At 35.5% G+C, this 501451-nt stretch overlaps 2 protein-coding genes, 2 long non-coding RNA genes and 3 pseudogenes across 11 annotated transcripts; 4 read left to right on the top strand and 3 right to left on the bottom strand.

Annotated features, from left to right (window-relative positions):
* The first annotated feature begins 23770 nt into the window (after positions 1-23770).
* SHROOM2 (shroom family member 2) lies at positions 23771-294670 on the top strand. Of its 5 annotated transcripts, none has more exons than XM_074213587.1 (11): positions 23771-24004; positions 147787-147938; positions 182719-182841; positions 188253-190788; positions 192299-192399; positions 252729-252806; positions 254357-255124; positions 259410-259961; positions 262451-262634; positions 267689-267961; positions 270202-294663. In XM_074213587.1, exons 1-11 carry the CDS (start codon positions 23771-23773, stop codon positions 270466-270468), a joined length of 5268 nt encoding a protein of 1755 aa, XP_074069688.1. In that variant the 3' UTR covers positions 270469-294663. The 5 variants fall into 5 exon arrangements, with proteins under 5 accessions (XP_074069688.1, XP_074069689.1, XP_074069691.1 ...); XM_074213590.1 differs by lacking the exons at positions 23771-24004; positions 147787-147938 and adding exons at positions 157735-160297; positions 181304-181408 and having other exon boundaries at positions 270202-294664; XM_074213588.1 differs by lacking the exon at positions 252729-252806 and having other exon boundaries at positions 23826-24004.
* An 11437-nt stretch (positions 294671-306107) lies between these two features.
* CLDN34 (claudin 34) lies at positions 306108-326978 on the top strand. Of its 2 annotated transcripts, XM_074213585.1 has the most exons (4): positions 306108-307307; positions 308776-308943; positions 309740-309799; positions 316928-326978. In XM_074213585.1, exons 2-4 carry the CDS (start codon positions 308872-308874, stop codon positions 317630-317632), a joined length of 837 nt encoding a protein of 278 aa, XP_074069686.1. In that variant the 5' UTR covers positions 306108-307307; positions 308776-308871; the 3' UTR covers positions 317633-326978. The 2 variants fall into 2 exon arrangements, with proteins under 2 accessions (XP_074069686.1, XP_074069687.1); XM_074213586.1 differs by lacking the exon at positions 309740-309799.
* A 13183-nt stretch (positions 326979-340161) lies between these two features.
* LOC141519461 (mitogen-activated protein kinase 8-like) lies at positions 340162-341706 on the bottom strand (annotated as a pseudogene).
* A 39898-nt stretch (positions 341707-381604) lies between these two features.
* LOC141519449 (alpha-endosulfine pseudogene) lies at positions 381605-381981 on the top strand (annotated as a pseudogene).
* A 17571-nt stretch (positions 381982-399552) lies between these two features.
* On the bottom strand, positions 399553-450086 carry LOC141506644 (uncharacterized). 3 transcript variants are annotated; one of them, XR_012473954.1, is made up of 6 exons: positions 449158-450086; positions 444528-444588; positions 440495-443508; positions 428882-428974; positions 401197-401282; positions 399553-399850 (listed from the first exon to the last, which is right to left on the bottom strand). It is a non-coding gene; the product is annotated as an uncharacterized LOC141506644 (long non-coding RNA). The 3 variants fall into 3 exon arrangements; XR_012473953.1 differs by having other exon boundaries at positions 440495-440588; XR_012473952.1 differs by having other exon boundaries at positions 440495-444588.
* Positions 450087-467084: 16998 nt separating this feature from the next.
* On the top strand, positions 467085-499936 carry LOC141506643 (uncharacterized). The gene is made up of 4 exons (XR_012473951.1): positions 467085-467388; positions 481528-481689; positions 490561-490653; positions 491650-499936. It is a non-coding gene; the product is annotated as an uncharacterized LOC141506643 (long non-coding RNA).
* Positions 477829-479505, bottom strand: LOC141507151 (ralA-binding protein 1 pseudogene; annotated as a pseudogene).
* Positions 499937-501451: the final 1515 nt, after the last annotated feature.

The raw sequence follows: 501451 nt of genomic DNA, 5'->3' as shown, positions 1-501451 counted from the left end.
TGTCAATTAATTAATTAAGTGCTTACTACATTCCAGGTACTCTACTGAACAGAGATACAAAAGCAGTAAAAACTAAGAAGGATCCCATGATTTAATGAAGTTAACAATATGCAAAAAAATTTATACAAAGCAAGCTATATTCAGAATAAATAGAAAATAATTAAAAGAAAGGCACTGGAATTAAGAGGGATTGGAGAAGATTTCCTGTAGAAGACGGAATTTTAATTGGGACTAAATAGAAGCTATGGAGATGAGTAGTCAGAAGTGTTCCAGCCAAGGGGGACAGTCAGAGAAAATGACCAGAACTGAGAGATAGAGACTTATTTGTGGAGGTCAGTGTCATTGGATTTGTATTTGCACCAGCCCTTATAAATACTTGATAAAGCATTTTATGTTCATATGTTCATTCATTTATTACTCATAGTTGAGCTACGTTAATATGACAAAAACAATTTCATTACCTAAATTCATTTACAAATTTAACGTGATAGTTAACTACCAAAAGATATTTTTATGAAATCAGAAAAAAATTACAAAATTCATTTGGAGTAACAAAAGGTCAAGAATCTCAAGAGAAATAATGAAAAAAAATAAGAATGGGGAACCTAGCAATACTAAATCTCAAAGTAATCTTCAAAAGAGCAATTTTAAAAACCATTTGGGTTTGTCTTCCTTTGGGAGGCCAGTCTACTCATGGGATCAGGATTCTTCCAGATAAGCTCTCATTCTCCTTTATCTTGTCTTATTGCTTATTCCCTCATGGTGGCTGTTGTTGTTGTTGATGCTGGTGCTACTGGTACTGCTAACCACACCAATACCCAAAATTTTTTTGTCACTTAAAAAGAACAAAAACCATTTGATAATCATTAAAAGCAAGAGAAAAGGGGATCAGATGTATACAAAAATAGGTATACAATAACCAAAAGTAATTAAATGTAGCATCACAGTGTCAATAATTAGAAAATAGACAGTTTTGAGAAAATTAGGTTTAAGTCATGATCTTTCATTAGATACCACAGTAAGCTTTACTTGAATACTTGAACTAGATATAAAAGTACATAAACAAAATATAGGAGAAAGGAAGGTGATAACTTTCATGACTCTGAATATGAGTAGTTCTGGAATCAATACAGAAAAGATCACAGAAGATGAAATGAATAATTTTGATCACATAAAACTGAAATGATTTTGTATAAATAAAATCAATCCATTTAAAATTAAAAGGAAAAAACTAACTTGTAAAAAAATCTTTGCAGCAAAATTTCTCTGATAAACATCTGATATCTAGGATATGAATATATAAATATATATATATATATATATATATGTAGAGAGAGAGAGAGAGAGAGAGAGAGAGATAACAACTACATAAGAGTTGTTCCCCAACAGATAAATGTCCATCAGATGTAAAATAAGCAGTTCTAAAAAGAAAATAATGCAAGCTACCAACAGTTATATGAAAAATTGATCCAAATTTTTAATGATAGAGGAATGCAAATTAACAAAACTCTAAGCTTCCGCTTTATCTTATATCAGATTGAGAAAGATGAGCAAAAAAAAAAATGACAATTGTTGCAGAGCCTCTAGAAGATATTTCTTTTGATATGGAGTGGTCTAACTGTTCTGGAAACTGTTGGAAATTTAGATTTAGATCCCAAAAGTCACTAAACTGTGCATTTATTTTGACCTTGGGGATACCACCACTGGTTTTATAAATCCAAAGAATCCAAAGATTTAAAAATAACCCAATGTATAAAAATATGAATTGCAATATATTTTTATTATTTTTGTAAAACATTATATATATATATATATATATATATATGCATGTGTGTGTTTGTATGTATGTCTGTGTGTGTATTTTGTTATAGCAAGGAACTAGAAACAAAGTTTTATACCTACCAATTGGTGAATGACTAAAGATTATGGTTTAAGAATGTAATGGAATACTGTTGTACTATAAATGATAAATATGATATGATAGATTCAAAGAAACCTGGGAAGATTTAAATGGATTGACTGAATAGAACAACTGACATAATGAGTATAATATTTTAAAGGAAAATAACTTTTAAAAACTTAACAAAGATCAATGAAATCATTAATTATGAATCAGAAGATTGATAATGAAGTCTGTTTCCCAACTCTTAGCAAAGAATTCATTGGTTATAGGTTCAGAATGAAAAATTAATTGTGTATATTTATTATATTACACAATTTGTGTATATTTATTATATTACACATTTATATATTCTTTACCTATTTATTATATATTACATTGCACATATAATATATAAAATTATAATAGACTTATTATATTAATTATATATTGACATATTGATATCTTATTATATATTTCATATATGATCAATGCATGAATTTGTTTTGCTTGGCTATATTTATTTGTATCAAAGGAATGCTTTCATTTTTTGAGAAGATATAAATGTTGAAGGGAATGTAAGGATATTAATGGTGATTAAAAAAAGGAGAAAGAGTCAATGAAATATTGGCACAGTGGATAGAGCACTGGCCTTGAAGTCAGGAGTACCTGAGTTCAAATCTGGCCTCAGACACTTAACACTTAATAATTACCCAGCTGTGTGGCCTTGGGCAAGTCACTTAACCCCATTGCCTTGAAAAATCTAAAAAAAAACCTATAGAAGAGAAGATAGCTAGGTGGCACAATAGATAGAACACTGACCCTAGAGCCAATCTGACCTCAGACACTTGACAATTACTAGCCGTGTAACTCTGAGCAAATCACTTAACCCCAACTGCCTCACCAATAAATAGTCAAATAAATAAATAGAGGAGAACAGAAGTTCAGAAGTAGAAACAAAAAAGCAGAACCATGCCGGTATTAGTATTATGTTCAATATGTATTTAAAAGATGGAGTTAACAGAGATTCAATTCATATACAATCGTCTTTTTCTTTTCTTCATGTAGCCAGGTGTCTCTGAGAGTTAACTGTACAAAATGAATACGGAAGTTTACTATTCCCTAGTGAATAGCCACACATCCTTGTAATGAGAATATTACCACTTTTCTTGTCATTCACTGGGTGCAACTTAGTCTCTGCCTTGACTCTACCAACACAAAGACAATGGGAGAAAAACAATTGGCGCATCGTTCCTCAGTATCTCCCATTCCTAAGCAGACTATTTTTAACTCTTAGTGAAGAAGCCTCAGATCCAGGTTTTCCTCACTTTAAGAAGCTTGCCTCTGTATTAATTAAAATAGCAAATTTTAAATATACCTTTAAAAAAAAACAAGAATCTTTTGGATTAAAGTTTTTGTCTCTCTCTGGGGAGAAAGAGGATAAATAGAACATAAATTCCCCCATTCGAAGCAGTCAATTCCCAGGTAAATTTCAATAACCCGATAACCTGCCTCACAACTGGATACTAATCTTTTCCCATCTGACCTAGACTGGTGGAGGCCACCACAATGGTGGCTCAATCTTGGACACCACCTTCTACCTTGAAGTATTTCTAACCTCACCTGCTGCAATTCTTCTTAGTTCAATCTAATTTCTTGCTCAGCATCTTCCTCCCACTACTATGTCACCTAGTGAAAAGAAACAATGCTGCCTGTGTTATACTGTATCTCCTAGAAACTGGGCACTGGAAATTTTTCTCTACCCACAAGAATTCCTGTCAGCTTACTACATATTTGCATATGGAAACATTCGCATTTGTGGATTTTTGTCAAATTTATAATTAAAAAAAGAAAAATAACAGTAATCATATCTGATTTTTTTTGTGCCTTGGTTCAAAAGAGACAGAATGATTGAAGCCTACATAAAGCCTACATAAAGCACATTATCAGAAGTTCAAAGTATTGAAGTCACTGGTGATAATAACTTTAGATGTGATGATTGTTTGGAATACTAATAATAAGGTCTCATATTTATGTAGTGCTTTAAGGCTTAAAATTGATGCATTTTCCCTCATGCCACCACTTTGATGCAGTTAGTAAAATAACTTTTATATAAAACCAATTGATGCTATGCAAAAATGGAATAGGCTGCTTCAGGTGGCAATAGGTTTTTAAAGGAAAGGATTCTTAGGGAGGTATGGGTTGAACTAATTAACTTCTGAAGTCTCTGTGTGATGCTATTGGTTGCCATTTTACTGGTAAGGAGCCCAAGGCTAAAACAGATAAAGTGACTTGCCCTGGATTACATAGGTTGTAAATGTCTGAATGGGAATTTGGACCCAAATGTAGTACTCAATTCATTAACTGAACTCCAATGTTAATGGCAATCAGAGAGGCAGTGATAGACTCAGACTTAGCTATGTGACTCCGAACAAATCATTTTTATCTGAACCCCAGCTTCCTCATCTATCAATTAGGAATACTAAGACTTTTTAAAATTATTTATTATTAGCATTTTTATTCAATTGTAACATAATACTGTTTTATAACTATTGCTAATATCTCATTAAATCATTATAAAATGTCAGCTTTTGCTAGTATTATTATCAATTAAAGTCCTGAAGAAAGTTTAGAAGAAAAAAAAAGAATGACTTACTTAGCTAGTAATACAATGATTCAAGACAATTTCAAAAGGACTTTTTTTTGTTTTTACATTTTTGCAAGGCAAATAGGGTTAAGTGGCTTGCCCAAGGCCATGCAGCTAGGTAATTATTAAGTGTCTGAGACCAGATTTGAACCCAGGTACTCCTGACTCCAGGGCCGGTGCTTTATCCACTATGCCACCTAGCCTCCCCTCAAAAGGACTTTTGATGAAAAAAATGCTACACCAAGAAAGATCTGATGGAGTCTGAATGCAGATTTCAGCATTCTTTGAAACTTTATTTAGTTTTTTGGGTCTGTTTTCTTTTGCAAATGACTAATATGGGAATGTTTTGCATGACTGAACATATATAGTCTATATCAAATAACTTGCTTTTTGAGGAGGGAGAGAGGGAGAGAATTTGGAACCCAAAATTTTAAAACAGAATGTTAAAAATGTTTTATTTACATATTATTGATAAAAAATAAAATAAAAATGGAAAATTTTTTAAAAGTAAGAAGACATAATAAAAGAAAAGGAAAGAAGAGAGATTCAGGTGGAAAAGATAAAAGAAATGCACATGTCAATTAAATGTGAATTGTACCATAACATCTAAAGCCATCAGTGTTACATTAAAAATAAAATAAATGAGAAGTGAAACAAAAAATTAAAATAAATAACACTTTAAAGACAATTAAATATATGCTGAAAATGTAGTGTCAAGTAAAGCCCTCTTATAAGTTAATCTGAACTTTATGTTTTTTCAGATGAGCCTCAAAGGATCAGTGATGCTGCATTCCTTTAGGGTAGGAAATAATCATGATTACATTCATGTGTCTAAAGGAATTTCTTCATTCTCTGTTATGATCAGGAATGGCAGTGTTTCAGCTCTGTAACTTTTTTTCCCTTGCAATGATAGGTGGTCACTGTAGTCCAAAAGGAGAAGAAAAAATTCCATTACCCAGAAAGGAATGCATTGCTGTTGATTTACTGGTATTCAGATGTGTATATTTTAACATCAGTTGAAAGTTATTCAAGGTATAGTGACCTTGCCTTGTTTGATAAAATTGTTTTTGGAGAAGTATGAAAAGAGTTAGAAAGCATCATGGTCAGTAAAGAACTTGGTGTCACTGGTCCTTAGTAAAAGTTCTAATTCTGCTCTTCCCTAGGGAAAGTCAATGGGACTGTGTCTATCTTTGTAAAATGAAGGACATTGAAATAAAGGATACCAAAATTCCCTTGTACATTTATAAATATTCCTCACTAATATAAAGCCAAAGTCTAATCACTGATGATGCCCATTCTGCCCTGGAGAACAGATGAGAAAATATACTGCCTTCCTTTTGGTGGTGGTGATGGGGACAATGAGTATGGAAGTTGTGTTTACTAGGTCAGAGTAGGTCTTTGTGTCTGTAGGTTTAAAAAAGTGGAAGAGGTATGTGGTTATATTTGGGGATGACTGAAATTTTTAAAAAAATTATTTATTTTGAATTTTACAATTTTCCCCCAATCTCGGTTTCCTTCCCCTAACCCCACAGAAAGCGATCTGTTAGTGTTTATATTGTTTCCATGGTATACACTGATCTAAGTTGAATGTGATGAGAGAGAATTATATCATTAAGGGAACAAAATAATGTATAAGAGATAGCAAAATTACATAAGAAGATAATAGATTTTTTTTAAAATTAAAGGTAATAGTCTTTGATCCTTGTTCAAACTCCACAATTCTTTCTCTGGATACAGATGGTATTCTTCATCACAGATAGGGGATGACAGAAATTTTTTTTAAAAAGGCAGCATCAACAAAATATTTATAAAAATAAATAAAAAGAAAGTATATTCTCTTTGTCTATTATACAGAAAAGGAATAATGGTCACTGAAAACTAAAAAAAGAAAAACATAAACCTAGGCCAAAATGAAGTTGAGGGAGCTTTGATTTGTTTTGTTTTATTTTACTTTTTTAAGGATTTTCAATTTCCAAGAAGGCAAGGATTTAGAGTGCTACTCAATTAAAAGCCTAGACATCCATCCCAATGTACCATTATGGTTTCACAATCTGTCCCCTATGGAAACCAAGAGGATTTTATACTATAACTAAATTAATGGGCAGAGTAAGGCTTCTGTAACCACTATGACTGACAGTCTTAACTTGAGTTTGGGTGATAGAGCACCATGACAGTTAACATATTTCTTTCCAGATGACAAGCTAAAGGGAGAACTAGAACCATTTTAAAAATAAAAATGGAAAGGAGGTCAGTATCTAAGTTCTGCTAGTTAGATTACACAGGGAGGTGAGATGAGGCCGTCTCTGAAAGTGGTTTCATTTAAATCTTCACTCCTAACATCCGACTCCACTGCAAAGTAAGTTTTATATTTTCCTTTTAAAAAATAACACAGTTAACTTAAATATGCTGAAATGAACTCTTCATTTGGTATTTTATATGTCCAGTATGATTCTCTGAGTTACATTTTAAAAATATGTAGTATTAGCTATATGTTTATGATTTTTCAAAGGTATTGTACTGGCTCATGTCTTGGTTCCATGTGCCCTGTTGAGCCCTCTAGAGAAGACCATGGACCTGCAAACATCCCTATGCAGTACAAAAATTTACCAGGATATAAATTCCAAAGGAAGCCAAATCAGTGATAGGGCTAGGCATCCTTTATTCCATGAAATAGATGATTCTCAGATCCTGAGGTACTCAACATTTACCTCAAATAACAGGAAATTTATGGACTGAAAAATAATATGTAACCATGAAACAAACTCATGGAAGAGAAAGGTAGTATGAATCTTGGAGTGTGGGAGAGCAATAATAGGCAAAAATAAACATTTGCTAAGCATCTAAAAAACTTGCCTACACATTGGTCTTATTTTGTTTGTTAAGAAGAATTTTGGGGCAGCTAGATAATTCAATGAATAGAGTGCTGGCCCTGAAGACCTGAGTTCAAATCTGTCTTCAGATATTTAACTTAACATCTGTCTGCTTAATTCATCAGAAAAGAAATGGCAAATCACTCCAATTTCTTAGCCAAGAAAATTCCCAAGAGTAGCCTTGTGCAATGATCCACTGGGTCAGGAAGAATTGGATGATTGAACAACAAAATTACTGTTCATTTTAAAGAGAAGTGATAGCTTTTATCTGTATGATGTCTGTATGTGAAGGAGCTTTCTTTGAGCCACTAATCACACATTTAAGTGAATTAGGGAAAAACACCATGCCACTATCATCAATGCCTATCCTCCCACCATGATGAACCCTTATGGGATCAAAGAAAAACTTTATCAAGACCTGGAGACCCTTTTCATCAATGTACCAAAAGAGAACAAGCTTATAATTCTGGATGATTTTAATGACAGAATAGGCTCAGGCTACCAGATGGGGCAGGGAGTCCTTTGGAGGAATACAATGGTCTTACTTCTGAAGACTGCACAAACACTGTTTTCCATTTATTTAAATGCAATAAAACTTACTGAACATACCCTCATAGCAAATATTGGCACCTAATAGACTATTTGTAAGGATGTGAGAGTGATGAAGACAGTGTATAGTGCAAAGTGCTGAACTCATCACAGACTCATTTTCTCCAAGCTAAATATTCTCATTCAACCCAAGTGGAGATTACAGTGCTTCTCTGTGCCCCAATATTTGGTTGCCAACTTGGAAGGCAAGTTGAGCCAAGACACAATTGGCAACAGTGGGACAAAGAAAGAGAGGGCAACTTTCAGAGATTTGATGTAAAACACTGCATTTGTTCATCTGTGTCAGAACACGCACAAACATCAAGAATAACAATGAAAATTATGGGGGAAATACAGAAGTGGCTAAATGAAAAAACTAGAATTCCACAGGGTTTATCAAGCAGGATAGTTCATCTATTTCTAAAAAGGCAACTCCTAATTTCATCAAAAGTAAAATACAATATTAACAGTAATATTAAAGATGGATAAACTATGATGAACACAGTTCCTCTCAATACTTCAGTGATCAAAGACAACCCTAAGGGACCTATTATGGAAAATGACATCCACATCCAGAAAGGGGGAAAAAACCCAACCAAAATAACCTCTGGAGTCTGAATGTAGAGGTTTCCTGAGCAGCTCACAGAAGTCCATAGGAACCAATATAACCCTAAATAAACCCTGGAATTCCCTGAATACTGGGGCTACTCTGAAACTTGATGATCCCTGAACCATGAAGTTCAAAGTAATCAAAGTTATGGTTTTTCTCAGTTTTCAGCATAATCCATGAGAATTCATAATGTAGTGACTGCCTATTATTGGGGTAGTGCTAGTATTTTTTTGTTTGTTTTTTGTTTTTTGTTTTTTTGCAAGGCAATGGGGTTAAGTGGCTTGCCCAAGGCCACACAGCTAGGTAATTATTAAGTGTCTGAGGTCGGATTTGAACTCAGGTACTCCTGACTCCAGGGCAGGTGCTCTATACACTTGCGCCCCCTAGCCACCCTGGTAGTACTAGTGTTAATAGTGGTAGTAATAGTTGTAGTAGTAGTAGTGGTGGTGGTGGTGGTGGTGGTGGTGGTGGTGGTGATAAATAATTAATGATAATAATAATGATAACAATAATAAATGGATCTATGATCTCATTGATTGCAAATTCCCTCCAAAAGCTCAGATTGCAACCGATCCATGTTTGTTCATCCTTGTGATTATTGTCCAATGTTCTCCCCAAAATTCAACTCTATATTTTTCCCAGGTATCAGTAGAATATTCTAGTTGGCTTCCTGTTATCCTTTACTCTAGTTATATGCTGCCATTTAATTTTATGCTGATATCATTTTTTCTCTTCTTTTTTGAAGTTCCTCAATAATTTGTTTTTTCAGGTAAATTACTCCCACTCTGCACTTCAACCCTGCCCTTGGTAGGATATTCATCTTCAGTTCTTGGAGAGTAGTGATGTTTCACAATATTTATGTAGTGCTTTAAAGATTTACAAAGTATTTTACAAAAATATCTGTTGATACAACAGCCCTATAAGAATAGATACTATTACTATTCTTATTTTACAGATGAGGAAACTGAGGTTGAGGGAAATTAAGTGACTTGCCTGTGATTCTGCTGCTTGTAAATGACTGAGAAAATATTTGAATTCTGACCCTTCTGTCAGCACTCTATCTACTAATAACAGTAATGTGGCTGATCTTTAGGAATGTGGGACAAAATGATAGGGTCAAAGTAACAGAAACTTACCTTTTAAATTTTTCATGGGAAGTAAAGCCTGATGCTTAAAGCATTAATATTTAATTATGTGAATTTTTAGGTACCAATTATTTTCTTTTGCCTTTGATAACAAAATAAAAAGATACCATTAACACTAACAAGTCTTTCTTTCTGGTTACTCTAAAAGAAATGAAGCAATCTGAACGATCCTCTCTACTTTTAAATGATTTATATACATGGAACTCCTCTTGTAAGACTTAGGAGTTAAACATATTTAAAGGTTTTGTTGTAATGGGAAATTTATCCATGTCTTTGTGTTTTTGCTCATGCCATCTTCTAATTGGAATTCCCGTGTTTTTCTTTTCTGATCATCAAAATCACACCCACTTTTCAAGGCTTAATTAAAGTTCATCATTTCCATGATACTGTCTTTCTAGACACAAGGATATTTCTTTTCTGAATTTTTGTGGTAAATATTGACAGTTAGTTCAGTCTTTTTTCTGTTGTGTCTGACTCTTGGATTCATTTGTTTTTTGTTTGTTTTTTTTTTTTAAGTTTTTTTGCAAGGCAATGGGGTTAAGTGGCTTGCCTAAGGCCACACAGCTAGGTAATTATTAAGTGTCTGAGGTCAGATTTGAACTCAGATACTCCTGACTTCAGGGCCGGTGCTCTATCCACTGCACCACCTAGCTGCCCCCATTTGGGGTTTTCTTGAGAAAGATACTGGAATAGTTTGCCATTTCCTTTTCCAGTTTATTTTACAGATGTTTATTAAGGTAACCAGAGTTAAGTAACTTGCCTAGAGTCACACAACTAGGAAGTATCTGGGACCAGATTTGAACTCATGAAGATGAGTCTTCCTTACTTTAGGTCCAATACTTTATACACTGTGCCACCTTGCTGCCCTTTAAATATTGACAGTACTATAAAATTTGAGAGACACAATTCCTGGGTGATTTAATAATTTTACTAATAATGACAGCATTTTAATAAAAAGACAATCATTTGGTCATTTTTCCTTCAGATCAAAGACAATCATGTCTGTGGGTTCATGGCTTTTACGTCCTTTTAAAGGAGAAGTGTTTCCCAGGGTGGCAATCAACTCTAATTGGCTAACAATTAATGAGAGAATGAACATTATGGTAAGGGATTGGCCCTGAACTCAGATTATGTCATTTACTTCTAAATTAATGTCAGCCTTGCAATTTATTCAAAGAATTTATCAATTTATTCAAAGGAATTATCCTCACTGAATCCTGAGAAGAATACAATGGCTGCCCCACCTGAATTGGGTCTGTATTAAGAAGATCAACTCAGCCTTCAGAGACTAAGGTCTAGACATGAAGCTAAAAGATAAAGGGGGAAAATCTGATTCTTCTCAAATCTTTGATTATTGATAATCATTTCTCTCACCTCCATCTTCAATTCCTTACCTTCCTGTCCTATTATTGGTCACACCTTGAAAAACACCAGCCTTGTGTTGCTCCTACCATCTGCTTCCTTCACTCTTAGTCCCATGTTACTGAATGGAACTGAAGGAAATCATGAAAACATAAAACTTTGATAATTTGTTTCACTACAAACTTTTATTACCTAATCTCCACTGCTTTCTCACTTCAGCAGTAATTAACTCTCTAATAAAGAGGCAGCTAGGTTTTACAGTGGCTAAAGTACTAGGCCTGGAGTCAGAAAGACATCTTCATAAATTCAAATCTGATCTCAGACACTTATTGTTGTGTGACTACAGAAAAGTCACTATTTGCCTCAATTTCCTCATCTGTAAAATGGGCTGGAGAAGGAAATGGCAAACCAAACAAGAAATAATTTCTGTTGGATTTTAAAGGTCATGCCCTTTGGGATAAGAAAGACTATTTTGTAGACTATGACCCATGCGCAATGAGGGCCACCCCTATGACATACGTATTGGAGAGTACTTGGAGCCAGGTCCTAAACCACTCCCCAAGCATCATCCTTGTCCAACCCACTATGGAAATGCATTTAAGTAAGGACTCCCAGAAGAAGTCTCTTCTTCCTTCTTTTCTCTTCCTTGTAGGATGGCCACTTTCTCTCTCCAAGCTAGAATCATCTTTCCAGCCTAGGCTTCTAGAGAACTATGGCCTCTATTCCTTTATCCCTGACCCTAAAACATTGTTATTCAGGCTGTCCTCAGGTTTAAGGCTTCTTCTCCTTGGTTTGGGCTTACTCAAGTCCCAACCCAGTCAGGTCTTCTGGCTGCTTCCCTTTCACTCTTTCCATCTGGCACCTCACCTTATACTTCATTATTCACCTTGTGCTCTAGCTGCTTTACTAGCAATTTGCTGTCTCTCCAGGAAAAAAAAGTGAATTTAATCAGTGAATTTTGCAGGCTTGTGAAATCCTGAGTTATTTCAACTCCAGGGCTAAACGTGATTCTTCACTGTCACAAGAGCTCTCAATCTTAATTGGTGACACCAATTTCTCCTGCATCAATTCTAGCATGCTTGCAAAAAATGGGGTCATGAATAGTCAGACATGACTGGAAAAAGTGACTGATAAACAAATTCCCCAATTAATTCACTGTCCCACACTCCACAGTGTTGCAAATCTTTTCATCTCTCCTTGGACTTCAATTAGAATTTTCATCCTGGCCCTGCCCTCTCAGTCTAAGACTTTAAAATTGAGACCCTCAGTTGGGAGTTTCCTCTTCTCCCTTCATTCTCAGTTCATGACATCTTCTGTCATTTCCTAACTCACTCAGATGGAGTTCTACCCTTGATCCCACCCCTCCCATGTTTTGCAGAAGATCCACCTTCACTAATCATTCCTACTTTCTATCTAATCTTCGAGCCTGTGTACTGACTCTTCCTCTGCCACCTACAAACATGTCTTCCCCATTCTTAAGAAGTCCTTGTTTGTGGGGAGGCTAGGTGGCGCAGTGGATAGAGCACAGGCCCTGGAGTCAGGAGTACCTGAGTTCAAATGTCACCTCAGACACTTAATAATTACCTAGCTGTGTGGCCTTGGGCAAGTCACTTAACCCCATTGCCTGCAAAAAAAAAGAAAGAAAAAAGTCCTTGTTTCATACTACCATTTGCTAATCTCCTGGTGACCCTGGATGCAGAGGGAGACCTTAGCCTTTTAAGCTAAAGTTGTCCCCAAATCTCAGTTCATCTGAAGCAATGCCCATTCAGTAGCTAAAGACTGAGTAAGAACTGAGGCAAAAGATAGCCTAACTTGCCTTCACAAAGAAATCCTGGTGGCTAAAACAATACCGTTTACACTTGGTCTGAGACATCAAAATCCAGACAATAACAAATGAGATCTGGGCTGGCATTATAGGTGAATCAGTGAAAGCCAAAGTTGTTATTTGTCCTTCATTCTCAAAAGAGGATCAGGGATGTGATACCAAGACATGCAAATGAATTGGATTTAAGTGAGGAGGGGCTGTGCAAAGTAATCAATCTTGCTTTCTCCTTTAATGTCTTCCAGGTCCAGTGGTTAGATATGAATCAGGACAATTGAAGATGGCCTTGAAAACCAGAGAGATTTGAGTTTAAACACATAGTCAAGTAGTTCCCTTTAATCATAATGAGCTTTATCAAAGTCTGTTTTTTCAGAGCTATAATTCAAGAAATTATAATTGAAAACTACATGAGAGAGAATAATTGTCCTAGCATTTTTTGGAAAAAACAATGATAGAATAAATAAATAAATTTGCAAGAAAAAAAATCCAGCCCCCAAACCACAAGCTCCCTTGTTGTTGAAGTTCCTCACCTTTTTTTTTAAATCTCAAACATTTTGCAGTGTGACTATTCCTTTCTCCTGTATTTTTGTGATACTGCTTCTCTCTTGCATCTCCAAACATCTATGTAGTCAATCTTCAATCTCCTTTGTTGGATGAAACATTATCCATATTCTTCTTTGTATGTGTGATCCTATGTTTTTGACTTTATTCCTCTTATTTTCCCTTTCCAAAACTCTTTTATTGATTTCATCAAACTAGCATAGATTTAACTCTTTATATAGATACACACTTTGTATAGTTATGCTTTCAGTATATACAAATTTGAGTTAAAGTAATTCAACTTATTTTCACTTGATATTCCTACATGATTTCATGCGGATGAATTTGTATTTTGGCTGCCTCTCAATTACCCTAATCAAGGAAGCTACCTTATATAGTTGGTTACCTTCACTATTTTACAGTTGTCAATAATATATTAAATGTCCTCTCAGAGTACTGTTTTCTTTGACAAATTTATTATTTCTATTGCTCTAATTATCATCTATTTGCAGATTATTCCTCAATTTATATCTTCATCTCTAATCACTTTCCTTAGCTAAATGCCTTTGTTATCAACTATTAGATATTTTGTTGTTTTTTTTCCTTTTCAAGGCAATGGGGTTAAGTGACTTGTCCAAAGTCACACAGCTAATTGAGTATTAAGTATCTGAGGCCTATTTTGAACTCAGGTCCTCCTGACTCCAGGGCCAGTGCTCTATTCACTGTGTTACCTAGCTGACCCTAAGTACTGGACATTTTGAATTGGATATATATATATATATATATATATATATATATATATATATATATAATTCAATATGTCCAAAACAAAACTCATTATCTTTTCCCTCAAACTCTTTCATATTTCTATTACTGTTGAAATACTCAAACTCCTTATTTTCACTCAGTGCACATATCTAGTATCTGTTGCCAAATCTTGATACTTCTGCCTTCTCTGTATCTTTTGCATACATTCCCTTCTGTTCACTCATCCAGTCACCAATCTATAACAATAGTTCAAGTTGGTCTTCTTGCCTACAGTTTTTCTTCTTTCTGCTTCGTTCTCCACAGTTAGCACAGTGATTTTCCTTTTTTTTAACTACTTGTTCTATTTTGTTAAATATGTTCTAATACATGTAAATAATATTTCTAATGATATTTTAAAACATTTTAAATTCCAAATTCTCTCTTTCTTTTCTTGCCCTCCTCCTGCTTGAGAAGGCAAGAACTTTGATTTTGATCATACATGTTAGGTCATTCCAAATGCATTTCCATAAAAGCCATATTGCAGAAAAAAAAGAGAGAGAAAAACCAACACAAACAAAATAAAACAGTAAAAATAAGAAAGTACAGTATGTTTCAACTTTCATTCACAATTTATCAGTTCTCTCTTAGGAGGTGGATAGTGTTTTTCCTCATGCGTCTTTTGAAGTTATCTTGAATCTTTGTCTTATCAGAGTAGCTAGATCTTTCACAGCTGTGTCATGCTTACACTGTTGCTATTATTCTGTACCTTGTTCTCAGGGTAATTTCACAAAATGATTTTCTTAAAGAACAAGTCTGACTCAGTCATCTTCTATTCAGTAAACTCCAGTGGTTCCTTATTGATGGTAATGATGTTTGTCTATTAAGTGTCAAATATCTGAGGCTGTATTCCAAGACCAATACTCTATCCACTGTGTCACCTAGTTATCCAGTTCCTTAGGATAAATACATATCCAGCTATCGGATTTTTAAAGTTCTTTATACGACTTCTTCCTAACTTTCCAGTCTTCTTATATTTTATTTCCTTTCATGTATTGTAGGTGGCACAATGGATAGAGTGCTGAGAGTTCAAATCTAGCCTATGATACTTACTGAGACCTTTGGCAAGTCAGTTGATCTTGGTACCTCAGTTTCCTCATCTGTAAAATGGGAATAATAATAGCACTTATCTTCTAAGGTTATTTTAAGACTTAAATGAGATGATATTTGTAAAGTGCTTAGCATAGTGCTTGATACATACTAACACCTGTGAATATTAGCTATTAGTTATTATTATTATTATTAAATCATCAAACCTTACTGTCCTACTTGCTGTTCCTTCACATTCATTATCTAGGAATCAAAACAGCATCTATTTTTCAGGGTTGTTATGAAAATCAAACAGGACAGAGCTTGTACATGGTAGGCACAATATATATATATATATATATATATATATATATATATATATATATATATATATACTTTCCTATTCCTTTTATTCCAGAAGGCTTTCATTATCTTCCCAATTATTACTCTCCCAAGATTACTTTTTTTATCATCCCCATCTTGTATATAATCTCTAGAATATAAATTCTTTGAGGCAGGACAGTATTTTTACATATCTGTGTAAACCCAGCACTTAAAGGCAGCTAGGTGGCACAGTGGATAGAATTCTGGGTCTGGAATCAAGAAGACCTGAGTTCAAATTTGATCTCAGACATTTATTATCTGTGTGACCCTGAGAAAGTCATTTAACTCTATTTGCCTCAGTTTCCTCCTCTGTAAAATGAGTCGGAGAAGGAAATGGCAAACCACTCTAGTATTTTTGCTACAAAAACCTCAGATGGGGTCATGAAGAGACAGACATGACTGAAATCAGTGAACAAGTGCCTAATAAATTTTTGTTGCTTGGTTAATTGATTATAGTAGAGATAATATGCTGCTTAGGACTCTCTAAAATGAAAAAAAGAACCCTTTGTTTTCTTCTTACTTTTTTACATGTTAGTTTATTTGGGAGGATGTGGTAGTATCTGTATGATTTTCAGGGATATATTTTGTCTTAATGTTAGTTTTTTTGGAGGCATTAAAGTTACAATTTCATAAATTTAGAATATCAATTGGATATTAAATTGCATACTCAGCAAAAAATTGAAATACTAGCAATTTTATAAATGTTTATTTATGACAATTTGCCCAAATAGTGTTTTTTTTAAAGTTAGGAATGAATTATCCTCAAAGGCAGGAAGAGTGTATTATACATGTATGTATGTGTATTACATACATATGTATATTACACATATATGTACATTTGTCTGTCTGTCTGTCTATCTACTTATCTATCTATGTTTCTCTAGCCCTAGTTATTTTTCTGACTTCCAATCCCATATTATGAACTTATTTAATAATTAAAGGAATATTTCTTAGGTATCTCAAACTTAACAAACAGAACTCATTGACTTGGTGCCTTCTCTCTCCATCTATCCTAAAGTCTTCTTTTTTCTCCAGCTTTCTGTTTATGTTAAAAATACCACTACTCTTCTAATCACCCAGGTAGAAACTTCAAGGTCACCTTAGTTTCTTCTCTTTCTCTCAGATTCCAAATGCAAACAGTTTCCAAATTATAGTAAGAATATTATTTGTTTTATGTGGGTTTCCACCCTTCAGTGGTGGAAAGCTTGAACCATTGACTTGACGTCTTTGTCATCTCAACCTTAAAAACATGGTCTATGGAAAGTTGGGGTCCTGAAGTTTTGACTTGAGCTATGGCAAGTGTGAATGTATAGATAGATCAGTTTTCATTAATTGTACCCTTTTTCATTTTTTTCCCCCACAATTAAGTGGCTTACCCAAGGCCACACAGCTAGGTAATTATTAAGTGTCTGAGAACAGATTTGAACTCAGGCCCTCCTGACTTCAGGTGCCACCTAGTCGCCCCTTCCTTTTTCATTTTTAAAGTTAATTTTATTGAATTTTGTTGCCCAAGAGTATTTCATTGTGTTATGATCTTGAACCTGAATCACTACTATCTTGCAAATTATACTTCTGCAATGTTGCTTGCTCTTATCATATTTTCTCTATCCTATGCCCCCCCACCCAATTTTCAATCCTCATTTCTTTCATTTGAACTATTATTATAGGCTCCTAATTGTTCTCCATGCCTTAAATCTCTTTCCTCTATAACCCATCTTCTATGTTACTGGCAAATTGATATTCCAAAAGCATAGCCCTGACCTTTGTCACTATCCTGTTCAAGAAATGACTTACCCTGGTTGAACAAATTGTGGTCTACAAATGTGATGGAGTGCTATTGTTCTTTAAGAAGTTATGAGTAGGCAGACTTCAGAAAAACCTGGAAAGATTTTCATGGACTACTGCTGAGTGAAGTGAGCAGAACCAGGAGAACTCTGTAAACATTAACAGCATCATTGTGTGAGGATCGACTATGATGGACTTAGCTCCTCTTAACAGTTTGAAAATGCCATCCACATTCAGAGAAAAGCTATGGAGTTTGTTTGTTTGCTTGTTTTTGCAAGGCAATGGGGTTAAATGACTTGTCCAGGGTCACACAGCTAGGTAATTTTTAAGTGTCTGAGGTGGGATTTGAATTCAGGTCTTCCTGATTCCAGGGCTGGTGCTCTATCCACTGTGCCATCTAGGTGCCCCCCCCCCCCCAGCTATGGAGTCTGAATGCAGACCAAAGCATACTATATCCACTTTTTAAAACTTGTTTTATGTTTTTTTCTTTTCAAGTTTTTTCCCCTTTAATTCTGATTTTTCTTTTACAACATGACTAATATGGAAATATTTACATGTATATATACATATATATGTATAATATACATGTATAACCTATATCAGATTACTGGTTGTTATGGGGAAAGGGGAGGGAAGGGAGAGAGATAGAAAAATATGGAATTCAAAATCTTACTAAAAGATGAATTTTAAAACTATATTTGCATGCATTTGGAAAAAAAGAAAATTATATTCAGAAAAAAAATGACTTCCCCTTTTCTCTGAGATGAAACACAAATTCCTCTGTTTATTACTTAAAGTCCTTCATAACCTAACTCCACCCTTCTTTTCCAGACTTATATATTACTTCTTCATGACTGCAGGTTTTAGTCAAACCGTTCTCTTTGTTATTACTCACACATTAACAATCCCTTCCTTTGTATAAGCTGTTCCTCATTCTTGGAATGTCCTTCCTCCATAACTCTGCCCTTTAGAACCCTTACCTTTCTGGAAGGACCATCTTCCTACATTAAGGCTGGTCTTTTGTCACTAGTTGCTAAGAGCCTGGCCCTGGAAATTACATTGTATAGATTTTGTGTTTACTAATCTTTGTATGCGTTTCCACCCAAAAGTATATAAGTTTCTTGAAGACAATGGCTATTTCATTTTTGTGTTTTTATTTCTAGTACCTACCACAGTGTCTGTTATATATATTCTATGGACAAAATAAAAGCTTTTTTAATGAATGAATGGGAAACCCCACAATTTGATCAAGTAATTACAATTTATATCACTGACCCTGCACATTACTAGAGAAGGAAATGGCAAACCACTCCAGTCTCTTTGTCAAGAAAACCCTATAAATGTAAACTCAGTATCACTGAGAATCAGGAATGACTGAAAAATAACTGAAAAACAACATAAACTATGTTATTATGATCTAATGTAGAGATAATTAAAAGATGGATAATAATTATAAGCATTGGTATAACTATTTCCCAATTTACTTGTGAATAAAAGAGGAAGTTTGTCTATATTGGAGATATACAAACTTCATAGTTAACAAAGGGTAATTAGGTGAGATTGCTAGCAGGAAGGAAATGCTCAGCACATAATAGATACTAAATTGTTTGTTATTGATATTTACAAATTACAGGCAATAATATCTCTTCTACCAACTTCATAAAAGATCAGATGATATAATTAATGCATATAAAGTGTTTCATAAATGCAAAGCATTATTTGAATGTCAACTATTTTATTATCTTTAGCTTTTTTTGAGGCCCCAAGAATATAAAATTATGCTCCCTTGAAGATCTTAACTGAGCTTCAAGAAAATAGCTAGAAGCCAAAGGGGAGTCTCAAGAAGTAGTGAAGGAATATGTATGTGTGTGTGACCTTGGGCAAGTCACTTAATCCTGATTACCTCACATCCAGGGTCATCACAAGTTATCCTCATTCAGATCTGGCCATTGGACCCAGATGGCTCTGGGCAAGAAAGTGAGGCTAACGACTTAGCATAGCAACCCCTTCGATCAAATGCAATTCATGTACTTGTCTTTGGCATCACTTCCTTGATGTTATGGTCTTATTGGGGGACAAACATCATTACTTTCCTAGTTACTACTTATTTCACCTTGGGCAAACTATTTTTTGGTCTCTCTTTTCTTTTTTTTTTTTAGGTTTTTTTGTAAGGCAAATGGGGTTAAGTGGCTTGCCCAAGGCCACACAGCTAGGTAATTATTAACTGTCTGAGACCTGATTTGAACCCAGATACTCCTGACTCCAAGGCCGGTGCTTTATCCACTGCCACCTAGCTGCCCCCTTGGGCAAACTATTTAACCTTTCTTGACCTCAGTTTCCTCTGGGTAAAACAAGGGTGTTGAACTAGATGAACTCTAAGGTCCTTTCTGACTCTTTGAATAACAAAGCTGAGCTGGAAGGAACAAATTTATTAAATCATTGCTTTTCTTTTCTTTTTTTTTTTTTAAATGATACTTAGCTATGCTTTGCTGTTTTACCAGAGGTGGACCTAAGACATTTCAAGTTCTTTGGTTCCTAACTCATTTGGTATAGACATAGTAACTGGACCCATTATGATTTTACTATTATAGGGAGCTCCCAGGTAAGATCTGTTTGAAATTAGGTAAAAGGAGAAACTGTTTTCTGAAGGAGGGAGGTACAAAGATTTGGTCAAGTCATTTAATGTTCCTAGGCCCTAGTTTTCTCAACTATAAAAGGAAGGGGTTAGAGTAAGATTGCTTCTATTTTTCCTTAAACACCAAATAATCTATGATTCTAAATATTTTCTGGGTACCTGTTACACCAGACTGTTTGGATACTGTGAAGGAATTCTATAAAAGTGCAAGATGACTCTTTTCTTCCAGGAGTTATAATAAAATTGCTGAGAGGAGATAAAAAGAAATCAAAGAACATTTTAAGAGAATACTGAAATTAAACACCAAATTGTGTGGAAAGCATTGGCAACTTCTGTAGAAAGTGGAAGGTTTTTTTTTTACTACCTTAAAATTCAAGCTACATTTAAGTTTCTACAAAGAGCAGAAACATATGATACCTAAATATCTATCTATCTCTCTCTCTATATATGTATATATTCCTTTGGATTTTGGATGATTTCTTTGAGAAGGGTTAGAAGAGAGCAATAAAACTGCATACTCTTTGATCCAACAATACCACTACAAGGACTATATTCCCAAAAGATCATAAAAAAGAGAAACAAGTGTAAAAATATTTATAGCAGTTCTTTTTTTGTAATAGCAAAGAATTGGCATCAATTGGGGAATGACTTAGCAAATTGTGGTATATGAATGCGATGGAGTAGTATTGTACTGTATAAAATCATGAGCAGGCAGACTTCAGAAAATCCTGAAAAGACTTGCATGAACTGCTGCTGAGTGAAGTGAGAAGAACCAGGAGAACATTGTAAACATTAACAGCATCATTGTAAGAGTATCAACTATGGTGAAGCTGAGAGCTCCTCTCAGCAATTCGGTGACCAAAGGACTATCTAAAAGACTTGTGATGGAAAATGCCATCCACATCTAGAGAAAGAACAATGGAGTCTGAATGTAGACCAAACCATATTATATTCACTTTTTAAAACTTGTTTTATGTTTTTTTTACCACATGACTAATATGGAAATATGTTTTACATGACTGTATATGTATAACATATTACTGGCTGTCATGGGGAGAGGGGAGGAAAGAGATAGAAAAATAGGGAACTCAAAATCTTACAAAAAGATGAGTGTTGAAAACTATCTGCATATAATTAAAAATTTAAAAAATACATTTTTTTAGGGCTTTTTTTTTTGCAAGGCAAATGGGGTTAAGTGGCTTGCCCAAGGCCACACAGTTAGGTAATTATTAAGTGTCTGGGGGTGGATTTGAACTCAGGTACTCCTGACTCCAGGGCCGGTGCTCTATCCACTGCCACCTAGCTGCCCCCTAAAATAATACATTCTAAAAAAAAAAAAAGAGGTGACTATCAACAATCTTCTAAATTTAAAATTAAATTTACAAAATTCGATCCTAAATATATATTTCCCCACTTTGATACAGATGGAAGATATGGAGAATTCCAGTTCTCATGGCACAATCGTACAAATGTAATGCATAGAAATGAGTTTATAATGGAAACCTCCCTCTCTTGTAAATACATCATTTGCCACCAAAAGACTATAAAATGTACATAATTATCAGCTTAGAAGGTGAAGGGAGAAATTTGTGGTATGGGTGGGAATTTTTCTTGCAGATGCTAGTAAATCATTCTTGTTCTGTCTTGTCTCTATAAAGCTATTTCTGAGTGGGCAGTTTTCTGGATGGAGTTTTGAAAAACATCAGATATTGTACTATTTGAATTCTCTTATAAAGAAACAGATGTGTATGGGGGGGCAGCTAGGTGGTACAGTGGATAGAACACCGGCCCTGGAGTTAGGTGGACCCGAGTTCAAATTGGATACCAGCCACTAGATATTAGCCATGTGACCCTGGGCCTAGCACTTAATCCCATTGTCTCACAAAAACAAACCAAAAAAGTAGTTGAGGGTTGACTTACCTCATAACAAGGAATCACTGCAGGAAAAAATGTTTATTTATTTGGCAAGTTAGAAAGATATGGAGAGTGTTCCGATGGAGAAAAGTAGTTTTAATTAAAAAAGCTAAAGTATTCAGTTTGGAGGAAGGGGAAGGAATCAAACCGTTAATCTTTGGGTTAAAAAATCAGGAGATGTTCTAAAAATACAAGCACCTTTCTTCCTATGAACCCATCAGCTATTTTAAAATATAAAATTAAATAATAAATTCCCCCGGGAGTTTCTTGACACTCCCGAGGCGCTGTTTATGTAGTTCGCACCTGCGAGTCCCACCCCGCCAGAGTCTGACTCCACTCACCCGGGGACCTTCGAGCTCTCCCGCCCCAGGCCTACCTCCACGTGGCTCCGCCCACAGGTAGGGCCAGAAACCCGACCTAGAGGTAGACGAACCGGAACAAAGGAAGTGGGAGGTAAAGGGAGCCTGAGGGAAGGCGGGCCTTCCCAGGTCCCCGCAGGTACCCAAGATGGAGGGCTAGCTCCATGGAGAAAGCTTTAGGACACCTACGATCCCCTCCCCAAGACGTTTCTTCTTTTCTTCTGCTTTTGGGACATCCACTTAAGGCCTGCCTTCACGCTTTTTCCTATAAATTACTTTTTGGTTAAATGTTTGTTCTTCCTCTCTCCCCCCCTCCCCTTTTCCTTCTCTCATCCCCACTCCTTCCCCCACCCCCTACCCTGCCCTTCAGTAGCTTCCAGGCCTGGCTCTCCTAGGAGACCGAACCTCCAGCCCCGGGGCTGCAGTCTAAAGTGGGAGAAAGTGTATGTGTGTATGTGTTGGGGGAAGAGTTGAGTGACGTGGGGCCAGGGTCGACCTCTTGAGCCTCTTGTCTACAGCTCAGTCCTCTCCGGCTTAAGAGACCCTCTCCCGAATCAGCCACTTTTTGGCTGAAGAGTTTGGAGGAAGAAGGTGGATAGGAGAGCTGGCACGCTTCACCTGCCTTTCCCTTGCCCTCTGGTACTGATGTCCTAGGCTGATATGGGGCGAAGACTGCAGCAGCTCCATTCCCTGGAACCCCCGAAATCACTGTGGAGAGTAGACCAAGGGTGGGCCAGGGTCTAGGTACCCCTGGAGTCAGCAGCCCTAGCCTGCTCCGGAGGAAGAGAAGAGTTATTGATTTGCAGATCCGGAGGGGAGGAGAGGCTAAATCCTTTCTGGAAGTTGGATTTTAAAGAAGTTAAGAAAACAGTGGCGTCCCCTCCTGCCCCTGGAGCAAAAAACAATCCTTTGGTGATTTTTTTTGCCTCTGTCCCCGCCCCTCCCCCTCTCAGCTATTTGTCCTTCGGTTCCCCTCCCCCCTCGCTCCTGGTCGTGCCCGAAGAGCAGCCCTGGAATTGCTGGTGACACGCTCGCGCGGACACACATGGGCACACGCATGCACACACACTCCCCCCCCCGCCCTCCCCTTTATGAGTTAAGCCCGCTTTCCAGAAGTTGCTGCTCAAGTCTGTAGATTATTCTCGGTGAGGAGCAGCCCTCCCCAGACCCTCCTCCTCCTCCTCCTCCTCCACCTTTTCCTCCATTCCTTCCTTCCCTTCTTTTGGCCAAACACGACCGGATCTGGGCCAGGAGAGAGAGGAGGAGGGGCGGGAGGCCGGAGGGGCTGGAGGGGGAGTGGCGGCCGGGCGCTCGGTCCATGGGCTCGGCCTGGGCTCGGCGCTCATTCCCCCACCGCACCTAGTCCGGCGGGCCCGGCTGCGCTCCGAGCCCGCGCCATGGAGGACGCGGAGCCCCGGGGCGCTCGGCAGGAGCGGCTCCCGGACAAAGAGCCGCGGCTCACCCCCTGGCTGGCGGAGCCGGGGCAGCCGCAGCAGCCTCTGGGCATGGTGCTGGAGCCCAGGGCGGCCGACGGGCACCGGCTGCTGGAAGTGTCGCTGACTGGGGGGGCTCCCTGGGGGTTCACCTTGAAAGGAGGGAGAGAACACGGAGAGCCTCTCATCATTACTAAGGTAAGCCGGCGTGCGAGCATCAGGGGAGAGAGCGGGGAGGGAAGGGGACTCGGGCTCACAACCAGCCTTTTTAACTAGGCTTGTGTCCTGGAGTGATGAACTCCAGAAGTTTCTTGAAGCTGGGTTTGCTTCTGGGCTGTGATATTTGCATTCTTCCTCACCTCTTGACAACATGGACATGGGGTAGCACAATGCTATTTAATGATAACTACTGAGTGAACCAGCCTAGACTGTTAGTGGGGGGAATTGTGCGAGATTTTCCCAGAGGAGGGGGAAGAGTAGCACAGGAGGTAAGCCATTATATTCGAGATAAGCGTGACTAGTGGATTTTGCTTTAGGATTTAAAGAGTCCCATGCATCAGTTTGTTAAAAGGAACGAGTAAATGAATGTAAAAAATAAATTCCACTTTGGGCTCGATTTCTGGTTTTCTTTTAAGTCATTAGATTTTTGCTCGGTTCCTAGCTCCGAAGGATACCGCTATGGGGTGCGGCTCCAACGCCCTTGGTCCCCCCCCCCCCCGCCCCCAATGGCACCTTTTCCACCTCACTTCCCCGCTGATAGTGTACTACAGTTTTGCTCTTTACATCTTTTCCACAGCTTTGTTTTGCTCTTTACATCTTTTGCCCTCCCTTCCCTGTCAGTGGCCTGCACCTGTATGGAAAAGGCAACAAGTTGTTCTTCAGAGCACAGAAACACATGGTTTGGGATGGGAGGAGAGGTAGAAGAGGGAGTGGAAGACTTTTTGCAGTGAAATCAGAGGTTCTTAAGGCTTCCCCCACTAAATATCCAAATCAGAAACTGTTCTGGGGCTACTAACCTTAATATACAAGTATATACTGAATTCCCTCTAGGATCAGTATTAATTTTCCTGAATTTAATAATCAGACCTGTAGAGGACACCTAAACTTTTTTTTCTCTCCAAGTATGGCTCCAGAATTTTTTTCATTGCTTTCAGTTCACGGAAGGAACTTTTCCTGACAATTTTGTGGTGGTTTAGGTTGCTTTTTGGAGAATTATACTTGAGCTGAACCTGTAAAACAAGACACAAGGAAACTTTAATTCTTTGTTCCTCTGCAACTCAAAGATAAGGCAAAAGGAACACATTTGAATGTGCAGTTTCTGGTTTTGCTTAATTATATTTATGCAAAGCAACTCCCATGTTAAAATAGTTTACAGGTTGATTTCTAAGTGGAAGCTTTAGCTGGAGCTTACCAAAAGGCCAAAGTCTCTTTTAAAATGTAAAAATTGTTGGCTACCAGCAGCTTTTGAAGGTGACTTACTGTTTTTCTCCACATTCCTTCCTCTACACAGCCGGAAGAGTTCTAGTGCACCCTAACTTTGTATGCTTGAAGTGACTATGGTCTAGGGAGGGGTATCTCTTTGTTATCCAAATGACCCAAATGTGACTCTCAGGCTTTCTAATATCTTTGTGAAGGTGTGGCAACTATGGGGATTTCCCCTGGGAGGTTTACCTAATACAGTTTTGAAGTTATGTACAACCTAGAAAATAGGCCAATGCTGTTTTCCAGAATAGTTACATCTTGTCTTGAATTTACTGAATTGTAACTTTCCAAAGAATGTGGTGAGCAATAAAATGCTTATAAATTAAAATAGTGTATATTCACAAGCAGATTTTTATCTAACTTCATCTTTAAGCATCAGTGTCATATATGGCTAATATCACCTCTCAGGGAATATTCCTGATTAATAAACTAAACAGTTATTGTTTTATGAGACTGTTGCATGTAGCTAGGTACCTTGGTTTTTTAAATATATAATGCAATACAATGTATATAAAGGTCAAAGAGCTATAAACATTGTTTTACATTATTTACAATAACATTTGATTGTGATGGTGTTTTGAGATACAGTATATCTCATTATATCCTTACTGGAAAAACCATAAACAGCTTCCCGTTTCATTTTGATATTTATAAACAGGAGAGCCCCAATACTCAACCCTAATTTTTTCTAGTAACCTTGATTATTCATATGTATCTTCCACTTTACCTGTTGCAGTGTTCTTGTTCTGGGAAACTCTAGGAAGTGGTGGGATAAACAGTAAAACTTGGTGGACTATATATGGCAAGAACTTTTAGAGTTCTATTTGACAGCTTGATTTTTATTTTCTCATTTCGGTTAAATTCTTGTGGGAATCAGTGAGAACTTTAAAGATGAGTTTAATACACATGCTTCCTTGTAGTCAGGCAGGTAGGTAATATGCTATTTCTTCAGGCTTTCTATTTAGAATCAGAGTTTTGGAGGAATGAAATATGATTATCTCGCAGTTGAATTATTTTAAAAAGCCAAATTACATATTGGAGAGACAGTGTAGTATATGTTGGAGAATTAACCATGAAGTCAGGCTCTGTGATGCTGTGCAAGTTTCTTGCCTCTCAGGGGCTATGGCAGCTCTAAGATAAAGTTGTAGAGAAGGTGCCAGCCTGCATTGGTAGAGGTAGCTTCCTCACCTGAGAATTGCCTCTATCAATGAAATCATAGGCCTAGTCCCTTATTCCTAAACTATCCCAGATGATATTATTTCCAGTGCTTGGTTATTTATTCCAAGCTTGTGCTTACTCTACCTGATTGATAAATGGAAATTATTATTTCTGACTACTTCAATTCTGATTGAACATTTCTCATTTGATTCATATTTTGCATGGCACTGTTCATTTCGCCCTCTTTTTTAAAAATCTAGGTCTGAACAATTCATTTTTGTATGTCTTTGTCACTGCTCTGAGTTTGATTTGTAAATGATTTACTTGCTTTACCCTCAGTTAGGTAAAAAAAATATCATTAGTTTATCCATAGTGTTTAATAAGAATTTATTGATTTCTAATTTTAAAGATCAAGATCAGAGAGGCATTTCTACATTGGTAGAGTAGTCCCAGGTGCCGTGTTCAAATCCTTTTGATGCTTACTACCCATTCGACTACAGAGGCAAATTATTTAATCTATTTTGGCCTTAGTTTTCTCATCAATAGTATGAGAGGTTAGACAAGATTGACTCTCGAGGTCCCTTTAGTTCTAGACATGATCCTGTGACCTCTGGGTTTTAGTTAGACATCTATAAAATGGATGTGGGGCATCTCTATGAGCCAGGGTTTTGCAGGGTCATCTAGAGATAGATCTTTCATTAGAACCCATATCTTTTATTTTATAGTAGAGTGCTTTGATACCAAGCCTTTTTCCAGAAATATATCTATAGTCATTTGAAAATAGACAATTAGCAATAACTTTCTGATTTATATTTGAATTTTATATTCAAAATGTCTTAAAACCCTAAAATTTTTATTCATCCGGTTTCTCCTCTTCTCCCTAAAGTTTCATTTGACCTTTATGGTGGCATGTTTGGAGACTTCTGGTGACACAAATGTTTTTGTGAAAGACATTTTTCTTTCTTTGAGTCCAGTAACCCCAAGCTCTGGTGATGGCAGAGAGTTTTATTTACATAGCAAACACTAAGTCAAATACTTGTTTCATTTATATTATGTGAACTGAGGGAGAGAAGGGGAAAAAAAGAATTTGATTCTAAATTTTTCTTCATACATAACTAGCATTAATTATTGGGGATATACTGTATGGACAAGGAGCGTCTGATGAGGATTCTGTTTTAACATCAGCAAACTGAAGTTAGTAATAGTATACTACTTCCTTTTAGAGTGGCATCCTAAGAATTCAGGAGAGAATGTGTGTAAAGCATTGCAAGGCCCTCTAATGAAAGGGGTTAACAAAATACAGAAAACCTAAATACTGTGTAAGGAAATCTTTAGACTGAAATTGGTATGACTAACTTTTACAAGTGAATCTAGAGATTAGAGAAATCTCAAATATATTATTCACACACAAGCATTAGATAAAAATAAATCTCAAGTGTCAGATTTCAAATGAGACTAAGGATGAATTATATTGGGACACATTTGTGATAACAGGATAAGACTCAGAATGTTACATACTAACCTTGTTTGGTATCACACATATTTCACCATATATAGTTGATATATCAGAGAACATAATTTGACTGGTTAGAATCTGTCTAATTAGGAACAATGGTACCCCAGTCTATTTCCTTCATACCTATAGTAGCTGAAATGAATATGATTATAATTTTCTTTAGGTTATATATTGAATTTGATGTAAAACTTCAGGGAAAGGAGCCTAATTTCTAGAAGTTACTAGTGGGTAGAACATAAATGATTCAGGAAAAAATCCATCCTCCTTTGGAAAAAAACAATTCTGTGTGCCATGTATTCTTCCAAGGGGTGGGTCAGAAATTTCATCTTTTGAATTAGATAAAAGTTGTGTTTTATTCTGGAATTTTTGTTCATGTATCTTTCACATCTATCCTATTAAGCTAAATCAGGTTTGGTCAGTTTTTGAAAAGGAAATGCTACAGGAAATGATAGTTGGTGATTCATTAGAAGGCATTCTAAGTGAGTATTAAATACACTAGGTTGGTGTTAGCAAGCACCCTGCTGTTACAGGAATGTTTTAGTATGAATGAGGTCCAGTTCCCAGTTGACTTCTTAAAGTGTGTGGTGCCTAGCTTTAATAATAGTAGTATTACCTAGAAGTGCCTCAGGAGATGAATGACTGTAAAATTTGCCTTGATGCTTTTACTTAAAATCCTTTTCATTTCTGTCTGTAGAGTAAAACTACTTCAGAGTTAGTGTGGTTTTTAGGCTGACCTTGAGAAAGTGGTTCATTTTGGGGAAAGTGAATATTTTCAGTCACTTAGAACCCAGTCAGAGGATCCTCCAGAAGTGACCTAACTTTTTTTGGAGACTTGCTTACTAGGAATTAGTGTTTTAGGAATCTTTTGGATACAAAAGTCATGGATGAGAGTAGCTTTCTTAAAATTTTGAATTTAATGCCAAAGCAATGGATGAACTTGATTGGCCTTTTAGAAATGAGTGGGCAGCTTTGCTGAGTCACATGTCCTTAGGGATCTTTTATCTTTCTTGGAATGAGCTGGTCTGTGGTACAGTGGAAAGAGTGCTGGAATTAGAGTCTCAGGACTTGGGTTCAAGACCCATCTTTATTACCAACTCCCTTTCAGACCTTGGGCAATCACTTATCCTCTCTAAACTTGTTTCCTTAGATAGTGGCTCAAATTTATGTTAATACTGTAACAATTACATTTCTTGTAAATTAAAAATAATTAAATTTCAAATTTGATGGTCATCAGGAAACATTAAAATTTCCATATAAAAGAATAGAAAAGCAGGCTTATATATGAAACCATGAATCTGTCATATACATCTTGTTTTTTAAAGTAAACATTAACTGAAACATGATAGTTTCAACATTGCTCTTCCTGTTTATGTCCCCTTCTGAATTTCCTTTTAATTTTCTTGGTATTCATATGGTCATTGACATTTCTTTCTCCTTTTTTTAATCAAAAAAATAGTTGTACCATCCCCTCTCTTCCAGTACTGCCCTCTCTTCCAATAAAAGCTTTTCCTAGAATCAAATAAGTATAGTCAAGCACAAAAAAGTGTTATTTGTAATGTGAGAAAATCTATGTCTCACTTTGGATTTATTGTTTATCACTTCTTTGTGAAGAGGTAGGAGGAAAGCTTCATCAGTTTTGTAGTTCTGAGAACTTGTCATATTTATTTCAATCATAGATGTCTATTACAATTGTTGTCCTTTACAATGTAGTCAATTTTTGATTTTTCTCTTGGTTTTGATCAAGTCCCTCTGCATTGGTTCATATACTATTTCAGAAATTTCTCAGATTCTGTCCTTTTTTGACAATCCTTATGTTTTAATGGTATTTCATTAAGTTCTTATTCCAAAATTTATTCAGATATTTCCCAATCAATGGATGTCTACTTTTTTTGTGAATTTTCTTCCTCTGATATTTATGTCTTCCAAATTTGACTCTGGATTGCCTTTCCTTTTTTAATTTCATACTATTCTCCCTCTTATATTTTACATTCTGACCCAAAAGGACTACTTTTTTTTAGCTGTTTTCATCTTATCTTTCCTTATCTTTCTGTGATCATGAAGGCTGTACCACATTCCTGGAATGACATTCCATCTCATCCTTCAAGACTCAGTTCAAGTGCCACCTCCTCCATGAAGCCAGCTGTTTCCAACTGAAAATGAGCATTCCTTCCCTAATTTTACCCAGAGCACTTTGGAGCTTTCTTTTGCTCTGAGGCAATCTGTTTTGTATTTTGCTTTCTTATTTCTATGTCATAGGGTTAGGGATAGAATCTGTAATTTCCTCTACCTTTGCTGATAATAAATCTTCTCTGAAATTTAAAACATTGGAAAAGTGCCTAGAGCAGAAGTTCCCCAAAGTGTGGTCTGAGAAGTCAACATTATTTTTCTAATAAAATGGAAATGTTATTTTCCCTTTTTGTTCTTATTAATTCATTGATATGGTTTCAGAATCTAAATTGTAATTCATATTTTAAGAAATAGTTGTTAAATTTTGGTGTAATAGCAAAGATCAATATTCACAGTTAACTGGAAAGGGTTTTAAATTACTCCTCCCTTCAACTACATATCTGTATGAGGCCAGCTTTTTTTCATATAGTTCAACCAAAACAAAATATTACAATAGATTGAATACATAAATAAATAAGAGATAAGAGTCCTGCTGTCTTCTAGTAAGCAAGACAAGGAGATTTGCAAAGATTTGAAAGAATAAAGGTAAAAATGCCATTTTCTATTTTTTGTTTTATATCATTTTTCATAAAAATGTTATTTGTGTTCATGTTTTATTATTGATGTTTGAAAATGAACTAAATATTTTAAAAATATTTTAAATGTTTAAATTTCTAATATAATATCAGTAGATATTATATAAGTAAAAGCACTTGGAATCCTCAATGATTATTAAAAGTTGAAATGTGTCCTAAGATCAAAAAATTTTAGAATTGCTGGTCTGTCTGAGATATTAAATGACTTGCTCTGTATTACATATTATGAGCCAGGTGGAACTTGAACTCAGATCTTTTGGGCTCCAAGTTCAGCTTTCTGTCCATCTCTCTTACTGCGTCTATGCTGCAGTACTGTCCATGTCATTTTCCCCAAATATATTGTTAATCTCAATAGGACAGCTGAGATTCCTGAGCAGTTTCCCTGGACTCCAGTCTGCCGGTTTCTGAAGGGTTAGCTTATTGGTTACGATTTCAGGCCACGGTGATTTGCTGAGCCATTGTGGAACTCACTTCTTACATTCTTTCTTGGTGCTATGGCAACACTTTTTAATGTACAATTGATGCAGTCTATGTCATGCTTGTGTAAAATACTTAGTTGAGCAGCTCTAATCTATTGAAGGGGATTCCCCCATTGGCCAACTTGATTAGTTGAATGTTTTAACCACAACAAAAGCAGAATGTATGTGAGGTTTCATAACCATGTTTATTTACCTAATACAAAAGCACCTTAAACCTAGTAGACTTGGTCTTGCTGAGTTGAATTGTAAAGACTTTGAGCTCTTGTTGCCAGAACAGCCCAGAGTGTTAGAATTATTGGATTGCTTAAGTCATTTCTTTAGATGATCAGACGTTAATAAAGTGTGAGTTGCTGTGATGGGGGTAGAGGATAATAATGAGGGAGATAAAAATACATAAAATATTCCTTTTGTCTGGGAAGTTTATTATCTGTTAGGAGAGATAAAGCAAATAAACAAGATAAAGGATAGAATAAGATAAGTATTTAAGAAGATTGCTGTAGGTGTTCAGAATAAAGAGAGGCAAGATCATGAAGTCATTCTTTATTTCTACTCTCATGGATGAGATATAAAATTTTGAGCTAAGCTTTGAATAGTGGATAAAATTTGGACAGGATGAGATGAATTGTAGGGTGGAACATTAAGTTTAAAGAAGTTCAAATTTGGCTAGAGAGAAAGGCCCATATAATGAAAGATAAGGCTTTGAAGGGAGATTAGGTTGGTGGTTCATAAGATCTTTAAAAATATAAATATATATATGTATATATATTCCAATTGCACATAAAAATAGTTTTCAATATTGATTTTTGGTAAGATTTTGAGTTGTCCATTTTTTTTAGTTTCTCCCTCCCCCCCTTTATGACCTGACATGTTATATTTATAAATATTTTTGTATATGTGGATTGTTTTTCCTATTTTATGATCTCTTTGTGATAAAACCAATATTCAATTTTATAGCCCTTGGAGTTTAGTTCTAAATTGCTCTCCAGAATGGATGGATAAATTCACAGTTACACCAACAGTGCAATTTTCCCCATCCCTTCCATCATTGATCATTTTCCTTTTTTGTCATATTAGTTAATCTGATGGGTGTGAAGTAGTACCTTGGTTGTTTTAATTTGCATTTCTTTAATCAGTAATGACTTAGAGCATTCTTTTCACATGGTTGTAGACAACTTTAATTTCTTCATCTGAAAAATGCTTATTCATGTCCTTTGACCATTATCAATTGGGAAATGACTTGTATGCTTATAAATATGACTCAGTTCTATATATATATATATATATATATTTTAATAAATGAGTCCTTTATTAAAAACACTAGCTGGAAAAAATTGCTTCCCAGCTTTCTGTATTCCTTCTAATCTTGGTCATTTGTGCAGAAATCCTTAAATTTAATGTAATAAAAATTATCCATTTTGCATTTTCTAATGTTCTCTTGGTCATAAATTGGTCATAAATTTCTCCTCTCTCAATAGATGTAACAGATAAACTTATTTTCCTATTGGCTTATGCTATCATCATTCTTATGTCTAAATTCTGTACCCATTTTGACCTTATCTTGTTATATAGGGTGTGAGTTGTGGGTCTATGCCTAGTTTCTGCCATACTGTCTTCCAGTTTTCTTGGCAGTTTTTGTCAAATTCCATGTTCTTATCCCAGAAGTTTGAGTCTTAAGTTTTTCAAAAAATAGATTACTAGTCATTTACTACTGTTTCTTTTGTGCCTAATCTATTCCACTGATTCACCACTTTTTTTTAGCCAGTACCAAACAGTTTTGATGACTGATTCTTTGTAATATAGTTTGAGGTCTAATATGGATAGGTTACTTTTCGTTGCATTTTTAAAAATTAATTCCCATATATTTCTCTCTTGTTCTTGCAGTTGAATTTTGTACTATTTTTTCTAGTTCTATAACATAATTTTTTGGTAGTTTGATTGGTATGGCACTGAATAAGTATTTTTTGATTTAGGTAGACTTGTCATTCTTATTAGTTTGGCCTATCCATAAACAGTTGACATTTTTCCAATCGTTTAGCTCTGACTTTTTTTTATATGAAAAGTGTTTTGCAATTGTGTTCAAATAGTTTCTGGGTTTGTCATAGCAGATGGATTCCCAAGTATTTTATGTTGTCTACAATTATTTTATTTATTTGTTTAAAAAACATTTTATTTATTTATTTATTTATTTATTAGGTTTTTCCAGCTATATGCAAGAGTAGCTTTTAACCATCATTTTTCTCCCTTCCTTTCCTTGCTCCCCCCTACCCCCAATAGAAAGCAATCTGATTTAGGCTCTACATTTATAACCAAGCTCCATATTGATCATATGTATAGTTACTTTAAATAGAATTTCTTTTTTTATCTCTTATTGCTGGACTTTGTTGTTCATATATATATATATATGTACATATATATATATATATGTAAAAATGCTGATTACTTATGTGGATTTAGTTTAATCCTGTGCCACCCATATTTTAGAATATCCATGCATAGTTACTTATTGCATTAAAATTAAACAACATAAAAGTATTCCAGAGTAGGGCAATGGAATGGTGAAATGTCTTAAATGCATACTACAGGAAATTGGTTGAAGGAACGGGAGATGTTTACTGTGAAGGGTGCAAGGGAACAGCATCATTGTCTTCAATTATTTGAAAAGTTGTCATTTGGAAGAGAGATCAGATTTATCTGGTTGGGTCAAACAGGTAGAAATTTACTGGTAGTAGAAATTGCAATAAAGTAAATTTAGGATATCTGGAATAATCTGAAATAATCTCCCAACAGAACAATTCAGAAATGGAATAGAATGCCCCCAAAGTATTAGTTTCTTCTTTTATGGTTGTATTCTAAAACAGGCAGTATAGAAAATTTTTGATAATATAGTAAGTCCACTTTGGGGTAAGGATTGGATAAAATGCTTGTTGAAGTACATTCTAACACTTAACATTTTTAATATTTTATTTATTTATTTTTGAATTTTACAATTTTTTTCCCTAATCTCCCTTCCCTCCCCATCCCCCCCCCAGGGAGTCTGTTAGTTTTTACATTGTTTCCATGCTATACATTGATCTAAGTTGAATGTGTTGAGAGAAGTCATATTCTTAAGGGAAATAAAAATAAAATATAAGAGATAGCAAAATTACATAATAAGATTACAGGTTTTTTTTTAATTAAAGGTAATAAATAGTCTTTGTTCAAACTCCACAATTCTGTCTCTGGATACAGATGGTATTCTCCAAGGCAAATACTCCAAAATTCTCCCTGATTGTTGCCGTGATGGAATGAATAAGTCCATTAAGATTGATCATCAATCCCATGTTGCTGTTATGGTGTACATTGTTCTTCTGGTTCTGTTTATTTTGCTCAGCCTCATTTCATGCAAATCCTTCCAGGGTTCTCTTAATTCCCATCCCTCCTGGTCTCTAATAGAACAATAGTGTTCCATAATGTACATAGACCACAATTTGTTCAGCCATTCCCCAGTTGTTGGACATTCACTCAATTATCCAATTTTTTGACACTATAAGCAGGGTTGCTATGAATATTTTTGTGTAAGAGATCCCATGATCTCTTCAGGATATAGACCCAGTAGTGGTACTGCTGGATCACATTTTTAACACTTAACATTTTGTGATTTAGTGATTCTGTTTTTACCCTTTTTCATCATCTCTTCAGGGTATAGATCCAGTAGTGGTATTGCTGGGTCAAAGGTATGCACATTTTTGTTGCCCTTTGGGCATAGTTCCAAATTTCTCTCCAGAAAGGTTTGATTGAGTTCACAGTTCCACCAACAGTGTAATAGTGTTCCAGATTTCCCACAACCCTTCCAACAATGATCATTATCCTTTCTGGTCATATTGGCCAGTCTGAGAGGTGGAGGTGGTACCTCAGAGAAGCTTTAATTTGCATTTCTCTAATAATTCATGATTTAGAGCAATTTTTCATATGGCTATGGATTGCTTTGATCTCATCTGTAAATTGCCTTTGCATATCCTTTGACCATTTGTCAATTGGGGAAATGGCTTTTTGTTTTAAAAATATTGACTCAGTTCTCTGTATATTTTAGAAATGAGTCCTTTGTCAGAATCATTAGTTGTAAAGATTGTTTCCCAATTTACTACATTTCTTTTGATCTTGGTTACAGTGGTTTAATCTGTGCAAAAGCTTTTTAATTTAATGTAATTGAAATCATCTAGTTTGTTTTTGGTGATGTTCTCCATCTCTTCCTTAGTCATAAACTGCTCCCCTTCCCATAGATCTGACAAGATCTTTTAAGCAAATTTAGAATTCTTAAAATTCATGGAGTCATGTCTTGTTTTATGGCTGTAACTATAGCTCTGTAAGGAGTACCAAGTAGAATACCATATTTGAGTGAGTAGAAAGACAAGAGTGTTTCTTTTCTTTCTTTTTTTTTTTTAAAGGTTTTTGCAAGGCAAATGGGGTTAAGTGGCTTGCCCAAGGCCACACAGGCAGGATTTGAACTGAGGTACTCCTGACTCCAGGACCAGTGCTCTATCCACTGTGCCACCTAGCCACCCCACATTTCTTCTTTTTAATAGAAAGACATAGAGGCTTGTGGGAGAATTGATAATTCTGGTTGGATTGCTTTAAATTAAGTTGCAACTATAATTGCCAGGTTTGGTATCATATTGAGGACCATCACACAGTTTGATTTAGTTGGGTATTAAGAAAAAGGAATATGAAGGGAGATGGCAACTTTCCTGAAACTGTATACTAAATTGTTGCCTAATATAAGGCTTTATGTTTTGATTGCTGGATCCCCCCCCCTCACCCCCACCCAGGTTTTAATTAGCTCTTTTTTATAGAACCTGGGTTCAGGAGTCCCAGGTTTTTTTTTTAATTTCTTTTTTTTAGGGTGGTTTTTTTTTTTGCCAGGCAAATGGGGTTAAGTGGCTTGCCCAAGGCCACACAGCTAGGTAATTATTAAGTGTCTGAGACCAGATTTGAACTCAGGAACTCCTGACTCCAGGGCCGGTGCTTTATCCACTATGCCACCTAGCCACCTAATTAGCTCTTTTGCTAAAAATGCTAAGGGTATTAATATAGTAAAAACTATAAACTAAGCTATATATCATACTTATATAATTCAAGGAATTAAAACTTTATTATTTAATTATGATCTTTTTTTGTAAGGCAGTGGGGTTAAGTGACTTGCCCAAGGTCATGCAGCTAGGTAATTATTAAGTGTCTGAGGTCACATTTGAACTCAGGTCCTCCTATCTCCAGCTGCCCTTAATTATGATTTTTAAAAACATAGCCTGATAAGTTAGAAAAATTTCCCTTTCTTCACATGAAAGCAAGGTAGCATGATAGGAGATAACCCATAGAGAGTAAGAATTTAAATCTTTCTCATGAATTTTTATAGCCAGTTAGCCTGTGAGCCATTTCTGCTCTCATATTCATTGTTCATTTTATTACTTGTGAGGGCAGCTTGGTGATGCAGTGGATAAAACACTGGCCTTGGAGTCAGGAGGACAGGAGTTCAAATCCAGCCTTGAGACACTTGACTCTTACTAGCTGTGTGACCTTGGGCAAGTCACTTAACTCTGATTGCCTCCAGGGTCATCTCCAGTTGTCCTGATACATGTCTGGCTATTGGTTCCAGATAGTTCTGGAGGAGAAAGTGAGGATGGTGACTTAGCACAGCACCCTTTCACTCAAATCCAATTCATCTACTTGTTATAGCATCATCTCCCTGATGTTGTGGTCTTCTTTCATAATGAAGGACAAACAAATATTATTACTTGTGAGTTGCTAGATATCTTTATGGATAGAGAATTTTATAGTTGTCTTTTTGTCAGAAATTTTCTGTGTCAGCAAGCAAGTAAATTTGGACTTGTAGCTGAGTTCTTATGGAAACTTAAGAGAATTCTTTGCTGTTCACTAGTGTTTTTGTTCATTACACATTTTTGACATGATTTAGTACAAGAAAAATGAAGAATTAGTTTTTATTCAAGTTTTGAGTCATTTATTTTTCAAAAATTGCAATTAGGAATGAGCATTATTTATTTCTTATTTGAGCAAAGGTTTTTGAGTTGATTGCAGATCTGAAAGGCAGGTATTAGAAATGTTAGTCCCTGCTTCAAGGCCAAAGTTAACTTTTATCACACTATTGAGAGAAAGAATTTTTGGCAATGTAATTGACCTTTTTACTTTATCTACACTGCTTCTGTATTGTCCTCTAGTATGGGTCTATTTGAGAGGGATTATTTCCAGTTTTGGAACCATTATCTTAAATAGTTAATGTTCTCTTTCTCCTTTTCCCATCTTTCTCTTCCCTCTTTCACTTCTCCCTCCTCTCTCTCCACATATAGATGAATAGATTAGTTTATATTTTCTTCTTATGAGAAATTTAGTATGCTTTTATTTGCATAGATGCATAATCTCTAAGGAAAAAGCTATCTTAATACTTTATTTTTTTTTTATTTTTTTTTTTAGTTTTTGCAAGGCAATGGGGTTAAGTGGCTTGCCCAAGGCCACACAGCTAGGCAATTATTAAGTGTCTGAGACCAGATTTGAACCCAGGTACTCCTGACTCCAAGGCCAGTGCCTTATCCACTACGCCACCTAGCCGCCCCTTTAATACTTTAAAAGATTCAGGTATTTTGTATAATTTTTTGGATCCTATAGTATATAATTTTGGAATTTGATGCAAAATCATTTCTCTTTCTCAGAGTACTGAAATTGTTAAGAATACCTTTCTTTGGTGCTTTCCTGAGAAACAACTACTGCAAAGACTTGCACAATAATGAATAATAAATTATATAAAGATAAATCAGAACAAAAGTCTGGGAGTAGGTAACATTTTGAGTTGTTTTCATAAAATTAATCAGACCAAATACATCATGTCATTTAAACTATGGTGTCTAAAATAGTTTTTAACTTCAACATTTAAAAATGTTCACTGAAGATATACTCCAATGATAACTTGCTTGTCTGTTTAGGAGAGCAACATCCATTTCTGGTTCTGACCAAAATGTCCCATAGAAGCTCCCAAATAGGTACTATGGATGGCCCTCTTTAGCTCAGGGACCTGCATAGGAGATGAGTTAGGAGAAATTAGTGGTACCTATACTTAACTGTGCCAGTGGGTATGCTTTGAAATGGAATTGTTTTAATAGTTTGCCTGATTTCAGGAGAGCTATTTGATTAATTAAACCATTTGATTAACCTGCTGTGATCACTTAAATAGAATGATTTATCTTTTTTTTTTACACAAAAATAATTTTTAAACAGCAAAGATATTCCTCAATATACGATTAAATTAAGTGGAATTCACCAGTAGCCTATTTTCAACTAGGGCCATATTACTTTTTTGCTTTTCTAGTTTATTGATAATGAAAAGTATTGTGTCCTTTAATTTTGATCATGTTATTAGCATTGTCCTAGAAGTTGACTAATTTTTATTGTTGCTTAATGTGGTGTCCATTTTATTTTTTGAATAGAACACCAAAAAAGAGCTCTTCCATATTTAAAGTTGAATAGAAAAAGAGGATTATATATGAAACCACAAATATCTCATATACAGATTGCTTTTTTTTTTTTTTTGCAAGGCAAATGGGGTTAAAGTGGCTTGCCCAAGACCACACAGCTAGGTAATTATTAAGTGTCTGAGACCAGATTTGAACTCAGGTACTCCTGACTGCAGGGTGGATGCTTTATCCACTGTGCCACCTAGCTGCCCCTACAGATTGCTTTTTTAAAATGCATATAATTCAACATGTTAGTTTCAAAGCTTCTGGACTTCTTGTATTCTTTTTTGTGCATTTAAAAAAATTGTTTCAATGATCTACTTTCCTTTGTTTTGAGAAAGGGACAACATAATTGTAGCTCTTTTTCTTTCTCCAAATAAAAAAAAAAAAGAAAACAATATACAATCCCTGTAAAAAATTTGAGTATGGTCAAGCCAAATATCCCTACATTGCTCTGTCCAAAAATGTTTGTTTCATTCTACACCTTTTGAGAACATCACCTTTCTGTCAAGGAAGTATGTTGACAAGCTTTATCATTCACTCTCTGGAGACTGACTCTTTTTAAAAATTTTTTTTTAATTTATGGCAGTGGGATTAAGTGACTTGCCCAAGGTTGCACAGCCAGGCAATTATTAAGTGTCTGAGGCTGGATTTGAACTCAGGTCCTTATGACTCCAGAGCCCCCAGACTCTATCTGCCCCCTGACTCCTTTTAAAATGTACTTATGGTCATTATGTTCATTCTCTCTTCACTCTGAATCATGTTGTGTAAGTTTTCCAGTGTTTGAGTTCCCAATTCACCATTCTTTAATGGATAGGCCATTGCATTCAAATACCATTGTTTGTTTAGAAATAGTCTGACTCATTATCAAATTGCCTAAAAACAATCCTGAAAAGCTATCCAAAAGAGACAGCTTGATGGAAGTAATTTTTTTTTTTAGGGTTTTTTTTTGCAAGGCAAATGGGGTTAAAGTGGCTTGCCCAAGGACACACAGCTAGGTAATTATTAAGTGTCTGAGGCCGGATTTGAACCCAGGTCCTCCTGACTCCAAGGCCAGTGCTCTATCCACTGCACCACCTAGCCGCCCCTGGAAGTAATTTTTAATGACAAATAGCTTAGTTTGTGTAGATTGGTGTTTGAATATTAGTAAATTGTATGTTGTTCTGGAAATAATCTGTAGAACATTCCCTGAATCCAGATTATAATAATTCACCTTTAGGTGTACATTACCTTCATAATTTTAGCTAATATTTATATACTACTTTAAACTTTGCAAAGCCATTTTCATATACTATCTTATTTGATCCTCACAACTATTCCATCTTTTTTTTTTTTTTTTTTTTTAGGTTTTTGCAAGGCAATGGGGTTAAGTGGCTTGCCCAAGGCCACACAGCTAGGTAATTATTAAGTGTCTGAGACTGGATTTGAACCCAGGTACTCCTGGATTCCAGGGCCAGTGCTTTATCCACTGTGCCACCTGGCCGCCCCCTATTCCATCATTTTAAAGGCAATGTCAAACTTGAATCTCCTAGAGGTTTAGGTGACTTGAGTAGGGATGGACATAGCTAATAAGTATTTTAGGGTATTTTCCTGACTCCAAGAGAGATAGGTGGTGAAAATATTGTGATAGCCTATTTATAGATGAGAAAATTAAAGGAGAGACTTGTCTGAAGACAGTTGGATTTGAAAGATGTTTTCTGGCACCAAAGTTACTATTTTACTCTTTCTTTTTTTTCCTCATAAGACTACACTGATAGTTTAAGGGAAGTTTTAGTTTGTGAATCCTCTCAGAAGAGAAAATGACATGATTTAAAAATTTATTTTGCATTTAATTTGAACTTGTTTTAGAAAGGCATCCCCAAATAACAAAAAACAGAAACAAGACAAATTAAATACCAATATTTGTGAAACTAAATCATTTTGGTGTACATTTTTGGGGGGAGGGGTACTTTAGTTATTACAATAATGTCTAGATACTCTTTATCTAGGATGAAAGCTTTTAGAGAAAATTCCTGGGCCTGAAAACATAAATGTACTGATGTTTTGAATCTATGATGTGTGTTTCCTGTGTTGATTAAGAAACAAACTTTCGCATAACAGATGCCTCAATAGATTTATGAACATTTTACTTCTAGTCTAGTAGGGGGTTTACATCCTCTTTTGGCAGTAGCCAATATTTGGGAGGAAAGCAGTCAAAACATCACATTACTCTAACCAGCTGTATACCTAAAAGGACAAAAGGGAAAATTTTTATGTTCTTTATTGGTTCCTTAGAATGCATCATCTTATGCCCTTTGGCGTTGACAAACATTTTAAATTACAAAATTATGAAGCCTGTAATCAGTTGCCATTCTTTTGAGTTTTACTTACTTTTTCACCCCAGAGAACTTGTTGGTAATTTGCTGAAGAGGGGAAAAGAGACAAACTAAAGAGACAAAAAAGAGACAAGATACCATCTCTAGATGATCAACATTGGACTTCTCTGGGTTGAAATTTTAGCATGTGCCTAATGGTCTTCTCTATTTTCAATGTGTAATGGTGGAATGCAAACTGATTTTGATAGTAGATTAAAGAAAACAAAATGGAATAGATGAGTTTTCCAGAAAGTGAAAATAAAATTCCATATATTGCATTTCAAAGGACAGCTAGATATACTTGAAATGTCTGGGATTAGGTCTGTCATTTGTTTTCTCTGTTACCCTGGTCTTTTAAAAATTATTTTTTAATAATACTTTGGAAACTATTTGTAGCTGTTAAAAATAATGTTCTTTAGCTAAATTAATAAAGGAATCACATAAGTTCAAATATAAACCAGCATATCTTATTTTTAAGAATCTGAAAGTTGGAGGAGCATATATGTCAGAAAGAATTGTTTTATTATAAATATTTTAAAAACCACAATTAATTTTTTATGACTCATTTAACATGACATCCAAATTTGCATAGAGATCTATATTTGATATTATATAAGTGACAAAGATCAGAGTGAAAAATAGAAAAATTCTTGTAATCAAGTCAGATTATTTATATACTTGAAAAATCTTTATAAAATAATCATCTCTGGTGGAGGCTACCTGGCTCTAGGTGGCGCAGTGGATAGAGCACTGGCCCTGTAGTCAGGAGGACCTGAGTTCAAATTCGGCCTCAAATACTTAATAATTACCTAGCTGTGTGGCCTTGGGCAAGCCACTTAACCCCATTGCCTTGCAAAAAAACTTAAAAAAAGTGATAATATTTAAAAATAATTATCTCAGAGCATTGTAGACCATTTTCTTTGAATGTTGTTTTTTTTAAATTACTTGCAAAGATAGCTTTCAACATTCATCTTTTGGAAAACTTTTTGAGTTCCACATTTTTTTATCTCTTTTTTCTCCCCCCCCCCCATGATAGCAAGTAATCTGATATAGGTTATACATCTGCAATCATGTTTAACATATTTCTATACTAATATTGTAAAAGGAGAATCAGAATTAAAGGGAAAAAAGAAACATGAGAAAAAAAATAAATAAAACAAGTTTTAAAAAGTGAAAAGAGTGTAATTTGATCTTCCTTCAGACTCCATAGTTTTTTTCTGGATGTGTATGGCATTTTCCATCAGAAAACTTTTTAGAATTGTCTTTGATCCCTGAACTACTGAAGGGGGAGATAGGCTTATCATAGTTGATCATTTCTCAATGCTGCTGTTAATGTTTAATGTGTTTTTCTGGTTCTGCTTACTTCACTCAGTATCAATTCATGTAAGACTTTTCAGGCTTTTCTGAAATCTGCCCAGTAATTCAGTATTCTTAATCTCAGGACTGAACATTACATAATGTTCTTTAAAAATATTTTACAGCATATTTCTCAGATAAACAATTTAAATTTATAAGAGCAAGAGGTATTCCCCAGTTGATAAGTGATTAAAGGATGTGAATAGGAAATTATCAAAAAGCTTTAAGTTATCAACAACCCTGTGATAAAAGTACATCTGAATTTCCATATCAAGTACATTAAATTTCTGAGAAAAGCAAATTCTGAGAAAAGAAGAAAATTATAAATGTTGCAGGAGATGTGGGAAAACAGTCGCATTTATATAAAATTATACACGCAATTGTGTGTATAAACAGAGAAAGAATTGTGGAGTCAAATTTCAAAATAAATAAAATCCCCAAAAAGGAAAAAAAATTAAAAATCAAATTCAGCTTATTTTTCAGTGATCAATATTTTATTTTCTCTTTTTCCCACCTCCTCTAAAATTGAAAAAAGAACAAAAGTTTTTGTAACAAATACGCAAATATCCCAAATTGGCATTTCCAAAATAATATATCTCATTCTGTATCTTGAGTCTCATCACTCTGTCAAGTAGGTGGAGAATGGGTAGCATATAACATCTGTGATTTGATCTAGCCAAATCCAATCCAAATTTGATGATTCTGGAAGGCAATTTGGAACCATGCCCCCCCCCCCCCAATTATTATAATGTGTATTCCTTTTGATCAGGAATCTGGTCCCCAAAGAAGGGCTCATGTACACAAAGAGTTCTTTTGTAGTGACAATGTACTGGAAACTGAGGGAGAATAGAGATCAATTGGTGAATAGCTGAACAAGTGGAATACAATTGGATCATAAGAAATTACAAAAGGAACAGTTTTAAAGAAACCTAGAAAACCTTGTTTGAACAACTCAGGAATGAAGTAAGCAGAACCAGGAGAACAATTAACAACAAAATATTGGAAAGAAAAACAATTTTGAAAGATTTAAGAATGCTCTTGGATTAACCCTCTGATGAACAATGATTTCTGGGGGACCAATGATGTATATGCTACCCATTCTCTACCCACTTGACAGAGTGGTGAGAGAATCAAGATACAGAATGAGACATTATTTTGGAAATGCCAATGTGGGATATTTGTGTATTTGTATATTTGTTACAAAAGCCTTTGTTCTTTTTTTCAATTTTACTAATTGCCCTTTCTTGCCCTTAATTGCCCTTTCTGGTTGTATTGGGCAGTCTGAGAGGTGTGAAGTGGTACCTCAGAGATGCTTTAATTTGTATTTCTCTAATAAGTAGTGATTTAGAGCAATTTTTTCATATGACTATGGATCGCTTTGATTTCCTCATCTGAAGGGATGGGAGGAAGAAAAAATAAAATATTGTTCATTGAAAAATAAGTTGAATGTTATTTTTATTTTTTCCTTTTTTTGGATTTCATTAATTTATTTATTTTGAAATTTACAATTTCCCCCCAATCTTGCTTTCCTCTCCCCATCCCCTGCAGAAAGCAGTTAGTCTTTACATTGTTTCCATGGTGTACATTGATCTAAGTTGAATGTCATGAGAAAGAAATCATATCCTTAAGGAGAAAAAAGTATAAGAGATAGCAAAATTACATAATAAGATAATGATTTTTTTAAATTAAAGGTAGTTATCTTTGGTCTTTGTTCAAATTCCACAATTCTTTCTCTAGATACAGATGGTATTTATTCTGCATTGAAGATAGCTCCAAATTGTGCCTAATTGTTGTACTGTTGGATTAGAATAGAATAGAATAGAATAGAATAGAATAGAATAGAATAGAATAGAATAGAATAAAATAGAATAGAATAGAAAGTATACTGTAAGTTAACAAGCATTTTGTTACACATTTTCTGTTTTTTTTTTCTTGGCATTGTGCTAAGCAGTAGGGATTCAAAGAAAGGTAGAAGCAATTCTTACTTTCAAGGAACTCTAAATATCAAAGGTGAGAAAACATATAAACAACTATGTCCATAGAAGATATATACATAGTAGATGGAAGGAACTCTCACAGAGAAGATATGGAGGCAGGGAGGAGGGAGAGGAAAGTTGGAAGAGGGAATATACCCTTAAAGACCTCTGACAAGCAGAAAGTAAGATTTAAGTTAGATCTTCAGAGAATCTAGGATGGAGGTGAGGAGGGGAGAACATTCCAGGTATTAATTGACAGCTGTGAAAAGGAACCAAGTTGGGAAATGTTGTGTACAAGGAACTACAAGAATAGAGTACAATTAAGCAGGTATCTAGAAGGTAGTAAAGTGTAAGAAGACGGGAAGGGACTAGGTTGTGAATGACTGTAAATGTCATAGATTGGTTTTGTATTTGATCCTGAAGGTAATAGGAAGCCTCTGGAGTTTACTGAATAGAAGATATCTTGGTCAGACTTGGGCTTTAGGAAAATCTCTTTTGTAAAATGAGTTGAAGATAGATAGGGGAGAGATTGAAAGCAGGGAGATCCACCAGAAGACTTCAGTAGTCTAGGGGTGAGGTGATGAGGTCCTATGCCTGGGTGATTACTGTGTGGTGGAGAGAAGGGGATTGCATTTGGGAAACTGCCGAGTTTTCAACTGTCCCAAGCTGTTCAATAACAGAAAAAATGATGTATTGTGTTTTATTGGTATTTTAAAAAATATTACTATCACTTTCTAGTATTGTTCTTTCTCTTTCAACAATTGAACAAAGACAAAACTGATTAAAATGACCATATTTGGACCATATATGTCTCATACCTCATCTGTAGTCTACTACTGAGGGAGTAGGGGAAATATGTTTTTATAATTCTTCTGGAGTTAAGACTGACCTAAATTTCAGTGATCTAAGCTCTGATATTTTTTAATGCTGTTTTTCTTTGTTATTGTGGTCATTGTTTTCTTGGTTCTGTTACATCCTTCTTCATTAGTTAATATAAGTCTTCCTAAATTTCATATTCATTGTTTTCTTATAATTCAATACTCATAAATATTTTTTAATTTCTTCAGCCATTTCTCAAATTTCTGGATGCAAAATATTTCCAGAAAAATTCAACTTTTAAATACCAACAGTCTTTTTTGTAGTTAGTCCTATTAAAATATATATTTTTTTAGGTTTTTGCAAGGCAAATGGGGTTAAGTGGCTTGCCCAAGGCCACACAGCTAGGTAATTATTAAGTGTCTGAGACCAGATTTGGACCCAGGTACTCCTGACTCCAGGGCCGGTGCTCTATCCACTGCGCTACCTAGCCACCCTAAAATATTTTTAATATATTTTTATTTTCTCCCAATTATATGTTAAAACAATTTTTTAACTTTTTAAAGAAGTTTTGAGTTCCAAATTATATACCTCCTGTACTTTCATCTGTCTTCACTTCCAGAGATAGCATGCAAGATATATATGCAGTCATGTAAAAACTTTTCCATATTAATTATTTTGTAAAAGAAGACTAAACAGGGGACAGCTAGGTGTCACAGTGGATAGAGCACCGGCCCTGGAGTCAGGAAAACCTGAGTTCAAAAGAGACCTCAGACAGTTAATAGTTACTTAGCTGTGTGACCTTGGGCAAGTCACTTAACCCCATTGCCTTGGGAAAAAAAAGAGAAACAAAAAAAGAACCCTAAACAGAAGAAAGTGAAAAATAGCATGTTTCAATATGTATTCAAATAATATCAGTTCTTTCTCTGGAGATGGATAATTTGCTTCATCATTAGTCCTTTGGGATTTCCTTGAATCATTGTATTGCTGAAGAAGTCATTCACAATTCTTCATTGAACAAAATTGATATTTCTGTGTTTACTGCTTTCCTGGTTCTATTTACTTCACTTTGCAACAGGTCATTTTAGTGTTTCTAGGTTTTTTCTGAAATCATTCTGCTTATCATTTCTTATAGCATCGTAATCCATCACAATTTTATACCACTACATAAATATGAGCTGCTGCTATTGTTGATTATCATCTCATTTATCAAATGGCCTCTTATTTGGATGTTTATGAAGGAAAATAAAAACATATAAAAAGTCATTTAGTATGTATTAATTCCCTTAAAATTTTATTATGTCTTTCTGTACTAAATGTGTGACTATATGACAGTTGTTATTTTATGTTAGTAAATAATGGAATTATCCTAGATGAAGGGATAAAATTGGGGACTTGGATGCTTGGCTATATCACAGTTGTATTGTAGCATTTTTGACCAGAGTATATAAACTTACTTTGATTTGTGTGTCTAGTTATTGACTGAAAATTCTCATTGAGATGAATGAGTTTTGAGAGAAATTAGTGTGTAGACAGAGTGCTAGGGGAATCATAAGACCTGTTTATTTTTTCTACTTATTTTTTCTACCTCAGATATGGGTAAGTCACTTAAACTCTCTGGGTCTCAGTTTCTTCATTAGTATGATGAGAGAATAGGAGCTGTCCTCTTCTAGCTCTAAATCTTTGATTCTTTGATCCTTTTTTCTTTTTTTTTTTAAGAGAAAAACTTGGTTAGACAACTTTAAGGATTTTCTTTGGGGTTGGAAGAAGTGGCTTCTACTTAAAGCTTGTCTGCACTGCTCTTCTTTAGAATTATGAACTTGTCACACCTGCACAGGCTTGTCCTGCATGATTGGGGAACAGATTGGCCTGACATCACTAAGAATTCACTACTCCCCTGTGCCCTCAAAAGTCTAGACTTGTGTAGTGTGGAGAGCATATTGAGAGACTTTCCCCTTTTGTTTCTTTGCTCTCCTTCATTTCTTCTTTTATTTAATAGTTTTTAAAAGAACTACACAGGACAAAGAGAAGCTCATCACCATGTTCTTAAGTAAGACGTCTTGAGCAAAGTGGTTTGGGATAAAAATTATGAAACCTAAAGAGAACTAGCTAGGTTGCCCTTCCCTACAGTTTCAAGGTAAGACATTATTATTTTTACTCTGGGAAAATTTGGTTAAAGTTTTTCTACCCTTGCAATACAGATGATACTACTTTATTTGCACTTGATTCTTTTCCTCATTCTGTTTTCCCTTGTCCTGATGAAGGAAGGAAAATCCATGTGGCATTCTATTCCTGTCTCCACTCTTGTGTGTTGGAGTGGATCACAAAATAATTATTAGGAGGACATTAGGTGGGGGAAAGAAATGAACATTGTTTTTTTAAAGGGTCAATGTATTGCTTTAAGCAGATCTTCCTAACATGACAGAATGTTCCTATTGATGTAATGTGAGTTATCTGCTGCTCTTTGCTCCATTTTCTGGGAAATATGCATAAGATGAGGAAACTTTTGTAGGTGAGTAGTTAGTTGATGAGGAATTCAGTTATATGGCAATGAATAAATACCTTGAGGCATTTAAAAAAATAATTACAGAATATTGGATTTTCTTGGGACTTCCAAGATTATCTAGGATTACCTTTATTTTATAGCAAAGGAAATTGATTCCCAGATAGGAGAAATTCATGAAGCACAATCTTTTAAAACTTAAATACTTCATTATTTTTAAATTTTTATTTACTTTTTTAAAAGCACAGAGCCTATATATTTTTTCAAGAACTGTATAGGGCTTGGATTTCCTTTACTGATATGATAATTTCAGTTGATTTCTATTTAGCTTCTGACCAACTCCTTTTAGTACAGTTAAAAAACTTAAATCCTATTAAACTTTATTATCCACAGAAATCATCAGTATAAACTGAGCTGCAGTAGAAAGAGAAATTCATATACCTGGAAAAAGGACATTCATTGGAAGAGAATGAAAGCATAGTCTGAAATTAATGTTAATATCAACTTCCTTTCTTCACTTTTTGGAGAGAGTACCAGAATGTTGTTGGAATGTTTAATGTTTAGAATTTTCTATAGAAATTTCATGTTTTCTTTTGGGTCTAGGGAAATGGGGCTTAGAGTTTTCTTTTTTATTTTTTTTTGTCTTTTTTATTTATTTACACATTACTAAATGATTCTTGTTGTAAGAGTAAAATAACCCTCCCTCCCCCCACAAAAATATAAAACCTCATGAGAAATAAAATGAAAAAGAATAATGTGCTTCAATCTGTGTTCTGATACCATCAGCTCTGTCTCTGGGCAGGGGTTTGCATTCTTTATCATAAATCCCTCAGAAAAGTTATTTCCATATTTTTCCACAGTTGTTGCTGATTGTAATTCCCTCCATCAATTCCTTCCCACTACCATTTATTATATTTTCTCTCTCCTTTCGCTCTGTCCCTTTTCAAAAATGTGCTGTGGTGCAGTGGACAGAGCACCAACCCTAGGGCCAAGGTCCCTTGGCCTTAGGGCCCCAAGCCTACATCCTACCCCAGAGACACAGCAACCACCCAGCCCCTTGGTCCCGGACAGACCACCCAATCCCACCACCTTACAAAAAGTAAAAAAGAAAATGTGCTATATCTGATTATCCTCTGTGATCTACACTCACCTATATCCCCCCTCCCTCCCTCTATCCCCTTTCTCTCCTAGATTTCTATATCCTATTGAATATGTATGCTGTTTCCTCTCCGAGACATTTTTTTATATAGGTTTTTTTTTTTTTGACAAGGCAGTGGGATTAAGTGGCTTGCCCCAGGCCACACAGCTAGGTAATTATTAAGTGTCCCAGGTTGGATTTGAACTTAGGTACTCCTGATTCCAGGAGATCTATCCACTGCACCACCTAGCTTCCCTTTAAGACATTTTTGATGAGAATGAAGCCTCCCTCATTCCCTCTCACCTTCCCCCCTTCCATACCACTGCAAAAGCTATTTCTTGACTTTTTTACATGAAATATCTTAGCCTATTCTACTTCTCCTTTCTCTTTCTCCCAGTACATTTCCTTTTCACTCATTGACTCCATTTTTACAATATATTATACCTTCAAATTCAGCTTTCTCCTGTGCCTTCTACATATGCTCCTTCTAACTGCTCTAATAAATGAGAAGGTTCTTTTGAGTATTATCAGTATCATCTTCTATGCAGGAATACATGCAGTTCATAATCATTAAATCCCTCATAATTTGCCCTTCTCGTTCACCTTCTCTTTGTTTTACCTGAGTTCCGTACTTGAAGATCACGCTTTCTGTTAAGTTCTTATCATTTCAACAGGAACATTTGAAATTCCCCTGTTTCATTGAAAGTCTGTCTTTTCCCCTGGAAGAGGATGTTCAGTGTTGCTGGGTAGTTGATTCTCAATTGCATTCCAAGCTCTTTTGCCTTCTGAAATATATTCCAAGCCCTACCAGCCCTTAATGTAGATGCTGCTAAGTCCTTTGTAATCCTGACTGTAGTTTAATTATATTTGAATTGTTTTCCTTCTGGCTGCTTATAATATTTTCTCTTAGACTTGGGAGTTCTTGAACTTGGCTGTAATATTCCTGGGTTGTTATTTTTTTTTTAATCTCTTTAGGAGGAAGTTGGTGGATTGCCTCAATTTATGCCCTCTGCTTCTAGGATATCAGGGCAAATTTCCTGTAAACATTCTTTTTTTTTCCTTTTAAATTTATTTTTTTATCCTCATTTTGTACAAATGTTTTTTTACATTAATAAAATATTCTTGTTTACAAGTAAACAAAATACCCCTCCTCCCCCATGAATATAGATAGACTTGTTTGGGTGAAAAAAGTAAAGGGGAGAGAAAAAAATTAAAATAAAAAATAATAATAGTAATAATTGTAGGTATGGCCAGGTGGAGCAATGGACGAAGCACCAGCCCTGGAGACACGAGCACCTGAGTCCATATCCAGCCTCGTAAACCCAACAATCACCCAGCCGTGTGACATGAAAGCCACCTGATCCCCACTGCCCTGCAAAAAACAAAAAAAAAAAAGAAAAAAGACCCAAAATAAAATAAAATAGTAATAATAGTAGGGGTGGCTGGGTGGCAGACAGAGCATTGGCCCTTGAGCCAGGAGCACCTGGGTCCAAATCTGGCCCCAGACACCCAAAGATCCCCCTGCTATGTGGCCCCAGGCAGGCCATCCAGCCCTACTTGCCCTGCACCCTCCCCCAAATAATCATAACAAAAAATGTTCTTGAGTCTTTGTTCCAACACCAACAACTCTGTCATGGGTGGATCTCATTCTTTATGATAAGTCCATCACAAAAGTTATTTCCATATTTTTCCACCGTTGCCATTGCTGATTGCAACTCCCTCCTTTCTTATTTCTCCACTACCATGTACTCTATTTTCTCTCTCCTTTCACTATGACTCTGCTGTAGGGTTGCTGAGTGGCACAGCAGACAGATCCCTGGTCCTGGGGCCAAGAAGCCCTGAGCCCCCATACCACCCCTTAGGCCCAGAATCCACCTGGCCCTGTGGTCCTGGGCAGGCCTTCCATTCCCAGCCCCTTGCAAAAAGTAAGAAAGAAAATGTGTTATATCTGGCCACTCTCCCCCCATGGTCCATCCTCTCCTCCTTTATTCACATCCCCACCCCTTCCCCCTGCTCCCCCTCCTTCTTACTCCAGATGCCTATACCCCATTGAGTATATATGCTGTTTCCTTTCCTAGCCATCTCTGATGAGAGCAAAGGTTCCCTCATTCCCCCTTGCCTCCCCCCTTCCATATCATTGCAATAGCTCATTGTAATAAAAAAATTTTATTATATGAAATATCTTGGCCTATTCCCCCTCTCCTTTTTCTTTCTCCCATTCCATTTCCCTTTTTTTCTATTGACTCCATTTTTACACCATATTTTATCTTCGAATTCAGCTTTCTCCTGTGCTTCAACTATAAAAGCTCTCTCTACCTGCTCTATTAACTGAGAAGGTTCATATGAGTATTATCAGTGTCATTTTTCTATGCAGGAATACATGCAGTTCATCCTCATTAAGTCCCTCATATTTCCCCCTTCTCCTCCAATCCCCATGCTTCACCTGAGTCCTGTATCTGAAGATCAAACCTTCTGTTCAGCTCTGGCCATTCCAAAAGGAACCTTTGAAATTCCCCTGGTTCATTGAAAGTCCATCTTTTTCCCTGGAAGAGGACATTCAGCCTTGCTGGGTAGTTCATTCTTGGCTGCATTCTAAGCTCTCTTGCCTTTTGGTATATTGTATTCCAAGCCCTACCAGCTTCCAATGTAGCTGCTGCTAAGTCCTGTGTGATCCTGACTGCAGCTCCACGATATTTGAACTGTGTCCTTCTGGCTGCTTGTAATATTTTCTCTTTGACTTGGGAGTTCTGGAACTTGGCTATAATATTCCTAGGGGTTGGTTTTTTGGGACCTCTTTCTCGGAGGGGATCAGTGGATTCTCTCCATTTCTATTTTGCCCTCTGCTTCTAGAATATCAGGGCAGTTTTCCTGTAGTAATTCTTTGAAAATGATGTCAAGGCTCTTCTCCTGATCATGACTTTCAGGTATTCCAATAATTTTTAAATTATCTTTCCTAAGTCTGTTTTCCATATCAGTTGTTGTTTCAATGAGATATTTCACATTTTCTTCTAATTTTTCATTTTTTTGGTTTTGAAATATTGATTCCTAATTTCTGTTAAATTCATCAATCTCCCTGAATTCTATTCTTTGTCTGAAGGATTTGTTCTCCTCAGAGAGTTTTCTTATCTCTTTTTCCATCTGGCCAATTTTGCTTTTTAAAGCATTCTTCTCCTCAATAATTTTTTGAACTGTTTTATCCATTTGAGCTAAGCTGTTTTTTAGCATGCTATTTTCTTCAGCATTTTTTTGGATTTCCTTGACTAAGCTGCTGACTTCATTTTCATGTTTTTCCTGCATCTTTCTCCTTTCTTTTCCCAGTTTTTCTTCCAACTTGCTCATTTGATTTTCAAAGTCTTTTTTGAGCTCTATCATAGCCTGAGCCCAATTTCTGTTTTTCTTGGAGTCTTTAGATGCAGGAGCTTGTGCTTCCTCATCTTCAGACTGAGTATTTTGATCCTTCTTGGGCTCATTTGCAAACTATTTCTCAGTAGTCTTTTTTTTGTTTGTTTCTCTGCTTGCTCATTTTCCCAGCCTGGGCCTGGTTTGGGGTGTTTCTTGGGCTTTTCGGACACTCCCACAAGGGTCTCAGTGTGTGCGGCTCTGTCCTCCCTCCTGGTCTGTCAATGACCATAAGTGCCCCCCTCTGCCAAGGGGCTGAGGTGGGGGGGCCCTGCTGTTCTATTGGGGGGCCTAGACTGTGGTCAGGATCTGAATGTGGTCAGAGCTCCAGAGTCCTGTTTCAGGGGCAGAGGACAGAGCTCTGCAGTCTCTCTTCACTCCCCTCCCTCAGCTCAATGGGCTCATGCCCTGGGGGCTCTTGCTTACTGACTCCGCCTGCTTCTGTTTCCTGGATCAGGGCTGGGGAAAGACATGCTGCTTGCTGTGTGCCCTGAGGGCTGGGCTCCGCCTGCTCACTCTGGCAGAGTTCCCCCGCTGTCCCCCCACTTTGTGCCAGGTGCTCCTCGGGGTGCAGCTCAGGAGACTCCCCTGCTGCTGTGAGCTGAGACTCCCAGCACTCTGGGGCTGCCTCCGGGAGGCTGAGGTTCTTTGGCTCTGGCGGGCCACCCCTCTGGCGCAGCCTCTCCAACCCTGGGGAGCAGAGCCTTTCTGCTCTTTTCCCAATTACCTTGAGTAGGAGAACTGCCTCACTGGGTCCCTTTGTGGCTTCTGTCTCTCGAAAGTTTAGTTAGAGTCCTTAGTTGATGAATTTTATCAGAGAGCTCCTAAGACTGGATCCCTTATTGTCGCCATCTTGGCTCTGCCCCCCGTAAAAATTCTTTAAAAATGAAGTCAAGGCTCTTTTCCTGATCAGGACTTTCAGGTAGTCCAATAATTTTTAAATTGTCTCTTCTGGATCTGTTTTCCAGATCAGTTGTTTTTTCAGTGAGACATTTCACATTTTCTTCTAGTTTTTCATTCTTTTGGTGTTGAATTATAGTGTCTTGATTCCTTGCAAAGTCATTGGTTTCCTTTAGCTCTATTCTACATTTGAAGGAGTTGTTTTCCTCAGAGAACTTTCTTATCTCCTTTTTCATTTGGCCAGTTCTGCTTTTTAAGGCATTCTTCTCCTCATTAACTTTTTGGATTTTTTTATCCATTTGACCTAAACTGGTTTTTAACATGCTGTTTTCTTCAGCATTTTTTTGGATCTCCTTGACTAAGTTGTTAACTTGGTTTTCATGTTTTTCCTACATCTCTCTCATTTCTCTTCCCAATTTTTCCTTTGCTTCCCTTACTTGATTTTCAGAATCTTTTTTGAGCTCTATCATAGCTTGAGTCCAACTTCTATATTTCTTGGTGCCTTTAGATGCAGAAGCCTGGACTTTTTCATCTTCTGAGTGTTTATTTTTATTTTGATCTTCCAAAATAATTGTCTTTGGTCAGGTTCTTTTCCTTTTCCTTCTGTTTACTCATTTCCCCAGCCTGTGCCCTGGCTTTGGGGTGCTTCCTGAGCTTTTGAATATTATTGGGACATCCCTGCCAGGACCTCAGTTCCTTCAAGGTCTTATGGGAGGCTCTGACTGTTCTCCTGCCTATGCTCTGATCTGTGGATGACCACAAACAAACTCCCCCCTCACTGCCCTGGAGCTATGAGGAATATCCCTGCTGTATGACAGTATGGGGGCCCAGACTGTGACCAGGGTCTGAATTTTGAACAAAGCCCCAGAGTCCTTTCCCAGGGACAGATGAGAGACCTTGACAGTCTCCCCCCACTTCTTTAACTTCCATGGGATGAGCACTCTGGAAGCAACTGCCAGGTGGCTCCTGCTGGGCAGCTCTGTGGGCTTGCTTCTGTATCCTGGGATCTGGGTTGTGCTGAGGAGGCCTGGCCCTTGTGATCACTTTGGCATCAGTTTCCTTGCTGATCTTCCAAGTTTTGCTTGGTGCTCCCAGGGAGTTGGCAGGTCAGGAAGATGCTTCTGCTGCTGGGAGCTGGGACTCTCAGGGATCCAGGTGCCTTGTGGGCTGTTCCCAAAAGACTGGAGCTCCTTCGCTCCAATACACTGCTGCCCCTCCAATGATGTGGAACAGAGCCTTCCCATTGCCTTACTGGATCTTTCTGTGGGTTCTGTCTCGAAAACTTAAGAGACATAATTTTAAGGTTTTTGAAATATTTTGGAGAGAGCTCCTAGGAAAGGCTGTTCTCCTGCAGCCATCTTGCTCCCCCCCCCCCCCCCCAGTTAAGTCTAAAAAGGAAGAGAAGTTAAAGTTTAATCTGTTTTTTCCAAATATTATTTGTTGGGAATGTAAATAATAAAAATACAAAAAATAAAAAATACTAAGACTAACATCTTAAACTTTTTCTATGTAGCTATAATTCTTGTTAGTGGTACTCCTGTTAAGAGCCAAATTCTCTACTGGCTCAGTCCTCTCTTTATGAACTTTTTATCTGTATTCTAGTTTTGACCCTCCTCATCCTTTACTTCTCTGAAGCATTTAATACTGTTGGTCACACTATAGCATATTAGCATTAATTTAGAGATAGGATAGACCTCAGAGATCATCTTCTCCCTACCCTCAATTCACAAATGAAAAAACAGACTCATAGAGCCTGACTTCAGGTTTTTTTTTTTTTTTTGGTTGTTATCCTTTGTTCTTGAGGAGAACCAAAATGACACCACTATGTCAGAGGCAGATGTGACTGTCCAATGTGACTGATCAGATTGATGCAAGGTTTGGAATATGCTACCACAGGTTGGGTACAAAAAGTTCGTGTGAATGTTTGGGGTATATATTCTCTACATTTTCCCCAGCTCAAGTTTCTTTAGAGCTGTTAATTCTTTGCTTATAGACCACAGCACATTCTTTGATGAGGGCTGTGCCATGCTCAGCAGTACTGTTCTATTTTTTCAAGATAATGTCTGAATTTGAGAGCCTCAGAAAACTCAAAATCAACTACTCTTTACATTGTGCTTCTTATCTTACTTTTTTGGTACTCTTTTTCTCGCCTTCTTTGATGATATAATTTCATAGTTTTCATTGGACTTGATTGCTCTTTTGCTGGTATTCTAAATTTAGGTGTCCTTGACATTTTTTCAATCCTTCCCACTTTCTTTTCCTAGCCTATTTGGCAGAACAAAACAATAGACTACCAAATCTTTTTTTTTTCTAGATAAATGTTCTCTTTCACCACCTCTAGTATGGAATTTACAGTTTCCTTTTGGATATATTTTCTCATGATGTTGTGAGTTATATAGTGCCAATAATCTCATCTCCATTTTATAAATGAGGAAGCTGAGACTTGGAGATTAAGGTACTTCATGATTCACATAATTGGAGTGGGATTCAGGTCTTTGATTTTTACTATCCTTGGACATCAAGGGCTCCTGACTCCAAGATGAGAGTTCTTTCCATTATTCCACACTACTTTCTGAAATGTGAAATCCTTCAAGAAAATGGCAGTATGTTAATTACATCTTTTTTTATTCCCCCAATATCCAGCATATATTTACTTGGATTTTAAAAACACCTGACAAATTGATGGAATTGAATTGAATTGAATTAAATAAATCATCTTCTAAAAAGGAGTTTTAAAAATGTCAAGTTTTTTTCATTGTGATATTTAAAGGTTTTTTCCCTTCCTTCATATGTTAAAATCCCTGAGTGTCAAAATTATATCCTCTCTGGCACTGATTGCACTTTACTTAAAAAGTATTAATAAAACAAAAGAAAGCTTTCTTTACTCCAACTGAATTTGTTCACAGAACTGTATATTGGCTTGCTTTTGTAATTACTATTGCTGCTTTCCTTTGTGAGAAAATGACCTTACCAAATTGCTTTTAAGAAATACTCCACTAAATCTTCTGGGAGCCAATTGAAAGTAGCAGCTACTTCCAGATGAGAATATTAACTATATCTGATTGTTCACCATCTCAAACAGGGGGAAGGCATAAATGATGGAGGGATAGAATTAAAAAAATTAAATTTTTTTTGTCTAATTGGGAAAGAAAGTAAAATATTTTATAGAAAGTTTATGTTTTCCCATTACCCTACTCTGAATGAATGCATTCAGGATTTTTTCTTTGTTGTATTTCTATTTTCACACCATAAATGAACCATATCATTCATTCCTTACTAGTGATTTGTACTGTTAAAATAATAGTTATTAATATAATATTTTAAAGTTTGTAAAGTGACTTGTGCATGATTTTTTTTTTGAACCTTAAATTGGCCTATGAGCTAAGCACTCCAGGAATTTTTATTCACATTTTTGAGATCTGGAAATTGAGAGTCAGGAAGACTCTGACTTGATCTTAGTTACAAAATTAGTAAGAGCTGGGACTTAAGCTGTCTCCAAGTTCAAGGGCCACTAAACCAGACTTTGCTTATCTTTTGTGATACTTTTTACATTTCTGTGTATGTAAATGTGTGTGTGTGTGTGTGTGTGTGTGTGTGTGTGTGTGTGTGTGTGTGTGTGTGTGTGTGTGTCTATGTAGGAGGTTTTAAAAAAGCCTGTAGGGAAATTATATAGAAAATATACACAGACACACATATACACACACACACATACACACACAAGCAATGTATTGTATATTATATCACACATAAATTATATTGCATACATAATCTGTAAAACACACACATATATATGTGGTTTTTTGAGGATTATTCAGGAATGGTAGTAAATAACTCAGATTAGCTCATAGACAGCAGGTTTTTGGTCATGTGATCTAGAGTTTTAGAACCTCACTCTTCATTTTTTTGGTAGATGCCTTTTTTCATTTACTCTTTTGAGTTTGTCTCTAGGAATGAAACACTGAAACAATTGTGATGAAAGTGATTCATGTGGAATCTGGAGAACTGGAGAAGGCAGGCATAATGAAACAGCCCCGTAGTTTCTTCATCTAACTACTAAGTCTTTTCATACATGATATAGTACAGTCCTTGATTTACTTAAGACTTTAAGATGATACTGGAACATGAAATAGTTGCTTATAAAGAAAAAAATCTGATTACCTGTTAAACTGGAAGTGTGAGTTTGCCCACTAATCAGTGTAGAAAACTTAAGGCAAAATTTATAGCTAATCTGTATATTATGAGCATGTTAATTATTTGTAAAGATCAATTTTTTTTAACTTTTCTGATTGCAAGTTCTGAGGGTCAGGCTTAAAACAGATTTATCTGAATACATTTAAGTGAATTCTTTATGACATTTTAGTTTTTAGGTATTGTTTTGATTTTTATGTAATATTTTAGATACTTATGTCATTTCAGTAATGTCCCCCTTCCCAGGATAAAAGTCTTATACTTAAATTATATTTACATACACAGAAATGTAAAAAGTATCACAAAAATAAGCAAAGCCTGGTTTAGTGGCCCTTGAACTTGGAGACAGCTTAAGTCCCAGCTCTTACTAATTTTGTAACTAAGATCAAGTCAGAGTCTTCCTGAATCTCAATTTCCAGATCTCAGAAATGTGAATAAAAATTCCTGAAGTGCTTAGCTCTTAGGTCAATTTTAAGGTTCAAATACCAGCTCATTTTGCAGGTTACTTAACTGAGGTAAATAGGATTAAATGACTTGCCCAGGGTCACAAAGCTTGTAAATATCTGAGCCTGGATTTGAACTCAAGGTTTCCCTGCTTCTATCTGGCACTTTATTCTGTGTCACCTAGCTGCTCTATTTTAGGTACTAGCTTTATATTAACACAAAACAAAACAAAAACAACTGAACAACAATAAAAACACTCAGATCTTAAAAATATTTTGAGTCTTTACAAGTTTATAAAGTTTTACCTCTTATGTTAGTTCTAAAGGAATAAAATGGATAATATCAGATAATACCTGAAGTCAAGTGATTGATATTCTTCCTTAATTTTGGAGAAATCACTGCATAATCATTGTTTTTTTAAAACAGACATACATATCTGTTGCTTTCAGATTATGTTTTAAAATGAACAAAGAACAAAAAAGTATCTGTTGAATAATACAACTGATAGAGATCTGAAACTTTGTAAAAGATTAAACTTTCACAACCACTAAAAAAAAAGAAAACAGCCCACCATTTTCTTGTGAATGGTAACATCTTTTGAAGAAACAAAGTAGATGCCTATGTTCAAAGCATTGAACTATATGCACTTATTGAAGAAGATAAAAGATAAATAAGAATTTGTTTTGCTAGGCAGTTACTTGAGGGAAGGCAGTATTTGAACTGAGGCTTAAAGGATGGAAAAGATTTTATTAGGTAAATGTGGGGGAAGTTATTTGAGGTATAGGGAATATTGGAAAACATGAGGCCTGTTTGTGTAATCTCAATTCTCATAACCTACTTTTCCATTTCACCCCTGCCATATATAGATAAAGTCACACCTCTCTGATCTTGCCATCACCCACAATTGTTCCATGATCCAGATCTCTAAAATTCCTTTATTTGATAATCATTTCTCTCTTGTTTTATTACTCCTAAACCAGTGGTTCTTAACCTAATGTACATTTTTTAAAAAAATGATTTTAATTATTATTTCATATACTTAGCTTACTTTGTAATTTTATGTTGTTTATTTTATGTATTTAAGAAATTCAGAGGAGTTCTTAAGCTTCACCAGATTGTTAAGAGTCCCTATTAGAATATCTTTTCTAAGCCTGTTCAAACCATCTAGTCTCCAATACTTTTTCCTTCCCTCATACTTAAATATTGGTCATTGGAGTTTGAGTCAACAGTCCTGACTTGTTCTAATACAAATTGGTTATCTGACCTCATTTCAGTTGGGCCCTTGTTACAGCAAGGTAATATGTTTACTATCCCACAATTGATTTTTCATCCTCCTTACCACCACTTAAGTAGTTTCAAATCTTTTTTTTTTAACCTAAAGTTTCCCACATCACTCTTTTATCCATGCTCTCAGCAGAGGATTGAGAAAAGAAAGACCATTTATTGTATGCCTCCTCCATCTCAAAATTCTTTTGACATTATTTTCCATTCTTTCTTTTGTTCCATTCTGCAGAAATAGCCCTTCTCTCTTCCAAAGTCAGCTCTTCTACATGCATCTTTGATTGTGTCCCCCACCTTCTTCTTCAGTAGATTGTCTTTACAATCTTCACCCTTCAGTGTCTATCTACAGGTTCTTTCTTTAGCTCTCTGCAAATACTCTCAAGTTTCTTTAAAACAACAGAGCAACAACCAAACATAGTTTATGGTCTTCATTCTATCTTGCCTTTTTTCAAATTCTTTGAAAAAAATATCTACAGTTGTTTGCCTCTATGTTTTTCTCCTCTTCCATACTTCACAATTCTGGTCTCATCAAAAATTAAGAAAATTAAGTCTTTAAGATCTTTTATTAAGAACCTCATTCATGGGGCAGCTAGGTGGGGCAATGGATAGAGAACTCCCTGGAGTCAGGAGTACCTGAGTTCAAATCCGTCCTCAGATACTTAATACATAGCTTAGATACCTAGCTGTGTGGCCTTGGGCAAGCCACTTAACCCCATTTGCCTTGCAAAAACCTAAAGAAATGTCATTTTTGGCCATTAATATCCTGTGCACTATGGCCATATAAACACATTTTTCCCCTTCAACATTCTATGGTTTAGACAAAGTATCTGTTTTGTTGTTCTTCACACATGTCTGACTCTTCTGACCCTATGTGGGTTTTTTTTTTTTGAAAAGTTGTGCATGGTTCACCTTTTCCTTCTCCAGTTCATTTTATAGATGAGAAAACTGAGGCAGGTCTAAATGACTTACCCAAGGTCACATGGCTAGAAAGTATCTGAGGTCAAATTTGAATTCAAGTCCTCAATAGAATGACTTTCATTTTTCTTTATGTCTCTAATTTGGAAAGCTTACCCTCCTCTCTTCCTCCTAGTTTTCCTGACTTTCTTCAGGATTTAGCTCAGTTTTCACCTTCTGGGGGCCGATAGGTGGCGAAGTGGATAAAGCATCAGCCCTGGAGTCAGGAGTACCTGGGTTCAAATCTGTTCTCAGGCACTTAATAATGACCTAGCTGTGTGGCCTTGGGCAAGCCACTTAACCCCATTTGCCTTGGAAATAACCTAAAAAAAATATAAAGTTTTCACCTTCTGCTACCCATCTTTCTTGGATCCACTGTACCATTTCCCTCAGAGATTTCCTTCACTCTTTATGTACTAAATATTCACATAGTCTATTAACATGTTTTCCATTAAAATGTGAGCTTTAAAATTAGGGACTATATTTTTGCCTTTGTATCCGAGCACATTATAAGTACTAATTAAATGCTTGTTAGCTGACTGGCATAATACTAACAGATTATTAATACATGCTTATGGAGTTGATTAGATTAGAATTGTAATATTAGAATGTGAATAGTTCAGTTTTTCTGGTAAACATAAAATCTCCCTACATTATATGAGATAAGTGAATGCTTAAGCAGTTTGGATTTTGTGATATAAAAATTGAGAATTGAATAGTTGGATATTGAGATACCATCAATATCTCCAGCCTTGTTCTGAATACATTTCCTCTCCATGCATGTTTTTTTTCTGGGCAGGCCTACCACCATATTTGAAACAGACTTGCCTATTGAATTTCTTCCCTTTCCTCAAGACCCACCTTAGTCTGTATCAACCTCAATGAACCTTTCTCAGTCTCTAATCCTAATGTATTTGCCCTCTGTTCCTCACATTCTCTTTGTACTCATTTGTGCTCATGATTTCACTTCCCCTTGGATTGTAAACTTAGTAATTGTGTCCTCAGAGGTTATCTCAGAAGAGTACAAAAAAGACCTTCTAATAAACATGTTATTTACTAAATATTTAGTAATTTGCTCTAGAAACATTAATGGAGCACTAGTATATCTAGCATCAGCTGTAGGGGGAAAAGTCAAGAGAGTCGAGATTTTAGTGTTAATATGGATAGGAAAATGAAGCAACATGTAGTGAATCATTCATTAAGAATGAGGGAGAAGTTATGGGAGGGACTTACTAGCTTAGTTGCTAAGCCTTCAAGGATTTCTCTCTCATTTCTGTTTCTGATCTAAAAGGGAAAAGAGGAGAGACATTGAAGAAACTGAAACTGTGACAGATTGGGTGTCCCTTTACAGGCACTTTTTAGGCAACAGCCGGAGGCAATTAAATTTTTACTGAGAAACCAGGTCAATGGGTGAAGGCTTTGACACAGCTCTGAGATCAGTAAGAGTACAGTTGTTAGCCTAGGTAGGTATAAGCATCCAGCTGATGAGAGAGAGACAGCTTTCCCTGAGGGTAGGAAAAAAAAACAAGATTTAGTTAAGCAGTGATTGATAACAGCTGAGTTTAGTTGACTACTTAACCTAATTAAATGGTTTTTATTTAATCTTGTTTGAAACTACATTTTAAAAAGTTTCTGAAAATATTAGCAATTAATGAATAATTTGGAAAGATAATTATTTTACAGGTTTTTTTTAAATATAAATATTATAGGGTTAAATGAATAGATTATGTGCTTTCGTATTTTGGGAGACATCTCATAACATTTGTTTTTGCTGGCAGCTACTAGAATTGTAGGACCAATTCCTAAGGCAGTAGGGATTTTTAACAGTGTACCTTGCAACTTCAACTTTATTTAATGATTATCTTTTTACTTGCCTACCATGTAGGAATTTTAAGCTCATACAGTGGTGAGACATTATTTAATAATTACCTTTATAACACTAAGAAAGCTTTAACAAATATGATCTTTCTGATTTCTACAGCCACAAGCAAAATCAACATATTCATTGTGATCATAAGGAATGTTACTAATTTTTCTTGTAGGGCTTGTCACTATACTCTCTCTCTCTCTCTTTTTTGCAAGGCAATGGGGTTAAGTGACTTGCCCAAGGTCATGCAACTAGGCAATTATTTTCTGAGGTCACTTTTTAAACTCAGGTCCTCCTGACTCCAGGAGTGCTCTATCCACTGCTCCACTTAGCTGCCCTGTCACTGTACTCTCAATACAATTGTAAACTGAGTTTCAACGGCATTTTGAGCAAGAGCAGCTTCATTTGAATAAGTATATAGTTTCTCAAAGTGACTGCTTTGAAAAATTAGTGAACATTAAAATGGTTGCTTTTTTGATATTAAAAATCATTCCTATTCCTTTATGGCAAATCTTATGTATAGTTAGACAGTATAATATAGTAGTCATTCAAACTAATTTTATAATGTGAATTTGGCTCATTTTGTTAAGTCTAGTATATAGCATGTTGATGTCATTTCTTTTATTCCACAAAATCCTTCTACAGTGTCCTTTCTTTGGAGTTCTATGATCATTGGTAATAGTGGTAGTTGTTCCAGAACCTTTACCAGTGAATCTGGAGTTTCCCCTGGGACTGCTACTTCTGAAATATTTCCAGTGTATGCTGCATATTCACGTAGATATAACCCAACTACTATTGTCCTTCTAGGCTTTCTGTTTGCTTGCTTAGCTAATGGTATTTTAGTCCTTTAAAAGTGACCTACTGTGAAGGATGTTGAGTTGCCTGCTCATCTCCACCTTACCTTGTCTTCAAGACTCCAGCGTTGCAACAATTTTTTTGAGATCTTTTAGGGGAAGGGAGAGGGTGGATTGGCCCTGATAAACTTAATCTTTCAACTTTCTGTTTCTTCAACTTCCAGTCAATAACTAACTTGTAGACCACCTGTGGCTTACTCCTTTCCCCCTTAATTTTTTCTTGCTTCAAGTTTTTTCTTTTTATTCTCATTACACTTCTTTCTCCCTCCTGCTCCTTTTCTCCTCCTCCTCTTTCATTTCTCCTCTTCCTGTATGACTTTGGGAAAGTCCATTAACTTAGTCTCGTGCCTCGTTTTCCTCATTTGTAAAAGGGGGGGGTTAAACCTGTTAATTTGCTTTCCTCCAGCCTGAAGATCCTACTTTTACTCCCCTCCTGCTCCTCTGTCTACTCTTTCCCTTCTCTTTCCCAAAAGTCCAGATCCTAAAGTTTTTTCCTCATTGCAGCTCACCTCAACTAAGTATTGGGGGAAGTCTTTGAAGATTTAAATTAATCCTCTTAAGGGTGTTAAGGACTATTGGGTTTAATGTACTTAGGGTAATTTGTATTTTAAAAGAGGAAGATTGATAATGGAAAGACAAATTTGATAGAATTTCTGAAAACAAAACAGTTATCTATTTTTGGCAGATGAGGTAATGGATTAAAGTTGGTGGAAACTTACAGGTTATGACTTTAAAAATTCAAAGATTCTTTTGTAACAAGAGAATAAAGCATGTTTGCATAGATAATATTTAGGTTCACCCTTCCTGACTCCACTTACTGACTTTCCTGACTTCTTTTCAGTCCCAGTTAAAACCTCCTCATTTACTGGGAAGTTGTTTAGTCACTTCTCCAGCTCATTTTATGGATGAGAAACTGAGGCAAACAAAATTAAGTGTCTGAGATGAGGTTTGAGCTTAGCAAGAGGAATGTTCTTGACTCCAGATCTCAAAATTCTGTACAGTATGCCACTCAACTGATCCTAGTTTCCCTCAGGGCCTCTTAAATTCTATTGCTTAGTCTCTGTTAATTATTTTCTATTTATCTAGTATTTAGCTTGCTTTGTATTATATATTTGTTTACATTTTGTTTTCCCATTAGATTGTAAAATTCTTTAGAGCACGGACTGTTTTTTGTATTCCCCACACTTAGCAGTGTAACATATTTTTTGTTGATTGATTGAATAAATCTTTCCCAATTTTCCTTCTTAGAAGTAACTAGATGGTATAGTAGAGACAGGATTAGACTTAAAGTCAGGAAGACGAGAATGAATCTTGCCACAGATACTTGCTGGCTGTGATATCCTAGGCAAATCACTTAATCTCTTTAAACCTTACTTTTCTATCTGTAAAATGGAGTTAATTATAACATGTACTAACCAGTACTGTTGTGAGGATCAAATGAGATAATGTACTTTTAACTCTATATAAATGTTCACTATTATATTTTAAGGTACCACCATTCTCTTATAGAAAACATTTTGTTACTTTGTCCTTGCAAAATCAAAACACAAAACACAAAAATCAAACACAAAACTCTACCCACCAATGATGAATAGAACTCTAGCTGTTTTAATCTTAGTCCCCCAAAGCTAATTCTGTTCACTTGTATTTCACCCCTTGTTACCTCCTCCTTGATGGAGGAAAATTAAAGATATTGTTCACTGAATTACAGGAAATAAAATGAACGTTTTTGATTATCATACAATTCAAAGGATTTTGCATACAGAATACAATTAATATTATATGGAAATCAGTTTTTTGGGGGAAGCTTTGCATCTTTTTTTTCTTTTAGTAAAGATCTGATATCCAAAATATATAGGAAATTGATACAAATATAAGAATGAAAACCATTACTCAATAGAGAAATGGTCAGCTAATACAATTTTAAAATATTTTTATTTTATTTATTTTTCTAACTAGATGCAATGATAATTTTCAATCGTTTTTTGCAAGGTTTTGAGTTCTACAATTCTTCCTCTCTCCTTTCCCTCTCCCCTCCCCCTGACAGAAAGCGATCTAATATAGATTCTAAATATATATATATGACATATATATACATATATATGTATATATATATCAGTCCCAAACATTGATTCATATTAATCATGTTATGGAAGAAGAATAAATTCAAATGTAAATTTAAAAATTTAGAGAAAAAAAACAACATATTACAAAAGACAACTTTTAAATATTGAAGATCACAAGCTCTGGTCTGCATTTAAACTCCACAGTTCCTCCTCTGGAGATGGATGATATTTTCCATCAAAAGTCTTTTAGAATTGTCTTTGATTATTGTACTCCTGAAATGAACAAGTCCATCAAAGTTGATCATCACCCAATGTTGCTGTTAGTGTGTATAAAAACAGACTAGTTTCTTTTTTTCTTTTTCTTTTTTTCCCTCAACTTTTGCAAGGCAGTGTGGTTAAGTGGTTTGCCCAAGGCTACACAGCTAGGTAATTAACTGTCTGAGTTCAAATCTGACCTCAGGTACTCCTGACTCCAGGGCTAGTGCTCTATCTATTTAGCTGCCCCCAAACAGACTATTTTCAAGAGAAGAAATGAATGCTATTTACTGTTACATGAAAAGTGCTTGAAATCACTAATAATAAGAGAAATACATATTAGAAAAATTTTTTTTTGCTTTTGCAAGGCAATGAAGTTGAATGACTTACCTAAGGTCACACAGCTAGGTAATTAAGTATCTGAGGTAGGAATGGAACTCAGGTCTTCCTGACCCCAGGGCCAGTGCTCTATCCATTGTGCTACCCAGGCCCCCTATTAAAAATTCTGAGGTTGTATCTCACATCCATCAGATTATTGGCAAAGAAAGAAAAAAATGACAGTTGTTGAAAGGGCCCATTGGAGAAGGACAGGCAACCCAATCCCTAATTGATATATCCATGACTTGGTCCAGCTATTCTGGCAAGCAATTTGAAATTGTACTCCAAAAGTTGCTCAGCTCTTCATGCCCTTTTGCCTATTCTCTAAACAAAATAAAGGAAGGGGCCATACAAAAATACTTACAGCAAGACTTTTTTGTTATAACAACTGTTATACCAGACTATCCAGTAGGGGAATGACTGGAATAATTATGGTATATGAATTTAATGAAATACTCTTGTGCTGTAAGAAGCAATGAGAGGAAGATTATTCAGAGAAACTTTAGATGATTTGTATGAACTGATATAGAAAGTTTATATGATTGTAACATAAAGGAAAACAATAATTGATTAATTTGAAGACCAATAATCACTCTACAAAATGGATGATGAACCCTGTTTCTACCTCTTAGTAGAGATGTGATAAATTCGAGATACAAAATGAGGCATGCATTTTCAGACATGGGCAAAGTGTAGATTTGTTTTTCTTGATTATATAGGAAAAACTTTGAAGGTGGAATTGAAGGAGTAAGGTAAGTGATGATGATAAAAAAATGAAAAAAGCATCAACCAACCACTAAAAATAAATAGAAAAAAGTAGAAGGAAATTCCAAAGGGGACCCATACAAGAATGACAGAGTTGAAACTATTGTGTTAAATTTGAAATGCAGAATGTCCCAAACATTTTACTGTAATTTTAAACTATAAGCTATGAAGCTTAAAGTAGTTTATAATGCTTAAAATTGCACTAAGTCATGTGGGATATCATATATACAAAAAAATCTAAGCTATTTGTTGTACATACAATCTAACCTTTCTGATCTTTTTTTGTATAGATTTATGTTCAAATTTGTTGATGTTTGTGAATTTCATAATAATCAGAAAAATTGAAAAAATTTTTCCTTTTTCTTTTCCCTCTTCATTATTTCTTTCCTGTTCCTCCTTTGTACTCTGCCTTAACTATCATGGATTCTAACATCTTAAGCAGTCTAATCATTACTTTTGTGTAAATTAAACATAAAATCTTAAGTATGGTCCCATTGACCTTCAGATTGACATTATGGATATAGCTCATGAATTGATCTGTATTTCTGAGTTTTTGAGGGAGGAGGAGGACTTGATTTTATTAATGAAGGATATCCTTAATCATTTCTTCCCTTGACCTCTAGCCATATAGAGCTTAAGGAAAGTTAGGAGTTAGGAGTCATTCTGGAATTTTAATTGAGAATGCTATTAATATTTTTTAAGATTATAGTTAAGGGGGGGCGGCTAGGTGATGCAGTGGATAAAGCACCAGCCCTGGAGTCAGGAGTACCTGGGTTCAAATCCAGTCTCAGACACTTAATAATTACCTAGCTGTGTGGCCTTGGACAAGCCACTTAACCCCATTTGCCTTACAAAAGCCTAAAAAATAAAATTATAGTTAAGAAAAAAAAGATTATAGTACCTTCTACCATGTAGTGTGGTTCAAGGGAAATGAAATAGAGATTTTTTTAATCATGTTCTAGAATTCTATCCAAAGAATTTATTACTCTATCAATTTCTTAAAATTAAATATCTTACCCATATCATTTAGTTTAAGCCTTATTGAAAAAAATGACTTTATCTCTCACCGTTTGAAGTTAATGTGGAATATTCCCACACTGTCCTATGGTACTGTTATGGGATGACTTCTGTGTAATAGTCAACTATACAAGTTATTGTGCTCATTCGTTATATTTGTTATTTTCATCTTCTCTCCACTGCTTCCCTATGGTCACATGAAGGAAGTGTGAAGTCTGAGCATAGAATCAGCTTCTATTCATGAAAGAAGTCAAGATCACATTCTGAATCACCAACCTGTACTATTTGTGCATATTGAAATTGCTATTGTCCTTGCCAGAGAAGTGCTTACCTTGCCAGAAACACACCTGGATCTTCATTGCAGAATTGTCGTAAGATTACCTGAGAGTCTTTTTTCTTGTCTTGTAGGCACATCCTTCTTGTGAGACTTGAAAATTGCATTCTTTGCTTATCTTTGGGTTTATTAGTGGTCCAGTAGAAATGCTTTTAAAGGAGATAGTGTGACTGGGATACTATGTTACATGAAGTTGTTCTATATGTCATAATGCTCTTTAGATTATTAATGTTTTATAACTTATTTTGGAGAAATTCATTTTGAAAAATATTTGTCAAACTTTTGCTAAATCTCTAGTATATGGAAGCTGAATCTGGTTTTCAAAGTCTAGTGCAATCTCTGACAAGTTTATCAAATTGTTCAGGTATAGACTCCATGTCTTTATAGCTTCCAAATTTAAAAGTTTATCAATAGAAGGTTGGATGTCAGAATTGGAAAACTAACAAATTCAAGAAAGTACTAAAATATTTGCTGATGGAAGGAATGCCTAAATTAGTGCAATCATAGATTTCTGAAATGTTGAAGAATATATTGATTTAATAACAGAAGTCAAATGTCTTCAAAATTATCTGCTTCTTTTCTCAGCATTTACTTTTTTCTGAAAGGAAAGTCTAGATTAAATAAAATAAAATAAAATAAAATAAAATGCTGCCAGTATTTCTTGAGGAAGATTAGATTTCCTAATGCACTACCTCTGCAGGTCAGGGAAATAGATAATTGGAAGGGTTGATTCTTAACATTGACAAACATTTGTGGAAATACCTGCTGTGTGAATGAAATTTTACTCCGGGTTATAGAGAGTCACAACCAAGGACAAGATGCTCTCAAAGAGTTTTATCTAAAGAGAAAATAAAATGTTGATTTTTACTTCTGCTTCTGACATTTGATCAAGAAGCTTCTCTTTTTATTAACTTCCAGCAATAGCATTAAAGCAGCCATTTGTTTTAAAGTTGTAACTAAAAGTGAATTTATTAGTCAACTTTTTTTTGTCTTTTGGGTAAGAATTTTGTTTTTTATATAGATATTCTGATAGAGCTCCCTTCCAAATAAAATTAAAATCAATGTTGCACATGAACCACATAAGGATTTGAGCTTGAAGGAACCCTACAGAGAGATCATTTAGTCTATGACTTTGTTTTTAAAGGTGAGGAAGCCCATCTTGCCCAATCATCATGGTTGATTATATGCAAAATTAGAAGGAGAAACAAATCTTCAGTGTTCTTTCTGTTATACTGTGTGAAATAAAATATGAAGATAAAAATTCCACATTCTTTAACTTAAAAATTTTCATTATTTTTGTTATGTAGCATTGTTGTTTTCATTAACACATAAAGAACATAAAAAAAGCACCAAAACTTGGTTTTTGTGTTTCTTTTGGGATAAAGACATTGTGGTTTAGTGGAAAAAGCAGTTATTTAGTCTTTCAAGTTGAGTCCGACTTTTTGTAACCCCATGTGGGGTTTTCTTTTTTTTTTATTAAAGATTTTATTTAGAGTTTTACAATTTTTCCCCCAGTCTTACTTTTCTCTCCCCCCCCCCCCCCAGAAAGCAGTTTGTCAGTCTTTACATTGTTTCCATGTTGTACATTGATCCAAATTGAGTGTGATGAGAGGGAAATCACATCCTTAAGGAAGAAACAAAAAGCATAAGAGATAACAAGATCAGATAATAAGATATCAGTTTTTTTCCCTAAATTAAAGGGAATAGTCCTTGAACTTTGTTCAAACTCCATGGTTCTTCATCTGGATACAGATGGTATTCTCCATTTCAGACAGCCCCAAGGTTGATCATCACCATGTGGAGTTTTCTTGATAGGGATATTGGAGTGGTTTGCCGTTTCTTTCTCCAACTCATTTTGCTGATGAGGAAACAAATCAAATGGTTAAGTGACTTGTCCAGGGTCCCATATCTAGGAAGTGATTGAGGTCAAATCTGAATTCTGTTTTTCTGCCTCCATGCTTCAAGCTCTATCCACTGCATCACCTAATTGCCACTGTACAATTTCGTACATACTACTTGATTTTTGGGGTTCTGTTTCCTCATTTGTGAAATTAGGGAACCGAATTAGATCCCTGTGGTTCCTTCCAACTTTAGATTTAAGATTATAAATTTTTGTCATTCATGAAAAGAATGATTATGTATGTGTTGGGATGTTCACAGGTTATGAGATCTCTGAATAGCTGAGATACTTTGTCAACATAGCAAATACTTCTTTGCTGTTTAATTCAGGACACAGAATAATCATCTAATTGATTCTGATATGAAAACAGTTTAGGTATTTAGTGAAAAGGGCTAACATAGTCTGGTTTCTGTTGATGTTGAAATGTATCATACATTTTATGTATATTTTATATAATTATATAATGATTTTTAATAATTATATATACATTATATTATATTGGATATGTCATTATATTATATTATGTCATTATATCTTTTTATTGTGAACTAATAACATTTTAAAGATTAGATGAATTTTTTTTCTGTGAGAGCCAAGAAAATGTAAGACTAAAACTTGCAATTGTGGAAAATTTTGCATTTTGGCTTTTCTTTTTTTAAAGTAGTAAAGAGCTAGCTCTTGCAAATGTAGTTGTATGAAAACCTTTTAGAAGTTTTCCCAGAATTCAGAACTACTGAATCCCTAGAACAATTGTGGTAAGCTGGAAAAGCATTCTGGGTATTGGAATGCAAGTAAGACATCAATAGCCCTGCTGTGCTTCTATGATTCTTTCACAGAAGAATTCTACCCTTTTGAACTATTGCAGGGGTTTAGCTGGGTCAGGCCAGTGAATGTAGATGCTTCACCCTATTAGGACTTGCAATTACAGTACAGAAGCCTGGTGTGCTTAGGTAAAGATGGTCCAAGCCAAACATTCCCTTGAAATATCTTGTGAGATGGAACTGGAGCCAACTCACTGGGTCATAATTGTCTCAATATTCACCGGATTTGGGAGGTTTAAATAAATGGTTTCACTTGAGTGAAAAGAGTAAAACAGTTACACTTGCTTAAATGAAATGTCTAGTTGTATAATATAATAGGATTACTACCTGAAAGATTTCCCCAGATGCAAATTATCTATTCTTAACCTTTAGGAGTTTTGGAAAAGAGGCTAAAGGTGAAAATATTTTAAATCGAAATGATTATGTAGTACTTAAAACAATCTTAATAATAGCTAGTAATAATAGCATTTTAAAATTTGTACAGCTCTTTATATATACATATATATATATAGATTCTCATTTTATCTTCAAAATAGCTCTGAAAGATTACTGCTACAATTATCCTCATCTTTTTTAAAGAGAAGAGGAAATTGAAGTTGAAGTTATTTGCCCAAGGTCACACATTAAAGAAATGAACTCTTTTCTTTGGCTTCAGGTCCAGGTAGTTCCCCATTTAGAAAATTCATTTCCATATTTTTCTTTTATAACCTTTAGATTTTCCCTTTTAAGAACTTAATGAAATAGATATGTTAATGTTTTAAAAAAGAATTGTACTGGGGTGGCTAGGTGGTGTAGTGGATAAAGCACCAGTCTTGGAGTCAGGAGTACCTGGGTTCAAATCCCGTCTCAGACACTTAATAATTGCTTAGCTGTGTGGCCTTGGGCAAGCCACTTAACCCCATTTGCCTTGCAAAAACCTTAAAAAAAAAAGAATTGTACTGCTGAAATGTTTCGTCCTTGTCTTTATTGTTCTTCCTGAACATTATCACTTCCAAATCTACTTTTAAGATTTTTAAAAATCTTGCTCAATTCTGTGGTATTGAAAAATAACCTTTTCTCCTTCAAAGCAAATGGAAACTCTCTTTTTCTGTTCACTTAAATCCTAGACTTAAATAAAATAATTTGGGATTAAGGAAATATTTTAAGTTGTTATTTTAAGTGTTGGCTGTGGTCAATAATATTCCTTTAGAAAGTTGTATTACTTATTTCCTTCCCTTTTTTTATTTTTAGCCTAGCCCTATGATAAAACACAGTTTAGAATTTTCTATAGCCATTGCTGTAGTGTCAAATGTAGTATCTGCTAATATTACATTTTCTAGTATTCAGATATATCTGTCAGTTTATGTAGGTACATATTCCTTCCATAGAAGCTGATGTGCATTCCTTATTTGAGTTCATTCACCAAAGAGGAATATACTTAATATTCCCACAGTTTTTCCTTATGAAAATATTCTCCTGATATTGTAAAGATGAAGTTAGCAATTCTAATGACATGACTAGCCCTTCTGTCACACCTTTAACTTGTTGACATCTTTTTTTTTAATGGCTCTTCATTGTAGATGCTTGGTTATCCACTGCAAAGCTCTCATGTCTACCATTGTTCTCTTCATGATACTCAAGTCAGGAGGCATTTATTAAACTCCTTCTATGTACTTGATATTGTACTGAGGTTTGGGAAGTACAAGAAAAGCAAATATACCCCTGTTTTTGTAAGGAGTTCATAATTTAAAGGAGACCACATGAAAACAAGGTACATATAGGATAAATTGGAGATGGTCAACAGAGCTGGAATTTTAGCTGGAACTTGAAGGAAACCATGAGGCAAAGATGAGTAGGGGAAACATTCCAGAAATGGGGGACAATAAGTGATGATTATGTCCAGAATGGGGAGATGAATCTTTTACTACTATATGTCATACACTATCCCAAGTGAAAATGCCTGAAAGGTATGTCCTTTCTTGTTCAAGAAATAGCAAGGAAGCCAGTCTTGTTGGTATATAGTATATGAGGAGGACAATAAGTTGTAAGACTGGGACCAGTTTTTTTAGAATCAAGAGTTAGTGATAGGGTTACTAAGAAAAGAGAGTCATTGAAGTATGTTTTCACATGCCCAGAATAGAGTAGAAGGAAATGCAGAGGGAAACAGAGACAAGCAGGACAACTTTGATAATTTCATGTTGAATATATTATATGTTTAAAAGGAAAAGCTTCTAGAGATTAGCAATTTCCTGTACAGTCCTCATTTTCTATTTTAATTGGTATGTAGAAGTGCTCATTTTATTTATTATTTGGTTCAGAATTTGAAAAAGATATAAAATTGGGCCCAATTTAAAGGGTTAAATAAATGAACAAATTAATAAATTATATTTGATCTGCCATATTTGAGATGAAGTGACTTTGCCCAAGGTCATGAAATATGATAATTATAGAACCAGAAAAAGAACTGTGAGTTTTCTAGTTCCCAATCTCTCTCAACTTTATTTTAAATGTTCTTTGTTTTTAGACTCTATGATGAAAACCACTTTTCCTTTATTGGATTTTCCCTAGTATAATAACAATGGTTTATAATTAGAAAATGTGCTCCTTATTCAATAGTAATCTTCTTGAAGGCAGACAATGTCATCATTTGACTATTTTTGTATACCCAGTGCTTAGCATAGTGCTTGACAAATAATAGGCACTAACTCAATGTTTATTTTATTTTATTTTATTTTATTTTTTGCAAGGCAGTGGGGTCAAGTGACTTGCCCAAGGTCACACAGCTAGATAATTATTGTGTCTGAGACTGCACTTGAACTCAGGTCCTCCTGACCCCAGGGCTATTGCTCTATCCACTGTACCACCAAGTTGCCTCTTAATCAATGGTTTTTAATTGATCATTTGATTGGGCCATTATAAAGTGACAGGGGAAAGTAGTGACTATGGAAAGATGTAATTGGGTTCAAACTTTGGTTCTGACACCATCCCTTGGTGACTTTGTGATTTTGGCGTGTCACTTAAAGTCAGTGAGACTCTTCTCTAAGTTAAGCGCGATAATATTTCTACCCCTTATTTCATGGAATAATTTGTGACATGTAATTATGAACCTTAAAACACTATATGAAGATGAGTTGTGATATTTGAAAGGTTACAAAGTACTTCTCTCAGCATTTCTATAAAGTAGATTAGAATGGGAGGTATCATCCCCATTTTACAGATGAGGAAACTGAGGAAGTAGATAGTGTTAGTTTTAGAGTACAGTCAAGAAAAAGATAGCCTCTTGAATTTTCTCCTTAGCTTTAGGATGGTGAATAAGTAGTAACAGTTGACAGTATTAGATATTGTGTTAAAGTTTGAGAAGTACAAAGAAAGACAAACACAACAGTAACAATTGATTTCAGTTGAGTGTCAGGTGTTGGATTAATTCCTTTTGCCAGATTTGTTCAAGTATTGAACAGAACACAGCAGTGAGAGAAGGGATGTTTCCCAGATTTCCTCTCAGCTTACATGTTTGAGTATAATTTAAGCAGGTTAATCCAGTACATATACTGTGACTTCACAATCACTCAATCACCTGTATACCTTTTTTATAAGCTTTTGATGGCTTATTTGGTTAAATTAATAAATTATTCCTGTTTTGTTTAAATTTATATTTTATTTTTATTTTTATATAATTTATATGTAAGTGCATATTATGTAATATGTATATTATATAAACACAGGCTTATGTAAAATGAATATTAACTATAATAAAAATAAATTATAAATTATTTAAAATATAAAAATAAATATTAAAAAATTAACTCCTGGTTTAATTACCTGATAAATTCTAATGTAATGCAGAGTATTTTTTTTCATGTAACTCAGAATTCAAGAACAAATCTAAAGTTCACTGCTGAGAATGTTTAGTTCAGGTGGCAAAATGTAGCCTCTGGCTGCATGCAGGAACTTGATCCAAATAGGATACAAATGGGATACAAAAAAATACAAATGCCTACATCTGCCCTGTTGAAGAGAGACCCCCTTATCCTCTTTTCCCACTATTGCCATCTCTTTCCTGAGCATAGATCTCAGCTGGATGTCCCACTAATATCCCAATTACTTATGAGATGGTGATCAACAGAACATGGTACCTGGTAGCAATCTAAGAGGGTACCATTTCTTTGGAAGCAGTAGAGTATTGTTGAATCTGTATCTTGCTATTTAATGTCTCCCTGGCTCCTCACTGAGCAGAGGGTGGTAAGAGGACATAGCTGGATAGGAATTTCCAAGGTAGAGTACCTCTTGATGCTCCAGTGAGGGTATGGTCCTATTTACATAGCTAAACAATACATCTCAAGGTAAAAAAGAAGGGTTTTAAAAAACCTAACCAAATGTTTGGGAGAGTTTTTTAAATGAGCCATGTAGGCAGTTCAGTTGATAAACATATTGAATTGTGCACTATCCATCTTCTGTACTTATGTACTGGGAATTCAAATAAGAAAAAGAATGATAATCTCTGCCCTCATGGAGTTTATAGTCTAACTGAGGAAGACAACAGCAAAAGGAAGCTGGAAGGGTGTGTGTAGTACTTGTTGTAAGGTTTAGTTCCATGGAGTTGAAACTGGCAGAGCTGCAGATAGAGTGGAGTGAGCTGAGGTCCAATTTCTGCCCTCTGTAAAGGAAAGTTTTGAGAGGAGTTTGGTACTACACCCTCCAGTCCTCCAATCAGAGAGGGGAGGAGATTGAGGGAGATGAAAAAGCAATTATCAGCATTTTTCTAAAGATCTCTTTCAGCTTTGGCTACTTGCTCAAGGCTTCATACCATCTAAAAAGGGGACCTGATCAGAACCAGTGACCAAATGTCCATTCACGCATGCACCGCAGTTATTTCAAGTTGACTCTGCCTCCCTTATGTATCATTATCATCCCTAAAGCCATCCCCTCTAGCATCCACTGTGCAGCAGTTGAATTGAATGGTCTGTTGATCCATATTACATGCCAGTTTAATATAAGAATGTATTCTTCCCCACTCCACACAGTAATCCATCCTTGTCATAGATATTTTAAAATGGAGGAGAGGAAAGGTAGTTCAGCAAAGTTATTCAAAACATCATATGCTACACACAAAGTTCCTCATTTCTATGAGTCTTCTTTTTAAGTCATTTTCTGAGGAGGGTCAAGTATATGTTTTATTGAGAGGGATATTCATGGATTATGTTTTATTTGCATATAGTCAGATATTTTCCCAAGCTATTTGCCTCCTTGAAAATTAGAATCCAACTAGTTTATGCTTGAAGATTATGTGGGTGTTGTCTTACATAGGGAAAACTGCTGATTTGGGAGCATATGTGAATGTGAATCACTGCCAACGACCTTTCTTATCTAGTACACTCTCTGCAGGGCCTTGCTCTTAACCCATGAAGTGGCTTTTCAGGTTTTGGACCTTTTTTTTAAAAGGAATCAGGGAATTTAGGCTCAAGTTAGGCTACTAATACAGTTGGTGAAACAGATTTTAGGTGCAGTGAGAAGCCATTGAAACAGAATTTTAAGAGATCATCTTATTCAGAGGTTGTTTATCTGGAGTCCATGGATAGATTTCAGGAAATTTATGAACATGAATAGGGGGGTAAAATGCATCTTTAGTTTCACTACCTTTGGTTTTCCTTTGTAATCCTAGGTGTTTTATTAACTTAAAAACATTATTTTTAAGAAAGGGTTCCTAAGTTTGGCTGAACTGGCCAAAAGGCTTCATGCCCAAATAGAGTCAAGAAGCTTTGATCTAGTACAATCCTTTCATTTTAAACTGACTCCTAGGGTGGTGAAGTGACTCCCTAAGCTTGCAGAGTTAGTATCTGTCTTAGAATTTTAGTCCAAGTTCCTCGACTCCTCTTTCCCCTCTCTTTTCCCTCTCTGTTATTTTCTTTTTCTTTTTTTAGGTTTTTTTTTTTTAAGGCAACGGGGTTAAGTGGCTTGCCCAAGGCCACACACAGCTAGGTAATTATTAAGTGTCTGAGACTGGATTTGAACCCAAGTACTCCTGACTCCAGGGCCAGTGCTTTATCCACTGCGCCACCCAGCCGCCCCCTCTGTTATTTCCTCTAGTCACTTTAAACCTTCCTTGGATGGGTAGAAATAGGAAAAAAATGGAGATTGTCATCCAGACGTAAATGGTGCTGGTGAATTTTTCTGAAATATATTCTGCTTGAGTTAGAACTATGTTGGAGAGGCTCATATGTAGAACTGATGACATCTGAAGGCTCAGTAATCAATTGACCCTTTTCCACAGTAGAGAAAAAGGGTTAATTTGGGAATAATACTTAATTTGTTTTCTTATAAAGGAATATCATTACAAATGAGAAGCATTAACAATATTGTTGCTGAGTCATTTCATTTGTATCTGACTCTTTGTGACCCTATTTGGTATTTTCTTGACAAAGATACTGGAATTTCAGCTCATTTTATAGATGAGAAATTGAGGCAAATAGTGTTGTGACTTGCCCAGGGTCACACAGCCAGTAAATGTTTGACACAGCTAGTAAATATTTGTAGCCAGAATTGAACTCTTGAAAATGAATCCTGATTCACGGTTCAACATTCTATCCATATGCCATCTGACTGCCCAGCAAAACTTTTAAAATGATTATTTGGTTCTTTGTAAAGGCCTTGTTCATTTATATCACAAAGGTACCCCTAAGAGTACAGGTTAAGAAATATCCTGAGATTCCTCAGTCTCCTCTGGTGACCTATGTTGCTGAAGATACATTTTTCCATTTGCCAGATTCCTTTAGCGAAATTAGGGGGTCTGTTCTATTTCATCTCTTATCTAGTTGAGACTGAGAATGTGATTTCTAGCAATGTAATTATTTTCCAATAAAATTATGCTAATATAGGTTCCATTTGAATTCATATGCCAACATTTTCTTGCATAATTTTGGCAAACAGGTAGCAGCACCATTATTTATGCTCCAGTTACTTTAAAATGCCCTAAATAAGCCCTAACCTCTTGGAAAGCAATGCTAACCTTTATCGACTATGCATGCAATAACAATCTTGTTTTCATTTTATAAGAGTTATCCTTTGGGTGGCATACATCTGTTCTCTTGAGGTTTTTAATTGCCTTTTTAAAGGGAGGGTGGTCTCCTGGGTTTTAAGAAACTTTTTTCCTATGCAGGTCAGCAAATATTCAATCAATCCCTCTGTCACCAAGCACTTATTAAATGACTGCAGTGATCCTGGCACTGTTTAGGCACTGGGGATAGAAAGACAAATATGAAAGTCCTTTCCATTAAATGATTTATGTTCCCTGTGGACAAGCTGTATTTAATAGGTATAGGGAATTTTTTGAGGTGTTGAGTAAGGAATGCATTTTAGAGTTTCCTTGAGCATTAAGATTAAGTAATTTGTACAAGATGATTTAATTGTGCTAGCCTGTGCCTTGAGGATTAAATCTCTGAAATTGCCCTGCAATGAAATTAGATGATTTAGCTACCTCTATTGCCTCCCCTTCTTTTTTTTTTAGGTTGCCTCCCCCTCTTAATAGTTATGCATGAATTCATCAAAATTTAGTTATAATCTATTATTTCAAGATAAGAATTGTTTTTGGTACTTTCTTTTCTTTTCTTTCCCAAATTCCTGTTGCAGTATAACAGAAGTGGCAATATCATTTCACATAATGGTTTTGAGACTACCTTATGAAGTTTTTAATCCACTTTTTTATTAGCTTTTTATTGTTTTAACAAGCATCAGTTGTTTAAGGAAAATGACTTGTTTTTAGTGACAGCTGTCAAAAGTATATAATTATCTATAGAGTTAGGGATTATACTTGTGATTTCCTTGGAATAAGGAGCTCCTTAGTGAGGAAGATCTCTACCAATTCAGGTCTGTATAATTTCTTCAGTTTATAATCTCAGCTGTCTAGTGCACTAAGGAATTCAGTGACTTGCCTGGAGTTTTGCAGCTAGATGGGTAGTAGATAAGAGTACCACTTAAATCTGATGGTAATACCTGAGTTTAAATTTAGCCTCAGACATTTACTATCAGTACTTTGTTGATTTAGTTATGTTAAATCTTTCACAAGTAATAAATCTTTTGCAACTAATATTTTCTGTGGTATGGATCTGTACCTGAGTTCTTTCATTAGTATTTTGTTCTGTTATCTCAGAACTTTCATCTCAGATAGAACATTGCATAAATTAAAAATTAAAAAATCCTAGAGCTTGGACAAGTTAAACTTGCTGTATATAGAGAGCATTTTTCAAAATTTTAGGCTCTGAACTCTTTCCCTTCCTTTCGTTCATTATAGAGGAAGTCCATACTCTTGGCTTTGCAGCTAATAGACACTGAGAAATGTCGATTTTGGCAATGGGATTATTTTTTCCTTTTAATTTTTTTTTTTTTTTTGGTTTTTGCAAATGGGGTTAAGTGGCTTGCCCAAGGCTGGATTTGAACTCAGGTACTCCTGACTCCCAGGACTGGTGCTCTATCCACTGTGCCACCTAGCCACCCTCTTTTTAATTTTTAAAAAAATTAACAATAAAGACAGTTTTTCACATTCTTTTGGGTTTATTTTTTTTCCAACATTAAGTGACTTGCCCAAAGAAACACAGCTATTAAGTGTCAAATGTCTAAGGCTGGATTCTTGAACTCCAGTCCTTCTGACTTCAATGTGGGAGGTAATCTCAGAAGAAAGACTTGTATCAGCCTGCTTATGTGTATTGAACCCATCTCCTCTTTTTGCTCTTTTCTGTAAATTTTGGTAAGCCAAACCTTCATTGAGGTCTCTTGAATTAGCCAATATCTAGCTTTGGATACCAGAAATAAGATTTTTTCTTTTAAAGATTTTATTTATTTTGAATTTTACAATTTTTCCCTGATCTGCTTCCCTCTCCCCCCAGAAATAAGATGTTAACCAAGCAATGGGGTTGAATAACTTGCCTAAGGTCACACAGCTAGGTAAGTATTATGTGTCTGAGGTTACATTTGAATTCAGATCCTCCTAACTTCAGGACCAGTGCCCTATCAGTTGTGCCACCTAGCTCCCTTACAGTTTTTCAAATAAAATTTTAAGTTCCAAATTTTCTCCCTTCTTCCCTACTCCTTTCTAACAGCAATGTTGGCTATTTCTTTTAGCACAATTTTATTTCATTATATTCCTATTCCACAATTTGTTCAACCATTCCCCAATTGATGAGCGCTCTCAAATTCCAATTCTTTGCCACCTCAAAAAAAAGTACATGTGGGTCCTTTTCTCTTTTTTATGATTTCTTTGGATACAGACCCAATAGTGGTACTGCCTGGTGAAAGGATGATATGCACAGATTACCCTTTGGGCATAGCTGCAGTGGAATTATTTTTTGGGAAAAAAATTGCCTTTAATAAGCTTTACCTGGCAAATGTATTCCTTTTGTAATGGGATAATAAGATGAACAGTGTTATGTATTGGAGAATGTTTGATTTATAAACTTTTTGAGGACAGGGACTCTCTTATTTTATCTCTTTATAACCACAGGGGAACAGCATGTAATTGGCATTTAATAAATAAATGTGGGTTTAATTGATAAAATTTATATAAATGCTTGTAAACTTTAAAGTGCCCATAAATGTCAGCTGTTATTGTTATTTGAAATGTATTTCTTCCTTAATTTGGTAATTTGCCCACTACTTTATTTTTGGCACCAAGAGGAATAAACACTTAAAGAACATCAGATCATTCTACTTTGGCTGAAGAATACCAGATGACTTTACTTAGTCACCACCTGCTTTCTATTCCAGCTCTTGTAATCTGACTTCTACCCTATTGCAGTAGGGAATTTAACTCTTGAAGCCTTCCTGTGACCTAATGTCTAAACCCAATCACTGATTTTCTGGACTCCTCCTTCTGACTCTCTTTAGGTGAAGTGATTTACTCCAAACTGGCTTCATTGAATCCTTTCCCTTGACTTTGGAGATAAATCTAGTCTCTGTTTTGTTCTCCTGCTTCTTGTAACTGCTGCTTCTTTGTCTCTCCATTGAATCTATTTCTTTATCCCCTGTACTAATCCATAATGCCTCGTCAGTTAATCAGAAAATATTTATTAGTAATTATCTGGATTCCAGTCACTGTGCTACGTGCAAGTGATTCAAAGCAGAGGCAAAAATCATTGTCTCCTGGCCTCAATATGTGTGCTTCCATCCTAAAGGGGTAGAAAACAGGCAACTGTGTACATGCAGTCTATCTGTCTAGATATATGAAGTGATGATGATGTTTTGTTCTTTGTTCTCAAAGAGGACCATGACATCGTGGAGGTGATGCCATGAGAAACACATGAATTGTATTTGAGTGAGGGGGGGCGCTGCTGTGCTAAGTCACTGGTCTCACCTTCTACTTCAGAGCCATCTGGATCCAGTGGCCAGATATGAATCAGGATGCTTGGGGATGGCCCTGGACATGAGGCAATCAAGGTTAAGTGACTTGCCCAAGGTCATACAGCCATTAAGTGTCAAATGTCTAAGTCTGGATTCTCAACTCCAGTCTTCCTGACTTCAATGTGGGAGGTAATCTCAGAAGAAAGACTTGCATCAGCCTGCTTATGTATATTGAACCCATTCCCTCTTTTTACTCTTTTCTGTAAATTTCGGTAAACTAAGTGTATACTTCACATTTAATTTCATTGAGGTCTCTTGAATTAGCCTATATCTAGCTTTGGATATCAAAAATAAGATATTAACCAAGCAAACCTGAACGGGAAATCATTCTTGTTCACTTTTTTGATTGTGTGTTTAGAATAGGGTTAAAGGTGGGAAGAGCTTAGGATGTGTAAGCTATTAATAGAGTAACAGAATAATTAATTTGAAATCACACTTTTTTGCCTTGTGTCCATGGTATCAGGTTACATGTTGATATCGGCTGACTATGTTAACAGCAGCCCATCTCTGACTTATATTGGTCTGTTTTTGTTTTTGTTTTTGTTTTTGTTTTTAGGTTTTTGCAAGGCAAATGGGGCTAAGTGGCTTGCCCGAGGCCACACAGCTAGGTAATTATTAAGTGTCTGAGACCGGATTTGAGCTCAGGTACTCCTGACTCCAAGGCCGGTGCTTTATCCACTACGACACCTAGCCGCCCCTTATATTGGTCTGTTAAAGGAAGCAGATTCCTTATCTTTATTTTTGAAGTTCTGTTATTTTAATGTTTATAAAGATCTTATATTTTTAAATTTTGAATGTAATTTATTTTTTACCTTTAACATAGGCTTCATAAATAGATTTCAGGGAGGGTCTGTAAATTAAAAAAATATTGGTAACTATTCCATTATAATTGATTTTCTTTGTAACTTTTGCATTTTATTTTGTTCACTTAAAAACATTATTCTGAGAAAGAATCTATAGGCCTTACTAGACTACAAAAGGGTTCCTTGACACACAGATTTTAAATCTATTTTATTTTATTTTTAAAAATTTTTTTCTTTTTTTTAAAATCTATTTTAAAAGCACCTTCCTCCTAAAATATTGATGGTTCAGCATAAAATTGCAAAAGTATTATGACTAGTGCCTAGTTAGGCACTAAATCCTAAATGATTAAGTCATCTTTTTTTGGGGGGGGGTAAAAGTGTATAAGACAAGTTCTATCATGTTGCATATGATAGCAATTTGCTGGAAGAATTTCAATTGCTATGTTTACTGTAAATACAATGACTTAATATTTTCATCCTAGACCTTGAAATCAGTTGATGATAAGGAATTTGATCTCTAGTCTATGAATAGGTGTTTGTTTTTAATCTTTATTGCTTTGTAGAAAGTACAAGTTACAAAGTGTGTGGATAGGTGGCTGATTTGTGTGTTTAGTTAATGGTGTCTCAGATTCAGTTTTTGAGATCACAAAGTAGCAACAATACTTTTCTTAGAGATAATGCCTTCATTAAACCCACTTAGCTATGAGTGGTCTGAGAAAAAATGTTCCCTATACTCTTAACTTGGAAGTGAAAGACAGAAAGGAAAAAAAGGATGAAGAGAAAGAACCATGTGTTTTAAGTGCTCAAAGGAAAAACTAGTTTTATATTAGCACAAGGGCATACCATGGAAATTTTGAATTGAATTTGCTCTTTTGAAGACACATGGAAGAGCGTTGGAGACATTTACTTTCAAATCTCCCTTGAAACTTGTATAAAAAGGTTACATTTGGCAGTGCAGTGCTGACCTGTGAAAACAAGTATCAGAAACTGGGAATCAAGAGAACTTCAACTTTTTTTCTGGCTTAGTAGATCATTGCAGTCATGTTCCAACAGCTGTTCCAACAAATCATTGCCTGTTTATCTCATGAATTTTGTTATAATAAAGGGATACATAGAATACACGGAATATAATTGAAATCTATCTAGGAGAAGACTTAAACCTTTTGGAAGATGAGAATAATTAATTGAAGATGGACTAGATGATCTTTGGACCAGCTAGCTCCAAATCTGTGATCCCACAAACCCTTCCTATACCATGTGTTTCTTCAATCTTAATTGAAGATAGCTTGCTGTAAACCAGACTGCAGACCAGAATTGTTCAAAAGTTCTAGGGAGACATAAATGATAGAGGGGGAAGGGCTAATTTAGAAATTGGTAGATTTGTTTTTTGATTCTGCCAAGTAATCTTATAACTTTGAAAAATCAATTTAACCTCTGTCTCAGTTTCTTCATCTGAAAAATAAAGATATTGAGCTAAATTATCTTAAAGCAGAATTCTTAACTTGAATTCAATGAATTTAAAAAAAATGTTTTGATAACTATTGCAATATAATTGGTTTTCCTAGTAATCCTATGTATTTTATTTTGTGTTTTTTAAAAATTTTATTTATTTAAGACAATGGGGTTGTGACTTGCCCAAGATCACATAGCTAGGCAGTTATTAAATGTCTGAGGCCAGGTTTGAATTCAGGTCCTCCTGACTCCAGGGCTGGTGCTCCGCTGCATTTAAAAATATTGTTATATAAAGTCTCTTGGTTGACTACCAAAAAAGTTGAAGAAACAAAAAATCTCTTTAAAAATAAATTTATTTATTTTCCAACTACATGCAAAGATAGTTTCAACTTCACTTTTTGATAAGATTTTGAACTATACCTTTTTTTTCTTTTCCTCCCCTCCCCTTGACATTGAATAATATGACAGGTTATACCCATATAAAACTATGTCAAACATATTTCCATATTAGTCATATTGTTAAAGAAGAATCAGAATAAAAGGAAAAAAGCACAAGAGGGAAAAAGAACATAAAGCAAATTTAAAAACTTTAAATAGTATGCTTTGATCTGCATTCAGCACTCTGAATGTGATAGCATTTTCCATTACAAGTCCTTTAGAATTGTCTTTTATCATTGTTCTGCTGAGAATGAGCTAAGTTCATCACAGTTGATAATCACATAATGTTGCTATTAATGTATACTTCACTTGGTATCAGTTCATCTAAGTCTTTCCAGGATTTTCTGAAGTGTCCCCATTCATAATTTCTTCCAGAACAATAATACTCATTTTCATATAGCACAGTTTGTTCAGTAATTCCTCAATTGATGGGCATCCTCTCAATTTCCAAGTCTTTGCCACTCCAAAAAGAGCTGTTATAGATACATTTGTACAAGTGGGTCTTTTCCCCCTTTTTTATGATCTCTTTGGGATAGCTTTGCCACTCCAAAAAGAGCTGTTATAGATATGTTTGTACAAGTGGGTCTTTTTCCCTTTTTTATGATCTCTTTGGGATAGCAAAAAAGTCTTAATCGTCCCTTCCAGCAAGGATCTGACTTGAATCCCCTTTTATTTTTTCTCTACATTCGTTTCTTTATAAATCTCATTTACTTCCCTAAGTCATCTGTTATTATTGTAATATCATAGAATTTAGATCCCAGAGGGGACCTTGGAGCTCCAGACAGTTTTTTTTAACAGTTCTGTAAACTGAGACCAAGATAGGGTAAATGACTTAAACACTTTAGTTGAGCCAGTGTTCCAGCACTGGTTCTCTAAGTAACTCACCAAGTGGGTTTCCTGATCCAACAGTTCTCCTGTTATCTAAATTTTGTTTCCTACTTTCTATTCTCATCTTCTAGGACCTAACATAGTCCAAAACAAATATGAATTGTAGGAGCTCAGTATTTAAAAATGGAATGGAAACTTGTTATATGTGAGCCAAAACCAAGATGGAAAAACATAGGCCTGTTGTGAGGGCAGAGAGTGTTCATCCATGAAAGGCTTAATAAAGAGTTCTTGAATTGAAAAATGTACCTGGACTAAAGCTTAGTTGACAACAGTATTAAAAAAATCATCAGAGAGTAATTGTCATATTATCAACACTTTAAATAAAGTAATACAAATAATTCCAGTTTTTAAAAATAGTCATTTGTCTCTGTCTGGCCATAATAGATTGGAAAGTCTCACAGGCAATTTAAATTTAACAGAGATTACAAAGAAGGTCACATGAAGCAAAAGTAATTTAACATACCATTCTAAAACTAGTAAATTGTGAGTTGAAAGTGAGAGTTTGGGGCGGCTGGGTGGCGTAGTGGATAAAGCACCCACCTTGGAGTCAGGAGTACCTGGGTTCAAATCTCAGACACTTAATAAGTAGCTAGCTGTGTGGCCTTGGGCAAGCCACTTAACCCCATTTGCCTTGCAAAAAAAAAAAAAAGACAGTGAGAGCTCTTGGAAAACAAAAACATGACTTTTGTCGGTATCTCTTGTCTTTCCCTGTGGATGTGCTAATGCAGAACTTATTTTCATTGCAAACAACGCCATCTTTTTTATATGAAAGTTTATATTTATTTTATTTAGTTTTGAAGACTGAAATTCCTAATCTTGCCCAATTTGTAAGGGCGGTTATGGCCTCATTCCACTGTTTATCAGCATAGGAATCCTGCTGCTTTTGTGACTTGAGCCTGGTTCACCACTCTGGGCAACCTGGGAACTCCTACTTTCCAGGGACCTATTACTCTATTGCTCAGAACTCTCAAGTACAAGATAACGCTATTCTTGGCCACCCCAGTAGAAGGGTTTATTGTTTATGCCAACACACTTGACTTATGAGTGAATATATGAAATTAAAATTGGACTTTTGAAATTTTTTGCGAGTAATCTTTTGGATTTCCTTTACATTCATAAAGGATGAATAAGAATTTTCAAACTATCTTCTATAACATAGGAGCAACTGGAAATAGAATCTTCTAAACCTATGTAATGATGCTTTAAATGTTATAAGTAATCTTCTGTCAACACATTCTGAATCTGTTCCTTGGGAGCTGTATCATTCACTTATGTTCCTTGAATCTTAGTCTTCATCAATAAAATTAGGGGATTAGATTAGGATTCTATGAGCTGACCATCTAATCAAACTCTTTGCTGATGTGTTTGCAATTGATACACTATCTGTTAATAATTCAGGAGATTTTTGTATGATTCTTCTCAATGAGGAAATGCTTAGGCAAAATTATTTTGGAGGGGCCTCATCTTTATTTATATTTTAGTTAGTGACCTCATCAGCTTCTCTGGTTTTAACGATTATCTCTACACAGATAGTACCAGATCTCTTTCAAGAACCAAGTCCAGGTGGCGGCTAGGTGGCGGCTAGGTGGCGTAGTGGATAAAGCACTGGCCTTGGAGTCAGGAGTACCTGGGTTCAAATCCAGTCTCAGACACTTAATAATTACCTAGCTGTGTGGCCTTGGGCAAGCCACTTAACCCCATTTGCCTTGCAAAAAAATAAAAACCTAAAAAAAAAGAACTAAGCCTATATTATCAACTGGATATATCACTGCTTGTGTTCCAGAGGACATATGTTACTTATATGCTGATAGGTGGAATCTATGAGGTGCAGTGGATAGATCACCAGATCTGGAGTTAGGAACACCTGAGTTCAAATGTGACCTCAGACACTTACAAGATATATGACCCTGGGAAAGTCACCTAACCCTGTTTGGATCAGTTTTCTCATTTGTAAAATGAACCACTATAATATCTGTCAAGAAAATCCTCAATGGGAGTCACAAAAAAATTAGGACATGATCAGAACAACTGTCCCATGGTATCTCAAACTCAACATGTCTGAAAACAGAATGCTTTGTTTTTTTCCCTCCAAAACCAGTACTTTTGAACTCCCCTCTTTCTGCCAAGAACACTACTTGCTATCTTTCTTTTCTAAAAGGAAATTTATTTATTTATTTTAAATTTTACAATTGCCCCCCCTAATCTCACTTCCCTCCACCCTCACCCCACAGAAGGTAGTCTGTCAGTCCTTACATTGATGCTTATCCACATAAGTACAGAAATTTTATTTGACTTTTTATATTTTATATTTATATTTTTTATTTTTCAGCTCGAATTCTTTCACAGTGCATTGAATGCTATCTCCTCTTTGAAACATTTTTTATTCTTTTTTTAGAAAGATTTTATTTTGAATTTTACAATTTTTCCCCCCAAATTGCTCCCCCCCCACACCCCACAGAAGGCAATGTGTTAGTCTTTACATTGTTTCCATCATATCCTTAAGGAAGAAAAATAAAGTATGAGATAGCAAAATTATATAATAAGATAATGGTTTTTATTTAAATTAAAGGTAATAGTTTTTAGACTTTGTTCAAACTCCACAATTCTTTCTCTGGATACAGATGGTATTCTCTATTGCAGACATTCCCCAAATTGTATCTGATTTTTGCACTGATGGAATGAGCAAATCCATTAAAGTTGAACATCACTCCCATATGTTGTTATTAGGGTGTTCAGTGTTCTTCTGGTTCTTCTCATCTCTCTTCCTTCTCTCTTCTAATTCCTTCTATTTCTTTTTCTCCTCTTATTACTGAAGCTAACATTTCTAATATGATATTGAATAGTAGTGATGATAATGGGCATCCCTGTTTCACTCCTGATCTTATTGGGAATGCCTCTAGCCTATCCCTATTGCATATAAATGCTTTTGATGGTTTCAGATAAATACTGCTTATTATTCTAAGGAACAATCCATTTATTCCTACATGGTTCTGCTCATCTCACTCTTTGCTATCTTTCTAATTGGCTGAGTTTGCAAATACATAGTCTTGATTCTTCTTTTTCCTTCATCCCCTAACGTTCTTTCAGTTGCTTAATCTTTGTAGTTCCTCTTGTTTCATCCCTTCTTTCTATTTCATGACCATCACCTGAGTTCAAATAGTAATTTTCTGCCTAGACCAGAGCTGTCCAAAATGTGGCCCCCGTGGGTTTACCAAATGCTTTAGTAAATGAAGCCAAGCAATCTCTGAGCTCTCACTAAAATGGCAAATCAAAATATATTGTCTGTTGTTTTAATAAAAACTTTTAAAAGGATGGATGGGGGCGGCTAGGTGGCACAGTGGATAGAGCACTAGCCCTGGAGTCAGGAGTACCTGGGTTCAAATCTGGTCTCAGACACTTAATAACTACCTAGCCACGTGGCCTTGGGCAAGCTACTTAACCCCATTTGTCTTACAAAAACCTTTAAAAAAAAAAAAGATGGATGGACAGCCTGGTCTAGATTAAATGTCTTCTTGTCTCCATGGTTCCACACAGCTTTAAATCCTAAAGCAGAGGTCTGACCATAACTGGCCATGGCTCTGAGAGGCAGAATGTGATGTATAAGAAGTCAGAAGAGTAGAGTTCAAATCTTGACAGTATCACCTACTGCCTTGCGATCTTCAGACAAGTCCCTTTACCACTATATACCTCAGTTTCCTCAGCAGTAAAAGGGTGTTTGGTGTGGATGATCTCTGAGATTCCTTCCTGCTCTAAATCAGTAATCCTGTGATAACTTATTAAGCTTTGTATCCTTTTTGCCTGTAGGACAAAATACAAATTCTCCTGGCATTTAAAACCTTACATTACCTCATTCCAAACTAGCTTTTTTAATTTTATTACACAATATATAGATTTTACTGATGTAGAATGAGAACATTAGTTGACTTTGCCCAGAATCACACAGGTTACTAATCAGCAGATCCAGAATATGTTAAGATATGTTAAGACAGAACATTATTTATACTGTTTAAATTATTACATCAGTTTAGTGAATTCTATTTCCAGTTGTTCCTTAGATGTTATATTATAGAAGATATAGTTCTGAACCCATTAGAAATTTTCTTGGCAAAAATTCTGAAATGGTCTGTCATTTTCTTCTCCAGTTCATTTTAAAGATGAGGAAACTGAAGCAAGATGGGATAAATGTCTTACCCAGGGTCACACAGCTATTAAATGTCTGAGATTAGATTTGAACCCAAGGAAGATGCGTCTTCCTGACTCTACATCTAGCACTCGACCCACTGCACCACCATTTATTACTCCTTTATTATATCTCTATTCCAGTCATGTTAATCTTGTTGTTCTTTCTGAGCTTTGACTGTCCCCTTATGTCTGGAATGAAACCTTCTTTATCTCATTGAAGTCTTTCTTTTGAAACTAAACTCAAGCACTTCCTCCTTCATGAACCATTTTCTGATCTACTAGATGCCAGGATCTCCTCCCCTCTGCCACACCTTGTCACTACAGAAAAAACCCCCAAGAACAAATGTTTTATTTATTTTGCATGCATATTTTGTATATACTTATATAGTCACAAACTATTCCTCCTAAGAGAGGGAGGGCAGTGTTTCACTTTTGTCTTCATATCCTTAGCACCTGGCTTGGGGCTGGCACTTAAACTCTTTTGGATAAAACAATTCTTTGAAGATAGGTCTTAAACTGACCCTAAATTTTAATGGAGATGTATATATCCATACATCTTTTGTTAACTGTTATGAAACATTCATATACTGTTCCTTTTTCATTTATTTGTTTTATCTTTATATAAGTAAGTCATGCAAGTCATGGCTTTTATTGGATAGTCTCTATTTTAAGAAAAGTATAATACTTTGTAGTAAGTTCTGGATTGGAAATATCCTTTAACAGACAAATGCCATCTCTAGACCCTGGAAAATATGATCTGATGATATGAGTAGTTTTGGAATCCAAGAACCTGGTTCAAGTGCTACTGCTGACCCTTTTAAGACTTGTGGGATTTGGGCCATTCACGTTCTCTATTATATTGCCATTAGTTTCCTTATCTATAAAATGAAAGGGTTGTTCACTGAATTCTTTTCTAGGTCTATGATGTATTAAATGAGAGGGTTGTACTAAATGCCATACCTTCCTTGCACAACTCAATATATGACTTTATTATTTTTGTTCTGGATTTTTCCCTTTGTCTAGTAATCCTCCAGTTCATTAAAAAAAATACACACAGAAAAAGCTCATACAAATCATTAACATAATACTTTAGAGAGGCATCTAATTTTGTTAATATTTAACATTGCATGGGGGGGTATTCTTAAATAGTTTCTGTAAATAAATACCAGACAAATATAAAACTTCTTTGTAAACAGTATTTTGTGAAAGCTTCCCTCCCCTGCCCCCTTCAAATAATTTTCTTCAAATAGAATTTATAGTTTACATATATCCTACCTATCCCCACCTCTTTAGGCAAGTTCACAGGTGTCAGAAACAGGGGTGGGGTGGGGTGATAAAAGTTAGAATGAATTCTTGTTTTGGATAGGGTACTATGATCAAAAATAGGACATGCTAGCACTGTTATATTAAGATAGTTTTTCTGTAAACTCTGGAAAATTATTTAACTTATACTTTACCCTTTAATATTGAGGGGCAAAATTAGATGATGAAAAGAGAATGAGGAAGCTTGGGTTCTAGTTTCTTTACTGCTTTGACCTAGGATTGTGACTTTGAAGAGTGAGGAAAGGTAAGGGAACAAGTATTTATTCAGTGTCTGTTATTTGCCAGGCAATATGCTAAGCCCTCTATAAATATTTTATTTGAGCTTCTCATCAACCTAGGGAGGTAGGTACTATCATCCCTAATTTATAGTTGATGAAACTGAGGCAGACAGAGATTAAATGATTTACTCAGGGTCATCCAACTAGTAAGTGTCTGAGGCTGAATTTGAACCCATCTTTATGGCTCCTATACTGGCACTCTTTTTTTTAAATTTATTTTTTATTCTCATTTTGTACAAATGTTTTTCTTTACATTAATAAAATATACATGTTTACAAGTAAACAAAATACCCCCCCCATGAATATAGATAGACTTGCTTGGGCAAAAAAGTAAAGGGGGAGAAAAAAAATTAAAATTAAAAAAATAATAGTAATAATTGTAGGTATGGCCAGGTGGTGCAATGGACAAAGCACCAGCCCTGGAGCCACGAGCACCTGAGTCCATATCCAGCCTCGTAAACCCAACAATCACCCAGCCATGTGACATGCAAGCCACCCGATCCCCACTGCCCTGCAAAAACCAAAAAGAAGAAGAAAAAAAACCCCAAAATAAAATAAAATAAAATATTAATAATAGTAGGGGTGGCTGGGTGGCAGACAGAGCATTGGCCTTTGAGTCAGGAGCACCCGGGTCCAAATTCGGCCTCAGACACCCAAAGATCACCCTGCTATGTGGCCCCAGGCAGGCCACCCAGCCCCACTTGCCCTGCACCCTCCCCCAAATAATAACAAAAAATGTGTTTCAGTCTTTGTTCCAACACCATCAACTCTGTTGTGAGTGGATCACATTCTTTATGATAAGTCCATCACAAAAGTTACTTCCATATTTTTCCAACGTTGCCATTGCTGATCGCAACTCCCTCCTTTCTTATTTCTCCACTACCATGTACTATATTTTCTCTCTCCTTTCACTCTGACTCTGCTGTAGGGTCGCTGAGTGGCGCAGCAGACAGATCCCTGGTCTTAGGGCCAAGAAGCCCTGAGCCCCCATACCACCCCTTATACCCAGAATCCACCTGGCCCCAGGCCATCCAATCCCAGCCCCTTGCAAGAAGTAAAAGAGAACATGTGTTATATCTGACCACTGTCCCCCCATGGTCCATCCTCTCCTCCTTTATTCACATCCCCCCCTTCCCCCTGCTCCCCTCTCCTTCTTATTCCAGTTGTCTATACCCCATTGAGTATATTTGCTGTTTCCTCTCCTAGCCATCTCTGATGAGAGCAAAGGTTCCCTCATTCCCCCTTGCCTCCCCCCTTCCATATCATTGCAATAGCTCATTGTAATAAAAAATATGTATAATATCTTGGACTATTCCCCCTCTCCTTTTTCTTTCTCCCATTCCATTTCCCTTTTTTTCTTATTGACTCCATTTTTACACCATATTTTATCTTCGAATTCAGCTTTCTCCTGTGCCTCAACTATAAAAGCTCCCTCTACCTGCTCTATTAACTGAGATGGTTCATATGAATATTATCAGTATCATTTTTCTATACATGCATTTCATCCTCATTAAGTCCCTCATATTTCCCCCTCTCCTCCAATCTCCATGCTTCACCCGAGTCCTGTATCTGAAGAACAAACCTTCTGTTCAGCTCTGGCCATTCCAAAAGGAACCTTTGAAATTCCCCTGGTTCATTGAAAGTCCATCTTTTTCCCTGGAAGAGGACATTCAGCCTTGCTGGGTAGTTCATTCTTGGCTGCATTCTAAGCTCTTTTGCCTTCCGGTATATTGTATTCCAAGTCCTACGAGCTTCCAATGTAGCTGCTGCTAAAGTCCTGTGTGATCCTGACTGCAGCTCCACAATATTTGAACTGTGTCCTTCTGGCTGCTTGTAATATTTTCTCTTTGACTTGGGAGTTCTGGAACTTGGCTATAATATTCCTAGGGGTTGGCTTTTTGGGATCTCTTTCTCTGGGGGATCTGTGGATTCTCTCCATTTCTATTTTGCCCTCTGCTTCTAGAATATCAGGGCAATTTTCCTGTAGTAATTCTTTGAAAATGATGTCAAGGCTCTTTTCCTGATCATGACTTTCAGGTATTCCAATAATTTTCAAATTATCTTTCCTAAGTCTGTTTTCCATATCAGTTGTTTTTTCAATGAGATATTTCACATTTTCTTCTAATTTTTCATTTTTTTGTTTTTGAAGTATTGATTCTTGATTTCTGGTAAATTCATCAATCTTCCTGAATTCTATTCTTTGTCTGAAGGATTTGTTCTCCTCAGAGAGTTTTCTTATCTCTTTTTCCATCTGGCCAATTTTGCTTTTTAAAGCATTCTTTTCCCCAATAATGTTTTGAACTGTTTTATCCATTTGACCTAAGCTGTTTTTTAGCATGCTATTTTCTTCAGCATTTTTTTGGATTTCCTTGACTAAGCTGCTGACTTACTTCATTTTCCTGCATCTCTCTCCTTTCTTTTCCCAATTTTTCTTCCAACTCCCTCATTTGATTTTCAAAGTCTTTTTTGAGCTCTATCATAGCCTGAGCCCAATTTCTGTTTTTCTTGGAGTCTTTAGATGCAGGAGCTTGTGCTTCCTTATCTTCAGACTGAGTATTTTGATCCTTCTTGGGCTCATTTGCAAAATATTTCTCAATGGTCTTCCTCTTGTTTCTTTGTTTGTTCATTTTCCCAGCCTGTTTTTTGGGGGTGCTTCCTGAGCTTTTGGGACACTCCCACAAGGGTCTCAGTGTGTGAGATTCTGTCTTCCATCCTGGTCTGTGAATGACCATAAGTGCCCTCTTCTGCCACGGGGGCTGAGGTGGGGGGTGCCCAGCTGTTCTATGGGGGGGGGGGCTAGACTGCCATCAGGATCTGAATGTGGTCAGAGCCCCAGAGTCCTGTTCCAGGGGCGGAGGACAGAGCTCTGCAGTCTCTCTTCACTCCCTTCCCTCAGCTCAATGGGCTCATGCCCTGGGGGCTCCTGCTTACCAGCTCTGCCTGCTTCTGTTTCCTGGTCTGGGCTGCAGAAAGACCAAGCTGCTCTCTGTGTGCCCTGAGGGCTGGGCTCCACGTGCTTGCTCTGGCAGAGGTCCCCCGCTGTTCCCCCACTTTGTGCAGGTACTCCCCAGGATGCAGCTCAGGAGACTCCCCCGCTGTTGTGAGTGGAGGCTCCCAGTGTCCTGGGGCTGCCTCCAGGAGGCTGAAGTTCTTTGGCTCTGGTGGGCCACCCCTCTGGTGGGCCTCCCCTCTGGCCCCTGGGAGCAGAGTCTTTCTGCTCTTTTCCTGGTTACCTTCAGTAGGAGAACTGCCTCACTGGGTCCCTTTGTGGGTTCTGTCTCTCGACAGTTTGGCACTCTTAACTATCATTAAGCAAGTTAAAATTTTTTCATCCCTTATTTGTGTGTGAGAGAAATCACAAAATTATTATTTTTTATTTTGCCTATTACATGTTATGAAAGTTCTTCAACATTCATGTACATGTATATTTATAAATTATGCAATTTTCTTCCACCCCCTCCCCTCTATGGTGAACAGTTTAGTGAACATTGTATGTGTACTTTTGTGTTTCATATATTTACATATTAGTTGTTTTCTGTATGAGGATGTCCTAATAAAGGGAAAAGAAAAAAAATCCATGAGATAGGAAGAATATACAAGATTTTTAAAAGTGTTCATTCAGATTTTGTAGTTTTTTTTTGTCTGAATGTGGATAGCTTTCTCCATAATAGGTCTCCCAGGGTTGTTGCAGTTTTCTGAATGAATTTCTGAGAAAAGCTGCATCAACCAAAGTAGATCAAATCACAATGTTATTAATGTGTACAATATTCTCTTTGTTCTTCTCCTTTCACTCAGTATCAGTTCCTGTAATTTTCTCTGTTTCTCTAGAATCCAACCAAAGTTCCGTATAAAACAATAGTACTCCTTAGCATTCCTATACCACACGTTGTTCAGCCATTCCCCAAATTGATGGGCATCCCCTTAGTTTCCAATTCTTTGCCACTACAAGAAGAGTAGCTGTGAATACTTTGGAAGATGTGGAACTTTTACATTTTTTATGAGTTCTTCAGGACATAGGCCTAGTATTGGTGTTGCTGGGCCAAAGGGTATGATCAGTTTTATTGCTCTTTGGGCAAAGTTCCACATTGCTCTCCAGAATGGTTAGATTAGTTCACAACTCCACCAATAAATTAATGTCCTCATCATCCCACAATCTCTCCAGTATTGATCATTTTCTCTTTTTGTCATCTTAGTCAATCTAATAGATATGAGGTGGTATTTCATAGTTGTTTTAATTTGCATTTCTCTAATAAGTAATGATTTGGAACATTTTTCATATGATTATATATAATTTTAGTTTCTTAATTTGAAAACTGCCTGTTCATATCCTTTGATTATTTATCAGCTGGGGAATAACTTGTAATCATATAAATTTGATTCAGTTCTCTTATTTTAAAAATGTGACCATTATCATAACTCCTAGCTGTGAAAATTGTTTCCTACCTTTGTTTTCTTTCTAATCTTGATAACTTTAGTTTTATTAGTACGAAAACTTTTTAATATAGCCAGAATCATCCATTTTATTAATTTGTAATGTACTCAATTTCTTATTTGGTCATAAATTTCTCTCCTTTTCATAGATCTGACAGTATTTTTTGATCTATTAATTGGTCTCTGGTATAGCCTTTTATATCTAAATTCTGTACTCATTTTGACCTTCTTTTGGTATAGGATATGAGATGAATCACTAAATTATTAATACTCTAGTGCCCAGCAATCTTACTACTGGGCATATCCTCAAAAGATATCAAAGATAGGCTCCTTTTACTAAAATATTAATTGTGATACTTTTTGTGGTAGCAAAGAATTGAGAATAATGTAATGCCTGTTGATTATGCAAAGGCTAAACATACCATACCAGAACATATGAATAATTAGATTCTCTGGTGCTTTAAAAAAGGACAGATGTGAAGAATTCAGTAAAACTTTTTAAAAATTACCAGTAGTTGGTCAAGTGTAAACTGTGATTGAATGAATAATCTGCACCAAGAGACAAAGATGCACCAAGACTTTCTTAAACATTGAAAAGCAACTGACCTGATTAGTAATATTGATTTTTTTTTTTCCATTTTAGTGGAACATAATAAAAACACAATTCCCTCTGTGATTGCTTAATTGGAAGGTGAGGAACTATGGACATTGAATGTTATATACACAGTTCCTATCTTGTTTATCATGAGTGGTTTTTTCCTGATCCAAGAGAGGGTTCAATGGAATGCGATAGAAAAACAACAGGCAGAGATAAGCTAAAAATAAAAATGGAAATTGGACTCCATTGTCTTCACCATTTTTTCTAAGATTCTATGACAGCACAAGGGTCTTTTGTTGCAATACAATTTCGTTTAAGCTTTTGACAGTTTATGAACCAGAAAGTATTTGATTTTGGGGTGGTACAAGAATCATCAAGTAAATAATCATAATTGTTAACAAATAACAATAATTGATGTATTGTGTAAGTTTTATTTGAAAGACCTTTCTATGTGTCTGTAATAATAAATACCTTCCTATCTGATCATTACTAAAATCACCCTGCAGCTTATACCTGAGATCATGTTCTATAGCAAATTACATTCTGGGATCTTGCTTTCTAAAAATGCCATTTTAAGTCCCAGCCATGCTTCACTCTACTCTTTCATCTCAGATCGCTTTATCTTCATTAGTGCTGCTGCTACCCACTCCTACCTTTTCCCTTCTTTTAGGAACAGTTTAAATACTGCCATTTTTCCTGCCACCCCCCCCTCCCCAAATCATCCCTATAAATCTGTACCAAAGAACTCTTTTGTGGCTCCCATTCCCCCATTTTGTGGCAACTGCATTAAAATGAAAACTCCTTGAGTACAGGGACAGTCTTTACTTCTGTATTTGCAACCCCAAAGCTTGTTAATTAATAATATCTTTAATAAAGGTTTAGAGAGCAGGAACTGAATAAATTTAAGAAAAAAATTAAGAAACATATTTAAGGGGGAAAATACTTAATTTTGGGATCTAAAAATTAACAAAGGTTGTGTCTACTTTTGTTTCCAACTTTTAAGTCCACTGGATTTGGTGTGGAATGGTCTGGCTTCCTTGGAGATGTTGCAGTCTTTCAGTTTATTCATCTGTAAAATGGGAGTGGGGTAGATTTCTTTTTTTTTTAATTAAAGATTTTATTTGAGTTTTACAATTTTCCCCCCAATCTTACTTCCCTCCATCCACCACTCCATGGAATGCAATCTGTCAGTCTTTACTTTGTTTCCATGTTGTACATTGATCGAAATTGAGTGTGATGAGAGAGAAATCATATCCTTAAGGAGGAAACAAAAAGTCTTAGAGATAACAAGATCAGACAATATCTGTTCTTTTTTCTAAATTAAAGGTAATAGTCTTTGAACTTTGTTCAAACTCCACAGCTCTTTCTCTGGATACAGATGGTATTCTCCATTGCAGACAGCCCCAAATTGTTCCTGATTGTTGCACTTATGGAATGAGCAAGTCCATCAAGGTTGATCATCACCCCCATGTTGCTATTAGGGTGTACAATGTTTTTTTCTGTTTCTGCTCATCTCATTCAGCATCAGTTCATGCAAATCCCTCTAGGCTTCCCTGAATTCCCATCCCTCTTGGTTTCTAATAGAACAGTAGTGTTCCATGACGTACCTATACCGCAGTTTGCTAAGCCATTCCCCAATTGAAGGACATTTACTTGATTTCCAATTCTTTGCCACCACAAACAGGGCTTCTATGAATATTTTTGTACAAGTAATGTTTTTACCCTTTTTCATCATCTCTTCAGGGTATAGGTGGTATTGCTGGGTCAAAGGGTATGCTCATTTTTGTTGCCCTTTGGGCATAGTTCCAAATTTCTCTCCAGAAAGGTTGGATGAGTTCACAGTTCCACCAACAGTGTAATAGTGTCCCAGATTTCCCACAACCCTTCCAACAATGGTCATTATCCTTTCTGGTCATATTGGCCAGTCTGAGAGGTGTGAGGTGGTACCTCAGAGAAGCTTTAATTTGCATTTCTCTAATAATTCATGATTTAGAGCTGTTTTTCATATCCATAGATTGCTTTGATCTCCTCATCTGTAAATTGCCTTTGCATATCCTTTGACCATTTGTCAATTGGGGAATGGCTTTTTGTTTTAAAAATATGACTTAGTTTTCTGTATTTTAGAAATGAGTCCTTTGTCAGAATCATTAGTTGTAAAAATTGTTTCCCAATTTACTACATTTCTTTTGATCTTGGTTACAGTGGGTTTTATCTGTGCAAAAGCTTTTTAATTTAATGTAATTGAAATCATCTAGTTTGTTTTTGGTGATGTTCTCCATCTCTTCCTTAGTCATAAACTGCTCCCCTTTCCATAGATCTGACAGGGAAACTAGTCCTTGATTTTCTAATTTGCTTATAGTATTGTTTTTTATGCCTAAATCCTGTAACCATTTGGATCTTATCTTGGTAAAGGGTGTGAGGTGTTGGTCTAATCTAAGTTTCTTCCATACTAACTTCCAATTTTCCCAACAGTTTTTATCAAAGAGAGTTTTTATCCCAATCGCTTTGGGTTTATCAAATAGCAGATTACTATAATCATTCCCTGCTAATGCACCTAGTCTATTCCACTGGTCCAGAGTGGGGTAGATTTCTAAGGCTCTCTTTCTTACCTCTAACTTTATAAGTCTGTGGTCTCAAATTCAATTTCATATGTTGATCACCAATTAGGAGAGGAAAATATATTAATGCTCTCTGTGCCCTGTTTTTTAGGAAAACTAGTCAGTCAAAACATTTATCAAGCTCATACCATGAACTCATCATCACACAGTGCCAGATGGTGTATTATTTGTAGAGTGCTAAATTGTGAAGAGGCAAAAAAAAATTATCCCTGCTCTTAAGAAGCTTATATTCTAATAAAAATGGAACTAGATTTTTTGTGGTTGACTTTTTTAGGAGAAAAAATTTCTCCTTATAACCAACAAACCATTCCATGTAACAAAAATTTAAAAAAAGGGAGAAAAGACATTCAGTAAAACCAATCAGCACATCATCTGTTTGACAGTACATTGAGGGGGGCAGGTAGGTGGCTCAGTGAGTAGAGCACCGGATCTGGAGTCATGAGGACCTGAATTCAAATTTGATCTCAGACACTTAATAATTACCTAGCTGCCTGACCTTGGGCAAATCACTTTTTTTTTTTAAGGTTTTTGCAAAGCAATAAGTGGCTTGCCCAAGGCCACACCGCTAGGTAATTATTAGGTGTCTGAGGTCAAATTTGAACTCAGGTACTCCTGAATCCAGGGCCTGCCTACTGTGCCACCTAGCTGCCCCCAGGCAAGTCACTTAACTCCATTGCCTTGACCCCCCCCCCCAATAAAAAAGACAGTACATTGAGTTTTCCATAGAAATGGTCAGCTACCTTTGTAAAGAGAATTTTTTTCATTTGTTTCATTCACATCCAACTCTTCATGACCCTATTTTGTAGTTTTCTTGGCAGATACACTGGAGTGGCTTGCTGTTTCCTTCTCCAGCTCATTTTACAGATGAGAAACTTGAGGCAAATAAGGTTAAGTGATTTGCTTAGGATTACACTGCTATTAGGAGAAGTATACTTTTTCAACTTTTTCAGGGGCACAATTTTCTTTTCTTTTTTATTAAAGATTTTATTTATTTTGAATTTTACAATTTTTTCCCCCTAATCTCACTTGCCTCCTCCCACCCCTCCCACAGAAGACAATTTGTCGGTCTTTACTTTGTTTCCGTGTTGTACATTGATCCAAATTGAGTGTGATGAGAGAGAAATCATATCCTTAAGGAAGAAACATAAAGTATAAGAAACAGCAACATCAGACAATAAGATATCAGGTTTTTTCCCCCCTAAATTTAAGGTGATAGTCCTTGGTCTTTGTTCAAACTCCACAGTTCTTTCTCTGGATACCGATGGTATTCTCCATTGCAGACAGTCCCAAATTGTGCCTGATTGTTGCACTGATGGAATGAGCAAGTCCATTCAAGGTTGATTATTGCCCCCATGTTGCTGTTAGGGTGTACAGTGTTTTTCTGGTTCTGTTCATCTCACTCAGCATCAGTTCATGCAAATCCCTCCAGGCTTCCCTGAATTCCCATCCCTCTTGGTTTCTAATAGAACAATAGTGTTCCATGACATACCTATACCACAGTTTAAGCCATTTCCCAATTGAAGGACATTTACACAATTTCCAATTCTTTGCCACCAGAAACAGGGCTGTTATGAATATTTTTGTACATGTGATGTTTTTAGGGACACAATTTTAAAAAAGCATTTTTAAGAATGGACGGACCAAGGGGTCCCTAGGTGACTCAGTGGATAGAGCACCAACCCTGGAGTCAAATGTGGCTCCAAACACTTTAATAATTAGCTAGCTGCCTGACCTTGAGCAAGTCATTTAACCCCATTGCCTTGAAAAAATAAAAAAAAAAGATGGATGGGCCAGACCTTTTGCTAGATACTAGCATTACAATCATTGTAACCTCAGTAAACCTCAGTTTTTACTTTATTTTGAGTTCCACATTTTCCTCCCTCCCTCCCCCTCCCCATGATATCACTTAATCTGATATAGATTATCTTTGTACAGTCATGTTAACATATTTCCACATCAGTCATGCTGTGAAGAAATAGAACTAAAGGGGAATTCCACCCCCCCCCCCCCATTCTTAACAGATGTCTTTGGGGTTGGGTTCTGGGGTAGAAAGATGGTACTGAGCAGGGAGAGTGGCCTGAAGTCAGGAAGACCTGAGAGCTAGTCTCAGACACAAGCTATTTGACTCTGGGCAAGTCCCTTAATCCTATTTTGCCTTAGTTTCCTAATGTGTAAAATGAGTTGCAGAAGAAAAAAGGCAAACTGCTTTAGTATCTTTGCCAAGAAAACCCTTTGAAGTTCTACATCTGTTATGGTACCCTGGATACATCCTCATCTATAAAATGTGTCTAAAAATACAGAATTGTTTTAGGGAAGCATTTAGTATGTCTTAAAGCACCAAATAAATATTAACCTATGACTATTTTGGTTGTTACAAATCCTATTCATGAATTTATCATATTCTACTTGATAAATAGAAGAGTAATTACAAGAAGAGTAGCTTAATTCTTAAATGGGTGGAGCTGTGTAACCATGCTGAGTTGACTCATTGTGAATAGTTTAATGTCCATAGCAACATTTGGGAGAAGAAAAGTTTCTTTTTTGTTATGCTCTTTTCTTGAAATTTTAGTGCTTGGTCAGTTGTTTTCTTGCCCTTGTCTTACCACAGAGGCATGAAGGTCAACTGAATAACTGTTCTTATTTCAATAAAGCTAATAGAGTATTTATTTATTTATTTATTTTTTTAGTGAAAGGGGTTGTAGCAGTAACAAAGAAGTTGAGGAAAGTGCTGAGTCTTTAAAGTAGTTGGGAAGATACACTTAGAATTGACTTTATTTTTCTAAAATGAGTGATTGATGAGCTTTTCTTAGTCTGGCTGTTTCCCAGAAGATTGTCAAGCATAGATTAGCACAGTTTCTTTACTTGAAGCCTTCTAACTGGGATTTAGGACAGAGACAAAATTGTAGACTCCAGCATCATGTCAGGGTGGCAATGGACTTTATCTTTTTTTTTCAATGAAAGATTTTATTTATTATGAGTTTTACAAATTTACCCCACTTTTTGCTTCCCTCCTCCCAAGGCAGTCTGTTAGTCTTTACATTGTTTCCATGGTATGCATTGATCTAAGTTGAATGTAATGAGAGAGAAATCATATACTTAAGGAAGAAAAACAAAGTATAAGAGAGCAAATTACATAAAAAGATAATGATTTTTTTTTTCTAAATTAAAGGTAATAGTCCTTGGTCTTTGTTCAAACTCCACAGTTGTTTCTCTGGATACAGACGGTATATTGTCCCTGATTGTTGCACTGATGGAATGACTGAGTCCATCAAGGTTGATCATCACTCCCATGTTGCTGTTAGGGTGTACAATGTTTTTCTGGTTCTGCTCATCTCACTCAGCATCAGTTCATGCAGATCCTTCCATGCTTCCCTGAATTCCCATCCTTCCTGGTTTCTTTTTCTTTTTTGGTTAATATGACTTTATTTATACAGTACTAAAATATTCTTGTTCAAGAGTAAATATGATACCCCTTCCCCCACAAAAATATCGAACTCATGAGAAATAAAGCAAAAGAAAGAGGAAAAAAATGTGTTTTAGTTTGTGTTCTGATACCATCAGCTCTTTCCTGGGGATCACATTCTTTATCATAAGCCTATCAGATTTTTCTGCAGTTGCTATTGCTGATTGTAATTCCCTCTATCCATTCCTCCCTACTACCATATATTATATTTTCTCTCTCCTTTCACTCTGTCCCTCTTCAAAAATGTACTGTAGGGTAGCTGAGTGGCGCAATGGACAGTGCACTGGTCCTGGGGTCAAGAGGCCCCAAACCCACATACCACCCCAGAGACCCAGCAACCACTTGGCCCCGTGGTACAGACAGGCCACCCAATTCCAGCACCTTGTAAAAAGTAAAAAAGAAAATGTGTGTTCTGACTATTTTCTCCTATGATCTGATCTACTCTCTCCTCTATCACCCACATCCCCCTCTTCCCCCATCCCCATTCTCTCCTTTTTACTCTAGATTCTATACCTTATTGAGTGTCTAAGGGCAATGGATTTTTTTTTTAGGTTTTTCCAAGGCAATGGGGTTAAGTGGCTTACCAGAACTAGTTAAAGCAATAGTGTCAAACAGTACACAAATCAACACAATGCCTTCATCTTAACTATGTGAATATTTGTATTTCAAATATATTCGTGTAAACAACCTATTGTGCTTCTTAATCAATTCTATTCTCCCTTTCCCCACTGTTTAAGTCATTGCATTCATATTCATGGAAAACCTTAGTATTTTCTTTCACAGATTCTACATTTCCTTTCATGTTTCTCCACTTCTTTGCTTTACATAGTGCTTTACATCTGTTAATATAATTCCTATGAAAGGAATTATAAGGGGTGCTTCATTGATTCTGGAGGAACTTTATTAGTCATAAAAATCGTATGTTGGGATTGCTCTCTTTTTAAGTGAAATGTGAGAATCCTTGCCTCAATTTTTTTTTCATTGGCTATAGAATAGATGCTGCCTATATTTGTATTTAAATGTTTTGGGACTAGATCTCTGTCTGTCTCTCCCTCATACTCCTCCTTTTCCCAATTAAAGCTAAATAAACAAAGCAATTTTGAGCAAGTTAGTTTTGCAGGTTTTCTGGTAGTTATGGGTTTGCACAAGAAAGTTTGCACAGGAATGTACATCTTACATGCCAAGTCCTGAAGCACATCTCGCCCTTTCCCACTCCTGCTCTTTCCCTTCCCCTTCCCCTTCCCCTTCCCCTACCTTATCCCCCACCTCTTAAGGGGGTTAAAAAAGGCAGTTGATTGAGTGGAAAGAAGAAACTAGAATCTTTATACAGCAGTGCCAGGAACTTCCAAAAGAGTGTTTTATTACTACCTTTTGTATCAGTTCTCAATTTACTAGAAAAGTAGAAGGCATCTGGCTTGGATTTGACTTAATTAAATACATGTAGTTGTTTTTAGCAGCCTAATTGCCTTGACTAGTTAGAAACACTGAAGTACTTACAAGGTGATTTATTGATGTTTGGGTTCTTTCTGGATACCTCCATGATAGATTTCAGATTTTTTTTTTAATGATTAGATTTTTATGTACTACATCTGTTTGTACTGTATGAGAGACAGCCTGGTATAATGAGCAGAGAACATAGGTATTTTCTATTTCCTTTTTAAAAAATGTTATTTTATTTTTCCAATTACATGTAAAGACAGTTTTCAACATTCATCTTTTTGTGACTTTTGAGTTTAACATTTTTCTACTTTCCTTCCTTCCCTCCCCCTTGCCCAGGACAATGAGTAATCTGATATAGGTTATACTTGTACAATCATGTTTAACATATTTCCATTATTGGTCATATTGTAAAAGAAGAATCAGAACTAAAGGGGGAAAAAGCTATAAGAAAAAGAAAAAAGCATAAAAACATTTTAAAAATGAAAATAGTATGCGATGTTTTTTCTTTCTGCAAGGCAATGGTGTCAAGTGATTTTTCCAAGGGCACACAGCTAGGTAATTATTAAGTGTCTGAGGTGGGATTTGAACTCCAGTGCCCCTGACTCCAGGGCCAGTGTCACCTAGCTGCCCTAATAGTATACTTTGGTCTATATTTAGATTTCATAATTTTTTTTCTGGATGTGGATGGCATTTTTCATCACAGGTTTTTTTAGAATAGTCCTTGATCACTGAACTACTGAGAGAGCTGAGTCCATTTATAGTTCATCATCTCACAATGTAGCTGTTAATATGAATAATAAGTTCCTTATTCTGTTTACTGCATTATGCATCAGTTTATGCAATTCTTTACAGGGTTTTTTGAAGTCAGGCTACTCATGATTTCTTTCTTTCTTTTTTTTTTTTTTGCAAGGCAAATGAGGTCAAGTGGCTTGCTCAAGGCCACACACCTAGGTAATTATTAAGTGTCTGAAGCAGGATTTGAACTCAGGTACACCTGACTCTAGGGCCAGTGCTCTATCCATCGTGCCACCTAGCCACCCCTCTTCATGATTTCTTAATAGAATAATAGTGGTACACTCATATATCATAATTGAGCATAAGAATTTCATTTCTTTTTCTTTTTTACATTAATTTTAGAAATGTTTTATTTATTTTGAGTTTTAGACTTTATTTTTCTATTTTTTTATTTTTTATTTCCTCTTTATTTTTCTCCTGGTTAATTAAAAAACAAATTTCAACATTCACTTCCAAAACCTTGAGTTCTCAATTCTCTTCTTTCCTTCCATCCCACTTTCTTTTATTGAGAAAGCAAGTTCTTTGATATAGGTTAAAAATATGTAGTCATGAAAAACATTACCACAGTTGACATGCTGTAAAAGTAAACACGCCCCCCCCCCCCCCAGTAAAAGAGAACTCTCAAGAAAAATGATACTATGAACTCTAACTTTGGAATGGATATCTTCTTTACCATAAGTCCTTTAGATGAGCATAAGTATTTTTTAAATATTTCATGCATTTAATACTCAAATAAGAATAATAAAAGAGATACACAAAACTAGATTGTTGTATTACTCAAAACAAATATATCCTTATGGAGTCAAAGCAATTACATGACCACTGCAGCTAATGTTGGAACATATGTAGAACCAAAACTCATTCTATTTTAACTCTTTTTTTTCTTATACTTTCAAAATGTCTTGAAATCTATATGTATTTATTAAAGATTTTATTTGAGTTTTACAATTTCCCCCCCAATCTTGTGCCCCCCCCATGAAGAGCAATCTGTCAGTCTTTACTTTGTTTCCATTTTTCACATTGATCCAAATTGAGTGTGATGAGAGAGAAATCATATCCTTAAGGAAGAAACAAAAAAAGCATGAGATAACAAGATCAGACAATAAGATATCTGCTTTTTATTTTCTAAATTAAAGGGAGTAGTCCTTGAACTTTGTTCAAACTCCACAGTTCTTTATCTGGGTACAGATGGTATTCTCCATTGCAGACAGCCCAGAATTGTCTCTGATTGTTGCACTGATGGAATAAGCAAGTCTATCAAGGTTGATCATCACCCCCATGTTGCTGTTAGGGTGTACAGTGTTTTTCTGGTTCTGCTCATCTCATTCAGCATCAGTTCATGCAAATCCCTCCAGGCTTCCCTGAATTCCCATCTTTACTGGTTTCTAATAGAACAATAGTGTTCCATGACATACATATACCATAGTTTGCTAAGCCATTCCCCAGTTGAAGGACATTTACTTGATTTCTAATTCTTTGCCACCGCAAACAGGGCTGCTATAAATATTTTTGTACAAGTGATATTTTTACTTTTTTCATCATCTCTTCAGGGTATAGACCCAATAATGATATTGCTGGGTCAAAGGGTATGCTCATTTTTGTTGCCCTTTGGGCATAGTTCCAAATTTCTCTTCAGAAAGGTTGGATGAGTTCACAGCTCCACCAACAGTGTAATAGTGTCCCAGATTTCCCACAACCCTTCCAACAATGATCATTATCCTTTCTGGTCATATTGGCCAGTCTGAGAGGTGTGAGGTGGTACCTCAGAGAAGCTTTAATTGAGCATAAATATTTTCAAAGATAATTTGAAACTACTTAGTCAAAGAGTTGTACAATGTATAATGTGTGACTTGGTTCTTCACTGTAGTGTTTTGGTTTTATTGTTATACTTTTGAGTGCCTGAGGTTCTAAAAATCTTATATTATTGGGGGGGGGGGCGGCTTGGTGGCATAGTGGATAAAGCACCTGCCTTGGAGTCAGCAGTACCTGGGTTCAAATCCGGTCTCAGACACTTAATAATTACCTAGCTGTATGGCCTTGGGCAAGCCACTTAACCCCGTTTGCCTTGTGAAAACCTAAAAAAAAAAAAAAGAAATTATATTATTGGGAAGTTTGGTGACTGGATAGGAAATAATTTTTCCCTTTCCTTCATTTTCAACTCTTCTATAGTACCTTTCTGCCCTTAAGTTTCCTGTCTAATAATAATGATAATTTATTATCATTTATTATCTAACATTTATATTGTACTTTAAGATTTGCAAAGCACTTTATATAAATATCTCAGATCATGCACAGAACAACCCTGGGAGGCAGTTGTAGTTATTATCCCCTGGTTTACAGTAAAGAAAAAATGAACCAGACAGAGCTTAAGTGACTTATCCAGGGTCATAACTATTAAATTTCTGAAGACAGATTTTAATTTAGGTCTTACTGACTTTAGGTCCAACATTTCATCCCCGGCACCACCTCTCCAATTTATATTAATTTTTTCCTGATGTAAATCCATGTATGAAGATAATTAGGTGGCTAAATCACTTAACCTCTGTTTGTTTTAACCCCCTGGAGAAGAAACTTGACAAACTACTCTGGTAACTTTGCCAAGAAAATTCTTTGGATGGTATTGTTATGCTATGGAAGAGTCATGAAGAGTCAGATACAACTGAATGATAACAAACATATCCATGAATTCATTAGTTCCTTCATTTGTCAGATTTTTATTGGGAACCTGAACTGAGTTCTGAGGATTCTGTCAATTATACTTCTTTCCTTATTCCAACAGCTTTTCACTAGACAGTATTTTGTGCTAAAACAGTGATAAGACAAACCAAAAACCAAATTTCATTCCTTTTTTGCAATTATTTATTTATTTATTTATTTATTTTAGGTTTTCGCAAGGCAAACGGGGTTTAGTGGCTTGCCCAAAGCCACACAGCTAGGTAATTATTAAGTGTCTGAGACTGGATTTTAACCCAGGTACTCCTGACTCCAGGGCCAGTGCTTTATCCATTGCACCACCTAGCTGCCCCTTTTTCACAAATTGAAGGAACTGTAGGTGATTATGTTTTGATAAAGGGGCTACTTTTGATTCTCCTGTGAGTCACTTATTGGCTCTTATAAACATATTGTGGTGCTTTTTACTTAAAAAGGAATAAAAGCTTCACCATTTGTTATAAGTGCTCCATAAGAAGGGGGGGGGTCCAGAGACAGTTCTACACAATGAACACTCAGGGTCCCCTTCTAGTTCTAATAATGAAGGATCAGATCTTTTTAAGGGAAATTGTATTTCCCCCTTGTTCTCAAGGCACATTTTCACAACATTCTGCCTTTGTAGAAAACAGGGAATTATATGATCCTGTATTGGAGTCAGCCTGTCTGCCTATAAACCACTTGCTATCAAAGTCAAGACAATTTGTTAATTGTAAAGGAACAGACCTTTTCACTTGCAGACTTTTTAACTTCTGTGATTGAGTCAAAAATAGAGGCAATTAGGTGTTGGAAAGAGTTAAAAATAACTTAGTTTTTCTGAGAATTAAGACAGTATATTTTGGAGTGAATGCTTTGGAATATATATTTGAAATTTTTTGCTTTTGTCACAATGGTGGTTTTTTTATTTCCTAAATTTTGGTCTTGGACTTTGAAGATTAGAAAACCTTCATTCTAGCTTCTGTTACCCACTAATGCATAATCTTGTTATTCAATTTCTTTGGCCCTCATTTTCTGCATCTATAAACTGTAGGGCTTAGACTCTAAGGTCCCTTCCGTCTCTGAATCCTATAGGTCCTAGGATATGGTGTGATGATACAAGCTATATATTGCTGCAAATTGAAAAACGTTTGAGACATAATTTCCAGGTAATTTAATCATTTTGTTATTAATGTAAGTACTTAATAGTAAAATGATAATTATTCTCTTAAGATCAAAGCATTAATGGTAAGACTTGGGTCTTAAATGTTCTTTTGGAAGAGAAATGGCAATCAACTTTGATAAAATAATGAGAGAAAGAATATTACAATGAAAGGCTGAGAAGTCACTTCATGATAGAGAGACTATCATGGACCACCTCCAGTCTATTCACATTTATGCCCCACCCATGCTTGAACTGAAGGATCTGAACAAGGAAGTAAAGCCAATATCACTATCAGCAATTTTCTTCAAGAGACTGAACTTTTTAAAATCAGGATTTTTCCTTAGAAAAACAGGAGATGCCAGAACTCCCCAAATCATTGGTTATTATCATTTCTCTCTCTATTCCATATAAGGACTAATCTTGTAATTATGAAATTACAGTTTTAAAGAGCTGATAAACAGGGAGAGGATATTGCTATATGTTGATAGTAATATACATTGATAGAGTACTCTACATGATAGCTCATTTGATCCTTACAACAGTCTTATGAGGAATAGGTATGATGATGATGATGATAATGATGATGATCATCATCATTTTATGTTTTGGCAAACCAAGTTTTTCCCAGGGTTGTACAACTGCTAAGCATTGGTAGCAGAAATCTAGCTTCCAGCCCTTTATGACCTGAAGACTCAGGCTCTCTCCATACTCTGCCATCTAGCTGTTGCTCCTAAGATTTTGGAATGTTCTTTGTCATAAATCCTGGGCAAAAAAGGAAATCTTTTTTTTTTAGGTTTTTTTCCAAGGCAAATGGGGTTTAAGTGGCTTGCCCAAGGCCACACAGCTAGGTATTTATTAAGTGTTTGAGACTGGATTTGAACCCAGATACTCCTGACTCCAGGGCCAGTGCTTTATCCATTGCACCACCTAGCTGCCCCAAAAAAGGAAATCTTGATGTTGGAATTCATACACTATCCAAATCTCATACCCACTTTCTTTGGCAGCTTGGTCATAGTGGATTTTGTGGTAAGGATTCTAACTGGGGGCAAGTTCCACATGCTTCTCCTTGGGTTGTTAGAATCCATTGTCTGTCTTCCTTTTTTGTGCTCACAAAACCCTTTTCCCCTCTTTTGAGTCTTCTGACAGATCCTGGAAAAAATGTTCATAATTTTGCAGTGGAAATCAGTAAGGGTTTGAAATTTTATTTGTAGTTAAGAATGATGAGTCTCCATTTCATATATGGAATGTTTAAAAGACATGTTAGGTAGGTATGCCAAAGTAATAATAATAATAGTAATAGTAATAATAATAGTAATAATGATGATGATAATGATAATGATGATGATGAATTAAATTAAAGATTACTTGGTGGCCTGTTACCATTTTTTTACTTATATAGAAAAGGACCCTCATGCATGCTCACATCTCTCAAATATTGTAAGTGAATATTCCTAGTTTAAAAACAAAAACATGCAATAACTTTCTTACTTCTTTTTAAATTAGTAATTTTAGTATGATGTGATTGGCAAATGCTTGAACAAGAATCGAGAGGGGCAGCATCTACATTTTGGGTTGCTCCTTTGGCTAGATTTTATTTATCTTGAGTCATTCTTTCTTGTCAGGTTACCTGAATTTAGATTACTGGGAGAAAAATCCATGTAGAGATTCTTTATCTGGTTTCTGTGAACTTTTTTGCTTTAATATAACAAGTTTAATGATTTTATAGCTGTATTTCTACATAATTGATTTCTTGTGTAAATTTATGTCCTCCACAGACTTAACTAGAGTGCTAAAAATTTTTTACCTGCTTTAATAAATAACAAATTATATGCTCTAATAAACAGGGGAAACTAATTAGCAAATGACAATCGATGTTTTCTTGAATCTTAGTTGTAAAAGTACCCAATGTTGATTAATAAAAGAAAGATGATCTACTATCATGGAAAGAGTCTTAGACTGTGGTCTTACTTTTTCTTCACCTGTAAAATAATGAGAATCAAATGGTTAATCTTCAGTTCTAACATTCAATAACTATAGTTAATATGAAAATATTTCTTTTCTGTCAATTCTGTGACTGATTACCTATTGATTTCAAGTGGCACATCATAAAGAACCATGGATCATTTGCTATTGAGTTGGGGATTTGGTGGTCATTGTAAAGATAGATATAGAAGTTTAATTTCCATTACCCAATTTCTGGATCCTTTCCCATTATCCCGAAATTATAAAGTAGTAAAATGCCCTCTGGGGTGAATGTGCTCAGCCTTTTAAATTTTGTTATAGTGAGGTTCATTTTTCTTGCATTTAAAAAAATTTAGCAGTGTTCATCATTTGTATTGGCAGATATTTCACACTCCTAATTTTATATTCTTTCCCCCATTTGCTCCACAAAATTAAATTTCTTTTTTGCCTATGGATTTTTAAATAGGACATAGAGTTTCATACTGGCTGCTTCTCCATTTCATTTAGTTCTATGTCTGATACACTTTGAGATTGTAAAGATTCTCAGTGATGCTTAACTTTAATTGTGGTTTCTTTCTTTCTGAGCATATGAGCTTCTTCTACTTAAATGAAAAATTTAATCTTAGAACATTTGATTATTTTCATTTAGTCTTAAAACTACTAATCAATTTTAATGCAGTTTGCCTTGGCACAAGGTTAGCATTCAAAGGAGTGAGCAAATTTTAGTAGGAGGAACTTGGTACATCAGATGTGTAGCTTTTTAAATGTTACAGATAAACAAAAATTTCAAAATGTAAGTGGGATATATATACTCATCGAGAACTGTAGTAGATGTCTATCAATAAGTACTTTTCTTTAATTACCTCACATTCTATGACAGTGGGTCCAGGTAACACTGTATGCTGGAGTCCCTGGGGTATCTCTCTAATGTTAGCATATCATGGTCTGGTGGACAGAGAATGCCATTTACTAAATGACCTTTTGAAACTTGTGACTGAGATGTGTTGGAATGCAGTACCCCAACAGCAAAGTAGGAATTTTGTGTAACAATAGAGCCATGTGAATCTACAAATAAAATAAGAGAGAACCTCAAGATATTTCCAAAGTATACCATACTTATGAATGATAAAAGAGCCTAGGATCTCAGGAAAGCCAAGACTGAGAGCAATCAAATAAGTGGGAAAGAGAGAAGAAACCTGGGATAAAGGGAATAATCTTTTATTGGGAGAACAAATAGCCAAATCACACAATGAATATGATATCTTGTATATCACAATGGTTTTTGGTTATTTTGAACAGTTCTGAAGCATAATAAATAGAATATAGTTTACTGAAGCAGATGTCACTGGAATCTTTTAAATGTATTTTTAAATTTTACATAGTTGTAAACATGCTTTTTTATACAACATGCATATTCCTATGCTATATTCATTGACTGCATTACTTAATTTCTTATAAAGTGGAATATCTTTATTATGAAGTTCATTTCTACTTTTTCTCACTTCACCATCTCATTTCCCCTAGATTTTTTTCTTTCTGACAACACATAGGGAATAAAAAACAAATAAACAAACAAAAATTAGTAGAAAAAACATGAGCATAAACAAATGTAAAGCAAAAGAGAAAACTGTTAATAATATATAGACCAGAATAGAGAACTGGCCTTGGAATCAGAAAGACCTGGATTCAAGTTTTGTTCTAACTTTGTATAAGTTACTTAAAACAGTCAGTGCTCTAAGCAATTCTTAACATTGTAAGTTGTAAAATGGTGAATGATTTGTATTAATAGAGAGATTTCCTCATTAGGAATTCTTTGTATCATCAATATGAACTTGCCTCTTCCCACCCAATTTTTAAAAAATTTATACAATCATAGGTTTATAGATTTATAAGCTTCATGGAACCTCAAAAATCATCTGTATATAATGTCTTCATTTTATAGAGGAAAACATTGAGCCCCACAGAGATTGAAAGACTGTCTATTTAAACCCTTTTTGTGAACATCACACCTGAGTTTACAAATGTGATTCATTTAATTACCCTTCACCATCTATAAATTTCAGGACAAGTAACTTAGCTCCTATTACACAGTATAAATAAAAGGGGAAGAGGTAGGTATGGTTTCTGGTAAAGAAGCTTTAAAGCTCAAAGGGTCTTTAGAGATTATCTAACTCAATGTTATTTTTTTTTGTTGTTGGTTTTTTAATTTATTTAATTTATTTAATTTTTTATTTTTTTAGGACCAATTTTCTTTTTTAATTTTCTTTTTTAATTCTCATTTTGCACAAATATTTTTTTTACATTAATAAAATATTCTTGTTTAAGAGTAAACAAAATACCCCTCTACCCATGAATATCGACTTGCTTGGGCGATAAAGTAAAGGGGAGAGAAAAAAATTTAAAATTAAAAAAAATAATAGTAATAATTGTAGGTATGGCCAGGTGGCACAGTGGACGAAGCACCAGCCCTGGAACCACGAGCACCCGAGCCCACATCCAGCCCCGTAGACCCAACAATCACCCGGCCGTGTGACATGCAAGCTACCCGATCCCCACTGCCCTGCAAAAACCTAAAAGAAGAAAAAAAACCCCAAGATAAAATAAAATATTAATAATAGTAGGGGTGGCTGGGTGGCAGACAAAGCATTGGCCTTTGAGTCAGGAGCGCCCGGGTCCAACTTCAGCCTCAGACACCCAAAGATCACCCTGCTATGTGGCCCCAGGCAGGCCACCCAGCCCCATTTCCCTTGCACCCTCCCCCAAATAATAATAATAAAAAATGTGCTTCAGTCTTTGTTCCAACACCAACTCTGTCATGGGTGGATCCCATTCTTTATGGTAAGTCCATCGCAAAAGTTATTTCCATATTTTTCAATTTTGCCATTGCTGATCGCAACTCCCTCCTTTCTTATTTCTCCACTACCATGTACTATATTTTCTCTCTCCCTTCACTCTGACTCTGCTGTAGGGTCGCTGAGTGGCGCAGCAGACAGATCCCTGGTCCTGGGGCCAAGAGGCCCTGAGCCCCCATACCACCCCTTAGGCCCAGAATCCACCTGGCCCTATGGTCCTGGGCAGGCCTTCCAATCCCAGCCCCTTGCAAGAAGTAAAAGAGAAAATGTGTTATATCTGCCCACTCTCCCCCCATGGTCCATCCTCTCCTCCTTTATTCACATCCTCACCCCTTCCCCCTGCCCCCCTCCTTCTTACTCCAGATGTCTATACCCCATTGAGTATATATGCTGTTTCCACTCCTAGCCATCTCTGATGAGAGCAACGGTTCCCTCATTCCCCCTTGCCTTCCCCCCTTCCATATCATTGCAATAGCTCATTGTAATAAAAAAAATCTTATGTGAAATATCTTGGACTATTCCCCCTCTCCTTTTTCTTTCTCCCATTCCATTTCCCTTTTTTCTATTGACTCCATTTTTACACCATATTTTATCTTCAAATTCAGCTTTCTCCTGTGCTTCAACTATAAAAGCTCTCTACCTGCTCTATTAACTGAGAAGGTTCATATGAGTATTATCAGTGTCATTTTTCTATGCAGGAATACATGCAGTTCATCCTCATTAAGACCCTCATATTTCCCCCATCTCCTCCAATCTCCATGCTTCACCTGAGTCCTGTATCTGAAGATCAAACCTTCTGTTCAGCTCTGGCCATTCCAAAAGGAACATTTGAAATTCCCCTGGTTCATTGAAAGTCCATCTTTTTCCCTGGAAGAGGACATTCAGCCTTGCTGGATAGTTCATTCTTGGCTGCATTCTAAGCTCCTTTGCCTTCAGGTATATTGTATTCCAAGCCCTACGAGCTTCCAATGTAGCTGCTGCTAAGTCCTGTGTGATCCTGACTGCAGCTCCACGCTATTTGAACTGTGTCCTTCTGGCTGCTTGTAATATTTTCTCTTTGGCTTGGGAGTTCTGGAACTTGGCTATAATATTCCTAGGGGTTGGTTTTTTGGGATCTCTTTTCTCGGGGGGGGATCTGTGGATTCTCTCCATTTCTGTTTTGCCCTCTGCTTCTAGAATATCAGGGCAATTTTCCTGTAGTAATTCTTTGAAAATGATGTCAAGGCTCTTTTCCTGATCATGACTTTCAGGTATTCCAATAATTTTTAAATTATCTTTCCTAAGTCTGTTTTCCATATCAGTTGTTTCTTCAATGAGTTGTTCAAAAATTTATAACATTCATAGCAGATTATAAATATAGTGAAAGAAGTTGGCAGAAATTTACACTGATCAAATTCCACGTAATCAGTGCTCTAAAGGTTTTTCATTCATCGCATGATGCTTTTGCGTCACTGTGAGCTATTCTGAGGAAATCCTGTTTTAATAAATAACATTCAAGTCCTTATTCTACTTCTACTTCTCAGCTAATAGGACATTAATTCAATGCAGTTAAAATCAGTTCAATATAAATCCTACATAACAAATCATTGAAAGATCCCTTTCTAAACACTATAATCTATTTAAAGTTGAATACATGTACAGTATTAGCTATGCTTGATAAAATATTAACCTATTATTTAAGATATTGAATTATTGATCTTTGGGGACTTAAATCTTCAGATAGGTCATGCTTCTGTTTTGGTGAGGACTACTGGTGAGTGGACTGGTAGAAAGTCTAAATGATAAGGAACTGTCAGCTCAGTATGGAAATAAATGCTAGTCACATGGAAAGCTGATCACTTAACCTGTCAATCTCAATTTCCTCAACTGTAAAATGAGAATAGCAACATCTTTACTACCAACCTCACACTATTGTCAAGCTTAATGAGATCGTGTTTAACATCATATATTATTTGCAAGGTTTTAAATGCTATATAAATGGGGGCAGCTAGGTAGCACCATGGATGGAAGCATCTACCTTGAAGTCAGGAAGGCTTGACTTCAAATATGACCTGAGACAGTAGCAGTGTGATCTTGGAGAAGTCATTTAACCCCAAACTGCTTTGCGAAAAGGTAAAAAATGCTATATAAATGTCAATTATTCTTATCTTTTCAAAGGTCATATCTCAGCTAGACTGCTCATATACAACTCCCAAAGTTATTCAGGTGGTTTCAAAAGTAATTCTCTTGCTAAACTCCAAGATTTAAGATTTATACTCTATGTTATTTTCAACATCAACCCTAGAACTAAGAATTAAACTTTAATTTTAAAAACAAGGTATGGGGTGGCTAGGTGGCGCAGTGGATAGAGCACCGGCCCTGGAGTCAGCAGTACCTGAGTTCAAATCTGGCCTTAGACACTTAATAATTACCTAGCTGTGTGGTCTTGGGCAAGCCACTTAACCCCATTGTCTAGCAAAAAACTAAAAAAAAAAATAAAATAAAATAAAAACAAGGTATTCAGGGGGGGGGGGGAGTCAATTATTTCAATGAAATTGCATTTCATTGCATAATTTTCTTCTCTTCCAAAACAAGTTTCACTGTTTCTTTACACATCTATATTTTAAGTGCCTACCAAATGTGTCAGACACTGGGGATTCAAAATGAAAGAACAAAAGACCTTAAGTTCAAATCCAGCATCAGACACTAGCTATTATAAGGCTGGGATGAGTCCCTTAACCTTTGTTTGCCTTAATCCACTGACAAAGGAAATGGCCAACTATTCCAGCATCATTGCCAAGAAAATCTCATAGACAGTAGAATCCATGGGGTCATGAAGAGTCACACATGACTGAACAACAAATATACAGAAAGTGTACCAATTATTGCTTCATATTGATAAAAGTATTATGTCAACTATAGTTCTACACACACACACACAGCTACTATTATAATTCAAACTTTCCTTTTTTTTTCAGAAAGGTTTTATTTATTTTGAGTTTTACAATTTTCCCCCCAATCTTCTTCCCTCCCCCCACCCCCCACAAAAGGCAATTTGCTAGTCTTTATATCATTCCCATGGTTTGCACTGATCTAAGTTGAATGTGATGAGAGAGAAATCATATCCTTAAGGAAGAAAAGATATAGTATGAGATACAGCATAATTACATAAGACAACTTTTTTAAATTAAAAGGTAGTAGTCTTTGGTTTTTATTCAAACTCCACAATTATCAGCAATTAGAGAAGAAAAAGAAATTAAAGGAATTAGAATTGGGAAGGAAGAGACAAAACTCTCACTCTTTGCAGATGACATGATGGTCTACCTAGAGAATCCCAAGAAATCATCTAAAAAACTACTGGAGGGGGGCAGCTAGGTGGCATAGTGGATAATGCACCAGCCTTGAAGTCAGGAGTACCTGGGTTCAAATCCGATCTCAGACACTTAATAATTACCTAGCTGTGTGGCCTTGGGCAAGCCACTTAACCCCCTTTGCCTTGCAAAAACCTAAAAAAAAAAATAAAAAATAAAAAAAAATAAAAAACTACTGGAAACAATTAGCAATTTTAGCAAAGTTGCAGGTTATAAAATAAACCCTCATAAATCCTCAAATTTTCTATATATATCTAGCAAGAAACAGTAGGAAGAGCTAGAAAGAGAAATCCCATTCAAAGTAACCTCAGACAATATAAAATATTTGGGAGTCTATTTGCCAAGACAGACTAAGAATCTTTTTTGAAAACAATTATAAAAACACTTTTCATGCAAATTAAATTAGATTTAAATAACTGGGCAAATATCAACCTCTCATGGATAGGTAGAGCTAATATAATAAAAATGACAATTCTACCAAAACTAAACTATCTGTTTAGTGCCCTACCAATCAAAATTCCAAAAAATTACTTTGAGTTAGAAAAAAGTATAAGTAAATTCATATAGAGAAATAAAAAGTCAAGAATTGCCAGGAGCTTAATGAAAAAAAGTGCAAAAGAAGGTGGCTTAGCCCTACCCAATCTAAAATTATATTATAAAGCATCAGTCATCAAAACTGTTTGATATTGGCTAAGAAATAGAGTGGTGGACCAGTGGAATAGACTAGGTGTAAAAGCAGGAGATGATTATAGTTATCTGCTGTTTGATAAACCCAAAGAGTCTGGCCATTGGGATAAAAACTCCCTCTTTGATTTAGGTTATGAAGTCAAGTGAGAGTCTACTAAAGAAGGCAGATATAAGTGGTGGTTGTGGTTGTCTGGGCTGAAAGAGTACCTTAGTTAAAATGATCACTGGAAAACCAGTGAAATATCTCAGAATGCTAGACAATGATGTGTAAGGTCATTCAGACCTTGTCATAATGTAGATATGCATGCAGGGCAGAATTAAGATGGATGAAAGCAATGTATTTCCTGGCTTTTATGGGTTTGAATTCTTCATCTTATCCTCTCAGTACTTTCCTGTTAACTATGACATATCTCTGGAGCAAATTCCTTACTATATGACAACAGAGAGCAGGGGCAAGTACAAATTATTGGACATTTTTCACTGTCAGAACACTAATGTTTTTCACTTTTAGTAGTTGAAGTCTTTTGGTTCTACTTTTTTTCTTAACTTAAACCCACTCACTTATTTATTTATTTACTTGTGTTTATTTATTCATTCATTCATTCACTCACTCACTTATCTATCTATCTATCTATCTATCTATCTATCTATTTATTTATTGTGAGTTTTGCAATTTTTCCCCTATTTTGCTTCCCTCCCTTCACCCCCCACAGAAGGCACTTTGTTAGTCTTTACATTGTTTCCATGGTGTACACTAATCTAAGTTGAATGTGATGTGAGAGAGAAATCATATCCTTAAGGAAGAAAAATAAAGTATAAGAGATAGAAAAAATTATATAACAAGATAACGGATTTTGTTTTTGTTTTTTAAATTAAAGGTAATAGTCCTTGGTCTTTGTTCAAGCTCCACAATTCTTTCTCTGGATACAGATGGTATGCTCCATTGCAGATAACCCCAGATTGTCCCTGATTGTTGCACTGGTGGAATGAGCAAAGTCCATTAAGGTTGATCATCACCCCCCCATGTTGCTGTTAGGGCATATGTACAGTGTTCTTCTGGTTCTGCTTATTTCACCCGGTATCAGTTCATACAAATCCTTCTAGGCTTCCCTGAATTCCCAACCCTCCTGGTTTCTAATAGAACAGTTAGTGTTCTAACACTAACATTGTACACCCTAATTGGCTCTACTTTAAAAATGAGATACAGGACCATTTTGTCCTGGAGAGATTTGAGGAACTAACAAGATTTTGCATTTCTTGGGATTAGGGACAACATGAATATATCAAAGATCAATCTAGATCTGAGTTTTGAGCAAAGTTAGAGTATAGTGATGTTGCAGGACAGGATTATTGTTGTTAATCCTTTGTTCTCAAAAAGGACCAGTGATATCAGAAAGGAAATAGTTCCCAAATCTTCGGAGCTGTTCTGCCAATATCGAGACAGCTCTACCCCAAAAATCAATAGGTTTATGTATTTGAGAACTGCTTTCTGACGAATGGGGAAAAGATGCACTTTGTTAATTCTCTTAATGGTTTACTTAACAATAGCTTTTAATTAGGACCAACTATTTTCCATGTTCTAATTTTAAATTAAATTTGTTTTACAGTATGCTATAAAAGACAATTTGTGCTGCTTCTTTCTCTTTAAATGGAAATGATCCAATAAGGAGAGGATGCTTTTTTATAAATGGTCCTTATGATGTTATCTTTCATTATTTATTTATTTTTAAAGAATTTTGCAAGGCAATGGGGTTAAGTGGGTTGCCCAAGGCCACACAGCTTGGTAATTATTAAGTATCTGAGCCTGGATTTGAACTCAGGTACTCCTGACTCCAGGGCTGGTGCTCTATCCACTGCGCCTCCTAGCCACCCCCCCCCCCCCTTATGATGTTGATAAATTTGTATTGGAATATAAGGCATGCATATTTAGCAGATTGATCAATTAAAATATTTTCTGGAACTATTCTTATTCTGTAGTTCAAATATTCAGTCAAAATAACTTGATTCTGAGACATTGCATTTTCCCTAATCATCAAAGAAATTATGTCTTCAGTATTCCATATATAATGAGGAAGGAATTTTATATAAATTTATAAGAATTCATAAATTTTATAAGGATTATCACCAATATATAAAACTTAGAGCGTTTTCTAGTTAACTCTGGGTAAATAGAACATTTATTCAGTCAGAAAATCTAGTTCTGAAGCATTATTTTTGAAGTTTTGAGTGTTTGAGTGAACTGTGTATTTATATATTAATTTGATTTCTTTTGTGAAACTGAATTTAGTGGAATAGGGCAGTTTTGAAGAATAATATTCAGTAGATTAGAGGTAAAAGATTTAGTATTATTTGATTATTATTTCTTTTTGCTAGTGAGTTATCATTTCAATATTATCATTTGAATGAGATCTTAAATTTTAGGGAAATCCTGTTCCTAGGATAGGCAAAAATACTTTTGCATTTCCAGAGTCTTTTTAGAGGGGAAAAAATATTTTTTTTTTAGATATTAGCAGCAAGCATGATTTATGAAAATTAGCAAGTATTACAATGGTAAATCTTGATGAGTATTTAAATAAATTGAAGGTTTTAAAATTGAGTACAAAATCATAACATAAAAATTAAGTTGAACAAAATAGATTGTTGAATGCTATATAAAAGAACAGTAGTTGTCAGGGGAAGCTATTCCCTGGCCTCTATGTTTCTTAGATTTATTGTGTCTCCCTATTAAAATGTATTCTTTAAGTCAAAGACTGCCTTACCTTTTTTTTATTTGTATCTTCAGCACTTAGCACAGAAATATGCTTAATAAATACTTCATTCATTCATGCATTCATTCAAATAAATCTGTTAGGTTTCCTGGAAGCAGTCATATCCTGACTCTATCCTCCTACAGGGATTAAGAAGCTATAAAGAGATGGTTTACAACAGTGCATTATAGCTGGTCCTGGGAAAGTTCATTGTCAGGAACAGATAAGAAGCATAGCCTGTAACATAATCAAACTTGTTACCAGTTCCCTAGTAAAATGCAGTGAAATACTGTTCCAGAACTGAAAACTTTGTTCAGGTGAATCAAAAGTACATTTTTTTTTAAAGACTTTTTCCCCTTGTGGCAGAAGAAAAGGATTTTAAAGATTATTTTAAAGGATTAAAAAAAATAAGCTATTTTAGTTTACTTCTTTAAGGTCAGATCCATCCCCCCCACCCCCGGTTGTACAGTATTGGTTGTACTTAATTTTAAAATGCGGAACATTGTTTTGAAACATCCACTATGTGAGCACAATATTCTTTTTCTACCCACAATATTTTTGGGGAAAAAAAGACATTTTCCATTTGTTATAAAAATTAATTTGTATCAGCCAAAGGAAAAATAGATAGACTCATTTATATTTCTATAAACAGCAAAGCAGCTTATCTCAAAGGGAAAATATATCCATTTTGGCCCCATTGGGTTTCTGGAAGCCACATTAAAAATGGGTTATATTTTTCTATCAGGATACTGAAATTGAGGATTGTAGTCCTAACCAAGTATTTAGTTTCGAATCAATAATGGAAGCAAAATTTTTTTAATGATGAACTTTTATAACAACTTAAATTTGTAGATCCATGCTTAGAATCATATTCCCCTTATTTTACAGAGCTACACCCTGAGAGTCAAAGAGGTTAATTGTTTCCACAGATGGTTATTCAACAAACCTCATCTAAATTGGAGACAGTGGTGGAGGGTCTCTAGGACTCTGTTCTCCTAATGTTTTATTTTTAATTTTCATATTTAAAAAATTTAAACATTTTAAATAGTTTTATTTTTTGTAAAAACAATTTTCAGTATTTATTTTTTGAGAGGAATGGGGGTGGGGAAATGAAGTCATTAGGGTTAGGTGACTTGTCCAGGGTCACATAGCTAGTTTGTTTCAAGTGTCTGAGATCAGGAGTTGAACGCAGGCCTTCCTGACACCAGGGCTGATGCTCTGTCCACTCTACCATCCAGCCGAATATTTATTTTTTGAAAGATTTTTGAGTTCCAAATTTTTCTCCTCTCCCTCCCTCCCTCTTCAAGATAGCAAGCAATCATGTAAAACATTTTAATAACATTTAATGTATATTATATTCTACTTTTGCTGAAACCACTTGCTTTATAAAATCTGTCTCTGATTTCACAAAATATTGACACATTTTTCTTCACAAACGCACATTTATCACATTGTATATTACACATACCTATGATAATGAAGAGTCCATTTTTCTATATCTAGCCTTGAATATAATCCATAGATTTTTCTTTTTTTTTTTGAAACTTTCATGAAAGGAGCTTTTTCCAAGTTTAGGATTGTTCTCAGTTTTGTTAGATAAGTTATTCTTGGCTGCAAGCCTATATCTTAAGCATTTTGGAATACTGTGTTCCAGGCTGAATGGTATGTGATCTTGACTGTGGCTTCTTAGTTCTTGAATTCTTTCTTTCTGGCTATTTCCAGTATTTTTCCTTTGACCTTGAAGTGTTTGATTTTGATGGTGATATGCCTGAGAGATTTCTTTTTGGGGTTTCCTTCAGGATGTGATTGGTTGATTCTTTCTGTTTTTACTATGCCTTTTTATTCTGAGAGACCCAGGCAGTTTTCATGATTTCTTAAAATGTGACATCCAAGTTCTTTCTTGATCCTGGCTTTTAGATAGTCAAGCAATTCTTAAATTATCTCTCTTTACTCGATTTTCCAGTTCAGCTGTTTTTATATGAAATACCTTTTTATTTTAAAAATCTCTTTTCAATCTTTTGTCTTTAAATAATTCTTGTCTTCTGGAGTCTTTATTCTGATTTTTAAGGAGTTTGTAATTAGGGTAAGGTTTTGTTCCTCTTCTCTTAAGCTGTTGATTATTTTTTCAAGTCTCTTCCTCCTAAATAACAATTTCTTTTTTTTTTTTTTCAAGGCAATGGGGTTAAGTGGCTTGCCCAAGGCCACACAGCTAGGTAATTATTCAGTGTCTGAGGCTGGATTTGAACTCAGGTACTCCTGACACCAAGGCTAGTGCTCTATTCACTGCACCACCTAGCCGCTCCCTAAATAACAATTTCTTTCATAATATCTTTTAAAACTCTGGTGTCATTTCTTTAAATCATTTTTAAATTTAAAAAATTAAATAATATTTTATTTTTTCCAGTTAAATTTTCTTTTGAACTAGTTATTTTTTCTCTTTAAAGATCTGATTATAGATGTTCTGAGTTTGTGATTTGATCTTCCCTAGCATCATTGAAGATTTTTTTTTCATTCACTAATTTTTTTTTTAAGGTTTTTGCAAGGCAATGGGTTTAAGTGGCTTGCCCAAGGCCATACAGCTAGGTAATTATTAAGTGTCTAACCCATATTTGAACCCAGATCTGACTCCGGGGTGGTGCTCTATCCACTGTGCCACCACCCCTCCATTGTGCCACCTAGCCACCCCACATTCACTCATTTTTGTTATTGAGGTCTTAGGAGTTTGGTTCTAAACCTCCCCTACCTTGGGAATAATCTTGAAATTATTCCACACAGATTCGGGGTACTTGGTTCTGACTTGAATCAGTGGACAGTAGTTACTTATGTTTTATAGGTAAGTCAATCGTGTGTCTGGGGAGAAGTTTGCTAAAATCTGCTTGTTCCTTTTGTAATTTTTTTTTAAGTGTAGATTTAATTTGTACAAAGATAATTTATATAAAGATTTTAAAGTGATGGAAATATAAATTGAGTTGCTATTAATTTTTCCTTTACTTTTTAAAATGAATTTTTCCATTAATTCATAATGATTACTTTGATGTGTAGAATATATATAAAACATACAGTTTTATAACACCCTTTTTTGGGATGGAAGGAGGGATCTGTGATTCTACTGGTACAGGGAGTTTTGAATGGGGAATCCCCCTCTATTCTGAGCAACTGTCTCTAACTTGTCTTCTAGACTATCTTGGGGGTACTAAGAATCAGGTCATTTATCTGGTGTCATATAGACAGTATATAAACTCAGATCTTTGTTTTCTCTATCATGCTGCCTTTCAAGAGAGATTATCTCATCAATGAAATTCGAGTTCTTTTGAAATGCATGTGTGTTTAAAGAATGGAATTGACATATGTCATAGCAGATGAGAGCAAGATCTCAGATTCCATTGTCTTCTTTGCAGAGTTGTCCTTGAGGATGTTTTTCCTCTAGCATTCCCAGGACTTTTGATCTAAAGGCTTAAATTCTGGAGAAATTTCTTCATCAAAGTTCAACTTTTATGTTTATGAAATGTCTTTTAGTTTTCATCATGGTTGAGTCCTGTTTGGACGTGAAATAGCATTTCTATTTTTTTAAAAAATTTATGGGAGAATGAAGGCAAGTTTATTATGAACAACTTGCTACTGTATTTAAATATATAATAAGGTTATTGCATAAATTTCTTTTTTAAAAATTTCCTCTTTCTCCTCCCCAAAGGCTACTTTATATATGTATGTATGGCATTTCTGTGGCAGGGTGAAGATTACTCCATTTCTCCTGTCTAATTCTATAGTACATCCCCATGACTCTTGTCACCAAAGGTCTCCTTGGCTTTTCTGTGTTCACTGAAGCACTTTTTCAGGACTTAGGGCATGGTATTTTTATTCTTCAGTTGTTTTTTATGTGACAGACTCTTGGTAACTCTACTTGACGTTTTCTTGGCAAAGTTTCTGGAAGGATTTGCCATTTTCTAAGTGACTTGTCCAGGGTCACACAACTAATAAGTTCTGAAGTCTTATTTGAATTTCAGGTCTTCTCCCTCCAGGCCCCAGCTCACTTTGAATTTTATCACTACAAGGTGTGGTATATAGGAAAGTAAAAAGTCCTGGGTTTCGAGTCAGAGAACCAGAGTTTCCAGTTCTGCCACTGACTACCAGTAAGACTCTGGGCAAATCATTTAACCTTGGGCAAAGGATTCTTTATCTATAAAGTGAAATTTTGAACTAGATAACTACATAAACCTCTTAAAGCTGTAAATCTTTTTCCTGTTGTCAGTCTAAGAAATTGAAAAGGTAGAATTTTTTGTAAAGGTTTAGGAAAATGGATCTTTGCCCACTATTCAAAACATGACAAATTTATTTAATTGCTTAACATCAAATTATTTAATTATTTAAATGAATTAAATAAGTTATTTAATATTAAAAATAAGGTTTGTTTTAAAGAGATTAGAGCATATGAAAGATGACTGTATTATTCTCACATGCACACATAATTAAGAGAGCAGAGAGCCAGTGCAGGAGCAGCGGGGTGAAGCCAGAGGACCAAACTAAATGTCAGAGGCTTTGGCTATGTGAGCTGCAGATGAGGATGGGGGAGCTCCAGCAGGGCTGGAGGGGGAGTTCTGGCACAGAGAGTTTGAAGAGTGAGGCTGGACCAGTACTGTGGGCCCTATACTTTCATCAGAGTTCTCTTCCCAGAACAAATACTGTAATAGCCCCTTACCTCCCACCATCCCAATCTCAGGCATGGGTAGCAGATCTCTCTCAGTGGAATAAGATGAACTATTTAGCCTGAGGACCCAGCCTACATAACTAGTATCCACATCTCTCAGATTGTCCAGTATGACCAGAAAGGACAATGATCTGGAAATATGGGGCATTGTTGATGGAGCTGTGAACTCATCCAGCCTTTCTGGAGAGCAATTTTGAACAATTTTATTGCCCTTTGGCCAATAAAAATGTGTATACCCTTTGTTCCAGCAATACCACTACTGGTCTATACCCTGAAGAGATCATGAGAAAGAGTAAAAACATCACTTGTACAAAAATATTCATAGCATCTCTATTTGTGGTGACAAAGTATCAGAAATTGAGTGAATGTCCATCATTTGGGGAATGGGTAAACAAATTGTGGTAAATGTATCCTATGAAACACTATTGTTTTGTTAGAAACCAGGAGGGATGGAAATTCAGAGAAGCCTGGAAAGACTTGCATGAACTGATGCTGAGTGAAATGAGTAGAACCAGAAGAACATTGTACACCATAACAGCAATATGGTGGTGATAATCAACCTTAATTCATCATGATCATTCATCATGATCAACCTCAGTTCATCAGTGCAATAATCAGGGACAATTTTGGGGTATCTGTGATGGAGAATACCATCTGTATCCAAAGAAAGAACTGTGGAATTTAAACAAAGACCAAAGACCTTCAATTTCTTTTTCTATTTTTTTAAATTTATTTAAGGCAGTGGAATTAAGTGACTGCCCAAGGTCACACAGATAGGCAATTATTTAGTGTCTGATGTCAGATTTGAACTTGGGTCCTCCTGACTTCAGGGCTGGTGCTGTATCCACTGCACCACCTAGCTGCCCCATATCATCTTTAATTTTTAAAAAAAGTTATCTTATGTATTGTGTAAGTTTGCTGTCTCTTAATTTTCTTTTTTTCCTTAAGGATAGGATTTTTCCCTCAGCACATTAAATTTTGATCAATGTATAGCCTGGAAAACAATGCAAAGGCTATCAGACTGCCTTATGTGGGGGGGTGGGGGGGTGAGGGAAGCGAGATTGGAGGAAAACATTGTAAAATTAAAATAAAAATACGAAAAATAAAGATTTCTTAAAAAGTATTCTAAGGGGTAAGTATACTAATACTGTTGGTCACATGAAATATAATGTTTAATTTGAGCTATTCAGATGCCCCTTATATAGAATTTTCAGTAAAAATTCCAAAATGACAGTTGTACCCCACTAGTAAATAAACATGTCATTATTATATCGTGTTTTGTCCAGAAAAGGAGAGAATAAAGTCCTTGAGTCTACTGGTAGAAGCTAGGTTGGTATCTTTTTTTCAAAAATATCATTATAGTTGAAACTATGACATATTGAGCGTTGAAATCCTCTGTCATAGGCACAAATAATAAATCCATGTTTGTCTTAAAAATAGCCTTGTATGGGATGTGTTTGTGTGATCTCTCATCATCACTGACTTTCCTTTCTAACAGGAATGTGTTTTATCTTGAAATCTAGGCATTGGAGACACAATTTATTTTAAAAAGTGACCTTTAACTTGGAAAAAGTTTGATGTTTTTGCATATGATATACTTTTTTTTTAAATAAAAGAGTAATGGCCAGTCAAAATAGATTGAAAACTTTTAAAGATGCAGTAGTCTATATATTTTATTGTTGAACTTTTGAGGAGATAATAGATAGTAAATTGAATTTATGCTGAGACTTCTTTGGGAAAGATAATGTTGGGAGCTTACAAAAGCTAGCTTCAAGAGGAAAAAAAACTGGAAACAGAAGGACAAATTAAATGTTCCCAGGCACCTCACATTCTAGTCCTTTGCTCATTAAATAATTGGGAAATGGAGGTCTAGATAGGTGTTACTGTTGTGTACAGCCCTTTGTGATCCCATTTGTGGTTTTCTTGGACAAGATACCAAGTGGTTTGCCATTTCCTTCTCCAGTTCCTTTTTGATAAGAAACTGAATCAAACAGACAAGTAACTTGCCCAGGGACACAGATCTAGTAATTATATGAGGCTAGGGTTGAACTTTAGGTCCAATGCTCCATCCCCTAAGCTTTCTAGTTGCCCCTTTTTCTTGAAATCAAACCTAAATTTGCTTTTTGCAATGTCTACACATTACTATTGTTTCTACCCAAACAAAGTATATTTGACCTCTTCCATATAGATAAACACGGCACTCGGAAATCAGTGTAGAACAGGAAGAGGGAGAGAGGTAAAACTTTTTTTTGTTGTTGATTAAAAAAATTAAAATTATATTCTAAAAAGCTTCAAAAATAAAATGATTATGGAGAAATATGTTAAGATTGTGTTTTTAGCAGTTTTCTACTATGAAATAAATATAAAATTTTAAATCTTCTCATGAAAGGATATTCCATTTTTATGTGAACAGTTTGATGCGTAGAGATAGAACTTTTATTTTAAAACTGGAAAAATATGAATACAATATAGCATAATTTCCATCTAGAAGATGCTATATTGAACTGAATTTATAACTTAAGACTATCAGGAAATTGTGACCCCCTCAGCTTATTTTAATATGTTTTTATGACTTAAGAAAATAAATAAAAAAGAAATCCTATTAGCATTTGAATCCTTGAGGTATGATTTTTAAAAGGACTATCAGCTTTATTAGGAAAAATTGAAGAGTTATGTCATTTTAAGTGAAAGATGAATCACTGAGAGCCAGAGACTCTGAATCATTCATTGTCTATTTTATCTATCTATATAGATATATATTTCATATTGATAGGCGATAAGAAAGGGAGTCTGAGGTTTATGTATTGAAGAGGCAGAAGAACTTGATAAAAGAGAAAAGAAACATCAGGAGGTGAAGAGCAGCTCATTGGTGTGGCTATTTGAAGAGACCAGCAATAGGTCTAGCCAGCTGTTGAGCCCTTTGGCCACTAATTCATATTCGGATAAATTGATTGCAGCTATTTGCCTTTTGTTTTGAGCTTAAGAGAAGTAAAACATTTTCGGGGCAGCTAGGTGGTGCAGTGGATAGAGCACCGGCCCTGGAGTCAGGAGTGCCTGAGCTCAAATTCAGACTCTCAGACACTTAATAATTACCTAGCTGTATGGCCTTGGGCAAGCCACTTAACCCCATTTGCCTTGCAAAAACCCCCCAAAAAACCAAAAAAAAATTTTTTACAGTTACTGTTTCCTTTTTATCTCCTTTCTGGTTTTAGATAGAAAAGCAGAAAGGGAATGACAGGTACTGTTGCTACTATGCTGTATTAGAAGAGCTGGCTAGCCTGGTTTGTATTGTCCAGAGAATTAACTTGACCTGTTTACTATGAAATCTATTCTTTTTTGAACAGTGCAACCTAATGAATGAATTGTTGTTAGGGTTGGAATATATAATATCCCAAAGATAGCCAGCTTGATGAATTTTATGTTTGTCTGACTTAAAGAGAACTGGTTTGCTGTTCAAATTAAGAGGAAATACTTTTAAAATAAACTTTGCTAAAATAGCATTTAAATAATAGTTGAAATATAGTAGGGAAAAGATTTGCCCATCTGGACAGTGAGGAATTAAGGACAAACAATTAGCATGACAGGGTACAGATGTTCCAGAATGAACCTCTTATAAACATCCTTCAGTACAGAGTTGCTCTGACTGAACATCTATGGTTTCTACTCTCATAGCTCACAGTCTGTTTCCCATTAAGTGTTTGCTCCCCCTTCCCCACAGATACTGGGTACCTTTTTGAGAGAGTGTGATACAAACTATGTGTGGATTTTAGTATTTTATTTTTTGTTCAAAATAACCTTAGCATGTAAGTACCTCTGTTATTATTATTTCTTTTACTTTACTGCTAAGGAAATGATTAGGTTTAAGATCTAATTGTGACTGGCTACTTTGTGTAAATGGAAATACATCAGAGATGACTTCAGGGGTGAGCAGAGAGTATATATTTCTCCTTAATAATTTTATTCCTATGACCTTGAGAAGATTTGAATCAAACATTATGATAGTGGTACTTCTCTAGGAACCTGGACCTGACATAAATTTTGAGTCAACCTAGAGAGTAGATTATTATTTACATATCCAGGAGGTGTGGAGCCCTTATAGCATAGTACATGAGCACACCATCTGCATCCCACTTTAGTGGAATTCCACTTTCCTCCATTTCTGGCACAAGAACTTTCACATAGTAGGTGCTTATTAAATTGTATTCTATTTTATGGTGAGGAGAAATATATGTGAAATGTTCAGAGCATAGCACGGTATCTGGCACAAAAGTAAGGGCTTTCTAAATGTCTAATTTGGAGTTGTGACAGTTATTCTAACTTGGTTGGAAGATAAGACAATGAGGGAATGAGTGGAAGCTAAGTAGGAAAAGTAGATTTGAACACCTTAAAGCATTTTTAGTATATAAAGGAAATAGAACTATGATAAAAAAAAGGAGAAAGAGAGAATAGAAGAGAATGAGAGAATTCTGATGGTGAGATTAGCACTAGTATTTATCTTGAAAAAAAGTTGCATACTTCAGGAGAAATGAGTTATTCATTGAAATAAATGGAATAACTTTAGTTAAGTTGACTTTTAAATGGGTTCTCAAATTTCATGAGTATTTCTTCAATGTTCTGTTTAAGAAAAGACAGCTATTTTTCTTTGTTAATGATAGAAATAATAATGCTCTTATTATAACTAATTAGCCATAGCATTCAGAAAAATTCAGACAATGTGTTCTATTGTTTAGTGGTTCCCCTTCCTTTTTCTTAATTTCATGACAAACCTTTCAAAATTTTCTTTTATTTTGAAAATTATAAAAATGAAATAATATTAGTGAACTATTTTAATTGTTTCTTGAAATATTTTGATTGTAATTTTCTTCTCCTTTACCTGAATCTCTTCTCCCCACCCCAATCTCAAAAGCAAAACAAAAGAAATTTGAGAAGAAACTATGGGAGGAATAATGGCACTTTCTATGTCACTAGATAAATGGCATTCTTTTTTTTTTTTCAGATGGTCTTTCCCAGCACCTTCCTTGAATTTTTTCCTAGGTCAGTCATGTGTTAACATGACAAAATGACTCATGTCTTTTTCCTTCCCTAAAACCCATGAGTCTTTTCCTGAGAGCTAGGTGTCACAGTAGATAGACTGCTGGTCTTAGAGTTAGAGAGCCTCAAGTTCAAGTGGACTCAGATACTAACTGAGCAAGTAATTTAATTTCTCTTAGCTTCATTTTCCTCATCTGTAAATGCTGATATAATACCTATTCATAGGGTTGATGTGAAGATTAAAAGACATTATACACTACAATGATAACCATTATTTTTCTTGGTATTCAGGTCACATTCTATTTTAGATTTCACAGCAATGTTATTTAAATATTTTTGCATTGCAAAATAGTCTAAATATTAGAGTTGAGATGTGTTGCTCTCATTACAGATTTTCTGATTCTGATTCATCAGTTATTAGCTATCCTATACTCATTAGATATTTATTAATGATTATATGCAAGGCATTGTGCTAAGGGGTTTTGAAGGCAAAAACAGTGATTAACAAGCTTCTAGCCTTGTATTTAGAGTTCAGGTAAGTATACTCAGATATCTTCATTGGTCACCCAGAAGTTAACCCATGAAAAAGAAGCAGTTTTTGCTTTTCATAGTAGATGACATGTAGATCTTTTTTGTATCCCGAATCCCTTTGGCAATCTGATCAGGGCTCCGGACCCCTGCTTAGATTTTTTTCCTTTTTTTTTCCCTATCCAAGTTCATAAAATCCAAGAGATTAAGCACAGACCTCTTGGAATTTTGTGAATACTAGGTTAAGAACCCTTTTATGTCTATCTACTATTTATCTTTATATTATATAAACATTGATTCAGATATGGAAGGGAACCTGAATATTATCTATTATGTCTCCCTTCAATTCATTTTCATTTACTTTGAATTTAATTTCCTTAAAAAGAAAAGTGTTTTCTTTCTCCTACTTCCCTTACGATCTCCATTGAATCCCACCCCCAAAGTAAAACCCTTGTAAAACATATTCAAATGACAAATTCCTTCATTGGCCATGCCCAATAATGTATTTCTCCTTCTGCGAGTTGAGTAAATAACCCTATATAAGATGAGTATATATCCCATGAAAGTGGATAGCATGCTTCATCTACAGCCTTCAACCTTCCAATGATGTTCGTCATTTCTCTGATCAGAGTTCTCTGCTCTTTAACAGCTTCCCCCCCCTCCCCCCTTTATAATATTGTTATTGCATAATTTGTTCTACTGGTCATCCTTACTCCCTCTTCATCAGTTCTTGTGAGTCTTTCTAATTTTCCTTTGAAATTATTTCTTCATTGTTTATGAGATAATAGTATTTTAATAATGAAAATAAGAATAGCTAGCATTTATAGTATACCTTCTGTGTGCCAAGCACATTTGGACATTTGATCCTCACAGCCCATGTAATAATATAATATAATATAATATAATATAATATAATATAATAATCCCTAATTTATAGATGAGGAAAGTGAGGCAAACAGAGGTTAGATGACGTGACCAAAGTTACCCAGCTAATAAGTGTCTGAGGTTAGATTTGAACTTGGGGCTTCCTCAATCAAGATAGTTTAGGTAGTTAATAGAGGGCCAAATCTGGAGTTAGGAAGACTCATTTTGGTGAATTCAGATCTGACCTTGGTTGGACATTAACTGGGTGACTCTGGGAAAGTCACTTAGCTTTTCTTTTACCTTTTGTTTTCTCATGAACTGGAGAAGGAAACTGTAAATCACTGCAGTATCTTTACCAAGACAATCATAACTGGGGTCATGAAGAGTCAAATTTGATTGAAATGACTCAACAACAACAAAACCTCCTGACTCCAGGTCCAGCGCTCTGTTCACTACACGATCTAGCTGCCATTCCATTGTATTCCTATTTCATAATTTATTCTTCAATATTTGGGCACTTTTTAGTTTCCAATTTTTTTGTCACATCTAGATCTATAAAAATATTCTTGTCCATTTTTCCCTTTGTTTTCTGGAGTATAGGCATAGTAATGGTATCACTGGGTCAAAGAGAAGACACATAACTCTTTGGAGCATAGTTTCAAATTATTTTTCAGAATAACTGGACCACTTCCCAGCTTAAATAGTGCCTATTTTTCCATAACTCCTAAAAAACCCCATCACCCCCCCATCTTTGCCAATCTAATGCAACTCTTATATTTTACAGATGATAAAATGTAGCCCAGAGAATTTTTCATTTTTCCCCAGTTATATATATAATAAACAACTCAATTGCTGGGGGGCTGGGGAGGGGGTGTGGGGGGGGGAGAGAAAGACTAGAGAGTAAGAGTCAAAAATATGGTTTTAGGTTAATATGGAATTTCTTATAATACATGTTACTGCCATAAAAATCATTTAAATGGACAACCTCCATTTTCAAACAAACTTTTTCTTGATAATGAAGCTATTATCACTATGCAAAGAATAGAAGTATGACTCACTGTCCCTTTACCTATGAGTCATATTTTTGAAGGTATTCTTGTATTTCCTGTTTGTGCTCCTTTGTTATTTTTTCTTTTAAAATACTATTTAAAAAGTGGTACCCATTTTGTTATGTAGTATATAGTAGACAATATGTGGTGGATATATGTAGGAGAAATAGTTGATTTGGTTGTTATATATGGATAGTTTCATCATTATTTTGATACTGTGGGCCAACTACTTAACATATGTGAGCTTATTTCCTCATCCTTTTAATGAGTCCAAAACTGGCACTATCTAACTCACATGATTATCAGGAGAAAATGCAAAGTGAGCTACTAGCAGTAATTTTATCATCATTTTGTTTATAGAATTGGGTGTTTGTGGCAATAAAGCTTAACTATATCTAATAGAACTGCTTTCTAGAATACAAGTTCTCAAAATTTTAAATGTCCTCTTTCTTTGTAAAAGGTTAGCAGGACTAGGGAGATAGAAAGGGAACAAATGTGATCTCCACCTGATGTTCTGCTATTGAGAATCTTCTGAAAACTTTCGTGGCAGTTTGCTACTCTATTTTGGTGTTATGGGTGGAGTACTGTCACAGATGTAATGCTCAATAAGAATAACTAGGATTTATTTGACACTTTGAAATTTGCAAAGTAGTTTATATGCATTCTGTAATTTTATTTGTGTGGTGCTTTATAGTTTAAATAATGCCTTTTCATATAATATTTAATCCTCAGAACAGTCCTGAGAGGGAGGAGCAGAGCAGGGATTATCTTATTTTTCCAGCTGAGAAAACTCAAAATTAAAGGAAATTAGTGCTTATTCAAAATCATCTAACTAGTCAGAATTAGTATTCACATCCAGGCCTTCTGAGATGATGATGATGATGATGATGATGATGATGATGATGATAGCAGCACTAACTCAAAACCCGTTATAGTGTTTGCAAAGGGAAATATATATAATCCTCTCATTTTCTCCTAACAATCTTTGAGTTGGGAGCTATTATTTTCCTATTTTATAGATGGAGAAACTGAGTCAGATAGCAGTTAAAAGATTACCCAGGATCACATTACTAATAAATGTCTGAAACCAGATGCAAACTCAGGTTTTTCTGTCTCCTAGGTCCCACCATAGCCTATCTATTTACTCCATCAAATGTGCCCTCCCATCACCTAATTACAAATGGTAGTTAGTATATTAGACTACCCACAGTGGCCTATATTTAACTCATAATGTTGTTTTCCAGTGCTCTATTTAAAATTGAAACTATATAATATTTCAACTGTCTTTTGGGATTAAGTAGGCAAGTGAGCTAGCTTGGGAACGTGATTGCAATGTTGAAACTGATTCTACCAAGGTGAAGGCCCTGTGATACATCTGTGAGTTTTGCATCTGCAGTTTATTAAGACATAGTATTGTATAAAAATGTTTGTCCTTCATTTTCTTTTTATTTTTTGAAAATTTTTTTTATTTATTTAAGGTAATGGGGTTAAGTAACTTGCCTAAGGTCACACAGCTAGGTAATTATTGTCTAAGGTTAGATTTGAACTCAGGTCCTTCTGATTCTAGGGCCAGTGCTCTATCCACTTTTCTACCTAGCTTCATTTTTGGAGAAGACCATGGCATCAGGGAATTGATGCCATGACAAGCATATGAATTGGATTGGGGGGGTACTGTGTTAAGTCATCAGCTTCACTTTCTCCTCCAGAACCATCTGGGTCCAGTGGCCAGATATGAATGAGGACAACTGGAGATGACCCTCGATGTGAGGCAGTCAGGGTTAAGTGACTTGTCTGAAGTGTCACACAGCTAGTAAGTGGCAAGTATCTGAGGTCAGATTCGAACTCCCATCCTTCTGACTCTGAGGTCAGTACTCTATCCACTTTGCCACCTATCAGGTCTCATAGTACTCTAAATATGGGACTGATTAACAAGCATAGGGATGAGAGAGTCAAATCATTTGCACATGGTAGTGAGTCAGTCACCAACAAGGAAAGTTGATAGATTGTCCATAAAACTTCAGGAGAAAAGGGTGTCTTCTAAGTAATCAGGAGCAAGGAATCAATAAGATCAGAGAAGTGGACCAGGAGCAGAGCAGGAAGAAAAAAAATGAATGATAAAAAAAAATCAAAAGAAGTGTTGGAAAAAAACAAAAAATACTTACCTTAGTTGCTTAAGCTCAGTGAACTGGGAGTGCCCTCAAGGACTTGCACAGTCTTTTATTCCTGGTCGTCTTGGATGTTTCTTTTTTTGTTATATGTTGCAGGTTACTCATAAATAGCCTCTTTATTACTATTTTTATGATGCTCATCTTTAAGTTCTTTTGAACTTCCATGCCTTGATAGCATATCACAATGTTGATAAAATGATAGTATTAAAAAGGACTTCTGCTTTCTTTGGAAAGCACACCAATCAAAACTCATATGCCTCAGTTTCCTCATCTGTTAAATAGTGATAATAAGAGCCCCTATCTCTTAGGGATCAAATGAATAAGTATTCATAAAGTGGTTTTTTTCCCTTCATCCACACTCTTTTCTACTTCTGCTAACTTAAAGGAATGATTTGAGGGAGGGAGTTCAGTTAGGAGTTTTTTTTTTGTGATAGTTCAGGAAAGAATTGATGATAGCCTTGATGAGGATGGAGAGGAGGGAGTGCATGCTGTAAATAGTGTATAGACTAGAGGAAGAATTGAGGAAAATTGAATAGTCTTAACTACCTCGATACTGATATTCATCTTGAACTAAGTTGTGTAAATAATTAAATATTAAGGCCAATATTAATCTTACAGTTCAAATATTAAAACATAACAAAGTTTAATAATGCCCATTGACTCACTTTAGTGGTTCTTAAAATCTTTTTTGGATCATGACTCTTGCTGTCAGTCTGGTGAAGCCTTTGGGTCCTTTCTCAGAATAATATTTTTAAATTCATAAAATGAAATGCATAGTACTTAAAAGGAAGAATGATTGAAATGATCTTACAAAATATTTTTGGAAAGCAAATTCACAGCACCAGGTTAAGAGTGTATCCATCTATCAGTCTATCTATATGAGACAAATAAAAATTATTTGGAGGAAAACTGAGGGGAGTATCAGAATATGACTCAGAATTATCATGATTATTCCCTTTGAAGATTACTTTGGTTCTTATAGTTGATTCCCTCTACCTTTTATTATTCTGAATATCAAATATATATTACAGGAGATTCCAGAGAGTTTTCCTTCTTAGTTCAAGAACTGAAGCAGTAGAAATCTTCAAAGACAAGAGAGAAAATTAACAAGATGTCATCATATACCCTGAAATCAATAGCAAATGACACAACACTTCCACTTTGTTTATGAAGATGTCATTGTATAGGAATGTGAACTGAAGAGCTACTAGTGAGAGCTGAGTAAGACACAGGTCATGCTTTAGAAGTACTACTCCTCTGATAACTTTTTGTCTTAAGACCCTAACAGTTGCTTTTAGACCTAAGTTTCTTGCATTTAATACTGTTTGTATTTTAGTTAGGAAAAAAAACCCTTTAGATTTAAAGGGAAGAAGAAACATTTTAAAACAGCTGTCTTTCAAATATGGTGAGGGAGCTTTAAGAAGAAGCATTCTTTATTTACACAACTAGGTGTTCTTTCCAGAGTGGCTCTGGAAAGTGTGAAAAATTGAACACCCTTTTTTTCTTAAGATAGAGGAAACATTCCTATTTATTGTCTCTTGGACTGTTTTTAGACCCTATATAGAATATAGTGGGATTTTTTTTTTTAGTTAAGAAAAATTCTATGTCTTAAAAAGCAGAATTGGCCAGCTGGAAAAGGAGATAAAAAAGCTCTCTGAAGAAAATAACTCCTTCAAATTCAGAATGGAGCTAAAGGAAGCTGATGACTTTGCAAGAAATCAGGAAGAAATAAAACTCATCCAAAAAAGCCAAAAATTAGAAGAAAATATGAAATATCTAATTGGAAAAACAACCGACCTTGAAAACAGATCCAGAAGAAATAATTTAAAAATTATTGGGCTATCTGAAAACCTCGCCTAGACTTCATTTTTCAAGAAATAATACAGCAAAATTGCCCTGAGATCCTAGAAGCTGAGGGTAAAATAGAAATTGAGAGAATTCACTGGTCACCTCCTAAAAGAAATCCCAAAAGAAAAACTTCCAGGAATATTATAGCCAAATTCCCAAACTCCCAAATCAAAGAGAAAATTCTAAAGGCTGCCGGAAACAAACAGTTCAACTGCCGAGGTTCCATAGTCAGGATTACAGAGGATCTGGCAGCATTTACATTAAGGGCTCATAGGGATTGGAGTATGATATTCCTGAAGGCAAAAGATCTTGGTTTACAACCAAGAATCAACTACCCAGCGAAACTGAACATCCTCTTTCAGAGGAAAAGATGGACTTTCAATAAAACAGGAGACTTTCATATTTTCCTATTGAGACAACCAGAGCTGAACAGAAAGTTTGATCTCCAAGTACAGGACTCTGGTGAACCATAGAGGGGGTAGAAGAGAGGAACTAACTATGAGCAACTTGATGATGTTGAACTGTTTGTATTTCTGCACAGGAAGAAGATATTGATAACTCATATGAACTTTCTCATTTATAAGAGCTGTTAGAAGGAGCATTTATAGACAGGACATAGGAAGGAGCGGAATATATGGTATGATATGGTAAAGGGATAGAGTCAGTGGGTGATGGGGGAAAGTACTGGGAGGAAGGAAAAGGAGATGAAGAAGAAGCTGAGAGATTTCACATAAGAGTCAAGAAAAAGCTTTTTTATTGGAGCAGAGGTGGGGGGCAAGGGGGAATGAGTGAGCCTTCATTCTCATTGGAAATGGCTTAGGGAGGAAATGACATACACACTTAATAGGGTGAGGAAATCTGTATTGCCCTGGAGAAGGATGGGAGGAAAGGGACGGGATGAGGGGGAATGGAGGGAGGGAAGAGGGGAATAGGTGATACAAGAGAGGGAAGATCGAGGGAGAGGGTACTCAGATTCAACACATTTTTGGACAGGGCCAGGATGAAAGGAGAGAGAGAGAGAACAGAATAAATGAGAGTGGGGAGGAATAGAGTGGAGGTACAACTAGTAATAGCACCTGAGGGGAAAATATTGAAGCAACTTCTCTGGTGGACTTATGACAAAGAAAGCAACTCGCCTCAGAGACAGAGACATTGAAATCTGAACACAGAATGAAGTACAATTTCTGTCTCTCTGTCTCTCTCTCTTCTTGAGTTTTCTCATCTTCTTGGGGGGTGGGGTTTATGTTTATTCTTATAACATTCAATTTACATCAATGTATGGCATGGAAACAACGTAGAGAGTATCAGTCAGCCTTCTGTGGGGGAGGGGGAGGAAGGGTGGGGGGGAAATTGTAGAATTCAGAGCCTTGCAAAAAATAATGGGTACATATTACTATTGTATATAGTTGGAAAACATAAAATGCTAAAATGTCAAAAAAAATTCCATTAGGGATAAAAAAATGTCTCCTTCAGAAAGTAGTAGTGGAGACTTTTACAGAGTCTTTTGATTGTCTTATGTCAGAGTATCAATGGGACAAGAGCACTGACCTGGGAGTCAAAAAAACCTTGGTTTTTGCACTGAGTACCTTGAGTAATGCACAAATAACTTAACCTCTCTGGGATTTAATTTTCCTCCAGGTAGAGAGGACTAAACTAGATGATCTGTCAAGTCTCTTCAGTTTTGAAGTTTTGGGATTCATTAGAAGTCTTAATTTGAAGTTTGAAAATTAGAGGGTTGCTATTATAAATATCTTTTAAAGGAACAAATAGAACATAATTCGCTTTTGACTTAAAACAAGCAAATTTACATGCTTGAATTGTGTTTCTAAATGTAATTTTGTTTGAAATGTGGTTTGGAGAACTATCAAAAGTAATATAAAATTATTTCCTAAGTAGTAACACATGTTAATTTTCATTTGGTCTTGCAGTTCAGTCATGACTAAAAGACAATTGTACCTGTAATACAACTTTTTCCTCTCTAGTTTTCTGTTTTGTTGTCTTATTCCAGATCTATTCATATAAAATGTCATTTAACTTTACATCTTCATTTTTTTTTTTATATTCTCTTTTTTTCCATCAGCATCAGCATGTTCCTCCTCTGTCTTCCCCGAGACTGTTCTGGGGGCTTCTTCTCTTTACATGCTAAGCATTTCCTTTTTGTTATCTCCTCAAATGCTTAAGGTTCAATTATTATCTCAACAGATATTATGCAAAACTTTGGCAGTCTATTGAAACATATGGATTCATTATTAGAATCTGTCTTTTAAGAACTTTTTTTTGTTTGTTTTTTGCAAGGCAAATGGGGTTAAGTGGCTTGCCCAAGGCCACACAGCTAGGTAATTAAGAGTCGGAGACCGGATTTGAACCCAGGTACTCCTGACTCCAGGGCCAGTGCTTTATCCACTACACCACCTTAGCTGCCCCTTTTTAAGAACTTTTAAAATAAAAGCACAAAATAAAGCAGATAGCGTCATAAATATTTCATATGATTGTGAGAAGTTCATAACACAAAAAACTTAAGAATCCTTGATTTAGACTATAAGGTACAGAACCATTACTAATCCAAGATGGGAATTCAGGAGATATCAGTAAACTCTATCCCCATAAAAAAATTATATCAATTTTAAAATTTAGCAAGAAATCCTGCAAATCATTGCTTTGATCGGATTATAAGATCAGAATCACTAATCTTTTTTTTTTAGGTTTTTGCAAGGCAATGGGGTTAAGTGTCTTACCCAAGGCCACACAACTAGGTAATTATTTTTTTTATTGACTTTAACTTTTAATTTATTTTTTTATTCTCATTTTGTACAAATGTTTTTTTACATTAATAAAATATTCTTGTTTACAAGTAAACAAAATACCCCTCCTCCCCCATGAATATAGATAGACTTGTTTGGGCAAAAAAAGTAAAGGGGAGAGAAAAAAATTAAATAAAAAAAAAATAATAATAATTGTAGGTATGGCCAGGTGGCACAGTGGACGAAGCAACAGCCCTGGAGCCACGAGCACCCGAGTCCATATCCAGCCTCGTAAACCCAACAATCACCCAGCCGTGTGACATGCAAGCCACCTGTTCCCCACTGCCCTGCAAAAAACAAAAAAAAAAGAAAGAAAAAAAGACCCAAAATAAAATAAAATAGTAATAATAGTAGGGGTGGCTGGGTGGCAGACAGAGCATTGGCCCTTGAGCCAGGAGCACCTGGGTCCAAATCCGGCCCCAGACACCCAAAGATCACCCCGCTATGTGGCCCCAGGCAGGCCATCCAGCCCTACTTGCCCTGCACCCTCCCCCAAATAATCATAACAAAAAATATGCTTGAGTCTTTGTTCCAACACCAACAACTCTGTCATGGGTGGATCTCATTCTTTATGATAAGTCCATCACAAAAGTTATTTCCATATTTTTCCACCCTTGCCATTGCTGATCGCAACTCCCTCCTTTCTTATTTCTCCACTACCATGTACTCTATTTTCTCTCTCCTTTCACTATGACTCTGCTGTAGGGTCTCTGAGTGGCACAGCAGACAGATCCCTGGTCCTGGGGCCAAGAAGCCCTGAGCCCCCATACCACCCCTTAGGCCCAGAATCCACCTGGCCCTGTGGTCCTGGGCAGGCCTTCCATTCCCAGCCCCTTGCAAGAAGTAAGAAAGAAAATGTGTTATATCTGGCCACTCTCCCCCCATGGTCCATCCTCTCCTCCTTTATTCACATCCCCACCCCTTCCCCCTGCTCCCCCCTCCTTCTTACTCCAGATGTCTATATCCCATTGAGTATATTTGCTGTTTCCTCTCCTAGCCATCTCTGATGAGAGCAGTTTCCCTCATTCCCCCTTGCCTCCCCCCTTCCATATCATTGCAATAGCTCGTTGTAATAAAAAAAAATCTTATGTGAAATATCTTGGACTATTCCCCCCTCTCCTTTTTCTTTCTCCCATTCCATTTCCCTTTTTTTCTTATTGACTCCATTTTTACACTATATTTTATCTTCGAATTCAGCTTTCTCCTGTGCTTCAACTATAAAAGCTCTCTCTACCTGCTCTATTAACTGAGAAGGTTCATATGAGTATTATCAGTGTCATTTTTCTATGCAGGAATACATGCATTTCATCCTCATTAAGTCCCTCATATTTCCCCCCTCTCCTCCAATCTCCATGCTTCACCTGAGTCCTGTATCTGAAGATCAAACCTTCTGTTCAGCTCTGGCCATTCCAAAAGGAACCTTTGAAATTCCCCTGGTTCATTGAAAGTCCATCTTTTTCCCTGGAAGAGGACATTCAGCCTTGCTGGGTAGTTCATTCTTGGCTGCATTCTAAGCTCTTTTGCCTTCTGGTATATTATATTCTAAGCCCTACGAGCTTCCAATGTAGCTGCTGCTAAGTCCTGTGTGATCCTGACTGCAGCTCCACGACATTTGAACTGTGTCCTTCTGGCTGCTTGTAATATTTTCTCTTTGACTTGGGAGTTCTGGAACTTGGCTATAATATTCCTAGGGGTTGGTTTTTTGGGATCTCTTTCTCTGGGGGATCGGTGGATTCTCTCCATTTCTGTTTTGCCCTCTGCTTCTAGAATATCAGGGCAATTTTCCTGTAGTAATTCTTTGAAAATGATGTCAAGGCTCTTTTCCTGATCATGACTTTCAGGTATTCCAATAATTTTTAAATTATCTTTCCTAAGTCTGTTTTCCATATCAGTTGTTTTTTCAATGAAATATTTCACATTTTCTTCTAATTTTTCATTTTTTTGGTTTTGAAGTATTGATTCCTGATTTCTGTTAAATTCATCAATCTCCCTGAATTCTATTCTTTGTCTGAAGGATTTGTTCTCCTCAGAGAGTTTTCTTATCTCTTTTTCCATCTGGCCAATTTCGCTTTTTAAAGCATTCTTCTCCTCAATAACTTTTTAAACTGTTCTATCCATTTCACCTAAGCTGTTTTTTAGCATGCTATTTTCTTCAGCATTTTTTTGGATTTCCTTGACTAAGCTGCTGACTTCATTTTCATGTTTTTCCTGCATCTCTCTCCTTTCTTTTCCCAGTTTTTCTTCCAACTCCCTCATTTGATTTTCAAAGTCTTTTTTGAACTCTATCATAGCCTGAGCCCAGTTTCTGTTTTTCTTGGAGTCTTTAGATGCAGGAGCTTGTGCTTCCTCATTTTCAGACTTATTATTTTGGTCGTTCTTGGGCTCATTTGCGAAATATTTCTCAATAGTCTTCTTTTTGTTTCTCTGCTTGCTCATTTTCCCAGCCTGGGCCTGGTTTGGGGTGTTTCTTGAGCTTTTGGGACACTCCCACAAGGATCTCAGTGTGTGCGGCTCTGTCCTCCCTCCTGGTCTGTCAATGACCATAAGCGCCCCCCTCTGCCAAGGGGCTGATGTTGGGGGGGGCTGCTGTTCTATGGGGGGGCCTAGACTGTGGTCAGGATCTGAATGTGGTCAGAGCTCCAGAGTCCTGTTTCAGGGGCAGAGGACAGAGCTCTGCAATCTCTCTTCACTCCCCTCCCTCAGCTCAATGGGCTCATGCCCTGGGGGCTCTTGCTTACTGACTCCGCCTGCTTCTTTTTCCTGGATCTGGGCTGGGGAAAGACATGCTGCTTGCTGTGTGCCCTGAGGGCTGGGCTCCACGTGCTCACTATGGCAGAGGTCCCCCACTATTCCCCCACTTTGTTCCCGGTGCTCCTCACGGTGCAGCTCAGGAGACTCCCCCGCTGCTGTGAGCTGAGACCCCCAGCACCCTGGAGCTGCCTCTGGCAGGCCACCCCTCCAATCCCGGGGAGCAGAGCCTTTCTGCTCTTTTCCTGGTTACCTTGAGTAGGAGAACTGCCTCACTGGGTCCCTTTGTGGGTTCTGTCTCTCGAAAGTTTAGTTAGTCCTTAGCTGATGAATTTTATCAGAGAGCTCCTAAGACTGGATCCCTTCTTCACAACTAGGTAATTATTAAGTGTCTGAGGTCAGATTTGAACTCAGGTACTCCTGACTCCATGGCTGGTACTCTATCCACTGCTCCATCTAGCTACCCCCAGAATCACTAATCTTAAAACAGATTTATTGGATTTATTTTTTTATGTATTTCCACATTTATTTAGGTGCTTTCATTTTATCAAAGTGAAATGTTTTTTTTTTCTAAAATTACAGATATTCTACAAGACATAAATGTGTAACATCTAATCATCCTTGTGTAGAGGATATTTAAAGATAGCTAAAACCTTGACTAGGAGTTAGGAAGTCTGCATTCAAATTTGGTTTCACACTGGTTCTGTGACCTTGGGTAAACTATTTAGCCTTAGTAAACACTGTAAACATTTTACTGGAAAGTATAAAATAGGAATAATAATAGTGCCTACCTCCCAGGGTTGTTGTAAGTATCAAGTTATATAACACTTGAAAAGTGCTGAGCATAGCGCTTTATTTACTTCCTATTTTTCTTCCTTACCTCCTTAAGTCTAAAAGTACAACTAAGCTGTTTAATTCCAATGGTACCACCTGCTGGTTATATAGATAATTGTAAGCTGACCCATTCTTTCATCACCAGCTCCTTTTTAACTTGTTAGATAAAGCTTCTTTACCAGCACATTATCTCAAAAAATATTTCTTTTTTTGTTGACTTACTTGTCGACTTGTTATTTATTTCTTTTTTATTGCACAAATACAATGCTTCATTTTTCAAGACAGCTATAATTTTACTTGATATTTGTTTTATTTACATATAAATATATTCCTATTTATATTTTCATTGATAATTGTAAACTTCTTGAGTTCAGGGACTGTTTTCATTTTTGTTTTTCTGATGCCTAGCACTGCTTGGCACATAGTAGTTGCTTAATATTTGTTAATGGATTTTGTGAAGAGTTATAAAGGGACCAAGATTTTTAAGACTGTTTCTGCATTCTTAATTCCAGGCCATTGAATTACATCAGAAATTTTAAAACATAACAAATTTTGTTAGTCTTTCTGTATATTCTAATAACCATTTTTAAATAGTCAACTGGAATTTGTTTTATAGTTTTGTATTCTAATTATAGTAAAATAAAATGAAATATTTACGAGAGATAACTGCATTTGAATTAAGGAACTTTAAGAAACTTTTTTGGTATATTCTACATGATTAAACAGACTTCTGTCTTCTTTGCTATCTAATAGGGATGCTCAATGGGATAGCATAAAGAAGAATTGTGTTAGGGTATGGGAAGGGTGGGAAGGTAAAGGAATGAACTTGGATGATCACCAATTTACCCAGTTTCATGAATTCAGAGATTAACTATAGTATTGAAGAAGTTAGATTTAAAATGCAAGTACACAGTACATATTGCTTGTATTTGTACAAATGCTTATATTTGTAAATACTTGTAAATACATTACAAATGCTTATTGAAAAAAGGTTAGATCAAGGAAAACTTAGGAATTGTATGATAATAGAGACTCTTAATTCTAACTCCTTTAGCAAATTAAGTATTCTATTTTTAGCATATTGTTTTCTATTTATTTTGATTACTTAAAATAAGGGCTCAAATAATGGTATTAAATCCCCTGCTTTTCTCAGAGTACTGTAAAGGATGAATAACCTGATGTTGAATTCCCACTCTGGACTTTGGCCTGTTTCCCAGACCTTGTTTTTATCATCAACAAATATTTGAGTGCTGAATAGAGGCTTTAACACTGTACATGGTGTTAACCTTGATGAGCCAAATGATTTAACTATATAATCAAAAGGAAAACCACTCTCAAATTATGGACATATAATTTTTCATATTGGGCATGCCAGGTTCCCACCTAAACTCAGGGGGGAGGGAAAGGAGGGAGTATAATTATTAATGCATCATAAATCATTTGATGTCTGATATATAAATTCAGGTTGTAGCATTGTAGTTGACTGGTTAATTGATATCTAGATTAAAAAAAGTTTTCTGTTATTCCAAAAATAGAACCATTTTTTTTGCTCCTAAGAATTAAGGTGCATTGGATTGTTATCTGAAACTGCTTTAATATTTGGGCAAATTTGATTCTCCTCTCCTCTCTTCTCTTTTCTTGTGAGAGTTCTTTCAGTTAAGGCAATCATATATAACCCAGGATGGAGAATGTGGAACTTGAGGGAATTAGATAAATTCTGGTCAAATTGGAACTCTAATTTTCTTCTCACTTAATAGGGTTACTAGATTTAAGATTCTGGCAGTGAATATTTTTTGAGCACTTAATTGAGCTTTTGAATGGTTAAGGCATAGTGGGAGTTAATAAAAACATATTATATGTGGTTCCTGACTTCAAAGAGCTTACAGTCTAACTGAAAGATTAAGACATGTATATGAAAAATTCAATCATGTATGGCAGTTGAGGGTAAAATATGCTACTAGTAGTGTGACTTGGGGCATGTCACTTAACCATGTTTATCTCTATTTTCCTCATCTGTCAAATGAATGGAGAAAGACTTGGCAAATGATTCCCATTATCTTTCACAAAAAGACCCCCCAAATGGGGTCATGAAGAGTCACATGACTGGACAACAACATGTGTTTAGATTATTCTGCAAGAAGCCTTTCCCAGTCTTCTTTAATCTTAGTGTTTTTTTTCCATCTAAATGATTTTCAGTTTATCTTATCTGTATCTTGTTTGTATATATAATTGTTTACATGTTGTTTCCCATATCAGACTGTGTGTTCCTTGAGAGAAGGGACTGTTTTTGCTTATTAACTTGATTTGATTTGAAAATAATAGATGCTAAATATGGAAAAGAAATTAGAGACCCTAAGGAAAAAATGAGGATTTATTGAAGACTTTGAACATTCTATTTCATGTTGATCAAAATAGTATCTTTGGAAGATTCATCAAGATGCAACATAAAGATGACTTGAATAAAAATATTATTAAAAATTATAGCTAGAGGGAATCTTAGAAATAATCCTTATTCTACAAATCAGAGCAAACTGACTTTCAGATAATATATTTTAAATACTTCATAAACTTTCTAATGCTGAATGAATTTGAACTATTATTATGTTTTGTTATTATTTTTATCATTTCCCAAGATTACATAGCTGGTAACTGGCAGTACTAAACTTAAAATTCTATTATTATGACATCAAATTAATGGATTTTTTCTTTTTTACTCTATCAGTTTTCTGGAAAAGACTTGGATAACTAGGGAATCTGTTTTAATAATCCAGATATGTAGTGACAAAGAAACTAGATTGGGGGTGGGGTGGGAATGAGAATGCAAAGGAAGAAATGGATGTAAGATTTGTTAAAAAGGAAGAATTGACAGAATTTAGTGAGTGAACAGAGGAAAAATAGTAATTTCTTTCCACTTTCTGACCAAGGAAATTGAGAATTCCATGATGAAGCCAGGAGAAGAAATCAGTTTTGAGAAATAAGTTATTAGCTTGATTTTCATTACTCAGGTATTTATTAAATGCTTACTATATGCTAATATCATGCCTAGCATTATGTATTGGAGTAACAAAAACAGTAACAAAACTTTCTTCCCTCAATGACAGATTAAATTTCATCAAGAATTTAGGACACATTTAGGGTTGTGGAAATATCCAAGAGAAATATAGTGATGCAGGAATTTGGAGATGCTGGAATAGAAATCGGAGGAGAGTGTCCTAGTGCATGTTCTAAAAACTTACTCTGTGGAACAAGGACAGTTAGCAATATATGCTTTCCTTGATACAAATCTAGTCTTTATCATTTAGTTTGTCTTGGCTTGTGATCCATCCTGTCCTTTTGACTTCATCCTGTTTTTCTTATTCTTTTTTTCTGAGTGTATCTTTCCTCATCTTTGTCCTAATAGAAACTTTGAACTATTAAAATAAAAGTCATGTTATTTTCATCTTGGAATCAGCTTTGAGACCCTTAGGTAGTGGTAGATTGAAAAGTTGGTTTTTAACATACACACCTGTGGGCAGATAAGTGATCCAGTGATTGGAGTCAGGAAGATTTATCTTCCTGAGTTGAGATGTTGCTTCAGATATTTACTAGCTGTGTGAACCTGGGCAAGTCACTTATCCCTATTTACCTCCCTTTTCTCTTCTGGAAAATGAGCTGACGGAAATGACAAAGCACTCCAATATATTTGCTGTGAAACCCCAAATGGGGTCCCAAAGAGTCAGTAATGATTGAAAATCAATCTCTCTCTCTCTCTCTCTCTCTTTCTCTTTCTCATTTTACATATATATATGACTAAAATGTATTAAAATGCTTTGTTAAAATACAAGATTTTAATTGCTTTGGGCTTTATGATCACCTAGAGGCTTTAAGTTAATGTTATGACTTATAAAATATTTTGCTTAGTGTCCCAGGTTAACAACTATGGAAGTACACATTTTTATTTTAATTGTATACCCTAGCTTCCTCAGATAGTTCATCAATTAACAGTGATACAAAAGATACAATTTCAAACACACACACACACACACACACACACACACACACACACACACACACAGAACTGTAAATGGGAAATATTCTCACAGGGAAGACTCTTTTATAAAGGAGGTGAAAAGGACCAGAAAAGACTTTTTTCAGAAACAGAATTTTAGTTGAGACTTACAGAAAGCCAGAGAAGTCAGGTGATAGAAATAAAGAGGGAGAGAATCCCAGATATGGGAGACAGCAAATGAAAATGTTTGGGAGATGAACTGTCTTTGGAGGAACAATAAGGAGACCAGTGTCTCAGGATTATAGAGTGTATGTGAAGGGAAATTAGTTCAGTCAGTCAATATTTATTAAGTGCCAACTATGTGCTATGTACTAGGGATACAAGAAGAGGGGAAAAGACAGTCTTTGCCCTCAGGTAGTTTACAATCCAATGGGGACAACAACATTCAAATAAGTTTATATAAAGCAAGAATTTACAGGATAAAGAGGAAATACTTAACAAAGGAGAGACACTGGAATTAAGTGAGATTGGGGAAGATTTCTTGTAGAAGGCAGAATTTTAGTTGAGATTTAAAAGGAAAACCAATGAGTTCATGGGTGACAGTAGAGAGAATGCCCAGACCCGAGAGACAGTATCTCATTGTGAGGTATCAAGAAGCCCCTGGCTCAAAGAGTAAAGAGTATGTGTTGGGGAGGAAAGGGAGTGAGGTCTAAGAAGACTGGAAAAGGTCAGAGGGGGCTAGGTTATGAGAGACTTTGAATGCCAACCAGGGTATTTTGTATTTCTCTCCGATGAAATAGGAATCCAACATTGAATAGTTTGGGCAGGGATGATATGCTGGAACTGTGTTTTAGGAAAATCCCTTTAGTGGCTCTGTAGAGTATGAATTAGAGTGAGAAAGACTTGAAGGAGGCAGACTCACCAGCAGGTGGGTCAGGTTTGGAAAGTTTATAAAGGAGGGAGGGTCAGATTATGAAGGACTTTCAAAGTTGAAGAGAGTATTTTATGTTTTATCCTTGAGGTAATAGGGAACCACTATAGTTTCTTGTCTAAGGGAGTAAGGGGTTGTGCCAGTCATGTCTGTATTATAGGAAATAACTGACTACTGATCGGAGGATGGGCTTGGGAGGTAGAGAGACTAACCAGAAGACTATTCTGAAAGTTCAGATATGAAGTAATGACTTCTACCAGGATGGTGGTAATATAAGAAGTGAGAAAGTAATAATCTGTAACCTTTCCCCCTATTAGCTTTGCTGTATCGCAATTATTTACTATAATTTCTTGAAGTGGCACGCTTCAGTATTAAGGGGAAGACAGATGTCTTTTTTTATTGTAACCTTCCAGAATGAACTAGGTTAAAGATTTAAAAATTCAAGAGAATATAGAAATAGGCATTATGAAAAATGTCAGGTTCTAAAGAATTAATTTGGCCAGTGAAGATGAGTGCTTCTTTTTTTGCTAAGTACCAATTGAGATATGACATTTGCTTCAATTTTCAAGCTTAATAACTTAAGGTGATATACCCAAAGCTATCAGTCAATAAGATAAGGCAATATGCAAGAGTGCTGCAGTGTATGGGGAAGAAAAACCAGGAAAATGAAATGAATTTTAGATATAGACCCAACAGTGGTGGTGATCATTTGCACTGGGGCCAATCTGCAGTCTACCAATTGTTTTTCCCCAATTGACTAATGGCAGCCATTGGCAAAGAGACTGCTTAGATAGTGCAACGAAAAGAGCTCTGACTTTGGAGTTGGGGAGGACGGGAGTTCAAATTTGACACTTGACACTAGCTATATGACCCTATGCAAGTTACTTAGGCCCCGATTGTCTCACATCCAGGGTCATCTCCAGTCATTCTGATTCATAATTGGCCATTGGACCCAGATGACTCTGGAGGAGAAAGTGAAGCTGGTGACTTAGCACAGCCTCCCTCACTAAAATCCAAGGGAATTGGATGTTTTTGATCTTCAGTTGTATTCTCATTTAGGGTTTTCTTGGTAAGCATACTGGAATAGTTTGCCATTTTCTTCTCCAGCTCATCTTGCAAATGAAGAAACTGAGGCAAACATGCTTAGCAGTCATACAGTGTCTGAGGCCGAATCTGAGGCCAGATGAAGTCTTCCTGACTCCAGGCCCAGCACTCTAACCATGGAACTCACCTTGGCAGCCACTTGATGGAATACTGTTTTTCATTTGTTTGAAGTGACTTTATCTCTATGGGACATTAAAACAGTAATCATTTGATAACTATCAGATCTGGGCCAGACTCATAAATATAAAGTAATTATGCATTTCATTATATTTTTAGAGTAATCTCTGTACATAGACACAGTGAATCAATATTCACTGATTCTTGCTGTTTTTAGATGTCTACTTAATTTAACTTAATCATCTGACAGAAATAGACTGATACGATATTTATTGTTGTTTTTCAGATTGAAGAAGGAAGCAAAGCTGCAGCAGTTGACAAGTTACTAGCTGGAGATGAGATTGTGGGCATCAATGATATAAGCCTCTCAGGATTTAGACAGGAGGCAATTTGCTTGGTGAAGGGTTCACATAAGACCCTAAAGCTAGTAGTAAAAAGGTAAGATCCCATGCTGTAATGCTTAGATTTTAGCCTGTTTCATCACTGTTTAACCAATTTGATATCAATGACAAAGCATTTTGAAGAAAAAAAAAGTTAAATACAGAACCCCCTCTACTCCTTACCCCCATCATGGGGTTTTTGCTATTTTTGTTTCATTATAATAACCTTGATATGGACCTCAAAATGTAAACATCACTTTGTTGAACTTTTGGAAATCTATAATTAGAACTCAAATTCAACTAAGTCCTTGAAGTTACATATTCTACTTGCCTGTTTATTTTAATCTTGTCATGGTGATGGTGGTGATGGTCCTTTGCTCTTGAAGGGGATCAAGTGACATCATTCACTTTCAAGTAAATTGTATTTAAGTGGGACAGAACTGTGCAGTCATCAGCCTCACTCTCTTCTCCAGTCCTTACAGTTCAGTTACAGGACTCCCCCCCCACTCCCTTTACCCCCATTCCATTTTCCCCACTCCCTTTCCCCCCACTCCCTTTCCCCTCTTCTCCTTCCTCCCTCCCTCCTCCCTCCCTCTGTCCCCCCTTCCCCTTTTCCCCCCTAGTTTTATGCAAAGGTAGTTTTTCAACATTTTCATTTTGCAAATTTATGAGTTCCACATTTTTCTATCCCCTTCCTTTCCCTGATCTCTCCCTATGGGCAGCTAACAATCTGATATAGGTTGTAAATATTCAATCATGCTTCACATATTTCTATATTAATTATGTTGTGCAAGAAGAATCAGAACTAAGCCTAGTTTTCTTTCAGAAAGAATCAGTCTGGGAGGGAAAGAACCTCAGAGTTTTTGAACAAAATGGAAACAATTGCTATTTACACTCACTCTGAAATGTCAAAACATTTTGGACTTGCATATACTTTCCTTGGTAAAGAATGAAAGCAAAGTTTACCAGTTGTCTTAAGAAAAAATTTGCAATTACATGTTGTTCACACAAGGTGGCAGGCTGTTCTATTTTCAGTTTGTTTTCACCATATATCAGCTATGCAGATAGCTACTAATCAGGGCTATTTTTCTTGCTACAAAAGATTCTTCTATTAAGCCAATTTTCAAAGGAAATAAAGCTGTCTGTTTCCATGAAAAAGATCGTTGACAGAAGTTAGGATATAGAATTATGGAAATAATGCCTATAAACAGAATTCAGTTGTTATTCCTAGACACTGTAAAGGTTTTTGCCATTGGTTGTTTTTCAAGTGAATTTGTTTTCCAATTTGCATAGTTTTAATGTTATCAATTCATTCAGAGCATTTGTGGAAAGTGTTTATGTCCTGATAAGTTGATTGTAAAACTGGAATTGTATAAGTGAAGCTATTTTTCATATCTTTTTATATTAGATTTAGGAGACATGTCTATGGGATTATTTGGCTATGGACTGGGGAAGGAAGGACTTCAGGAATCGTTGCTTAGGTTGGAAGCTAGAGAGTGAAGAAGAGTCTTATTCAACTTCTTTTGGGAACTTTATCAGCTTCCTTGCTCTTGAATGCATGACTCCAGTAACATGCTTCTTTTTTTTTTTTAAAAGTTTTTTGCAAGGCAGTGGGGTTAAGTGGTATTTCCAAGGCCACATAGCTAGGTAATTATTAAGTTTCTGAGGTTGGATTTGAACTCAAGTACTCCTGACTCCAGGGCCGGTGCTCTATCCACTGTGCCATCTAGTCACCCCCCCAACATCCTACTTATTTCCCCTCATTTTTAGTTTTTCAGTAATAAAAATATATCTGTACTTTGAATGCAGATACATCTGTGATCTCATTGATATGTACATTTCTTTTAATGCCAGTGGTAATCCCTACATACCTACCCAATCTGTGCAACTCATATCTGGTTTTTCCCACAAATCTGACACTGGGTGTTCACTATCCAACCCAAGAGGTGCCTTCCTCTTAATTCCTTGACATTGCTAAGATATTGATAGTACGTTCAAGCTATCCAGAGACTTAGCCCTTACCCTCCCCATGTGACTAGCCTTTATTTGCTTCTGATCGTTCTTTTACTCTGGTAAGACCCTTTTTTCATGCTTTTGATCTCTTCTTGATTTTGAAATATATGTGAATGGGTATCAACAGTGCTCTTACAATTGTGCCACTTTCAACCCATCTACTTTTTATACTTGCATAGTGTACCCATCCTCTTCCACATTTATTTTCTTCAGTTTAATTTTTATGCACTTATATAATATTTCTGGGACTGATGTTGAAGTCTAAATATAGTGTTTCCAGTGTTAATCATGAAGTTTTTGTTATTAAAGTTTTTTTTTTCCATAGTGGCCTTTTTGCAAGTGCTTATTGGCTTTACTAAGAGTAGATAATCAGTTCCATTAGATCCTTGGAGTTTGTCTCTCCAAGTAAAACTAGACTATTTAGCTTTCATTTTCTTCATAGTATAATGGTGAGATGGTCATGATTGAAACCCTTCATTATATGACCCATTCTTTTTTTTATTGGAAAAGGATGTTGCATGCAGAATACTAATAGCTGAATATAAAATCTAAAAGCTATGTGATTCTTAGTACCCTTTTCCTTTTTTTTTTTCCTTTTGCCCACCTTCTGCTACTTTACCACAGTCAATCTTGAAGCTAAGAGAGACTGAATAGGACTGACTCTAATACTCTGTTTCTATGATTTCTGGGCTTCCAGATCCAAAAATTAATCATCAGATAGGCATCTTCCTGGTCATGAGTCTTTAGAAAGCAAACATAGCCAGTTTCCTTTTTCAGCATGAGAGAACCTGCCAGAGTAGAGTCTCAGCTCTGCATTAACAACATGAAATTGGTGATAACAGGGGAGTAGATCTTTGTGGAAGGAAAGCAAATATTTTCCCCAAAAACTCCAATCAAAGTATACTCCCACAAGGAGGGAGTTGTTCTAATCATTTCATGTGATTAGAGCTTTCTTCCCCTCTCATTGATGACTTTATATCGTGACTTACTTTTTTTCCTTATTCCTTTCCCCATGTTCTCAAAAATAAATAATAAAATGTTTGAGATTTTGACAGTACTTTGTTAGAGGATAAGTAAAGGATATAGTAGAAAAGCTTTTTTATTTTCCTTTACTGAATACTTTATTTGAAAAATAAAAAGTTGAATTTTTAAAATGTCAAGTCCTTAATGCATTTTTGGGAAAATATTGTTGATAATGATTATGATAATAAACTAAAAATATAAATACTCATTCGATATTGAAATTATAATGCAAGAACTATTGTCCTTTGGGACAAAAGAATAGTCAACATTTTAAACTGTCTGATACTTTGAAGTTAATTGACTTAAAAATAGTTTGGAGTTTTATCATTACCAAAGTAGATTTCTTTTAACTCTTTATTTTCCTGTTCTTGTTTTTCATATTTTTTAGGAAGGTTTGGATTTTTTCTATTTGATTGTTTGTTATTCTTGGTATATTGCTTATGTTGTCACTGTCTTACTTTAAAAAGTTTTTTCCCCTAAGTTGTGGTTTTGGATTTTCATATAGTTGGCTTTCTGAACCATCTATAATGGTTCTGTAGTTAGCAGATTCCACTACTTGATATATTAATATACACATTGTAAACAAAGTAACAAAACTTGAAGTTTAAATAACTAGAGCTTAATTTTTCATCTCTGTAGATATTTACAAACTCAGACTAATTTAATTTTCAAAATATTAAACTTGATTCTTTTGAAAGATGCTTTCCAATATCATTAACAGATTCCTGAATATTGAGGCAAAATACTGGTTTCTTTGATCTCTAAAGCCATCTTTTTTTTTAAATCTAGATTTAAATAGTTCTATGCATGGTGCTATAATTTATAATTTTAATCTGTGAAAACCTACTGGAAGCCAATGTTGATGATGAATTCTTAGGTTTCTATGTGGCACATGGAGAATATTTGCAAAGTTAGGATCCCTTTGTTCAGGGAGAGAAGGAATCAATCACTCAAACTTTGTTTTTGTAAGGTTAATCTTTAACTAGGGAGGCCAGTGAGAGGAGTAAGAGCTCTATATAAAAATGCCTCACTTATCTGGGGTTCAGGCTGCTGGTACAGAGATCTGTGTGTGGCTAAAATCTGAAAACTAAAGTCAAAGAGGGTTATTGGAAAGGGTTCTAGACTTAGAGTGACAACATGTATAGGTTTAAATACCACCTATTATACACCTACTACTTATTTGACTTTAAGAACAAGCTATTTTAGTCACAAGTCACATGGCATCAATAAAATAGAGCTAATAGTGAAAGGCAGTTGTAAAGGTGAAGTAAGATAGTTTCTATGAATTACTTTGCAAACCTTATAGTGCTATTAAATGTGAGTTAGTCCTAGGAAAGTTTCTTATACCCCCACTTGAGCTTAATTTCAGGCTGTCAAATTGGTTTTCTAATTTTCCAAAACACTGAATTTAGGAAGCAAAAAATTAGAATGTAAGTGACAGAAGTAACAACTGATATGCTGACAGTGAACAAACTAGTCATAAGAACTATAAGCATAGCAACTTAGGGTCATTTTGTATAGAAAGAGGGCAACTCTTGTCCCCAGAGGGCATCACTATATTTAAAACAAGATAAGTAATAGTTATTTTTGATCCTATATTCCTACATTCTTTTTATATTTTAAAATAAATTGTATTGATCTTTTTTAATATTGCCTAAATTTCCCTCCTCTTCCTCTCCCTGACAGCCATTTCTTATAATAAAGAATATTAAGAAGAGAAAGGTGGGGGAGGGGAGAGCAGCAAAATCAAACAATTCATCTCTGACAATAAAGTAGAAGTTCCATACCTGTGGGACCCCAAATTATACAAAGGAATTGGAACAAGTGTCTTCTCACATGTATTCTTTGGGGTCAAACTTGTTCCATTATACATTCTTTGGGGGGGGGCAAAGCAAGTGACTTGCTATCCATTGTGCCACCTAGCTGCCCCATACATTCATTTTCAATGTTTTGTGGGAATTGTTCTTCCTGTTTACATTGTTATTGACCTGTGTGTGTTCTCCCCCCCCCTTCCTTCATCATGTCATTTTATGTAAATCTTTCTATGCTTCTCTGTATTCATCCTATTTTTCTTTTCTTGCAGCAGTGATATGCTATCACATTCATGTTCCACAGTTTGACAATTCTTCAATAGATAGGTTTTTCTTTATTTCTAGTACTTGTTAACCCCCAAAGTGCTGAATATGGGCCCAGTTTTTTTTTTTTTTTTTTATTATATCAGTGACCCTCTTGGTGTAGATGCCTAGAAATTCAATTTCTGGGTCAGAGTGTGGACCTCTTAGGTACTTTCTTCGAATAATTCCAAATTGCTTTGTAGAATGATTATTCTAATTTATTGGTCTAGTAACATTTGTATGCTTCAATTTCTACAAGCTGTTCAATATGGAATATTTCCAACTTTTGTCATCTTTGCCAGTTTTCTGGTATATACAGAAATTCCACAGTTTTAAACTTACATTTTTCTTATTAATAGTGATTTGGAGACTTTTTCATCAACATGTTGCATTAATTTTGCTTGCAAAAAGTGTCTGGCACTTGGCACAATGCTAACCACTAAGTAAATGCTTAATAAATTCTTATTGACTTGTTATATAAAATTTTTTCAGTTTAAAGTAATCCAAATTATTCATTTTATCTTTTGTTATTGCTTCTTGTTTGGCTAACATTAGTACATCTCATATCTTTAGCAGTCAAAAGTATAAAGTATAAAATCTGTTCATCTTTAATATTCAGGTTCATCCATTTTTTTAGTTGTTTTTTTTTTTTTTTTTTCAGGGCAAATGGGGTTAAGTGGCTTGCCCAAGGCCACACAGCTAGGTAATTATTAAGTTCTGAGGCCGGATTTGAACTCAGGTACTCCTGACTCCAGGGCTGGTGCTCTATCCACTGGGCTACCTAGCTGCCCCATCCATTTTTAATTTAATGTAGAAAATAGTATAAGATATTGGTCTAATTTTTTCCAGTCTGTTTTGCAACTGCCCCAACTGTTCTTAGAAGTTCTTTCTAAAGTTATTTATGTTTTTTTGGGGGGGGGTAATAGAAAGCTGTAATTCTATTATTTCTGATTCCTTTTCTGCCTTTTCTTTTTATTTTAATCTACTTTTCTCTTTATCTAATACAAAGTTTTTATTACTACTCTTTCGTACTGTACTCTGAGGTCTGGAAGTAATCTTTCCCTTTCTAGTCTTTTTCATTATTTCCCTTGACAGTACCATTTAATACTCTATCTCAAGAACAGATGACACAATCACACCCTTTCAACCAGAGGTTTCATACTCCCAGCTGAAACTTAACTATTTTCTATTTCATCTCTCTTGTGTCCTGTGTTTCTTCCAACTGTTCTGATAAATGAATCATTTCCCAAAATCTAGGATTATAGACTTAGAACTAGAAGTGACCATAGAGGTCATCTAGTCCATTTGCACTAGCAGTTTGTAAGTATTCAAAGGTGACTAAAAGGTTCATATTCTGGCCCAAAAATTGTACTTCCAGGAATCTGTCCCAAAGGACGTCTCTGATAAATTTATCAAAAAGATAGTCCCATACATGCCAAAATGTTTTTTCCCCATCAGTTACATGTATAAGAATATCCAGACAAAATAAATACAGAAGAGTGAGGGGAAAGAGAGAGGGATGGGCAGGAGGGGGGAGGGGAGGGGAGAGAGACAGACAGACAAACACACGAGCAGGGGAGGGATCAGGAAGGCTTCTTATAGAAGGTGGTACTTGAGCAGCATTTTGAAGAAAAAGATTCTGTGAGGTTGGAGGTAAGGAGGAATATACACTAGGCAGGGGGTATAAAATCATTAAAATTATATCACATAATCTCTTATATTATCTGGAAGGAAGAGGCAAAATCCTAACTATATTTTAGTTGAACCTCATTTGACAGTGTCCTCTCTTCATTGTCTAATCCATTAATAGTTTTGTGGGAGTCAGTCTATTAGAGAGGTGTAATAGGGGAGATCTATTTCCACCAGTCACATCAAAACACTCCCTTGTTCTCAGACGTTTTACAAAGTAGGCACAAATTTGTTTATGTTGAAAAAAGCAAATATGTTTGCATTGCCTCCTCAGGCAAATATCTACTCTAGTATACCAGTTGCTGTTGGTTAGTCTTATACATATATCCAAGTGACTGAAACTTTGAACCAATCTGCATAGTAAAACCTTTTCATTTTAGTTTGCTCTCACTAGGTAAGAACAAATGTGCTACCTTTAGATTCTTGCATTTTTAAAATCAGATTATGAAATTGTAGTTTTTTTCCTCTCAGATGTCCAAAATTGAAGTATGTTGTAGTTTTAGAGGTCACTTCCTTCGAAATGGACTAGCTAGAGTTGTTAAACATAACAACTGTAATTTCCATTTGAGATATTTGAGGGAAAAATCTTTCATCGCTATGTCTCTGAGATGTGCTAATTACTCTCAATAGATAGGCTTGTTTGGAACACACATGCATTTTAAGCTAAGTATAGGGAGACAATAGTTAAAAAAATAAGGACTTGGGCAAGACTCATGAGCCTTGAAGAGCATTATTTATAAATTGAAGGTATGTGGTTTTTAAATTTCTCTTCATAGAAAAGTTTGTGCGTAATTGAACTACATTTCTTTGATAAACTTTTCTCCAAGAACTCCCAAGAACCTTGGTTTTGCCATTTTATGCTAAAACCATTTTCACATGTTATACCCTTTAGCTTTTATACAACAAAGACAACAATAATAATAGAGCTTGGTAAAATGACAACTGAAGGAATTCGTAGACTTAAAAGGAAATTTGTTATAGAAACATAGAGCTTGAACTTGCAGTTTAGAGGTTATTTAATCCAGCATCCTACTTGTGCAGATTAAGAAATAAAAGCCCAATGATGTGACCAAGTTCACACTGGTAGTAAGTGTCAAAGGCAAGACTTGAATCAAGACTTTCTTGACTCTAGAACCTATGTTCTTTCCACTATACTATAAATTATATATTACTTTAGAAAACTATTATGAAAAACACACAAAGTATTTGAAAACAGATTTTATCCATAATCCAGTTAACTGTGATCAGCCAGAATAATTTCTTCCTGAATTTGTTCAGTTAATGTTGGTTTGAAACCTGAGATTTCCTATTTTTCTAGTGCCATGGGTTCCGGGTGTCCCAAACTTGGCTAGAATAACATCATGGCTAAGATATTGAAGATAAAAGCTAGCATTATTTTTGACTCCTAAGGTTTCTTGATATTTATAGTATTGGAGGGGGAATTTCTGATTATTTAGTAAAAATGGTGAGACAGGTCTCTGTGGCTGCTGACTGTCACCTATCCATTCTCATCCTGTTATTTAAAGGGTGAGTATATGCCAGTAGAAGTGCTCAAAGACTCAGGTGGGAAGAAACCTCTTTGAGATATTCTTTTTTAAAAATTTTATTTATTTAAAGCAATGGGGGTTAAGAGTGTCTTGCCCAACACACAGCTAGCAATTATTAAGTATCTGAGGTCAAATTTGAACTTAGGTCCTCCTGACTCCAGGGCTGGTGCTCTATCCACTGCGCCACCTACCTGCCCCCTGAGATATTCTATTAAGGTTATTCTCCAACTCTATTATTGCCCATGATGTACAAATAGCACTTTATTAAATACTGCCTACACTATTTACTTAGATTTTCATTTATTATGTAAAATGGTGTTCATTCTCATTATGTATGTCTTTTCATTGTGTGATTAGAACATATGATTCTTTTTTACCAGCTATTAAAGATTTTATTTATTTTGAATTTTACAATTTTTCACCCAGTCTTACTTCCTTCCCTCCACCTCCACCCCCCACAGAAAGCAATTTGTCAGTCTTTACTTTGTTTCCTTGTTGTATATTGATCCAAATAGAGTGTGATGAGAGAGAAATCATATCCTTAAGCAAGAAACAAAAAGTATAAGAGATAACTAGATCAGAGAATAGATATCTTTTTTTTCTAAATTAAAGGGAATAATCCTTGAACTTTGTTAAAATTCCACGGTAGAACACATGATTCTTATAAACACAGCTATGAATTTTGCTTATGAGTAAAATTTCTCTGGTACTTTTTATAGTTATAGATGATGTTAGAAACATTTTTTCATGTCATTCTTAAGTCTTATTATGCAGCTATTTATTATTTATATTTTACAGGTAAGGATAGTTTGAATGACTTATTCAAGGTCATGTAATACCTTCAAAACTTCCTACTTAGGTTCTTCTAACTACTTATGAAATCAATCACACAACTACCCCAGTAAGATCACCTGTAAATTCATTTGATCTAGTCTCCACTGCATTCTCCTTACTACTTTGGCAGTACCTTTCTTTTTTCTTCTCCTGATTGTTCTTTATTATACTTCTCTCAAGGTCTTTTCTAAACCTTCTATTATGAATGAATAAAAAAACTTAATAAACACTACATACAAAGTGCCTGCTAAATTCTGGAAATACAAATAGAAAAGTAAAACAACTCCTACTCTTAAGGAATTTACATTCTAATGGGGAAGAAAACATGGATTTTAACTATGTTAGATGAAGATTCCTGTGGTCCTTAGGATTTAGTGGCAAAGTAGGCTGTACTATATCTTCTGTAATGCCATTTCTACCATATCAGGTTCTGCTGTTGAGTGATTTGTCAGGGCCAAAGAATTTGATGGTGAGAAATTTCTTTTCTGGGTCTTCAGTAGCTATGCCTACAGCACCTGCAGGAGCAGTTTCCAGGCTCCTTCTCAAAGGAGATGCTTCTCTAGATAGTGACTGGACTGGAAGCAAGACAGGTGGTCAGGGTGGGGGGGAGGGTTCTTTTTCCATTGGTGGTAGTTTCTTTGATTATGAATGCTGAGCAAGTAAGCAAGATTATTGTCCAAAGTCTCTTGGTTTCTCAGGCCCAGTTGATATTTGAGGAGAGCTGGTAGAGATTTCATTTGATTGCATCTTCCCCTTCCTATTTCTCCTATAGGGTGGCTAGCTAAGCTGCATATCCTAATCAATGACAGATTATTAATCAATGGAAGTTACAAGGGAAAAACTGAACTTTATCCACAGACATTGTTTCCTTAAATGCCTGAAACCTGGGAGGTGAGGAAAGCAAAGTCAATGGTTTATGGGCTCTTAGAATTTTGGTTTTTATTTACCTGTCCTAATAGCTGATCTCTCATATCCATCCCACCCCTCCCCACCCCCAGTCACCTTATCTCCTACTCTATTTAAAAAACTGAAATCCTTTGTCATAAGCTTCCTTATTTCCTCTACTTGACATCTTAAAATTTCTCAATATTCTTGTTCATTCTCACTTCTATTTTATTCCAATTTCTGAGGAAGCTGGAACTTCTCATTTTTTCAAGGGCATTCCTTCCACTTGTGACTTTGAAACAGTCTTCTATGGAAAGCTGCTCCATCAGTATTTAATTTTCTTATGTTCCATGTGTCTGTTTTTTCTCTCTGTCTTTTTTTGTTTCTGCTTTTGAATTCAATTTTAGGGGCATAAGCAAGACATAGACCTAAATGAAGACTTAACACTCAAATAAAGAGTAGATTCAAGATCAGATTGTAAAAGCAGTTAAAAGTATTGAACTAGCTGAACTTTAATGCCTTTTTTGGCTCTTAAATTTGTTGAATTAAATTGATAGGGAGAAGATGATAGCCGAATTTCAGAATGGGTAAGTATGACTTTTAATTTGTAGGCACGAGAGATTTTCTCTCTGTTAACAGGTGGTTAGGAGTAGAATTTCATTTGGCAAGTTAAATTTTTCAAAGTAATTGGATCATTTTTCATGGGACTGATAAATAAGTATCTTGTCATCATTTAGAAATTGATGCTAGGAAAGCGATACTTCGGGAGATGGATCTCTAGCTCTCTGCTTTCTACAAATGATAAGGCACAATTCTCTTCTACAGTGAAATGTCGCTCATAATAAAAACCTTCCAATACTAATCTTTACTGTCCATGTGTATGTTTCTTGTATATTTTGCTCAGGCCCAAGCCAAAGGGTTTGAGAGACAGCAGTTGCTTAGTTGTCTAGATGAAACAATGAGTCAGATTGGGGAAAAGAGCTTCTCCTCTGCTAGATAATGTATTTTTTCTGGTGTAGAGAATTTTGGCACCTGATTTTTGGTATTTTGGTTCAACATAGTTTGGCATAGCAAGGCAGATTGGATAACTTTCAGGTTTTTGTCTAGAGGCAGCATCTGTAATGACTGCTTATTTTTAAACATTTATCCTTTTTCCTTCCCATTCCTTTACTGTTCTAATAATAATGGACTGCACATTCAAGTTTGTTTTTTAAAATAATTTTTAGCTTTCCTTTTTTAAAAAAAATTGAGTTTTCTCTTTCCCTCCCTCAACTCCCTGAGACATGTCATAAATACTTTGACATAAATAGACATTTTTTTATAAAGACTGTAAAACACCTTCTTGTAATGATGATCAGCAACGAATAAATGTTTGTTGATTGATGCCCACATTGAGATATGATTTGATTATTCTCACTGGACAGTCATTTATTGGAATTGATATTTTAGGAGAAGGCATTGCTTTGACTTCATGAAAATTGAGAAAGAGTATGGCACAATGACTCCCTTTGAATGCATTTCTCTTAGAGAATATACTTGGGGGAGATAGATATTGGATCAGATCTTGGTCAAGTGATAAAAATTTTTATGCTAGGTAAACAGTTATCCATATCAGCCCTTACTCTGGTGAATCATGAAAAGAAAAGACTTAGATTATAAATGGGTGTGTGCTGGCAATTGTGGGGGAAATATATTGAGGTGTTAGATGGTAGTTTTTTATTTGGGAACCTAGAACTAGTAATTTTCACCTTTTTTGTATATCCATTTATATCTATTTTACATATATAGTAGAAATTAAAGGCATTTTACTGATTGTTGCCTTTCTTGTCTGTACTGAATAGAATAAGGGATTTTCTAATGCCCCAGGCAACTACTATTTATTACTTTTTCTGATAATGTAGCAATGGGACCCTTTTTTGAATCTAATTAAGCCCACTAGATTTACACTCTGGCAGAGATTAGCACAGAAGAGGCAGGATCCTTTATAAAGAACATCATGGGGCATTGGTTGTATTTTCTGGTAAAACTTGCTAGTGTAAATATTTGGAAGACTGCTTAGTTTTATTTTATGAACACTGTTCATTTTTTCCTAGGAAATTTTTTTAAATAGCATTAGTTTTTATATGTTACTCATTTTAAAATGCATATTTCCTTTATTTAACATGAAGCTAGTATTTCTTTGCACCCCTCTTGTACTAGATACATGGAACAGTCCATTGACAAGGTAGTTCCAAAGGCAGCAACATTGATTAGCACAGATGTTCCTGGAAGCCATGACAGATCTATAATCAAATGCACTGATGTTGGAAAAAGTGAGAGACTAATTCGGCATGAGGTTTTATTTCCCTCTCCCCCTTCCTAGAAAGCTGTTAGTATGGCATTTGTGCAGACAGAAGGGTGTGTGTGTGTGTGTGTGTGTGTGTGTGTTAGTTATGAAATCTTTGAATTTGGGGATATTCTGTTAACAGAGGATTCAGAAGAAAAGAAAATGTGAATTTGTTACTTTAATGTGAATGATCCTAGGTACAGAATTACTTTTAGTGACACTTTTTTTATGTTACTGTATCTCTCCCTATATACCTCCACTGTAATAGATTAAAAAAAGTTTAGGAGGGACAACCTGAATTCATGATATATTTTTTTAGATTTTCTTTCTTTTTTTTTCTAAAGTGAAATCAGTACAGAAAAGAGAAATATGAATTGTAAATATTTTACTTTTTATTTTGGAAAACATTTGGCTTCTATTTAGATTTTAATTTAGCTTAGCAGGTATTTAAAAAGTTAACTGGATAAATGTTGCTTTGTCCTATATCACATTTAATATTTTGAAAAAAGGTGAAATTATAAGATGTTAACTTTAAAAGCAGTGCTCTTGGTGAAATCTCTGTTGCTAAGTTTTTTATTTTCCTTTCCTATATTTTATGTACCTCAATTCCCCTCTACAAACAGGTAACTTTTTCTGATCACAAACAGTTATTTTTGTGAAAATTCACTTTTTAAAAAATGTCTTCCAAAATGGTGAGAACATTTACTGTAGATTATCAAAAAAAGATTCCCTGGTTTTTAATTGTTAATTTGAAGAGTTTTCCAAAGGGAAATGTAGTGCAGTAAGTGCATATTGCATAATGGGAATTATATTGGAGAGCTTAAAAGGTTTCATGAGGACTTGATAATATTGCCACTAAACAGTAATCTACTATGAAACTAAAATGCTAATTAAGAAAACTAAACCCACAAGCACACATTTTAGGGATACAGATAAATGAGAATTAACTTCTAGATTTACAATTAAATTAAAAGGGTAAAAATTGTACTTCCACTTTTTGAAGGTACTTGTGAAACTTTTGAGAACAGGCTTTTTTTGAAAACCTGTGCCTAGAGTTAGAACATATTGACTAGCTGCTTTTGCGGTTTTTGCCAAATGGGAATCCATCAACAGGTACCTGGGTAAGCACACAATTAAAGGAGTCTGTTATCTTGAATCTCTTATCTGGTGGGCCTTGATACTGTGTGCACACTCTGTCTAGCCAGTGGAGGATACTAGGTGCTAACAGCCTAAGATCCAGTGGGGTGAAGCAAAATGGACTTTGGGTCTTCCAGAAACAAGAGGTAATAATGTTTGTTTCCCTCTTGGCAGTGGACTTGGACTGATTTTTTTGTTTAATTTTAAAGATTTTTATTTAAAAATTTAAATATTGAGTGTGGGGGACTCTAAATAGCGACTAAATAATGCATCTGCTTTTCCATGGTTTATTTTGTAGCCTTTAAGATGGCTTGTGAAGGGGGTTAAGCTTTTCAAATGCTTATACCCTTTATTTATGAAATGTTAGGAACACAACTCCCTTCCCCCACTCACACTGAGAGAAGAAACTGCAGACCTACTTACTACCTCTATGCTGTTTTATTGGCTGCAGCTCTGAGCAGCTTAGTATTACCATCTGTTAGGCTACCTCTTTTAAGTCCCACAGAGGGATGTGGAGCTTTATTCCCTTTGGAGCACATGGCTCTGGGACATATACTTCTTTATTGTAACAATCAAGGGACCCAGACAATACTTGGGTTCCTTGGATTGGAACACTCATAATAGAAAAGGTTCTGCATAGAGCATAAAAAAAGGAGGTGTCTTTTCCTCTCAGACTTTAGTGTAAAAATACTTTTCAGGTTGTCACTGTGAGAGCAGTATATGTTTCTCGTGGTGGCAATGTTGAAACTGCCTTCTTCTCTTTTCTGCTATTGAAAAATATTAAATCATCTAACTAGTAGAAGATAAGAGGATAGATAAGTAGGGTCAAAAGATTTTGACTTCAGAAGGAGCTTCAAGATCAACCATTTTAACCATGTAATTTCACAGATGAGGAAACTGAGTTCCAGAATGATTAAATCTCATGGAGAGTATTGGTGTTCAGTTTTTAAAAATTCAGCTGATTTTCAAAAACTAATTATTGAGCTATTGGGTCAATTGAGTATTTTTGTTTTGTTTAGTATTTTATTAAGGTATTCAGGAGATGAAAACTGGACTTGTTATTTAGTATCATTTTTTTTTTGTGTGTGTTTGTTATTTAAAATAGGTGGTGTGGGAGGAAAAGTCCCTATACTTTATCATCTACTGACTCCTCCTCCCTCCTCCCTCCTCCCTCCTCCCTCCTCCTCCCCAACACCACTATTACCAAAATGGAATTTTGGAGAGAGGGTCTTATTTCCTTTGGGTTTTTTTTTATCAGGAGGTGATCTGGAAGACTTAGATTCAAATTGCACCTCTGACTTATTGGATCATTCTATCAGTGAAAGTCACTGGGACTTGTCTAAATCACAGATAGCTGCAGTTGACCTTCATGGAAAGATTTCTCACACTCAAAAAGTCTCAGATCATCTTTGTTAGGTGCATAATATACTTCCTGATTTTCATTCATAAAATTCATTTAGTTTAAATCCATGAAAACAAGGCCTTCATTTATGAATGAATATTTCTAAATCACCTGTCAAATTAAGGGATAGCTTTTATGTATAGAAATTTTTTTAATTAAAGATTTTATTTGAGTTTTACAATTTTCCCCCCAATCTTACTTCCACCCCCCCCACCCCCCGGAAAGCAATATGACAGTGTTTACTTTGTTTTCCATGTTGTATATTGATCCAAATTTGAGTGTGTTGAGAGAAAAATCACATCCTTAAGGAGGAAACAAAAAGTCTTAGAGATAACAAGATCAGACAATATATGATTTTTTTCTAAATTAAGGGTAATAGTCCTTGAACTTTGTTCAAACTCCAACAGTTCTTTCTCTGGATACAGATGATATTCTCCATTGCAGACAGCCCAAAATTGTCCCTGATTGTTGCACTTATGGAATGAGCAAGTCCATCAAGGTTGACCATCACCCCCATGTTGCTGTTAGGGTGTACAGTGTTTTTCTGGTTCTGTTCATCTCACTCAGCATCAGTTCATGCAAATCCCTCCAGGCTTCCCTGAAATCCCATCCCTTCTGGTTTCTAATAGAACAATAGTGTTCCATGACATACAGATATCACAGTTTGCTAACCCATTCCCCAGTTGAAGGACATTTACTTGATTTCCAATTCTTTGCCACCACAAACAGGACTGCTCTGAATATTTCTGTGCAAGTGATGTTTTTACCCTTTTTCATCATCTCTTTAGGGTATAGACCCAGTAGTGGTATTGTTGGGTCAAAGGGTATGCTCATTTTTCTTGCCCTTTGGGCGTAGTTCCAAATTTCTCTCCAGAAAGGTTGGATGAGTTCTATGTATAGAAATTAAAAAAAAAAGTAGAATAGTAGTGAAGGTGTTTGCTACTCATAGCAAATAATTTCTACGTACTCTGTATGAATGGATCAGTGACTGACTACAAATTGGATTATATGCAATTATAAATTATTAGCTATCATTTATGAGTTCATGTTGAAAGTTAATCAAAAATACTTTTTTTTAAAAGTTTTTGCAAGGCAGTGGGGTTAAGTGGCTTGCCTAGGGCCACACAGCTAGGTAATTATTAAGTGTCTGAGGCCGAATTTGAACTCAGATACTCCTGACTCCAGGGCCGGTGCTCTAACCACTGTGCCTCCTAGCCACCCCCAAAAATACTTTATTAAAAGATTTTCATAGATTTGTTCTTTAGCTTTTTTTGTAAATAAGTAAGGTGTCATGAAAATGAAAAAAAAATCTTTGAAATCTAGTAGATAAAACATTATTTGCTCATTTTTCAGCTACTCTGCATTGTTTCCCTAATTGGAATAACTGTAGAATTTTGTTAAGATTATAATCTAGAACAGTTTTATTGCAGAGCAGTAAATAACAGCATTTTATAAATTTCTTAAAAGTCTCTTCATGGCTTTTAAATTAGTGTTGCTGTTCTTTCAGAATAGTTCCAAAGACTGTATTCCTCACCCAACTCTTTGGTTCCCCAAATTTAAAATAACTTCTAAGCCTTCTCAGTCAAAACACTTCTCTTCTTCCTGTTACATCCTCTGTTCCTTAGGTTGACTTTAATATCTCTTTTTTAGAGTAATAATAGAAATAAAACATTCTGCTACTAATTTTGACAGTTTGGCATGAATAATTAAATAAGATTATTTGTTCCGAAGAAACATGTCTTTTTTAACCTTCAAGTCACTGTTGTGTTATTGTGTATGTTATTAATGCAACACCATTTAAATCAAAGAAGTAATTAAGAGTTTCTTATAATATCAGTATGGTAAAAAAAATTTATTTTAGAGAATATCTTCTTGGTTTTAATATTTATATGTAAACCATAGATTGTCTTATTTAATTATAGAATGGGCTCTAAGATTATTGTAACTGTATTAATAATTGCTCATTTGAGTACCACCAAGATTTTTTTTTTTAGTTTTTGCAAGGCAAATGGGGTTAAGTGGCTTGCCCAAGACCACACAGCTAGGTAATTACTAAGTGGCTGAGGCCGGGACTTGAATTCAGGTACTCCTGACTCCAGGGCTGGTGCTCTATCCACTGTGCCACCTAGCCACCTCGACTGCGCCACCTAACCACCCCACCACCAAGATTTTGAACCAAAAATCTGCCTTGTTGAAAATGGGAAGCTTAATTAGCTGAATACCTGGAAATAAGTTGTTGGTGCCACCACTGAATTCTGAATTGAATAAAATGACTGGCTTGAAAATCAGATAAGGCATGATGCTCAATACAGATACCTTTGCTCCTCTGAACATTGCAAATGTTCTCTTTTCCCTATTTTTCTTCAGGATTCAAGTAGGACTTTTTTTGGCATATGAAAATACTAAAAAATTAATAGAAAATATCTGCAGTAAACTCAAGATTAGGATTTATTCTTTGATGCTAGATACTAAATAAGTGTTCATTGCATGAATAACTATTGAAAGAGCTGTTGTATTAAACTTAATCACTTCTGCTTAAGGATCCTATTGCAAACATAATAGATTGTAAGAAAATAGTGTCTCATGCATGCTTTTTTCAAGAGAAAGATAGCTCAAAATCAAACTTCTAGAGAAAAGCACTCTCTGATGCTTTAATCTTCATCTGTATTCTTCCTGGCACTGGCATTTGTTTAAAATACAGCTTTGATCTACTATATCAGTTTCAGCTATTTCAGTCTTTTGGGAATTTTCTATCCTTATTTGATTTCCCATATACATAAAGACAGGAACTAGCTTACTGGTATCCTATTAGGGATGTAGATTTGGTCACATGTGATGTCAGCCATCCACAATATTGCATTGTGTACACTGAGGTCTTGAAGGGTTGCTGAAAAAAAAAATTTTTGGTGAATACCACCACATGATACCAATTTATTGTTCAACCTTTATTAAAATTAGAGAAATCTTTGATTTTTCTAGAGCTGAAATATGCCAAATGACCTGCTACATGATCTTTCAGTCTATTGCAAACTACTGATCATAGACTTAAGAGCTAGAAGGGACCTTTCTATTATCTTATTTCTTTCTTTTTAGGGTTTTTTTTTTTTTTTTTTTTTTTTTTTTGGTAAGGCAAATGGGGTTAAGTGGCTTGCCTAAGGCCACACAGCTAGGTAATTTTTAAGTGTCTGAGGCCAGATTTGAACTCAGGTACTCCTGACTCCAGGGCTTGTGCTCTATGCACTGTGCCACCTAGCTACCCCATCTTATTCCTTTCTTAAAACTGGCTGTTAGTCTGAGGATACTGAAAATTATACCCAGAGATTTGTGGATAACAAATTGACATTCCATAATTTATTTTTGAAGGGAAAATTGAGAATTGTCATTAGGTAGCAGTGATTTGGAATCAGAAGATCTTGATTTGAATTCTAACTCTGTTACTTATGGTCCCCCTGCCAATTGATAGTAGTGATCATTAGAAAGACATTGGTTCTTGTTTTCTCATCTATAAATTTGAGTGGTTAGATTAAAGGACTTCTAAGCTAAAGTTAGAGGCTTGACTTGGTTAACAAAGGAATCCTGTGGAATAATTTTATTCCTCACTTTATCCTGAAGTCATTCTGGGATTTAAAATATGGGAGGATTTGCAATTATCCTGAGTATATTCTTGGTAGTGAACACCTACTGGGTAAAAGGTTAGGGGGCACCATATTCTAAGTTGTATGGAACTTATACACTAAGTTCCTAAGGATAAAATTGTAGTGGTAGCCCCCTTCTTCCTTTCTTCTTAGTTTTTCCCTCCTCATAAGCATAACTGAGTTGTTCAATTGTTGACAATATAGCACCTTATTTTTCTCTTTTTCTTTTTGTTTTTCTAGTTTTAGTCATTAGCATTAGCATTTCTCCTGGATAATAGAAATAGCACTTTGTTCCTTTTAGATGTAGATTGAATTAAATTCAGCAAACATTAATTATCTGATATATGCTATGTACTGTGCTAGTTTCAAAGGATTCAAAGATTTTCTATCTCTATGCTCTAGGAGCTTGTGGGTCTTTAAAGTGAGATAAAACTTGTAAATTATGATGAGATCATTTACAACTCATTGGATAAGAGATTTCATGGAAGAGGTGGCATCTAAGTTGGTGCTTTTAGAGATTAGTACAGGTAGGCAGAGAGATGGGACTGTGGAGTGGAATCTATTCAAGGTACAGAAATATAGTAAACAGTTGAATTGAAGCTGTAGGACTGTAACTCAGTGGGAGATGTTGGTCCTCCAGGAGATGCTGATTTATAAGTTTTTTTTTCCCCTAGAAACCATGAAAATGAATAATATCTCCAATGGAGGACCTGTATGAAGAAAAGATGACCAAGAGTAGAATCTTGAGAACTATATCAAAAGAGTGGGAATAAGATAATCAATAAGTAAGCATTTATCCAGTACCTACTGTGTATCAGACACTATGTTAAGTGTTGGGGGGAAAAAATAGGTAACAGGCAATACTTGCTCTCAAGGAACTCACTGTCTAATGCTAGTACAACTATATAGAGATAATAGATAATTGAAAGAAGGAAGGCACTAGAATTAAGAGGAGTTGGGGAAAAGACTTTTGGAAAAATGGAATTTTTTTTAGAAGGGGAAGTCAGAAGGTACAATTCAGGAAGAACATTCCAGTCAGTGGAGATAGAGAGTAAACCTGGATCTGAGAGATGGGAGTATTTTGTTTGAGGGACAGCCAGGAGACCAGTGTCATTGGATTGAAGAGTATATAGTAGGAAGGGTAATAAGGTGTAAGAAAAGACTAGAGAAGGTAGAAGAGATGATAGGCCATGAAAGTCTGATTTTCAAAGGGTGCCAATATGCCATTATGATGGCTACAGAGAACCACTGGAGTAGGATTGAATAGTCAGGGGTAGGGAGAACATGGTCAGACCTGAACTTAAAGGGAAATCACTTTGAGAGAGACCTGAAGGAGGCAGTTCCTCCATCATCAGTTCAGGTATGAGGTGATAAGATAAGAAGTTAGTGAAGAATATGGAAAAACAGTTAGAAAATTAAAGAAACAATGAGAAATCTGTGCTATGAAAGTAAAACCAGTAGAAGGGGTTGGTCAAGAGTGTTAAATATTTCAGCAAAGTCAAGAATATAGGAAAAAACCAAGATTTGGCAGCAAAATGATCTAGAAAAGAGCCAGGAGAGTCCAAATGGAAGACTATTTGGAGGGGCTATGAAGTCCTGAGTATGGATAATGAGGAAAGAGAGTTCAGGGAATATAAGGTTAGAGAATTATGCTGGGTTAAAGAGATTTTTTTTTTAAAATATAGGGGAGATTGGATGAAACACTAATAGTCAAAGGGGGAAGGAATTGATAGAGGTAGACATTGAAATGATAGATTGAGCAAGGTTCTAGAGCAGAAGCAAGGAAAATAAATGAGGATTAGTAAAGATGGAGAAAAGATTAGAGTTAAGGAAGAAAGAATTTAGAGCTTATATCTGATGACCTTGGTCTTTTTAAAAATGAAGACAAAGTCATCTTGAGAGTGATGAATTTATAGTTGGGAACTTGATAAGCAAAGAAAAAGTTTGATGCAACTCCTAGCAGGCCCTTGAGAGAATTAATAAAAAATAAATACCATGAATCTCCTGAGGGCCCAAATGAGATTAGATAGTTGTGTTAGAATCATCAGATACCTCAGATAGAAACATAGACTCAGATCTCAAAGATATGTTAGATATCATTTAATCCAGCCTTTTCATTTTACAGATAAAGAAAGTCAGTTCCCCAAATCTCAAGCAATTTGTTCAAGATAACACAACTAACTAGTTGTTTGACCAGATCTAAAATTAGGGTGCCTGGGATTCAGTAAAGTGTTCTTTGCATGATACTATATTATCTCATCAGTATAGAGTTTCAAACAAAAAGAATCTAATTTACAGAAAGATCATTTCTGAAATTAAAATCCAACTAAATCAGCCTCCTATTCAAAGCTGGAAAGATCCATTTTCAAGTCTGAAACAGATTCCACTTGTAATTCTGTTAGGAAGAGGAACCGTTTTTTGACTTAAGTTAGATATGCTAAATTAGAGAAGGTAGTAATTTACACTGCAATTTTTGACAAGGTTTGATTACTTTTTACAAATTAATGTATTTATATTAAAAATATCATTAAGAACATTGTTTTCTCATTCATTCAAATAATATTTCTTAAATCCCTATGTTATAAAAAAAACCACTGCCCTAGGTTCTTAGGGAAGTAAAAAGATTAAAGAAAACTAGATACCTGCCTTTGGGGAGTGGTAGGGTCTGAAGATTTGGAGAAAATGGTCAACTGGAATGCAAACAAATATTTGAAGTTGATGCTAGAAATTTAAACCAAACAGAATTGATGAATTTGTTACATTATAAGTATAATGAAAAAATTTTTTAAAAATTCCTAAATTTAAACCCCCCAATGCTGCCATTTAGAGCCTGGTTAAAAAAAAAAAACCCAACAGCTCTGCTTTTCTCATTAATAAAATAAGGATAATAATATTACATTAGATTTATCACTGAGTTGTCAAGAGAAATACAACATAATCTATATAAGAAGATTTGTAACTACAAAGTTACAGTGCTCTTGTGAATCACTGATCAGTAGAGCTCCTTAGATGACACTGCTCCTATCACTAGGATTTAGCATTTTCTTTGTTAAAATCGAAATTGAGGGCCGCTAGGTGGTGCAGTGGATAAAGCACCAGCCCTGGAGTCAGGAGTACCTGGGTTCAAATCTGGTCTCAGACACTTAATAATTACCTAGCTGTGTGGCCTTGGGCAAGCCATTTAACCCCATTGCCTAGCAAAAACCTAAAAAAATAAAAATAAAAATAGAAATTGATTTATTAGTTTGTAAATTAATCATACTGTTTGCTGCCATTAGTCTAATAATTTTAATTTCACTAGCTTATTCGCTATAGAAAAAAGTAGAGCAAAAAAGTCATCCTCAAATATGATTTCAAATTTCATGTGAAATTTTATCACTCAAGTTAGCAAAATTATCATAAAACATACAAATATAAATTTTAAGTCTAATCTCAAATTTGCTTCTCTGTCATCAAAGAACAATTTGTAGTCAGTTTGTTCCTTTTTTCCCCCATTAAGAAGTTAGTTTGCATTTTGTTCTTAAGCTTCTAGAATATTTTGCAAGCAAAATAATAAAGATTACTGTGAATTTTACCTCTATTCTTTTAGATTGTTTAGAATGAGTCTCAGTTCCTACCATTTTATGAATAGATTATAGAAATCTGTATGCCTTGAGCGAAAGTATTTGGAAAGATCTGTCTGTAGGTAAGAAAAGTAAAGTAAAAAAAAGGATCCCTTTTCATCTCTTTAAGTCTTGATTCCCTCTGGCAGAACCAGAACCTTTTAAAATTTTTTCCTACTGGTGTATTTTTCACAGCTCATCATCATTTTCCAAGACCTGATGCAGCTGGGTTCAAAAGCCTTTTCTCCTAGGTGACCTTATTAAAACTGGGTGGAATATAATTGGACTACTGAAGATTGATGTTTTAAGATTTTTTTAAAGAAAAAAAAAAGCAGCTCATCCAAATGCTACTTGAAGTGCTTTTTTTTTTTCATTTTTAGGTAGTAAGTTTTTTTTAGTTTATCTCTGCTACCTTCAACCTGATTTCATCTTCTTTTTTTTTTTTTAACATTTTATTTGTTTTCCAATTACATACAATAGTAGTATCTACCTATCATTTTTGTAAGGTTTTGAATTTTACAATCCCCCCCCCCCCACAGAAGGCTGTCTGATAATCTTTACATTGTTTCCATGCTATACATTGATCGAAATTGAATGTTTCAGCCTGATTTCTTAAACTACTTGGTGAACCATATAAACATTTGAGAAGACAGAAATCTTTATTAGATTGTCTTTTTAATCCTTATAGTAATGGATCACCTGCTTTTTTTAATATTAGTAGCAGTAGGTTAAAATTAAAGTTAAATATGGTTATCTTGCTGTATTTATATATTTTAGATTCATAAAATTACTATTATTTATGGTTGCCAAATGGGCAAGAGATACTTTAGCTATAAATATTTTCTCCATAGAGGTCTTTAGAGATTCATTGCGTTAATTGTCTATTTTAAAAATCCTTAGATTCATTTGCCAAATGTTTATCACCGTGGTGGCCGACTTTTTTGCTGTTTAATCATTTTTGACCTCTTTCTACAGGCATGTAATCAATAGAACTTAGAGAGTGAATCTTTAATGGTCCAATCCCCTCATTAAACTGCAGTCCAGAGAACTAAAATGATTTGCCTGAATTCACAGCTGGGAAGCAGAGCCTAAGGCCAGAGAGGATAAAGTATTGCATTCAAAACTTCAACTTTTCTCTTTGAAAGGTTGAACTATTTTTTAATGAGAAAGAGAGATTTTCATTTTAAAAGTCATTATTTTATTCATTGCTCCATGCTTACATCATTTTTTTGAATATATGGAGTTCATAATTTTTGCAGAATAAAGTTAACTGGAGTGGCTAGGTGGCGCAGTGGATAGAGCACCGGCCCTGGAGTCAGGAGTACCTGAGTTCAAATCCGGCCTCAGATACTTAATAATTACCTAGCTGTGTGACCTTGGGCAAGCCACTTAACCCCATTGCCTTGCAGAAAAAAACTTCAAAAAAAGAATAAAGCTAACTACAAGTTTCTGAGGCAGTAGATAGAGTACTGGGCCTGGAATCAGGAAGACTTATCTTGGCAAGTTCAAATCTGACCTCACTTACTAGCTTTGTCACCCTAGGCTAGTAACTGTTTCCTTCAGTTTCCCTATCTGTAAATGGGCTGGAGAAGGAAATGGCAAACCAATCCAATATCTTTGCCAAGAAAACCCTAAAAGGGTCACACAATATCAAATATCACTGAACAACAACAAAACAAGTATCAGAAATAAATTATTAGGCTTTTCTTAAATAACTCGACCTATAATCATTTCTACTTTTGGAATGAAAAGAGTTTGATTTCTGTAAAAAAGAGTGACAGATGATTGGGTATTTCATATAGGCCAGACATGAATAGAATACCAGCTGAAAGACTTCTTATATTCATTGAACATTTGATACCTTAGGGGAAGGATTGAGGGTAAAGATGGGAGGATGACTCCAAAAGACTTACTTTAGTAAATTTAGAGTTCTTCTATGACCATGTCTAATTTGGGACATGGATTGTTGATGTCTGTATTACAATAAACTGGATGAATAGTCCAAATTGGCCAAATTGATGATCATGTTTTGTCCTTCATTCTCAAAGAGAGACATGGCATCAGAGAGCTGATACCATGACAGGCACATTGATTTGGATTTGAGTGAGGGAGGCTGTGCTGTTTACTAGCCTCACTTTGTCCTCCAGAGTCATCTGGATCCAATGGCCAGTTATGAATCAGAATGACTAGAGATGACCCTGGATGTGAGGCAATTAGGGTTAAGTGACTTGCCCCAAGGTCACACAGCTAGTAAGTGACAAGTGTCTGTGACTGGATTTGAACTTGGACCTTCCTGGCTCCAAGGCCAGTGCTCTGGCTCCATTCCACCATCTTGCTGCCTTATTCACAAAGATATAATTCCCTGGGAACCACAAGTCTTCTCTCTAGTCTTTTCCTCAGTTATATAACAAATTCTGTGTAGTCTCAAATGGTAAAATCTCACTAACTTAGACTACTGGGGAGAAAACCAATTGAAATTATAGACATTTTAAAGAAATCTAATTTTATTACTTGCTAAGATATTATCTCAAATGACTAAAAATAGTATCCTTGAGAACCCCGGGGGTATGCTTTAATAAAAAAATTAAACCACCACAAAATGAGTTCATAAAGCAGAGAACAATTTCATTACTATTACAACTATTAGAGATCTTACAGATTACAATATCAAAAGAAAGCCCAGTAGCATTAAGCCATCAAGAACTCGAATTAGAACCAAAATCATCAAAATTTCAACCCAGTTTTTCAATCTACCATAAAACTTCCTCAATAATTCCAGAGTACTGGTGTCAAATTCAAAATCTGATTCCTACTGACCACATACTGATGTTCAAAATAATAAATTAACATTATATATCCTGTATTGTATTTTTATTTTTTCATTAAATATTTCCCAATTACATTTTATCTGATTGATTTTGTCTGCCCTTGGAAATTTGAGAAAATGTCAAGACTTTGGCACCATTAAGTGTATGAGGGGATCTGTTAAAAATTGACACATAGGTATTTTATGTATATTGCTACTATCATAAGTTCTGAAAAATGCATTAATTTTTGTTTATATCAATTTAAAGCAAAGATAAACTTTATCCCAACCCTTGTCTGTTATCATAAATTACAAACTAGTAGTTTTAAAGGTATTTTACTTCAATGATATTTTTAAATCTTTGACATTTTAACAAATAAAAATAGTATTCAAGTTTTTGAAATGTTTAAACCTACCTCTTTAAGAAAAATTAGGATTACATAAGATCATCAGAGGCTATCTAGTCCAGTCCTCTCATCTTACAAATGAGTATAGTGAGACTCAGTAACTGAGTATGACTTGACCAAGGTCAAAAGTTCTCTGATGATAACAGATAATGGTGAAAAGACTGTATTATTTGAGTCATTTTTAAAAAAAATTTATTTCTTAAGGAATACTTTTTTTCTCCTCCTCCTGCAGGTATTTATCCATATTATTGCTTATGTACTTTAACTATACTTTATATTCATCCCATTCTATACTCACAGATGTATATATCCCTCTTGGAACAGAGTTGCTTTTGACATTGTGTACCTTAAGAAGAGTTACATGATTCTTCTATACATTCAGAAAACTCTCTGTAAGAAAGTATATAACTCCTAGAGATATAATACAATACTAGGTCAGTACATAAAGTAGATGTGACAAATTCCTTCTCCTCGACCATAAAAACTAAAGTATCATTACATCTTTTTAGGGAGGTTTATTTATTTTATATTATTTCAACCCAGTTTTTCAATCTACCATAAAACTTCCTCAATAATTCCAGAGTACTGGTGTCAAATTCAAAATCTGATTCCTACTGACCACATACTGATGTTCAAAATAATAAATTAACATTATATATCCTGTATTGTATTTTTATTTTTTCATTAAATATTTCCCAATTACATTTTATCTGATTGATTTTTATTGCTTATGTACTTTAACTATACTTTATATTCATTCCATTCTATACTCACAGATGTATATATCCCTCTTGGAACAGAGTTGCTTTTGACATTGTGTACCTTAAGAAGAGTTACATGATTCTTCTATACATTCAGAAAACTCTCTGTAAGAAAGTATATAACTCCTAGAGATATAATACAATACTAGGTCAGTACATAAAGTAGATGTGACAAATTCCTTCTCCTCGACCATAAAAACTAAAGTATCATTACATCTTTTTAGGGAGGTTTATTTATTTTATATTATTGCAATAATCTTGTTATAAGAGTAAATATAAACCCCCCCTCCGCCCAAGAAGATGAGAAACCTCAAGAATAGTAAGAGAGAAAAAAAATGTACTTCAGTCTGTGTTCATATTCCAATGGCTCTGCCTCTGGGGTGAGTTCTTTCTTTATTATAAGTCCACCAGAGAAGTTACTTCAATATTTTTCCCACAGTTGCTATATTACTAGCTATATTTCCCTCTACTCTATTCCTCCCTGCTCTCATTCTCTTCTCTCTTTCCTTTCATCCTGTCCCTACCCTGAAGTGTGTTGTATCTGATCACCCCTTCCCATGATCTTCCCTCCTCCTGTTCCCCCTTATCCCATCCCTTTCTCCTCATTTTTCTCTAGGGTAAGATAGATTTCTATACCCTATTAAGTGTGTATGTTATTTCTTCTCTGAGCCATTTCTTTTTTTTTTTTTTTTTTTTTGCAAGGCATTGGGGTTAAGTGGCTTGCCCAAGGCCACACAGCTAGGTAATTATTAACTGTCTGAGGTCGGATTTGAACTCAGGTACTCCTGACTCCAGGGCTGGTGCTCTATCCACTGTGTCACCTAGCCATCTCTCTCTGAGCCATTTTTGATGAGAATGAAGGCTCACTCATTCCCTTTGCCTTCCCCTGTTGCATTCCATTGGAAAAAAAAAACTTTTTCTTGACTTTTATGTAAAATATCTTAGCCCATTCTTCCACTCCCTTCTCTTCCTTTATCACACATTGACTCCATCTTTTTACTATATTCTGCTCCTTCCTGTGCCTTGTCTATATATGCTCCTTCTAACAACTCTTATAAATGAGAAAGTTCATATGAGTTATCAGTGTCTTTTTCCCATGTAGGAATACAAACAGTTCAATATCATTAAGTTCCTCATAGTCCTCATCCATCCCCTCTATGGTTCAACAGGGTCCTGTGTTTGAAGATCAGACTTTCTGTTCAGCTCTGGTTGTTTCAATAGGAAAGTTTGAAAGTCCCCTGTTTCATTGAAAGTCCATCTTTTAACTTGAAAGAGGATGTTCGTTTTTTTGGATAGTTGATTCTTGGTTGTAAACCAAGATCTTTTGCCTTCCAGAATATCATATTCCAATCCCTATGAGCGCTTATTGTAGATGTTGTCAGAGTTTGTGCAATTCTGACTCTAGAGCCATGGTAGTTGAATTGTTTGTTTTGGGCAGCTTTTCGTATTTTCTCTTTGACTTGGTAGTTTTGGAATTTGGCTATAATATTCCTGGGAGTTTTTCCTTTTAGGATCTCTTTCAGAAGGTGACTGGTGAATTCCCTTAGTTTCTATTTTAGCCTCTTCTAGGATCTCAGGGCAATTTTGTTGTATTATTTCTTGAAAAATGAAGCCTAGGCTCTTTTCCTGGTCATGACTTTCAGGTAGCCCTTTTTTTTTTTAGTTTTTTTTTTTCAAGGCAAATGGGGTTAAGTGGTTTGCCCAAGGCCACACAGCTAGGTAATTATTAAGTGTCTGAGGTCAGATTTGAACTCTGGTTCTCCTGACTCCAGGGCCGATGCTCTATTCACTGTGCCATCTAGCCGCCCGAAGCCAAATCATTTTCAGATCATTTCTCCTGGATCTGTTTTTGAAGATGGTTGTTTTTCCGATGAGATATTTCACATTTTCTTCTAATTTTTGGCTTTTTTGGAAGAATTTTATTTCTTCCTGATTTCTTGCAAAGTCATATGCTTCCTTTAGTTCCATTCTTCATTTGAATGAGTTATATTTTTCAGAGAGCTTTTTTATCTCCTTTTCTAGTTGGCCAATTCTGCTTTTTAAGGCATTCTCCTCATTTGCCTTTTATTTTGCTTTTTCCATTTGGCCTAAACTGATTTTTAGCATATTATTTTTCTTCAGTATATTTTTTTGTCTGTCTTTCACCAAGTTGCTGATTTGGTTTTCATGATTTATCTTCATCACTCTCATTTTTCCTCCCAATTTTTCCTCCACCTCCCTTAATTCTTTTTCAAAGCCTTTTTGAACTCATAACCTGAAGCCATTTTCTATTTCTCTTAGAGGCTTTGGATACAGAAGCTTTAAATTTACTATCTTATGAATCTTCCATGGGATCAAAGTAATTTTCTTTGGTCAGATTCTTTTTCTTTTGTTTGCTTGTTTCCTCACCCTAAGCTTAAATTACCACATTTCCAAGGCTTTGGGGGTTTCTTGGGACACCCCACTGGGACCTTTATTCCTTAAAGGTCTTATGCTCTCTTCCCTGTGCTTTGATATGTAGATGACCACAGGTACTCCCCCTCTGCCCTGGAGCTGTGAGGAGGGTCCCTGCCTGGCTATCTTAGTATGGAAGCCTAAACTGCAATCTGGATCTGAGTTTGGGCAAACAGCAAAGTCCTGCCCCAGGGAGGGCAGAGAGATTTCTGCAGGCTCCCCCCAACCCCCTTACTGTCTGTTGGGCTGTGCTCTGTAGGTATAAGCTGACTTCCCTATTCACACTGCAAGTTCTTACTGCAAGGCTATTCTGAGGCTGGTAGTCTTCATTCTGTATTCGTTCTTGTGTAGGAGAGTCCTCTCACTGCCCCTTCAAGCTGTTCCTGATTAGTTCTGGGCTGCATTGCGCTGCCCTGTGACCATGGCTTTTTTCCCCAACCCCTGGTCCTGGTGAAACACACCTTTCCTGGTGAATTTCTAAGTTGCCTTGGTCTGGGAAATTGTATCACCCAGTGTTTCTGTGGGTTCTACCCCTCTAATTTTGGCTAGTCATAATTTGACAGATTTTAGAGTTTTGGGGGGGGGGGAAGGAGTTTCTGGGGAATCATCCTGCCTTCATGCTGCGACCTTGGCTCAGCCCTATTATATCTTTTTTAAAAAAGGGATATATTAAAATAATATAGGCAAGAGTAAAGAAAAAATATTCACTTCTATGCCAACCAAGGGAGAGGTAGTAGGTAGTATAAGGATAGAATGTCGAATCAGGAAGACCTGAGTTCAAATATGGGCTCAAATCCTTACTAGCGAGGTGATCTTGGGCAAGTCACTTATGTCTCAGTTTTCTCATGTCTAAAATTACCTGGAGAAGGAAATAGCAAACTACCCCAATATCTTTTTTTTTTTTTTAATAAAATCCCAAATAGGGTTATGAAGAGTTGGAAATGACTGAACAACCAGTGATCAGGGAAAATGTTCCTTATACTGCAAACTGTAAAATGAGTAAGAAAGATTAGAAGATAGTAAAATGCCTAAAGGAAATATTGCAAAACAGCAACTAGCTGCCTTTAATCCATCTGACACTAACTCCCAAAGAACTGTATCATAGTATAATGAAAGCATTGGCCCTGGCAGGTGTGAATGATGAAATTTAACAAGGATGCATCAGTAGTCTTACACCTAGGTTCAAAACATCATCTTTACTAATATAAGATAGAAAGTTCCTGGCAGTTCATATGAAAAAGATCTTAATATTTTGATGAAATAAGAATTAAGTTGAATCACCATTCTCACAACAACTAGGAGAAGAAGAAAGGGAAGTGTAGACTTAGGCTGTGTAGTAAAGGAAGTATATTGTTCAGAAAAAGGAAAATGCTACTTGTACTTTATTCTGCCTTGGTCTAATTACAAGCTTGAGCAGTAGACTATGTACAATTCTGAACATTTAATTTTAGAAAGAATATAGACAAAGCCAGGGCATGTTTGGAATAGGTCATGCAGTATTGTGAGAAACTTGGAGAACATGATATAAGAGAACCTACTGAAGCAAGTGGAAACCTTAAAAAGAAATAAGTATTTAGATTGGTGAGCAGTCTGTAAGAAAAATAAGACACTGGCAGCAGCCTGATGAAGTGGAAAGAACACTAGAGAAAAATTCAAAGGATTTTGATTTGGGAACTTCCTCTGGTAGTAGTCATTGTCTAATTTTAGACGAGTCATTTGATCTCCCCAGAACTGTTTTCTTGCCTTAAAATGAAGGATTTCGGCTAGATGGATTCTGAGCTTCCTTCCTGCTAGAGAAGCTATAAGTTTAGAATCAATGATCTATTGTATAGCCCCAGAAGACAAAACTAGAAATTGTGAAGGGCCGATTTTGGACTTCATATTAGGAAGTTTTGCCTTGTAGTTTAGATCCATCTGAGAATGGGATGAACTGCTTTGGTTAGGATAGCTTCAGAAAGAGGGTAGATGAATTCTTGCCAATGAACTTGAATAAAGGTTTGGATTTGGCATTACTCGAAGTAAATAACCTCTAAAGTCTCTTCCAAGGGACATTTAATTCTCTTGATTCATTGATTTTTCTGTCTGTATCACACTAAATGATATCTTGGCCAGACTTAAAATTCAAAGACCAAAACTCAAATGTATAGCTAAAATTTCATCCTCAAGACTTTTGATTTAAGTGCTGAACAGAGAAAATAATGTGGCCAACCTTGAACAATAGTTATACTAACACTGTGTGTGTGTGTGTGTGTGTGTGTATGTGTGTGTGTGTGAATATACATACATATATATATATATATATATAACTATACTCAGTAACTAACAAACTATCCCTAATTAAGCTGTATATCATTATTATGTCATTAACTTCTAGAATTGTGTGTGGCATAGAGGGAGGTCTATTTCTGACATGTTTCCTGACTTTTTGTTGTTGTGTTTGTTTGTTTGTTTGTTTTTGCAAGGCAATGGGGTTCAGTAGCTTGCCCAAGGCCACACAGCTAGGTAATATTAGTTATCTGAGGCTGGATTTGAACTCAAGTACTCCTGATTCCAGGCCCTGTGCTCTATCTAGCAGCCCCTGTTCCTTACTTTTTAAAAATTCCTATGTTCAACAGACATTTTTGTTTTCCAGAATTTTGACTAATCATGAAATCTATTTTCCTAGTGATATTATGTTTTTTTATTTTTCATAAAGTGCCACAAAAGCAAGTTGTGTTTAAAAGAGAATGAGTAGATCTGGTGTTCTCTGGAACTGTATTTGAGCATGCCATTTTTAGTCTTGTCATGTCACAGATGTTATTTTCTCTTTGAAAGGCCACAAGATTTACATTCTCAACTCAATAAATCTCATATGACTTTATTTTGGATTTATTGTGAGGAGGAGAGATATTTTTAATCTAACACCTAGAACTTTATCTTCACTGATAAATGTTTAAGGTTCAATCTCTAAGGGGTTCTTTTGTTGTTTGTTTGTTTCTTTGTTTTGATAAATGTTGAGAGTTGAAAGAGTCACATCAAAATACAGGGTAGGAACCACAGAGGTAATTTAGTCCAACCAAGACATGCATTCTGTCAAGATGCCACTCACCTTTCCAAAAGTATATAGAGAGCTCTACTTGCTCAAAAAGATATTCACATACTGAGCTGAAATCTATCTCCAATCTTCTTTTCTTTTATCCCATACCCTGGGATCTAGCAAAAGAGGTTTGATGGAAAAGCCACTAGCTTTGGAGTCAGAGGACCTGCATTCAAATCCCACCCCTGAAGATTCCTGCCTGTGTTGAGCAGGCCTCCACTTCTTTTGAAGAAGGAAAGTGTGGGAGCAGAGCACCTCCAAGATACCTGGATCTATGATCCAATGATCTGCTTCCCACACAATTAGCCTTCATATCTTTTTTTAATTTAATTTTTTTTTTAGGTTTTTTCCAAGGCAAATGGGGGTTAAGTGGCTTGCCCAAGGCTATGCAGCTAGGTAATTATTAAGGGTCTGAGGCCAGATTTGAACTCAGGGACTCCTGACTCCAGGGCCAGTGCTGTATCCACTGTGCTACCTAGCTGCCCCATGCACCGCCCTTCATATCTTTTTAAAAAAAAATTATTTAAGGCAATGGGGTTAAGTGACTTGCTCAAGGCCACATAGCTAAGCAATTATTAAGTGTCTGAGGTCACATTTGAACTCAGGCCCTCCTAACTCCAGGGCCAGTGCTCTATTTACTGTGCCACTCAGCTGCCCCTTCATATCCTTTAAGTGTACTCATCCCCTCCCCATTCAAATTTTTTTTAATTGATTTGCCACTTCTTCAGCCATTTTAGAATTTTAGTCCTCATGTTACTAAAGAAAAAATGGCAGCCTAGTTCTGTACTTCAAGAGAGATAATTGTGTTTCTATCAAGCCAGATGTATGATAGATTTTGATGCAGCGTAAAATGTTACCAAGGAATGGAGAAATATAAATTCCTATAGGGAAGATCATATTTCAGTAAATACATTTGTTGTAAAGTTTATTAATAGGGATCAAGCCTGTTACTTGACTGTCTCTATTCTAGGTTCTGGTGAAATTTGTATATGTTTTTTTTTTTAAGGTTTTTTTTTTTTGCAAGGCAGTGGGTTAAGTGGCTTGCCCAAGGCCACACAGCTAGGTAATTATTAAGTGTCTGAGGCTGGATTTGAACTCAAGTACTCCTGACTCCAGGGCCAATGCTCTTTCCACTGTGCCATCTAACAGCCCAGAAATTAGTATACAAAATGATGAGGGAAATCACAAATGCATATGCTGATATATATTGATTGCTGGGTATTATGGTAGATAGAGCATCAGACCTGGAGTAAGTCTGTTCAAATCCTACCTCAGATACTTCAGTTGGTTGTAAGACACAGGGGAAGTCATTTAGGCTCTGTTGTCTTCATTTCCTCATCTCTTGCAGATTGCATCTTACCTCTCAGGATTGTTGTAAGGATCATAATTGAGTTAGTAAGCATTATATAAATTTTATTAATTATTAAATATTACAGATTACATGACTAAATACTAAGTAGTGTGCTAAGAGTCAGGGGGTAGGGCAGCAGTCAGGAAAGGTTTCATGATGTTTTTGTGGCAACTCTGAGAAGGGGGACAACTGAGCATAGTTCTTGACATGGTACTGTTCCTCTCTAGTAATGCGCAACACTTGTGTCCTTTTCACTTCCAAGTATACTCCAAGTCAAAGCCTCAATGGCTAAAATGTAAGAGGTTTTTGTTTTTTTTAAAAGTCATTTTTGCCTCAACTTTCAACTCAGTTTAGTTAATTCCCTCATTGGTTGATTGCTTAGGAAGATGAAAGAGGTGGTGGATATTATAGCAAAGAAAATGCCATCTGAAAGTGACATTGATGTGGCCAGAAACTTTCTCATGAAGATTTTGAGAAGCTCTATGAGGTATAGTATTTGGGTTTTGTTTTTTCTGATTATATTATATCCATAGTGTTGATGGATTTGTTCTTCCTCTTTGATTCATTGAAAATAATTATGTACATCTATGTCCCTTCACCCATTCCCTCTTTCCCTTCATCCAGATGTTCTAGTTCACTGACTCACTAGTCCATGTTGTGTTTGTTTTTTTAAAATTCTTTTTCTACTTGTATCATCGTTAGCCTGCTTAACAAACTTCAGAAATTAAAGAAGATAATTTGTTATCCATAAACTATTTACTAAAACAAAGTTGAGATCTTTACCTTTATTAGACCAGGCAAGCAATGATTTGTCTACAGGAAGGTGTGGAAACATATGTTCACTTTTCAGGGTGAAGTTGTTTCAGTCTATTTATTAAATTGCTTAATTAGAAAATTCTAGAATAATGCTCAGTTGAAGAACATGAAATCAGAACAAATCAAAGATCAAATCAAAGATTGTGTGTTCTTGTGGTTAGAACTTCTCCCCCCATAGGTCATTTATTTTACTTTCTGTACCTAGTATATCACCAGGAGCTTTCTACCTGGAGTATTAACATTGGGCCTGGAGAATTTTGTCCAAAAGAATTTTCCCAATAATGAGATGGTGCTTGTTGAGTAGAAGTCAGATTAAATCAGGAAATGTTTTTTTTCCATTTGTTGTTATATTATTCTCAGAGTTTTCTCCTACTACTTAGATTATTGTAGGTAACCAATTTCATTGATTCATTGATTCATAAGCCATGCATTAAGAATATACTCTGAGAAAAGCACTGTGGGAAATACAAAGATAATGAAGACATGGTCTCTTTTTTAAAGCTCTTTTTACTAATAGCATCTTACAATTGCCTCTCTCAAACATTCTTTCTGTGGATATTAAAGAAAATAAATTCTTTTAACTGACTATCTAAAGTATAGACTCAAATATAAAATATGTAACTGAGTTATGTCAATAATCAAGCCCAGTTCCTATCCCTAAGAAAGGCTTAAGGATTGCTGCAAAGTTGTCATGAAGAAGATAAAACTATTTGCTTTGTCAATAAGTAGTGAAGAAAATCAGTTGCACTCTTGTCTTGAGGGCTTAAATTTAGTCTTCTTCAGGCTGAAATAAATTTGTAAGTTGAAAAAAATTTAAACTTTTAAGATTATTTTGTCAGATATTTTTTCTAAGCACTTGAGTGACTTGTCAATTATAGAAATTTATTATTAGCTTTTGACTTGTCCAGAGCATATTATTTTGAATCCACTTTAATTGATCCACATCAATTTTTTCTTTCAAACTTGCCTATTCTTTTCCAGGAGGAATGATGTAGGCTGTAGACCACATTCTTGGCATGCCACCAAATTCACAGAGAGCCATCCTGAGACTGTTTCCTCTCAGTCCAATGTCTGTACTTCTTGGCACTCTCGGTACCATGCAAGGTAAAGTATTCCCTTTTATCCCTCACCCTCATATTGTTTGTATGTATAAAATTTATATGTAGAATTATATTCTATACAGTAAACAATATATTATTTATATGTTGAATTTTTCTTGTTGATGAATTTATTTTATTTTTCTTTTTTAATTTTATTTTTTATGAAAGATTTTATTTATTTTGAGTTTTACAATTTTTCCCCAATCTTATTTCCCTCCCCCCATCCCCCACAGAAGGCAATTTGTCAGTCTTTACATTTTTTCCATGGTATACTTTGATCTAAATTGAGTATAATGAGAGAGAAGTCTTATCCTTAAGGAACAAGCATAAAGTATAAGAGATAGCAAGATCAGACAAGAAGATTTCAGTTTTTCCCCCCCTAAATTTAAGGTAATAGTCCTTGGTCTTTGTTCAAACTCCATAGTTGTTTTTCTGGATACAGATGGTATTCTCCATTGCAGAGAGCCCCAAATTGTCCCTGATTGTTGCACTGGAATGAGCGAGTCCATTTGATGAACTTTTAATACCTTTCATATATATATATAACAAATATTGAATATTTCTCATTCTAAAATAAATCAGTGGTTATTTAACATGATGAACTATAGTTTTAAATGCATTTATATTATGAGTCAAAAATTCTTTCTGTTGATCAGGCAGGTTTATTATTTTAAGATCCTTATCAGTCTCATTTTTCTCCCCAATTTTTCCTCTACCACTCTTCCCTCTATTCATTTTTTAATAACTTTCTTGAATTCTTGCAGGCTTTGGGTTTCAATTAAACTTTTTTTTTTGAGACTTTGCTTGTAACTATTTTCATTTTGTTGTCCTTTTCTAAACTTTTATCTTGGTCTTCCCTGCTGCCATGGTGACTTTTTATGGGCAGATTCTTTTTAGTTTGTTAGGTAGGTGTTCATTATCGCAGCCTATTATGAACTTTAATGTTAAAGTTGGGCCTTGTTCATTTGGGAAGGCATTGTGACAAGCTTTCAGTCTTTTGCATGCTGCTGTTTTCAGAGCTAATTCTAGGAATCTGCCAGTTTTTAGTGCTTCTAAGGTGGTATTGTCTTAGAAGAGGTGTAGTCATTGCTCTCCTGGTCTCCACTCTGGTGTTCCTCCAGGAAGGACCTCAGCTCTCTTGCAGCTACAAATAGGAGCATTCCTGTTGGCCCTGGAACTGTGACCAGGGTGTTTGCTCCCTTGTGACTGGCCATAAGCACTTCCCTCTATCCTAGAACTACAATCCCAAAAAGTATTCCCTTTTATCCCTCACCCTCATGTTGTTTGGGCTTAGAGTTACAGCCTGTACCAGCAAAGGGGTTTTGGTTATCTTGTCCATCTTGTTGTCTCTGGGTTGAGAGATACTGAAGTTGCTACAGCTGTTTGTTGGGCTATCTTCTTCTAGTGATGCCCCTGTTGTACTTTGGGTCTATGCCTATCCTGCTGTTACAGACCTCCCCTGCAGTTTCCCTAAGGTGGAACAATGTCTTTTGTTGACTTGGTCACTCAAAAGTTTGAAGTTTTTTGAAGGCAGATGATGGGAGAATTGAATTGATTCCCATTCTGTACTTCATCATCGTGGCTCTCTGTTTAATGGATAATTATTCTACAGGTCCAATCCTCTTTTTTGATCCTTTTCTTCTTGAATAAGCTATCAATTTCCAGAGCCACATTCCAAACAGGAATCCTATTCTAAGTCTCAAACCATAAATTTACTTATGAGGTCAATTTTGCCTCTGCCTTAGGAGTCATAGTTAACTCTCCTTTATTAAGTTTTGTACATCTGTAGATACATATTTGAAGATACATATTTATATTTTCCTGTGAATTTAAGGGCATTCTGACTACTATTCCTCCTGAAAGGAACCACTCATTTCCTCCTTCTGATTTTTACTGGTTGTTACCTTTCCTGATTGCCCCTGTATTTAACATCATAATTGCCTGGAACACTAGCAGCTGCTACTTTATTAAAGTATCTGCCACTTTTTTGTATAGTTTGAAGTATTCTATGATTCTCCTATATTAATTTTAATTTTAGAAAGTGATGTTTTATGACCTGATTTCCAAATTCTGGGGAGTGTATCCTCTTTAGGAGCTGCAGATTCTTTGCACTAATAACATATAATCCCCTAGTTATATGATGTAGAAATGATAGTCATCTGATTTCAAGAGATGTCTCAAATAGCTTTCCTTTTTTTTTCCATTGAAAGTAAACATTCACATGGTCTCAGAAAAACCTGGAAAGACTTACATGAGCTGATGCAGAGTGAAATGTACCATATACAAAGTAATAACAATATTGTTTGTAGGATGATCAGCTATGAATGCCTTAGCTTTCTCTGTAATACATTGATCCAAGACTGAAGGACTTATGATGAAATATGAAGAAAAAGCTGATGGTTTTCAGAATACAGATTGAAACATGCTTTTTTTAATACTTTTTCTTGAGTTTTCTTTGGGGGGGGAAATATGTTTTCTTTTACAACATAGCTATTACAGAAATGTTTTTCATGATTACACATTCATAACCTATATCAACTTGTTTGCTTTCTCAGTGGGGGGTTGGGGTTGGGAAGGGATTTGGGGAGAGAATGTAGAACTTAAAAGTTTTAGAAATAAGCATTTTAACATACCCGGAAAAAAATAAAATACTGAATTTTAAAAAAAAAAAGAAATGGGGGCAGCTAGGTGGTGCAGTGGCTAGAGCACCAGCCCTGGAGTCAGGAGGACCTGAGTTCAGATGTGGTCTCAGACACTTAATAATTACCTAGCTGTGTGAAGTTGGGCAAGTCACTTAACCCCATTGCTTTCTAAAAACAAAAACAACACCCCCCCCAAAAAAGTGAAATAGTTGTTCACCCTCCCATTTTTCTAAGTGTTCATCTGAGGTAAATAAAAGATGGATCAAATATGTTATTATATATTTAAGATGGAATGAGAGAAGGTAATCTTTACAACTCAAGGCTCTTTGAAATATATACACATTTTCAAAGGAGTATTCCAGCTTGAATGAAAAGATGATTAGATGATTTTCCATTTCATTAGTAAAATTACTTAAAGTAATCCAATCTCTATTATGGCTCATTTTGCAGTTTTTCTAATTAAAGGAACAGGTTTGTATCTACTTTCATATTAAATCATGATTACTATTGTTTCTATGCCTGCTTTGTCTGGAAATTTCTCAGAATTGCATCAAAAATAGAGTTGAAAAAAGAAGGGACTTAAAAAAATTTTTTAATAAATACAATTATTTTCTTGTCAGAAAATATTTAAAAGTTGCAAATGATTCTCTTTGGATTATTTATCTGGTAGTCTTATTTTTTTCCATCTGGTAATCTATTTTTGTTTCCTTGAAATAACTCCGTGATCCCTAATTTTCTCAGTAAAAAGTGAGTATTAAGTGAGTATTAAGCAACCTGCTGTGCATTTATTTTGAAATAAAAGGGGTTCAAATCTCAGCTGTGCTGCTTAGGTAACCACTTAACCTCTGCTGAAGTCAGTTTCCTCATTTTTTTATTTTAGTTTTTGCAAAGCAGTGGAGGGGGGCTAAATGACAAGGTCACACAGCTAGGTAATTATTAAGTGTCTGAGGTTAGATTTGAACTCAGGTCCCCCTGACTCTAGGGCTGGTGCTCTATCTGCTGTGCCACCTAGCTGCCCCTGTAGTTTCCTCATTTCTAAAATAAGGGGAATTGGAATAGATGATCTTTAAGGTCTCTTCCACTTAATCAACCCTAATTAATTAGAGAAGATTTAAATATTTTTCTCTTTTGAATCAATCAGTCAAAAATAAATTAGATGTGAATGAGTTCATCATCTGTTTGAACAGATCATAAGTACTTTGGTCCATCAGGTAAAAGCAGATGATGCGGCACAAAAAACATGTTGCATTTGGGAGCCTAATCAGTAGAGAGGTATACCAGGGGCAAAGAACTCCTCAGAGATAATTGTCCTGGGGAAGAAACGAGTTTCAAAGCCCAATATCTGGATCAGGATATTCTGTCTGTGATCGTATAATGTTTCTAGAGCAGCAGTGCCTAAATATTTAGCATCATTTATATTGGGAGCTAATGTATCATCAAAGAAAGACAGCTTCAGAATTCTATGGAGGTATCAGTTGGGATTTTCATGAGTTCTCTATGAAGCACTTCCAATAACCAAGAATTATGAATTACTCCCTTGCCACATGATTTCTCTAAGTGTATACATCTTATTAAAGGCAACTAGATGGCAATAGAACATGGGGCTTGAAATCAGGAATACATATTCAAACCTTCAAATTCATCCTCAAATACTTAAGTTTTGTGGACCTGGGCGAGTCACTTAACTCTATATGCCTCATCTGTAAAATGAACTGGAGAATGAAATTGTTGCCAAGAAAACCCCAAATTGGGTTACCAAGTTGGATGTGACAGAACAGTAATAACACTCTATTACCATTTTAAGCTTGAGCCTATTTTCCCTGGGAATCACGTGTTTGCAAATGGAATAGATCCTCATTTTGGAGGTAATTGTTTCTATGATGACTGAATTTGCTGTGCCTACTTGGTAAATAACTTTTCTAAAAGTATTCAATGGAAAATAAAATCATTGGGTAGATGGTGGTGGTGGTGGTGGTGGTAGGTGATTGTGAGTAGCAGTACTTAGATAATCTATACCTTAAGGCTTACCTATAGAATTCCTACAGGGTCAGGGTAGTAGTCAGCTGTCTTGGAGACCTGACCTACTAGTATAAATGAGAGATCAGGTCCTATACAGTAGGTAACTAGATTTCTCATACTTCTCATACGTGAACTTCTATCCATGTGCTACCCATTAATTATCAGTCATACTTAATAACTTTTGGGAAAGAACTTTTACTAAATAGATTTAGCAATGACAGTAACTTGATTCAAATCTTAACTGAAGTGACACTTTCACGTACACAAAATCCTCAGGGAGAGTGGGTTCATATTTCTTATAGTAAAATGGAGTGAAGCACAAGTGTTGAAAACAAATGTAACAAAGGAGTGACTCACAGATCCTGGTTACATGGAGTTCTTCTATTCCCAGTGTCCTTGTATATATCCCTTATATATCGCTTTGTATATGCCTTTGTAATGACCCATGATATACTTTTTTCTTGGTGAGGACTTTTATCAGATAATAAAATTAGAGTCCTTTAATGGAAAAATAAAATTCTGATATTTTTCCTTTGTTTTTATCTACAGATTCTTTTATCTTAAAATAATTTAGTTATATTAGATCAGTGAAAAAATTCAGTGTTCATATTTTTATATCAGAAGCTTTTTATTGTTTACCTTTATTGAATTTATAAATGAGTCTTTTTAAAAAATTGTTATAATTTGTTTTTATTTTAAATTGCAATATTTCTGAAAAAATAATTTTTCTTTGCTGCTTTTTCTTGTTATCTAGCTCTTCATCCCATGACTTATCAAGTTCATGGGATCAGACCAATCTGCATCGCACTTCTGACCAGTTCAGTTCCTTGGGGAGCATGGACAGTTTGGACCACCCTTCCCAGCCCTACTCATGTGGACGACTTTCTGCTGCAAAGTCCAACAGCAGCATTGACCACTTAGGCAATCCAAACAAGCGTGATTCTGCCTATGGCTCATTTTCCACCACCTCTAGCACCCCTGACCATACTTTGTCTAAGGCTGATGCTGCTTCCACAGAGAATATGCTGTATAAAATAGGCTTGTGGGACTCAACAAAGCCAGGAACTAGCCGACAAACCCAGTCCTTCAGTGATAATACTCAAAGCCTAGAAGAGAGTCTTGGATGTTTACCTTCTGCTCTCCAGTATGAAAATAACAGAAGCCCTAGATTGGAAGAAAATACTGATCCCAAGGTTGTTAGTCCTGGAAGGTCCAGTTTTGGGCCTGTTTGGTATGTGCCTGATAAGAAGAAAGCATCTTCTCCACCACCTCCACCTCCACCTCTCCGTAGTGACAGCTTTGCTGCGACTAAAAGCCATGAGAAAGCCCAGAATCCTGCATACTCAGAGATGGCTGGCACCCAGCACTTTACAGTTCTCAACCGGTCTCAGCCATGGAGCGAGTGGAGATCAGAGACTGCGGATCAGCAGCGCAGAATGATGCGAGGGAGTGATGGGAAAAGGACCAATAATGCCATCTATAAACCTGATCTCAGTTTGGACTATAGTTGGTCTTCTTTGGATGATAGATATAACAACAATCCAGGGAGCAATAGCAGGCTACAGTCTTCTTTATCTAGCACCGATGTTCGTTTTGCACAACCTGCTTATGGTTACCACCACCAGCGCCAGTTTAGTGATGAAAGCACTTTTTTTCACAGTTCCAGGGCAGCCAATTCATCTAAGGAACAGCGACAGTTAGCCCATTATGGTGGCCATCAAGAGCTGCCTACTGACCATATTCAGACCTACAATCCTGCCCAAGGTAGGGTATTGAGTGCCTCTGCTTCCATTCATAGTGCTGCTGACCAGAAGATGGATAATAACACTGGACAGTCTCGTTACTACTGTATAACAAAAAAACAACCAGCTCAGGGAAGCAACCATCCACAACTCCTCAAAGATGAATATTGGAGGTCTGGAACTGGGACTGATATGTCTTCTGGACCACATGATAATCTTGCCATTAACATGATGGGCCATAAATCCAAATGCCATCTATCTCACTGTGATGAGTCTAATTTAGATTTCACTGAGAGGAACAATTCTTACCTGATGGATAGAGGAGGGGGTGACTGGTCCACTAATGATGCTGAGTCTCAGAAAGCCAGCCACATTGAGAAAGCCAGTCAAAAGAGAATCACAGAAGACTTCAAGTGGGATGAAGAAGAAAGTAGCAAAATCTCTGCACAGAAGACCCCAATGTTGCATTCCTTAGCCCAAGAAGGGAAAAACAGGTCTGAAAACCGTCAAGATGTTAATATAGAGAAACCACTACCGTTTGATTCACAGGTAGGTAAACCAGCACGAAGGAGTGACCGGTTTGCAACAACTCTAAGGAATGAGATTCAGATGAGACGAGCAAAACTTCAGAAAAGCCGAAGTACAGCTACTTTGACCGGGACAAATGAAGAAGAAGAATATGCTGATGGCTGGAAGGCAGAGTTGAGAGAGAATTTCAATACAACTTCTGAGGGATCTTTCAATAATACCTATAAGGACCACTTAAAAGAAGCCCAAGCCAGAGTTCTGAGAGCGACTTCTTTTAAACGGCGAGACTTAGAGCCCAGCTCTGCTGACCATCACCCAAGGTCATCCCCTGAACGTAAGGCTAATGGATATAGTTCTTCCTTGTTGACTCTGGATTCTGACAGTGCTTCTCATTTCTTTGATGTAAACCAGACCAAGGCATCTACATCTGGGAATAGCATGCAGCCTGTTTCCCGCATTGGAGGCAGGAAAAGATTCACAGCAGAACAAAAGCTGAAGTCTTACTCTGAACCAGAAAAAATAAATGAGGTGGGCATTTCAGGAGATTACCATCATCCCTGCCAGTTTCCCAACACATCAGGGGAAGCCATGAGCTCTTTTGCTGATCGGTGGAAATTTTTTGAGGAAACTAGCAAGCCCTCTCATCACAGGCCTGTCCGAAGACAAGACATTTGTGGCTTGCCAAAAGAACAGACCGATAGACCAGGTAGAAAAACTCCTGGAAATGGGGGAGGAGAACAGTGGTATCAAAAAAGGTCACGGACTTCTTCATTTGGAGAGAGCTTGAATTATCCCAGTAGTAAAGTTGAAAAGGGGAAATCTGACCAACCTCAGAGATTGGGAACCTTTGCAGAGTATCAAGCTTCCTGGAAAGAGCAAAGAAAACCTTTGGAAGCTAGAACTTCTGGGAGATATCATTCAGCTGATGATATTCTGGATGCTAGTCTTGAGCAACATGAAAAACCCCAGTATATACATGAAAGATCCAGATCGTCACCATCTACTGAACATTATAAACAGGTAAAAAAAAAAACCCCAAAACATTTAATTTTTAAAATGAAATAAGTGAAATTAAATTTTAAAATGAAACAAATGAAATTAAAGTTAAATGAAAATAAATTAAATTCAATTTTAATTTATTCTCATGTACAAAGACATCTAAATATTTATACACATAGTTTTTATTAATATCAATACCTATGACACGGGCTTTCAGATAAAGAAAACAGCAGAGACTTTGAGGTGCTGTAATTTTTTAATGCTCCCCCAACCCTACATCTCATTAATAATACCTTTGTAGCCACACTTTCTTGTCCAGTCTTTTTAATTTTTTCTCCTATCTTGTTCTACTGGAGAAAAAAACAATTCAAAGATATGCCAAAGTTAGGAATACACACACACACACACACACACACACACACACACACACACACTTTCATATATGTGTGTATGTATATATGAATACACATAAATACATGTACTTGAGAAAAGAAAAATGAAAATAGTTCCTTTTATGACTCAAGAAAAATGCTTTAAAATATAACCAAAACTTGCATTTGTGTAACATTTTTCTTTTTCTTTTTTAAAACTGATACTTTATCTTTCTCTACATTTATATTATCAAGTATTGCCTTAAGGGTGAAAAGTTGCCCTTGTAAATAAAGAATAATTAAATTAAAGACTTCCCTTTCAATATAAGAAATTTAAAGCATTGTTTCCTTAAAAGCATATCCACTCATAAAAGCATAGCTTTTGAATTAAATAAAAACTTACTAACTCCTTTGGAATCTATCAAGAAATTTATTATACTTTATGCTATGTTTGATTCAAAATAGTCATCTTCAAATTTGGAAGAGTTATAGAGATGTGGTTTGTGCTTAACATAGCCACTCAATTTAATGCCAATATTCAACATGCTTATTTAAAGAAAACTGTAATTCACTGAATCTTAGCATTAAATGGAAGTGCATTGACTGAGAGCCTATTGTTTCTAAGATAGTGACATATGAGTATAAAACTGAATTCAGCTTGCAAAACAGTTGAGAATGACCTCTAAGAATTTCTTACTTTCTAAATTTGGAGAGAGCTGTAAAAAGTGGTCATGAAATGTAAAAAGCCTTGCTATGAATTGTCTCTGTTAAAATGCTGAACAATAAAACAAAACAAAAAACCTCTCAAATCAGTTTTAACATGTTGTAGTTTTTTGTTTTTGTTTTGCAAGTTTAGTTAATAAAGGTTTGTTGACTTTCCATGTGAATTTTATTTTTCTTTTAGAACAGAATAGGGTTATGAGTGGGGGTTGAAGAGGAGGCATTGAGTTATTTGAGGGAAGTAAGTTGTAAAGCTGGATGGGAAAGTCACATGGCCCATTACTACATTTTAAGCCAAGTCAGTTCAAGAATATATACAACATTATTGACTTCATGTATACCCAAGCAAGGCAAATCCGCAAATGAGAGGTTTCATAATACTAGGTTTTCTGAAGAAAGAAACTTGATGACTCGGTGTCTTATTGTGTTATCCTTTTCAGGAACCCTCTGCTGGAGTGAGAAGACAAGCTGATGATTCTGGAGAAGATAGGAATTATATTCTCTCTAAAATCAGTACAGATGAGGGGAATTCCACTCTGAGGTAGGTATATTTGGGGCTTTTGCTTAGTCTGAAAGTTATTTTTTTTCTTTCATATGAATGTTTTTGTTAAAATAGATGGAATGTCTGTTCTCTTGCCAAACCAAAAAAGAGTTGTTAGTACAGCATTATTTTTCCAGCCTTCAAAAGGCTATACATGATCACTTTTTTTGAATACAGTAAGTTTTTGCTTTAAGTTAGATGACAGAAAAAATTCCTAGTGCTCCGGTTTCTAGTTCTTCTTTGGCTTTTTTACTTCTTAAAATGGCTGTTGCATTTTCAGTGCAGGGAGAAGACAGAAAAAAGAAATCCAACTTAATGTTCTGCAATTAGATGCTTTAAAAAATGTCCATCTTTTCTCAAGGAACGTTTCAGTATTCTACTCTGCAGCTGTGTTGTTGGATTATAGTTCTCCAAAATTAAGACTTGATGTGGAGAATACAAAAGAGGGAAGAGTTTCTAAATCTGACTTCTAAAATCCGTTAACTTTTTGTCTTAAAATAAGAAACAAGCAAATCCACACCAGAGAGAGATCAAAGACGTTTGAAAGAACTAGGCATCAAAGTAGTATGCTATAATGCTATGTATTATAATTAAAAACATTGTGAGTTTAGCTCTTTAATTGCAACAAGACAATTTATATTAGATGCATTGTTGTTCTTTTGCCTTTTACATATGGAATTTGGTGGTAGGAAGAAGGGAAAAGTCAGAATGGAAACTGGATGTTACTTGTTCATATGTAGAGTATATAACCTTACTATAAAAGCCTTAATTGGATATGAAAATTTGTGTACACAATATTAGGGCATATTTGTATATACCTCTGTTGCCTTGAATGGGCTTAATTTGAATTAAACATCTAACCCCAGAAGTCATTCTTTTCATGTAAATATTCCATTTAAAGCCTTGCAGCCCTTCTGCAATGTATTTTAAAAAAATCATTTTAAGTTTCAGCACATACTGTTGGTGTGGTTTAACCTCCCTGCTTTTATTAACCTTATAAATGACCATCAGTTGTCTATATGCACCAAGTCTGAGGAAAAAGGTACTCAGGATCAAGATTGTGTATCCTTGTGTAGAAAGCAATCTTTATGCAACTATCTTTTCCATATGAAACAGAGGGCCCATGGGTAACAAAAAAAGATGTGAATAATACACCTACGCCAGCTCTTTTGCAGTATCTGTGAAGCACAATCCTAGCTTTATTACAGAGGAATCCATGTAAATCATGTGACTGGGCACCAGCTGTAATGAGTTTTAAAAGCCCATTTCTGTGTCCTGTTGCAGTTGTATTATTTAGGCATCACACTGCATTGCAGGGAAAGGATTTGTTAAGTGTTCTCTTTCATGGTTTTTCTCTGCAGCTCTTTGTTTCATCCCAGAGCCATTTAAATGATTCAAAGAGCACATATGGTTTTTGTACTAAAAATTTCCAGTCAGAGAATTTAATTCCTCAGCTATGAATAGACACAAAGTGATAATGAATGGCTATAATGTACAGATTCTTTTTTTTTCTTGTAGAGAGGTAATGCCATTACACATGACAAAAATAGAGACATAATGACTAATTTTTAAATCATTCAGAATCTTTATTCACAGGCAAGGAATAATTATTATTACTATTAATAATAAATTTATATAGCCCTTTATAATTTACCAAGCACTCTTCAACACAATCCTATGGTGTAAGTACTAATCACATTTTAAAAGTGAGAAAATTGTAACTCAAGAAGTTAAAATATTTCCTCACCACTATGGTTTTGGTGTCATCAAGATCTAGCTCCGAGTCATGCTCTGTTGTTTTTTGGTATGCTCATCATATTGCCACAATAATCTCCCATTAACATTCACTCCAATGACTCCTCATGGTCAAGTCAATCAGAGATCTGAAAGATTATTGAATTTTTTTATCCTCTATTCTTTTAAAATTAAATTTTAAGTCAGTCTATTTTACACAGATATTTTACAAACATTCCTCACTTTCAATATTACTGAAAAAGTTGATAATTCATATTAAATAAAACATTCTATAGAATGTTTTATAGATATAGCCATTCTATAGAAAAAAGCTGAATATGGTTTAATAGACAAATTCCAATACAATATTTGATTCTTGTTTAAATTAAACATTGAGAGTTAGAAGAGAAATGAAGCCACTTAAAGAAAAGATAACGAGAATTTTTCTCATTCATTTTAATTTTTTAAAAAAGCTAGTAAAAATTGTTTGGGTTTAAGTGACTTGAATACACCTTATCTTTCAAGTATATAAGCTACTGTTTTGGACTGTCATCTGCTATGAGATCATAGATCTACAGCTGAAAGGGGAAGAGAATAAGCATTTATATAATGTTTACCCTCAAGTAATTTTATGATTATTATCTCATCTGGTCTTCACAACAACTTTTATAACCTCCATTTTATAAAGACTGAGAAAACTGAGGCAAACAGAGACTTGCCCAGGGTCACATAGTTAGTCTCTGAGGCTGGTTGTGAACTGAGGTACTCTAGGCCTGATGTTCTATTACTGATCTACCAGCTATCTCTAACGGACCTCAGATACTCTTTACTAATTTTATATGACAAATCTGAAGTCCAAAGAGATTAGGAGTCTTAGAAATATTTTTAAATAGCCATTCTTATTGGAATAATTAGGTAAGTAGAAATTTTTGTTTACTTATGGGTAAGTTTATATAGACTCTTTTCAGAATAATGTTCTTGAAATCATAAAATACATAGAATTGTAAAGGAAATTGATTATATTTATATAGTGTTATCAAAATGTTTTTTAAAAAAAATTTAATTCACCAAGTATGTAGTGTATGCCTGTAGTTTCTGATACTGTAATGGTTGAACAAAGGAGTTGTCATTTGTAGTATCTTAAGTCTAAGAGCTGTCTGTTCTCAATATGGAGAGTCCCCTGCTAATTGGTGGTGCAGTTAGTAGAATGCTGGATCTGGAGTCAGAAAGAATTGAGTTCTTATCCAATCTCATCCTTCATAGCTGTGGAAGTCTAGATAAGTCACTTCCCCCCATAGTAAGTGCTGTAAGTATTATTATTATTGTTGTTGTTGTTGTTATGATTATTATTATTATTATTAATGTGGGGTTTCACCAGTTTGGCTACGAAGGTACAAAGTGGACTAGATCAGCAACAAAGAAGTTCAAACTCATGTCAATCAGAGTTGAGAATGAGTCCATGAGTGACAGACAGACCAACCTGAGTGAGAAAGAGAAATAAAATAAAATAAAATGAAATGAAAATTAAAAATTAAAAAATAGGGGCAGCTAGGTGGCGTAGTGGATAGAGCACTGGCCCTGGATTCGGGAGAACCTTGGTTCAAATCTGGTCTCAGACACATAATAATTACCTAACTGTGTGACCTTGGGCAAGTCACTTAACCCTGCTGCCTTGCAAATACTAAAATTTTTTTAAAAATTAATTTATTTAAATGTGTTATTTTAAAAATAATTTATCTAAAATTGTTATTATTTTAAAATAAATTTTAAAAGTCCACAGTCTCCAGGTTCAGAAGCCCTGCTATACATTGCTGTCATCTTAAGAAATATGCAGTTACAGAACAAGCCAAAAAAAATGAGAGTAGAAGGGAAGGAAGAAAACATTTTGAGAATAAAATAGATGTCCTTGTAGTTCAGTGGAGAAGCCCCTGCCTCAGTGATGGGTTGCCATGAGCTCAGGTAGCACACCTCCCTGCTTCTCCACCCACCGCATGATTAGGACCCCTTTCCATTCTAGAGCCTTCAGAGGAACTTTGGGACACCAGGTCAAGTCAAGAGATTCAAGTAAGGTCTATGTGTTCCTAGTAGGGAGGGTTTCACATACATTGAAATGTTGATAAAATTTAAAAATCCTCGGGGTGTTGGTGGATAGAAGGAATTAGAATACAGACAGAGGAGTCCCTTGCTTGTTGAAGTATCTTTAATCTGTTTTGTTATCTCTTTTTTTGTTTTGCTCTACCTATAGAGGTTGTGTGTGTGTGTGTGTGTGTGTGTGTGTGTGTGTTGTCTTTCTATCAGCCTGCCTCTCTGTCTATGTGTGATAACCTCCCAATAAAAAGAAGAAAGATCAACTTCTTTCCCTGTGGTTCTTCCACAGCTTGTGGACCTGGTGGCTACTCTAAAAATGAGGAACTTTTTTTTTTTTTTTGGTAAAAGGAGAACTATGGATGCATCTATATACCATTTCCTATGTCTTTAGAAAGGACTTTGAAGGGTTTCTGAAGTATATCTATCTGTTTGTACTCCTTTTTCACCTTCTACTTAATAGCTTTGTAGCATGAGCTAGCTAACATTCTATCTCTAAAAATGGGCTCATATGTCTCATCCTGCTTAGTTTAAACCTTATGTTTTTCCTCATCTGATAAGGAGAAGAGTTTAAACAAATCAAAGCTATGGATCATCAGTGGAAAAGATGCATGATAGATATAATAAATAGATTACTAAATGTGATGCAAAAGGTATCATTAAATATTTATGACTGGAAAAAATGGGCATTGATAGCAAGAAAAAACAAGACAGACAAACCAAGTGTGTGAGAACTTGGGCAATGTCAAGGGTAATAAAGGATAATCCTCTGTGTAGAAGGATTTCTTTTTTTTTTGTTTATTTTTTTTGTTGTTGTTTTTGAAGGCAATGCATTTAAGTGACTTGCCCAAGACAGCTAGTAAGTATCAAGTGTCTGAGGTCACATTTGAACTCAGGTATACTCTTATCACTGTGTCATGAGCTGACACATATAGATGATTCTTGTAAAGAAATGTTACAAGATTGACATTGAGTAAAAACTGTTGGATGGGTTAAAATCTGTATCATTGCAGGCAGTACCCAGATTGGAAGTTTATTGAAGTATTAAAGCTTTCCACAGAAGGTCCTTCATCTCCCAGGGTTGTTGGAAAGATAAAATGAGATGACTTATTGATTGATATTGCTTTTGAAACTTTAAAGTATGCATTTTTAAAAGTTATATAAATACAGGTATAGATAGATGGTGCTTAATTTAAATAAACTCTAAGAACTATAGTAAATATTAAGTTATGAATGGACACTATCATATTCTATAAAATCCCTATATTATAGCACTGTCAGAAATTTGACTGGACCAAATTGAAAACTTGTACAGTTTTTCTCAAGTTCTTGTATTCTAAATTTATTATGGAGAAGCAAAGAAATAAGTACATGCTCTCCATTAGCTTTTGTTAAGGCCATGAAATCCAATCTGTCATAGACTATCTAAATAAAAATTTTCAATAATTTCCAGTATTTGACCTTCTCACTATGATATATTAAGGATTTAGTAAATTTGTTTCATTCCTTTAAACAGCATTTGTAAAACAACTTTTTAAAAAATAGTCATTTGTCCTGCTTTGGGGCATAAGATTCAGTAGAAATGACTCATTTCTTCCATTGCAAATAAAACTGATCCATTTAGTCAATAAATACTTATTGAAATTGTTTCTTTATAGTCCCTTTCTATGTAAATGCTCATGTTATTTGAGTTTGCCAAAATTGTGTTACCTGGTTTAAAAATTAAATTTTCAGTCATGCTCTATATTGATGTGTAATGAGTGGCAAACCATTCCACTGTTCTTTACCAGTAAAAGCTCAAAGAATTGGACAGGTCTGAAATGACAAATTTAAGGACAACTAGCACCGTGGATGGAACATCAAACCTGGAATCAGGGAGATTTGATTTCAAAACCAGCTTCAGACCCTATTAGCCTCAGTTTCCTCATGCATAAAATGAGCTGGAGAAGAAAATGACAAACCCTTCCAGTATCTTTGCAAAGAAAGTCCCTCATAGGGTCCTGAAGAGTCAGACACAACTGAAACAACTAAACAAAATGAATAATAATGTGTTTTTTTTCCTATGACTAATAATAAGTAGTTCCCTTTCCTAATTTCCACCTCTATCAATATTTATAGCATGCCTGCCATATGGTAGACTGTGGGAGTCAGAAAGTTCTATAGGATGTTTTCTTCCCCCAAATTGATTGTGTAGTTGGAGAGGGAGAACATAGATACTTGAAAAGTTAAATAATAATGATAATGCAAGATTTGCATTCTAGACAACAGTGAAAGAGTAATCCAAGGCAGTAGGTGAGTAATTGACAATGAAGTGAATTATAGATAATAATTGGTATGAGATTTCAGAGTAAGGAAAGAGAAGGAACTTGTTGGTAAGAGAGACAATAAGAACTTTGTTGGAAATTGTCCAAATGATCTAGGTTATATGATAAAGAAGGAAGCAACTGTGGACCCAATTTAACATATATTCTGCTCTTTCAGAGAACAGAATTGGGAGAACTCAGAGCAACTTTGGCATGATTTGAGGCTCTCATAAGAAATGAGGGCATCAGGGTCTTAAAAAAAATATTATGACCTATCCCTGTCTCTAATTTACCTGCTAATTGCATATTGTGCTCTTTCATAGCTCTCTATATTATCTCCAATATGATCTATCAGTTATTCTCTATCCATAGTATTTTGTCTTCTATTTATCCCTATATCACTCAATCCTGGAGTGCATGCCCTAACTCTTAGAATTTCTAGCTTCTCCCAAGGCTCAATTCAAGGGCATCTCTTAAATGGGACCTTTTCTGACTGCCCAAATGTTAGGGCAGCTAGGTGGCAAAGTGGATAGGATGCCAGGCCTGGAGTAAGAAAGTCTCTTCCTGAATTCAAATCCAGCTTCAGACACTTAGGAGTTGTTTTATTCTTGGCAAGTCATGTAACCTTATTTGCCTCAGTTTCCTTATCTGTAAAATGAGGTGGAAAAGGAAATGGCCAAGCCCTCCAGTATCTTTACCAAGAAAACCCCAAATGATCATGAAGAATTGAATGACTCAGCTGAGAAAATTCTTAGTTGTCTGTTCCTTCCATCTTCATAGTTGTATATAAGTTGTTGCTACAAGGGGAACTTTTTAAATGAACACAGAATTCATGAAAGTTGATTATTTTTTTTAAAGAGCCAATGAGCTCATGAGTGATCTTTTTTGTGTGTGTTTTTGTGTGTTTCTCCTCTGTCTTTTATTTTCCCAACTGCTGTTTAGATTTTTCCTGATTTTTTTGTTAGTGTAAGAAAACAATAGAGTACTGATGTTATTAAATGGCTATACACTTTCACTTGAGAAAAAGAAATGAAGGTTTGTAAATATGAATCACATCACTTTTGAAAACTTTAAAGCATTATATAAATGCTATTATTATAATTCTCATCATTTTTAATATTTTTGCCTATATATATTATATATATACACACACACACACACAATATCTTAAGTCATTTTGGAAAGTGAAGCCTATTCAATGAGCAGTAATTTAAAATAGAAGTAAATTTCAGCTAGAGTAAAGTGTTCCTTTCCTTTTTTCTTACTCATGGAAAATGGAGAAGAGTGGGATAAATAGCAAGATTTGAAATTTGAAATAGCAAAAATAATCACTTAAAACTTGACAAGCTCATAGTTGCTCCAAAAATTTCTTGGACTTCACAGAACCATTGCCTAGTGTTGCCATGCAGTGGAAATTATAAGTGCCAGGTGGCAAAGCAATTCTCTAAAACCTATGGTCATTTCAAAAGAAAGATGAAGAGGGGACTGTAGTACATTCCTATATTGGGTGTATGTATTTTCGTGTGTATGTGTATGTGTATGTGTATGTGTGTGTGTGTGTGTGTGTGTGTGTGTATTTAAAGTTAAAACCCAGGTAACCTTACTCTCACCCTCTTCTCAGCTTCCCTTTGTGTGTTATCTTCCCCTTTTATATAGTAAGCTCCTTAAGGGCAGGAACTTTTTCATATTTGTTCCCAGTACTTAGCACTGCCTTGTCCATAGTAGAAATGTCAATGGATTGATTGACAAAGCTTCATGAATAGAGCATTCTGGGAACTATTGAAGAAATGTAGCATTCATTTTCTTTCCTTCTCTCTCTGGGAGAAATTGTTATTGATTAAACATGATTGTACATGTATAATCTATACCAGATTATGGGGAGGGTAGAGGGAAGGGAGATAGAAAAATCTTACCAAAAAAAATGAATGTTGAAAACTATTTTTGCATGTAATTGAAAAATAAAATAACATTAAAAGAAAAAGTTATTTGGTTTCATAGATGTAACTTAATATGTACAATATATTATATTGTATGGAATTACTGTTATTCACTTAAAGCAGACTTCCATTTTATTTATCCCTACCCTCTTTCTTATAGCCCTCTCACCCCATCTTTATCAGCTTACTGTTTTATGCTGAATTTTGTCAGATGAACCAACATAATTTCAGACAACTCATTAAATATATTTGTAATGAACTCTTTTCAGGAATGGTTTTTTTAAAAGATTATTTAATCCTGACTAGAGATCTAGGAAATAGGTGACCCCATCTTGCATTTGCCAGCAAAATAAGCTTGTCTCACAACCTCTTCAGGGAATCTTAATGCCTTTAATCCTTTTATAATTTCCTTTTCCAGAGGGAGATGGGGTTCATGTGAGCTTCAGATTCTATCATTCCTTCATTACTACCCATTAATCTACCCCCTTACCACTAGATTCTTGAAATAGTTAATTATTTTCAAATAAGATCTCTCCACCCTCACCAAAGATGCCAATAATCTAATTAGTTTACTTCAATGTAAAATAGTAGTTCAAATTTTAAAATAATTGCCACCATAAAGAAGAATTCCTCTTTCAGATTTATTGACATTAAGCCAACAGCCTGGATGGAATTTTGCAGAGAAATTTGTTTCATTTCTTGGGTTGATCTCAACTTTCCTTAAAAGTTCAAGTGGATTCCCTGACTTCCTTCAAAGTAGCATCAATATTTGGCACTGTTTTGTTTGGTTGGGAATGGAGACAATACTGTGAAGAGTCCTTTAAAAATAACTAAAAGCCCTAAATGGTCTGAGGCATCTTAAAAATATTAAGACCTGCCAAATTATCTTTTTTCTAAGTTATATTGGTGAATGAAAAGAATAGGCCTGCCCTGGGGATAGATGGGATGATGATAGCAGGTGATATAGGATCTTTTTTTTTTTTTTTTTTTTTTGCTGCTCTTTTCTGTTTCAAGAAGAATGAGCTTCAGATTAGGAAGACTAGAACAGAATTGGTTAACAAGGAATTGAAACCAAGAAGAATAGCCCTAAAACAACTGGAGAGCATTTACTAAACAGGTCAAGTCCTCTGTTCCCCACAGATTGCATCCTAGGATATTGAAAGAACTGGATGTGATTGCTGAAACATGGTCTGTGAACCATGAGGAATTGCCCCGACCAGGAAAGGGAGGGAAGATGAAGAGCAGATGTTACCCCAAATTTCCAAAGAGAAGAAGTAGGTGGATTTTTCAAACTATATAGTGGCAGGCTTAACATTGAGTATTGGAAATATGCTGAAGTGGATTATTAAGTGAATCATTTGAACCTTTGAAACAGAAACTATAATTCCTGATTTCTCCAGTTAGTGTTTCCTTCCCTCCTTGAAATTATTTGGGTTTTGAGGCAGCTAGGTGGAGCAGTGGATAGAGCACTGGCCCTCTGAGTTCAAATGTGGCCTCAGACACTTAATTACCTAGCTGTGTGACCTTGGGCAAGTCACTTAACCCCATTGCCTTGCCCCCAAAAAAACAAAAAAAAAGAAATTACTTGGGTTTTGTACTGTATTTCCTTATTGGGGATTGTGTATTATCTTTCCCCACAAGAACATAAGCTATCTGTGGAAAGAGAATGTTTAATTTTTTACCTTGTGATGTTGGCCCCTTCAACGTGGCTTAATAAATGACTGACTTAAATTGAATTACTGTGAAGTAGTGTGATTTTATTAAGTCACTTTAAGTCAATCTCATTTCTTTTTTTGGATAGAGTTGGTAAATTGAGGAAATGCATAGAGATCTTAAGATGGCAAGGTATTTCACTAAGTCTTTTAGTTGATCAAGTGGAGATATATACATATATATGTGTATACACACACACACACACACACACACACACAATGAGAGAGAGAGAGAGAGAGAGAGAGAGAGAGAGAGAGTCTAGAATGACCAGTTACAGAGGGTATTCATTGAAGGATTCAGTATTAGCTTGGAAGCCCCTAAGGGTACATTGCTGAGATATGTGCTTGGCTGTGAATTTCTCTGGTTTTAGACATTTAATAATTGTAGGATCTTGGGCAAGGCACAATTTCAGTTTGCCTCAGTTTCCTCAACTGTAAAATAGAATCATGGTAGTGCCGTACTTTCCACAGTTGTGCAAATCAAAGGGGATGATATTTGTGAAACTATATAAATTTTAGTTATCATCATCATCATCATCATCATCATTATTATTATTATTACTCTTCTTGTCAGTTACTTGGAGGCATCTGGTACTTGTTTATCAAATTTATACACCTAAAATGGCTGTCAAAATTGGGATCTAGTGAAATTCAGAAGGTGGGTGTGATGGACAAACTCTAAGGAAACTAAAATTAAATAGGACTGGTTTTCTCTTAAGTGTCGTGCAGTGTTTCTCGGCCTGCCACAACTGAAATCCTCCAGTTGTTTGGGGTTTTTTTTTTGTGAACTTTATTGTTGTTATTAGTAGGCATTAAAAATTGATTACCTTAGAGGATTTTACTACAGAGGTTCTGTCTAAGTTTTATTTAAACTGAAGGGTTCTATCTATGGAAAAGTTTGAGGATCACTGGCATTGTATTGAGGTGGCTTTAAAGTCAAGATAATTTAAATTGCAGTCCCATTGTTTGACCCATCCTGATGGTGTGACCCTAGCTTATTGTTTATTGGCAACTCTTTGACTGAAAGCTACTGAACAGTTGTCTAAGTGCATTGGTAAGAGTGTTTTCCTTACCAAGAACATTTATTATACTAATGAAATCACAGGTCTGGACAGATCAAAACAAATGAACAACAAATCAGAAGTCTTTTACTAAACAAAAACAAAAACAAAACCTCTCAATTATGTGATTCTGTGTGATTATATGACTTGAGGAGATAATTCTTTTTTCCAAATTAAAAAAAAATGAAAACCTTGGTCTATCAGGGGACATGAATAAAACCAATGGCCAATGTGATGAGATAGACAAAAAAATTGGTGGTATCTTTTTTGACTTGTGTTTCAAGATTTAATTGGTATGAAGTAGGCTTTCCAGAGATGCATACCCTATCCCCTATAGAGAAATTTAACCTCTTCAAGAGCGACTGAATCATTCAACCTCTGGCTCCTGGTTTGGTGATTAGTCCTTTTTTACTTACTGGTTTTCAGGCTGGGCACCAAGGGTAGGTCAACAGACTGGCAACTGAATCTTTTTTCAGTTTGAACATAGGTTTACATGCATTACCCCAGCTTTAAGAATGATTGGAGTGCGAAGATAAGAGAATGCAATGGGGAATGGAACTATAAGCAGCTGTCTAGTTATTTTGGTGGAATGAGCTTTTCTTAGGGGTAAGAGAAGCATTTCAATGACAAGGCAAGTTCATTGACACAGTTTGGTTTTTTTATTGGGGGAGAGAAAAGTTATGTCATAAAACTAATAAAATTAATGTACTTATAGAATATTAATTATGGAATATGAGACCAGATTTGTATTCATTATGCCATGCTACCTACTTATAATGGATGAGTGCGGGGGTCCAGCCTCTGCGGGGTCCTTGGAACCTGACAGGAGGGATAGAATCGGCGAAATGAGTTGAGTCAACAAGTGGGTAAAGGCAGGAGCAGGTTGACTGACTGTCAGCTGCTTGGATTTATTTTTATAGTTTCAGAATCATGTATGTTTCAAGCAAGCAAGCAAGCTGAGATCATTTCCTTGGTTCCAAGAGTATACAATTTTCATCAACAGTCATATAGTTCATATGGTTACAAGTTTTAATCATGTGATTACAAGTTTAAGTAATAATTATATAGTTAATTGACTTCTTATCCCTACTCGGACCATGATGACCTTAACCTGTCTGTTACCTTATTTATTACTACGTTGTATAATTGTTAATTCATTTAAAGTTATTAATTAAGCAATTCTTTTAATGGAATTTTTTTATATTTTTTGTGTAGGTAATGTTTTTCAACACACTTCCTTAACAGTCTGAAGTGAGGGTCTTTATGCTTGTCCACCCATCCGTTAACTTTTACAATAACCAATTTTTCTTTCTGGCTTTGTTGGTAGAAGCCACAGTTTCTTTGGCTATTATTCTTTCCCATGAAACTAAGGCTGCTGGAGTTCACATATCGGTCACCTGTACTAACTATTTTCTCACCATTTTTTTTCATATATTCCTGTGTATGGTAAGGGGGGGCAAAACTATTATTTTCCCTGGAATTCTATCTGACCCATCTTGTATCTGTTTTCCCTGTATATATTCTGGCATCTCCTTGGAATTGCCAGTGCTGGATTTTCCAGAGATTTCATAATGTTGAAGCCTTTTGTATGCCTCAGAGAGAGGCAGTCCTGTTAAATTTGGACAGAGTTTACAATCTGTTTTATTCAAGGAATTTTTCTGAAATCCTTCCTTTATAGTCATTCCAGTATTAGGGTAAGTAAATATTGTAATCAATAATAAACCTATAAATATTGGTATGCATGAAATCCATATTTTTTCCTTCATTCCCACTAAGATTTCTTTGGATCCTAATTCTTCCACACAATGAATACAGGATTTTTTTGAACTGCCAGTTTGTCATCTGCAAGTTTGATAAACATATCACATACAAACCATCTAATCCCACTTTCTTTCAAAAATGGGGAAACTGATGTCATTAAGAGAGCCAAAGGTAGACTCTAGTCACTTTTCAGACTATTTCTCTTTCTCTCTCTCTCTCTCTCTCTCTCTCCCTCTCTCTCTCTCTCTCTCTCTCTCTTTTTAAGATTTTTGCAAGGCAGAAGGGGTTAAGTGGCTTGCCCAAGGCCACACAGCTAGGTAATTATTAAGTGTCTGAGACCAGATTTGAACCCAGGTACTCCTGACTTCAGGGCCCATGCTTTATCCACTGCACCACCTAGCCACCCCCGTTTTCTTTTTTATTATGCTTTTTAGTCATTTTAAGTCATGTCCATTTCTTCATGACCCCATTTGGAGTTATTTTGGCAAAGAGATGGGAGTGGTTTGCCATATGAGTAGACTGAGTTATGTGAGGGTTATTGATAATGCCCAGGGTCACACAGATACTAAGTTGTCTGTGGTCAGACTTAAACTCAGAAAAATGAGTCTTCCTGACTCCAGACTTGGAACTCTCTCTATTGTGCCCTCTGTTTTCTTACAGTATCCAAATATTTAGCAGTGAAATACCATTTCCTAAATGTTTAGAGTTTAATGGAAATTATCTTTGATTTACAGGCAAAAATGGCATCTTGAAAGGAAAACTCAGAATGAGATCTTTCTAAGTCTGTCTCTAACTACATTTGTTGTGTTAGAAATGTCCTTTAACCTTAAATTTTCTCATCAGTCAATTGAAAATTACAATTCTGAGCAGACCTGCCAGGATAATGATGTATCTTACTCTCAGTTATTCAGGCAAAATCTGAGCCTGGAATTTTTTAGTGTGAAAACTAGCATTTCATTGTTTTGGCACAACTATGGCATGCATCGAATTTTTAATTATGGAGTAACACTTCATTGTATTTGAAGGATTTTTTTTTGTTTTTGTTTTTTGAGCTTATATATATAATCACAGGGACGACAGCCCATGGCAGTACTTGTTTCCTATCATTTTAAAGTCTAACTTTAAAACAAAATAAAATGAAACAAAACCCACCAGATGACTTGAAGAAGAAGAGTTAGCACAAGAAACCCTCTTTGGTTTTCCTACTTTTTTATAATTTGGGGAATTTTCCTTTTGTGAGGGTATGGGTTTAAGGAGTTATTTCTGAGATTAGGAAATGTTGGTAGGTTCAGGAGGAACCCAAGAAAGTCACAGAGCAATGTCAAGGAGTAGGAAGAAAAACGTAAGGATGAATAGAAGACATGGCTTCAAAAAGAAGAGAATGATGGAAAAGAAGACCTTATGATGGAAAAGAAGACCTTACACCGAAAAAGGAAACTTGATGAAAGCTTCTAATTGGAAATTGAAAAATAGCAACTTTAGTTATAATGCAGTGTGAAATAAAGAGGTGATTTTTTTTCCCGCAGTATATCTTTTGGGGGTAGCTTGATGACTCAGTAGATAGAGCATCAGGTCTAAAGTCAGGAGGACTTGAATGCAAATCCAACTTCAGACTAGCTACTTGACTGTGGGCAAACTGCCTCAAAAAAATTTTTTTTAAAGGTTTAATGCTAATAATAAAAATAGACTTAATAATAGCATTTTTTTCCATCTTCATAACTGTCATATAGTGCTATCTATGTTACTGTTTACACAGAATAAAAGTTAAATATTTCACAATTATCATCTTTTTTGATCTTCACTACCTTGTGGGGAGGGTGTTGCTATTATCCTTATTTTACAGATGAGGCGAATTAGAGTTGAAGTGACTTGCCCAGAGTCATGTACCTCATCTGAGGTCACGTTTGAACTCAGGACTTCCTCACTCCAAAAAGGCACTGTATCCATTGTGCCTTCTAACTACCTACATCTAATGTTTTATAGATTTCAAAGTCAATTATTCAGCAAATATTTATTAAGTACTTATGTGCAAGGCATTGTACTCCTCAGTAGGGATAAAAGAAAGTAAAATAAATCCTTCACTCAAGGAATCTTGTATTCTTTTTCTCCTTTTTTTTTAAAATTCAATCCTTATGATGTGTCTGAGGTGGATTTTCCCCTATCTGTTGTACCATCTAGCTGTTCCAAATTTCTATTCTAACAGAGGGAATAATTTAGAATTAACTTGATACATAGAAACCCCTAGTAGATGGGAGATAAGGAAAGGCTCCCTGTAGAAGATGGGACTTGAGATGAGTCTTAGTGGTTTTTGACTTGAAGCTATAATAACATAACTTAAAGGATGTTTAGTGTCTTTAAAAAGTTATCTTTTGGGGCGGCTAGGTGGCGCAGTGGATAGAGCACTGGCCCTTCAGTCAGGAGTACCTGAGTTCAAATCTGGCCTCAGACACTTAATAATGACCTAGCCGTGTTGCCTTGGGCAAGCCACTTAACCCCATTGCCTTGCAAAATCTAAAAAAAAAAAGTTATCTTCTATTGTATTAGGTAGCTTTGGGTCACAGGAAATACTAACAGTAGCTAGTTATCTTTCTTTGTTTTGCCTTGTGTTTCCCGAACTGTAAACCTTGGGAATAATATTACAATCTACTTTTCTAAGTTTCATTGAGGATATAATGAGGTATCATTTATAAAGTCCTTAGCAATGTCTTTGGCACATAGTAGATACTATATAAAATAAGTAATAGTAGCTGTGGGCAACTATGTGATGTGCACTAGATAATGTTGGGCCTAGATTCATCTTTTTGAATTCAATCAAATCCAGTCTTAGACACTTATGTGAACCTGGGAAAGTCACTTAATTCTGTTTGCCTCAGTTTCCTCATCTGTATAATGAGCAAGAGAAGAAAATGTTAAATTACTCTATTATCTTTCCCAAGAAAACCCCAAATGTGGTCATGAATAATCATATAGCTGAAAATGACAGAATATTATTATATATTTCCAAAATATAATCCAATCTTACCTTTTCCTTTTCAATTATTATATATATTTACATCATTATTATATATTTCCAAACTATAATCCAGTCTTATCTTTTCCTTTTCAGTTCTGGTCTCAGGTCATTGTCCTTCTGCAGTATCTGTCTAATATATAACTCAAGAAGTTATTATTCAAATGCATGCCATATATGCATTCTTAATGTACTTATTTTTCTTTTCTTTTGTGGATGATTAGACTGATTTCTTTTATCATTGTGGATCTGACTAGAGAAACTTTCTTATCTGTAGAGATGGGAAAATAAATCCGAGAATTAGTGATAGTTGACTTTCAGGTCATTTTCTTTTCCTGTTCTCTTGCTATCTTACCCATTTAAGACATCTAATTTTTTTTTTCCTTGTGTGCTTTTAAAGTTATATCTTCTATACCTAGGACATATTCAGTATGCCTTTGGAAAGGCCATCTCTCCTTAAGTGCCTTTGGTACTGAATTGATGGAGCCCAAATAGGGTATTTTTGTTTGTTTTTTATTTTAGTTAGGCAATGGCATTAAGTGACTTTCCCAAGGTCACAAAGCTAGTAGGGATCAAGTGCCTGAAGCTAGATTTAAAACTCAGGTCCTTTTGCCTCCAGGGCTTGTCCTCTATCTACTGTACCACTTGGCTGCCCCAAAATGGAGTATTTTTGAAGGACCAAATGTGGTTCTATTGACAATTGATTGCAATAGAAATGCTAGGGGAAAAAATTGTTTCATTTCATATCCTTTTGTTGGATGCTCCTCATTTCAACTCCACAAAGGGGGAAGGGAAGAAGCATTCATTAAATGCCTACTATGTACCAGATGTTGCTAAACATTTTACAAATGTTATTTCATTTGATCTTTGAAACTTAAAAAAAATTTTTTTTGCAAGGCAATGGGGTTAAGTGACTTCCCCAAGGTCACACAGCTAGGTAATTATTAAGTGTCTTGAGGCCAGATTTGAAGTCAGGTCCTCCTGACTCCAGGGCTGGTACTCTATCCACTTTACCTCCTAGCTGCCCCTATCTCATTTGATCTTCATAATAATCTGGTGAAGTAGGTGCTATCAAGGTCCCCATTTGGGATGTAAAGAAAGCATGAACATTAGCTCTCTCGACATTTTCCAGACAACTTTAAAATAATGCCTCAAATAAAATTCTTGAGTAGCAGAACCAACACAAGAGCAGAGTGAAAAAGAGATCTGTCAATAGAGGGTGCCCTAGAACCCACAAGATGAAACACCAGTGGTGGGAACCAGCCGGTAGCAGCAAAAGGAGTAGTAGCAGCTTCAGGAGTTCTCAAACTTGAGATAGTAAGGGAACTTGGCAACTAGTCAGATAAAGATTATATCAAAGCAATCAATGGAAAGTAAAATGTGAAGAAAGGAGGTCTAAGAGTTCCAGAATTTAAATTATATCACGATGTGGTAATCATCAAAACAAAAGAAATAGAATGGAATAGATAGGTATGTAATACACAGTAGTAAATCACCATAGTAGTCTTTGATAAAACCAATAATTCAAGATTTGAGGGTAAGAATTCACCATTTTACAAAAATGACTGGGAAGAATGGAAAGCAGTTTGTCAGAAATAGGCATATACCAAGATAAAGTAAAAAAATAGTGATATTATAAATAAATACCAAGATAAGGTCAAAAATAGTGATATTATAAATAAATTAGGGAACATTGGGAAAACACTCCTGCCAGATCTATCGATGAAAAAATACTCTATATCACTCTTTGATTAGAGAAATGCAAATTAAAACAGCATTGAGATAACAGTTCATATCTATCACGTTGGCTCATGTGACAGAAAAGGAAAATGACAAATGTTCAAATAAATGTGGGAAAAATTGGAACACTCATGCTCTGTTAGTGGAGTTGTGGACTGGTCTAATCATTCTAGAGAACAATTTCGAACTATGCCCAGAGGACTTTAAAAATGTCCATATTCTTTGACCCTTCAGTACTAGTAGGTCTATATCCCAAAGAGATCAAAGAAAAGGGAAAAGGGCCCATTTGTACAAAAACTATATCAGTTCTGTTTGTGGTAGCAAAGACTTGGAAATTGATGGTGTGTATATCAGTTGGGGAATATCTGAACAAGTTGTATGTTATATGATTTTTCATGGAATACTATTGCTATTATAAGAAATGATGAACAGGATTGTTTCAGCAAAATCTGGGAAGAATTAGATGAATATTGCAAAGTGAAGTGAGCAGAACAAGAAATTGTACACAGTATTGTAATGTTAATCAATTATGAAAGACTTAGCTCCTCTGTTCAAGACAGTGATCCAAGACAATTCCAAAAGATGCCTAATGAAAAATGCTATCCATCTCCACAGAAAGAATTGATAAACTCAATATTTTTACTTTATTTTCTTTTTCTTGGGGTTTTTCGGTCTTTTTTCTTTTGTAATATGGTTAATATGAAAAAAATGTTTTGCATGACTTCATATGTATAATTTAAATCAGATTGCTTAAGGGGGAAAGAGGGCAGAAAGGAGGGACAAATTTGGGACAAAACTTTTAAAAATGATTGTTATGTTTTTCATAAATATTTGGGAAATGTTTAATAAAATAAAATATAAAACCACTTTGCAGTTGAATGAACTGAAGCATAGAAAGATTAAGTGACTTGCTCAGAGTCATAAAACTAGACGTAATTCAGATTTAATTTCATATCTTCCTGACTCCAAACTCATCCATTTTGCCATCTCATGTATTGCCTCCAACTGTCTTCAGGGTGAACTGAATAATGTGATTCAGATCAAACCTACTGCAAGCTCATTTCTTCCTCAGTTTCTTCTTTTTAAAACTCTTTTGTATGGCAGCCCTGCTCATAATCTTCTATCTTCCTCTCTCTGTAATGATTTACAAAATGCTTATGCTTTAAACTTGTTTTGCCTTTGGTTGCTAGGTCTTTCCTCTTGACATTGGAAAACAAATACGAGGTTAAACAGTTAGTCAGGACATTCCTTACTCATTGTGATAATTCTTGTGCAGTGCTAATATTTCTCTTAGAAATGATGATAGATAGCATCTTTGTTTTTATTGCTTTCCCAATTGCTGTTCTTTGATGCTTTGAAAGTCACTTAACCTTTTATCACTCTTGCTATCTTAACTAAGTTTGAGCATTCTCTAATCTCTCCTGTTTCTCTAAAAATTTCTTAAATGCATTCTGGCTTTTTTTTTTTTTGGTTTGCCAATTTGAATATCCTAAACTCTCAAGAAGTAATTTCACTTCAGTGGCAGCTTTTTATTATTTTTATCCTATTGCCCTTTTTTCTCCTTTACTGATATTATTTTCCTTATAGATTTTTTTTAGCTTCTATTACTTGTATAATTGACACTGAACTTAATGAATTCTTTTTATTTTTCTTTAGAAGTCAGCTCTTTTAGGCTCTTCTTTTTCTCTCTAAATTCATTATTGATTGATTTCCCCATGTTAGCATTAAATGCATCAAAATAATTTGTTCTCTTATAATACAGAACTTAGTTTGACTCAGTTCCATATTGTGTGTATGTGTGTGTGTGTATATATATATATATATATATATATATATATATATATACTCATACATTTGTGTAACTGTGTAAGTGTGCACAATGAGACTTCTAGATAAAGACTCTGAATGCAAATTGGTACACATTTTTTTCTTTTTCTGTTTTTTAACAACATTGGCCGATGTGGAAATATGCGCTACATGATTTCATATGTATAATAGGAATTATTTTTCTTGTGTTCTCAATGGATGAAGAGAAGGAGAGAATTTGGAACTGAACATCAAAATAAATATATAAGCAGCTTTTAGAAATCAGCTTTTAGACTCATTCCTTTCTAGATTCATTTTTTTTTTTATTATTGATTGATTCCTCTGTTAGCACAAAGTACCTCAAAATAATATGCTTCCCTATAGTATAAAATGGTCCAGGCCAATTGTGTGGGTGTACCCCATGTAAATATGCAAATATGAATACATACACAATATGTTTGGGGGGGATATTTATTTAATAATTTATTTTTTTCCCAATTACATGTAAAAATAATTTTTAGTCTTTGTTTCTTAAAACTTTGGATTTCAAATTCATTTCCTCCCTCATCAATCCCAATTGAGAAGGCAAGCATTTTGACATAAGTTTGTGTGTGTGTGTGTGTATTTACTTTCAAAAAACAGTGAAACCTCCAGATAGAAAACAGTTATATTATTTGTGCTAATAAATTAAACAAGAATTTTAAAAAAATAAGTAAAATAAAAAAAGCAATGAGATGTATCTGTACCTTCTTCCCTTTACTTCTAGAAGCTACCAAAAAAGCCCAAAATATCATTTGGGCTCAAAATCAAGATGGTGCAGTACATGTGGCACCAGGAAACTCTTCTCTTTTGAGAGGACCATCCCAAATATTTCCCACAAGGAGAATGTTTTAAGGTTGTATTACTATTACTATTACAACTTGGATTTATATATCCCTTTATGGTTTTCAAAGTGCTTTTCTATGAAATCAAAAACTGAGAGGTTAAGTTATTTGTGTCCAGGTGACACAGATACTGGCTCCCAAGTCCAGTGCTCCATTTGATCAACATGACCTCCTATAATACTTGATAACACATCCCCACCACAAAGGATATTCCTGGTGATAGATGATTATATGAACACATTTTTATAGTGATTTAAAGTTTGAAATGTCCTTCCTTATAGAAACACTATCAGGTTAGCTAAATATCATTATTTCCCATCTCACAAAATGAAGAAAAAATGGCTCTGAAAGATTTATTGATTTATCTGTGATGTTATAATCTGTGATCATAAGCCTCTCAGGAGAGATTAGACTCCATGTTTGAGGTGAAATTAGAATCCATATATCTATCCTTCCAGTCTTTCCTTTCCTTCCACTTTTGTAAATAACCTCTAGTGCAGTTTAGTGGCTAAGTAGATAGAGTATAGGACTTAGAATCAGGAAGACTTCTCCCCATAAATTCAAATCTGGCTTCAGACACTAACTGTGTGATCCTAGGCAAGTCACTTAACCCTGATTGTCTCAAGTTTTCTCCTCTAAAAATGAACTGCAGAAGGAAACAGTAAACCATTTCAGTATTTTATTTTATTTATTTTTATTTCTTGCCTAGAAAACTTCAAGTATGGTCGCAAAAAGTCTCAGACAACTGAAAAATAACTGAATAATAACAACCAAAACAAAGCCTCTAAGATGTTGGTGGATGCTCATCATGAACTCTGGATATGCTTTAGAAAAAACAGCTATATCTCATGTATATCAGTTTGCCCTTGCTATCTCTTAGGGCCTTTATTGTCTCATTCCCAGATGATTGGAATACTTTGCTAACCACTCTCTCTGACTTTATCCTCTTCTCCCCTCCCCTCCTCCTCCTCCCTTCCCTCCCCCCTCCTCTTCCCTCCTTTCCTCTTCTCTCCTCTCTTTTTTTCTTCTCTTCTTTTCCTCCCCATTTTTCAAGTCCATTTTATCTCTTTAACCTCCCCAACCTTTTCTCCTAATTTTTTCCTGACTTCCATATACCATACAGCTATCCTCTTCCCCCCCTTAAGTCTCCACTCCTTAGTGAATAAATTCATTTTTGTACTTTATTTCAGTAACAGTGAATAGTGCCTACACTATTCTCTCAACTTACACATCATTTGCCCTTGGGTTCTTTCAACTTAACCCTACCAGGGATTACTGCCATGATCCTTCTCCTTTTTTTCCTATTCCTATACTGCTGACCTAGTACTAGAGGATGTTAACTTTTGACTAAATCCACTACAAATTTATGGTTTCTAATTTCAGTTGGAACCTCAGTGTATCAAGGTAGTCATTTTATTTTTCCCTAAATCAGTTTCTAGTCTACTTACCCTATTCTACTTATCACAGTACCACATTTTTTCTTCTTAGACCTCCCACAGTATTCTATGAACCAAGGACTTTGCCTCATTCTTTTTTTTTTTTTTTTTTAGGTTTTTTTGCAAGGCAAATGGGGTTAAGTGGCTTGCCCAAGGCCACACAGTTAGGTAATTATTAAGTGTCTGAGACTGGATTTGAACTCAGGTACTCCTGACTCCAGGGTCGGTGCTCTGTCTATCCACTGTGCCACCTAGCTGCCCCTGCCTCATTCTTTAAAAGGAAATCTTAGACCATTTGCTATCAGCTCCTGCTTCTTACCTCTTTACCTTAAAATCCCTTGATATTATCCCTGATTATTTCCTTCCCTATTGTTCAAGTACCCATTGAAAAGGTACACTATCTCACCAAAATCAACATCTCTGAGAATTCTCTTGACATTTTTTTTAAAAAACAAATTTGGGATGTGGATGCTTTTGTTACCCACTTGCCTGTCCCCATAGATTTGTTCATTAGACATTAGAGATGTAAATGAAACTATAATAGATTTGTTGTTGTTAAGGGAGAGAGACAGCATACTTGGAAGCAAATTTCTCTGTATTTATCATCATTTGTTTGGTCAAGATCATATCTTTACAGTCATAGTTGACAGATTGGTATAAGCTTTCACTGTGCTTGTATATAAAAAATTTGATCCAGTAAAGCAAATTGTTACATATTGCTATTTTCCTCATATTGCACAACCACACAAAATTCTTTGAAATATGAACCATAGATATAATTTTGTTCAACTGTCTTGATTATTTCTTTCAAATGAGGCATAAAACAGGGAGGCATATGCCACTTGCCACCCTTTAGGTAGTGTATATTTCAGAATCCAAATAGCAGTAGAGTTCCTTATGGATTATGAGTTTTTTCTGTTTGCAAATGTTATTTTATAGATTGCCTCGAGCCTCAAATGATTTAGAGTGCCAACTCTCTCAAAGTAATATAGCATGTCACAGTGTGTAGAAAGTTGACTTCAGAGACAGAAAGACCAGGTTCAAGTCCCACCCATGATAAATACTGACTCTATGACTCCAAGGAAGTAGCTTAGTCTCTCATTGCACCAGACAGTTCTCCTAAGACTGTAATTTGGAGAATAGCTGTTGTTCTGGATTGGATAAAGGGAATTCCTTGTTCACCATTCCTTCCTCCCTCCACTGCCTCACACATTCACGCAAACATACATGAATAAAGGATACTTGTTCAAAATAAAATATGTAGTTATTTGTTTGCAGCTGGGATGTATCAGATAAGATATGAAATCAAACCAGAATTGATTTAAAAAGTTGAATGTATTACCTTTGGAAATATATACAGTACTCTTAATGATGAGCTTTTCCTTGAAACAAAAGACCATCTTTTTTAAACTATGGTTATCTTCAGGCAATGTTGTATGATTGTGAATCATAAGAAAAACACATTCTCCAAAATGCTACATTGGAGGATTTCTGTAAGGGCAGTGGAGAAGGGTTTAGAGGACTTGGATAGTCTACTACACATTTCTTCTTCTTTTTTTATTTTAAGCAATAACTTTTTGTTGTTTCTTAAAAATATTACTATTATGAAATTTAAAATAAGATTTCAAAAAATAGAAATATATAGGAAGAATAAGGTGTAGCTTTGTTCATTAACTTTTAAATAGTCACAATTATTGCTTATTGCTTATTTTAACTGTTTTTTGTTTTTTTGTTTTTTTAGTGAACCTGAGGGCATTTAATTCATGACAACTTAGTCACCTAGTCTATTATACATTTCCTGTGCTAGGTGATACATACATACATACATATATATATATATATATATATATATATATATATATATATATATATATATAGAGAGAGAGAGAGAGAGAGAGAGAGAGAGAGAGAGAGCGAGAGAGATGGATCCAGATGGTCGATGCTTTACTCTGGACTTTGTCCCCAGACCCCTCCAATACTGCTGTGTAGTAAAGAATTCACCAACTTGGAGAAGGGGGAGCAGGGACAGAGAGGGGTCAGGAGAAGCAAAGTAGCTGGAGAAATGACTTAAAGGTTGTTATCAAAGAGACACATTACTTGGAAAGAATGTGTTCTGATTATATAGTAAGAATGAGGGTTGATAATATTGTAAATGAAAACAACTTTGGAATATTTAAGAATATTGATTAATTCGTTGATCAATCCTGACTCCAGGAACCATTTGAAGTGTGCCTCATATCTTTTGGCAGAGAGGTGAACGACTATAGGTACAGAATGAGATGTACAGTTCCAGAACACACACAGAGAGAGAGAGAGAGAGAGAGAGAAAAGAGAGAAAATAACTTCTCCCAAATGTGTGTGTGTGTGTGTGTGTGTGTGTGTGTGTGTGTGTGTGTGTGTCTGTTTCACAAATTTGTTTTGTTTGGATATACTTATTTGTTTCAAGGGAGAGAGCTATTTTTTGTGGGGAGGGTTCTGAGGAAAAGGAGTGTGAAAAGTGGGATTGATAGCAATGCAAAAAAAAAAAGAAGAAAAAGAAAAATGTCACTGAATGTCTAATATAAGTATCTGGGGAGAGAGCAAATGAGCTATGTGTATGCTAAATACACAAATATCTCATTTAAAATTTATTTTGGCATTTTATCATGATTTGTCATAGTGTTGGGAGATATGTATATATGCATATATATATATATATATGTATATAAATTTTGGGATTTTTTTTTTAGAATTGGAAGGGGGTTTAGATTATATAGTCCAACACCCCCCCCCCCCCATGTTACCCCACAGGAAACTGGCATCAGAGGGCTTAAGCAGTTTGTAGAACTAGCAGTCACTGACATGGGTCTGGAGATTAAAGGTAATATGAATTCCAAAGTAGTAAAGTAATAGTAATATATGAAATAAATATAAATTCCTAGGTGATAAATTCAAAATATATACATAAGTATATTTAATATTATAATACCGGTATTTTAAGTTTTAATGGTCTGTTATTGAACCATAAATTGTATTATGTTCAAACGCTACATATCAGGTTATGCTTTTAAGTCTTTTATAAGTCATTAATAGAATTTTACCATAGAAAATTAATTTTGAAGATGAACTGGTATTGAGGGATTTTCTTCTTGTTGCTATAACAAATTTTAATAATCATAATATAATTAGTCTTGAAAGTTTGCAAAACACTCAGCAAATTTTAATAATTGCTCTGTTAGGGTTACATAATATTTTATATATAATTATTTCAGCTATCTTTACAACAACCCCCATTTTACAGAAGAGGATATTTGCATATGGGTAGGTTAAGGTGACTTGTTCATTGTTACAGTTAGGAAGAATCTAAAATAGAGTTGAAATCCAGGTCTTTCCTAACTACAAATCTAATCATGCCATAGAGAGAATTTTTAATTTTTTTTTCTTTTTTAGGTTAAATGGCTTGCCCAAGGCCACACAGCTAGGTAATTATTAAGTGTTTGAGGCTGGATTTGAACTCAGGTACTACTGACTCCAGGGCTGCTACTCTATCCACAGCACCCCCTTTAAATTCTTAAAAAAATGGAAGTCATGTCTACTTTAGTTTAAGGTTAAAATATTATATTTTAAAAAACATATGACTTTATTTTAAACACCTATCAGTTAACCTTAGAAAATGTTTATGTGTATATTTTCATTAAGTAGTCAGATTTCATATTCCCTAGGAGAGATTTTCTCCCATTTTTTGTTTTTTAAAGATTTTATTTATTTTGAGTTTTACAATTTTTCCCCTAATCTTACTTCCCTCCTCCCACCCCTCACAGAAGGCAATTTGTCAGTATTTACATTGTTTCCATGGTATACATTGATCCAAAATGAATGTGATGATAGGAAAAATCATATCCTTAAGGAAAAAACATAAAGTATAAGAAATAGCAAGATCAGACAATAAGTTTTTTTCTTCCCCCCTAAATTAAAAGTAAAAGTCCTTGGTCTTTGTTCAAACTCCACAGTTCTTTCTCTGGATACAGATGGTATTCTCCATTGCAGAGAGCCCCAAATTGTCCCTGATTATTGCACTGAGGGAATAAGCAAGTCCATCAAGGTTGATCATCACCCTCTTGTTGCTGTTAGGGTGTACAGTTTTTTTTTTTTTGGTTTTGCTCATCTCACTCAGCATCAGTTCATGCAAATCCCTCCAGGCTTCCCTGAATTCCAAGTAGTTCCAAATTGCTCTCTAGAAAGTCTGGATGAGTTCACAGCTCCACCAACAATATATTAGTGTTCCACATTTCCCACAACCCTTCCAGCAATAATCATCCTTTTTGGTCATATTGGCCAGTCTGAGAGGTGTGAGATGGAACCTCATAGAAGCTTTAATTTTATTTCTCTAATAAGTAATGATTTAGAGCAGTTTTTCATATGATTATGGATTGCTTTGCTCTCCTCATCTGTAAATTGCCTCTGCATATCCTTTGACCATTTGTCATTTGGGGAATGGCGTTTTTTGGTTTTTAATTTGACTCAGTTCTCTGTATATTTTAGAAATGAGTACTTTGACAGAAACATTAGTTGTAAAGATTGTTTCCCAGTTTACTACATTTCTTTTGATCTTGGTTGCAGTGGTTTTATCTGTGCAAAAGCTTTTTAATTTAATGTAATCGAAGTCATCTAGTTTGTTTTTAGTGATGTTCTCCATCTCTTCTTTGGTCACAAAATGCTTCCCTTTCCATAAATCTGACAGGTAAATTATTCCTTGATCTAGTTTGCTTATAATATTGTTTTTTATGTCTAAATCCTGTATCCATTTGGATCTTATCTTGGTATAGGGTGTAAGGTGTTGGTCTAATCTAAGTTTCTTCTAACTAACTTCCAATTTTCCCATCAGTTTTTATTGAAGCAAGAATTTTTATCCCAATAGCTGGACTCTTTGGGTTTATCAAACAGCAGATTACTATAATCATTTTCTACTATTGCACCTAGTCTCCACTGATCCATGACTCTGTTTCTTAGCCAATACCAAACAGTTTTTTAAATTTATTTTTATTAAATATATTATTTGAGTTTTACAATTTTTCCCCCAATCTTACTCCCCCCCCCCCAGAAAGCAATCTAATACCAAATAGTTTTGATGACTGATGCTTTATAATATAAGGCTAAGCCCCCTTCTTTTGCATTTTTCCCCCATTAAATCCCTGGAAATTCTTGACTTTTTAATTTCACCATATGAATTTACTTACAACTTTTTCTAACTCATTAAAGTCATTTTTTTTGGAATTTTGATTGGTAGGGCACTAAACAGGTACTTTAGTTTTGGTAGAATTGTCATTTTTATTATATTAGCTCAACATATCCATGAGCAGTTGATGTTTTCCCAGTTATTTAAATCTGATTTAATTTGTGAGAGAAGTGTTTTATAATTGTTTTCAAAAAGTTTCTGAGGGGTGGCTAGGTGGCACAGTTGGGTAGAGCACTGGCCCTGGAGTCAGGAGGACCTGAGTTCAAATCCGACCTCAGACACTTAATAATTACTTAGCTGTGTGGTCTTGGGCAAGCCACTTAACCCCATTGCCTAGCGAAAACTAAAAAAAAAAAGTATCTGAGTCTGCCTTGGCAAATATACTCCCAGGTATTTTATATTGTCTGAGGTTACTTTGAATGGGATTTCTCTTTCTAGCTCTTTTCTGCTGTGTTTTGCTAGTCATATATATGAAAGTTGAGGATTTATTTTATGTCCTGCAACTTTGCTAAAATTGGTAATTGTTTCCAGTAGGTTTTGGATGATTTATTGGGATTCTCTAGGTAGGCCATCATATCATCTGCAAAGAGTGAAAGTTTTGTCTCTTCCTTCCCAATTCTAATTCCTTCAATTTCTTTTTCTTCTCTAATTGCTGAAGCTAACATTTCTAATGTGATATTGAATAGTAGTGGTGATAATGGGCATTCTTGTTTCACCCCTGAGCTTATTGGAAAGGCCTCTGGTGTCTCTCCATTCAATATAAAGCTTGTTGATGGTTTCAGATATATTCAGATATATACTTCATATTATTCTAAGGAACAGTCCATTTATTCCTACACTCTCTAGTGTTTTTAGTAGGAATGAGTGTATTTTGTCAAAAGCTTTTTTATCATATCTATTGATATGGTCATATAATTTCTGATAGGTTTGTTTTGATATAATTAAATATACTAACAGTTTTCCTAATATTAAACCAACCCTGCATTCCTGGGAAGAGCTCTACTTGGTCTAAATGTATTATCCTAGTGACAACTTGTTGTAATCATTTTGCTAAGATTTTATTTAATATTTTTGCATCTATATTCATCAGGGAGATGGGTCTATAATTTTCTTTCTGTTTTTAACTCTTCCTGCTTTAGGTATCAGCACCATATTGGTTTCATAGAAAGAGTTAGGCATAGTTCCATCTTCCCTATTTTTCCAATGAGTTTATATAGAATTGGAACCAATTGTTCCTTAAATGTTTGGTAGAATACACTTATGAATCCATCAGGGCCTGAAGATTTTTTTCCTTAGGGAGTTCAGTGATGGCTTGTTGAATTTCCTTTTCTGAGATAGGGTTGTTTAGGTATTTAATCTCCTCTTCATTTAACCTGGGCAATTTATAATTTTGTAAATGTTCATCCATTTCACTTAGATTTTACAATTTATTGGCATAGAATTGGGCAAAATAATTCTGAATTATTACTTTAATTTCTTCCTCATTTGTGGTGAGTTCATCCTTTTCCTTTATGATACTAGCAATTTGGTTTTCTTTTTTTAAATCAAATTGACCAGAGATTTCTCAATTTTATTGGTTTTTTCATAAAAACAACTCTTGGTTTTATTTATTAATTGAATAGTTTTTTTGCTTTCAATTTTATAAATTTCTCCTTTAATTTTTAGAATTTCTAATTTGGTATTTCCTTGGGGATTTTTACTTTGTTCTTTCTCTAATTTTTAATTTCATGTTTAGTTCATTGATTTCCTCTTTCTCCAATTTATTCATGTAAGCATTTAAAGATATAATATATCCCCTAACAGCCACTTTGTGTGAATGCCCTAGGTTTTGGTATGTTGTTTCATTATTGTTGCTATGTAGGATGAAATACTTTCCTGTTTGATCCATTCATTCTTTGAAATGAGGTTATTCAGTTTCCAATTAATTCTGGGTCTGTATCTCCCCGGCCCAGTATTGCATATGATTTTTATTGCATTGTCATCTGAGAAAGATGTATTCACTACTTCTGCCTTTCTGTAGTTGATCATTGGTTTTTATGTCCTAGTACATGGTCAGTTTTTGTATAAGTGCCATGCACTGCAGAGAAAAAGAAATATTCCTTTCTGTCCGCATTCAGTTTCCTCCAAGTCTATCATATCTAGTTTTTCTAACAATCTGTTTACCTCCTTAATTTCTTTCTTGTTTATTTTTTGATTCGATTTATCTAGATCTGATAGCAGGAGGTTGAGGTCTCCCACTAGTAGAGTTTTGCTGTCTATGTCTTCCTGTAGTTCTTTCAGCTTCTCCTCTAAGAATTTGTATGCTATCCCATTGGGTTCATATATATTCAGTATTGAAATCACTTTATTGTCTATGGTATCTTTTTGGATATAGTTTCCTTCCTTATCTCTTTTAACACTATCTATTTTTTAGAGTTTTTTTTTGTAAGGCAAACGGGGTTAAGTGGCTTGCCCAAGGACACACAGCTAGGTAATTATTAAGTGTCTGAGACCGGATTTGAACCCAGGTACTCCTGACTCTAGGGCCGGTGCTTTATCCACTATGCCACCTAGCCGCCCCCCCCCCCCCCCCAACACTACCTATTTTTTCAGTTGCTTTGTCTGAGATAAGGATTGCTACCCCCTGCTTTTTTCACTTCAGCTGAAGCAAAATATATTTTACTTTACTCTATATGTATCTCTCTGCTTCAAATGAGTTTCTTGTAAGCAGCTTATTGTAGGATTCTGGTTTTTGATCCACTCTGCTATTCGCTTACATTTTAAGGGAGAGTTCATCCCATTCACATTCAATGTTATAATTACACAAACTCTTTTTAAGTTAATTTAGAATGTGTATAAGTTAACTTTAAGCCAAATCTGATGAGATGAAGATTCAGGTGTTTCGCATCTCCTCCCTTCTTCCCCTCTATTACCATAGGTCTTTTGTATCTCTTAATGTAATGAGATTTACTGCATTCTGTCCTCTCCCTCCTCCCATTTCCTTCCTTTCCTCCTTTTAAGGAGGAGGTGTTTTGAAATCATTATATCTGAATCATAGAAAATTCAGAGTATCCATCAATTCTGGGTAAGTATATTCTATCTAATGAAGTTAAAATTCTCAAGAGTTATTAGAATCTTTCTCCCAAATAGGGATATAGCCTGTTTTTTGCTGTTGGATAGCAGTCTCATGGATAAGTCCTGAGTGTCCATGACTTCAGGCTAAATATTTTCTCTCTGATAGAGTTACAATTCTCAAGAGTTATGAGAATCTTTTTTCCCATGGTGGAATATAGCCAGTTTCATCTTATTGGATAGCAGATTTTTTCCTTTACACCCCATTTTTTTTTTACCTTTTCATGTGTCTCTTGAACCTCTTGTTTGATGTCCAAATTTTCTATTTATGGGGCGGCTAGGTGGCGTAGTGGATAAAGCACCGGCCTTGGAGTCAGGAGTACCTGGGTTCAAATCCGGTCTCAGACACTTAATAATTACCTAGCTGTGTGTCCTTGGGCAAGCCACTTAAACCCATTTGCCTTGCAAAAAAAAACCTAAACAAATTTTCTATTTAGCTCTGGTCTTTTAATCAGGAATTTTTGGAATTCTTCCATTTTGTTAAATGTCTATCTTTTCCCCTGAAAAAGAAGGCTTAGCTTAGCTGGATAGTGGATTCTTGGCTACATTCCAAGCTCCCTTGTGCTTCAGAATATCTCATTCCAGGCCCTTTGATCCCTTAATGTTGGTGCAGCCAGGTCCTCCGTAATCCTTGGTATTTAAATTGTTACTTTCTGGCTGCTTGCAGGAATTTCTCTTTTATCTGATTGTTCTGGACTTTGGCCACAACTTTCCTTGTTGTTTTCATTTTAGGATCTCTTTCTGGAAGGGATCAATGTATTCTTTCAATAACTACTTTGCCTTCTGGTTGCATGATGTCAGGGCAATTTTCCATCACTAAATCCTGTAATATTAAAATCCGGACACTTTTTCTCTTCAGTGTTTTCAGGAAATGCAGTTATCTCGAGGTCAGTGGTTTTGCTGATGAGATATTTCACATTTTCTTCTATTATTTCTATTTTTTTTTGTTTTGTTTAACAGGCTCTTGCTGTCTCATGAAGTTATTAGTTTCCTCAGACTCCATTCTTTTTTTTTAAGAGGAGTTTTCTTCACTTACCTTTTGCAACTACTTTTCCAGTTGGTCAATTCTATTTTTGAAAGAGCTTTCCATTTGACCAACTGATATTCTGAGGGAATTATTTTCTTTTTGCATTTGCCCAATTGAATATCTGAGAGAATTATTCTCATTTTATATTTGTTCAATTGTATTTTCCAATGATTTGTTTTCTTGTTCCAAGGTGTTAATTTTCTCTTGGGTTTCTTTTCCCAACTGTTCCAGTTGATTTTTAAACTCCAAGGAAGTCTTTCTGTGCTGGAGACCAAATCATATTCTCCTCAGAGGTTCTAGTTCTCTCTGCGTTAGTATCTTTTCCTTCCAAAAATTTTTCTATGAATCCACCTTTCCACTGACTTTTCTTCATTTTGCTAAGACCTTGTGATGGGGAGGGGCTTGTTCACAGAGGTTTCATGTTGGCATCCCTAGAGGCTTTACTAACTGTGTGCAATATCTCCAGCTGACCAGTAGGGAGTGCTGGTTGCTTTCTCTGGAGTGTCTGTGACCTTGATTGAGACCCTCTTCCTTGACCTGCAGGGAGTCATTGAAGCTGATAGTACTTTTGTCTTCAATCAATGGTGGATTGTACCCTGGGGTGAGGTCATCTTTCTCCCTTTTGTCATCTGGGGTGGTAATGTGCTGCTCACACACCTGTGCCTGGGGTAGAAGGTCTGTCATTGTGTTTGTTCTGTGAAGAGGCTTCAGCCCAAATAGAGGTGGGACTCAGAGTTCCTCCTGACCAGAGGAGCCCAGGGATGATGTCCACAGCTTTTCTGCACCTGAACTCTCCCCCCAGCCCTGTCGACAAGCTTCAGGTGGTCACCACCAACACCAATGCCTCTGCTCCCTAGTTGACCCAAGCCCCCGTGGTCTAGCCCCACTTCTGATCAAGCAGGTCAGGTTCTCAGGCCCTCATGCTCCCAGGCTCCAACTCTGCAGCTAATCAGGCTGATCTACCCTTTCTGCCCAGACCAGGACTGGGGAAGACAAATCCTGAGGTAGATGTTCTTTCTCCTGGCTTTTCTTTCTGGATTTTGTGGATCAGATTTCTGTTAATAGGTTTGTTTCATATCACAGATAGGAAGGATCGGGAGACTTTAGAACTGTGCCTGTCTGTTTTCCGCCATCTTGGCTGGAAGTCTCTTCCATTTTTTTTAAGGTTTTTTATTTTTTTGGCAAGGTGGTAGCATTAAGTGACTTGCCCAAGGTCACACAGCTAAGTAATTATTAAGTACCTGAGGTCAGATTTGAACTCAGGTACTCCTGACTCCAGGGCCAGTGCTCTATTCACTGTTTCACCTAGCTGCCCCATTATTCCATTTTTTACTTAATAAGACCTATCAGAAAGCTCCTATATTTCCCTGGCATATCCCTTGAGAACTCTGCCAGGGTCTTCTCCAAGCTACAATGAAACTTTGAAATTCAGCTTTGATGGAGGACAGATTTTTGGAGTTGAATAAAGGATTTTTCTTTGTTTTTGTTTTTAAATGGAAATCTTCATTGGACCTAATTATCTACTAGAATATAATTAAAAGGTTAAGACACTTTTAGATATACGTTCAATGTAATCATGGGAAAATCATTTAATTTAACCTCAGTTTCCTCAGTTGTGAAATAAGGATCAGTTGAAAGCCTCTAAGTTATAAAATTGTCATGAAAATTGACGGAGGTCTTGAAAACATTGAAGCACTAACCATTATTAATATTATTTAAGATTTTCCCAAATTATTTTTCAGATTACATCTGAAATACTTGGCCTTTCAAAAAGGCCAGAATAGCATATCTAGATGTAGACAATTAGAATTGGCAAAGACCTTGAAATCATGTAAAATAAGTAACATTTTAAAAATAAGTAAGTTTAGAAAAAATTGGGAGATTAGAAAAGCCATAGTTGTCTTCAGATATTTGCAGGACTCTCATGTGAAAAGGAATAATTATTTTCACTGTATTCCAAAGAATAGAATTTGGACAAATGGATATAAGTTGAAAGGGGGCAAATTTTGGCATAAGAACTTTCTTTATTAGCATTTTATTTTTTCCCAATTACCCACAAAGGAAACTTTAAAAAAATTTTTTTTAATTTGACCCTCTTTATTTTTACAAATGAGGAAACAGAAGTAGGGCAGTTAAAATCCTTGTCCAAAGACTCATGGGTAGTAAGCATCAGAGATAGAGTCCTCTGATTCCTTCCATTATACAGGCACTGATGAAATAACAAATAATCATAATAATAAAAACTTACATAAAATTGTATTTTTTTATAATAAGAAAAATATACTGCATTGCCCTACATTCCTCTTAGACATCAGCTTCTCACAAATATGTTTCATAATTCCACCAGAAAGTCTATCCTCCTGGTGGCACTAACTTCTAATCTGCAGACCCACATCCCTTTGTCTGAAATCATATCTGTTTTATTTCTGGACAAAGATGGTATATTAGAGGCCTCTTGACTAGCCTGCTGTATTACAATAAATAAACACCTCTTTCAGCTAGGAGATTATTCTAAGAGTTCTCACATAACAATTAGCCAGAGATTGTCACCCAAAAAAAATCACAAATTATTATTTTCTTTCCCATGTTGCTCAAGTGCTTTTACTTCAAAGCAAACAACTACAACTTTGAGATTATATAAAAATAGATATTTCATGATGAGTCCTTTGGAATTGTTTTGGATCATTCTGTTGCTGAGAATAGATAAATCCTTAGCAGTTGATCATCATAAATATTGTTATTATGTACAATGTTTTCCTGGTTCCATTCACTTTATTGTACTTCAGTATGTATGTTCTTTTAAGTTTTCATCCAGATTCATTCTACTTGTTATATCTTATAGGACAGAAGTATTCTGTTACAATTATATACCACAACTTTTTTTTTTTTTTTAGATTTTTGCAAGGCAAATGGGGTTGTGGCTTGCCCAAGGCCACACAGTTAGGTAATTATTAAGTGTCTGAGGTTGGATTTGAACCCAGGTACTCCTGACTCCAGGGCCAGTGCTCTATCCACTGTGCCACCTAGCCACCCCTATACCACAACTTTTTCAATCATTCCTCAATTATTGGATATCCCCTCAATTTCCAATTCTTTGCCACCACAAAAAGAATAGCTGTAGATAGATGTTTACATTTTTATATGTAGGTCCTTTTCCCCTTTTGCTTTTTTTATCTCTTTGGGTCATAGACCTAGTAGTGGTATTACTATATCAAAGTGTGTGCACAATTTGAAAACTCAATTGGGTATACTTATAAGAAAGAACTTTATGATAACTAGAGCTATTCAACAATTAGTGAAATCATCCCTTGAAATGCATAAACAGAGGTTGGATGACTTTTAGAATGACTGTTTACAGTGAGCATCTAAGGTAGATATATTTCTAAGCATTCTTCTGGCTCAGTTTTCTGATTCTCTTTCTCCAGATCAATTCTGCTTGTGGTCCAGTTGGATTTCCCTTTTTAATTCTCTTAGAGTGTATCTGTCTTTACCCTTCATTTAAATAGCTGTTGTATTACTTTGTTATAATGTCTTGTTGAGAAATTTTTCATCTGTCTTTCTCCAACAAGATTGAAAATCTTTAAACCTTATTTTGCAGAGTATCCTCCATAGTATCTTGCACAAAGTATGTACCCAGTAAATATTTGGATGTATTTGTTTTCAACCAGGCACTGTACTATTGCTTAAATGCAACAAAATCTTTAGAGTGGAGGTCTGTTAATTTAAAATATTTTTTTGGATAACTTGTAATATACTTGCTTTTCTTTAAAGTCTTTTGTGTTACATTTTTTTAAATATTCAAAAACATTTTTCTGATTAGTAATCCATAGGTTTTGCCACACTGCCCATGTCACAAAAATAGTTAAAGAACCACTAAGTTTAAAGGCTCCATTAATACAGAAAAAGTCTGCTTGCATGTAAGCCTTATAGGAAAATTCATGTTGGCATATAAATTGTTATTCTTAGAATTATTTTATTATTCCTTCATGAGGCAATTTCAACAACAGCAACAACAACATAATTTGGCAATAAAAAACAAATTTGAATCTAAATTATTGAAAACATGTAGAATGATTATTATCTTGAACTTCCTATCTTTGTATTGCCAGGCTCCTGAGTGCCACTTCAAGCTTCTACTTTGCTTCTAATTGGTGAACCATATATATATAGGTAGCTTGGATCCATATACTCCCGTCCTCCACAATTCTCCCAGCTTTTATGCTATCGTGTTCCTCTTCCAGTCTCTACCACAGACCCAGCACTCTTAAGATCCCAAACCTACCTCAATACTCACTCGCTATTTTCATGCTTTGACATTATTCATACCTGTCTCCTACTTCCTACTCCATCTCCGGGAATAGATCATTACCATCAAAATACTCCTCCTTGGTCTAGATCTGCTATCTTTCTCTATTAGAATTTTAAGCTTTTTGAGGACAGGACCCATCTTTTTTTAAAATTTTGTATCTATCCTCATTAACTAGCAGCATGAATAATGTGAATGAATAAATGATAGAATTTTTTGTGGGCAAAGTACCATGCTAAACTGTGGGGAAAAACATGGAAAAATAAGATAATCCTTTTCTCAAAGAGCTTTCATTCTAATAAAGGCTGCAACTTTAAAACCAATGGAATGTAGGATGTATTAGCAAAACAAGTTAATAATGCCCTTTTCTTTCATGTCAATTCCACTGATAAAATCAGACCTGGTTTTGAACTATTGTACAAATGTTGAAACATTTGACAGTACCAAGGACATTGGTGGTATGAACCATCTTTTCTATGTATTCAATAATAACTGCAGTACCATTTGTTTTAGCCCATGAAATGTATCTTGGCAAGGGTTACTTCCCAAGATGATGGATGCTAGATTCATTGCCATTCACAAGGCTCTTGGTTCAGAGACCTGATCTGTCTTTGGAAAAATATGGCAGTCAGATGGGGAGTAGTGGCTTCCCTCGCTTGGCACAGGCTGCCTTTTTTGTCTTTCTCAGGGTATTTCCCTAGTTCAGGTAGGCAATGTTGCTTTTCCTGTGAGTGGTGGTTAGTTGTTGGATGGATGATGTGAGGGCCAGACTAGAAGTTGGATTGGTATTTGGAATGGGTTCAGGGGAAGAGAAGAGGGTAGCACCTTTGTGTTTATCTTCCTATTGTGGCAGTTGGTCAAAAGCTATTGCTAGTGGTGATAAGGAAAGTCAGCCCCTTCTCTACCATGATTTTTCTTCACTGGTGATGGTTGCAGTTGGCTGGGCTGGAAGCAGGTCTCATAGATTGAGGAATCAGAATTTGTGAGTTCAGGATGCTGGCTACCTCCATTGTAGTGGACAAATGTTTTTCCATTTCACAATAACCATATGAGTTTGTAACTTCCACTAATTCTGGGCTCTATGGGGGGACACAAATGAAAGAAAGCATCCCTGTGCTTAAGATCTATTTTGGAAGTTAAGAAATAAACTAATGAAAACTTCAGTAATGATGGACAACGAGTTCTGAGAAGAATAAGATTAGTCTTAAGTTTTCATGGTTGAAGTAATATATTTTCTGGATCTCCCCCCCCCTCCCAACTTTACTATTTTTTTCCAGATTTCTTTATATTTCAGTTAATTAAACAGAGTAAGTTTTTAAAAGCTCCTGCTATTTATATGCTTGCTGCTGTTCTAGATTTTAGGGATACAGAAATAAAGCAGTCTTTCAAGGAACTGAGGCAAAATGTACATAGATAAGTAAATGTAAAATAAATACAAGTTATTTGGTGAAGGAGAAAGTACCAACAATTACAGAGTTAGGGGATTAGGAACGACTCAATGTAGATGCCAGGTCCTGAAGGGAACAAGCAATTACAAGAAGATTGAGGTGAGGAGGAATTGTGTTCTGAGAATGGGAAATAAACCTGTCTAGAGATGCAGTTTTGGAAGATAGTGATTATATTATAGTATCCTATTAATTGATATATCAAAATTTATTCAACTGTTCCCTTATTATTGAAAATTTTTGTTTATTGTAATAACTTATTGTAAATATTTGAATTTTCAGGGATTTTGCCAGTAAAAATAATACTGCTACAAATAGTGAGCAGATAATTTTTTTCCCTTTTTGCAACATTCTAAGACTAAAATAATAATCTCATCAGCATTGAATTTCCTTAATTACTTAGATTTTTGAAGGAAGTTTGGAATATGGCAGGTGGAGAAAATATGGGAAGCATCATGAGTAAAAGTCCAAAGGTTAGGATCTTGAGGGGAGCTGGGGGAAGAGAAGGCACAGGGACAGCAAAATAATAGCTGCTGTTCCTATATAGGGACACTTTCTAAATTTACTAGTCAGAGGTTGTTTTTTAAAACGTATCTGCCACATCTGTTAGTTCATTATTTGGCACATACCTAGGTATTCAATCCAACAGTTGTTTCTTTTTGTCTAGTTTAAAATCTCTCCTTACCCAAAGGAAATATTTGGGATTGGATTCATAATAAACCCTAGGGTACAGATTTGAGAAGACCCAGCTATTCAATATTTTCATTTTTCTTACACTTCATTTCATCAATTGACTTTAATGTGAAGTGGAAAATACCTATTAGAGACCAATAACAGGATGGCAAATGATAACTTAAAATATAATTTTCCCTTTTATATCATAAAAATGAAGACCCATAAGCCATTTGGGATTTAAAAAGACCATTTAAGCTTTGAAGTCTTTGGTGCTTTTCTCCCCGAGGTCAGAAGTTCTCAATGATGTAACATGGACTACAGACTGAGCCTTCAGTCATCAAGGTTAAAGTTGACAGAGCTTGTACGAACTTGTCAATCATGTGGCAGCAGGCAAAGACAAGCCAGCTGTTGTGAGGGAGACATGGCTTTGAAAATCTTCTGTGTTACAGTCAGTGAGATACAGAGGCTGAAACAAAATCCATTCTGTATGGTCCTGAATCTCATTGCTGTATTTGCAAGCATGCTGCACTCCAGCATCCAGTAGACACAGAGGTGAGGAGCAGGTAAGGAATGCCTGTGTTTTACTTTTAAAAGACTGGTTCTGTAAATGGGAAATGAGGTTTAAATATCACTTAGTCTTTCTTCCCTGTTTTGCATTGTAACTAATACTTCTTTTGTTCTCCTTCCTTTACGTAAAGACTGTCTTTCAGTTGTTTCCCTCATAGACTGCTGCACCACATAATACTGATATGATGTGGGTTGATTTGGAACCATGTTTCTTATTTATTGTTCTGCCTGAGGTTTCTGAAAATGAAAAATGATGCAGGTGGAAGAGTTGATTCTGGCTAGAGACGTGTGTGTGTGTGTGTGTGTGTGTGTGTGTGTGTGTATGTGGTGTGTGCCAACCAATTTTAGCATCTTTTGTTTTCATCATTTGTAAAATGCACACTGGAACTAGAAGGCAGTGCCTTTTAAAACTGTTTTCTGGGCTGAAATCTATAGTCTTGCTTGCTTCACTTATGTGACTGGTAGCTCTGGTATGTTAACAGCACTGCACAGTGTGAAATAGATTTCTGCAGAGCTGGCTTCCCTGCAGATTAGTCTCCCCCTCAGACTGGGTAAAGAACGCCAGCATCAGATGAAGACCTTTTTCCCTTTCTTTCCTTTCCTTTCCTTTCTTTTTCTTTTTTAATTATAACAATCAGAAATAGGCATTTTGATTCTTGGAACCCTGAATGTGAATATTGAAAGAATGGTGAGTCAGCAGCCACATCAGAAGGAAAAATTATTTCAATGAAAGGTGTGCATGAAAATTAATTTAGAAAATATTGTTTGTGTGCATTCACAGCTTTGTGCAGGCAGCCTCTTAACAAAATAATAATGGGAAAAGCAAATCATTATAATTCTTAATATTTCCCTTTCATTTTGTATTATAGCTGTTAGGTTCTGTTTAGGTTTCTTCTGTATGGAAATGCCTCATGACAGTTTGGGGTCATGTAATTTAAAAAATATATACATGAATTTTTGCCTTTTATGTTCCGATAAAAGAAATATTTCAAGTCTTATTTTGGAGATAATTTCAAATGAATGAAATTTTGTTGCCTGCTGTGTTAAATGACACTTTTTAAAAATATGTACTTAAATATGTACATTTCTTGAGTAGTTAAGATTTGCTGCAGATGTAACTTGGCTGTTTAGGTATGCATATAACTGGCTTGTTTCTATGAGTAGGAGTCCATGCTTGCTGTTTTTGATAGCTGGAAGATGAAAGAGAAAAGGAATGAAAAGAATGGGTTGCAAAATTGTATTGTTAGCAATTTAATTGAATGTTATACTTAAAATTTATTAAATATTTGGATACAAGTACTCTACTAATGTATTTCATTTAAAACAGAATTTTGTTTTTATGGTGACTATAATTCTTTCCCCTTAAAAATAGGTCAGGTTGGGTCAAATTTTTGAAGCTTCCTAGATTATTTGTTGTGAAATGAGTTCTATATATATGGGGAAAGAAAAAAATACATAAGCTTACTGTTGTGATACAGTTTGAAAGAATAGCTATTTTTTTAAATCATAAAATGAAAGCATTTGATCAGAGGCACTCTTCATTTGTAGAAGCATGAAAATAGGGCACAGAAAAAGCTGGTCTAATGAAACATACTAACAATCACCATATATCATGCACCGGCATTAACAGCTGTAGGTTACATAAGGTTTATGTAGCCCAGTTGGGGTGATACTCCATCATATTAAATACATACCAGCTGTAGGATCCTTCTTGATTGACTGCTCAGACAACATCTGCCTTTTGGATTATAGTAGTTTTTAATACCTAATGGATATTTCATATGGCTCTTGGAAAGCACCTACTTTTGGATTTTTTTCTAACTGTCCTTATCACACAAAGTAATACTGGTAAAGGTGGAGGGGAACAGAGAGACAAAAAAATTGTCTTCATATTCTAATCTGTTTTTCTTTGACTCAGCATCTCTTTCTCTTGGACACTTATGATCACCATGCTTCCTTTAGCATAGCTGCACTGTTTTGCATTTTGCAGACCTTCCTTCATTCTATAATTATTTCTCGAGAAGTTTAATTATTTAGTTTCATGAGTTATTTTCTAGAAACAAATCAGAGGAGGTTATGTGTGTGTGTATATATATATATATATATATATATATTACTTATGTCTTATACATATTATCTGTATCAAAATTCTGACATTTCCAAATCAATTGTATTTTATTTTTGAAAATATAAGTTGTAGAGAAAGGCAGAGAACTTGAAATACATTTAAAATTATTGAATCATCTAGAACTATTTTTGTTATTAGTTGCCTCTCATTTATTTTGTTTTTATTTATTTACTTGCTTTTTTAAGATTTCATTCATCAGTTTTCTGTCCAGTTTTTTTTTTTTGATATTATGACAGTACCTTCTTTAACAGAGTCAGGATTAAATCTCATTCTGGGTTTAATGATAAAGTTCACCATCAAATTCAGTTTTCCAAATGTTACAGATTATGTAAAAATTAACAGTGTTTAATAAATGCTATAATAAATAAATAAATAGTCTCAAAAATATTCGTTGGGTGCTAGGTGGTTTGTAAATCTAATGTGTATATAGATTTACTTAGGACATTATTACAGAATTTATTGAGATTCATTTGAGAGGACAGTTTTTTCCCCCAAATATACTTCAACTTGATAATGATATAATAATATATTTAGGAGTACCTCACTCATCCTTTTAAGGATTTTACAGATCATATAATAATAAAAAATAATTCATAAAGTTCCTTAAAGAATAGTAAGGCCCTTTTCATATATCCATTCTTTTAATCCTCACAACAACCTCATGAGGCTTATTATGCCCATTTTACAAATGAGGAATTTGAAGAAAACAGAACTTTAAGTGACTTGCCCAGGGTCACCTAGCAAGTAAATGTGCAAGGCTAGATTTGAATTCAAGTCTTCCTGATTCCCAGGTCTTCTGTTCTTTATCCTCTGCATCACACAGTTGCCTTTCAAAATAATAAAATGCATGTGCCAGATGATTTGCTCCTAATGTGTAGAAGATGGAGGCAGCTTACTGAGTGGAAAGTCATCCTTGAAATCAGAAGAACCTGAATTCAAGTTCTTTCATCTGCTCTTTGACTCTGGGCAAATAACTGCTCAGTGGTCCAAGTTACTAAGATTAACTTGCTGAGCAGGTACCAGACTATATTAGAGAAGGGAGTTTCCTCAGAGGTCCAGTCCCAACAACAAATTACAGAGAAAGATTGGTTTTCATCTGATTCTGTCTTACTAAATGGATATGAAATTGTGGATATTCAATAGTTCAATTTTGTGCTTTTTTAAAACTCTTATAATGTTTCTTACACCAAAGCCTCTTAAAATTCTGGGGTTTTTTTTCCTCCACAAAATCTCTTTCCTATGGAAATATTCAATTTCTGAACTAAAATCTTATTTTTTAACATCAAATATTTTTAACCTGTGCTTATTACTACTGGATTTTAGGATTGCTATTCAGATCCTTTGGGTGGGTCATTTGGCCAAGTCTGTGTGTTTTAATGGAAACAACAGCCAAACTGGAATAAGAATCAAGTCCCACCTGTAACATAAAGTACCTCTGTGAGTCTGATAGTGCACCTAACTTCTGTATTAGGCAAAAGAATTTCATAAAATCATGAAATCACAGTTCCAGACTAAAATACTTAACTTAGTACTATATACTTAACATAATATGTAACTGCCTTCTGAGTAATTGTCATGTAAATCAGCTGATAAGTTTGAGAGCTGTAGAATAGCAAATCAAAACAACCAACAAATATTTTTAAAAATTTTAATTATTTTTCTGATATTTCATATATATATAGTTTTCAACATACATTTTTGTAAAATTTTCTCCCCCAACCCATAACTCCCTAAGATAGCAAGCAATCTATATAGGTTATACATGCACAATCATGTTGCATATATTTCCATATTAGGCTTTAGTGATTAGTGGAATTGATTAGTGATTAGAAGAATTAGAACAAAAGAAAAAGAAAAACATGAAAGAAAAACAAAATTTAAAAAGTGAAAATAATATACTTTAACTTGTATTCATCTTCTTGTTCTAGCTGTGGATGACATCTTACATAACAAGTCTTTTAGAACTGTCTTTGATTCTTGTATTGCTAAGAAGGGCTAAGTCTATCATAGTTGATTATCACACAACTACAAACAATTATTAAGCACCTCTTATGTGCCAGAGCTGGTGCTAGATGCTTAGAATATAAAGGCCTGAAAATATAAAGACGAGTATTTTCCTGCTGAGAAGGATCTTAGATTATAAGGGAGAAACAATGCAAATTTATGTAAGAATAGTCAAAATACATGCAAAATAGGAGCAAGGTAACCTTGGGGAAGAAAGCATTATTAACTGATAGGAGTAGAAAGGGTCTCTTGCAAAAGGTGCTGCTTGAGCTGAATCTTAAGAAAACCAGAGGCATAAATGCCAATTGTTATTATTCAAGTGGTCTCTACTGATGGTTTCAAGTTGGGATTTGATATTTATTTGTAAGAATCTTGGCATAGATAAATTATGCTGAAGCTAGTAGCAAGGTATGTGTTTTGTTTTATCCCAGTAGAGATTATTTTTATTTTAAATATATATATATATATATATATATATATATATATATAAAATTATATGCTTATCACATTTAAAATGTAATTATATTGCAAAACATTATTAATATAAATATAGTAAATATATCTTTAAAATATACAAAATATCTTTTAATATAATTTTATATGTAATATAAATTTGTAAAGGAATATTTAAATATTTCAATGTAGTTTTGCATATTTATTTATTCACATTTCTGTAGAGAGAATATATATTATGCAAACACACGCCCATGTGTATAATGTTGTCTAAAAAGCCATCTGCTGAGAGCTTCCTTTGAAAGGTTAAGGTATTGTGAGTCTGTCTGGAAGAAGAGGAGTTTAAGAAATCTCCTTTGTAAAATGGGGGAGGAGTTTCTTAGCTGAACCCTTAGAAGTCTTATAGCTCTTCTATATAAATTGAGACCCATATGTTCTTCTCCCTGACTCTACATTGGACCAAGTTTCCTTTGATCTTTTGTAGCATGTTGTTGTGTATGAATTTAGAAACTGCTTCTTTTTCCTCCCCATTTCTAGATTTTAGGATGCAAACTGATGTTTTATCTGTGATTTACCCAGCACAGTAAGATATTTAATTAGAACTTATTGATTGACTTATCAACACTCTCAGAAGTCTCCTAGTTCAGATATTGTCTGTTAATTATTATATTAAAATATTCCATTATGTTTTTCATTTCATTATGAGCCTCAGCTGTAGCTGTCTTCCTTCCTTCCCATACAATTCAGACTGATTTCAACTGAAGAGGAGAACAATTGGGTATTATGTAGTATCATAAAAAAATGAATGATTGTTTGACCTTGAAGATAGGAAAATCATGACAATTGGTATGAAATAAGATCTTGGGATGTTAGTGATTTGCAAACTGGAGATGAGTCAACTATGTACCATGTCGATCAGAATGCCTTAGGTTGCATTAAGAGAGATGGTGTCAGAACCAGAAATGTGATAGTCTCATGGAACCCAAACCAGGTCACATCTGGAAAATTAGGCTGTAAGTTCCAACTGTAATCTCACTTTCTATAGCAACCCCTCTTACTTCCAGTGCTTTCCCTCTCCTAATGCCTGTTTATCCTGTATATAATTTGCTTCATTTACATGTTGTAATTAGATCATAATCTTCTTGAATATGGGATATAACTTATCTCTTTTTGTATTCCCAAAACTTAGCACGGTACTTGGTACAGATTTATTGATTATTAAATGATTGATTGAGCTCTGGGTGCTTTGTTTTAGAGAGAACATTGACAAACTATACTCTTATCCAAGGGAAGATATCCAAGATCCTAAGGTAATTTAGGAAGTCAACCATGTACAAATTCTGATTGAAGGGATTGAAATCATTTATCCTGGAGAAGAAAAGTTTTGGGTTTTTGTTTTTTAGGGGAAAAGGTGAGATGTAATAGTCAGCTTCAAGTTCTTGTAGAGTTTTTGAGTTAGAAGAACTGGACCCATTCTATTTAGACACAGAAGGGAGAACCAAGAGCAAATGACTATAAGTTGTAGAGAGGCAAGAGTTTTTTTTTTTTAATTTAAGGAAGGGCTCACAGTATCTTGACAGATAGTTAATTCTTGCACACTTGAGGCCTCCAAACAAAAGTTTAATGACCCTTATTAGGAATGGTATATTAGGATTTTTGATCAGATATAGATTGAATCAGTAGACCTCTGAGGACCTTTCTAGCTAAAAAATTCTATGATTTGGTTCTAATGTAATCAAATATTTGATTTAGCAAGTCACTTCATAAAGGAATTTTACTCTGATCTACTTTACACTATATTCAGAATCCCTACACTTGGCATCAACCAGGATAAACAGATATTATTTTTTTTAAGTTGAACAGCTACTACTACTAATACTGCTGCTGCTATTACTACTACTTCTACTATCATTGCTGCTGATAATAAGGCAGTGGAGTTAAATGACTTGCCCAAGATCACACAGCTAGGCAGTTATTAAGTGTCTGAGGCCAGAACTGAACTCAGGTCCTCCTGATTCGAGGGCCGGTGCTCTATCCACTGTGTCACCTAGCTGCCCTCTGATAATAACTTTTAAAGTGCTCAACAAAATTATAAGTTGCTCAGGCCTACTGAATCTTTCCATATCTTCCAGCAGCTCAGATAGTCACTTCAAAGGAAAGACAGCTTTGAAATAGAAGACTCTTCATTGAAAGGTGCTAAAGTTTCATGGTTGAATAGGCTAAACTCTTCTACTTACATGTAATGGATAGATGTTTTATTATTCAAAATTTAAAATATATATATATATGTGTATATATATATACACATATATATATATATTAAAAGTTAATTTGGTCTTCCACCACCCTCTCACTTGGAGAATTTTTTTAAAAATCCCTTAAATACTTACCCTACTTAATTTAGCAAAACAGTTACCTTCATTATCCTCCATTATCTATGCCCAAAAATGTTTATCTCTCTGCATTTTAAAGAGATCACCTCTTGAGGTGAGTGACATGTTTCATCTTCATTCTTTTGGGTTTGTAGCATACCATTTTTTAAAATGTTCTAAAAATCTTTTATCATTGTCATTATTATTAATATTGTCATTGTATAAATTGTCATCCTAGTTCTACTTTGCTTCACCAGCAATTCATAAAATTGCTCCTAGTTTTGTCCTCAAATTGTCCATTTCACTAGTTCTTACTGAATAATAATAATAATAATAATAATACTCCATTACATTTGTTGTTGTAAAGTTATTTCAGTTGTGTCTTGACTCTTCATTATCCCACTTGGAGTTTTCTTAGCAAAGATCCTAGAATGGTTTCATATTTCCTTCTCCAACTCATTTGGTAGATGAGGATACTGAGGCAAACAAAGTTAAGTGATTTTTCTCAGGGTCATACAACTGATGGTGCCTTCAGCTGGATTTGAATTCAGGAAAATGAGTCTTACTGACTTTCAGACCCAGACCTCTATGTACTCTACCACATAGCTGCCCCATTAACGTTTATATATTCCAATTTGTCAAGCCTTTCCTCAGTAGGAGGATATCCTCATTACAAGATCAATTTACACTTGCACAAATAGTGCTCTAAAGTCTTTGATTTCCCACAGCCCCTCCAGTATTTATCATCTTTGCCAGTCTTGTGGGTTTAAAGTAGAATCTCAAAATTGTTTTAATTTGTATTTCCTTTATTATTAGTTATTTAGAGAACATTTTTCTTTCCATGATTGTTGATAGTATTAGATTACTTCTTTTGGAAAATGCCCATTCATAACCTTGGTTTAAATGACTCTTTGTTTTATAAATTTCAATCAGTTCACCATATTATGTTAGAAATGCAGCCTTCATCAGAGAAATATGTTGCAAAGACTTTTTTTCCCTTTTAATCTGTATCCATTTTTTTACTATATTATTTATATTAATGAAAAAACTTAAAATTTTATATTAGCAAAAATTGTCCAGGTATTCCCTTTTCTCTTAAGTCAGAATCTAAAGGTCTTCTCTTTTAAAGAGCATTTAAAGCAGCATTTAAAACAAATAGCCGTATAGCTCCCTCCACACTTTGATATTCACTGATATTCCAGCCACTATACAACAGGTCTTTATTATTTGTGTGGGTTCAGGTACCCCTTTTTGGTGTTCTATAACTTCTAAATTATGTCACCAGCATGAAAACCATATAAAATAGAAGGCTTTATGGGAAAGAATCCTTTATTAATGACACTTCAGTTTGCTCTTTCCAGAAAAATTATCAAAAAGTAAACTTTTAAAAGTGTTGTTAAATTTGGATCTGTGGGCTTCAAAACTCTGGAGTATAGTCAGAACCAGATAAAATGTAATTGGGAAATGTTTATCAAAATAGATAAAAATATACTATGACATCAGTGAAGTTCATTCATGGTTTGATATTTTTGTTTTAAAGTATAATGAAAAGAGCTCTGTGTCCAGAATGAAAGAATTAAGGTCAAATCCCACTTTTTTAAAAGGTTTTTGCAAGGCAAATGGGGTTAAGTGGCTTGCCCAAGGCCACACAGTTAGGTAATTATTAAGTGTCTGAGGTCAGATTTGAACCCAGGTACTCCTAACTCCAGGGCTGGTGCTCTATCCACAGCACCACCTAGCCTCCCCCAAATCCCACTTTCAATGCTTACTCTTTATGTGACTTTGAATAAATTTCATAATTTTTTCTGCTTGAGCTCAGTCTCCTTATCTCTAAAAAATGATGATGATGAAGTTGGATGAGGTGTTCCTTTCAATCCTATGTTTGTTATCCTTGTCTTAACAGCAGCTCTGACTGGTACTCCTTGCCAAAGATAGCTGTTTAACATGTTATTCTGAATGTGTTCATTTGTCAACATTATGACTGTTTTTAGCAATCCTTAGTTCTCCCTCTCTTTGAAAAAAAATAGCATGACTTCTAATTGCTTTTTAATTATTATAATTATTATCCACACATAGACATACATGTTAATAGCATTTATATGCTGAATTGTTGAAGGTCACAAAGCCATTGCTTGTTAGAGGTTGGACCTGTCTCCAGATCTTTCTCCTTCATTCTCCATCTTGGCAGCTAAGTGATTCAGAGGATAGAAATTTGGATCTGAATGCAGGAAGCCCTAAGAATCATTACTGTTTTTAGCACATACTAGCTGTATGACTTTAAGCAAGTCACCTAACTTTTCTATCAAAGTTGTCTCATCTGTAAAATGGGAGTCTTAATAGCACCAACCTCCCAGGGTTTGTGAGGATGAAATGAGGTAATAATTGTGGAGTATAAATTATAAATTTTCAAATAGTTGTAAAGTTTAAGGAGTCAACAGGACATACAGCCTGAAGATGGCAGAGTTCTTAAAAACAGAATTGCACCTGAAATGCACCTTTCCTTAAAGAACATTGTCACAAATGCACAAATATACAGGCACAGTGTTTGGTAAATATGTTAGCTGTTATTATTAGTATCATAATTATTCCCATGGAAAATGATAAGTTGAGATAGTATTTGTAAGGCTCTCTGAAAACTCCAAAGCACTTACAAATAACAACAACAATTATTGTTGTTGTTGTTATTATTATTATTATCATCTTGTTGTTCAGTCCCCTCTCATTCTTTATGACTCTATTTAGGGTTTCTTGGCAGAGATCCTGGAGTGATTTGTCATTTCCTCTCCATCTCATTTTATAACAAGGTTAAGTGTTTTGATTTGTCCATGTATAGTCATATCTGTGATTATATGAAATAAAGTTCTGAACCCCATTATAACCATTTTTGATCCTACTAACATGGTATTTTCTACACTAATCTAATTGACCAGTAAACTAAGAACCAAAATAAATGCTGTTTCTGACATTGTCTGACCAGTACTACTAATATTCAACTTTACTGTCGAAGGCTGTAGTTTAAGATGTCAATAAGGACCTTTCTTTGAAGGACATTATTATACAAACACACACACACACACACACACACACACACACACACACACACACACGAATGCTGATGCATGTTATAATCTCCAAATTAGAGCATTTTTATTATCTCAAAATAAAGGCTTCTAAAAATCACATAGCTTAAAAATTTGTTTTTCTGTAAAGAAGTGCATACCTCCATAAAGTCTTTGGCTTAGCTGTAATGTTTTTTGTTTGGGAGGATTTTTTTTACCTTTCCTTGTTTTTTTCCCCAAATGAATTATTAGTCTCAAGTACTGTTCAGGATTCAAGTTCAGGGAAATGAAAAGAGCCAAAGGAAACACTGAACTTTTCATCCATTTTTTCCCTATGTAATACAATGAAAAAAAATCAAATCACTCTGACTTCTTGAAGGTAATTTTTACCTTCAATTGTTAAAACTAACGCGTTGATCTAGCTTTTCCAGACATTATAGGATGTTGAGTTGCTTATTTGGGATTATTGTTAATTTAAATCCTTGGAAACTGAACCTAAGTGAAAATTATAGGTTACTTTCACTTTCTTTTCTAGTTTTTTGTCAAGTTCAAAGAATAAAAACACAAGCTTTCAAGTCTCCCATCATGATGGATATTTGCCTGGTGAGAAACCATTGCTCAAGAGAGATTGATTGTGATATCTCTTAATGAATTTGCATGAAGACAAAAGGAAGTGTGTGATATGTATTCTTGCTTTGGCCACTTTTAGCCCCTCAAAATTTTATTTAGAAGACTAAATCTGTTTTTTTTAAGAATCATTTATTTGATAAAAGTACTATCCAAGACGATATCTCTGCTAAGTCCTTCTAATTCAATTAGACAGATTAGTTTGAGTAACCTATTGAACATATTGAAGTAAGTACTCCGGGCAACCAGATGGCCCAGTGAACAGAGCCCCAGTCTTGGAATCAGGAGACCTGAGTTCAAATCCAGCCCCAGACTCTTGATACTTACTAGCTATGTGATTTTGGGAAATTCACTTCAACCCATTGCCTCAAAAAAGACAAAAATAAATAAATAAAAGAAGTGAACACTCGCTTCAGCGATCAGCCAAGAGACATTTATTAAGAGGTGCTGTACTAACCACAAAGAAAGGGTAAAGAAATGGATCCTTCTCTTAAAGGATTCACATTCTAATGTGAAGAAAACATAAAAATATTCATGTGCATCAAAGGATAGATGCAATATAAATGGAAGGTACTAAAGGGAAGGAACAATAACAGGTTTTTCTATTTTATCATAGAGGTAATAGGAAGATATTACAGTTTGCTTAATAGGGGGATGACACAGTCATATTTTCCCTTTAGGAAAATCATCTTCATAACTATGTAAAAGATGAACTGAAGTCGGGAGAGACATAAGGCAAAAGGACCAATTAGAAGTAGTGCAAGTGAGTGATGATAAAAGTCCTGAACAGGGGCAGCTAGGTGGCACAATGGATGGAGCACTGGCCCTAGAGTCGGGAGTACCTGAGTTCAAATCCAGCCTTGGATGCTTAATAATTACCTATCTGTGTGGCCTTGGGCAAGCCACTTAACCCCATTGCCTTGCAAAAACTAAAAAAAAAAAAAAGTCCTGAACAGTGGAAGGTGTGTGAGTAGACAAAAGGGGACATATATAAAAGATGTTGTATAAGTGAAAAAAACAATAAGATTTGACAACAGATTGATATTTAGTGCGAGGAAGAGTTGAGGATGATGTTGAAGTTGCAGGCTTCAATACCTGAGAGAATGGTGGTATCCTTTTAATTTTAAATTTATGGCATAAAAAAGCATCTCCATAACATAGTATGGTAAATAAGATGATTGCACATAAAGCTCAAATCTGTTAGGTATAACTTGTTATTCCTTTTTTAATATATAATAAGGTTATCATGTAAATTTCTTTTTTTCCCTTCCCCCAGAGATGGCTACCATTAGACACAAATAGGTATATATGTAAAAATATTATATGCCTGTTTCCAGTTATCAGTGCTTTCTCTGAGTGCCAATAATGTCTTTCTTCACATATCCTTTATGGTTAGTTTGGGTATTTAATGGTTAAAAGGGCTTATTTGCTTGAAGTCATTCTTTTTTTTTTTTGGCAAGGCAATCAATAGGGGTTAAGTGACTTGCCCAAGGCCACACAGTTAGGTAATTAGTAAGTGTCTGAGGTCAAATTTGAACTCAGGTACTCCTGACTCCAGGGCCCAGTGCTCTGTCTGCTGCACCACCTATCCGCCCCTGAAGTCATTCTTAAAGCAATATTGCTGATCTTTTTATAATGTTCTCTTGTTTCTGCTCATTTTCCTCATTATTTCATGCAAGACTTTCCATGTTTTTCCTAAAATCATTGAGCTCATCATTTTTTATAGTACAGTAGTATTCCAATACAATCTTTAACCACAATTTTATAGTAATAAGGATTTTAGAAAGAGGAGTGCTACCTACCTGTTATATTCTGTACCCCCTTGAGTTATATCCTGCTCAGGACATCTCCTTAACACCTGAGAAGTACCTTTCTTTTTACCCTGAATAGTAAGTACCTCCTAACTCAAGTATTTTTACCTTCTCATCCTGTGTACCAGTATCAGGTTCATTTTTCATAGTAAGTCTGTCAAACGGATTGGAGGCCTTCCCTTATGTCTTGAAAAATTTCATAGGAAACAGTACAACCCTTCAGTAGTCTATTGTGCTGTCTGTTTCTTTGACTTCATGGCTGACTTGCTTCTTCTCCTCATATCTGAAGTGATCACTTTAATGGCACATTTCTGGGCACAAATTACACCAATTACATAAATGACCTTGACCTTTCATCAATCAGTAAGCACCAGATGTACCCATCATTGTGCTAGGTACAGGGGATACAAACAAAGACAAAAATGAAACTATATGCATCTTTCACCTGCCCTTTAAACACTGGTAATTTTGATTCTTTGGAAATTGTGATGTTCCAGTGATTTATAGCCATAAGGCATCAAAAAGAAAATATTGGAAAATAGCACTGTTTGTGCAGAGAGAAGCTTGGAATTATTGAAAATCCTATACAAATTTCTCCATTGAAAGTAAACTCAAATTTTTTTCCACATCATAATTGTCTTTTTGAATACTTGCTATACATGTTTCAGGTCTAATTTTTTAAAATGTTCGATCCTTATTAAATAGAAATAATAATAGCTAATATTTATTTATACTATGTGCCATACTTTTGGTTAACTTCTTTACAATTACTGTCTCATTTGCAAAATGGGGATTGTGTTTGACCTGTGATTTCACTGGAATTCTCCAGATGAAAACTCACCTATAATTTATAGTCCCAGAGAGATACCTGGAACACTGATGGATTAACAACTAAAATAGCTAATTGCCAGAGAAAGGACTTGAACCTAGGATTTTCTGTTCAAAGGTTAACCCTCTATCCATTAAGCCACACATGTCAAACACAAGACTGGAAATACTCCTTGTTGTGGCCCCAACCAGATTAAAATGTAATTGGGAACTATTGTACAAATAAATATTTTACAAAACATTTTACAAACAGTAAAATGTAGATAATGTTAAACAGTGGTTTTCTAAATCATTATATGCACATCCTGTCTTGTTTCTATTTTAGTTTGATCTGCATTAAACAATACCATTGCTTTTATAGGTATCTTATAATTATTATTTTCATAGTTTTTTCATTAAAAACAATAATTGAGAGTGGCATAATGGATTAATAAGTTTTATATGGTCTCTTCAACTTTTAATCAATTTTGCAATCACTTAACTTTCATAATTTGGGGTTTTACAGTTGTGGATTTTTAAGTAATAATGATATTTGCTTATTGGAGAGTGGCAGAAGCTGTATTTGGCATATTAAAATTCTGGGACATGATCTTACTGTGGTATGTTTGATTGTGGTATGGTTGTTGTATAAAAGTAGAATCCCCTCAAATTCCTGCTACCATTTATATTCTTATTTTTCTAATTCAATGTCAAGGCATGAATCATGACCAGATTAATTCTGGCCTTGTTTCTGATAGAAATGGTGGGCAGGCATGGGATGATGATCAGCCTCATTGGTGTAAAGTTTTGAATTGATGAGCTATCAGATTTTTTTGAGAATTAGGAAGCTGAAGTGGAAAACTGACATAAGAAGATTGAATGCAGAATATAAATTTCTTTTAATATGGAAGTGCTTTAGAATGGGTTGGAATTACAAAAGGAGTTTTGCCATCAGTTACCTTTAGCATCAGAATGTGACCCAACCAGTCCAATGTAGCAGCCATTTATTAGGCCCCTACTGTTCACAAGTCCCGTCCCAGAAGCCCCAGTTTTATAGAATAATAATTCTATTTGTACATTTCAGTCTTAAGTTTTGTATATTGCTGATACCTCCTGGCCAAGAATATTGGAATGTTGTTTACAGTTTTCAGGGTGTAACAAAATTTAAATAATATCTTAGAAGTCCAGGAAATGAAATGGGTTTCCTCCCTCTCCTTCAAAAGGCAAAGAATTGCCTTAGGTATAAAGTTGTGTTCAATTGCCAAATGTCTGTTTAGCATATCACTAAAAGCTACTAGCAGTTTATGTTTGTTTGTTTTTGTTTTTTGCAATTCAATGGGGTTGACTTGCCCAGATTTGCAAAGCTAGGTGGTAATTGAACTTGGGACCTCCTGACTCTAGTGCTGGTGCTCTATCCACTGCTCCACCTAGCCACCCTACTAGTAGTTTTTGAAGCAAATAGTAATCTGAGAAATAAAATGGTATAATTAATAGTGTTGGACTTGATAGTCTGGAGAAAGTTTGAATTCAAATTCTACTCAAGGTAATTACTATGTGAACCTCAATAAGTATCTTTTTTTATTTACAAATTGTAGGAATTGGTTTTGATGGCCTTTTCCCTTCTACATCTAATTCTATGGTACTATTATCCTTAAAAGTTGTTTTATTATGTGGCAATTTAAGTTAGGTTCAGTAAAGCATTGACAAAACAATACAAAATAATGTTTTTCTTCCTATGAAAGGTTTTATAAAACCAAATTTTTTTCAAGTCACATCTATCTCTGTTTTAAAAGATGAAACAAAAGGGGGGGGGGGATAGAACTGCCTTAACAAAATTTTCTCGAAGTTAGTTATGACTTCAATAAAAGCTCATTTCCTTGGAAATTAAATATACCTGAGATTTCTCTGATCCCTGGCAAATGGACATAATCTCTTAAATCTTCTGATATTTATCAGCTCTATCACTCCAAACTTCAGTTTTCTTATCTGTAAAATATAGGAATTAGACTCAGTGGTTCTAAATCTACTATCTATTGGAGTGCCTTGTATATTTTCATTTCAATAGATGCTTGTTAATAATTGAATGCTTAAAAAATAATTACTTTATCTGATTGTGTTTTTTAAGGGGGGGGGTTAGGTTTTTGCAAGGGTTAAAGTGGCTTGCCCAAGGCCACACAGCTAAGGTAATTATTACGTGTCTGAGATCGGATTTGAACCCAGGTACTCCTGACTCCAGGGCAGGAGCTCTATCCACTATGCCACCTAGCCACCCCTTACTATGCCATCTAGCTGCCCCGGGTTATTTCTTTAATGTGAAAAATCCCTTGCTTTTGAAAGTCTGCTGTTTTTATAATAATTTCACATTTACTTTCAGGGGAACCATGATTTATAAAAAATCTCTAATTCAGTAATTCAACATATATAAGTTGAATATATGTGTTTGTATATTAATATGTGTAGTGGGCCTTGGGAATTATGTTGACAGTTTAAATATCTTTACAGAAAATTTCTATATTTCCTTGTAGTCCTATTGTAATGTGTAGTACAAAATGCTAGAGAAAGCTTAGTTATAGATGCATTAGATAGTGTTGAACTTGATTGGAGCCAGAAGTTATTATTTAGTTGCGCTTTATTCTTTGTGACACTATTTAGGTTTGCCATTTTCTTCTCCAGATGAGGAATTGAGGCAAACGAATAAATAACTTGCTCAGGGTAACACAGTGTTTGATATGTCCTCAGACATATTTTGGGCAAATCATTTAACTTCTTTTTGCTGCAGTTTCTTCATTTATCAATTCCTTTAGACAAGAGAAACTGAGCTAGGAGGTTCAAGAAGCACTTAACCTATTTAAATTATATTGTATTAATACTTATTGAGCAAAAAAGAGAAATAATAATTGCAGCTTATGTTTATATGGCATTTTAGAGTTTACAAATTGCTTTCCTCACCACAACCTTGAAAAGTAATCCCCATTTTACAGAAATGCTATAGACTCATAGAGTTTAAATTAATCTCTCTAGCTACCTCCTTCCCCAGGCCATTCAAGGTCCTGAAATTAATAGAATAAGTCTTTGTAGAAATGATTTTCATAGTGTTTCCCTATTGCATTCACCTCTGAATTCAGCATTTCTCAAACTTTGTGATCTCAAAACCTCTTTATATTCTTAAAAATATTAAGGAGCACCTTCCCACGATAATTTTTATGTAGGCTAAGTAATATTTGCTATATTAGAAATTAAAGCATCTTAGTAGCATTACAAAAATAGTTTTGACTCTTGGACTCTGGACCATGCTTTGAGAATAATAATTGTAATTTCTGGTTCAAATTTCTCCCCATCCCAGTTCATCTGCCACCCAGCTAACAAATTTTTTAAGATCCAAGTCTGACTGTCATTTTTTCCTCATTGAACTCCTATAGTTCTCTCCTGTATTGAGAATCAGGTGTACTTTCTTCTCAGTTCAGTTACAAACTGACTCCTACCTACAGATCAAAACTTAGCCTCACTTTTTTATCTTCTGTATGTCTTGTCCCTGTCCTCCTATAAACCCTCCAAAAATAGGACTCCTGAGTGTGCTGAGAAACTTTTTTTTTACATTATAGAATGAATTGTAACACACAGGCCATGCATCTGTTACATGTTACAACTGTTACATTCACTGATTACATGACTAGCTCATCTCCTTTTCTAGACAGGCATTTTTTATTTATTTGTGTATAATTGGTCATTAATAATATAAGAATATGAGGGCATGGGACTGGATCCTAAAATTTTTTCTCAATGATTCATTTCTATATTACTTAAGTAAATTTTACTTGTGTTGGGTGGAAATAATTATATTAATCTTACTCATAGAGATTTCTGTAAGTGTCAAAATATAAAATTAAGTAGATTCTGAATAATGTTTAGTTGGTGATGTTATTCTCATTCAAATGACATTCATACAATATCTAATTGCACCTCAGAAACCGAGATCTCATCTTTTTTTTTCAAAGACTTAGAAAATCATTTGGAAAAAATTGTTTACATTTGCTTTACAACACTCCAAATGAGAGAAAATAATCGAAATCACCTTATTTTACAGACCAGAAAACTAGGCACAATGAGTTTCTGAGAGTATCTTATTAGAAAGGATTGATACCCAAATTGTACCAATTTCTTAATGTGACCTTGATCCTAGTGATTGTGTCAATGAATATAATGGAATGACATTTATTAGAAATGATGGATGGTATATGCTATCTGATATTATTAAATTTTTTAAATTACTTTATCAAAAGATATTTAAAATGTGAAGGGGAAAAAAATCTGTAATTTTTGTTCCGCTTATCTACTATGAAATGTTTAACATCTTGTATTTTATCAGATCTTTCTTTTTTCTTGAGGTCTTCCTTTTTTATATATCAGTTTTGTATTTTCTATTATGGACCTTAAAATTCTAAACAGTAAGTCAAAGGATGTTGTTATACCATTTCACAGGTTTTTCCTGGGTCATTCTGCTGCTTTCTGAAGCTTGCTTTCTCTTTCTTCTTTCTGAACTGTAAGAGCCTGATTCTCTCCATGGTAACATGTATTTAGCATGTTTTGCATGAGAATGAAGCAACCAACCCATGCTGAATGTAAATGTCTCTGACTCTGACTGGAATGCAGTTAACCTCCCTTTTCCATTTTGTATGATTTTTACTTTATAGTCTAAAATGTTCACAGAAGCTTATCCATATCCATGCCTTGAGAAGTTTGGGGAGTATCCCATTGTCTTTGTTTTGATTTTTTTTCTGTGGTGTTTGTTATATGCTTTTGTCCTAAAAGACTAACAAAAAAATGAGAAAGAAACCCTATTGAATCAAGTTGGAAATGCTCATTGTTCACATAATTTCTGCTAAAGTCATGTTTAGCCACAAGTTAAAAGACTCTGCATCTGGTTGTAATCTATATCTTTGGTCCTTTATTTTCATGACCTTGCTTTCTTGAATTCCTTACACTCTCCCATAATGGAAATAAATTGATGGTATTGGGTTCTGAACTTGTGAATAAGAAAAAAGAAACCTAGCAATTATCTGCTGGTCAATTAACCTGATGAAAAAAAAATTCTATGTTAATTTTGAGATTGAGAAAGTGAAATACCAAAATGAAAAGTAGGGAGTTGTATTAACTGTAAAATCAGATGTTAACAAATTTGGTATTACTTCATAAAATATATCACCCCCCCCCCCCAAGCATTCATTATAATTCAGACATAATTTAATGCAATTTTTTCATACAGAGGCAACCTAGGTATCCAGAACCATGTTGCAGGAAAATTTTTGAGCTACTTCTCACTGTATTTTCTAACTTTTGAGAAAGAAGAAGTCAATTTAAATATTTTTAAGAGCTTATTTATGCTAATCAAGACAGTTGGTCTCAGGTTGTTTTAAGCCAAAATTACCCCCTAGCCTAGCTAATAATAGTCATTGATAAAATATTTTATTGATGTATGATCATAGGGATCATAGATTTAGAGTGAGAAAAGTCCTAAGAGGCAATTGAATCCTTGTTTTACAGGGAAACAGTCGCAGAGAGGTTCATCACTTGTCTGGGTTCACCCATCTAGCTAGTAGCAAGTATCTGAGATACGATTTGAATCTACAGCTTCCTAATTCTGAGTCCTGAACTGTGTCTGTGACCCCACCAGTGCCTCTCTTTTTTAAAAACAAACAAACAGAGGCAGCTAGGTGGTACAGTGGATGAGCACCAGCCCTGGAATTAGAAGGACTTGAGTTCAAATTTGGCCTCAGACATTTACTATCTGTGTGACTTTGGGCAAGTCACTTAACCCCATTGCCTTAAATAAATTTTAAAAAAATTTAAAAACCAAATAAATCAAAAACTTACCTTTGTTACAGTGAATATAATTCAAGATGGAAACAGGACAAATAAGAAGTAAACAGGTTAAATATCAAAATTAATTCAAAACAATTAGAAAACATTTATTCAGCACCTACTATGTTAATATCACTAAGTATAATTAGGAGGTTTTGCATTGCAGATAGATGATGCTATTTTATAATGAGATTTTCCTGGTGAAATACTGAGGGGGAGGTCCTTTTATATTCTTGGAGCACTTGGTCAGAAGAAGGAATAGGCATACTCTTCCCTCCTCATTCCACTTCTAACCTGTCCCTTAGTTCTTTTCTTCTTTCTGTCTTTATCTCTCCTTTCAACTAATTCCATGTTGTTATTTACTGATTTCATATTCTTTCCATTCTCAGGGAGTCATTATCTATTTAACAGTCTTTCTTTCTTTGCTAACCTCTGCCCAACCCACATTCTTAGGGCTTTCAACATAATGTTTGGGTCCTCAACATAATGTTTGGGTCCTCTCAAACACCTGTCTTTCCAGTCAATCAACCTCTTAAATTCCCATTGTCTCTTAGGGACATTTTGGAATGGTGGTCATACCCTTGATCTATATAACCACTTATCCATAATAGTTCTACCTCCAGAACTTTGACATTTTTGTCTCTAATTGTAATCTACTCTCCTTCAAAATTTGCCTTCTTTTTCACTCCTCCTGAAACTATCCCTCTTCTTTATTGTAATTTCCAAGCCCTCTACCCCAGTGTCTTCTCCCAGTTCTGTTCTCTCCTTTAATCTCTTTTCCTTACCTTTACAACCTTGACTTGTCATTGAATTGGTCTACTTTGTATTACTAGCTCCTTTTGAATACTGAACCCCCTTGTCCATGTCATCAACTTTGCTGAATCACAATTTGAAGTTACTCCTGTCATCCTTTCTTATTACTTTGAATCTAGCTGCCAAGACACACACAGAAACTATGTGAACATAATTGTAAAACATTCACACAAATAAAAAATGGATCTAAATAATCAGAGAAATATTAATTGCTTTTGGATAGGTTGAATTAATGCAATAAAAATGATAATACTAAAATTAATTTACTTATTCAATGCTAAACCAATCAAATTAGCTAAGAATTATTTTTTAAAGCAGGAAAAAGTAATAAAATTTAAATGGAGGAAGAAAAGTTCAATAACAAGAGAATCAATGAAAATAAAAGGGAGCAGTAGGGGACTAGCAGTACCATATCTCAAACTATACCACAAAGTGTAATTAGCAAAACACTGTCATATTGGAAAAGAAATGGAGAGGTTAATTAGTGGAGCAGATTAGTTGTATAATATATTGAAATAAATGAACACAAGTAACTTAGTGTTTGATAATATTGACCCAACTATTAGATCAAGAGCCCACTATCTGAATTTGGAACTGTTTGGGAAATTGGAAAGAAACATGGCAGAAACTAGACATAAACTAACATCTGATACTATATGCCAAAGTAATCTCCAAATGGGTATTTAAGTTGTTATATATTAAGCAAGTTAGTGAAACATTGAAGACATTATATTGTCAAATCTACAAATAGGGTAGAGTTCATTACCCAGTATGAGATAGAGATTTCCTAGGTGGCAAAATGGGTAATTTTGATAAAATAAAATTTAAAAGTTTGTAAAAACAAAACCAATGAGAAAAGCAGGAAAATGGACTGAGGGAAGGGAATCTGCAGTAAGATTCTCTAATAAAGGTCTCATTTCTATAATTTATAGAGAATAACCATTCTTCAGTTAATAAATGGTCTAAGGATATGAGTTTCCAGAGGAAGAAATCAAAGCTATCATTTGCCATAATAAAAATGCTCGAAGTCATTGATAATTAGACAATGCCCATTTAAAAATATTATTCCCACTTTCTGGTCAGACTTCCCTACTGACTACCCTCCATGCATGATATCCTATCTCCTGCCTTGACTCTTTGCATAAGTATAACCTCCTTGCTTTGAATGTGTATTTTCCTCTCCTCCATTCAAGTAAAATTCCTAGATAACTTCAAAATGTAGTTTATATGTGTTCTTTCTCCTAGAGACCTTTTTTTGAATCTTCAAATATTAACACTTTCAACCTCTTGAAATTACTTATTTTTCCAATAGGACCTCTGCCCTTCTTGAGGGCAGAGACAGTTGTGTTTTTTGTCTTTGCTTCTTCATTAGCTTTGTAATTGCTTAATAAATAGTCAAGAAATCCTGTGACAGTCCTATAGATGGCAATATAATATGATAATGCGCTGAAGAGAAACTAGGAAACAATTCTTTTTAACTGTGATTAGCAAACCTGGGTACTGAGTCATTGTTTGCTTTCCACTGATGCCTTTCTTCTCAAAGATGAGTTCTCTGCTTTGCCAAAGAATTTAAATACTTTTATTTTCTGAATTTGCAGGGAAGTGCTTTATTAATAAAATACATTTTAAATGAACATTTGTAATTATTTATAATGTGCATACTCTATGATGATCTTAAAGGACATGATTTTTGTGTCATGATTCACAGTAGATTTAGTGTTTATTTAAAAAGTCTGTAATTAAATGAATTTATGTTGCCTGTCCCTAAGCATTTGGAAAGAGTAAATGATCATTTTGAAGAGGTGTGTGTGTGTGTGTGTGTGTGTGTGTGTGTGTGTGTGTGTGTGTGTTTACAGTCAAGTCCATTAAAGTTATGATCTTATAAACAAAGAGAAGAATAATTTTTAAGCTGTTTTTAAGGAAAGTAATACTGAACGATCATGGTCTATAGAAGTCATAGTTATAATTAATAAAGGATTGTTTAAAAAATAAAGTGATACTTTACTGGCAGTGAATTGGCATAATGGCTAGAAGACCCATCTTCAAGTCTCACTGAGATAATAATGATTATGTGTCCCTGACATTACCTTTCAGTGCCCTAGGCAACCCTCTAAGACTATTAAAGTATCAGAGAACTTGCCAGCCAACATTTGGTAGAGGGAATTTCCTCACCCATAAGTTCCTTATACCAATGAAATCACAAGTTCAGTCCCTTTAGCCTATCCTAATTTACCACTATTGTGAAGAAGACTAAAGAAAGTAGGTTAGTGATTTAAAGACAAGAGGTACATTATATTGAAGTGAATCAAATTCTGCCCACATTTGTTATGACCCTGACTTATGATTCATCCCTTCTTGTGTATTGTCATTTTTCACAGTGTTTAAGTATTCTGCTGCATTTTTATAACCCGGATGTTCTTTGGATTATGCATTGTTCCCAGAATCACCTTTTGTTTTGCCAGTGCTGTTTTGATAACTTTCAGCCTCTATTAGTATTTTCTAATGTAAATAACGAGAGTTGACTTCCTCAAGTTCAGCTCATGTTATCTTAAGTCTTTTGTGTTTGCTTTTTCTGTTTCAGCTTCTTTTCTAAGCTCACTGTGTCTCTTCAGCCTCTTCTAAGCAAAGAGCAAACGTGCATTCTTTCAGGGTCTCAGAGGTACCTTTTCCTTCTTCAGCATGCCATTGATGTGGTTTGAGCACCCCTCCTATGCAGTAAGATTGGGGGAGACTGATAACCCAATGTTAATGGATATACCATGACCTTAAACTAGGATGGTAGTCTTGACCTGTCACTATGACTACTGCAAAACAGAAAATAAATAAAATAGATTTGGGGTTTCAGATACATGTAAAACAAGAAGTGATGGTTTCTTTTCCCTTGTATAATTTGTGAATTTGCAAAAGAAAAGGAAAAAAGTAGATAGAACCTTTCCAAATTACTAGTCACCATTGAGTGATGGACCATCAGGATTAGATGTAACCTATCCAGATGGCTTTAATTGTTGATTAAATGCTAAATGATATAAGAATCTTAATATAAAACAGTGTATTGCTAAGTCTAGTAATCAGGAGACCTGAGTTCTAATGCCACCTCTAACCTTAACTGCCTCTGTAACCAACCTTAGACAAATCATTTCACCTAAATCATTGCTTCTTCCTTTGGAAAATGAGGCTAGCTTATATGATCTCAAAGGTCCCTTTATCTCTAACATGTATGATTTTAAGACATTCCCACTTCACAGAGATAGGAGACTCTGGGGCTAGAGCCATCACTTTTGCATGAGTATTCATGGCTAATGTCTAAAAACAGAAAAATTCCATTGCTGGCCAATTAGTTCTTAGCTGTGATCTGTAGCAAAGCTTTGTTTTTCATCTAGAGATGCTCTCCTTATAGCAAATTCTTAAATCAAACTGTTTTACTTAAAACTAGAGCAACAGTAACAACTACACAACAAATTAAATTAGTAGAAAGTCTCAGGAATCAAAAGCTCTAAAAGGACGTTCAGTGTTTGGTTTTTTTCCCCCAGTTTGAAGAGGCTATAAAAGAACAATAAGTAGCAGAAATGTCAACAGAGACACGGTCTACTTATTGATAGTTGATGATTTGATGAAAATTAGTTAGCTGACTCATCATCCATGACAAACATGGGCACATATATATGAGCATGCATGTATAGGGATGCAAATGTACTTGTTAAAATGGTACCTTTTCAATTGTTTACCCCCATCCCCCAATATTAGAATATTACTAAGTTTATAAGTTCTATTAGTAAGTTGATTTTGTTCATTTACATCTTGGGGAAGAGACTAGAATCTTCCAAGGAACTGTTTCATATTTTTTAATAAATAGTTTTGATAGGTCACCAAATATGAATTCTTTAAAAACTTCCCGTTGAGTTACATTTTTTCAGTTGGAATTTTTTTCACAGAAATTTAAATTTTGTTCCCAGAAAGTTAAAAAAAGGTAGAATGAATGTTTTAAGTTATATAAAATTTTTGCATTGCATGACATTGTAGTCTGGTACATAGTTTTGATTCATCACATTAAATTAGGAATGGGGGGGCTAGGTTTTAATCCTTTAAGTGGGTCAGAGCAATTATTATTGGCAAATACTATCTGAAAGTTATAATCGCATGTGTGATAATATGTGGGAGATGATATAGAAGAGAGTAGTTTGCTAATGATTATTTTACTTTTGATTTTAGGCCAGCAGATACAGGACAACAGGAAGAAAATCCAAGAGAAAAAAGAGATCCATTAGATCAAAATCTAAGCAGCAAATCAAAATCCACTGAGTCATCTCACTCTAGAGAGCCTCTGGTTTTATCACAAGAGAGCCGAGGCAGGTCTGGAACATTGCCTAGTGATTACAGATATTCAGAAGAAAACGAAAAGGAAGAGACTCAAGGTTCTGACGTGCCCCCTCAAGCCTGTTCAGAAGCTCACGCTAAGAACGACAGTGTCAGTCCTTCCTCACAAGGCAGAGAAGAAGACTCCTGGTGGATAGATTCAGCATCATTCAGCAAAAGACGAGGGCCTGCGCCACAAAGACCGCCCCCACCCAAACGAGACACCAATAAATACAGACGTCAGGACTGTTCCACATCCTCTGTTGGGAGCTCCTCTGAATACCTACTAGCAATACTCAGTAGGCCTGTTCAGTCTCAGTCCCCTAATTCTCCTGATGTGTATGTGAATCCTCCAACCCTTCCCCAGAGTCCTTCCACATTCAGTGAAACACTTATTAGTGTTCAGCCAGAGGATTCTCTGCAATCAGCTTCTGCAGAGAATGACTGCCGGCATATATTAAATGAAGAAACATCAAATCTTAAACCTGAAGCTGTTTTGCCTTCAAAATTCCATAGTCTTCCAAAATCTGCAATGGAATCGTCTCGGTCTCCTTCACCTCAGTTTGCTCCACAAAAACTGACCGATAAACCTCCGTTGCTGGTCCAGGATGAGAACTCAGCAAGGTAATTATATAGTGGTGATGGTAACATTGTATCATTAACACACATATTACAACCATTTTATCCAACTCTTAGCAAGAAAATGCCAAACAGGGTCACAAAAACTCAGATGTGACTCAAAGCAAGAGAACAACAACACAAAGCTCAGTAAAGGTTCCTGTACCATGTTTAATAAAATCACTGGGGACTTTAGGAAAAAATGTGATGTCTTAAGGTCTTGATGCATTATTACCATTACCACAGTAATCATTTTAGAAACATATTCTTTTCAGAACCACCTACCCAAAGAACCAGAACAATATACATCTTTTTATCAGAGCAAAGGAGATACTTTTCTGATTCATCAGTGCCAGTGCCAAACCTTATAGTAAGGTACTTTGCAGTAAATTGATGGTAAATAAAATGCCCCATCATCAGATAGGAAGTTCAAAAATTTCAATTGCATGAATTTCTGAAAAAAGTAGTCAACCATTATATCTATAGAAAGATAATATTACTTCAGTACTCTAAGAAGTTATTATTTTGCTTGTGTGGGAACTTCATCTAACTATGGATTACAGTACCTCTATAATGTAAATGGTAGTTTAGAATTATGATTTTTTTAAAATTATTTTTTAAAAAATATCACCCTATAGCCAAGGGCTGTTATGCCTCCCCAAATTTTGCCATATTCTTCTTTGGATGATAGATATACATTTCATCATCTGGTCTATAAAAATAATAGAGAATTTTATTTATTCTCTTGAACCATTGTTCACATTTAAAAATAACTTATTTGATCCTTCTTATAAGAAAGAAGATTGATATTGAAATATACCACAGAGTCATTGTGAAGAGGACACATTAAAGGATAGCATTTATAGCTAGGTTCTGCTGATTGCTTTGGTCATATTATTCAGATTCATGATGCATATTTCCATTGGTCTGGAGCTAATTACCATGTATTATGTTATTATAGTTAAAATGATGCAACTCTAAATACATATGACTACTTCAGGCATTCATTATTTGCATTAATTGGGAACTGCCTGTAATATATATTAGATATCATGATATGTGAATGTCTGATAGAAATGATTCCATTTTGGATTAGACTGCAGTATTCTTAGTGGCCTAGAGTGAAGATCTGTGCTTTTGTCTTGTCTGAAGGCATGTGCTAAGTTAATAACAATAATAGTTTTTTATAGCACTGCTAAACACTTTACAGCTACTGTCATCTCATTTGATTTAGAACCACCTTGGGAGGTAGTTGCTCTTATATCCCCATTTTACAGATGAGAAAATTGAGACAAAAGAGCTGTTGTTGTCATTGTCATTATCCATTGTGCCACCTCACTGCCCAGAAGTCTTGCTGCTTTGAAAATTTGTTTATAGGGTAAATATATTTATTTGTGTAGTATGAAGCTTTACAATGCTGGTCAAATCAATGTTTTGTTAAGATTCTCAGTGGGGTTAATTTTATCATATGCTTCCTCTATTGTTGCATGGCTTTTTGTTCATTTATTTAGGGGGAAAAAACCCAAAATAAATTAAAAAAATTTTGGAACCTTAAATATAAAGGGCTGGTTGAAAATAAGTGGTAAAGGTAAATCCTACTCATCTTTTTAAATGGGTCAATCCTGTATTGAGTACATTATTGCTGTATTTCATTTTCGAAGGTGATGCTTCTGGCAGGGAATTTTTTTTTTTGGCACAAAGTCATTCAGTATTTTAATTCTTATCTCCCAATTTGATTTATTTTAATAATGATAATTATTTTTTCCATTTGATTTCTTACTGAAAAATTGTATTTGGAAAAATATGTCTTTGATGTTTCTACTTTTATCACATTTACTCCCTTTACTAAAACATGTTTGTTAATGCATTGTTTATTTATAGATTCATTTCTTTTTTTGATGGAAAAAACAATTCTTTCCAAATTGGGCTTTATTATGTGTTGATTTTAAAATTCATTTTTAAGATACCTAGGGAGTTTTATTTTGTCATTTAAGCATATCCATGATCTCATCTATGTGGTTATTCCTTACACACTGTTAGAGATTAACTACTTTTGCATATCTTCTCATGCTTCATGATTCTTATGTGTTTGTATATGTGTGTGTATGTGCATATGGAAAAGCATATATACATGTAATATATATAATGTCTTCCCAAAAGAATTCACCCTATATACTTTAGATATATCATCAGTTTCAGTGCAATATCAGAATGATCCATCTTAACCATTATTTTTTTAAGCCAAATATTAGAGATGTGGTTCATATGAACAAGTCTGTTCAATACTAGCTTATAATGTAGTGTCAAAGCAAATTAAATTATTTAGTACCTAGATCTTTACTATCCTTTATTGTAGAATACATGTATCTTTTCCTATAAAGCAAAAGTATAAAGTTGGTATTTTTCCCTCTTTAAGAATATTAATAATTCTTATAGCATACTCTCAACTGTGATTTGTTCTCCTTGCATTATTTACTTTCTATCTTTTTTATTTGGTAATGTAGTTAAACAGGTCTAGAAAGGCATTTGATCTTGAAGGACTCCTGATAAAAAGGTGTGATTAGAGTGAGTTGAATTGTTTAAGGATGGGGGTTAGGCTGTTGTAAGGTAAAAGGTTACCTTGGAGTAGGCTGTCAGTTTTTAAAGATAGCTGTGATGTTTGGGAATGGATTTAAGACTTAGCTGAAAGCAAAAGCTTAAAATCATTTCCCGGGATTTGGAGATTTTTGCAAGGTAAGAACTAAGCCAATAAAAAAAAAAATTTAAACTATATTTTTTTACTTTAGATTAAAAATAACTTTTAGTATGAAAGACTAATCATTTTTAGGAAAGAAACATAACTTAAAACTACTTTAAGTAGTCATGAAAATGAATGAATGAATAAATACATAAAAAATAGAAAAGCATTGCTATAAAAGATTTGAATTATTAAGGATTTTTTGGTTTATCCCAACCCCTAATTTGGCATTTTCCTGCTCACTTCCCCTTCCCTTGTTTTGGGGTGAGGGGGGGGGTGAAGGGAGGAATATTCTTGGAGTCTAGAGAAGGCAGGTTCCAGGCCCAGGTCTGTTTTTAGTGATTGTAAAGATCATTTATCTCAGCCTTATTTTATAGACCAGGAAAATGAAGGAGATAGATCTGTATAAATTCAGATTTTCTATATTCCAGATGAATTGAAATAAGGAGTGATGAGTATGAGATCTATATGAAAGTTTTTGACTGGATAGAATATAGGGTTTTGTTTTTTTTTTTCTTTTCCTTTTTCTTGTCTATCTTATTCAAGTGTACCAGTCAGTTAGGCTGAAAGGAGAAGAAACACAGATGATTTGTATGTTTGGGAAGGGCATGGCAATCGATGGTAATATATTAACACATAACTCAAAAAAAATTACGTCCTCAGTGATTTGCTGTTAATGAGAGAAAAGGAGAAAACTTCAGAACAAATAAATTTTGCCTTATGGACCACACCCATACATACAGTGAGAGAAGCTGCCGGTGTCCTTTAGTCACAATTGAAAAGATGAGAAACAGATATTTTAAATTACAGCAAAGGAGCTTCACTGGTTCTTGAATGTATCAAACCCACAAAATTATGGCAGTAGTTTCTCAGCTCCCTGAGCTTGAAACAAATTCTGTGCATCTGGTCCTGATTTTTTTTTCCTTTCAGAACTTGTAGGGCTCCTTGTAATCTAGCAAACTAAGCTGTTGTTTATCAGGCATTTAAAATTTTTTTTTTTAATTACAGCTTCTCTTGTCTTGATGGAATACATCTGTATTGTTTTTCATACAAATGGCTTCAACATATTCCAAGGGCATCCCAACTGTAGGATGGCACGGATAAAACAATCCTCTTTTGAACAGACATAGTTATTCTTTCTCTCCCATTATCCCTCTCTCCTTCCCTCTCCCCTTCCCTCTCCCCTCCCCCCCCCACTTCTGTACAAATCCAGACTTTTCTACTAAGAACCCTTTTTTTAAAAAACAAATTAAACATGTGCCTTTTGTGAGGAGTTTAAAAGACTTTAAGTCATTTATTACCTCAGAAACCATGGTTTGTAGAAAGAATAGTTGATAGCTCTCATAGCATTATACAAACATTAGCATGCCTGGTATATTTGGCACAGATTTTGGAAGGCAGAGGATCCTGAAGACTAAATCTAAAGTCCAAATTGCAAATGTAGGATAAACCTACAGGTTTTAGAGCAAAAGGGTAGAGGATTCTGAACTCAATTCTTGTTCTATGCCCAATGATAGTTCATATTTTAAGAAAGTTTACTTTTCTCTTTTTCAGAATTGAAAGGGTCATAGATAACAACACTACGGTGAAGATGGTCCCCATCAAAATTGTCCACTCTGAAAGCCATGCAGAGAAAGAGAGTCGACAGAACTTTGGGAGTACCATGGAACCTCCTGCTTTGCCCAGTGGTTTGGAAAAAGACCAAATCAAGACGCTAAGCACCTCTGAGCAGTCCTACTCACGCTTTTGTGCCTATACCAGGCAGGGTGTGGAGCCGGAGGCTGAGAATAAAACCAGAGTGTCTGACTCAGAACCAGCTGAAGCCTTGGGGTACAACTTGAAAGACAGCGATACATCTACCCCTGTTGTCAGCTACATGAAGGCCAAAGAGAAGACACTGGAAGATTTGAAGTCAGAAGAACTAGCCCGGGAAATTGTAGGAAAGGATAAGTCTTTGGCAGATATTCTGGATCCCAATGTGAAAATAAAAACTACCATGGACCTAATGGAGGGAATCTTCCCTAAAGATGAACATCTCTTAGAAGAGGCACAGCAACGTAGAAAGCTGCTTCCAAAGATTCCATCTCCCAAAATTACAGAAGAAAAGTGAGTAGACTTCGATAGTCATTCTATGGCTCCCTTTGTTGATGGTGCAATGTTGGTCCTAGGAATTTTTTCTCTTATATTTTGTGATAACTGGTTTGGATCTCATATAGTTTTTGTTGAAGGCCAATAGGGTGGTTGTCATCACTTTTTGATACACTTCATTAAATTTCAGAAGTGAAGCCAAGGGCTAACCTTCATCCTTGAGAAATGTTGGCTTTTGGGTTTGGCAGAGATGTGTGGATAGGAGTGTAGAAAAATACTCAATAACTTAAATCATTTGATTTATAGCAGTACTCCTAATACTTTTTTCCCCCTTCATAGGTGAGTAGAGAAAACTGAGGGTTTTTAAAGTGATTTTTATATATGTACTTTTCTGGTTGGTTGGTAAATTGTAAATTTTAAATCTTTGAAAATGGAAAAATCATAGTATTCTACCTCTGATTCGTCTTCCCATTTATATAGAAAGACTTGAGACTAATTTGTCCTTTTGTAGGATACCAGTGAATTGAACCAGGCAAGGTAAGATCCATTTACAAAAGTTGGTTAATAGAGCTTCTAAGAAGAGGCTTCCCTCTACCCAGTGAAAACACTGGGGCTGCTGTTTATTAATCATTGCTATAAGAGATGAAATCTTGAGGAATTTTAAGATTATTATTATTACGATTATTTAATTTTCCATTACCTTTGTACAGGGTTTACCTGGTCCCTTTCCTTATGGGGAAAAAAAGAGTATTTCTGGAATCAAGAGAAATAGATTCCAGTGTTAGTCTGGCAAGGTTTATTAATTGGACAAATAATTCCTCTGAATTTCATTTTCCTGATCTGAAAAATCAGTGGAATATAAAGGCATTTATAAATGTAGGGGTTTTGTTTTTTGAAACATGATTTCTCTTTATTTCCTCTATCACAAACACTTGTAAAAATTGGAACCAAATAAGAGACTTTTAATAGATTGAGCACAGAGTACTAGATTTTCTTTATTCCGAGTGGACATAAATAAATGTTGATCAATGTAAAGACAAAATTTGGAAAGTCCTGAAAAACCACTAATGTTTAAATATTTTTACAACACTAATTATTTAATAATAAAAAATTCAGTCAGGGATTCTACAGAGAATGATTTCCTTACAACCAGAGCTAATAAGAGAGGAGGGATGAGCGGGAATATGATACCACTAATGATAAGCATATCTGTTTATTTTTCTTGCTTTTTAATCGTGTTTTCGGACACCAGCAATATTTGTCCTTATTTGTTATATGATCTCCTGTTGGAGTGTTCTAAAAGTAATATGTGACTTCAGGCCCAGGGCAGGTTAGGTTTAGGATTTAGATCATCCCCAAATTTTATAGGTCCAGCATCCATGAATTCAAATCCAGGCTCAGACATTCACTAACTATATAAACTCTGGGCTGTCTTTACCTCTGTGTGCCTCGATTTCCTCTACTGAAAAATGGAGGTGAGTATTTAATTAACATTTATCGACTTTTTTCCTTTGTACTGTAGCAATCACTGTAGTGACTATGAGTTACCATGTGAATTCTACCAACTGGTGATAACAGGGGGCCTGCTTACCCTGCCACTTGTGTTATCCATGGATATTACTTTCCAAGAGAATCCAAAAACAACTCATTTGGTTTTTCTGCCAGAAATGCTTATTTCTTAGTTTCTGTTATGCCTGTGACTGCTTAGCTCTGTTAGCTTTTAGAAATTTTGAAATTAAAAACTAATTTTAGATGGAATTATTTTTTTTTAAAAAGATCTATACTATATGGACTATACATTTTTAAAAAAACTAGGCCTGTTTACCAACATGTGTTAGGTTTCATTCATTGGGTTTATAGGTTGAAAAAATTTTTAACTTAGCAGAACTATGATTTCATCAAGTTTGAGTATTCTCTGCCAGTTCAGCTCAGTCTTCCATGTCTTCTTCTCTTTAGTGATTCTTGTCTTTGTTTTTCCATAAAATATTCCAGGTTAGATCAAATCAACACTTAAAGGGCCTTCCTCAAAGTTACTGTTCAGTTTTGTCCCTGTCAATACCTACTTTTCTCAACTCCCTTCAAACTCCAGCATTCATTACTTCTACAAGTAGAATTACCTTGGAATAGTCATTTAATTTTCCAGAATTTCAAATTTTCTCATATAAAATGAGAAAGTTTGGAACTAGATAATCAAAGTTTCCTTCTAATTCTAGCGATCTGAGATTTTATTTAAATTCTAAATTATAATGAAATACCAATTAAAAATAGGGGAATCAGCTGTACATTTGACTTATTTCTCTTTAATTACATACATTTACAGACTTTGATGATTGGCAGGTTTTGGGGGTCTGGGGGACCCTTTTTCCCTTCATCTCCAGACCCATTCATGTCTCTCCCCCATTAAAGCCAACATTTACTGTACATGTCATCACTCAGGGGACGGGATTGAGGGGAAACATCCATTTCACTGGCTGTCAGCTAATTAAAGTTTTGACTTTTTAAATCAGGAAAGAAGAACAGAGCATGCCATCTGCCATCTCCTTGACAACCAATTCCACTTACTACAGTACATCTGCACCCAAGGCTGAGCTTCTGATTAAAATGAAGGACATGCAGGAACAGCAGCAGCAACAACAGCAGATTGCAGAGGATTCTGAAGATGAACTCGACCATGACCTATCAGAAAAGAAGGTAGAATGAGATTCTAAATAAGAGGAGGGGGAAAAAAACAACAACACAAAAAATTGAGCTCAAGGACTGCGTGTTTTTATGTAACATCTTGAAATGAGGTTCTTGACTTAGGTCTCGGACAGTAGCACCCTGTTTATTTGTTACAGTCAACACAGTGGTATGATGTCCACCTTGTATGTGGTACTTTGAAGTTTAAACCTTTAACTCTTTATGGTTAGGCCACTTGAGGTTAGTTTAGCTATGCCAGTGTTGGGCATTGTTGCCATAGGACCTCCCTGCCATTATGTAATGATGAAAGCTGGTTCCAAATCAGTTATATTGATTTTTTTTCAATCTTTGCTTGAAGCTGACCTGACTTGACCTCCTGGCTCCATCACAGCGTGTATTTTCCCCATGGCTCATTTCTTTCATCACACATGAGTTTCATCTGTATTTAACATTCTTCAAAATTCTGGACACTTAATACCTGACTTGAATAGACTCACTGCTTTAGAATTATCTTTTATAGAAAGCATAAGAGTGAAATAACAACCCACAACTCCCAGAAAATCCTGCTTATGTCATAACTTTAACACCCAGTGTTATCACTCACATTTCAATTTTCTTAGTGACCTTTCAGCATCACCAAGTTAGGAGACAAAAGGAAGGGATAATCTTAGTTTCTGAAAATTATTTTCATTCTGTTAGCATAAATTCATGAACAACTCTTATGTTTATGTTAGACTCATTGTATATTTAGTACTGGGCTTCAGATTTAAACACAATATGAAATTTATGATAGAAAAGTGTTTTGATGTATTTAAGTCAGCAAACATTTGGTAAGCAGCTTCAGTGTGCCAGCCATGGCACTGAAAATGGATTTTCTCTTTAGGATTTCACTTTGTGATTAAGAAAATAAAAAGTAGTTAGTTTCTCCAAAGATATTTTCATAATTTTGTCATTTGTCATAATTTGTCATAGAGGTATTTCTGTTATCATGACCCTGTTGGTGGGAAAGGTCCTTTGCAAGCCAGCAAATCAGATTATTTTCTAGTTTTCTTATATGTATGATATGAATAGTAGTTTTTTGGTGCCTTATTTGTTAAACACTGAAAGATGAAAACTAGATTTGAAGTCAGGAAGGCTTGAGTTCAAATCTTGCCTCAGGCGCTTCCTAGCTGTAAGTCTTCTAGTCTTTCCTTACCTTAAAAAAAAAAACCAAAAGAATAAACAAGCTCAAAAACTTCTTTCTTATTTAATGTTTTTTTAATGGAAATTCCAAGTTTTATTCTTGACAGATTAAGAGCTTCAATATCTACTTCTAAGAAGAGCTATTTCCTTTATTAGTTTTAAGCAGCATCCTCTTTCTTGTCACCCAAAATCTAATACTAAATTCTAGGCTTAAGCTTAGAATCTTAAGATTTTGTACTGCAGGAATCTTAGAAGTTATCTAGTTCACAGGAATATAGAGTTTGAGCTGAAAGAGACCTCAGATCTTATTGTGTCCAATCCTCTTATTTTTCAAATGAGGAAACTGAGGCATTGGGGGTAGAAGGGAGTGATTTGGCTTAACTGAGATTTGAACTCAAGTTCTCTGCCTTCTTGGGTCCAGTGTACTTTCCATTAAATTGAACTACCTTAATAACTAACAAGTTATTCATGAGGTTTTTTCCTCTCCTGGATTCTACCTGAAGCATTGCTCTAAACTAGACCTTTTTTTTCCTTCTCTGTATAAATTGCTCATCTACACAATTCCCTATTAAGCTAAACCTACTTAAAAAGTACTGATTCTTCCTATTACATGCTTTTTTTTATTCAAGTCTTATAAATCCACACACTTTCTCTGTCCCTTCTTTGTTTTTTTACAACTATAATCATCTTCCTTAGCTTCTTTCCTTTATCTTGCTCCTTCCTTCCCTAGTCTACCATCTAATCCCTTTATCTTGGTCTGTTGTTTTGTCTTTTTTTTTTTCAGATGGAAAAGTCCTTTAATTTGAAATCAAACTTCCACTCTTTTCACACAGGCAAATGTAAGAAAGAAAAGTCTCAAAGGCCACATGGACAGAAATTGGTTGATTTTGAAAGTTGCAATTGAATAAAGCAGTAGCACAGTTTTTTAAAAAGCCCATATATGGCAATGTTGTTTTGTCTTATAATGCAAACACTGGCATATTTGTAAGTCATTTACCTCTCAAACACTTCACCCCAGTATGACTATATGTTTTCATACTTTCTGGCAGTGTTTTTTATTTTAAAATTTTATTTTTTATTAATTTAAGGCAATGGGGTTAAGTGACTTGCCCAAAGTCACACAGCTAGGTAATTATTAAGTGTCAAAGACAAGATTTGAACTCAGGTCCTCCTGACTCCAGGGCTGGTGCTCTATCCACTGTGCCACCTAGCTGCCCCGCCCCCCAGCAGTGTTTTTTAAAGTGGAAATGAGAACACTAAAGAATTGCCCAGTGGTTAAGGACATCACTATATGGTCATTGAAATATATTCTTTGCTTTGGAAGGTTTCCCCCCAGTTTAGGAGTGAAACAGACAAGAGGGGCAGAAACTCTTAATTCTCCTTTTCTATCATATACTGTGTTACCTGAGTAATCAATATGCACTTGGGAAAAACAAAGTGCTATTTATAACCATGGCATTTTGAAGTTGATTTAATGCAGGCTGCATTTTAAAAAAAAAAGTAGCTGCTGACAGAAAAGGATGGAAGATAAGCTGAGATGCATGATTTGAATGGATCATGGCATGTGAGCTCCCAAAAGCACTGAAACTAATAAGAGAGAAATGTGTAAGCATCCTGAGCAAATAAGACCTGATTAATCTAAAGTAATTTAGAAGTTCCATGTGTATTTAAGGAGCAAAAACTCTACAGAATAAGCATTCAATAGGAATGTCTGTCCTATAAAACTGCTTACCATTTTAATCTGAGTATTTCAACATACTGATTTAACCTGAAGGAAGAGTGCCTTTTTACTCATTGTGATTTTAGGTTCAGGACTTTGGAGTCACTTTTTCTTTTTGGTTTTTCACATTTGAGCTCTATTTCCATTTTCTTGAAGAATTATTTTTTATTTTCATCTTAGAAGCCATAGAGGTTCAGAGATATTTCACCGGCAATATCCAGGAACAGCACTCGTGCTATTTTTTCATTCTGGTACATTTTCCACAGACAGAAAAGGAGTTGTTGCCTTTAATTATTTCTTCTAATATTAATTACTAGTTTGGAGGGACATAGAATTCAGTTTTATATTCATTACTTAAAGGTGGTTTGCTCTTGGCCTGGGCTGATTTTAATAAAATTACAATTTTGAAAAAAAATATTGAGATGTTTTGGGTTTTTCTCCATATGTGAGACAGGTTTTTAAATCCTCAATGAATTTTGAGAAACAGATTTTTTTTTCTTATTCCTTTGCTTAATTTGCATCTGGCCTTTTATTTAGCTTAATAGTCACATCTATTTTCATTTAGCATTTCTTATTTGTTTATTTAATATATTAGAATCTCATAGTACCTCAGAGACCCAGGATGTGGTGATTGAAAAGGGGGACCATAGTCTTCTGATTTTCAGGGTTAAACTTTGCAGGTCACTCACCCAGTGGCTTTGAGTTGTTTGGTTACCTCCATAGCTCTGTTTCCCTCCTTCCTTCCATCTGTGAACCTGAAGTATCTTTGACCTTTTCCAAGTAACGACCTATCATGAATGTTTGTAGGTGGAAAATATTTTGGTCATCCATCATACAACATCAGCCACAGAAACAAGACAAAGACAGATCTGAAAGTGTCCAGAGTGTTGACATTTTCCCATGTATTGCTTCAAAAAGTTATAATAACAATTTAATCATTTTACTGTAATGTTAGGTGGTAGTTTTTTCTTTTCATTTCTATCATGGTTTTGAATGCAAAATTTAACATTAAAAATCTTAAATATTATTTTAAAATTGAATAGTAGAAGCGATTTCATTAAAAGATAGCTTCCAAGTACATTCAAATCCTTCTTTTTGGTCTTTACTTTTCATAGGTTTGCTAGAAACTTTAGTAATGGGATTAATACTTCAATGGATAATATGGTTTCATTGATGTGTATACTTCCTCCATATATATCCCTTGTCTTTTTTCTCCCATAAATTTGCCACAAGAGATCTACCCATGAAATAAAGAAAAACAATAGTATTGCCAGATAACTTTTATTCCTAAGTCGTGTTTCATTTGGAATTCTCAGAAATACTCAACAATTATTCATGAGTTCTCTATAGTTTTGCTTTAAAAAAAAGTTAAAATAATTCTAAATAGTGTATTTATAGCATCTAAAGATTCACAGTGTTTTTCATTCATTATCTTATTTGACCTTAAGAGGTAGATTTGACTTCAAAAATAACTTTCTTTCCACTTTACCACATTGTCACTACTTGAGTAGATGCTGCTATCTTTAGAAGTTATGATTTTTCATACTCATAAAAAGAATAGATAATATGACAACTAAGTAGTATAGTAGTAGATAAATCACTGAACTGATGTCAGGAAGACCTGAGTACGATTCCTGCCACTAAATATATAACCTTTGTAAGTCTCAACCTTTTTTAGTCTCCATTTGTAAAATGGGAAAAGTATCATCACCCATATCACAGGGTTCTTGTGAGAATCAAATGAGATATCTATCACTTGTGTTGTCATAGAAATGTTAGTTGGTGGGAGGTATAAGAAGTAGGGAGGAGGAGGAGAATTTTTTTTTCTTTTTCCTTTTTTTTTTTTTAATATTTTTGCAAGGCAAATGGGGTTAAGTGCCTTGCCCTAGGCCACACAGCTAGGTAATTATTAAGTGTCTGAGATCAGATTTGAACCCAGGTCCTCCTGACTTCAGGGTTGGTGCTTTATCCATTGCACCACCTGGCCGCCCTGAGGAGGAGAATTTTAACTGCTAGTCTTTATCTTTCCCATAATCATTTTTTTTAAATAATGCAAAGGTAAACTTTTAACACATTCACAGATTCTGTTTTAGTTTGAACTAATGTTTTCATCTTCTTGGAAGGGTGGGTTAAACATATTTTATGCATTCTTACCCTTCCACAGCAGGAGCTCATTGACAGCATCAGCCGAAAGCTGAAGGTGCTAAGGGAAGCCAGAGAGTCTCTATTGGAGGACATTCAAAACAACAATGCTCTAGGGGACGAGGTGGAAGCCATCGTGAAAGATGTCTGCAAGCCAAATGAATTTGACAAATTCAGGATGTTCATTGGAGACCTCGACAAAGTGGTGAACCTTCTTTTGTCCCTATCTGGAAGACTAGCCCGCGTGGAAAATGCCCTGAATAACTTAGATGAAAATACATCGCCTGAGGAACAGGTAATTAAATTAAAAGAAAAATAAACATGCCTGCCATATCTACATTGAGAATTCATGTCCAACTTCCACTGATATTTAGAAAAATAAATGAAAATAATAATAATTCAAAGTTATGTAAATTTGAATTTATGTAAATGTACTCCATTGATGAAGGAAACAACTTACAGCAAGATTTTTAGAAATATTGAAATAATAAATTTATATACATGTATGTATATATATATTTACTTCATTAGTGAAGGAAATACCTAAATTTAGAACTTTAGAAATACTGAAGTAATATAACTCAAACTTATGTAAATATTTACAGATTTAATATAAATACAGTAGTATTACAATGTCTTCCTTACAGTGTCCATAAGAGTTAACTGGTACAATTATTACTATTTTTATTATATCCATTTTATAGACAAAGAATCTCAGAAGTTAAGTGATGCTCCTGTAGTCCTATAACTACTAGGTATTAAATATGAGAGTGAAGCCTAGGTCTTTTGACTTTCAAGTTCAGTAGTCTTTCTTTTGCACACAATCCTCATTACAGAGGAGGAAGTCATAGTGAGGAGAATAGGTTTTGTTCTTTAGGATATTTGTCTATTTTCTTAGGTTATATCATGAATATTTACTATGAAATATATGTAAATTAGGTCATGATTTAGAACCAGAAGACGACCTTCTATGAGGAACTTTGGAGATCAGGTTTTTGTTAATCAGCAATTGTTCAAAAAGCATTTTTTTAATCAAACTTCTACTATACTTAGGCTAGACATTGTACTACACTGGGGGGGGGGAGTTGGAGGAATTCATTGACAAAAATGAAAACAGCCTTTGATCTCAAGGTGCTTATATTTTAACTGAGAATATGCATATACGCGTGTATATAAATACACACAATATGAGACTTTTCTCGTTTGAAAGGGGAGAGGTAGCAGTACTTGGGGGGAATCAAGAAAGGTTTATGTAGCAGTATGATCTGAACTTAAAGAGAAGGAGGGATGCTAAAAGATGGAAGTGAGGAAGAGGTTATTTGTGAGGAAGGCCAGTTTATCTGGGCCATAGAATGTGTGATCTAAAAATTGAAGAATTTCACAAAAATAATGTTTTATGTCAGTTCAGTTGATTTCTTTAAAATTAAATTTTAAAATTTCTGTTTATCCCTTCCTAGGCTAATTCATTCCAAAAATAAATATTGAATATTTGTTGGGCATAACAGACAGTACAGACCATTTTATAATTTGGTTTGAGATTCAAGATGCAGATGTGTTAAAAAGTCTTAATAATTTGAGTACAATAGCAGTAGAATATAAAATTGCCCTTTTGAGAAATACAAATCAGTGACCCTCTTAGATTTATATGGCGACTCGGCAACTAATTGGATAATGGGATGAAGGCAAAAGGGTAAAATCAAGGATGATCCCAGGATTATTAGAAGCCTGGTCCAGTGGTGCTGCAATTATTGAAGATGAGAGTTTAGGAGAGAAGCAGATATTTGAGAGTGAATTCTTTGATTTGAGAATCATAGAATTTTAGACTTGCAAGTTACTTAAACATTGTTTTCTAGAAATATGCCTAAAGAGGGTCTTCCTAGGGGTGGCTAGGTGGTACAGTGGAGTCAGGAGTATCTGAGTTCAAATCCAGCCTTGGATACTTAATTACCCAGCTGTTTGGCCTTGGGCAAGCCACTTAACCCCATTTGCCTGGCTAAAAAAACTTTAAAAAAAAAATGAGGGTCTTCCTTCCCAAGTAATAATAATTAATTATCACATATGACAGATATTGTGAGAGAAAATATGATGTAATAGATAGACCCTAGTTTAAATCTTGCATCTGACATATTCTGGCTTTGTGATCCAGTACAATTCACTTTTTAAGATTATAGGTTACAGAGATGGTGCTCGCCTTTGTTGGTAGAGTTTCCTCATTGGAACATTCTCATACCTGTGAAATCATAAAACCAATTCCTGTCCCCATGCATAATACCATAATTTCTTTCCAACCTATTAGAACAAATTGTTTATTGGCAGGAGTATCCTCATCTAGAAATTCCTTATTATAATGAAATTTCAGAATCAGAATTCAGAATACCTATCCCTAAAGCATATAGTAGCAATCAGAAGTCAAATTGAGGGCAGACAGATGGGGAAAACAGAGAATATCTCACATGTGGCTGGTGGAGGTGATGACACTTACACTTATTCTTTTTGATGCTTACTCCTTAAATATTGTGGTTTCTCTACCTCTAGCGAACGCTCCTCGAGAAGCAAAAGCTACTTACCCGCCAGCATGAAGATGCAAAGGAACTGAAGGAGAACCTGGACCGGCGGGAGCGCATCGTCTTTGACATTCTTGCCAGCTACCTGAGTGGGGAAAGCCTGGCTGACTATGAGCACTTCGTGAAGATGAAGTCAGCCCTCATCATTGAGCAACGAGAACTAGAAGATAAAATCAAGCTGGGTGAGGAGCAACTGAAGTGTTTAACTGAAAGTCTCCCACCTGAACGGGCCAAGTAAGAGGAGAAATATTCTGTTGGAGGACCAGAATGGGAATTTTCAAGCCCACTTGCTGAGTGTGCAGAGTAGGAAGCAGAGGGGAAACCCAGCTTATATTTATGCCCTATTTCCTAAAAAAAAAAAAAAAAAAAAAAGCAAAATTGCTATTTTACAAGAGCAATAACCTCTTTTTTTTTTTAGATGATGTATTTAAATTTTTTTTTAGTTTCTTCTCATTATTGAACTCAGTGGCTCATCTTATCCTTCCATCTTTAGAAATGACTGCAAATGAAACTAGAGGGTTTTAAGCTTCAAATTTTGTGTGTTGTGAAGTCTGTTTTAGTAGTGCATGCAGATAGTTTTTAATGAAATAGCTACTGTTTCTCCTATGTTCAGATGCTGTATGGATTGTTGATGAACCTGATTTAAAAGAGTATGTGGACCTTGTGCAGCAATAGGAAGGAAATGAAACATATCAGGGGGAGAAAACACTGGTGCCGATCTCTTATAATTCACCCAGGGAGCAGGGCGGCATTTTCATATCTGTTCCATCTCACTTAACTTTATAAGCATTAATTTATCATATCATAAAGTAATGTTATCTGGTCCTAGCAGATGACAATAATTTATTCTTTGGAAAGGTGAATGGTTTTTTAGTTGTTTAGAACCAGCTGTGAAATTGATTACCTAAGCTATTGGCTCAGGAATCCTGAGATGAAATACCACTAAAGGAAATGGTATTGTGTATGCCTTTCTTCTCTTCCCTCTGTCCTCCTCCTCCCCAAACTCAAATGATATTTCCTTGTAGACTAAGTTCATATTTTTGAAAATGCCCCTAGCATTATACCGTGTGGCTATTATGATTAAGGTGTTTTGCCAGAATATCTTAATGTAATCTATATTTTTCCCCTATTCACAGTTGTTTTGTGTGCTCACAGTCACTAAAATAATGGTGTTCAGTACTGTTTGCTTATTTTCATATGCTTCAGTGTGTCACCAAAGCTTTTTTGGATACATTTCATTCCATTGTTTGTCTCACTCTACTTTTAGTGATCATCTGAAATCTATTATTCCTGTGCAGAATCTTTACATGACTATTTTCTAAAAGTTTGTATCCTTTTTTAATTTATTGGAAAAAAGAATTCCAGCATAAGAAAAGGAGATTGTCATATTTTCAGGAGCCTCATTATTTTCACAGAAGATAATTTTCAAAGCGATGTGCTTCCATAGATATCATTTTCTAAATTAATACACACTTCAGGGTAAAAGGAAACTTTAGACAACTTCATATTTTAGATCATAGTGAGACAGTTGTCAAGGAATCAGTTTTTTAATTAATTCTTTAATTCTTTATTTAAGTTTCTTAATTAATTCTATCTCTATAAAATGTTTTCCAAATTAGGCAGTCCAACCTTCCTTCATCAGAAGAATTGCACACGCGCGCGCGCGCGCGCACACACACACACACACACACACAAGAATAGTGACAAAACACTAAATTAACTGATGAGGAAGTCATTTTTTAAATAATAACAGAACTTTAACATCTATACTTATGTTTTTTGTCAGTTTTATGTGTAACTTCTCACAGAATGAAGTTACCAATTAGGAAATTTTTTTTTAGTAGTGTCAGAGGAAAATCTACGCACATGTACAGAATGTTGTACAACCCAAAATATTTGCATACATATGGACAGGCAATCTGCATCATAGGAGGAACCTTCCAAATCGATGAGATCATAGATCTATATGAGTTCACACATGTTTGTATATGTGTGTGTATATATATATATGTATATCTGTGTGTGTCTATATATATTTATACATATATATATATATATATGTATAAATATATGTGCGCACCAGTCTTTCTACCCTAACGTAGATCACTTTTTCAAAGTTTTTATTCCTGTTAAGTTAAAACTACCACACTCCCTCTCCCTCTCTTCAGTTTGAAAAAGCCCCTATAGGTCTAATGAAGTAATCTCCCTTCTGCCCGGAAGTCATTTGCTGCTATTACAAGTAAGTCTGGACAAATGATAGACTTTGTCCTTGATTTCCACCTCTTCCATTATAGTTAAGCTAATGTAAAGAATTTCAATGTGCTTTTCAAAAAAAAAAATAGACAATGATAGGACACTTTCCTTTTATCTGTAATTCCCTATCCCCTTGCCTGAACCCACCCTTAAAGGAAATTCAGTGTATTGAGCATGTTGCTGATTTTGTTCCTAAAAGATCCACGATTTTATCCGTCTGTGTACTCCCTTTGGTGATGCAGAGTACAGTACGGTATTGTGGTTGTTTTGATGACAAATGTACATGTAATGTGAGTAATATAATTTTGTCTGTATCTGATACTTTAATTTAGGCATTTCTCCCACACATAGCAATACAGAGTACTCTTCTGTCCATTTGGCACAGCAGCGTCTTGTTCATCACTTTCCCAACCCATTCCCTATTATATACCTCTTCTTAAGTGTTTGGTTAGAAGGGGCCCAAAGATTTCTTGTGTCTCCATGTACATAAGTTTGTAAATAGCTCTATTATTGCTTAAGAAAAATCTGGTGCTATTTTGCCTCTGGCATTTCTTAGGTGATGGCTAATTCTTCACCTTATGTTATAGCTCCATTGTAGACTTCATTGTATAGAGAGATTTCCGTCCTGGTTATTGGCTACAGCTTGGATTCTGCAGCCTTTAGTGTGTACAGATTTCATGCTTGACCACTTAACACTTACTATGGGCAAATTACGCTGCTTGGCTTCGAGGAAAATAAATAGTGTCTATTTCAATGTATTGCATGTTTGTCAGTGATTTGTTACTAAAAGATCCAGGATTCTCTTGGTCTGAGGGCTCCCATTAGTGAGGCTGAGCACAACCTCTCCACATCTTAATAAATGATTTTCTGATTGGCTAGAGCCAACCTTCAGGCGATAAATAATGAACTTACAAGGGTAAGCTCCTTTTATAGGAAAAGCAATAGTTAAATGATAGGAAGAAACCAACAGACTTTTTATCTTGGTAGGAACTGACAGCATTAGTACTTTAAAATCCAGAGCTACCTCCTTATTCCAATGGAGAAATCGGTCCATAGAGCTGGACGGACCCTCAGGGACCTTGCCATTTTCCACACAATGAGGACAGGGAAGTAAGAATTTGAACTCAAGATCACTGACACTGTAGTGTCCTTTGATTTATGGACTTGAACACCTAAGTATTTTTATATTCTGGTCTCTGCATTTCTTAGGAAACTTAAAAAAAAAGGTTAATTTATTTTTGTCCTATTTCATATAGTTGTAGACCCAGACTGAATCTCATCCTAGAGTCCAAGACTATATAAAGTGGAATTGTCTATTAAGATGATTGGAAAGCCTTCTGATACACAGATAGAGCTATAAAATTCTTAGCCCATAGCCTCACTGTAATATTGTCGAGTCTAGTCTGGAATTTGCTGGGAGGTGCAGGGATGTTTGGAGGGAAGCACTACTGGACTTTTTCAAAGGAATTTAATATTAGATATATGTGTGCATATATATCTATATATTTATACACACATGTATATTATATGAAATAAAATAGATTATACATAATTCGTTTGTATGTTGTCTTCCATTAGAATGGGTGGTGTTTTTTTTGTTTGTTTCTTTGTTTACCCAGCACTTTAACACAATGTCTGATAAGTATGGGCAGTTAGTAGAGGTTAGCTGACTGACCCATGTTCACTTGGTTATTGATGATTTAAATCTGGGTATCCTCATTACAAGAACAGCGGATCCCCTCCTACTCCTTATTTCGCACTAAATAGGGAAATATTACTTAATTTACAACCCTGGAAGAGGCTATTACTAACCTCCTCCCCTGCCCCATATTTTACAGTTGTGGAAGCTGGGGCAAACAGCCAAGTAAGTATCACAGACCAAATTTGAACTTGGCTTTCTGATACCCAAATCCACAATCAGCACTAATTTAGCATTTTAGGGTGTTCAAAATACTTTATAAATTTTATCTTCTTTCATCCTTCCAATAATTCTTGGAGTTGAGTGCTATTATCGATCTCCATTATATGGATCAGGAAACTCAGGCAGATGGAAGTTAAGTGACTTGCCTAGGCTCACACAGATAGATAATATCCAGGGCCAAATTTAAACTCATGTCTTCCTGACTACACGCCTGGCATTCTATCCACTGTACCCACCTAGCTGCTCTAGGCACTATGATGCAATGCTGTTGCTCCTCTTGGCTTGGGTTATTTTGCTGCTATATTCAGTTATCCTGGCCAGATGCTTCAAAAGTAGTAGGAAATGTTAAGGTACGTACAATATTACATATAATGTCAGACTCAGTCTCTATAAATTTGTTTTGCTACTTGGTACAGTGGAGAGAGTGCTGAGCTTGGAATCAATAAGAATTGAGTTCATCCAACCTCAATTATTACTAATTGTGTGACCCTGGGCAAGTTGCTTAATACCTACAGCTTTCTCAACTGTAAAATGGGGATCATTAACATCTACTTCATTAGGGTGGTTCTGAGGATCGACAAAAGCATTTATCACAGTGCTGGCACTTTGTAGGCCAAAATAAATGTTTGTTCCATTCACTTCTTGCCCTTTGTTACAGGGAAGATTTTGGTGGGAAGGAAGGTATAAGAACTCAAAGACTTTTGAAATTTTTATTTATTTATTTGTTTGTATTTGCAAGGCAGTGGGGTTAAATGACTTGCCCAAGATCACACAGCTAGCTAATTATTATTAAGTGTCTGAAGGCAGGTTTGAACTCAGGTCCTCCTGACTCCAGGGTCGATGCTCTATCTGCCCCAATATTTTTTTTAAAGGAAGAATAAAGAAAATTATCTGGGATATAGAGAAAGAAGGTAGCTAGGCATGTTGTGAGAAAAACCTAGAATATCTGAGCTAATAAGAAAAGATTGAAGGTAGAGTCTAAAACAAACTAATGAAAGATTATTCCTTTAGAAAAGTAGCAGTCACCAGATCTATTCTTCACTAAGAACTTAAGAACTAAGCAATACTTACTACCACTAAAAACATATTGAAAACTGGGGGAAAGGTGTGTAGGGCAGAGAGGCTCTACAGCTAAACAGAATTTTCTCTGATCTTTAGATTGATTTTTAAATTTTAATTTATTTGATCTTTAATTGGTCTTAAATTTTAATTTCTTTCTTAGGACCATTGAATATTAGATCTGTGGGCAGCAAAGAACACAGTGAATAGAAGGAAGGAATCAAATAGTATTAAGTGATATATATGTGTATATATATATATATGTATACACACACACACACACACACACACACACACACACACACACACAAATATCTCCTTTGATCTTTAAAACAACCCAGGGAGGTAGGTTCATCTTACAGTGGAGAAAACTGAGACAGTGCCTACATGACTTGTCCAAGCTCATATGATTAAAAGTATCTAAGGGAGGGGCCAGCTTGGTGGCACAGTGGATAAAGCACCAACCCTGAAGTCAGGAGTACCTGGGGTTCAAATCTGCTCTCAGACGCTTAATAATTACCTAGCTGTGTGATCTTGGGCAAGTCATTTAACCCCATTGCCTTGCAAAAATAAACAAATAAAATTAAAATTTAAAAAGTCTTTAAAAAGTGTCTGGAGGATTTGAATATAGGTTTTCCTTACATGAGGCCCAGTACTCTGTCCACTGTCCCACCTTGTTGTCTCTAGATAGAAAGCTGACTTTTAAGACATATATGTCTATATATCTATGTATATATAATCTTTATAGACATATATCTATATTTCTATAGATATAAATCTACCTCTGACATGTAAAATCTATGTAGTCCAGTGCAAATTACTTAATGTGAGGATGCTTTCATTAAAAAGTCCCCAATATGCTCTGTGCACTCAGCTTCTCAATTTTTTTTGTTTCAAGACTCAGCTCAAATCATAGTCAACATTTCTGTGTTTTTCTGTAGACTTAATTCTTTCCCTTTTCAGATTGCTTTCCATCTATTTGGTATAGATATTATATGTCTCTAGTGAAATTGCAGATTATTTCTTCAATTAGAGTTGAAACTTCTTGAGGGTAGGGACTGTTTCTGTCTTTTTTTTTTTGTATTCACAATACTTAGCATTATATACATATATATAAAATGTTGCACATCAATATATGTTGACCTTGAAAACCTGAACTTAACACTAAAATACTCAGTGTCCAAAGCAATTACTGATCTACATTAGTAGAAGAAGTTTTCTTACTGGCAATTTCCCTACTCCATGAAATCACAGATCACGTTAAGAAAAAACAATTTTTTTAAAGTAAGAAAAGGGGGAAGACTCCAGTACATTGGATAGGTGAAACCCACTGTGGGTTAAGTAAGATGACATGATAAGAATCATGAGTTACTGGCTGAATATTTGGAGGGAACTACAGAAGTGAAGAGACAGGGATCTTATTGAGTAATGCAGATACATTTTTAATAGTCCTTAAGTTTGACTTGTGGAAATTTGGACCTAGAAAAAACACTAGGGTATAACAAGAAAGAAAATTCCATGGCTACATGCTAGGTCATTTATGTCACCTCATTAGGAATTTTGAATAAAACAGAGGAACCACTTCTAAAGAAATATATGTAACAAGGCTTGATTTTAACAGCTTCAAGCAAAACAGGAAATGATTTCATTATATTGCTGCTGCACTTGCCTTAAAAAGCTATCTTCAAGTGCATTCTTTTTTCTCTAGGATCCACTTCATCTTTTGAAGGTAATATAATTACTAGTTTTTGAGTTGACCTGAGCTCTGCCAATCTGTAAATAGCAGTACAAGACCTAAGGACTATCATAAAGGGTTACTCATCAAATAATTTTCAAGAGTAATCATCTTTATTTAATCCATTAGAGAAGACAACTCTGAATTGTCTGTGGTGATTGTGAAATTGTAAATACCATAGCCACTGTTAAAGAGCAAGAACCATCAGTTTCACTATGGCCATGTTTCCTGAACCAAAAATGATAACACAGTCTGGGAAGGATCCTGCATTTTAATATTTTATTTTTCAAAAACTGACTAGGGGCGGCTAGGTGGCACAGTGGATAAAGCACTGGCCCTGGAGTCAGGAGTACCTGGGTTCAAATGAGGCCTCAGACACTTAATAATTACCTAGCTGTGTGGCCTTGGGCAAGCTACTTAACCCCATTTGCCTTGCAAAAACCTAAAAAAAACCCAAAAAAACCCCAACAACTGACTATTACATCTTTCAAACAATATCTGAAACAATTCATTATCTTTCCCCCAAAATCTTCCTTAGTTCTTGTCAAGGGTATCACCATCCTTAAGTACAGCAAATTTTGCATTCTCTTTGTTTCCTTGTTCCCAAATTCTACATATTAACAGTTGAATAATTGTTCTCTTCCCATTCTCATCCCTTCCATCTAAAGCACATGTCATCTTCCTATAAGCTTCCTATTGCTTCTAGAATAAAATCTAAACTCCTGTTTAGTATTTAAAACCTTTTTCCACTTTGGTTCCCATGTACCTTTCCAACCTTAGTGTATATTCATTCCTCTTTTCCTATACTCTATAGGTGAGCCAAACTGAAATTCCTATTAAGAGTGAGGGGAAGGGTTGGGGAGAAACAGAGTAGGGTACAGAGAATGTACAGAGAATTCTCTGTACTAAGGTACAGAAAATATGAAATCCCTCCAAAATACTGCAGAGGACTCAAAGTTATACCAACTCTACCTGGCCTAGAAATATTGACTTCTAAACTTCCCTGTCCAATCAAGAAATTCAAAGAGGGATGCCAGGAATCTTGCAGAATCTAAGATAGACAAACCTGAAAGGCAGGTAGAGGATGAAGGGCAGAGGCACTAAACTTTCTAGGCTGTCCCAGAGCTTCCAAAATGAGCTTTAAAGGACTCTCAACTTTGCCCAAGACCTGTGGTTACAGGAGAACTCTGGGTTACTCTCTCTACCCAAACTTACCCCGAACTTTGACTGAGCAAGCCCAGTTTGAGAAGCAGCAACCTCTGGGCATGTGAGGATGGGGTGGGAGGAAAGATCCAAGACAACATTCCAGAAAACAAGTGCTTGAGACTGACCCAACACGTTGCCAACTAGTTCTAGTCTACTGGATAGAGCAACCTCAGGTTGTTCCAGGAACCAGTGGTCCCAGCCAAGCTGTGGGAGAAAGAAACATCCTAGGCAAAATGTTGCTCTAGCAGACACTTAAAAGACTTTGGTGGGAACCCAGAGCACATGAATAACACCATCCCCACCCCACAGTTTGACCCACATAAAAGCCCCACTTTCCCACCTCCCAACCTAAAGAAAATTCCAACCACCATGAGGAAACAATAGTAACAAATCCAGATAAAGCCTTGGAAGGAGGAAAAAATTGCCCTAGGCTGAGTGATTGAAGAATTCTTTAAGGAAATGAAATGAAATTCAGACAGAGAGCAAGGGAGAAAAAAATAGTAAGGAAAATTAAAACCTTAGAACAGATAAGGGGAAATGCTCATTCAAGAACCAAATATGAGGGGGTGGGGTGGAGCCAAGATGACAGAGAAAAGCCAGGAAATTGCCAGTTTCTCTCAAAGTGACTCTAAATCAAGTCTCTAAATAAATTCTGGAGTGATAGACCCTACAAAAAGACTAAATAAAGAACTTCTCCTGCCCAACTTAACCTAAAAATACCAAAATCTCATTTTGGTAAAAAAGGAGAGCAACCCAGTGCAGATGGTATCTGGCCAAGCCAGCAATAAGTTTTTAGCCACAACACTGATCAGCAACTGAGGCCCATGGTTCTGGCTCAGCAGACCAGCTATGAGTTCTCCAGATCCAGTGTAGCAGGCAAACTGTCAACCTCAGAACCCCCAGCACAACAAACTTAACTAGGCTGGGCTACCACAGCTCAGTGGGCAAGTTGCCAGCCCCATTGACCAGACCCCTGATTACCTCTACAAGAAGCTCCATTTATTCCAGGAGCAGAGCTCAACTTGAAAAGCCACAAAATAGCCTAGAAAATGAGCAAAAAACAAAAGAGTCCTGACTATAGAAAACTAATATGGTGACAGGGGAAATCAACACAAACTCAGAAGAGCACAAGTGTCAAAATGCTTATATAGAAATTGAATATGTTGACTATGACTTGGTCTCAAGTCCCCCAGAAATCCTCTTGGAAGACCTCAAAAAAGGATTTTAAAAAAATCAAATGAGGAGGTAGCTAGGTGGTACAGTCCTGGAATCAAATCTGGCCTCAGTCACTTAATACTTACTTAGCTATGTGACCTTAGGCAAGTCACTTAAACCCATTGTCTTGTCAAAAAAAAATAAGAAAAGTAGAAGAAAAATTGGGAAAAGCAATGAAAGTTATGCAAAAAAGTCATTTAAAAAAGTCTATAACTTGGGGGAAAAGATTAGATTTGGCCATGTAGAAGAAATATCATAGGGCAGTTAGGTAGCACAGTGGATAGAGCATTGGCCTTAGAGTCAGGAGGACAGGAATTCAAATCCAGCCTCAGATACTTGCCACTAGCTGTGTGACCTTGGGCAAGTCACTTAACCCTGAATGCCTCGCATCCAGGGTCATCTCCAGTCATCCTGATTCATTTTTGGCCACTGTACCCAGATGGCTCTGGGGGAGAAAGTAAGGCTGGTGACTTAGCATAGCATTCCCCTCACTCAAATCCAATTCATGTGCTTATCATGGCATCACCTCCCTGATGTCATGGACTTCTTCAAGAATGAAGGACAAACATTATTATAATTATTATGAGACATAACAAATGAAGCAAAATCAAAAGAATGAAAAACAGAATAAAATGTAAAATATGTCATTGGAAAAACAACTGACTTGGAAAACAGGTACAAAAGAGATAATTTAAGAATTAATGGGGGGGTAGCCAGGTGGTGCAGTGGATAGAGCACCGGCCCCTGGAGTCAGGAGTACCTGAGTTCAAATCCGTCCTCAGATACTTAATAATTACCTAGCTGTGTGGCTTTGGGCAAGCCATTTAACCCCATTTACCTTGCAAGAACCTAAAAACAAAAAAAAGAATTATTGGACTACATCAATAAAAAGAGCAAGGAAATCATTTTTCTATGTATTATCAAGGAAAACTTCCCTGATATCCTAGAACCAGTGGGTAAAATAGTAATTGAAAGAAACCATCCATCACCTCCTGAAAGAGATACCAAAAAATGAAAACTCCAAGGAAAATGTATTACAATTAAATTCCAGAATTTTTAGGTCAAGGAAAATAATATTATTGCAATCAGCCAGAAAGAAACAATCAAATCAGATAACATAGGACTTAGCAGCTTGCACATTTAAGGATCAGAGGACTTGAAATATGATATTCCAGAAAGCAAAGGAGCTGGGATTAAAAAAAATCAACTATCCAGCAAAATTGAGCATAATCTTTTTTGGGGAAAATGGACATTCAATGAAATAAGAGACTTTAAAATTTTCTTGATGGGGCGGCTAGGTGGCGTAGTGGATAAAGCACCAGCCCTGGAGTCAGGAGTATCTGGGTTCAAATCTGGTCTCAGACACTTAATAATTACCTAGCTGTGTGGCCTTGGGCAAGCCACTTAACCTTGTTTGCCTTGCAAAAAATTCCTGATGAAAAGATCAGGGCTGAACAAAAAATAAGTTAAAACAGTTTATATTTCTACATGGAGAAATGATACCTGTCACTCTCAAGAGCTGTATCTATATAGTAGGGCAGTTAGGAGGATGAAGACAAACTTGACTTTGATGTGATGATGTAAAAAAATTAAGAGTGCAAAAAGGATTGTACTGGGAGAAAAGGGAAGAGGGAGGCAAAATGGCATAAATTATATGAAATGAAGTGGCATAAAAGTATTATTACAGAAGAGGGAAAAAAGGGAGGGGGTGGAGATTGTTTGAATCTTACTCTCATTGGATTTGTCTCAAAGAGAGAATAACATTCTCCTTTGAGTATAGAAACCTATCTTACTCTTTAGGTAAGTAAGAGGGGAAGGGGAAAAGAAAAAATGGAGTCTGATATAAAGGAGGGCAGATTGAGGGAGGTGGTGATCAAAAGGAGGGATATTAAAAGAAGAGAAAAAACAAGTGTAAAGGGGAAAAATAGGATGGAAGTAATTGCACAGTGATCAAAACTGTGAATGTGATGAACTCTCCCATAAAATGGGAATGGATAGAGTGGATTAAAACTAGAATCCTATAATATGTTGTTTACGAGAAACACATTTGAAACAGAGGCACACAGAGTAATGTTAAAGGATTGGAGCTGGATCTATCACGCTTCAGCTGAAGTAAAAGAAGCAAGGGTAGCAATCCTGATCTCAGACAAAGGAAAAGCAAAAATAGATTTAAGAGAGAGACAAGGAGGTGGTCTTGCTTTGGGAAGTCTGCCCTCTCTTGGGGAGCATGATCCTCTATATAAATTCTTATTCTCCTATGCTCCTGCCTATACCTTGATAGTGACTCCTGCTTTTACTGCTGCTAATCTATTCTCTTTCTCCCTTAGCTTCTGCTAACTATAGTATTGTGTAAATAAACTTTTTCTCTCTCTAAAAATAGAGACAAGTAAGCAAATTATATTTTGCTAAAAGACACCAAAGACACTGAAGTATTATCAATTCTAAACACATGCAACAGAAAGCACATGATTATCACAATAGATGTGAGAAAAGCTTTTGACAAAATATAGTATGTTTCTATTAAAAATACTAGAAAGCCTAGGAATAAATGGAGCTTTTAAAATAATAAGTAGTCTAATATCAGCAAACATTATCTATAAGAGGAATAAGCTAGAAGCCTTCCCAGTGAGATCAGGGATGAAACTCCACTATATATTTATTATTGTACTAAAAATGTTAGCTTTAGCAGTGAGAGAAGAAAAAGAAATTGAAGGAATTAGAATAGGCAATGAAGAAACAAAACTTCCTTCTTGAATATGATGGAGAATCAACTAAAAGACTACTTGAAATAATTAACTTTAGCAAGTTGTAGTATATGAAATGCAACACCATAAATCATCAGCATTTCTGTATATTACTAACCAAGGCCAGCAGCAAGAGATAGAAAGAGAAATTCGATTTAAAATAACTGTAGACAATATAAAATATTTGAGAGTCTACCTGCCAAAACACAAATAAAATTAGAGATAAATAATTGGGACAATATCAATTAATCATGGGTGGGCCAAGCTCTGTGTGTGTGGTGTGTGTGTGTGTCTGTGTGTGTGTGTGTGTGTGTGTGTGTGTGTGTGTTCATATGAATGACAATTCTACATAAATAGCAAAATTCAACTGAAAGAATAAAAAAGTCAAGAATATCAAGGGATTAAAAAATGCAAAGGAAGGTAGTCTAGCCATGCTAGATTTAAAACTATATGAGATTTCATACTGGCTAAGAAATGAAGTGTGAATTAGTGGAATAGATTAGGTAAAAAGATATGGTGATGTTTGTCCTTTGTTCTTAAAAAAGGTGGTGCCATGATATGCATGTGAATTGGATTTGAGTGAGTAATCAATTTACTGTTTGATAAATCCAAAGAATTCCACTTCTGGAAAAGGAACTTGCTATTTGACAAAAACTACCAGAAAAACTGGAAAATAGTGTGGCAGAAATAGGTATAGATCTACATTTCACACTGTATACCAAGCTAAGGTCAGAATGGATTTTGACAAAGATTGATATAAGCAAATGAGAAGAGCAAGGAATAGTTTACTTGTCAGATTTTTGGAGAAGGAAACAATGTATGACCAAATGAAGGATAATTTTGATTATATTGAACTAAAAAGGCTTTGTACAAACAAAACCAATGCAACCAGGATTAGAAGAAACTAGAAAGTCAGGAAATTTTGCAGAATAAATCTCTCATTTCTCAAATATATAGAGAACTGAGTCAAATTTATAAGAATAAAATAATTAAAGATATTAAGAGGCAGTTTTCAGATGAAGAAATTGAAGCTATCTGTAGTTATTATTAAAAAAAGCTTTAAATCACTACTGATTAGAGAAATGCAAAAGTTAAATCAACTCTAAGATATTATCTCACACCCATGAGATTGGCTAAGATGACAGAAAAGAAAAATGATAAATGTTGGAGATGTGGGAAAATTGGGATACTAATGCATGGAGTGCATTAGTGGAGTTGTGTAATGATCCAAGCATTCTGAGAAGCAATTTTGAACTATCCCCAAAGGTCTATCAAATTGCATACCTATTGGCCCAGCAATACCACCACTGTATCCCAAAAAGATCAAAGAAAAAGGGAAAGTCCTACCTGTACTCCAGTATTTATAGCAGGTCTCTTTGTGGTGCCAAAGAATTCAAAATCAAGGAAATAACCATTATTCTGGCAATGACTGAACAACTTGTGATCTGTGATTGAAATGGAATAATATTGTGCTTAAAAAAAATGACAAGGAGGATTGTTTCAGAAAATCCTGAGATGGGGCAGCTAGGTGACACAGTGGATAGAACACAGGCCCTGGAGTCAGGAGGACCTGAGTTCAAATCTAAACTCAGACATTTAATAATTGCCTAGTTGTGTGACCTTGGACAAGTCACTTAATCCCATTGCCTTAAACAAACAAACAAACAAATAAATAAGTAAATTTTTAAAAAGGAAAACCTGAGAAGACTTATATGTATTGTTGCAAACTTAAGTGAGTCAGGATAACATTGTACAGAGCAATATTGTCAATTAAGAAAGACTTAACTATTCTGAGCAATAGTTATCTAAGACAATTATTTTTTTTACATTTCCAACTTTATTAAACTTTACTTCCCTTCATGTCTGCTATGACAATTCATTCTTTTTTTAAAAGATTTTATTTGGAGTTTTACAATTTTTTCCCCTAATCTTACTTCCCTCCCCCCACCCCCCACAGAAGGCAATTGCCAGTCTTTATATTGTTTCCATGGTATACATTGATCCAAATTGAATGTGATGACAGAGAAATCATATCCTTAAGGAAGAAACATAAAGTATAAGAGATAGCGAGATCAGACAATAAGATACCCGTTTTTTTTTTCCTTAAATTGAAGGTAATAGTCCTTGGTCTTTGTTCAAACTCCACAGTTCTTTCTCTGGATACAGATGATATTCTCCATTGCAGACAGCCCCAAATTGTCCCTGATTGTTGCACTTGTGGAATGAGCAAGTCCATCAAGGTTGATCATCACTCCCATGTTGCTGTTAGGGTGTACAGTGTTTTTCTGGTTCTGCTCATCTCACTCAGCATCAGTTCATGCAAATCCCTCCAGGCTTCCCTGAATTCTGTCCCTCCTGGTTTCTAATAGAACAATTGTGTTCCATTTGCCCTTCATTCTAAGACAATTTCAAAGAACTTATAATGAAAAATGATATCCACCTCCAGATAGAGAGTTAATGGAATCTGAATGGAGACTGAAGCACAATATTTTCATTTTCTTCATTTGTCTTGTTTTGTTTTATATACAACACAGATAACATGGAAAGATTTTGCAAGATCTCACATGTTTAATATATTTTTTGCCTTATTAATAGTTTGGGGAGGGGTGGAAAAGAGAAAGAAAATTCAAAAGTCAAAAAATTTTTCAATGAATATTAAACTGTTTTTATATAGGGTAAATAAAGAAACAATTACATACCTGGAAAATTCAAATGACCCAGTCAAAATAACTCAACAATTAAAAATTTTAAAAATTGGAAGATAACTATAGAAAATCTAGGAAATATAATATCAAAATAATTGAACTTACAAAAGGGGTCAAGTAAAGGTAATATATGTATTACAAGGGAAAAAAAGTCAGGACACCGTAATTTCAGGAAATTATAAATGAAAATTGTCCAGAATATTTAGAAACAGGAAAAAGTCAGAGCAGAAAAAACCCCACTAATCACCTCCTGAATAAAATTTAAAAATGAAAATAAGCAGGAGCATAATAGCTAAACTTAAGAGCTTCTGAATAAAAGACAAAGTTCTCTAAATAACTCTAAATGACACAAAGGAATTCCAATCCCAAGAAACTACAATAAAGAATAAACTAGTTGGCAACTAATCGATAGAGTTTTGAGCTTGCAGTCAGGAAGACCTGAGTTCAGATCCTGCCTCAGACACATAATAGCTATGTAATCCTGAACAAATTATGTGACCTTTCTTTATCTCAATTTCCTCAACTATAAAATTGAGTTGGGGTTGGGAGACAGTAATAACAACCTCCCAGGATTGTTGGAGTATTACAGAAGATAATATTTTATAAGGTACTTAGCAGAATACCTGCCACATAATTAAAAATTAGTTATATTATTGTTGTTGTTGTTAGAACACTGCAGGTGCCACACTAAATGAGGAGAGAACTTAGAATATGGTATTCCAAAAGATAAGTTATAAAGGTTTATAACAAAGATAATCCATCCAGCAAATTTTATACTAAACAGGGGAAAATGGACACTTGACAGAAGAGACAATTTCTAAGTATTCCTAACAAAAAGAATGTGACTGAATGAGGCATAGTGGGAAAAGTCCTGAGTTCAAATCTAGCCTCAGATAGGAACTATGTGACCCTGGGCAAGTCACTTAACCCTTGTTGCCTCAGTTTCCTCAAGTATAAAAATGAATTGGGGAAGGAAATGGCAAACCACTCTTTGCTAAGAAAATAACTGAATAACAACAACAACAAAAAATTTGCAGGGGCGGCTAGGTGGCGCAGTGGATAAAGCACTGGCCTTGGAGTCAGGAGTACCTGGGTTCAAATCCGGTCTCAGACACTTAATAATTACCTAGCTGTGTGGCCTTGGGCAAGCCACTTAACCCTGTTTTCCTTGCAAAAACCTAAAAAAAAAATTGCAGATAACTATGCAGATAGTTGTCCTGAAGGAAGATGAGTTAAATGAAATGAGTGATAATATATATGGGAAGAAAAATATCAATGATATCCTCACTGGTCATGTGGCAACCCAACTATTGGATCCTCCCTGTTCATATCTCTAGAATGGAGATAATAGAATCATGAAACTTAGGGTTAGGAAGGTCCCTTAGAAACCATCTACTTTACCTTCTTATTCTACAGAGTCGGAAACTGAAGACCCAAGAAAAACAAAGTGACTTATCCAAGATCCCACAGGAAGTAAAATCCAGATAGTCTAGCTTCAAATCTAGTGTTCAGATACTTTAGAGAGACCATCTCAAAATTTTCCATAAAATTCCATTTCTTCACTTATAAAATTTTGAGTTTCACATTTTTCCCTATAAAATAGGGGATTGGTTTATATGATCTTCAAGTTCCCCCTCCAGTCCCAAATCCTTTGATTTTTTTTTTAAGAAGGGGAATAAGAGACCTGAAACTTTATCAGGACAGGGATCTTGCAATGAGGTACTGAGAAATTAAATGACTTGCTATGGATCACATAGCCAAAATAATAATAGCAATAATAACAATGACTATCATTTATATAGCAATTTACAGTTTGCAAAATGCTTTCCTTCAATTATCTCATAGCCTCATAGTCACCTTAGGAGGTAGTTTCCTTTTTGCAGATGGAAAATCAAGGAACAGAGTGACTTTACATGAGCTTCCCAGGGTTACATAGTCAGTATATGTCTCAGGCCAGACTGTGCTACTTATTCTCATGTTCAATCAATGAATACTGATTATATGCCTACTATGCCTAGCAAGATATTATTTTACTGCAGTCCATGCTGGGTGAATGGTTCAGTAGATAGGACCTGGAGTCAGGAAGATGTAACTTCCTGAATTCAAATCTGGTTCCTGACACTTACTAGCTGAGTCACCTTGGGCAAGTCACTTCAATGAGCTGGAGAAGGAAATGGCAAATGTTTTTTGTCAAGAACACCTCAAATGGGGTTTCAAAGAATCTGACTTGACTGAACAATAACAATATCATTTTATTGAATTTTTGTAATTTCTTTTCCAGATTCTCTTTAAAGGAATATTTGTTTAGTTGTTTTGTCCTGTCTGACTCTTCATGACTCCATTTCGAATTTTTTTGCCAAAGTGATTTGCCTGCTTCTCCAGTTCATTTTACAGATGAGGAAACTAAGGCAAGCAAGGTTAAGCGACTTGCACTAGGTCATACAGTAAGTGTCTCAGGTCAACTTTGAACTCAGGGAGATGAGTCTTCCTGACTCCAGTTCTAGCATTCTATCCACTGCTGCACCACAAGCTCCCTTAAAAGAATATGCCATTTTAATATAACTAATGATAATGGCTAATAATTTCCAACAGAGAAACAAACCTCACTCAACTTACCACAAGATTTTATTTCATTTGACCTCATGACACTTCTGTTTGTACACAGACATAAGAAATATAGAGTATACTTACAAAGAGGAAGTAGGGGGAAACAATCAAGGAGCTAAAAATTCTGAAAGCTTTTTTTGATGAAAAAAATTAATTATAATATTTTTCCATATTTTACTGGTACAGACAAGGTATTGCCTTGTAAAAGATGTTGGGATGGGCAATGGATATATCCATTATATATAATTTATATCCGGAGCACAGAGTAGTATTCTTAGGAACTTTTTAGTTGCCTACTCCTTGGAGTGTCTGACAAAGCATTCTTTCTCAGGAGCATTTCTCAAATTCTGTGAAGGAAAAAAGTCTGGGAACAGCTGAGAAGACTAGATAAGGTAGATAGCTTATAATTTTCTGTGGCTAAAAATAAAAGGTTCACAAAGTTATCTCTGTTAAGGACAGCCTCTATTCCTTAAGGCAAGGGTGAGGTTTGCCTTGATAAGATAAGCTCAACTTTTCAAGATTAACTCCAGTATCTTCCATACTGTTTTTAAAATGGAGCCTTTCATATTTCCTGACTAGGAGCACATTTCCTGTATTTTCAAATTTTACTGCAAGAATATGAGGCTAAACCCAAAGCCAGAGGCTTTACTGGTCAACAGGAAATAACCATGTTTTTCTTCAGCACTAAGTTTGTTGAGTCCAGTGTATTAACTAAATGGTATCTCATTCTCTGTTCCAAGAATAAATTCCCACCCTCATCCCCCCAAAAAGATACAAAGCTATAGTTTAACAAAAGTCAAAAATTTCCTCATCAGCATGATTGACATACCATCTACAAGGAAGGAAGGAAAGAAGTAATACTTTTTCTCATTGCTGCCATTTGGAAGAAAAACTAAGTCTTTTAACTAAAGAGTTGTCAAGCAGTCAGATTGCCAATTTGCTTAATTTTTTAAAAATTGACATGATTTTTATTTGCATCTGGTTTTAAAACATACTGTCTGATTTTAATCACTGGTGATCTCATCTGTAAAATGAGCTGGAGAAGGAAGTAGCAAATCACTCCCACATCTTTTGTCAAGAAAACCCCAATCAAGAAGTGTCAGTCATGACTGAAAATGACTGAATAACAACACAAAGTTTTCTGTACATGGCTCCTTAGACAGGTAGATAGAGTTCCAGGTCTGGAGTAAGGAAGATGTAAATTTAAATTCACATCAGACACTCACTAGCTGTGTGGCCAAGTCCCTTGAACTGTCTTCATCCAGTGGAGAAGGAAATGGCAGACCCCCTTCAGTATCTTTGCCAAGAAAACCCCATGTATTGGCATGCTGTATTCCATGGGGTTACAAAGAGTAGGACAGGGCTCAAGTACACCATCACCATGCGAGGTACACAAGGATACACAGCCAGTACAATAACAACATGGCCATGTTATAGATACAAAAAAAGTAAAATATATATGTATATATGGAGAGAGAGAGAGAGAGAGAGAGAGAGAGAGAGAGAGAGAGAGAGAGAGAGTCTCTGCCTCCAAGGACCTCGCATTCTAATGGATAACACACACACACACACAAACACACACACACACACATACACACACACACAACACACACATACACACACACACACACACACACACACACATTAGTTCCTGCCTTAAAGAAGCATACATTCCTTTTTTTCAAGAAAGATTTTAGGGGGTGGCTAGGTGGTGCAGTGAATAGAGCACTGGTCTTGGAGTCAGGAGTACCTGAGTTCAAATCCAGCCTCAGACACTTAATAATTACCTAGCTGTATGGCCTTGGGCAAGCAACTTAACCCCATTGTTTTGCAAAAACTAAAAAAAAAAAGATTTTATTTGAGTTTTACAATTTTTCTCCTAATCTTGCTTCCCTCCCCCCATCCCCAAAGAAGGCAGTATATTAGTATTTACATTGTTTCCATGGTATACATTGATCTAAGTTGAATGTGATGAGAGAGAAATCATATCCTTAAGGAAGAAAAATAAAGTATAAGAGTTAGCAAAATTACATAAAAAGATAAGTTTTTTTTTTCACTAAGTTAAAGATAATAGTCTTTAGTCTTTGTTCAAACTCCACAATTCTTTCTCTGGATACAGATGGTATTCCCCATCACAGGTAGCCCCAAATTGACCCTGATTGTTGTACTGATGGAATGAGCAAGTTCATCAAGTTTGATCATCACCCCCATGTTGCTGTTAGGGTGTTCAATGTTTTTCTGGTTCTGCTCATCAAGTTCAGCATCAATTCATGCAAATCCTTCCAGGCTTCCCTGAATTCCCATCCCTCCTGGTTTCTAATAGAATAATAGTGTTCCATGACATACATATACCACAGTTTGTTAAGCCATTCCCCAATTGAAGGATATTTACTTAATTTCCAGTTCTTTGCCACCTCAAACAGGGCTGCTATGAATATTTTTGTACAAAAAGCATAAATTCTTTTTTTCTTAGCTCTTTTATTCAAAATGAAAATGTAATCCCTTAAAAACATACAAATCTTAAACACAAAATGTATTTCAGGAAAAGTGTAAAGATTGTGGAAAACAATATTATTTGTAAAATTACTTAAAATTTTGCAATTTATAAAAACAATAACCATAATATTATGGTGAAAGGTGGGTTTATAATATTGCTACTCTTAATTCTCTCTCAGTCACTAATCATCCATATTTTACATCTGCAATGGAGACTGAACAGGGCATATGGACAATTGACAGAAGCATACATTCTTAACCAAATCAGATTAATCCCTGTCTTGGCAGGGGAGGGATGAGGGAGGAAAGGAAAAAATGTGAAACTTAAAATATTACAAAAAATTTTATGTTGGAAACTAACTTTACATGTATTTGAGGAAAAAATAAAATAAAAAATTAGTGGGGAAAAAAGTATACATTCAAACAGAGAAACATGTAAATAACTAGGTATATACAAGACACTAAGAGCTAAGATGGTTCTCACATGGCAAAATCTTAAGGTCTTACTAGTCAACTGTCTCTAGATGGTCTCCAATTGTATTACATCTTTCCTAAAATGTTATACTGGGAAGGGAACACAGTACATTAAGTGAAGTCTGACCTGGGCAAACCACAGTGAGATTTATTTTCCTTAGCCCTTAACACAGTTTAGGTTCACTTTTTTTTTTTACTAATATATCACATTATTAATTCATATGATTTTTTTTTGAAAAAAAATTCTTGTCTAGTTACACCTCCCAATCTTGTACTTCTAAAGTTGAGTTTTTGAACCCATGTCTAAGATTTTACATTTGACTATATGTTAACAATCTGGAACTAGCTCATTTGGGGGGGGGGAGCCAAGATGGAGGCATGAAGGCAGGAATTCCCAGAAATTCATTCCCCCAAGACCTCCAAAAGCTGTAAAATTATGATTCTAGCCCAAATTTAGAGGGGCAGAACTCACAGAAAGACTGAGTGATGCAATTTCCCAGTCCAACACAACTTAGAAGTTCTGCAGGAGGGGTCTGTTTCACCAGGACCAGAGGTTGGAAAGTGCCACAGCTCAGTGCACCCAGGCAGGGGCAAACCAGCTCCAGACTTCCAGGAGCAACCTGTGGGGCACTGGGTCCTTGGGGGCACCTGGGTCTGTGATCAAGAAGGTGATTTCCAGACCTCTTGGACCAGGGATCACTGGGGACAGCTGGAAGGGGTAGTGAGAGAACTGTTGCACCAGAGTGAGTGTGGAACACTGGCCTCAGAGTAGCCTTGTGGTGAGAACCTGCAACAGGAATCAGTAGAGCCACCCAGAACTTTCAGAGCTCCCAGCCCACAGATAAAAAGGGGGTCAGGGGGAGACTGCAGAGGTCTCTCTGCTCTCCCTGGGGCAGGACTCTGCTGTTTGTTCTCACTCAGATCCAGGTTACAGTCTGGGCTCCCATGCCACCATAGAGGAGCAGGGACCCTCCTCGTAGCTCCAGGGCAGAGGGGAGATCATCCACAAACCAGAGCATAGGCAAGAGAACAGCCAGAGTCATAAGACCTTGGAGGAATTAAGGTCACTGTGGGGTGTCCCAAAAAATCCCCCAAAGCCTTGGAAGTGCAGTAAATCACTCATAGGCTGAGGAGAACATCAAACAACAGAAAAAAGAAGAACCTGACCATAAGAAATTACTGTGGTTCCATGGAGGACCAAAATACATACTCAAAAGATGACAAAGTCAAAGCTTTTGTATCAGAAACCTCCAAGAAAAATAGAAAATGGGCTCAGGCTATGGATGAACTCAAAAAAGACTTTGAAAACAATTAAGGGTGGTAGAGGAAAAATTGGGAGGAGAAATGAGAGTGACGCAGATAAATCATGAAAACCAAGTCAGCAGCTTGGTGAAAGAAATACAAAAAAAAATACTGAAGAAAATAACATGTTAGAAACCAGTTTAGGCCAAAGGGAAAAAGCAGCCCAAAAGGTAAATGAAAAGAATGCCTTAAAAAGCAGAATTGGCCAGCTGGAAAAGGACATAAAAAAGCTCTCTGAAGAAAATAATGCCTTCAAATGTAGAATGGAACCAAAAGAAGCTGATGACTTTGCAAGAAATCAAGAAACAATAAAACAATACCAAAAGAACTAAAAATTAGAAGAAAATGTATCTCACTGAAAAAGCAACCAACCTTGAAAACAGATCCAGGAGAAATAATTTTAAAATGATTGGGCTACCATTATCACCACTACTATTCAATATCATATTAGAAATGTTAGCTTTAGCAATTAGAGAAGAAAAAGAAATTGGAAGAATTAGAATTGGGAAAGAAGAGTCAAAACTCTCACTCTTTGCAGATGACATAATGGTATACCTAGAGAATCCCAAGAAACCATCCAAAAAACTACTGGTAACAATTAGCAATTTTAGCAAAGTTGTAGGTTATAAAATAAACCCTCATAAATCCTCAACTTTTCTTTATATGTCTAGCAAGATACGGCAGGAAGAGCTAGAAAGAGAAATCCCATTCAAAGTAACCTCCGACAATATAAAATACCTGGGAGTCCATTTGCCAAGACAGACTCAGAAACTTTTTGAAAACAATTATAAAACACTTCTCACACACAAATTAAATCAGATTTAAATAATTGGGCAAACATCAACTGTCATGGATAGGTAGAGATAATATAAAAAAAATGATAATTCTATCAAAAGTAAACTACCTGTTTAGTGCCCTACCAATCAAAATTCCAAAAAAAATACTCTAATGAGTTAGCAAAAGTTGTAAGTAAATTCATATGGAGAAATTAAAAAGTCAAAAATTTCCAGGGATTTAATGAAAAAATGTGCAAAAGAAGGGGCCTTAGCCTTACCTGATCTAAAATTCTATTATGAAGCATCAGTCATCAAGAACTGTCTGGTATTGGCCAAGAAACCAATGGAATAGACTAGGTACAATAACAGGAAACGATTATAGTAATCTGTTGTTTGATAAACCCAAAGAATACAGCTATTGGGATAAAAACTCTCTCTTTGACAAAAACTGCTGTTTAGTATGGAAGTTAGTATGGAAGAAACTTAGATTAGACCAACGCCTCACATCCTATTCCAAGATAAGCTCCAAATGGATACAAGATTTAGACATAAAAAACAATACAATGAGCAAATTAGAAGATCAAGGACTAGTTTACCTGTCAGATCTATGGAAAGGGGAGCAATTTATGACTAAGGAAGAGATGGAGAACATCACTAAAAACAAACTAGATGATTTTGATTGCATTAAATTAAAAAAAGCTTTCCCACAGATAAAACCACTACAATCAAGATCAAAAGAAATGTAGTAAACTGGGAAGCAATCTTTACAACTAATGTTTCTGACAAAGGACTCATTTCTAAAATACACAGAGAAGTGAGTCATTTTTTAAAAAAAAAGTCATTCCCCAGTTGACAAATGGTCAAAGGATATGCAAAGGCAATTTACAGATGAGAGCAAAGCAATCCATAGTCATAAGAAAAATTGCTCTAAGCCAATACTTATTAGAGAAATGCAAATTAAAGCTTCTCTGAGGTTGCACTTCACTCACACTTTTCAAACTGACCAATATGACCAGAAAGGATAATGATCATTGCTGGAAGGGTTGTGGGAAATCTGGGACACTATTACATTGTTGGTAGAGCTGTGAACTCATCCAAGCTTTCTCTTTTTTGTTTTTTTTAGGTTTTTTTGCAAGGCAAATGGGGTTAAGTGGCTTGCCCAAGGCCACACAGCTAGGTAATTATTAAGTAATTATTCAAATCTGAGACCAGATTTGAACCCAGGTACTCCTGACTCCAAGGCTGGTGCTTTATCCACTATGCCACCTAGCCGCCCCTCATCCAAGCTTTCTGAAGAGAAATTTGGAACTACGCCCAAAGGGCAACAAAAATGTGCATACCCTTTGATCCAGCAATACCACTACTGGGTATATATCCTGAAGAGATGATGAAAAAGGGTAAAAACATCACTTGTACAAAAATATTCATAGCAGCCCTGTTTGTGGTGGCAAAGAATTGCAAATCAAGTAAATGTCCTTCAATTGGGGAATGGCTTAGCAAACTGTGGTATATGTATGTCATGGAACACTATTGGTCTATTAGAAACCAGGAGGGATGGAAATTCAGGGAAGCCTGGAGGGATTTACATGAACTGAAGCTGAGTGAGATGAGCAGAACCAGAAAAACACTGTACACCCTAACAGCAACATGGGGGTGATGGTCAACCTTGATGGACTCAGTCATTCCATCAGTGCAACAATCAGGGACACTTTTGGGCTTTCTGCAATGGAGAATACCAGCTGTATCTAGAGAAAGAGCCATGGAGTTTGAACAGCATTCAGGGACTGTTCCCTTTAATTTAGAAAAAAAAAAACTGCTTTCATATTGTCTGATCTTGTTATCTATTATACTATATGTTTCTTCTTTAAGGATATGATTTCTCTCTCATCACACTCAATTTGGATCAATGTACAACATGGAAACAATGTAAAGACTGACAAATTGCTTTCTATGTGGGGGGAGGGAAGTAAGATTGGGGGGAAAATTGTAAAATTCTAAATAAATAAAAATCTTTAATTAAAAAAAAAGATTGGGTTACCTGAAAGTCATGACCAGGAAAAGAGCCTGGAATTCATTTTTTAAGAAATAATACAGCAAAATTGCCCTGAGATCCTAGAAGCAGAGGGTAAAATAGAAATTGAGGGAATTCACTGATCACCTCTTGAAAGAGATCCCAAACGAAATCTCCCAGGAATATGATAGCCAAATTTCAAAGCTCCAAAGCCAAAGAGTAAAATACTAAAAGCTGCCAGAAACAATTCACCTACTATTGCTGTATATTCAGGATTCCACAGAATTTGGGAACACCTACATTAAGAGCTCTTGGGGCTTGGAATATGATATTCCAGAAGACAAATGAGTTTGGATTACAACTGAGAATCAACTACCCAGCAAAACTGAACATCCTCTTTCAGGGGAAAAGATGGATTTTCAATGAAACAAGAGTCTTTCAAACTTTCCTGTTCAAACAACCAGAGCTGAACAGGAAAGCTTGATCTCCAAGTACAGGACTCAGGTGAAGCAAAGGGGGCAGGGTGAATGAGAAGTACTAACTATGAGCAACTTAATGATATTGAACTGTTTGTGTAGGAAGAAGATACTGATAACTCATATGAACTTTCTTATTTATAAGAGCAGTTAGAAGGAGTGTATACAGACAAGGCACAGGAGAGAGTTGAATATAATGATATAGTTAAAAAAGATGAAGTCAGTGGTGATAAAGGAAAGTACTGGGTGAAAGGAGAGGAAGAAGGGGATAAGATATTTCATATAAAAAGAAGCAAAAGCTTTTACAATGGAGTGGAACGGGGGGAAGGAGAAATGGCTCAGATGGGGCGGCTAGGTGGCACAGTGGATAAAGCATGGCCCTGGAGTCAGGAATACTTGGGTTCAAATCCGGTCTCAGACACTTAATAATCACCTAGCTGTGTGGCTTTGGGCAAGCCATTTAACCCCATTTGCCTTGCAAAAACCTAACCCCCCCCAAAAAAGAAATGACTCAGAGAGGAAATAACATACACACTTAATAAGGTATAGAAATCTATCTTAGCATAGAGAAAAATGAGAGGAAAGGGGTGGGACAAAGGAGAATGGGGGGGGAGGAGGGTGGTGGAGTAGGTGATAGAAGAGAGGGAAGATTATGGGAGAGGGTACACAGATACAACACATTTCTGTACAGGGAATAGGTGAAAGGAGGAAGAGAACAGAATAAATGAAAGTAGGGAGTAATAGATTGGAAGGAAATACAGCTAGTAATAGCAACTGTGGGAAAAATATTGAAGCAACTTCTCTGGTGCACTTATGATAAAGAAGGCAACTTATCCCAGAGACAGAGCCATTGGGATCTCAACACAGACTGAAGTACACTTTTTTTCCTCTCACTATTCATTTTTTTGTCTGAATTCATTTTTTATTTTGTGTGTGTTCGTGTTCCATTTACAGTGTTACAATGTATATTGTTTTCTTTTTTATTAAAGATTTTATTTATTTTGAGTTTTACAATTTTTCCCTTAATCTTATTTTCCTCCTCTCACCCCCCCACAAAAGGCAATTTGTCAGTCTTTACATTGTTTCCATGGTATACATTGACCCAAATTGAGTGTGATGAGAGAGAAATCATATCCTTAAGGAAGAAAAATAAAGTATAAGAGATAGCAAGATCAGATAATAAGATATCAGTTTTTTTCCTAAATTTAAAGTAACAGTCCTTGGTCTTTGTTCAAACTCCATAGTTGTTTCTTTGGATACAGATGGTATTCTCCATTGCAGACAGCCCCAAATTGTCCCTGGTTGTTGCACTGATGGAATGAGGAGTCCATCATGGTTGATCATCGCCCCCATGTTGCTGTTAGGATGTACAATGTTTTTCTGGTTCTGCTCATCTCACTCAGGATCAGTTCATGCAAATGCCTCCAGGCTTCCCTGAAATCCCTCCCTCCTGGTTCTAATAGAACAATAGTGTTCCATGACATACATATACCACAGTTTACTAAGGCATTCCCCAATTGAAGGACATTTACTTGATTTGCAATTCTTTGCCACCACAAACAGGGCTACTATGAATATTTTTATACAAGTGATGTTTTTACCCTTTTTCATCATGTCTTCAGAGTATAGATCCATGAGTGGTAATGCTGGGTCAAAGGGTATGCACATTTTTGTTGCCCTTTGGGTGTAATTTCAAATTTCTCTCCAGAAAGGTTGGATGAGTTCATAGCTCTACCAACAATGTAATAGTGTCCCAGATTTCCCACAACCCTTCCAACAATGATCATTATCCTTTCTGGTCATATTGGCCAGTCTGAGAGTTGTGTCTCTCACTATTATTGAAGTTTCTCTATCTTTTTTGGGGGGATTTTATGTTTATTCTCACAATAAGATTATTGTAATAATATAAAATAAATAAACCAAATTGTCACTCAAAAAATAAATAAAATTGGGATAGTCTTATAAAAAAAGAAATAGCTCATTCTAGAGAAGGAGCATTCATTTCATTGTCAATTCATAATTGGTAATGAAATGAATGCTCCCCTAGAATTGACAAGTTAGAGCTTTAGAAGGAATTCTAAATATCAAGTCAATCAACAAACATTTATTTACCATTTACTATTTGCCAGGTTCCACTAAGCACTATTAAAACAAGAATAAAATAACCCCTGCCTCAAGAAACTTATATTCTACCAATAATGAGGTAAATAGAAGACTCATTTCTTGCATTATAGTAGTTCTAACCTAACCTGTTTAAATAAGTTGTCAACTGTGAAACCTAGGAATTGCACAAAATATGGTATCACCATTTTTTTGGAGAATTTAACAGATGAAAAACAATCACCATACCAAGCAGGTTACAAGAGCTCAGAAACTATCTCAAAGTATACCTAACAGCCATGCCAAATGAAATGACAGAAGGACTGTGAAAGGAGCAACATCCCATCCTGTGCCCCTATATAAGCTATTTTTTTCTTAAAAGGTTATTCAGGGGCAGCTAGTTGATGTAATAGATAATGTGCTGGCCCTGGAGTGAGGAGAACCTGGGTTTAAATATGACCTCAAACACTTACTATCTATGTGACCCCAGGGCAAGTCATTTAATTCCAATAACCTATCAAAAAAAAAAAAAACCCAAAAAAGTATTGTGCCAATTCTCCAAACTTTCTTGGCTCTGGGGACTATATTGATCTCACTTCCTGGTCACTTGAGGACAAAAAATCAGGAGGCGCTCCAGTCTTTTATCTTTCCTTGTTGAACATCCTCCTCTTTCTATATTAAAATAAATCTCCTTTTGTTAACTGGCGAACAACCCATTAGTATCTCATTTTATTCCATTATAAAATGTACACTACCAGATGACTGGCTGATTCAACCTAACTCAGAACAGGGACAAAAGAATACCAGGGAAGATAAGAGAAGAAATGGGGTGGGGGTGGGGTGTTCATGGCAAGGATGAAGGCCAGAGCAACTATTTTTGGAATATCACTTTATCTTCAAAGAGTGAAAGTTTTGCTTCCTCATTGACAATTCTGATTCCTTCAATTTCTTTTTCTTCTCTTATTGCTAATGCTAACATTTACAATTCTATATTGTATAGTAATGGTCATAATGTGCATCCTTGTTTCACCCATGAATTTATTGGAAATGCTCTGAGTTTATTCCCATTAAATATAATATTTGTTGATGGTTTTAGATACATACTATTTATTATTTTAAGGAAAACTCCATTTATTCCTAAACTTTATAGTGTTTTTAATAGGCATGGATATTGTATTTTATCAAAGGCTTTTTCAGCATCTATTGAAATAATCATATGGAGGCCCCAAGCCTACATCCCACCCCAGAGACCCAGCAACCACCCTAGCCCTTGTTCCCAGATAGGCCACCAAATCCCACCATCTTACAAAAAGTTAAAAAAGAAAATGTGTTACATCTGACTATCCTCTCCCATAATCTATCCTCTCCTTTATCACCTATATATCCTCTCCCCTCCCTCATCTCCTTTCTCTCCTTTTTCTTCTAGATTTCTATGCCCTATTGAGTATGTATGTTGTTTCTTCTCTGAGTCATTTCCAATGAGAATAAATGCTCCCTCATTTCCCCTCTACCTTTCCCCCTTCTATACCATTGCAAAAGCTACATGAAATATCTTAGCCTATTCTACCTCTCCTTTCTCTTTCTCCCAGTATACTTCCCTTTCACCCATAGATTCCATTTATACAATATATTACACCTTCATATTTAGTTCCATCTTGTGCCTTGTTTATATATGCTCCTAACTGCTCTAATAAGTGAGAAGGTTCATGAGTATTATCAATATCATCTTCCCATGCAAGAATACAATGCAGTTCATCATCATTAAGTCCCTCATAATTTACCCTTCTCATCCTCCCTCTCTATGCTTCACCTGAGTCCTGTACTTGAAGGTCAGACTTTCTGTTTAGCTCTGGCCATTTCAACAGGAACATTTGAAATTCCCGTTTCATTGAAAGTTTGTCTTTTCCCCCGGAAGAGGATTTTCAGTTTTTCTGGGTAGTTGATTCTTGGTTGCATTCCAAGCTCTTTTACCTTCTGGAATATTATATTCCAAGCCCTATGAGCCCTTAATGTGGATGCTGCTAAGTACTGTGTGATCCTGACTGTATTACACTTCCACGATATTTGAATTTTTTCCTTCTGGCTGTTTGTAATATTTTCTCTTTCACTTGGGAATTCTGAAAAATGGCTATAATATTCCTTGAGATTATTTTTTTTTGGATCTCTTTCCAGAGGAAATTGGTGGATTCTCTAATTTCTATTTTTGCCCTCTGCTTCTAGGTAGAAATTCTTTAAAAATGAAGTTATTTTTCCTGATCTTGACTTTCAGATAGCCCATTGTCCCTCTTAGATCTGTTTTCCAGATAGTTGTTTTCAATGAGATATTTCACATTTTCTTCTAGTTTTTCATTCTTTTGTTATTGATTTATTGTGTCTTGATTCCTTGCAATGTCATCAGATTCCTTTAGCTCCTTCTACATTTGAAGGTATTATTTTCCTCAGAGAAATTTCTTATCCCCTTTTCCATCTGGCCAATTCTATTTTTTAAGGCATTCTTCTCCTCATTAACTTTTTGGATTATTTTATCATTTGACCTAAACTGGTTTTTAACATGTTTTCTTCAGCATTTTTTTTGGATCTCCTTGACTAAGCTACTGACTTGGTTTTCATGTTTTTCCTGCATCTCTTTCATTTCTTTTCCCATTTTTTCCTCTACCTCCCTTACTTGATTTTCAAAATCTTTTTTGAACTCTGTCATAGTCTGAGTCCAACTTCTATATTTCTTAGAGTCATTAGATGAAGAAGCATGGAGTTTTTCATCTTCTGAGTGTCTTTTGATCCTTCATGGGACCAAAGTAATTGTTTATGGTTGGCCTTTTTTCCCCCTGTATACTCATTTCCCCAGATTGTGCCCTGGTTTTGGGGTGCTTCCTGAGCTTTTGAGTATTAATGGGACATGCCTGTGAGGACCTTAGTTCCTTCAACATCTTGTGAGAGGCTCTGACTGCTCTCCTGGTCTGTGCTCTGGTCTGTGGCTAACCACAAGCACATCCCTCTGCCCCAGGGCTGTGAGGAGGGTCCCTGCTCTAAGACAGTATGGGGACCCAGACTGTGACCAGGGTCTGAATATGGACAAGGTCTCAGAGTCCTGTCCCAGGGACATATGAGAGACCTAGACAGTCTCCCCCCCCCCACACTCCCTTACCTTCTGTGAGCTGAGAGCTCAGGGAGCAGCTATGTGGGCCTGCTTCCATCTCCTGGAATCTGGGCTGCACTGAGATCCCTGCTGGGGGCTCCATGCTTTGGAAGAGTTTTCCCCACTGATCTTCCAAGTTGTGCTCGGTGCTTCTTGGGTTGGCAGGTCAGGAATCTCCTGCTGCCAGGAGTGGGTGCTCCCAGTGACACTGGATTCCCAGAAGCTTGGAGCTCCTTTGCTCCAGGGTGCTGTCACCCCTCCAACCATGTGGAACAGAGCCTTCAGATAGACTGGAGAATTGCCTCACTAGATCTTTCTGTGGGTTTAAAGTCATAATTTTAAGGTTTTTGAAATATTTTGGAGAAAGCTCCTAGGAAAGGCTGTTCTCCTGCTGCCATCTTGGCTCTGCCCCCCCCCCCCCCCATCCATGGAATATCACTTTAAAGTGAAATAAATAGAACCAGGAGAACCATTTATACCTTAACAACAACACTGTAAGAACAGTTTTGAAAGACTTAAGAATGCTGATCAATACAGTAATCAAACACAGTTCCTAGAAGACTAATGATTTAGAATAAGGGAATGTTTTTTTGCTTAACTATTTGTTGCAAAGTGATTTTTTTTTCTGGGCAGAGGAGGTAGGAGGGAGAGAAATCAATGCTTATTCATTGAATGAGTGTCTTTCCACTTGCGGGGGGGGGGGGGGGGGGTGACATGCAAGACCTGTAATGTTCTTCCTCCTCACTTCTACTTCCTGGCTCCCTTGGTATCTTTGGAGATTCCATTTAAATCCCACCTTGTGCATGAAGTCTTTCACAATATCTTCTTGTCCCTCCTCCCTAGCCTCCATTACTAGTACCTTCCCTCTGAGATTACCTTCCATTTGCCTCCATTGTGGCCCAGTTGATAGAGCACTGACCTTGGAGTCAGGAGGATTTGAGTTTGAATCCAGTCTCAGACAACTGACCCTTAATAGCTGTGTGACCCTGAGGAATTCACTTAACTCTGATTGCCTCTCCTCCAGGGTATCTTCATTTGTCCTGATTCTTATCTGGCCATAGGACTCAGTGAGGCGGGTGACTTAGCACAGCACCCTCTCACTCAAATCCAATTCATGGACTTGTCATGGCATCACCTCCCTGATGTCATGGTCTTCCTCAAGAACAAAGGACAAACATAAAAAAATAAAAATGAAAAAAAACCCTGTCCTTTTATACAGTCAATTCTCTCTCTATATATATATATTCTATATATAAGTACCTACTTATTTACATATTGTTTCCTCCATTAGAATGTGAGCTCCTTCAGGGCACAGGTGGTGTTTTTGTCTTTCTTAATTTCCTCAGTAATTGTTATGTGTCCTTTCTTCTGGAAAAGGACCAAAAGATAACAGGATGTCTTGGCTTGCAAATAAGTTGGATTTAGGTGAGGCAGAGTTCTGAAAAGGCATCAGACTCACTCTTCTCTCTGGTCATCCAAGGCCAGGGGAAAGACCTAGATTGTGATGACTAGAAATAACTAGTGGGAGTCTTTTAAGAAAAACTTAAGCTAAGGTTTTCCATCTCAGTTTTCTGAGGCAACACCTTGTCCATGATTTAAGGTTTGGTAGTTGTTAAATGAGGTAGAAGCTGGCTTAGTTTGATTACTAGGAAAAAAAATTAAACTGGAGGAGAAAACTCTCAGGGTTTTTGGCCAGAACAGAAACTGTTGCCATTTATTCTCACTTTCAGGCATCAAAACCCAATGACCAATTGAGGCTTGGACTGGGATCTACTTTTGGAAAAACCAGTGAGAAGCAATGTTTAGGGTTTAAAGCTTGGTCAAATAGTTCCATTTGACTCAGCACAATGATCATTTTCTAATGATTAAAGGATGGTTCTCATCTGGTGACCATTGAAAGGAAAATGGTCCTGAGGGAGTGGAGTTCATTGTGGCTTCAGTTAGGGGTGGACTTTGAAAGACGTGGGCAGCTCTTTATGGGAATTAGGTGGCTCAAGGACTGGAGTGGTAGTAGGAATTGTTTGACTGAATTTATATGGAACTGAAAATTGACAAAAGGCCAAAAGAATTGCAGTCTCAAAGGACAAGAAATTGTGGAGAAATTTCTAATTGCTTGGAAAATAGTGTGATTTCAGTTTTCACTCTTGGAAGCAAAAAAAGACCTGCATCCAAATCCTAGTTCTGCGGTTTATTACCTATTTGACCTTGATTTGTCCTTAATTTCCATCTATAAAATAACAAGATTGATTAAATTATCTCTAAGTTACCTTCTAGTTCTAAATCTATTATCAGCCTGACTGGTAAAGAAAGTATTTGTAGCAAAGAAATCTCAGAGCCATTATTATTATCTATGAGGCAACAAATCAAATCTGCAAATACCAGCATACTTATACTTTTTTGAGTATATAGTGGGGTGTTATTAGTTATATGCTTACCCAAGTCTCAATTGGCCTCTAGAGGGCGTATGTGAAAATTTAAAAAACAAAAGTTTCCCAGATTAAAAGATTGTTTTCACCCCCACTCCCACCCCTACCTTTAGATTCTGGAACTCCATTCTTCCCAAATACCCCAAACTGCTGTCCCACAGGTAAGTCTCAGTTCACTTAAGGAAGAGGCTAACTGTAGCCTGAGAAGATAGGCAGAAAAAAAGAAAGTAACAAACAGAGGCTGAACAAGGACAGGTTTTCCTAATAACTTTTTGGCCAGTGAATAACTAATTAAATTCTCAGGACTTTAAACCAAGCCACACAGAACCCAATATCTTGCTTTAGATAAACCATAACAAGAAAGAGACACCAGAAGATAAATCCACGGATTGTCTTCCAAGTAAGTAACCTTATAAAGATGATCTGTGTCTGATGGTAAATATATTAGGTTACCTCAGATTATTTTTAAATTATTAAAAGTGGATTTGATTTCCTTGAAAGCTTAAGCTTTGGAAAAGTATCATTTCAGGCAAGATGAAAGTCTGCTTAGGTGGAAAATATTGTGTCTTGTCCTCAAGAACCAAAGGAGATTCTTTTTTTTTAATTTTATTTTTTAATTCTCATTTTGTACAAATGTTTTTTTTACATTAATAAAATATTCTTGTTTAAGAATAAACAAAATACCCCTCCCCCCATGAATATAGACTTGCTTGGGCGTAAAGTAAAGGGGAGAGAAAAAAATTAAAATTAAAAAAAATGATAGTAATAATTATAGGTATGGCCAGGTGGTGCAATGGACAAAGCACCAGCCCTGGAGCCACGAGCATCCAAGCCCACATCCAGCCCCATAGACCCAACAATCACCCAGCCATGTGACATGCAAGCCACCTGATCCCCACTGCCCTGCAAAAACCTAAAAGAAGAAAAAAAAAGCCCCAAAATAAAATAAAATAGTAACAATAGTAGAGGTGGCTGGGTGGCAGACAGAGCATTGGCCCTTGAGTCAGGAGCACCCGGGTCCAAATCCAGCCCCAGGCACCCAAAGATCACCCTGCTATGTGGCCCCAGGCAGGCCACCCAGCCCCATTTGCCCTGCACCCTCCCCCAAATAATAATAATAAAAAATGTGCTTCAGTCTTTGTTCCAACACTAACAACTCTGTCATGGGTGGATTGCATTCTTTATGGTAAGTCCATCGCAAAAGTTACTTCCATATTTTTCCAATGTTGCCATTGCTGATCGTAACTCCTTCCTTTCTTATTTCTCCACTACCATGTACTATATTTTCTCTCTCCTTTCACTCTGACTCTGCTGTAGGGTCACTGAGTGGCACAGCAGACAGATCCCTGGTCCTGGGGACAAGAAGCCCTGAGCCCCCATACCACCCCTTAGGCCCAGAATCCACCTGGCCCCATGGTCCTGGACAGGCCTTCCAATCCCAGCCCCTTGAAAGAAGTAAAAAAGAAAATGTGTTATATCTGACCACTCTCCCCCCATGGTCCATCCTCTCCTCCTTTATTCACATCCCCACCCCTTCCCCCTGTTCCCCCCTTCTTACTCCAGATGTCTACACCCCATTGAGTATACATGCTGTTTCCTCTCCTAGCCACCTCTGATGAGAGCAAAGATTCCCTCATTCCCCCTTGCCTCCCCCCTTCTATATCATTGCAATAGCTCATTGTAATAATAAAAATATCTTATTATATGAAATATCTTGGCCTATTCCCCCCTCTCCTTTTTCTTTCTCCCATTACATTTCCTTTTTTTTCTATTGACTCCATTTTTACACCATATTTTATCTTCAAATTCAGATTTCTCCTGTGCTTCAACTATAAAAGCTCCCTCTACCTGCTCTATTAACTGCAAAGGTTCATATGAGTATATAATCAATGTCATTTTTCTATACTGGATTACATACAGTTCATCATCATTAAGTCCCTCATATTTTCCCCTTCTCCTCCAATCTCCATGTTTCACCCGAGTCCTGTATCTGAAGATCAGACCTTCTGTTCAGCTCTGGCCATTCCAACAGGAACATTTGAAATTCCCCTGGTTCATTGAAAGTCCATCGTTTTCCCTGGAAGAGGACATTCAGCCTTGCTGGGTAGTTCATTCTTGGCTGCATTCTAAGCTCTTTCGCCTTCTGGTATATTATATTCCAAGCCCTACAGGCTTCCAATGTAGTTGCTGCTAAGTCCTGTGTGATCCTGACTGCAGCTCCATGATATTTGAACTGTGTCCTTCTGGCTGCTTGTAATATTTTCTCTTTGACTTGGGAGTTCTGGAACTTGGCTATAATATTCCTAGGGGTTGGTTTTTTGGGACCTCTTTCTCGGAGGGGATCAGTGGATTCTCTCCATTTCTATTTTGCCCTCTACTTCTAGAATATCAGGGCAGTTTTCCTGTAGTAATTCTTTGAAAATGATGTCAAGGCTCTTTTCCTGATCATGACTTTCAGATATTCCAATAATTTTTAAATTATCTTTCCTAAGTCTGTTTTCCAAATCAGTTGTTTTTTCAATGAGATATTTCACATTTTCTTCTCATTTTTCATTCTTTTGGTTTTGAATTATCAATTCCTGATTTCTGGTAAATTCATCAATCTCCATGAATTCTATTCTTTGTCTGAAGGATTTGTTCTCCTCAGATAGTTTTCTTATCTCTTTTTCCATCTGGCCAGTTTTGCTTTTTAAAGCATTCTTCTCCTCCATAACTTTTTGAATTGTTTTATCCATTTGACCTAAGCTGGTTTGTAGCATGCTATTTTCTTCAGCATTTATTTGGATTTCCTTGACTAAGCTGCTGACTTCATTTTTCATGTTTTTCCTGCATCTCTCTCATATCTTTTCCCAGTTTTTCTTCTAACTCCCTCATTTGACTTCAAAGTCTTTTTTGATCGCTATCATAGCCTGAGCCCAATTTCTGTTTCTCTTGGAGTCTTTAGATGCAGGAGCTTGTGCTTCCTCATCTTCAGACTGAGTGTTTTGATCCTTCTTGGGCTCATATGCAAAATATTTCTCAATGGTGTTCCTCTTTTTCCTCTGCTTGCTCATTTTCCCATCCTGAGCCTGTTTTGGGGGTGCTTCCTGAGCTTTTGGAACACTCCCACAAGGGTCTCAGTGTGTAAGGTTCTGTTCTCCCTTCTGGTCTGTGAATGACCATAAGTGCTCCCCTCTGCCACGGGGCTGAGGTGGGGGGGGGGGCCTGCTGTTCTATGGGGGGGCCTAGATTGCGATCAGGATCTGAATGTGGTCAGAGCCCCAGAGTCCTGTTCTGGGGCAGAGGACAGAGCTTGGCATTTTCTTTTCACTCCCCTCCCTAGGTTCAATGGGCTCATGCCCTGGGGGCTCCTGCTTACTGGCTCCACCCATTTCTGTTTCCTGGATCTGGGCTGCTGAAAGACCACTGCTGCTGGCTGTGTGCCCTGAGGGCTGGGCTCCACCTGCTTGCTCTGGCAGAGGTCCCCTGCTCTTCCCTCAATTTGTGCCCAGTGCTCCCCTGGGGTGTAGCTCAGGAAACTCCACTCCTACTGTGAGCAGTGGCTCCCAGCGCCCTGGGGCTGCCTCCGGGAGGCTGAGGTTCTTTCACTCTGGCAGGCCACACCTCTGGTGGGCTGCCCCTCAGACCTGGGGAGCAGAGCCTTTCTGCTCTTTTCCAGGTTACCTTGAGTAGGAGAATTGCCTCCCTGGATCCCTCTGTGGGTTCTGTCTCTCGAAAATTTAGAGTCCTTAGCTTATAAATTTATGAGAGAGTGCCTAAGACAAGATCCTTTCTTGTCTCCATCTTCGGTGGCACTTCTTAAATGTGCTTCTGTCCACATATCCTATTTGTTAGGAACTGCTGCCTTTTCTGCTACATCATTACTCAGTTTAAGAAACATGAGATGAGGATACAGGTTTAAAAGATGGCCCCTTGGTTGTGAAAGATATAAACTACTGTACCAATTGTTCTTCTATAAATATAAATGATATCTACATTTATATAGATGTAGATATCATATATGTGTGTGTGTGTGTGTGTGTGTGTGTGTGTGTGTGTGTGTATGGAAAATTAGTTGAGAAAAGAGCATTAGAAAGAAGGAATTTGAATTTGAATGCATTCCTAAGTGATGCTAAGTGATAAGATGAGGCTACCTAATGAGAGGACATGTTGTGGGAGTTTAGGGCATAGCAACAAAGAATTCAGAATGTGAGGACAGTGGAGTAGAATGTAGACACATTAAAATGGAAACCTGGAAAGGAAGGACTTAGGTTTGAAAAAGAGTCCCTTTGTCTTGAATCTGATTTTACAACTACATTTACAATTATGTTGAGGATCCAGTGATGAAGAATTGGGGAAGATTTGAAAGAGAAGATTCCATTTCAGTCAAGCAGGGCCACATGTACTAGTCTCATCCTCTCCTCCTACACCAAAAACCTTGGAGCACACTTCACTGGTTAGTGAAGAATCATTCCTAACATTAATGGTTTGAATCTTTTTGCCTTTCAAGTCTTTGTTTCAAAAATTCTTTTGTATTTTGTATTTTTTTTTTGTATTTTGGTTATATGTTTTAATATAGATTTCTCATGTTTCTCATAAGGAATTAAGTTCAGGTAGTACTTTGAAAATAGATTTTAAGTTCCTGAAGGGCAGAGATGCTCTTTTTTCTCTTTTTGTATCCCTCATGCTTAGCACAGTGTCTAGCACCTAGTAAATACTTAATAAAGTTTTGATGATTGATTCCAAATACCTGTCTTCTATATTTCAGGGTAGAATAACTGTAATTTTTCAAGGCAATCACAGAAACAAAGGAAGTATTGTTTTACAATAAATCCAACCCATCTTGAACTTTGCAATCGCACCTTTGCAATCTCACTTTTTTTTGTTCTGTTGCAGTGTTCCATGAGATGCTCTTGAAGGAGTTGTCCTAATGAAATCTCACTTATTTTTTAAAACTATATAGTGTGATTGTTATTTTGTTTTCCCTTGAGATCCTATATCATGTTTCACATATCAAATAGTAGCAGCTTAATAATTACTTGGGTGATGGCTTGAGCCAACCTCTTTCATGATGCCTTCTCTGTATCAGATCTCTTTATCATTTTCATACATTAGGATTCTCCTACTACAACCTCCTTTTACCTTCTTCTTCCTCACAAATGTCTCTTTCAAGGTTCAGATCAAACACTAACTCTATAATCTGGAAATTACTTTCTCTTGTCTCTGCCTCTGTCTCTCTCCCTTCCCTTTTAGTTCTTCTTTGTTATGTTAGTACCTCTATTAGACTCAACCCATGTCACCTTGTCTATCATACCCTGAGTTGTTAGAGCCCTCCTTCCTCCAGATTATTTAGTATTTACTTGATCTATATTTTATATTGATTTAACTGTGTAGATATGGTTTCTCGATAGGAGAAAATAAGCTCTTTGAAGGCAGATGCTGTTATCATTTTAATTTTTACATCTCCAATTCCTAGTACAGACCTTTTCATTGTTAAATGTACACTAAAAATGTACACTAAAACAATGAATGTTATATATTTGCACATATATTCTCTATTAGAAAGTAACATTTTATTCACATTTCTACCTGTCCCCACACTTAGCACTGAACATTATTGCTATTTAGTTGTTCATTGTATCTGACTCTTGGAGACCCCATTTGAGGTTTTCCTAGCAGAGATATTGGAGTAGTTTGCCATTTCCTTCTCTAGCTCATTTTACAAATGAGGAAACTGAGCCAAACAGGGTTAAATGAAATCTAACAATTGGTATCTGAGGGCAGATATGAACTCAGGAAGAGGTGTCTTCATGACTCCAGGTCTGGTACTGTATCCTCTATGCACCTAACAGCCCAGCCTTAAATGTTTATTGAATTAATGTTAACTCTATTTGAATCATAGAAATTATCATCTCTCCTCTCAGGGAATAACAGTTCTACCAGGTCATGTCCAGAAAACTGAGGTGGAGCAGGACGCTCAACAGATCATAATTAAAGTGTATCCTGTATCAATTTCATTAATGACGGATCAAACTGATATTTTAAAATGTTTTTACTATCATCTCTTCAAAAGCACAGTCTTTGGAGCTGAGGTAAGTATACATGGTACATACCCTTTGTAAACAGAATACTGTCAAAAACACAGATCTTTAGTTACCCAGATTCTAATGCAGTGGAAAGATCACTTAGCTGAGAGTTAGAAAACTTAAGATTAATTCCTTTGTGACCTTGGGTAGGTCATTGAACCTCTCTGGACTTCAGTCTCTGCATCTGTAAAATGATGATGTAGACTAGAAGGCTGCAAAGGTATTTTTGAACTCTAAAACTTATGCAGCTCTGATCCTATTTTACCAGTGAGTCAAAGACCAATAGCATGGATCATGATGCTTTGGAAATGAAGATTTAATTTTTAGCTATTTTTGTGCATGAAATTTCAACAAAGAAAAACAGGGAGCTATTGTAAATATCCTTAAGGATATTTACCATAATTCAAAACCGGATCTAAATTTAAAATCTATTTAAGCAAACCCTCTTTTCCAGATTGATTCCTACTAGAGTCAGAGATATATTCTGCCTGAAAAAGTGAGGGTCCCTATATATAACAAGGTAACACTGACTTAGCACTGGTGACTCATAGTTTTGTCAGCACATGTGGTCTCGCTGAAGTTGAAGGCAGGAAGCAAAGAGACTAATTCTGAGTTGAGACTTTTTTTTTGCTGTTTTGATGGAAATGTGCTCTTTTGGGAATCAAGGAGAATAGGAGCAGTTACTTCATAAAGCCTCAGGAAGATAGTCACAGGAGAAGCAGATTTAGGGAAGAAACCAAATGATTAGGTTAGACATGGGTCTTACAATGTGGATTATATTACATATACATATTGTTCTTAGCTCTTTCCTACTTTGGTGCATGCTGAAAGAGGACCTCTGATTTGGGAAAGCCCAGTTCAGGTAAGGGAATAGGGATGAAAGAAGGGGTCATCTGATTTATATAGCATAAATAAACCACTATGAAATTGGGGGGGGTGTAGAAATGCCCTATAAATGACCTCCATTTTTTGTGCACTTTGTATACCTCTTAAAATCAGAGGTTCAAAGTTTGAGAATTGAAAGGTACCTTGGAGACAACTAATCCTATCCACTCATGATACAGATGAAGAAACTGGAACTCAGAGAGGTTAGATGACTTTCGTAACATCAGAGAGATAGTAACAGGCCTAGGATATGACTCCAAAGCTTGTAATCTAATTATTTTGTCATATTGTTTTTTATTGAAGATGGGTTAGCCAAAGATCCACCTTGTATCTACCTCTCTCATCTTAGGGGTGGTGATAATATCTCCCCAGAATATAGAACAATACTTTTCACATGAAGGACTTCAAAATATAATAAGTGGAATACTTAGAAAAATGAGTATTCTAGATGTTCCTTCTTATGCTAAAAAGAAGATTGAAAGAAAATAGTAGTGTAATGCCCTAAAATTCCATATATTTCAGTGCTATAACTCAGGGATATTTTTGTCTTTAAGCCTCTACATTTGAAAATCCTACTAAATAAGGATACTAACTTAGAATTATCTAAATATTGAATTGAATTAGAGGAATTGTCAAAGCAGATAAGCATAATGATTTTAACTCCAATCTTCCTATTTAAGTCTTATGATAGCTCTAGCTTTCTAATTAAATTCTACATCCAGATATTGAAGGCTTGAATACAGAACAAATGAATGGCTTTTGGCTAATATCTGGTGATGGCCTATGGTAGAGTTAGTAGAAAGAAGAAAGATAAAAATGATACCTTGGAGAGGCAGAAGACTGGAACAGTTGGGGAGAGAGAGAGAAAGAGAGAGAGAGAGAGAGAGAGAGAGAGAGAGAGAGAGAGAGAGAGAGAGAGAGATCAAAATTGGAAGCAAATTTCTTTGGAAGCCAATAGAATGGTATTATATTAATGAAATAACATCTCATTTCCCAGTCAGACATTTGATTGGTCAATAAACACTTATTAAGCACAGACTATAAGCTAGACCATGCTAAATTCTGGGGATGCAAAAAAGAGATGGAGAACTCAGTAATCCTTCACTTAAATGTAAAGCCGTTACTATCAAGTCAAACTTTCCTTATTTTCTACATTTGCTTAGTGGTTTCTGGTTTCATTTCTGAATGTTCAACAATAGTATCCCCATAGATGTTGTATAATTTAGGCCTGGAGTCATTGAAGGAATTCAGGTGTAAATTATTTGGCAAATTCCAAATCTAACATTTCCAAAAGATTGTAACAGTCTTAAAAAAATCACCTATGATAACTTTTAAGAGAAATAACTCAGGAACTGCATTCATTTCACTTAACCCTTATTACATGCAAGACACTTGCTAATTACTAAGGGAAAAAAAGATGAATAAGTTTCAGTGTTACTGTCAAGTAGCAATTCAGAAACTCTCTTTGCTTTTTCATTGCTATTTTTCCAAAATCCTTTATTTTCAAAGTTTAATTCAGATACCATCTCTTCCTTTTTTGATTCTCCTAGCTATTACTATAGCTTTTTGTCTGTCCTCCTTTCCCCCTTTGTTTCCCACTATAAATTACACATCTGTATGTTCAGCTATACATCCTACTTTCCCTCCCCACACCATCAATCGAAGATCGAAGGTAAACTGCTTGAGGGAAGTTTAAATTCATGGTTAGATTTGTTTACCTTTATTATCTACTAAGGATAATTTTGAAAGTGATCATAAATAACTATAATCTAAAGTAAAATGTGATGGACATACATAGAAGATACAATCAATGTGCTATTAGTTTCCAGGGAAGATTAAATTCATTTTATGCCACTTAATTTTGACAAATAAATTTAAGTTCCTACTAGTTACGTTGCCCTGTGCTAGGTACTGGGAAGTCAAATGAAAAAAAACACTCAAGGAATTTTGTTCTAATTGGGAAGTGGAGAGGGAAATACAATATGAATACACCTAAGTATAATTCATGGAAGGGAGCACAAGGGGAACAGGAAAGATTAAACAAAAAGCTATAGAAATAGAAACAGAAAAGGGAGAAATAAGAAAATCAGGAAAGAAAAAATAGCATGTGAACTGAAGGAAAATAAGGATTTGAGGAGATTGTTGGTTTTCTGAATGGGAGAGATGACTTGGGGGGAATTGGAAGAGGTGAGAGATGGAATGTCAAATTTGAGAAATGGCAAGTAATCCAGTTTGACTGTATATATAAATATATATATATATATATATATTTATATATACAGGGGAATAATGTGAAATAATGCTAGAGAAATAGGCTGGAACTCTTTTGGAGAGGCCCTGAGAAATCAAGCAGAGTTCTATCTGCATTCTTTAAGGCAACAAGTAGATCGGAGAATACCTTGAAAAAGGTATTTTCAGCATATTCAAAACTGTGCCCTAAGAAGAATATTTTGTCAGTGGTGAACAGGATGGAATAGAGAGGAGGGAAACTAGAAGCAAGGAGATGGATTGTGAGGGGGCTTACAATAGTCCCCAGAAGAGGTAATGAGTATCTGAACTAAGGCCATAGCCTTCTGATTTCAACACCAGGGATGTATTCAAGAGAGACTGTGCAGATAGAACTGACAGGATTTGGCAGCTGATTAGATGTGGAGGAAAAGGAGAAGAGGTAGGAGTGATTCTTAGTTGGTTTTCTTTTTTTTTTTAAGATTTTATTTGAGTTTTGAGTTTTACAATTTTTCTCCCAATCTTAATTCCCTCCCCCCATCCCCCCACCGGAAAGCAATCTGTCAGTCTTTATTTTGTTTCCATGTTGTACATTGATCCAAATTGAGTGTGATGAGAGAGAAATCACATCCTTAAGAAAGAAACAAAAAGCATAAGAGATAATAAGATCAGACAATAAGATATCTAGTTTTTTTTCTAAATTAAAGGGAATAATCCTTGAAATTTGTTCAAACTCCACAGCTCTTTATCTGGATACAGATGGTATTCTCCATTGCAGACAGCCCAAAATTGTCCCTGGTTGTTGCACTGATGGAATGAACAAGTCCATCAAGGCTTAGTTGGTATTCTTAAAAGATAAATGGAAGTTTTGTATGACGAATGGGTAACAGATGGAAAATGCTGAATCCTATTTTTGGATATGTTGGGTGTGAGATGTTGACAAGACATCCAATTGGAAAGGATGGAATAAAGAAATTATGTCACAGGATTTGGTAATTGGTTGGGGGGGTAGAAAAGTCACTCAAAGGTTACTAATGTGGAGAAATTTTAGTTTAGCATTATAAACAGAAGAGAAGGTGATGTAATACAAGAGTTTAGGAGAGAAATTAAGATTGGATGTATAGGTTTGGTTCATGTGGTCACCACTTTTGTTTAGCCTCTTATAATCTCTTCTTTAGGTCACTTTTTTTTAGATTTTTCAAGGCAATGGGGTTAAGTGGCTTGCCCAAGGCCACACGGCTAGGTAATTAAGTGTCTGAGGGCAGATTTGAACCCAGGTACTCCTGACTCCAAGGTCAGTGCTCTATCCACTGCGCCACCTAGCCACCCCCCCCCTTAGATCACTTTTAATAGCCTCTCAGTAGGTCTTCTTCACTCAAGTCTCTCTTCATGCCTGTCTATCCCCTATTATGCTGTCAATATAATTTTTCCTTAAGAATATCTCTGAAGATGCTACGCTCCTTACTCAATAAATTGCAGTAGCTTTCTAGCCTAAGATAAAATGTTAGTTCTTCTGTTTGCCTTTTAAACCCTTTTACAATCTAAAATATCTTTCTAGGCTTATTGTATATGACTCACCCTTTCTACTATCTAATCCAGACAAACTGACCTTGTCTTTGTTCCTCACTCATGGCATTTCATCTCCCATTTCTGCTGTCCCTTATTCCTGGAATATAATGCTAATGTCATTTGCTTACCCAATCCTACCCAGCTCTAGAACAACCTTGAATTAAAATGTTGTTGTTATTCAGGGGTGTCAAACTCTTCCTGGCTCCATTTTTTGGTTTTCTTGGCAGAAATAGTGGATTGGTTTGCCATTTTCTTCTCCAGCTCATTTTATAGATGAGGCAACCTAAGGTAAATAGGGTGAAGTGATTTGCCCAGGGTCCCCAGTGTCTGACGCCAGATTTGAACTTAAAAAGATGAAACTTCCTGACTCCAGATCCCATACTCTATCAACTGAACCACCTAACTGCCCCTAAATTGATAACTTATTTTTTATTCTATTTATATTATTTTCCATTAAAATGTAAGTTCCTTAAATGTAAAGATTGTTTCAGTCTTTGCATTTGTATCCCTAGTGTAAGCATTGTTCAGCTATCTCCCAAAGCAGTCCAAGTCACCTCAAAGCTGGCAATTAATAAATGCATGTTAACTGATCAATTGAGAATGGGCAAGAAAAGAAAGAATCTGAAGATCATTAGGTTGAGGGAACTTGAAATGAAACAAACATTCACTAAGTGTTAACCATGTGTAATACAATGTGTCTCAAGTTAATCTGGCTGCAAATTACTTTGGAGTTTAAAATCCATTGAAGAATGTGGCATGGCATAATGGGAAGAGTAATCCATCTGCAGTGTTCAGAAAAACCTATGCTGCTTATATAATAATAGCCAAATCACTTCACCTCTCATTGTCATCCCATAGTTTCCACTGGAAATGGAAGGTTGACTGCTATTCTGATTTGGGTCTTCAATGATTGGAAATCCACTTGTATTAATTACATTGAAGACTTTATTTAAACATAATATATTTAAATGAAAGTTAATTCCCCTGCTTTGCAAAAGAACCAAAAAGTTAAACCCTTCAAACAGTATAATTAAAGATAATGAAAATAATTTGCATTTCAATGACTTCATTAAATGCTCCTTACATACATTTTCTGGTTTGAAATTGTATTGGTTAGCTATATGTAGTCATAATTATGTAATGGGACTAGGTATATAAGAGAAAGAAAAATAGCTGATTTTTTATATGACTTTTTACTTATATGAATCATATTCCCCCTGCTCAGCAAAGGATTTCATCTAACAGTTTACTGGGGAAAAAAGCTCCCCCACCTCCTGAATTCCAAACTTCAAATCACATTGGTATTATTCTTAACCTGTCTTCCTTTGCTCTAGTTTTACAGGAAGAGATATCAGTTTTCTTGTCTCCTCTCACAGCTTGCTCCTTCAATCATCTTATATTTCCCCAATTTCTTTATTCACCTGACTCCTTTCCTTTCCTCAATCCTGAGAGCTCCTGACATAGGCATTCTTAACCTGGGTTCCATAGACTTTTTTTAACTTCATAATTGTATTTCAATAATAAACCAATTATATTGAATATGAAATATCAAAATGAAGTATATTTTATTTAAAATATTTTACTTATTTAAAAATATTGCATTTTGCATACCTATGTGTTATATTTATTTAAAATATTAGATTCTGCAATCCTATGTATTTCATGCTTTTAAAGACATTATTCTGAGGTTACCAGACTGACAAAAGGACCCATGATACAAACACAAAAGGTTTTAAGAACCCATATTGCAGTTATTATCCTTTATTTCTTCTTCCTTTTATAGATAAACTGCTAGAAAAAGATTATGTTCATAGTCTGCACATTTTCACTTTTCATTCTTACCTGTTACATTCTGGCTTCTATCTCTACTACATGATAGAAACTGTTCACTTCAAGTTACCAATGATCTCTGTAATTCTCCAGTTTTATCCTTCTAGACTACAGCCTTGGACTGCAGTCCTCTATTCCCCAAGACTGGAACGAATTCCTTCTTTATCTCTCCTTCTCATATTCCCCCAGATCTCTTCAAGGCTCCACTCAGGTTCTAATTACAGAGGCCTCTCCTATTTATTTCTCTCAGTTGTTGATTCTCCCTTCCTCCGATCCCCATCATAGTGCATTTATATTTATTATGGCCTACATTTACATCTGTGAATAGAGTATACCTCTTTATTAGAATATATACTCTTTATGGGTGGGAGTCATCTTTTTTGCATTTGTATTTCCATCATTTAGCACAATTTCTAGCACCTAGTTGGTACTTAATAAATACTTAAAGATTATTTGATTATAGGATCATATAAGATCAAAGATCAAGAGCTTGAAGAGAACCTTGGAAACCATCTAGTCCAACTCTCTCATTTTATAAATGAAGACAATGAGTCCATCCCAGAGAGGTTAATTAACTTGCCCAGTGAACATAGGCATAGTGTGAGAAGCAATTTAAACTCTCTTCCTTTAACACTAGAGCCAGTATTTTTTAAAATAGTACTTTGAAGTAAAGATACAATAGATCCAATGTAGTACTAGGAATCAGGAAGACTCATCTTGAACATGAGTGAAAATCCTGCCTTAGACACTTATTAGTTGTGTGACCTTAGGGAAGTTTGCCTCAGTCTCCTCATCTGTAGAAAGAAACTGGAAAGGCCAGTATCTTTGTCAAAAAAAAAAATAAACAAGGGGTAGCTAAGGTGGTACAGTGGATAGAGCACTGGCCCTGGAGTCAGGAGTACCTGAGCTCAAATCCAGCCTCAGACACTTAATAATTACCTAGCTGTGTGGCCTTAGGCAAGCCACTTAACCCCATTGCCTTGCAAAAACCTAAAACGAACAAACAAATAAACACATAAATAAATACATACATAATAAATGAATAAATAAATAAACAAAATGCCATTATAAAGAATTGAACATGACTGAAAGAATAACTAAATATCAACAACACAGTATTCTCCTACAGATTGAACTCTAAGATGCAAAAAATGAGACTCGGGCAACTGAATTGCCTTGCTCAGAATTCACATAGTTAGTTGGAGAGAGTTAGAATTTGAACCCAGGTCTTTCCTGAATGCAGGTTCAAAATTCTTCAATTTACGTTCAGGATTCCTGACTCTCATCCCATATTGGACAGCATTACTGTCCTGTTCCTATATCAGATTGAAGTAGTTACTCCCCTTTCTTTTCCTCCTTCCAGAGATTATTAGCACTTCATTTAAAAATGATTAACAACAATCATTGCCATATCCCTTTTTTATTTCTAAGCTGCTATGGATGTGCACATTGTACAATGGTTACTTATGTTTGTTTTTAGGGCAGCTATAAATACCTGACATTTCCTGAAGCTATCCAGGCCATGAACTCCTATCTCACTAGTGGCAACCTTCAAGTCTTAGGCTTTGCCTTAACCACTATCGGCTGGATCCTGGAAGTTGCCTCCATGGGATTAGTGGATTGGAGGGTGTGGCACTTGGACAATACAACTTCCATCATCTCCTCTGGCATGGTTTGGGTGGGGATCTGGAAAGTTTGCTTTTACAGTACTATCCTGTTTTCTCCTCAAAGCAGATCTGCCAAGATTTGTCATACTTACAGTATATACAGCACTTTTCTACCCCAGGATTTTCGGGTTGCTCAGATAATCTTTCTGGTTATTTGCATTCTGGGTGTCTTGGGAAAAGTCTTCATTGTCATTGCAATGAGGAACTTTAATATGCGAACTGGTCCTAAATCATCAATCTGTAATCCATTCTTTATTGGAGGATTCTTTTATGTTTGTGCTGGAATCTGTTTGTTAATCTGTGTAATCTGGAATTTTCACTCAGTGTTTAAAAATGAGATTATAACTTTTCCTGCTACTTTCTATATCCCCTCCAGGCTGAAAACACAGGAAATTGGGCATGCGGTTCCTCTAGCAATTATATCTGCCATCCTGATGTTTCTAGGTGGGGTTTTTTTCCTCTTTTATAAATTACACTTGAACACTCAAGTACATCCTATGACCACAGAGGAGATATGAACAACAGCTAGTGAAATATGAAACTCCTGTGTGTTTTGGCACTGCAAATATTTATAACAGAGGAACACTATGGAAGTACAAGGTTGGGGTAATGACATGTAAAATAATTACCTTCATTCAAAGAACTGTTGACTGAGGTGAATTGTGCTTTTTGGTCTAAAGTTGTAGACCACTCTCTTTTATTATTTTCTGTACTAAATTTTATTGATTTGTTAATGGATTTTTTTGTAAAAAAAAACAAACAAAAACAAAAACAAAAAACCAAACCAACCACAGCAGCAGCAAATTGATTTGACTGGTACTTTGTTTTACTGGAATTAGCTTTCCATGAGAGTCAAAACTATAAACCAGGTAGGTAATATAGGATGTTTTTCACATCTTTTTTTTAATATCACATTTTTCACATTGTACTAACACCATTATTAACTAATCTTGTTTCCTCACTTTCTCACAGAAGAAATGTCTGTTCACTGGTTAAAACCCTCATTCAAGGTCATAAAACATGAAGCTTTTGAATCAATCACTCCTGACTTCCTCTCTCTCCTTAGCATATTGCTTCTGCTTTCTCTTATCAAGACTAGTACTGTTGGTGGAGTTATAAACAGGCCCCAACCATTCTGGAAAACAATTTAGAATTATTTGAGAAAAATTTTCACCCTGCTTGACCCATGGATCTCACTACTGGTCATATACTCAAGGCAGAAAAAAAAAAGGTTATATGTGTGTTATATACAAATACACAAACACACACACACAGATACATACATATAACAAAATGCACAAAGCAGTCTTTTTAATGTCAAAAAAATAAAATAGGAGCCCTCTGATTTGGGAATGACTGAACAAATTATGATATATGAATATAAGAGAACATTATTTTTCTGTTAAAAAAGATGATTATGAAAAATTCTGAGAAACATGGGGAAAACTTGTGTGATATGGTAGGAAGAACAAAGAATGAAGATAATAATATATGCAATGAGTAACTAGCATAAATGTAAGAACATGGAGGAGCAATTGTATTCCAATGAATGAGATTGATATTCTTGGTCTTGGAAGACTTTTAAGGAGATTTATTTCCTCCTCTCAGTAGAAAGATGGGAACTTCATAAGTAGAATGTGGGATACACAATTTTTTGTCATCTTTGCTTAAATATGGTGGGGAGAAAGGGATTAATGAAGCATTAATAACAGAAAAAAACTTGTTTTTATAAAGAAGTCTTTAGACTGAAAAGGGCAGAACAAAAAGGTGTAGGAGAAAATGGAGATCAAAGACAAGTAAGGAGATTTTTAGGGACTGTTGTGTATGGGAGCATGGTAAATTATCTTCACCTGGTGTCCTTGAGCACCAGAGCCTTATCTTACTAAGTGCCATGGGAGTGGGAATGGATTAGAGACTGGGGAGGTATTTAAACACTGGTATTTGGTTCAATAAATGGAGACCTTGGTGTACAAAGGGAGAACTTGGCTTCCTTGTCTCTCGCCTCTTCAATGCTTGCCTGGGGAAGATTGAGGGAGTCCAGAAAGGGATTCAACAGGAGACGATACCTTGTTTCCTTTACTGAACTGAAGTCACCAGAGCTGGATGAATTGCATCCCAAGGAATTCAAACAACCTCTTTGAAGAACCAGGGAAGAAATGAGGAAATAGCCTAGTAAATATCTACTGGAGTTGAACAAAATGTCCCATTTTTCAAAAAAGATATTCATAGCAAACTACAAGCAGCTGTTTATTATAAGCTCCTATCAGAACTCTGGAACAGATCATTAAAAGGGATGTTTTGTGAGAACTTAGAAAAGAAAATAGCAATTGGTCTGAGGCAGCATGGATTCATTTTTAAAAAGTCATGCTAAAGCAATAACTTCATTTTTTTTGTACATGATTATTCAACAGTAGATTAGAAAAAACTTAGTATATCCATATTGCAGCAAAATACTGAATAGAGTATTTCACAAAGTCCTTATGGACAAAAAGGGAAATATATAGAACTGATTAAGTGACATGATTCAAAGAATATTGATTGATGAAAGGCAACACAGAGTGCCAGACTTGGTGTTGGAATGATCTGAGTACAAATTTTGCTTCAGGTACTTTCTGTTTTGTTTTGTTTTTTTTAGATTTTTCAAGGCAATGGGGTTAAGTCACTTGCCCGAGGCCACACGGCTAGGTAATTATTAAGTGTCTGAGGCCGGATTTGAACTCAGGTACTCCTGACTCCAAGACCAGTGCTCTATCCATTGAGCCACCTAGCTGCCCCTTCAGACACTTTCTAGCTGTATTATCTTACCCTGGTAAGTCACTTAACCACTCTTTCTCAGTTTCCTTATTTTCAAAATTGGAATAATAATACCTACCTTCTTCCAGGGTTATTATAATGATGAGACAATATTTGCAAAGTACTTTGTAAACCTTAAAGTACTATATAAATACTGGCTATTATTATTATTATTCTGAATGGATAGCTATCATCCTGGAAGAAGGTCTTTAGCAATAAGCTACAGGGCCTCATTCTCAGCTTCAAATCAATAATATTTCTTCAGTGATTTAGCTGAAAATAAAAATGAAATGATGGTAAAATTTGTACATGATGATGTGAATCTGGAAAGGTTAGCTGCTGTATTGAACAATTGAATCATGATGCAAAACTACCTTGGCAGGCTGAAAGAGTGGGTTGTATTGAGAAGAGGAAATTTAAGAGAAAAATATAAAATTTTGTACTTAAATTTAGGAAATTAACTATACAAATAAGGGATGGGAGAGATAGCTAGACAGCATTTGAAGTAGAAAAAAATTAGCAGTTTTAGTAAATTATAAGATCAATATGAGTTAGTAGTTTAAAAACACCTAATGGAATCTTAATTATTTATAGCCTCCAGAACAAAGAAGCAGTAGGACTAATATATTTTGTGTTGGTCATATCATATCTAGAGTACTGTATTCAGAGCTAATTGTTGGATTTTAGAAGGGAGATTATCAAACTGAAATCTGTTATGAGAATTGGTTTGTATAAAAGAGGGATAGTCACCCTTAGAAAAATAGATTTCCAGGGAAGGTTGATGACTTCAAGTATTTAAAGGTTTTTTGAGTAAAAGGAAGAATTGATTTATTAACCATAATAGAATACAAACTTCTGGAGGGTAGGAAATTATTTTTTTTTCATATCTATAGCATCTGGTACAGTTCATTCCACACAGTAGGCACTTAAATAAGAAAAAAATTTAAAAAGTAGGCATTTGTTGAATTTAATTAAATTCTACTTGACCCTAGAAGTGTGAACAAATGGAGAAGAATAAGATTTTTACCCAATGTAAGAAAAAATATATTAGTGATTAAGCTTTTTCAAAATGGAGTAGCTGAGAATAATTTCTCCATTACAGGGGGAGTGGTCAAAGAAAGGTTGTCAAGGATGTTACAGAGGAGATTAATGGTTTAAGCAGGGGGTTGGGATGAGGTGGTTAATGGGTGCCCTGAAAGGAGAAAGCAAGAGAGTAGTGGCAGAGATGAGGTGGTAGGAGGAGGAATGAGAACAGCAAGACATCATCCAACATGAAATAGGAAAGACCAGGAGGGAACAATGCCCAGAAGAGACTGAAAGCTTAACAGAAAGTGGATGCCATATGAAACAAATGGAGAAGCCAAGTCCAGTAGGAACAAAATGATTTCATCAGAAGGCATCATCAGCCTTGTACATCAGAGCTGAAAGAGGAGGGAGGATTTTCTAATGTTCCTTTTTCTACTTTTCCATTAAATGCTTTTGCTTCCAACTAATTGTGTCTTCTGCCTGACTAAGTGGGAATCCCTGACTTTATTTTTAGAATGAATTCAGAATCATAGCATACCCTGAAAACTGGAGTGACTTGCCTGAGGGATGGGGGACTAAAAAGTTAGTAGCAGAAAGTCCCCCAGATGCTACATTACCTTAGGTTCCATGGAAAGAACTCCAGGAAACTAATACTTCCATTGTACTCTCTCTGATCAGACCACATGTAGAGTCTGAGTTCAGTTCTTGCTGCTGTGTTCTAACATAGACAATGAGAAATTGAGACTCCTCTAGAAGAGGACCACCAGGATACTGAAGGAACTTCAAGATCATACCATACAGGGAATAGGCAGGTTTAAGGAGGGAAGGTCAATTAGGAGGAGGAGAGGAGACATGGTCTTCAAGTAGAAGAAGCTGACTACTTCCTAGAACAAATATTCTTGGTCATTTAGGACAGAATGGGGCTATTTCATTGCCTTTCTTCTGTACTTAGCATAGTGCCTGATACATAGTAAGCACTAAATAAATTATTTATTGAATGATTGTTCCAAGCTGATGAGATGTAAGTTATACTTGGTGTAAAGGGAAAAATTCCCTGGGATTTGCCCAATCTAGTAGTCTTATGACAGATTTGAACTCAGATCCTCCTGACTCCAGAACTGGTGCTCTATCTACTGCACCACCTAGCTGCCCCATGATATTTTAGAAAAGTTTTTCCTTCTGAATAAAAGATGCATAGTTTCCTAAGCCATTATGTAAATGGAGGTGGGAAGAAATAAAGTTGCTCAGAGCATTGAAATTTTCATTAATTGTTAGTATTTATCTTACTAGATGTTAAACTGTGCCACAGTTATCCTTGTAGAACAGTATTACAGTTATCCTTGTCCTTTTATGTCTTTAATGAGTACCAATGAGTACAAACAACATGATGTGTTAGTTCTAAACCTATCCCTGAAGTCAGTTTGTTCTAGAGAAAGTATTACAAATGGGTGATATTATTCTAATAAGATAGCAGAGTAACAGAAACACATATACCTGAGTTCTATCCCATAAGTCCTTCACTAAGATCTTGAAAACAGACAAGACTAATCCTAATTGAAAAGTTTAAGAAAAAAAAACACAAGTCATTTTTTTTCAGTCCATATTAGCAAAGGAAGATACTCAAGTCTACAGATGGTGGAAAAAGGGAACAACCAGGCATGGTCAGGTAGAGCATTTGGGTACAACACTTAAAAGAGGACTGAGGTTGTACACCAGGACAAGAAGAGGTTCCAAACACATGGGTCTAATCTTGTACAGGCTTCAGCAAAAGGTACCAATGGGCAAGTCAGTCCTCACTAATTCCAGGCTACAGACCCAACTGACTTGAGGGGGGAGTCCCAGTCCTAGTAGGGCAGGAATCCAAATCAAAGGGGAACCTAAAATTTTGCTACTCTGAACCAATAATTTTCCAGCTGCTGCTATTGACTAAGTCCAACAGCAGCATCAGTAGTTTATTAGAATTGCAATCCTACAGGTATATTGCTCAGATCCAAAAACCCAGGTCAGGAAGCTTAGGACAAAAATTTGACTTTGCCCTGGATCTGACCATTTTGGTATCTCTTGAAAGCTTGCTATACCTCAATCTGAGTTTTTCTGAGTTTTCCCTGTGATTCTAGACTAGCACAATATTCAATCCCCCCAAAAAACAACAATATAACCCAAGTGGTATGCTCAGCCCAGAGATCCTTTTCAGGAGTAAAGAGAAGTCCAATACTCATATAAAGTCTATAATTAGGAAGTAGACTGAAAAAAATGGGAAACAAGAAACTTATAAAAATTGTTAAAAACTATGACCATTAAGGACTGTGACATTTAAAAAGTTCAAAAGACATAGTTTCTGGATATTTTAATCATTTTATTAATATGCTAGCATTAATAAATGAGGTCAGTGGAACTCTCAAATGCCAAAGATCCCTCATGGCAGTAAGTTCAGTTTATATGCAATCAACACTGATTGACTACTAATTAATGAGTAAATGAATATTACAATGAGAGACGTACATGACATTGAGCAGCCAAATCTCAGTCAATTTCCATATCTCTTGTCTGAATAAACACAATATGTAGAAACCCATCCTTTTGTCTGAACTTAGAATTTCTTTTACTGTCTTTTATCAGATATTAGACTGTTTGATTTTTGGATACAAAATCAGAAAAGGGGAGACACTTTGGTCCTGATGCAGTAATTATTAATACAAAAGAGAAATAATTATTTCCTCAAAGTTATTATGGTGCTATTAAGGATACTGTTCAGGTCATATGTATGAAATATCTCTAAGCAAGTCTCAAACAAAAACATGTTTTTGGCACAATTTGAAACAGAATTTCAGAAGAAAAAGAATAAGAGTTTAAAATAGTTTAACTTTTTAAAATTTATAAATGAAATAGAATACTAGGGGAAAACATTGAGGGAAAATGAACTCCAAATTTAGAATGAACCAAATAGAAGCTAAGGACTCTATGAACAATAAGAATTATTTTAAAAAGTCAAGACATGGAAAAAATCAATGAAAACATAAATTATCTCATGTAAGCAACTTGATTTTAAAAAAGATTGAAGAGATAATTTAAAAATCAGTGAACTACTTGAATGCCATGACCACAAAAAAGAGCTTATATATTATATTTTGAGAAATCATTAAACAAAACTGTCTAGATCTCTTAGTATCACAGTCCAACATGAAAACAAATCTACCAACAGTCTTCTTCAAAAAGAACCTCCCAGGTGAAAATTCCTAGAAATCTTATTGCCAAAAAATTCTGTTTCCATCCCAAAGAAAGAATATTTAATGCAGTCAGAATGAAAGAATTCAAGTACCAAGGAGTCAGTCAGGAACAATCATGGTTTATCAGTCAATACTATAATGGAATGGAGAACTTGGAACGTGATATTCCAGAAGACAAAAAGAGCCAGGTTTACATCTAAGAATAACTTACTGGGCAAAACTGATTATAATTTTCCAGGGAGGGAATGACTTTTAAAGAAATAAAAGACTTCTAAGGTTTTCTGATGACAAGATTGGAGCAGAATAAAAACTTTAAAATATATATCCAGGTGTCAAGAGGCAAAAAGATAAATATAAGCAAACAACCATAAGGGATAAAACAAAGATATATTTTCTTTTCTTTTTTTTCCTTTTAAATTTATTTATTTTGGATTTTACAATTTTTACCCTATTCTTGCTTTCCTCCCCCCATTCAGAGAAGGCAGTCTGTTAGTCTTTACATTTAAACTTTATTTTCTAATAAGAGATTATACATGTGTCCCTTCAGAACTCTTATCAGGAATCAGAAATAGGTAATAAAATAGAAATCCTGGAAGAAGCATTGTTATATTTTTATAATTAAAAAAAGAATAAAAAGAGGGGAATTAGAATAGAATGGGGTGTATTAGGGAAGAAAGAAAAGATTGAGGAAAATTATAATTGCATACAAGTATAAAACCATACTAACAAGGATGAAGAGGTAGAGTAAGTGAATGTCTTTAACCTTACTCTCATCTGAACTAGTCAAAGGAAAGAAAAATACACACAACACAATTGGGTACCAAAATACATTTTCCTCAAAAGGGAAATAGGATGATAAGGAAAGAAAAAGGAGGGAATCAGAAAGAGGGCAGACTAATAGAGGGATTAGTATTAAATAAAAAATTCTAACAAAAGTAAATATCAAAATGGAATTTAAAAAGAAAAGAAAATAGAATCTATGATTGGACTTTGGCAAGAGGGGCAGAGGAGGAGAAGCAGATCTTACAAAAATCTAGAAAACTAGTAATATCACCTTACTCTTACTGCCATCAAGAAAGAAAGTTATAAGAGAATAAGGAAGAGGGAAATAAAAGATTAACAATTAGAACACAAGCAAAACTGATATAGCTAAATAAGAGAAATGAGTAAATAGGAAAAAAATCTTGGCAGTGAGTTTCTATGAAAAAAAATGGTCTCATTAACTAAGTTATATAGGGAACTGATTCAAATTTATAAGAATAAATTTGTAAGAATAAAATTTTCCGTTTCCCAATTGTGAACAGGTAGTTTTCAAAGGAAGAAATCCAAGTTGTCATTCATCACATAAAAATGCTCAAAATAAAATAACTTTGAAGTTCCACCTCACACATGTTAGATTGTTGATAAAAAAAAAAGTTGGAAAAAGGAAAATGACAAATCCTGGGCGGGGGGAGCTAAGAAAGCATGTACATTATTGAATAATTGATGGAGTTATAAATTAGTCCAGCTATTCTGAAAAGCAATTTGTCATCATGCCTAAAAATCTATTAAATTCAGCTTCACTAACAGGTCTATTCTTCCAAAAAAGATGAAAGAAGAAGAAAAATCTCATATATACAAAAATACTTCTAGTAGCTTTCTTTGTTTCTTTTATGGTGGCAAAGAATTAAAACTGAGGAAGTATGATTAATTGGAGGATAGTTGAACAAGTTTTGGTATATGGTATATGGACAGAAAAGAGTATAGAATACTATTGTGCTGTAAGAAATGATGAAAGGATGGTTTTACATTAATCTGGGAAGACTTTTATGAAATGATGCAAAATGAAGAAAGCAGGACCTGGAGAACAATTTATTTATTAGAAATACTATTATAAATTCCAACAATTTTGTAGTAAATTGGGAAACAATCTTTACAACTAATGATTCTGACAAAGGACTCATTTCTAAAATATACAGAGAACTGAGTCATATTTTTTTTTAAAAAAGCCATTCCCCAGTTGACAAATAGTCAAAGGATATGCAAAGGCAATTTACAGATGAGATCAAAGCAATCCATAGCCATATGAAAAATTGCTCTAAATCATGAATTATTAGAGAAATGCAAATCAAAGCTTCTCTGAGGTACCACCTCACACCTCTCAGACTGGCCAATATGACCAGAAAGGATAATGACCATTGTTGGAAGGGTTGTGGGAAATCTAGGACACTATTACACTGTTGGTGAAGCTGTGAACTCATCCAACCTTTCTGGAGAGCAATTTGGAAGTATGCCCAAAGGGCAACAAAAATGTGCATGCCCTTTGATCCAGCAATACCACTATTGGGTCTATACCCTGAAGAGATGATGAAAAAGGGTAAAAACATCACTTGTACAAAAATATTCAATAGCAGCTCTATTTGAGGTGGCAAAGAATTGGAAATCAAGTAAATGTCCTTCAACTGGGGAATGGTGTAGCAAATTGTGGTATATGTATGTCATGGAACACTACTGTTCTATTAGAAACCAGGAAGGATGGGAATTCAGGGAAGCCTGGAGGGATTTGCATGAAGTGATGCTGAGTGAGATGAGCGGAACCAGAAAAACACTGTACACCCTAACAGTAACATGGGGGTGATGATCAACTTTGATGGACTTGTTCATATCATCAGTGCAACAATCAGGGACAATTTTGGGCTGTCTGCAATGGAGAATGCCATCTATATCCAGATAAAGAGCTGTGGAGTTTGAACAAAGTTCAACAACTATTCCCTTTAATTCAGGAAAAAAAAACCCAGATATCTTATTGTCTAATCTTGTTATCTCTTATACTTTTTGTTTCTTTCTTAAGGATATGATTTCTCTCTTATCACACTCAATTTGGATCAATGTACAACATGGAAACAAAGTAAAGACAAAAAAATTCCAACAATTTTGAAAGATTTTAGGAACTCTGATCAATGCAAACATCTCCTATTCCAGAGCACTCATGGCAGAACATGCTTCCTACTTCCCAACAGAGAGGTGATGGACTGAAGAGAGCTGATTAACACATTTTTTTTTAATGACCAATGTAGGAATTTATTTTGCTTGATTGTTGACAATATAGGGGTTTTGTTTTTTCTTATTTTCTCAATGGGTGGTTGGGTGAAATTCAGAGAAGGAGGATTTTCAACGACAATCTGTGAGAAGGAATCCATTATTTCCCAAAACAACTCAATCCAATTTTGGACTATTCTACTTACTAGGAATATTTTACTTGTGTCAGGCTGAACTCTGGCTTTGAATTGCTACCCTTTATTCTTCATTTTGCCCCATGTATATAAGAATGATAAGTTTAATATCTCTTTCCACATCAAAATATTTCTTCAAAAACTTGAAAGCATCTATTGCATCCCTACTAAGCATTATTCAGGCTAACATCTCCAGTCCCTTCAATGAATGCTTAATTGGTAATTTTTCTCTCCATGTTCTTTATTCTTCAATTTTGTTTAAAAAATTCAGTGGCCAAACCTAAACATAATATTCTAAATGTACAATTGGGCAGAATGGAGTATATAGAGAAACTATCTTCTTCCTCATTCTGGTCACTCTTTTTTTTTTTAGTTTTTTTTTTTTTTTTGCAAGGCAAATGGGGTTAAGTGGCTTGCCCAAGGCCACACAGCTAGGTAATTATTAAGTGTCTGAGACCGGATTTGAACCCAGGTACTCCTGACTCCAAGGCCGGTGCTTTATCCACTGCACCATCTAGCCGCCCCACTGGTCACTCTTCTTAATGCAGCCATCTAAGACTCCAGTAGCTTTCTTGGCTACTACTTGCTTTCCACCAAAACTCTCATTTTTTTTTCCTCCCAGTGCCGCTGTCTAGGATACCTCCTCCAGCTTGTATTTGTGAAACAATATTCTAAATTCATACAAGATTTTACATGGTTTTCAATTTTATCTTATTATATTCAATATAGGGTTGATGTAATCCTATATTGAAGTATAGCTTCCTTCCAATATTAGTGAAAATGTCTTGATCTTATGCCTATTACTACAGTGAGTTAGAGATAAAACATGTGGAGTCAGATTAAGGAAAAAATTCTATACTTCAGTGGCTTTTAATTAACAGGAAGCAGCAGACAAAGGCAAGCCTTGAGGTGGGAGTGGGCAGCTCTGCCAAAGGCGACCTAATATTAGGAAAGTTAGTGATTCTGTGGGCTTACATTGATCCTTCAGATTGAAGGTTTCTTATTCCAAAGTTTTTAATTTTGTTTTCTTTTTCAGAATTTTCATCAATTAACAAATTTTATTTTCTCTTCCTTTTCCCTCATCTCAGCTTCCTGATCCTGAGAAAGAAAAAAAGAAAACCAGAATCTTCATAAAAAACTTTCATAGTCAAAACAAATTTCCATATTGTTATCTTCAAAAATGTATATATTTATTCTGCATATTGAATTTATTAATCTCTCTGCCATATGGTATATAACATGCTTTATCATTATTTCACCAGACTTAGGTTTGGCCATTGCATTTATCAGAGTTTTTAAGTCTTCCAGAGTTATTTGCCTTTAAAATGTTATCATTGTATGAACTATTCTCCTAGTTCTGCTCACTTTACTCTATTCTTGTTTCCTTTTAAATAAAAACTTTCTTTCCTAGTATTCAACTGTGTTTGGAAATAGTTAATCAATCTCAGTATTCTAAGATGCATCATGTAATAATTACCCTAGTTTTCTGAGTGGTAGGTAGAAACCAAGGAAATGGGAAAAACTCCCAGAGAATTTTCAGGTAATTCACACTGAAAGAGACTGTAATATAAGAGAAGGCATTATGATATAATAGAAACAATATTGGATTTGGCATCAGAGAACCTGAGTTTTAATCCTGTCTCTGCCACTTACTACCTGCAGGACCTTGGTCAAATCACTTCTCTCTGAACTACATTTTTCTCATTTGTTAAATGAGGAATGTATGAAGTAGAATCAGAAGTCCTTTACAACTCTAAATGTGTGGTCCTATGAAAGGTTGGATTTTGGATTACATTAAGATTTAGATATAAATCAAGTTATTCCTTAGAACATCACCAAACTATACAGATCCTTTAAAAATAGCATTTTTTCCCAATTACATGTAAAGACAATTTTTTAACATTCATTAAAACTTTCTGAGTTCCAAATTTTCTCCCTCCTTCCCTTCCCTCCCTTTTCCTAAAACAGAATGAGATTTTATGTAGGTGATATATACCCTTTTCACTCAACAATACCATTACTAGGCTAATATTCCCATACAGATTTTTAAAAGAAAAAAAGGAAAAGAACCCAAATATTCAAAAGTACTTATAATAGTTGTTTTTGTAGTGATAAAGAACTTGAAACTAGGGGTTGCCCATCCATTGGGAAAGGATAAACAAATTATGCCAAGTGAAAATGAATATAATAGAATATATTGTGACATAATAAATGATGAAAGAAACCAATTCAGAAACACTTAGGAATATGTGTTTGAATTGATGAAGGGCAAAAGGAACAAAACCAGGGAAATAATTTATCTAATAACAACAATGGAAAGACAATTTTGAAAGATCCAAAATTTCTGATCAATTTTGTGATCAACCACTATTCCAGAACATACATGAATTAACAGACTACCTCTCCTGACAGAGAGGTGAAGAAAGAAAGGATGGAAGTAAATATTCATTAAATGCTTATTATGTGCCATATTCTTTATAGACATCACGTTTGACTCTTACAATACTCTTGGGAAATAGATGCTATAATTATCTCCATTTTATAGCTGGAGAAAACAGAGACAGAAAAAGGCTAAGTGAACATAATCACACAATTAGTAAGAATCTAAGACCAGATTTGAATTCAGGTCTTCCTGACTTAGGGTAAGGTATTATACCTACCTCTGACACAATAAAAACAAGAAGTATTTTTGGACATATCCAATGTGGGAATATGTTTGATTTATACATATTTTTACAAATTTTTTTCTCCCCCCTCAAAGAAAGTGGAAGGAGAAGAAAACAAATGTTAAATATCTTTTAAAATAAAAATTATATTAAAAAAAATCTTAGACTAATGTAATGCACCTGACATAAATAGACTTGTGCTTTTCAGCCTGCACTTATCTAGGCTTTCCAGGGTTGAAAGCCACATCTAGAAGAGTTGGCTGTGTCTGCCCCATTGCTGGGTCACCTCTGATCCACTATCTTACAACAGACATCTGATCCATGGAATTGTTCAATGAACATTGCTTTTGTGAAGAGATAGCTAAGAGCAAAAGAGGAGGAGAGACAATGAGAGAGATAATTAAAAGGGGAAAGTAAAGCTGCAAATCAACTCCTCCCTTTCTGAGGTTTCCTCCACTATTGAACTTTTGAGGTTTCAGTGTCTGGGACTGAGGGCACCCTAAAGAATCATCTTGACTGCTTCTTTCTTGAGTTAGTTGGTGGGGATTGAAGCTGTTGCCAACCTCAGAGTGCTTAGGAAATTCATTTTCTGACAACTGTTGGCAAAAGAACTAAAAGACTGAAAAGGGTAAGGGAGGCAGGTATGTATATACCTGACTGGAGGGCAAGCAGAACATTGTTTGCCATGTCCATAGTAGAGACTAACCAAATATTTGTTAAATCTACAGTGTAAATTGAAAAGGGCCTGGGTTGGATAATTGAGAAGAATGGCAAAGGGGTCATCCCAGGACTCAAAGACTTAGACATTCAGAGGTGGAAACACCCTTTTGTCCTTCACAGGGCCATAATTCTAGAGGCAGAGTGAACCTCCAAGGACCTCTAGTCCAGAGATTTCAAACTGGAGTAGAAATGGGGAGAAGGGGTTGGGAAAGGAGAGTACTGAACCACAAATAAATATTCCTGTGGGCATATATATTAACTTAGAAAACTATATAACATTATCTATGTTTTATTGTATTTTATTTTAACTATATTCCAATTTCAATTCCATTTTCATCTGATCTGGGTTGCATTTGAGGTGTTGTGGGTCTCAGGCAACCAAGTGTTTTGCATTTCATTCTTTAGATAAAAAGATTTAGACCCAAAGGTTGATTTACTCAAGGTCACATGGTTAACACTGTTCATTCAGAAGTCATCTATTCTAGCTGTGAAGAAGCAAATGGGAAAAAAAAAGTTGCTTTAACAAAAACCAAAGCAAAATGGTCACATCTGGTTACTTTTATTATTGCCCACCCCAAAATATACTCTGGGATGGACAGATGTATAATTCTTTTGAGACAGGAATATCATTTTTAAGGTCCCTTTAAGGGGAAGAGAATGACTATTGCTCCTGCATCTTTTCTTTATTTTTTTTTTTACTTTTTTAATTATTTATTTTTATTTTTGTACAAATGATGTTTTTTATACATTACTAAAACATTCTTGTTTAAGAGTAAACATAATACCCCCTCCCCCCCCCAAAAGACCCTCATGAGCAATAAAGTAAAGAGAAAAATAATAATAATAATAATAATAATAATAATAATAATAATAATAATAATAATAATAATGGCAGTCAGGTGGCACAGTAGACAGAGCACTGGCCCCAGAGTCAGGAGCACCTGAGCTCAAATCCAGCCCCAGACACCCAACAATCACCCAGCTGTGTGGCCCTGGGCAAGCCACCCAACCCCATTTGCCCTGCAATCCCCCCCAAAAAATAATAATAAAAAATGTGCTTCAGTCTGTGTTCCAACACCTCCACCTTTGTTGCAGGTGGATCACATTCTTTATAAGTCCATCACAAAAGCTACTTCCATATTTTTCCACTGTTGCCATTGTTGATCACAACTCCCTCCCCACTACCATATACTATGCTTTCTCTTTCCTTTCACTCTGTCCTTCTTCTTAAATGTGCTTTAGGGTAGCTGACTAGCACAGCAGACTAATCATTGGCCCGGGCCAAGAGGCCCTGAGCCCACATACCACCCCTAAGGTCTAGCAACCATCCAGCCCTGTGGTCCTGGACAAGCCATCCAATCCCAGCCTCTTGCAAGAAGTAAAAAAAGAAAATTTCTTATATCTGACCATTCTCCCCCATGGTCCACCCTCTCCTCCATCACTCACATCACCCCCTGTCCCCCTTCTCTCCTTCTTACTCTAGATGTCTATACCCCATTGAGTAGATATGCTGTTTCCTCTCCTAACCACCTCTGATGAGAGCAAAGTTTCCCTCATACCTCTTTGCCTCCCCCTTCCAATAGCTCATTGTAACAGGAAAAAAAATCTTATTATATGAAATAACTTAGCCTATTCCACCTCTCCTTTCTCTTACTCCCATTACATTTTCCTTTTAGCCATTGGCTCCATTTTTACAATATATTATATCTTCAAATTCGGCTCTCTCCTGTGCTTCAGCTATAAAAACAACTTCTACCTGCTCTATTAAATGAGAGGTTTCTCATGAATATTATCAGTATCATTTTTCTATGCAGGAATACGTGTAGGGCATCATCATTAAGTCCCTCATATTTTACCCTTCTCCTCCACTCTCTATGCTTCACCTGAGTCCTGTATTTGAAGATCAAACTTTCTTTTCAGCTCTGGTCATTTCAATGGGAACATTTGAAATTCCCCAGTTCATTGAAAGTCCATCTTGTTTCCCTGGAAGAGGACATTCAGTTTTGCTGGGTAGTTGATTCTTGGTTGCATTCTGAGCTCTTTTGCCTTCTGGAATATTATATTCCAAACCCTAAAAGCCTTTAATGTAGTTGCTGCTAAGTCCTGTGTGATCCTGATTGCAGCTCCATGATATTTGAATTGTGTCCTTCTGGCTGCTTGTAATATTTTCTCTTTGACTTGGGAGTTCTGGAAGTTGGCTATAATATTCCCGAGGGTTGTTTTTTTGGATCTCTTTCTGGGGGAGATTGGTGGATTCTCTCAATTTCTATTTTGCCTTCTGCTTCTAGGATATCTGGGCAATTTTTCTGTAGGAATTATTTAAAAATGATGTCAAGGCTCTTTTCCTGATCATGACTTTAAGGTATCCCAATAATTTAAAAATTATCTTTCCTGAATCTGTTTTCTATATCAGTTGTTTTTTCAATGAGATGTTTCACATTTTCTTCTAATTTTTCATTCTTTTGGTGTTGGAATATTGTGTCTTTCTCATAAAGTCAGCAGCTTCCCTCAGTTCCATTCTACATCTGAAGAATTTGTTTTCCTCAGAGAGCTTTCTTATTTCTTTTCCCATCTGGCCAATTCTGCTTTTTAAAGCATTCTTCTCCTCAATAACTTTTTGAACAGTTTTATCTATTTGACCTACACTGGTTTTTAACATGTTATTTTCTTCAGCGTTTTTTTTTTTTTTTGATCTTCCTGACTAAGCTGCTGACTTCTTCATGTTTTTCCTGCATCTCTCTCATTTATTTTCCCAATTTTTCTTCTATCTCCCTCACTTCATTTTCAAAATCTTTTTTGAGCTCTGTCACAGCCTGAGCCCAATTTCTGTTTTTCTTGCAGTCTTTAGATGCAGAAGTTTGTACTTCCTCATCTTCAGAATGAGTATTTTGATCCTTTTTGGGATCTTAGACAATGTATTTCTCAATGGTAATCTTTTTTTCTGTTTACTCATTTCTTCAGCCTGTGCCTGGTCTTGGGGTGCTTCCTGAGCTTTTGAGTATTATTGGGACATCCCCCCCCCACAAGTATCACCCTGTGTGAAGCTCTGTCTTCCTCCTGTTCTGTGAATGACCACAAGTGTACTTCTCTGCCATGGGGCTGAGGTGGGGGAGGACCCTGATGTTCTATGGGGGACCTAGACTGTAATCAGGATCTGAATGTGGTCAGAACCCCAGAGTCCTTTTCCTAGTACAGAGGACAGACCTTGGAAGTCTCTCTCCACTCCACTATCCTTGGTATGCTCAGCTGTCAGGGCTTAGTTGCCTGAGGGATCCTGCTTACCAGCTCTGCCTGCTTTTGATTCCTGGATCTGGGCTTCTGTGGCCACTGTTGCTTGCTGAGTGCCCTGAGGGCTGGGCTTCATGGGATTCCTCTGGCAGAGGCCCCCCTCCCCCACTGATCTTTCAAGTTGTGCCTGGTGCTCCCCAGGGTATAGTTCAGGAAACTGCTCCCACTGCTGTGAGCCATGGCTCCCAGGTACCCTGGGGCTGCCTCTGGTGGCCACCTCTCCAACCCCATGGAGCATAGCCTTTCTGCTATTTTCCAAGTTACCTTGGACTGGAGAATTGCTTCACTGGATCCCTCTGTGGGTTCTGTCTCTTGAAAATTTAGTTAAAATCCTTATTTTATAAGTCTTGAGAGAGAGCACCTAAGAGAGCCATCTTGGCTCCATCACCCCTGAATTTACCTCCTGCATCCTCTCCTACACCCCCACAACCCTCACCACTGTTCACTTTACTTGAATGCCAGATTTTGTCTTTCTTTTTTATTTTGGTTTATTTATTTTTATATTATTATAATAATCTTGTTGTGAGAGTAAACATAAGTCCCCCTCCCCCAAAGATAGAGAAACCTCAAGAATAGTGAGAGAAAGAAAAATCTACTTAAATCTGTGTTCAGATTCCAATGGCTCTGTCTTTGAGATGAGTTGCCTTCTTTATCATAAGTCCACCAGAGAAGTTACTTCACTATTTTTCTCACAGTTGCTATTACTAGCTATTTTTTCCTCCACCCTATTCTTTCCCACTCTCATTTATTCTATTCTCTCTCTCTCTCCTTTCACCTCCTCTATGCTTCACCTGAGTACTGTACTTTGACATCAAGCTTTCTGTTCAGATCTGGTCATTTCTTTTTTTTAATTAATTTTTATTAAAGATATTATTTGAGTTTTACAATTTCCCTCCCAATCTTACTCCGCCCCATGGAAAGCAATCTGTCAGTCTTTACTTTGTTTCCATTTTGTACCTTGATCCAAATTGGGTGTGATGAGAGAGAAATCATATTCTTAAAGAAGAGAAGAGAAGTCTAAGAGGTAACAAGATCAGACAAAAAAAAATCTGTTTTATTCTAAATTAAAGGGAATAGTCCTTGAACTTTTTTCAAACTCCATAGCTCCTTATTTGGATACAGATGTTATTCTCCATTGCAGACAGCCCAAAATTGTTCCCCATTGTTGCACTGATGGAATGAGCCAGTCCTTCAAGGTTGAACATCACTCCCATGTATACAGTGTACAGGGTATACAGTGTTTTTCTGGTTCTTCTCATCTCACTCAGCATCAGTTCATGCAAATCCCTCCAGGCTTCCCTGAAATCCCATCCCTCCTGGTTTCTAATAGAACAGTAGTGTTCCATGACATATATATACCACAGTTTGCTAAGCCATTCCGCAATTGAAGGACATTTACTTGATTTCCAATTCTTTGCCACCACAAACAGGGCTGCTATAAATATTTTTGTACAAGTGAAGTTTTTACCGTTTTTCATCATCTCTTCAGGGTATAGAACCAGTAGTGATATTACTGGGTCAAAGGGTATGCACATTTTTGTTGCCCTTTGGGCATAGTTCCAAATAGCTCTCCAGAAGGGTTGGATGAGTTCACAGCTCCACCAACAGTGTAATAGTGTCCCAGATTTCCCACAACCCTTCCAACAATGATCATTATCCTTCCTGGTCGGAGAGGTGTGAGGTGGTACCTCAGAGAAGCTTTGATTTGCATTTCTCTAATAATTAATGATTTAGAGCATTTTTTCATATGGCTATGGATTGCTTTGATCTCCTCATCTGATATGCCTTTACATATCCTTTAACCATTTGTCAATTGGGGAATGGCTTTTTGTTTTAAAAATATGACAGTTCTCTTTATATTTTAGAAATGAGTCCTTTGTCAGAATCATTAGTTGTAAAGATTGTTTCCCAATTTACTACATTTCTTTTGATCTTGGTTACATTGGTTTTATCTGTGCAAAAGCCTTTTAATTTAATGTAATTGAAATCATCTAGTTTGTTTTTGGTGATGTTCTCCATCTCTTCCTTAGTCATAAACTGCTCCCCTTTCCATAGATCTGACAGGTAAACTATAATCTTATAATTTGCTTATGGTATTGTTTTTTATGTCTAAATACTGTATCCATTTGGATCTTATCTTGGTAAAGGGTGTGAGGTGGTGGTCTAATCTAAGTTTCTTCCATACTAACTTCCAATTATCCAGTTTTTATCAAAGAGGGAGTTTTTATCCCAATGGCTGGACTCTTTGGGTTTATCAAACAGGTCTGGTCATTTCAATAGGAAAGTTTCACCCTGTCCCTGCTCAGAAGTGTGTTGTATCTAACTACCCTGTTCCACAATCTTCCCTATCTTCTATCACCTACTCCCCCCTTCCCTCTACCCCATTACCCCTTATCCCATCTTTTTCCTCTCATTTTTCTCTAGGGTAAGATAGATTTCTATACCCTATTACCCTATTAAGTGTGTATCTTATTTTCTTTCTGATCCATTTCTTTTTTTTTAAGGTTTTTTTTAAGGCAAACGGGGTTAAGTGGCTTGCCCACGGCCACACAGCTAGGTAATTATTAAGTGTCTGAGACTGGATTTGAACCCAGGTACTCCTGACTCCATGGCTGGTGCTTTATCCACTATGCCACCTAGATGCCCCCCCCCCCTTTTTAGGTCTGATCCATTTCTAATGAGAATGAAGGTTCACTCATTCCCCCTCACCTTCCCCCATTCCACTCCACTGAAAAAGCTTTAGCTTGACTCTTGTGTGAAATATTTTAGTCCCTTCTCCCTCTCCTTTCCCTTCTTGCCAGTACTTCCCTTTATCACCCATTGACTTCATCTCAATTACTATATTATACCATTATATTTAACTCCTTCCTGTGCCTTGTCTATATATGCTCCTTTTAATGAGAAGGAGCTCTTATGAATGAGAAAGTTCATATGAATTATCAATATCTTCTTCTCATGCAGGAATGCAAATAGTTCAACATCATTAAGTTCCTCATAATGAGTCCTTCTTGATCACCCCCTCTATGGTTCACCTGAATCCTGTACTTGGAGATCAAACTTTCTGTTTAGCTCTGGTTGTTTCAATAGGAAAGTTTGAAAGTTCCCTGTTTAATTGAAAATACATCTTTCCCCCTGAAAGAGGATGTTCAGTTTTGCTGGGTAGTTTATTCTCAGTTATAAACCAAGATCTTTTGCCTTCTGGAATATCATATTCCAAGCCCTATGAGTCCTCAATGTAGATGTTGCCAGATCCTGTGTGATTCTGACTACAGAGCTACAATAGTTGGAGTGTTTGCTTCTGGAAGCTTTTAGTACTTTCTCTTTGACTTAGGAGTTTTGGAATTTGACTATAATATTCCTGGGAGTTTTTCTTTTGGGATCTCTTTCAGGAGGTGATCAGTGAATTTCTTTAATTTCTATTTTACCCTCTGCTTCTAGGATCTCAGGGCAATTTTCCTATTTTATTTCTTGAACAATAAAGTCTAGGCTCTTTTCCTGGTTGTGACTTTCAGGTAGCCCAATAATTTTTAAATTATCTCTTCTGGATCTGTTTTCAAGTCCATTTGTTTTTCCAATGAGATATTTCACATTTTCTTCTAATTTTTGATTCTTTTGGTATAGTTTTATTCCTTCCTGGTTTTTTTACAAAGTCAATGGTTTCCTTTAGTTCCATTCTACATTTCAAGGAGTTATTTTCTTCAGAGAGTTTTTTTAATCTCCTTTTCCAGCTGGACAATTCTGCTTTTGAAGGCATTCTTCTCTTTATTTGCTTTTTGTTTTGCTTTTTTTTCCATTTGGCCTAAACTGGTTTTTAACATTTTATTTTCTTCAGTATCTCTTTGTATTTCTTTCACCAAGGTGCTGACTTGGTTTTCATGATTTATCTGCATTGCTCTCATTTCTCCTCCCAATTTTTCCTCTATCTCCCTTAATTGCTTTTCAGTCTTTTTTGAGCTCATCCATAGCCTGAGCCCAATTTCTATTTTTATTGGAGGTTTTGGATACAGAAGCTCTCGACTTTGTCATCTTCTCAGTGTGTATTTTGGTTCTCCATGGGACTAAAGTAATTTTCTTTGGTTAAGTAATTCTTTTTCTGTTGTTTACCCATTTCCCCAGCCTATGCCTGATTTACTGCCCTTCCAGGGTTTTGGGGAGTTTTTGGGACAGCCCACAGGGACCTTGATTTTACTCCAAGATTTTTTTTTTAGGTTTTTTTTTTGCAAGGCAAATGGAGTTAAGTGGCTTGCCCAAGGCCACACAGCTAGGTACTTATTAAGTGTCTGAGACTGGATTTGAACCCAGGTTCTTCTGACTCCAGGGCCGGTGCTTTATCCACTGCACCACCTCGCCGCCCCGATTTCTCCAAGATCTTATGAGAGGCTCTGACTATTCTCTGCCTGTGCTCTGTTATGTGGATGACCACAATCTCTCTGCCCTGGAACTATGAGGAGGGTCCCTGCTCCTCTATGGTAGTATGTGGGCCCAGACTGTGATCTGAATGTGGGCAAACAGCAGAGTCCTTCCCTGGAGAGCAGAGAGGCCTCTGCAGTCTCCCCTGACCCCCTTACCATCTGTGGCCTGGGAACTCTGGAAGTGCTGGGTGGCTTCCCCAAATTACACTGCAAGTTCTCACTGCATGGCTGTTCTGAGGTTGATGCTCTGCTCCACACTCACTTTGGTGCAGCAGAGTTCTCTCACCACCCCTTCAATCTGTCCTCAGCGATGCCTGTGCCAAAAAGGTCTTGAAACTGCCCCCACTGTCATGGACCCAAGCACCCCCAAGGACCCAGGTCTTGCAGGGGCACTTCCTGGAAGAGTGGACCTGGTTTGCCCTGGCCTGGCTGTGCTGTGGCTCTTTCCGACTCCTGGTCTCAGTGAAACAGACCTTTCCTGTGGATCTTCTAACTTGTCTTGGACTGGGAATTTGTATCACTCAGTCTTTCTGTAGGTTCTGCCCCTCTAAATTTTGACTAGAGTCATAATCTGATGGCTTTTGGAGTTTTGGGGGAACGAGTTTCTGGGAATTCCTGCCTGCATGCTGCCATCTTGACTCCACCCCCTCAAACTCCAGGTGTGGTCATTTTAATGGCTGTTTTAATTTTTTTAGAAGTAAATCATATGTTTATTTGCATTGAAATGTATTATTCATGAAGTATCCTCTTGACTTGATGTGATTGATCACAAGCTTTTAGTATGCCATAATTTTTCAGAAAATACCATATCTTTTTGTTTTCTTCTGGGGGGGCAGGCTAAATATATAACATTTTAGAAAGACATGCTTTGCATTATTCTGCCATTCAGATGTAGCAACTTTGATAAGGAATTTTATAGGTTTTCCTACTAATTGTTTTGACTAAATTAAGATAGGCAAATATCAAGAATTGGAGATTTAACTCAGTCATTTACAGTAGTTATACCTGAATATAACTGACTACAGAGATATATCTTACCTCTTTCCCAGGGAATAAACTAATGCTAAGCACATAAACACTGAAGGATGTTGTCATGGACAAAACACCTGGAATAAATTCTAATAAAAAAGCCACTATAAAATCTTAAATAATTCATGATATAGGCAAGTCACCACATAATAAGTTGCTTTGATAAAACAAAGCTTGCAAACTCATTTAAAAATGAATTAGCAAGGGGTGGCTAGGTGGCGCAGTGGATAGAGCACTGACCCTGGAGTCAGGAGTACCTGAGTTCAAATCTGGCCTCAGACACTTAATAATTACCTAGCTGTGTGGCCTTGGGCAAGCCACTTAACCCCATTTGCCTTGCAAAAAAACCTAAAAAAAAGAATCAGTGGCATAAGGCAAAAATTTAAAACTATGATAAAATTATTAGGTTTACCTTATACAGATAATTATGGTGGCAAAAACAACAACCCCCCCCCCACGATACATTTTGTGGTTGTTTTAAAAACAACTTACAGTTTTAAATTACAGCACTTAATATTTTTTTAAAAAATGAATCCTACATTTTTGGGGAACGAAATAAAACACTCAAAAGTAAGACCACTGAATAGTTTTCAGAATAGTTCTATCAATACCTAAATGAATCCCCTTCCCTCCTGCAACCCCGCCTCCCTTGACCCTCCTACCCCACCAAATAGTCATCTACAGCAGCCCAGAGGTCTGGCTGATCTTTCTAGACTGCTGTCAGTATCCGAGGCCAATGTTGGATCTGTTGACATTGAAGACACATCATTGACAGACACTGATGAAGATGGATGTTGAGAGCCACTGCTAAAGGACCTCACCCTATATAACTCCATTCTTAGTTCTCTCCTCCAACTTCCTTGTATATCAGTTCTTTCCATTCTTCTATTGTGTGCTCCCTTTTATCTAACTGCTTATCAGGTATCTTTGGTAGAGGTACTTCTGCTTCTGAAAGATTATACCAGACACTGATATATGGGTGCTGGAGAGCTTCATCCACAGAATTTCTTTTAGATGCATATCTATAACCAGCATTTTTGACAACAAATCCCTTGCCTGACTAGCTTTAAGTTTGTTGAGCTCCGAGTCAGCTGGGAAAAGTACATCTGGGAAGAGCTTCTCAAAGCTATATTCAGTATATTTAGGTCTGTTCTCCACATAAGTCCTTACTGTTGGTTGTAATTTCTTCATGAACTCAGGGCATGGTGTTCCAAGTTGTTTAATAACTTTATTCCACTGATCAATATGATCTATACCGGGGAACAAAACACCACCTTTGATCATTTCTCCCATGGTGCACCCAACTGTCCAAATGTTAACGTTTTCTTTGTAGCCCATCCTTAGGATGACCTCAGGTGCTCTGTAGTAATGAGTCACTACATAAGGTGTCATCATAAAACTAGTTCCTGCAGTTCTGGCTAGTTCAAAGTCAAGAATCTTCAAAGTGCAGTCTGATTTTACTGCTCTATTACTGGGCTTTAAGTCTCGATGTATAATTGCAGCCGAGTGAAGGTGCTTGATTCCACACAGCATCTGATAGAGAAGATAGGATATTCATTCATGGTCTAGCTCCATTTGAATCACTTGGCAAAGATTTGCATCCATGAGCTCCATGACACTGTAAACATCCTGAAATTGTTCTAGGGACTTCTGTGGTGTGAACACATTCAAGAGGCCAATTATATTTTTATGATTAACACATTTCATAAGAACAAGCTCTCTATAAGCTCTCTTGGCATGAGTCTGATTCTGAAATGGTCAGCTTAACTTCTTGATTTCATGGGGTGGCTAGGTGGTGTAGTGGATAAAGCACCGGCCTTGGAGTCAGGAGGACCTGGGTTCAAATCCAGTCTCAGACACTTAATAATTACCTAGCTGTGTGGCCTTGGGCAAGCCACTTAACCTCATTTGCCTTGCAAATAACCTTCTTGATTGCAACATTTCTTTCAAGAATGGCACCATAAGCTGCACACACTATTCCTTGCACCCCTGAGCCTATAGGTTTTAAATTCTGATACCATTTCAGTACAGTAAATGTAGAATCTCCAATCTCTACACTATAGAAATTACTGTCACGCTTGCTTCTGCTCATGATGGCAAATAATTAATTTGATGGCTTCATCCAAAATTCACTCAGAAGCGTTTCACATATAGTTTTTCTTTTTGAGCTTGGTATCTCCAACAGTCATTGATCCCTCACCTTCAAATCCTTCAGATATTTTCAATTCCCAGGGAAGCGAAGCGTGAGTCTGAGGGACCAGGGCCCCCAGGCCCCATGGGGGCTGCTGGGGAGTGGGAGAGGACAGGGCAGGTGTCCGAACACAAGCCCGAGCCCCAGGCCTGGCCTGTCCACCAAGCTGCTCCGGGCTCTAAGTTAATATATGACCTTTAGGGACCCAGGGTTTAGTGATCCCTGTTTCTGAGTTTGTTATTACTTCTCCTTCTCTAGGAAAGATTGAAAAAGGGGAGCTAGGGAGAATTTGAAAGACAATTAAAAGCTTAACACAAAGAGTTATAAAACCTCATCCAAGTATTACACTTCCAGAAATATATAACAAACCATATAAAAAGCTAGTAACTCCATGACAAGTAAAGCAATCTAAGAAGATAAAAGTTGAAAAAAATGGAGAGATAATTTAAAAATTACTAGACTATCTGAAAGTCATGATCAAAAAATGAACATATTACTTTTTTGTTTTTTCTTTTAAAAATTATTTATTTTTTCATCCATGTGCACATATATATTCTTGTTACAAATTTTGTTATAATTTTTGTTACAAAATTTCCTTCCACCCTCCCTGCCCACCCCATTCCCTTCAACTGTGAATAGACAGGTTAACATTTCACTAACATATTTTTGATAAATATGTTTACAGATTAGTCATTTTTGGCATGAGGGATTAGGATTAAGGGAAAGAGATAACATAAGAGATAATTTTTATAAAGTGTCAGATTTTGAAGGTGTGTGTGTGTGTGTGTGTGTGTGTGTGTGTGTGTGTGTGTGTATGTTTTATTTTTATTCCTCTGGATGGGGATAACATTGTCCATAGTTGTTCTAATAAAGTTGTCCTTGCTCTCTGAGAGGAGCTGCTTCCATCAAAGTTGATCATCTCACAATGCTGTTAATGTGTACATTGTTCTTCATCCAAGCTTTCTAGAGAGAAATTTGGAACTACTCCCAAAGGGCAACAAAAAGGAGTATACCCTTTGATCTAGCAATACCACTACTGGGTCTATACACTGAAGAGATGATGAAAAAGGGTCACTTGTACATCACTTGTACAAAAATATTCAGAGCAGCCCTGTTTGTGGTGGCAAAGAATTGGAAATCAAGTAAATGTCCTTCAGTTGGGAAACAGCTTAGCAAATTGTGGTATATGTATGTCATGGAACACTATTGTTCTACTAGAAACCAGGAGGGATGGGAATTCAGGGAAGCCTGGAAGGATCTGCATGAACTGATGCTGAGTGAGATGAGCAGAACCAGAAAAATACTGTATACCCTAACAGCAACTTGCTCGTTCCATCAGTGCAACAATCAGGGACAATTTTGGACTGTCTGCAATGGAGAATACCATCTGTATCCAGATAAAGAGCTGTGGAGTTTGAACAAATTTCAAGGACTATTCCTTTTAATTTAGAAAAAACCCCAGATATCTTATTGTCTGATCTTGTTATATTTTATACTTTCTGTTTCTTCCTTAAGGATGTGATTTCTCCCTCATCATACTCACTTTGGATCAATGTACAAGATGGAAACAAAATAAAGATTGACAGATTGCTTTCTGGGGGGGGGAGGGAAGTAAGATTGGGAGAAAAATTATGAAACCCAAAACTCAAATAAAAATCTTTTAAAATTAAAAAAAAATGTGTACATTGTTCTCTTGGTTTTGCTCCCTTTGCTTAGCATCAGATCCCATAAGTCATTCCATGCTTCTCTAGATTCCAACCATTTATGGTTTCTTATAGAAAAATAATATACCATAATGTTCACGTACCATAACTTGTTTAGCCATTCCCCAATTGATGGACATGCTCTCAATTTCCAATTCTTTGCCACTACAAAAAGAGCCGAACCAATCCTGCATTCTGCCTGACCATAGTATAGGATCCTTATGGTATATTGTTTTAATTTCTTTGTTAGTATTTTATTTAAAATTTTTGCATTAATATTCATTAAGAAAATTAGTTTAAAATTTTCTTTCTCTGTTTTGGCTGTTCCTGGTTTATGTATCAACACTGGATTTGTATCATAAAAGGAATTTGGTAGGATTCCTTCTTTGTCATTTTTTCCAAATAATTTATATAGTATTGGGATTGATTATTCTTTAAATGTTTGGTAGGGTTCACTTGTGAATCTGTCTAGTCCTGGGAATTTTTTCTTAGGAAGTCCATTGATGACTAGTTCAATTTCTTTTTCTAAGATTGGATATCCATATTTAAGTATTTTATTTTAGTTCTTCTGTTAATGTAGGTAATTGATATTTTTGTAGATATTCATCCATTTTCTCTTGATGTCAAATTTATAGGCATACAGTTGGACAAAACAGTCTTAATAATTGTTTAATTTTCTTTTCATTGGTGGTGAATCACACTTTCATTTTTGATAGTAGTAATTTGGTTTTCTTTTTTTCCCTTTTTGGAATAAAATCAGTGGTTTATTTTATTGGTGTTTTCATAAATCTAGCTTCTAGTTTTATTTATTAGTTCAATGATTTTCTTGCTTTCAATTTTATTACTCTTTTGGTTTTCAGGGTTTCTAATTTGATATTTAAATGATGACTTTAAGTTTGTTTTTTTCTTGTTTTCTTTTTTTAGTTGCATGCTCAATTCATTATTCTGTTCGTTCTCTAGTTTACTGATGCTTTGGCTGCATTCCATTTTTCAGTTTTTTTTTTTTTTTGCAAGGTAATGGCATTAAGTGACTTGACCAAGGTCACACAACTAGTAAGTATCAAGTGTCTGAGGCAGGGTTTGAATTCAGGTCCTCCTAATGCCAATGTTGGTACTCTATCTACTGTGCCACCTAGCTGTTTTCTTTGCTTCAGCTGAAGCATAATAAATTGTGCTCCAGCCCCCTACATTTACTGTGTGTGTCTCTCTGCTTCAAATGTATTACTTGTAAAAAACTTGTAAGATTCTGGTTTTTAATCCATTTTGATATCTGCTTCTATTTTATGAATGAGTCCAGCCTATTCATGTCTACAGTTGTGATAACTATATTTCCCCCACACTATTTTTCCATTTTGTCCCTCTCTCTTACCCCCACCTTGTCCTTCCTCACAAGTATTTTACTTCAGATTACCACCTCCCACAGTCTGCTCTCATTTTTATCAGTAACCCTCTCTATCATCCCCATCCCTTTTAAATTGCTTAAAAGTAGGATATGTTATTGTATCTAAGTGAGTGCTTAGATTATTCCTTCTTTGAATCAATACTGAGGAAAGGTTTAAGTTTTGATTATCACCTTCTTCCATCTTTTCCATTAGAACAACTCTTTCATGCCTTTTATATAGGATAATTTATAAAAACTCTTTTTCCCCTCCTTCTTCCAGTGCAATTTATTTCAAATTCCTTTATTTTTTGGGGGGGGGGAATAACATCCCTTCACAGGCACCTTATATCCACACCCTCTGTCTATATAATTGCCCTTATAGTAATACATTTTTTTCAGAGTATTTTTTATTTAGTATTTATTCTCATTTTGTACAAATAATTTTTTATACATTAATAAAATATTCTTGTTTAAGAGTAAACAAAATAGCCCCTCCCCCCATAAATATAGACTTGCTTGAGCAATAAAGTAAAAGGAAGATAAAAAAATTAAAATTAAAAAAATAATAGTAATAATTGTAGGTATGGCCAGATGGTGCAATGGATGGAGCACCAGCCCTGGAGCCATGAGCACCCGAGCCCACATCCAACCCTGTACACCCAACAATCACCCAGCCATGTGACATGCAAGCCACCCAAACCCCACTGCCCTGCAAAAACCAAAAAAAGAAAGAAAGAAAGAAAGAAAAGACCCAAAATAAAATAAAATAGTAATAATAGTAGGGGTGGCTGGGTGGCAGACTGGGCCTTGAGCCAGAAGCATCCTGGTCCAAATCTGGCCTCAGATACCCAAAGATCACCCTGCTATGTGGCCACAGGCAGGCCACCCATCCCCATTTGCCCTGCACCCTCCCCCAAATAATAATAATAAAAAATGTGCTTGAGTCTTTGTTCCAACACCAACAACTCTGTCACAGGTAGATCACATACCTTATGATAAGTCCATCACAAAAGTTACTTCCACATTTTTCCACTGTTGCCATTGCTGATTGAAACTTCTTCCTTTTGCATTTCTCCCCTACATTTTCTCTCTCCTTTCACTCTGACTCTGCTGTAGGGTAGCTGAGTGGTGCAGCAGACAGATCCCTGGCCCTGGGGCCAAGAGGCCCTGAGCCCCCATACCACCCTTTAGGCCGAAGCATCCACCTGGCCCTATGGTCCCGGACAGGCCTTCCAATCCCAGCCCCTTGCAATAAGTAAAAAAGAAAATGTGTTATATCTGACTACTCTCCCCTTGTGGTCCATCCTTTCCTCTTTCATTCACATCACCTCCCCCCCGTAACCCTGTCACCCCCTTCTTACTCCAGATGTCTATACCCCATTGAGTACATATGCTGTTTCCTCTCCTAGCCACCTCTGATGAGAGCGAAGGTTTGCTCATTCCCCCTTGCCTCCCCCCTTCCATATCATTGCAATAGCTCATTGTAATAAAGAAAAATCTTATTATATGAAATATCTTGGTCTATTCACCCTCTCCTTTTTCTTTCTCCCATTACATTTCCCTTTTTTCTATTGACTCCATTTTTACACCATATTTTATCTTCAAATTCAGATTTCTCCTGTGCTTCAACTATAAAAGCTCCCTCTACCTGCTCTATTAACTGAGAAGGTTCATATGAGTATTATCAGTGTCATTTTCTATGCAGGAATACATGCAGTTCATCATCAAGTTCCTCCTATTTTCCCCTTCTCCTCCACTCTCTATGCTTCACCTGAGTCCTGTATCTGAAGATCAAACCTTCTGTTCAGCTCTGGCCATTCCAACAGGAACATCTGAAATTCCCCTGGTGATTGGAAGTCCATCTTTTTCCCTGGAAGATGACATTCATTCAGCCTTGCTGGGTAGTTGATTCTTGTCTGCATTCTAAGCTATTTTGCCTTCTGGTATATTATATTCCAAGCCCTACAAGCTTCCAATGTAGTTGCTGCTAAGTCCTGTGTGATCCTGACTGCAGCTCCATGATATTTGAACTGTGTCCTTCTGGCTGCTTGTAATATTTCCTCTTTGACTTGGGAGTTCTGGAACTTGGCTATAATATTCTTAGGGGTTTGTTTTTTGGGATCTCTTTCTTGGGGGGATCGGTGGATTCTCTCCATTTCTATTTTGCCCTCTGCTTCTAGAATATCAAGGCACTTTTCCTGTAGTAATTCTTTGAAAATGATGTCAAGGCTTTTTTCCTGATCATGACCTTCAGGTATTCCAATAATTTTTAAATTATCTTTCCTAAGTCTGTTTTCCATATCAGTTGTTTTTTCAAAGATATGTTTCACATTTTCTTCTAATTTTTCATTTTTTTGGTTTTGAAGTATTGATTCCTGATTTCTGGTAAATTCATCAATCTCCCTGAATTCTATTTTTTGTCTGAAGGATTTGTTTTCCTCAGAGAATTTTCTTATCTCTTTTTCCGTCTGGCCAATTTTGCTTTTTAAAGCATTCTTCTCCTCAACAACTTTTTGAACTGTTTTATCCATTTGTCCTAAGCTGGTTTTTAGCATGCTATTTTCTTCAGCATTTTTTTTGGATTTCCCTGACTAGGCTGCTGACTTCATTTTCATGTTTTTCCTGCATCTCTCTCATTTCTTTTCCCAGTTTTTCTTCTAACACCCTCATTTGATTTCAAAGTCTTTTTTGATCTCTGTCATAGCCTGAGCCAAATTTCTGTTTTTCTTGGAGTCTTTAGATGCAGGAGCTTGTGCTTCCTCATCTTCAGACTGAGTATTTTGACCCTTCTTGGGCTCATATACAAAATATTTCTCAATGGTTTTCCTCTTGTTTCTCTGCTTGCTCATTTTCCCAGCCTGAGCCTGGTTTTGGGGTGCTTCCTGAGCTTTTGGAACACTCCCACAAGGGTCTCAGTGTGTGAGGCTCTGTCCTCTCTCCTTGTCTGTGAATGACCCTATGCACTCCCCTCTGCCATGGGGCTGAGGTGGGGGTGCCCTGCTGTTCTATGGGGGTGGGGCCTAGACTGAAATCAGGATCTGAATGTATTCAGAGCCCCAGAGTCCCGTTCCAGGGGTAGAGAAAAGAGCTCTGCAGTCTCTCTCTTCACTCCCCTCCCTAGGTTCAATGGCCTCATGCCCTGGGGGCTCCTGATTACCAGCTCTGCCTGCTTCTGTTTCCTGGAACTCAGCTGCCCTGGCCATGTGGCTCTCTTTGTGTCCTGAGTGCTGGGCTCTGGCAGAGGTCCCCTGATGTTCCCCCAATTTGTGCCTGGTGCTCCCCTGGGGCATATAGCTCAGGAAACTCCCCTGCTGCTGTGAGCCATGGCTCCCAGTGCCCTGGGCCTGCCTCCAGGAGGCTGAAGTTCTTTTCCTCTGGAGGGCCGCCCCTCCAAACCCGGGGAGCAGAGCCTTTCTGATCTTTTCCAGGTTACCTTGAGTAGGAGAACTGCCTCATTGGGTCCCTCTGTGGGTTCTGTCTCTTGAAAATTTAGTTAGAGTCCTTAGCTTATAAGTTTTATGAGAGAGTTCCTAAGACACGATCTGCTTAGTAATACATTTTTAAAGAATCTTGCAGAAATAAAAAATTTAACCTTATTGAATCTCTTATGCTTTGTTTTTCTTTTTCTAACTTTTTTATGTTTCCCCTAAGTTTTCAGCTCTGGTCTTTTAATTAGGAATTCTTGAATCTTAACCCCTTTGTTTTGTGGTGTTTCATATTCCAAGCTCTCCATTTCTTTAATGTGACAGCTATCAAATTCTTTGTAATCCTGATTATATCTTCACAATATTTGAATCATTTCTTTTTGGTTACTTTGATCTGTGAGCTCTGGAACTTGACTATGCTATTCCTAGAAATTTTCATTTTTGGATCTCTTTCATATGGTGATCTGTGAATTCTTTCAATTTCTGTTTTGCCCTCTGGCTATGCTATTTAAGGACAATTTATTCCTTCATAATTTCTTGAAAGATGTTATCCAAGATTTTTTTTAAAAATTATGTCTTTCAGATAGTCTGGTAATTTTGAAATGATCTCTCCTGGACCTATTTTCTAGGTCAGTTGTTTTTAAAAAAAGAAATTTCATATTTTCTTCTATTTTCTTTTTTTACTTTTTTTTTGCAAGGCAGTGGGGTTAAGTGGCTTGCCCAAGGCCACACAGCTAGGTAATTATTAAGTGTCTGAGGCTGGATTTGAATTCAGGTACTCCTGACTCCAGGGCCAGTGCTCTATCTACTGTGCCACTTAGCTGCCCCTTGAATTTGCTTTTAGCAATACTTTTGAAATTATTCCAGGAGTTCCTTTTGGAATTACATTTTTCTTTGAGCCTTCACATGTATCCATTTTGGCTACTCTTCTAAATTTGTGCCTTGATCCTCACTGACATCATCTTAATTTTCTGTAAACAAGTTTGTTTTTGTTTTTTTGTCTTTTGCTCCTTTTTTTCTGCCCAATTTTTGATTTGGTGTTTTATGGTAGAGTTGGGGTTGGTCCCACACTACTCCAGGCTTTTTACACTGGGGCTCAGGGTCTTGCTGCTGACTTTCACTAGATTTTGGGAACTAGCTGCTTGCTTGCACTAGAGGGTAGGTTTCTTTCTGACTTGAACTAAGGTCTGGGTCCTCTCTCTTTTGGTCTCTTCAGAAAATGGGATTTCTCTGTGGGCCTGCCCCTGGGGTATGGCTTTCCTGCTGGGTTGCTAGGGAAACAGAGTCTATATGTTGGTTGCCCCTTGGGGAGGGATTTTATTGCTTGTCTATCCCAGGAGTTGGGGCCTGTTACTGTGTTGCTATGGAAACAAGGCCTGTCTCCTGGACGGTTCTAGAAGTGGAGCCTCACTCTTGGTCAGAAATGGGGGGTGAGGCATAGCTAATGGAACAACTTATACACATAGATGCAAGAGGCAGAAGATGAACTGGTCCAGCATTTCTTTCCCCTGGAGACATCCAATATCTTTCTGCATCTTCAGAGTCTGTTCCAAAAAGATATCTCCAGTTCAGGTGACTTGTTGAGATCTTTTCTGATAAAACTTCTTAACATGACATTTTAATTAAACAGACCAAAACTCATATTTTCATCACTAGATAAATCTATTACAATTTACATTTTGACTTACTCACTGTCATGTTGATATACTTATTCCCCTCTAACAAAATAAGCATCCATAATTGTTTCACTACACAAGTGAATTCATTGAAAGCTGCCAGATTAACTTGAGCTTGTGTCATATACATTTGACAATCATCTTAGTGCAAAAAGTATCCAGCAAGTGATTTACAGTCTTAACCTTTTTCTTTTATTAAAATAATGGCTCAAACATCTCTAACTAAAATGAATTTCTCTTCTCAAAATATTTCTAAACATACCATCCTTCTCCTGATATATTCAGTTGACTCAGATTCCTTTCCATAAACTAGAACTTGAGACTGTTATTGTACAGACTCATATCTAAAGATCACAAAAAGTCTTTTTCTTATTATCTACATATTACCTTTAACATAAAAATTAAGGGATCTTAATTCTAATCAAAACATATAGCTGACAGCAGATGCTCAAACTGTGTTCTAGCTCACCTGATTATTAAAATCCAATTGACCTAAAATTTTTATATCTGACTCTTATAGCAGTTTACTATAAAGATCCAGAACATTAAAGGAAAAATGCCTTTATAGATATAATTTTGAATGTCAGTTTCCAGGCATAAGTCATGTGGATAAGTGAACATCCCAAGTCAGATTTTAAAATCTATCAGGTGAGATATTATCTAAAATGCCACATTTGGGAAATAGAGTCAGAGAGGATCCAACCTCAGGCCACACTGAAAAGTCACACCTTTAACTTCTCAACCCAATGGACCTGTAGTCTTCAAACTGCTATTGGTCATTCTGGCTTCAAAAGACCATTGATCCAATAGCACTTCCTTTACTGACCATACCTGATATCAGACTCAGAACAGAAAGTCAATTTGTCAGTTCCATAAGATCTTCAATAGTAAATTCCAACTAATTAGAGCTTCAGGTGAGTCCAGTTCACAAGCATTAAAAATCAATGATAATCTCAGATCAAAAATAGCAAAAGAGTATCACAGCAAAATCTCAAATTATTACTATTATTATTTTTTTCCCATTTTACAAAATTGCTTTCACTTCGAAGCAAAAAACCACAGTTTTGGAATTTATAACCACAAGAATCCCAATTTACATCTGTAATTGGAAAATTTCCCCTAAAAACAACTCTTTACAGAAAAGCTGTTTAACCATGCTTAAAATACAAATCATTACTTTTAGGATTCTTTTAAACCATTAGCACTTCTTAAATCTTCAACATATATTATTAATTCCAAATATAACAAAACTGTAATAAGAATAATACATAAATTATTAGATTTTACAAAACAATCTGTTATGCTAATTACATATAAGTCTATAGATTTATAAGAAGTTCAATACATTGTTTAGAAATCTCAGGGATTCCAGAGGGAGTCATGATTTTTGATATTTCCCTTGTTATCCCCACAAAATAATCAACTATTAATTCCAGGTTTGTTTTTTTTTTTAGTTTTTTCTGTAATGTGTTTGCCCTTCATTTTTTTTTTTTTAGGATTTTGCAAGGCAAATGGGGTTAAGTGGCTTGCCCAAGGCCACACAGCTAGGGAATTATTAAATGTATGAGACCGGATTTGAACCCAGGTACTCCCAACTCCAGGGCTGGTGTTTTATCCACTGTGCCACCTAGTCACCCCAAATTCCAGGTTTTAACATTATTCCAAAGAGCTAATATTTTCACAACAAATAACCAAACAATTGTAGGTACAATAAATCTGTGGTTACAAAATTAATCACATAAGTGATAAAAATTTCTCGACATTTTAATCATCAGTAAGTAACCTTATTAGGAGGCTATACAATTTTAAATTGTCTAAGCATTCTTCAGAACCCCTTACATTTATCCAGTACTATTGGAAATCCTGATTGCTATCCCTCTGAGGGATTAACATGGGGGAAAAATCCACAATCTTGACTTCTTCAAAATTGAACATATAATTAATCTACATTAAACATGAAGTTTTCCATGCTGAAATCCTGTTCTTTTAAGATGAAACTAAGCAACAAAAAAGATTTTCTTAACTAAGGTTAACTTTAAAGCTTTACATTTTTGTTTTACAAGCTCATTTATCTTTACTCCAAATAACTCATCTTTTCTTTTTTTCTTTTTTTTTTTAGATTTTTTTTTTTTAAGGCAATGGGGTTGAAGTGGCTTGCCCAAGGCCACATGGCTAGGTAATTATTAAGTGTCTGAGGTGGGATTTGAACTCAGGTACTCCTGACTCCAAGGCCAGTGCTCTATCCACTGTGCAACCTAGCCACCCCCCCAATAACTCATCTTTTCAAGAAGAAAATGAGATTATCCAGGAATTTGATCTTAAACATATGATAATTTCAAAGCCCTAATGTAATTCTTACTTATGCCAGGGAATGGCAACAGACTTAGAACAAAACAGCAAAATCCTTTCTACTTGCAATTCAAATACTTTTATTATCAACCCTGTGTCAAAATATTTCACAAACAGCAACCTTAAAAATGAAACTTTACTATAATAGCTATAAGTAATACCATCACATTATTGTAATGAATTAGCTTACAAATTTGAGAATTTAGTAGGCTCTGCTACATCAATACTTCTATAAAACATTTCTCTCCTGAGAGTGTTTCTCTTTCTCAAAAGATATCAGTAAATATTCCTGCTGTTAAAAGGCTTAGTTATTCAACCTTAAGGCAAAACTAAATCTTTAAAACTGAAATCTATCAACCTTAAGTTAATATAACATTATTATTTTTATTTTAAGCATTATTCAAAAATCCCCCAAATTTAAACTTCTAAGTACCACTTTCCTTGACAAACTTTTCAAATATTTTTCTATGGCACAAGAAATAACCCCACATTTCCACTTTAACTTACATAGGCATATTCTTAGATGAAATCAGTTTAACAATTTAAATTGCATAACTACTCCCCATTCTGTGCAGGGATTTTGCCAGAATTTAACACCAATTTAAAAAAAAACAAACTTGTAACAATATTAGAGTTTTCTATTTTATTTTTCCATATAAAATCCTCGAAGTGATCCCCCAAAATCCAGTCCAGGGATGCAATAATGAAAGAGCTAGATGTTGACTAACCATTTTTCAAGAATCTGAAAAATAGAATGGAATAGGAGTGTATATTCCTTTAATTCATGTGGTCAGTGAAGAGGGATCAATTTAACATAATTTCCTGTCAAAATTTCCCCAATAACCCACATTACCAAATTCACAATTTTTCATACAGCAACTTTAAATCAAATTCCTCCCAAATATCACATCTGAGCACAAGTCAATTCAGTTCAGTAATCCCGGAAAGACTTATTCATACCTCCTTCACCTGCCCAAGACTATTTCCTCTCTGTTTCAAAGAAGTCTTTCACACACTTTCCATCCCCTTTCTCTGCTAACCTATTCACAATCCAGGTCCCTCTCCAACAGGTGTTTTCACTTTAAGAAATCTACTCTCAAACCTGTCCTCCTCCTCCCTTTCCCACCTGGAGTCACCACCTGCACCAGAACAGGGAAGCTCAGGCTTTCTCTCTCTTCCTACAGGATGGGTGGAATTCCTCTGGTTTATCTCCTAGCCCCCTACAGTTTAAAACCTAAACCATTTTTTAAAAGTAAATGGGACTTGAACCCCAGAAAATCCCAAGACCAAAATTGACCAAAGAATGCCCAGACAGCTTGGCAACATCCAATCATGACACAGAGACACGACAAGACAATGTAAACATACACCCAACACACACACACACACACACACACACACACACACACACACACACCAGTAAAATGGATCCAGTTGGTCAGCTCCTGCACTCCCAGCACTGAGCACATAGGCATCTGGGCTGCTAGAACCTTTCCCCAACCAGTGGACTTTTTTTGGGGGGGGAGGGGGAATCTGGGAGGAAACATTGCCTCTCCCCCTTTCTATTTTCCTATCCTTGACCTGTCATAGGCAGGATTTTTTTAGTTTCCCCCTGGGAGCACTGCCCAGTGTGAGGACATCTAAGCCAATTAAAATTTTTTTTTTAATTTAAGGCAATGGGGTTAAGTGACTTGCCCAAGGTCACACAGCTAAGCTAGTATTAAGTGTCTGAGGCCGGATTTGAAGTCAGGTCCTCCTGCCTCCAGGGCTGGTGCTTTATCCACTGTGCTAAACCAATTTTTAATAGTACTATAACTACCAGTTTTCCTAGCTTAATGGATCTACCCACCAAGGTTTTCTGTTCCTCCTTAAGCATTCACTCTGCTCAGCCAGGTCTTTTCTGAGATCTACTGAAAGCTTTCCTGGAGAAGGAAAACAATGAGAATTTGCTTGAATTCAAGCATGAGTGCTCTTTTTCTTATCCCCCAGAGATTCTATTTTATCTCTAATGAGTCCTAAAATGGTTATAAATGGCCCATAATTACAAAAACTTAGCTTGGAGTGATTGAATAACTTTTATTAATTAATTGTCCTGAAGGAAAGGTCAATATCCCCTACTGGCCAAAGCCCCAAATTATGACAATGTCCAGTCTTTTATATAATTTGAGAGGTTTTCTCCTCTCCTCAGAGCCAACCATTAGCCTGAATCATCAAAGGTACAATCTAATTGATGTGTTCATCCCATACCACTCCTTAATATGTTTCTCCTCCCTGTTCATATGATACATATTATTCTGATGAACCTCAATCATCATGGGGGAGGTGCAAGTTACTATGGATGAACCTACTTACATAAGGTCAGGGACCCTAGTGTCAACCAGGACTAGTAGGAATAGACTTTGGTTTATTTTTAGATCTGGCATTTTTAGATCTGGTTGGAAGACCTTTCCCAGTTCAGTGATTGATTGGGATCAATTCCTTAATCTCTCATTTTGTCCTATTCCCACATTTCTGCATGTAGGCTTTCTACCTTTCAGCCTAATCAATAACCATACAGACCCCAGTCTTTGAGATGTATATCTTTAACTACAGCCTCCTCTTATAACTTATGGAAACCAAATATTCAGGGATTTCTCACAAATAACAGGATATTCCCAAATCTTAGTGTTTTCCCATCTAAACTACATGACTACATCTAAACTACGTGACTACTTTTGGAATACCTTGCATTATCTTATTGGAGTCTCACAATGGTCCTGTGGAATATTATTATCCATTTTGCAGATAAGGGACCTGACATTCTGAGAGGTTAAATTCTTTCTCCATGGTCACAAATCTGCTATCTGAAACAGGATTTGTGTTCCAAGAATTTCCAGTTACCAAGTCCATCATCTTAAGCACTCACTTCTACTGACTGTGACTGATCTTTTTACTTTTTACTTTTATGCATCAGAATAGACCCATGGTTATCACTGGATCTCCATGCTCCAAGTACTTTCCCAACAGTACTTTCATTCACAGAAAGCAGCCTCAATCTCCTGCTTGGATAATTTAATAAAGGTTAACATTTCTATAGCACTTGAAAACTTGCAAAGCACTCCCATGTTATCTCATTTGATCTGCACAACAACCCCTGGGAGTTAAGTACTATGATTATCCCCATTTTACAGATGAGGTAAATAAGGCAGAATGACTGCCTCACGATGCCACTATGAGTAAATGTCCAAGTCAGCATTTGATCTTTCTGATTAAATCCATCACTCTAACCACTTTCCAGCTAGCCCCCTTGGAGGTGCCAGAGTGACTTAGTGACAAGTCCTTGGAAGATACTCTCACTCTTGGGGAAAGCAAAGGTTCTTTCTTAACACTATCTGACAGGGTCTTAGGGCCTGCCTGAGCTGTGAGACAAAGCATCTACCATCATACTTATGTCTTCTGGAAGACAAATATCTTCAAGTAGAACTTAAAATTAGTCTTGTTAACATCTGAGTCTCCTAGGTCCTGGTCATTCTGTATTGGTCATTCCCCACTCAGGGGATCTTTGGTGCCTGCAGGCATGTTTCCACTCCTAGAATTCCATAGTCACTGAAAGAGCCTCCTAGCCCAGGATGGCCTAGTTATATTCTGTCCATGGGGATTACCTGAAATAAGCGGGCTACAAGGGTTGTCACTATTATTTTCTTGAACCTGATTTCATGCTATCCTAGAGCTATCCCTGGAGGGGAATCCTCAGTGGACAGAGTGCTAGACTTGAGGTCAGGAAGGTTCATCATCAGCCAAGCATCACAGCATCCATGGAGTTCCTGGTGGCTGCTTTGTACTCATGCAATGAAGAAGTGATTTCAACTGATTGAGCCTTTAGTTCCAGAGACAACTCAGTCTCAAGGAACAAATCAATACTTTTAAAGGAAAAAGTAGCCTGGCTCAAGTGGAGGTAGAGATTAAAAACTATATATAAACACACATATATTTTTATATAGGTATAAACATAAATACATGTGCTTATACACATATACACATATTGAGAGGTTTTCTCCTCTCCTCAGAGCCAACCATTAGCCTGAATCATCACATATGTGTATATGTGTAGAAATAGTATGTATATGCATACACCTTCATATGTATATGTGTAGACATATAAATTTTTGTTGAATAAAGTATGAGTGACTCCCTTGTTCTAGTTTTAAACCCAACCTATCAGGGAATTCTTCTGAGTCAGACTCAGTCCAGAACATTTTTACTCATGTCAGACTCTGTGACCCCATTTGAGGTTTTCTTGGCAAAGATGCTGGAATAGTTTGCCATTTCTTTCTCCACTTATTTTTACAGATGAGGAAACTGAGGCAATAGGGTTAAGTGCTTGCCAAGGACCATACAGCTACTGTCTGAGGTCAGATTTGAAATCAGGAAGATGAGTCTTCCTGTCCTCAGACTGTGCACTCTATCTACTGTGGATGTGGATTGCCACAAGAGGTAGTGAGCTACCTGTCCCTGAAAGCCTTAAAGTAGGTAATGGAATGATTGCTTGTTCAGAATGTTATTTACTTATGGTTTGGACTCCCATGACCTCTGAGGTCCTGACAAATGAGGACCTGCATACATGTGTATTAACTTCTGGCTTATTATAGAGTATTAGTTTTTATTCTAGCTTTGGTTGAAAAGCTTTTTGAAGGCTACTGTCATGCTGCATCCTGATATCAAAACCCAGGGCTATCTCTATTAACTACTTACCAAATCTTACAACATCATGGAAAGACTCTGGCAGCCATTCCTGTCAAGATAAGATGACCCTTCCCCTTCCTCCTTCCCCAAGCATATTTTTTCCTTAAGTCTCACTCATCCTTATCTTTTCCTTACTAAGTGTCATAACAAATTGAAATTAGTCATTTTTCTGATGGTCTATGTTGGTTAACAAAAAAAAGAACCCCCCCCCCAAATCCCCAAATCTGTCTCTTTTCTGTTCCTTTAAAATTTATTTGGCAATTTTTTTACCAAGGTTTGGCACAATTATTTTCTTGAACCTGATTTAATGCTACCTTAGAGCTATCCCTGTGGTGATATTTTAAATTATTGAGAGATTATTTTAAAAATATTTAAATTCTTCTAAAAACTTCATTATGGAAAATGCTATCCATCTCCAGAAAAAAAAGAATTTAGATCAAAGCATATTTTTCCATTTTATTTTTCTTCCTTTTGGAGGGAACATGGTTACATGGAAATGCTTTATATGACTTCACATGTAAAATGGATAACAAATTACTTGCCTTCTTGGTGAGTGGAGGAGGAGGTATAAGAAGGAAGAGAATTTAGAAGTGAAAACAAAAAAGTGAATATAAAAAGCAATAAATGATCATTAAAAAAACAAAAAAAGTATTGAAATGCTGTGATTTATATGATTATTCCTCCAATAAAGTCCTCTTTTGGTATCTTAATTGTAGTACCCTAGGTTCTCATAAGCTGTTCTAGTAGAGTCTAAGATAGATCTTAACAAGATGAAAATGCTTTGAAGATAGACTTGGTGATTGATTGTGACCAAGAATGCTGACTGCCAGAGAATGAATGTTTTGGATCAAACACTTCTTTTTTTAAAAAATATTTATTTAAGGAAATGGGGTTAAGTCATTTAACCCCATTGCCTTAAATAAATAAAGGTCACAGAGTTAGGCAATTAAGTGTTTGAGGTAAGATTTGAACTCATGTCCTCCTGACTCCAGGGCCAGTGCTCTATCCACTGCATCACCTAGCTGCCCCTGGATCAAACATTTCAATTCATGAAGGAAATATCGCATGGATAGAGGAACCTTGCAGATGAAATCACAGATCTTTCCAAAAATCAAAGCATTCTGTGGTTGTTGTGGATGATTGGCTCTCTAGATTCACTCTGACCTATTACAAAGATGTAAAGGTCAGAAGATTTTAAAGGAATGTTATGGAGCCATGGGGAGGAGACTTATACCATTTTATTTGATATGTTATGGCTGGTGGTGGAGCAGTTAAAAGGGTCAAGTCCACACATAAATCAAACTGCCTATCCCAAGTCTGCTTTGCTATTCATAAGTTCCCATGTTCACATCTGCTTTCTGTACTGTCTCCACACAGAGTGATATATATGAAAACCAAAGTCAACATCATGCCAAGTTTGAGGGTTACATAAATATCATAAATTTAAACAAATTATATATCTATGGCCAAATCTAGATCCATATAAGGACTTTGTTTTGACTGTGACTAAGGGAAATTCATATTTGGGCCAAATATTATTTGCTTTATACAAGAAGAGGTGTGTGTGTGTGTGTGTGTGTGTGTGTGTGTGTGTGTGTGTGATTGTTTTGCAAATAAAAATCAATCAATTAGTAAGCCCTCCGTTCTTATTATGTGCTAAGGCATTGTGCTGTGAGACAATGACAATGACAAAAATGAAATGATCCCTTTTACTTACATTCTAATAGGGGACATATACACATCTATAAAGAACACCTACAAAGCAGATACAAAGCAACCTGGAATTTCTGGGGGTGGGGGAAAGATCGACACAAGAGGTAGCCATTGATGAAGGGGGAGAGTAAGGGCTTCATTTGGAAGATAGTCTTGGAGAAGATTCCAAGAGATTCCAAGAAGTAGAAAAGAGAAGAGAGAAATGAGAGTTAGAGTGTTCTTTGTAAGGAAGAAAATATCGCCCCACACTTCAGACCCACTTGGACCTCAAACTAGAGCCCCAGGAGGACAGCCTACTCTAATAATTCACACAGACTACTCCAGAATAGGATTTGTTGCTTACAATGCACAGAAAAGCCAATCCCTTTTCAAGCCAAGGACCAAAGCCCCGAACCTATGAAAGGGCACACAACACTCCCCTAAGAAGAGAAAATGGGATGCATCACCCATAGCTTCAGCAATAAGTTCCTTCCAACCCAATAGTTGTGCCAGGCAGTGTCATGACAAGTGGAGGCAGTGCTTGTAAAGTGGATAAATTCAGCAAGATCAGGAAGCTCAGGTAGGACTTTGAGCAGGTGTGTGTGTGTGTGTGTGTGTGTGTGTGTGTGTGTGTGTGTGTGTGTGTGTGTGTGTGTGTGTGTGTGTGTGTTGGGGGGGGATCTGCTACTTCCACTATGGACAGGTCATAGTCAAGAAACCTGCTAAGTCAATCAGTGCCTGTTTTAGAATCAAGTTCTGAGAACAACACTGCTAAGCTGAGTTGTCTAAATTAACGCCCTTTCTTTATAAGACACAGGTGGTTAGTATAAAGCAAAAACTAACAAGACACTGGATGTGGTGGACAAGAACTTCAGGTGGAGAACAGGAAATAGCAGAGAGTTAGAAATATGTCAATAAACATTTATCAAGTGCCTACAAGATACATAATAGGATTAAAACCCAGATTCTTCAGGGATAACAAAAAAAAAAGAGAAAAGACAGTCCCAAGAAGTTCACGGTTTAATGGAGAGACTCATACTCTGAACGTCAATTCAGTTCAATTCAATTGAGCAAATAGCTATTCAGTTTAGCGATTGGTAATCTGGGGTCTATGTATGAACTTAAAAAATTCTTTTTGATAACTATTTCAATATAATTGATTTCCTTTGGAATTCTATGTTACTTTATTTTGTGCATTTACAAACATTCTGATTTGGTGTCCATAAGTTTCATCAAACCGACTCACACAAAAAAATAATCCCTGATTTAGTGTCTACTATGTGTAAAACACCATGCCACATGTTGGGTTTAAAAAATAAAAAAGATATTTCATTCTATTCTCACACACATACCATTTTTATGAGTGATGTTTTCCTGCAATGAAACTTAGTTGATCTGATCAGCATTGAACTTTGTTTCCCATTCATTTTCAGGATGCTAGGCATCAGAGACAGGAGTATATTAAAAGTGACTAAGTTTTAAAATTATATTTCTGCTCAATGTCTATGTTCTCTGTCTCTAATAAAGCTTATAAATCTGTATGTTGACTGCTCTGACCCTCCCCCAGTCAATTTGCCTGCTTAGCTTTGCAGTAGCATCAATTAATTCTTTAACTTGTGTCACCCATCACAGGATGATACATATCTGAAAGAGGAGATGACATTCCTTCTTTCTTTCGAATATAATCCTTAAAAATATAGGACATGAAACAAGCATAATAAGTCTGTAAGGTGTATTGCGACATCTTTATGTAATAACATCAACTGTTGCCAAAAGTTTTATCACTTTTTGTCATTTTTCTATAAAAATACTTCTAACTCCTCACTTTGGAATCAGCTTCTAACTGATTTTCCACTCATGGGTGTTTTTTGTAAACCTTATAGAAAATAAACACTATGTTGTGCCCAGTTGGTGTTTGTTTTGTTTAAGACCAAATTCTAAGTTTCTACAAGAATAAAACAAAAATATCTGTGGAGAGAACATTTGCAGTCATTAGCTGTAAAGAGGACTCATCAGAATTCACAATGATTCACATAATCTGATAGGACTTTTATAGTCAGAGACATGTCATTTTGTAGTTGACCACCTTTGATTTGCTGGAGTATGTCTGCATCAGGGAGAAATATGATTATGTTAGAATTTCCTTGAGACAAGCCTGCCAAAGTAACAGATCAAGCCACCAGACATGCTAGGTAGGCAATGGAGAAGAGATGTTGATGATTGCCAACAGCAAAGTAAGAAAATGGGGAAAGGGCCGATTGTGTTTTTTATCCTGGTTATCTTTGAGATGTAGAATGTTTGACAGTACTCAACCACAAAAGGACTTTGGGACCATTTGTTCTTCATATGAGGACACAGAGAGATCCAGAAAAGTGAGGGGAAGAGGATTAGAAATTCAGATTTTCCAAGAAGCAGTTATGGTTGCTCAGCTTATTAATGTGCTTACATTCTAACTCTAATTTAGTTTTAGTAAATTTCTTTAAATTCTTTAAATGCTTAGAGAATAAATTCTTTGGGGATCCACTGAAAAGGGAAGTAAGATTATGGGACTCAAGTACATAGGGACCCAACAATTTGAAGTTATGAATTTTGAAAAAATTATTTCATAATCCTTAAGGAGTGTGGAAGAAGACATATATATATATATATATATATATATATATATATATATGATCAAGACACTATTTCACTATAAACAATATAACAACTACCATGTTAAATTTAAAATATACTTTAAAAACAAATATTACACAACAGCAATTAAGATTCCCCCCCCATTCTTGCTTTTTTTCTTTTCTCCTCAATTTTCTTCTTATTGGTTTTTATGTATGGAAATAGTTGTTTTCTTTCAAGTTTATAATAAGAGAAGGTTTTTCTAAAAATCTATTCCAACAGATTTAAATGTGAAGTACTAAAGAAAAGTGGAAGAATTTGAGAAATATCTAGACATGCTTCAGATGTCATTTATTTAATTCAAAGTTCTTGTATCTGTATTCACAGATATTATTATTATTTTTTTAGGTTTTTGAAAGGCAATGGGGTAAAGTGGCTTGCCCAAGGCCACACAGCTAGGTAATTATTAAGTATCTGATGCCTGTACTCCTGACTCTAGGGCTGTTGCTCTATCTACTGCGCCACCTAGCCGCCCTGATATTATTATTTCTGCTATATCCACAGCAGGCACTCCAATTCTCTTCTAGAGTATGCATGTTTGTGGTCACATGAATGCTCATAAACAGGAAGGTGTCACACCAAATAAAATCACTGGCTAATCTTGCCAAGGATAATAAACCAAGAAACTAGGTTTTTTCCCATCATACATACTCCCATCTTTCACTAGAATGTCAGTTGAATTTACATTATTCCTACCTCTAATTCCTTACTCCTTATTAGGCAATTTAGAAAATACCACCCTCAATAGGTTCCTTTTATTCTCCTAATCTTCCCAACCATTCTTCTGGTTATGCTGACAAATAGATTATATTTTGAAGGAGTAGACAACAAATGTCATTGAAAGAAAATATAGACAGGATAACTTAAGATATATGCAGAATCAGAAGATAAAATATATAACATTAAAATTAAATTAAAATATATAAACATTAACATCTACTTAAGGATAAATTGAAGTTGACATTAAAATATATACATCAATTGTTAAAATATATATTTAACATATATACAGAATAAATATAAGCTTAATAAATGCAAACAGATAAGAAGTAGTTTATTACAAAGTAGTTTGAGAAGAAGAGCACTAGCAGTTGGGAGAAACAGGAAAGGCTTTAATACAAAAAGGAATAGTAATGGCATTTCAAAATATATCATTTCATGGTTCCATGGCTTGGGGATTTAGGTTTTATGTTATGAATTCATTCAATAATATTTCACTCTGTTCTCCTATACTGTGTGTTTCAACTCAACTGAACTATGAGTGGTTCCCTAGTTTCTTCTGGATTTTTTGGTGGATTGCTTTGGAAACTGAACCTGGGGGAGTCATTGCATTGCAAGCGCTGCAGTCTTCCTAGAGGTTGACTCCAGAGGCAGAATTGGTTATAATGGATGGAATTTGTAGAGTCAGATTTTAGCTTCTTCAGGGAAAAAAAAAAACCTTCCTAATAATTAGCTGTTTTTGTTTTTTTATTGAATTGAGTTGTATTCCCATTAGATAATAGATTATCTCTTAATTGCCATTTCTTTCTCCAGCTCATTTTACATTCCATTTTATAGATGAGGCAAATAGGGTAAAGTGATTTGCCCAGGGTTACACAGCTAATAAAGTACATTTTCTAGTTCTATTTGGAGTTTTGTGTAGGGAAAATCAGCTGTATTACTTCCTGCTTACTCAATTATCTTGACAGTGTCCTTGTCTTTTTATCTTTTGACAGAGAGATAACATGGCTAGGGAAAAACCCCATCACTGATGATAAGAAAACTCTAAAAATATGAGGATGTTTATATAGGCTTTTTTTTTGTAGTGGCAAAGAACAGGATGAAGAAATGAAATAGATGCTAACTGACCAGCAGTGACTCAACAAATTATGGCATGAGAATACAATAAAATATTATTGTGCTATAAGAAATGATAAATATGATTACAGAGAAGCAGGGAAAGGTTTACATGTGTTGATGATTCAGAGTGAAGTAATTAGATCAAAGAATGTATATAAAACAATCTTGACAATATAAATAGAATGAACAATCACCACAAAACAATCTTTAGTCAATGTTGCAAAACTGCAAGAAGGAACATAGGCATAAAGAAGAGACCTGAGAAAAACCCCTCCCATAACTCTTCTAAAGATGGAGGAGGTCCATGGGCATGGAATGTGGTATATATATATATTCATATTTACTTAATATATTCACTAGTTTGCTTCCTCTCCACTTTTTTCCCTTTAATTTTAAAACTATGTTATTGAATTGCTTTTAGGAAAGGAAAAGAAGCTAAAAAAGGAAATTTATATGATTTAAAAAAATCAATAAAGGGGTGGCTAGGTGGCGTAGTGGATAAAGCACAGGCCCTGGAGTCAGGAGTACCTGGGTTCAAATCCGGCCTCAGACACTTAATAATTACCTAGCTGTGTGGCCTTGGGCAAGCCATTTAACCCCATTTGCCTTGCAAAAAATTTAAACCCTAAAAACAAACAAAAAAACCCCAATAAAAATTTATTGTCAAAAATTGATTTAAAAACACAAGAACAGCATTAAAATTTTATTTTAAGATTAAAAAGAGAAAAAAATCACTTGAAAATATTTGACCATGCTAAGAATCTTAAGAGATACAAATTAAAAAAAAAACTTTGAGGTACTACTTTACACCCAAGAAATTGCCCAAAATAATAAAAAGATCTTAGTTTCAATGATAGGAATGGAAGATGTATGGAGAAACAGATTTATTGCTACATTGCTAAAGAAATTGCAAATTGTAGATATATTTTGGAGAGCAATCTCATAATACCCAATAAAATTTACAAATATAATCACATTCTTTCAATTCCTTTTTAAGTTCTTCCAAGAACTCTGGACTTGCGATCATTTTAATTTACATTTTGGGGTAGAAGTGTTTTTTTTTTAAAACTATATTCGTATGAATAGGAACCAAAATCTTTTTTGTTTTTTAACAATAAAGTAGCTTTCTAAGGTTGGGTTCTTTTTCCTTTGCTTATTCATTTTTATTTTCATTTTCTTTTATTTTTAGTAGCTTATAATAATAATAATAATCAAATTTTAATCCTGAGGGGTGGGTAATATTTCCCTAGATCTCAGGTCTTCCTTCCTATCATTTTATGAAAACTGTCTATACATGAACTCAGCCTCAGGTATTCCTCTCCTCCTAAAGCCTTCATTAGGGCTCCTAGCCATTGCTGTCCTAAAATGTTCTTGCTTCCCGCAACACTACACTCTCCCAGCACCAGCCTACTCTGCTTCATCTGCAGTCACAGTCTGGATCTCTTCTGGTCAGCACTTTGAGGCCTGGCTTCCAGAAAGAGCTTCCCCAACTCTGCTGTTCCTTAGATGAAAGTTATGAGGTGACTGTCCTGAGGTGAACTCTCTTGAGGTCAATCTGCTTCCAGACAGAGCTGCTTCAGATCCTGCTGTTGGTAGGTGTCCACACTTCCTTCTGGACAAACCTCAGCCCTTGGAGACCCTGTCTTCTCTGAAATCCTCTCAAATTATCATAAGAGGACAGTAGCTTTGCCTCTTCATTTTTACTGCTCTAAGTTCATTTCATGGAGAGTTTTTGTCTGTTTGTGGAGGAAATTTGGAGACTTTAGTAATTTTTTTTTTTAGGTTTTTGCAAGGCAAACGGGGTTAAGTGGCTTGCCCAAGGCCACAAAGCTAGGTAATTATTAAGTGTCTGAGACTGGATTTGAACCCAGGTACTCCTGACTCCAGGGCTGGTGCTTTATCCACTATGCCACCTAGCCTCCCCCCTTAGTAATTTCTGACCTATTCTGACATCCCAGAATGACCTGGTCTACTCTGATGTTAACAAGAATCAAAGCAAGGCCATCAAGTCAGATTATCCAAGCAGCATTATAAAAAACTGCAACAGAAAACAAAACTAGAAGTACCCTGAATGTCCAACAATAGTGAAACAGTTGAATATTTTGTTGTGAATTCATGTTATGAAATACCATGAAGACCAACAAATGGGAGAAATACAAAAAAATCTGGGAAATCTTTCTGGAATAAAGCAAAGGGGGAAAAAGAACTATAAGAATGGAGCAAATATTTACTGTATCTATATGGGAGGAAAAAAGGAATGAGAATGAATATAGAACTTACAGACCATGATAAAAAACTAATGTGATTTAATACATTCATATTAGTTGATTTAAATGTAAATCACGAAGAAGCTAGTTTGTTTTAAAAATATGGAACCAACCATTTCATCTTCTATTTAAGAAGCACTTAAAAATTTTGAGAAGTAGGGGCGGCTAGGTGGTGCAGTGGATAGAGCACCGGCCCTGGAGTCAGGAGGATCTGAGAGAGAAGTGGAGCAAATTTCTATCAAGTTCTGACACTAGAGGTTAAACACTTGATTGTGCTCCAAACTCCATGTGTTCTTTCAATCCGCCACAAGAGGGAAGCATAAGCACATACAATATCCAAAGGAAGAAGAGACTAACCTTTCCTTTGAAAACTGGTCTTAAGTACTTGTTCATTGTGACTTTTCTCTATCAGTCACTGTCATTAAAATTAAAGCAGGTGATTTATGATAAAAGGTTAGTTGAGATGTCCACATTTGATCTCAGATCAAAACAAAATGCAGTTGGGAGTCACTGTGGCTTAGAACACTGGACCTGGGCTCAGAAAGATTCATCCTTAGGAATTCTAGTCCAGTCTCAGACACAGGCCAAGTCACATCTCCCTTTTGCCTCATTTTTCTCATCAGTTAACTAGGGAAGGAAATGACAAATCACTTCAGGATCTTTGCCAAGGAAACACCAAAGGGAGTCATGAAGAGTTGGGCATGACACCCACAGAACTAACAGAAAAGAAGCATTTTCTTTTGTTGTCTTTGATGGCTCAGCTGCCTCCTTAAGCCTGAATGACCCTGGCAGAGGAGACTGCCAGTGGATGTCAATGAATATGGCCTCAAAGGAAACAACTCAATACCTTAACACAATTGCAGAAAGAGAGGAAAACAGAAGACAAAAAGGATTCCAAACTGCCGTATGTCCTCAACATTTATGATTTTTCTCATTCAGATTCGGTGCAGGGGTGGGGGAAAGGCATGCTGAGCTTCCTAGGTATTTGGAATAGTCCTTAGATCAGCAGTTCTTAATACTTTACCTTTTTGGCAGTCTAATGAATATGTGAACTCAGTAGAGCAGTATGTTAAGATGCATAAGAATACAAAGGAGACTAATTTTATTGAAATGTATTATCAAAATATATTTTTAAAAAAATTCATAGCCTACTCCAAGTCACTGTTAGGAATATTATGATACATATATATGTAAAAAAACTGTATAATAAAAATTGATTGGTGATAGTATATATGTGTGTGAGGTCTCCAAGCCCCCTCTTCCAATGGACTTAGTGCCTAGTACATAGTAAGCATCCAATAAATGCTCTATTTGTCTATCTGTTCATATTTTTCTACATATCTGGGACAGACAGGTAGCTCAGGAGATAGAGTGCTAGACCTGGACCTAAGTTTAATTTGGCCTCAGAAACTTAACTAGCTTTTTGAACCTATTCAAGTGACTAAATCCTATTTATCTCAATTACCTCATTAAAATTTCCTAGAAAAGGAAATGGAAAACCACTTCAGTATTTTTGCCAAGAAAATCTTAAATAAGATCACAAAGAATTCGACATGACTGAAAATAACAACAATCTACCTGTCAGTCTATTATTTCACCTGTGAATCTCTGAGTCTATCCTCTTTTTTATTCTCTCTCTCACCTGCATTGGAAAGAATCACATTTCATTAAATTCCTAATCTTCCCTCATAGGACAACCTCAGATGCCATCTTTTTAAGAAGTCTTCCATTGATTCCTCTCCAATGATAAAAGCATTTCTCTTATTTCTTAGAGCACTTTAATTAAGCTATTGATTCTTCTTTTAGTCCTGAAAATATTTTACACTGTATTCGTAGTTGTGTAATTATAATATCCCAGTTAGATTTTTAGGATCAGGAGTGCAGAGACTTTAGATTTCTAATTTCTCACTTTAGGTTTCTAATCCCCAGGATATAATGTAATTCCCTTTATATAGCAGGTACTGAATAAATATTTTTTTTTTTTTGCCTTGAACTGGAAGTAAGCATCTTAAAGCAAAATCATTTGTGCACAATTGACATGACAAGTTTTGATTTTTCTGTATCATTTAAGACCTTATGGGACTATTAACTCATACTATTCTGAGTCTGATTCCAGTCTGATCATCAAGGAATGCTGTTGGGTCAATGATCTGTGATGTCAGCATAAAACCATGGCATTCTCTTGGGACAGGCTGGAAGAATGACATTCAGCATGAGTAGAGGTAAGATTCTTCTGATTCCATCATGCTCAATGAAAAGATGAACTGGTCCATCTATATAAATTTTACCTAGAATTAATATTAAAATAAGGTAAAGAATACAAAGCAAAGAATACAAAGAAAAAATTGTCAGACATTTAGGAAAACTTGGAGATAGTATCATGAAAAGTCAGGGAGGAGAGAGTACACAGGAAGAAAAAGGTTCTCAATGATTTCAAGTTTTGTAGAGAGGACAGAAAGAATAACATCTAAGAAAAGGTCATCAGATTTGATAATGGAAAATTTTACATGGGATGAGAGGAAAAGGGAAAGCATAGGCAATGAATGGAGATGACTTTGTTTAGGCTCCTAGGACTCTACTATATCTTAGATTCATCAACCCAGAGTTACAAGTTGAAGAAAGGGAATAGTAAAATAGTTTGAGGGAAGAGTCAAGTAGAGTATTTTAATGAATTGGAGAAATCATGGATAAGATTATAGGGGGCTGTAATATGCAAATTGTTGACCTCTTTGAACAGTGGCCAAAATAAACACTACATTGGGAGAAAGTGTTTGTTCTGAAAAATGGAAGGAGAATAAAAATGAAGACACTGACTGATTATTGCAATTTCCTAGAATTTTAAAATCTCAGAGTTTAGATAGTGCCTCAGTAACCTAGGTAATCTAACCTGGACCTGATCAATAATCTTTTCTACAATATTCCAAGCAGTCATTATAAAGTAAAAATAACCCCTCCTTCCCTTCACAAAGAAAGAGAATCTCAAGAAAAATAAAGTAAGGAAAAAAGTATACTTCAGTCTTTATTCAGACTCCATCTCTGAGATATTTAGAATTTTTTAACATAAATCCATCAGAGAATTTGCTTCAACTTTTTTTCTCCCACAGTTGCTATTGCTAGCTGTATTTCCCTCAATCTGATTCCTCCTACCCCCATTTACTCTATTCTCTCTCTCTTTTCACCCTGTCCCTCTTCAAAAGTCTGTGGTATCTAACTACTCTCTCCCACAATCTTCCCTCTCTTCTATCCCCTACAACCACTCCCCCTTCCCCCCTGTCCCCTTTCCCCCATCCCTTTCCTCTCCTATTTTCCATACCCAATTGAGTGTGTGTGTATGTTATTCCCTCTCTGAGCTACTTCTTTTTTTTTTTTTAGGTTTTTTTGCAAGGCAAATGGGGTTAAGTGGCTTGCCCAAGGCCACACAGCTAGGTAATTATTAAGTGTCTGAGACCGAATTTGAACTCAGGTACTCCTGACTCCAGGGCTGGTGCTTTATCCACTGCGCCACCTAGCTGCCCCTTCTGAGCTACTTCTGATAGGAATAAGGTTCACTCACTCCCCCTCTTCCACTCCACTTAAAAAGTTTTTCTTGCCTCTTTTATGTGAAATAACTTTTCCCATTCTACCTCTCCTTTCCTTTTTGCCCAGTTGATTCCTTTCTCCTCCATTAACTTCATCTTTTTAATATCTTATACTTTCAAATTCAACTCCCTTCCATACTTTGTTTATACATGCTCCTTCTAAATGCCCTAATAAATGAGAAGGTTCATATGAGTTATCAGTATCATTTTCCTTTAGAGGAAGACAAGCAGTTCAACATCATTAAGTCCCTCATTATTTGTCCTTCTTGTCCACCCTCTCTGTACTTCACCTGAGTCCTATACTTGATCAAAATTTCTTTTCAGCTCTGGTCATTTCATTAGGAAAGTTTGTAAGTCCCATTTCACTGAATGTCCATCTTTCCCCCTGAAAGAATAGGCTTAGTTTTGCACAGTAGTTGATTCTCAGTTGTAATTCAATCTCTTTTGCCTTCCAGAATATCATATTTCAAGTGTTTAATGTAGAAACTGCTAAATCTTGTTTTATCTGACTATAGCTCCACATATTTGAATTCTTTTTTTCTGGCTGCTACTAATATTTTCTCCTTGAGTTTCTCCAGAGTTCTGGAATTTGGCTATAATATTCCTGGAAATTTTCATTTTGGTATCTTTTTCAGAAGGTGATCAGTGAATTCCTTCAGTTTCTATTTTACCCTCTGCTTCTAGGATATCAGGGCAATTTTTCCTGGACAATTTCTTGAAAAATGAAGTCTAGGCTCTTTTTTGGGGTTATGACTTTCAGGTAGTCCAATAAATTTTAAATATTCTCTTCTGGATCTGTTTTCTAGGATAGTTGTTTTTCCAAAGAGATATTTTATAGTTTCTTCTAATTTTTCATTCTTTTGGTTTTGTTTTATTGTTTCTTGATTTCTCCCAAAGTCATCAGTTTCCCTTTGCTTCATTCTACATTTGAAGGAATTATTTTTCTTCAGAGAGCTTTTCCATATGGCCAATTATTCTTTTTAAGGCATTCTCCTTATTGATCTTTTGGATTGCTTTTGTCCATTTGACACAAACTGATTTTTTTGTTTTGTCATTGTTTATTGATGATTATTTTGTATCCATTTATTTCCATTTAAAAAATTTTATTTATTTTGAGTTTTATAATTTTCCCCCAATCTTATTTCTCTCCCTCCACCCCCACAGAAGGAAATTTGCCAGTCTTTACATTGTTTCCATGGTATACATTGATCCAAATTGAATGTAATGAGAGAGAAATCATTCTTAAGGAAGAAAAATAAAATATAAGAGACAGCAAGATTACATAATAAGATATCAGCTTTTCTTTTTCTAAATTAAAGGTAATAGTCCCTGGTCTTTGTTCAAACTCCACAATTCTTTCTCTGGATACAGATGGTATTCTCCATCACAGATAGCCCCAAATTGTCCCTGATTGTTGCACTGATGGAATGAGCAAGTCCATCAAGGTTGATCATCACCTCCATGTTGCTATTAGGGTGTACAATGTTTTTCTGGTTCTGCTCATCTTGCTCAGCATCAGTTCATGCAGGTCCCTCCAGGCTTCCTTGAATTCCCATCCCTCCTGGTTTCTAATAGAACAATAGTGTTCCATGACATACATATACTACAGTTTGCTAAGCCATTCTCCAATTGAAGGACATTTACTTGATTTCCAATTCTTTGCCACCACAAACAGGGCTACTATGAATATTTTTGTGCAAGTGATATTTTTACCCTTTTTCATCATCTCTTCAGGGTATAGACCCAGTAGTGGTATTGCTGGATCAAAGGGTATGCACATTTTTGTTGCCCTTTGGGCATACTTCCAAATTTCTCTCCAGAAAGGTTGGATGAGTTCACAGCTCCACCAACAATTGTATGTATCTCAAATTTCCCACATCCCTTCCAACATTGATCATTGTCCTTTCTTGTCATTATGGCCAGTCTGAGAGGTGTGAGGTGGTACCTCAGAGATGCTTTAATTTGCATTTCTCTAATAAGTAATGATTTAGAGCAATTTTTCTTATGATTGTTGGATAGCTTTGATTTCCTCATCTGTAAATTGCCTTTGCATATCCTTTGATCAATTGGGGAATACCTTGTCTTTTTAAAAATTTGACTCAGTTCTCTGTAGATTTTAGAAATGGATCTTTTGTCAGAAACATTAGTTGTAAAGATTGTTTCCCAGTTTACTACATTTCTTTTGATCTTGGTTACAGTGGTTTTGTCTATGCAAAAGCTTTTTAATTTAATGTCATCAAAATCACTCCCCCAGACATACAATCTAGGTGTCAACCTTACCTTCAGACATACAATCTAGGTATCAACCTTACCTTTTCCTTTATCTGGCCTCTCAGTTCCTTTCTGTTCCCAAAGCCTTTCCACTTTTCCTTTGCAACTTTTTCTTGAACATATCCTCTTCTCTCCTCTGATATTGTCTCCTTTCTCATGTTTGCCGTTATCTCCTCTTGCTTGGGCTACTGGAACTTTACTGATTGGTTAACCTGTGACATGTCTTTCTTTGTTCTGCCCTCAGTCATTTTCCTTAAATGGAAGCCTAGGCCTGACCCATGTTACTTCTCTGCTCCCTTCCCTTGCTCTAGTGGTTCCCTTATCATCTTCAGGAGCAAATTCCAGATCCAGTGCTTCTTGTTCAAACCCCTTCATATCCTAATCCTTTCCTATTTTTCTAGGTTTCTTAAACCTTACTCCCTGAAACAGACCCCTTGATGCAGTGTTATTGACCGCCTTCTTTTTCCCCCACACAAGAGATTCATATTTCTTCAGCCAGAGGTATTTTCTTTGACTCTCCCCTAAGCCTGGAAAACTCTCCCTCCTCATCTCAACCTCCTGGTTTCCCTGGCTTTCTTTTACTCATGGCTAAAATCCCACATTCTTCAGGAAGTCTCATAGTGAGTTCCTTTTTCATTATTTCATATTTATCTTATAAGCTTGTTTTTCCTAGGACATGTGTCCCCAGTCAGATTTGTGAGTTGTATGCCACATGATAGAATCTTAAGAAAAGTTCACTCATTGATTGCTTATTATTGAATGACTACTATGAATAAAAAAACTCATATGCTTAAATCTTCATAACCAAATCATGACAACAATTTAGTTTTGCATTATTGACTGAATAATTTAAATAAGAATGAACAGTTAAATCTTCCTAACAAAATCTTGACAAAAAATGATTTCCCTGTCATTTTATTTCTTGTTTTTTTCCCCATTTTCTAGAAGTAAAGACAAGATAAAATACTTCAACTTTTTGAATTTTGTTGCAAATATAAAATTTCTTCTAGATTCATATGTGATTCTAAGGGGAAAAAAAGAAAAATAAAATCTTACCATGATGCAAGGATATTAAAGAGAAATACATTACAGAAAAATTCACAAATTTAAGAACATTTCAGAAAATGAAGTTTTGATAAGACAAAAATGTCAGAAAGTCTCCCAAATACATTAAAAACATTCTTCTTGTCAGCAAATCTTGTTCAGAAGTAGAAGTCCATTTATTGAAGAATGAATCAAAATTGTGGTATGGGAATGCAAGGGAATGTTTCATTTTTGTAAAAAATTATTATTGTAAGGACTATGAAGAACCAGGGAAAGATCAGTATGAACTGAGGCAAGATGAATGAAATGGAGACAAGAAATCAATATACACACTGAGCACAATAAAAATAGATTTTAAATACTATAATAAAACATTTAAAAAATAAAGAAATGCAATGTATTAATAGTAGAAACTCAAGCATTTAAGGTAGTTTGAAAATGGAGGAGAAAATATATTGATTTCTTAAGATCTGGAAAATAGGAAACTTTACTGTTTATTTGATCAATATATTTTAAAACCCAAGTTTCAAGCTTTCTTCTGCTATTTGTATAATAATAGATGATGACTGTATGTATTACATCAGGACTGTCCAACCTTACTTTTAAAAGTTTTTATTGAACCAATAGACCTTATATATCTTGATTTGCCATTTTAGTGAGAGTTCTGTGGTAGCTTGACTTTGTTTTCTGAAGGATTCAGCAAACCCACAGGGGGTGTGTTTTGTACTGCCCTATATTATGAAGTCACACAATATTCACTAAACAGATTTAATTATGACTTTAGTAGTATATAAGACAGTATATATGCAGAAATATACATATATTAAACAAATAATATTCATATGTATATATGCATATATATGTGTATGTATATAAAAATATCTTTCTTAGAGTAAGAAAAAATTGTTTTCTTGGACTTTAAACTGTCTTCTAGATTTCACAATCTTATAGGTAGTGAGATTTTAGTTGGACTGTTATAATGAAATAGAACCTGAAATGGAATTTTTAGTAATGAAGGTCAAGGAAAAAATGACATGGATATTAATACAGTTAAAATGTTTCTTGTTTAGGACTGACTTTATTTCTGTGAAAAGTGCTTTGTATTTGTGTTCATATAGCTTCCATGTTTGGCTTAGCAGATAGACTTCCAAGTATTTTATGTTGTTTGAAATTTAATTTCTCTTTCTGTCTCTTACACCTGTCCTTTGTTGGTAAAGCAAAATTACATAATACATAATAATTTTTTTAAATTGATAGTAATAGTCTTTGGTCTTTGTTTAAACTACACAGTTTTTTCTTTGCATACAGATGGTATTGTCCATTGCAGATAGCCCTAAAGTTGTCTCTGATTATTGCACTGATGAAATGAACAAATAATCAACCCCATGTTGCTGTTCTGGTATACAATATTCTGGTTCTGCTCATCTTGCTCAGCATCAGTTCACGAAAGTCTTTCCAGGCTTCTCTGAATTCTCATTCCTCCTCGTTTCTAATAGAACAATAGTGTTCCAAAACATATGTATAACACAATTTGTTCAGCCATTCCCCAATTGATGGACATTCACTCCATTTCCAATTCTTTGCCACCACAAACAGAGCTGCAATATTTTTGTACGTGATGTTTTTACCCTTTTTCATAGTCTCTTCAGGAAACAGACCTAGTAGTGGTATTGTTGGATCAAAGAGAATGCAGATTTTTGTCTCTAATGTTTTTGGTAGGAATAGGAATGAATGCTGTGTTTTGTCAAAGGCTTTTTTCAGCATCTATTGAGATGATAAAATTTGTAGGGTAACATTATGCTGATATTGAACCATCCCAGAATACCTAGCATAAATCCTACCTAATAATAACATATTATTGTAGTATTTTCTAATTCTCTTTGCTAAAATTTTATTTAAAATTTCAAATTTTTACACCAATATTCATTAGGGAGATTGGGCTATAATTTTCTTTCTCTGTTTTGGCTCTTCCTTGTTTAGGTTATCAGCATCATGTTGGTGTCCTAAAAGGAATTTGGCAGAAATCCTTCTCCTATTTTTTCTTTTTTTCTCTTTAATTTTTATAAGACAAAAGTTAAGTGACTTGCCCAGGGGCACAAAGCTAAGTATTACATGTCTGAGGCAGAATTTGAACTCAGGTCTTCCTGACTCCAGGGCTAGTGCTCTATCCACTTAGCTGTGCCTCCCCTTCCTATTTTTTTCCCAAAGAGTTGTTATAGAATGTTTGGTAGAAATCACTTGTAAATCTATCTGGCCCTGGAGATTTTTTTCTTTAGGCAATTCATTTATGGCTTGTTCAATTTCTTTTTCTGAAATGAGATTATTTAAGTTTTTTATTTCTTCTGCTGTCAATTTTAGTAATTTGTATTTTTTTCATTGTCTTTTGTTACAACATATTGCATCCCATTTATATGCCAAAGATTGTTCAACTATTTTTCAGTCTAGGAGTCAATCTTCCATTCTTTGCTACCTCAAAAGTCATTCTCTCCTGCATTTTTCTTGAGCTTCTCTGCCACTATCATAGCTCTTAAGAAGTTTATTTCTTTATTCTTCTAGACTACTTCCTGACTCAGGATTCAATGACTCAGGCTTTGTGATTCTTCCAGAGGGATGATCTGGGGCTGCTTGTCCTGTTGAGCCTTTTTGGGTATTGAATACTGAATTCCTGAATCTTAAGGACAGACTTTCAGTGCCCATAAATGGCCCAATTCAGGGCAAAGTGTGTTTGGTGTCCCCCTTGTCTGAGCTCTGCAAGTTCCTGACCTGGGGTCTAGGTCTGAACAATAGCATAATGTTACTGTTACCTGCAAGCTAGCTAGAAAGTTCTATTGGTTGTAAGAGAATGGTAGGCTCTTCTTTGTTCTGGGATTCCATCATTCCTCCATAGCAGAAGTATCTGCCAAGGGTCATTTGGATATTTATAACATCATTTACCTGCTGTATTTGGTCAAATATTTAATTAATTCACCCCTATAAAGCTCCAAGATTTATTGAATTTCAAGATATGCCTTCAGTTGTCATGGTGGCCCCAGACCAAATGACCCTTGGGCCAGACACATCTCATCTCTGCTCTATAGATTGGGTTAGAAGTTGCAATTAGGCCTCTACTTTTTGCCTGGGGACTGAGCCATACCAGAGAAACTTCATTCTGAACTTCCACTTTTTCTGATAGTCCAATGCTTCTCTATCTAGGAACTCCAGCCTTCTTGGTCCACCCTGAACTGAGTAATGTGGATAATAAAGCTACTAGTCTGCCCCTGTCATTCATAATGAATTGGTATGGGTTCAGAAGGGCCACAATTTGAGTCTGGAACCCCTTCTTGCCAATCACTACCTAAACGTTAGAGTGCTTGTGGAAGTGTGTTCATGGCCCAACTCCATTCTCAGTGTATACAGACCTCTTTTTCTGCCCTCATATGTTGACCTCAGCTAGATAAATGAATCACTCAGACCTGTTTTTTTCCCCCCATTAGGATTCATTCTGGTGAATTTTCTGGTTGTGTTTGGACTTTTGTGGAGTGGAAATCATCTATACTCCTTATTGCTACTCAATTATCTTGGTACTTCCTTGTCTTTTTGCCTTTTGACATAGAGATAAGATGTCTATATAAGATGCTATATTGCATAAGTGATGACAAGAAAACCTCCAAAGACCAAAATATTTATATCAGTGCATTGACTTGGAGTGGCTAAACAAATTAAGATGTCTGAATATAATAGAATATTATTGTATAAAATGATAAATGTATTTCAGAGTGAAGAAATCAGATCTCTTGACCCAGTAGTTTCATCATTCAAAATATACCTTTATGTAATTTTTGAATTCCTGTTTAAGTTGTTTCAAGTACTATTGAAGGGTTTTTAACCATCTGATATTGCTCTTAGAGGATGAGTAACTTTTTTTTTTTTACCACACTATCTTCCTCTGAATATGAACTTGGATAATCTTTTGCATCAATGAAGCTGTCTGTAGTTGAGTTCTTTTTCCTTTGTTCATTTGTTTTATTTTTAGTAGTTTATTATTGTAATCAAGTTTTAATCCTGAGGTGTGTTTAATCCTGATTCTAATATTGCCTTAGACCTCAGGTCCTCCTTTCTCTTATTTTTTTATATCTGTCTAGGCACTAAAGTTCAGGAACTCTTCTCCCCTATGACACAGGTAGGGTTCTTGGACATACACACTTGCTCCTCTAAGTGCCATACCTTCCTAGCCTATGCTATATTCCTCCATCCTGCAGACTAGTATTATTTCTGTTCATAGCAGTTGTTTCTGTTCTGATCAGAAACCCTAGTTTGATTTTTTTCATTCATTCATTCATTTATTCTTTCTTCCTCTTCTTTTCTTCTTTCTTAAGTAGACAAACAGATCATCATTTGTCTAATTTCTTATCTAGGCTTAAATGGCTGATGGTTGATGACTGAATAAATGACAACCTGAGAAACTGGGAAAGCTTAGTTCAAGAAGGTCAAGGTCTCCCACTGCATCTAGAGTTATCTCCAGTCATCTTGATCTATGCCTTGCCACTAGACCCTGGAGGAGAGTGAGGTTGTTGGCTTTGTACAGCTCTGCCTGAATTAAATCCAATTTACTTGCAAGTTAAGACAACACCATCCTGATGTCCTTGGTCTTGGAGAATGAAGGGCAAACAACACAATCTGGTATCCCTGCTGGTCACCACCCTAAGGCCTGGTTTCTGGAAATGGTAGGGGATCTTCCAATCTTTCCCCACTTGGCCAACTACTGTTCCTTAAAGGAAAGTTTTGGGGAGAACCTTCCTGAGGTGAAATCATTTTTGAGATCATTTCTGGTCAGTATTTTGGGTTGTAGTTTCTGAAAACAGCAGGGGGGGAAGTTCTTTCAGTATCCCCCCACTCAGCCATCTGCTGTTCCTTAGATGAAAGTTGTGAGGTGACTGCACCTGAGGTGAACTCTCTTGAGGTCCAGTCTGCTTCTAGACAGAGCTGCTCCAGACTCTGTTATTTGTGTCTACACTCCAGTCTGGCCAAACCTCAACCCCTGGAGATGCTGTGTTTTCTGAGATCCTCTCAAGTTATCTTAGGAGGTCAACTGTTTTACCTCTTTACTTTTGCTTCTCTAAATTCATTTCATGGAGATTTTCTGCCCATTTGTGGAAGAACACTGAAGAGCTTAGAAATTTCTGACCTCCTCTGCCATGTTCCCAGAATGAATAAGAATCAAAGCAAGGGCATCAATTTACAGAATTTTCAAGCAATATTATATAAAACTGCAAAAGAAAACAAAACTGGAAGTAAGCTGAATGTCCATCAATAGGGAAATGATTAAATATTTTGTTGTGTATTAATGTGATAGAATACTTTAATGCCATTAAAACCAAAAATGGAGAAAATAAAAAGAAATCTGGGAAATCCTTCTGAAATAAAGAAAATGATGAAAAAACTACAAGAATGGTGCAAATACTTACTGAATCTAAATAAGAAGAAAAAAGTGAATGAGAATGAATATGCAAAGAATGTGGATGGGAACTTACAGGCCATGATGAAAAAGTGATGCTATTATTTAAATGTAAATCATGATAAAGCTAGTTTATTTTTAAAATACTGAATCAACCACTTCATCTTCTAATAATGATTCCTATTCAAGAAACACTTAGAATTTTTCAGTAGTGGAATAAATTACTATCAAATTCCCATATACCTCTAGAGGTTAATTAAACATTTGTGATTGTGCTCCAAGCTCCATGTGTTCTTTCATATCTCCACAAGGTGGCAGCATATGCACAAACTATCCAAAAGAAAGGGAAGATAATTTCATCTTTCCTTTGAAAACTGATTGTAATTATTTGTTCATTGTGACTTATCTCTATCATGGTCATTAAAATTATTAAATAAGGTGATTCATAATCAAGTTTTAGATGTGATAGTCACATTTGGTTTAAGACAAAAACAAAACAAGGGCATCTGGACTCCACAGTGGATAGAATATCAGACCTGGAGTCAAGAAGATTCATCTTCTTGAATTCAAATTTAACCTCAAACACTGTGTGTCCCTGGGCAAGTCACTTAACCCTGTTTGCCTTGGTTTCCTTATCTGTAATATGAAATGACAAATCACTCCAGTATCTCTGCCAAGAAAACCTCACATGCTATCATGGAGAGTCAGATATGACTGAAAATAATTCATCAGCAACAATCTACCTGTGTATTATCTTTCTGTGAATCTGTGTATCTATCCTTTCCTTTCCTTTCTGCTTCAAGTGCACCTGAAAGATTTACATTTCTATTGATTAAATTCCTTCTCTTGCTTCAAAGGTCAAATTCAGATACCTTCTTTTAAATGAAGTCTTCTCTGGTTCCTACTGTGCCATCAAATATCTAATTTCTTAGAGCTCTAGCTCTAGAACCTTCCTTTACCTTTAAATTTATCATACTTTTCATGTCTGTCCTAGCTCCTGTTGTGTTTTTAGTAAATGGAGGTTAGAAACTGTCTCAGTTCATATTTTTATTCTCAAAATTTAATATAATATCCTATATACATTAGGCACTTGACAATTACTTGTTGAGTTGAACTATAATAAAGAAGAAAGGGGAGGAAGACCTAGAGAATGAGGGAAATAAAATGAAAAAATTGAAGTATATGGTATTATGCGAAATGACTACTATGGTCTTAGGTTCCATTCAGTGACAACGGCACCTTAGAAATCTTATTCTGTCTTTAAAGAATTGATCACCCAGCAAAGTATTTATTTAATATTGATTTTGTTTCTAGTTATATGCTACCACTTCTCTGGAGTAGAGTAAAAATGAAGGAGATAACCCTGAAACCCATACAAGTTTCTTTATTTTTACATTATACATGCAAGAGTTCATTTTAGTTATTTTTTTTAATTAAAAGGAGACTTTAAAAAAAATGAGACTAAAAAAAAAGGTGCCTGACCTGTAGACAAGAAGACTCATCTTCCTGAGTTCAAATCTAGCCTCAAGCACTGTGTGACTCTGGGCAAGTTACTTAACCCTGTTTTCTCCAGTTTCCTTATCTGTAAAATGAATTGGAGAAAGAAATGGCAAACCACTTCAGCTCCACCAAGGAAACAAGTTGGGCATGAGACACACAAAAGGAAAAAAAAAATGGGATTTTCTTTTGCTCACTTTGAAGGCTCGGCTGCCTCTTCAAGCCTAAATGGTGACTGATGGTAAAGGGGACTGTCAGTGGATGTCACTAAGTACTGGTCTTAAAGGAAACAACTCAATATCCTAAAAGAAACTGCAGAATGGGATGCAGTTAGGGGCAAAGTAATAAAATGGGATGTCAAGGTGCCTTATGTTTATGGATATTGATGATTTTCTGTTTTAGATGTGTGTAGGGGTGGGGGTAAGGAATGCTGGATTTACTAGGTATTTTGATCCTTAGATCAGCAGTTTTCAATCCTTTTAATCCTGCACTCATTTGGCAGTCTGATGAATTCATGGACTTTGCCAAATAATATTTTTTAAATATATTGCATAAAATACATGAAATTTCAAAGGAAAGCAACCACATTAAAAATCCCCCATTAAAAACATCTAGAACATATATATATATATATATATATATATATATATATAATTATAATAAACTCATTTGTAATAGTGTATGTGTGGGCCCTCTAAGTTCCTTCTATGTGCTTAATGTCTGGCATATAGATCATTTAATGAAATCTATATCTATCCATCTAGCCATCCATCATCCATCCATCCAATCTATGTAATTGGGATAGTTAGGAATGCTTGGAGTATTGAAGAAACATAGTCCACTTTTAGTGCATTTTGAAGAGCAAGAAATTTGAGTTGGTTTTGAGTGATTTAGTCATACTTGTTATGAGCTCAAATGAGGGCAACTCACTATGCAAACCTTAAAGTAGTCTGGAAATATCAGCTCTTCTTACTGTTCTTATTAGCTTATAGTCCTCTAACATGTTGAGACCTTTATTCCCTGAGCCTTACACTGAAGTGCTGAGCTCAAACAATATAACCAGAACTACACAGGAGTATGTTGGTAAATGCTTAACAATGTTAGTATTTTTGGGTAAGTTTTAAGTATGTACACCCCTTTTTGGTGTAATCCACAATATGAATACTTTCTTAAATCTAGAAATTAATAAAACAATGAATTGAGCCCTGATATTTGGTGGTTTCAGACTATAGAAGTGGAAAGGCTCACAAGAAAAATTTAAAAATAGCCAGGAGCTTACTTCAGTCTACTGCTGCCTTTGTGTAATTCTTCCTCTCAATAGTTTGTTGGAGTTTGCATTCTTTGGTGGGCCTCTAGCCATTGTAGTAGTTACTAGGTCATAGTCAACTCTTAATTTTCCATGATTTGATCTGGACCAGGTCATCCAGTTCAAATATCAGATTTTGTAAATGAAAAAACTAAAGTTTGGAGAAGTTCGAAATGACAGAGAGGGAAGTGAAACCTATATTCTCTGACTCCAAAGTCCTTGATCTTTTTGACTGTATTGCTCTTAAAATAGTGATAAAAATAAAATGTATAGGTCCATCAGTTTAAATCCAGAGTCACCTTAGAAGTCACCCATCTATTCCTTTCATTTTACATTTGAACCCAAGATTACACAGACTATAAGGAGTAGAACCCAGATTGAAACCAAGGTTCTCTGATTTCAGTACCCCTTCTACTATGTCCCACTACCTTGCTGGGGTGAAATGGGGTGCTAGGGAGGAAGTGACACTATCATGGAAATCTCAGGAAAAGGAAAAGACCTAAAGAACATGGAAAAAAAATCTGACCTCTGGAACTCAGTTTCCTTATCTGTAAAATGAGGACTTGGACTGATTGTCCTCCGAGGTCCCTTCCAACCCTAAATCTCTGAGCCTGTAATCTCAATCCCCACAAATGTGATGAAATAAATATCAGTAACTACTAGCCCACATGCCTTTCTCTTTTTTCAAACTTTTAACCTTTTTCTTTTTACTTACTAATTCAACAAAGAAGATTATGTTGAATAACAAGGAAAAATACAAAGGAAGAGTTGATATAAAATAATGTATGCTATTTTTTTTGTTTAACTTTATAATGGGGATTTTAAAATTGTTTATTTTTTTGGTCACATGTAAAATCTTTTGCCAATAATTTTTTTGCATTTTAAGTTCTGAATTCTCTCCCTTCTTCCTACCCTACTCCTCATTGAGAAAGCAAGTTATTTGATAGAGGTTAAAAATGTATAGTCCTGGACTGAGCTACCCTAGTCAACAGGAACCAGGCAGGCAGACACAGCTACTCCCTACTTTCCTCCCCCTTCCCTATTGCTTTTACTGCCCTGTGCACCCAGTATTCCCATCTTCCCGGCTCTGCCATGTCCCAGAAACAGGAGGCTGAAAACCCCTCAGAGGAGACTGGAGAAGAGAAGCAGGACACCCAGGAGAAGGATGGTATTCTACCTGAGAGAGCTGAGGAGGTAAAGCTAAAGGCCAAATACCCAAGCCTAGGACAAAAGCATGGGGGTCCGGACTTCCTCATGAAGACACTCCAGAAGTGGCAGGAGTACTTTGACTCAGGAGACTACAACATGGCCAAAGCCAAGATGAAGAACAAACATCTGCTAAGTGCAGGACCAGATAAGTACTTGGTGACAGGCGACCACATCTCTACACCACAGGACCTGCTCCAAAGAAAGTCCTCTCTTGTCACCAGCAAGCGTGTGGGGTAACCTGTGACCCTCCCCTTCTCCTCCTCCATCATTGGACTTCTGTATCATCGGCTGGGCTGGGCTGAGCAATTAGTCATTCAGATCTTCACAATAATCTAAACAAAAGGGAGCAAGCAAACCATGAGATGACTTTGGACCTACTGTTGGTAGCTGGAGGCTTCTGAGGAAGAGGGCAGGTGGGTCAGAGAGAGGCTCTCATCCCAATTCATGACTTTTTGTTAACAAGGAAGATTTTCAGGGTATCACCTACAGCCTTGGAAATCTTAGAAATATTAGATGATGGTATAACTTATTATCGCTTATAAGTTGAGTGGGAAACGCAGTAGTGCCCTCCTTCCTTTGAGAAAAGGTAGAACCGAATGAGTTGGAGATCCTTTGTGATAAGGATGAGTCCCTGGTGGAGGAGTAGAGGTCTGGATGAAATGTATCCTTTGGGCTCTTAACCTTTCTTTTACCAAGGCAGATAGAGGATCCTCAAGAGAGGGAATAAGCTCATTTACCTGTGCAAAACTTTTAAAAGCCTGCCTGATCATCCTCCTCCGGACATCCTCCCTTGAGGCTGGCTTGGCTCTTTTTTCATAAGGCAGTGGGCTGGTGTCATTTGGAAGGATCCCTTGCTTGAGTTCCTTTACCAGTTTGGTCACAAAGTAGCAGTGTGACCTTGAACAGGTTATTTAACCGCTTTCAATTCCTCCATTTCTTTTTTCCTTTCCCCTGCAGGAGTTGGACTAGCCAGTTGCTTCTAGTTCTCCGAGTTTCTGCTTGGAAATCTTTTTGCTGTTGATCATGTGACCTGGAATGGAAGATTCTGCAGTTCAGCAGCTGCTGATGGATTTCAGCCAGGGCAGAGTCCCAGGTTGATTCCATTAAGGGTTCCATATAGAGATTAGAAAGGGAAATTTTGGGGGTGTTCTACAGGGATGAGGCCCTCAGATGTTAGGACCAGGGAAAATGATTGAGAAGCCAATTATGGAGGTTTGTCTCTGACTCCTCATCTTTCCTCCCCATCATTAGCTCGAGGCCTAAAAAAGTAACTGAGGGTATGGTCCCTGGGCAAGTGGGAGCCTGCTCATCTTAAATACATGATGTCCCAAGTTTTGCATGTATTTTTAGGGAGTTGTAATAGGAACAGAATTAAAGGATCCATCTTCAAAGCGCAAAGAGTGGCAGTGGGACCACAAATGTGGAGCAGCCAGTCTTACCTTAGAGGAGGCTGGGGGAAGTGGGCAGTTTAGGGAAGTGCTAGAAAACTGTTTCCTTGGGGATCAGGACTCCTAGCTACTAAACAGCAAAGAGGGTTGGCATATCTTGGAGCACATTCATAAACAAGTCAAGGGAAGGGGTTACACGTGGTCAAGGAGGAACAAAAAAGGCCTTGACCTGAATAGAATTGTCTGAGCAGGTTAGGCCTCATTGCTGTTACTTATTGGAGAGGGTCAAGGTGAATGTTGCTCCCTACTTTCCTTTTTATTATATAAATCCTGATAATCAGTTCACTCAATGAATGACTGATTAACTTTATAATGTGTGCATATATATATATATATAGATACATATATATATATACATATATATGTATATATATATATCCTATGTGTATATATACTTCCCTCCTGCTTAGTCAGTCAGGTTTCTTGCCACTCGTGTAGATAGGGTGTGGGAGGGACAGGGCCACAGTCTCCCTGGCTCTCACTTGTAATTGTATATAATTATTTTTGTGTTTCTTGCTCTATTTCCTTATGGTCTCTTCCTAGACCCCATGTGGAAGGGGAGAATTGCTGAGCACCCTGTATAATTGTCTCATCTGTCCCAATCACTTTGTACATAAATATGTCACATGCATATTTTTGTTGTGTCCTGATCTCCAAAAAATTGTGTAGTTATGCAAAACATTACCATAACAATGATGATGTAAAAGTAAACAGCCCCTCCCCCCCAAGAGAAACCTTAAAAAAATAAAGTATAAAAAAGGTGTGCTTCCATCTCTATTCAGACACCATCAACTCTGTTTTTGGAGATGGATAGTATTCTTTAATCATGTCTTTCAGAGTTGTCTTGAGTCACAGCATTGTTGAGTAAAGGTAAGTTATTCACAGCTGATTATCCTGCAATATTGCTGTTACTTGGTATACAGTATAGCTCCATTGCATCTGTTCATGTAAGTCTTTCCAGATTTTACTGAGAGAATTCTGCTCATCATTTCTTATAGCAGAATAATATTCCATCATAATCACAATTAACTCAGCCATTCTCCAACTGATTAGCATTCTCAATTTCCAGTTCTTTGCTTTCATTAAAGAGCTGCTTTACATATCCTTACATATCTTCTGGAATATAGACCAGGTAGTGACATTGATAAATCAAAGGATATGCATGAGCAAATTGCTCTATAGTCTTGTTGAATCATTTCACAACTCCTCCAACAATGCAGTAATGTCTCATATTCCCAATATCCCCTCCAACATTTGTCAATTTTCCCTCATCCTATTAGTCAATACAATAGGTATAAGGCAGTATCTCAGAATTTTTCTAATTTATATTTCTCAAGTAATAGTGAGTTAGAACATTTTTGGAATATGGCTACCATTAATAACCTCATCTGAAAACTTCATATTTTCTGATGTAATTGTATAATAAATTTAACACAATCACAACACAACTTCTTTTTAGTCTTTGTTCCCTTCTGAAGAGAATTTCTTCACTATATATTTTGATCAAGATAAGTTGCTCTTCCTTTAATTCATTTAACTTATCATTGACTGGGGCATAAAGGTCCATGAGTAGTACTTCATTTTTCATTCAACATCAAAGTTGATTAATAAACATTGGCAGATTTATTTCATTCCCTGTCTATTTGTCTATCCATTAGTTTCATCTGTGAATGTACTTTGCTTTATTCCATCTATTTGGGGATAATTTTATTTAGTCTTTTTTCTTTGGAAAAAGTCATTCTCATTACCCACCAACACATCCCATCCTTATGGATTGAGACCAGTAGAAACCAAACATATTGACTATAGCTATAAATGCATGCTTCTTGCAACAGCTCTAGTATATTACCTCACAAAAGGTTGGAACCATGCTTTGTTATTAGTTTTCTAGTGTTCTCTTCACATTCTGATTTTTTTCCAAATTTTTTTTTGGACATTATTTTTGTTCTTGTTCATTTTGCTTTCTATCAGTTCACAATAGAATTCCCTGATGTCTCTGAATCTTTCACATTCCCCATGTCTTACAGTCCAATATGTCTACTGCATTATAACAGGGTTTGAACAGGGCATGTACAGAGTGGTCCTTTTGGCCATCCACAAATACAACCCAGCTCTGGGAGAAATTGCAGACAGCATGTGGTATCTCAAAGCTGAGGAAGACTAGTGCTTTGAGGTGATGAAATGGATTCTTTATTGGTCACTGTGCTTGAAGGTCCAATAATTCAATGGAGATTAAAAGGAAGTGACTCTACCCTCAGTACTTTTCTTGCCTTCTGGTTGTAGATTCTATCAGATCTATGGACTAAAGAGCATGACAGCTAAAGGACAAGTTTTGCCTGGGCAACTCTTGAGACTGGATTTAGGATACTTCTTTTGCACATGTTCTTTCTTTCTTTTTATTTTTTTAGTTTTTTTTTTGCAAGGCAATGGGGTTAAGTGGCTTGCCCAAGGCCACACGGCTAGGTAATTATTAAGTGTCTGAGACCGGATTTGAACCCAGGTACTCCTGACTCTAAGGCCAGTGCTCTATCCACTGCACCACCTAGCCGCCACTACACGTTATTTCTTAACCTTAGTGAATAAGCAGTTCTCCTGAGATAGATGTATTCAGGCTTGTGAATTGGAGAGGGTTCTGATGTCTTTTTGGCTAGAGAGAATTGGAATACTCCAATGTTCTTGGAGATAATTATTAACCCAAGGTGGTCCAAGACCATTTCTTTTCCTGTGTCCTTCCTCTCTTTCTCAGCTATTACTAATATAGAAAGCTGTCTATAGACTCTGGCTTCACTTCTTCCCTTCTCACTCTCTTCCAAACCTTTTGAAGGATTCTAATTTCATTATTCAACTGAAACTGCTTTATGTAAACTTACCAATGTGCTCTTAATTGCCAAATATATATTCATTACCTCTCTAAGTAGAATGTACACATCATTATGAGAAGAACAACCTTGATGGAAGCTGCTCCTATTGGCAGTCCAGAGAGCTAGGACAACTGTATTTGACTGGCTAAGGACTATATTATCCTCATCAGGAGAAGAAAAAACAAGACACAAGAAAACACAGGAAAAAAAGCCCTTCCAAATCTGATGAACAGTTTATAAAAGTTATCTTTTATGCATCTCTTTCCCTTAATCCTATTTACTCATGCCAAAAAGTACCAATTTGTAAACATAATTAAAAATATGTAAAATGCAAAAAAAAGATATCAGATTAGAGGTTATGAGCACAGAAGTGATACAGTTGTGAAGGATGATAAGATCAAGGCCATGACCATGTTTTGTGTGTGTGTGTGTGTGTGTGTGTGTGTGCGTGTGTGTGTGTGTTTGTGTATCTGAAGTGGTGTAGAGAAGAGGAGAACTGGGAGGTTAGGGTATTTGAAGGAGTATGTTGAAAGTACCCTAGTATAAGAACAGGAATTTGTAAGGAGAAAGACTGATCCTGTACAACACTTGCTGAAAAAATTATCTTGGCGATCAGCAGACAATAACTACTACAATTCTGACTGAAACTCAATCAGGTTACTGAATCCCATTGGTAGAGAAAGAACCTGGGAAGGGGGAACAAGGAAAATTCCATCTACCAACTTGGACCAGGTGTTAAGAGTTAGGTGGGGGGAGTAGTGGATAAAGGACAGGCCCTGGAGTCAGGAGTACCTGGGTTCAAATCCGGTCTCAGACACTTAATAATTACCTAGCCGTGTGGCCTTGGGCAAGCCACTTAACCCCATTTGCCTTGCAAAAACCTAAAAAAACCAAAGAGTTAGGTGGGGATAGGAAGTAAAAGTAGAGTTAGAAAGGATAGCCCAGGGAAGCTGGGTCATCAGCAGGGATTTAGGGCTCAGTGAGACCCAGGACTGTAAAAAGAAGAGATCTAAGATGAAAACAAATTTGTCACCTTAGGAATAGACATTCCAGAGAGCACAAATTAAAGTATGTTCAGCTTTAGTATGGAAGTTGGGGGAGAATGCAGACCAAAGTTAGTTGGTGATATTTGTCCTTGGTTCTCAAAGAAGTCCATGACATGAGGGAGGTGATGCCATGACAAGCATATGAATTGGATGTGAGTGAGGCTGTTTTAAGTCACCTGCCCCACTTTCTCCTCTAGAGCCATCTGGGTCCAATGGGTAGACACGGATCAGGACAACTGGAGACAAGATCACATGACTAGCAGGTGTCAATTATCTGAAGCTGGATTCAAACCCCCAGGTTTCTGATTCCAGGGCCAGTGCTCTATCCTTTCATTTGTATTCTCTGGAAAGTCTGTTACATAGGTAAGAAATTTTCATCTTAGATCTTTTCATCTGCTAGCTCTCACTGAGAACATACCAAAAGATTAGCTAACTTTAGAAGGGGAAACTTGGTTTTGGGGGGATAGGGAATAAGAGGGCTGGGTTGAGGCAGATTGGAATAAGAAAGGCCAAGCCGGGTGGAAGAGGAAAGCCTACTAACTTGAATTGTTCTTAATGGTTCTAATTCCACTGAACAGCCCAAGGCTTTCCTACCTTTTCTACTATAGATTTTTAGCAAGATAAAACTAATTAACTAAATGGAGTTTAGTTAAACCATCATACGGATACATCCCCAAGATCTAGTAGGCTCCCTCTGTATCTAGGAAGGACAATGGAATTTGAGATTTTTCCTACAAATGATGGCAGGTTTTAAGATCTTTTCTATTTTTAATAAATCATAGGAAGTTGAAATTGGAAAAGTTGGCCCAGACGAGCCAGATTACCAAATGCTGAAAAATTCCAGGGCAATTTAATCCATTACAGAAAATCTAATGGATTCAGTCTTATGGTTTTATTGCTGAGAATTTACATTTTGGTTCTGCATATATTACCCGCCGCAATAGCTCTGGTGTGAGTCTGGACATGAATTTCTGAGAGTCAGGTCAGGTAGACAAACATATTCAAACATGAAAGGTTGGGAAGTGAAAAATCTACTTCTTGGAAACTCAGACTTTTTATAGCAGAAACTTATCTCAGGAATGAACGGCTAAAAGAGACCCAGTTTTATAAGTTCCTGGGTAAATTTACAATATTTGTTCTTAGAAAAATGCATGTTTCTCTATTAAAGAAACCTTTTACAACCCAACCATCCTGGAGCCACAGATTATCCTAGGTCAGGATTCACTGGTGAGCCAACGGATCCATATAATGAGCAATAATCCATATATACCTTTGATGAAGAAAATCACCAAGGATAGGTGAGTATCACTCCCTGGGGCTTGCCCTCTACAGATTCCCCCTTCTTAGGCATGCTGAAGCTTTAGGTGGTGTGCTAGGACATCTATGTTTTGTCCCAATGACAAAAGGAATTTAATACAAATGGGTATAATATACAATATCAATAATAATGCAAAGATACCAGGAAGCATGCTCACTAATAGGTTCATAAAATGAAAAGGATGAAACATATTAACAAAGTTAAACAAATTACCAATGCCTGAGTCTATTTCCATTCTAGGTGCCAATGTAATATCATTAACAATTTTATGCATATGCATATGTCATATCCACAGTTATAGAATCATTATACCATATTCCATTCAAATAAACTTTTTATGTTATCCCATGGAATAAATGAAGTATTATATTTTAAAGGAGTAACACAAATAGCAGAAAATCTATAATCACATTGCAAATGTCCCTTGTGTTCATTACAGAGGTTTGTAATGCAATAATCAAATGATAAAGCTCTTTATTAATTCTCTCCTGAGCATCTTCTGATAATTCTAGAATATATTTAGCTTCCAGTTTTTTCTTTATTCCCTACTTGTACAGAAATAGTCACCGACGTAGTTGCTATAATGGCTGCTACGATACACAATGCAACTAACACATCTCTTCTGCCTAATTCTCTTTAATGTTTTTTCTAAGAACTCATCAGTAGGAGACATATACCAGCCTTCTACCTTGGTGTGTATTATAGCAAATTTTGGTTTTCCTATCACGAAAACAACATCATCATCATCCACTTCCTTATTTATACATGCTTGAATAGTGCAGTTGTAACAGCTAACATTATATCCACCTTTTTTTCCTCTGAAAATATTGAAATCTTTGAAAGATCCTATCATGAAGGCAATATCTGGTCCTGTGCACGCAGTCACAGACAATTTCTTTTCTGCATAAGATATTTTGTCCAACATATATACTTTATCTCATCTGTAGCTGTCATAGCCTTCCATATCTCTGAATTAGCTAACCCTATTTCTGGGTATATAATTGGTTTAATATGGCCTGGTATACCCCATGGAACAACTCTATCAGGAGAATTCCCCACCTGTAGCAAAATAGAATGATCATAAATTCTTCCATTTGGAGTATGACAGGCAACGCAGGGTGAAAAACATTCATTTTTGAAATTCCAAGCATGTAAATTTAAACAAAGAAATTCTGTAGGAATTATCTTTCTTCCTTCAATACTTTCTACAAATGGAATTCCTGATATTCTAAAGTCCTAAATGTTCCCATTTTATAAAAAATTTGGATGAGTTGAATGTTTAATTTTACTTAATTTAACACATGGTTCAACCATACACATTTTACAAAAACATATTGGTGAAATTATGCCTAAGTTTTCTTCTCAGCTTCTCTTCTTTGATATCTCCAGTAGGAACTTTGTTATATCCTAAATAATCTGCATCTTCCCCAATTAATACAATTTCAGCCATACTCTCTCTCCATTGTAGAGCAGTGACCCATGGAGGGTTTTGAACTTAAGTTCGATATTCAGTTCCTTTTACAGTTCCCAAATTGTTCATGAGTCATAAATTGTCCCATAAGTCCATGATGTGTTCTCCTCTCATCTTTTCCTTTTTGATTTCTTAAGTGTAAATTATTCATTTTCTGTATTACTTGATTCATCTGGTCTGCATGGTCTGATGTTTCTTTCTGGTACCCAGAGTTTCTCCATCTGTGGACAAAACAGAAGCATATCCTCGACCCCAGGTTAATAATGGATCCAGTCATTTTCATTGTTGATGTCTTAGGATCCTTCCATGTAACCAAGCCCTTCTCTTCACATTACATATCTTTAAAAAAAAGGTGTTAATTGTTTATCATTCAATGTTAAAAATTTCATGGTATAATGCGAGATTTACTCTCCCTTGTTTCCCCTTTGTCCCTTATATATTCCCCCTTCTTTTGTACTTCCAGAAATCTCTTAAGATCTTTGTTTTCTTTATACTAAAGCTTGACCAGTGGGGTTATAGGGAATACCTGTAATATGTTTTATATTGTAATATAGGAAGAATTGTTTAAATGTCATAGAAGTATATATACAGGGCCATTATCTGTTTTTATGGATTTTCGTATCCCTGCAATAGCAAAACAATGGAATAAATGATCAATCATACCTTGTGTAGCCTCTGAACCTTGTGTTGTTGCCATTGAATGTGAAGCAAATATATCCACAGTAACATGAATGAATTTCATTTTTTCAAAAGATGTATAAGAGTCACATATATCTACCACAATTCATTAGGAACTTGGCTTCTAGGATTCTTATAATAGTTTGGAGGTTTAGGTAAATATGGAATCATAGTTGACAGTATTTTATTATATTCCTTGCATGTTCTCTGATGATTTTAAATTCTTTCCTTAATAAAGAGGCAGTCTAGTGAAACTTTTTGTGACACTGCCTAGCTTGCTGTTGTACTAAGCTTATAAGAAGTGGAAGGGTTAATTGATCAGCCATATGATTGCCTTCATATATGGGTCCAGGCAATTCAGTGTGGGAATGTATATATTCAAAAAGGCTTATATATCTATCTCTTATAACTTCTTGTAACTCTTTAAAGACTTGATATAATTTTTCATCAGTGTCATATTTAATAAAAGCTGTTTCTATATATCTGACCACATGATAACTATTTACTATCTGTAAAATGTTAAGAGTTTGTGGCTGTTCTATTAATAACATTAATTGGGTATATAATTCATTCTTTTTTTTGATTAAAAAATATTTTTTAAATTGCATTTATGCTTGGACCTACAGGTCTAGAATAAGGTCCATCATATTGTTTAAAAATTTTAGGAAACCTAGAGTGTCATAACTTCAGATATTTTCCCTTATTACCTCTACAGAGCAATCAATCATTAACTCCAGGCTTTGACATCATTACAGTAAAATAGCTTATGTTGATAAAACTAGATCATATAATTTTTCAACATCTTGCTCATCAGTAAATTCCCTAACTATGGGTTACATAATTTTCAATCTCCCAATCATTTTTCAAAGCCTCTCACATTTATTCAGCATTATTGGAAATAATTGCAGTTAAGCTATAAATTCCCAATTTCTTATACAACCTTCTTCTAAAGTTACCATTTTTGCTTTTTTAAAATTAAACATTAAATTCTTATCCTACATGCAGCATAATGTTTCCATGCTGAATCTCATTCTCTTAAAGTTAACCTTATAACTAAATGTTACACATAAATTTCTTTCACATCTGTTTTATAAGCTTATTTACCTCTTGTTCAAATACACTCCTATTTCAAAAAGAAAATAAGATTCTCTATGAATTTAGTTTTATATATAATAATTTCAAAAAAATCAATGTAAAACTTTTATCAAAGCCAGGGTTACAGGATACATATATAATTTCTTCTTCTTAAATAACATTAAATAAATTGCTTTGATCTTATATATAAATATTCCCTTTTAAGAAACATTAGATGCAAGAGCACAGTTTTTCACAATCTCTTGAGTCAAAAAACTTTGAGAAATATAACCTTGTTGGCAAGGTATTCCCCAGTTTTCTTATAACAAATCTTTACAAAGGTGATGGATTATACTTTAATTCATCCATTGTTATTATAACACAATATTAAAATTTCAAAAAATTGTCTAATCTGTTCTTATACAAAGTTTACTAATTATACATACCACATTTCAATTTTGTTTTTAGATTTTTGCAAGGCAAATGGGGTTAAGTGGCTTGCCACTTGTAATTATTAAGTGTCTGAGACTGGATTTGAACCCAGGTACTACTGACTCCAAGGCTGGTGCTTTATCCACTATGCCACCTAGCTGCCCCCAACACATTTCAGTTTAATGTATATTCCCTTTACTCCCTAAAATTCTGTAATACATAAAAATTTCTTGAGACTAGATGTTTCTAAAATCCCTTTTTATGATTATAAGATTTTCTTTAAAGTTCTCTTAATAATCTTAAATTACAAACTCATACTCAAAATTGCCTTAAATTATTTTCCTTTTCAAAATATGAAAGTTTGTAAATCCTTCTTATCTGTATCATTGCTATTCTAACTTCTCAATGTTCTAACTTAAAAGAACTTTCTGTCCTCACTGACAAGATGATGTTCTGGGAATTGGAGATTCCTCACATTTTGAGATATCAAGGTAGTATGCACTAATTATTTACCTTTACTCTTTATCATTCACTTTTACTGTTTATCATTCCTTGCTCACCCCAATTTTTTTATTTTATATGTATATATATATATTATCATGCTAATTAAGAGAAGTCCAAAAATAATTTTAGGGACAATATCAGTTTCTCCTAGGTCCCTTATAAGTATAATTTGCCAAATCAGTAAATAAAATTCTATTAGCCTATCAGACCAGAAAAGAGACACTAGAAAATAAGAGAAACTAATAGAACCCCTTCTCCTTCAAAAACAACATGATTCTCAGGAAAATCTCCTGTTTTGGCGCCAATCATGAGTTTTGGAGAAAAAGATGATCCAATTTTGAAAAGAGAGAATGGAAAGAAGATTGGCCAATCAGAACACAGAGAACAGCAGGCCTGAGAGACAACTGAGAGCTCCTCTCTGCTTGCATTTTAAAGCAAACATATATAGACACATAAATGGAGTCAGAGCATTTAGAAGCAGAAAGACCCCCCAAATCTGGGGAAACCCCACTCTGCTCTCACACTAGAGGGTCCATTCAAACATTACACAAAAACAAAAAACAACAGGATAACACCACCAAAGCTGACAAATCTTCCAAGAAACCAGAGAAAAAATGCAGAGAACCTGCTATTTTTCACAATACATTTTTCCATTCAAAGGTTTTGATATCTAACACATTTTGATTTTAACTATAAATAACTATAACTTTTTAGAAGGCAGTCACTCAAAAATCCCTCAGCCTAATTGGAATATTCCCTGTCCCCTATCAGCTTGGAGTAAATCAAATAACATCAACAGCCCTAAATCTTTTCTAGGAGGGTAGTCTTTCTTTTTTAAATCCTTAATCATCCTATTATTTCTTGTAATAATTAAATTAGTTAAATTATGTATTTTAAAATGAACCTGATTATCTTGTCTTTTTGAAATTAAACAGCATTTTTGAAAATTTAGCATTTTATTTTATCAAGTTTTCATGAAACAATTCTCTCTCTTATCTACTGCTTTTTCTTAATTCTTCTCTCAGTTAACTTCAAGATCTAGATAAGCAGGCCATGAGCAAATGAGATGTCTGATCTCTCACTCCCATTGCCTCCTTCTTTTTCAGGCAATTTTAACCATGCCTGTTCATGTGCCTATAAACTATACCCAATTTGATTATTTACTTCTGCCCGTGGACCAGTGCTAGAGAGCATTTCAAATGTTAGTCTTAACCCTGCTGCTTCATTTCTTTTAGCCTTGTGTGGGATAAAGTTTTAAGATTTCTTCAGTAAAATATTATAGATTGAAATTGGTTAACTATGTGCCCCTCCTCCCTTGACAAAGCAAACTTCTGGGATATTGTTGAAGAGTCAATTGACTTCATATTATCTGTTGATGTCTGGAGAATCATTCAATTCCTGGGACTAAAGAGATAATCTGGTTTCGGTTTGAATTTTATGTTCTTTTCCCTAGATTAGTTTGCTTTGTTTGAATTCTATGCCCCTTTCCCTAGGGTGTTTTTTGTGTTTAGATTTTAAGACCACATTCCTCATTAACGAGGGTGGGTCAGTGGAGGGGGAGAATCGAGTTAGGATAAATGTGATTCTTGAACCTTTTACTTTTGCCTCAATCTCTCTAACTGATTGTGGCCCATCTCGAGAAACGAATAAAGCCTTCTCTTCATACCTTGAGAGATCTCTGAAATTTATTTAAGTGGCATTTGTCCCACACAGTTTGGGGGCTCGTCAGGGATAATAGGCCCATTGGGGACCTCGGCTTCTCAGACCTTGGTGAAACAGAGCTACTGCCACAAAATTCTGGCAGTTTGTCATTTTCTGGGAAGCCTTCCCTTCTGTGCAAATGAACTGAAGCAGAGAAAGGGTAGGAAGAGAACAGCAAATCTGCAGCAGGAACCTGACATCAGTGAGTACAAAAAAACAGTCTTTAAACCTCTATGCATAGAGACCCAAAGGATGGTAAGCCTAGACCTTGGCATCTGAGGGCAATAGATTCCTGGAGGGTCCATTTGGGTGACTGAGGGTTGGGTGTGACCCCTTCCAGTTTGGGCATAAGAGACTTGGATCTAAGGGCACTTGATCCTGAGAGGTCTCTGTCAATATTTAAAATGGGAAGGACCTGTCCTAAGCCTTCCCCCATGGCAAATCAGGTAAATAAGACTAAAATATTAAGGAAAAGTAAGAAGAAAATGATTAAGTATTGTAATGAATTTGATCAGTCTTTTGGAGGGAGAGCCTTCTCTGCATCCCTGAGATGTCAGGAATTTGCCATTGGCCTGTGTTTTGAAATTCAGTTTGGAAAATTCTGTTGCATTTTGTGTGATCTGTGTTTAGAATGTCTATTTACTTGTGTGATTTGTTAAACGGAAAAGAGGAGTTGGCAAGTTCCCCTAATGAGTTTCTTGGGTAGCCTCATTTTGTTTTGGATTTTTAGGCAGTATCTTATCTCACTCTCTGACTCTTCCCTTGAGCCTGCTTTCTGCCTGTGTTACAACAGATAATATGATCCCTCCCTCCTTACTCCTAGGTTGTCCTTTGAGCACTTAAAGAGGGATTTTTATTTTGATTAAAAAGGAATGGATTATGGAGGCCAAACTACTCACCCTGTTATTCTATCATTATGAGAAAGCCCCCCCCTTCCTTGTTTATGTTACCTTCTCTTCCCAGTTCTCCATGATTCTGTGGTGCTAGAATGTTCTTCCCCCACTCTCTTTTAGAAAAGGACTAAGAGAGAGAGAAAATTACTTCAGGAAGAATTAGTAAAATAAATGTTCAAAGGGACCTTATTTTGAAATAAAAAGAAACAGGAAAGAGACAATGAATATTATCATAGAAAAGAAATGCTATTTTAATTAAAAAAAAGAGGTTGTTAGAGAGTCAGGTTAATCCTAAAGTACATAATGTGGTTACCAAGATATGCCAGTATAGGGGAAACTAAATAGTTAATCTTTTCCCAGAATGATATGGTAACAAAGCTTCAGGAGTTTATCAGTCTAGATTCTGGTAATGTTGGTTATTACAGAAAATTATGGGATATGTAAGGATTTAAGAATAGAAGATCAACCCTGCCCCAAAGCATTGTCCCTCTATAAAAGTTATTCAGGTTACTCTATTTGAAGAAAGTGGGGAAGGGACAGGGAATATTCTAATTAGGCTAAGGGATTTTTGGATGACTGTTTGCCTTCTCCAGGGTTTTAGCAGTTATAATCAAGAAATGCTAACTATTAAAAGCTGGGGATGGAATCCTATCTGTGGTTTCTAGAGCTGGATAAGCTATGTGATTCTAGTTCAGAATGGTATGAATTAAAGTCAAGAGGAGCTAATGAAGAGGAATTAAGTATGGAAAGGGGTTGAAGCATGTAGAGCAGGTTTGACTTTGTATACCAAAGATGGATTTTGGGAACTTTGTAAAGTGGCTTACAAATCATTGTAAGAGGAGAAGAAAGTGGTTGTGCATCCCCCCCACATGGAAATAAGCCCCTCCCTCACTGAGCTGGAGGTAGCTGAGCAGAGTTAAGGGAAAGAAGGGGGTTTTCTTAAAGAGAAAAGCTGTGGTTTGGGGAGAGTTTGGAAGAGTTTAAGAGAAGAAAGAACCTTTAAGGGGAAGATTGAGAAGTTATAGGAGGAAAGATTTTTTTTTTTATCCTTACGAGTGTCTGGGAAAGATTCCATGCTTTCTCCCTAGGTTGGGGAAAGGGGTGGTGGGTAGGACATGTGGTGGTCTCAATCCCATCCACCATCTTGTTAAGACTTGAACCCTAGACCGAGTCCACCTGAGAGCCTATACCTGTGGAGGGAGAGGGGATAGGCAGGAGAGAAACTTTAAAGGGAAAGAGATCCCTCCATAGGTGGGATATGTGATTGGAAAAACAATATGTAGGATCTAGGGGTTAAGAGACTCCTTTATTGAAAGGAAATCACGTTTAATGAATATCTGCTGGCCATGTGGCCTGAGAGATAACTCGAATTTTTTTTTTAAGTTTCTGAACTAGAGTTTTGGAAAGCACACTGAGGGTATTAAAAGAGGGATACTAGTGTTGTAATATTCTGACAAAATTTGTACAAAATGAGAGGAATTAAATAACCTAGATTGTTAAATTAGTTTGGGATTAAACTGTTTTAACACTATTGTAACTTTTGCAAGGAGTTTGGGATTTTAAAACTATTGTAACACCTTTGGGTTAAGAAAAGTGGTACTGGGTTAACTAAGAAGAGAAATACCTAGGTTATAAGGGATGTTTACTGATTTCTTTTGGGAAAAAAACTCTAATTGGTTTTAATGTTGAATAATGCTAATAATTGTATTTTTATTTTGGATAGAGCTTTTGGAATGTGAGTGCTGGATTGTCCGTATAAGGTACTCTGAAGTTTTTATCAAACTTAACTGTTGGGAAGTTAGTTGAGTTGTAATTACATTGGGGTTTTAAATGTGTCATGTATAAGATTGGATTCTGAGAATTTGGGTAAAGAGACAAAAGTGTAAAGAACATGGGATATTCATTTTGCTCTTGTTCTAAGGGAAATGAGATGTTTAAATAAGAATCTTAATGTTTAATGTATATTAACAATGTTTGTTTAATTTTAAAGAAGTCAAGAATGTGGACTTCTCTCTTACTGCAGACAGCTGATGGGGGCTCTGAACAAATTGAAACTGTGGGCCTTATTGTAAGGTAACTTATTGACGAATAAGACGTTTTTATCAGTAATGTGATTCTTTTGTAACCGCAAGGAGATTATATTTGCAATATTTAGCTATCTATTGTGAATATATTATTTAGATACTATATTGTTAAAGCCTGGGATTAATGTGATTGCTTTGAAGGGCAATAAGGAAAATATGAAAATGTATGACCCTTTCTGGGAAAGATCTGTGGGTTCATGAATAATGGAATATTGGAAGGATTGATTTAAAAAAAATCTAGTGATTTGTGTGTTACTCTGTTACTCTTATTGCTGTTCTGTTATAATGAAATCAATAACACATGTTGGAAATTTAAAGCTACCTAAGATGTTTTAATGGTTTTAAAGAATTCTGATAAGTAATTTGTATGTTAGGGGGCAGCTGGGTGGCACAGTGGTTAGAGCACAGGCCCTGGAGTCAGGAGACCTGGGTCCAGGTCAGGCCTCAGATACTTAGTGATTGTCTAGCTGTGTGACCTTGGGCAAGTCACTTAACCCCATTTGCCTTGCCAAAACAAAAATAACCATTTGTATGCTGAGGATGGCTAGCAGGTAAACAAGTTTATGTATAGAAGTTTCTGACTATATATATGTGTACATATCCATATCCATATCCATATCCATGTCCATATCCATATCCATATATATATATATATATATATATATATATATATATATATATGAATTGGGAATATTTTAGATCTATATGTATATTCCAAAGCAGTGGTTGTTTGCTTTGAAGTAAAAGCACTATATATATAGGAAAGATAAACACAAGATAATTTGATATTTCTCTAGGCAATCTCTTGGACAAAGGAGGCATTTCTTTGTTGTAAGATGCAACAGACTAGAAGGAGGTTTCTCTAGCCACAGAGAATGTGATATATCATCTTTATATACAGATAGAGTAGACAGGATTTCATACAAAGGGATATCTCTAGTAAGAGGTAGGAGACAGGCCTGTAGGGCCAATCATAGTTAGAATACCTGGTTTTAGGCAAAGACCCAGGAAGGATAATCCGAGCTTTAGGTAGGGGGTTTCATTAATTGGAACTCCATTAAGATTATAATTGGAATTTAGTGAATTGTATTCACTGGAAGTTCTAACTAGGTAAAACAACCATTTTAGATCAGGGTACTTTTAATTGATTTTCCCTTATGTCAGATACCAGGATGGTCAACAAAAAGAAATGCTACTGGATAAATGTTATGTTCTTGGAGCCAAGGGAAGCCAAGGATGTCAGGTGACAGGGATGAGCAGCCGAAGGGGCGGCTTCTCAGTATGGCTGAGGTTGGACCCCTTTGACTTGATTTCCCCCAAAATGACATTTGGATAATATCTCACCTGGAAGAATAAATCTGGTCTAAGACATTTGACTTACCTATGTGACCTGCCTGGACACTGACATTCAATACTTATATCTGTAAAGGAATTTTCCTTTAATGTCCTGGATCTTTATAGTTAGTTACTAAGCAAACTAAAAAGGTTTTAGATGAATTGGATCTAATAACCAGAGAGATAGGTTAGGTGTCTGACTCTGACACCTGCTATCAGCTACATGCTAAGGTAGGAATTAAGTTTCCTTAGTTTTTTTGCGTTAGAGGGGATATTTAGGTAAGGAGAAGAGTTGGGACCCAGGCCCCCCCTCACCCCCAAGAGAAGAATGGGAAATTCTTAGGATAATTACAGTTTCAAATTCTAGTTTAAGGAAAGGAATGTGAGTTAGATAAGTATACCAGGAAAAGGAAAATATGGGAATATTTGGAAAAAAAATCATTTTGGTTAAGGATGTTTGAGTCATTGTAATGAGAACAAAGGTTAAAATGTTTTTATTTTAAACCAGATTTTGGGTACTCTTAGAACAAAGATGACTGTTGAATGTATATGTTACAAGCTTGTGAGTTTGCTCATGTAGTAAAATACTAATGGAAGTTAAAAGTGCTCAAAGTGAAGTATGTGTGTCAATATGACAGTAAGACAAAATGTAAATTGTAATAAGCTCCAGAATCTCATTGTTTTGTGATGGAAAACATGCCTTTTGAACTGAATTAAGATGTTAAGCAGTTTTTGTAATGGATTCCCTAAGGGCTCCCTTCCACATCCTGTGAAGACCAACACCCTACATTCCTCACATTAAGAAACTATTATCTTGCTGATCATGTGCTGTAATCTACTTTAGGATAAATTTTTACTTACTTTGATTAATGAGACTCTTGAGACCTTGAATACTCTTTTTGGAGTTTCATTCCTTAAAAGAAACATCCTTTTTATCATCACTTGATTGATGAAATATCCTTAAAAGAAACATCCTTTAAAAGAAACAATCAGCAATGAAGCAGCTTACCAGAGGTTCAACTTCTGATCTAAAGCTAGGGCCTCAGCAAGTGTGAAATTAGTGCTTGAACTGATGACATGTACAAGATTCAATTCCTGGAGAATTTCATGTTTCAGAATGACGAGCTAGAATTAGAACATGTGTAGGAATGTATGCAAACTGTCTCAAGAGGTATGATTTTTATAATGATTAATATGAGAGTGTAATGGACTTAATGATGATTTAGTTTCTAGGGAGCCTTTTCACAGGAAAGCTCTGGGCCTGGGAAAAAAGTGAAAACAAAGTATCTTGTCATAATTTGTTTTAAACATGACAAGTCCTGCATCCCCCCACCCCCGAATTGTGCTTGCCTGTGTTATGTGTATCAGTACAATTAGTACTATACTGTAACCCCAAAATAATAGTCAAACCACTCCCACAGTTCTCCCACTTGGATGGTCACAAGTGATATAATTATCATATTGTCCTACAAGGTTGATCAGTTCTGAAATGATCACTTAAACCCCAAATCTGATTGTTTTGTTAGCTACCTGTTTTGTTATCTGTCATCTACCTGTTATCTACCTGTTATGATCATTTATAAAATTTATAAAATGTTTTATAAATAAAATAACATTTATAAAATATCTGGTTCCACAACAACAAGGTGGAATTCCAAGGAATCATGGAATTCCATGACTTTCAAATTGGTTCCTTATAAAGAAAAGAATTAATAAATCCTTACATGATTTACCAGCACTTTGTCTCTGGCCTACTTTGCAATGACCATTGTAAAAAATTGGTTAACAAAATTATTTACAAGTCACATAAAGATATTTTAATGTCTATTTGAATATGGTTAATAAACTGAACATCTTTTGCTATAGATAATGTTTTATAAAATCTGTTCTCTATATGCAATTTGGGATTATTGTATTTTTATGTCTCATGTCTTTTGTTGTTTATTATTAAGCATCTTTAAGTCCATATGGTGTTTGCTGCCTGACAATTCCAGGAAAAATGTCAGGAACAGAACAAAGATTTGTATACAATGTTTTTAAATCTGGCCAAAGCCTGTGAATGTCTGCTGCAAGGGTTTATAGAAAATTATTTCAAAATTTGGTTGCCCAAGAAGTTCATCATTGTACGTCAATTTCATGATGTCGTGCATGCCCGGGTTCTGGATAGTGGACCATGCTCTCGCGATTTCCCTGTCACCAATGGAGTAAAACAAGGATGTGTCCTTGCTCCCATACTTTTTAGCATGATGTTTTCAGCCATGTTATCAAACACCTTCAATGAGGATGAACATGGCCCCATGGTCAACTACTGTACTGATGGCAGATTCTTTAACTTGAAAAGGTTAGAAGCCAAGACCAAAGTGGAGGGAGTGCTTGTGGCATGATCTTCTGTTTGCAGATGATTGTGCACTAACTCAGTGCAGCCTCTGAAGCTGAGATGCAACAAAGTATGGATAAATTCTCTGCTGCTTGTGCTAATTTTGGTCTAGCAATTAATACCTAGAAAACACAGGTACTCCATCAACCAGCACCACACCATCCATATATATGGAGACATTGATTATAGAAAATGGAGAAATTTTGAGTACTGTGGACAAGTTCACTTACTTTGGTAGTGTCCTTTCCAAGGAGGTGCACATTAACAGTGAGTTGACACTTGCATTGCCAGAGCTAGCTCAGTATTTGGGAGGCTCCTAAAGAAAGTATGGGAGAGAAGAGGTCTGGTAACTGAAGGTCTATCATTTTACTGACCTCATTGTTGCATGCCTGTGAAACTTGGACATTCCACCAGCACCATGACAGGGAAACTGAATTGCTTCCATTTAAATTAGCTCTGGATGATTTTGAAGATCACCTGGCAGGATAAGATACCAGAAATACTGAGTTCCTTCTCTAGCTAAACTGCCAAGCATTCAAATGTTACTAGAGAGAGCACAATTCCAATGGACTGGCCATGTTTTTTAAATGCCAAATGAACACTTGCTTTAGACTATTTTATGGAGAACTCACAGAGGCACATGGGGAGGGGGTTAGAAAAAGCAATAAAAGGACACTGTCAAGTATTCTCTTAAGAACTTTTGGAATTGATTGTACACAGCACCACCCTCAATAGAGAGGGTACAAGGAAGAATTGAAGCAGTTCAAAGGAAACATGAGAGGTGCGATTTTAGAGAACCATCCTGGTATTCACATGAACTACCTCACCTGAGGTAGGAACACTCTGAGTTCCTATTAGTCTGCTCAGCCACAGTTGGACACAATGTAACTTATCTTTAATATAAGTTTCATTTTGACCTTCTATAATGAAGGACAAGAACAAATTAATGAAATTTATTGTGCTCCTTTTCTATCTTACTCTAAAGAAATAATAGTCTATGACTGGGAATCAAATCACTTTAAATAAATATTTGGTTGGATGATCAATCCTTTAAAGACACAATTAGCTAACCCTGTAAGGATCCACTGAATGGAATTTGAGATAATAGTTGTCATTTCACACAATACCATACTTTTTAAAAATTTCTTCATTCTCTGTCTTCTTCTCCTTTCTTCTTATTTCCAGTTCAAGTTAATGAATATTTACTTAAGTGCCTATTATATAAAGGATATTTTACTAGATACTGGGGATAGAAATTTGAATTGAGACATCTTTCCCCTCCAGTTACTAAAAATCAGGGGATATGATAAATATACAAATAAGTATGATACAATTTAAAATATATTTGGGACAGGGAAGAATTTAGATCTAGATTAAAGTGCTCTAAGAGAGAACAGAGCTGATTTGATGGTGGTAGACGAATCTGGTATCTAAATTTCTCCTTTGAAAGAAGAGAAGGAATTTAATGAATAGAAATGTGAATGTTTCAGGTGCAGGTAAAAGAGAGTAAATGAGAATAAAGATACATAGATTCATAGACTGATAGAATAATAGGTAGATTGACAGATTGCTGCTAAGTTATTTTCAATCATGTCTAACTGACTGCATTTATGTTTTCTTGGCAACAATATTGGAGGGGTTTGTCATTGTCTTCTCCAGCTCATTTTACAAATGAGGAGACTGAGGCAAACAGGAATAAGTAACTTGCCCAACTTTATACAGCTAAATGTCTAAGAGCAAATTTGAATTTAGGAAGATTTAAGTCTGGCACTCTATCTACTGGGCCAGCTAGCTATCTCAGTTATTTAGATAGAACATTTATTACATACTAAGTTATATGCCAGGAACTAAACATTTAGCAGGAAGGAGTTTACAGACTTCATATATATATGTATTACAGACCATATATATGTATGTATATATACTCTATCACGAAACAGTATTTATTATACTAATATAAATCATAGATGTTCTTATAGGTGTAGAGGGGTAATACAATTTATGAACTTGGCTTTTTAAAAAAAATACTTTAATAACTTTTTCAGTTGTAATCTCATGTAGTTTATGCTATGAATTTTAAAATATTATTTTACTGACTACATGGATTCATCAGACTACCAAATAGGTACAGGATTAAAAAGACAATTAAGAACTGGTGATCTATGGACTATTCCAAAAGCCCAGGAAATCCAGCATCCCTTACCCCCACCCCTAAATACTGTGTAAAACAGAAAATCACAAATGTCCATAACATAAGGCAGCATGGCATCTAATTTTTAGTCTTTTGCCCTTCATCACCCCCCACTTCTGCAATTTCATTAGGATATTGAGTTGTTTTCTTTAAAACTAGTACTTAGTGACACCCACTGACTTTCATCTTTTCCGTGGTCTTTCAGACTTGAGGAAACAACTGAAACCCTCAGAGTAAACAAAAGGAAATCCTAACTCTTCATAGCTCACTTTGGCAGGTTTTCTTGGCAGAGATCCTGGAATGGTTTGTCATGTCTTTCTTCAAGTCATTTTACAGATAAGGAAACTGAGGCAAACAAGGTTAAGTGACTTGCCCAGGATCTCACAGTGTCTGAGGCTAGATTTGAACTCAGGAAGATGAATCTTAACTCCAGGTCAGACACTCTATCCACTGTACAATCCAGCTGCCCTTGTTTGTTTTTACCTTAAAACAAATGTTGACATCTTAGCTAGCCCTTGATTGTGTTTTAATAATTTTGGTCCCCCCCCCCCCCCCCCCCCCCCCCCCCCCCCGCAAGGCAAGGGGATTTAAGTGGCTTGCCCAAGGCCACATGGCTAGGTAATTATTAAGTGCCTAAGGCCGGATTTGAACTCAGGTACTCCTGACTCCAAGGCCAGTGCTCTATCCACTGTGCCACCTAGCTGCCCCTTAATAATTTTAATGACAGAGAAAAGTCACAATGAAGAAATAATAGAAATCAGTTTTCAAAGGAAAGCTTAATTTCTCTTCACCTTCTTTTGGATATTGCTTGTGCTTATGCTGCCCCCTTGTGAAGGACTGAAAGAACACATGGATTTGGGAGCACAATCAAGTATAACTCTAGAACTGTGTGGGAATTTGATAGTAATTTACTCCTCTTCTGGAAAATTTTAAGTGTATTTTGAAAAGGAATAATTTTTTAGGAGATGAAGTATTTTTAAAACAAATCATTTTATCATGATTTACATTTAAATGAATTAATTTTGATATATTCAATAGTATATATTTTTTCATGGCCTGTAAGTTCCCACCAGCATTCTTTGTATATTCATTTTCATTCACTTTCCCCCCTAATTTTGTTACAATAAGTGTGTGTTCCATTCTTGTAGTTCTTTCCCCTCCCTTTTGTTTCTGAGATTTCTTTCTTTTTTCCCATTTGTTGGTCTTCATGGTGTTAAAGTATTCCATAACATTAATGCACAATAAAATATTTAACCATTTCTCTATTGGTTAGTTCCAGTTTTGTTTTGTTTTTCAATTATGTATATAATACTTGAATAATCTGTGCATAGATGACTTTATTTTGATTCTTTTTAACATTGTCAGGGTAGGCTAGATCATTCTGAGAACATGGCAGAACAGGTCTAAGCTCTTCAGCTTTCTTCCATAAACAGGCAGAAAATCTCCATGAAATGAACTTAGAGCAGCAAAAGTAAAGAGGTCAAACAGTTTTGAGAGGAATTCAGAATGCACAGGGTCTCCAAGGGCTGTAGTTGGGCTTGAGTGAAATGTAGATGATGATGATGTTTGTCTTTCATTCTGGAAGAAGACTGTTACAGGCAGAATTCACTGAATCAACAAACAGCAGGATCTGGAGCAGCTCTGTCAGGAAGCAGACCAGACCCCAAGAGATTTCACATCGGAAATGTTCATCTCACAACTTTCATATAAGGAATAGCACACAGCTTGAGTTGGGGGAGGTTTGAAGGAATCCCTCCCCCTTGCTGCCCCCCCCCCCCCCACTGCTTTCCCCATGTACACAGGAGAGGAAGGAGGAAGGAAAGAAGGAAGAAAGGGAAAGAAAGAAAGGAAAGAAGGAATGAATGAATGAAGGAAGAAAGGGAGGAAGGTGCTTTATCTAACTGGAATTGACTAGGGTAATCAGTGGAATAGCTACTACTGCTCACAGATTGCTGTGTCCTTTGTAGTGATGGTTTTTAAGTGAATTGGGTTTAAATGGGCAGAACTGAGCAAACTGATCAGTTTCACTCTCTCCTCCAGGGTCATCTGAATCCACTGGCATGACATAGGTAAGGATGACTGGAGATAGGCCCAAATGCAGTGAGAGATCTTTTTTAAGCTTTAAGTATTACTAGTTCTCAGTTTGTCTGAAGTAAAATCCATTTAGCAATAAAACCTAATAAAAAAAAGAAATAAAGGAAGAAAGGAAGGAAGAGAAAAAGAAAGAGAAAGAGGAAGAAAGAAGGAAAGAAAGAGATAAAGAAAGAAACCAAACAGAAGACCTTTAGAGTTTCTGCCCTGAACAGAAATAAAGGCTGTGATCAGAAGTGGTAATAGACTGTGGCTATGGGGAAAGTGGAGTAAGCACATGCTGGTGGTACTGCAAGGACATTTTTTTTTTTTTTGGTTTAGTGTGGCTAAGGGCCCTAACTATGATGCTTCAGAGGAGAAGAGATGTCTCTAAGGTTGAACCTTAGGCAAGAGATCAGAAAATAAGTTAAGGAGGACCTGAGGCCTAGGGCAACATTACCCACAACTTGGGATTAAAACTTGATTATAATAAAGCTACTCCTAATAAGATAAAAATAAAAATGAGTCTCATTAGATGCTGAAAAAACTTGACAATATAGTACCATTACTATTAAAAACACTAGAAAGTATAGGAGTAAAATAATCTTGTTATGAGAGTAAACATAAACCCCCTTCCCCTCCAAGTAGATAAGAAACCTCAAGAATAGTGAGAGAGAAATAAAATGTATTTCAGTCTGTGTTGATTCCAATGGCTCTGTCTCTGAGATGAGTTACCTTCTTTATCATAAGTCCACCAAGAAGTTGCTTCAATATTTTCCCCACAATTGCTATTACTAGGTGTATTTCCCTCCACTCTATTCCTTCCCACTCTCATTTATTCTATTCTCTCTCTCCTTTCACCCTGTCCCTGTTTAAAAGTGTGTTGTATCTGAGTATCCTCTCCCCCACAATCTTCCCTCTCTTCTATCACTTACTCCCCCCTTCCCTCCCCCCTTCCCCTTTATCCCATCCCTTTTTTCTCATTTTTCTCTAGGGTAAGATAGATTTCTATATCCTATTAAGTGTGTATGTTATTTCTTCTCTGAACCATTGAGAATGAAGGCTCACTCATTTCCCCTTGCCTTCTCCCATTCCACTCCATTGAAAAAGCTTTTTCTTGACTCTTATGTGAACTATCTTAGCCCCTTCTTCCTCTCCTTTCTCTTCTTCCCAGTACTTTCCTTTATCACCCATTGACTAGATCCTTTTACTATTTGATACCATTATATTCAGCTCCTTCCTGTGCCTTGTCTATATATGCTTCTTCTAACTGCACTTATAAATGAGAAGTTTCATATGAGTTATCAGTATCTTCTTCCCATGTAGGAATGCAAACAGTTCAATATCATTAAATTCCTCCTAGTTAGTCTTTCTCAATCACCCCTTCTATTATTCAACTTAGTCCTGTACTTGGAGATCAAATTTTCTGTTCAGCTCTGTGGATGTTTCAATAGGAAAGTTTCAAAGTCCCCTGTTTCATTGAAAGTCCATCTTTTCCCCTGAAAGAGGATGTTTAATTTTGCTGAGTAAGTGATTTGTGGTTGATAATCAAGATCTTTTGCCTTCCAGAATATCATATTCCAAGTTCTATGAGCTGTTAATGAGATATTGTCAGATCCTGTGTGGTCCTGACTACAGAGCCATGGTAGTTGAATTGTTTGTTTCTGGCAACTTTAGTATTTTCTCTTTGACTTGGGAGTTTTGGAATTTGGATATAATATTCCTGGAAGTTTTTATTTTGGTATCTCTTTCAGGTGATTGGTGAATTCCCTCAATTTCTTTTTTACCCTCTGTTTCTAGGATCTCAGGGCAATTTTGCTGTATTATTTCTTGAAAAATGAAGTCTAGGCTCTTTTTCTGGTCATGACTTTCAGGTAGCCCAATAATTTTTAAATAATCTCTTCTACATCTGTTTTTGAGGTTGATTGTTTTTCCAATGAGATATTTCACATTTTCTTCTAATTTTTGTTTTCTTTGGAATAGTTTTATTTCTTCCTGATATATCAGCTTCTTTTAATTCCATTCTACATTGGAAAGAATTATTTTCTTCAGAAAGCTTTTTTATCTCCTTTTCCAGCTGGCCAGTTCTGCTTTTTAAGGCATTCTTCTCATTTACTTTTTGTGTTGCTTTTTCCATTTGGCCTAAACTGGTTTTTAACATATTATTTTCTTCATTATTTTTTTTTTTTTTGCATTTCTTTCACCAAGCTGCTGATTTGGTTTTCATGATTTATCTGTATCACTCTCATTTCCCTTCCCAATTTTTCCTCTACCTTTCTTAATTGCTTTTCAAAGTCTTTTTTTGAGCTCATCCATAGCCTGAGCCCATTTTCTATTTCTCTTAGAGGTTTTGGATACAGAAGTTTTGACTCTGTCATCATCTGAGTATATATTTTGGATCAGGGGAGTAGATTAGGTACAAAAGAAACAGTAGTAAATGACTATAAGTAATCTATTGTTTGATAAACTCAAAGAATTCAGCTTCTGGGATAAGGAAAAAAGGCTGGGAAAACAATAAAATAGTATGGAAGAAAGCAAATTAACATCTCACATGCTATTCCAAGATAAGATAAAAGGTAAGTCAATAAGGAGAACAAAGAATAGTTTATTTGTCTGAGGTTTGGAAAGGGGTGGAGTTTATGACCAAACAAGCAGTAGAGAACATTTTCAAATGGAAAATGGATAATTCTGATTATCTTGAATTGAAAAGTTTTTTCAAAAATAAGACCAATGCAACAAAGATTAAAAGGAATGCTGTAAGTTGGGAAACACTTTTTACAGCTAGTGTTTTTGATAAAGCTCTCATTTCTATATGGAGAACTAAGTCAAATTTTTAAGAAAGCAGTCATTACTCAATTGACAAATGGTCAAATGAACAGACAGTTCTCAGATGAAGAAATTAAAGCTACCTATGGACATATGAAAAAATGCTCCAAATCACTACTAATTAAAGAAATTCAAATGTAACACCCCACACCTATCAGATTGGACAATATTATAAAAAATGATAAATGTTGGAGGGGATGTAAGAAAACTGGACCACTAATGAATTTTTGGTGGATTTTTGAATTGATCAAACTTTTCTGAAGAGTAATTTGGTGTGGGGGTCCAGCCTCTGCGGGGTTCTTGGAACCTGACAAGAGGGATAGAGTCAGTGAAATGACTTGAGTCAACAAGTGGGTATAGGCAGGAGCAGGTTGACTGACTGTCAGATGCTTGGATTTATTTTTATAGTTTCAGAATCATGTATATTTCAAGCAAGCAAGCAAGCTAAGATTATTTCCTTGGTTACAAAAGTGTACAATTTTCATCAACAATCATATAGTTCATATGGTTACAAGTTTTAATCATGTGATTACAAGTTTAAGTAATAATCATATAGTTAATTGATTTTTTATCCCTACTCAGACCATAATGACCTTAACCTGTCTGTTACCTTGTTTATTACTACATTATATAATTGTTAATTCATTTAAAGTTATTAATAAGCAATTCCTTTAATGGAAAGTTTTTTTATATTTTTTGTGTAGGTAATGTTTTTCGATACACTTCCTTAACAGTCTACAGTGAGGGTCTTTATGCTTGTCCACCCATCTGTTAACTCTTACAATAACCAATTTTTCTTTCAGGCCTTGTTGGTAAAAGCCACAGTTTCTGTGACTTTTTTATTCTTTCCCATGAAACTAAGGCTGCTGGAGTTCACATATCAGTCACCTGTACTAACTATTTTCTTACCATCTTTTTCATATATTCCTGTGTATGGTAAGGGGGGGCAAAACTATTAATTTCCCTGGAATTCTATCTGACCCATCTTGTATCTGTTTTCCCTGTACATATTCTGGCATCTCCTTGGAATTCCCAGTGCTGGGTTTTCCAGAGATTTCATAATGTTGAAGCCTTTTGTATGCCTCAGGGAGAGGCAGTCCTGTTAAATTTAGACAGGGTTTGCAATCTGTTTTATTCAAGGAATTTTTCTGAAATCCTTCCTTTATAGTCATTCCAGTATTAGGGTGAATAAATATTGTAATCAATAATAAACCTATAAATATTGGTATGCATGAAATCCATATATATATATATATATTGAAGAAGGAAATGTTATTCCATCAGGCAGTGTGACTGCCTTGAGTCTTCTTTCTGTGACTGTGTCAAATAGCTTAGACACCCTGGTTCCCAACAATTTAGACCTACACCCAAAGGGCAATAAAACTGATCATATCCTTTGATCCAGCAAATACTACTACTAGGTCTGTATCTCAGAAAGATCATAAGAAAGGGTTAAAAACCCAAATGTACAAAATATTTATAGCTTCTCTTTTTGCAGTGGGAAAGAATTAGAAATTGAGAGGACATTCATCATTTGAGGAATGGCCGAACAGATTGTGGTATATGAATGGGATGGAGTACTATTGCTCTGTAAGAAATCATGAGCAGCCAGACTTCAGCAAAGTCTGGAAAGACTTGCAAGAACTGATGCTGAGTGAAGTGAGTAGAACTAGAAGAATATTGTTAATATTAACAGCAACATTGTATTATGATGAACTAAGATGAACTTGCTCTTCTCAGCAGTACAATAATCAGACAATTCTAGGATATGTGATGAAAAATACCATCCATATCCAGAGAAGGAATTAGAGTCTGAATGCAGACCAGAGAATAATATTTTCAGTTTTTAAAATTTGTTATATATTTTATGTTTTTTCCTCTCATGATTTTATTCCTTTTTGTTCTGATTCTTCTTTTACAACCTGATTAATATGGAAATGTGTTTAACATAGTTCTGCCTGTCTAGATTTCTGTCTAGGGGAGGAGGGAGAGAAAGGAGGGAAGGAGAAAGATGTGGAACACAAAACCTTCCAAAAATGATTATTGAAAATTAACTTTACATGCTGTTGGAAAAATATATTTTTTAAAATAAAAGAATATCAAAGGAATTAATGAAATAAAAATGCAAAGGAAGGTGGCATTTTATATATATTATCTGGACAGCCAGATGGCATAGTGGATAGAGCACCAGCCTTGGAATCAGGAGAACCTGAGTTCAAATCCAGTCTGAGACACTTAATACTTGCTTAACTTGTGTGATCTTGGGCAAGTCACTTAACCTCATTGCCTTGCAAAAACAACAAACAAATAAAAATAAAACTATATTACAAAGTGGTACTCAATAAAACTGTTTGGTTCTGGCTAAGAAATAGAGTGGTAGATCAGTGGAATTGATTAGGTACAAAAAGAAATAGTAGTAAATGAATATGGTAATTTACTCTTTGATAAACCCAAAGAATTCAATTTATGGGATTAAGAATTTTCCATTTGACAAAAAACTGCTGGAAAAACATGAATAGTGTTGCAGAAACTAGGCCTAGACCAGGATCTCACATCCTATACCAAGATAAGGTTGAAATGGGAACATAATTTAGACATAAAGGATGATATCATAAACCAATTAGGAAAACAAGGAATAGTTAATGTCTCATGTATGGAAAGGGGAGGAGTTTATGATCAAATAAGAGATAGAGAACATTATAAAATGCAGAATGGAGAGTTTTGATTACATTAAATCAAAAAGATTTTATAGAAATAAAACTAATGTAACTAAGATTAGGAAAAACACAAAAAACCAGGAAATTATTTTTATAGCTAGCATTTCTGATGAAGGGCTCATTTCTAAAATATATAGAGAACTGGGTCAAATTTATAAGAATACAAGTCATTCTACCATTAATAAATGATCAAAGGACATGAACAGGTAGTTTTCTGATGAAGAAATTAAAGCTACCTATAGACATTTGAAAAATTCTCTAAATCATTATTGATTGGAGCAATGTAAACTAAATTCATACCTGTCAGATTGGCTAATATGACAGAAAAGGAAAATGATAAATATTGGAGGCAATGTGGGAAAACTGGGACACTAATGCATTGTTGGTAGACTTGTGAACTGATCCAATCATTCTGAATAACAATTTGGAACTATATCCAAAAAGCAATAAAACTGTGTATACCATTTGATCCACCAATAACCAGTACTTAAGTCCATATCACAAAGAAATCATAAAAAGGGGAAATTACTCACATGTAAAAAATGTTTATAACTGTTCTTTTAGTAGTACCAAAGAATTGGTAAAAGAGGGAATGCCCAACAATTGGGAATGACTGAACAAATTGTGGTTTATGAATGTGATGGAATACTTACTATTGCCTTGTAAGAAATCATGAGTAGCCAGACCATAGAAAAGCATGGAAAGATTAGCATGAACTGATGCTGAATGTATTGAGTTACAAACCCAAAAAGAGTTCTTGGAAAAACTTCAACTGGAATGTAAAAGTCAAATAAGAGAGTATATCTTGATCGATGAAATCTTGATCAAGAGATGTGATTATTTTTGTAACTTTTATTGTATATTTTCAAATTTCTGTCCAGAAAGCTTCTACAATTTGTAATTCTGTCAGCAATGAAGTAATGGGTCTATTTCCCTACACATCTTCCATTCCAGTCATTGAAATTAACCAATTTCTGGGGTATGAAGTAATACCTCAAACTTGTTTTAATCTATCTCTTTGATTTTTAGTGGTGTTGAACATTTTTCAAGTGTTGCTTTTCAATTTTAATAATTAAATTAAATTATATTGCTTTTATTTTGTTTTTAAATCTTAATTTTTTTGAAAATATATTTTTTATTTTTTCATCATTGAAATTTCCTTATACTCTTTTCCTTTCCTAAAGATCTATTCCTACAATTTTTTAAAAAGAAAAAACAGACCAGTCAATGCATCAAGAAAATATGAAAATGTGTACAATGTTCCACATCAATGAGCCACTTTCCTTTTTAAAGGAATTGTGGGAAGGGTTTTCCTCATATTTCTTCTTTATGCATTGTTTTGTGGTGATTGTTCATTCAATTTATATTGTCATGTTCATTGATCTTCTTCACTCTACACCAACACATGTAAGTCTTTCCATGTTTCTCTGTAACCATCATATTTATTATTTCTTATAGCATAATAATATTCCATTACATACAGATGCTTTAGTTTGTTAAACTTTTCTCAGTTAATGGACATCTACTTTGTTTTTTCATCCTGTGCTTTGCCACTACAAAAAAGACTAATAAATATTTTGGTATTTTAGGGTTTTATTATTAATTATTAATTCCTTTGGGGTATATACCTAGCCATGTTATCTCTGTGTCTATCAGACAGGGCAGGACCAAGATAATTGAGTAGCAATAAGTTTTATAGCTAACATCCCCTCCACAAAACTCCAAGCACAACTAGTAAATTCACCAGAATGAATCCTAATGGGGAAAAAAAAAAGAAAAAGTTACAGTGACTTATGCACCTAGCTGAAATCAGCATAGGTGGGCAGATTAAGAAGTTTGTAGACTCTAGGGATGGGGTTGGGCCATGAACACACTACAGAAGGCTTTCTCATTCATTGGTAGCAGTTGTATATTAGGGTAAGAGGAGGATCCAGACTCAAAAGGTGGCCCTCTTGAACATCAAGACATTGTAAGGAACAGATTAGTAGCTTTATTGCTCACATTACTTGGTGCACTGTGGACTGAGAAGGGTGTAGGTCATGGGTAGAGAAGCCTTGAATTGTCTATCTGAAAAGGAAGAAGTTCAAAATGAAGCAGGGGTGTGACTCAGACTCCAGGAGCAGAATAGGGGCCCAACTGCACTATTAAGTCCAATGGTATCCTACACCAAAGAGGAGACTACTATTTTCTTACTTTCAACCACTAGAGTTTTCCAGTTAACTCATAGGCCCTGAGGCCAGTTGCATTCTGCTATTGTTCAGACTTAAAACCAGGTCAGGAAACTGCAGAACTAAGGAAAGGGGGACACCAATCACATTTTCCCCCCAGATCAGGCCATTCTGTGGGCATTGAAAGTTTGCAGGTCTGGTCCTAAAGCTTCTGGAATGACATAGAATTCAATACCACAAGAAAATATCTATAGAACCAGCCCAAACCTTCCTTCTGGAAGAGCTATAAAGTCCTAACATTAAATTCTGAGTCAGGAAGTAGTCTAGAAGAATGAGAAAATAAAAGATTCCCCACATAAGGAGTTATTATGGTGGCAGAGAAGCCTAAGATAAATGGAGAAGAATGACTCTAAAACATTTACAAGCAAAGTCTCAAAAGAAAAATACAGTTCAACAAGTACATAGAAAAATATTTATAGCTCTTTTTGAAGTGGAAAAGAATGGAAATCTAATGGAGTGCTCATAGATTGGAGAGTAGATGATGAAGCTTTATTTATCCATATAAATGTGATGGAATACTATTATGCTGTAAGAAAGGATAATCAGGAGTTCATTTCAGAGGAACCTGGGAAGACTTGGATTAATTATTGCACAGTTAAGAGAACAGAAACCAGGAGAACAATTTATACAATTATAAAAATATAGCAAAGGCAAATATACTTTGAAAGAATTATAAGTTCTTATTATTATAATTTTGTTATTGTTCAGTTGTTTTTCAGGTTGTGTCAGTCATTTTGTAATTCCATTTGGGGTTTTCTTGGCAAAGATATTAGAGTGATTTGTCATTTCCTTCTCCAGCTCATTTTCAACTAAGGCAAATAGGGTTAAATGATTTGCTCAGGATCGTTTATAGTGTATAATAATATATCTGAGGCCAGATTTTGAACTCAGAAAGATGAGTCTTCTGACTCCAGGTCTCTCCCTCTCTATATACTTTGTCACATAGCAGTGCAGTGATCAATCATAATTAGAAAAAAAACCCCTCATGTTAAAATATGGAACTTTCTCCTGATGGGGAGATGAAGGATTCAGAGTAAAAAAAATGAGGAAAAAAATTTTGCAATGTGGACATTTGTTTTGATTGACTATAGATGTTTGTAAGGGAATTTGTTTCTTTCTGTTCCTCAATAGAGAAGGCTGTTGGAACTAAAGAGTAAGAAGGCTGATTTTTGCTCATTGAAAAAATAAAATATAATCTTAAAAATGGGAAAGACATTTTAGTCACTATATAATTCTGAATTGCTTTGCAAAACTGTTGTATTATTGATTTATTGTTCTACCCACTACAGACTTCTGTGCTTGTCTTTCTAATTTAATATGTATTTATTCTCATTTTGTACAATTTTTTATACATTAATAAAATATTCTTGTTTAAGAGTAAACAAAATACCTACCCCCCAAAATATAGACTCACTTGAGTGATAAAGTAAAGGGGAGAGAAAAAAATTAAAATTAAAATTAAAAAAATAATAGTAATAATTGTAGGTATGACCAGGTGGCGCAGTGGACGGAGCACCAGTCCTGGATCCAGGAGCACCCAAGCCCATATCTGGCCCTGTACACCCAACAATCACCCAGCTGTGTGACATGTAAGCCACCCCAACCCCACTGCCCTGTATAAACCAAAAAAAGAAAAAAAAAGACCTAAAATAAAATAAAATAGTAATAATAGTAGAGGCGGCTGGGTGGCAGACAAAGCACTGGTCCTTGAGCTAGGAGCACCCGGGTCCGGATCCGGCCTCAGACAACCAACAATCACCCTGCTATGCAGCCCCAGGCAGGCCACCCAGCCCCATTTGCCCTGCCACCCCCCCAAAATAATAATAATAAAAAATTTTGTGCTTGTCTTTCTAAAAAAAAGAAAATGTTTACATTTATATGTGACAAGCACTGTGCTTAAATACTTTACAAATTTTATTTTGTTTGATCCTTACAACATCCCTGAGATGGATGCCATGAGGAAACTGAGGCAACCAGAGATGACTTTCCAAACTGAGGCAACCAGAGATGACTTTCCAAAGTGACTTTCCCAGAGTCACACAATTATGAAATGTCTGAGATCAGATTTAACATTTTCTGAACTCCAGGCTCTATACCCCCTGTCTTTTCCCATTTTTATCAACTTTGTCAATTTATTACATGTGAGGCAAAAACTTGCAGTTATCATGATTTATTTTTCATAGTATTTTTAATACATGTAAAGATAGTTTTCAATATTAATTTTTATAAGATCTTGAGTTCCATTTTTTCTCCCCTTCCTTCTCTCTGCCCTCCCCAAGATTGCAAGCAATCTAATATAGATTATACATATTATACTAATTGTATCTATTACTTCTTTGAAATTTATAATCTTAAAAAGTTGCATGTCTGTGTCAAAAGAAGGATTTGAACTTAGATCTTCTGGATTCAAAGTTAGCTCTCTAACTGCTATATTACATTGTTACTCACCAAAAATATAGTTGATCCTGATTGTTATATTTGGAAGTTATCACAAATCTCAGTCAAAACAATTAGTAGAGGAGCAAATGAAGAGCTTCATGGGTGGATGATTAAAATAAATGGTTGATTACAATGGTTTCAATTCCCTGGGTTCTGCTGTCTGGAGATAACAAGGGAGTAGCCTTCAAAAAGCTAAACAGAAGTAAGTACACAGATACCCAGGGCCTCATTTATCAGGACCTCAGAGATCATATAATCCAAACGTAAGTAAACATCCAATAGCAATCATTCAGGTCTCTCTTTGAAAACTTTCAGAGATAGGTAGCTCACTGTCTCTTGTGAGTGGATAGAGTGGTTAGAGTGCAGGATCTGAGGTCAGGAAGACTTATCTTTCCTGAGTTTAGATTTGGCCTCAGACATTGCTAGCTGTGTAACCTGGCTAAGTCACTTATTTCTCTTTGCCACGGGCCCTCAACTATAAAATGAGATGGAGAAGGAAATGTCAAACCACTCCAGTAACTTAGTCAAGAAAACACCATGGAGGTTATGAAAAGTTGGAAATAGTTGAAAATGACTGAACAACAGCAGCTCTAATTATTATGAAGTTATTTTCCCTCAGAAAAGATCTCATATCTGACTATAACTTTCCATCCATTAAAATAAATTCTGCTTTTGGGACCAACTTTGATTGGAGGCTTTAGGGTTTATTATGCATAGTCAAGATTTCCCCATATTCAATTTCCAAAGCAATTCATTGCAAGTGGGACAGATGAAGCTGAGGAATAGCTCTTAGTCCAGTTTGGCTGAAACATAGAGTAGAACAGAGTGAATCAAGATTCATTGAATTAATAACATAAAACCTAAAAACCTAACCCATTTAACAAGCCATGTATTTTAAAATACCATTCCTATTCTTTTTGGTATTAAAGCCAGTTAGTAACTGTTTTCTCAAACTACTTTGGATTAAACTATTTTATATGTGTTTTTATTTATTAAGCTTATATTTTAATCTTAATATGATTTTAATATATATTTTAATGTATTCAAATTTATCTTGAATATTTTATATATTTTATTTTAATATCTTTATATGTTTTAATTTATCTTGTATATATTTTATTTTAATGTTATTTCTTCTATGAGAACATAATCTATTTCCTATAATGGATTACTCCTTTCTATTTACTTGTTTATCAAGTCCCTAATACAGGTCCTGGTACCTAATACTTACTGATTAAAATCAGGGTATATGAACTTTATAGGTCTCACAATATCTACATACTAACAAAAGTCATTATTTATTGACCTTTTTGTGATTCAAGAGAGTTTGTCTAAAGAGTAGCAGAAGCAGACAGGGACAGTAGCTAACAAAACATTTTTACTGCTCTCAAGGAGAGGAAGAGAACCAATGTAAACAGGGAATAGTCTTGTTGTGTGACCCTTATTGCCCCATTCTCCATCTGAGGGTAGTACAACTGTTGTGGGGGGCCTTCCAGATGTGGAACTTTGCAACAGCTTTCATGCTTCAAACAAAGGCTTAGCTCAACTTCACCAGGAGTCAAATTTATGCTGAGAGTTTTAGATAGTCAGCTGGCACCAACAGAAGATTTCCATGTTATCCAAAACATTTGGAAGATAGGAGTATAGGAAGAATCTTATTTTCTAAACTGTCTAACAAGGAATGAGGAATTAAGGGTAAGGATATTGGGAATTGAACCTTAATTGTACCAATCCTGTGAAAGATGGGAGCATATGTGGTGTTAACACAGTGTTCTGGAGCACAGTCAAATCAGCTTTTATTGGTTAATGATTTTATTTGTTCTAACACATTCCTGTCTATAAATACTCATATGTTCACTCACATGTATAGTGAATGACTTAGAGTACCTGCTGTGGATGCAGGAAATAAAGCATTATCTATACAAGCCATCAAGTGGTACAAGAAGTTTGAACTACACTAGCTTACTGACAATTAAGAATATCTAGATGCTCCTAAAATCTTAATTTTAAAATATTCTTATGAACTTAAAACATCAACAAATATTTTCCATAAAAGTAACAGAAAGAAAACTAAAGAAAAAAGAAAAAAATGAAACCACGAATTTCTATTATATCCTCAGTTTTTAAAAAGTATATTTTAAATTTAACATGATAGTTAAAAGTTATCTGATTGTGTCTCCTACATTCCCTTCTGTTTCCTAGGGTTATGGTATAATTTGATCAAAATTCAGAACTTCAAATGGATGCCTATGTACCTGAGTCCCTAAATCTTGCTTCTCTTCTCAGTGTATCCCCAAGTAATTTATTTACTTGGCATTTAAACTAAAGAAATTTCTCAGCTCCCCTCCGGGAGGGAGGTCATCGCTGTGGGCCCCAAGGTGAAGCAAGCCACAACAAATTTAGTAAAGTTAAATTGGAGTTAGAATGCAATCACATTAATAGGTTGAGCAAGTCACAGCTGCTTTTTGGGAAATTTGAATTTCTAATCACCTTCCCTTCACTTTTCTCTCTCTTTTCTATTGTCCTTACATCAAGAATAAATGGTTCCAAAGTCCTTTTTGTGGTTGAATGCTGCCAAACATTTTACATCTCAAACATAACCAGGGTAAAAACTGCAGTTCAACACAATCAGCTCTTTCCCCATTGTCTTACTTTGCTGTTGGCAATCATCAGCTCTTGTTCTCTACTACCTACCTAGCATATCTACTGACTAGGCCTGCTACTTTGGCACGTTTGTCTTAAAGAAACTCTTAACTTAATCATATTTCTCCCTGATGCAGACATACTCCAGAAATCAGAGGTAGTCAACTACAAAAATAACACAAATGACTCTGTAAAAAGTCCTATCAGTTCATATGTATTACTATGAATTCTGCTGGGTCCTCTTTACTGCTGATGACTGCCAAATGACCCCTCTTTTAAAACTTTTTCACTTTTGATGTATTTCTGTGTCTGATGTCCAAGATTTGGAAAATGGGGAAGAAAGACCAATGCTGAGCAGGTCAATTGAGTTTCGTTGTAGGTGAACATCACTCATAATGATGTGTGTTTGTGTGTGTGTGTGTGTGTGTGTGTGTGTGTGTGTGTATGCAATGAAACAACTCCCCCCCTCATCTTTTAGATTTTTATCTTTTAAACCCAAAATGTGGCATGGTGCTTTGCATATAGTAGACACTAAATCAGAGGTTCTTTTATTTTTTTTGTATGTCAGGCTTGGTGAAGCTTATGGACTCCAAATGAGACTAATATTTGTAAAAGCACAAAATAACAGGATTACGAAGGAAGTAAATTACATTGAGATGCGTTTATCAAAAAGATTTTTTTGCACCCAGGGTTATGAACTCCTAGATAGGTGTTTGTTCAATGTCAATTGAACTGAAATGACATTCAGACTGTGTTTCTTCATTAAACTGTGAACTCCTCTGGACTGCCTTTATCTTTGTTACTTCCATAGAATCTGGGTTTTCCTCTAGTTATGTAACTTGCAGGCACTTGATAAATGCTTATTTTCTGACTGACTTTTACTACTCCTGGGGTCTACCTGAAGCTCTTATCCACCTGCACATTCAGGGTCCTAATAGAATTTGCTTTATACTGACCACCTTGTCAAGAAAGGGAATTTAGACAACTCAGCCCTGCAGAACTGATCTCAAAAACTGATACTATAACAGTATCGATTGACTTGGCAAGTTTCTTGCCAATCACCTGTCTATAGTGGAAGTAGCAGCCCTCACTCCCTTGGTCCTTGGCTTGAAACAATTGTTTTTTCAGTGTTTTGTAGACAAGCTATCCTATTCTGGAGAAGTCTGGGTGAATTATCAGAGGTAGGCTGTCCCCTGGGACTCTAGTTCGAGGTCCTGGCCAGTCTGTTTTCTGGGGTGGTGTTTTCCTTCTTACCAGAAGCTCCAGGTTGCTTTGTATCTGCTTTGCAGGTGTTCTTCATAGATGTGCTTTGTCTCTTAGACTGTTAGCCTCTCAAGGGAAGGGACCATTTCATTTTTGTCATTATCTCCCTCTGACCCAACACAAAATAAGCATTAAGTACTTACTGGTTGATTGATTTTTATCTGCAAAGAATATGATCTGACTCCCACCTCTTCTTGTGTAAGGCAAATAATATTTGACCTAAATGTGAATTTCTCTTAATCACAGTCAAAACAAATTGCAATTATACCCTACCCAGGTGAAAGTACACCTTCTCTCAGCATGTCAAAACCTATCTTCCCTCATATATTTAGGTGAGAACCTATCCCTTGCTCTGTTTTAAAATCAGGTGTAAATAAGATTTCTGTTAGAAAAATGAGTTAGAATGTGATAGACTTTATTTCTATCTTTAGACTTCAGTGTCCCTACTTGGAAGGTCTGTTTTAGTCTTCTATGGTAGAGGCTGAAAGAATTTAGTCAGTTGTATTTTTTCATTTGCTGTAGAGCTTTGCTGACAGATTATAGAAAATGTTTATGTATTAAATTTGGAAAGTTTTCAATCTCATTTGCGGTTAGTAGGTTGGTACCTATTTTGATTGTCCCTGGAATATAAAGTTAGAAAGGTTGGAATCATATATAAAGACCTTGAAGGCACAATATCACACATTAAGAATTTTTCATCACATATGTGAAGGGAAAAATTCCATTAAAACACTTCAGAACCCTGGATGATGCACTAATTGAGACCTCAGAGGACTGATGTTTCAGAGATGGATGGAGACATATACATTTTCAGACATATTTAGTATGACAATTTGTTTTGCAAGTCTACATATTTTTTACAAGGTAAAGTTATATTGAGTCTGTGTCTTTGCAATTCACATTACTTTATCTTTGGAATCAAATATTGATACTATTAATAACACAAAGAATTCATCTAACCCAGAAGATCTGCCCCAACCTGTTTGGTTCTCTTTGTTAGCTGTGGGTTGTATGGTATAATTAGTTTCATAGTGTGGATAAATTAGAGAACAATAGGAGTCTAGTTACCTAATAACTTGTCTTAATGAGCAGCTGTTTTCCATTTGCTTATGGTTGAGTGGCTTCATGCTATAGACCTGATGGAAGGAATTGCTCCAAATTCCTTTTTTTTGAAAGGCAATAGGATTAAGTGACTTGACCAAGGTCACACAGTTAGGCAATTATTAAGTGCCTGAGGCTGGGTTTGACTCCAGGGCTGGTACTCTAGTCACTATGCCACCTAGCTGCCCTGAACTGCTGCAAATTCTAAAGTATTTCTCTCCAATGGAAGTGCATAGTCATGAAATAAAGGATTCACTACCACCAGAATAACTCTAGAATTTAAAACAAAAAAATTAAGCCCTGGATTTATTTTATTAGACAATTAGACAATTTTTATTAGACAATTTTATTAGACAATTAGGGCTGTTTTTCTCTATTCTTGGCTACATTGGTTCCTCAGTGATACTCTTCACACCTGAGTGGTTGACTTCCTCCTCAGGATTGTTGGAGAATAAGAATTACCTGCTCAGATTATGGGAGACTTGTGTGATCCAGGATGTGCGTGGGCAAGTGTACCAAAGTCATCTTAGTCTATTTATGTCTATGGGGACAAAGGATAGGAGTTTGAATCCAGACTCAGACACTTGACTCTTACTGTGTGACCTTGGTCAAGTCAACCCTTATTGACTCACATCCAAGGCTATCTCCAATTGTCCTGATTCCTGTCTGGTCCCTGGACCCAGATGGCTCTGGAGGAGAAAGAGAGACTGGTGATTTACCACATCATCCTCTCACTCAAATAAAATTCATGTGCTTGTCATGGAGTCAACTCCCTGATGTTTTCATGGTCTTCGAGAATGAAGAACAAACATTATAACTGTCACAGCTGGTGCTCATCAATTCTTGGTCATCCTATTTGGACAGACCTTTCAAAGTTAAAGTCCTTCCAAGAGAAATGTGACCATTGCAGGAGGAGTTTTAATTCTTCTTCCAGGACTCATTACTTTAGTGTCTATCTTATATGACTCGTATCATAGTACAGAAGTGCTGGAATCCTGAATTCCCAACAAATATGCCCAGTGGGAATATGGAAATACTATCTTCTGTGATTGGACTGGAGAACTTTTGTTTTTGACTGGAATCCTTCTTTTGTCCAAATGTCAGTTAAGTTTCAGGAAGAATATTAAATAATCTGTCCCTTTTACTTTAAAACCAGATTTTCCCAGAAAGATTTCTTTAAATAAAATGAACTTTCCATAATTATAGACACAGTTAAATTTCCTAAGCCATTATTCAAATGCAGGTACTTTTTTTTATCTTGTATAGGCAGAATCTTCCCTCCCTCTTTTTTTCCTCTACATTTTTTTTTGATCTACAAGTTGAATTTTAAAACTTCTCTGTAGTCAATAAAAATCATTGATCCTGTATCATTGTATTCAATTAAAAATTAACCTCAAACAGAAACTTCCAAGGGGTGAGTCATTTCTTGTTAAATATTATACTTAGGGGTGGCTAGGTGGCTCAGTGGATAAAGTACTGGCCCTGGAGTCAGGAGTACCTGGGTTCAAACCTGGTCTCAGACACTTAATAATTACCTCGCTGTGTGGACTTGGGCAAGCCACTTAACCCCATTTGCCTTGTAAAAAAACCTAAAAAAATAATACTTAAAGACAGTTACACATTCTAATAAAAGACTGTCTGCACTATTTAAAATTTTGGGACTGTATAATGAACCCAGGAATAAAGAAAGGTAAGATGGAATACATTTGACCCTATTTAGAATCATTGCAGATACATAATCTGTGATGTGTATTATGGGTGACCTGTCAAATTAACAGTAATTAAGCCAATCCAGAGACTCAGCAAAGCATGGCAAAGAGAAATAAATTAGCTTTTAATATTACCAACAACCCAAATAGGCCTACAGAGCAAATAAACTTTGGGGTGAAGCAAGGAGGAAATGGGGAATGGCTTTAGTGAAATGAAGCTTGCTATCTGCAAAGTGAATTGAGGGGCATCAGGGATTCTATGATCAACTTGAACATGGCAACTGTGCAGTGAGGGAGAAAGAGCTTATATCTCTCTACCCATAGTTTGAGTGAATTGTACCCTTTCCCCCTTTCCACCCACTGGAAAAAAGTGTATCAGGATGTGAAGTAAACATATTAGAAAGTCAGCTCCTAATGTTTGTGGCATGGTCTGGATTGAGAGTACAGAAAGTAGAGAATTAATATTTGTATTGAGTGACAGTGAGGAAACAAAAAGGATCATTAGTAAGTGGTGTGATTATGGGGGAACAGAGTGAGGTGTTTGTATTAGTGGTGTGAACTAGAGAGAGTGATAGGAGTGGTATTTGGTTGTGCACCACATAGTAAAAAAAATGTTTATAAGAGCTCTTTCCTGTGGCAAATAATTGGAAATTGTGGGAATGCCTATCAATTGGGGAGTGACTAAACAAATTGTGGCATATGATTATGATGAAATATTATTTTGCTATAAGAAATGATGAGCAGAATGCTCTCAGAAAAATTTGGAAAGACTTACATGGACTGATACAAAGTGAAAATTTCAGTATACAAAATAACAGCAATATAGTAGCAGTACAACAATCAATTTATGGATGACAACTATTCTTGCCAATACATTGATCCAAGACAACTTTGAAAGATTTATGATGAAAAATGCTATCCATATGACTTCTTGAGGGTTTTCTGGGGGTTTGAGGCTTTTCTATACTTTTTCACATGACTTATAGAAATGTTTTGCATGACTATACATGTACAGCCTCTACCAGATTGCTTTGTCTTTTCCATGAGGGGAAGTGGGAAGGAAGGAAGGGAGAGAATTTGGAAGTCAAAGTTTTTTTTTTTTTTATGGTTTTGCAAGGCAAATGGGGTTAAGTGGCTTGCCCAAGACCACACAGTTAGGTAATTATTAAGTGTCTGAGGTCGGATTTGAACCCCAGGTACTCCTGACTCCAGGGCTGGTGCTTTATCCACTGTGCCAGCAAGCTGCCCCCCCCCCCCCCGCTAAGTATCTTTTAAGGATTTCATTTTTGTGTCTCTGTCATTTGAGGAATACCTAAACTGTAACAAATTGTGAAAAAAATAAATTATAGCATGATAAGTAAATTTGTAGGGAAAACGGTCACTTGAGTTTAAATTAACTATATAGTTGATTATTAAGGTCTTAATAAATCATTATCTTTGTAAAATAACAGGTTCTTCAATGGGATAAATACAATCTGAACTAAGTTTGGGACACTGGATTATGTGTTCTGCAATGAATGACTGTACTTTGCCTGTGTCTCTGTAGTGTGTTTGTGTGTGTGTGTGTGTGTGTGTGTGTGTGTGTGTGTGTGTGTGTGCATGTCTGATTAGCATGAAGGAATGCTGATAAAGGAACTGACATAGAACTTTTCCCAACTGCAAGTCTAAGTTCCCCACTTGGGATTAGTACATATGGTGATCAAATTTAATGACACTTGAATCTATACCAAATTTTATCATACAGAATCTTGGGTTATGATATTAATACTAGAGTACTATATTTTAGAAAAAGGCTATTTATTGTAAACATTACATATTATGGGGTCCACTATTTCCAGTCAATCTACTGCCAAAGATTATAGAAGAGGCAAACAGATTTTAGGATTTAATTTACCCCAGTTATAACACTTAACAGGATGTTTTAATTTAGTTCAAATCTGGGTTCCACAATATCAGAAGGAATCCATAGTGTATCAATTGGTTAATTCTCTACAATTTTCTATTTTTATTGACTTTAAAATCAAATTAAAACATTTTATACTCAATCTTTCTACTTAAACAAAGTCAAACTTGCTTATATCCTCTCAACATGCCTAAAAATCTTTTCATTTTTATAAACTCTTTATGGTTCAAAAACCCAAATTTTCTTATACCTTTCATTTTCCCTTCAAGTCTTTATTATTTTTTCCATGTCTTACAAATCAATTACTCAGTTGATTACTCAATAAACTTACTTTTTCTTGTTCAAGCATCTTGAACCCCTCTCCCATTTAATCTCCTGAACAGTATAGGAATACTTGACCAAGTGGCAAGGGTGTCAGGGATATGCAGAGAATAATTATTACAGTAATAAGATACCTTTAGAATACATTTTTTTAAAAAATCAGATTTAGATTTACATATTTACTCTCAATTCCTTTTCCAATTTCTCTTGAACTTTTGTTATAAGTGCTATAGAAATCCATTTGCTGGTTTCCATTTTTCCATGTATTGGCCACTTATCAATTCTTTTTCTCATGATTTTAGGCTATATATTTTTTTTATCACCAATAATTCCTAGGACCACATTACAGAGATTTTGGTATGTTGTTTTATGACAATTATTGCCTTTTGCTTCATTTCATGATTGATTTGTTGTTAGAGTCACCTCTTATTTGATCTTTCATGATGAAGCTTCCATTTTAATGCATCATTTACTTTTGTTCCTTGAAGTTTTATATTATGGTAAAGTCTCTTAATTGGAATTCATATTAGCAATCATAATAAATGTTGGAAGGGAATTTAGAACCCATTTAGAACAATGCCTTCAACCAACCATATCCAGAGAAGGAATTGTGGAGTTTAAATGAAGACCAAACTTACTATTTTCAATTTTTAAAGTTGTCTTAAGTATTATGTCATTTTTTCTCTTTGATTTTTTTCTTTCATTTGAATTTGGTTTTTCTTTCACAACATGATCAATATGTATCTGTGTTTAGCATGGTTATAAAGGTAGAGACTATATTAGATTGTTTTCTGTCTGGGAAAAGAGGAAGGAAGGCAGGGAGAGAGAAAAATATAAAACTCAAACCTTGCAAAAAAAATTGGTTAAAACCCACCATTGCATATAGTTGGAAAAACAAATAAATATTTAAATAAAAAAAGACAATGTCCCCATTTTACAGATGAGGTAACTAAAGCCCAAGATACCTTACATGTAATGTTACACAGGTAGTAATGATGGGATATGGGTTTGAACCTAGGAATATATATATATATATCCAGTATTTTTTGTGTTATATCATGCTCCTGTAATGTCTTTATGAAATCTTTGTAAAAAGCAGTGAAAGACAGAAGGAGAAACAAATGGCAGAGGCAAAGATATTTTTATCAGATCATTAGAATTAGAATCAACCACAGATATATGTTACTTAAGTCAAATCCCCCTTATTTCAGAGATCATTCCCATCCTCAGAAAGATGGAACAACCAACTTCCTTTCATACATGCAGATGTGGATCAAGAAACAAAAAGAACTGCAAGATTCTTCAAAATTGTATCATGATATTACACGTATATGCATATATACATGTAAGGGAGCATATACAAAGCTAGATAATCTCAAAAGTAGCTAAAATAAGAAAGTATTATAGAGCCAAGGTGAAGTACAAAGGAAATAATGCAGGAAAGGAATCAGCAGTATAACAAATGGCATCCTCATTTTCAGGTCAGATGGGAGAGAGTGAATGACAGTCCAGAGAGTGGCTGCCTCAATGCAGATCAGGGTTCCACCAAGTTCTCTCCATTCATCATTCCATTCAGGACAGAATCTCAGAAAAGTTATTTTAAATTCATAGGAGGCAGATCAGAAATATAGGGACTGAGTCTAGAGTTTAGGAATATTAAATGACTCACTGAGAATTCAAGCAACAAGCCCATAATGATCAAGCTGGGAATGAACCCTGCTCTTTGAGTTCTAGAGGACGCCCTTGGTACTCCCTGGGTAATACTGGGTGAATCATTTACTTTCCTATTAGCTTCAGTCTTTTCATGATAACAATGAAGGTGTCCAACTGCGTGGCCTCTTTTTTTCTGACCTTTCCAGAAGTGGCATGATATTTCCATTCTGTCTATGTCTAGAAATCCAAAGGTCTCATCACATTATGACATGTAAGATATGTCAGTAGAAGGAAGCCTTTTCTTTGATTCCTGTGCTTTTAGAAGATGTAATAAATATTTTGTCTTCAGCACTTTCTATATTGCCAACTTCTTTGGGATTCTAGAAAACCCAATTAATTTTTGTCACTATCTAGATGGCATGTTAAGCAAAGGGCAAAGGAAAATAAAGAGGATGTTCTATACCTGATATCATTTAAGGAAATAAAAATTAGTTTTGGAATCATATAGTCTGATTCTTGCATCAACCCAAGGTAATAAAAATAATTATGAAAAAGGTCCTAATAAATATTATTGTATATTTATAATTGTATTATATTATATTATATTGTATATTTATAATATTTATAATTGTATATTTATAATTTTAAAATTAGGAGCTATATTTCAAGGATTTCACTTCTTATTTAAGGGAAGTTTGTCATGATATCTGATATTTGAAATTATGGAAGAGACCTTCTTCCATTCTGGTGAGCTTAATAAAATGATTTCTACATTTGCAAATTTCAATTTATATTCTATCATTTTCTAGTGAAATATATTCTAACCCATATTAGTCTAATCTAGAAAATGTTCTCCAAATGTCATACTTGGAGAAACTTCCCTTAAAAGAAATACTTCATCATAAAGAGTTGGGTTCTCTCCAATTGAGACTCACAGTAGAGATTTAACTATTCCAGAGAAAAAATTAAAAAGGCTGGGATCCACTTGATGACCCTGTTGAGTTTATTAAAATTATGTTTACATTTGTAGATTTCATGACAAATACAATCACTGTAACAGGGCTGTGATTCAATAATATGTTAGTGAAATTCTTAAACAAGGCAGCAAAATCTTGAGAAAGCTGAGGAAGTCCTCTCCCAAATGAATAGTATTTAATTCAAATGAGTCTCCAATTTATGAATATTTAACAGGGAACCCTTCATTCACTAGGACATCTAAAGTCCATGCTACTCTCAAAGTAGTAGAGTTAATTCTAGCTTCTAAAGTGAGATTTGTGGTACAATGCTTTATCCAAATTGTGGGTAAAACAAATAACATATACTTTTTCCTTTCAATTTCCAAAACAAATGACATAGTGTTACACTGAATACTTACGTTCTACTACAGTATGAATTAAGCAGATATTAATAGATTAGTCAGAATTCCCTGAATTTTCTAAGCAGTCTGAACCCACATTTGAACCCTTATATTATAGGGTGAAACTGACGTTTTGGGGGCCATCAGTTACAAGGTTTTAGCTGCTGTCAGCCACTCCATGGAATCTTATTATTTTGGGTAGCTTTATGTCCAGCACCCTTTTAGTTCAGTATAACAGCCATATTGCAGAGTGCATGTACTATGGTAATTGGGAACTGCTATAGAAGGCTTACCTGAACCAGCACTCAACTCAGAACAATTGACCAGAGCTGACATATCCCTACCTTTAGGATACTCCTATACAAAACTACCAAGTATTGGCATTACAGAGGGGAATACCTTATGAAACCAGGATATGGAGAACGATTAATATTATCTTGGATATAATGACTCACATGGACAACCTTAACACAAATGTGACCAAACTATATTTGGTTTGTCCATGTTTAAAAAACACAGCTGAACACAGAGAAAATTAAGTTGTCTCTAAAGTCATTCTTTTAGTCATAACACTGAGTGCCCAAAACAAGATTTTCCATGCAAACTTTGTATGTAATGCAGAGTTTCAGATTTCTATATCTATGTGGCTGGCTGAATTGATTTTAGGCAAATTATTTGAATTCAAGAAAACATTTTCAAATTGCCCCTTCTCTACTTCCCCTTAGTTCCTTCCTTGCCTCACTCAGTCTTATAAGGCAAAAGACATTTCTTTAAATCTCCAGTACTATTACTTAAAATATGTGCTGAAGGTATGTATAATGAGGTGTGGATTCCCACCACAATGACCATCTTATGGCAGGGGAGGGGATTCAATGTCATTTGATCATGCCAGTCTATTGGAATTGATTATTCTGATCCAATAGATTCTCCCAAAGGTGAAAACACTGCACTGGACTGTTACCAGACAGTCCTAGTCAGAAAAAAAAGGGAATATGGACTGGAATAGGAAGCAAATTTGCATTGATTCTGAGGACCTCTCAATAAAGGAAAAAATCTACCAATGCAAGTTCAGTTTCTTCTCCCCAATATAGAGGGTCTGCTGCTAAGCCTTCAGGCAGGTGAAATGATTCTTTCAGTGTGAAAGCTGCAAGCAGACACTGGAGAGGAAAGAATCCGCAATTTCTTAGTCACAGGGCATCTTTTCTATTCCCTAGAATAATTTGCATGAATCATTTAACTTCTGCCGATTTTAGATTATTCCTGAGTATATAAGGGCTTTCAAACTGGCTAGTCATAGTTTTTTAAATCTCTCTTCCTCCTTTAGTCAATTCTCATTCTCTTTCTCAAAATCCAATTCATATTTTTAACACTCTTAAAATGTTGAGTATTGCTTCATGTCTAAGCCTGCTAAACAGAGATCAGTATTAATCAAAACACTATACTGAAGATCAAAAGAAGGGGCTTTTGGTAAGAAACAAACCAAAAAAAACTTACCTAGTAAACTTAAGGAGAATCCTGAACAGCAACAACACCAAAAAATGGACATTCAATGAAATGACAGACTTTCAGGTATTTGTTACAAAGAGTCTAGAAGATAATGGGAAATATGACATAAAATTCAGGAGAAATATAAAGTAAACATCAAAGACCAAATTACAAGGGGAATCATTAAGTAAAACTGTTTGTTTTTTATATGCAATAATATTAGGAGTATTCTTTTTTTTAAGGTTTTTGCAAGGCAAATGGGATTAAGTGGCTTGCCCAAGGTCACACAGCTAGGTAATTATTAAGTGTTTGAGAACAGATTTGAACTCAGGTACTCCTGACTCCAGGGCTGGTGCTCTATCCACTGTGCCACCTAGTTGCCCCCTTGAATGGTCTCTTTAATCTTCTTCTTGATGGTGGTGAGTTTACCTATTTCATTTTTGATACTGGTAATTTGGTATTCTTTTAAAAAAATCAGATTAAATGTTTATCTATTTTATTGATTTTTTCATAAAATCCAACTCTTAATTTTATTTTAGTTTTTCTTGCTTTCAATTTTATTAATTTTCAATTTTCAGAATTTTAAATTTGATATTTAATTGGGGATCTTTAATTTGTTCTTTGTTTAACTTTTTAAATTGCATGCTCAATTCCTTGATCTTTTCTTTATTTTATTTATATTACCATTTATAAATATAAAATTTCCCCTTAAAAATTGCTTTGGGTGCATGCCATAAATTTTGGTATGATGTCTTACTGTTATTTTCTTGGAGGAAATATTTGATTATTTCTTTGATTATCTCATTCTTTAAAATTAGGTTATTTAGTTTCCAATTAAATTTACATTTATCTTTCTGTGGCCCTTCATTACATGTTATTTTTATTTCAACATGATTCTACATTTGATTGTAAAGCTTTTAATGCCCTTCTACATGGTCAATTTTGGTATATGTGCCAGAAAAAAAGGTGTATTCTTTTCTATCCCCATTCAGTTTTCTCCAGAGGTCTATCAAAATATCTAAGTTTGCTAAAATTTTATTCACCTTCTTAAGTTTCTTCTTTTTTTTTGTGGTTAGATTTATCAAATTCTGAGAGAAGGAGGTTGAAGTCCTCCGCTATTATAATTTTGCTGTTCAAGTCTCCTTGTAATTAGTTCAGCTTTTCCTCTAAGATTTTGGATGCTATACAACTTGCTGTGTATATGCTTAATAATGATGTAACTTTATTGCCTATGGTGCCTTTTAAGAAGATGTAATTTCTTTCCTTATCCCTTTTAATAAATTCTGTTTTTCCTTTTGCTTTGTCTGTGATCAGCATTCCAACCCCTGATTTTTATACTTCCTCTGAAGCATGATATATTTTGCTCCAGTCTTTTACCTTTACCCTGTTTATAACTCTCTGCTTTAAATGTGTTTCTTATAAACAACATATTGTAGGATCCTGGTTTTTAATCCATTCTGCTTTCTGTTTCTGTTTTATGGGAGAATTCATCTCATTCACATTTATAGTTAAGATGACTAATTCTGTATTTCCCCCATTTTCTAATTCTGTATTTCTCCATTTAGACTTTCCTTCCCATCTATTCCTTCTCACCATTGTTTTGCCCCCTTCCCCCTTTAACTTTTCTTTTAAATTTTAACTTTGATTTTATTTTTACTTTTACCTTTGCCTTCCCTTTTATTAGTTCCTTTTCCCCCTTTCTTTTCCTTCCCCTTTAAGTTAGGATAGATTTTTTTAAACACAATTTGTAATGTATGTTACCCCTCTCTGGGTCAAATTTATTGAGATTAGGATTTACTCAGTGTTTAAACCCTCCCTACTTTTCCTCTACTCTAATAGTTTTTGGTGCCTTTTCATCTAGTGTCATTTATCCACTAAGGCCTAGCCTTTTCCTAGTACAGTTCTTTTTATGTTTTTGTTGTTTTTACCCTATCTTGTACCTAGAACCCCTTTGATAAAATGTACTTTTTATCTGACCTAATAGAGTACTATTATCAATGCTTGATAAAAAGTATTTCCTCATAATCATTAAGTACTCTCACCTCTTCTGTCTCATTTGAAAGGCACTTCTCAAGAGTCTTAAATCATATCAACTTATAGTCAATTTATATCATATCCCTTTTCAAGTATCTTCAATGGATACACAATTCTCATGAGCCAAAGCATCATGCAAAGCCAAATCATTTCATGAACCAGTTATACCCCTACCCCAGGCAAATTGTAGCCAAAGTAGGAAACAAAAGCAAAATCCCTTCATGTTGTCTTCATGTCCAATTCCTCTCTTTCTTTTTCTCTAGTTACTCCAACCATAGCCCTAAAACCCTTGCCAGCCAAAGTATTGGGCACGCTCTCTCCCTCTGTTCTTTAGCACCCCAAACATGGTCTTAAAACCTTCAATAACGAAAGTAGGAATTGTTACAAACTAATCCCTTTACTTCCAACCCTTCTAAGTATACTCCCACTCTTCTTCCCCTATTGTACTACAATCCTCCTTAACTATGATATCTAGTTATTTAGAAATTGGGTCACTTATCATTTAATTATGTATAGAGACTCAAGGTACTGGGACACCCTGAAAGTGTCTCTATTAAGGCCTTAAGAATTGATTATAAGGCATGGGATACACTGACATAGAACCACCTAGTTTTGATGACTTGTAATATATTCTTCTTCAGTTGAGAATTCTGGAATTTGATTATAATAGTTCTTGGAGATTTTATCCTTTTTTGAAAGTGTTCTGTGTATTCTTTCAAGGACTATTTTATCTTCTTGATATAGTAAATAATTTCCTAAAACATTTTCCAGGCTTTTTTTTATCTCAACTTTTGGGTAGACTGATAATTTGTATGTTATGTCTCCTGAATCTATTTTCCAGGTTGTCTTTTTTTCCCTAAAAACTATTTTACATTTTCTTCTATCACATGAGATAGCTCTGGCATGGTCTGGATATTGACAAGAGTCAGGTCGAATAGAGATGTTACGTGTAAGGCTTTGAAACAAACTCTATTGCTTTATTCTTGCATCCTCAGACTTTTATAACAAAACTTATCTCAGACATGACAGGTTAGATGAAACCCCCTGCATAGTTTCCTGGGTTAAACTTACACTATTTATTCTTAGAAGTCTGTAAACTTCCTTATCAGAAGGCTTCCCAAACACCTTCCGGTGCCATGGATTTCTTAGGTCAGAGTACACTGGTGAGTCAACAAATCCATTTAATGAGCAAGAATACATGCATATCTATGGTGGCAAAGGTCACCAAAAATATGAGTAAATCACTCTTAGGTGCTGGCCCTCGACATTCTTCAATTTTTTTCAGCCTTTCGATTTTGTTTGATGGAATCTTGTTCTCTCATAGAATCATTAGTTTCTACTTATCCAATTGTATTTTTAGGGTTCTATTTTCATCAGTTAGCTTTTGTGCTTCCTTTTCCAGTTGGTTAATAGTACCTTTTGATGAGTTTACAAGTCATTGATTTGACTTTTATTTGAGTTATAATCCTTTTCCAGTTGGTCATTTGACTTTCTGATGAGTTACATTCTTTTTCCAGTTGATTATTCTTACTTTTAAAGGAGATGATTTCTTTGGTGAGTTTTTCATAATTTTCCTGCTTGGTTCACATTTGTTTTTTCTATTTTTCTTCTTTCCCTGTACTTTGATATTTAAGATCTTTTTAAAATTCTTCCATGTGGTTTTGAATTTGAGTACTATTTATAAAATCTTTTGAGACATACCATGTAAGCAATTTGTCACTCTTCTGAGATGGGATTTTTATCATCTCTATCTGAATAGTAGCTTTCTATGGTTAGTGCTTTCTTTTGTCATTTATATAGTTGAGCTCTGCTCCTGGGGTATAGGGAGTATAGACCAGAACTATTTTATGCTGGTCCTGGGCTCTCATCCTGGGCCATTGCAGAAATTTATTTCCTCTTTTATATCCAGATCTTTGCAGTAGTTGTGCCTTGACCAGTCCTTTCTCTTGCCCCAGTGTTTCTAGGGCTCAGACTTTGCCTGGGGTCAGGACCCTCCCTACTAGACTGCTATCTAGTTGAGCCTGGACTTGAGCTGCTGTCTAGCTGCTGGGACCTGAGCTGCACTGTGGCTAGAAACTTCCCACAGGCTTTCTTTCTCCCCCACCTAGATGAACTTTACTTTCCTTATTCCCTTGACATAGCAGACATTCACTGAAGATTTTCCCTGATGTCAACAGTTGAAAACTTTTTTTTTTAATTTTGTTGTTTTGGTGGAATTTATAGCTTTAATGTCTGTGTGGAGGCTTCATTTAATATTTTGTAGGGAAAAGTTCTGGGAGCATGCTAGCTTCCCACTACCATCTTGGCTTTGTCCTGGAAGTCCTCTATCTTACCAGTCTTACAGATGATACAAAAGGAAAAACAGCTAATGTACTGGATAATATAAAGATCTTAAAAGAGAACTAGAAAATTTTACATGACCACATAGATTTTATGATGACTATTTTTTTGAGATATTATAAAAAGATTATTGATCAAATCCAACTTACCTAGGCCATTGAGATACCTTTCAAACTCTTGAGATTTTGTAATTGTAGAAAAATGTAATATTCAATGTTTTTATTTTTATTCACATTATATTTTTAAGAACAAATACTTTCTTCTAGTATAGTATTTGTTTAAAGCCGTCAACAATTTGCTACAGTACAGTTCCTTATAATCTCACCTAAGACTCCTCCAATTTAAAAAAAAATTCTACTTGATCCTAAAATTCCCTCAAGTTATTTTACTATTTCTTTTCTTCAATTCATAGTGCTAGGTTGATGAACATATGATATAGTAGTATCCTATGAACCTAAAAAAAGTCATCTACATTCCTTGTTTACACTTTCCATTTTCCTTTCAATCTATACAGTAGCATTTTAACCTTGTCACTTAAAATTCCTCTGCACATATATCAATTAAAAAACTCTCAATAATTGAAATTATTGAGCATCTTTTCTTCCTGTATACTCCCTTCTCCCTGAATTTTCATGAAAATAGAGTTTTACTATATGTCTGACCATCCTTTCTTCATATGGTTTGCTGCATCACATTCACTGTACTGCTTACTCCATGGGGTTGTCCACAAAGATCTAACCTGGGACTTTTCTCTATTTAGACCCTGAGTAAACTTATTAGCTTCCATATTTTCAATTAGCATCTCTAAGCAGATATCTCTTAGACAGATATATATTCAGTCTTTCCTTAGATCTGGTTCTACTTCACCATGTCCCTTTTACAACTGAATGTTCCATAAACAAGTCAACTCAATGTACCAAAATTAAATTCATTATATTCCTGCCCCTCTCCTCCAAACATCACTTCTGAATTTCTCTATTTTCAAGTCTAAGGACACTATCACCTAGGATCCCATCAAAGTCATTCTCTGCCCCCGCTCTTCCTCATTCTCCATATCTAATCAGTTGTCAGGTTTTCTGAATTTTTCCTCTAAAACATCTCTTCCATCTGTCTCTATTCCCACAATCATTCTCCTGTTTTATACCCCTCTCTCCTTTTACCTGTGGTGTTGCAGTAGCTTCCTAAGAGGAAGATTAATCTGTCAGCTATGTATGGAAAATGAATTGTGGAGAGGAGTGAAAAGAGAAAGAAAAACTTCTAAGGTATTTCCATTATACCATGCACATTAAATGGAAGGCAACAGTGGCATCAAAAATATGGAATTCTAAGTGATCTCCAAGTCTTTAATATTTGATTTTGAAATGGATTATGGGGTTGTGCTCTTTGAAAACAAGTTTTTCTTCTCACTCTTGTTTTCTTCCTTCTACATTAAAATCAATTCACATTTTTGAACCAACATCCATTGAAAAGGAAATAGAAGGAAATGATCAGAAATCATGCTAGCAAATCAGCAGAAAAAAATGTTCTATAACATAATACACAAAGTAGATAAACCATTTGAATATAATCGGGAACAAGAAGCCAACTGCTTTGTTCATTACAAAAGAAGGCTATCTTCTTACATGTGAAAAATAATTTTTCAGAAGTTTCCTTGGAATTCTGAGCCATTTTGTATTTACAGTAAATTTTGCATTCATTAAGGAAAAGGACAACTCCCATTCTCCTCCCTACCTCTCATTCTCTCCACTTCTGTTTTGCTCACAGCTTATTGCAAGAGGGAGTTCAGAGAGGGATTTGCAAGGTCCTAGGTCTAGGAGAAAATAGATGAGGGGCCTAGTACTGTGGGGGGGGGGGGCCTTTCAGTGACCTTTCTGAATAAACTGCTTCTATTCACCTTCTACTAGTACACTACCCCCAGAAGACAATCCAGTATCTGTGTAGGCAGTGTAGGATCACCTTTGTTCTTCATGAGACTACTCAACAATCATGTCAGGAAAGGTTTTGCCTTGTGAAAAGTCATTAGTTTTGTTCCTCACATATCAAAAAGAGGGACAGACATTTCAACCACTTTCGAATTATATTCATACATCTGTATATAACTCAAGTGGAGCAAACTTTGTTCCTTTCAACTACCCTCTAACCTCTCCTTTTCCCCTTACACTCCACTGCAAAAGCTTTTTCTTGCCTCTTTTATGTGAATTACTTATCCCATTTTACCTCTCCTTTTCCTTTCTCCTAGCATGTTCCTTTCTCCCCCATTAACTCCATCTTTATAATTTATTAGAAAATTTTTTTATTAGAAATTCAATTCCCTCCTCACCTATGCCTGCTCCTTCTGACTACCCTAATAAATGAGGTTTCTATGAGTTATCAATATCATTTTCCCTTGCAAGAATATAAGCAGTTTGACATCATTAAGTCCCTCATGATTTGCCTTTCCTGTCCACTGTTTCTTTACTTCACCTGAGTCCTACACTTGAAGATCATATTTTCTATTCAGCTCTGATTGTTTCATCCAGAAAGTCTGAAAGTCCAACCTTTCTCTGAGAAATGTTCAGGTTTTTCTGGGTAGTTATTATCAGTTGTAATCCAAGTTCTTTTGCTTTCTAGAATATCATATTCCAAACCCTATGAGCCCTTAATGTAGAATCTGCTAAATCTTGTGTTATCCTGTCATGATAATTGAATTGTTTCTGTCTGCTTGTAATATTTTCTCCTTAACTCGGGAGTTTGGAAATTTGGCTAATAATATTTTTGGCAGTTTTCATTTTGAGATTTCTTTCAGCAGGTGATGGTGGATTCTTTCAATTTCTATTTTACTCTCTGTGTCTAGGATATCAGGGCAGTTTTCCTGGAGAATTAATTGAAATATGACATCTAGGCTTTTTTTTTTGGTCCTGACTTTCAGGTAGTCCAATACTTCTTAAACTATCTCAATGTTTTTCAGATCAGTTGTTTTTTCAGTGAGATATTTCATATTTTTTCTAGTTTTTCATTCTTTTGGTTTTGTTTTGTTTTATTTTATTTTATTTTATTTTTTGCTTTACCGCAGTCACAGCTTCCCTTAGCTCCATTTTACATTTTAAGGAATCAGTTTCTTCAGAGAGCTTTTGCATCTCCTTTTCCATCTGGACAATTCTGCTTTTTAAGGTGTTCTTCTCCTCTTGGCATTTTGGACTGCTTTTTCAGTTTGACCCAAACTGATATTTAAGATGTTATTGTCTTCTGTATTTTTTTTGTATGTCCTTCACCAAACTGCTTACTTGGTTTTCATGTTTTTCTCACATAACTCTCATTTCTCTTCCCAGTTTTTTTCTCTAACTTACTTGATTTTCAAACTCTTTTTTGAGCTCTTCCATAGCCTAAGATCAATTCATATTTTTTCCTTGAAGGCTTTGAATACAGAAGCTTTGACTTTGTTACCTTTTGAGTGTGTATGGTGATCTTCCATGAGAACAAAGTAATTGTCTATGGTCAGATTTTTTTTTTCTTCTGTCGTTTGCTTATTTCCCCAACCTATGACTTGATTTTAACTTTTTGTTAGTATGAGCTCTACTTCCAGGGTAGAGGATGCACTGTTTCAAGCTTTTGAGAACTGTTTTCAGGGACACCCCTCCAGGGACCTGTAAGTTCTCATTTCCTCCAAAGTCTTAAAAGAAGCCTTTGCTCTGGTCTGTCGATGACCACAAGCACTCCTTTTTGCCCTGGAACTATGAGGAGGGTCCCTTATCCACTGAAGGTCGTAAGTTCTGTTGTGTTTCTCCTTTTCTTGGGACTTGGATCCCAAACTACAACCTGGATCTGAGTATGAACAAAACCACAGAGTCCTGCCTCAGGGAATAGAAGAGAGGCCTCTGTAATCTCCCCCAACCCCCTAAATATCTGTGTGCTGAGCTCTCTGGAAGCAGCGACCCTGTGGCTCCCTGCCAGATGGCTCCCCAGACCTGCTCCTGGTCCCCTGGAGTCAGGTATGAACTGAGGCCTGTGCTGAACTGGGCAGACTTCTCACTGTTGCAGAGTTTTCCTGTTGACCATCCCAGTTGTCCTTGGCAATCCCTGGGCTGAGAGTTCTGGAACTGCCACCACTCCCATGGACCTCCAGGACCTAGACATCATGAGATCTGTTCCTGGGACAAGTTTGCTGCAGCATGATCCAGACTGCATCATCACCTCTTTCTAACCTAGGTGCAACAGACCCTTCCTGAAGATCTTCCAAGTCATCTTGGATCAAAAAATTGTTTCAATCATGCTTTTTGTGGATTCTGCCACTCTACAATTTTGTTAAAGTCATTATTTAGAGGTTTTTGGAGTGATTTGGGGGAGAACTCTAGTGAATCTCTGCCTTCACTTCCCATCTTGGCACTGCCTCTCTATTTTTAAAGGCATTGTTATCTTTTTCCATTTGTCCAATTGTGTTTTTGAGGGAATTAACTTCTTTTTGCTTTTGTACAATTATATTTTTTAAGGATTTCTTTTCTTCTTTCATTTTTTTCTTGTAAGATGTTTACTCTTGCATTTCTTTTCCCAATTTTTCCATTTGATTTTAAAACTCCTTTCTGTTCTCTTCTAAGAAATCTTTCTGGCCTGGAGACCAATTCATATTCTCCTCTGAAGTTTCTCATTTAGCATCCCTTCTCTCTTCCTTTTCTGAGTTAGTATACTTATCTCTAAGATAATATTCAGTAGACACTGCTTTGCTCTGGTCTTTTTTCATTTTGGGATTTGTTAACTTTCCCTTGGGTCTCGTGTTGGGAGAGGGATTTGTTCACAGACTCTCATTGTTGAGAACCCTAAAAGCTTTGCTTGCTGGAGTTAGGAGCTCCATGGGGTTCCATAGTGAACCAAGCAATTAGAAGTACCAAAAGCTTTCATTTTTAGTATTTTAGCTCAGCTCAGCCATGAAAAGCATGGAATCTGTTGTAGGTTAATCGAGTCATCAATAAAAGTGGCCTAAGAAAGAAGGATGAGGTATGGAAGAGGGTCAATTTAGAATAGTTCATTGAAGCCTAGGGAACTGAACCATTCTCTCTCTCTCTCTCTCTCTCTCTCTCTCTCTCTCTCTTTAGGTTTTTGCAAGGCAATGGGATTAAGTCGCTTTCCCAAGGCCACACAGCACAGCTAGGTAATTATTAAGTGTCTGAGACTGGATTTGAACCCAGGTACTCCTGACTCCAGGGCAGGAGCTTTATCCACTGAGCCAACTAGCTGCCCCTACCATTCTCAATTCGATATCAAATATAGAAAAGGAAAATTAATCTTTCCTTCTTTTACCATGCTTATTCTATATTTTGTATGTAACATATGTACATTATATATGTTTTATGCTTCTCTCTTTAACAACCTAGAGGGGAAAAAAAAAACCTCACAGTGAGGTTTACTTTGAAGAAATACAAAAGCATTTCTTCAATATGACCATATTATAGAAAACTTGATAGTATTTTTGTTGAGTTTAGTAAATTGTGGGTAATTATAGATGTGAACAAATGAATATCCATAAATACTGTGAATTCCAAAAGTTTCTTTTTCCCTAAAACGTTTGTTTAGTGATGTTTGATAGTAATACCTTGCAGATAGATAGAGATATGTTGCCAAATCATTCATGTCTTTTGTACTGAATCATGAGTAAAGCTAAACCCTGCTAGTCTCATAAGCATTTCTTACCAAGTGACACTACAACCTAGTTACCACAGCCACAGCTTTCATATGTTTTCAATAAATGTACCAGAAAATGGAGAGAATTATATACTAAAATGTAATGCTCTAAGGAGTGATTGATTGTTAAATACAGAGTATAATAGGCCTTTTAATGACAGTCATGTATAGATGATCTGATTCACTTCCATCTTAGAAGCAGCAGCCATTCAAATTTTAAATGCTACTTGTTTAATGTCATTTGGAAAAATTATAAGACATAATATGGTTGAGATCATTTTTTCATTTACATTTTGTTTGCTTTCTGAAAAAATATATTCACTGTGTCTCAGTTCTCACTCCAAATCTAATTCTTGTTTTTTTTTTTTTTTTTGTAAGGCAATGGGGTTAAGTGGCTTGCCCAAGGCCACACAGCTAGGTAATTATTACATGTCTGAGGCCATATTTGAACTCAGGGACTCCTGACTCCAGGACCAGTGCTCTATCCACTGCACCACCTAGTTGCCCTTCTAAATGTAATTCTAATAACATTATAGGTAAAATTAGAAACTTACCTTCTAAGTACATATGAGTCTCCTGGTAGCTGGGAAGGAAAAAAAATTAATTCCTTGTCTCTCAGGAGTTATAAGCCATAAATACAAAGAGTTTAAAGTATATACACAACACAAATAAAATGAAAGGATAAAGCTAGGTAATTCTGTAAGGCCAGAGATTTCTTATGATTTAACAATCTGATGAGTAAGTAGAGATGTGTCTCTTACACTGATGCAGAATCAGAATGTTGCACCCCCTAACCCTCAATCCAGGTACACTGGCTCTCACAAAATTTATCATTAATTCATATGAATAGTGTTGGTTTCAAATCTTTTATGTAAAAGTGCCATTTATACTGACAAAGGTGTTCAGTAATGAAAAATAAAATTATAATATACTATTAGTTTGCAAGTAGTGGTTATACTATTTGTTTTATGCTTTACTTAATCATTTTTCTGGGTGACATAAAAATCTATTCTTTTTTCATGTTTGTGTTTCTGACTCTTCATGGTACCATTTGGAGGTTTCTTTGGAGCACAAAATTCAAAAGGGTTTTATAGCAGTGATTTTTGTGTCAGCTAAATTAAAGGACTCTTGGGGGAGTCTTTTGGAGGTCCCAAAGCATGGATAGTGCTTTTTTACTGTTCCTAAACTCACGATTAACAATGATTTGATGGTATTGTTTCTGCAAGAATTCCTCAAAGAAATAATATTCTAGATTAGACTGCTATTGGTAAATAATTTATTGTGCTATAACTGGTTTTAGTCTCATAACTATCCACAGAAATAAATCAACAAGAAAAAAAAGAATATTATCTCACCGCTCAATATACATGCAGAATCATCCTTGATGTCAGAAAATGACCAGGAATTGGCTGTTCCAGAGTAGAAAGTAAAAAAATTTTCAAATGAAATCCGAGTTTTAAATTGATAAATAAGTGTATGGAAGACATTTTTTTCACTCAACAGTTTGTTCACTTTCTGAGAGGATCAATTCAATGTGTCTTTGTTCTCATTCTAAATCAAATTATAATAACCTTAAACGCAAAAATGGTAACTCACCTTTGAAGAAGATGAATGTCTGCTTCCTCCTTACTATATACAATCCTGAATGTTAATTCAGACAAAGAAAATTCAACTTCTTTTATCTCAGGGGCTATATATAAAAAATACAAAGAGTTTAAAGTGTACATACAATACATTAAAATGAAAAAATAGCTAGGCAATTCTATAAGGCTGGAGGTTTCTTATGATTTGCCTATCTGTTGAATAAATGGAGATATTTCCATCTGTACTTTTCTTCCACTCATGTAGCTCAGAATTTTGCAACCCCTAACCATTAGGCCAGGGACCCCAGCTTCCAGCAACACTGATCACTAATTCATATAAATAGTCTTGTTTATTTTAAAACTTTGGATGTAAAAATATCAAAAAGATATAAAAATGTGTTTTATGTGAGCTATTTATTACTGTTTGCTTTTCCTCTGTTGAGTAATGATGAACATTAAAATCATATTAATTATTTTCACTGACAGAGCTGCTAAGTATTGGAAAATAAAAAAAGAATACATCATTTGCCCCCAAATAGTTATTATTCTATTTGTGTAATGCTTTATATAATTTGTTCTCTAGGTGATATTTTTTCTATTTTTTCATTTCAACTTCCAAAATTGATTCTTCCTATCTCAGGACCCAGTGTTTATTCACTAAACCACCTTACTACTCAAACAAATGTATTCTCATTTCATCTTCCAGCTGGAATGGAATAGTCAGCATACATCATTTCACAACAAGTTTCTGTGAAGAAGAAATAATGAAAACAAGGACTTTGTTGCTTCTAGATTTAGTTACTCAGATTATGTAAAAAGGCATCTAGGTGCACAGTGCATAATGTATTGGCTTTGTAGTGAAAAAGTCTTATCATTGGAATTCTAATCAGCCTCAGACACTTAATACCTTTGTGAATATGGCCAAGTCTTTTTGGCCTTTTTTTTCAGGTTTTTTCCACATCTATAACATAGGGCTAAGAACACCAGGGTTGTTGTGATAACTTTGTAAGATAACCTATGTAAAGTTTTTAGCAAACCTTAATGCTCTGCATCAAGATGAGCTTTGATTATTTTTAGAAACTTTACAACCTTTTACATTTCCAAGTGGATGACTTTTCAATTCTCCTGTGTAATAAGACAATTAGAGGAAATTCTCAAAGAATATAGCATCAAAAAGTTAAATTTTATGGCATAATGATGTAAATCAGATTTTTCTTCTGTTGAAATTCAATAAACCTGTGTAAAGCATTGATTCTAACTGGATGACTAAGGAAGGAAAGATGAGTAAGGCCACATTTTTAATCTTATGCTGTGGAAAACATTTTCCTTCAGTAATTTACAAAAGTCTACCTAAGACATATTGAAACTGATTTAAAGTAATAAATTACGAAGTAAAATGTAAAAAATGGTAGCTCTGGGCTAAATGATTTTTGCCACAGATACTTAGAAACATCCCCCCCCCCCATTTTTTGGAGGACAGAGATTGAAAGGACATTACCTCAGCAATTCTCTCAGTTGCATTAAACGACTCCCATGAAATTTTTGAAATTTCTGAAGTATGGAATATCCTTATTTACTGTTCTAAACTGGGATCAGCAATGGTTTCAAAGAATTTTTTTTACAAGGGGAATTCCTCAAAGAAATCATTTTGTAGATTAGGCTGATATTGGAAAACAATCTATATACTGAAACTGGTTTTAATTTCAAGATGTCACAGATAATTGTTCATAGAATGAAATCAGCAAGAAGAGAAAGAATGTGAAGAAACTCACCACTCATTCTACTTTTCTTTTTTTTTAGTTTTTTTTTTTTGCAAGGCAAGGGGGTTAAGTGACTTGCCCAAGGCCACACGGCTAGGTAATTAAGTGTCTGAGGCCAGATTTGAACTCAGGTACTCCTGACTCCAAGGCCAGTGCTCTATCCACTGCACCACCTAGCTGCCCCTTCATTCTATTTTTCGATCTTTGCTGGTCTGCATTGAGCTAGATTTTGTTTTCCTAGAAGAGTGAGAAAATAATTTTGAAGTGAATTTTTCTTAAAATGATGAATAAACTTATTTGCAACTTTGGATAATGTTTTTGCTTGTCAATCACACTTTACATCTAGACAGACCCTGAAGAGGAATAGAAGTGTGTTTGGTGGAGGCAGGCCATATTGCTCTAAAAACTATTTTTACTTTCTGGACATGTCTTACCTGTCATAGATGTTAGCCTTTATCTCAAAACTCATAATTTAAAAAAGAATTCAAAGAGAGATGGCAGGGAGAATCCAGGAACTACCCTGAGCTCTTTCCAGCTTCCCTCATATAAATAGCTTTAAACTAAGCCTCTAAACAGATTCTGAAGTGACAGAATCCACAAAAAGACAGAGCAGAACATTTTCCCACATGATATCAAGGAAAGATTTCAGCAAATGTCTGTTTCCCTTGGGGCCTAGTGCAGGGTGCAGAGCACAAGAGCATAGTTCAACCCCAACAATCTGATAAGACTTCTTAGGCAATTCCCAATTACTGCAATAAATGCAGTTTGCAATATCACTGTTAGGCAATCTCTCTGAAGTGCAAAGGCACTGAACTAACACTACCCAGAACAATAAGATTCCATGATAAGTCTAAAACTTTGTTATTGACCAATATATAAATGCATTCCTACTGTGGCCAAGCATTTACAATTGGATTGCCCTGGAAATTTTGACTCAGTGCCAACTTTGCAGTTCTGTTGATGCATTTTAAAATGCTAATAACAAATTGCCTAGTTTTTGTGCTTTTTCAGCTTAATTTATCATTTATTAAAAATGACAACTATTGTCAGATAGTTTTCATTCTGCACAAGACAGTTGAATCCTTTCTACAATGATGGTAATCCAGGTTAAATTTAAAGAAGAGATTGGCTAAATTAGAAATTCACCATGAATCATTATCCCCTGCTCCTTCCAGAACCATAATTGTCTTTTTTCAGTTCCATATTCAAGTCCATAAGAAAGTCATCTTTTTTCCTTCTGATTGCTCCATAAATGCTTTATGTTCATCTGTAATGATAGTTCAAATCAGAATCACCAAATCATTCTGAGCAATTAAAAAAGTCAGAGAATTTTGACTAATCTACTAATATCTATGTAATCCATAATGTAGCACTGTTTAGAGTAACCCTTTAGGTAATTCATTATGGAAATTGAAAAGTTAAGCTAGAAAGTTTGATATTAGTAGTGTTGTCTACCAATTTGGATAAAGCATTGTGCAAAACAAATCTCACAGAAGGGTCTTTTAATTTTTTTGTTTTTCAAAAAAATACTTATGAGTAGAGTGACAGATACACAAATAAGAACAGCTGTAGGGAAAGGAGTACTTGTAGTTTGGGGAGAGATATTACAATCATGGATATGAAGAACTTGGGTACCCTAGTACACAATGAGAAAGGTCAACCCTCTCTGAAGACTACACAGGTTGTCAATTATATGGTGGAATGAATAATAAAAATAAGGCCCTAAGGGCTTATCTACCAATCTACCCCAAAGCAACCGCTTCTGCAGTCTAGCCTGAATTGTAGCATCATATCTAACATTAGATATAGTCAACTGATAGAAAGGCCACAGACATGGCTGAGCTTCATTTCTGCAATTACTGAAAAATTTCAACACAGAGGGTTCTTTTAAATACTCATAAATTGGAGACTCCCTGGAACTAAATTTTTTTCATTTGTGTGAGAACTTCCTCAAATTCTGTCAGTTTCAAAACTTCCTCAAAATTTAAGTGACATAAGAATTTCACTAATACATCATTGAATCACTATATTGCTAAAAGTCATTGTATTTCTTATGAAATCTACAAAATATGACCCTAATTTTAATCAACTTATCAGAGTCATCAGCATAGTAGATCTCAGTTTTTTCTTTTCTTCATTTTTTTTGGTTTCTTTTCTCTTGAATATTTAAATCTCTATATTAAATCTCAGTTGCTGATATGGGTTAGAATCAGTTTCACCAGAAAATGGTAGTGATAGCATATAAAATGAAATTTTCACATATGGAAATTATTTTAATAAACTCACCATCAGGGAAGAAGGTCTCTTCTCTATTTTCAAATAGCAGGTACTGTGATGAACGACTTCCCTTAAATAAAAAAAATCCTTGAAATGCATACCTCTTAATTTAAATATTAAAAATGTACAATGATGATTTGGAAAAGGAAATTTTTCATAATTTTTTTCATTAGAACCCTGGGAAGGTTCTTTGATTATGGGAGAATAAGACCATGATTCCAACAGTAAATGATACACCCAAAGCCACCCAGGAAGTAAAAAGGGAGCTTTAAAAAACACCAAGAGCAGGTTGCATTCCTGGCTTGATCAAATGTGTTGATTTTTTTTAAATACTTAGTCATTTAACATCACTAAACTCTAGAAGCTGTTCCTATAAATTTGATTCTCCTTCTATGATTGAAAAATAACTCTTTTGAGATGCAATTCTGGGGGGAATACAAGTAGAACTGGAGAGAACTTGGTGGACCCCTTATCTATATGCTATGGGCAGCCTTTCTCCTGATCCTCATTCACTGCCTCCCACCTCACCTGAAAATAAGGATAACACTTGTTAACTTCTAATATCTTTTTTGTATTAGTTCCTAAGTACTTTGACATAAGCTTATTTCCAGTGTACTTTGGTTTGTCTCTATCTAGTCTACTTTCTTTATTTTAGTTATCTAAACATTATCTAGCTTTTTATAACCCCCCATAAGTTCAGGATACAATTTTTGTGGTTTATAAATATTATATACAGTGGTGGTTTCTACCAATCATTTTTTGCAAGATTTTGAATTTTACAATTTTTCCCTTCCCTCCTTTCACTCTTCCCTTCCCCCATCAGAAGGCAATCTGATAGTCTTTACATTTGTTTCCATGAAATGCATAGATCAAAATTAAATGTGTTGAAAGGAAAAAAAAACATCTTTAAGGAAGAAAGAAAATCCTAGACAGAAAAATTACATAGTGTGTTAGACAACGTTTTTAAAAATTGAAGATAATAACCTTTGGTCTTTGTTTAGACTCCACAGTTCTTTCTCTGGATATAGGTGTTATTTTCCATCATAGATCCCCTAAAATTGTCCCTGATTATTGCTCTGATGGAGTGAACAAGTCCATTAAGGTTGATTATCACCCTATGTCATTGTTAAGGTAAGCAATGTTCTTCTGGTTCTGCTCATCTCACTCACCACATGATAAAATTTTAAAGAAAGTTTCAATTTCCATTCCTCGATCAGAGGAACGGAAATTGAAAATAGAAACAAAATGTGTTGCCTTAATCATGGAAATGAAGGTGAAGAAATGTGATTATTTAAAAGGAATGAAAGTCTCAACTTTGCAGTGCTTCCATCACTCAATTACATTGATGAATTTTCTAGAAAAAACATTATCACAATGGATAAAAATATTTTGAAACTACAAATAGCTTATAAACATACCCTTATGATTCTGAACTTGTAGGATTATTCTATTATATAAAAAATGGCTTACATTTAAGCATTTCAATATATCACAAGTATATATATTGCTGGGCTTTTCAGTTACTCCCATAAAATTTTAGTTAAATCATCTCTAAAATGAGGGGGATTAGCCTAAATCATAGTTTCTTCATGAAATACTAAATAAGAGGAGACTCAAACAATAAAGCATGCAAATGGCAATGATTGTCATAAGCTAGCATTCCAAAATTTCTGCATTGAATCCTTTTTACAGCAATGTAATATTCCCTTATGCTCCCAATAACACAATTTGGTTACAGAAAGTCATTAATGTAAGGATTATGGAGAATTAGGAAAAGATCAGTGTGAACTGAGGCAAGGTAAATGAAATAGTCATGAAATCAATATATACATTAAAATATTAGTGCAACAACCAAAACTATATATGAAGAAAACTGTAATATATTAAATATTGAGACTCAAGCATTTGACTTTTGTTTTACTCTATGTATTTCCAAGGCTTTCATAAAGTTCTGCTCCCAGTTACAGGTTGTTAAATGTTTATTAGAATGAAAAAGCAGAATTCTTCAGGGTATTTTTGTCAGCAAAGGTAAACCATAGGGCGGATACCAGAACAGTTTATTGTAAGTTTCTGTAGATTCCATAGACAGTATTTGATACACGAGTTATGCCCAGGAGAGATGCTCAAATGGAAGTGCAAAGATTATGGGAAAAAAAATCAGAGATTCTAGTTCCCAATCTGGTTCTATTTATCTTTTATGTATAAAGAAACTACTGTAGATAAAATATTTTAGCAAGATACAAGGAAAAAACTTTATTCATACCAATCAAAGCAACAACCTGAATTTCTGGTGACAAATTGGATATAATAGACAAAAAGATATAATAGATAAATATAATATCTCATGTTTCATAGAAACCCAAACAATATGTTAACTTTATTAACACTTGATTGTGTCGACCATTGGCACCTGTAAATAAACAACTTGCATGAAAAAGCACAAATGACAAAATAATTTCAAAAAAACAGAAATTTTAGTAAGATATTACCTTCCCTAACCTAATAGAGTCAACATTATGACAAGAATTCGTATCTACAACAATACATTGGTAGATGATTATATTGTTGTAATATTACAGGGATGAGTCATGAGAGTTGTAAGAACCATGACTATGCCTAAGAATAATTATTCTTGTGTAATATTAACATATTTTCTGGCTCTCTGTTTCAGTTAATATTTCACTCTTGCCACTCTTCTGCAACCTCTTTAGGTCTGTTATTTATTTTCAGTTACATGTATAGTAGTTGCCAACCATATCAACCCATAAATTAGATATTGAGGAAGTGTGTTTTGACTGAGTGTCTCTATAGGAATTGAGAACTTTATGATTTCAATTTCAGTGATCATGTTTCAGAACAGGCCTAATATTCTGAAATTGATTTTTTGCAAACTAGAAAACTAAACAAAGTCCCAATATATGGAATAATTTTATCCATGTAGAAATGCTCAAAATTTTATACAGATACCAAAACCTGAAACATTGAACAATTCCTTTTAAATGAAGAAAGTAGTACTCTACTTAAATACAGTCTCATGTGTTGATCCTCAGAAGTATAAAATAGTGCTTTATGAATGTCTTAAGAGAGGGGATCTTTGCCTTTCCTGCCCCTAAGGCAGGTAACAGTGAAAGGGAATGAATTGGGCTATCCAACCCTCTAAGTACCTTTCTTTCTCCCTTTAAATGTTTCATCTTATTGTAAAATGAATGTCTGGACTGGAAAGTTTTATATTTTCCTGATACTATATGTGTTGAGGGGAATCAGATATTGAAGGACATCGAATATGACAGAAGAAGCAAGGTTTGCAACATCTTCCTTGGTACTATTAGCAAAACAACAGGTTTGATAGAGTAGTTGATAGTCTAAACTTGATGGGATCTACATTAGATTCAAGTTTAGGAAGGCAGAAGGAGAGATGTTTCAAGTAGGTCAACCAGCAGACTTTATATGGTATGTAATAATGTGGAATGGCAATCATTAAAGGAAGGAAAGCATTGAATTTAGAGTGACAAACTTTGGTGAAAGCTGACATGTATGTGGGGGACAAAACAGGGAGATTTTGAGGTTGACATCTCAATTTGTGAGCCTGAGTAACTGTGAGGATAGCAATCTGTTGAACAGCTAAAGGAATGTCCAGATTAAGGAAGATTTTGTAGGGGAAGAATCATGAGTTTGACTCTAATACTATTGAGCTTAAAAAGGACATGTTACAAATAATAAGTTAGTGAATAATATGATAGTAAAATTATAATGTACCTTCAAGTGTACAAAGAGATCTGGAAGAAGAAGTGAAGTTAATATGTGCTTTGCAAGCTTAGATGTAAAGCATTTCAAGGCCCAACCCCCTCATGTCCTGTACCAACCCTCTCCTATGGGGACCTGAAAGAACTTATGTTACCAAGGAGATTATTGACAACATTGGCTTTATGATATAATCAACACCTGCTATTAGCTGTTGATTGTTCTCTTAGTGAAAATCAACATTGGGTTGAATTAATCTTAAGAGTTATCCATTTTCAGAAAAATGGCCAAAATTAACTAAGCACTTGTTTAATATTTTCAAGAATTTTATTTCATATTGCCTTTTCAATTTGTTTTCAATTTCTCATGATGAAGGAAGTTGTGCAGGTCACAAAGAAATTGAAGGGTCACTGTGTCTATTGCTCATACAAGGTATCAACTGTTTTGTAGGGGAGCATTGAATTGAAAATATCTCAGAATACTTCTGAGGACCTGAGACTTTGCCCTCGAACAATGATTCATAGCAATTCAACTCCTTATATTTTTATCCTCATAAGACGCACATTAAGATATATTAGATTCAATCTTGAGCACCAAGTTGAAAAGATCTTATAGTTTTCCAGATGAATGCACTCAGAAGGAACACATTCATGAAAACCAACATGCCATGATGAAAACCCTTTAAAGGAAATGGGCACAATTAATTTGTAAGCTCCAGGAGGAGCTTTTTTGTTTTGCTCTAAGTATTCCAAAGTTTTAGCAGCAAATTAAGCTCCCAGTTAGAATTTATTAAATGTTTATTAGAGTGAAAATACCAGAATTCATCAGGTTATTTGTGTCAGCAAAGGCAGACTTAAGAGGGAAACCAGAACAGTTTATTGTAAGTTTCTATACATACCTTAGACATATTTTGATACATGAGGAGGCTCAGGACACATGCCTAGATGGAAATGCATCCAAGATGAAAAATAAATCAAGGATCCTAATTCCCAATCTGATTTTGTTTTTCTTTTATGTAAAAATAAACTGTGGCTTGTTATGATCCCCTGACCAGCAGGGGATCCATTCAGCTCAGGAGAGAAAAGGAAGCATGTATCCACTCAGGTGGGGCATGTTAGCAAGACATCTGACAGCCAGTTTATTGAAAACATCAAACAGTTCTTATAGAAGGAAATCACAAAATTAGCATACAGGATGAAAACAATGATGTAACTTTGTTATGGGCAGGAATTAACCCAGCAGCATGTAACCCAGGTCAAGAAGTTCAGAAACAGGGCTTATTGATTAGTGAGGCAACAAAGGACACAGTTGGATTATCAAATCAGAATTCTGTGGAAGCTTTTAGTTCTAAGGTCACCAGAGCTCAGGTGATTTCTGGCCATAACTAACCTCTTGACCCCAAACTCACTAGAGCAGCCTCTAGACTTCCCTCTTTTCTGTTTACAAAACAAGCTCACAATTGCCCAACCTGATGCTCAACCTGGGTAACACTATCCTGAACTCTATTGATAGCATATATATAGTGGTTTTGGTTACAGAAAAAAAAATACTTTGAAAAAACTGGGTAAACAGTAAAGTAGAAACATCAAGAGAATCAATATAAGACATAATTATATAGTACTATGGGCCCGATGCCTGAAGAGGGTGGGATGATGAAACCACTCAATTATCTTATTGGCTGTCTTTTCAGGAATCAGTTCTCACAGAGAGGCTTCCTGTATGTCTTTAGCCAACTTATACAAATCTTCAATACCAAAAGATAGTTTTTAAAATAAGAAACAAACAACAAATGATCAATATCATAATTACAACAAAGCTGAAATTAGAGCTAATAACATATAATCATGTACCAATTACAGGTACCAATCATACAATTTGTTACTTAAATCTATGTATTTTTCCCTAACAAAAATTGTTTATTACAGAAGTTTGTGATGCATTAATCAAATGATATTTTCTTAAAGTCTTCTTCTGAGCCTTAAATATTCTAATAACATTTTCTGACAAATCTTGAGTAAATTTTGCTTCTATCTTATCTGTATTCATCACTTCTTTACATATACATACTCAAATAATAAAATTGTAATAGTTAATGTTATTTCCCTCTTATTCTTAGTAATGATCATAAATTCCTCTATATGGGGTGTGATATTATTCAAGTCAGAAAAATTATACCTAACTTCTCAGCATCTCTTCTTTGATATTTCCAATAGTAACTTCGTTATATCCCAAATAAATTTTTAGCTTCCTCTGTCAAAATAACTTCAGCCATACTTTTCTCTCCATAGTATAGTTATTACCCATAGAGGGTTTTTCACATAAGTCCAATATTCAGTTCCGTTTGCAATCCCCAAATTATTCATGATCAATATAAGCATCACAAGTTGTCTTTGTTGTGCTTTTCTTTCATGTGGTCTGTCTTTCTTTCTCTTCTTATGCTTTCTTTTTTGATTTCTTAAATGCAAGTTGTTCATTTTCTGTATCACTTGATTCATCTGGTATGCCTGGTCTGATGTTTCCTTCTGGCATCCAGACAGTTTCTCCATCTGTGGACAAAACAAAAGCATACCCTCGACCCCAGGTTAGCAGTTGATCAAGTCTTTTCCAATGTAATGTCCATCTTACGTATCCTTCCACATTACTCTAAGAGTACTTTTAGGGGGGGCAGCTAGGTGGCGTAGTGGATAAAGCACCGGCCTTGGAGTCAGGAGTATCTGGGTTCAAATCTGGTCTCAGACATTTAATAATTACCTAGCTGTGTGGCCTTGGGCAAGCCACTTAACCCCATTAGCCTTGCAAAAACATAAAAAAAAAAGAGTACTCTTAGGGATGTTTATTATGTTATCTATGGTAATTTTGTAACCAAAGTGTTTTTCAGCCCATGTTTTATTCTTATCATTCAAAGTCAAATAATTAATGAATACAAACCTTTATTTAGGCATAGTCTGGTATCTGCTTCCCCACATTCTCTTTTCTGTTTATGTGGGAACATTTTTAATGAACTATAGGCTTGACCCATGTGCTTAAAGGAATGCCTGTAATATGTTTTACATAGTAATATAGACAGAATCATTTAAATGTCATAGAAGTATATCCAGGGCCATTATCTATGTTATAAATTTTGGTATCCCTGCAAAACAATAGAATAAATGATCAATCACACTTAGAGTAGCCTCTGAACTTTGTGCTGTTGCCATTGTACATGAACTAAATGTATCTATAGTAACATGAATAGATTTCATTTTTACAAAAGATGCATAATGAGTCACATGCTTCTGCCATAACTCATTAGGAGACTGGTCTCTAGGATTCTTTTTTTTTTTTTTTTTGCAAGGCAATGGGGTTAAAGTGGCTTGCCCAAGGCCACACAGCTTGGTAATTATTAAGTGTTTGAGGCCGGATTTGAACTGAGGTATTCCTGATTCCAGGGCTGGTGCTCTATCCACTGTGCCACCTAGCCGCCCACGGTCTCTAGGATTCTTAAAATAATTTGGAGGGGTAGGTAAATGCCCCTTTGTGGACAGGATTTTACTATATTCCTAGCTTGCTCTCTCTGGTGATTTTAACTTCTTTCCTTAGTGAAGAGGCATTCTGATGAAATTTTTTGTAAAACAGTTTAGCTTACTCTTCTACTAAGCTTCTACTAAGGAGTAGAAGGGTTAAATGATTGGTCCTATGATTACTTTCATAGATGTAGGTCCAAGTAATCCAGGATGGGATTTTATATGTTCAATAAAAAAGGAATTGTATCCATTTCTAGTAACTTGTAGTAATTCTTTACAGAGTTGATATAATACATCAGTGCTATGATTAATAAAGGCTGTTATGCATCTGATGACATAATCATATTTACTATCTATAAAAATATTAAGGAGTTGTGGCCATTCTCTTAATACCAATAATATAGCATATTTTTTTGTATAGATATAAAAGGAGTATATAATTTCTTTATTATTGCAATAGGCTTGGACCCACAGGTTTAGAATAAGGTCCATTACATTGTTTAAAAATTTCAGGGAACCCAGAGGGTCATAACTTCTGATATTGTCCCTCATCTCTACAAAGCAATACAATTATTAATTCTAGGCTTAGATATTATTAACTCTTAACTTATGTGAAACATGAGATTCCCAGGCTGACATTTCATTCTCTTAAAGCAAAAACAAAGCAAGTTCTTTTAAAATTTAACCTTAGATCTGAATATCTTTTACACAAATTTCTTTCTATCTCTGTATTATAAGCTTATTTTCCTTTTATTTCAAATATACTATTATTTTCAAAAAAGAAAACAAGATTCTCTTTGAATTTAGTTTTAAATATATTAACGTCAGAAAACCTAATGTAAAATTTTTTCCAAAGCCAGTCTTACAAGATATATATGTATATGTATGTACATAATTTTGAATAGATATAATTTAATAAACATGAGATGGAAAAACTTTTTACAAACTCTCTGGGCCAAAAAAAACCTTGAGAGATATAATCTGTTGGCAAGGATTTCTCCAGTTTTCTTTTAACAAATCTTTACAAATGGATGGATGACACTTTGATTAATTCATATTTTGTTATTATAAAACAATTTTAAATTTTCAAAAAGTTTGAATCTGTTCTTATACAGTTTATTAATTATACATAATCATATTTTCAATTTAAAGCATATTCCCTTTAATCCCTAAAACTTTGAAATTAAAAAATTCTTAACACCAGTGTTTCTAAAAATTTTTATGATTACAAGATTTTTTTAATCTTATAAATCCCCAAACTCATATTCAAAATTATCTTAAATCATTCTCTTTTTTCAAAATATAAAAGTTTTCAAATTCTTTTATCAATTATAAAGCCTGATTAAAAACACATAACTAGGGAGTCTGTGTTTAACAAAGATTTTTGGCAGACTCCCAGCCTCCATTAAGGCCATTCTGAGCTTATCTATTTTAGCTTTCCCATTAGTTCTTTTTCCTCCTATGACTCTGGAGGAGCCAAAAATATTATAACCAAAAAAATTATTATTATTATTATTATTTTTACAAATCCCTTAATTCAGTTATATGTGTTTTCAGATAACTTTGTTCACTGGATTATACATTATAGATTTAACCAATTTGAAGAAACAGTTAACATTTACTTAGCAATTGCTTTCATATCAAAACTTTTCACTTTATGGGGATTACTACTTTTCCAACCAATTTATTACCAGATATTGTAAAATTGGTGGTTTAATGTAATTTTCAGATTATCCCAATCTCATTTAAACACATACCTCCATTTACTTTCTCCTCTTCCTATTTGATTTTCAAATTATTTTCTCAAAGCTCCCCATATTGTTAATATACTATGTTGAACATATCCCCATGTTGTTAATATACTGTTCCATTATTCTTTTCCATAAATTATTTTATTAAGACCAGTCAAGAAAAATAATTTCAGGGATAATTACAATTTTTACTAGGTTCCTATAAGTATAATTTGCCAAATCAGTAAGTAAAACTCTGCTGGACAATCAGATGAGAAAATAAACAATAGAAGATAAGAAAAATTAATAGAACTCCTTTCCCAAAAAAAACATGATTTCCAGGAAATTCTCCTGTGGGCCTGAATCATGGTTTTTGGAAAACAAAAAGATCCAATTTTGAAAAGAGGGAAAGGAAAGAGGATTGACCAATCAGAACATAAAGATATGACAGCAAATCTGACCATGCAAAGAGAGCTAAGAGCTTTCCTCTGCCTGGATTTTAAAACAAAAACACATAGAAAACACATAAACAGAATCAGAGTACACTGAACCAGAAAGGCCCCCAAACTCCGGGGAAAACCCCACCTAGTTCTCACAGTAGAGAAAATACATAGAACATTTAATATATCACAATACATTTTTTTATAAATGGGTATTAATATTTTCAATACTTTTGGATTATAACTGGTATAACTTTTGAGAGGGCAAAACAGTCATTTAAAAATTTCTCAGCTTAATAGGAATATCCTCTGTCCCCTTTCTTATTTTGGAGTAAGCCAAATAACTTCTTTCTAAGGGGACGAGTCTTAAGTCTTTTCTGGGGGGAGGGGTGGGGTGCAATCTTTTGTTCTAAAATCCTCACTTGACCCATAATTTTCTGTAATAACTAACATTATCAAAATCTATATTGATAAACTCCTGAAGCTATAATGTGACGATATCATCTTGGTAAAAGATTAACTATATAGTTTCCCCTTATTTCTTTTATTAATTTATTTTTGGCATTACTTAGTACCCCAATTATATACTTTAGAATTAACCTGACTCTCTTGTCTTTTTGGAATATTTATTTCCCCTAAACTTTATCAAATTAAAAATAGTATTTCTTTTTATGATATATATATATATATATATATATATATATATATGTAAATATTTGGTAATAGACACTATCTTTTCTGATTCTTTTAACTCCAAATAAATTTTCTTTTTTAACACTTGTTTATCCAAATCTTCATGGAGTAATTGTCTCTCCCTCTTTCTCTCTGGCTTGTAACTCCAAGGTCAAAAGATAAGAGCCAGATTGCAAAAGTGGAGAAGCTGCAGAGAGGGAGAAGGAGCAGGGAAAACATTCTTGCAGAATTACAGTGAAGAAGCGTGGAAGAGGGGGCAGCTAGGTAGTACAGTGGATAGAGCACTGGCCCTGGAGTCAGGAGTACCTGAGTTCAAATATGGGCTCAGACATTTAATAATTACTTAGCTGTGTGGGCAAGCCACTTAACCCCATTGCTTTGCAAAAAACCTAAAAAAAAAAAAGCGGGGAATTGCCAACTGAGGCAACAACCTGAATTGTTGTGTTAAATTGAAAAATCAAAAGATATATGAAGAATTAAAACCACACAATTATATCATCTTTTTAAACTCTAGGTTGTGTCCATCATCGACCCTTGTAAATAAACAAATTACAAGAGCTAAAGAGATATGAAAACAGAAATGATAAACTATTTTCAATAGAAAGAGAAATCTTAGGTAAAATATTAGTTTCCAAAATCTAAAATAATCTACATTAAAAAAAGAAGTCATATCTACAGTAATGCAGTAATAGATGATTGTATTGACATAATATTTTAGGGATGAGTCATGAGAGCATGCTGATAGAGTGTTAGCATATTTTCTGATTCTGTGTTTTACTTCATAATATGTCACTCTTGTGAAATAATACAACCCCATTAGGCCTATCATTTTTCTTTTATATGCTCCAAATCAGCCCATAATTTAGGTGTCAAGGAAGTGTGCATTGATTAATTATCTCTATTGGAATTGTGTTCTTTATGATTTTGATTTCAGTGAGCATGAATCAGAACAGGCCCAATATTTTAAAATTCACTTTTTACAAATCGGTAAACAAAACAAAGCCCTGATATAGAGATTTTTGTTCATGTTGAAGTTCTCAAAATTATATCCAAATAATATAACATGCAATATCCAACATTTCCTTCTAAATGAAGAAAGCAGCCCTCTACCCAAATACAGCATCATATGTGGATCCTCAGAAGAATAGGCTAGTGCTTTATGTGTGTACTGAGAGAGAGAATCTTACCCTATTCAGCCCTTAAGGGAGCTCATAGTGAGCTCATAGCAACTTGAACTAACCAACCCTCAGAGCACCTTTCTACCTCTAAATATTCCATCTTAGTATAAAATGAATGTCTAGGCTTTAAAGATTCGTGTTTCCCTGATAGTGTGAGTGTTGAAGGTTATCAGATATTGAAGGCCAGTGAATATTAAAGGAAAACTAATTTGATGGGATCTACATTAGGAAGGTGGAAGGTTAAGGAAGGTTAAGGAAGGTGGAAGGAGAGATATGTGTCAGGTAGATCAATGAATAGACTATGGTCTTAGTGGAAGGTAGAGCTGATGAGCCCTCTGTCTGTCATGTGATAATATAAGATGGCAAGAATTGCATGAAGGAAAACATAGATTTTAGAAGGCTTTACAAGAGACAACCTTTGGTTAAAGCTGATATGTATGTAGGGGACAAGACAGAGGGAGATGTTGAGGTTGACATCGCAATTGTGAGCCTGAGTGACTGGGAGGATAGCCATGTGTTGAGCAGTTAAACGGATGTCAAGATTAAGGCAGGTTTTGGAGGGGAAGAATCATGATTTTGATCCTAGTACTACTGACTTTAAAAAGACCATGCTACCAATAATTTATTAGTGAAATCAGAATGAACCTTCAATGTACAAAGAGATTTGGAAGAAGTGAAGTTAATATGTTTTTTGCAAGCTTAGATGTAAAGCATTTCAAGAACCACCACCATATGTCCTATACCAACACTCTTCTATGGCAAATGGAAAGAACTTCTGTTACCAAGATCACCAACAACATTGGCTTTGTAAATGTAATGAGCACTTGCAATTAGCTGTTGGCAAATCCAAACATGGCATTGTATTAACCATAAGAGTTATCTATTTTCAGACAAATGACCAAAAATCCCTAAGCATTTGTTTTCATATTTACAAGAATTTTATTTTACAATGCATTTTTTAATTTGGTTTCAATTTGTCACAATAAAAAGAGTTCTTCAGATAAGAAAGAAATTGAAAGGGTCACTGTTTCTAGTTTTGGTTCAAATTATAAATAGTTTTCTAGGTGAGAACTGAATTCAAACTCTCTCAGAATGTTTCTGGAGAACTGAGGTTTTCCCCTTGAACAATGATTCATAAAATTACAAATCCTCATATTCTTTTCTCATCAGACATCTATTAAGCTACATTACATTCAGTCTTAAGCACCAAGATAGAAAGAAGATCTTATAGATAATTTTCCAGATTAGTTCCCTCAGGAGGAATAAATTCATGAAAACTAATATGCCATGAATAAAATGCTTTAAAGGAAATGGATATAGTTTAGATTGTAAACTCAGGGAGAGCACTGGCTTTTGTTTTTCTCTATGTATTCTCAAGGTTTAGCACCAAGTTCATATAAAAATGTTTATTAGACCGAATAAAAACAGAATTCATCAATTTATTTATGCCAGCAAGGCAGATATTAGGAAACCGCGCATACATTCCAGACATCTTTTGATACACAAAATAAAACCCAGTACACATGCTGAGATGGAAGTGAAACAAGGATGAAAAAAGAAATCAGAGCTCTAATTCCTAATCTGGTTCTGTTTTTCTTTCTTGTATAAATAAACTCTGTCTTATTTTAACAAGATATGAGAAAAAAAACTTTATCCATATCAATCCAGGAAACAACCTGAATTTCTTGTGATAAATTTGAAAATCAAAAGGTATATGAAGAAATAGATAGGTATAAAATCTCATATTTGATAGAACTAAACCCAGACAATTATCTTAACTTTTTTTTAACTCTGAGTTGTGTCCACTATTGACACTTGTAAATAAAAATATTGCAAGAATAAGAGGTAGGAAAGTACTAATGACAAAAAATTTCAACAGAAAAAGAAAGTTTGCATGAGATATTACAGTCCATAATCAAAAATAATCTACATTAAGACAACAGAGGTACATCTACTACGATGCTGTGGTAGATAATTATATTGATGAAATATTATATGGATGAGTCATGAGAGTGTGAGAGAACATTGACTATGCCTTAGAACAGTTATTTTTGTCCAATATAAACATTTTTTCTGACTCTCTATTTCACTTCATAATATTTCACTTTTGTCATTCGAGTACAACCTCTTTAATTTTTTTTCAGCCCATAAATTAGGTGTTGAGGAAGTGTGCTTTGACTGAGTATCTCTCTTGGAATTCTGAACGTTACGATTTCTATTACCAATCAGAACAGGCCCAATATTTTGAAATTTACTTTTTTTAAAACCAGAAAACAAATCAAAGCCTTAATGGGGAGAATTTAATTCATATGGAAATTCTCAAAATTTTATACAAATAAGAAAATCTGTAATAGCCAACATTTCCTTCTAAATGAAGAAAGCAGATCTCTACTCAAATGGAGCCTTCATAGGTGGATCCTTAGAAGAATAGACAAGGACTTTATGTGTGTCCTAAGAGAGAGGATCATTTCCTTTCCAGCCCCTAAGGTAGCTTATAGTGAAAGGGGCAACTTCCTTTAAAGGAAATCCTTTAAAGGAAATGGGTATAGTTTGGATTGTAAGTTTTCTGTGGGCAGTGACTTTTGTTTTACTCCTTTTATCTCCAGTGATGAACATCAAGTCTGGCTCTCAGCAGGTGCTTAAGAAATGTTTATTTGTTTGAAAAAAAGAATATATAATATCATTTGTGTCCAAATGCAAATAAACTATTTGAAAAAGAGACATTTAAGGTTAGATATTACTTTCCAAAAATCTAAGCATATGGCCATTAAAAATGAAGAAAAATCTTCAACAATCTTTTGATGACATTAACTCCCTCCTAAAAGGATTGAAAAATGAGAGTTTGCAAGATGACTGAGAATTCCTCTGATACTTTATATGCAGTACTAATGTGTTTTCTGTTTCTGTGGATGCTTTGACTTTAAGATGGTTCATGCTTCTTGTTTGATTGTAAGCTCATTGGAACTGCCATTTTTTTCTATTTATATGCATAGCACTTAGAATGATATCTACCCTAGTAGTTGTTGAGGAAGTGTCCTATGATTGAGTACTTCTATTGGACTTGAGAACTTTTCCTTTTTTTGTGTCATAGAGTATGGCTGCAAACAATGTCTACAATTTGAAGTTCACTTCATGCAAACAATAAAACAAAACAGAAACAAAGCCCCAGTACTGAAAAGTTGGATTCTTAAGTTGTGAGAACAAGGCAGATATGTCAGAGAATACATATGTGGAGCTATAGAAGCATTATAGCTCATCTAGCAAAATATTTTTGTAGGTGAGCTTAGCTGTATCTTGATATGTGAATGGGTACTTGAAACTGGTAGATTCCTGCGACTCTATTTGTCTATGAATTTGTTTTGCTCATAGATTGGATGTAGATTAAGGATAGAGTAAGCTATTTTTCCAGCAACCAAATCCATGAAATAGTTTATGAATGCTAAGAAATGCTAAATATGACATTAATATACCTTGAATAAAAATGACAGTACCTTTTAGCATCTGAGACATCTGTCTTTTCTTTTTGGATTTTCTTTGTTTTTTTTTTTTTTTTAGATCGCCATGAGAAATACCTGAAAATCAAGACAATAAAAAGGTTTATTTTCTTTCACATAATTTTTATGAATATTATTCTAGGTCTAATGTAATCAAATCATGTAAAGATATCAAATATCAGAGCTGGACAAGCCTTAATGGAAGTAAGATCTATCAGGCTATATTCTTAAAGTGTTATTATGTGTGTGTTTGTGGGTCTATATATATATATATATATATATATATATATATATATGTGTGTGTGTGTGTGTGTGTGTATACATATATATGTATGAATTTATATAGAAGTAGTTTGCATTGTGTATAATTGTGTGAATGTATACACTAGTATGGGATATGTGGGTGAATTGAGCATGTGTATATATATATATATATATATATATATATATATATATATACATATTTAACAGTCTTGGATGAGTGATTGATATTCTGCGCTTCTGTGAATGTATATATGAGCATGTTGAATGTGTGTCTGTATATGGCAAACATTTCTACCTCTTCTACTCCAAAGACAATTTTAAAATATTTGTCCAGTTTTTTTCATTCCACCAATTTTCAACCTGACACATCATTTTTCTTCATTTTTTTCTGCACATGATCACAGGGGTTTGTCCCTTATAATTGGAAAAGGGTGTGGGATAGTACTTTTAAGGTAGGAAAGGACTTTGGATATCACCTACTTCAATATTTTCTGGACTCCTGATGAGGGAAGTAAGGCTCAGAGATAAGTGACTTAACTAATATTGCATTCATATAAAAATGGCAGAAATAGTATTTGTATGTGAATCATTCCTCACATTTCTCATCCTTTTGTTATTCCTCTATTTTTAATGGTTCATATGAGAATAACACAGACCCTAATGATAAGTTTCTTTGACAACAATAAAGAATCAAATTTATATGGTTGGATAGGTGCCAATAATCAAAATCAAGTAGGTTGAAAATGGGTTTGATCAATATAATAGTTTTGTAATTGATGCCCAAAAATATTACTGGAAGAAGGAAGACATACTTGTCTCTTCATTTCTTTTTTGATCACTTATTATCTCTAGGAGTAAGAATAATTGTATGAGTGACACACTAAAGATGTCCTAATAGTATTTGCAAGAATAGCTGCCACCAGGGCTGACTTTTACCTACAAGATAAGGCAACCAAACTCAGTGACTTATATAGCCTTTTTCCCTATAATGCTCACCAGACATGGTATATATCAAGACAATCTTTTCTCCTTCCATTCTTCAGTGGCAACTGACCACCAATGAAGTCAGATAATTGCTCAGTAATAATTCAAGTATCTGAACCGGATACTAAAAAGGTGTCATTAGAAAGATCCTTAGCATAAGCAGTCTCTGAAAAAGCCAGCTAGGAAGGTGCATGACTTGTGTTTAGGCTCTTCCTTATTCAGTAGTGTTGGCACAAGTAAGCCTTGACTCAGTTGGCTGGGTAGTTAATACCTTAGGAAGAACCTTGTGGATTCAAAACACAGAACATGATTGCAGGTAAGTAAGGTCACCTGGAATAGATTCAAATTTTCATCAACTACTTTATGTAAAGCTTGTCATTTATCTAATAACTAGCATAGAATCTTGGTCCATTTTATATACCAACATTTGTGTATCTCAAATGACATTCATATAAATTTCCCAAAATAAAAATTAGTCTTTCTGAGATCCAAAGACACAGAGCACTGGAGGGAGAATTAGGAATATCTTGGTTCAAATCCAACTTCAGAATCTTAATTAGATGTATGATCATGGACAAGACACTTGGCCTTCCACAGTCTCTTTCCATATATGTAAAACCAGGGTAAGGATAGTATCACACTCAGGTTCATGTGTTATTGGTAGAAGATAACCTATGTGAAACTTGTGGCATTTATAGTAAAGCATCAACCTTAAGCTATGATTATTATCAGAGGATTTTTAGAATCCCTCTTTACACCCCCAAAGGGATGGCTTGACATTATCTTGACTAATAAATAATTAAAAGTTATTTCCAAAGTAACATGGGGTTAAAAGCTCAGGTTTTCTGGCATTATTGCTTAACTGGCTTTTTCTACCCTGATGAATAAAAATTAGTTTAGCAATCATATATGAATCAACTGATTGGACAACCAAGGAAGGAAAGATGAAGAAGGCCATAGACTTTAATGACATAGTGCTATGAACATTTTCTTTCAGTAATCTGCCAAATTCTCCTTAGTGCATATCATAGCTGACCTTAGGTATTAAGAGAAAATTACAGTTGGCAAGTTTTGCTCTAGGTGACTTTGACCACTGTGACTTAACCAGATCTCCAGCTTTCTGGACCAAAGGTTAACTGTAGCAGCAATTCTTATGTCAATTGTGGTGAAAGAGTCTTATAGAGTCCTTTGCAAGTGTTCAAAGGATGGATTATTCTTGTTTACTCTTCCTAAGTTAATGTCTAACCATGATTTGGTGATGTTTTTACAAGGAGAATTCCTCAAAAAAAAGCATTTTTGAAATCATTGTCTAGATTATGGTGCAATTGGTAAAAAAAAATGACAAGTAAGTAAATCTAAACTTTGGGATAAGAATTTACCAGAGCATTCTGTCAAAGACAGTCTCTAGAAGATGATTATTAACCTGCCATGGGAGTTGTACTTGTATTGGAAATGTCAAACATTTGGTAGTATTGATCACATGAATGTTTTTTAAAAATTAATAGTAATTTATAGTAAAGAGATAGCTTAAAACTTGCTATTTGGCATCAAAAAGGGAGAGATGGGAGAATCTATGTAACACAGTGGATACAACACTAGCCCTAGAGTTAGGAGGGCCTGAATTCAAATCTGACCTCAAGCATTTAATAATTACCTAGCTTTGTGACCTTGGGCAAATCACTTAACCCCATTGCCTTGCAAAATTTAAAAGGGAAGAGAAGAACTGAAAAGGATGTTTTTGACTTTGAGTATCACTCTGTTATGGTGTAAGAAAGTTCTTTATTTTTATAGAAATTGGCAGAATGGTGGTAGTAATCTAAACCTCCACAAGAGATAGCCAAGACAGAGGCCAGTTAGTCTGACCACCTCATTGTACTGCAGAGAAAACTAAAGTTCAGATAAGTGAAGTTGCTACAATTTTATTGGGGTGCCAGTACTGCTTCTGAGTGAATTCATGCTTTCCTATCTCTAAGATATATGTATATATATATATATATATATATATATATATATATATATATACTTACTACTACATTAAAAGGTTAAGTTACACCTCTCTTTGCTCTAAGCATCAAACACTATGGTGTGTTGAGAAGATGTCTGATTGCTATGGTAGAGGGAATTTCCTCATTTTAATCACTGCAAACATACTTTGCATCACAAGCAACTGTCACAGGCCTACCTTTAACCCCTTTTTTTTGCCTGCTAAGCCCATCATGCCTATATTAAAAGTAGGATTTGTATTTCTAATTTTTTGTAGAGAAAACTTTTAGTATTCAATTGGACTCAAATTTGAATTTCAAATTTTTCTCCTTTCCAAACTGCCCCAAATCTTTTCCTAAAATGGTAAGCAATTTAATCATAGGTTTTATATATTCAGTCATGGAAAACATATTTCCATATTAATCAGAGTTGTAAAAGAAGAAACAGACCAAAAAAGGGAAAAGAATACACAAAATAATTAATGTTGTAAAATATTTGCTTCAATCTGTGTTCAGAATCCATAATTTTTTTATCTGGAGGTGGATCATAGTATCTGACTGAATCCTCTGTCTTGCTTCATTGTTTTGCAGTAAAAAACTGAGGCATTCAAATTTGATCACCACACAGTGTTATGTGTTTGTTTTCTTGTTTCTGCTTATTTTTTAAGTCTTTCCAGATTTTTCTGAAATCTGCCTGCTTCTCATTTCTTATTCTTTTCTCTCCATTTACCACAATTTGATGAGTGTTTCCTTAATTGGAGTACATCCCTTCAATTTGTATTTTTTCAAGGTAATCCTTTAATACACTTTTTCTTTTTAACTTGATCAGAACCTCCACCCTATTCATAATGAATATTCTTCATTGTTGCCTCTCTGACTGAAAGAGAGATGGAAAAGCATTACCATATGCCTGAGCAAATGCTTGACTTTCATTAGGAAGCACCTCATCCTCCTCCAGTGAATTTCATATTGTTTTCTTGAGCTGCTCTGAATAAAATAACCCAAGGAATGGTGAGTTCATAGTGAAACACTAGTCGAAATTTTAGGATTTTTTTCTTCTAGGACCATTAAGTCATTCCTTTCTCCTGCTTTGATATTAAAAAGATCCTATATGATGTACTGTTGATCCTTTTCTTAGACTTTATTCTCTATACTTTGGCTTACCTGCCACTATTCTACTTCCTATTTCTCAACTTCTTTAGAGAATCTCTAGCCTGGCAGATCTGTACAGAAACCTTATTATATCTCTGTGTACAGACTTTTAGGTTCTACACTCCAATCTCTGTATGCAGTTATGAGAGGGAATTAGTTGCTCAATTGTCCAGTGAAATGTATGGCACTTGGCATAGAGGATGACTGTAAGAGAAAAGAGAGACACACACATAGAGAGGCAAAGGTATAGTGAATAGTTTTCAAATGTATAGAAAGCTTCTGTATCTTAGTATCTTAAGAGTTTATAGTTGAGAAGATTCAGAAATCTTTAATTTGAAGCTTGAAATAACTGAACATCAAAGAAAGTAAATGAAATCAAATGATTATACAAATTAATGCTTGCTAATTTCATTTGCCTAATCTGTTTAAAATGGACTCTGACACATCACTTTGAGAGTGAAGAATGGAATGCAACAAATGATTTAAAACAAGAAATAGAAATCAATTATTAGAGGCAATTACTGCCAATGAGAAAAGTCATTTATATGACTTCAATATATTGATTTCTTCTGTAGAAAAAGGTCATAGTGATGAAAAAGAGTATAAGCATATTCGGAGTGATGGCAATCTCCTTGTTTTTTGAAGCATTTTTGCTTTGTTGAAACCATGTCTTTTACCAGAATAGTCTCCATACATTACAAGTATGGAATTTGTGGACAGCCCACAAAGACATCATTTGTAATAAGGCAGGGCAGCATTACAGAAATGGTTCAATTAGCTCAAGTAAGATGATCTCAAACAAATTCTGACTCAAATGTAGTAAAATGTTATTTTAATGCATTGAGTTTATCATATTAAATTTTTCTTTTCCCAGTCCTTCAAATAAAAGAGATCATATTCAGATTCAGGTTTATTTTTATTGAAAAAAATCAATAATTTCTTAATATTGACAATACCTTCATATTTACTAACATTTGAATTGATTATGTCAATTTGAGTTCTTTTCAACTTAAATGTTAATATTTTTCATCACTTGTAATATTATAAGAGAATCTGAAGTGTCTGTGGCTGGATTTGCACCCACAGAGATGACTCTCCCTAGCTCCAGGTCCTAATTGCATACAAAGAAGTATATTTGTTCCATGTTTTAGATGAAGAGGAATATTTAGTATATATGATTGCACACCAGGACAGTGTGGACAAGGAAAAGGTACAAATGGGAGCTTTACTTTGGGTGGTATTGTTCACTGGAGGTATATTGAAAAAGCTAGGTAGGTGGCATAGCTAGGTGGCCCAAAAGTCAGGAATACTCATCATTGTGAACTCAAATTTGGTCTCAATCATTTAATAAGCTGTGTGACCATGGGCGAGTCACTTAACTTTGATTTGCCTTTAAAAGCCTCTATTGCCATCTGTTTACAAAGTAATTTTTTCCACCATTGAATTAATATTAGTTCAGTAAACTTGTTTAAAACATTATCTCTAACTAGCAAAGATGAAGGTGATACAACCATTACCATTAAATAGCTAACATTCTTCTTAACTAATGTTATAAGTTTCTCCTAGTATTCCAAAAGTGACTGCATACTCAACGCATCATTGAGAACCAAGACCTTGTGAAAAAGGAAGGGTGAAAGTGTGATCTTTTCTGATGGTAGGTTTGGTGATTGGGGATTTGGTGATGGAATGGAGGTGTATAGGAAAAGACTGTGTAGCAACAACTCCTGTGAGAAATGGTATAGAACAAAATTAGCCATAGAATGTTACAATGAATGAGTTCATCCTGTTGACTATCCTTAAGTCAGAGACTAAGCATAATTAGGTATTATTCATTTTGGAGAAGGCTTTCCAAAAGTTTGACATACAAAAAACTTTACTAGGTTACAGGCAAGATAGCAGTCAGAGCCTCTCATAAGACCATGGAGTTATTAAAGTCCCTGTGGGGTGTCTCAAAAACCTCCCAAGATATTTTTAGAAATTCAGAAAAATTGGAAATGCCAAGATTGCCTATGCAGAATTGTTTGCTGTTCAAAAACACCCCAAATATGTCTGAGGTACAATAAGTTTGTTTTTTAAAATCAAGTATAATTGTTATTTGTTGGAGCAGTTACTTTTGGTCTTATTTTCTTAGTTCCATTTCTTAATGTCCATCAATTTTTAGGATTTCCATAGTATTGTTTAATTAGGTTTTAAAATTTCTTTTCCTAATTTTTTTTTATTAAAACATTCAATTTATTGGTCTGCTTTATTACTACTTTGCTGTATTTCAAATGTCATTTTCTTTAGTGAAATTGCTATTTTTATCATTTGTTCTTTAACCCACATAGTCTTTAAGATTAAGTTCTTAAATTTCCAATTATGCCCCCCTCCCATGTTTCCATAGTCACTTAGTAAAAATAGTTTTTTATTGCATTGTGGTCTGTAAATATGAGGAGTGTAGGATGTTTGGCTTTCACCGAATGTAAGAGGATTAAAAGAGGGGTAGAGACAAGATGGTGGCACAAGGGCAGGAATTCCTAGAAACTCATCCCCCAAAAGCCTCCAAAAGTTGCAAAATTATGACTGTTGCGAAATTTAGAGGGTCAGAATTGACAGAAAGACTGAGTGATACTATTTCCCAGTCCAAGACAACTTAGAAGATGCACAGGAAAGATCCAGGGTTTGGATAGAACCTCAGCACAGTCTGACCTCAGTGCAGCTGGACTGCAGCTCAGCCAGGCAGCAGCCAAGTCAAGCTGGAGCAAACTAGCTCCAGACTCCCAGGAACAGCCCATGGAGTGCCTGGGTCCCTGGTTATACCTGGGTCCCTGAACGAACCTGTGGTTTACAAACCTCTTGGCCCAGGGATCAGAGGAGAGAGTATGAAGGGGCCATGAGAGAACTCTGTCCCACCAGAGTGAGCGCAGACTGGATTAGCCCCAGTCATGGAGTAGCCCTGCTGTGGGAACCTGCAGAGCCACCCAAAACTTCCAGAGAGCTCAGCCCACAGAGGGTAAGGGGTGTGGGGAGACTGCAGAGGTTTCACTTCTATCACTGGGACAGGACTCTTATCATAGCTCCAGACCAGAGGAGAGGGTTTGTGGTCATCCACAGACCAGAGCACAGGCAAGATAGCAGTCAGAGCCTCCCATAAGACCATGGAGTTACTAAGGTTCTTGTGGGGTATCCCAAAAACCTCCCAAAGCTTTGAAAGTGTGGTAAATCAGTCTTGGGCTGAGGAAATGAACAAAGGAGCGCTAGTAGCTTATTGTGAGGGCTACTGAGCACTTTTCAGGGCTGCTTTCCACCTTTCATGTCTACCTGAACCACCTAAACTCTCAACTGTGGTTCTGAGAAGCTATAGCATGCATAGTGACCACACCCTAGTAAACTGTTTTGGCAGGTGGCCTAAACCAGGTTGAGGGTAACTGAGGGAATCTTCCACTGGTAGAATGTGAGGAAGAGAACAGTTTATTTCAGTTTATTTCAACGGTCATGAAGCCACTTGAAGCAGGTGCTGTGGAGTGCTTAGAGATGGGTTAGACATTGAAGACACCATACCTATAGCCATCATCAGTTGTCTTGACTGTATCTTGCTATGTTGGATCATGATGACTTTAGAAGAGCGAGTGAGGCAGATGACTTCATGTAGCTCTACCTCACTTAAATCCAGTTTACCCACCTAACAAGACATCATTCACAGCCATTCATCAAAGTCCTAAGGCGACAGGCAAGTGACAAAGCAGTAGGTACAATTATAATGAGAGCTGTAGTCACAACCCTCAAACAGGCCATAGGGTCATTTCCCAACTGAAAAAATCAGTGAGATTTGGCAGAGCCCCTGGGTTGTTGACTAGCCCTTTTAAGGATCATACTGCTCGCCTCCTGTTGTGATGTAGGGGCTGAAAAAATGCCCTACAAATTGTCTGGAGCCACCCGACTGGAGCTTTATTAATCCTTGATGGAGCTCTCCCAGTCCGTCCACCACAAACACCAATGGTCAGCATTCAGACTCCATTTCCTTCTCTGGATGTGGATGGTATTTTCTGTCATATGTCTTTTAGAATTGTCTTTCATCACTGTACTGCTGCAAAGACCGAGTCCATCATGGGTCATTATCATGTAATGTTGCTGTTAATGTACAGTGTTCTTCTGGATCTGTTCATTTCACTCAGCATCAGCTCATGGAAGTCTTTCTTGCCTTTTCTGAAGTCTGGATGCTCATGATTTCTTACATAGCAACAATACTCCATGACATTATTATGCCAAAATTTGTACAGTCATTCCTCAATTAATGGATACCTCAATATTTTTTCCACTAAAAAAAGAGGTGCTATATTTTTGTTCATGTGGGCTTTATGAAACCCTTTCTCATGATCTCTTTTAGAAAACAGATCTAATGGTGGTATTGTTAGATCAGTGGGTATGATCAGTTTTAATGCCCTTTGGCTGTAGCTCCAAATTGCCCTCCAGAAAAGTTGGATTGGTCCACAACTCCACCAACATTGCATTAGTGTCCCAATTTTCCCACATTCCCTCCAACATTTATCATTTTCTTTTGTTTGTAATATTGTCCAATCTTATAGGTGTGAGATAGTACCTCAGAGCTGTTTTAATTTACATTTCTCTAATCAGTGTTTTAGAGCATTTTTCATATATCTATAGGTAGCTTGAATTTTTTCATCTGAGAACTGCCTGTTCATATCCTTGAGGATTTGTCAATTGAAGAATGACTTCTATTCTTTTTATTTGTTTGGTTATTGCAAGTTAATGGGGATAAGTGACTTGCCCAAGGTTACACAGCTATAAATATAAGTATTACTGTCTGATGCCAGATTTGAACTCAGGTATTCCTGACTCTAGGCCTGGTGCTCTATTGAGTATGCCACCTAAGCTTCCCAAAAAAGACTTCTATTCTTAAAATTTTGACTCAGTTCTCTATATAGAAATGAGAGCTTTATTAGAAATACTAGCTGTACAAATGTTTCCCAACTTATTGCATTCCTCTTACTCTTCATTGAATTGATCTCATTTGTTCAAAACCTTTTTAATATAACATAATTAAAATTATCCACTTTGCATTTTGTAATATTTTCTATCTTGTGTTTGGTCATAAACTCTACCCCTTTCCAAACATCAGACATAAACTATTCCTTAATCTCTTTACAATCTTACAGTATCAGTATCATGTTTTATCTTAACCTGGCATAGTGTGTGAGGTGTTGGTCTATACTGACTTTCTACTATTTTACAGTTTTCCCAGAAGTTTTTTCTATCCCACAATCTGGGTTCTTTGAGTTTACAAAATAGTAGATTACTATTGTCGTTACTTCTAGTTCTTCAGTACCAGTCCACTGATCCAACCATCTGTTTCTTAGGCAGTACCAAACAGTTTTGATGACTCCTGCTTTTTTTTAGAAAGATTTTATTTGAGTTTAACAATCCCCCCCCCATTCTTGCTTCCACCCCCACAGAAGGTATTCTTTTAATCTTTACATTGTTTCCATGGTATACATTGATCTGAGTTGAATGTGATGACAGAGAAATCATATCCTTAAGGAAGAAAAATAGAGTATGAGATAGTAAAATTACATAATGAGATAACAGTTTTTTTTTTTATAATTTGAAGGTAATAGTCTCTGGTCTTTGTTCAAACTCCACTCTGGATACAGATGGTATTCTCCATTGCAAGTAACCCCAAATTGTCCCTGGTTGTTGCGCTGATGGAATGAGCAAGTCCATCAAGATTGATCATCCCCCCCATGTTGCTGTTAAGGTGTACAGTGTTTTTCTGGTTCTGTTCATCTCACTCAGCATCAGTTCATGAAAATCTTTCCATGCTTCCCTGAATTCCCATCCCTCCTCGTTTCTAGTAGAACAATAGTGTTCCATGATACATATACCACAGTTTGTTAAGCCATTCCCCAATTGAAGGACATTTACTTAATTTCCAATTCTTTGCCACCTCAAATAGGGCTGCTATGAATATTTTTGTGCAAGTGATGTCTTTACCCTTATTCATATTCTCTTCAGGATTTAGACTTGTAGTGGTATTGCTGGATCAAAGGGTATGCAAATTTTTGTTGCCCTTTGGGCATAATGCCAAATTGCTCTCCAGAAAGGTTGGATGAGTTCACAGCTCCACAAACAATGTATTAGTGTCCCAGATTTCCCACATCGTTTCCAACATTGATCATTGTCCTTTCTGGTCATGGTCATAATGGCCAGTCTTGAGAGGTATGAGGTGGTATCTCAGAGGTGCTTTAATTTGCATTTCTGTAATAAGTAATGATTTGGAACAATTTTTCATATGACTATGGATTGCTTTGATTTCCTCAGGCAATTGCCTTTGCATATCCTTTGACCATTTGTCAATTGGGGAATGGCTTGTTTTTTTGAAAATTTGATTCAGTTCCCTGTACATTTTAGAAATAAGTCCTTTGTCAGAAATACTAGTTGCAAAAATTGTTTCCCAGGGTGGCTAGGTGGCACAATAGATAGAGCACCGGCCCTGGAGTCAGGAGTACCTGAGTTCAAATCCGGCCTCAGACACTTAATAATTACCTAGCTGTGTGGCCTTGGGCAAGTCACTTAATCCCATTTGCCTTGCAAAAACCTAAAAAATAATTGTTTCCCAATTTACTACATTTCTTTTGATGTTGGTTACAGTGGTTTTTGTGTATGCAAAAGCTTTTAAATTTAATGTAATCAAAATTACCTAGTTTGTTTTTAATGGTGTTCTCCATCTCTTCCTTTGTCATAAATGGCTTCCCTTTCCATAGATCTGACAGGTAAACTACTCCTTGATCTTCTAGTTTGCTTATAATATTGTTTTTTTTATGTCTAAATCCTGTATCTATTTGGATTTTATCTTGGTATAGGGTGTGAGGTGTTAGTCTAATCTCAGTTTCTTCCATACTAACTTCCAATTTTCCCAGCAGTTTTTATCGAAGAGAGAGTTTTTATCCCAATAGCTGGACTCTTTTAATTTATCAAAAAGCAGATTACTATAATCATTTTCTGCTATTGCACCTAGTCTCCACTGATCTCCGCTCTATTTCTTAGCCAGTACCAGACAATCTTGATGACTGATGCTTTATAATATAATTTTAGATCTGGTAAGGCTAAACCACCTTCTTTTGTACTTTTTTTCATTGAATCCTTGGAAATTCTTGGCTTTTTATTTCTCCATATAAATTTATTTACAAGTTTTTCTAACTCATTAAAGTAATTTTTTGGAATTTTGATTGGTAGGGCACTAAACAAGTAGTTTACTTTTGGTAGAGTTGTCATTTTTATTATATTAACTTGACCTATCCATGAACAGTTGATGTTTGCACAAGTATTTAAATCTGATTTTATTTGTGTGAGAAGTGTTTTGTAATTGTTTTAAAAAAGTTTTTGAGTCTGCCTTGGCAGGTAGACTCCCATTATTTTATTTTGTCTGAGGCTAGTTTGAATGGGATTTCTCTTTCTAGTTCTTTCTGCTGTATCTTGCTAGTCATATATAGAAATGTTGAGAATATATGAGGGTTTATTTTATATCCTGCTACTTTGCTAAAGTTGCTAATTATTTCTAGTTTTTTTCAGCATCTATTGATATGATAATATGGTTTCTGATAGCTATGTTATTATCTGATAGCTATGTTATAATTAATTATATTAACAGTTTTCCCAATATTGAACCAACTGTGCATTCCTGGGATAATAAATCCTACTTGATCATAACATATTATCCTAGTGATAACTTGTTGTAATTGTTTTGCTAAGAGTTTATTTAAGATTTTTCATTCTATATTCATCCGGGAGATAGGTCTATAATTTTCTTTCTCTCTTTTAACTCTTCCTGGTTTAGGTATCATCACCATATTGGAGTCATAGAATTAGGCAGAGTTCCATCTTCACCTGTTTTTTCAAAGAGTTTATAGAGAATTGGAACAAATTGTTCCTTAAATGTTTGATAGAATTCACTTGTGAATTTGTCTGGCCCTGGAGATTTCTTACGGAGTTCAATAATGGCTTGTTGAATTTCTTTTTCTGAGATAGCGTTATTTAGATTAATTTCTTCTTCATTTACCCTGAGCAACTTAGATTTTTGTAAATATTCTTCCATTTCACTTAGATTGTCAAATTTATTAGCATCAAGTTGTGCAAAATCATTCCACATTATTAATTTCCTCCTTATTGGTGGTGAGTTCACCTTTTTCATTTATGATACTAGCAATTTAATTTTCTTCTTTCTTTTTTTAAATCAAATTGACCAGAAGTATTTTATCAAATTGACCAGAGATGACTCCTGCTTTTTAATATTTTAGAGCTGGCTTATCTACACCACCTTCCTTTGCATTGTGTTTTCATTGGTTCCCTTGATATTTTTGCCCTTTTGTTAGAATTTTGTTCTACTTTTTTTCTAGCTCTATAAAAATGTTTTGGTAGCTTGTTATGATAATGAATAATAAAATTAATTTATAGAAGTTTCATTTTTATTATATTAACTTGGCCAACCCATGAGCAATGGACATTTATGCAAATATTTAGCTCTGACTTTGTTTTCAGAATGTTTTGCAATTGTTATATACAATTGTGGAATACACAAATGCTCCAAGGATTTTATTTTGTCTACAGTTACTTTAAAGGGAATTTCTATTTTTATCTCTTTTTCTTGGACTTTGTTGATAATATATACAAATGATGAAGATTTTATATATATATATATATATATGTATATATACATATATATATATATATATATATATATAGTTTTATTTTATAACCTGCAATTTTGCTAAAGTTGTTAATGAAGTAGTTTTTTTAGTTTATTTTCAAGGATTCTCTGAGAATTCTGAGTGGGATAATTTCTGATGAAGTTCTCTCTCTGATGAAGTATTTAGGTTAAGAAAAAACCTTGCATGTCAAGGGACCCAGGATATCCTGCTTTTGCAAGACTTGTGCTAACTGAGGCATGGACCATGAGAATCCTACTTTTTCTGGTTAACCAATTATTATTATAAATTATTATTATTATTACTATTATTATTAATTATGATTTAGGGTTTTGCAAGGCAATGGGATTAAATGGTTTTCCCAAGGCAAGCTAGGTAATTATTAAGTAATTATTCTGAGGCTGGATTTGAACTCAGGTACTCTTGACTCCTGGGATGGTGCTCTATCCACTGCACCACCTAGCCACCCCTATTTAAACAATTATGAAGGTCATCAGGATTGTAAACCAAGAAGATCTGGTAACAGGTCACCCCACCATGTCGTGAGATACATATTTTGAAAATAGTACATTTCTTTCTTTTTGTCTGTTCCTGGGGTACATTTCTGTGAATTGACTGTACCCTCTGAAATCCAATCAATGGACTAAAGGGCAAAGGGGAGGGGGGGAATTGAGGTTAAAATCTTCAAACCCAACTTGCTGTGCTTTTGAGCACTGCTCTCTAAGACATTATCTTGGTGTGTCTGTGAGATTGCCCACTCTTTTCTTGAGAAAAATAAATCAAAACTTTCCTTTACTCAGATCAGTCTGAAAATTTTCTTTAGTATATATTTTTTATCACACACAATACTATCATATCATCTGCAGATAGAAACAATTTTTGTTTACTCATTGCCTATTCTAATTCTTTCAATTTCTTTTTCTCTTATTGCTAAAGGACATTTCTGTAACAACCTGGAATAATGGTATTGATCATGGGTATCCTTGTTTCACTCCTGATCTTACTGAGATTGCTTCTAGCTCATTTGAATTACATATAATGCTTGCTGATGGTTTCAGTTAAATACTATTTATGATTTTAAGGAAAACTTTTATTTCTATGTTCTCTAGTGTTTTAATAGGAATGGACACTGTATTTTGTCAAAGGCTTTTTCAGCAACTATTGAGATTCATTTTTATTTTTATTTTATTAGTAGTTTATTTTTATAATCATGTTTTAATCCTGAGTTGTGAGTAATGCTGCCCAAGGCCTTGGGTCCTCCTCACTATTATTTCTGAAATTTGTTCAGGGTTCATCAACAGAAACATCTAAACACAGTTCAGGCCCTTATCCACACTGAATCAAAGAATGTCCCTCCAGTATCTCCTCTCCTTATCTGCTTTACTCCTCCTCCTCACCCACATCCACAGTCGGTTATCACTTTTGGTCACATCAAATTTTGTCTATTTGAGGCAGGAATGCTCAAGGTCTTCTCTCTCTCTCTCTCTCTCTCTCTCTCTCTCTCTCTCTCTCTCCCTCCCTCCCTCCCCCTTCTCTCTTTCTTTCTCTTTTTTCTCTTCCTTTCTTTCTCTTCTTTCTTTTTCTCTCCCTCCCTCCCTTTCTTTTCTCATCCTCCACTCAAGCTGTGTGCTCTTCCTTAGATGAAAGTGGTGAAGTGAACATTCTTGAGATGAAGTCTCTAGAGGCTTAGTCTGCTTCCTGACAGAGCTGCTCCAGATCCTGCTATTTGTTGATTCAGTGGATTCTTCCTGTACCCGTCTTCTTCCAGAATGAAGGACAACCATCATCATCCATCATCATCATCATCATCATCATTTCACTCAGGCCAAACTTCAGCCCCTGGAGACTGTCTATTCAGAGGTCCTCTCAAGTCATCTTAGGAAGACAGCTGTTTTAACCCTTTACTTTTGCTGCTCTAAGTTCATTTCCTGGAAATTTTCATCCTGTTTGTGGAGAAACATTGAAGAGCTTAAAAATTTCCAACCTACTCTTCCATGTTTCCAGAATGATCTGGTTTACTTGGATGATGTTAAAAGAATCAAACAAGACCATCTATTCTCAGATTATCCAAGTATCATTAGGAAAAAATTGCAAAACAAAACTGGAACCAACTTGAATGTCCACCAATAGGGAAATTGTATAATATTGTGTTATGTATTTATGTTATGGGACACTTTAACACCATGAAGATTAACAAATGGGAGAAATAGAAAGAAATCTGGAAAGTAAAGGGAGAAAAATGAACTAAAAGAGTGGAATACACACTGTAACTACATAAGAAGATAAAAGTGAATGAGAATGAATATACAAAGAATGTTGGTGGGAACTTTCAGGCTATGAAGAGAAAGCTATACTATTTAATACATTAAAATTCATTTATTTAAATGTAAACTGTGATGAAGCAAGTTTCTTTTTAAAATACTGAAACAAGCACTTCATCTCCTAATAATTAATCCTATTCAAAATGCACTTTAAATTTTGCTCAGCTCTAGATTTAAAGCTCTAAAATTAAATTCTAGAATTTAAAAACGTTATTGTTCTCCAAACTCCATGTAATCTTTCAGTCCTCCACACATTGGCAGTATAAGGATGAATAATATCCAAAAGAAGTGGAAGAGAAATTAAGATTTCCTTTGTTTCTTTTGTTTTTTTTTTTGCAAGGCAAACGGGGTTAAGTGGCTTGCCTAAGGCCACACAGGTAATTAGTAAGTGTCTGAGATGGAATTTAAACCCAGGTACTCCTGACTCCAGGGCCGGTGCTTTATCCACTGAGCCACCTAGCTGCCCCAAGATTTCCTTTGAAAAGTGAGTTTAATTACTTCTTCATTGTGACTTTTCTTTGTCATTAAAATAAAGTTATTTATAATCAAGGGTTAGCCATGATATTGATATTTCTTTTAGGGCAAAAACAAATAAGGGCAGCTGGACTGCACAGTGGAGAGAATATATGATCTGGAGTGGAAGATTAATCTGCTCTCAAACCCTGTGTGATTCTGGGCAAGTCATTTAACCCTGTTGGCCTCATTTTCCTTATCTGTAAAATGACATGAGAAAGACATGACAAACCACTAAAGTATTTCTCTTTTAAGAAAACCACAATGGGGGTTATGAAGAGTTGAGCATGACACATACATACAAACCCCCAAAAGAAATAGGATTTCCTTTTGTTTACTTGGATGGCTCAATTGCTTTCTCAAGTTTGAATGACCAAAGGTGACTGCAAATAGGTTCACTAAGTACTAAATGGAAACAACTCAATTTCCTAAAGGAATTGCAGAAGAGGGGGTAAGGTGAGGGGCAAAAGAATAAAAAGGGATGCCAAGCTGCCTTTGGTTATGGACATTTATGATTTTCTGCTTTACATTGTGTTCAGGAGCAGGGGTAAGGGATGCTGGGTATACTAGGTATTTGACATAGTCCTTAGGTAAGCAGTTCTTAATCCTCCCCCCACCCCCATACCTATTTGGTAATATGATAAATCCAAGGACTCAGTCAAATAATATTTTAAAATGCATTTTATAAAATACATGAAATTACAAACAAAAAAGTTATTAAAATATTTTTAAAATAACAAGCTAATTGGTTGTAACACTACTCTATCCCATTAAGAACATATATAATTTGTCAGTATAATACTGTTTGGTGATAGTATGTATATAATATACACACATGCATAAATATGTGAGGCCTAATGCCCCTTCTTGATAAGTGCTTTAATTCCTGGAATATAAATAAGCAGTATATTTATCTATGTATATCTTTCTATATGAGTGAGATGGCTGGTTGTTGCATTAGATAGAATGCCAGACTAGGAATCAGGATGGATGATTAATCTTTCTGATTTCAAATTTCGTCCTAGACACTTAGTAACTTGACTAGGTTCAAGCATCTAAGTCCTGTTTGTCTCAATTTCTTCATTTCTATAATGAGCTGGAGAACACAATGACAAAACTTCTGGTACCTTTGTAAAAAAAACTCAATGGGGTCAAAGAATCACGCATGACTGAATAGAACTCAACAACAAAAATATATTTCTCAATCTACCTATTATTCTATAGACCTATGAATCTGTGTGTCCATTCTCTCATTTACTCTCTCCTTTACCTCTGTCTGAAACTTGCATACTACTATCCATTACATCCTTCTTTTCCTTCAAAGGAGAAACTCAGATGCTACCTTGTCAATGAAGCCTTCTCTGAGTCCTCTATCACCATCAAATCATCTCTGTTCTTTACTCTTCTTTATCTAGATCTAGATCTTCACACATGTATAGCTATCATAACCCCTTGAAGATTTTTGATAACCTCGAGAGAAGAGACGGTGTGTCAATTCTTATTTCTAGCAAATCAAGTCTAGCAAAATATCCTTTACACAATAGGCACTTACTAAATATTTATTGACTTGGATTTGAAACAATGAGACTGGAAGATAGAGAATGAAGAAACAAAAGCAAAAAAAAGAGTATGGTGTTGTCTGAAATGACAACCATTATCTCAGGTTCCATTCCATGTATCTTTAGAGGGTCTGCTTATTGTGTCTGTAAAGAATTGATCTTCTGACTAATATTTAGCATTGACTACCAGTTGTAGGCAACTGAGAAGTACAATCAATTTCATTGTTTCTTGGCCTTCATTATGGAAGAGGACCAAAAGGGGATCACTATGTTAAAGGCTAGTTACAGTGTATCCAACTGAGGCTGAGCAGCAATGTGAACTGACTGTGTTGTTTTTTTTTTTTTTCCCACATGGCTGCTGAATTTATTTGCTTGGCTTAATGGTACTGGCACAAAATAAAGTTAGCCAGTATTAAGAGAATGGAAATATTGATTAAAAACAAAATCATAACAGCTTGATAGAAATTAGTGTTTACACAAACAAAAAGAGTAAGTTTAAATATTTTTGCCATCAAATAGAAAATGAATAGATAGTACTAAGAAGGCTTTATACATTTACATTCATCACCTGACCATATTTTAGTCACCATCGTATCTTCGCTCCAGATTTTAAAAAAATACTGCTGTTTTTCTATAACATATCAAAGCTTTTTTTTGTACAAAATCAAATAATGGACAATTCACAACAGTGTAACAGTAGAGGATACAACCACATCCAAGAGGTGCTGAAAATAAATACTCAAAATTCTTGGGGTTCATTTTCATTGTCATTCGCTGAATATTTGACAAATTTCATGGATGTCTTTAACTTTAAAGAATAATGTCTTAAACAGAAAATGGTCTAAGAAGGGAGGTATTAGGAAAATATCACTGCTTTTAGATATAAACCTCAATGAATCAATAAAGGAAAAGAATAGCATAGCAATTATTGTAAAGTAATGGTTTTCTATTGCTGAATCCTATCAAATGGGAGGCTATAAATCAGGCTCACTTGAAAGATAATAAGATTTCGTTCAAGAGAGCATATGGCTTAACCAGGCAAAGACGTTACATTCTAATTTCCACTCTGAGACGTTCTCTCTTCTTTTTCTAAAGCAATCTGTCTCTGGAGGAGCTGTTCTATGGCTAGAAGCTCTTCCTGTTCAGTTAAAAATCTCATTTTCCTGGGCAAGTAGAATATTTATAACTTCTTCATTTTCATTCATTTCTTCTTTGGAAATATCCTCTTTTGAAAGGCTAGCAATCTTTTGAGCAATCTTGGTTTCACATTCTTTTCTTTTTCCTTCTCTGAATTTTTTTTTTTGAGGGCTGTTAGAATTCTTTGTACCTCTCATAACCTTTCTTCCTTGGATAAATCTTTTATTCCTTCCTGTAAATCTCGGTGTAGACAATTCAAAAGAAATTCCTGTGTTCTGATTTCCTCCTTGACGCTTTCCTGTGTTTCTGGTAGCATTGGCATAGTGGCCATGTTAGACCATCGAAGGGGTTTAGTCACCTGTTTTAGGACTATACTTCCAAAGAGCTCTTGCACATGTGCAAAAAACACATACAGGACATGATTATCTGAACGGTAGGGCTGAGGACTATAGAAATATTCTGTATGTTCATTTTTGTTTCCAACTCCCTCGATATAACATGGTCCATGTGCACAATCAGCCAGGAAATCAGAAGATAGTTACATTCTGGCAACTCTTTCAGCAAGCGCTGGAATTCTTGTACTTTCTCACTCTCAGTGTTCCTCCCATAAGCCTCTTCAAATCCGGGCAAAAGCTCTTTGGTAAGCAAGTTTTCAGGAAGGTCTCCCAAATACTGCTTCAGCAAACTGGCTACTATATTAGGTTCATATTCTTCCAAGTTTGGAGATTCTTCTCTGTCATAGGCTGCTTTTAGCTCATCCACTTTTGATTTTATTCCTGAAACTCTGTAGATGCCTTCATATTTCATGCCATACTTCTCTACATAATCTATACATTCACGAAAAACTGCTGGCAAGCAGATGCCATCATACATCATGGTCCTCTCTGCTGCTTCGGCCACAGGTATCCCCAAAATGGGTCTGAGACTTGGAATATCAACCTGAGGCATTTCTGGCTCCTGGATTGGCTTTTTCTTTTTCTTTTTTTCCTTCCACTGTTTAACAGCAGCTGCTATCAAGTCTTTTGACTTCTTCTCTTTGTTTTTCTTCCTTGTGCTTTTCTTCATGTTTTTCTTCTTTGGGTTTCTCCTTTACTTTAAAAATCCTTTTCCTTCCTTTTAGAAAAACCTGGCTTCTTAAAGACATGTATTCCCTTGGATCTCTTTGTTTTGGAAGGACTTTCTGCTTCATCTCCTGAGCTATCCTCCTGAAAAGCAGCATAGCCTTCGGTCCTTTTTTCCTTTTTCTTTTCATGTTCCTTTTCATCATCAGATACTATATCTGGAGGTTCATGTAAGCTGTCATGGTGTGTGGGGGGGTGATGGTTCACCAGTCCTGTATAATCCAGGGAATTTAGTAGGGCTGATTTCTTCAGAGCTGGGAGTTCGAGTAAGAGCACTACCATGCTCCACCCTACGGTGCTCGCTGGGGCTGCTGGTAGGAGGCAGGAAGCATTCAGTCATTTTGACTCCTTGATAAGAGAAATTCTTCTCTGTTACCTATCCATTACACGTCCTGACAGGATGATGGACGCAAGATGCAGAGTGAGACATACAGTTTTGGAAGTGGCCAATGTGGGAATTTGTCTTGCTTGACTTAGCATACTTGATACAAAGGTCTCCCCCCCCGCCCCCCCCGCCCCCCCCCCCCCCGCCCCAGGTTTGGGAGGAGGGTATAAGAAAAGAAAATAGGATTGTATTCTTCTCCCCTTCCTCCTGCTCCTCCGGCTGCGGCTGCTCCCGCTCGAGCTCGCGCTTACACCGCCACTGCTGCCTCCTTAGCCGCACCAGGGGCGAGCCCTGGGGAATCGAACTGACAGTGTTTCAATCACAGCTGGGGCAGAAATAGTCCATTATAAACATCTGGGGTAGTTCTCTAAACATGCAAATATCATGTTTCCTTTGAACTGCTTCAATTCAATTCTTCATTGCACCCTCACTGATGATGATGGTGGTCATGTACATCCCTGGAAATTATACTGACAAGGTAAGTGAACTTATCTACAGTATTTAACACCTTTGCTGCAACCAATAATTCCATATATGGATGATGTGGTGCTGGTTGATGGAGCACCTTTGTTTTCTTGGTGTTAATTCTTAGGTCAAAATTAGCACAAGCATAGGAGCATCAAACAATTCTGTGTTGCACCTCAACCTCACAATCATCGGCAGAAAGAAAATCATGAACATTGCCCCCACTTTGGTCTTGGCTTGCAGTCTTTCTTTTCAAGTTGAAGAATTTACCTGCAGTATAGTAGCTGATGTGGAAGATGTTATTGTTCTCAATGAAAGATAACATGGCTGTAAACATCTTAGTCAAAAGCATGGTAGCAAGAACTGAGTCATAATTATACTCCATTGATGTCTGGGAAATCTCAAGAGCATCATCATCCATCATTCAGAACCCAGGCAAGCATGAAATTGGCATACAAATACTGATGATCTTCTGGGTTCAGCAAAATTTTGACATAATTTTCTTTAAATCCTGTTGACTAACAGCAGCAAAGGCCTTGGTCAGATCTAGAAATATTGTATATGGAACTCTGTTATCAGGCAATGAATACCATATCAACTTTTGCTGCTTTCTTTCTGAAGCCACATTGGTTCTCAGGTAGGTGACCATATTCTAGGTGAATGACCAGTCTATTAAAGAGGATATGGTATAGTGGGTAAGGAATTTGGTCTGGAATAAAAATTATGTTAAGGATAAACCAAAAGAATAATTACAATACATAAAGATACGTACATATTGATTTTTTTTACAAAGTTATTAGCCTTTGAATTACCAAGAGGCAGATAGGTGGAACAGTGGAAGGAGTGCTGCTGGTCTTAGAGATTGAAAGATGCTGAGACTGAACCCTGTTTCAGATACTTACCTGCTGTGTAAACTTGGACAAGCCACTTAAACCTCTCTCTGTCTCAATTTTATCATCTATAAAATGAGATAATAGCACCTACTTCAAAAAACTGGTTGTTGAAATCAAATGTCATAATATGAAAAGTACATTGCAAACCTTAAGATACTCTATATATCTTAGTCTTATTAGTTGTAGAGATGCTCAAAGCTAACATTGTAATTATAATTCACATTTATTTAGGATCTAATCGATTGCAGTGTATCTTAAGTTTGGGTGCATGTCTCATGTAGTATTTTATGTGGAATGAAAACCCAAGACAGAAGTCTAAGCTTTGGAGTACCAGGCAGTAGAAATAGAGAATGAGTCATATCGTAAAGATTTAGAAAACTACTGGTTTTTACTGCAATTTAAATGATTTACTATTTTCCTTTCTCATGTTATTCTGACTTCTCAGTGACACTCCATAACCTAAAACACTCTCTTTTAATGAAGATCAAGGAAAACTGATACTATTGGGTGCTTCATTTCACCACACAACTATTAATGCACCATCACACCTTGCTTAAGCTCTTACCCTTTCTCTATTTCTGTCTGACTCTGGCTCTCTTTCCCTTGCTGAAAATGCAGTGGGTACTTACAGGCTGATTACTGAACTATCATGGAAAAGTTAATCTAGATCTCTGTGTATCTGAAAGATTCTTTGAATGTTGCATTTGTCAGAGTTGCTAAGTCATTCAATATTATTTTTCTTTACATTATAGACCACTGAACTAAAGGCTGCATCATTCATATCTCAGTATTGCCTTTAAACATTTATGACTCAAGCAATCTCAAAAGTATTACAGCTCACTGTATTCAAGCCATACAAAGGAGCATATATTTGTGGTGACTCAAACTCCCCAGCAGACTGCTTCACAGGAGAGGTAGGTTGATGAGCTGATTGAAACTAGGGGCCCTTTATAGGGCAAGAAGTACTATGTTTCTAATAGCTTATAGTACTTTTGAATTTCATGGAGTAGTCAAAAGACCATGAATGTGGATATTAATGTAAGATAATGATTTGCTTGACTTGGTCATAAGTTTACCTAAGTGCAGCAATGAAGGGAAATGTTGCTCTAGTCTCTCCTATATCTTGCCCAAGGTCACAAAGCTAAGTATTAATTGTCTGAGGTCAAATTTGAACCCAAATGTTCCTGACTCCAGTGTTTGTGCTGTAGTCACTGTCCCGCCTCCTATGATTTTTGGTTTAGACTCTGGGTCCACATTTTAGTGGTGCCACTTTCTCATTGTCTGACTTCTTTGGTATGTCTAAATGAGGTGGTGTAACCAGGTGCTATGGTTTACTCAAAGGTGTACTTTTTTATTCTAGTGGAGCATTTTGAGAGGGTCAGGTTTTTGGCCCCCAGTCCTGGGTTATCAGAATTCCATCATTTCCAACTCAAGGACCTGGGACAGAAATTGTTAGGAAAAAAAAGATGATGTTCAATGTTTCTGTGTGTTTTTCAGTTGATAGGGGACATAGAGCAGTCTCTGCTCCAGGGGGTCCTTCCATAGTGGAGGGAAGGATTTAAAGTATATGGGTGTGTCCCCCTTTGTTAAGTAGATCGTTTAGATAAAGACACCAAAGGAAAAAGGTAAACAGTTAAGTCAAATTCAAGTCCATTGTTCTGGAACCCTCTGGTGCAATCCAGTGGTTTCCTGGTGTTCTCAGAGCAGATCTTCTCCAGCTCTGGGTACTGGTAGAGATTTAAATAATAATTGGTATGAACACAAATTTAAATTTAGCTTTGCCAAATATGATATCAGATAATCAAGTAAGCTCAAACCTCATGCCTCCATTATTAACCAAGACAATTTTGATATTAACCAAATAACAGAGTAGCAGATGTGAGAGCTAAATACTTTATTAGTTGTTTAGAATCTGGATGATTCCTCAGATTCTAAAGAATGTTTTGTTTTGTTTTGTTTTGTTTTGTTTTGTTTTTCTTCCTCTTGATGGGGACAGCATTGTCCATAGAGTCTAATAGGGTTGTCCTTGATCTCTGAACTGCTAAGAGGAACTGCATCCATCAGGATTGATCATCTCATAATGTTATTGTTGATGTGTATATTGTTCTCTTGATTCTGCTACCTTAACTAAGCATCAGATTCTGTCATTCCTTCCAGGCTTCTCTAGAGTCTTGACTATTTTTGCTTTCTTATAGAATAATAGTTTTCCATAACGTTTGTATACCAGAACTTGTTTAACCATTCCCCAATTGATGGGCATCCCCTCAAATTCCAATTCTTTGCCAGTATGAAAAGAGTTGCTATGAATATCTTAGAATCTATGGAACTTTCCCCATTTTTTCATGATTTCTTCTGGATTAAGGCCTAGAATAGGAATTTCTGGGTCAAAGGGTATGAGCAGTTTTATTGCTTTATGCGTGTAGTTCCAAATTGCTCTCCAGAAAAGTTGGATCACGTCACAACTCCACCAGCAATGAATTAATGTCCAACATTGATCATTTTCCCCTTTTCTCAGCTTGGTTATTGGGTGTGAACTGACACCTCAGAGTTGTTTTAATTTTCATTTCTCTAATAATAATTTGGAGCATTTTTCATATGTTTATATATATAGCTTTAATTTCTTCATTTGAAATGTCTGTTCATATCCTTTGACCATTTTTTCAATTGGGGAATGACTTATAACCTTATAAATTTTTTTTTTTTTTAGGTTTTTGCAAGGCAAATGGGGTTAAGTTGCTTGCCCAAGGCCACACAGCTAGGTAATTATTAAGTGTCTGAGACCAGATTTGAACCCAGGTACTCCTGACTCCAAGGCTGGTGCTTTATCCACCACCTAGCTGCCCCTACATTATAAATTTGATAGAGAGATTGAGACCTTTATCAGAACTTTTGTTTGTGAAGATTGTTTCTCAACTTTTTGCATTCCTTCCAATTCTGGCAGCATCGATTTTATTAGTGAAAAACATTTTTGATTTAATATAGTCAAAATCATTTATTTTGCAGTTTAAAATGCACTCTATTTCTTTTGTGGTCATAAATTTGTTCCCTTTCCATAGATCTGAATCCATAGAATTGAACTAAAGTAACTCCCAACTATGTCTTTAATTCCCTCCTCTTTGGTGGTTAGTATACACTTTTCATTTTTGATACTTGGAAATATGGATTGTCTTTTTTTTTTAATCAGATTAACAACTTTTAAACAAATTATCTACTTTATTGGCTTTTTCATAAAACCAACTCTTAGGTTTATATGAGATCAATGGTTTTCTTGCTTTCAATTTTATTAATCTTTCCCTTTATTTTCAGAATTTCTAATTTACTATTTAATTGGGCATCTTTAATTTGTTTATTATATAGCTTTTAAAAAAACATTAAAAAGTGATAATACAACAGTATCGTACTAGTTATAGTGATATATTTCACAAGCATTATTCAGAGAAAAAATGTAGGACCTGTTGTGATTAAAATATATTTATACTAATTACTTTGTTTTTACTGTTTTCCCAGGGCCAGAGCCTGCCTGTGAAAAGGCTCTCTAGAAACTGAATCATTATTAAGTTCATTTTACTCTTGTATTAATCAATATAAAAATCATACTTCTTGGCAGTTTGCATACATTTTTTTTTTAAGATTTTGCAAGGCAGTGGGGTTAAGTGGCTTGCCCAAGGCCACATGGTTATGTAATTATTAAGTGTCTGAGACCAGATTTGAGCTCAGGTACTCCTGACTCCAAGGCCAGTGCTCTATCCACTGTGCCACCTAGCCACCCCTGCATACATTTCTACATATGTTCTAATTATATAGCTCAAGTCATTCTGAAAAATGAAATTCTTCAGGATTTGAATCTTATACATTTCATAAGTTCAAGCACTAACTGAATGCTTGCTAAGACCCTGGGATGATAGCAAATTACTAACCTAAGATCAGAAATTGAGCTTCTAGTGAGTTGATTGATTGATTGATGATTCTTTTTCTCTTCAAGTGCTTATTTAAGGATGGTCCATGGGCATAGCATACCTAAAGAATAAACCCCAAAAAGAATATTCAGGGTCTCCAAGGGTTTCATTAATTGCAATCGGTTAGACATGATTGTTATCAATAGCAAATGCTGACAGAAATAAAATAACTAACCGTATCTCTCTTTTTTTAAAAACAACTTAAAATTTATTTTTAAGTAGAAGACTATGGAACAGGATCAGCAAGGTAACAATTTCTTAAATGATCCTTACTAGTAATCATAACTGATAAAATTATTACACATTCACAAGAAAAGAAAATTTAGGAGCACAGCAATATCCGAACATATTATGTATCTAAAACTCAAAGCTATCACTGATAAGGTAACTCCAATTCAGTTGAATGTATTCCCTAATTACCTTAAATAATAATCTGATTTACTTCACTTAACACAGACAAGTACAGTAGAGAATGCAGGATCTTTTATGTTTGGATGCTTTGAGAATCTTTCTGTGAAAAGAAGCTCTAGGTTGAAGAGATTTTCTTTTTGTTTATACAAATACCAATTTTCCTCTTTAAATACCTATGTAAACTCTTAATCAATGACTCAATCAATGACTCAAAATCACTCCATAAATCATAATTTTCATCAGTAATAGCCAGATGAATTTAGGCAAATTTCCTTGCAATATAGCCCTTCAAAATTTTTTTTCATCCTTACAGAAATTTTTAACAGCTTACAAACAGACTGGGATACAGGAATGGGGATGTATTCCATATCAACAATATATATTTATGTATCTTCAGATGGTGGCTAAATTGTTGTATAAATTGATAAAAAGAACAAAAAGATTCATAGGGGATGTTCCCATAGGCATATATCAAATATATAATAAAGGGCCACAGAAGTTGATCCTTGACAACTTGGTCTACTCAAATTATAGTCAAGTTCTGATCTTAAATAAGTTCATCTTACATGGTGAAGAGTAAGATTCAAATATAGAAATATAGAATAAAATGAATAGAAGTCTCATAAAATTTTTAATGAAAATTTTTAATTTTTAATTTTTAATTTTTTCATGTTCCGGTTCATTCCTGTACAAAAAATTATACTTCATGAAAGACTTTCCATTTTTTGCATAAGCCAGGAAAATACTAATGTGTACCTTTACAGACCCCAAACTTGCCTCTCTAAAAATAATGAAATAACCCTCCTTCTGTTGCTATAAAATAATCAGTGAAGTCATTCCAAGGCTGGGGATGGTGGAAAGAAAAAAACACTTCAAAAATCAACAAAACAAAAAGAGACTTAATACTTAATAGCATAAATACAAAACTGCTTTTGGCCCTCCCTCCTCAGTGGTAGCTGAACACCAACAAAGTAGGGTTTCAGCAAAACAAACACTGATTCCATGACGTTGTTATCAGAAAGAGGCTCAGCATAAGCAATCTACAAAATGCCAGGCAGGGAGGTACATGGCTTGGGCTCAGGTTGTTGCTCATTCACTAGTATAGACTCAAGGAGACATAGGCTCAGCTACCTGGGTATGCTACCATAGCTGTTTGACCAGGGACAAGTCACTTGGTTTCTCTCAGCCTCTTTCCACACATATAAAACCCAGGTAAGAATACCATTATCATGGGGTGGCTAGGTGCCACAGTGGATAGAGCACTGGCCCTGGAGTCAGTAGTACCTGAGGGCCTCAGACACTTAATAATTACCTAGCTGTGTGGCCTTGGGCAAGCCACTTAACCCCATTGCCTTGCAAAACAAACCAAAACTAAACTAAAAAAACAAAACAAAACAGTATCACAACAGGGTTAGTGTTCTAATGGAGGAAGATAACATATATAAAGCTCTTGGCACACCTTAAAGTTCTACATAAATCTTAGCTCTGATTATTATCAGAGATCTTTACAGTCTCTCTTTACTTCCACAACAATTCTCATAATAGGGTAATTCTAAATCATTCCCAAAGTAAAAAAGAGGTTAAATGCCCAAATTTATTTATCATTTAACTCAGAGCTTTCTTCCCCTTATGAATTAAATTCAATTAAGCAAACATATAAGAGACATAGACTGATTGGAAAATTGAATAATAAATGAATTTGGCCATGACTGTAATGATAAAATACTATAAATTTGATATTTATGTAATTTGCAAAATTCTACTTAATGCATATCAAAGTCAACCTTAGACAGCCTAATTTACTCTAGGTTATTTTGGCCTCTGTCAATAAATAAATCCATAGTTTTGGGGCTGCAAAGTTCCAAATGTTACTGTAACAACAACTCTTATGTCATTTGCAGTGAAGGACTCTTGTGGAATCCTTTGAAAGTGTCCAAAGCATGGATTGTCTTTTCTTACTCTTCCTAAGTTGGTAATTAGCTATCATTTGGTATTCTTTTTACAAAGAGAATTCCTCAAAGAATGTCATTTTTGAAATCTAGCTTATGATGCTATTGATAAATAAGTTATTGCAATAAATTGGGTTTTAATCACAATATTCTTTCAATGACTATATAGAATGAAATCAAGAAAAAAATCTAGAAATTCATCACTTATAATAGATACTGATCTTCATTAATTTCTGGCATTAGGGGCAATGTGACATGCCTATAATAGTAAATAAACACATTTGAAATGAAATTCAGGTTCTAAAATGACAAGCAAATAAGCAATTTTGGGAAAGGATTCTACTAGTTCATTTTTCCCCAAGACAGACCCTGGAAGAAAAATTCAATTGGTAGTGACTAGGGATCACTATATATCCATAAACATTTTTATTTTCTGAACCTATATCTAGCTTGCCCTGAGAGTTGTCATTTTCCTTGGAGATTGTCTTTTGTTAGGACTGATCAAATTTCCAATTTTTAAAAAATATAAAGGAGTTGCTTGGTGAAGAGATAGCCTAAAATTGCTACTTAATATTGGAAAGGCAGAGAAGAATTGAAAAGATTGTTTCAAATTTTCATTACTAGTCTGTTATATTGTGAGGAAGTGCTTTGTTTTTATAGAAATTGGCAGCATGGTGGTAGTACTTTAGAACTGCACTGGAGACATCAAGGGAAGAGGATAGGAAAGTTGACCTTCCTAGCATTATACTGCTGGAAAAAAGGAAGTTCAGCTAAATGAAGTTTCCCTTTCTGAGTCAGGAAGTGCAGACTTCATGCTTTGCAATCACTCATATTTACTTTCCACCTGAACACTCAAAAGTTCAACTTTATCCCTCTTTCCTTTAAGCATCTAAGAAAATAATGTTGAAAAGAAGCCCATGTAGCAGTGGGAGATTTCTTAGCTGGGAGTTTAGTCAATGCAATCATACTTTTTTCATCTCAGGCAACTGTTTCAGATGTATCCCTAAGGCCTCTTTTGTGCCATGGCAATCATGCTCTTTTCAAAAATGGTACTTTATTTTTTTGAATTCTATGTAGAGACAATTTTTAGCATTCAATGTGATAAGATTTTGACAATTTGATTATGTGTGCAATCATATAATGCCATGGTAGTAAGAGATGGGAAAGAAGAAATTGGTCAGAAGGAGAAGCACACACTCAGGCACAACTCAAAGTGAAAATGTAGGCTTTGATCTGCAATCAGAGCTCATAAATTCCATATTTGGATGTGGATAATAGTATCTATCCCAAGTCCTTTGTAAATGTCTTGACTGTATTGTATTGCTTAGAAGAGATAAGTCATTCATAGTTGATTGACACACGCTGTTACTGTTACTATGTCCAGTTGTTTTCTTGGTTCTGCTTATTTTGGAATTATTTCCAGATTTTTCTGAAATATGCCTGTTTTTCATTTCTTATTCCCTTACTTTCATATACCACAATTTGATCAGCCATTACTGAACTGAAGGGCATGCTTTCAATTTCTAATTATTTCAAGCTTATCCCTTAAAAAAAATTTCTTTTAACTTGGTCTTCCTCTAGTGAATTTCATATTGTTTTCTTGAGCTGCCCTAAATGGAACAACCCAAGGAATGGTGAATTCCTACTTAAATTAAGTGGTTGAAATTCAAGGAGCTCTCTAGGTCCTCTCCTAGGACCATTAGCCACTCCTTTTTCCTGCCTTGAACAAAGAAAATGTCACATGTCAACTTGCTGATCCCTTCCTTAGACTTGATTCTGGACACTTTTGCTAACCTACCACTTTTCTACTACCTAATTTCTTCCCACATTAGAGATTCTTAAGTGTGGCAGCTCTGTCCAGAAATCTTATTAAGTCATTGTATGCAAACTTTTTGGGATGAGATGGAATGTGTTGCTCAACTGTCCAGTCAAAAGCATGCAGTGTGGAGTAGAGGATAGCAAGAGAAAAGAAAAAGAGACACAAAAACAGAGAAATGCAAATATAGCAAATGATTCTCAGATAAAATTGCCATAAAAATTCTGCATCTAATTTATAGTTGAGAAAATACAGAGATATTTTAAGAACTGAACACCAAAGTATGAATGGTTATAATGGTTCTAATTTACCTAAATGAAATAAAACAATCAAACTCATTAATGACCATCATATTTGCTTAAAATGGAATCTAATTCATCACTCTTAGAGCAAAGAATGCAATGAAGCAAGTGATTTAAATAAAGAATGTAAATCAATTAGTAGTCATAATTATTCCCACAGAGAAAACCTTATAATAATAGCATAGCTTCCTTTCATTGATTTCTTTTTCAGAGAAATGTTCACAATGGTAAAAATGAGTATAAAGGCATTTATTGATGTTTGTCTTTCTCTCACGTCCACACCTCCCTTGTTAAAAAAGAATTCTTTACTTGTTTAAAGCATGTCTTTTGCCAAAGAAGTCTGCAAAGATAAGCCTGGGATTTATCAACAGATCATAAAGTCCTCTGCTTTAGTAAGGCAGGGTAAGATTCAGAGGATAGGGTTAGAGATGTTATAGCAATAGTTCATTTAGTCCAAGTAAGTTGTGCTCAAATAAATTGTCTCAGACGTAGAAGTAGAATAAATTGATACTTTCCTTGAAGTATAAAGAGTATATCATGTTAAATTCTTTTCTCCCACATTATTGCAAATAAAAGTTCACAACTCAGAGAGTGGTTTTTGTTATTGAAATAAGTCAACAAATCTAAAAATGGGTGCTTTCTAAAATAAATCTATTTAAATTATCCTGATCCTCACTGCAAAGGTTATTCTAATTTAGTGATTTGCAAAAATGGAAGGCTACCAAGTGGATCTATAAACTGCTCCTTTGATATTTAGTGTTGTTTTTGTAACAGGAATGATGAATCTCATTGCCCCTTCATCTATAAATAAAGAGTATCAGTGTTTTGACACAAGGTATTAAATAATATAAAGTTTTTACTTTATATGACACTATAAAGCTTGGCAATTCATTAAGTCCACAAGATTCTCAAGCCTGGCCAATAGAGAACATGGACTTTCTTCCACTTATAGAAGCCACAGATTTAGCAGCCCTTAAGCACTAGTATCTAGTTCTTGCCTTCCACCAAAATTTATCATCTATTCATATGAGTAGTGTCAGTTACATTAAAAAACCCTAATACAAAAATGGTGTGAATTCTAAAACTTTTTGATATAATCTATTTGTAACTCAGATTGCATTTGCTATACTAAATAATGAGCAATTCCATAAAAAGAAAAAATATGTAGACTGTCAGGGATGCCAAGTAAGCCCAGTGGGAAAAAAACTCATCATTTGCCCCTCAGATAGCTAATGTTTTACTTGTTTAAAGCTGCAAATGGCTGTTTCATTATGTGTTATTCAAAAGTTTTATTGTTTTAAATATTCTACATGTTTCTGTATCTTCATGAATCCATTTTTTTTCTGCAAAGATACTGGAGTGATTTGCCATTTTCTTGTCCAGCTCATGTTCAGAAGAGGAACTGAGGCAATGAAGTTTAAGTGACTTGGCCAGTGTCACACTGGTAAGTAATTGTCTCAGTAATCCTATTTTCAGGGTCAGCAATTTATGTACTGTACCACCTGTTGTTCATGAAAAAAGTATGCTCATTCCTTCCATCTACCTGGAGAGCAATATTCAGGATATATCATTGCACATCAAGTTACTATATGACAAAGAAGAAATGAAAGGAGGATTTTACTACTGGCAGTTTTAGTCAGTTGGATTATGTAGTGGAAGATATCTTGGTGGTCCAGGACATAATGTATCGCTCTAAAGTGACTAAGGCTTATTTTCCTGAATTCTAATCTTCCTCAGACACTCAATAGCTGTGCTAATATAGTCAGGTCTCTTGGCTTTATTTCAGGTTCTTTCCACATCTATAAAATAGGGTAAGCATAGTATCATACCAGTTGTTGTGATAAATTAGTATGGTGGCTTCTATAAAGCTCGTAGCAAACATCAAGGTTAACTATGATTATTAAGAGAGGTTTTACAACCTTTCTTAAAATCACTTCAGGAAACATGGATGAGCCATCTACTTTGATTGGATGCTTAAGAATGGAAAGATGATTAAGACCATTGTATATGTAGTCTTATGATGCTGTAAAAAAACATTGTCTTTCAGTTAGTTACAAAATTCTACTTAAAATACATCATGGCTTATTTAAAGCTCCAAAATACCAAGCAAAAATTTAGCTTTGCTGAAGCTGATTTTTGTACTGCAACTTAGTAACTCCCCAGTTTTTGTGGTATTCTTTTTACCAGGGGAATTCCTCAAAGAAATCATTCTCTAGATTAGGCTGCTATTGGTAAATAATCTAAGTAGCTAGAACAAAATCAGCAAGAACAAAAAGAAAGTCATCTTACCACCCATGATATCTCTAGGATTTTCTTCTCTTTCTAATGACCATGAACTGGTGATCCTAGAAGAGTAAATAAAAAAAGTTTGTAGTGAAATTCTAGTTTTAAAGTGATAAATTTGGACAAGATCTTTACCTCAATAATTCTTTCCATTTAGACAGGCCCTGGAAGAGGAATTGAACTGAAAAAATATTTTGACTTTCTGAACATATATCTCACCTGTCATGAATATTGTCCTTATCATCAAACCCATGATTTTCAAGAAATTCCAGTAAAGATGGCAGAGAGAAGCTAAGAACTTCCTTGAGCTCTTCATAGCTTCCAAAAATCCCCAACAACTTTAAATCAAGCTGTCAACAGATTCTGGAGTAATAGAACCCAGAAAATAGTGGAGCATTTTCTTGATTATGAAATTTGAGAAGGACTTCAGGAAAGGTCTGTCTGTTTCCCTCAGCACCCAATATAGGGATCAGAGACCAGCTCAGGCAGGTTCTAGCTATAGAATGCAGACGTCCTTCTGGCACAGAAAAAATCAGCAGCTGAGGCCCCTAGATCCAGGTTCACCAGCCTACAGCACTGCAGGTCAATTGTGAGATTTCCAGTCTCAGCATAGAGAGCAAATGGCAAGTCTCAGAAGCCCAACACAGCCAGTAGGACTAGGCTTGGCTACTCTAATACACTGGGCAAGCCTCTAGCACCTGAGGCCCCAATTCTAAAAGTCCATGAATAAGCCAATGAATCTCTGCATGAAAAGCTTTGGGCAGTATCCCTCTGGCCAAGGAGTAGAGTATAATTTGAATATCATAAAATAGTCTTGACAATGAGTAAGAGATAGAAAAAAGCCGTGACCGTAATAGCTCTTAGCACAATAGGGAAGATGAAAACATTACAGAGGAATTGAAAAAAGGCCTAGAAATGAAATTCCACAGAGGAATATGAATTCTTTTCATACTCAAAAAGTACTCTTGGAAAAGCTCAGAAAGAACTTTAAGTAGCAGGTAGAAACATTGGGAAAAGAAATGAGAGTTATGCAAGATAGAGTCAACAATGTTGGGATTCAAATAAATTAATAACCAGTTCACAGAACTCAGCATAATATTAGGTATATGATCTGCCAAATCAGTGGGAATTGGCTGAATACCACCACTGGAGTTGACAGATTGGAAAAGGAAGTGCTTATTGAAGATATCAACTTCTTCAAAAATAAATTTGGGTAAATGAATGGTGAAAGTAACTCTTTAAACAATAGAATGTCCAAATGGAGAAAATTTTCACTAAAGAAAACAAATCCTTTAAAAAACAGAATTGACCAGAAAAGGAGATATAAAGGCTAATAACTGAAGAAAATAAGTCCTAAAAAGGAGAATTGGGTCCTTGGAAATTAATGACTGTATGCTACATAAAGCAGCATTCAAACAAAATAAAAAGAAAAAAATAGGAGAGGATGTTAAATGTTCATTGGAAAAAGTGATTGAATTGGAAAATAGATTCAGGAGAGATAATCTTAAGAATTAATGGACTGGTGACCAGAAAGCAAGGAGTCTGAATTTTCAAGAAATCAACAAGGAAAATTTTCCTGATATCCTAAGACAAAAGAGTAAAATCATAACTGAAAAAAAATTACCAATCACCTCCTAATAGAGATCCTAAAGTGAAATCTCCAAAAAATATGGTAACCAAATTCCAGAATTATCAGGTCAAAGAGAAAAAGTATAAGAAACCAAAAAAGAATTTCATTTCCAAGGAGCCACAGTCAGGATTTTGAAGGTCTTGACAGCTTTAATATTAAATCTTATAAGTATTCAATCTCTTGTAGATTAATGGAGTCATAAATACAAGTGAGGTAAGAAAAGAAGGATAAGGTATGGAAGAGGGTCAATTTAGAATGCTTCCTTGAGGTCTAATGAACTGAACCATTCTCAATACCATATCAAATATAGAAAAGAAAAATGAGTTTTTCCTTCTTTCACCATGCTTATTATATATTTTATAACATATATATAAAATATATTAGATGTTTTTATGCTTTCCTCAGTTTAGCAACCTAGAAGAAGTAAACTCAGAATGAGGTTTACTTTGAAGGAATTCAAAAGCATTTCTTTAATATGACCATATTATGACAAACCTGATAATATTTTTGTGGAGTATAGTAAATTTTGGGTAATTATAGATGTGAACAACTGAATATCCAAATACTGTGAATTTCATAAGTTTCTATTTCCCTAAAGTATTTGTTTAGTGATGTTTGATGGTTATACCTTGCAGATAGAAATGTATTGCCAAATCATTCTTGACTTTAGTCTTGAATCATGAGTAAAACTGAACCCTACTGGTCTCATAAGCCTTTCTTACCAAGAGATACTATAACCTAGTTACTACAGACACAGCTTTCATACATTTTCAGTAAATGTACCAGAAAGTGGAGACAATTAGACACTAAAATGTAATATTCTAAGGATTGTTAAATTTAGAGGTAATAGACCTTTTAAAGGCAGTCACATAGATCTGTTCACTTCCATCTTAGCAGCAGTAGCCATTCAGATTTTAAATACTACTTGTTTAATGTCACTTGGAAAGGTAATTTATAAGACACAATATGATGGAGATCATTTTTCATTAATAGTTTCTTCACATTCTGAAAGAATCTATTCACTGTATCCCAGTTCTCACTCCAAGTCTAATTCTAATAACGTTATAGGTAAAACTGGAAACTCATCTTCTAAGATTATACATCTCTCCTAGTAGTATCATACCAGGAATGAGAGAAATTGACTCCTTGTCTTTCCAGAGCTATAAGCCATAAAATAAAAAAGAGTTTAAAGTGTATTCACAACACAATTAAAATGAAAGGATAGAACTGGGCAGTTCTGTAAGCTTGAAGTTTCTTATGACTGGACAATCTGATGATTAAGTGGAGGTGTTTCTCTTCCACTGATGCAGACTCGGCATGTTACATCCCCCCTCAACCCAGATTCACTGGCTCTCAGAAAATTTATCATTAATTCATAAGAATAGTCTTGTTTTCATTAAAATCTTTTATGTGAAATTGCCATTTACACTGACAGAGGTGCTCAATAAAGAAAAATAAAATTAGAATACACCATTAGTTCCCAAGTAGCTATTATCCTATTTGTTTTATGCTATACTAAATCATTTTTTTTCTAGGGGCCATATAAAAGGCTATTCTTTTTCATGTTCTTGTTTCTATCTCTCTTATGGTCCCATTTGGTGGTTTTTTTTTTTTTTTTGGAGTTCAAAAGGGTATTATAGCAGTGATTTTTGTGTCAGCTGAATTTAAGGACTCTTGTAGAATCTTCTGAATGTTCCAAAGCAGGGATAGTCCTTGTTTACTATTCCTAACAATGATTTGGTGGTATCCTTTCTGCAAGGGGAATTTCTCAAAGATAAAATATTCTAGATTAGGCTGCTATTGGTAAATAATCTCATGGTTTCTCAGATAACTCTCGATAGAAATAAATCAGAAGAACAAAAAGAATGTGGTCACACCACTCAATATTGATGCGGAATCATTCTTGATGTTAGGAAATGCCCTGGAATTGGTTGTTCCAGAATAGGGAGTAAAACATTTTCAAATGAAATCCTAGTTTTAAATTGATAATTGAGTGTATGGAAGAGATCATTTTTTCACCAACACTTTGTTCATTTTCTGAATCAATTTGATATGTCTCTGTTATTATTCCCAATCAAATTATAACAATGTTATGAGCTAAACTGGGAAATCACCTTTGAAGAGGATGAATATCTGCTTCCTTCTTACTATATAAATAATCCTAAATGTTAACTCAGACAAGCAAAATTCAACTTCTTGTCTATCTGGGGCTATAAATAAAAAATACAGAAAGTTTTAAGTATGGATACAATATATTAAAATGACAAAATAGCTAGGCAATTCTATAAGGCCAGAGGTTTCTTATGATTTGCCTATATGTTGAATAAATGGAGGTATTTCTATCTGTACTTTTCTTTCATTCATGCAGACTCAGGATTTTGCAACCCCTAATAATTAGGCCAGGGCCCCTGGATCCCTGCAAATACTGAGCACTAAATCATATAAGTAGCCTAGTTTATTTTAAAACTTTGGATTAATAATATCAAAAAAAATCTAAAATTGTTTTACGTGAGCTGTTTTTATTCAGTTTGCTTTTCCTTCATATTAAATATCTACACTGACAGAGGTACTCAGTATCAGAAAATGAAAAAAGGATACACCATCTGCCCCAAAGTAGTTATTGTTCTACTTGTGTGATATTCTATATAATTGCTTCTCTAGGTGATATTTTTTTCATTTTTTCATTTCAACTCCCCAAAATGATTCTTCCTATCTCAGGACCCAGGACTAAAACACCTTGCTACTCAAACAAATGTATACTCATTTCATCTTCCAGATGGAATGAATTATTCAGCATATATCATTTCACAACAAGTTGCTGTGAATGAAAATGAGGACTTTACTGTGGGTTGTTTTGGTCACTTAGATTATATAAAAAAGCATCCAGGTACACAGTGTATAATGTATTGCCTCTGAAGTGAAAAAGTCTTATCACTTTGAATTCTAATCTGTCTCAGACACTTAAATCACTTTGTGAACATGGCCAATCATTTGGCCTTTTTTCTGGTTCTTTCCACATCCATAAAATAGAGTTAAGAATAATATCATACCAGGGTTGTTATAATTGTAAGATAACCTATGTAAATTTCTTAGCAAACTTTAAAGCTCTCCATAAAGATGAGCTTTCATTATTTTTAGGGACTTTATAACCCTTTACATTTTCAAGTGGATGACTTGTCAATTCTCCTGTGTAATAAGACAGGTAATTCTCAAAGTATATAGGAGCAAAAAGTTAAATTTTCTGTCATGATGATGTAAATCATATTTTTCTTCTCCTGTTGAAGTTCAATAAACCTATGTAAAACATTGACTCCAACTGGATGACTAAGGAAGGAAAGATGAGTAAAGCCATAGTTTTTAATCTTATCATGCTGTGGAAACATTTTCCTTCAATAAGTTACAAAAGTCTGCTTATTACATATTGAAACTGATTTAAAGTAATAAATTGCAAAGTAAAATGTAAAATGATAGCTCTGTGCTAAATGATTTTTGCCACAGTGACTTAGAACCCACCCCCCCACCTCCATTTTTGGAGCACAAGGTTCGAAAGTGTATTGTAGCAGCAATTCTTTTCTCAGCTGCATTAAAAGACTCCTGTGGAATCTTTTGAAATTTCTCAAGTATAGAATGTCCTTGTTTACTATTCTAAACTGGGATTAGCAATGATTTCAAAGTGTTCTTTTTATAAGGGGAATTCTTCAAAGAAATCATTTTTCTAGCTTAGGCTGCTATTGTAAATCTATGTACTAAAACTGGTTGTAATCTCTAGATGTCTCAGATAACTGTGTATAGAATGAAATCAGCAAGAAGAGAAAGAATGTGAAGAAACTCACCACTCATTCTACTTTTGGGACCTTTGGTGATCTCTATTGAGCTAGATTTCCTTTTCCTAGAAGAGTGAAAAAATAGTTCTGAAGTGAAAAAATTTTTAAATGAGCAATAAGCTTATTTGCAACTTTGGATAAGGCCCTTGCCTCAATCACTCTTTACACCTAGACAGGCCCTGAAGAGGAATAGAAGAAGTGTGGGTGGCAGAGGCAGACTATATTTCCCTAAAAACTGTTTTTACTTTCTGAACATATGTCTTACCTGTTATGGATGTTGCCTTTATCTCCAAACTCATAATTTTTAAAAGAATTCAAAGAGAGATGGCAGAATCCAGGAACTACCCTGAGCCCTTTCGAGCTTCCCTCATATAAACAGCTATAATCAAACCTCTAAATAGATTCTGAAGTGATAGAACCCACAAAAAGACAGAGTAGAACATTTTCCCACATACGATATCAAGGAAAGATTTCAGCAAATGTCTCTTTCCCTTGGGGCCTAGTGCAGGGTGCAGAGCACAAGAGCATAGTTCAACCCCAACCATCTGATAAGACTTCTTAGGCAATTCCCAGTTACTGCAATAAATGCAGTTTGCAATATCACTGTTAGGCAATCTCTCTGAAGTGCAAAGGCACTGAACTAACACTACCCAGAACAATAAGATTCCACGATAAGTCTAAAACTTTGTTATTGACCAATATATAAATGCATCCTGTTTGACTTGCAAAAACCTAAAAAAAAAAAAGATTGGCTAAATTAGAAATGTACCATGAATCATTATCCCCTGCTCCTCTCAGAACCATAATTCTTTTTCAGTTCCATATTCAAATCCATAAGACAGTCTTCTTTTTTCCTTCTGATTGCTCCATAAATGTTATGTTCCTCTGTAAAGACAGAAGTTCAAATCAGAATCACCAAATCATTGAGCGATTTAAAAAAACCAAGAAAATTCTGACTAATCTACGTAATCCATAATGTAGCACTAAGTGTTTAGAGTAACCCTTTAGGTAACTCATTATGGAAATTGAAAAGTTAAGCTAGAAAGTTTGATATTAATAGCTTTGTCTACCAATTTGGATAAAGCATTGTGCAAATCAAGTCTCACAGAGACTCAATTATATGGTGGAATGAATAATGAAAATAAAGCCCTAAGGGCTTATTCACCAATCTACCCCAAAGCAACTGCCTCTGCAATCTGGCCTGAACTGTAGCATCATATTTAACATTAGATATAGTCAACTGATAGGTCACAGACATGGCTGAGCTTCATTCCTGCAATTACTGAAGATTACTGAAAAACATGAAGGGTTCTTTCATATATTCATAAATCAGACTGGAACTAAATATCTTTCCTTTGTGTGAGAACTTCCTCAAAATTTCAAAACTTCCTCAAGATTTCAGTGACATAAGAATTTCACTAATTATTGAATCACTATGTTGCTCCAATGACTATATTTCTCATGAATTCTACAAATATGACCATAATTTTAATGAATTTATCAGGGTCATCAACTGAGTAGATTCCAGATTTTTTTTTGTTTCTTTTCTATCTAAAAGTTAAATCTCTATATTAAATTTCAGTTGGAGAGTATTCATCTTTTTATGATCACATACTTCTTTTCAAGGGGAGTTTCTCCAAGTGTGGTAATTGGGGAATGTTCTATAGATTAAGCCTATATAGATTAGATTAGATTAACCTATGTAGGTTAGAATTTGTTTCACTAGAAAATGGTAGTGATGATAATGAAATTTTCACATATGGAAATTTTAATAAACTCATTGGCATGGAAGAATGTCTCTTCCATTTATTCAAATACTGGATACTATGATGAACTATTTCCCTTAAATAAAAAAAAAGAATTCTTGAAATATTCTGTCTCACTTAAATATTAAAAATATATAATATTTTGGAAAAGGATGTTTTTCTTAAATTTTTCATTAGAACCCTTGGAAGGTTCTTTGATTATAGGAGAATCAGGCCATGATTACGATACCAAATGATACACCCAAAGCAACCCAGGAAGTAAAAAGGGAGTCTCCAAGAGCAGGTTGCATTCCTGGCTTGATCAAATGTGCTTGTTGCTTTAACACTGAATCATTTAACATCACTAAACTCTAGAAAATGTCCCTATGAATTTGATCCTCCTTTGATTGGAAAATAACTTTTTTGAGATGTTGTCCTGAAGGGAATGATGATAGACCCTGAGAGAACTTGGTGGTACCCTTATCTACATGCTATGGGCAGCCTCTCTGAGACTCCTTATTCACGCCCTCCCACCTCATCTGAAAATAAGGATACCACTTGTTAACTGCTGATGTCTTTTCTGGATTAGTTCCTGTGTACTTTGGTATAAGTTGACTTCCAATGTACTTTGGTTTGTTTCTGTCTAGTCTACTTTATATATTTATATAATGTTTATATATAAATATACTAAAGGTTATCTAGCTTTGTATAACCTCCCATAAGTTCATGGGATAATTTTTTTGGCTTATATTTTGTTTTCCAATTATATACAGTAGTAGTTTCTACCAATCATTTTTTTGCGAGACTTTGAATTTTGCAAACCCTCCCCTTCTTTCTCCCCTTCCTCCAACAGAAGTCAATCTGATAGTCTTTACATTTGTTTCCATGAAATGCATAGATCAAAATTAAATGTGTTTAAAGAAAAAAACATATCCTTAAAGAAGAAAGAAAATCCTAAATATAGCAAAATTACCTAATACATTAGACAACTTTTTAAAAATTGAAGATAATAATCCTTGGTCTTTGTTTAAACTCCATAGTTCTTTCTTTGGATACAGATTGTATTCTCCATTACAGATTCCCTAAAATTGTCCCTGACAATTGCTCTGATGGAATGAGCAAGTCCATCAAGTTTGATCATCACCCTTTGTTGTTAAGTTGTACACTGTTGTTCTGGTTATGTTCCTCCCACTCAGCACATGATAAAATTTTGAAGAAACTTTCAGATTCTGTTCCTTGATCCTTACCTAGAGATATGGGAGGAAGCTGATCGCTGTATTTTGCAGAGGTTGGAAATTGAAAATAGAAGCAAAATGTGTTGCCTCAGTCATGGAAATAAAGAATTGTAGTCATACAAAAGGAATGAAAGTCTCAACATTGCAGTGCTTGCATTACTCAATTGCACTGATGAATTTTCTAGAAAAAAAATATCACAATGACTAAAAATATTTTGAAACTGCAAATAGATTATAAGCATACCCTTAGGATTCTGAACTTGTAGGATTATTCCATCATACAAAAAAGTGACTTAAAGATTATGCATTTCAGTATATCACAAGTACATACATTTTGGGGCTTTTCAGTTGCCCCCATAAAAATTCAGTAAATCATCTTTGAAATGAGAGGGATTGGCCTAAATCATAAAATTTCTTCATTAAATACTAAATCATAAAGTTTCTTCATGAAATACTAAATAAGTGGTGGGTCAAACAACAATCTATGCAAATGACAATGATAATCATAACAGCATTACAAAATTTCTGCAATGAAGTCCATGTAATGATCGATGTTAAAACAGAAAAGATATCCTCAAATCATGAGAAATTGGGTTAATCACCAATGCAAGGAAAAATGAAAATCGATAGATTCATAAAATATTCACCACAGAAAGATAAGACAAATCAAATTGAGAGACAATTAATAAAATTATGGCTGATTTTTAAAAATTTTAAACATTTTAAAAAATGGTTCTAAATTTATCTTATTGCAGTTATAATTCTTTGTACCAACTCCTATAGCATTTTGTCCCCACTTCAAGGCTCTCCTGTACTGTTCAGGAAATTGGATGGGAGAGAGGCTCAAGATGTCTTTTATCTACCACCCTTTAAAGTTAAAATTATTATATTCCTTCCATTTTCTGGTCTCCTGTGCACTTCAATTCCATTTAGGTACTAGGGTGAATTTAAACAGCATAATATTGACCTCAAACTTTTAAGAGGAATAGACATGCCAGTATTCTTCACCAACACCTTGTCACCATAATTCCTCTACTACAGTCTTTGGAAAATGGATGAGGATTTGATAAATAGATTTTTAAAGTTCCTCTATAACCTAAGGATACTCCATTCCTTATTCCTTGAAATGAAAAAAGATATTCCAGAGAAACCTGAACACCAACCCAAGCATTGCAAATGTTATCATGGAAACAGGCAAATCACAAAGTAGAAAGTAATTAAAAGAAATCCTTTATTTTATAAAAATCCTTTGGCTAGTTATGCATATATGAAATCTAGTATATATATGCATATAAAATATTTTTCTTAGGTTATGAAAAATTTGTTTTCTTCAACTGTAAACACTTCTAGACTTCACAATCATAGTGAAATTTTAGTTGAACTGTTCTGATGAAATACAATCTGAAGTGAAAGTTTTAGTACTAAGATAATAAAAAGAAAAAAAGAAATTGGTCAAAGAGACAAGTATGTTAAAATAGACATGCTCATGATGTATTACAGAAGGCCGGTTGATCTAAAACTGATA

This window comes from Macrotis lagotis, chromosome 1 (assembly GCF_037893015.1).
Source record: "Macrotis lagotis isolate mMagLag1 chromosome 1, bilby.v1.9.chrom.fasta, whole genome shotgun sequence".
In the NCBI taxonomy this organism is placed as follows: Eukaryota; Metazoa; Chordata; class Mammalia; order Peramelemorphia; family Peramelidae; genus Macrotis; species Macrotis lagotis.
Note: the sequence above shows the minus strand (reverse complement) of the source record. Positions and strands in the feature narration are given on the sequence as shown.

Excerpts from the sequence above, each read along its gene's own strand:
- SHROOM2 (XM_074213587.1), top strand. The coding sequence starts at position 23,771 with ATGGAGGACGCGGAGCCCCGGGGCGCTCGGCAGGAGCGGCTCCCGGAC. Across the intron at positions 147,939-182,718 it reads CTAAAGCTAGTAGTAAAAAG|GAGGAATGATGTAGGCTGTA; the intron begins GTAAGATCCCAT and ends ATTCTTTTCCAG. Across the intron at positions 192,400-252,728 it reads GAGGGGAATTCCACTCTGAG|CTTCTTTTCTAAGCTCACTG; the intron begins GTAGGTATATTT and ends TTTCTGTTTCAG.
- CLDN34 (XM_074213585.1), top strand. The coding sequence starts at position 308,872 with ATGACGGATCAAACTGATATTTTAAAATGTTTTTACTATCATCTCTTC. Across the intron at positions 308,944-309,739 it reads GCACAGTCTTTGGAGCTGAG|CTCTTTCCTACTTTGGTGCA; the intron begins GTAAGTATACAT and ends TATTGTTCTTAG. Across the intron at positions 309,800-316,927 it reads TTTGGGAAAGCCCAGTTCAG|GGCAGCTATAAATACCTGAC; the intron begins GTAAGGGAATAG and ends GTTTGTTTTTAG.